The 531,170-nt window shown below is 42.6% G+C and overlaps 10 protein-coding genes and 4 non-coding genes across 39 annotated transcripts in view; 3 read left to right on the top strand and 11 right to left on the bottom strand.

The window, feature by feature from the left end:
* Nucleotides 1-21,462, bottom strand: part of LOC117777726 (chloride intracellular channel protein 4) — a 34,964-nt gene extending 13,502 nt beyond the window's left edge. Inside the window, exons 1-6 of one of the 3 annotated variants that reach the window (XR_004616655.1) lie at nucleotides 18,368-21,462; nucleotides 13,327-13,436; nucleotides 12,510-12,635; nucleotides 11,439-11,545; nucleotides 11,134-11,315; nucleotides 10,612-11,025 (exon numbers count right to left, since the gene is read on the bottom strand). Coding sequence is in view for 2 of the 3 variants with exons in the window: in XM_034612621.1 (XP_034468512.1) it covers nucleotides 10,864-11,025; nucleotides 11,134-11,315; nucleotides 11,439-11,545; nucleotides 12,510-12,635; nucleotides 13,327-13,436; nucleotides 18,368-20,875 (3,195 nt within the window). In the remaining variant the exon portion in view is untranslated. Of the gene's footprint in view, nucleotides 1-10,189; nucleotides 11,026-11,133; nucleotides 11,316-11,438; nucleotides 11,546-12,509; nucleotides 12,636-13,326; nucleotides 13,437-15,057; nucleotides 15,174-18,367 lie in introns of those variants that run through there. The other 2 variants (XM_034612621.1, XM_034612634.1) reach the window with 2 other exon arrangements.
* On the top strand, nucleotides 1,902-6,575 carry urp2 (urotensin II-related peptide). The gene is made up of 5 exons (XM_034612647.1): nucleotides 1,902-2,220; nucleotides 4,200-4,496; nucleotides 4,854-4,885; nucleotides 5,391-5,535; nucleotides 6,043-6,575. Exons 1-5 carry the CDS (start codon nucleotides 2,142-2,144, stop codon nucleotides 6,072-6,074), a joined length of 585 nt encoding a protein of 194 aa, XP_034468538.1. The 5' UTR covers nucleotides 1,902-2,141; the 3' UTR covers nucleotides 6,075-6,575.
* Nucleotides 21,463-23,545: 2,083 nt separating the features above from the next.
* Nucleotides 23,546-23,617, bottom strand: trnae-uuc. The gene has a single exon. It is a non-coding gene; the product is annotated as a tRNA-Glu (tRNA).
* Nucleotides 23,618-24,109: 492 nt separating this feature from the next.
* On the bottom strand, nucleotides 24,110-24,181 carry trnae-uuc. The gene has a single exon. It is a non-coding gene; the product is annotated as a tRNA-Glu (tRNA).
* An 878-nt stretch (nucleotides 24,182-25,059) lies between these two features.
* Nucleotides 25,060-25,131, bottom strand: trnae-uuc. The gene has a single exon. It is a non-coding gene; the product is annotated as a tRNA-Glu (tRNA).
* A 557-nt stretch (nucleotides 25,132-25,688) lies between these two features.
* On the bottom strand, nucleotides 25,689-25,760 carry trnae-uuc. Its single transcript has one exon. It is a non-coding gene; the product is annotated as a tRNA-Glu (tRNA).
* A 2,572-nt stretch (nucleotides 25,761-28,332) lies between these two features.
* On the top strand, nucleotides 28,333-83,001 carry LOC117772531 (peripheral plasma membrane protein CASK). Of its 15 annotated transcripts, none has more exons than XM_034603809.1 (29): nucleotides 28,333-29,167; nucleotides 38,599-38,711; nucleotides 59,049-59,154; nucleotides 60,326-60,403; nucleotides 60,518-60,590; nucleotides 65,325-65,427; nucleotides 66,360-66,535; nucleotides 67,146-67,268; nucleotides 67,585-67,668; nucleotides 67,911-68,010; nucleotides 69,194-69,211; nucleotides 71,279-71,400; nucleotides 72,269-72,346; nucleotides 72,475-72,555; nucleotides 74,351-74,539; nucleotides 74,625-74,703; nucleotides 75,028-75,113; nucleotides 75,531-75,599; nucleotides 75,699-75,767; nucleotides 75,915-75,950; nucleotides 76,649-76,690; nucleotides 77,119-77,315; nucleotides 77,624-77,739; nucleotides 78,432-78,497; nucleotides 80,509-80,589; nucleotides 80,703-80,905; nucleotides 81,524-81,607; nucleotides 82,575-82,757; nucleotides 82,789-83,001. In XM_034603809.1, exons 1-28 carry the CDS (start codon nucleotides 29,103-29,105, stop codon nucleotides 82,749-82,751), a joined length of 2,814 nt encoding a protein of 937 aa, XP_034459700.1. In that variant the 5' UTR covers nucleotides 28,333-29,102; the 3' UTR covers nucleotides 82,752-82,757; nucleotides 82,789-83,001. The 15 variants fall into 15 exon arrangements, with proteins under 15 accessions (XP_034459700.1, XP_034459678.1, XP_034459687.1 ...); XM_034603787.1 differs by having other exon boundaries at nucleotides 78,417-78,497; XM_034603796.1 differs by having other exon boundaries at nucleotides 75,678-75,767.
* On the bottom strand, nucleotides 61,518-63,910 carry LOC117772618 (probable G-protein coupled receptor 34). The gene is made up of 2 exons (XM_034603890.1): nucleotides 63,800-63,910; nucleotides 61,518-63,262 (listed from the first exon to the last, which is right to left on the bottom strand). The coding sequence occupies exon 2, from the start codon at nucleotides 63,219-63,221 to the stop codon at nucleotides 61,959-61,961; it is 1,263 nt and encodes a 420-aa protein (XP_034459781.1). The 5' UTR covers nucleotides 63,222-63,262; nucleotides 63,800-63,910; the 3' UTR covers nucleotides 61,518-61,958.
* A 10,764-nt stretch (nucleotides 83,002-93,765) lies between the features above and the next one.
* Nucleotides 93,766-352,072, bottom strand: LOC117772600 (interleukin-1 receptor accessory protein-like 1). 3 transcript variants are annotated; one of them, XM_034603869.1, is made up of 13 exons: nucleotides 351,970-352,072; nucleotides 350,294-350,379; nucleotides 292,273-292,366; nucleotides 230,221-230,500; nucleotides 213,316-213,502; nucleotides 210,992-211,145; nucleotides 178,382-178,456; nucleotides 120,609-120,741; nucleotides 110,007-110,152; nucleotides 106,213-106,359; nucleotides 99,809-99,979; nucleotides 97,232-97,276; nucleotides 93,766-94,641 (listed from the first exon to the last, which is right to left on the bottom strand). In XM_034603869.1, the coding sequence occupies exons 3-13, from the start codon at nucleotides 292,352-292,354 to the stop codon at nucleotides 93,914-93,916; spliced, it is 2,148 nt and encodes a 715-aa protein (XP_034459760.1). In that variant the 5' UTR covers nucleotides 292,355-292,366; nucleotides 350,294-350,379; nucleotides 351,970-352,072; the 3' UTR covers nucleotides 93,766-93,913. The 3 variants fall into 3 exon arrangements, with proteins under 3 accessions (XP_034459760.1, XP_034459752.1, XP_034459767.1); XM_034603861.1 differs by lacking the exons at nucleotides 350,294-350,379; nucleotides 351,970-352,072 and adding an exon at nucleotides 309,275-309,756; XM_034603876.1 differs by lacking the exons at nucleotides 97,232-97,276; nucleotides 350,294-350,379; nucleotides 351,970-352,072 and adding an exon at nucleotides 309,275-309,756.
* Nucleotides 352,073-368,942: 16,870 nt separating this feature from the next.
* LOC117778028 lies at nucleotides 368,943-372,941 on the bottom strand. Its single transcript, XM_034613227.1, has 6 exons — nucleotides 372,473-372,941; nucleotides 372,121-372,225; nucleotides 371,434-371,564; nucleotides 371,037-371,198; nucleotides 370,559-370,785; nucleotides 368,943-369,640 (listed from the first exon to the last, which is right to left on the bottom strand). Exons 1-6 carry the CDS (start codon nucleotides 372,537-372,539, stop codon nucleotides 369,538-369,540), a joined length of 795 nt encoding a protein of 264 aa, XP_034469118.1. The 5' UTR covers nucleotides 372,540-372,941; the 3' UTR covers nucleotides 368,943-369,537.
* A 1,662-nt stretch (nucleotides 372,942-374,603) lies between these two features.
* tuba8l2 (tubulin, alpha 8 like 2) lies at nucleotides 374,604-376,205 on the bottom strand (the record flags this gene model as incomplete). Its single annotated transcript, XM_034610999.1, has 3 exons — nucleotides 374,604-375,593; nucleotides 375,697-375,845; nucleotides 375,968-376,205. Coding segments are annotated over 3 exons (1,362 nt in total), but the record flags the coding sequence as incomplete, so codon positions are not given.
* Nucleotides 376,206-377,545: 1,340 nt separating this feature from the next.
* Nucleotides 377,546-431,463, bottom strand: LOC117776732 (FERM and PDZ domain-containing protein 4-like). 5 transcript variants are annotated; one of them, XM_034610961.1, is made up of 16 exons: nucleotides 431,292-431,463; nucleotides 397,980-398,096; nucleotides 394,420-394,571; nucleotides 392,791-392,893; nucleotides 391,874-391,919; nucleotides 390,607-390,711; nucleotides 390,210-390,350; nucleotides 389,089-389,220; nucleotides 387,209-387,328; nucleotides 386,592-386,728; nucleotides 385,932-386,058; nucleotides 384,391-384,480; nucleotides 384,084-384,266; nucleotides 383,848-383,986; nucleotides 382,247-383,266; nucleotides 377,546-381,901 (listed from the first exon to the last, which is right to left on the bottom strand). In XM_034610961.1, exons 1-16 carry the CDS (start codon nucleotides 431,339-431,341, stop codon nucleotides 378,609-378,611), a joined length of 5,955 nt encoding a protein of 1,984 aa, XP_034466852.1. In that variant the 5' UTR covers nucleotides 431,342-431,463; the 3' UTR covers nucleotides 377,546-378,608. The 5 variants fall into 5 exon arrangements, with proteins under 5 accessions (XP_034466852.1, XP_034466876.1, XP_034466869.1 ...); XM_034610985.1 differs by lacking the exon at nucleotides 431,292-431,463 and adding an exon at nucleotides 417,812-418,481; XM_034610978.1 differs by lacking the exon at nucleotides 431,292-431,463 and adding an exon at nucleotides 417,818-418,481.
* An 8,554-nt stretch (nucleotides 431,464-440,017) lies between these two features.
* Nucleotides 440,018-449,762, bottom strand: LOC117777347 (male-specific lethal 3 homolog). Of its 2 annotated transcripts, none has more exons than XM_034612057.1 (14): nucleotides 449,518-449,762; nucleotides 448,317-448,399; nucleotides 448,071-448,166; nucleotides 447,669-447,763; nucleotides 447,489-447,586; nucleotides 447,142-447,270; nucleotides 446,887-447,044; nucleotides 446,563-446,721; nucleotides 446,223-446,458; nucleotides 445,558-445,647; nucleotides 444,997-445,106; nucleotides 444,598-444,697; nucleotides 444,409-444,493; nucleotides 440,018-441,575 (listed from the first exon to the last, which is right to left on the bottom strand). In XM_034612057.1, exons 1-14 carry the CDS (start codon nucleotides 449,614-449,616, stop codon nucleotides 441,476-441,478), a joined length of 1,638 nt encoding a protein of 545 aa, XP_034467948.1. In that variant the 5' UTR covers nucleotides 449,617-449,762; the 3' UTR covers nucleotides 440,018-441,475. The 2 variants fall into 2 exon arrangements, with proteins under 2 accessions (XP_034467948.1, XP_034467956.1); XM_034612065.1 differs by having other exon boundaries at nucleotides 449,374-449,755.
* Nucleotides 449,763-452,954: 3,192 nt separating this feature from the next.
* LOC117776800 (rho GTPase-activating protein 6-like) lies at nucleotides 452,955-515,967 on the top strand. 3 transcript variants are annotated; one of them, XM_034611104.1, is made up of 14 exons: nucleotides 452,955-453,673; nucleotides 501,889-502,048; nucleotides 504,976-505,047; nucleotides 507,843-507,991; nucleotides 508,119-508,247; nucleotides 508,338-508,533; nucleotides 508,650-508,705; nucleotides 509,641-509,791; nucleotides 509,883-510,031; nucleotides 512,032-512,211; nucleotides 513,314-513,405; nucleotides 513,529-513,782; nucleotides 513,884-513,967; nucleotides 514,539-515,967. In XM_034611104.1, exons 1-14 carry the CDS (start codon nucleotides 453,182-453,184, stop codon nucleotides 515,129-515,131), a joined length of 2,757 nt encoding a protein of 918 aa, XP_034466995.1. In that variant the 5' UTR covers nucleotides 452,955-453,181; the 3' UTR covers nucleotides 515,132-515,967. The 3 variants fall into 3 exon arrangements, with proteins under 3 accessions (XP_034466995.1, XP_034467014.1, XP_034467005.1); XM_034611123.1 differs by lacking the exon at nucleotides 452,955-453,673 and adding an exon at nucleotides 480,609-481,004; XM_034611114.1 differs by lacking the exon at nucleotides 452,955-453,673 and adding an exon at nucleotides 486,682-486,847.
* The last annotated feature ends 15,203 nt before the right edge of the window (nucleotides 515,968-531,170 follow it).

Raw genomic sequence — 531,170 nt, 5'->3', positions numbered from 1 at the left:
AGATTTATTTTCAGGTACTTTTTACTTTTACTCGACAACATAGGAGCAAATATCTCTTCTTTCTACTCCACAACATTTTAATCATGAATTGCATTAAATCTTCACATTATATATTTATAGTACATATATTTATATATTTAAAAGTAATCAATAATGAGTGAGGGAATTAATCCCCACAAGAGTGGGAAGGTAACATAAGACCCTGATCACTGATGAAGAAATATCTGAAATAGATTCCACCACCTAAACTCAGCAATAATGATGTAGTAGACCATTGTAATATGGAATAGGAGGCACTATAGGCATGCACTTTCACTTTTAATACGCATGTTCAAGATAGAAAACTGAATGTGTTACTTTTACTTGTGAAATCTTGAATTAGAGGTTTATAATTTTGAAAACCCATGATCTCCACCCATGATTTACCACGCTTTAATAAATGTGGCCAAGACTGCCTCAGTAAGAAGGACTTCAATTTACCTGAGTACTGCTAAATTTGTGTTTTACCAGTGGCTGCTGGGAGCAAATCTGCGGAATCTAGTGTTCTTTTTCTTTCTTTTTTTCAAAGGTAAAAGCAAAGGATGAATAAAAGGAAGAAATAGATGAGGAAAAAAGAAAAGAGGCTAAGAGACAGACAGGCTCGGCTCAGAGAACGGAGAAGATGGATGAGCTGAGGCCTCAAAGCCTCAAACTCCTCCACTTCCTCTCGCTATCTATTACACATTAGGACACACACACACCCCCCCCCCACACACACACACACATACACACACAGTGTATTAGCGTCAAAGCCATGCAGACAGACAGAGAGCAGTAATGAATGAGTGGATGTTCTCAAGCTGAATTCTCTTCACCCAGCAACTGACACACACACACACACACACACACACTTCATATTACTCTCTACAATGTTCATTTCGTCGTCTCAACCTCTCCTTCACAACGGCGTCCAAATCCATTCATCTTTACTTCATCCCTCCATCATGGGTTGGACGTCCGTGGTTATTTGTGGCCATTGGTGAGGTGGCATTCTGTCGTCACTCTGTCAACTTCCTGTCTGTCGTCACAATGAGCAACAGCAGAAAAGACAAAAACCTTCTCTCGGTCTTTTGTCATTTGGACATGACTTCTCAGCCTTTCTGTGCCCTTTGATGTGCATACCACGCTTCTTTTTACAATGTGTGTGTGTGTGTGTGTGTGTGTCTGTGTGTGTGTCGCTCATCCTTTCTTTCAGGTTCAAACATGAGTTTACCATGTCGTTTTCTGTGTTTGAATGTTGTATTTGTGAGCCGTGTGTGTGTGTGTGTGTGTGTGTGTGTGTGTGTTTGTGTGTGTGCAGTCAGTGTGGCTCCAGGCCCTCATGCGTCAGAGGGCCTTTTTCTTTCTGTGGCCCCTGAGCAAACATATTAAGAACTACCTTATCACTGCTTATACAGCCAGGGCCACACACAAAAAAATGCACACATTAAATACAAGCCTAAATACACACCACATTCACAAAAAGACAGATTTGACTCCAAACACACAAAGTTCGCCGCCAAACTCCCCAAATGTCACAGGTCCATGTGGAGGCGGGAAAGAGGCGGTGCTAGGGAGTCTTCCAGGGCAGCCATTGGTGGATAATGAGCCATCGGTCACACGTTTAGGGGCAAATTCTGCTTTATAAAGGCGAGACAGGTCGTTTACAGTTGGTAGGAACGTGTTTGACACAGTCTTGACAAGCCTTCTTCAAGAGGCGCATCCATGTAAAGTGAAGGGAGAGACTCATTTTGTTATACAGATAAAAAGAAAGATATTTAAAGGAAAGTAGACGAAAACCTGTGTCTGGTTGAAAAACAGAAGGAAACCCTATCACAACGGAAAAGGATCAACTGAACTCTAAACTGAACTCGAAATTTCAGAGAAGGAGATTTAAAAGCTGCAGACCAACCTTTAAAATCCTCTTAGCTTTATGTCTAAACCATCTGCAAGATCTACAACGTCGGCTGGAAGGTTGAAGAATCGGGAGGATACGTGGACCACAGAGAGAAACAACACATACTGAGAACTTGTTCCAGGAAAAAGAATCCTGATTCCGAAATCCAAACTTCAACCGTTTTTTTTTTTGTTCACGTTCGTATAAGTGCTCGGTTACAGCCACGATGTTTCACAGAGCAGCGCCTGCCGTGATGATGCTGATGATTCTTGGGACCGGAGTGGAGATGGCCCCCACTGAGAGAGGTAAGTCCCCTGTGAGATAACAGGCAAGAGTAGTTAGAGATTGGTGGTTTTTAGCCAAATGGTGAGAGGATGATGCTTTTCAAGGTAAATAGAGATCTGTGTAGGGGGTAGACCAAACACTGTTGCTGAACAAACTGGAATCATTCAGTAAAAACACATTATAACCTTCAGTGCCATCATTTTCAAATGGATTTTAACCACATCAGGATCAGTACAATTTTGATTAGAGCAAATACAGTCAATGGTCTGTATTTATAAAGCACTTTTCTAGTCTTGATGACCACTCAAAGCACTTTACGGTACAGTTTTGCCATTCACCCATTAACACACACATTCATCCACTTTCTCTATCCATACATCACAGACTGTCGGCACAGTCGTCAGGGACAATGTGGGATTCAGTATCTTGTGTATCACGTATTTCATGGTCTTACATAAACCATATGTGTTCCTGCCATAACCAGTTATTCATATTGTAATTTTTTTGTCTTTGCTGTCAGTCGTCAACAATCCCAGGTTCCTTTTAGGCATTTTTTGTCTTTATAAAATAAGAGACAGTAGAGAGTTCACGACAAAGGAGGGAGAAAAGAGAAGATGTTTCTGTCTGGACTGAAACCAGGAACACTGCAGTTAATCCCCTTGTTCTATGTTCTGACCCCCAACACTCTAAAGAACACGTGTTATACAACCCTGACTATGGTACAACAGATTGGGCCATAACTGGATTGGAAGCACTCGGAATAACAACTTGAAAATCCACAAACTTGGATATAAACGCTGAATAAAATTATTAAAGAGAAGAGATTTTCTTTTTTTCACAAAGATTCCTACTCCTTTCATTCGTTACAAAACTACACAAGACAGTGTGTGGGTGTGTGTGTGTGTGTGCGCGTGTGTGTGTGTGTGCGTGCGTGCGTGCGTGCGTGCGTGCGTGCGTGCGTGCGTGTGTGTGTGTGTGTGTATGTGCGTGTGTGTGTGTGTGTGTCTATGTGCGAGAGACACCGAGCAACATTGTTGCACAAGCTCAGACGTCATTATGCACACACATAAACACATCTCATACAAGTCTTATGTCACAACTTAGGGGGCCATGACAACTCTTCTAGCAACCAGCAAAGCATTGGAATCCCTCCAAAGTAGCGTGTGTGTGTGCGTGCATGTTTGTGTGTGTGTGTGTGAATGCTTGGGTGTCATGTGCATGCAGAAGCTACAACGAACAAAAAGACAGGGACTGAAAAAGGGAAGATGTAAGCAAGAAGATGGCTCTCTGATTGGACCCATACACTGACTTGCCACAATTTAAAGGCCGTCTTCTTTGGAGGACGCGGACGCCACAAAGGCCAAACCAAAATGAGACGGTCTGGTCTCCAAAGACTTTCCATGATTGGCGTCACAAGCATTTCCTGCCCTTGCTGCAGTTGCCAAGCAAGTTGAAGTTGAATTTGGACACGACGAAAAAGTTGTAATGGTTTTTTGTTGCGGAGCAGTTGTACCGTAAGCTATTTAGTCGAGTTGACACATTGGATGTCTTGTCGCTAGTCGCCGCCATTGCCTCTTTGAAAAATGGTTTGTCACCGAAGCCCAGTTAATCCTGGGACAGGTTTGTCCGGAAAGGATCCATCCACAGGAGCCCTTGTTTTCTTGGGGTTTAAAGGACGCATCTGTCAGCCGCATTTGAAGGAGCCTTCGAAAAAGGGACAGTAGTGCAGCCGTGTTGCAATTGGTCTTTAAATGCAGCCCACGAAGGATGCGGCCCCCGAATTGAGACACAGCTACTGTACAAACACATGCACATTGTCAGTGGTGTGGTATCTACACCTTGTTGTGAGAAGCCACTTGTATAAAAACTATTTATATAATAATTGTGGATGTATTATCCCCTGGGTTAATTGTATCTCTAGATTAAAAAAGCAACATTTAACATTGTACACAACAAAGTAACTGGCTCTGACAAACATTGATTTACCTTACACCTCCAGATCCTCTTGCCAAGCTCACTCGCAGATCAGCTGTACCAGAGAAGTCTTCCGCACTGAATCTGAGCCACTATCTGAAACAGTGGCTTGTGAGTACCAAAGCAGCCGCGGTGGACGGGACGACAAAAACCACCACGGGGACTCTCCCTGCCAGCACCCGGGCTGGGAGATGGAAGAGCAGCCCTGAGGCGGCCGGTTCAGGTAAAACCGCCCACATGCTGAAGATGATCTCAGCCCTGGAGGAGCTGCACCGGACGTTGAACAGCACGCTGAGCTCACGGATCACCATCATGCCTCGAGGTAAGTGCTGCCGCTTAATTACAGTCGTTGATTTTAAACAAGATGTTGGTGCATGTGTCAGAAGATAAAGTCAGAAGAAATTAGTGGGAAGATATGAAAAGTTGTAAAAGAGAGCAGGTACACTTCTGAGTGCAGCTGCAAAGTATTTGGCACCGAATATTGCAACGACACTGCCAGTGGTGTGATTGTAAGGACCACAGTGTTAAGTGGTAATATGGTATTTAGCAATCGTGGTCTCCAGAGGATGCATCTGACTGGCTTTGCTGAATCCCTGATGTGAACTTGTGCCTGAATGTAAAGTACTGGCCCACTGCTCATTATTCCCTGACACCTGTTTTTTTTTTGTGTGTGTTACAGCATTTGGCAGAGGTTCAGGAAGAAAAAATAAAGTGGTGAGTTCACATAAAATATTTGCACTCATACTTCACCTTGATTACTTTATTTATTTTTTATTTGTTTATTTTCAACATTAGTTATATCAAATACAATGTCTATAAACAGATTATGCATGTTCATATGCATGTTGACTCGTGCGATAAAAGAAACTAAAATAATCAGTGTACTGCAAACGAAAGAAGGAGTCTTGGTGCAGATATCTGCTGTCCACACTGGAAGCCCAGAATTATTTGCCGTTGCCCCAAGAGGCTAAAGAGAACATCGATTTTTCATTAAGGGATTAACGCTTGATCAAATGTTATGCTGGTGTCCAACCTAGAGCGTGATATGATGTAAGCAGGGCCAGTTTTTAAACCTGTGGGAGAGGGGAACGCCTCCCAGTTGATATTTAGGATCAAAAGTACAGAATGACTCAAATACATAATCAAGTAATGATACAACAGAAGAAACTAATCATTCACTCCTCGTGCTTTTATTCTGTTGCTGCTGTGATCAAAGAACCCCCGTGTTGAGGGAGGGGTGAAGCCCACCACTGCACCCCCAGCAGACAGCACTGCGTCCAGAGCAAGTGCAGACGCCATCCTGACTGGTCGCAACATCAGGAAGTCCGTCCCAACACAGAACAAGAAGACTAACAAAAGAGGTGAGAGGCAAAGTTCATCTTATATATATATTATGTAGCAGGATGAAATGCTTCATCCCTGCTTCATGGGTCAGCCGTTGTTAGCCAACCACCACCTGAGGCCACCTTATAAAAGGGAGGTAGTGTCCCTTGCTTCCTTGTTTGCTCCCTCCTCCGGTGCAGATTCACGTGTGCTGCGACCGGCAACGGTGATGCCCGCTGGCCACTGTAACCGGAACCGTGGGCCAGATCTTATCCCTTTTTAGTTGCTGAGAGCCAAAGGTGCTGGTGCTGGTGCTGGTGTCCCGGGTGGGGGTCTCTCCCTTTGTGTGCTTGCTCAAAAACTATGGCGGTCGATCAAAAACTGTAAAGAGAACTGGAAAATTGTACTCAAGTAAAAGTATTGTTACGTTAAAGACATTTAACCTACATCAATAAAATGTATTGTGTGTACTTGTATGGGATGTAGTAGGTTGTGAAACTGTTTTGTAACTGAATGTTCTCTTTTTTGTTTTGTGTCTTCAACAGTGTGTTTCTGGAAGTACTGCTCCCAGAACTGATCACCTCCCAGCCAGTGTTTACCTTTCAGCTGCTGGTCCACCTTTGAGTCCTCCTCACCCTCCTATCACTATCCATCCATCCATCCATCCGTCCATCCATCCATCCATCTGTCCATCTGTCCATCTGTCCACCCAATGAACCCCCTAATATAAAATGTCTCCACATTTCATGATACTAAATTAAAAAACAGTTTCTAGCTGATTCTGGCCATCATATGATCTAGGCACTGTCATACACTACAATTGTATAATGCAGCTTTTTTTCATAAATCCGTTTTAACAGTTCTATGTTCCATATTCTACATTTCTCTTGATGTCAATATGCTGAAAGTAAGATCATTTTCACAAACATGGTGTTTATCTGGCAGGTTTACAGGTGACAGTTTGCTAACGGAATATAAAAAACAATTCTGTACCATTGCAATTAAAATTAATTTAGGATAATAAATTGTCACTTCAGCTGTAACGCCACCGCAGCAAAGTTATGTCATCAATAATTCACTGAAAACTTTGAAGTTTGCATTGGATGTGGCCATTTTTCAGAATCTATAAGATTAGTACTCATTTACATTGTGGTGTTGGTTCGCATCCAGTTCAGTGATGCTCGCTGGACCCATAGTCTTCATGGCAAATAGGAGTTTTGCTAAGTTTGCCATAATATAATGCATATCTGCCACCATAACCTATTGATTAATATATATTTTCTTGTTTTGGTTTCCTTTACTACATAAAGATTTGCACCCAACAGCTTGGGAGCAATATGGAGGATGTCAGGGAGAGTAACTTTTACATTGCATGTGAACTAATCCACCCCATGCAGTATTTTTATTATTTTAAAATAAACAAGCTGTTGGTTAATTTGTTTTATTTGGATGAAAATGTGTGAAGATATGTTTAACAGATGCATCTAAAAATACGAGTATCGGTGTCGGAACGTGCTTGAACTGTGGTTTCATACATCCCCTCATACATCCATATTCATCCCTCCGTCCCCGCCGCCCGTCTCCTCTCCTCTCCTCTGTCTCTCCTCTGACCTCTGAGTGCTGAGAGACTGTCGCCATGGCATCGGAGAGCCCTGTGGCCCCCTCCCTCCAACACCGGCGCCAGCCTTGACTCTTGACTCAGACCTTTTCATTCACTCATTAATTAACACGACTGACCAATCAAAGAAGACGATGTGCGCTTGTGGCCCGGCGCATGAATGCCTGTTAACCCTCTCTTTTCCTTTTGAGACAAACACACGTCGTTTTTTGTATGTGTGTGCGCAAATTTCAAAATAAAGTTCATCTCTGGCATGGCAAAACCCCGCTGTCACAATAAAGATTGATATTTTATTTTTCTACAATGACACTCTTGTTAGTTGTTCATTATGTAGACAGGTCACATGACTAGTAAGAATAATAATAAGACTTCATTTTAACATTAAAAAGTCAGCTTCCTTTACAGTGTTTTATTGCTGAGAGAAGATTATTCTTTTGACAATTTTATCACACCCCAGAAAATGGTCATGAAATTAAGATGATGTATGCAATATTCATCAAGGTTCAAGTTTGACTCTTTGTTTTTTTGTAGAAATGTAGAAACAACTAAAAAAAAAAACCTTGTTTTTTCACCTTAAAACAAAGTAATGGTTCACTTCAGAAGTAAGTGAGGAACTTTGCAAATGTTGACAAGTATTTTCAAATAATGCAGCACATGGCATCTGTACAAAATAAAATTACCGCAAAATTTGCTGTAACATTGACCTTACATCACTAAAGACTATAGCAGCTGAACTGGAATTCATTGCTCTGTTTAAGTATTGAAATAAGAACCCGTAGTTTTAATCTAAATCAGCTCTTCCACTGGACTACAACTCTGAAGGATGAACTCTGGGTAATTCATTCATTTCCCAAACTGTAGATTGATTGTGTTTTGTGCCGCACCTCTGAAGTCGAAGTATTTGAAGTGTGGCTTTACACAGTGTTATTAGTCTCAACGCGACAAGAACAGTGGGGCATTCTTCCTGCGGATGTTTCTATGGTAATTGAGCTGTATGTGTTTGCTGTCTGGGTGTGTAAACTCTGGGTCATTACATTCGGGGGGGTTTCAACAGAGGTCACTTATCACTGTTGCCCCGGTGATGAGTGCGTGAGTCTGCACATGCTCGCGTCTTTACACGTGTGTAAAATGTGTTAAATATACTTGCTCTTGCACGTACAATTATTTTGGATTCTTTGAGCAAAGAGTCATGAAGTATTGCTTTTAAGGAATATGATGTAGAAATGTTGTACATTTAGTAACTAGAGTATTAACAAAGTATTAGTACAAATCATAGTTAAAAGCAAGAGATTCTAATTCCTGCATACAGTCTCTTATAGTTTAGTCCCCAACAAAATCATAGTTTGGTGATAGAAAATGTATAAATTGATGTATTTACAATGTGTTCATTTAAATGCCCCATATTATAAAAAGGGAACTTCCCATGGGTTACAAAGCATGTCTAGGTTCTGCAGTACCTGAATACTGTGCAAGTATCAAAGCACTCAATCCATGGAGAAAGGCACTCCGCCTGTATTCCAGACTTAAAACAAGACTTCCTGATTTTTCTGATGTCACAATGAAACTCCAGCGCTGTCCCTGCCATGCTATAGTTGGAAATCCTCCAAAGACGTGCTTACAAATGAATATACTATATAGCTCAGACTATATAAGATATATGATTGTTTTTAGATTTATGTTGCATGTTAATCAAGCTTTACGTCTTCTGGATATGTGACGGTAGTGATCCAGGTCCATGTGTGTGCAATCAGGTTTGTAAATGTGTGAAAGAGAATCAACACATGCATGCTGAGATTTGCAAATGATTGCAGGGATCTGCAAATGTATTTTCAGAATATGTGTGAGCATGATCAGATTTTTAAACGTGTTATGAGATTTTTGCAACCGTAGACAAATCTGCAAATGTCTGCATAGATCTATAAATATGAAGAGAAATTCATTCAGTCTACACGTGTAGAAATCTCAATACAAATATGTACAGATTTTGTACACATTTACAAATCTCAGGATGCTTTTGCCGATTATTTTATACATTTACAAATCCAATTACGTACACACAGCTTGAGATACAGTGACACAACTCTCCGCACACAGAGACACACACACATCATAAATCTGATGCTATTCACTTAGATAGTTCCTGTGGTATGCACATTCTTTTAATTCAAACTAAATATGAAGCAACTGCTGATCCGATAACACGATGACAGTACTGCCGGTCACCACTGAGAGGCGCTCACGAGTCAGTGACACGAATGACTCTACATCATAATTTTACACTGCATTACTTGAACTCCGTATATACACCAATTATTCTTATTGAATGGCAAGGTCACATAACTATACACATAACTCAGATTCCCATGAAATAATGAAGACAGACACACCAAGAATCTTTGAAGACAACTCACACAGTGATAAAATCAATATTTAATAAAGATTATCCCCCCCAGAGAGGATATAAGGCCAGAACACAGCATATGGCGTCAGGGTTGGTAAATGTTGGACTGTAATGTTGAATTTAAAAAAAAAAGGACAATCCTGTATAAGTTGTCTGAATCAGATTTGGGGGTTTGGGGATGATTTCTCCTTCATTCTGGATTCTGACATCCCCAAAATACTTTCAGTTAAATGTAATGTGGGCCGAATTTATTTTTGCTTTAAACACAGCAAACAAAATGAGCCATTTTTAATGGATCTAATACATCTCAGCAATCCCCACAATGCAATGCTTTCTTTACAAGACATTATGATTTACGTATCATGTCCTAATTAGCTTCCTTTTAAATATTATGTCACTTTATACTCACAGAGACATTAGTATTTTACATGTACCACTACTAAAATGCAGTTATTAGATTGACAGTGACATAGTTTATATTTGAATGAGACTGAGATAAGGCTGGGACATAATTATATTACCAGTGTTCATTGACTGCTGGGACAAAGTTAGAAGCTATTAAAACTCATGTCACACAGGAAAGACCTAAACCATACGAATCTAAATTTATCGCAGGCGTGAATGTGAGCGCGACTGAATGTGAAGCTGAACTGGCGACAATAGTGTGAATAGCAGACTCCCATTGTACATTTATATTTATTTTCAAATTTGGAGACAAAGTGTTAATCAAAGGGTTTGCTAAAAAGTAGATTTCGAGCAATAATGCTTACGTGCTGTATATGTGTGCTACTTCTTTTGTTTCTCGCAGTGAACCTGGTCCTGCCATCGTCTGAAAAGTGAATCAAAAGTGAATCAGGAATTAATTCTGCAAGCAGATCTCTAATTTATAGATGACTTGTAGAACGATTAGCATAAAGATACGGTGCAACCCAACCTGTGAGAGCACACACACACACACACACACACACACACACACACACACACACACACACACACAGACACACACACACACAGACACACACACACACACACACACACACACACACACACACACACACAATCAGCATACCACCTGTCAATGCAGAGATATCAAACTCAAGGAATGAATAGATGTTTTGGTGCTTCTGTATCTCTTCATCTTCCTCCTCCCTCCTACTCTTCACATGATCAATTCGGCATCACCCAAACACCTTACAGTCGTATTTCTATCTGTTCTACTTCTCCTTATTTCTAACTTCGAGGTGCTTTTCACGTTTTCTGTTGTAACCATTTGTTGAGAGACCTACTGCTTCGTCATTCCTCCCTGTTTTATTGCATTCATCCATCTCCATTCTTTCCTTCCTCTCCTCATTTGATCCGCTTTGCAACATCCAGGTAGGCAAATTCGATCTCCCGCTCGGCGGGGCACGTGCTGGTGAACTCCTCCCTCTGATAGGCGCAGTTTAGGTACCTCCACAACCCCGTCATCTCCGCCGGGATCTCAAAGCCGCGGTATTTCTTAGCTACGACCTAGAAACAGAAAAATGGGGACGGAATGGAGTTGAAAGGAGATGGGAACAGTCCAAATACTCACAGGTTATCTTGATGTAGAGCTGACATATGAAAATGAGGCTGAACCTTGAGGATGTGTAGTTTAGGAAGGAGGTTGCAGTCAGCCAGGGTGAGCTCAGCCCCGTCTAGGAAGCTCCTGGAAGACTCGGGCAGGTCGCCTGGGGCGTAGGCATCAATCTCCTCGGGCAGGGGAGTCCGAAGGAAGTCATCAAGACGCCGAAGAGACTTTAGCAAGGCTTTCTCTAAGGCTGCACAGGCGGATGGATTCACAGAGGTACGGAGAAAAAGAGAAGTGGACAAATGGCGAAATCAGTCTAGGTCTCAACCACAAAACACCGTTAAGGAAACCGGTCTCTATAATCGTCTCTTACCGTCGTTGGTGTCTTTTCTCGGGTTTTTGATGTAAGCTGAGAACTTGGCAAACACGTCGATGCCGGCTGTGTTGGCCTCTGGATGTTTGGGAGCCAGTCGGGGGTAGCTAGCGTTAAACAGACATCAGAGAGTCAGCCTCAAACGTTTATCATTGAGGCTCATTTGCGGTACTGTGCTGATACAGTGTGAAATTATCTGTTTTTCTAGAGCATCCAATAGACGTATCATTATATACATTATATGTATATCATTCTAGACAGGCAGAGTGTGAGAATAACACATCTGGAATCATAGGTAAGGTTTGAAGAAGGCAAAAATGTGGTGCAAGCAATAAAGGTTGTAACAATGAAAGATTTTGTAAGGACTTGGATAAGCCTGAAGAGAACAATGGAAGCTGTGGACTAACAAAACAACCAGAAAAGATTAACTGTGTGTGTCTCAAGAAAAAAAATGTATTGAGATTTTTCGGTTTTAAAAGGTCTTGAGTACTCATGAAGCCCATCATAATCTCCTGGAGCTGAACATTCAAATAACAACCTAAACAGTCATATGTCCCTGCCCTGTGATTTGTTAAAGCCCCTAACCGACTCTGGGCAAATATCCGGCACCTTATTTGTCACCTTACGTGTTTGTTTTTTGTAATTTAAGTCACAAAGACAGAAGCTGGAAAATAGAATTAATTGTTTTTTGTTGGGACAGAGGTGAAACTGGGGATTCATAGAGTTGGGACAAGACCACTCCCATTATAGGATAAAACTGATCAATCGGAATATATTTGGATTGATTAATCACGAAGCATCCCTCTGAGGGGATGGGTGGACCCATGGAAAAATCCCCCAACAACATTACAGAGCGAGCAGATCCCCTCACTGAGCCCTCAGATGTGCATTCATCTTTGTAATGATGGATTTATGGACTTCAAGCTACAGTCTGATCACATCCTGCATTTACATTCTCAGTCAGAGTTGATTGGATGAATTGGTGATTGGATGTTAACTGTTTATTTGTTATGTTATGAATCATCTACATCCGCCATTTTTTTTTACATGTCACCCTGTGTGTTTGTGTACCGCGGGGGGGTCAGCTTCTCCTCCAGGAACTCCTCGATCATGTTGACGTCCACCTTGACCTCGCCGTTGAAGGTCACAAACGGAGGGTTGGTTCCTGGAGCGAGGTCCTGCAGGTCAGCCGGCTTTCTGGAAAACGTAAAACACAGACGATCGCAAAGTTTGCGATGACAACAATTGCACACTTCAGTGTGTTAAACAGATATTTTACAGAACTGTTGTTTCAACCAGTGTGGTCAACTTTACATACACAGATATCCGTATCCTTATCTTATTATATATCATGACTTCTACCACGGGTTTGATCTCTCAATTGTGATTGGGCCAAAATAGCCATGTGACAGATTGGAACATGATAAAAAATGGGTGTAATATAAAATATATAGCTTTTTATAACTGTGAATGGTATAGATATCGGTTTATAGTGTTAATTGTGGAATGAAAATTCGTTTTTATTGATTATTATTATTTGATTGGCTGGAGGTTCTGTTTTCCTGTATCAGGATACAAACGTGCGGATGTTTCAACTGTTATCTCAGTTTTTCATTTCATTTTAACATGGGTCGTGATCAATAATCATGCTGCTGCCAAATCATAATATACATTATCTCAAGGCACTTTACTTTGGGGGACTGAAAAGTTGATTCATATTATCTAAAAAGTTAACCAACCCAGATCTTAGTCATAGGATAGCATCTGTTTTTTAAACTGTTATTACTTAAAGTATTCATTATTTCTTACTACACATTTTTCTGTTATTTTAACTATATTAATAATTCTCTTATAAGATTAGGAGTGCATGTTTAGATAGATAGATTACCGTTTGAGGTCGACAGTGGTGACGTTGAAGATGACTCCTTTAAGCCACAGGATCATGAAGAGTCTCTGAGAGAATGGACAGTTACCAATGCTCTCCCCGTCACTTCCTGCCTACACACACACACACACACACACACACATGTGAATGCATGCATACACGTAGAGACACACACCCACATGCACACACACACACACATGCCAGTTCGGAAAAAAGAGCATGTTTTAGATCATCTTCAAATCCTGAGTGCCAGAGCCTCAAATTATCTACAGAATGAATAAGAATATATAAAATCGTCTGCAAAAAACAATGCATATGATAATGAAGCTATACAGAAGGCGATCCCAGAAATATTAAATATAAAAGAAGAGTGAATTCATTCTCCCTTTTATGTTTGTCCCATCAGACAATAAGTGAGGCTCCACCAGCAATCGCACACACAGACTCTTTTGACAGACCCACGCACTGAAGAGTGTGAGTCCATCAGCCATCTTGGTTTATGTAAGTGGAAGGGGAAGCCACTGCATTTGCAAACTTGTGAAAAGGAATGGAGAAGATATTGTCTGTGCTTGCATGGCACAGAGGGCACACACAAGGTTATGTTTTAACTCAAATGAGCAACGTTAGCTTGTTAAGAAGGACGACCGAATGATGCAATCATCCTTTTCCTCGTCATTTGACGACAACACTGCTCTGTCAGACTTCACACACTATGCCTGACATCATTATCATGACGTGGAGAACACACCAATCTGTCAGGGTTTTGTATTTGTCAATGTGTAGTTTCCACCATTTCCAAAGTGTTTTCTCTTGACTTCCTGTTTTATTTTGTTGTCTGGGTTCTTGTGTCTCGTGTCTAGCTTTACTTCCTGTCTGTGATTGTCCGCACCAGTCCTCATGTGTTACACCTGTTTCCAATTGCCCCTGCCTTCCCTGTGTGTCTGTATTTAAGCCTCTGTGCTTCCCTTTGGCCTTGTCGGATCGTCGTCGTATGTCAGTTGTGTTCTCTGGTCTGTCGAATGTTTGGTGTGATCTCTGGTCTGTCCCGTCCTGGTATCCTGTCCGGATCTCCTATATTGTTCGTATCTAGTGTCTCCTGAGCCTCTGCACCTCTGCATCCCCTGTTTGTTTTGTCCGTTAAAGACTCTGGTTTTCATTCAAATTACACTTCTTTAGTTTAAACTCTGCGTCTGGGTCCAACTGCCTCACACACCCTGACACAATCAGAATTAGAATCAGAATCTGGTTTTATTGCCAAGCAGGTTTACACATACAAGGAATTTGCTGTGGCGTATTTGTGCAAGTATAAATATAAAAAAAATACTATAAGCGAGGACACTGGACCAGAGGCTGATTGACGACCACAGACATCACAATTGTGAACACCACAACTAGTCACAGCTTCCTCTGGAGAGGGGTCAGAGAGCATCGACCACTGAGTCAGACAGAGACAGGCCCCTTCCTCCATATCCCCCACACTTGTTATCAACTTGGGTCACACGATGACACCAAGGCCAACTGAGGCACTGTGTGGATGAAGCCCATGAGATGTAGTTAAAAGCTCCAACAAAGGTAGTAACTGTACCTTGAGTTTGAGATACTTAGGCAAACGATTGCTCCCAATGGTCAACATAGAAGTATGAGCATTAAGCACCCAACCTGACACTGACTTTTCAAAAACAATGCTTCAGTGAATATAATCAGGAGGATGTACATATTTACAACATCACTTACCTTAACAAACAACTCAATGGTCGGAAAGCCAAGTTTTTTAACTGTTACGTCGTACCAGGACATGGTGGACAGTCCATGTGTCACACTAAAATCACTCAAGAGACACTTTCTTAGCCTCCCAAAAAATAATAAATCATCTATTATACAAGTATAATCCACGATTAATCCGTATCACCCGCTGGGTCATCTTCCAATTAAGCCATGAAAACAAAAAAACAGTTCCACAGCTGTGTGTGTCCGTGTGTCGCTGACTCGTGGTCCGTTTTGTGTGAAGTTGGAAGGCACAGAACAGAGGCTCACAATTTTTCAGAAAGGAGTGGGTGGCAATGGAATCTCAACTCCAGCAAACAGACACACGCACACACATACACACACACACACACACACACACACACACACACACACACACACACACACACACACACACACACTTGCCAATGGACCCATCCCAGAAGCCCGTCAGTCTGACATTAAGCAGGATTCTAAATTCTTCTTTGGAGTCAGATCTCATCCTCCACTTGCTGCAGCCATTTTTTTTTTATTTCTCATAAATCCTCTCCATAATAACTCTCCCGGATGACAAAATGCATGGTCCCACTACAGGTATATGGAGTCCCTGAATATTACTCATGACAAGATGCACGTTTCACTTCACTATAACAGCAGGCCCAAGTGAACACAACACTGTTCAGGCCTTACAAGTTCCAACATCAGTGAAGGCATCACCATTCTAGACTCTGCAGCTGGTGCGACAGCGAATGACTGGTCATTGTTTAAGCTTGTACAACGGTAAGTGAATGCCTCACTGTTCAAACACTTCAGTACATAAACCATTCAAAGCAGTTCAGTACCGATAACATCAGGGAATGTATCTGACGTTCTGCTCTCTGCTGTCAAATCAAATCATGTCAAATTCAAATCAAGCTTTTTTGTCATTTTAACCATATTTTCACAGACAATTTCTCTCAGGCTGATGTGTGGGACAACAAAACAATAAACACAGCCCTGCAAATACTTTTATTATCTATTAGGTTGTACTGTAGTGAGTATTAGCAGCATACGTGTTATCAAATCGATGATGCTTTCTTAATGTGCTTGGTTTTTGACTGTTTGCATGTGTTTTCTTAAATTGCAGTGCACTGAGGGCCACTGATTGCTCCCTTTTATTTCAATCTCCTCTCAGAATTCAATGCACACCCGCCACACTAAGAATGCTTTTATTTATTTGCGGGGGCCTGCTGGGGGGTAAGGCTAAGTGCAGCTCAAAGGATCAACAGTAGACTGACTAACTGGAACAGACCTGATTTTAATAACAGTAATAAAACAGTCAACCTGGATGAGAAATCATGGATTACTTGTTCTTGCTGTCCTTGTTGAGCTTGTTTACCGCCTGTTCAACACAATGTAAAGGCAGTATTTATCTGGAGGAGAGCTTGTGTTGTTGTTGCACCGCTGTGTGACCAGACCTCTCAGGACCAAACAGCAGGCTAATCAGCTTGTAGAGTGAGAATGCAGAGATTAACCCTGCGTGCTACTGGCAACAGCATAGAACTGTTGTACTATTCAGCCGTTAGTGCCTTGAACCTGGTTCCTTGGATACATCCTCGAGGCTGTAATTGTGTAGTCTGTATTTTATGATAATATCTAGCTTAATTAAACATCATTTGGTGCATGTTCCTATAAATGTATTGACTATTGGTCTTTTGTCTCAGTGGGGGGGGGGGGCAAAGCCAGTCTGAGCTGTGTACATTGAGGGCTGCTGAGTCCAAGAGACACAGAAAGATGCTTGACCTTTTCCACAATATTTCCATCCACCTCAGTCTATGCTGCCAGCAGAGTCGCGGACAAAGGAAGCCATTGTTTGACTGTGAGCTCCCACAGAGAACAGGCTCGCTGTGTGCATGTGTGAAGCAGCTCTCAGATATTAGTGCATTTTTTTTCTTGGTGTTAAACCTCTCTGCTGACCCTCAGAGGGCTGCCCGCTTCTATTCTCACCCTCAGTTAGGAATGTGCTGCTTAACCCCAGAGCAAAACCTCTCCGTGTGTATGTGTGCAGGTTGAGACGATCTATACATTAGCATTTATTGCAGAGGTTAGGGAAATAACAACTGACTGTTATAAATATCACAAAACAAAGGTCACATTTCTAACAAGGATGATGCATTTGCTAAAATCCCATGAATATGATCGAGTATAGTGCATTCCAATTACTTTGTCTACTACTTTTAGAATTGCATGCGTGCAGCAATGTAGGATACCATGCCAGATGGATTAGGATATCACTGTCTTAATGGGATAAGGTAAGCAGATCAAGATAGGTTGTCTCCCTCACTTGCTCTTTCTGTATCGCACACACAAGCAAACACATAAACACACGCGAGCGCACATAAACACACACAAACACACGCACCCACGAAACAAAGTTGACCACTTAGCAAAACACCAACGCATAGATCAATTTGACCAATTAAACTCTACATAACTAATACTCCTCAGAGAAAATATGCAGACGTGAAACTTTCTGAAAAGTACTTTTAAAGTGCTCAACAGTTTTCAGGGATACATGCTTGTCTGAAAAGAGAAGAAGTTTTTCCAACAAGAGCATTACTATTAAAAAATACATGAGAAGTGTACAGTATGTATAGTGTACAGCTGCTAGCCTTATGTGCCATGTTTTTTTTTTTTTTAATGGGCATCCTGCAGGACTGCTTGTCTGGGATTTCCATAGCTTGGCCAAAGAATGGCCTAAGATTGATGACGGTCTCTTGATAAATGTTACTCAAAGTACACTGGTCCAAAGCTGTTCATGTGCTGCTGTTATCTGGCCTCAGGGCAGTCGAGTACAGCCTGGAGCAAGCTTACAGCTTGGGCCTGTATAGTGCCAAAAGGTTCAAGTGCACTGACACTTACCCAGCTGGCTACCAATGTCCTTTCAGAAATAATATAGTTACCAACCCGATTTCCTACGCTGAATGAATACATCGGTATAGTGGATCCTGCATGAAGCCCATTCATGAGTTTTTCAATCCAGAGCATTCAGTTTTAGTAATGGACGATACCTGCAACATGTCAACACACTTCATTATCGGTGAACCCAACAGTTGTAGGTCACGGTGGTGTCAGTGTATGCTTGGGCATTGATGTGTATCAAAGTGGTATACAGGAAAAAGTAAAATACTTTAAATAAAACTACAATTACAAGTACTGGATTGGATAATGGAGGAACCCTCAGTTTTCAACCTGAAGTGTTATTGACTCAGTGTGGCCATTCGACATGTGTACATATCTGAGTTCTGAAGAGGCTTGTTACCTTGACATAGAGTGAGATCTCATAGTCCTGATCTTGGGGTGTCCTGCTGTTCCTGTGGACAGGAGAGAAAGGGCTGTTCACTCTCCTATGGGGGATGTGTTTCACCTCCTCGTTCGTCTCCTCAGTCATCTCCTCCCGCTGTGGGAAGTATGAATGGCCATCCTCGAGCAGCACCACTCGCTTTCTCTTCACATGCTCGTCTCTCTTTTTGGGCAGGGATTCATCTTTTATCACTGACTTCAGCTCTTTCATCCAGTCCTCCCTCCTTAGCAGACTCTTCTCCTCTGGTGATGCTTCCTGCCTCCATTCCTTCCTTCCCCTTTCAGTGTCCCATTTGTCTTTTTTCACTGGCTTCAAATCTTTCCTCCAGTCTTTCATTTCTGGTGCTCTCTCGTCCTCAGGCTGATTTGTTCTTGGTGACAGCATTCTTGCTGTCCCCCATCCCTCTTTCCTGACTGGTTGTGGCTCGGGAGACAAGATCCCATTCTCCATTTCTTGCTGCAGTCCTTTAACTCTTCCATTTGTATCTAACTCTTCTGCTGTGTTGTCATCTTTTTGGTTCTTTTCCTTCTCTTCCTCTCCTTCATCTTTTTGCTTCTCATCTTTTTCTTCACTTAGTTCAACCATCTCAATTTCTATCTTTTGACATTCCTCCTTTGTCTCCATTATGCCTTCTTCAGAAGGGACTGTAAGGGTGGAAGGCTTTTGATCATCAAGATCACTAGTCTGATTCTCCTCCATCTCTTCAATCTCATCATCTAAAACTGTCACAGGTTCTTCTGCTGTCTCTGCTCCTCCCACCAATTCATCTAATTGACTGCCACTCTCATCAGTCTTCTCTCTTGGATGTTCTCTCAAGTTGTCTGCCCATGCTTCTATGAGCAGTTGTGAAAGATGTTGCTGAAAATCACCACCACCAACCTGTTTTGTGGATTCATTCTCCTCTGACGTGACTTCACCTCCTGGCTGCTCTAGTTCAACTTCACCCTCTTCCTCCAGTTCAAAGGCCTCCTCCACCTGATCCAAATGAACATCTTGCTGTGTGTCCAAAGGTAGCTCCTCTGCACTCTGCCCTTCTGGTTCTGGAGGGCCTACCATAGCCTGGGTTTCAAGCTTAACAATAGATCCCTCCTGCATTTCTTCATCACCTCTTCCTCTGTCCACTTCCTCACCCTTTAACTCTTGAATAACATCACTCGTGTTCTCCTCCTCCTCTATAAGTCTTCCTGCCTCATCGTGAGAATTAACCCCAACCTGTGGCACTTGCTCTTTCTGGTTAATCCCTTCGTCAGCCCATCCATCTGTCTGTGACGGCTCTTCATGAGGTACAAATGCTAACTCTGGTTGCTCTACCTCTAGATTTGCTTCACCCACCATGTCCAGAACATCAGGAGCGATTATTGCATCCTTCATCAACTCCTTGGTTCCCTCATCCTCAATGTTTGCTTCTATGGGATCCTTATGTTGCCAGATAATGTTGTTATTAGTTGGCTCAACTTCCTGTTTGCTGGATTCTGAGTTGATCTTCTCATCTGTATTAGTCATGCCATCTTGATTCTCACTGGCTAACTGATTGGTCTGAATGTCCACCACCTCCATTGTACCAGGAGTATTGAATGGTGTGCCACTATTGTCAACAGAGGTTTGGCATAGATCATTTTGAATGTTGACTTGTTCATCTAGGCTTGCGGTAACAAAGATTGAATCCGTTGTTGAATCCTCAATGATTTCTGTCACCTCACTATTAGTGAGAACAACAACTTCTGTTTTGTCGGTGTCATCAGTAGACAACTGTACATCCTCCCCTGACTCCTCTATAATACTTAATTCTTGAAGGTTATCTGTTTCATCTGTAGTGGACACACTCTGGTGGTCTTCTAACCCATCGTCTCCTTCATTAGTCTCTTCCTCCCTTGTCTCTGTTTTGGAACTTTCAATGAAGGCCTCTTGGGTATTCTCTTTACTTTCTGCATCCTCATTTTCTCCAAATATCTGATCTTGAGACAAAATACTGAATGACGAAAACTGACATGGATTATCAGTCTTTGCCTTTGTGTCTTTTGGCTCTTCTTCTTCTTCTTCTTCTTCTTCTTCTTCTTCTTCTTCTTCTTTGTCTTTACATTCTTTCTGTCTTGATTGGTCATCTATCTTTTCATGCTCTTCATCTGCCGTTTCTAGTCCTCCCTCCCCCTTGTCCTGTAGTGTTTCACTCCCTCCCTCCCCCTCTCTACATACTCCATTTGGTAACTGGTCCTCTTGTATAATCCTCACTTCCTCCCTTTCATCCTGTGCTCCAAGTTCGTCTTTTTCATGCTCCTGTCCTGCTTCAGCCATCATCAAAACATCCTCCCCTACCTCCTCAGCTAGTTCCACCTCATCATCTTCCTCTTCTCCTTCCTCACCCTCTCTTCCTTTCTGGGTATCCAGGTCTGAACAAACACCCAGTGGGCTGTGGACAATGGCAGCATTTGATAGGTCTTGGTTTGGGCAGGAGCCTGATTGAGCCATAGGAAATTTCTAGGAAAAGATGGGACTCTTATACAGGAAGAGTTAGTTGCTAAACTTGTAGGATCAGTATGCAGTTCCACAGATGTACAATTGATTTTAGAGCTACTAAGACTAAAATTGCAGAATGGTAACAGTTCCCAGATTAGGTCAAAAGGTAACGCCAACGTAAAAAAAGTAAAATAGACCCAGTATTTCAAAAACCATAAACAAAGTATCTCACGGTTTGTTTCAGAGCAAGAAATAAGGAGGAGAAAGCAAGTTTCCAAGTGTTTCCAAGGTCGCAAGATGACTCAAATCCTGGAATAGGTCCCAACTTGCAATGTGAAGGGTGGTTTCAGAGGAGTCCGGGTTTTCAGAATAAATCCAAGATGCTTCTGAGAATGTTTGAAATCATTGAAAATTGTGGAAAGTCAGTATGATTCCCAGGAAGTTCCAAATTTCCAGGCTAGAGAGATGTTCAACTCAATAGATTGTAAGACAATGAGTATTATTTAGGCATACAGGTTTAGGGTTTGTAAGTACAAACTCCTTTTTTGCCTTGCTTGTCCCTATAGGGCTCTCAAAACTGTACTGCACCTTAAGAACAGTTCGACCTCTCTCTCTCCCTCTCTCCCTCTCTCTCTCCAGAGGATTAAAAAGAGGCTGATCCCCACATGACCGGGAGCTTAAACCACCAGGGACCAGCACCACTTAATGAAGTTCCTAAAAAACACATAAAGTCTACACATGCCAGACACAAACATTAGCATATACCAACTCCAAATTTCAGGCTAAATAACCCTTCAAAAGTTTGCTTATGGTGCTGGTGTATCAATTTGTTTGCTTTCTATTTCCACACTTTCATTTCTAAAGCTGTTGTATAATCTTGTTTAATGAAATTAAATTCGGTATGGCACTATGCTGTAGCTCTCTTATAGCGAGAACAAGGCTGTATGAAAATAAGAAATGGGAAAAATGTTGGAGTTAAGTTATTTTCTCCACATTATTATTTATGCTCACCTTCCATAAATTGAGATTACAAGGCCAATTGCAGTATTTGTCCAAAAAACGATTGTAAGTACAGCCTTCCATAAGGGAGAGACTGCAACTAGCATCTCACCTGCATGATGAGTGGAGCAGCAAACAAAATAAACCACAACAGAATGTTTTGAGGCTCTTGACCCTAATTAGTTGGTTAGTTCGTGTTTGTGTAAAGTTATATTTGACATAAAACACACAGGTAATGGCAGAACAGACTGTATTTACAAAAAACAATACAGAGGAAGACTACAAAACACTATTGTGCTTTCAGCTTCCTGATCGCTTTTGGCAGGAATGAATTCTGGCTCCTACTTGTCTATGGTGCCTCCCTGTGGCAAAAAAGCTCAGTGTTCTCACAATCACCATTAATCTGGGAAGATTTGTTCATTATTATCCATGAATTGTTTTCCATACTACATGGTCATAAGGAAAAATCGAATACTTTCCACCAGAGTGTTAAAATTCTTACTTACAATTTACAGTATAAATCCCAGTTCCAATATATTTTTAACAAGAATTTGAATTCTGGAGTGCCTAACTAGTTCTCAGAGGGTGCAAACATCCTTCAAGGCCAAACAGCCCCCTTCTGAAACCTTATTTAACTCCACCAGATTTTTATTTGCATCAACATCAAATTTTGCACACTCAGTCATGAATATTACCATGTTTCTAATTGTTATCAAATTTAGTTTGTGATGTATTCAAGCAACAAAATATGCATTAAGGTGTTTACATGTGTTTTAGTTGGGGTTTTTTCAAGCACTTCATCAAATCTGATTGATAATGTGGGACGACATACTTTGGGTAATCTGGGACAGTCATTTAATTTCTGTAAATGGGTAAAAATATGCATTTAGGGACTTTCTGAAGTTAAAAAACGATAAACTAAAGAGATGTAGCATAGTGTATGCAGTTGTCAGACAGGAGATTATTGTAAATACAGTCTGTACCTTTCTGTTTAAACTGATTGGTTAGTTAACTAGCACATATCAGTTCTCTAGAGCAGAGATGATCCAAAAAGCACAGACGAGTGTCTGTCTTATTTTTAAGACTAATAAAAGTGACCTGTCCCAGATTAAATTAAGGCAGAATTTTATTTTTTGGCACAAAGATTACTAAAACCTGTGCCATGTCTCTGAGTATGATATCTCCATTCTTTCTGCTGGTGTGTTTAGAAAACATACATAACACAACAGAAATCAAAATTGCAAAAAAGGTCCCAGTTTAAAAAGGGGAGAAGAAAGCATAAACCCCCGATGGCAGAGGTAATATATAACACAGAGGGTCAGCCAAAACTAATTTTAGTTATAATTTGAATGGGCTTTTATAGGCATACATATAAAAAGCTTAAATAAACACAGCAATAACTACAATAAACATACACTCTCAAACAGGCATAGACAAACCAGACAAAATGTATATACCTACCCCAGGGCCCAATAGTCCCCTTAAACTCAATCAAGCTGAACTGAATTATGACACTTATAGATAGCAGTACCTTAATTGCTTTGCATCATTTTTGCATCAAGTCATGTGAAGTATTTCAATTCTTCCATTTTACTGAATTGCACTGTAATTTGCTGTAGTACTTCTCCAATCCATCAAAGTTTAAATACAGCATTTACATGTCATCTGCAAACACACATTACTTTCCCATACCAGGAGTCGAACCCGGGCCACCTGGGTGAAAACCAGGAATCCTTACCGCTAGACCATATGGGACTTTCCTTGAGAGAATTTTGCTCAATCTTTGTGAGAAATGAACAAACCAATCAACAAACAGACAAGGGAGAAATTATTGGCAGAGGATATTACTCTACTGGTGCGGATCAGGGAAGAATCCTTAAAATGTTGGTGTGCATTTCCTTGTTAATTGGAAGAAATGACAGCTCCCTAAAAGTGAAGCCAGCGTGTTTCAATCACCACCTGGTGGCTGCCTGCAATATAGGTCAAAAATCCTGCCTCCTTCGTGTTGGTCCCTTAAATATGCCAGATTGTTCTTGCATCAAGATCCATGAATTATTTTGGGAATTCTGTGACAATGTCAAAAACATGTGTGTTTAAACTTTTGTCCTAACGTAATGTGTTCTTTTGTGGTCCAAACAGAAGTCTTCCATTTTATTGATATGAACTGTATCTGTATGGAGCTCTAAAGTAGTTCTTCATTCCCTTTACATGCATAGCTTTCTTTTCATCTGCAAAGACAGATATATGTTCCCATACCGGGAGTCGAACCCAGGCCACCTGGGTGAAAACCAGGAATCCTTACCGCTAGACCATATGGGACTTGGTGTAAGGTGAATTTTGCTCAATCTTTCTGAGAAATGAACAAACCAATCAACAAACCCATGAGCAAACAGACAAGGGAGAAACCATTGGCAGAGGATATTACTCTACTGGTGCGGATCAGGGAAGAATCCTTAAAATGTTGGTGTGGATTTCGATCAAGGGACAGATCCAGTCATTTTATTTCACTTAAACCTTGTTAATTGGAAGAAATGACAGCTTCCTAAAAGTGAAGCCAACTTGTTTCAATCACCACCTGGTGGCGGCCTGCAATATAGGTCGAAAATCCTGCCTCCTTCATGTTAGTCCCTTAAATATGCCAGATTGTTCTTGCATCAAGATCCATGAATTATTCCTGGGAATTCTGTGACAATGCCAAAAACACTTGGCTTGAAACTTTTGTCCTAATGTAATGTGTTCTTTTGTGGTCCAAACAAAAGTCTTCCATTTTACTGATATGAACTGTATTTCAGTCAGACCACTCACGTTCAAACATTTATTGCAGCATTAGAACAGGTTTAGTGTCTAGGCTCCAACTTAATCACTCCCCCATATGGTTACACAGGAATGAAGGGAGTGATGAGCAAATACTTGTAACCGCCCGTTGGAGCCTACAGGTGGATGCTGGGGTGGTGGAGCAACTGGTAGCAATACTGCAGCAGCAGTGCTAGCAAAGGGGATGATGGGACATTTCTCTCTGGTGGGTGTGTATTATTGATGGCTGTGGAGAATGAGGTATGTCACATGATTGGCACAGCTCAAATTGGCTGGCTGAACTATCTCACCAGCATTTTTATGGAGCTCTGAAGCAGTTCTTCATTCCCTTTACAGAAGTTGGTATGCATAGCTTTCTTTTCATCTGCAAAGACAAATATAAGATCCCATACCGGGAGTCGAACCCGGGCCACCTGGGTGAAAACCAGGAATCCTTACCGCTAGACCATATGGGACTTTCCTTGAGTGAATTTTGCTCAATCTTTTTGAGAAATGAACAAACCAATCAACAAACATGAGCAAACAGACAAGGGAGAAACCATAACCTCCTTGGCAGAGGATATCACTCTACTGGTGGGTCAGGGAAGAATCCTTAAAAAATTGGTGTGGATTTCGATCAAGGGACAGATCGAGTAATTTTATTTCACTTAAACCTTGTTAATTGGAAGAAATGACAGCTCCCTAAAAGTGAAGCCAAAGTGTTTCAATCACCACCTGGTGGCTGCCTGCAATATAGGTCAAACATCCTGCCTCCTTCATGTTAGTCCCTTAAATATGTCAGATTTTTCTTGCATCAAGACCCATGAATTATTCCTGGGAATTCTGTGACAATGTCAAAAACACTTGGCTTTAAACTTTTGTCCTAATGTAATGTGTTCTTTTGTGGTCCAAACAAAAGTCTTCCATTTTACTGATATGAACTGTATCTGTATGGAGCTTCTAAGAGTTCCTCACTCCCTTTACAGAAGTTTGTATACATAGCTTTCTTTTCATCTGCAAAGACACATGCAAGTTCCCATACCGGGAGTCAAACCCGGGCCACCTGGGTGAAAACCAGGAATCCTTACCGCTAGACCATATGGGACTTAGTTAATGGTGAATTAAGCTCAATCTTTGTGAGAAATTAACAAACCAATCAACTAACCCAGGAGCAAACAAACAGGGGAGAAACCATAACAACCTTGGCAGAGATAATTACTCTAGGGCTTCTTACCAGTCCCCTAAATATGCCTGATTGTTTTTGCATAAAGATTCATGAATTATTCCTGGGAATTCACAGAGACAGCCTTGGTAAAAGTCACAAATGACGTTCTAATAGCTTCAGATCAAGGGTCTGTCCTCATCCTGTTAGATCTCAGTGCAGCATTCGACACTATGGATCTTCATTGTTTACTACAGAGACTAGAACAGTTTATTGGCATTAAAGGAAACATCCTAGGTAATCTAGTAATGTTATTTGGGGACAACAAACCTAATCCAAAACAAACATTACAGTTTAGGGTTAGAATTTAGTTAGGGTAAAATACTGTAGATGATTTGCGGTCATAGTTAAATTTCCGTCTGTGGGGAATTAATATACCTTATAATTTACTTAACTGCAGTTCAACGCATCCTCCTAAGAAAACAAGACAAGTTTGTATCGGTGTGTGCACATGTTTCCCAAACTGCAGATTCTACATGGAACCACAAAACAGTTCCCCTCCCAGTTACCATGGAAACTGTGCACTTTCCCATTCCTCCCCATGTATGGTGTTTCCCTCATTTCATTTCTACTCTTTTCTTCTCTCTGTCTCACCTCCTCCTCGTCTCACCGTACTACTTCCATATTTATTCTTTCTTACTACTTATGTGTGTATGCATCTGTATGTTTTTGCAAGCATATTTGCACGGAAGGCTTGTTCAACAGCACATGCACTGCCATACATACACTATGATGACCACATCAACAGCCAATCGTGGTATTGGTACCTGCTGGAGTGGGCTTCAACCAATGGGGGAGGCTCTCAGATGACGAACAGAAGGGATGCAGCGCCATGGAAACTGCAGAGGGTGCCATTTGAGAACAGCACACTCTAGTGGCACCAGATGTCTTTGTTTATCACCATCTGCAAGTTCAACTTTCTGCCTGAGAGAACGTTTATTTATTTTCTGTCTCTCAGCTCAAACTTTGTTTCGGTTAGTTCTTCTCTTTAGTTCGTCCCTTCACCTGAGAGAAAAAAATCGTCCTCATTATGAAGTGTTTATGTTTATTTGACCTTGGAATAATGAATAGGTAGGATCTTTTAGAAGTATATTCTGACACTGATAAGTCAAACCTTCAAACATTGTGTCGTCAGCAATCAGAATGCACAAAGCCATAAAAAAAACAGCACAATTACATTACATCACATTTTATATTTCACATTTATATAACAGCGTACATTTCAATAAACATTCTATTCTTCTATTATATATTTTAAATTCTGTTGCTATTCTTCTTTGAATTCTTATTACATGACCCCCTTGTGCTGCTACCAGTTTGCGCTGCTGTGTCAAAGTTAATGGTGTCACACATACTTGAAATATAAATTTCAGTTTTCATTAAATCATCATCTTAAAAATGTAATTTTATCCCACTCAATGTTATTCTAGCAACACATTTTTGATATTTTATTAGTGGTAAAATTAATTTCATAGTGTGTTTGTGGCAAAATAAACAGATACTTTATTTCACTTTATGAAATTATATTGAGTGATAATTGTATGTTAGGGTACAGAAGCACTGGTTACAGAACCAGGATGTCCAAAATGTGGCGGTGTGTGACTCCCACTGCCACATCACATCTATTTGTTTGTAATCTTATTTTATCTTATTCTACACCTCTCACTCGGTGCTCCCGCTGTGCATGGTGGGAGGTGTATGATTCCTTTCATCACCTCTAGGTGGCGTCATCAACACATCTCAGGGTTCATCCTCCCACACCTGAGGAAACTCCACCTGCGTCCATGCACCTGCAGGAATCCTGCACCTGCAGATACATAACATGGAGATAAAGCAACTCAAAGTAAAACTGCACACTTATCAAATCTAATGCCTCCGGGGGGCTTTGCTTAAATTGTGGAATAAATGCTTCAGATTGTTTTTTATAAATCACGCAGTGATTAAAGTTGATCATCATAACAATCCCATCTGTATCATTATCCCATTATATGGACCCTCAGCTGCCCCTCATTCTGCTGAGGGAACCTCCCTAACGACCCATGGGAATTCGGGAATCACTGCATGTTGCAATTTTGCACATTTATATTCTGTGTGAGATGAAATGCAGTAAAATGTGTGTTGCTGGCGTGGCTGACAGGCAGAATACTGGGACTAACTTATTACTGACGGAGGTGATATATTCAGAGAGGAATGAAACTGCATGTTGAAAGGATGGAGATAAGCAGGGGAAAGGCTGACGTAAGGTGATGGGCTGTGGACGCTGCGCGCATGCGCGGGGCACGCTGGATGCAATCGTTGGAGGAGATTAGGAAACTGCGCCTAAATCTGACGCCACGCAGGACGACATCTTGGCTCGGGGCGGTGTTGCCGTAACGAGAGGGGGGGGCGCCATTTTGGCTCCGGCTGCACCAGTTTCCTGGACGACAGAAGGCGGGGCCTGGCGCTGGTGGAACTCGGGGGGGGGCAGCCAGTCGAAGCCAGCCAGCATCCGAGCGCCACAGCACGGGAACCGGAGCGGCGGTGAGCGGAGGGAAGGCTGCGCTGGAGCACTGTAGAATTACCCAGCACGGACGGTGCGTGCAGCGGACACCGTCGTCGACATGAGCGCGGAGCTCTCCCACTCGGGCTCGGGAAGCCGAAGCACACTGCGCCCCGGCCACATCGCGTTTTCTCTGGGATAAGCCATCGCTGAGACGACTGGGTGTACGCGGCGAGAACCGACCGGTGATTCCATCGACTGCTAACCAGGCTAGCCGACCATTTTCCAGAGCCCCCGTTAGCTTGCGGTTGAAGAAGGGGAGCGTCTCTGCCTCGTGCCCGTGGATGTTACCGCGGGGGTTTCGCACCTGGCACTACCCGGCAGCAAGGCATGCAAAGCGGACTGTTTTTCCGTTGCAAACGAGCGAGGACATCTCCACGCCCTGGGCTCGGCTCCGTGGATGCTGTGTAAGCTAGCTCGCTGGCTAGCCAGGGCTACCGGGAGGATAGCTCGGGAGAAGGTGGGGCCGCGGGAGTGACAGCCTCGGACGCGAGCTAATGCTGCTAGCTGGGTAACTTGGACTCCTCGGCGGCTCTCGGGTGGTTTATTTCCCTGACACTGACATTTTGGAGGAGGAGGGGGTTTGAATTCCCAGCAGTGTGCAGCGGCATCACCGTTCAGCAGGAGAAACACGTTATTATTGATTCCCCCCAAACCTCCCGAGGAGAGCATCCTCCTTTACCTGCATGACCATGGCGGACGACGACGTGTTGTTCGAGGATGTCTACGAGCTGTGCGAGGTGATTGGGAAGTAAGTACTGCCAACACATGCATGCACACTTGTGCTTGTTGTGTTTATTTGGCTATTTTGTGTGTTTACATTATTCCCCTCCACCCTTCGCCACACACACAACACAGCTGCAGGGGCCATGCTCAATGTGGCGGCTGTGGCGCGTAGGCCCGCAGGTTCTTCAAGGGGAAAGTTCACTGGGTGGGTGAGGCCAGGTTACTCCTCAAAAGTGCAATTTAACCGTACATGGAAATCATGGGTAATAGAAAACCCATGATTTCGTGTTTTCATGACCTCCGTGCAGGAAAGTGAATTTGCAGGACTGTTGCATTGCATATCAGACATGATCTTACCTGATCACAGTTTTTGCAGTATTTCTACAATATTTTGCTATTTGTTGCTGTTGGTGAGGTCATGCATGATCAGTTTTTGCAGTGGAGGAAGCATATGCACGAGTACAGTGATTTGCACACTGGATTTCCCCTCTAATCCTCCTGTGTGACAGTAGCCATACCTGCATACAGATTCAGACCTGGTCCAAACACTCTGTGAGGCTGTCAGATAAGATGAAGCCCTTTTTGACGATGTGAGGTAGTTGTGTTTTCATTTGCAGCAGCACACCTGCAGGGGCACGCGTAAACCACAAGATGTAAAGGTACAAGATGCCAATAATACTGAAGACCGCCTCAGTATGCATGTTTCTGCTGTGTGGTCAGACATGGCTCCTCCATGCCTCCTAGAAAGTGAGACAGGAAGGCTGACAGGCCCATCAGAGTCCCGGGCTACCCGTCAGTCCCCTCCCCCCTGCACACTTCTCTTATTGCAGACCTGAGCATCCATTAAGTTTGTTGTAGGGCAAAGAGGCCCGCTCTCTCTAGACCCCCAGGCCCTGTTCTTTATCCCGAGACTTCCTGTTGCCTTGGTTACTAATAGATGGCTGGTCCAGGACCACTACCTTGAAGTCCCAGCAACGGATACAAGGAGCCAGACTAGACACGTCAGTGACGGCACAAATCACTGTTAATGTGGAAATATTGTCTTTGCATCCACCAAATGTTGTGCATGATTGATGATTGGCATGGCCAAAATAACATGGAACTTTTCTTTAGAGTTAGCTGTCAGACGCATGTGCAGCCATGTCATCATCCACATCTTGTATTTTGTCTATGTTAATTGCATGGTACATCCTGTGTATCCTGCATGGAGCACCACAGTTGTAGAGGTAAATATATCCAAGCTAGTGCAGCACTGTAGGTGTGGTTACACAGTCCAGACAAGTCAGTAGAAGAGTAATACATGAGTGAGCAGTAGTCTGGGCCCGAGCGTATCTTAAGCTCTCGTAAAGAAGAGCAAGATGCCACATTTATGTCACCGAAAATCCCGGAAAATCCCTCTCATCCTGCCAGTTCTTTTGTGAAACTGCAGTTGATGGATCAAGTGTGTTGAGACCTGGTGTCTTGGGATGTGTTGTAGGAAGAAAGGGGGGAGTGCTGGGGGGACGGGGGGGTCATTTTTCCTCAGTCCTGAGGTTGGAGGGAGGCTGAGGCAGATCAATGGAGACAAGTGGAGCTGGGAATGGGATGGCCCCGAGGCTAAGGATATAAATAATGCCAGCAGACACTGGCTGCAGCACTCTCCCACTTTGTTTTTAACCTCATGTTTTACTGTCGCACCACTGTAGGTAGTGGACAACATGACAAACAGCAAAACCCGAGGATGATAATTCATTCAAATATAAAATGTTCTATGGCCACAGGGAGCCAACAGAAAACCATATTCTATTATTGTAGTTTCTGGTTAGGGGATATACCTTCTCCTACATTTTAGCCAAAGTATGTTTTGTATCAGAAGACAACCAGATTTACACAAAATGTGTGAAGGCAGGATAAAAATTTGTCTATTTATTGCTTTAAGTTGCTTGATGATCTGATGTTAGTAAAGGCCTCTTCCGGGCTTTTAATACCTCTTTAGTTTATGTTTCTCCACCTTGAAAGAAATTCTGTAAATTATTTTTCGATTCTGATTGAATTGGTTGTTACAACTGGCGAATTTGAATTAGACAGAGTCTTATCAGGGCGCAAAAAGGAAAAATTACTAGAATCATTAAAGCCCGACTGAAATAGATCGATTTATCAGCTAATTATATTTATCAAAAACAATTTGTCCTGGAATTATTCCAGGAGGTGTCATTATCAAACCATTATGGCAAGGAAATGTAATTGAGGCTTGATATTTTACAGCTTAACCATCATTTTAACAATAAATAATTGAATTAAAAAAACAAATACAACCAAGTACCCCAAACTTGAATTAACATTGAAACAAATGCAGAGCTACAAACAAACCAATCCCTACTGCAGTCTGTACAGTCTACAGTGATTTGTGTCACATTATTTTATGATCTCGGTGCTGCTGTTTAGAAAGAAATGTAACTGAAGCTCGATATTTTACAGTTTAACCATTAACTTATAGTTTTTTATAAATAACTATAAATAAAACCAAATATATAGAACTTGAAATGTATAGAAAATAAAAAATATTTTATGTAATATGTATAAATGCATTATCTGTTCTATAAAAACTAGTTTTATATTGGCTCATATCATATATATGTATATGAAAGGCTCTTATCTGCCGTTATTATCAGCCAACTGATATTTGTCAGGCTCTATTAATCATTAGTGACCGCAATTAACTCATCCCTATGATTTTTGTAGTAATTACCCCCCTGTCATAAAAGGTGAGATTTGTCCCAGTGATTTGTGTGTCATTATTTGAAGACGTCTGTGCCGTTGTAGACGTGTGTGTCTGTCGTTGACCTTTAACCCCAGCGCCTCTCAAACTTGTACATAAACCCTATTATCCGGCCTGCCCCTCCATCAGTCTTCTATTGTTGTTCAGAGAAGTCGTCTATTATTGTCCCTGATCGGCTTGTGTCGGAGAGGAGCAGTCTGGCTGGGTGGGATTGAGAGCGCTGGGGGGGCCACTTCACTGCTCAGTAATCATCTATTTTGAAACTAGGATTGTAAAGGGAGCCATGATTCGGGCGATCTCTACTGAAAGACGGTTCGTAAGTTATCCATAAAGAAGTTATGGATTTAATATGACCTGACTTTCTCCTTTTGATGGTATTTTTCTCGTCTTGATTAGCTTTTCCAAGATGTAACCGGTTTCTGTGATATTATAAGCTCCGGTTGTGTTTACGGCACACACAGAAGTGCCAACAGAGGCTCCTCACCCACCGGGATCCTCTTGTTTCAGCACTGCCGCCTTCCTCTCATTATTTTTCCACAAAAAGATGTGCTTTTGTGTTGCTTGCAGCGCAGGGAACTTAGTGTGCTTCCAGAAACCACAGCACAATAAGTCAAAAACATCACGTCAGGTGTCAATTCAACTTCTGGCTGGATTAACGCTATTGAACGGGCGTTGGGCTGTGCAGACCCTGTAGTTTACATAGTGACGATGATGTGATTCGAACATAATGTGCTAACCACAGGCCTGTTTTTGAGATTTCAGCTTTAGTTGAAGTGTTGGCAAAGCACCGAAGCAATTTAATCCATTTCTGTCAGGAGGGATTCTGTTTGAATAGGACTTAGGTTGTTGAGAAGCGCTATTGGAGACAGGGCTCTTTATATCAGCCCTCGGGTGCTCATTAGAGCGAAGGATATTGGGATGTGCAACTTGCTCTAAACCAATGAAGTGATCAGTCCTCTGGCTTATTTTGGGTTAGATAATTAAATTCCTTGGACAACATTTAAAATTTAAATTTCATTGATTGTTTTATAGACGTCTAATGATAGTGTCTCCCCTAACGGAAACCCAAAGTGCTCGCGGGGAATATAAAATGTAGCTGTCACTTTTTTTTATTTTTGCAGTTTTAACTAGCTACTGAACAAGACAAAATCCACAACCAGTCAATACCAGACTAATAGGAAAGTGGTAACATCTTTGTTATTGCACAGAACTGATATTGCACCTAAAATTATTAGAATATTTCTATATTTATGAATTGGTAGAGTTTAGAGTATGTAGCCCTCATCATGGTGACTGATTTGTCAGGTGATCTAAAGTCTACGGTATGTGTGTATTAAAAGTAATTTTCAGTAAAAAGTAATTTTCAGATGCTAATGTGAGGGCTATTATTCTGGTTTTGTAATCTGTATATTTTAGGCCTGCAATTAACGATTATTTACAATAATTTGTCTGTTATTTTGTTTTGCGATTGATCAATGTGTCCCACAGTAAAACACTAGGAAATAAACCAACCATACAAAACTTTAACATCATCTTAAATTTACCAAATGTTTGTTTAGGAGCACTTCCTGTTTTGTTTGAGGTGCTCTTTGCACGGGAAACATGTAGACATAGAAAAATCCAAGAAAACTTCATGGCACTCGCCTTTTCGAGAAGTAAAACGCCTTTATTATCATGGCAGGGTCATATTAAACCCAAACTCTTAAGTGTTTCATGTTGAGGCATCAGAGTTTAGGTTTAATATGGCCGTGCTATGCTAATAATAATAAAGACGTTTTCAAGGTAGTGTAGCCTGGAGTTTTCTTAAATATTAAATTTACAATGAATAAAGAACGGAGGCGAGTCACACATCAGCACATTAAAGAAGCAAGATGTGGGAAATGTTTTCACTGATGTACCTTTTTATTAGGTTCACCCCTGCAGCCTTTGTGCAGCTTTATTATGCTCACTCTCTGCAGAAATTGTGTCAAAGGTGTTACTTCATCTCTGTCGTGATTTAGGTGTACTTTGTATTTTCGGATCTTTCTAATATTTAGTTCCCCCCTGTATGTAAATGGGCTGCAGAGAATGTTCAGCTGGAAACACCCAGGGTTCAAGCCCCCAGCTTGGCAAGCATCCACTGAGCTGTAGTGTCCTGAAGCAGGACCACTGAATTCCTGCTGGGATCACCAAAGTATCACATTATTAAACGTGTCAGATTCCCATCTGTTTTCTAAAGGAAGATGCCGAGAGCCACGTTTGCCTCCCTCAAAATGTACCGTTGTAAAGTCTTATCAGGTCATTTGGTTTGATAGTGAAGTATCTTTAATGTCACGTTGTGTCTCTAATATATATAGCGTAGACTGCTTTTCTTTACATTGCCCAGCCTGTGCAATATATTACTCTGTCTACATTTTAACCTTCCCCTCCATGTACGGTTCTCCTGCTTTCAGCTTCCCACACACAGCGGATCAATAGTTGTGAATGGATGGTGTAAAGTTGAAACTTCCTTTCAGACTACAAGGCCAGACTCTACAAAACCTGGACCCTCTTCTGATTTATGTATGGGAGAGGATTTACTGCCAAAGCTTTAGAAACTCCGGAGGGCATCTTTGCTCTATATTTCAGTTTGCAACGTGAATGCTAATGTCCCCCACTAATATTCAAAGGGTTGTTTCCCCTCATTTGCATAAGGAAGTGCTCTGGATTATTGTTGCTTAGACATTCAAAGGCCGTGGTCGAACTGAAGTGAACTTTGCTGAACTTGTTAAATTAACAGCTTTGCAGTTTGCACAGTTTGGGCAGTAGGGCAAACAGTACTTATCCTGGAGTCAGTCTGTTAAAATCTCTTTCATCGACTGAATTCGTCTGCTCTCACAGCACGTACATCTGTAAAACCTCATTAAACGACCACCGTTAACTGTGTGTATACAGAGGCATTAGATTCAGATCAGATGCTTGAGTTGTCACAATAGGTCAAAACAATATAAGACACATTGAACAATTCACAGACATAGATGTAAACACAGCTTTGCACAAAACACACTGATCAGGATTCACTATTATTATAAATGATATGATATTGTGTAAAGTAAATGCAGTGGGGTTTTTAGAGAACAGAAATTTTCCTTGTCGTTCCAATTTGACATCATCTGCGTCTCCTACATGAATGGCTCCTCTTTTTTATCCTGAGATATTTCTATTCTTCCAGTTTCACATCCGTCGCGTGTTAGAAACGTCATCAACGCGTTCACTTGCGCGCTGCGAATTTTCCTGAAGTTTTCTTATTGTATTCTCACATGGGCTTACTCGGACATATTCCAGACATTTTCCAAGCAGTTGGCAGGAACATTTCTGTAAAATATCCGAGCAAGGGGTGGCGGAAATTTGCGTTTTTTAACATACGGCCCCTCTGGAAAGTTTCAGGAAAATGTCCAGACTTCAGTGCATGTCAGAAAGCAGCTTATGCTACTGATGATAATTTACCTTGTGGCAAAACCAGATGAGATGCGATTTACCTGACTTGGTATTAGAGGCGAGCAGCACCAGTAGTTTCCAAACCTGATGAACTCTTACAAACCATTTTCCTGTATCTCACAGCTGCACAAACATTTCTCCCCCCAAATGTTAAGGACAGACTAACCGAGTGAATTATACTAGCTGCTGGCCACAGCTAAAGAGCAAAATGCTGCTTTAAGCAAAGATAGTTGCTCTCAGGAGAGCAGTACTGGTGATGTTGAGTCTGCAGCTACAGATGTGTCCTGGCCCTGTTTAGGAGAGAGGGGAAAAAAAACCGCAGAGCTCGGAGTAAATTCGGCTCATGGCCAGCATGGATGTTAAAAATCTAACCTAACTTCCACTCTTTGATTTACACGGAGGAGAGAGTTGAAATGAACCAATGAGCACTCTGCAAAGATTGCCACTCCGGGCTAATGTTTGATGTGCGCCGCTGTCGGATGTGAGCCATGTGTGGGCGTTTTGTATGAGCCCACTCAGCACAGCTGTGGTGATGTCAGTGCAGCATGCAGCCTCTCTGGTTCCTCACTCTGAGACGCACACACACTCACTCTTTGTTGGTCTCTCTCGTACTTTTAATGCCTCTATAATAGCTACTGTACAAGGATGAATGGTCATTTAATGTTTTAATTTCATTATAATTTATTAAATGAAACAGTGGCCCCATCCCCCCCTCGCCCCTTTCACGAATTGATTCTTCACACAGCTCCCTTGCATTTACAGCCAAGATTACAAATGGGGTTGATGCATAAAACCTGGCAGGATCACCCCACCCCACCTCATTGCTTAATGGTGGTAATGAGTTTTATTGACACACATTAGATCAGTGCCAAGACGGCCGTACCCTCACTGCATCATTTGTATCCATGAAGCTACAAGCCTCTGGCTCGACTCCAAACCTTCACCAGTCAAACACAGATGTGAAAAGATTGTAAAGTTAGAACGGGGGTGTCAGAAGCTACCGCATGCACTCAAATCACACCCCTCACCCCCAAGACTCTCTTTTTTAATGGAAAACCCAGCTGCTACAGCCCATTAACCCAGCAGGGCAAAGGTCACGGGGGGTTTCAGATCGTCTGCAGGATTCCTGCAGACTCTGAATGGAAGCGTGTCGTGTTTTACGGTTCTCGACCCAGTGTGTGCACATGCTGCCTACGTTTGTTTGGGTTAATCATCACAGCAGATGTGACAGACAAATGGAGAGTGAATCAGCTGAACAAACTGTAAAGTGGTTCGCTTTTTACTGTTGCTTTGGCTCAGGCAAGTTCATTAGCTAATTCAGTTAAAGCCTGTCAATGGCCACCACTTTGCTTCTTTAACTTTGTGTCATCTGTTGATATGTGTGTAGTATTGGTGCTGCCTTTAAGTATTGTAGACTTTGGGATAAGTAGAGACAGCTGTAACACGGCAGGTTTGTGTGTGTGTGTGTGTGTGTGTGTGTGTGTGTGTGTGTGTGTGTGTGTGTGTGTGTGTGTGTGTGTGTGTGTGTGTGTGTGTGTGTGTGTGTGTGTGTGTGTGTGTGTGTGTGTGTGTGTGTGTGTGTGTGTGTGTGTGTGTGTGAGACTCAGTGAGCCAGGAGTGCAACGTCTCGGCTTTCAGTATTCATTCCCGCCACTTTGCTGCTGATTTAATCTCTTGCTCGCTGCTTTGGCATAGTGAGAAATAATTATTATTATATACATCTGGGAGAATATGGAAATAAAACGTATTACAATTTGCACATGGACTTGTCCTGTGTGGAGTGCCACTTTATGTGGTTTGAGTACACATGTGTGAATAGGTCTGTAGCATGGCTGGACAACGAGTCTCCGCTTCCTCCTACTTTGGCTCAGATTGCGCGAGATGGCTGCGTTTGCATCCTGGAAATCTTGGCTTCATTTCTGGATAGTGGGGCGAAGTAGAGACGCGTTGTCTGCCTTTATTTATTTATACTACGGTCTGTAGTAAAGGCCAGGGTTGTATACAACAAACCAGGGTGTAGTTGAGCGGTTAATCACTTTACAGAAAATGAAACTTCATTTCTGGCTTTAAATTTCAAGTGATTCTTATCTTTTGTGTGGGATTCAATCCACAAGTCAACAGGCTTTAAAGTTATCTAATTATTTGTTGTGCTCTGACATCCTACACCTCACCTGTGATAGAAGGTGAGAGGAGTTGTTTTCCAAAATTGTTTGACGTCATATGAATGTACTGTTTTGATATTGTTTATTTATGCCTTATTTTGAAAGAAGGATGCAACAGAAATGTAAAATGAACATACACAATGTTTTGCGGGGAATACAACTATTTGCATAGGCTACACAAAATCATTGTTTTTATAGAAAACACAATACATCACAAGTGCAATTTGAATCTAATCTTTTATCTATTGGGTGTCAAGTATTTTTTGACTGTTTTCTGGCATTTATCATAAGTTTGTACTGTGCAGAAGTCCTCTAATGTGTAGTAACACTTTAAACAGATTAAACATCAAATAATATATCCTGATTCACTTTGTTCTTTAGGTTTTTACCCACTTTGTTTTGAAAAACCATGGTTTGTGTTTCAGATCATTCAGATACACAATTAATTGTGTATTTGATTTAAAGTGTCTTAAACTCAGAATATTTTATTCCTGTGCTTCAGATTTTAGTTCTTTAAACAAAACATCTATTAGAAATCTTCCTCTTGGGTTGGGAAGTCACTGTGTTCATCTTTAACACACAATCTTGAGCACTACTGTTGGACACAGGAGGGGATATCATCCATATTCCATATGTCAGCCCTAGTGCCACCTCCTTTCAACAGAAATAAACATGGAAGGGTAGGTCTCCCTCGCTCAGGTCCGAATAATAAAGCTTTTATTTTCGCCTTTACAGCTGTGCAGCACACCACTGCTCTATAATTCCCACTGGCATGAGGTTACGATGCATAACCACCCACTGTAAATCCACAATACTAAAAACTGCACTGTGTCTGCCCGTTGCACGAGGATTGTGTGTGTGTGTGTGTGTGTGTGTGTGTGTGTGTGTGTGTGTGTGTGTGTGTGTGTGTGTGTGTGTGTGTGTGTGTGGTTGTGTGGTTGTGCGCCTGTGATTATGTGCACATATGTTTCCGCTATCCCTGTGTGTTTGAATCCGAGGAATCATGTGTGCACAGAGATCTGTGCTTTGTGTGTTGTTGTAGGTGTCTGCGATTAACTCAAGCGTGTCTGTGTTTTGCAGGGGTCCCTTCAGCGTGGTGCGGCGCTGCATCAACAGGGACACGGGCCAGCAGTTCGCTGTAAAGATCGTCGATGTGGCCAGCTTCACCTCCAGCCCCGGCCTCAGCACAGAGGGTGAGCAGACACAGCAGACGCGGTTCGAACGGTGGCTGCGTTTTAAATCTTGTTGTCACTCAAGCACCAGATGGGCGGTTAACAGAATCAGGACAAGACAGGATAGGCACCATAACCAGGGATCACACATTCAAACAGACTTACTAACATCTTTCAAGTTGTGAACACGTATCTGTGCTGTAACGCAAACCACACTCACCAGATAAAATACAGTTTGGCTCGGATAGCAAACATTAAGTCAGATACAAGGGTGTATAATGGCACTAGCACACCTCAATACGTCTCTATGCATTTGTCTGTGTGTCATGTATTGGTTAGATTGTGATGGTGAGTATTTTTGATGTAGCATGTTTCATCATGTGGTTTTGTGCTTTGTCATGCTGAGGTGTGTGCGTGTGTCGGAGAGAAAGCGAGAGAGATAGAGACAAAGATCATAGGTGTGTGTGTGTGTGTGGTGTGCGTGCATGTGGTGTGTGTGTGTGTGTGTGTCGGTGGTAATTTTGGCGTTCGCCCTGTGCCATCTGTGAGGTCCCAGCCAGAGATTAGTGTGGCAGCCAATAACAGCAAGACAAGGAAATGGCCCGAGGGAGGAGAAACCGGAAAAAGTGGACACTTTCACAAAGGTCTCCCAAACCAAAGTCTACGCTCTAAATAACTTTGGTTAGCATGTTGTCAATCATGATCCACAGTCTAAATTCAATCACTCGAAAAAATAAACCACCTACGTCGACAGGTTTTTCTTCCTTTTGGAGAGGTTTGAAATAGCAGTGCGAGTTTCCTCAGTCACTTCACCCTGTGGTTACTGGTCAGTTGGAGCAAGCTCGGTAATATTTAGCTTGCGTGTGGTATCGATATGACACATGACATGAATGTCCCTGAAGGATGAAGATGTAGTTGTGATTCTTATGAAGCCAAATTGGATTTACAGTTCTAGTTTGTTTTATATCATTGTACAAAATAAATTGTTGTCTATTGGACTTTAAAGCCTGTAATATATAATGTGATCAGTACATCATTTTGTGTCCTGTGCAGAACTCATGAACAGTTTTCCATGAAACTTTAATTTAATTCTGTCAATCAGGCAATGAAGTAGTGTCTTTTCATAGTCTGAGTTGGCTTGGAGGTTATGTCATCTCCTAATTACTCTTGTTTGATTGAATTTAAGCTTCATAAGAATTTAAAAACGGGTTTGAAAGCGGGTTCAAAGTATGTTAATCAGACACTTGCGTCATCATTGCATATGTAAAATAAAGAAATAGCTCGGCATCTCCTCAACTTTTATTAAATGTTGTGCAAAGAAATAAACAAAATATTTGTTTTGATGCACACATAAAAAATGTACACGTTACCAAATTTAAATTATTGTGTATTCCAGATTATATTATGTGTTCTTCCTGAAATATCTAGTTTCCTATGGGCAACAATATGCGACTTTGCAAAAACAGAAATGACATTGACATGCACCATCTGCTCAGCAGATACTAAATATAAAGTGCACATTTATTTGCATCAGGACTGGAACTTTAACTGTGTCAGTGGGAAGATTCACCGAGGTGTAGGGAAGGAAAAAAAGAGAGACCCTTTTCCACAGAAATAAGCAAGCGGCCACTCAAAGTGACAAGGTAGAGAAGTGGAGTGCAGCCAGGTTCGGAGAGTGGTTTCTTCAGACCATATACTTTAGCTTATTAGGAAAGAACACGCATCAGCATAAATGTGAGTGAAATGGAGAGCTGCTGGCTGGGCCTGAGCTACAAGCTGAATAACAAACATCCGTAGTTATTTATGAATATATTTGTCAGGGAGCCGTACAAAAACTACGATTAATAGTGTAATCAAGAGTCTGAGGGTTCTGAGTAAATGAGTGAGTGGGTTTGCAGAAATTAGTTTTCTTTGCCACTGAACATGTTTGTTTTTGTAGCTTTTTCTGCTTTTCGAGTTTAATGCTGAAACCTTTGGTATTAACTTTAATTAGGGCCCGAGCACCGAATGGTGAGAGGCCCTATTGAAATTGAAAGGATTATTCTTATTATTAGGGCCCGAGCACCGAATGGTGAGAGGCCCTATTGAAATTGAAAGGATTTTTATTATTAGGGCCCGAGCACCGAATGGTGAGAGGCCCTATTGAAATTGAAAGGATTATTCTTATTATTATTATTATTATTATTATTATTATTGTGACTAAAGTGATTTGGCTTTTTGAGGGCTTCAACATGCTGAACTTCTTACCAAACTTTGCACAAAATTAGAAAGTGGTGAAAATTTACGTATTCTGGAGTAATTTGAAATGGGCGTGGCAAAATGGCTCAACAGCGCCCCCTGGAACACAGCCCCTAGGTTTCCCTTTGACCGATCTTCACAAAAATCGTAGCCCAGGTGTATCGTGACCAATCATGAAAAAAAGTCTCAAGGAGCATTATGAAAAACGCAACAGGAAGCCCGCCATTTTGGTTTTAGTGGCCATTTTGGCCATATTCCACATTTTTACTTTGATGTACTTGTCCCAGGGCTTTTATCTGATCAACTTCTAATTGAGATGAGTGTCATCACAACAAGACGGAGATCAAAACTAACTCAAAGATCGATTTTTCGTCACACGGTGTGACCGTGGCGTGGCCTCAAAGTTTGATTACACGCCATCAAAACACGAGGTTCTGTATCTCGGACATACATGGTCCAATCGAGTCCAAACTAGACACGTAAGACAAGAGTCCCGGCCTGATGACATCTACACAGAAATCATGACTTAAAATCACAGCGCCCCCTGGTGGCAACAGGAAATGTTTTGTTTTTGGAACGTCTTACACGTGGAGGTATTCCTCCTCACCCACTGCCCGCAGCCACGTCAAACCTGTGTCAAATGGGTCTCAAGACATTGATAATGAAGGCATAAGATTACTGTGACTTTTCGTCAAACGCCATAATAGTGGCGTGGGGTCAAATTTCATCAACTCGCCAGGACACACGAAATTACTATAACTTCGGTGTTGGAGGTTCAAACTCCCTCAAACTACATTTGTGTAGCAACAGCCCCCCCCTGCAGACATTCAGATGGTTTTAAGAAATGGGCGTGGCATAATAACTGACTAGCGCCACCTAAAGTGCAGCCCCGGCACTACGATTGGCCGACATGTACAAAAATCGACAGGGACATGTGTCTTATCATAACAAACAAATAAGTCTCTTGGATAGATATGCTCGACCAAACAGGAAGCCCGCCATTTTGACTTTAGTGGCCATTTTGGCCATATTCCACATTTATACTTTGATATACTTGTCCCAGGGCTTTTATCTGATCAACTTCAAATTGAGATGAGTGTCATCACAACAAGACGGAGATCAAAACTAACTCAAAGATCGATTTTTCGTCACACGGTGTGACCGTGGCGTGGCGTCAAAGTTTGATTACACGCCATCAAAACACGAGGTTCTGTATCTCGGACATACATGGACCAATCGAGTCCAAACTAGACATGTAAGACAAGTGTCCCGGCCTGATGACATCTACACAGAAATTATGACTTAAAATCACAGCGCCCCCTGGTGGCTACAGGAAGTGACATGTTTTATACTTTGATGCACTGCTCCTGGCTGCTTAACAATATACAGCTCAAATGAGCTGAGAGAAGTCAATGGATCATGGTCAGAATTGTGACATTTCCTCAAACCGTGTAAACGTTGAGGTGCGGCGAAGGATCATCCTTCGCCAAAGGAGACGATGTTGTCATAACTCCAGTGTGCATTGTCCCATCACCGCCAAACTTCTGTCACATGATTATAGTCCAAGCCTGAACAGCTCCACGTGTCAATATTTCCTCAGTGTCATAGCGCCACCTACTGATTCGCCATGACACAGGAAGTACTTTGTAAATCCACTCTGCATTATCCAACCGGCTCCCAACTGCTGACCTATGATCACAATCTTGACCTGAACACATCCATGTATTAATATTAGTTCAGGGTCATAGCGCCACCTACTGATCAGTGTGAAAATTAAGTTGTTGTAACATTGTCCGATTGACACAAAATTGCTCACGCTACATCAGAGCCCCTACTTGAAGAGATATATTAGTCTGTAGGTAATAATAGTGATGGCGCCACCTACTGGCAACAGGAAGTAAGCTTTGTTTTACAACTATCGTTCGATTTACATAAAATGTTCACAGTGTGTTGTGCAATTGACGGCGTGGATCGCAATGAGCAATTAGCAGGCAAGGATCGACGTCGCTCGACGGACGCAGGAAGTGAAGCGTTTGTCCTTGCCGCAGTGCGCAAAACGCGTGCAACGCGGAGACGTGCGCTTGGTCATTGATCGCTCTCTCCACCGACCGCAACAGGCTTCAACGTGCGGGTGCTCGGGCCCGTCAGTGCTACAACGTAGCCCTAGTTATTAGGGCCCGAGCACCGAATGGTGAGAGGCCCTATTGAAATTGAAAGGATTTTTATTATTATTAGGGCCCGAGCACCGAATGGTGAGAGGCCCTATTGAAATTGAAAGGATTATTCTTATTATTATTATTATTATTATTATTGTCATCCAAATGAATTGGCTTTTTGAGGGCTTTAACATACTGAACTTCTTACCAAACTTTGCACAAAATTAGAACGTGGTGAAAATTTACGTATTCTGGAGTAATTTGAAATGGGCGTGGCAAAATGGCTCAACAGCGCCCCCTGGAACACAGCCCCTAGGTTTCCCTTTGACCGATCTTCACAAAAATCGTAGCCCAGGTGTGTCGTGACCAATCATGAAAAAAAGTCTCAAGGAGCATTATGAAAAATGCAACAGGAAGTCCGCCATTTTGGTTTTAGTGGCCATTTTGGCCATATTCCACATTTTTACTTTGATATACTTGTCCCAGGGCTTTTATCTGATCAACTTCTAATTGAGATGAGTGTCATCACAACAAGACGGAGATCAAAACTAACTCAAAGATCGATTTTTCGTCACACGGTGTGACCGTGGCGTGGCGTCAAAATTTGATTACACGCCATCAAAACACGAGGTTCTGTATCTCGGACATACATGGTCCAATCGAGTCCAAACTAGACACGTAAGACAAGAGTCCCGGCCTGATGACATCTACACAGAAATCATGACTTAAAATCACAGCGCCCCCTGGTGGCAACAGGAAATGTCTTGTTTTTGGAACCTCTTACACGTGGAGGTATTCCTCCTCACCCACTGCCCGCAGCCACGTCAAACCTGTGTCAAATGGGTCTCAAGACATTGATAATGAAGGCATAAGATTACTGTGACTTTTCGTCAAACGCCATAATAGTGGCGTGGCGTCAAAGTTCATCACCTCGCCGTGACACACGAAATTACTATAACTTCGGTGTTGGAGGTTCAAACTCCCTCAAACTACATTTGTGTAGCAACAGCCCCCCCCTGCAGACATTCAGATGGTTTTAAGAAATGGGCGTGGCATAATAACTGACTAGCGCCCCCTAAAGTGCAGCCCCGGCACTACGATTGGCCGACATGTACAAAAATCGACAGGGACATGTGTCTTTTCATAACAAACAAATAAGTCTCTTGGATAGATATGCTCGACCAAACAGGAAGCCCGCCATTTTGACTTTAGTGGCCATTTTGGCCATATTCCACATTTATACTTTGATATACTTGTCCCAGGGCTTTTATCTGATCAACTTCAAATTGAGATGAGTGTCATCACAACAAGACGGAGATCAAAACTAACTCAAAGATCGATTTTTCGTCACACGGTGTGACCGTGGCGTGGCCTCAAAGTTTGATTACACGCCATCAAAACACGAGGTTCTGTATCTCGGACATACATGGACCAATCGAGTCCAAACTAGACATGTAAGACAAGTGTCCCGGCCTGATGACATCTACACAGAAATTATGACTTAAAATCACAGCGCCCCCTGGTGGCTACAGGAAGTGACATGTTTTATACTTTGATGCACTGCTCCTGGCTGCTTAACAATATACAGCTCAAATGAGCTCAGTAGAAGTCATTGGATCATGGTCAGAATTGTGACATTTCCTCAAACCGTGTAAACATTGAGGTGCGGCGAAGGATCATCCTTCGCCAAAGGAGACGATGTTGTCATAACTCCAGTGTGCATTGTCCTATCACCGCCAAACTTCTGTCACATGATTATAGTCCAAGCCTGAACAGCTCCATGTGTCAATATTTCCTCAGTGTCATAGCGCCACCTACTGATTCGCCATGACACAGGAAGTACTTTGTAAATCCACTCTGCATTATCCAACCGGCTCCGAACTGCTGACCTATGATCACAATCTTGACCTGAACACATCCATGTATTAATATTAGTTCAGGGTCATAGCGCCACCTACTGATCGGTGTGACAATTAAGTTGTTGTAACATTGTCCGATTGACACAAAATTGCTCACGCTACATCAGAGCCCCTACTTGAAGAGATATATCAGTCTGTAGGTAATAATAGTGATGGCGCCACCTACTGGCAACAGGAAGTAAGCTTTGTTTTACAACTATCATTCGATTTACATAAAATGTTCACAGTGTGATGTGCAATTGACGGCGTGGATCGCAATGAGCAATTAGCAGGCAAGGATCGACGTCGCTCGACGGACGCAGGAAGTGAAGCGTTTGTCCTCGCCGCAGTGCGCAAAACGCGTGCAACGCGGAGACGTGCGCTTGGTCATTGATCGCTCTCTCCACCGACCGCAACAGGCTTCAACGTGCGGGTGCTCGGGCCCGTCAGTGCTACAACGTAGCCCTAGTTATTATTATTATTGTCATCCAAATGAATTGGCTTTTTGAGGGCTTTAACATACTGAACTTCTTACCAAACTTTGCACAAAATTAGAAAGTGGTGAAAATTTACGTATTCTGGAGTAATTAGAAATGGGCGTGGCAAAATGGCTCAACAGCGCCCCCTGGAACACAGCCCCTAGGTTTCCCTTTGACCGATCTTCACAAAAATCGTAGCCCAGGTGTATCGTGACCAATCATGAAAAAAAGTCTCAAGGAGCATTATGAAAAATGCAACAGGAAGTCCGCCATTTTGGTTTTAGTGGCCATTTTGGCCATATTCCACATTTTTACTTTGATGTACTTGTCCCAGGGCTTTTATCTGATCAACTTCTAATTCAGATGAGTGTCATCACAACAAGACGGAGATCAAAACTAACTCAAAGATCGATTTTTCGTCACACGGTGTGACCGTGGCGTGGCGTCAAAATTTGATTACACGCCATCAAAACACGAGGTTCTGTATCTCGGACATACATGGTCCAATCGAGTCCAAACTAGACACGTAAGACAAGAGTCCCGGCCTGATGACATCTACACAGAAATCATGACTTAAAATCACAGCGCCCCCTGGTGGCAACAGGAAATGTCTTGTTTTTGGAACCTCTTACACGTGGAGGTATTCCTCCTCACCCACTGCCCGCAGCCACGTCAAACCTGTGTCAAATGGGTCTCAAGACATTGATAATGAAGGCATAAGATTACTGTGACTTTTCGTCAAACGCCATAATAGTGGCGTGGGGTCAAAGTTCATCAACTCGCCAGGACACACGAAATTACTATAACTTCGGTGTTGGAGGTTCAAACTCCCTCAAACTACATTTGTGTAGCAACAGCCCCCCCCTGCAGACATTCAGATGGTTTTAAGAAATGGGCGTGGCATAATAACTGACTAGCGCCACCTAAAGTGCAGCCCCGGCACTACGATTGGCCGACATGTACAAAAATCGACAGGGACATGTGTCTTTTCATAACAAACAAATAAGTCTCTTGGATAGATATGCTCGACCAAACAGGAAGCCCGCCATTTTGACTTTAGTGGCCATTTTGGCCATATTCCACATTTATACTTTGATATACTTGTCCCAGGGCTTTTATCTGATCAACTTCAAATTGAGATGAGTGTCATCACAACAAGACGGAGATCAAAACTAACTCAAAGATCGATTTTTCGTCACACGGTGTGACCGTGGCGTGGCCTCAAAGTTTGATTACACGCCATCAAAACACGAGGTTCTGTATCTCGGACATACATGGACCACTCGAGTCCAAACTAGACATGTAAGACAAGTGTCCCGGCCTGATGACATCTACACAGAAATTATGACTTAAAATCACAGCGCCCCCTGGTGGCTACAGGAAGTGACATGTTTTATACTTTGATGCACTGCTCCTGGCTGCTTAACAATATACAGCTCAAATGAGCTGAGAGAAGTCAATGGATCATGGTCAGAATTGTGACATTTCCTCAAACCGTGTAAACATTGAGGTGCGGCGAAGGATCATCCTTCGCCAAAGGAGACGATGTTGTCATAACTCCAGTGTGCATTGTCCCATATCACCGCCAAACTTCTGTCACATGATTATAGTCCAAGCCTGAACAGCTCCACGTGTCAATATTTCCTCAGTGTCATAGCGCCACCTACTGATTCGCCATGACACAGGAAGTACTTTGTAAATCCACTCTGCATTATCCAACCGGCTCCGAACTGCTGACCTATGATCACAATCTTGACCTGAACACATCCATGTATTAATATTAGTTCAGGGTCATAGCGCCACCTACTGATCAGTGTGAAAATTAAGTTGTTGAAACATTGTCTGATTGACACAAAATTGCTCACGCTACATCAGAGCCCCTACTTGAAGAGATATATTAGTCTGTAGGTAATAATAGTGATGGCGCCACCTACTGGCAACAGGAAGTAAGCTTTGTTTTACAACTATCATTCGATTTACATAAAATGTTCACAGTGTGTTGTGCAATTGATGGCGTGGATCGTAATGAGCAATTAGCAGGCAAGGATCGACGTCGCTCGACGGACGCAGGAAGTGAAGTGTTTGTCCTTGCCGCAGTGCGCAAAACGCGTGCAACGCGGAGACGTGCGCTTGGTCATTGATCGCTCTCTCCACCGACCGCAACAGGCTTCAACGTGCGGGTGCTCGGGCCCGTCAGTGCTACAACGTAGCCCTAGTTATTATTATTAGGGCCCGAGCACCGAATGGTGAGAGGCCCTATTGAAATTGAAAGGATTATTCTTATTATTATTATTATTGTCATCCAAATGAATTGGCTTTTTGAGGGCTTTAACATACTGAACTTCTTACCAAACTTTGCACAAAATTAGAACGTGGTGAAAATTTACGTATTCTGGAGTAATTTGAAATGGGCGTGGCAAAATGGCTCAACAGCGCCCCCTGGAACACAGCCCCTAGGTTTCCCTTTGACCGATCTTCACAAAAATCGTAGCCCAGGTGTATCGTGACCAATCATGAAAAAAAGTCTCAAGGAGCATTATGAAAAACGCAACAGGAAGTCCGCCATTTTGGTTTTAGTGGCCATTTTGGCCATATTCCACATTTTTACTTTGATGTACTTGTCCCAGGGCTTTTATCTGATCAACTTCTAATTGAGATGAGTGTCATCACAACAAGACGGAGATCAAAACTAACTCAAAGATCGATTTTTCGTCACACGGTGTGACCGTGGCGTGGCGTCAAAGTTTGATTACACGCCATCAAAACACGAGGTTCTGTATCTCGGACATACATGGTCCAATCGAGTCCAAACTAGACACGTAAGACAAGAGTCCCGGCCTGATGACATCTACACAGAAATCATGACTTAAAATCACAGCGCCCCCTGGTGGCAACAGGAAATGTCTTGTTTTTGGAACGTCTTACACGTGGAGGTATTCCTCCTCACCCACTGCCCGCAGCCACGTCAAACCTGTGTCAAATGGTCTCAAGACATTGATAATGAAGGCATAAGATTACTGTGACTTTTCGTCAAACGCCATAATAGTGGCGTGGGGTCAAAGTTCATCAACTCGCCAGGACACACGAAATTACTATAACTTCGGTGTTGGAGGTTCAAACTCCCTCAAACTACATTTGTGTAGCAACAGCCCCCCCCTGCAGACATTCAGATGGTTTTAAGAAATGGGCGTGGCATAATAACTGACTAGCGCCACCTAAAGTGCAGCCCCGGCACTACGATTGGCCGACATGTACAAAAATCGACAGGGACATGTGTCTTTTCATAACAAACAAATAAGTCTCTTGGATAGATATGCTCGACCAAACAGGAAGCCCGCCATTTTGACTTTAGTGGCCATTTTGGCCATATTCCACATTTATACTTTGATATACTTGTCCCAGGGCTTTTATCTGATCAACTTCAAATTGAGATGAGTGTCATCACAACAAGACGGAGATCAAAACTAACTCAAAGATCGATTTTTCGTCACACGGTGTGACCGTGGCGTGGCCTCAAAGTTTGATTACACGCCATCAAAACACGAGGTTCTGTATCTCGGACATACATGGTACCAATCGAGTCCAAACTAGACATGTAAGACAAGTGTCCCGGCCTGATGACATCTACACAGAAATTATGACTTAAAATCACAGCGCCACCTGCTGGCTACAGGAAGTGACATGTTTTATACTTTGATGCACTGCTCCTGGCTGCTTTACAATATACAGCTCAAAAGAGCTCAGTCAAGTCATTGACCATGGTCAGAATTGTGACATTTCCTCAAACCGTGTAAACATTGAGGTGCGGCGAAGGATCATCCTTCGCCAAAGGAGACGATGTTGTCATAACTCCAGTGTGCATTGTCCTATCACCGCCAAACTTCTGTCACATGATTATAGTCCAAGCCTGAACAGCTCCATGTGTCAATATTTCCTCAGTGTCATAGCGCCACCTACTGATTCGCCATGAAACAGGAAGTACTTTGTAAATCCACTCTGCATTATCCAACCGGCTCCGAACTGCTGACCTATGATCACAATCTTGACCTGAACACATCCATATATTAATATTAGTTCAGGGTCATAGCGCCACCTACTGATCAGTGTGAAAATTACGTTGTTGTAACATTGTCCGATTGACACAAAATTGCTCACGCTACATCAGAGCCCCTACTTGAACAGATATATCAGTCTGTAGGTAATAATAGTGATGGCGCCACCTACTGGCAACAGGAAGTAAGCTTTGTTTTACAACTATCATTCGATTTACATCAAATGTTCACAGTGTGTTGTGCAATTGACGGCGTGGATCGTAATGAGCAATTAGCAGGCAAGGATCGACATCGCTCGACGGACGCAGGAAGTGAAGCGTTTGTCCTCGCCGCAGTGCGCAAAACGCGTGCAACGCGGAGACGTGCGCTTGGTCATTGATCGCTCTCTCCACCGACCGCAACAGGCTTCAACGTGCGGGTGCTCGGGCCCGTCAGTGCTACAACGTAGCCCTAGTTAGGGCCCGAGCACCGAATGGTGAGAGGCCCTATTGAAATTGAAAGGATTTTTATTATTATTATTATTATTTCCCTTTGGGGGACTTTTTCAGGGCCTAGACATGCTCAAAAAGTTATGAAACTTTGCAGGAAATTCAAGGCCTACGGATATTTTATTATTCTGGAGTAATTTGAAATGGGCGTGGCAAAATGGCTCAACAGCGCCCCCTGGAACGCAGCCCCTAGGTTTCCCTTTGACCGATCTTCACAAAAATCGTAGCCCAGGTGTATCGTGACCAATCATGAAAAAAAGTCTCAAGGAGCATTATGAAAAATGCAACAGGAAGTCCGCCATTTTGGTTTTAGTGGCCATTTTGGCCATATTCCACATTTTTACTTTGATGTACTTGTCCCAGGGCTTTTATCTGATCAACTTCTAATTCAGATGAGTGTCATCACAACAACACGGAGATCAAAACTAACTCAAAGATCGATTTTTCGTCACACGGTGTGACCGTGGCGTGGCGTCAAAATTTGATTACACGCCATCAAAACCCGAGGTTCTGTATCTCGGACATACATGGTCCAATCGAGTCCAAACTGGACACGTAAGACAAGAGTCCCGGCCTGATGACATCTACACAGAAATCATGACTTAAAATCACAGCGCCCCCTGGTGGCAACAGGAAATGTCTTGTTTTTGGAACGTCTTACACGTGGAGGTATTCCTCCTCACCCACTGCCCGCAGCCACGTCAAACCTGTTTCAAATGGGTCTCAAGACATTGATAATGAAGGCATAAGATTACTGTAACTTTTCGTCAAACGCCATAATAGTGGCGTGGCATCAAAGTTCATCACCTCGCCGTGACACACGAAATTACTATAACTTCGGTGTTGGAGGTTCAAACTCCCTCAAACTACATTTGTGTAGCAACAGCCCCCCCCTGCAGACATTCAGATGGTTTTAAGAAATGGGCGTGGCATAATAACTGACTAGCGCCACCTAAAGTGCAGCCCCGGCACTACGATTGGCCGACATGTACAAAAATCGACAGGGACATGTGTCTTTTCATAACAAACAAATAAGTCTCTTGGATAGATATGCTCGACCAAACAGGAAGCCCGCCATTTTGACTTTAGTGGCCATTTTGGCCATATTCCACATTTATACTTTGATATACTTGTCCCAGGGCTTTTATCTGATCAACTTCAAATTGAGATGAGTGTCATCACAACAAGACGGAGATCAAAACTAACTCAAAGATCGATTTTTCGTCACACGGTGTGACCGTGGCGTGGCGTCAAAGTTTGATTACACGCCATCAAAACACGAGGTTCTGTATCTCGGACATACATGGACCAATCGAGTCCAAACTAGACACGTAAGACAAGTGTCCCGGCCTGATGACATCTACACAGAAATTATGACTTAAAATCACAGCGCCCCCTGGTGGCTACAGGAAGTGACATGTTTTATACTTTGATGCACTGCTCCTGGCTGCTTAACAATACACAGCTCAAATGAGCTGAGAGAAGTCAATGGATCATGGTCAGAATTGTGACATTTCCTCAAACCGTGTAAACATTGAGGTGCGGCGAAGGATCATCCTTCGCCAAAGGAGACGATGTTGTCATAACTCCAGTGTGCATTGTCCCATCACCGCCAAACTTCTGTCACATGATTATAGTCCAAGCCTGAACAGCTCCATGTGTCAATATTTCCTCAGTGTCATAGCGCCACCTACTGATTCGCCATGACACAGGAAGTACTTTGTAAATCCACTCTGCATTATCCAACCGGCTCCAAACTGCTGACCTATGATCACAATCCTGACCTGAACACATCCATATATTAATATTAGTTCAGGGTCATAGCGCCACCTATTGATCAGTGTGAAAATTACGTTGTTGTAACATTGTCCGATTGACACAAAATTGCTCAAGCTACATCGGAGCCCCTACTTGAACAGATATATCGGTCTGTAGGTAATAATAGTGATGGCGCCACCTACTGGCAACAGGAAGTAAGCTTTGTTTTACAACTATCATTCGATTTACATAAAATGTTCACAGTGTGTTGTGCAATTGACAGCGTGGATCGCAATGAGCAATTAGCAGGCAAGGATCGACGTCGCTCGACGGACGCAGGAAGTGAAGCGTTTGTCCTTGCCGCAGTGCGCAAAACGCGTGCAACGCGGAGACGTGCGCTTGGTCATTGATCGCTCTCTCCACCGACCGCAACAGGCTTCAACGTGCGGGTGCTCGGGCCCGTCAGTGCTACAACGTAGCCCTAGTTAGGGCCCGAGCACCGAATGGTGAGAGGCCCTATTGAAATTGAAAGGATTTTTATTATTAGGGCCCGAGCACCGAATGGTGAGAGGCCCTATTGAAATTGAAAGGATTTTTATTATTATTATTATTATTTCCCTTTGGGGGACTTTTTCAGGGCCTAGACATGCTCAAAAACTTATGAAACTTTGCAGGAAATTCAAGGCCTACGGATATTTTATTATTCTGGAGTAATTTGAAATGGGCGTGGCAAAATGGCTCAACAGCGCCCCCTGGAACGCAGCCCCTAGGTTTCCCTTTGACCGATCTTCACAAAAATCGTAGCCCAGGTGTATCGTGACCAATCATGAAAAAAAGTCTCAAGGAGCATTATGAAAAACGCAACAGGAAGTCCGCCATTTTGGTTTTAGTGGCCATTTTGGCCATATTCCACATTTTTACTTTGATGTACTTGTCCCAGGGCTTTTATCTGATCAACTTCTAATTGAGATGAGTGTCATCACAACAAGACGGAGATCAAAACTAACTCAAAGATCGATTTTTCGTCACACGGTGTGACCGTGGCGTGGCCTCAAAGTTTGATTACACGCCATCAAAACACGAGGTTCTGTATCTCGGACATACATGGTCCAATCGAGTCCAAACTAGACACGTAAGACAAGAGTCCCGGCCTGATGACATCTACACAGAAATCATGACTTAAAATCACAGCGCCCCCTGGTGGCAACAGGAAATGTCTTGTTTTTGGAACGTCTTACACGTGGAGGTATTCCTCCTCACCCACTGCCCGCAGCCACGTCAAACCTGTGTCAAATGGGTCTCAAGACATTGATAATGAAGGCATAAGATTACTGTGACTTTTCGTCAAACGCCATAATAGTGGCGTGGGGTCAAAGTTCATCAACTCGCCAGGACACACGAAATTACTATAACTTCGGTGTTGGAGGTTCAAACTCCCTCAAACTACATTTGTGTAGCAACAGCCCCCCCCTGCAGACATTCAGATGGTTTTAAGAAATGGGCGTGGCATAATAACTGACTAGCGCCCCCTAAAGTGCAGCCCCGGCACTACGATTGGCCGACATGTACAAAAATCGACAGGGACGTGTGTCTTTTCATAACAAACAAATAAGTCTCTTGGATAGATATGCTCGACCAAACAGGAAGCCCGCCATTTTGACTTTAGTGGCCATTTTGGCCATATTCCACATTTATACTTTGATATACTTGTCCCAGGGCTTTTATCTGATCAACTTCAAATTGAGATGAGTGTCATCACAACAAGACGGAGATCAAAACTAACTCAAAGATCGATTTTTCGTCACACGGTGTGACCGTGGCGTGGCCTCAAAGTTTGATTACACGCCATCAAAACACGAGGTTCTGTATCTCGGACATACATGGTCCAATCGAGTCCAAACTAGACATGTAAGACAAGAGTCCCGGCCTGATGACATCTACACAGAAATTATGACTTAAAATCACAGCGCCCCCTGGTGGCTACAGGAAGTGACATGTTTTATACTTTGATGCACTGCTCCTGGCTGCTTAACAATATACAGCTCAAATGAGCTGAGAGAAGTCAATGGATCATGGTCAGAATTGTGACATTTCCTCAAACCGTGTAAACATTGAGGTGCGGCGAAGGATCATCCTTCGCCAAAGGAGACGATGTTGTCATAACTCCAGTGTGCATTGTCCCATCACCGCCAAACTTCTGTCACATGATTATAGTCCAAGCCTGAACAGCTCCACGTGTCAATATTTCCTCAGTGTCATAGCGCCACCTACTGATTCGCCATGACACAGGAAGTACTTTGTAAATCCACTCTGCATTATCCAACCGGCTCCAAACTGCTGACCTATGATCACAATCTTGACCTGAACACATCCATATATTAATATTAGTTCAGGTTCATAGCGCCACCTACTGATCGGTGTGAAAATTACGTTGTTGTAACATTGTCCAATTGACACAAAATTGCTCAAGCTACATCAGAGCCCCTACTTGAACAGATATATCGGTCTGTAGGTAATAATAGTGATGGCGCCACCTACTGGCAACAGGAAGTAAGCATTGTTTTACAACTATCATTCGATTTACATAAAATTTTCACAGTGTGTTGTGCAATTGACGGCGTGGATCGTAATGACCAATTAGCAGGCAAGGATCGACATCGCTCGACGGACGCAGGAAGTGAAGCGTTTGTCCTTGCCGCAGTGCGCAAAACGCGTGCAACGCGGAGACGTGCGCTTGGTCATTGATCGCTCTCTCCACCGACCGCAACAGGCTTCAACGTGCGGGTGCTCGGGCCCGTCAGTGCTACAACGTAGCCCTAGTTATTATTGTCATCCAAATGAATTGGCTTTTTGAGGGCTTTAACATAATGAACTTCTTACCAAACTTTGCACAAAATTAGAAAGTGGTGAAAATTTACGTATTCTGGAGTAATTTGAAATGGGCGTGGCAAAATGGCTCAACAGCGCCCCCTGGAACACAGCCCCTAGGTTTCCCTTTGACCGATCTTCACAAAAATCGTAGCCCAGGTGTATCGTGACCAATCATGAAAAAAAGTCTCAAGGAGCATTATGAAAAACGCAACAGGAAGTCCGCCATTTTGGTTTTAGTGGCCATTTTGGCCATATTCCACATTTTTACTTTGATGTACTTGTCCCAGGGCTTTTATCTGATCAACTTCTAATTGAGATGAGTGTCATCACAACAAGACGGAGATCAAAACTAACTCAAAGATCGATTTTCCGCCACACGGTGTGACCGTGGCGTGGCGTCAAAATTTGATTACACGCCATCAAAACACGAGGTTCTGTATCTCGGACATACATGGTCCAATCGAGTCCAAACTAGACACGTAAGACAAGAGTCCCGGCCTGATGACATCTACACAGAAATCATGACTTAAAATCACAGCGCCCCCTGGTGGCAACAGGAAATGTTTTGTTTTTGGAACGTCTTACACGTGGAGGTATTCCTCCTCACCCACTGCCCGCAGCCACGTCAAACCTGTGTCAAATGGGTCTCAAGACATTGATAATGAAGGCATAAGATTACTGTGACTTTTCGTCAAACGCCATAATAGTGGCGTGGGGTCAAATTTCATCAACTCGCCAGGACACACGAAATTACTATAACTTCGGTGTTGGAGGTTCAAACTCCCTCAAACTACATTTGTGTAGCAACAGCCCCCCCCTGCAGACATTCAGATGGTTTTAAGAAATGGGCGTGGCATAATAACTGACTAGCGCCACCTAAAGTGCAGCCCCGGCACTACGATTGGCCGACATGTACAAAAATCGACAGGGACATGTGTCTTTTCATAACAAACAAATAAGTCTCTTGGATAGATATGCTCGACCAAACAGGAAGCCCGCCATTTTGACTTTAGTGGCCATTTTGGCCATATTCCACATTTATACTTTGATATACTTGTCCCAGGGCTTTTATCTGATCAACTTCAAATTGAGATGAGTGTCATCACAACAAGACGGAGATCAAAACTAACTCAAAGATCGATTTTTCGTCACACGGTGTGACCGTGGCGTGGCCTCAAAGTTTGATTACACGCCATCAAAACACGAGGTTCTGTATCTCGGACATACATGGACCAATCGAGTCCAAACTAGACATGTAAGACAAGTGTCCCGGCCTGATGACATCTACACAGAAATTATGACTTAAAATCACAGCGCCCCCTGGTGGCTACAGGAAGTGACATGTTTTATACTTTGATGCACTGCTCCTGGCTGCTTAACAATATACAGCTCAAATGAGCTGAGAGAAGTCAATGGATCATGGTCAGAATTGTGACATTTCCTCAAACCGTGTAAACGTTGAGGTGCGGCGAAGGATCATCCTTCGCCAAAGGAGACGATGTTGTCATAACTCCAGTGTGCATTGTCCCATCACCGCCAAACTTCTGTCACATGATTATAGTCCAAGCCTGAACAGCTCCACGTGTCAATATTTCCTCAGTGTCATAGCGCCACCTACTGATTCGCCATGACACAGGAAGTACTTTGTAAATCCACTCTGCATTATCCAACCGGCTCCGAACTGCTGACCTATGATCACAATCTTGACCTGAACACATCCATGTATTAATATTAGTTCAGGGTCATAGCGCCACCTACTGATCAGTGTGAAAATTAAGTTGTTGTAACATTGTCCGATTGACACAAAATTGCTCACGCTACATCAGAGCCCCTACTTGAAGAGATATATCAGTCTGTAGGTAATAATAGTGATGGCGCCACCTACTGGCAACAGGAAGTAAGCTTTGTTTTACAACTATCATTCGATTTACATCAAATGTTCACAGTGTGATGTGCTATTTGATGGCGTGGATCGTAATGACCAATTAGCAGGCAAGGATCGACGTCGCTCGACGGACGCAGGAAGTGAAGCGTTTGTCCTTGCCGCAGTGCGCAAAACGCGTGCAACGCGGAGACGTGCGCTTGGTCATTGATCGCTCTCTCCACCGACCGCAACAGGCTTCAACGTGCGGGTGCTCGGGCCCGTCAGTGCTACAACGTAGCCCTAGTTATTCTTGTTTTTATATGTGACACATTATAAGGTGTCCTTGGGTGTTTTGAACGGAGGCGTAAAATAAAACATATTCATATTAGTATTTTCTGCTAGACTCTTAAGTATAAACAGCAGTTAATGCTATAAACTTACATATAGCACCTTTTTTTAAAGCTCTATGAGTTTGCATTTCAACACAAAATGAAAAGTGCATTTTATTTGTGCAATATTATCAGTTAGATGCATATTGGAACATAATTCATCAGTACCCCAATATATCTCAGTTTAAAAACAGGTTTTATACACGCAGAAGATGGCAATTAAGATGTTAACTTGGAAAGACATTGAGATCTGAGAGCTATTATCGAGAAGTCGGTGTCAATGTGCTGTAAACAAAAGCACATGATTTCTGCAGTGGAATGTGTGCGTCATGTCCTGCCTCCTGCTGCTCTGCCCACACGCCACCGCCCGTTTGAACGTTCTGGACAGTTTCCTGTTGTTTTGAACGTGTTTGACCCGGACAATCTCCTGCTGCAGTCTTCAAATGTGAAAGGCGTGTGTGTGATTTCAGTAAATAACAGACCTCGGAGTGAAATTATTTCATATAGCTTTACAAAGCAAACCTACCTCAGACCTTCCATACAAGAATTGATTTGGAGTTGCCCCAGTGAACGGCACTGGCTTCATTCAGTCCAATCCAGGCCTCTCTAGCCCCCCCCCCCCCCCCCCCCCCCGCCCCCATCTGTCTGTCTGAGCGGTTTCCTTGTTGCCGTGCGGACACTGGCCATCATTGTTAAATTCGAGAATGGACACTCGATGAGACGGGCCAAGGACGAGAGTAAAGGGGAGAGAAATAATGAAAGCAAAGGAGCGGGAGAAAGGGGGCCCTGTAGTGGGGACACGCCGTCATTTCTCCGTGTTGCATAATGATCCGGGGCTGTCACGACACAATGAGCACACACACACACACAGACACACACAGATCAGTTGACTTGCAGATGGGGAGTGCACTGTGGAAATGAGGTTTTTATAGAGTGAGGAGCTCAACAACAGCACATCTCTGTCTGTCAGGTCGCCTCAGCAGTCTGCTTCTCTATCTGACCACTCGTCTCGTCAGTCTATCGACTCAATACTGTGCGTTTCCTTTTTCATGAAAAGGACGAGAGACCGTGACGCTCTGCAGTGTTTTACCATCTGTGGTGTTGTCTTATATGAGGCAGTCAAAAGACGAGAGAGTCGCGTTGTATTTACAGGACGTAGTGTTAAAGAGAGGGGGTGGTTTGAATGAGTCTGGGCCAGATGTGCACGTAAACGTATTCTAGTAGTGTCACTTGTCTCTCTGTTACCAACATGTTAACCTAAACAGCTCAAGACTCACATTTTTGAATATTAGACTGTTCATGAAATGCTCTGTTGCCACCTCTGCTGGTGTAGTCAAGGTATTGCACACACGTCAAGGTTTTGAAAGGAGGAAAGTGTCATGTTGGCCTCATCCTCGTCACTTTTCATCTCCTTAACTCACCACCCAGGGATGTGAAAGGATTTATAAAAAACACCCACCAACCACAAAGGAGACTCTCAGCAGAAAATGTTTTTCTTTCTCAAAGGATTTTCTCACCTAAAAAATTCCTTTTTTTTGGGTTTCTTTCTTTGCAAAGGAGATTTCAATAATAAAAAGTTCAAGTCTTTATGTTCTGCTGAAAGTATGTTTTGTTCTGGTGTGTGGTTCAGTTGGTATTTTCTATATTAATATCATCCTCGGCTTTCAAAACATATTTTTATAACTTCCATCTTCATCCGTTTTATGATCGTCATATTATGCTTGGGATGGAGTAGCGTTCAGCCACATCTGGTTCTCATTGCAGACATTTAGCCTGTTTTTAAAATGAAGTATTTGGGGAAATGACAGATATTGTTTTGCACACTCAATGCAAGACACTGGAACTACTGGGTTTGAGCCAATAGAGGAGGCCCACAATGAAATTTGCCCATTTTAACGCATGAAGACTGTTTTTATCCATTTCACATGTCTATAGTGCTTTAAAGTTGGAGATTATGGTGTTTTTAACAACAGAATAGCCACATCTTAACCATAAATGTAGAATGTTGGATTATTACAGCTACCTGCAGCTTGCAAAATTGAAAATCAGGTCAACACATTCACTCACAACCTGCAACTGAAGTGGTATCACCCTAAAGTTTATAGTATTTGCTGGATGTAAACAGTATCTCACCGTACCCCTGTTTCTGATTTTGTGTTTTCCAGATCTAAAGCGAGAGGCCAGTATCTGCCACATGCTCAAACACCCTCACATCGTGGAGCTGCTAGAGACCTACAGCTCTGATGGCATGCTCTACATGGTCTTTGAATAGTAAGTCCACGCAGCACACTCCGCCTGCCTTCATGCATTATGTAATCGCACATCAGATGTGTACTTCAAACAGTTTTAGGGTTTGATTTGGTATCTTTCATGTATGGTTCCTACCGGGGTTCCTACCCCACATTCCAGATACTGTTTCTCTTGATTCATCTAAATAGTTGTCACAGCAGAACGCGATGCACAGAGCTACCAGTGACGAGAGTAGAAAGTAGACAAATATAACAGCTACAGACTAAATTTACCAGCAGCTGGCAGATGGCTACTGCTGGTTATTTCACAGCTTATCACTAACACCACCCGCCCCCTCGTTTTTGTGGTTACAGACTTTTTTGTGCAGACTTATTTCCTTCACAGAAACATAAAAAAAAATGCATATAAGAGCAGATGATAGACTGTAGTGTCATTTTGTGTGCTGTGTATCTGCAGGTATATCTAGGCCTGTGCAAATGATCATATATTAAAGATAATTCTACATCATTCTCACATCTCTTGTTCAATATAAACTCATAGTCTGGAATATATTTAATTGATTGAGTAGCAACTGACAGGCCTGCATATTTGTATATATTGTATCATAATGCACACATTTTTTACAAACATTTTATTTTATACTTTTAGCCGTATACTTTCATTTTGTATTTCTCTATATTGTGATTGTGTTGGTCTGTATATTTGTCTGGACTGGAGCAGCTAACAGAACCAAATTTCTCTGTTGAATTAATAACATATTTCTGAACAGAAATGTATTGAATAAGTCAGACTTTTTAAGGTTGCAGCATATTTAATTGCACCGTAAAGACAGAAAGAATATGCTCTAATCTAAAGCATCATTGTAGGCTCAAGGAGGAGCTCTCTACTTCTCCCCAGACATTTGCCGTAAATCACATTTTTTAGTCAACTTTCCTGGTTAATGTGTTTCCTCTGTGTGGACTTGATATATTCCCTGGAGACTGCACCGGCTGAAAAGGGCTATAATGAAAATATAGTGCTGCTGTGTACATGCCAGTGACAGCAGGTCATAACGTTGCTCCCTAATGGATTTTGTTTTATTCACTCTGTTTTAAACACTATGTTTGAGTTTATTTGCTCTTGTTTTTACTGTCTATAATTCATAGAAACCTAATTTTGACTTGCCCCTTTGCTTTCTCTCACAATATCTTAGTATGGATGGAGCGGACCTGTGCTTTGAAATTGTTAAGAGAGCTGACGCCGGGTTTGTGTACAGCGAAGCAGTGGCCAGGTAGGACACACTATCTGAGAGCATTTAAAATATGAATACAGTGTGTTTGAAATAAACAATCTGAAGACGTGGTCAATGATCTCCCTGTTTTGTTTCTGCTTCCTGTCAATGCAGCCACTACATGAGGCAGATTTTGGAGGCACTTCGATACTGCCACGACAACAATGTGATTCATCGCGATGTAAAGGTGAGCTCTTTCCCACGTGTCCCAGACTAAAGCCTTGTCTGCACTACTGCGGATATTTAAAAAAATCGGCATTGAATTTTTCCCCCTCGAGACCTTCGGATTATACAATATCTCCGTCCAGAAGATAAACACGCATACACAGTACAGTGTTTTTTAAAAATCTCCATTTTAGTGAATTAATAAACAGTTTGCCTGTGGACGAGAGGCACGAATGCAAATGTTGTGCAAAAGGTCCGTGTTAGTGTGGTAAGGGCGTAAACCTGTGAAGCCACTGACAGCAGAGGGTGGGAGATGTGAAACCTTTTCATAACAAGCCTGATAAACATGCTTTATACCACAGCCTATCATTATCTATTCTGAGATGTTATCCGCGCTGCCTGTGGGGAGATGATGGTGGAAAACATTACAGTGTTTACAAGGAAACACTCCCACTGACATTTGCTGCTGTCTTCCTATCTGATCTGATGTAACTGTTGCTGTTAATATGGGTTTTGGAACGAGCACCTGGGAGTCTGCAGACCTGAGGTTGCATGACAAACAGCCAGTCTGGATTTGTTCGGCGTTCTTATAGCCAGATTAGCATCCACCGCTGATTCCTGCAGGATTAGCCATCTAACACAGGCGGCAAACACTAACAGGGCAGATGGAGCAGCCCTGACCCAGCCCCTTGATCCACACACCGGCCGTTTGACAACACACTCCACAAAGGGATCACCCCAGCCTCGTTTGCAGTGAATATCTGTGCTTGTAGGTCAAACCGGGCTGAAATGGGGGGTCGCTCATTAGTGCTGGTGTTTGTTTTTAACACCCATCTCCAAGTGCCAGCTTGACAGCTGTACAATGGTTGACTGAATCTGTCACTCATTTCTTTGTTATTTGTATAAGGCATTTAAACAGCTACTGTGTGAGGAAGAAAACACTCCATTGTTAAGTCTGTATTTAGGTCTCTTTACTTTCAAATAAACAGGATACTACAAATTATTGAATCTTTCAACAAAAAAGCATTTGACTTGTGTTTGTTTGAACATTATTCTCCAGGTTTACTTAATCCATTAATATAATTATACATATGAATATTTTCAGAAACATTACAGCACCGCGTGATAGAAAATAAACATAACATGCATTACTAGAAAGGCTTCGGTCCTAGTGTTCACTGCAGTGCCTCTCCTCAGACTGTATTGTCAGTCCGTCTCCCAGGCATTAAAGCAGAATTTAAATACTTTCCATTTGCAGCACAGAAGATAAGACGGAAAGAACACAAAGAATTTGACACGTGAAGTCAGTATATGTCTAAATGCCATTTTTTTCAGTCCAACCCATGTCAGAAAAATAAGGCGTTTATCTCTCCAGTGTTCAAACTAGTGATCAGTTTTGGCCAGTAGGTGGAAGCACAGTCGATCCTGTGCGGTCGAGGTTGGAGCTGATGACACAGATGCCGACTCTCGGTGTGACAGAGGGGATGTTCAGTTCAGCTTTTGGTAACCCCATAGGCACAGACGGCCGCCTGAACTCCGTCGTCGAGCTGTTGGATGTTGCGTCGTGGAGGAATAGCCTGTTTCCAAATCGATGCCCAAGCGCTTGCAGTGCGGTTTTGCGAACCGAGCCAGATAACAGAAAGTACATGACCGGATCCAAACAGCTATTGAAGGCGGAGAATAACAGCATCACCTCGTTGGTGCGGTTCATCAGCTGCTGGTAGTCGCACGAGATCGTTCTGCTGAGCTGCGAGTGGATGTAGAAGGGGCGGAAGGCGTGGTAGGGTCCGAAACACACGGTGAACAGAAAGAGGACGAAGAAAGATTTCTTGGCAGTGCAGTTGTATTTCCGCGCGTTGGGAAGGTCCGGTCTGTCCCGAGACACCCTCAGCAACTGGCAGGCGATCTTTGCGTAGGAGACCACGAGCATGATGAAGACGAACCAGAACAGCACCACCAGCATGGCGTTGAAGTAGGCCTTCCCTTTGGCTTTGTGTAGCTGCTTGTACTGGAAGCACAGGTCACTGTTCTCTTTGCCGTCTGCCTTGACAATCATGCACACCAGCGCCGTCAGTGACAGACCCCACAGAACCCCACATGCCACCCAGCTCGATGACCGGCTACTCCCCCACACGCCTCTCCGCGCTCTACCTTTCCTCTTCAGCCTTAAGTATCTGTCCAAGCTGATAAATCCCAGTAACGCGATACTTATGTACATGTTCATATAAAATAGAGTTCCCACCAGCTTGCATGCCACTTTTCCCAGAACCCACTTGTTTCCATTGACATGGTAGAAGACCCTGAAGGGCAGACACGCCAGCAGGACCAGATCAGCCACAGCACAGTTGATGAGGAATACTCTCACAGAATTGCGGCTCGAGTGCAAGTGAAGGAAAACCCACAGTGCAAAGACGTTACCCACAATCCCAAAGAGGAAGAATAGGGAGTAGAAGATTGCCAGCGTCCAACGGAGGGGATTGTCATCAAGTAAACAAGTTTGGTTTGGGGAGACCACAGAAATGGTGGAGAAGGGAGGGGGAAAAGATGACATTGAAAGAGGAAGGGATGAAGCGGAGATAGATAGAGAGGTGTTGGATGATGCAGAAGCTGAAAGAGTGAAGGGGAAAGAAGATGCAGGGGCAAATGTGGTCATTGCGGCTGAGGAGTGACGACTTTAGGGTTTTCAGTCAGGCCCTGAGAAAGAAGGAAAAAAACCATGTCAGGTCATAGTCACTTAACAAATAGTAAGGATAGTAATACGAAAAAAATTATAAAGTTTGATTGATTATTAGAATAAAGTAATAATTTAATGAAGTCACAGGAAATATAAAAAGGAAAACAAGCAGTAAGGAGAACCCACAGAAGTATTTCTTAAGAAACTACTAAACTTATTTGAATATCACGCAGATGTATGTGGGTTTTAGTTTTAAAGGTCAAACATACACAGAGTAACTTCCCAAAGTATGTGTAAAATGAAAATTTTACCAATTAATGCAGGGGAGGTCAAGATTCAGTTAATTAAATATTCTGGAAAACACATTTATAAAAACACACATTTTACACTGAACAACATGTTGTTCGTAGACTCGGGTGAGAGCTGGAGTCATAGCTAACAAAGTTTCATGCATATTTAACACGTGAATTCCAACACATGCCCGCTCGTACACGACCACTCACCCCCAGCTCTCTGACTGCTACAAACAGATGTTTGGATTAACGCAGAACACTCACCAGCAATCTCCGCTCCGTGGGAGACACAGCACAGCTGCAGCTTGAACGTGTGTGAATGTGCAGGGAGGTCGTCCAGTGTGCGTTTTCCTCCATCAAACTTCAAAAGCCGCGAGAAATTAGTTTAAAAGAGTGACCCGTTAAAACTGGAGATATATAAGTGATAAAATATGATAAAGCTGCAGTCCTTGTCCTCAGCACTTTTATCTTCACCTTTCTCTGAATGAGTCATAAATCTTGCAGACGCCAGTCTTTTTCATATCCATTCTGACAGCGTCTGGTCCTCATCCTCCCCTCAGCTCTCACTCGTTTTCTGTATTGGTCCTCGTCCTCTCTTCACGGAAAAGCTTTATTCTCTCCACTCCTCTCTGCTTCTCTCTGATCTCGCTCCGCCTCAGTCAACACCCCCACCCACCCCACACACCACAACCCTCCATTTCCCCATTACGAGAAACATAAAAATGCGACGACAGGAAGCGAGACCCCCACCACATCCCACATTCACCCTGTTCCTGAGCTTCATCTGTCATGCAGCACTGTCTTGCACCTTTCCTTCACTCAAATCTGCAGGACTACTACATTTGTTTCTCAGAGGCAGTTGGGGTGCTTTAATATGGCGCGCACAGATCAGTGACATCAATCAAGTCAGGGATGAATCCAGTATGTGAAGTGCCTCTTACAGTTTAATAGGTGAATTTGATTTAAGGCTGGCTGGGATGGTCCCTACTTCAACCTATTGAAATATATATATATATATATATGGACCATAAATTTACTCTTGAACTTGTTGAACTCTCCAGCTTACTTTTGCACACACTTACTGATCCTGTCATAAAGTAAAACCTGTTGTCAGCTTGTTAATAACACCACAGTTTAAATCGAGACAGAGAGAATACAGTAGTCATTTAATAATAAAGATTGAGGAAACGATTGTGTTATTCTGCTGGTGAGTGTGGCTGCCTGGTAAAGTGGGCTTTAACCGTCAGTGGATAAAAAGCTGATCTTTTTATGACCTGCTTCCCCCTGAAATGTAACTTCCATGCAAATAAGGTGTCAGTGTGAAAACAATGCTTTACAGACTATCATGCAAATTCGAATTCACTGGAAAGGTAGAGGAACTAGGTTTTGCCATGTGCAGTAGTTCAGTACGTGGAACGTTTTTTGTGTGTTTATTATGCACCGACTTAGTCCAGGAGCAACAACTGTTTCCTGTCTGTATACGTTTCACAAAAACATGTGGTTATATTTATGTATCTTGTCTTGTCAATGTGAAAGCGTGGTTATCGTCAATCGAACATATGGGATCTTGCACTTTTGCACAGATAAGTGCAAAGCATTGCTCTGCACAGCTTCTGTAAGCTGCAAAGAAATGTCTATCTGCCAGTAAAAAGGGTCATGGCCACCTAATCTGTTACCTGGTAAATTGTGTGCGGTTTTAAGGGATGTGGCGTCCTACATTTGAACCTGTTGAAAAATACATATTTGGGTCGTAAACGTTTTGTTGAACCTGTCTTTTCTTCCTCTGCAGCCTCACTGTGTGCTGTTGGCCTCAAAGGAGAACTCCGCTCCAGTCAAGCTGGGAGGGTTTGGAGTGGCGATACAGCTGGGAGAGTCTGGATTAGTAGCTGGAGGTACAGTCTCAAACTGAGAAAACACCCATGCATGCCTTCGAACTACACATGTGCATACTGTGCATGCTTATGGAAATAATAAGGCAACTGGAATAGCACTCAGTAGAGCTCATACCTCCACCGAGGCCCAACAGTCCACCTAAATTGCACACCAAATTAGTCGTGTTCATTTGGACATACTTTCTAAAACTATAAGATACAGTTGGTTCTCTACTAAATCTACATTTTCTCAGCTAGACATTGGTGATAGTCACATATTTATAGCCCAATTTGTGGGCTTTATATATGTGACTATCACCAATGTCTAGCTGAGACTGTAAGGTGGCTGATGAAAACCCTACACCCAAATGAAACCACAATACAATGTAAAATTGTATTTGAACCCACACCAAACTGGACAAACTCATAGCCATAGCCCCCTAGATATATCTGTTCCCCCTCAGGATCCATGAATCTTTCCTCTGGGAATTGGGGGAAAATATCAAGAAGAACATTTGGCATTGTTAAAGGAAGTGATTGAAAAACTTCCTGGATTCAGCCCTTTGTCAGGATTTGTGCCAAAATTGAATGGGTTCCTTCTTGGCCCAAATCCCTTCATTCCACCAAGTTTAATGGAATTCTGATGAGTAGTTTTTGCATAATCCTACTGACAAACAGAGGCAGGGGTGAAAACATAATCTCTTTTGGCAGAGGTAATAAGTAAAATTGTTAGTTTTATAATTTTTTGTCACTCTATAAACGTTGTAATACTAATGAAATTCTATAATTTTTAGTTGCAGGCTTTCACATATTCATACCTTGAGTCTAATTTTATCCTGAAACCCTGATCACACCATTTGGCTCTCCAGATTTCCCCAACACCTCAACCTCCAATTTTTCATCAACAGTATATCTCTAAATAGTGAATTACTAAAACTGCCTGCTCTTTTCAGGCCGAGTCGGTACTCCCCACTTCATGGCCCCGGAGGTGGTGAAGAGGGAGCCGTACGGCAAACCGGTGGATGTGTGGGGATGTGGGGTCATCCTCTTCATCCTCCTGTCTGGCTGCCTTCCTTTCTATGGCACCAAGGAGCGCTTGTTCGAGGCCATCATCAAAGGCAAATACAAGGTAACTGATTTATTTTTTAGCAAGTTCCTCTTTGTCGCTATGCTGCAGTGTGCGACACGTACGAGGTTGCGTTCACTGAACATTGTGTGCACTATGCTACTTCACAGTTGTTCTGCGAAGGTGTCACCGGTCAAATGTTCGCATCAGCCACGGTTCTTTGTCCCAGAGCTTTTTGTGCAAAAATATATATCCCCTCCTTTTGATTTGATACCACTTGCCAACTAAAAGTCAGCGTGAGGTGCTGAAGAAATTGACAGTATCAGCAGAGGACGCTGAGAAACGGGTCTGATAAATGTTTTGTTTTCAGCTGAGAGGATGAATTTCCTGCTTGGTGCACTAATCTGCGGCAGACACAGTCACTGCAGGCAGCTTGATGGATAACACAGTGGTATCGTCCATCACACTGCTGCTGCTGCTAAACATCTGCTGCTAAATTGACAGGTTTTATTCTTTCTAGTCAAATCTTAAGTAATAAGCTCTGCCACAACTGCAACTTGGTTCAACGTACTTCAAGTATATTCATGCAGCGCACAAACTATTTGATTTCTTTTCCCCCCGTTACATCCTTCACCTCGACTCACCCACTGTCCACTGTTCTGTCTTTGTCCAGATGAACCCTCGCCAGTGGGCTCACATCTCGGAGAGTGCCAAAGACCTGGTGAGACGCATGCTGATGCTGGACCCTGCCGAGAGAATCACAGTTTACGAGGCCCTCAACCACCCCTGGCTGAAGGCAAGATTTGCTCTGACGTTAGATGTATTATTGCCCTTGAACTTCCACCTGTTTTTGTGACCTTAATTTGTGTAATAATGAAAATCTAGACATTTGGTGCGATATGGTTATATAAGAATATAGTATTAGCAACTGAAAATCACCTTTTAGCTTAGTCAAGACCACTTCCTTATGCTTGGAACTAAACCTCTGCTTTCACATCCGTTCTGTGACTGCTCTCTATGTGTTTGTGTGCGCGTGTGTGCGCGCGTGTGTGTGCGCCCAAGTGTTGTGTTCAAGTGTAGTGCTTATGTGCTTATATTCCTGTGTGTTGTAGGAGAGGGACAGGTATGCCTACAAGATCCACCTGCCTGAAACGGTGGAGCAGCTGAGGAAGTTCAACTCCAGGAGGAAGCTGAAGGTCAGCACCGTGGTGTTAAACACTTTATTAAGCCGAGAGTCGATTGCGCGAGAGTCGATTGCGCGCGATTCAAATCATAGATAAGAGGAAGTGTCCCCTCCCTCACAACGTGCAGCTGCTTATAAACACTGACCCAGATCAATTTCTTGTTCAATGTTTTCCAAGATTCTCAGCAGACATTAAGCCCTGGTACAAATGCAGACATGGTGTAATAGCTGTATTATCCCTGCTCTGTATCCCAGGGTGCAGTCCTAGCTGCTGTTTCCAGCCACAAGTTTAATTCTTTCTATGGAGACCCCCCAGAGGAACTACATGACTTCTCAGATGACCCCACCTCCTCAGGTAAATCGCAACAAAGAGCTCTATCCTATTGCAGGGGAGATAAAGCGGATGATTCATTATTGCTATGAGTTTTATGTGTCATTTAAGGTCAGATGTGAGGTGATGTATCTTCACCAGAGAACACAATCAGCACATTCACTTTCTCGTCCGGTTTCTATTCTATTCTCGCGTCTCTCTGTGATCTCCAGCTGTCTGTGTAGAACTTCCTCTGTTTAACCAAAGACAGATGTTGCCCAACAGCTTCACTTCTCTGTCTCGGACATGGACTTTCACTTCCCTTTGACAAGACGACTGCTGGCTCTGCCTGCCTGTAGATATCAGCATAAAGAAACCTCTCATGTCCTATATCTTAAATAGCAGAAAATGAGCATTGGGTTACATCATCAGCGCAATGAGCCGAGCTTTACGTTTTGTCCTCTCGCTTTTAAATGCAGCCGCTGCAGCCAGATAAATCACTGTGTGTGTTGTTTCTGCTGAGGCTGACAGTCTCTTGCAGTCATGCTTCCTGGTGTTTATTTTTGCAGTTGGGCACCAGACATGCTGCCGGTCACTGACTTGTGTGTAGAGTAGTAGATGCTCGCAGCAGCTTGGCAGATTATTCAGAGACTCGTCTGCTTTTGCTGATTTCTCTCTCTCTCTGTTGCTGCTCTTTCCTCTTTTCCCCTCTGCCTCCCTGCCCTCACGCCTCCTTGCTCTGTTCAGACCTGCTATTGACATCCGCCCTGGTAGATCCGATCACAAGTGAACAGCATTAAGCTCGTCTGATCGGATTTGAATAAAGTATTACGTGTTGGTCAGTGTTGATATCGTAGTCTCGGTGGCCGCAAACAAATCAACGTATTCAATTGAGACAAGTAAAAATATGTTGATTCATTGTGAGCAGGTCAGAGGACGTCGGCTGAGCAGGCAGTCCTTCATACGTGGCACAGGATGCATTTGAATTCACACAGCGCTCACCTGCGTCCCAGACCACCTCTGAATGTGCATACAGACCTGTGTGATCCACTCAGGACCTATGTTAGCACCAGGTCTGAACAGGGCCTATGTTCTCTCCCCTTTTTATTTGTTTTTTTCTTCTTGTGAGGTGTTAAACTCTACGTCCGTAGTGGCTGTAAACCTGCTCTAATCTCAGCCTCTCTTTCTTTGGTGTTGTTTTTTTCTTCCTCTGCCGTGCTGTTTCTAGGACTGCTAGCTGCTGAAAGTACGTATCCCCCTCCCCACCCATAGAAACCTGATGTGTGATATCATCATGACATCATCACTTGCTTTTTTAGTTGCTTTTTTTAGTTTTTGGCTTCCCCCCGTCTTCTCTCCTCTCTCCCTTTTATGAGAAAACCAATGAAACAATCATACGCTGACTAACAATGGGGTTATTAATTATTGGTTATTATTATAATTACAATCAGGCTTCTCCTCGAAACTACACAAATCATTCTGTCACACACTTCAAAACATTGGTATTCATGTAGTCATATTAATGATTAAGTGATAATTAAACAGCACGTTTTACTCTGAGTCCCTTTTGGTTGTTGTTAGGCCTTTTAAATTTTCATGCGTCTGGGTTTGTGTGGTCGATGAATTATTACAAATAGAGCAGAAGCCTTTATTTTAAGTGACAACATTATTTGATTTATTTAATGCAATTTTAAAGGGGAATGCTGGTCTGTACAAGGGTATTGTTGGAGTACTATGTTGCATTTAAACAGACGAGATGTTTTCTTCCTGCTGTTTCTCTTTCATTCTTCACAGTAACTTTTAATTTTTTTAAAGGGCGTTTTCACACCTGAAAGTCCGACCCAAGGTCTTTGTAACAGTGTTAATATATGATTCGTTTAGTTTTAGTTTCACATTGTAGAAAAGGGAGAGCACTTCAGTATGACGTACAGTACGTACATCCTGCACGTCAGACTTCAGTGGACTGCATCTACCTATGCTTGACATTGATTTGTTTGTAGACAGGCGTGCGTCTGTCGTCAATGCAGAAGGAAGTAGCTTCAGTTGAATGGAGAAAATAGAATGAACCGGTCCATTTGCCACTGTAATATCATTATGGAATGAGTATGAGGACACAGCAACTTCAGGTGCAGTACTCGTACTAGTTTGAATGCGGCAAATGAACGTCCTTGTCGTTCAAACATTATATTGTTTGTTTTTCTTCTATTTATTGAATTTAATGGCGTCTCACTTTCTTGCATTTAGTTTATAAGTTCGAAGTTTCCCAAAAAATGCTTACATACTGAAACCTGATGTGTGATATCATCATGACATCATCACTTGCTTTTTTAGTTGCTTTTTTTTGTTTTTGGCTTCCCCCCGTCTTCTCTCCTCTCTCCCTTTATGAGAAAACCAATGAAACAATCATACGCTGACTGACAATGGGGTTATTAATTATTGGTTATTATTTCAAGCTGACGAACTCTCCAACCTCCCCACACACAGAGCAGAGTGTCATTTCGGAAACATTTAGCCCGTCTTAAGGGAAAATCATGGTTGAGGCGTTCTTTTCATAGCATTACGGTTTCAAATTTTATAGAAAATAAGGACAAAACCTCATCCACGGTTCAGTTTGATGCAGTTGATGTTCTGTTAAAAATTATTTCAAAAATGGAGTTGTTAGAAAACAACTCTAATCTATATATCTAAGGACCTTTTAAAGTTCACCACATATCAAGGTTTCAGTGAGGAAATGCATCATCATTTTCCCATGTAACTTATGTCTTTTTCATCAATGAGCTTGATTCCCACGAATACTTAACAAAGACTTTGATATGTCATTACATACAGTACATACATCCTTAATTATATTTATTCACTTCATTCATTCAATTCTTCACCTCTTTCACCCTGTTTATTTTATTTTGTGTTATTTATTTTTTTTCCTTGAGTGTACTGCTCCTAATCCATTCTCCACACTGTGACTTACTGAAGTGACTTTCTCCTGATGTTGTATTGATGCCATGTTACCGCTGTTTCTCTGCTTTTGCTGCATGTGTGGGCGATGCAGCAGGTACTTGGGGTTAAATAGTTCTGAGTGTTTGTGTATGTGTGTGTTTTGTGTGTTTCCCGTCGTGCCTTCTGTTGTCTGTGATTATTATTTTCTTGTGTCTTTATGTGTTTGTGTTACAGGTCATGTGTCTGTCTTGTTCAGTGTTTGCACTTTGTGTTGAACGTTTGCAGGGACTGCTTGGTGTACTTGTGGACGTGTCTGCGTGCTTGCGATTCAGTCTATGTGTGTTTGAGTGTAACCTCTGCGTGTGTGTTCGTGCAGGGGCAGTGTCGCAGGTTTTGGACAGTCTAGAGGAGATTCATGCGTTGACTGACTGCAGCGAGAAAGACATGGACTTCCTGCACAGTGTCTTTGAGGATCAGCACCTCCACACCCTGCTGGATGTGAGTGAAACTCAGCGCCCTCCTCCTCCTCTGTAATAGCAGAAATGTCCAGCAGGTGTCAGGCCGAGTCAAGAGTCGGCTGGGTACAGTGACAGGAAATGATTTGGGTAAACCTGTCACTGTGACGTGAGTAGAAGATGACCTGGTTTCAAAAAGGCAAATAGTGAAAGAAGACACATTTCTTTAATATTCTATGCAAGACTACATATATTTTTTCACCTTTTATACTTTAATAATGATTTAAACAGAGAGTTTATCACTGCACCGTAGAACACCACCACTCAACGATTTATATGTCTACCAATCGTACGAGCAGTTCTCCCGGAGAGTTTTCTTTAACTGCCATCTATTCATTACGTTATAATTAGCTTTCTTTCCTCTTTCTTTTTTCTTTTGTCTTGCTTTGTGGCCATCACATTTTATATATTTAAATTGTCAGACCCGGCTTCTAAGAGGAAGCCATGGCTGCAGATAATTTGGACAAGGTTTGAGGAGACAGAGTTTTTGTAAAGCTTTGAAATTAGCATTATCAGCCTTTCCTAACGATGATGATTGTGAGCGACCCATAACAAGCGAAAGAAGCTAAAAGAGAAGTCAAATCTGGTTCTTTTCTTTTTTTTATCTTAAATTGTACAAAACCACAAAAAATGTATCCTAGCTTTATTCCCTTTATATTTCAGTTCACCTTCCACTCACGTAACTATTCTAAGCATCACAAGTTCTAGTAGGTGTGGCCAAACTTTTTGCTGCCTCTGTATCTTCTAACCTGAGTGCACATTTATTTGTCTATGTTTTACATCTTTGATCGTGATAAACATCTCCGGCGAATCCTTGTGGGTCTTAACTGACGTGTTTGTCGTTGTTTCAGCTTTATGACAAAATCAACACCAGGTCGTCTCCTCAGATCAGAAACCCTCCGAGTGACGGAGTGCAAAGAGCTAAAGAGGTGAGGAAATCACTGCTCAACTCTAGACCACTAATCAGATGTTCTATCATATCTGTGCAGAATGAAATACTAAACGATGACATATTGATTTTTCTGTGTTATTCACGATGTGTTATTTTCCTTACCAGGTACTGGAAACCATCTCTTGCTACACAGAGAACATGGAGGCCAAGGAGCTCAGGAGGATCCTCACGCAGCCACACTTCATGGTTCGATAATACACAAACACACACACACACTCTTCCCTTAGTCACTGTGACAGGTTGTGTCGTCTGTGTATGTAGAGCTTGCTGCTTAGTGACACTACAACCTCCTGTGTTAGAAGTAGGGTTGTTGGCATCCACATAACTCCCTTGGCCACAAAGCTGCTTAACACCTGAGCTTGGCGAGCCCTCGGGCAGGGATAGACTTGTGCAGAGGAGACGGACGCAGTAGGATGAATGTGCTGAGGGACTCCACTGTGGATATACAATAACTTTCACTGCGACCACCTGCGAGACTAGTGGCCTGAAAATAGCTGAGACTAGCAGAAGAACTTTGGAGGATACTGTTGACAGACGTGGGAACTGTAAGTTGAGACCTCGTGTAAAGGTGTAAGCATTTTGGAGCCTGTAATTGCTTCACAGAAAGTGTTGCTTGCTTCATTAGTTTAGAACAGTACAGTACAATAGCAATTAGTTCAGGAAGAGTAGGCTTGTTTTTTTTTTCTTTTCTCTACTGTAAAGTCTTTGTAGTCCTCTTCTGATTTATTGTCAATTAGAAAAGAGCGCAGTAGCTAAATGTTGGACGATGAGGTGTTCCCCTCTGTCTGTGGCACTTGCTGCGGTTGTCACGCTTTAAATTTGGTTCAATCCAATTAGCGCGTCCTGCTCTCTGACCTGCTGGGGTTTTCATCTTGCCACAGACATTTAGCGTCGCTGCCAGCAGAGTGGATGTGAGGGCATTAGCACACGGGAGGGAACATTTCATCCTTATCAATCATTTCACTTGTTTCTGTTTGGTGTATGACTACATTAATAAGGACGTGATTCAAGGACTTGTTCTGTTACCGTTGATTTGTTGGTATGATGTGTTGACACATGCTGTTGCCTTTGTAAACATATTTGTTTCAACTGTTGTTGTTTTCAGCTACATTAATGTTCACCATTAGTCAAAAGCCCCTTGGTGCCAAATTTTCTGAGTCTCCACGACTGTCATGTGTCATCACCGTGCATGTACACGTTGCTGCTCTGATGAGCAGATGTGATCGTTTGGCAAACACTGCGAGTAGATGCGTTTGTAGTAAAACACACAGCGTGTCAGTGACATGGTCAGTGGCCAAATAGGAGGATTTAGTGTAAGCCACGCTCTTTCCAATGATGGAGCTGTGCCAGCACACAGTGATAGTGTGTGTGTGTGTGTGTGCGTGTAAAACCACATGTTCCATCTAGAGAGTGGATACTTGACCCCGAGCCTGTCAGGTCTTAACCAGCGCACGTTCAGACAGAATAAAATCAAATTACTACAGTAACACTACTTGAAACGTGATGTACAGACAGTTGGCTTCATCCTGAACAAGAGTAAAGTAACATTTCTTCATCACCTCTTAAGGATGTAAAAAGAAAACACATTTAATAGGAGCAAGTTATTAATGCCATAATGCAAATAAAGCTTATTTTCCCTTTAATTTTCTCAGAATTTCTTCAGTAAAATTACGTTAAACTTGACTAGAAAAAATCTCCGTCACCTCTTAAGGGATTAAAAAAAGTAGCTAATATTTAATAGGAGCCTGAGAAAAACTTGAGAATAAAATGACAAGTCTGATTCCTTTTCCTCAACATCACATCCACCCACATTTGTTGTGGCTGTGGGAAATGTTCCCAGCGTGGCATTTATACTCGCAGCGCTAATGGGCTTCCTTCTCCACTGGGTTCAGCGACAGAACTAAAAACAGAACACACGTAGGAGCCTTTGCAGTTGGATCCAAGACTCTTTTCCTATTTATGGCCCTTTGTGTATTCTCAGGCTCTGCTGCAGACCCATGATGTTGTTGCCCACGAGGTGTACAGCGACGATGCGTTGAGGGTGACCCCCCCACCCACGTCTCCATACCTGAACGGAGACTCCCCGGACAGCACCAACGGAGACATGGACCTGGAGAACGTCACCAGGGTTCGCCTGGTGCAGTTTCAGAAGAACACTGACGAGCCCATGGTGCGTAGTGAGCTGCAGTCTAAAGTTTTATTACATTGTTTTGTGCATTTTCAGTTTCCACTCTGACCCTGTCTGTCTCTCCCAGGGCATAACTCTGAAAATGAACGAACTCAACCACTGCATCGTGGCCCGCATCATGCACGGTGGAATGATTCATCGACAGGGTAAGCACTCGTGCAAAAATACTACGTGCAAACTCTCACCACTCGTGCATTTAACTCAGTAAATGTCAATCTGTTGAGATTTACTCTCCAAATAAAAGCGAGTCGAGAGATTTCCAAAGTAGACAAAGAGAAAACTGTTGGACTAATGTCTGCTAAATGAAATAACAATTAAATGTAGCTCTTCTTTACATTAGCTGGGCTCCCCCCTCGAGCCGTCTCAATAACCCCTGGGGTTTCCTGGCCGCTGCTCCGCGAAGCGATGATGTTTCATCCCTCAAGAGTCTCATTTGTAGGCATTATTAATTCATTATTTCTCCGCCTCAGGGACTCTGCATGTTGGAGATGAGATCCGGGAAATTAATGGCATCAGCGTTGCCAATCAGACGGTAGAACAGCTCCAAAAGATGCTGGTAAGTTCCACAGACGTTTGTCAGAACTTGTAGAATGTACTTAACACTCTGAAAACAGACGTTTGTTGAGTGTTGTTTGCACGATCCTGTTTAACTCGATCTAAAATAAATACTTTAGAAGCTAAAGGCCTCTGTCACACTTGTGATGATGTCATCTCATTATGTTATGTGTTGTGCAGAATGTGTTAACACTAGGTTGTGGTGCCAGGGGCCCCTCATCTGCCCAGAGATTGTTGTTTGCATGATCCTGATCGAATCGATGTTAAATAAATAGCATACTAAGGCCTTTGGTTTGTACCTAAAATATCAAAATCATGGTGGCAAGCAGAACAAGGCACTTTGTTGTTAAAGTTTAGTTAAGGTTTTGCAAGATGCCGCTACCATTGTAAACGCATGTATTTTTTGTCTTCCCCACAGAAAGAGATGAGGGGAAGCATTACCTTCAAGATTGTGCCCAGTTACAGGTCCCAGTCCATGTCCTGTGAGGTATGGCATTGAATACACACACACACACTTTATTTTATGGTTATTTGCAGAGTCGACATAGTTAAAAAAAAAAAAAAGTCCTTGTATTTTGCGTTGCAGAAAGAGTCACCAGATTTGTCTCGACAGTCGCCTGCTAATGGCCATGCTAGTGTCACCAGCTCCATCCTGGTATGTTACTGTTCCACCTTTCAGTCTCACACACACACACACACACCTTAACAGATCCACCAGCAACAACATATTAATGTAAATACAGTCTGTTTTATTGTTGTTGTCATCAAGACTTACATTTCCCGTTATTGTCATCCCAACTAGGACCTGCCATCGACGATTCAGCCCAAAGGCCGTCAGGTGAGATTTCCTCCTCTTTTACATCATGAATTCTTTCCACCTGCTCCTTTGCTTCACAATCTGGTTACTTCACTTACAAACTAACACTCAAGTGCAAATCTGCATGTTAAAAAGCACTCGTGTGTTCTTCCATCCCATCGTTTTGATTTAGTTAACGCGGGTATTATTCTACAATGTGGGATCCTAACTCCCGTCTCCCCTCCATCTGATAATTGGATAGGATTCCTTCACTGCTGTAAAAACAAGCAGATGATTTGTAAGCGGTAGAAGATAGCTGAGTGGACAGGCTGAATTTCTTGCTCTGTCTGTAATGCGTAAATAATTAGAGATTTAAAGTGTTTGGAACTCTGCCTCGTTAACGCGCCCCTTAACATGTCACATTTGTTCATTTGGGCCATTTTTGCCTGCTGCACGATGTGTCTAAGATCACACACACACTTGCATGCAGTCCTGACGTCAAGTATTTTGACAGTTGCACATTTTTTGCTCTTCAGACTCTGAAATCTAAAAAAACTAAATGTGTCATGGTCAAAATATTTGCAGCCTGGACTGTGTATAAAATGCAGTACAGTCGTAATATTCTAGATTCAGCATCCGATTGTGGGTCCTTCATCGCCCCTCCTTTGTTTATGCCCCCCCAACATTATCTACTGCATGATATATGTGTAAGTGTGTGTGTGATGCTCTCAACCCCATAGATCTCCAGAACTCCTACTATCAAGGACAAATTGTCCATCAAGGTAAGATGTCTCTAAGTGGAGCCTCTGTAGACGTAGATTCCCCCCCTCCTTCTCTTCCTCCCACCCCCATCGCAGCGTTTGGTTCCTCATCGTAGTTGTGTCTAGATCCCATGCTGGCTATCAACGCGCAACGGAAAAAACCTGGATGTATTCGCATAAGCTGCCTGTAAATTAAGCATAAGTGAAAAAGTGCATAGTTTAATCACCCTGCTGTTTATGTATTTCAATGTCTGTGCCCTTTCCTGCTTCAGCTTACTTGCTCTTTGCTGTCTCCTAATGACAAGTGTCGGCGCCACATCACTAACTATTTAACAGCGCGTCTCCTTTCATACGGCGGCTTCTCTCGATCATCTTCTTCCCCGTGTATCCTCCAATGATCGCACCACACGCTGCCGTTTGTAACAATTTGTCTTCTGTCACTGTCACAGATTTACGTACGCGCTCAGTTCGAATACGACCCGACGAAAGATGACCTCATCCCGTGCAAGGAGGCGGGCATTCGCTTCCAGGTGGGCGACATCATTCAGATCATCTCCAAGGACGACCACAACTGGTGGCAGGGAAAGCTGGAGAACACCAAGAACGCCACGGCGGGGCTCATCCCCTCGCCCGAGCTGCAGGAGTGGTGAGCAAAACTACTAAAACGAAAAAATATTGTTTCAAAATATCAAAGTAAACAGTATTACAGATACATGATCAAATATTAAAGCGTTGTAAAGCCAGTCATTCCTGGTTCTTCTATCAGATCTGACAGACGTGTTACCAATACACCACAGGAGTTCAGTTCTAGCCTGTTGTATGAGGAATAGTCCTGTCTAAGAAAGTCCTTATACTACATATAATCATATGGGTTAGATGTAGTGCAGCACTGTTGTAATTGACTGCATTAGTAAAAACAAAATTCAAACAAATGTACCTCCGCTGTGTTTTCAGGCGTGTGGCTTGTATAGCCATGGAGAAGACCAAACAGGAACAGCAGGCCAGCTGTACCTGGTTTGGCAAAAAGAAGAAACAGTACAAGGACAAGTACCTGGCAAAGCACAATGCAGGTAAGACATGAGACATAGTAGAAAACAAGGTACAATAAGTTCAAACTAAAGAAAGAGGTTTTAAATTTGTGTAACTGCTGCACGCTCTGTTGTTTCTCCCTCTGACAGACCTCTCCTACTGTTGTCTCAATTTCAGTGACTAACACTGTTGCAATGAACAGCTTTAGATGTTTTAAAGACCTGTTATGGTGTGTTTTTTAATTTGTCTTTATTAACCCTTCCACTCCTACCCTCTGTCCATATTTCATGCTGTCTCTTACCCAATGATATGGCTGCATGTAAGTAACTCCAGACAGCTGACGTCCAGCTTCTGTGTTATTACTCCTCTCTCTGCTTTTGTACCTCATCCTCTTCCTTACGTCTCCTTGACTTTTGATTGAGTAGATGTTAGTTGTGTTAGCATAGTTTGGCTTTTGTCCGACCAAGGCAAATAGACAGGTTTTAAGAATCTGGAGGCATTTGACCCTGTCTGAAGTAGCTGTTGTGTTAAATAATTACAATAATTCAAATATTTGTATATTCAGGAGGCTCAGGATGTAAGCTGTAGGGATAAAACATTGGAATTGCAGCACATGTAATTAGCATTGACATAACTTGTTTACAAAATTAGGTAAATCCTGCTAAAACAAAAACTTGTTGTAAAAGTCTGTGTTAACTGTAAACTTTCTCCTTGACAGTGTTTGACCAACTAGACCTGGTGACTTATGAGGAAGTGGTGAAACTGCCATCGTTCAAGAGGAAAACACTGGTGTTGCTCGGTGAGTAAAGACAGCGGATTCCATCTGCAGGTTTTTATTCTAAACAGATGCTGATGTCACTGCTGTTAAGGATGATTTACCATGATCATTTATGAAGGTGTACTCAAAACAGATTTCTGTAAATGAGAACATTTGTAGGTTTGCCCACTGACAAAGAAATGAACGGTCTGTAATGTTTATTGTAATAGAGAGAGACAGAATACAAACAAAAATCCACATCATATAAAAGTCATAACTTGATTTGCATTTGATTGAAATAAGTATTTGCTCCCACAGACCAGTTAGCTCTTGCTCTAAGAAAGTACTCCGAATCTCAAGTAGTTATCTGTATAAAAGACACCTGTCCACAGAATCGGATGTCAGGGACCAGATATTAGACCTGCACAAGACCATCGGCAAAGCTGGAGTGATTATTGGGAAACGGAAGAAACCCAAAATGACCATCATTTGCCCTCGGTCTGGGGCTCCACCAAGTACTGAGTCACGTTTTGCTATGGGATGAAATACTTAATTCAAATGCAAATCAATTTATACCTTTTTATATGTGATTTTCAGGATCGTTTCTTCGATAGGTCTCTCACTGTTGCAATAAACTTACCATTACAATTTTAGACTGTTCATTTCTTTGCTCAAATAATTTTTCCTTCAGTGTATATTTACCTTTAAAGTGTGTTTTGTACAGTGTGCCACAAAGGAGGTTTTCAGTATGTGATTCTGCAGTGCACAAACTTACTAGACAACCTGTCAGCTTCCCCCGGATGACTCCAGTGTCTCGTCTTCAGCTGACGCTTCAAGTGCGCACGTTAGCTTTTCACCCAAGGCCGCCGGCTGCAGTGGTTCAACCATCACTCTTCCCCATCTGAAGGCCAAAGTCATAGAATTGAATACAAATTAACACACTTGGACCCTAAATGCTTGTCTCTAACCCTCAAGCTCTTGCAATTCAATGCATCACTAAACAGATCAAACGTGACATACCCCCTAAAGTCCTATGTCCTACATTAAACCAATTCACAGCTCAAATCTATTCACTCTGGTGCAGGTACTTTGTAATGCACAGAAAATCAAATTTGAGGTACTTGCTTCACAGACTACTTTATCAAATTACTAGTATTTGCACTGAGGAAGAGGTTCAATAGTGGATGTGGCAGTAGACCATGCCACAGGGCTCTCCCTCACACAGCCAGAGACAAGGGTGTTGCTTTTCAGCATAATTTATTAAATGAAAACGTGAATTCAAACGTTGACTTCGTGAGTTTCTGGGTCTCTGTCTCCCAGTCTGTCCCACTGCTGCCTTTTAAACCTGAGAATTCAATCAGCTAACAGCTCTAACCTGCACTGATTGATCCTCCAGTGTAGGTGCTCTCCACAGTGGACAACCACAAACAACCAATTTTAATGACATCATACAACTACTGGACTAACCTGGAATCCCTCATCTCACACGTTCTGTCCTACCTGATGTGACACCATGTTCACCAGTAGCCAGACAGTAGCATAAAGAAAGTTTAAAGTTGCACTCTACAACAAATAACATCAACAATCAACCACTGCTGAGAAGCCACCTGCACAGGAAGTCAACCACAGGTTTTGAACTGTACCTTAATACAACACAAACACTTTACATAGACTACTGTTTAATAAACAGGAAACAAATCCACAACGCCAAAGCACATCCTTTCACATTTCTCCTGATACGCACTAAACACCAGGGATTCAAACTGGAGAGGATGAGCGCACACGCAATAGCTGTGGATTACACTACTTTGTCAAACAACACCATAGTGACTGTACAACAAATTAAACCAGTCAACAACCAGGCCATCAACACCTTAAAGCCATCTCTAAAAAGACAGGTTACAGTCTGTCCCCAATGGCTGACCGCCTCTAATGTTACAGCTCAGAAAACAAGTCCTAGAAAACGATTGTCTTTTTACCCACGACACACAAGCTGCACATTTCTCTCTTCACCAAGTCAGAATTTAGAGAAGTCTCTGCTGTTGTCTTTCAGGCGCACACGGCGTTGGAAGGAGGCACATCAAGAACACACTCATCACCAAACATCCGGACCGGTTCGCCTACCCCATCCCCCGTAAGGACACCCACACACTGGAACCACAATCGCACAAGCTTCACCCACTTACAGACAGTACAATCACGTGTCTACTACAAAACAGTTTGTTGTCCATCTTTCACTCTGCTCAGACACAACTCGACCTGCTAAGAAGGACGAGGAGAACGGGAAGAACTACTACTTTGTGACTCACGACCAGATGATGCAGGACATCAGCAACAATGACTACCTGGAGTACGGAAGCCACGAGGACGCCATGTACGGCACCAGGCTGGAGACCATCAGGCAGATCCACGTTCAGGGCATGATCTCCATCCTGGACGTTGAACCACAGGTAGCACAGTATTGGACCAACCATGGAAATCAGCTCTGTCATTTTTGCGTAACACTGCTAACAAACAAATCGTTGCACACTGACAAAAGCCACCAATGGCAGCTACATTTTTCGAACCTACATTCTTGCAGGCTACATATCTGATGACTTACTAGTCTGGGCTTTCACCCGGTGAAAGGTGGTGTGGCGTGTTTAACCCCTACCACCAGTCAGTCATGTACAGAATTACAACCAGCGCAATATTCCACATCGCACAACTATGTCAACAATATGCAAACAATTACACTTAGCTGGTAGTAATTCACAAAACTCAAAAAAAATAAACAGCCACTAACTACACAATTCATTTTGGACTTTACCACCAACAACATTACAGTTCAACTCACGGTTGTGCTGCAACACCATTACAATCACATGGGGTTTGTTTTTGGCCCAATGACATGCAAACGCTGCAGCCTCACACGAAAACATTACTCCAACCACATGACACTCTTCCATGTCTGAAGGCTGCAACAAAACCAGGTTCACTTTCAAACATGAGCTCTCATTGTCGCCAGTTAAGGTGGAAGAAGCACAGGGTTAAAACAATGCTCTCTCTCTCTCTCTCTCTCTCATCAGGCACTAAAGATCCTCAGGACTGCCGAGTTTGCTCCCTACGTCGTCTTCATCGCAGCCCCCACCATCACCCCAGGCATGACCGAGGTACAGTCCCACTGGAGTTGAACTATCTCATTACACTTTTCAAGCTTGCACGAGCAAATCCACTGTGAAATCTGCCTTGACTTTGTTTCTCTCGCTGCATGCGCCCCGTTTGCTTTAAGTCTGCTTGTATTTCCTTTTGGCATGCCTATTCTCATTTGCACTTGAGGTTCCAAAATGGTGCAGGAAACTGCCCGTAAGTACTCATTCAATGGTGTGAATTCACGTTGTGCTTGTTGTAGCTCTAGTTGTCGTCCGCTCTTCTGTTCCCTTTCATTCTCCTGATCCCTCAAATAATCCTCTGCACTTTGTGTTGTCTCAGTTGTGCAACTTTGTGGGTCGTTTTCTATTTGATCCTTACTCTGCCTCTATAATTCTATTTGCCAGAATTTTACTTTTTATGATGATCATTGAAATGTACATTTTACCATTCTAATTAACATATACTTTCAAAAGTAATCACAATTATATGACAGTAGAACAATTGCATATATTTACATTACATAGACATAGGACATTATCTAATTAACATGGTTGAAAGTCGACCACTTTAGAATCATGTAACTTTTTGGGTCTATTTCAACAAAAATAAGCTACAGTTTTACATTTGTATCAAACTTCTAAAGAATCCAGAGCTATTCTTTGACAGAACAATCTTAATAGTTACAGCACAAATATTTGGATCTAAGACAATTTTATGAAGACTTCTGTTTTGCTTTTTGCCTAAACTCGGAAATCTATAAAGTAGCCGAATCTGTATGAAAACTAATACAATTTTGATCTTTACATCTTATTCCAGGTTAAGATGGAGGTTTTTAATCACAGCTCTTGAGTCTAATATAACAACACATAAGCCTAATTATTATTTGGAATTTAAAGTGTGAACAGACACAACTACAGGGACACCACAGAGACAGAGAAACATACACCGAGTCACTGAAACCTCTCTTTTCTCCCCCGCCCCCTTCAGGACGACTCTCTGGAGCGGCTCCAGAAGGAGTCGGAGATGCTGCAGCACACCTACGCTCACTACTTCGACCAGACCATCATCAACAACGAGATCGACGACACCATCCGCCTGCTGGAGGAGGCCGTCGACCTGGTGTCCACCACCGCTCAGTGGGTCCCCGTCTCCTGGGTGTACTGACACGCGACGGTTACCGGCTCCTCACCCCCCTCTGATCCCACACGGATGCTAAACTTTGATCAGACCCCCTGGAGTCACGTCTCTCTCATCAGGACCATAACATTTCCTCTGTAGATACACTTGTTGAAAAAGACGAAAATGAAGAAACTCTAAACTCTGACGCCTCACTACAGAGACTTCATCCTGCCCCTCGCCACTTTTTCTCAACAGCCTGAAAGGCGTACTGTTGTGTACATATATACATATATATATATAAATGATAAAAAAACTACGTGAAAATGGTTCTGTCCTCATATAGTCCAAGGGTGAGGAGTGTGTGGAGGGGTAGATATTTTGTACTTTTCTTTTCTAATCAATGGATGGATGACTGGTTCTAGTGGAGGCAATAGCAAGCATGACCATAAAGCAGTCGTATGTGGGTGCCTGTGTGTATGCGTGTGCCTGTGTGTGTGGACCTTTAAGGCACTTCTCGTGGTACTGTGTCCTCCTCCTCCTCCTCTCTGACACCCCCCTCCTAACCTCGGCCCCTGTGACCAACAAGCCGAACTCTGAAGCACATCGGAAGCTGCTATAGTGGCGACAACTTTACTCCCTCAGCTCGCAAGTTTTGAGTGAAGCGAAGAAAATAAAAAATAAAGCACAGGAAACTTGGCAGTTTCTTCCTCCCTCCCTCCTCCTCCTCCCCATCCCTTTATTTATTTCACCGGCCTCCTGTGCCTGTCAGTCTGTTGAAGGAGCACACTCCATCCCCCCCCCCACTGTCCCCCTCCCTGACGATCTTTGTTTACATCTCCGTTTGCACAAAATGGACTATGAAGAAGACCTGTGCCGCAATTTCCCCCTCACCTGGCCATTTTCATTTCGTCTTGCCTTTTCCACTCGTCCTCACAAACCCCCTCCCCCCCTCCGTACTAATCAGCGGGTCAACGGATCTGGAACATCGTTCTCGGTGGGGCACAATCATCCACCACTTAAAAAATATATGGCTCCTGAACTGGAATAAAAAATAAAGAAACTGACGGAAAGGAGCAAAATGAAACTGCCTTATCAGAGCCTCGGGATGGAGACGGTAACACCTATGCACACCCCTGGTTTCTGCCGGGCAGCCCAACACAACAACCATTTTCTTCTTTCCTCACTCAGAGAGCCGCCACGCTTGTTCAAATAAAAGTGTTGATAGACATGTGTGTGGAAGGGGAGGGGCCTCTCCAATCCTAGAGCCAAACGTTTTGGAAAACTGTTAACTGTTGTCTTTGAAAATATAAAAAGGAGTATTCCTGTTTTTTGAGGGAGAGAAAATAACTACATTTTGTGTGTAAATGTTTCAGTGGTGCGTACGTCATACGAGTGAATTACCAAGAGCCAGTGTATATTAACCCTCAAAAGAAGCTCAGTATGTGACATAACCTCTTCGCGCTCTACCACAAGTGGCACGACCACGACGCCGCCGCACCGACAGCAAAGGCACATCCAGTCGATATATAAAAATAAGAATAAAAAAATCTAAACGCTCTAAGAAGTGTGTGTGTGGTGTCGCTGCCGTCCTGCTGCTTCTGGTAAAGTTCTCATTTTAAAGTCCTGTGTAAATTACCTCTGCAAAATGACTAAAGCAGCTCTTCTCTATGAAATGTTGTTGTTTTCTTGTTTTTTGTTATTTCATTTTTAAAAAATATATATTTCCTTTTACGTGTTTAAAGAAACCTGCCTCGTCTTTCTTTCAAAATGTGAGTGAGTGAAATGTATTTTACATACAGATTTAAATGCCTAAAAGTCGGTTTACAAAAGATAATCTGGATTCTGTCTCGTGGTCTTTAATGAGATGCTCCTTAGCCACAACTATGTAAACATCATGCCTACAAGCAAACACGCATAATGAAGCTCTACGTAACAATCCCATGCTCCTCGTAAATAACTACATTGCTTTGTGTACTAGGTTGAGATACAAAGATTCAGCTCTCACTCCTGCCAGCCTCTGATTTAACTAACGTAGGACAAGCTCATAAACTGAATTCTTTAAGTTTTCAGGTACACACACACACACACGCCTGCTTGGCCATTAAAGAGGATTTTAAAGGAATCTGTTGGGGATTTACTGGTTCAATCCAAGGACTTCCTGAGTGAGTCCGGAGGGTGAAAGGTCAAATAGATCTGCACCTGAACAAGGTAGTTCAAAGGTGGTAAATTTATGCTCTTTTAAAAAAAAAATCACTTTTCAGAAAACAAAATACTAACCTATGACTTTATTTTTCTTATTTTGGACGACTTACTATGCCTTTTTCGGCAGATTTAAAAATACTCCTATTCTGTATGTGGTCCAAAATATGATTTCAAAATGTCTTAGGTTATTATGTCGTTCAAAATATAAACAAGTCATAGGTTAGTATTGTTGGGACCTCGCATTTGTTAACAATAGTTGGGCCTTCATGTGTTAAAACTACTTTCATGACACTTGATCAATAAATTACCTTTCCCTTCATTGGAAGGGTGGTGTCCTGAGGTAGCTTTAATCAATTTGTTATTATTTAATAAATAATATAAAATATGTTTCGGATAGACAAAGTTATTGAATGCCCAAATGCACACCATTTGATGGTGTCACGCTTAAGGTATAATAATCACAACAGTATGTCGTCCTAAATGATTTTTAAAATGTCGTCTGAAAACAATAAAACAATTTTTAAAAAGTCTGATACAACGTCATAGGTTGGTAGTTTAATGACTTTTGAAATGCCAAACTATACAGATTTTTTTTTGGGGGGGGGTGACATTTCATCAAAATCAATATAATAATCAAAATTCTCAATTAACTGACATTAAATACACCGGGCGTATATTGACCAGAGCTGATCATCAACATGACAAACTCAGTCACACGTTCCTTCAGGGTTCACAAGAGACTCAACTCCGCCACCTACTGGTGCAAACTCTGCTGTTCTCTGACAAGAACATCCAGTGACACAGGCACACGTGCTTTTTCCCTTTCTCCTCCAACTGCATCACACCATCAGCTCTCTTAGCCAATCACAAGCTTCCAGATAAAAGCATTTAGACAACCCACAGCCTGAAAAACATAAACTACACACATCGGTGGAGCTGACGAGACAGTGACACCGAAGACAACCGAGAAAACAAGGATGATCATGAGGAGCAAACACTGCCTCATATGGGACCCCATCATAACTGCTGAAAGTGCACCAATACAAAACCTTACTGACGGAAAAGGACTCACCTTAAGCATCATTTTCATCTATGTCATCATCAGGCGGTGGTGGTGATGGTGATGATGGCGGTGGTGGTGGTGATGGTGATGATGGCGGTGGTGGTGGTGGCGGCGGTGTTACCTGGGAAACATCAGTCTGAATGAAACCACTTATTCCACAAGGCACACAATTCTATAATACTTCACTTGTTGAGATGGATTTCAAAGTTTCCTCATATACAGGCTGACATCAGTGCTCAACAATAATTTAAATGTTCCTAAAACTCTCATTCAACTCAATAAATATATCTTTAAACTCATGGCTCTTCTTGTCCTGTGCGGTTTTTAAAAACAGTAAAATGATTTTAAAAAGGAAAAAGACAGATGGAGTATTAGATTTGTTTCTGAACATTTACAAGCCAGGCAGCTAAAGATGCCGGATACACACAGAGGGACAAACAACACTTCATCAAAAACATTAAACATTAAAGTGTTGAGAGCAACAGAGAAAAAGCAGCATATCTCAATATTTAAGTGGCTGTAAACAGCAAAGAATTAGTCATTAGCATTTTTCTGGATGAATCTGCTTTCACTAAATGCGTCGTTGAGTCACCTACAACTGAACCGTCCACCAGGGTTTGTGGGATTCTGTCCAGCACTTTCTGTCCACACCCATTTTAAAACGACAAAGATGAACTAAGTAGCTGTTTTTGATAGAGCTCGGCTACTGGACGCTCACAAAGCAAGACAACCCTCACTGCTGACGGGCTGCTGGACAACACTCGATACAGTCGGACTCTGATGAGGTGATATTTTCGCCCATATTGTCAGTGTCCTTACAAAACATGCATCTTGGATTCTCTAAATGACAACGAGTGACATTAAACCTGTCCTGCAAACTGAATAACTCAAGTATTTTAACCAGTGACCACTTGACATTTCCTGTACGTCTCTGGAAGACTTTCAACCCCCCCCCCCCCCCCCCCCCCCTGAACTCTACCTGCTCTGCGTTGTTCAAAGAAAAAGTCAGATATCAAAGTTACCAACTTCACATTCCTGCTGCTCACGACAAAGAACAAATGCGGAGCAAAAAACACACAAACACCAGTACTCTTAACAAAATACCACTATGTTCTCTTGCAAGCGCAAGCACCATATATCTCTCTCTCTCTCTCTCTCTCTCTCTCCTATTCAAACTCACATATATCAGTGAGTGAGAGAGAGAGAGAGAGAGAGAGAGAGAGAGAGAGCGAGAGCATGTATGAGAGTACTAGTGTGTGTGAGATTGTGATGCTGTGCATGAGACCTAGTGTGAATTGTCTCTTATGGGGCCTCTCATATATGTACACATACATACATCATGGTTATTTATTTTCATGTTTGTGTTTTGTGTGCGTGTTTGTAGATAGATAGAAAAACACAAACACACGCAATATCTATCCATCTTCTCTCCACACACACACACACACATATATATATATATATGAAAAATAACCATGCAGCACACACATGCTGCCTTGAAATTACAACTACACTTCGTCAATTCAACAATTAACAACATTCCTTGTCATTACTAATATTTATATAACCTTTCTATAATTGATCTGAATGTTCACATCCCATTGCAATAACTCATTAGACCTAGGACTGATATGACTTATTAGATCTTGTTATTAGTTACAGTGACATCTCAGTGTGAGGGAGAGACTATCTGTCGTATATTCATTGAAGGAGTGCTGCCCCCTGGTGGACGAACGTCTGTCATACACTAATCACGGTGAAAACACAGGTGGTTTGTAAACACACACGTTCTCCACTGGTGTGTGTTTAGTGGTTTGACTCCACGTGGCTGTAAACACGCCACCGACTTAACGTGTTTCCTACAAACGTCTCACCATAAAGGTTCATTGTAAAGTCGATCTGCTTCACTCACCTGTTGTTCTTTCACGTCCACACCAACAACACGCGACATGCACACGCTTCCCGTTACCCACAACCCCCTGCAACAGTGCAACCACACCTGATCTGATAGGCCCGAGTACCCCCTGAAATGTTTGACCACGCCCACGTTGGTGGTGCTTCTCGGCTGATTGTTGTAATTATGTTTTTTTAGTTTTTTTTCAGGGTTAAGAGGTTATGATAAGATACAGAATCGAAAATCAACAACAGAATACAGAATTGATACAGAATCAAAGATCAGAGATGACAAATGATAAAAATAAACAATAGAAACATAAAGATGACAAATGATAAAATAAACAATCTAAAATGAACAACAACTAATGATAAAATACTGAGCCAAAGACATCAGATGAAACATCATTTAAAAGTAATGGCAAAAAGGATAAAAGAAAGAAAAGTAATAGCAAAGAACAATCAAGTAAAAGCCACTGGGTGAAAGTGTGTCGGTGGGAGCACAGCTATCTGTGGCTCCACGTAAAACCACTGGATGTGGATCTGAGGTGGACCGAGGCTCCTGGGACCCCTGTTTCCATTCAGGGGGTCTCTGTGGACATAGTGGAGGAGGACAAGTACCCGGGAGGCTGCACTGGCCTGGACTGGGGGGGGGGGGGGGGGGGGGGCTGGACTCTGAAAGAAGGAGTGATGCCTGTAAAAATAATTAGGTTAAGAACTTGAGCTGTCATTTATTTCAGTTATTTACATTTAATTCCCACAAATGATCACCCCATGCGATCCTCTACATCGTCACCCTGTTCCACACAGAATCCCTGAAATGTGCTTTGTAGGTTACAGCCTCAGTTTCTCTAACGGCTGCGCGCAGAGCTCCACTCATCACAATGATAGGTTTCAGACGGCGAGGAGATTCCAACCGGGGCAGTTCAGAGAAGATGTGTGAGCCACTTTCACCAGAATGGCTCCAATCTGCCGGGGTGCAGGGAGGAAACACGTCCAGCAGGTGTCAGCGTTTCACTTCGAGTCTCCGGAGGTGGCTTTGAGATTCCATGCTGATTCTTATAAGTAAATAGGATTTGAACTACAGGACAAACACACACACACACACCTGCAGACACACAACAGTGTTTCCTCACATCGATGTCCGGCCTCAATACAGACGACCGTACAGCTGTAAATGAATTAATAATTAAAGGTGGGGCCGCTCTTGGAGGAAGTAACAGGTTTAGCAAGTGATCCATATCTTGCATCTCACACACACACAAACACACACACACACACGCTCACACACTGCTTGCTCAGGCAATTATGCTGTGCTGAACCATGGTGAGTTCAGAATTACTCCCCAAAAAGTGGGTTAACAGCTGCCTGCATCCCCACACACACACACACCGACACACAAACACACACACACACACACACACACATCTCCTATCCATGCACAGACAGTTGGCCTGGTTCTTCGAGTGGAAGACATGTCACACAGGGCACAGAGCTCTGAGTAACAAGGCCCTGTGGGACATGGAGGGGCATAGTATACCTGCCAGAGTGAGTAATGCTCTTCACCATTAGGTGTGTGTGTGTGTGTGCGTGTGTGTGCGTGTGTGCGTGTGCGTGTGTGTGTGTGTAGGCAGAGGAAGAAACAAAACATCTGTGCACATACACACACTCGCAGCCTGATCTGCTCTCACTGCAGCAAACCTCTCCGCTCACCGCCTCCGCCACGTCACACTCTTTTGTTCGTGGGAGCTTATTACGCCGTGACACTGTAATGAAGTGAAAATGATTTCATTTGGGGGTGGGGATGTGTGCCGACGCTTTAGGATCTCCCCTCTTTTCTCTCTCTCTCTCTCTCACACACACACCATATGGGAAACACGTCAGCTCAGATAAAAACATCTGGTCGCTTTCCATGTTCACAGATGATTTTATGTTAAAGCCAAGCAGGGGGACGTCACGCCTCCTCCGGTTGCAGATGTGAAGATGTGAGTGCCCAGCTCCACGAGGAAACAACAGTCTGACTCATCCGCTGCACGATGAACTGGTTCTCTTCGTGCTGCTGCAAGCTGGAGAGCCAAAGCTCGGGGTCGGAAGCTCGGGTTCATCACACGGAATTAGAAGCAAGATAATAAAGAATTTAAGATTTCACTCTCTCTCTCTGCACCTTCTCATCTCGCACAGTCTCGGGGAAACGGACTTTGCTCGGTTGTCATGGAGATGTTGACATGTCGAGCTCGGTATAGCTGAGCAGATCCCTCTCCTGTGACGAATGAACACCCTCCCATCTGCTGATGGAGATCATGTGATGTGGTTGAGAAGTCAACTGCGTCCAGTCCCGTTGCAAGTAAAACACATCATAATGGAGAACACAATCAAACCTGATGAGAGAAAACAATACTGATTTATCTGAATAATCACAATAAGCACTTGACTCATTGGGATAAAACAGTTAATTGAGGGTAATTAACAGTGTCTGGCAGTATTTCCTGAGTTCCACGTGCCTTTGCTTGTTCTTTTCTCCCAGAGGCTGTTGCTTTGCAGCTACAATAAGTAAATGGCGACGTTATGGGCTCAGCGCTCTGAGGCAGCGGAGGAGAAAAAAAGAAGAGAAAAGGGTTGTTTATCTGCCTGGAAGCACGCTGGAAGAAAAAAGGGTTCCTGTTTTCTTAATGTGACAGTTTTACTGACACTGAAAAAGCCTTGTACATGGAGGAGACACATGCAACTGAGTCACTGCTGTTTTTTTTCAATTGTTTTCTGGAAACAGCTTGACAGTTTAAAATGTTCACACTGCCGCATGTAGGGGGGAAAAAAAACAACAACACTGCTTAACGTCTAAATTTGAGCGATGAAACATTTTCAAAATATGCACGAGAGCTGCATCTTGCAAACAAGCAACCTGCTCTGGGGAGTCGACGTGAGCCGGCTGTTTGTGCCACCGCAGCCAAAAGGGCACTGAGGTCAAACAGCAGTCGGGACACGGAGGCTTCTAAAGTGCTTCTCGGTGCATTGACTCCCCCTGATTTAGTCGTATTCCTAAATGAAGCCGGGCTGATTCAGTCTCCGGGTGGAAGACGGAGACGTATTGATTGTTGTTTCAAGGTTTTACAGGAGACGGGAGAGTTATGGCGTTTTTTGGAAGGGTCGGCTCGCCGCCAGGAAGAGGGATCCGGGGCATCGTCAGCAATCTACGGTGCCGCTCCATAAACAGAGTGAGCCAGGTGGCATTTTGAGCAAGCAAATCCACTCTCTCTCTCTCTCTCTCTCTCCACATACACACAAACACATGGGACGGAGAAGTCACATTACCATAAATGTGGTTTTATTAATAATAACAGTATCTCTTTTAATGAACATTGCAGATACATATTAGAAAATAAATCAGAAACAGGAGAGACGTCGTCTCAAGAGTCGTGAAAGTGCCTGGAATAATTCTGTGCTATATATTGTCGTTGTTATTCATCGTCGTCTTCACCACCGAAAGCCACGTTGCCAGAAATGTTCAATTTCCTCATGAAACTGAAATGTGTATCGCCCCCCCCCCACCACTTGTATTCACACAGCCTCTCAAAGCAGGAGGAGCACGTGTCATCGATTCTTCGCCCTGACCTCAAGTCAGGATTAGTAGTTTTGCTTCGGGAGGCTTTGTGAATACTGACCACTGGTTCCATGAATATGGCTCGATTGTCTTCATCTCAATCCCGCTATCGTCTTGATTATATTTACACAATGCCATAATCAGGGGGGGGGGGGGGGGAGGTCTGATTGAGTTGGATGCAAACAGGCCTGGATAGAATCTACTGGTCGATTGACAGATTTGAAATAAAGAGGAATCAAGAGTCCGCCTTCCGCAAACCCAGGCCTGTTCTGATATATTCTGTAAAAGGAAAAAGTGAAGAGTGCAGGGAGCTAAAGGGGGTGGGTGGGGGGGGGGGGGGTGTCCTTCTTCTGGACTGTTTACAAGTTCAACCCTTTGCATATTTTATGGCACTGAATGAAACATCTGCGTTCGGAGATGTGTCCGGTGTTTTAGTCTGACGTTAGTTCCTGGAAAATGAAAAAGACATGATATGGCACAGCTGCAGGAGAAGTAAAGTCCAGAGTTTTTATGGGAGTAGCTCTTTTTTTTTTTCCACATGATAATCGATGAAATCACTCGGTTCCGAGGAACAGTGAGTGAGGATGGTTCACTGCCACTTTGGTCTAACTTGCTTTAACTAGTATTTTTTTTTTTTATTGTATAGTTACATGTACTCCAGGATGTCATTTCCATTTTGAAATACACTACCGCCCCCTCGAAAGCATTGATTACATCTCATTTTTAGAAGGCTTTCATTCTAAAAGCTTTTTGAAGAGAATTGGTCGGGATTATTGGTTATAATGTCATTTTCTACACTGATAACGTAACATTTGACATCTATTATTAAGTGTTCATGGATGTTTCCAAACATATTTTGGAATAAAACTCATCAGTGTTTTTTTTGTATTTGTATCCCTACATCCCGTCACCGCAGCAGTGCCAGGCCACCGAGGCCGAAAGGAGACAGAACCAAGATTAAAAGCCCTATTTTACTCATCTGGGAGCTGGTTACTCCACAGACAAATCATTTCCGTCGACAAAGGGGGATGGCACACAAACAACAGAGCTGTCATAAGAGAGGAAATGAATAACAAGAGATAACAGTTTAGCCCTGGACAGCCTTGTTTGGTCCGACAGAGGAAACCGGGTACGGTGAATGTCTCGGGTGTCGCTGGTCGTCATGGCTCTCCTCTCCTCCGTCTGCACTGACATCATCGACGGGGTCCAGCGGAGCCCCGTCCTTGTTGAATCAACCCGGGAATCGCTGCAATGGCGGTAAAATCAATGAAGGTAAAACGCCTGCTGAGCTGCCGTCTACTGTTGGAAATGTCAAAACTTCTCTTTCTAACGATGAAAACACAAACAAACTTTTTTTCTTCTCTTGAAATATAAGACATTTAGTGAACGACCCATCGATTTCCGTGACCTGCTCTTTTGTGTGTGTGTGTGTGTTTACTCAATTCGCTCTTTCTGAATCTTTATAACTTCTCTAAGCAAATATCCCTCCGTTACAAAAATAGACTTTTCTTTTTTTCATAAAATAATACACATAATTCACTTTCTGTGATATAATCATCTGTTAAGGTAAATAGCAAGGTTGTTTTTTTGTTGTTTTGTTTTAAAAGTAAATGTTATCGTGAGAGAAACAGAGAGATGTGAAGCCTAGCACCATGTTCTTCATATCCCCCGTTCGCAGATATGACTTTTCCAAGAAAATCACTCGATTACAATCGATATTTAGGAAACCCATCTTCTCCCGCCTCCCTGGACTCCGTGTTTTGCATATTCTGATTGAGTCCACGTCAGATTTTCAACCCTGAGGAAACAGGATCGCTCTCATCTCACAGAGGCTGCAAACTTTCACCCTTCCCGCCCTCTACCCCCCCCCCCCCCTCCCCGATAAACCTAGAAGCTTTAGAAACTACACCAGCCGACAAATCAAGATAAAGGTAACACTGGTTCAACCGACACATCTCACAGGCCATTGCTTCACTTTTGTACAAACTGAAAGAAAGGAAATGAAAAAATAAAACATAAAAGAAGAAACAAGTCCCAAACACTGATGCTACAAAGAATTAGAAAAACGTATGTACAGGACCCTGTATTCCTTGACTCTCTGGGTAAATGATCGTAGGTGTTGGCTTGTGTTACGTGAGTGTTTATACAGGCATAGAAAAAAGTTCTCCTTGCTTCTTTTTTCTTATTCAGTTTCAATAAAAGCTCTTATTAGACCAAAAACAAAAACAAACATCTGCCACCATCCAGGTCACAGACTCGTCCAGTGTGTCTGACACCCTGTCCTCCCCCCCCCCCCCCCGTGGTTTCCTGGTGCAAATTCAACAGCAGCAAGTAGCTTAGTGCCATTCGGGTTCATCTGGCTCTGGTGCGTTCAGGGCCCAAGTGCCATGGGTGAGTCCTTCTCTCGAGTTGGACATCGCACACGTCCGCAGTCCACCCCGCCCGTCTCTGTCACCAGATGACGCTGGATATACTGGTCTCTCTGGGCAGCAGCGGCAGCATGGCGTTGTTGCCGTGGGCCTCCTCCAGACTCTGCTGCCGCGGCGACTTGGACTGCGGCCGCTGTCCGTTGATGAGTGTCATGGGGATGTTGCAGTAGGTGTGCTGGTTGCCTAGCGTGGAGAGTGGTGGGAGCGTGCCCCCGGGCGGCATGTCGTAGTCGTAGCTACGGTAATAGTGTTTCTGCCTCATCTGAGTGTGGCATGAGTTGTGGAAGGTCGAGCGCAAGTCCGGGTGTGCCGTCGCCATGGCGGTGGAGGTGGCTGCTGCCATGGAGATGGCCGAGACGGTCTGGAGCTCGCCGAAGGGGCCCTGCTCGCTGACATCCAGCACCTGCTCGTGGGAGATGCTCAGGGGCTCCATGTGCTTGAAGGGCATCTCGTAGAGGAGCTGCTTCCAGAACTTGGAGTTGAGCTTGTTGCTGGACGGCCCGCGCCACTTGATGACCGTCAGCATCTTGATGGTGTGTTTCAGGGCCTCCACCTCCTGGTAGTTCATGATGCCGCGCAGCTCGGCGCACTCGATCAGGATGACCTTGATCTCGCCGGTCACCAACATGTTGCGCAGCCGCGTCTCCAGCTCAAAAATGCTCCACCCCCTCCGCACCACATAGCTGGGCGTCATGACAATGATGAGGCGCTTGCTCTGGTCCACACAGCGTGCTACGTCCTCGATGTAGGCTGGACACAGACACAGACACACACATCACGTCGTATAAATATCTGCACAAGTGAAAAGCACGTGTTGGCTATGTATGATTTCTTTCTACTGGCTGATGAAAATATGATGCAACACATCACACAGGCTATTTGAAGAACTCTCTTGGCCTCGTTGCGACTGTTTACCAAACTGCTCGCTTTCATCAAAGTTTCAAACAACCAAATCCAATTAACTTTAAAAAAAGAAAAGTGTGATTTTTGACTGAAGTGGTTTAAATGAAACATCTGTTGAATCCTAACATCTACAGTAAATCTCCTTCACAGACGTGGCCCGAGGACACGATACATTAAACGGAAAAAGAAAAATGCAGCGAAAACAAAATGTGACCGTAATTTTAATAACATCTACAGCCTCTGCAGCTTTTGATAATGAGATATAGAATTAGAGACAGCAACAAGGGGGACGGGGGATCACTTGCTTTTTTTACTATAAAATGACAGTAAACATAAAACAATCAAAGCCAAGCGAGATGCCTGAGTCGTCTTCAATTTCAATCTATCACTGTATTCAGTGCTGTATTCAGGTCCCTAATGAGAGGCCCAGCTGCCTGATGATGATGATGATGGGTAATAATGAATGTGATTAAGTCTTTCCAAGGCCTGTCCTGGGTGTCGGGAGTGTGTGTGTGTGTGTGTGTGTGTGTGTGTGTGTGTGTGTGAGCAGATAATGCCTGCGTTTAGCCTTTCTTTGCAGAGACAAAGACAGAGTGGCCGCAGGTAGACGGGATTAACCGGACTTTACTTCCCATCCGAATCAAAGCTCATGACCATTGTGTGTGTTTCTAAAGAATGTGTGTGCCTGCGTGTTTCTTTAACTCTCTGTCACACTCCACCCGAGGCCTCACCACGAGAGCGACCTGATTAGAGTCAACTTGGGTCTTGAACTTTACGTCAACGTGACAAGTCAATCTCTTTGGTTTGGTAATTGGTCCTCGTGCGGTAATTTGCCTCGATGCCTCCCTGGAGCTGAAACTCCCCGGTCGGTTTTGGGCCTTTTCCGTTTACGATAAACCAATCCGGCAAAGTTTTTCATTCAATCATGAATAAAACTAACAAGGAATGGATAAATGGAAGCTGTATAATTAGCTAATGAAGTCGCAGTTTCATTTTATCTTTTGAATTGATTAAACTTAAAGTAAATCTGCCCTCATGAGCGACTGTCTGGTGACACTTTAGTGCTTTGTAGATTCGATTTTTTCAGAGACCTCGTGAGTTTTACACTCAGAGACCGGCAAGTGTAATAATTGATTCCAATGCACATCAAAACAAAGTCAATGCTAAATTACACGGGGCAGAAAATCCCCGCTGCCCTTCTCAATACGTTTGTAGATTTTGAGAATAAAGTCATAATATTTTGAGGGTAAAGACATCATTTTAAGTTACGTGTCATGTTAGAGTGAATATCCAAATATTAGCCTGTTGAAAATAAGGAATGTGGAGCATCTTGTTAGGCTAATATGGTTTCACAAATATCTGTTTGCTCTCCAGCACCACATAGTAATAAGCATCAGGAATTTGAAAAGTTTGTGCAAATAACTCAGTCTATTCCGAGGAAGGAAAAACAGACTTGGAGGAAATCGCCTCTTTTGTGAAATGTTTAGTAGTGGTCGAGGTTATCGTTGGTTACATCTGCGTCATATTCAAAGAGTTCCTGTGACTTTATTCTATTCAAATTATGACTTTATTCTCGTTAAAAAAAAAACTTTAATCTTACAAGATATTTGAGGTGAAATGTTCCCTATGCTGAGCAGCTATACAATGTCACTTTATGTCCGTCAATGCAGAGACTTCCTTGCAACGATGCTGGAATTTACCACCGAGAAAATCCTGACCTCCAACTTCCACACGGCAGAAATCTGCTTCACTTCAGGGCAGATTAGAGGCTGTGACATTTCAGTTACAACTCCACTGGGCCACAGTGTCGCAGAGGATCATCATGAAAATCACATGGTCTCTCTCCTTAAGTCACATCCGCTGCTCGTCTTAATCCGATTATGTCTTGATATGATTGGTCGGTGAATTATAACAGACATTTCATTTGTGTTTGTTGTAAATTAATGTTAACTAAAAAATCCTGCCAGGTCTGAAGTCGGCAAAATGCAAAATATAAATTTTTGGTAGCTATCAATTATATAACACAATAAAACATTCTTAACATATCTCTGGGTTGACTATCTGTTTGAATTATTTTCATATGGTTAAAATAAACGTATTTAGTTTTCTAGGAACATCAAAAAACTGTTACTGTGAATATAAAAACTATAGAATAAAAAAAATGTATAATATAAATTTGCTCTACTAATGGCTTGTGCATAATTAAATATAAGCATCATAGATTAGGAAATTCTTATTGGTAATGAAATGAAAATATTTGTATAAATGGATAATGTCTGATTTGCGATGCGTAAATTCACAAGTCATTAACTAACCTACAAACCCCTAGGACTACCCACAAGTGTTTTTGAAATTACTTTCTGTATTTTTGATTTGTTGAGAAAGTCTGTGTCAGTGTGTGTCGACACGAGCGTTAGAAATCTGGGGAGAAAAGTACCTCTAAGTAGTCTTGTGTCATCCTGGAAATGATCATTGGTGAAACCTAAACATAAATATTTAACATTCAAAGAATGATCAGAGGTATTGGCAGAAAAGCATTGAAATTTTAAAACACAGTTCCGTCAATGTGGGGACATGGCTCTGGCATAAACTGTGTTTCTCCACTGGTGATCCACCGGCGATTGTGAAACGGGAATCGAGCTGACCAGTTTATTCCAGTTTAATATGGGACACGTAGCATAAAAACGACAAGGAGAGGAGTTCTGCCAAGTTGATCTGTTGCTCTTAGAAACATTAGACACACGAGAAGTCTTAAACATGTTAAATGTTGGAAATAATCCAGTATAAAGTGGAATAACATGTTTCTTATCAGCAGCTCAGGAGGAGGATTGTTGAGGGCCGAAACCCCCAAATGGCCAAACAGTGTTTATCTGTAGCTGTGGATTATTCGTCATTATATCGACTGTTGAGATGCTAATACATTCCCGGTGGGAGCTAAACGTTTATACATGAACACAATAAGACAGTGAGCTGCGTCCTCATCGCCGCAGACGCCTTCCACTCCTCTCAATCCTCGCGTTTTCATGCCACTTTCCCATATTACAACATTCCCCCTGCATCGAGCACATTATCACAGCGAGGGATTCAGTTTATAACCTGGGCACAATGCCACTGATGAGGAGCATAATTAGTAGTGCCGGTATGTGCGGGGAGACAGGCAGATGCAAGGATTCAAATGGAGGCTAATAACATAATGATATTATCAAAGACATCTGTGTGATGAGTTAATCAAAGATAAGCACGGGCATGGCGAGAGGCTCCATTAGAAATATACTGTAGCAAAACATGCATTAATACCCATGCATAAAGAGCTTTCGGATCAGACAGCTGACACCGTCACACAGCGGCATGCAGAGGTACACATGGTGGTGAGCTGGAGCAGGAACAAGGGCCGTGATAATAATAGGGTTCATTCTTTTCCGCTAATTACGCTGCATATGTATTATAGGCTATTACGCCTCCCGCAGGCTTTACATAGCGGAGATGATGCAGTTCAAATACTCGTCCGGACCTTTTTCCAGACCTCGAGTGAGTATTCTTAAACCACAAGGAATGTTTGAAATAATAACTCACTTGTATAAGGAAAGAGAGAAGAGGTCAGATTGCAGGAACAGCTGCAGGGACTGACCTCAGCTTCCTACAGATTAGTTTGCCAACATTTCTAAATCCAAATTAAACTAAACTTATGAACTCTAAAGTATTTATTATAAAAAAAGTCCTGCAAGGAAACATTTTCTGAAGCAAAGGTACAACGTGTAGACTAAAACGACTCACTCAAGACTTACTTAATGGTACATTATTATATAGGATATTATTGGATTTCTATGAATAATGAATTGTGCGGGCAGAATTCTTATGCATGTTATGTTCCTCCTGGGGAGTTTAATCCTTAACAAAGTGCAGTCTTGAAATGTGTTAACCTTCAAGGCTAATTCTGAACAGAACTGTCAAATAAATGTAGATAAAAAAAAAGAGAATATCTTCACTTAAATGTAAAGTAAAGGTTTAAAGTAGCATAACATCGAAATAAAGTATAAGTAAATTGTATCTAAGTACAATACTTGAGTAAATGTTGAGTACTGTCAACTATCTAGCTCCTTATATGGGGTTGGTTCATGCTGGTAGTTACTTTTCACCACCTAATTTATAAGGACTTGATGTTTCATCTTGTATTTTAGTCATATTCAAAAATATTATCTGTCATGCAGCACAAATATAGTTTAATCAAACTTATATATTACCTCATCCTCAAAACTGCATATTATGTGGGAGAGGTTTTTAGAATAGCTTACAGCTTTTTGTTTTTTTTCCCTATCAGATTCACAAAAATACCTTTAAATGTATGTATGCATGTACTGCATGTCCAAAAATTAAACTACAATGTTTCATCCGCTGGAAAACCTGAAAGTACCAACAAAGCGGAAAAGTATCCGCGCACGGTTATCTTGTTTCTTGGATTGTCTATAAAGATGCACGACATGACTGCTGCCCAAAAGTGAAGCCACTTCGTCCTGACCGCCTCCCCCATGTTAGTGGATGGGACACGTACCAAACGAAAAAGTCAAAGTACGCGTTCAGTTATTATTTTTTTCTCTAAGATGGCTTGGAACTACCAGCACCTACACAAATTATGAATATGCTTGTGCAAAATGTGGAGAACTGTTAATGTGATGACTGTACTGCTAGTAAAAGTACATCACTTATTTTTAACCAGCTTAAATATTTAAATGAACTATTTTCTCCTAAATATTTAAAGCAAAAAAAATAACCTACATGTCCCATTTAATCTTACTGATCCGCTTCAGCTCAGCCCGCGGTTAGAAAAAGCTCATGTCACAGTTTACAACAACAACGGTGCACTTGCAGGTCGAGTTAACGCCACAACACAAATGCATAACAGAAAAAAACCACAAAACAAGGCACGGCACCAACTGCACTGACAACACGAGCAAAACACCACGTGACAGAGAAACATTCGACACAACGTGACATCGCCGTGAGAGAGAGAGCTTACTTCCTGTGGGGATCAAGTCCCTGTCTGGAATGAAGAGTTTATACCCATAATGCTTCTCCAGCACGTCGGGGAGGATCTCCAGGGCAAAGCGCTCCTCCTCGCGCGTCTCCTGGCTCCACTGGTCCGGGTCCACTTTAGTGTAGGACAGGTAGGCGTCGTAGTCCTTGTTATCTGGAAGGTGGAGATGGTTGAAATATCGTTATTGTCTTTAGATCCTTCAAACATTTACTTTTATGATCTCTTGTAGCAAGTGTGAACGCTTCGATACTTGCATTACTTCATGTGAGGGCATTAAAAAAGCTCCCAAAACCACTTAGCTTCAATTAAACGTGTGCATGTTTGATGATTTGCACATAATGTTCCTGCTTTGGTCAGCACTGCTGTACCCCAGATGCCCACAATCTATTTTCATGCTGGTGCACAGAGAGCTGTTCATTGAGTGGGAGACTTCATTGAGACAGGTCGCCTCCATTACACTGACCTCTGGGCCCCTCTGCCCATCTGAGTGCTTTTCATTACGGCCCCGTCCCCACTGACGACTAATGTTACCTCGACGGCTGCTTTGCAAACTGCAGCCGAAAACAAATTCGATTTCAGTCGGAGCTGAGAAACGCTGCCTGCGAGGCCCGTGCACGCCGCGGCCCCATCACCCACACGAAAGCTCTGACTGATGACGGGGATTGAGAGGACAGAGGGAGGAGACAGGAAGTGAGAAGTGAGCGAAGACTTGAGTGTTTACTCTTAAGCTAAAGAGGAGGTTACAGGAAGTGGGGAAAAAGCTTTTTGGCCCCGACAGAACCACCTATAGTTCAAAACCACCTCAGCAATTCCAGTGATGAATTGGTTTTTCACCTTGAGTTTTAAGGCCCAATTAGAAAGTGGTTTGCACCGTGCTGGTTCAAAGTTTGAACTTTCCTTCCTCACACATTCTCCCTGCTTACAACCTGACTGTCGAGATATATTATTGTGTGTTGTGTCGTCTTAATAAACATGTATATTTGTTTCAGGGAACTGAGACATACATGCACTGGAGTGTTCAAACCCAACATTGGGACAAAATCATTTTCTAATGATATCTGGGTCACGTTGGCTGAGCTGTTTTTTTTACTCCGCTATTGGTCTATTACCATGGAAATAATAATGACCATGGAATCAGGGACAGGGTAACACACACTCAGTGCAGATAACATAAGCATCGGGCTCGGGGTCGAGGTTGGACAGGAAAATGAGGCACGGGCCACATTTACACACAGTATCAGCTTTTCCTCCACTGGGCCTTGCAAATTTGGCCAATTTGAACATTGTGGTGACAGATAGAGAAAAGATCCTTTTTCTGCTTCTATGTGACACTACCGCTGTGCACATAGACAGGCCCAAGCTCGGGCTCTGACTCCATCCAGCATGTTTGGAATGAACCGGCCCACCAGCTGTGAGCCAGGTCTTATCGCCCGACAACAGTGGCTGACCTCGCTAATGCCCTTGTGACGGTGCCTCCGCCCCAGCACATTAGAAGATTGTGTTTTCTCTCCGCTACTCGGGATACAGCTCAGAGGTCGCCTTTATTCCAACTGCTTTATATCAAAGCAATAATCCCCCAAGGAAAACTGATCTAATGTAACATTTTCAATATTTTGATTCGGTCAAATTATTACAAAGATAATTTATTGATCCAATATTGATTTATAGATGTGTACAGTTAGTTTTCTTTGCGTCCAAACCCAATTTAAACCTAGTTTGCATCTCCTGATCACTTTCATTTTGAATGTGTTTATCATTTATATATTTGGAAGGTGTCCTCGGGTGTGTAAAAAGGCGCAGTGAAATAAAATCAAGTATCCCAGCCAACATGACAGGGTCGGCTCGGGTATCCACACTCTAATCTGTAACGCAGACACCACCAGGTTTTAATGATAAAGTTTCTCAGCCACAAACCAGACACAATGCATGTCATATTAATCGGAAAATATCAGATTCTATGTGTTTCTGTATTCACTAAAACCCTCATATCTGTGTCACAAAAAAAAGAAATAATCAAAACTGGGACACTGAGCTGCAGTGTGAACGCAGCCTTTGAGGCAAACTCATTAGAGACACGAGCAGGGCTTTGGATGTATGACTTCCTGTCTTCATTACGACTGCGGCCCCTTTACAGACCACCTGCAGGGCAGAAGCCGGGGGGGGGGGGGGGTTTAACCTGTCCAGACGATGGAAGTGATCCGGAGCGGAGGATGATAAAGTTGTGTAGATAAAAGAAGCAGAGGAGCACAGTTTAAAAGGAGGAGTTTTGGAATCAATTCTCAGAACAGTGTCACGTGTCGGTGGCTTTTTATATCCTCTCCATTTTCCTCTCTCTGGGCTACGAGACCGTCAACAAGATTCACGCACCTCCCGGCGGGCGATCGCCACTCTTACATGACACCATGTAATTAATCTACCTCGTTTTAATAACACGCAATTCATTTTTTACAACATCGGGGACATGGAAAAATAATTAGAATATAACCTCGTAATCACTTAGTATAACTAACTCTGAGGCTTATATTCCACTTCACGCTGACATAAATCTCCCTCTCGCTGTTTTCCTCCTGCTGGCTTTTAAACAAAAGCTGTGTGGGCAGATCAAGAGCTATTTCAGTGCGGCTGAATCACTCGTCTGCAGCGAGGAGGACGAGGGTGAGGGTGAATCTCGAAGGTGGAATGACCCTCTTGCATCTTGAGGAGCGGCTGTATCTGAGGGTGCAGCACATCGACGAAAACCGTATGCCGACTGAAAAAGGGTCGGCTCCACTGGCGCTCGCAGCACGTGAGGGAAAGGGGGGGGGGCTGACATATGCATGTGTGTATGGAGCCCACAGTTAGATAGTGAACTCTTGATCTTACAGTGGAGAGCGCCAAGAGAGTTGGAGGCGTAATCTCTGGGATATCTCGGGGCTCCATTACATTTAATGGAGGGTAGATTGGAACGTAACACACATACTTAACTCCGCAGCTACAAAAGCACACGGGGAGGACTGCTAATGAGCAGCTGAGCACTTTTATTTTTTGTCTAATCATTCCATTTTGTTTTTCAAAATTTAATTTACCCAGAAGAGTAAGGGTTTGCATCAGACAGGGGGAAGGAGACCGCCTTTGAGATGCAGTGATTACATTTTAAAAATTGTGGTCCTCGCTTGAATATAGTCAGATTTTTGGGGTTCGGTGTTTATCACATTTACTTATTTCCTCACATACAGGCAGCTGCTAGTTTCCTAGGTACACATAGTTTAAACAATTATTGATTATAATGGACTACACCAATTATTGGAGCCAAACCAATGTGGAGATTTAGGGTTGATGCCGATACTGAAAAGAGGGAGCAAAACATTTGCGATACATTAGGATTTTTCCAATTTAAATTAAAGAATAACTTTCAATTAGCTTTAACTAGGAGTGTTTAATCATCTAATATCTGAGTGTTGTAGGTTTATTTCCATTAAAAATCGATTCAAAATAAATAGTTCATTGTGCCTAAATACTTATTTGTAATGATGATGGTCTCACCCTCCCCATATGTCTTCTAAGCTCTCCACTGGTCTTTTTTCTCTCATAACATCTGACAACATCACATGGGAAAGAAATCAACCACTTGACCTTCTAATTGCAAAGGAGCTTCTTGGTGATGTTTACCTCCGCATTTAAACGGGATTGCATTACGGCGCGAGATGTGAAAATCATTAATGCTAAGTATCACCAAACAACTACACGGACGCAGCCTCATAATTCCACACCGTGCTGACAACGCTGACATTCGCATTTATGGCAGAGCGTTGATGAGTTCCCACCTCCCTCCCCAAGCCGGCGCGGCCGTTGTCATTATGAAGCCTATTATTGATTCCACTGACACCCACACAATGTGACAACCGAGTGGTCTTTAACTAAATTGCGCCGCTGACAAATAGCCGACAGTCTATTGTTGCTTAAAGCTTACAATTTCACATCTGGCACAAGAGGGAGGCGGGCGTTCTTCGAGTGGCCACAATAAAACACGAGCACTTTCTTGGCAGTGTGTGCACAGTTATGTTGGGGGAAAAATTGGGACGCTGGCTTAAGGGGTTTATTGATAAAAAAAAAATGTGTGTTTGTGCAACTACAACTTACATGCAGCTAACTCTCCCTGTCAGTGCAGTGGTTACCATAGAGATGGGATCTCGGTTAACCACCTCCTGCCATTGCTTAGCGACCGTTTTGTCTCGACTCAACTGGCATCCACTTCCAGTTTGGTACCTATTATATGCATCTGCTCCTCACGTCCGTTACATGCTTTTCATATTCTGCAGTACTCTGAAGCTCTGATGGCTCGCGGTGCAAGGTGCGAGTGTGTGCACGCTCGCACTGCCAGGGGGGGCAGTGAAGTGGAGAATCGACCGTGGTGTGGAGGAAGGTATCGGGGGAGGGGGTCTCCTGAGAGCTCTGGAGGCAGCGTGCTGTGTCTTATTGAACCTGATCCACTTTATCCTGGAGGACAAATTGAAAATCTGTTTCTCTCTTCTAGCATTCACTTGGATGGCACAATTAATGGAGGCAATTGCTGTTTGGCATTAGGTTCAAGGCCCCACATTTTTTTCGCCCCCTTTTTTTTCTACCACAACTGCCTCAGGGTCGTCCATTACGGCAACACTTCGCTTTGTGGGGCCGGAAGCATAACACAGCCCGAGGTAAAGACTTTCATTGAAGTGTGTTATGTATTAGGCAGACCTGGGAGTGTGTGAGGGGAGGAGCGGGGTCCAGAAGGCTCTTTACCTTTTAACACTCCTAACTCTCTCGCTGTCTGTCTTTCCACTACATACGATCCCTCAGCCTCTCCAAACTAATCTCATTCCCCCTGAATTCATTGCAGCGCTGGTGCTTTAGAGACTCATTACAGGGGAATCAAATTAAAACTTGCTCCTTGTCTTAGTTTGATGCATTCTCAAGCCAAGACGGATCCACCAGGTCCTATCAGAGCTTTTTTCTCTCTCACTAGTGCTGATGGGGCCTCAGAGTCAAGGCCTTTGTGTGGTACAGGGACTGTGTTTTGATTTGCTTTATAGAGGGAGTTCAGCAGAATATATCATCCTTTCGCTTCTTGTACTTTCTCGTGTGCAATTTGCGAGCAGACACACAGGGAAGCTTCAACGAGAGCCGTGCAGAATCACAACGTTTGCTGTTTTCTTTTTCGACATCCATTAGTCAAAGAAACAAGCAACACATTTCCCGAGAATCCTTTTCAATAACTCAACATAATGTGGTTTAAGCTGCAGCATCAATGAAAGGGAATTTTGTTTGACCGCGAGTAGCACTGCGTCCAAAAAAGCATCCGATCCTCACGGCGGTGAATAAATTACGATTATGGATTGGTCATCGTGTGCATCAACTGTGATGTCGACGCGGTGCATTGACAGGTCGGCATAGGCCTGTTTCCTCCAGAGATGTGAAGTGGACTAGGTCTTGAGCAAGGATAGGAATGGCGAGCATGAACTTTACGTTAAATCCTTGAGAAAACCTTCCAGGGTTTAAAAATCCTGTATCATAGTAATTTAAACAGTTGATAAACCTTTACATTTTAAATGTATTATTCAAGTATCCTCATCTTCAAAGCGGCACCTGCAAGATGCTCACAAACATTTTAACTGGTAACTGGTTTGGGTGCAAAGCCAAGGAACGTCGAGATATGCAGCTGCTAACGATATGACGTTGGCAAACACAGTTTACAAGACAGTAAAGTCGTTCTGACTGTGTTGGGACAGAAATATAATGATTAAAAAGACAGACAGAGAGCGACCCCGTTTGTAAAATCCAAACTTCATTACCCAGAAGTCATGTGTTGTGACGTCAGGGAAACGGCGCCCGGCGTGAACATTTTCACAAGGCTGGCTTGTGATTAGTTTTTACGAGGAAGCGAATGTGACAGGAAGGCGAGCGCCATCAAAGATTGGTGACTCGGTCGCTGGCGTTTAAGAGACAGTTTACAGAATATTTTGCATAAAGTTTTTGATTTAGCTCTTCCAGTGGGTTGGGAAGATTCCCTGAAGCTGACAACGGAATTTATGAGCTAGAAAATATGGGAGGCTCTTTTCTGTTACAGCCACTCATTTAGACTGATAGTACAGATGAATATTTACATAACGACGCCGCCACGTGCCGCTTTAAGACAAGAAAAATAGCCCAGGTGCTTTCTGGGAAAAAAATAAACACGTGCAGAGCTGCAATGATGCTGCCAAGGTGGGATTTGATCCCTACGGAGGAAAGAAAGGATGTTTTCACAGCAGCGGAAGGTGCTTTTGAAATCCTCCACCCAGCAGCGAACATTGTGGTGTCACAGATTACGGGAGATTATTCTATAATGGTGCAAAGTAAACAACGTCTGGCGCCTTATCTCCTCTTACCTCCGTCTATATCCTCGCTGCCGAAGTGGGTCCTGTAGAAGAGCATGAGCTCGATCCTGTAGCACTTGTACAGCGTCACCAGACAGATGAGCAGCAGCAGGATGGCTCCCAGGCCGCCGGCCAGCTCCACCGTGTACATCAGCTCGGCTACAACACAGTGAGACGGAGGGGGAGAGTTGATTTAGGTGAAATTAAGAGAACAAGCTAGTCATGTAAAAGAAAAGAAAGAAGCATGGAAAAGGGCACGGGTCAAATTCTCACTGCAGTGGACAGACCTGTCTACAGCCATTGATTTTCCACATAATTCAGACTGTCAGACTGTTATTATTTCAGATCCCAGGGCAAAAGTGAGTTCGACCCCTCCCAAAGAAACAAAGTTTGATACCAAAGTTTGATATCATCATGCCTATCACCCAATCAAAATAAACACGTAAATAATCGTTAAATTGCAAATGCCAAGCACCATCCCGAGCACATCACACACACATTTACATGTCCTAGTGTCCCCCCGAACCTCTAAAGAAAGAAAGTTAGTGGCACGGGAACTTGTTAGGGGGTTTTCCGACAATGGCGGTGCTGTAGTCGTAGTAATTAGAGGGGTTATCCCAGGAGTGGACAACCCAGACACGAGCCCGGCGGACAAACATTTTGCCATCTATCTATTTTTTATGCTCCTGTTCTCCGGAAAAGCATCAGGCTTGGGATCGGACACAAAAAATGAAATGCCTGCTGGGTCGGCGTATATTTTTCTCAGACTGGGTCGTGTTCGGACAGAAAATTTTGACCCGATGATTATCAATCTACGGTTCTCCGGGGCTTCCTCTCAGCATAGGGCCCCAGGGCTGCTTTGCCTACTCTTGCGATGCCCCTAAGTGAGACCATATTTTACTCCACTCTTAGATGATACAGTAACTCAACAAGTGACTCAGTTTCATGTCATAACGTTTTCCTCCATCTTATTTCTCTGCTCACTGAGGCTGCTGGCCTGTATCCGCACTTTCCCTCGACATTAGATTACAGTTTGAGCAAAATCCCACCACAGAACATCAGCACCTGTGAAATAATGCGCGATTGGGCCATGATGGATAAGCTGCGCCAGCGACTGTAACAAGATTCCATGTTGTGAAATGACTTTGCGATACCCCCACATTTGTTTGAAAGTGGCTTTTAATCACCTCCTGCGGCAATATTCGTTTTTCTCTGTATCGGTTTTCCTTGCTTTTCCTCTCCATTTTTCTTCGTCGCTTATTTTGTCAATGTGGCGAGACCGTACCCAGCCGACGCATAACTCCAGCCGGAATGAAAGTACAACCACTTCTATACCTGTCACTTAATGCCTCCGGGCTTGATTGGATAATAAAAAACTCCGATTGAGGCAGCGGCTGCGAGGATAGCACGTGACGGATCCAGCTTCCACACTTATGAAGATCTGTTACATGTGTGTGCTGAGGTGCGGGGCGAGGGGGGGGGGAAGCTCCCGGCTGTTAGCTGCACTGCCCGTTTGTTGACGGGTCGAAGTGCTCCACTCTCCGAGCCATCCGTCATCAGTGCAGCCTGGCGGGAACTTGTGAGAAGCATCGGTGGAAGCTAAAGTCACGGAACTACACTTTTACAGGGTTACGCCAGATGATTTCATTCTGTTACTTGTGCTGTTTTCTAGAAGACCCACGAGGTAAAACTATTCTCTAGAGGCCAAACAGCAGTTATTCAGGAGGATGAGAGGTGATATTTTACAATACACAAAGGTGTCCTCAAACATTAGGCTCCATGGTCTAGTGCCTTGCCTTGAAAATCAAGACATTTGCTTTATATTTCATGGTCTTGTCTCTTTTCCAAGGTCCTTTTCTTTCTTTTTCACGCCGTTTTCTCGATGTCACTCTATCTTTCGCAGTTCAACATTTCCTCCTGGCTACGCCTCACAAAATCGGGGGTGGTCAGCCTTCATTGGCTGACTAATGGACAACAGTGCAAGGCACGCCTGGCTCACACATAAACATGGATGGAGAGGACTCGCGTGCATCATCATCCATCACCGGCGCCCATTTAACCTCGTCGGAGTGCGCGGTGCCCATCCCACTGCAGCGGCCATCAGGCTGACAGCTCCCATGATAAAGGATGATGTTCTGGTGGAGCTAACGAGCGCGGCCCGGCACCGCATCATCGTGCCTGTCCGGGCGATGACCTTCGGGAGAACTCTCTGACGGACAAACACGAGTGCAAACAAACTGAGGTCAACATGAACACAGGTTTCACTGTCGAGCCTCTGACTTCCGCCTCTTGTTCCCTCAGCCCGGGAACTGACCTGCATTCGTTTTCTTTTCTAAAAGAGGTGCTGCGGCTAACAAGCACTTGGAGGAGCCGGCTCCAAGCAACTCTACTTCATCGTCGCTGTCCTCTCCACCTCCACTCTGCCCTACCGCCTCACATATCTGGACAGAATAACAAGCCAGCTGCTCCTCAAGCAGCAGAGATCACAGCGGAGGAGGCCAATTCTTCTCTGCCTGGCATCCGTATTGTAGCACCGCCGCAGTGGGACGGATTAAGACAAATTAGCTCCTGACGAATAGAGGGCCGGATTTGATGGAGCCACTTGGCATCGGGGCGATTCATCACCCCTTTCTCTCCCTCTATTTCTGCATCTCTGTCAAGGGAGGGGGATGAAAAGAGAGAGGGAAGGCGGGGTAGGGGTTTGATGGTAAAATAAAAGAGAGGGGAGCAGCAGGGAGAAAAGTGACGGCTCAAACTGCTACATGCTTTTTACTAGCTGCTGTTGTTAGCTGAGGATATGTCGCCATGGCGAGAAAGTTCAAATTACAACTTTGCAACAACATAAGTTGCAGGAGTGCAAATAAGGACGCCTCTCCATATTTAAATACACACAAGTGGGAGACATATTCTGATTGATGCTGCGCAGCTCAGTGTCTGCATGTGTGTGTGCCTGCATGGGACAGAAAGCAGCAAAGACGTTCTCACGCTGAGACGACCACATTAGCTCGCAGTGTCGTGCGCTATTTTCACAGCTTCAAGAGACAAACGAGGATCTAGCCTCGGCTGCACCGAACAACAAATGCAGCAAATAAAAACACGGAAACTGGTCCATAGACCCACAATCCTGTGAAGACCGGGCTCAACTTCTCTGGTGCATTCAGAGCTCCGTCTATGCAGCATAAACCCCTTTAATGCAGCAAATGGAGGGGAACTAGGCTGCCATCAAAGCTGGATCCAAAGCTGCGAGCTTAAAAGAGAGGAAAAAGATCTACTATGTAAATGTATTCAACACTGACATCTTTAATGCTACAGAGACCCCCTCTAGCCTCGCTGAAAAATAAAAAAAATAGCACTTATGTAACCATGGTGAAAAGTGTGCATCTCGATTTAAAATCATCTCGGAGTCAACTTTTCAAACTGCTGAGGGGAAATCAAGAGGAAAAACGTTTAAATGAATAAAAAGACAAAGGAGGAGAAGGCAACAATGGCCAGTGACGAAAGATGAGTGAGAGGTCGGCGGTGAAAGGACGATGAGAGCGTGTGTGTGTGTGTGTGTGAGTGTGTGTGCACAGAAGTGGATGAATAGGCTTTTCTGGACCATCTACAATACAGTTCCATTTTTTCCCGGTGCCCCAAAGCGAGAAACAAATGGCCACTTCTCAGAATCCCTCAACTAGAGATTCACTGACTGTCAGCGTGAAGGTCTGTGGAATAAAAACGCTGTAAACATGCCATCATTAAATATCAGAGCTTTTACATCCATCTCCTGTATTCACGTGCTGTGTGTGTGTGCACGCTCGCCTCACCTTTCTTGGCGAGCTGGATGTTGGCTTGTCTCCGTCCGTTGCCGTTCTCCACGTAGCAGGAGTAGTTGCCGAAGTCGCCCTCCTCCAGAGAGTCGATGGTCAGAGAGATGGAGACCTCCTGCTCCCCGAGGTGCTCACGGATTATCCTGCAGGGGGCGGCACAGAGCAAAGCAAAGGAGATTCACATTGATGTTTTGGGCTTTGGACAAACTAAAATTAGCTAATGTGCACTTGCAAATTAAGACGAATATATAATATTTTTAACGAGTTGCATTTATAAATTTGCTTAATTGCAATTATTCACATTGCATACATTATTTGGACATTATTTTTACATAAAAAATAGAATAAAATGACATTGGACGTAGAAAGCAAGTAGTTGTTATCTCAACAGAAGGTTTTAAGGTCTTTCAGCTCATTGTTTTGGTTTTTATGGCGTAAAAATGGAATCTGTTGGTTCACATTAACACTTTCATTAACATCATTTCCAGCAGGAGCATATATACGTGGCTGTTTATGATGATATAGTTAAACTCACTCTAGGGCAGCACAACAACAGGTGGCAAATGGCTACCTACTATAATATTCAGCAGACACAAAACAATGATACCATGTCTGAATCCAACTGCTAAATGTACAATGTTTGGTCTCCGCATTCTGACCTCCATGAGAAATGGTGTCACTGCTGGTGGTGTTGTGAGTGGTGGGTTTGTCACGATGAAAACTAATCACTAAGCTTTAATTAAAATGGGAGACAATCAGACACCAGCCGTATCAAAATGATGAACAACTAAGCTGAAAATCATCCGCTAAAAAGTGACAAAAATGCTCTTAACCTGATTTGCCTCCTTATTAAATGGGGCATGAGAGATTTGCCAGATTGTTCATGTTCGTTGCAGCTTTGGTCATTTTACCTGAGAGAGTGAAAGTTAAAGTAATTGCCTGCTCCCACTGAATAGAAATAGAATAAAAAGCCTTAATTGTCATTGTAGAAGAGAAAACAGGAGCCCGAAATTAAATTAGAAAGTGCTACTGCTGACACCTTAAAATAATTGCCTGCTCCCTTCTTGTCCCGTCCATCCATATACATGCAGAAATTGTTTAACTAAGTGTAAACATTTCTGGAACAATCTGATTTCGACCTAAATGCAGACTGATGTAGTAATCATCTGTTTTTACGAGTCAAGGTTTGGTAAAACGAAAACGACGTCAGCCACGAGCTGTTTGATCAAATTTGAACGGCGACATGACTTCAAACATTTGTCCAAACGGGGAGTCTGGCCGCCTCATTACTGACTGTGAGGTGTGAATCAAAGAAGCTTCTGACTGTCTCTGTTGTCAGACGTCTGACGGGGACGAGGGTGAAAAAAAGAAAAACACAGAACAGAAAAAAACAGAGATAACATGAGCTAAGGTTGAGTTTGTAATTGTGGAGTCCAAATGTTTGCAGGTTTGCTCTGTGAAGTTCCTCTTCATATCTGATACCTGAGTGTTTACGTGCACTAACGGCCATGTTGGACAGAGGTGCTTCACCTGCAATAACTTGTGTACACTTTAGTTTTACTCTTGCATCCTCACAAACCTAAGGAGGTTATGTTATCCTCTGCATTTGTTTGTCTGTTATTTAGCAGGATTTTGCAAAAAAATACCAGACAGATGACCACGGAACTTGGTGGAAGGATGCAGAACGGATCGATAGGGAATCCATTAAATTTTGGAGCGGATATGAAAACTTTTTTAAGCATTGTGAAATTGGATGTTTTTCGACATTTTCACTGATTTTTCAAAAGGAATAGTTCATGAGTCTTGATGAAAAGAAATCAGACATATTTACGGGGATAATTATAATGAGTTAGTGCAATTTGGTGAGGATTGATCGAGACTGGTGGGCCATTCTAGTTCTTTGATTTGATTTGTAGTAAGCTCTGTATAATCTTTTTCTGTTCTTATCTCATATTTTTCTTTGACATTGTGCCCTCTTGCTGAGCTGACCTGTTCTTGTTGCACTGTTGACCCTGTGTTCACTTACATATGTGATTCTTTGTAGCAAAAATGAAAACTATGGAAATAGTAACTCCAGATTGGAGGCAGTCAAGAGTTTGCCCAAAGGAAATTTGAGTTTCATAATTCATGACCTTGGAATTATAAACAGTTTTTTACTGGTTTTACTTCACACCATTATATTGCACCTTTACACTTTTCACATCATAAATATGCTGATAAGGATATCAGTTTAATTCGGAGCTCTTTCCGTGGCAATTTTTCAGCTGTAACGTTTTGGTTCATCAGTGAAACAAAAGCAGGTTTCGTAAAACAAAGGTAGGAGGCGACAGTCCGTAACTGACAAGATGGCAGCATCACGAGTCATGACAGGGTGAAGAATACTCCTTTGTCGACTCGCCGAGGCTCTTGATGTCTACTGCTTGTGACATGTTGGTACGAGGATAATAGTGTGACTGTCATGATGCACTGCAGCGCTGACCTATCACAGGATATTTTGCCACGAGGGTTAGAGAGACAGAAACAGGCTTTTTTTGATGTTTTTGTCGAGCAGAATTCTAAAGGCTCGAAGCCCCTGCTCTGACTATTTGTTCGTGACACTTAGATGCATATTTTCCCATCACTTGGCAGGGTGTTGTGTTCATTAGCAGGAAGTCGGATTTTACCAGGCTCCTCTTCATTATCAGTATCTTCCTCATTTATATGAGGGGGGAGAACAGCATCGTGCCGCAGCTGCCTGCCTGCGACGAGAGGCACAGGCGGCGCTAACAAGCCGCCGAGAAGAGATGACACCCAAACCCTGGAAATGTCAAGGTATTCCTTTAACTCCTCTGAACAAACCGGGCACGCTTCAACAAAGTCGTTCTTTACGAGAGGCTGGAGTTTTATCATCTGTGGAGGTAAAGTAAACTTTACGAGATGAGGAAAGAAAAGTCTTAACATGAAAGAAGTGGAGGTGTGGATCAGACGGCAGCTCGGGCCATGTTTTTTTGTCCAAGTTGATGCTGTGTCCAAGGAAGAGAGAAAACTAACCCGATGGGCGTTCTGTTTTTCGCATCTGAACCCGACTCACAATGATAATACTAACTAATTTTGATGCTAAGAATGCTGGGAACACAGTTGATGTCACTTATAAAAGCTTGGGTTCAGGATTTCATTTATTGATCCCTGAAGGCAAATCTGTGGTGGTTATGCCCGATTTTACAACTACGATCGGAGGTGAGGTGAATCGTCGGCTGTTACAACAGAGTGCAACACTATAAATGTCTCTTCAGGAAGACGTTTATTATGTATTTCACAGTAAGAGTGAACTAGTGCCAAAAATAAAGCACTGAGAGAGAGGGTTAGGGTCATGAAAAGGGTGAGTAAGTTGGATTAATGGTCATTGAAAAGGAGTCGGGGTAAGGGGGCTTTCAAACCTATCTAACATCTGACCAGTAGTTCTGATGGGGTATTGTAGCCCCTTTATAGTGTGGCTTAATTATAGGATAATCATTTCAAGCAAGGAGGAAATGGCCTCTGTGATGAAGCTTTTCATGCATTTGAGCGTTTCCTACGGCAAGGTAGAAAATAGAAAATACTACAAATGAGCGAATGGCGAAATAAACCAACTCGTACTCGGGTAAAGCCTCTGTGAAAAACTCAACAACAGTAAAAGTGAAGATTAACAGAGCCTCCTGCTGCACTGCCGCACAAAAGGCAGGAGTGACATGATGTGATATGCAGATGATCTTTTCAGGTTACAAAAGCCGTAGCGGTTTCAAATCTGTGTTTAATGATGCATGGGGCTAATAGTGTGAAAAGGTGCGAGTGCCACTTGGGCATTCATGTGCCGCGTGCTGCAGGGCATCTGAATATGAAAGCTCACCTAATGCCTGTTGATCAATGAGCGGACTAAACAAAGCAGACTGAAATGCAGCGGGGAGATAAAGACAAACTACAATACGTGCCTTGTTGCCATGGCGAAATACCACGCTCGCAATGAAATTTCTTTTATCGACCGCGCACAATGAAGAACCATTAGAGGTAATCATTTTGTAGCTACATGGACTAGTTGCTTTATAAAAACAAATTATGAAGGAGTACTTTTTAAGCTGAGGGGGCCTAAAGGTTACTTCATGTGTGAGAGGAGAATTAATTTAGCCTTTTTACAGAGATTTCACCCACAACATAGACTGAGCCAAAACACTGTAGGTGATAGCAAAGACAAACATAATGGCTGGTGAAAGTTTGGAGAGGGGGGATATATCTCTTTGTGCGTAAAAAGTGAGGATGCATGTGCGAGAGAGAGATAAACGAGTGTGTTCCTGAAAAAGAGGGGCTATGACGCATGAACACTCCCACACACACGCATCTGGCAGGTGCTGTGCACAGAAGTCGAGGACGGCGCTAAGCTGCCGCTGTGAAGCTGGATGGAAATGAAAGTGCACCAGGAGCATTGATGCTGCAGTGAGGAGACGGTTGCACCACAATGATTCACTGATGCTCAAGGGAACACAGACACACACACACACACACACACAAACACACACACACACACACACTTCAGGATCAACACAAAAAAACATATTTGAGTGTGACTTAAACTACCAAAGATCTAAGATCAATGTATGAATTACTATCTCAGGTATAAAAGTAGAAACTCTTCGTGGGCTGCCTAGACCACGTCCTCCAAAGGATGCAACCTCTGGATTTAGAAACAGCTAACGCGATCTTGTGACTGGCTGCAGTGTGGACGATAAACCCTGCCTCCTCCATGTTAGTGGATGAGACCAAACTAAACAGTCAGCGTCACGTCAAATACATTTTTTACGAGTTATAAGTTATTTGATGCTATAAAAATGGGGTCAAACATCATAATTGAAAGCTGAGACTGACTGACGATTGGTTGTGTGTAGTGACGGGACCGCATGACTACAGCCCCACTCCCGATTGCTACTGCACAGGCTCTGGCTCCAAATGCTGAAGATGGCAGCATTAATATCCCGGATATTTTGATGTTTCAGGTGAATTTTTTGATTCTGGGGGGAAGCAGAGAGGCCTCGTTCATTTATATGTACAGTCTACACAAAGCAGTTGTTGTTTGTTTCCCACAGACCAGGGATCAGGTGAGAATTGCGGTCTGTGGCCGGTTTCATGGAAACAGCAGGAGTGAAAGCAGGCAGCTCCGTGGCTGCGAGGCAGAATACCACAGCATCATTACTCATTTCAAACATGAGCAATCGTCTCAGCCGAGCCTGGAACTTGTATAGAACCAAAATGCGTCCTTTGAATGAGCTGTGGCAGGATCACATGAGCATTGTGATATACTGTACGCGTTGCTAATATTATCTCAGACAACGTCTCCCGGCAGCCACACTGTGACACCTGAACTTTTGAACTGCAGCAGGTTGTCACGCTTTTGCTTTATTTGAAATCAACTTCCCGCTGCACTTCTCCTGACTCTGCCCCGAAGGCAGATTTGAATTACATCAAAGCAGCATCTATTTAAAAAACAATTGGACATGTATAATTGGAGCTATACAATGACAGATCACCCACGAGACCTCAGCTTGGCATGTTTATGCCACGCTGCTGTGTCACTTTGTAGGAGAAGTGCTCCAGTTTTCAGTTGATGTCTCGCAATCGAAAAATGCAGCCTGGAAAAATATTATAAACTGATGTATGCTCAGGTCGGTCAAAAAAGTATTTCTTCGGACTTTTGCTCTTTTGCTAAGGATTCTGATAACTCTGGTAGAGATGACCCACTGGACGCCCCGCACCCTACAAGAGAACCTATTTGGTATGGCGGACGAGTGGGAGCCCTCTTCATGCACGATCCAGCCCTCGAGGAGCGAGAAAAAAAAATGTTTGTTTAAAAGAATAGATGTCTGGAGTGTTGTGTTCACCCTGTTGTGACCCTGACCCGCAAGAAAACAGATAAATGGAAAACGAGCATGCTGAGAATTCCGCGCGCTTGTCAAGGGAAAGGTCAGCCGTTATGTGGTAAAGCTGTGGAAGACGGCCGATAGAGTGGAGTGAGGGAGGCTATAGGTACATCTGTTTCTTCCCTTATAACATCTGGCACGGGAAATGACGGCCATTTTACAGTTTTAGCTTTTAAAAAATGGCTTAGTGGATTTGTTGCGGAGGGTGTAAAACGTTTTATACCACTTGTATAAAGGATTATGAAGGTACGACCAGCAACAGGTAGCTTAGCTTGGATGAAAGACTGGAAAAGCGGAAAAAAAGCTGCTTCTCTCCTTCCAAATCATACACTGTATGAAAAGATGAACAACGTGTTCCTCCCACTATCCACAAATTAAAACATTCCAGACATGAATGCTGGCATTTTGCGCATTTGGAGCCAGAATCTGTGCAATATAGGGATCAGGGAGGGGGCAGGCGTATTGAGGTCTGCCAAAAAAAGGGCTTGACCAATCCTGAGTTAGTCTCAGCTATACACAATGATGTTTCAGCTGTTTTATGGCATCAACTTATAAATACCAAACGTATGGGATAAATTTGCATTTGAACAAACATCAGGGTGATGAGAAATACCTAAAATGACAGAATATCTCTTTAAGACACATTTATTCGAAATGCGCTTTTTGTTTGGTCCATGCCACGCCCATTACCTTGGAGGAGATAGGACTTATACTGCAGCCAGACACCAGGAGGTGATCAAAACACTTCACGGTCGTTGAATCAAAGCCACAAAAACAACAGGATCTCATCAAAATCTCACAAAAAGCCTCCCATAGTCTCCCTCTTCTCCAAAGAGTTTCTCCATTCAACCACTAAATCTCAAATGACTAAGCATATTTTCTCCATGAATATATCTTTAGGAGCATTAATTAAATTTGACAGTGTAGCTGCTGCTTAAAAGGGGCCTGCATGCCCTTGCACCAGGGACAGGAAGTTCTTAAACTTCTTAAGGCAGCACGGCCTTTATGTCTGCATTTCGTGCTGCGACTTCACCTCCGAGATCTATGAAGTCTTGCTCCGCAGCCACAAATTTTTTTATATCAACTCGGAATCTCAGCGGTGAAACATTGTGCCAAAAGCTCCATTTCATGTATTACAGGCGGCCCTTCTGGGAATACTCCTGTGTGATTAATTTCCATTTCAAAGCTAAAAGCTCATGGAATGATGTCAGGGAGTGGGTTTGAAGTGGTGCACATTCGAATGGGAGCTAAATAAATAAATAAAACAAATAGAAACACACAGAGGGAGACGATATCACGTGGAGGCACACAACAGAAACAGTGCACGTATTGTGGCCCTCTTCCCTTCTGCCCCTGCACACACACAAACACAGTTCTCAATGCAGCTCAGGGTCACGGTTCTGATCTCTTGGCTTGTTGTCTCATTTGACTATCATATAAAAGGCAGGGTTTCCAACCGCACTCCTCAGCGCTCTTCCTTCGTTATTACACCACAACACGCCTCCACCACCCCTCGAAATCCTCCAGGCTCTAATTGGCCCGGTGTCCTTCATAACGGAGCGCGGTGCTGGGCGCGGGATGGATCGTGCTAGCAGGCTAACAGAGACATCTCGAAATGCCAGGTCACAGGCTGGGCCACTAACTCTCCCCACGGCCTTGTCATGCTGCTTACTGTTAACCTTTTCATTTGATTCCATTTGTCCACAACAGGGATTTTCTCGTCGTGTGTGAAAGAGTCGAGCAATGCGGGACATGAGAGACGTGCGCGGACAAACAATGAACCAATGTTTTACTTTAAAATAACTAAACAGCCAACAAATGGTGGTAAGCCGTCCCTGAGGGTGTGACACATATTCCCCCTACAGTTATCAGGACATCGCATATGTTGTAATAATGTTATAATTACACAAAATCTGAGGAAAACCTGACATTTCTAATAATCCACAGTCAATATGTGGAATGTTGTAGCCCTACTTTTGGGGGACCCTTCGTTATGCATGTGGCATTTTGGTGGAACAAATTTACATATTAAAGAGGCCGACGTTATGAAAAGGATTCGCGTTTGGTACCTTGGCCAAGTTTGTTTCTTTCTCTGACTTTCAGCAGGATTATGCAAAAACTACAAAAGGAAGAACTCATTAAAATTTGCAGATCTGCACAAAGGGGCAGAATTTGTTCACTTTTGTACATTTTACATTTTTTCGATATCCCTTGATCTTGATGAAAATTCATAAGAAATATTAAGGGAGCTTTAATTTGATGTGGATGCAAATAAAAATCTGGATCTAGTGAATGTGGTTTAAACACTGAGTGCCAATATTGTTTTTTAAATATAATTCTCCGCTGGTTAAACTCAAGATGTCTCTTCTACTTATCACCTGACAGCTGAAGACAACATTTTGTTATTTTTCATTAGACCTGAATGCCATGTGCTGCTCAGCTATTACTCCCTCCACTTATATTTCAAGTGCCTGCACCGCCCATTTACATATTGTACGTGATAAATAATGCATAGGTGTCTGCATTATTGAACAGACACATACAGCATTCATGAATATCATTTTAATGGTGGGTCAGTGGTGTGAAGGTTCTGTTTATTCTTCAGTTTGTTGATGTGTGGTCGCACAAGTAAATGGATTTAAAAAGATGTCTCCTATAGTCAGCTCCTGTGCTGCTTTTTATGATTGTGCTGGATTACATTTTGTGAGGATATATATATAATGTAATTTCTGCATTGTAGGTTTTAAACGTAACGAGTCACACATACATTTATTGTAAATAGAAATAAGTGACCAAAGTGTCCATGGTTCTGAAAACAGCAGACAGCCTGGAGCACTGCATTTCCAGCCATCTATATGTCTCTCTGTCATCTTTCTATCTATGCACTATTCTTTCTTTTTATCTATTTTTCTATCTATCTATCTATCTATCTATCTATCTATCTATCTATGCATCATTCTTTTCTTTCTATCTACTTTTCTATCTATTGTTCATTCTATTTAATGTTCCTTCTTTCTATTCTACCCTCCGCCCCTCCCTTCCTTCATCCCTTCCTTCATGTGAAGTATTTGGGGATTGAGCGGTTACTGTACAAATAAGTGCCGGTCGAGCTGGAGAATGACCTCCGATAATATCATCAGCGACATCATCAACGAATAAAGCGATTACCGTGGTAACAGCGGTTCACAGTTTCAGCTTTAAAACAAATGGGAGATTTTCCCGACCACACTCCCACAGCAGACTCTACTCTTCCTCTGGTCCCCAGTGAAACTCCTGTGAAGTTTGAACTCAATGTCGGACAAGAGCTTGTTGAGGAAATGAAGAGATTTGTCCGTCTAACGAGTGGAGAAGGAACCAGAGGCCACGCTCCAGCTTGATGGGCACCGACCTCTATGAATTATTTTATGTTTGCACAGACAGAGTCTCACCCAATAATTTTAAACTGTAAACTTGCACTTGCTGTTACCAGGGTAACCATGTCTAAAACACAACCACAGCTTGAAGGTTGCTGCACTAGTCCTGCAGAAGAAACCCAGAAATCCCTGCTTCGTCAAATTCTACACTGCACTTCCCTGGATCCTCGGCAAAGTTACGGATGAGTGGTTGTGGAGAAACATAAATAGAGAGATGTTTAACGACAGTAGGTGACGAAATTAGAGCTGGGGTAATCAACATAATTGATTACGACAAGTGTGCGTCCCAAAGACGGTCGTGCCCCGTCATTGAATGGATCCCCTGGAAGAGAAGCCGCACAGGATCATCTAAAGTGTGGGAGTATTTGAGACGGAGACCAAAGCTCTGCAAATTGGAAATGGCTTATCACAGCGGCACAACAGCGATGCATGGTACTTGAAGCAAAAGCATCCTGGAGCGCTTTGTTTAAGACGCAGCAAGACAGCACTGTGTTTACTCTTTATCCCCAGCCAGGCATGATATATTAGGATTACATTTTAGGATTACTGACAGGCACCAGGAACGAGTTATTTATACTCTGATTCGGCTGTTTTATATTTTGTTTTGGTTTCATTAACCTAAACCGAGTTGTTCCAGATTTTTATATTTTTATTTCACATGGTAAATGGTTTTGTATTTATAAAGCGCTTTTCTAGTCTTGATGACCACTCAAAGCTCTTTGCAGTACACTTACATTCACCCATTCACACACACATCCATACAGTGCATCTATTAGCAGCACCTTTTTGTTCTATGAGGGGCAATTCAGGGTTCAGCATCTTGCCCAAGGACACTTCGGCATGCAGATGGGGAAGACTGGGGATCGAACTGCCGACCTTCAGGTTGGAGGACGACCGCTCTACACCTCAGCCGCCCATGCAAAAACTTAATGTTACTCAAGAAATTATTTATATATAAATCTATTTATTAGTTTATAGTTGAGTTCTTCAGTAAGAGTAAAGGTTTCTATAACACGCATTGAGATTATATTAATCTACACTGAATAAAAGCTAAATGCAGTAAAATACAACAGGCCTGAAATCAAAGAGTTTCAAAATAATAACAATTTTAAGATTTAATTGAATTTTAATTGTTGATTTATTTTGGAGGCTGTAATTTGTGATGCTGTTCAACTGTACTACTTTTTACTGAGGTGTCCTTGATATTTCATCAAACTTATTTCATATGTCATAACCATCAAATTCAAACTCAAAAATCGTACTTGATGTCACCCTCCTGAACGCGCTCCTCGTCCAGATCCTCGATAAACTTCTCCCCCTTCATCCAGTAGATGAGCGGGCTGACGTCTCCGCTGTATCCGAAGAACGCGCGGCACGTCAGGTTGACTGGACTTCCTGCGAGAGACAAGGGACAAGACATGAGGAAACGCCCACATGAATCAGCACATCTGCAGAGAAGCTATAGTTTGTTTGTACTTTGGCTGCTTTTTGATGACCTAGTCCACATTTCAAAACAAGACACATTAAAAACACAGACAAATTTGATTCCTTGACACAAAATGCAAACTTCTATTTGCTCCTTGGGCTTGCTTATAAAGAAATCAAGCAACACCCTTGTTTTTCCTCCATCTCAGAGCCAGGTATTGTAACAGGTGTACAGCCAGCAGCAGAACACATATGCCAGAACAACAAAAGATTGCAATGTCTGTACTCTTTCCATGTGCCCCTCCACAGGAAACAATCGCCGGCCCCTAACACAGAGCACTTCCATTTATTAAACCCCTTCTTTCTCCTTTCAAAACTCCCTAACAGCCTCCTTGATTCCACCAATTCAGATGGCGTCTCTCGGGCTCCAGAGGTGCCATCTCAAACCATCCCAGAGCCTTTCCGCTTTCCCCGCTGGCCTCTCAAACTTTTTAAACGCTCTCTTGAACCCTCTTATGCGGCAACTTCACAACACTTCTGTGCCTCCGTGAAAGCTCTCGTACTCCTCAGCAGCCTCTGTCCGACCCCACTCGCAAACTTCAATCGCCGGGTTTTTTCGCAGGAATGGGAGATTCGCAAAACACAAGTAGGGCAGACCCTCCAAGTGTTTCGCACTATGAATCAATTCATTTGTAAAACTCACAGTACACACTTAATTCTTCCTGTTGTGTGCACATGAAGCAGGAGTTCACATAACACATTATCCTCTTGTGACCGCGAGGTTACGTCACTTGCACGCGTGGGTCTGTTGAACTAGATAAATTCAACCATCATTTCACAAACTACACATATGCTACAACAAAGTTTTCCATGCTTATGCAATGAGAGGATAAAGGGTGTTTAGGCTTTGTGCCAGCAGAGGTCAATGCTGTATTTCAAAACATATATAACAAATGGGTGTGACTGCCTTATCCCTGAACCTCTGCACCTACACCTATGCTGTCTTATATACAATAGATAGGACACAGAGACTTAAACATAGGATTCACATCATATACGCTCATCTGGTTTCATTATGTTTCTCCACATAGATTCCTTCCTGTTTTTCATTGAATTTGCCCGATGTCCAAACTGTTAATCCATTTGAAACACGCGTTTTGTGTGTAGCTAAAGCAGGGGCACTGTTGAAGACGGAAAAGCTGAAGAGAAAGAAAAAAGCAGTGCGATGTTCCTGTAAGCGCTAAGAAGCTGCAGCAAAAAATGTATATCAACAGACCAACCCCCTGCCTCCACATCAGCAGGAGTCTGTCTCTCTGCCCGGCTCATTTCGAACAACGCTGTCATATTTTTTCTCTCACTGCCGTCGATTAGAGACATCTCATTCTTTTCCTTACACTTATCACGCACACGCTGCAGCTGGTGCTAAACTCATGAGTGTGCGGCCTGTGCCGCGACAGGCTCAACAGGGGGGGGGGGGGGGAGAAAAAAAGAAAAGAAAGAACCACATCATCAAAGCGAGGAGGAATAACTCTGATCCATAAAAAAAGCCACCAACGATCAAGGAGGCCCCGGCGGTTGTGCATCCAGGAAGGCAAAAAGGTTATTCAGCAGCTCTTCATTAGCACTCCTTGCTCATTGGCCCTGTGGCGAGGACTCAGAAGTCTGTGAGATGGGAGATAACTGCGGTGCATAATTGGGTACTTGCTAGTTCAAAGATAATAGGCATTTTATTTTACCAAGGCCTGCTCTAATTTGGCCCTCTAGTGCAGTCTAGTGTGCTCAGATGATAGCGAAAAGCCTTAACGGAGAAAATCAGGTTTGGAGATTCCCCCCCCAAAAAAAGGCCCCAAGTTGGAGGACAGTTTTTGCATTTTGTCTCTCGGCCCCGTCACAGAAGCTGTCCACAGCTGAGAGATAAGAGCTGCATGTGTGTGTGTGTGTGTGGTCAAGGTTGGACTCATGTTGTGGGGACTTACATCTCTTTATACAGACACATTGTGGGGACTCGTCTTTTTTAAAGACACAAAAAGCAAATCCCAACTGTGAGACGCTGTGTGTGTGTGTGTGTTTAGGGGATGCTGACATCTTTCCCGGACCCCCACCTACACACACACATCCAGACCAACACACACGTATTGCTATGCGTGCCAATTCCACCAGGGGTCTCTGTGGTGCTACAGAGCAGGAGGGCCGGTGTGCAGGAGGAGCACATGAAACACACACATAAAAAAAGAAAAACGCACCATCTTGACAGGTGCAGACAACAATAAACGGAAACATGGATGCTTTTGTGTGCCACCTTTGATGTCAAGAGGCTTCACCCATGGATTCGAAACAGCGTGTTGCACTGTAGCACTGACAGCTCCACTGCTATGATGGCAACCGCCACGGTGCTCGTCTCCAAGACTCATTCCATGGAGCTTTTTGTGCATGTGGCTTCACGTTATTCCCTTAACGACGGCGTGTTCATTTGCGTTGGGTTTACTGCACGTGCGCGAGGTGGCATGCACGGTTTGTGGGGAATTGCACAAACGGCCTTGCAGGGATTAAAAAAACGCAGAGAGTCTCACATTCAAATCCCAACCTCTGGTCTTGGTCGTGGGGGTAAAGTGAGTCTTAATGCGATTGTCTCCTCTCTCTTATCTCCCCCACACCTCCGGAGCATCTCTCTCTGTCACTGTGGGCGCAGGACGGAGACGTCGGCAAAGATTCCCGTGGCTAAGCAGACATGAAACGTAACGGAGGGGGCAGAAAACAGGGAGCGACACAGAGTTAGACAGACAGAGCAGGCAGGCATGCGTTTTTTCTTTTTGCATCTCGGTGCAACTGACAGAGGTAAGAACGAGGGCATACGTGAGTGTCAATGGTGATGAAAGTGGGGGGAAAAAACAGGAGCTGCACACGTGGGAAAGAACAAACATGGAGAATTGAAAGACTTCCCATGCAGAGTGAACAGAGCATCATATCGCCCTTGTGCACTGCAGATTACATAGATTACAGATCAGTATAACTGCATGCAGTGTGTGCACTGTCCATGTCAAGTTAATCTACCAGCAATTCCAAATCAGATCCAAAACAATCCAGCTCTCAAGTAGGAAAGCCTTTCTTTTTTCTTTTTTTTTTTCTTTTAAACAGCCTTGAATAAATTAAGCCCTGCAGCCAGGAGGGGAAACTTCAGAGAGGAAACAGGTTTTTTATTTTGGAAGGGCCATTTGCGATCTAAAAAACGTGCACATATATCGCTTTCTGTTAAATGGTTTTGGTGAGATGTGGGGAGCTGTCAATTAAAGACAAATAACGCTGGGCAGGAACAGCACACTTTACGAATTACTGATATCCTGCAAGCAAGTTGGAGTTTTCTGAAAGTGTCTTTTATACCATATTGATGTTAATGGAGGCCAATGGCTGCCTGGAACATTGTGTGGGAGGAACACAAATACAAATATTTGCTAAACACTCTTAAGATTCAAAATTAATTCTTAACAATGGCATCACAAGGTCCATTTAGAAGTAGTTCTGTGTATTCCTAGATATTTTTTATTTGAATGTTAATAGCTGTTAAAATACATTATAGGAGTTGTTCTTGTTCTTAAATGCACTGGAATCAGATCAAGTCTCTGATAGTCCAGGTATAGGAATTGTATCTGAAGGAAAAAAAATGGTGTCGGAACATTTCTATCATCTTCAATCAGTTTAGGTTTAAAATGCATTCATATTGAAATAGGCCAATATCTGAATGAATCAGAAAAAAACACACTGCATCATTAAAATGCTTTTCACACCTGTATTAGAGGTCAGATGCTGAGAGTACTTCAGCTGTTTCTCCTTTAATATATTTTTTATCACACATTCAATATTAAAGGTATTTCTTTAAATCAGAAAAAGCTTCTTCTTTTTACTTGTGACAAGATAAACAGCCTCTGCTTCTCAACCACAACCCTAAAAAATCGTTGCTAAAATGTCAGTTCTAGCATTTCTTCCGACATCTCCTCTTTTCTCCCTCCGTCCAGATGATGTTCTCCCTCCTCTATAATTACTCCTTCCTTTAATACAAGAGTCTGGGCTCTTCATGAAGGGACTTAAAGATTTGCCTTGTGCAATGTGATCAGAAGGATAGCGAGTGACTGATGTGGACGGAGAAATAGCCCAGGAATTGAATCAGGGGAGATAACGTGATTATCGCTGGGGGGTTTCCCAGATTCAACGGGGCAGCGTGAGGCATTTCCTGAAAAAACATCTTACAGTGGGAATGGGCATTATGTCTTTTAACATCCAGGCAGTGAGGGGTTACACCAGCTCTGTAATTGCAGCGGCTGAGTACCCATTCACATTGCGTCGCCAGATGTGGCGGTCTAATCGTCTCTCTGTTCGGCATTCATTTTGTTTTGTTTATTACAGCCCATGCCTCTCCAATCATGAATTTGAAGGCGGCCATTGTCTGTGCTGTGTTCAGTATTCATTTAGCTGCGTCTCCCTCGCGTATGGTCAATCTCTTGTTATTCATACTTGGCATTGCACCTCATTATCGCTAAGCAGCCAAACTGCCGCCGCCGCCGCCATTCCCCTTAATTAATGCAGGTAAAGCAGATATCAAGAGACACAATGCAATGTTTAAACTGCTTTTCCTGGGTTGTATAAGCAAGTTAACACATGGCAATCATAACAGGGAAATGCTCAATGATGTGTTGTGAAATTACAATTTTCTTTCCGCTGTGTTACTTTTGCCGGGAACAAGCTGTGTCCGGAAATTAAATAAGGTAGCGCTGTTGAATATTAGAGTGCGGTGGGAAACAAACAGGCTGGGGGTCGGGTGAATAACAAGTCCAGAGTCGAGCCTCGTGGAGTCGAGCATGACATTTGCAAAGATCAACACCCACTCTTTGCATTGATGTTCTCATAACGTTCGTCGGCACGGAGGCAGCACCTATTGTTGCGGCCCCGATCCGGCCAGAGAATCATTACCACTGTGAAACCTTGTGCTGCTTCTAATCTTGCGTGGAGAAGTCACAGTTGAATTCTCCTAATGAAAAGCTCATTAGACATTAATGAAACACTTACAAGGGCACTTCACAAAACATTAGACAAACGCCACAAAAAAGGTTATAATATGATGGTAGTAATTGCATATTAATCATGAAGCAAATACTAGAATTTATGTGCGTTTGTTTTGCAGTTACTCCTTTTTATTCTCTCCAATGCCACAGCAGAGAGAGTAAAACCCTCCTGAAATCCCTGTGTTCTTGTCCAACCCGATTCTTGGTCTAAAATGCTGAGGCTGCTGTTCACTGAGAATAAAAAAAAATAAAAAATAAAAAATAAAAAATAAAAAAAAAGCTTTCCTCACAGTGAGAAGGCAGGGATTGGATACCAGCAGGGCCTGAGCGCTTGCTGGGCTTTGGTGCAGGGCTGTGCAGGGACTCCTTTTTGGACTTAACCGAGAATAAAGAATCCCAAAGCAGGCTCATGTAGTTTCGCCGCTAATGGAGGGGCCAGAGACGTGGCGAAAATGGAAAAAATGTGGCAAGGAAGGGGGCGAAAGCGGGAAAGAAAGAGATGCATGGCACTAAATGGCAGGTTCCTTGAGACCTTGCTGTGTCACCTTTGAAGCGCACACACACCCCCAACCGTCCCATTTCCTGGCTGAAGCTCCCTGCGGTTAGAAGCTCAGCTTGGGGCCACTTTAGCGAGGCTTTCAATTTGAATTATTTTTTAACTAGTGTCCAGAGGATCTGAGCTCTACCTCTCTACCTCCAGGCCTCCGTGTACTTTCCTGTGCGCCGCATGACTGAAAACCAAATCTACCCGTGTCAAATGGGGGGTGGCTCACAAAGTCCCGGCCTCCATCCAGCCTTGCTTACTTGAATTTGCTTGTTATTGATGAAATGTTATGACTCATGGCACTTGCATGGTCGACTTTTGGGAGCTGCCAAATTGATCAAATGCTGTTTCTACGCCCCGGTCTGGCTCATTCCTGACAAATTACAGCCAGGCTTGTGTTACTCACACCAACACGAGCTAAAACAGGTCAATGGTAATCCAAGTGAAAGAAGTCATGAGCATAAACCTCAGTATCTATATTTCAGCTGTCTGAGAGGCAGATCGTCCAGACTATACAACATTATATCATTTAAACTATAAAATATCATGCTGGGCACAATGATTTGTCCAGTGTAGTTTCTCATGATGGAAGATCTATTTTCTGTGAGGCTCAAATTGAAAGACGGCTGTCTAGACTATCATTTTATACAGCACAAACCAATTCTACTGTAAAGTATAATGCAATTGGTTAGTAAGTTTCCTGGTCCTCTAAACCAGTACCGTAAAGGCTAAAGTTTGTCACTGCATGAAATAGAAAAGATGACATTTGGGTCCCGATGCCTATTAGTGACCCCTGGTCTACACTACTCAATATTATATTATTTAGACTATGCAATATCCTCCTGGAAATAGCCTGGTCCACTATGATTTCTCAGTTTATCCTGAGGAATTTGTCATGATGGATGACCTACTTTCTAATGTATTATTCACTGAGGCGCAGACGGAAAGACAAAATATCAAAAACATCATTTTATATAGCCCGCACCGGTAAACACATGCAGACACCACATCTGTGTGTAGTCAATTACCGACTGTCAAATCAAAGAAAGTATATTGCAATTGGTCCATGGGTCTCCTGGGAAACCAGAGCCGTAAAGGTGCTCATCGGTCATAGGTCTGGGACCGGATAGGACGGCTTCTGGGGTCCAGACCTGGATCGCGGTCCACCTATGAGTGACATCTAGACTATTCAACATTGTATGATTTAGACTTTACAATATCATCCTGGAAATACCCTGGTCCTGGACAGACACTGGGTGTCAGGAATGGAAATAAGTGTTAGGCACCATGATTTGTCAGCTTATCCAGAACAATTTCTCATGATGGAAGACCTATTTTCTCACCTATGATTATGTGAGGCACGGATTTACAGCAGTGAAATGAAATAGATTTAAAGTATAGTTGTATATATATAGCCCCAACTAATAAACACGTGAAGACACTTCCATTTGCCATGTAGCACTTTGGCCAAACTCCCTTCTACCACATGCGATTTCACCAGCGCATTGATTGGCGGTACCTCATCGCAGCGGAGTGGCCCCGGTCTCCTAAGCCATGATGAAAAGAATCTAGTCTCTAAATGGTCCAGCGAAGCAAACTCACCAGGTGAGATCAAGACAGCTTATTGTGCTCAGTGAGCGAGAGAGGGAACGACACAGGGAGACAGAGAAGTGAGGGGAGAGAGAGAGAGAGAGAGTGCTGCTATATCCATACCCTCTCCTGGGGAGTCCGTGTAATGAAAACAGGACACAGCAGAGTGGTTGGGACTGTGGGTGCTTTTCCCAGCGTTTCAGGAGACACTGTGTTGGAAATCTACCGCCGCACGTGAGCCGAATGAACAAAGAAGACCAGGCGGCGACTTTAACCGAGGCAGCCATGTGAAGGGAATGAGGGGGGAACATGGTTTGAAAAAGCAAGGAGTGAGAGCTGCTGTAACTTATCGCCTCAAATCTAGATTCAGAAGGAGGGAGGAGGGTGAGGGCGTGAGTGGGTTTGGAAATCATTGCATCACTTTTCTCCAGGGGGGGGGGGGGGGGAGGAGGAGACTGTGGTGCTAAAGTGGTACGAATGCATGTAGTGAGACGTGTGGACATCACACATCACACGTTCTTCTTAGAAATACAGCACACGTTCCCGATGTGGTAGAAAATGTGTTTTTCCTTCGAACATGTCATAATTTCAAGTAAGGGAACCGGAATTTTTCGTACTTAAATAATTCATGGGGTTAGCTCCACCAAGGATGTTATGTTTTCAGTCCTGTCCATTGGTTGGTTAGTTTGTCAGGAGCCTTACATTCAATTGGATCATGAATTCCATCAACAACTAAATAAGATATTACTAAAATATGCCACTTCTTCAAAGTAGCATATTATATTATATATTTCATTAATCAATTACTTGAAAATGTCCATCATAAGCTAAATGTTTAGCTTAGGAATGTCAAATTCTAACATGCTAACAAAATTGGGAAACATCAGCAACACTGTATTAGCTTTCGCATGGCACAGCTCCATTCTCTGTTTCATTGTTTCCTTTTCTCCGCTCATCCCCATACTCTCATCACCTTTATCTTCCTTCTCTCTCGCGCCTTGCATCACGTGTTATGAGAGCTTGGTATAAACAGGTTTCTATAACGAGAGCCGAGTCCGGACAGGGACAAACAGTGTGACAGAGGAGCCCACGAGGAAAGGGAGACTCTGCAGGAAGGATGCAGAGGGAAAGGTTACCGCTCTGGTGAGAGCAGACATCATCTACACAGCGCCTCGCTGCGCTTCTCCCTGCTCGTCATGTTCACACTGCCTTTGTGTGACGGAGTGTGTGCTGTTCTGGTGCATAGGCAGGATAATTGGAGTCATTTGTACAACCTATGCCGCTGCCCTTCCAGTCTGAATCAACATATGGGAGTGAATTCATTCCTCAAAAGGGTTACGAAGGGATTTTGGGCACAAGTCTCACGCTATTAATCCGGCAGCAGTGTAAAAATGTATAATGTGCATTTGAAAAACTCTACATGTATCCATCTGGATAAATTACCATGACATTGAGTCAAGCGTCTGGGGATGACAAAAGGTCAGCGTGATAGGAAGTATTTGCAGTGAAAAAAGGTGACATGGATTCTCCCAGGGGGCGCTGACACGACTGAGTGAAGGGTGCGTTTGCAAAAGAAAGGATTTTAATGGTGTGATGTGAGGAAGGTCATCAGGCCGTGATTGCCGAATGTCAGATCTCCATCGGAGTAAAAATCGCAGTCTTGTGAATATCTACACAAATAACCTTTGAGGCATACTCTCCACTGACCTGATACATGGGGAAATCACATTTAACGGCAGTCATACAGAACAAACACGTAGACTCCACCGCTAAACCTCGGATTATTCACACGTACATCTCAGTTTGCACCGTGGACAATCAAAATGATTTGCTCGTTCTCACCCGTGACTCTTTGCTGCAGTGTCTTTTCCCTATTAAGCCCTCTGGTGGTTTGACCAGCGGCCCAGTGGTTAGCACTGTCGCTTCACAGCAAGAGTTTGCATGCCCCCCACCCCCCACTCTGACTTCCAGAGACACGCAGATAGGGCTTATGTTGATTGGAGACTGTAGGACCACAGGAGTGAATGTGAAAGTAAATGATTGTTTGTCTCTACTGTCCGGAACATTCAGGCGAGGGGTCGTCTGGGCAGAACGGGACGTATAAATTCCTGAGGAACTTCTTTCCAAGTTGATGCCGGCGTCCTCTACGTGTCTTTTATATCCTGAGATATTTGTCTTCTTCCACTTTCACTACTTCATCAACACATCCAGTTGCTGTGAAATGTCCTGCTGTATTCTCACTTTGACAGTTTAACATAGAAAGTTCCAGAAAATATCTGCAGCAACTGACTTTGCATTCTCCGAAAAATGATCAGGAAGATGTTCGGACTTCACTGCATATCTGCAAGAAGGCTACATGTTGTCCCTGCCCTAAACTGGCGACCTGTCCAGGCTGGAAACCGCCTCTCCCCCAATATCTGCCGGGATCGGATCCTGCTGCAAGAAGTGGACGGCGGCGTCACAGACAGGATGTGAACTACATCAACAAATAGCGGATTTTTTGAAGGATGAAATTCGCATTCGTGTTTCATAAGACATTACGTACGGATATGAACCCTGGGTTTTGATGAGAGAAAGAAAGAGCGCTGCACTGAGCCTGCCGCGACTCCATTTAATTTAAAGTTTTTCCTTTATCAGGACAGACATCTCTGTAATCCAAAGCTGCCTCCTCTCTGATCCTCTGTGCCAGACTGAGAATACACCAACTAGGCTGCTGCAGCTGAGAATCTGCGGCGTCCCCCTGTGTGAAGTTTGTTTTCACCACTATCCAGCCGTCGCTTTATCGTCCCCGCGCTCACTTCATCTAAAAGGTGACATTTGACGCGACGTGCAGCAGCGCGGTTTGGGAACTATTTGGCGTTTTACAGCAGGTGTGCGCTGAATTGAGCAAATCAGGTAAGAAACAGCACGTCGTGAAACTGCTGGGCACTTAAAAACCTTTGCCATCCACTTAATTAAAAACAATACGATAAATTACAAGCAATGCTATCAAGAGTTGGGAGGGAGGGAGAAGAGGAAGTAACTGGAGGCAAGATAAATTATGACCTTATGTCGGAAAACATTTTAAAAGGGGGGGATATCATGGTGTGTGCATAAATTCAAGAGTGCAAGTGCTGATCTATCAATCATGCGCTGTTCCCTGAATGCAGCAGCGGTGGTGGTGGTGGGGGGGGGGCGTAGAACCAGCATACAGCCATATTTCACGCTATACTTCATGCTGTAAATACCACAAAAATGGAAATTTGTGCATGTATGTACAATTTGTAACATATGAGGTCTGACTCAGTGGAATAATAAAAGCACTGATGTCTGGTGACCTTTAGTGTCACAAGATATGAGAAGCAGAATGAGAAGAGAATAACGGTAAAGATGCCAGGTGGACCCATTTGTGACACCGCAGTGTGAAAAACAGCAGGAAATACGTATTTTCCTGCTGTTAATATGTATTTTTTTTTACTTTTTCCAACTCTTATCACTGTCTGCAGCCCCTGCATTTCACCAGCAGTACACACTGACAAATACCTTTTATAATCTGTAAACCAGCAGGCCCATTAGGAGCTTTTGGGCTTATTCACTTCATGTCGGACCAGTAGCTTCTCTACTGTAGAGACTTAGGCAGCGCTCCCAAATCCAGCCGTGTGATCAGTGATAATCCACCAAATATCTCAAATACTGTATCTGCGTGATTCCCAATCATATTAGAAATGCTCTCATACACAAGATGCTCCATTCAAGCTCATATGAGCAGTTCAGCTGAGGCATTGAGGGCAAAATAAAAGGAGTGAAAAAGAATTATATTCACATATATATATAAAAAGAAGGAGTTTTTAGAAGCGGCGCATGAAGTCTATTTACTCAATTTAAGGGAAACTAATGAGATTTTCACATAGGGGGTCAGTTTACAAGGAAATATCGGAAGCAACTTACTCAGACATGTGCACTTCTGAAAGCAATACCAATACTATACTCAAACATGATGAAAACTCTTGTTTTCCTCATAAAACATGCCAGCATTCCTCAATACCTCATATATTTGTGATGAAGATAATCTTTGCCCAAGTACAACACAGCATGCAGTTTTTAAATCTAAGTACTACTACAGGTTAGCTGTCAGAGGAACTTAAGTTTGATACTTAGCCCTGAAAACGCAAGGATCCAGGAGAAAATGAGGTCAGTGCAGTGTTTCATGGGTATTAAGAAAAAAAGTTTGTGTGTGTGTGTGTGTGTGTGTGTGTGTATGAACCGGGAATGCTGAATCCGTGGGACGATGAGAGTGATGGAGCGTTTACATGATTACATTACTCTGTTATTTGTCTATCCTGACGGCCATCCTTGTGCAACTTGTGTGTGCGTGTGTGTGTGTGTGTGTGCGACAGAGAGGGGTTGGCGGCGCACACCGGCAGCATACTGATTAGTTCCCAGCATGCACCGATCAAATTACACTACCTACTCTCTCCCTCTCTCTTTTTTTTTTTTTCCTCCGCTCTTCGCTTGTCTTTCAGTCAATCTCGCCGGTCGCCCCTCCTTCGCTCTGCCTCTCGCTCTGCAGATAAACAACCTGCTATTTCACTGAGTGATGCCTCTGACTGAACGCTGCCACAGTATTTGAATCCCTGATGACCTGCCTCGCCTCGTCAAGGAGAGCTATCAGCTGAAGCTTTAAATATGTCCCTTGTCAGACCTATAAATGCTTAAATATACACTTTAGTCCACGTATACTTGATACTCCCCCGCCCACCAGAAACTGATTTACTGCAAACCGGTATATCTATCATCTGTTTATATCAGGTGCTAAGGTTAAACAGACTTTATTCATGTGGAAATGTATGGATCAAATGTTAAATTAAATAAAAAATACTATTACAGTTAAATAACAGCCCTGACATGATGAAACACCGGGAAACATGCTCTCGTTATTTCTGGGTACCACTCAGGTATTTTCCTTCCATCTCGCTGATAAGAATGAAGCACCATAGCTGTTTTTTACTGCACTGTGTCCTCTTGTCATTTTTAAATTTAGGATCATAATGCAGTATTTCAAACGGCTGGAAACGGGCCCCTGCAGCAGTGTAAGACCCTCCTCTCTGCCTGAGGCTGCAGGTTTACATATATGATTCACGTCACTTAGACAAATTGACTCAGATCCTCGAGTTATAAATCAAAACTTTGAGAGAGTGGAGTAAAAAGTGCTAAACAGGGAGATGAGGTGATGAGACGCAGCCGAGCGAAGGTGTGAGGCAGCACTAGATTGAGCTAAATGCTAATATAAAGCTAAAATAGAGAATTATATTGTAGGCACAGCTCAGCCATTTGACAAAGATTCATACAGAGTTAGGAAAAACTCTCTTACTATAATTTACACAAATGAATACTCTTGTATTCATTTTTATTGACTTATTTATTTCATAGTTCATTGTATTTGTTGCATTTTATTCTATTGTTGTATATTGACTGTATTGGGAAGCACCTTGTATTTCAACTTTAATCATAAATTTGAATTGATTTTAACGCCACTGAGGCAATTCTAAGGAAAACTGCAAATTTGAATGATGTGACAGTTTATCATATTTATTCTTATCGGTTCCTCATTTTATTGATGCATTTCATTATTTGGTTGTGTCATTGTCAATTCCTACAGCTCTTCACTTTAGATTGTTAGTGTCACCCTGTTGTAACAGATGAAGCCAAGTGCTGCTTCTAAATGCAACGTAAATCTGCACCTCTCCACCACTGAAAAAAAAAAAAAAAGGTTCCCCTGAATTGAATTCATGGAAGAATGAACAAAATCTCCCATCCATCCACTAATGTTTGGGACACTGTAGTTTTAACAAAAGTGGACTGACAAAAGGTAAGAGGAGGAGGGACAGAGCAAGAGAGAGACTGATGAAAAGAAAGAAATATAAAGGGACAGAAACATTCAGAGTGCAAGAAGAAAGAGAATCCATAAAACATAGATTAAGCCTTCTAAACTGGTCTAACACAAAATCTCTACCGTCCGTTGTATTAACTCTGACATGCAGAGTGGAGGAGCCAGTCCGCTCCTGCACCGTAACCTGGAAGCTTGTGTGGAATTGGCACAGATGGTTGAAATGCTGCGGTGAATGCCGATTGACTCGGCGCTGGGTTTAGGTCAAACGCTTTCCAGAGGTGAGGCGCAGCAGGGTCGATTGACCCCGGGGTCGGCGGAGTGGAGACAGAGATGAGGTGGAGTGCAGACGCACGAGGAAAGTAAGTGGGCTCAGCTGTTTCTCGTGGCCTGACTGTGGAGATTTTGAGAAATGGAGCGAGATGGAAAGATTATGGGTCAACTCTGGGTTTAATTGCATTTGGGCTGCAACGAATCATCATTTACTAAACTCTCGATAGTTGATTAAGGCCCTGTCTACACTGATGCAGATATTTTTGGAATGGAATTTCAATCCGGACGAAAAAACAGAAACGACTACAAATGCTCAAACGAGAATTCCGGGCCAGTACGTGGTGATGAAGTCTTTATCAACGCTGTGGTCCAAGTAATATCTGTTGAGGACGTCTGCGAATGGTGGTGACGCAAAATTTAGCTGCAACTTGTAATTCGACCAAACGTGGAGAAACCGCCATTTCCGTTCTTGTTTCTGGTGCATGCTCGTTACACAAAACTGCAAACACACTGTAATGTGTTTGTTAAAAAATCTCTGTGATGAGAGGCTCATGCTAAATAAGTGTGGACAGGGCGTACAAATAAAATAAAGCATGGAAAACAGCTAGTCCTCACACTTATGAAGCTGTAACCGGAAAACGTTCAGCAATTTTACTTTATTTTTTACCGTACTCATTAAAAGTTATTATATTTCTTTCAGTATAGTGTTAGTACAAAGCACATGACTGTAGATACAAATAAAATCCTCCCAATATCCCAATGCTTAAACTCAAATAAAAAAAAATTATGAAGATGACAATAAAAACAAACATTCTGTAACAGCACTGTTACTTGTCGACAGGATTCAAACCTTTGACGATACCAAAAGAACAACGGGCACGGTGACGCCCTGAGCTGCATTGCCGTACGGCCGAGTGGGGGGGGGGGGGGGGGTTAATCTGAGGCTGGGTAGCGAGGCAGTAATGCCAGGGCTCATGGGGAATTACTAGGGAGATTTGGAGGAAATCTGCTGGCAGCAATTTCCCTGTCGCTTTTATTAGCCTAGATGTGCAATTTGCTGCTGGCTGCTTCAATATGACAGGCTGCGTCTTGCTTGTTTTCCCCCCCCCGCCCCTTCCCTTCCACCACACACAGGCACACGCACACGCACACACACACACACACACACACACACACACACACACACACACACACACTCACACGCACACACAAGCTAAGTGGTGAATTATTTACTGGGATGCACACGGGAAGAAACTGTGTGTTTGTTATGTAATACATTAATGTGCTACTGCCCCACAGGACAATTCCTCATTTGAGCAAAGGTCTCAGGTCGTCTGCTGGGATTAAGCGTCTTGCTCAAGGGTACGTAAGTCGTGTGGTCACAAAAAAAACAAAAACGGTTTCCCCTGCTTTGTTTTTAGGGCCAACCTGCTGCCACACGACACAGCTTCTCTGCCCGTGCGTGTGGTGAAAAAAACCGTATCTGCACAGCACATATCACCCCTGGGGATGAATGCACACAAAGCCACATGCTTTACATGCACCTAAACACATATTGTGTGCCTTCCTTTCACACACACAGTGTCAGTCCAGGCCCACGGGCTCTGTGCTGCTTAGTATGTAAAGGATGATGAGGTGACTGACACCGAGTGTGAAGAGAAGAGCACCGACGAAAGCTAATTGTGGACATCACGGTCAAATCGGGGTCCCAAAGCTGCAGGTTGGCAGGATTCTACAAAATCCCGAATATCACCTGCATTGGCTTCTTATTACGAAGGAAAGCAACGCTGCGAGGAGCAACTGCAGGGAGGCCGAGAATAACGTGCAGGAGCCGCGCCAAGACCAGTGGGAATGGAGGAGAGAGGAGAGAGGAGTCGCAGCTTATGGCATCACCACATTTCAATCAACAGGGGCTGTGGTTTCTGAGCCTCAGTTGGAGTCAGAGTGAGTAAGTGCGGAAAGAACAGTTAAAACTCTTCTCATGACAGTTATATACGTAGATTCTTGATTCACACACATTCAAAGTCTACAAAATCTTTGCGGACTTGACGTTTACTGTCGTGTAAGTTATTTTAGTTATTTCTTGAAAACTGCTGTATCGCCGGAGACTGTAGCTTATGAGCATCATCTTATGTTCAATATCATGTCCAGTCTTACAACTAATGTGCAAAACTGAAATGTGTAATTTTTCCTTGAAGTAAGCTGGCACAAGGCTTTCCTTCAGCGTTAATAATCTCATTTTGATTTGTTATTGTTTCTGATTATTTTATATTTCTACATAACATGTCTTATGGTATATATGTATCACCGACCCTGAACTTATGGATATTACTGTTACCAATGAAGCTTCAATAAAAAAATTACAGACAGCAATTCGAAGGACTGATGCTTATTAAATGGGGTATCAAATATTCAAAAGCAGGGTATTGCAATACCTTTTGAGTATTTGTATGTTAATGCATATCACATATTACATATTACAGTGTCAAATCCCATTCTATGTAGTTGTTTCCTCTTCCATCCTGTCCTGTCAGACTTGCCCTGTCCCGCCTTGTCCCATCACGTTCATGGCATGGCAGACACATACTTATAACATGTCAGACAACATGAGAGTGTCTCCCCTGTCCCTTCATCAGTGTATGATCATATTTTTGTTGCTATGTGTCACGCACTGTATCTTGGCACCAGCACAGGACTGTCAGCACAGTATTTGTGCCGGGGATCGAACCATCAACCTTCTGGTTACTGGACGACCCTCCAGAGCCACAGTTTCCAATTAGCGTTCACTTTCCAACACAAATCTAATGTTGGTTTCTGTGCACATACAAAACTGCTGCTGCTGGAAAGGAAAGAAGCAACAGAGTGCAGGTCCATGTGTGGCTCCGCGATAGCGTCAAACTGCTGGGCCAAAAATATGCGGCCCCCAGCATCGAACCCACGGGGACGAGTGTCAGGCCTCGGTCCAGCAGCTCTGGAACCGACTTCTTGACGGGACCTCTCCGACATCTCTGTGTGTTTGTGCGGCTGCTCTCGCAATTCACGTGTTTTACCCAAGACTAATCATCAACGACTCTCTGCTGCTCTGTCGGGATCCGTTTAGTGCAACCTCACATCTTTGGCAGCACACATTCAACAAGCAACTTGTGTAAATTAGAGGGAACCAATTAAGAGAGCAACGGGTGGGGAACAATCAAAGCCAGCGTGTCAAACCCATCTTCAAGGCCTAATTGGAAACATAAGCATATCTTAAATAACTCAAACGTTATTTGTTTATTTTTTTGTGTGCGTGGGAAGACAAACCTGCCGTAATCACAGCGGAGGACGTTTTCAGCAGAGGTTGCTGAGAGGATGTTTCGTGCGGGGATGAGTTTCGTATTTTTGGAGTAGATTTAACAAACCGGTGCCTGCTTGTGCACATTTTGAGGACAAGCTGGATTCCAATACACCAAAATATACACACCTATGATCTTTTCCTTCTCTGCACCTTTTCTCTGTGGACGAGGCAAACTGAAAAATCACATGGTGCTTTTTCTCTGTGAGCCAGAAAGATTGATTTTGTTCTCAAGCTTATTTTTCCACCGGAGAAATCCTGCAGTAAAAGTCGTCATTCAGCATCATTAAAATTATAGATAGATAGTAACGGCAATATGCAAAAACAAATGGACAATCAAAAAGCAAGATGTGGCATAAAGTTATGAACAAAGAAGCCCCATCAATACATCTGCAATGAGCCAACAGACCCCTCAAATTAAATCAAGCTGCACCAAATTTAACAAAACTCGTCGATATCAGTCCTATAATCGGATTATTTTCATCAAGATCCCTTAAATATACTCTTGGAAATAAGTAAAAAAAAGCCCTGATGTTACAAATAAGGGATCCACACCAAAATGTATCAGGTTCTTGGGTTTCATGGTAATCCGTCAATACTTTTAGCATCCTCTCCTCCTTGGTGGAGGTAAAGAAATACAATCCAAAGACACAATCTACTCTAGCCACAATTATATTTCCAGGACTGTTAATCGTAAAAAAAAAATAAAGTACATATACTGGATTACATCTATCTATAAACATAAATTAAGATTTTCATTTAAAGTGTGATATTTTGTTGTAATGTACCATTTGATACAGAAAAAAACATTCGTGGTGAAACACATTTTCCCCATTTTCAGTCAGGCTGATTCATGTATTAATTCTCCCCTGGTGGTGTTTTCTATTCTGAGGTGAAAACAGCCTGTCTTGACTTTTTTTTTGGTCAAAGTCTTGGAAAATGTGGTGAATCACAGAAAGGTGCGGTACCTGGAGGGACAGAACTAATGAAGCAGGTAATGAATGAACCTGCCTCCTAAAACATCTTAACACAGCTGGAGCATAATGGACCGGAAAAATACAATTTTAAAGTCACTTATCAGCGTCTCACCCGCGGATGTCGTTGGCATAAATAGCAGAAACTATTGATGTACAACTCATTATAAACAAAGGCAAATAACTCAGGAATAAAAAATAATTAAATAAAAGTGACAGTGGATTATCATGTTGTCATCCACAAACCTGAATGGTTTTAATCTGTCACTTCTACACATAGAGATTATAGGGATTTTATTATATTGATAGAAGAATTGATATTAACTCTTTAAACTGAGAGAAGTTAGTTTAAAGTCACTTATTTAAACACTATGATTAGAAAAAGAGGTAGAATTCCCATTTAGAAAATTACATAAACTTATTTCTTGCTCTACTGAATGTAAAACTATGTAAATTAAAGGGATACTACCATTTTTTGGGAGGCAGACAAAATAGTGGATTATACAGAAGGTAAACTCGGATCGGATCGTACACTTCGCATCGTCCAACTTGATAGTGGCCTTGGGACATACAATTTTTTATACAACTGCCAATAAGTACTTTCCAATACTTCCCAGTACTACAATCACACAATACATCCGTCTGCATATATATTGTTTTATGTGCAAGGGACAATTTACACTCTGAGTGGCCATCAGAGAAAAGAAACCACTGCGATTCATCACTGGTGAAATAGAGTGGCAGGTGGCCTCCCCCATTAGCCCGGTCCCGTTGTCCTCTGGTATCCCGCCCCCCCCCCGGCCCGATCTGGCTCACCCCTCTGCTCCCCTGTCTGGCCCTTGTTACGCCCCATCAACCTGCAGAGCCCGGGATATGTGCATGTGTGTGCATAGCTGCGGACCTTGAGGGTGTCCCCGCCTCCATCAGCGCAGCCCCCGCTGAGGGTGACACCTGCAAATAACTGTTTAATAGCTGAGTAATGTCTCTGGCCTCCTCCCCAGCTGTGCAGGGGCAGCCTTGTGGGCCATGAGGCAATTGAAAAGCCTTTGCGCTCTTTAATGTACACACGTGGACATGTCCATAAACACACATGTACTCCGACTGTATGTATTTCAAAGGACATACTCACACACACACACTGATGTGAGCTGATAAAACCGTCAGGAGGCTGTAAAGCGGCGGCACAAGTGCCAGCAGACAGCCGATGAGTGTGCTTAGACATCATATATCTGTATACACCACCTGCTCCTGATGCTCGTGTTTTTCTTTCCATCACAGGTATGTGTGAAAATCTCTCTTTTTACAAATTTGTGGTGTATGAATATTAGAGGAAAATACTCTGCTTGTGAATATTGATTCTGCTATCTGATGGAATATTCCTATTCTAAGAGCCGGCTGATTATCCACCCAAAAAGTCATCTGTACACCCATTCAAAAAGATGCCGGAGAGGATAAATGTTTAAGTATGAAATTATAGATATTCAGCGCTAAATTGGCCACAGAGGCACACAAGGCTGAAGAGGAGGTTCAGGTTCTGTTTACTTGCATGGCTGCATCTGTGTCTCTAATCCAATGAAGCCAAATTCATAAATGAGCATTTATCCCTTATCCTGCGTATGTGGCATATAATTTATCTACGAGAACGCAAAGTTTAAATTGCCCTCTCCGGCCGCATGTGGAACTTTGTTGGAGAATTTCCACTTTGTCCTGACAGACGGACCAAAACGAAGAGATACCTGGACGCCAAACATCCCCCGGAGAAATGGGAAATAAGTGGAGATGTTAGAGAGAAGCTGCCAGGAGGCTGAAACTGAACCGCTAGGTTATTAAATCTATAAAAACACCTAATAGCTGGAACAAGACGGCAACATTTCGGAGACAGCTCTACATCTCTCGAGGGATAAAGATGATACAAATAATGCTCAAAATGATTAATTCCACAAGTTATCCTGCGAGGTTCATGTATTTCAATAAATGTAATTTATTTTTGCTTACCGGAGAAAATCTGATGGTTGAATTGATACCACTTTAATTTCTTTTGGGCATTTTAATAACAAAATATGGAATTGATAGTGAAGGTGGGAGCAGGCGATTGACAGGAAATGTTCCAGCTGGCTGAGAGTCAATAGGGACTCTCTGCTCGGGGCATCTGTACGCCCACGTGGTACACGTCAGGTCACCTCGACGCATTTAAAACCAACACGAAATACCCACCAAGATAAGTTTTAAAAACACACATTTGCAGATTGAAGCATTGCACACTGCAGAGGCTCCAAGGGGATTCACTTGACTTGATAAAAATAAGCATGTGACTCATCCCACTGTATGCAGGATAATAGGAATGGGCTCTGAATAATTTGTGCATTCCGAGGCAGTTACACAGATATCAGCATATAGACTGAGGAGGCAGAACGCCGGGTTCACCCATCTTATGCTTTTCACATTAAGAATATCCATCTTGTAGCATAATTAATGACAGATGGATGAGGGGGTCAGCAGATGCACCCACTTAGCATTAAAACCACCACTGCACCACTTGATCCTGGCGTTCTTGTAACGTTAAAACCTTCCCGAGGACAGAAACGAGACTGGCAGCGGTGAATAATGGCGGCGAGGTGAGAGGGGGGGCGAGATAACGTTCCGGCCACGCTAATAAGTGAAGGGAGAAGGAATAAATTGTAAACGAAGATGAGGGATGAAACCGCTCTGATAGCTAATCCCAAAATCTTGACATTTCCAGCGAGTGATTACTCTGTATTTTCTGCAAGCTGCGGGTTCCTTCCAAACATCGGGGAGGGAAGCAAAAAGACAGACAGAGCAGCAGCGAGGGAGCTGCTTTACATCTGTGGCTGTCAGCCGTGGGAGCTGAGTGGCATTCATCCTCCACTCTTCTTTCAGCAGCCTGGTCAGTAAATCACGTTCTCTCTCTCCCTCTCTTTTTTTTTTTTTGCCTTCCCTGCCTTCTGCTGAGGTCAGCTCTGAGCGGTCCAGACGCGAAGGAGGAGGCATCCATCACCTTTTTATACGTCCAAAGCCTCGGCTGCTTAATGCAGCCTGAGATAGTGCAAAAGACAATCCAATCAGCCAGCTGAGATTCAGCCCTGCCACATTCCTGTGATTCGGCTATTTTCGGACTGAAAAGTGCGGAGAGCTGCAGAAAGGATGAACAGATTCAGGGACAAAAATCTGCCGCGGCGTACAGTGAGCGCTGATACATTTGGGAGAGAAGCAGGTAAGTGTGGGGAACTTAAACACAATGTTTGTCGAGAGGAAGTAATTTCCCAGGAGGCCGTTCTTTAAAGACACAGCGATTCAACATAAGCAGAAAATTGATGAGCACTCTCATCATGTCATGGTAAAGAATTCCCCTGAACGTTAGGCTGGAACTGGAACAAGATAAATCTGGGGCCATTTTCTGGAAACAGCCTCTCGAGACTAATAAGACATTCTCAGAAAGAGAATTAATTCCCACTGCATTGTCCCCTCATTGTCCATTGCTTCAGATGTGTGTGCATTGTCAAAACAGGAAGCGAAGGACACACTACAAACAGATTATGCCGACTGGAGACAATGGCGGGCAGCTGATATTGCACCCTCGTGCAGAAAAGAGGCTATTAACCTCAGTTTGAATGCCAGGAAAACCACAGATAATCTGCTGCGTCACCAATTTTAAACCCTCAAATCCTCAGCTAGTCCACGGCTACCTAAACTCTGTTTGGATCGTATGAAACAGGGCAGGGGCAGCAGCTCCACACTGATCCCACAGATAAGGACAAGGTTTTGTAGGATAAACTGGTCCAAGAACTGCTGTTACAAGGCAGCCCCTCAACCCCTGCTCTAAACGCTTCCTGTATTACCAGGCCATAAGGTAGTTGCCAAGGAAACCTCTCGCTGGTTAGGTGATACCAGTGGTGCACGTCCCTTCAAAGCCGTTTTTATGACTGTCAACCAAACCTCTTCCACATAAAACGGTCAAAATGAATCAATTTCTATTTTCTCTCACTATTTAAATAACAGCAAAAACATGTGCACACTGAGACAGGAAAGACACTTACACAGAAATTGATTGGACACAACCATGACGCCAAACAACAACTTGATTAAACTATGAGTAATGAGGAATGGAGCAAATACAAGTTTAAGAGAGCGTATGATGGTAAAATACCAACAAACTGCTCCGCTGCTTCTCAGGTTTTCACTTTTGTTGTTAAAACGTCCATTCGGAAAATGAATTGTGCAATTGGTTATTGTTCTTTCCATAATATTGGTATCATTACAAAAAGCTGAAATGCCTTGTAAACATCTCTATTCAGCAACCACTCAAATTTGGTCATAATTGTTGGAGTTCCATCAATTTTGTTGTCGTTTTTATATCAGCACTGACGTTACCTGCACCCATTGTGTTCCTCAGTGTAACAGCTCTACCTGATGGTGTTATGTGGAAAACTGCCATTAATTTTCTTTTGTAGTTGGTAGGAAACATTCAAAAGGATGAAAAGAAAAGTATTTACCGTCTAAGTTGTCTAAGACCACACCTGACTGCTGCTCTTCTCACTGTATCACCATCCATTCATCAACTCTGCCTGTCGCAGTCGAGAGGCTCCGAACACAAATCAACACAGAGCAAAACAGATGTGATGGTCATGGAGACAGTTGCGTGCATTTTGTTTGTGTTCTGCTGCAAGGACACATTAGGATTCAAATCATGCCGGCCTCCAATCTTGATAAATGGAAAGAGTCTGCAAAAAAAACTTCCCTAAATGGCCCTCTGGCATGGCCGGGGAATAAATTGAGCTAATCAAGGGTGGCCTCACAATCACTGCATCCACAAAGTAATCAAAGAGTTGAAAAGGAAAACACAGCGTGCATGTAGATGTAGGAGTGTGTGTGTGTGTGTGTGTGTGTGTGTGTGTGTGTGTGTGTGTGTGTGTGTGTGTGTCAGAGTCAGTTTCAAGATATCTCCTTGTCTGGGCACTAAAAGCCACTTTGGAGCATTGTGGCCATAATTGGCAGTTTTCCTCCATTAATTGTATATGTGCGTTGTCACGTCATATGCAAAAGCCCTTCTTTCACAGCTGTGTGGACGCAGTGAGCACGGTGCCAAGTGTCTCCATTAATAACCACCTCATTCAGCTGACAGGCCGCTCGGGGCGACCCTCGAGAAATGTAGATGTACGCAGCCACGGCGAAGATTCATGATAAACGAAATGTTGACACGCAATAAAAATGAGCTCTTCTGCTCAAATGGCTTCTTTATGTCAGGATCCAAACCTCAGTGGACGCAAACAAATGACTGAGAGAGGGATGACTTTGCAAAGTCCCAGTTAGCTTAACCCTCCTCCTTCCCCATACAGTTTTGTTCTGTTCAAAATGAAACAAGGCCAAATAACAATCTGGTCCTCTGGGCCTGATGGCCATGGAATAAATCCTGGGATTTGGGCAAAACACTGCACCTGCTTTCCTTGCTAATGGGCAAACTCGCACTCCCTCCAAAAAAGTGTTTCCTGAAGCCAATTTAGTCACTGGCGAGGATATTCTCAGAGGTGGCAATCGTAGTAAACAGTGTGTGTGTGTGTGTTTCTTTGACCGTTCCCCCTGCGGAGACAGACTGAGGCGTGATGGATAACCACTTGGCCAAGCTGCTGTTTCTTTTCCAGGAGTCTGGGTCCAGTCCCAGGGGTTTTGCTGCATAAAACTAGGTTGGAAAAGCAGATTCTACACAAATTCAACTTGATCATCTCAAACATTTCGAGCTCACGGCTCTGAATGGCACTTTATTTCTCGGGACAGATGTTCTGCGTGTGCGTTATCTGCAGGCAAAGACTAACTTTTAACATTTTGGCAGCTCCTCCTGCTGTTTAAATGCCACATATTAACTTTGTCTGATTGTCTATTTATTTATGCTCATTCCCTCAAAACACGGTCTTTTGAGGGAATATTAAGGAGCAACAGCCTGAAGCTAAAACATTCTGCAAAGGTGAAACATGTTTAAATACACATGAGGACATATTAAAACTGCAAAACTGCATTTTACACGTTACCAGTGCTTGGGTATGATTTCTTAAAGGTGAAGCACTACACCGTCACACTAACACATTTCAGCGCCTTCACCAATAATGTTAAACATCAACTAAATGTGTAAGTCACCTTCTCATCTGTCATCAAGAATGTCGACTGAACCAACAGGCAGTGCTCAGCTGCAGCCACATGAAAATATATGACATTGAAATCCGACGAGGGAAAACTCACAGAAAAACTAAACTGAATCGTACTGTCTAAAGGAAGGACGAATGCAAATATAAAATTTGAAATGGAAAGTATGTTTCAGCATCAACCTCCATCAAAGTCCCCCCCCCCCGAAAAGGCAAAAACGTGTGTTAAAGTTCTTTTTCAAATGCTGTTAAACTTTGTGACTTGGGATTTCTGTGCAGCCAAAGGGCCCGAATAGTTGGACTCACATCAGGATCCTGTGAGACACAAAAGACAAGTGTACGCAGGTAGCACCAAAACTGCCCTTCTGCCTTTTCATGCTACCCAGAGCGACCTAAGTGCTGCAGCTGGAGCTGGTGAGCAGAACACTGGTGTAATAGCTCAATGATGGGACCATTACTAGGGTTTCACAGAGAGGGGCCTTTCCAAAAAGCAATGGGCCACAATCCCTCTGTTTGTACCAAGTCCGTGTCAGAGCTGAAACAACTCTGCTGTGGCCTCTCTGTCTCTGTGAAGTGCTCTCATAAGAGGCCTGCTGAGAGAGGGTAGGTGAATTAGGAAATGAATTACACCGAGAGTGGACCCCGTTGAGACCTGCATGGTATCAACATCCGTCCTGAGTGATCAAATCTCAAGTGGTCAACACACCTAAATGCATCCTGCGATCAAACCCCATTGAGAGGTGGTCTGGGACACGAACCTGCCACAGTTTCACAACAAACCCAAGATGATACTGATACTTCACCGACATGCACAAAACAACATTATTTGGTCTTCGTGAACAGAAACACTTTCAAACAGTGACCACTTGTGATTGGATTTCTCAGAATGCATGTTTGTATCAGGTCTGAACAGGGGTCTTGCTGTCCTTTTTCAGATCTTCCCTCAAATGTTTGATGTATTCCCAAATACAGCTGAATAATTTGGTGTGCCTGTCTGCTCAGGACGTATTAGTTGCGAGCAATGAATCCTAGGATAGCCTGGCCGGAGAAAGATGCACCTGTCGGAACCTTCATGTTCCTGGAATGAAAGGACATAGTTAGGGAAGTCGTCGAAATGGCCTGTGACCTCAGAAACTATAATTTCCTTTGTTTGCATGACTCAGACTTTGGTTTACTTTGAAAAGACTGGACAGTGATCAGAGTTGCACACACACACACAAACACACACACACACACACCTGTGACTCGGTGACCACGTTCGATTGTTTGTATTCCTCCCTCCCTTCCCGTCATCCCTTCTCCTCCGACATTCGCTGCATCTTATCTCTATCGACCCATGCCTCCTCTGCTCACACGCTGCTGCCTCCCCTGTTAGGAGGCGGGGCTGCTCTGAGTGAACGGGCCCTTCCCCTGTGCGCCGCTGATAGAGCCCTAATCTGAAGGCCGATGCTCAGGAAGAGGCTGATTAAAGGGGACTGATGAGAAAGAAGCAGGGCCTTATCACGTCCAGTGAAAGCATCTCAACTCTCCGGGCTAATTGGCCGGGGAGCAGGCGGCCAGCTGCTGGGCAGAGATTGGGTCACCTGATGGCTCGCCTTTCACACTGTCGCCGGGTGTACTTTTAAACACTCTCTCCCCAGAGTTTGCTCCGGTTTAATCAACTCGACCTTGTGATCCGGAGAGCTTTCTCATAACGTGCGCGGGCAAATGCCCCCGCCCCCGCCCCCTCCCCCACAAACACGGGGAGAACCAGGTGTAGCCTGATGAATCTTTGAAAGCCCAGCTCAAAGAGGGTTGGGGGAGATAGAGGTCCCGGAGCTACAACACGAGGAAAAAGGATTAATTGAGCTTAACAATAGGGGCCAGTAAATCACTCATGGGATCTCAGACACAAATGCCTTGTTTACACAGGAACATTTACCCATGACACTCCCTTGATATTTGCACAGAATAGCCGAGATAATTTACGCGCAAGAATGTGTCCAAACCTTCATGACAGTGTGCGTTTGGACATGAACTGGGGCAAGAAATTAATTATCTTTTTTTGTTGTTGTTGTTGTTGTTGTTGTTCGCCAAGCTGAGCCCTGTGTCTGGCATCCTCGACAAAAAAACTCGGCACAGAGAAATAATGCAATGCATGTCTTCGCTGAGATACAGTACGAGACAAGATAAGAATGCAACAGTGATTTATCTTCTTTTCATATATGGTCTGCATGTTCCTTACAGTTTAATGTATCGTCTGCAAAACCTGAAGGAAATCCGCTTATGAAAGTTTTTTCCTTGGCTGCAGACGAAAGGTTAAATTTGCACAAGTTCAGTTTAAATAACATGTAGCACGACATGACTAATATGTTATGTTAATTGGACTCTCCTGTTTCTTTAATCTATGTAAATTTCACTGCGATATGTGGAGGGACAGGGAGAATATTTCCTGCAATCTCTCCAACCCCTTGTACTTTACATTGTTACTTTCTGGCAGCTCATGTATAATTAGGCCTGAAGAGGAGCGTTTCGGACAAGAAATGAAATAGCTTAAACCTCAAATGAGGCGAGGAGCTCTGCTCTACATGCGACCAGTACAAGATGTCTGTTGGATGAATCCCAGCCCCTTGTCATCGCCCCCCCCCCACCCCCTGCGAACTGCTGCATTAGCATAAAACTCTTGTCAGACAGCGAGTAGCTTCCAGCTGAGGTGCAACTGGAGAAAGAGGAAGACAAAAAGAAGTGGAAAGGAGTAAAGTTTGACTAGCTTTGGGTTCGAGAAAAAATCAATAAATAAATTCCTTTATATGTGAAGCCCCTTAAAGCGTACCAAGTTCAAGCCCATCTCAATATGCGCTCTTCAGCAAATATAATACCTGTGACATTAAAATAAAGCTGTGCGGTAGCGTCCCTCATCATCAACAGGGCAAGGCAACACTGACAAAGAAAAATTGACTGCAAGTGCTCTTCAGATCTGCATGACACTCCTAAGTGCAACTTCAGCCCAGAATAATAATAATAACAGTCTTGACTGGAGGGCTGAGGCTTTGTGCCACCAGAGGCGAAATAAAAGCACTTGTCAGGCGTTCCACAAAACAATGAGATTTGGGAAAGATGGTGCATCATTACAAGACAACATCCAAGGAACAAAACCACATGTGTAAGGGTGCCTCATGCAGTAAGTATAATGATTGGAAAAAAAGGTGTTCTGCATGATAATTGCTGAGGCAGGAACCTGGCTGATAGCTGGTGACTAAAAAAAATAATAAGACACGGGAATCTATGTACTGTACTGTACTGTAAGCACGGAGGCACTCAGTGTTCACCAGGAGGCTCAGCCCTCCTCTCTTCCACATCATGGATGGAACGGTGCATCATTACTCAGTGTGCCGGCCTGCAGAGCGTCCTTAATGGAGAGGATAATATAGAGAAAAGCATCACCTGAAAGGCAGCACACTGACTCATTACCTGCCATGTGCTTGTTCATAAATCGACACACGTACATGTTTTTTTCCCTCGTAAACCATCAATACTGAGATTTTTTTTCCAATCTGCTTTCAATTATTTCTGATGAACATATTCAAAAGCAGCTTCAATTAAAGAGCGCCTGCAATACCATTGAATCCTTTAAAGCCCTGCAGCTTTAGTTGAGGTGACACAGACGCTAAAATGTCTCTGTGAAATTGCGAGTTTTCAAGTTTTTTTGTGCCCTGAGGTTCCTGCTGAATTACAACTTTCATCTTCCAAATTTCGACTGGTGCCTGTTGTCACAAGTACAACTGACACCAAAGTAGATAATGGATGACAAGGAGTTTCAATGGGATGCGGGGTTGCAGTATATCTTGAAGGCGTAAAGAAATATTTCAAAAGTCTGTCGACGAAGTGCTAAAATAAAAACACTCACTGATCACTTTACCAGAAACATCCATCTATCAGCATGCAGCCCAGCTTATCCTTCGAAGGTTGCAGCCATTTATTAGGAACACAACGCTAATATTGGACAGTTTCTTCTTCTGCTGGAAACATTTCTCCTTAAGCACCTGCATCCAAAATTCAGATCGACAGACGATCACTGAACAGGGCATTATCCAGCAGGGAATATCCATTAGAAGATGTCATGTCATCTCGACCCTGTCTGACTTCTCTCCTCATCAAGGCGTTTCCATCTGCAGAACCGCCGCTCACTTGATTTACTTCTGTTTTTCCTTTCCATCCTGAGTAAACTATCGGTTTCAGAAAATACACCAACCAGCTCGTCTGGCACCAAAAGTCACTGAGATCGTGCAGAAGTGAACATTAAGTGAAGCTCCTGACCTTTATCCAGATGATTTAATGCATTGCTCTTCTGACACATAACTGGCTGAAGGTGCACAGGTGTCCCTGGTACAGAGTGACTGTAAATTCCGCCTGTACTTGCGAAACCTTACTTTTTTTGTGCCATTTTTCAAGTAATTTTTATTTCAATTAGTTGTTTTTCTTATGATATCTGCATTTTGGTTTCCTCTACCTCGTTTGATTCTCCAACATGAAAACACAGAGTAGCAACTGCCTCTGCATTTAAGAAGTCTGGAGATTCCCAGCAGCATGTGAATGCACCACAGCAGAAAATACAACCCCCCCCCCCCAAAAAAAACACAAAACCATTAAGTAACAAAAACAGAAGATATTAATGCTTGTTAAGAGGATTTACCAAAAAATATAAACCTGCAGACCACCAAGCCAGAAAGAGCAAGATGACAACGTGACCAATCCCACTGTCCGACTCTTCGCCAACGACACTGTGACACACCGGTGCTGCCCGTTAAATGATGGTTCTTACAACAGAGGGAGAAGAAGAACTGGCCCCGGTCAAAACCGCGTGTTCTGTGTTTTGCGAGACGAGCGGAGACAAGCAGCGGGAATTACAGGGGCAGAGACACTGAGAGAGGCAGACATTAAGAATTAGTGGTACACAGAGGCTGAGCGAGACAGAAAGAAAGAGAGAGAGACAGGGGCTTTGCATGGTGTAAATCAGCGGGCCTGGAGCGTGGTGCCAGGCCTGCCAAGCAGCTGTTTGGTATGCACTGTGTAAAGCCTGTTCTCTATCGGAGCTGACATCCCGGGCAGAGGAATTATGATGAGAGATGATTGTATCATGACTGTAATTGTAAATGTAAATCCTGCAGCGCGGCCACCCTCTTTTTGTGCATAACGATGAGTTGCCCAAACAAAATTTACATTCCACTTCATATCGTGCGGTGACTGCATTACTTTGACAAACAATAACCATTGACAAATGAATAACATAAAAGGAGATGATTAACTCCAGAAAAGCAATCTGGGAAGATAATTTACACGGCGCTCACATGCTGAAGCTTCCCCAGGCGGCACTTGTTTTCCCCCGTGTACGTACTGTATCTGTACGGCTCGGGCAGCGGAGATTTATACTGTGCATAGCAAGTGAGCGTGGATAGCCACAGATTCACTTGTCTTTGTCATTAGAGCGCTTCGTGCTTCAGCCTTAAATTAAACAAGTTCCTTTGTTTCGCCGGGAAAACTTCCTCGAACTTTCAGCGTGGCTAAAAAGAGTGTGATGGAACGGCAGCTGATTCCTCCCATTATCCCAAAAACCCAACAAATATGTGCCTCTGTAATTAGAGCATGTGTAATCACTGGTCTATGGTGATTATACACATACGCAGACAGAATAGAAGGTATGGTCTGCTGCCTTCTAGGACTCCAGAGGCATCCATCTTATGCGGGCAAGGAAACCCAGCGCCTGCAATCAGCATACACAAATAGCCTCGTGATTCTGCTCATCTTTCATTCGTCAAAGAGGTAAACGAGCAAACAAAGTTGGCTCAAGTTATCTGAATTAAAGAAGCTAATTGATCCCTTTCTCTTTATATTGCTCCTCCTGTCACTGGAGGGAGTCAAGTCGCGCCACGAAATTTCAAGGGTCCCGCTAATTTAAAAAAAGTTCTCACCCTCCTCTGATGATACAGTGTCTAGATAGAGGAGTCTTCTGTCTGTTGTGAGGTTTTCAACTTGACACCTACTTCTAAAATGAATCAATCAATCACATGTTATTTGTATAGCCCATTTTCTCAAATTACAATTTGTGTCATAGGGCTTAACGAGGTGCAACATCCTCTGTTCTTAACCCTCAACAAGTAAATCCATCTGATGTGCATGGAGTTTCATCCATGTTGCTCAAAGATCTGAAACTTCTGAAAATGCCAGCAAGCACATTTCTTTCTCAAAACAATGTCCCACTGTTAACACATTTCATACAAATTGTAAAAATATGATTTTCTTTTCCCATTACTATTCAATTACATATTCATTTGTTGTCTTTGATTTTAGACTTTGTATTTTATTATTTACGATCTTGACTTTAAATTATTTTGTATCATTTTACTTGATGCATTTGATGTTTTGTTTTCTTGTCCACCAGGGTTTTGACTATCTGCTGCTGTAACATGTGAGTTTCCACGATCATCTTATCGTATCGTCTAAAAAAAGATAGTTCAGACTTAGCTAAGTAACTAACAATCAGGCTAATTACACGATGCTACTATACTAAAAAGTCCTATGCTATATTTGCAACTGTTCTTAGCCAGTTGAGTTGAAACTTCAAGTCTGACTGTCTGAGTTGAGCTGTCATTTGAAAACCTGCAACTCATCAGCCACCACAGTCCAGGCGGAAAAAAAAAAGAAAAGAAAAATGACCCTTTCCATTTCTCCACATTACTTTCTGCCCATATCCCGTCACGATGCAGTGATTGGCAGTCCTGCTTGAATCTGCAACCCAGAGTCCAATTACATGGAAGGGGTGTGAAGTATATGAGTCAGATTACGGACCCATCTTCCCAGAAATAAGGACTCTGTCACCGGGGAGTTCTGGGCCTCACGGAGGCAGCCAAGCCTGGCCACAGACCAGAGTGGTATTCTCTCTTCTGTCACTTCTCATTGTTGTGAGGCGGCCGCTCCACACGCAGGCAAAGTGACCGGCAAACAGGCGGCGTAGCAGAAAACGCAAAGACATAGTCTGGTGTTTGCATCTGTCAAACACGCAGACGGGCACACAACGCACATAAAAACACATAAAACCCCCTCCTTCTTTCTCAGGTGTCACGCATGACTGCACATGTGGGCATCTTCGGACATTAAGTGGCCTATTTTTAAACGTTAATAAACCGAATTGCAGAGGAGCTGTGTCTCACATCCCCAAGCACAACACCGAGTGAACACTCTAATAATGCAGATCCCACCACAGCAGTTAGTCTTACCTACTTATAGAAAATGAAGCCCATAGCATACTGCACCAAGAACACTAAAAAGCAATTATTGCTCTCAGCTGTGGTGAGACCCAAATTAACGAGGGAGAGTGAGACAGTGGTGATTTGGGCAAAAAGAAATCTGCAGGATAATTTGTTTAGAGTGTTAGGACGTAAAAAAGAAAGTTTTCCAAGGAGTCAGGTTAATTGTATTCCTGTGGTGAAGTTGGGGAAGTGCAAAGGTAAGAGCACCCCCGTGGGAGAGAGACCCACAATCTAAATGCACACAGCTCCACAGTAAAAGCAGGGTTGCATATTCCGCTGCGGCGCGCAAGAACATTTTCTTCTCCTCTGCACGATAAGATAATGATTGCTCTCTCTCCGTCTTGCTGACACACAAGTCAACCCCAACAGTGAGCGCACCGCCGGGGCCAGAGGAGGCTGACTTTCAAGTGGGGGCAACGAGTCAGGTCTCAAGCTTTTCTCGGAGTCTCCTGGCTCTGAAGCTTATGGGCCGGACACACACGTCCGTGCATGAGCGGGTGCGCGTGTTTACGTGGGAGGGATGTGCATTGAAAGGTCAAGAATCAGCCCACATCCTCCCTCAGAAGGAGGAGAGGAGAAGAGAAGAGAGCTGGGTGCTGGGTGTGGGTGGGTGACACTATAAATACAGTAAACAGTACAATGATACGCTCATCCCCTGCACTGAAACCTCTTTATTTGCAATAATATGTATAAGATGTCAGTGTGGCTTCGTTCATTTTACATACATTGGTGTGAATTAATTGACATTTGACATTGAGGGAGAAGCACAATAAGAAATCCCACGATTCAGCGTGAATACAAAGTAGATTGTATTTTAATGAGGGCAACAAGTCTAAGAGAACGTGGAGGTAAATTCTCACCCTTATTTGTGACCCTATATCATATATGATAATATATCTGGTAATAAATAAAAAATGAACTCAGGGCAACTGTGGCAGATTTTTCTACAATTTTTCAACTGAATTAGTTGACAAATGAGCAAAATACATCCACTAATGAAGACTGGGACTTGGTAGAATCTAAAAAAAAAACTTTGAGCTGACATCTTTTACATTCAACAAATCTAATATACATGGAGGCATTTAAAGGACAGGTATTCTATATCTTGAGTGTCAACAAATCCTGTCTAATGAGCAAAACCAACAACAAACGTATCCCAATAACAAGTATATCCCCTGTAAACTAAACTTGATATCTCATTTCTCTACGCCGCAGAACTCCAACACGTCAGTGAGTCACAGCTTCTCACTCTGTGACAATGTACAAAGATACTGCAGTTTGTTTTGTGTCAATCCACATCTCTGCTGCAGCAAATACTCAATATACCTACAAAATGTGTATTAATCTGCAGCTGAAAATAGACCCTAATAAATACAGCATGTATTGAGATCAGACACATCTACAGTATATTTTCCGCAAACTGCAACTGCAACTGAATAAAGATCAAGCTACAAAAAAAAGTAATTTCACCAGTTCGTAGATATTCTTTTACCACAATTCAAAAAATTAGGGAAAAACACAATGTTAAAGAAAGTAACACAATCCAGGATCTGCCCCCTTTAGCGAATCAGCTCTAAAAGTGTATGGGATCTTCCCCTTCCCCTTCCACTAAATTTTGCGTAATCCTGCGAACAGACAGATGCAAACACAACCTTCTTGGCAGAGGTAACACACGTGCCTGGGGCGGACTGCCACAGTGAGAGAGGGCTTATAGCTCTGTTGGTTTTGGTGTTGTTATGGGATTTATTCACCGAAAATAAAGAGTGACGTCATCCACATCCTTTTATTCTCTGGTTTAATCTCAATCTTGTTCTGATAACTTTTAAAACTTAAGAAGTCAGTTCGCTGCGATAACAAAAGATGTTTTTTTCCCGCTCGCCCCTAGCGGCATGTGGCCATGCTGAAACTGCAGTTTTGGTTTTATGAACAGAGCTTTTAAGAAATTCACCCCTGAGATGTGTGCCTTCATCCCAATATAATGGAGGTAGATGGAAAACAATTTGAGTTTGCCGTCTGTAAATGATCTGGACTAATCCTGACATTGTTTCTGGGAAGTCACGGGAAGTAAAGATGATGATAGATTGTGCTGTGACTTCTTAAACAGATAACATTTACCCTTTAGTTCAAATAGTGCATCTGAACCCTCTGCAGAGCGGCTACGTTGCTCTGCCTCTCCCTGCAAACGTTGCATCACAAAGATTTCCCCCCCCTTATAAGCAACTGTGTTTCCTCGCATGCGCTGTAATCTGTGCAAACCAGGCTCCTATATCACTGCCACCCTGCATTACACCTGACACTCGACGGTGCTCGGCTAAAACATGAAGTACAGTCTCATGAAGGTCCTATCAGCCAGAGAAGTGGACCTGAGAGATCCAGACGAGTACACTCACGGTGAGTTCACGAGATTTAAGGATGACTGGAATAATCTTATATGAATGCACACGACAGGATTCTTGGGTAATTTGACACGTGCACCTGCCCTTCGATCCAACAAACAGTTAATGTTTATCTCCTACGTCTGTCAGTTGGCAGGTTTACACAAAAAACCACTGGGCAGATTTCCATGAAACTTGGTGGAAGAATGCAGGATAGGTCAGGAAAGAGCAAATCAAATATTGGTGCGGATCCATAAAAGTCTGTTTCACTTTCTCTGCAGCGTTTCCCACAGAATTAATTCAATCTATGTCGGTATGTGCACGCGCACGAACGTTGCTCTCATGCACAGTAAATAGCCCACAGCTGTACAGTGCAGCAACACAGCAAAATACCAACTCTGATCTCTTTTTCTTTCATTAGAAACTGCGGCTGGAAGAATTATAATACGGCGGTTTGCCACAGTTTAGTCAATTAATAGCAAACTAAAATTAATAGCAAACTAAAATTATTATATTTTTCATATGAGGTCCCTGTGACCTTTGACCACCCAAATCTAACCAGTTAATCCTAAACTCACATTTGTGCCAAATTTAAAAGGATTCTCTTGAGGCTTTCTGAAGATACACATTCACCAAATTTGTATCAGTTAATCTTTGAGTCCAAATGAACATGTGTGCCACATATGAAGAGGTTCTGTCATGGTTTTCCTGAGGTGTTGCGTTCACAAGGAATAAAAAGGCATTCTTGAGATATCCTGGTCATAGATGGACTGTCAGACAACCCACATATGCCTCAGTTCACTGGATATCGCCGCCATGGAGGCATAGAAACAGGTACAAATATTTTTCATGGATCCAGAAAATCATAAATTCATGTTTTACATCAAACAATGAGCAGCTGTCAAAATCACAAGAGGAGGCTCGGGTGTTCTTGGCTCAGATTTCAGTGGTAGAATTCAGTCTGATTAAACAGTGGACGCAAACTCCTGTTGTCCGACTGATTGCTGTTTACCCGTCCTCTCAATCAAGTCTTATTCATTCACATTTTCCCAATAATCACTAATGCTTGTTTATCCTTTGCCTTATCTCCCGACCCTCCACTTAACGGCCAATAAATTCAATAAATTCACCATGAGACAAATAATAAAAACACAAATACTACTCACCGGGCTGATGCTCTGTTCTGCTAATGCTTTGCTTTATTCATGTCTGTGCTAATGACAGTTATCGCACAAAGTCGTAGCCATATGGAGATTTATTTTTCAAATACATGCACTATCTCTTACTTATAACCCAAGAGTGCCATATTTAAGCACTGACAATTACATTAAGAGGATACTGCAAGGTGAACAAGTACAAAAGCTGCATTTTAATCATCTCCTGTATAATATTACAGAACTAAAATTAGCATTATCTCAAATTGAATGACTCTAAATAAATCTCAAACAGTGGCTAAGTGTCTTTTTTCATTATCAAAGCTGACACGTCGATCTCTGGATTTTGTTTCCTAAAGAGGAAACCCGCTCTGGCCTCGAGCTGCCAACATCAACAGAGCGACAGAACCCTTGATACGACAAAGCATCATTACACCAGAGCATGATCGGTATTTCAAGCTGCTTCAGACCTCACACACAAGGTGTTCTTACAGGGAATAATAGACCGGGTGGAGGTGAAGAGGCAAAGTTGGCACCAATGAGTCCGCTATTCTCTGCGTCACACCTCTGAGTGCATTTGACCTGCAGCACATATCAAAACGAGGAAAAAGACACAAACTTTCTGTTTGACCAACAACCAATTTACTTTTCCACCAAACTCCTCCCTGCTTGCACGCTTTCCCTGCGCTGCAGACTCCCAGCAACACCTATTTCCTGTTAATTGGAAATACTTTTGTTTTCTCCAGAGCAAGTTATTATAAATTATCGGACCGGTCGAAACAGGCGACCCCCCTTTGCGAGCCTTGCTGTTTGGGAAATTGTTGTGTAATTGGCTGCTGTGCAGATTCATTCACTTTCATTGTGTCTGCACTTCATTATAAGGACTTTGGTCAAATTTCACCATGCTGCAGCAGGATTTATGAAATACTCCAAAAGAGGGCGATCCGAAAAAACTGGGTCACTTTGAAGTTCAACATTTCCAAAGCACTAACAATCTACTTAGACCATAACTTCAAAACAGCAGCGCAGCCCCCTCACCAAGTCCACTGGAGGATATTTCTCTTTTGCTCGCCCCTAAAACCAGCCTGTGTCGACCGAAAGGAAGTTTCCTTCAAACACCTCAGGAGTTAAAAAGGTAATGAAGTGATTTTTTACCCGGAAGATTCAGTAAATATTCAACAAAGCCTGCACTAGTGGAAACTGTGGAGACTTCATGGTATTGATTAAATAAATAATAACGATAGAGGTGTCTCCTGCATTAAATTTAGATTACACCGTCAAACCATGCAGCGAGGGATGCCGTCTCCCAGCCCTCTACCACTACTTCTTCACATGCCCCTCGAACGCACCACATGACCCTCAGCTGCAGCAGCGGAAACCACTCTGCTCGCCAAAGTCGACTTCCCAGATTTGAAGGTATGAAACTAAATGAATGTGAAGCAGGATGTTCCTATAAAGAAAGGACAGGCTGAATACGGAGCTGGCCTCAAGAATCAATGACACACCTTTGACCTTGCTATTCAGTGAGAGACTATGGGAATAATACAGGCCTGAAGTAAGCCTTTAAAAAGAAAGAAAGAAAGAAAGGTGCTGTGGTTTTGGTGAGACACATGAAAGAGAAACGGTATTGTCAAATCTGAAGCAACAAAAGACTGTTTTACGATAATTATGAGTAAAACTGGAGAAAATGTTTGAAGCAGCAATTCCAGCTCATATCACTTGCCATAATTCTGCAGGGCACACTGAGTATATTACTGTAAAACACTTGCTATGATTTTAAATGAAGGGAACACAATATTCAATGTAAATAATAATTTAGTAATTAATAATACAACTGACTTTATGGAGTTTCATTTGTAAATTTGGCCTCGATAATTAATTTAATTGCAAGTTGGGACCACCGTGACACAATGAAAGCAAATGAAAACAGAATGCATGTCGGATTTGTTTCGGCCTTGGTTAGTTTCTCGCGGGCGTAGACGACCTCGGACAGGAAATAGTAGACGGAGCTGCACTCTCAAGACACTGAACCTGACAGTGTGTGAATGATTTGTGATAGAAAAACTATGAACGTGTGTTTGAATAGGTAAATGTGACTTGTGCTGTGAACTGCTTTAAGTTGTTTTAAGAATTGACCATTCGCATTTACTGGTTAAATCCCGAGGGACCCGAGGGAGCAGTTAATATTACTCACAACTGCAGATGATTTTCTTTAAAAACAGGAGACTGAGTTGGCTTCAAAAAACTCAAAAATCTGGTGCAGTAAGTTGAAATTTCCTGACCTTTCCCCACTGTGATTCCCGGCTGTTATTGACAAATTGGAGTAAATATATTGGATTAAATCATAACAGGAATCCTCCGCACTTTTATTCCGCAAAAAGAGCCCCGAGAGTCAGATCGAATTACAAACATCCTACAGTTGGCAGACCAACCTCAGGCACTGCTGCACCCTTATCACTATGAATTACTGTGTTGTTATACTGTAATGCAATTGTAAAGTCTGGACTGCATTAGGAGAGGAAACCATGAATGAGCCATTCCCCTCAGGCTGGGAGATTAACTCCGCTGCTAAACCCAGGGATAATCGGAATTCTCTGTCCTTGGGTGTGTACTTGGCTCGATAGGAAAGTCCTTCAAATGCTGTCAATATTTACCTGCCTGTGGTTACTGCCGTTAAATCACCGGAGTGTCTGATGCGGACGTATGGAGGGGAAGAAGAAACAATTTCACTGTTGACTCTTTATGGGGATAAAAGAAAATTACAGACAAGTCCAAGCATCCAGATATTTCCACAAAGACAAGTGTAGATTTTGTACCTTTCTTTTGATATCGGGCCAGAAACAGGACTCCAAATGGATGCTTAATTAACTGCTTATGTGTGCTTGATATCTAATTACCCAATTGTTTGCTAAAATATCAGCCATGGCAACTAAATCAGTTGAAGTGTGGTGTTTTCAGCTCGGTCTAAACCCTGCACCTCAAAGAGGGTTGGAATTTGTGGGTAAATGTGTGTCTAATTAAAATCATCCATCCATCCATTGTGAAAGAGGCGGGGACCACCCACGACAGGTCGCCAACGTGCCACAGAGACAACCGTTCACACTCACGTCCACATACAAGGACAATTAAGGTTCTCCAATTAACTCAACACCAAGTCTTAGGACTGTGGGAGGAAGCCGGAGGATTCGGAGAAAAGCCACGCAGACACGGGGGGAACGTGCAAACTCCACACAGACGCTGGGATTTGAGCTGGGAGACATCTTGCTGTGAGGCGACAGTGATAACCACTCCACCACCATGCCAGCTATGAAAAACATGCTAATCAAAAACTTAAAGTTATGGTACTTTTACTGCTGATGCTCCTTAAAAGTTCAGTGTCAAAAAGGGCTGCTGTAAAAACCATTGACATAAATCTTGCTATATAAATAATGTACGCACTTACATTACCAGTGAATGCTTTCCAGGGTATTTTCCTCAGGCTTATGTTCTTGTTGTCTGTCCTGCTTGTACATGTGTGTTTCGTATATGAGGGTATATGAGCTATGACCTTGACCCACAGCTGTTGAACTGTGGATTGAGCTCCACCTCCCTCATTAAGGGAGGAGGTGCAGACGGTGCCTGCGACCTAGATGCTCAGCGGGGCGCCAAATCTGAAATGATGTGCATTGAACACGGTGACGTGTCAAGAGGTACGCTGACAGGCGTCCAATGAGAGGGAGAATGAGAGAGTACCGGAGAAAGCAATCAGAAGAACTGGTTTTGCCTCAGGTATGAAAATAGAGATTTACTCGGCATGCCAATAAGTGAAAAGTGACAGCTGAAAACTTGACCGTACAAGGTGAAGCAGATTGCATGTGTGTCCCCGGGGCTGCCAGTGAGTATCATATCAACACTGATGACCGGATCAATCTAAATCAATACCCATAACTTTAACTTTGTTTACTATGCACATCTTTGACGTGGACCCATAATTGCAAATTTTCTGTACAGCTGCTTGATTAATGCCAAACTGCTTAAACCCCCCCCCAAATCACTCACTAAATCAGCTGCCATTGTGTCCCGTGACCCACGCATCTGCCCGAACACCTTGAATCAATAACCTTGGCTCTGTTTTAGCTAAAGTCACAGAGGCCGTAATGATGCTTAACAGCCCATTAAAGTGATGGAGACCTCCAGTATGGTGCGGGTGACGTGTGAGGGTTAAGCCGTGGCTTTGAACGCCTCAGGGAGAAATGTACTTTACATGTGAGACACATTAGTACTTTCAAGGTAGTTGCCTATAAGTAGGATAAGGTATAATTTGGAAGCATAAAGAGGTAAAAGTAGGACATTTTTATCTCAAATATGTGTAATTATGTTTAATTGCTGAGAAGTATCGGGCGACCTTTCTCTGCATGCAACAAACACTCTGAATAAAAAGTATATTTAGAGATTCATGAGAGCTCTATGCCTTTCCCCGGCTGCGGAGCCAAACATCTCCTGGCTAAGTTTCTGTTCAACCCCGCTCAATTGTTTTCGTGACCTCTGTTGCACAAGAGGCTTGTTCCCCATTGTTCGCCTCTGCGGTGAAATTGATTAACATTGGGCTGTAATGGCGGCAAAGATTTGGGGGGACAAACATTGGGGAGCATTATCTTTCACACAGTGTGACAAAATGGAGCCATAACAACGACTTAGCAATAATAACAACAACATCTTAATAACGGAGACTGTCCAAAGCCAGTGGAAGTGCAGCCCATTAAGTTGTACGCACATGTGTAATTGTTGATTACGCCTGGCTGATCACGAGACACTTCATGTTGCTGCGGATGCAAGAAGGAGAGTGTGTGTGTCAGGTTGCATTAAAGCCAGAGAGAGAGAGCAGACAAAGTTCAAGTTAACATACATGGACGTAAAATGATGCAAGTTTGTAAAGGTTCATTTATGCTCAACATTAGATATATATAGAGAAACAGACGGAGCCATCTGTCCATAACCTGCATTAATTTCATCCATATTTATGCATAGACTTTGCGAGTTGGTAAGAAACTACAGGCATCTTTATGATACTACTTTGTCCAGGCACAGGGGCAAACAGCTGCTTTTGCCCATTTCTAATGCTGCGTTCGCACCAAACACGGAGCAATTTGACGGCAATTTGTTGCGCTCTACCTGTTGTGGAAACGCCGGAGAACCCAGCACCATCGTGTGTGGGTTCACTTTACCATCCAGAGCCGTAAAAAAAAACCAGGAGCCCCTTCTGCAGGAGCTGTGTCTGGATAACTGCCATTTCCAGCGCTACCCGAGGCTGACCTGTGGCCAGTTTCGTGACCCGCTAGCTCGGGTCTGTGCCAGGGAGAGCCTGTCTCCAGTGAGCTTCATTCTCACCGCTACTTGGATTTTGAAACGTGGACAGTGATGGTTACATTGTTTGAAAATGAGCCTCAATGCTTCCTTCACTTGTTTACATTGTGTGATGGACGTGTTTGAGGGCTACAACAATAATCCACACTTCTTCCTACACAATCGCCTCAATTTAGGTTACACACACACACACACACACACACATGCATCCTCACACGCGTTGCATACAGACACACATGCATTGATATACGAGACACCCGCACGTTATGAGATTACACTACACAACACTCGACTAATCCCACACGACACAAATACATGTGGCCGACAGGCAGATTTCACAGCCCTCAAAAGCTTTACCGATGGGGGGAAACACTGCAGCGTGCAGACCTTGGATGTTCCTCTTTAGCAGCCAAGTAACACATAAATAGCGCCCATTTATTTCCACTCAACAGACTGTGTGAGTCAAGACTCTGCACAGCATAAACCAGACGTTACATAAGTGGGTTTTGGATTGTCAGCTAAGAGAGGTGAGAGGAGATGAGTGCGGGGATGTGACAGAAGTGCACATGCATTCCAGCACACACACACACGCACACACACACACACACACACACACACACAAAGACGCAGTCTACTGTGCCGCTCTTTGCCTTTATGCAGGTTGACACACTCGTTTCACTGCTTTGGGCGCTGACCGCATTTCACTAGTGTGGGGGGGATCGCCATGGCAACAGCTTCTCCAGATTGCTGGTTGTAACGCGTATGATGACATCATCCAGACATCATCCAACGACACGGATCAGAGGTACCTACTGATGTGTGTACGCCTCCATCCATCAGTCGAAACCTCATGCGCCCTCTCAACAAAACATCAAGAGGAAAAAGCATAAAGAGGAAATCCGTTGTGTAAAGATAATCAATATTCAGAACACACTTGATACATGATTCACTTAATAAGATGTGAAATGAATCATATGTAAATAGGCTCTTTTTCGCACAAACATTTACGATTAGTAGAGATAACAAGTGAGTGTTAAATGGGACAGAACCACTCGACTAACAAATTTGGCAGAAAGAGGATAACGTGTGTATCCCAAAGGAGTTTTCTCTCACAAACCAACAATATCTAACAAATATAAGTCTTATAGCTTTGTTTGATAGACCAGATTTAAAAAATACACAGTATATATCTGCCATTTCTCACAATCTTTACTGAGCTTAGTGTTATAGTTGCCTCAATATACACTCAATATATCTAAACTCTAATTTTTGGGATAGGGTTTGGGATTTTGCAGAATCTTTCATTACTGATGTTTTGATGTTGCTAAATATATATTCCTTAACAGAGCAACATAACTATAACGTAATATTCATATAATTACAAACTTACCACATCAACTGCAGTTGAATTTGATGTTATAACTACATTGGCGTATTAAGGCCACTTAATATGAACAAAGCCCCCAAAAACTGAGATTCCAAGAATAAGGTTCATAATCATCATAATATTATATATATATTAGCAAAAAAGTAATAAATCCGCTGTAATGTTAGAGGAATATCAGCAGATCTGTCCGTTCACCTGTGTTGAAGTGAGGAATGTGGAGCATCTTGTTTAGTTATACTTTGGTAAATTATTAATGACCAATTCATTATTATTTTTTCCCAATACGGCCCTGATACTCTATTGTATAGTAACTTGACAGGAGTCATCCCTCATGATGTTAAGTATAAAAAGCTTGATTTCACCATTGGAACAGGAGGAAATCAGAAACCATAAAGCAATTGGCTTTATGGTTTCTGATTTTGCTCTGATTTTGCTCTAGCAAAAGAGGCAACAACCTTTGGTCTTTTAAATTCCTGTTCAGACTGCACGCTAGAGTTGTTTTAAAATATTTAAAAAGATATGAGGGCAGGGGGTAATTATCAGAATTGCAGCCTGTGAATAAAAAATGAAATAACCGCAGATTAAGAATAATAATAATAATAATAATAATAATAACGTAGGAAACAGTGTTTTCTCACTACAGGTACAACCATTCCTTTCACCTGCAGGAAATCATGATCTCACAGAGGGAGGAATCATATAACAGGTGGATATAGAGAGGAATGGCTGTCAAATGGTAGCGGAGAAAGTGGAAGAGAAGCAACACATGCCTGTGAGAAAAAGTCCACACGGGCTGTTAATGATGTGATACAAACACAGGCGAGGTAGAAAAAGGAAAAGCTCCACGAGAGGGAACAGGGATAAAACGCAGGGAGAGTTGAGACAGACGAGTGAAATACAGCAGAGAGGGAAGACGGATTGAGAGATGCCACAAGCGTGAACAGATGGCTGAGGAGAGAGTTGGAGCGAGTGATCGAGTGAGCGAGCGAGGGAGCGACAGGCAGACAGAGAGAGGGAGGAAGAAGAAAAAAAAATCTGGATCAGGCTGAAAAAGGCCTTGAGTTCACTTTGGGGAATGTGGTAAGTAGGACAGGCAAAACTTAAATTCCCAAAAATGAGACCCAAAAATAACCCAAAGGAGAACAAACCGCTCGAGCCTGGGAGCGATGTGGGATGGTCAGTGAAAACAGAGTCCTGCTTTGAAGCGCCGACTCCGTCTCCACGATTCCTAATCTACCTGAGGACGGGCACAGAAAAGGAGGCTGGCATCTTAATGGTAATCTATGCAAATTCAGCTGTGAGGGGGGAAATGATAAACAGGGGACAGTCCTCATGCAAATTGAGTCTCCGATTGGAGGTGGATTCATCCATATGTATGTCAAACCATTATATATCGTCGGGTTGAAGAATAAAGCTCCTTTTCCAAAGAGTCAAAAAACCAACTAACACCTGCTAAACACCTGGCTTTTGTCTGCAATGGGACGTCTTGCATGATCCACAAGGCAAACTCCTTTACTGGCAATGGAAGAGGAGTCAGTTGCCTTTTCTTAGAGGGTTTAGCCGCGTAAAAAAACTGTGTATACCCACTAATGTTGGTGTAAAAGAAGCATTTCCTCAAAGCTGGGGTCCTCGCCTTCTGTCTCCAACCTGTGCTTCGCCCTCGTCTCAACACCTCTTCGCGTTCTGCCAGTAAAGCAACAGTTTTTACTCTCCCCCCTCATGCTTGAGGCAATGGCAATATACAGTAAGAGCTGGTCATTAATTCAACAATTCCTTCATATCGTTTAATTCCTGAGAACCCCGTTTGAACATAAGAAATGATGTGACTCATTAAGTGGGTTGAACCAATACCATTACATTGTAATATGAAACCAATCCTCATGGCCGATATAAAGCGGGCCTGTGGCGGTCGTCTTTCCCTTCTCCACTACACCCGGCGCTTTCTCTTCTGTCCTCCTCTGCTCCTGTATCTCTAACCAAGTGATCACACACACTCACACTCACACACACACACACACACACACACACACACACACACACACACCAGGAGGTACCGTGCATTGGTATTCGAGTAGAGTGGTGAGCGGCCGGCAGATTGACAGCTGTCGGACGAGCGCGGATATGCTCCCTGAGGAAAAAAATGACATGGAGATACGAGGACGCGGCGCCGCTGTGTACGTAATGCAGGCGTCTCAATTACAGCCGGTACGTCGCAGACACGTACCGATATGAATCACACCATCCAATTTGATTCAGGGTTTAGTGTTCGTGCCTTTTCCAGGGATGTGGCGGCCCCGCCTTTCACCTGGTGACTCATCCACAAAATAAAACATGTGACGTAGTGTTTGAGCGTAATATGACGTCGGCCCTTGATTTATATGACCTCCAAAAAAAACAGAAGAAGCTTGTTTTAATGAGTTTCTATGAGGGGATTTCACATTACTATAGATGCATCGTGCACAGAGTAAAACTAAAGTTCACAATATGCTGGTTGATATTAAATTCTAAAGCAAGACGTCTTGAGCTTTGCCCAAAGTTCACATTAAAACAAAATCAATTCAGCTAATATAAATGAATGGGAATACCTCTAACCCAAGGCCAAACACTATATATCCAATCCTCCATGTGTCAAATGCACACGTGGCTGATTCACTTTCACTGCAGTCAGTTCTGGTCACAGGTCTGTCTCCCATGAACACTAACCCGAGGGCACATTAATGTATAAAGTGTAAATGAGTTATTTAGACCAAGCTTCTGACAGTCGTGCCTTCACTTTACGTCGAATTCCTTTTTCTTCTCCTCTTTCTTGCTGCGTGACTGACATTTGGCGGACATTATTATCCACCTTTCGGAAATAAGCACTAACATCCGCTGGTAAAGGCCGAGTTCAGATGGTAACATGCGATGACAAGCCGTCAGAATGTGTCTCCTGGACATCCTGTCTGACAGGATGAAAATCAATACAGCAAGAGCCATAACCTATTGTCCGATTCAGACAAATTCTGTGTAAAGGGGCCGGCTACTCTCTCTCTCGTTCTTCCTCTTTGTGTGTGTGAGAGAGATCTGGCTCTGTCTGAGTCAGCTGTCAGACATCCTGCCTTCAAGATATGTTCAAAATGCATGAGTTGAGAAAATCCACCTGCCACAATACCAAATTCTGAGGTTCGGTGAAGGCAAAAGATGTGGCATCCTCTGTCCCCCCTCACTCACTGTGACCTTTGACCACTGAAATCAAATCAGTTCTTGGTGAATCTTTGTCCGAGATATTACGAAAAAATGTTTGGAAGAAATTTGTGTTGACTAGAAAAAGGGACAGACGGACAATCTGAATTCATGGGGCCTCCGGACACTGGTCGTTTCCAGCCTGGAGGCGTAAAAAGCAAGACTCACAAACCATTGGCACGTGACCAACAATATACTGAAGGTGTCTCCAAACTACAAAATATGTTCCCACTCAAGGACAGCCCTAAAAACAACTTTCAGACCCTCACATTATATCACAGTGTCTTTCTTTTTAATGATTTCAACTTTAACTGATGCCGTGTGCTTCTCTCAACACCCTGTGTCAATAGGAAATACATGTGGTGACACCACTTCATTGCATTTTCATTACGTGGACAGCTGATGCCAAACATGATGCATGACGTTATGTTTGTGTAATATGGATAAGTAGCCTCACGTAGGATTGCTCGATTAGTCTCTTTTCTACGTTGGAACTAGTCCAGCGTGCAGAAATTGGGCTCCAGTAGATTTAATGAGTTTTCTGCACAACACTGATAATAATGTTAACTGTATTTAATGGTGACTAATGAACTATAAGCTGCAACTGAACAAACACAGAGCGGAAATTTGCATAAATTATCGTCGCTATTAGTTTAGCTGCAGCCATGTATGGTAGCATCAACATTAAAACATAACATGTTATGAGCATAAACACCAGCTGGTGAATCCACAGCTGCTCACAAAAGTGTGTCTGCAGCGACGGAGGAGGCAATGACAAACCTGAGAGAGAGCGGTGAGGATGACACACACACACACACACACACACACACACACACACACACACACACACACACACACACACACACACACACACACACACACACACACACACACACACACACACACACACACACACACACACAGCGAAATGATGAGTAGATGCAAATTTTTAGTATTTATCTGAATTCATTCTCTGTATCTACTGATGGAAAAGGAAGCAAAGCGAAAAGTCACTCAGTGTGTGTGTGTGTGTGTGTGTGTGTGTGTGTGTGTGTGCAAGGGCAACAGGTACAGTACTGAAAGCACGACCCCCCATGGTTCACAATCCTTCTTGCTGTGCTTCCTTTTACCTTTGTACACATGTTAACATGTAGTAAGTGTACACGTACACACACGTACACACACGTACACACACACACACACACACACACACACACACACACACACACACACACACACACACACACACACACACACACACACACACACACACACACACACACACTCCTCTCCGTATCCTGCTTTGTTAGTTGATGAGTCATCGCTCTGGGTCCTCTAAACTGGGACAACACTCGACAACACACACGGCTTATACAACAGAGCACCACAACCACACGCGCAGACACACACAGGATCCGCTCTCAAACAGATCCGTGCACACAGGGGTGACTTGGCGGCGCCCACACTCACAGCCTGGGGCCTCTGAAGCTGCCTGCTGTTGACAGGTTAGTGCTGTTTTTCTCTCACACGTCCCAAAAAACCGGAGCGTGCTGAATATGATGTGCCAACTGATTCTTCCATGAAACGGTCTAATTAAGTTCATCCTGGGAAACTCTTACTGACAATATCTACTCTGCGTATAACTGGCCGGGGACATGTTATCGATTATGCAAATGGATGCAACTTAATATAAGGTGGACTGAACATTAAGGTGTAAATGTCATGGAAGAATAATTTCACCCAGTGATATGAATACAATAGTTTGACGCCACTTTGAATTTATTATCAGCAAAGACCACAGAATGACAGCTCGGCCAAATCCCACTCGCCAAATCAAGACAACACAACATGCTTGTTTGTGCTACTTTGAAGTCGAAGCTCTGACTTTAAATGGATTTTTGGAAAGCAGCACTGGGCACTGCTGCGCTTTGGCAGAAAACGGTTGGAAATTTTCACAGCAATTTTTTTCTTCATTAGTAAGAAATTGTGCATGTGATGTGTGGAAGCTGCAGAGGTGATGGAGGAGGAGACTGAAAGCCGCTGGGAGCACGTTGAGTTTGGTTTCTCTGGGTAAAATCTTTGGATAGATATCATAACCAAATCTTGATCCATATGGACAACTGAGGAGAATCTGCCGCATTTATTTTCCACCTGAGACAGGTTTATGTTTACCTCATGTAGTGATTATACTCACCTCTAAACCCTTCACATCAAGAGTACTACCTTGAACTTACATGGAACAAGTGCATGGAGCCACTCAGACAATCAGACCCAAGAGGTTCACAAGAGTAATGGTATTGGATCTGGGAGAGTATGGCTGCTTGTGGAAAACGTTGGCATTATGAGGTGGGTGGGGGAGAAGAAGAGCAAAAATGAAAATAAAGTTAGAGCTATAGACAAACACATGAAGAGAAAAGGAAAGATAAAAAAATAAATGAGAATACACAATGTGACTTAGGTCCGAATACGCTACATGTCTCAATTATATTGTTGTTATTCTCAGGATAACGTTACTCAGGTTAAGACAATTCTGAATATTTGTGTCCATGCAAAGACAGAAGAATAATCTAGAAGAATCTGTTGTTGATGTTTTCCACTCATCAAACCACCAGCAGCAGCAAATAATGGACCAGGGAGCCACCGATGCACAAATCGCCTAAAAACACTTTGTCTTAGCTATGTTGCTGTCATTATTGAAATCAATATCAATACTGTGTCACTGTGTGGACGGATGCCCAATATATTCTCCCTGGCCTGTGGCTCGCAGGGAGAGTGAGCAGTCTGCTGTGTGTTTGCTAAAAAAAAAGCAAAAGGAGGCTTCCATGTTACCGTGAGTCTCAGAGATTAAACCGAGGTGCTGCCAAGTCAGCTGGCACAGTAGCTGTGCTTCCTCTCAGCAAGGACCAGGAGAAGAAATGAAATCTTTCTACAATTAAACATTTTCTATCCACTATGGTTTCCATTCTTGGGAAACAGAAGAACTGTGTCGGACTGTGAAGTGACAGTTTACAATTCATGCTCCAACTGAAAAAATGACAATATGCGCTGATTGAACTCAACGGTGAATGAAGAAGCCACTAAGCAACCAGCAGCATAATGCAAAGTATCAGAAACAAGAAACAAACAAGTTCAGTAAGTTACATGCTCAAAAATGATTCACACTAAATGTCTAACATGTGTGATATGGAATTCAGTTGCTGTAGTGATACAAAAAGAGCTGGTATACCCCAATAAAAATGTTCAAAGAATTTTAAATGCAATATGTGGACCGTGGATTTTAAATAATTGGCGCAAAGGTAAATGACTACGATTATTGATCTATATACAACAATAATTGGCACGCTACATTTGAATTTCAATGCTCTTTGCAATTCCTTTTTAGACATATTTACCAATACGAAATATACATAAATCCCGTTTTTAGAATAAGGACCAAATATATATATCCTTCAGTTACTGTCATTTTGTCACTTGCATGAATCATCATAAAGTACGAGATTAGAGAAGATACATATTTGTGTACTGTTAGTAAGTTTCAATAAACACAGGGTGTAATGTTTATAATGTAATGATGAATAAATTGGGTAAACTAAAAGGATAAGCAAACTATAATTACTAATAAGAAAAGAAAAGTACAAGAAATGTCATGTTGCATATGAAGAAAGACTAGAGATGACTGTATGAGGGCAGATCTATGGTAGTATTCCTGTGTGCTATTTTATTCTCTTCTATTCTGGTCTGCTAAGAGGTCAGGGCCTATCTGAGCGTGTCATAATCCCTCCCACTGCTGAGGGGAGAAAAAACTGTCTTTACATAAGGTCTAGAAACAAGGTGTTGCCTGACTCACAGCAGTTATGAGAGAAATATCCGCAACATTTCATCTGACACATTCTTATTCCCTGTAGCAGGACTGCCCACAGACCAAACAAAGGAGCACAGTTGTAGATACAATGGACCGACGCGAAGCAGGCAAACACCGCGTCTGTGTGGAGGAAGACAAATCGGACCATATCAGATTGCTTTAGCACATATCAGTCCCCCGAGGTGACGGTGTGAGGCGGTTACAGCTGCATATGACCTTTGCCGGCGTGAGTGTGAATGTGTGGCCGAGTGAATGATAAGTAGTAACTTGTGTTCCTGCTTGTCTTAAAGATATTTTTCATGTACATGCGTAAATGTGTGTGTGTGTGTGTGTGTTTTTGTGTGTGTCGCAGCTTTTTTTATGACCAAGTGGCAATTCACCGTAAAGTCACCCATTGGTTTGTGAACGGCCGTTTTGAAGTTTGGAATTTTGTCCAGTGCCATCTTGGCTCTTTTGATTTCTCAGTCGCCCTCCGCTGGTCATTGGAGAGAATACAGGTTTCAGGTACTTCCGCATTGGCTTCACTTTGTGGCCCTGGAGTCTATGTCCGCTTTTCTGTACCGTCTTTGATCATGACATTATATATCCGTGTTCTCATGTGTTCTTAAGTGTTACAAAGTTTGCTGTCATTGTCGCCTCCCTCCTGTCCTGACTGTCATCCTGGCCCTTTAACTATCTGGCTACACATCAGAGGATGCTCTCTCCCAAACACACAATCACACACAAACAATAACACACACACACACACACACACACACACACACACACACACACACACACACACACACACACACACACACACACACACACACACACACACAATCAGAAGTTGGCCCAAAAGGCCAATGTGAGAACAGAGCCAGTGCAGAGGGACCATCGCCCAACCAAGGTCACATCCTGAGCAGAGAGGAGGCACTGTCATCTCGGTCCAACCTGGAAGCACATTCTCATAAATGCTGCCAGAAGGAATCCAATATGGCCACCTGTTTGGCTGGAAATACAGCAAGGGCAATTAGTTCAACCAGGCATCAACCCGCTGCCAAGGGAATGATGATGAGGGGGAAGTTTGCAGGGTTTGCATTTTGGCTCCGGGTTTTACTGTTGAACTGGCTTTTCAGAGGCTGATAAATTCTCGAGAAGCAAGATGCAAGCTCCTCTTTTAGCGTTCAGCGAAATAAAGCTCAAAATAGTCCAGGGCTGCAGTAGCACTGTAAAGACGTATTTAGAAAGAAAACATTTTTTTTCTTATCACCCGAGCAATAATGTCTCCTCCGCCTGCTAGCACTCGAAGTTCTTCAGTAGGGGTTCACAAAAGTGTACTTAACTCCCCCACTAAAAGGTGCGTTTACATTTAAAGCAGGTGGCTCTTGGGTGCCAAGCTGTCACAGGGTGCAGAGCGAGTTGCTGAGCGAGTCCTCCCGCTGCCGGTAATCCATATGCCGGTGTTTAAATGAGGTTGAATACCAGACAGGGTGTATCGCTGATTTTGGTTCAGCGTGCGCTCTCTTAGTTCATGTGCTGAGGAAGCCATGGAGACTGAAAGGCTAAATGAGTAAAGACCAGCAGCTTTAACGCCCCACTATGTTGAAACAAACCCAGAAACACCAGAGTAAGAATCATAGAGCAAGTGGTTGAAGGGGCTATTGTAGTGAAAGTTAAGCAACTCGTGCATAACTGTGCAAACCAAAAAAGCAAGTGGGTTAAGGTAGATAAAAAACTATCTTGTCAATTATTACCATCATTCTGGTATTACCTTGCATCAAAACTGCATTCAATATGACTATACCACTGCAGCAATAGTAATATAAGACAAAAAAACGGCTTTAAACACAGAACAGACTGTATATAAAGATGCCCAAATATCCCGGATACAAATAGCCCCATCTTTCGCCGTTGGAGTCAAAGAGTCAGGGTCCCGTTGGTACACATGCTCGACCAACGAGGGTCAGTCTCAGCTGTCGATCATGACTTTGTTTTTTGTCTGGTCCATGTCCCATCCACTAACATGGAGGAGGCAGGGTTTGTGACACCATCAGACTTCCTTTAAACCCCATGCCAAGGCCCGGTTTATGATTAATAGTTCTACCCAGAGAGTGTAAGCTTTGCTGGCACAGACAAGAGGCAGTATATCTTAATACTCAAGTGCAAACGCCCGTTCTCGGTGCTATTTTCTGATAAGGAGAGCAAATGCCTTCGGCCATTTTTCCTCTTTTTGCCGAGACAGGTACAAGGCTGCGGGTGGAAGCTGCTGACAGGAAGTAGAGCGGGGAGCAGTCAATGTGGGACGGTAGCTTGACTTTTGAGGTCAATCAAATGCTAACAGGGTATCAACCCCGTGGTCACACTCTGGTGGATATGCTCAACTACCGAGCAGAATTAGCCTCCTTCGGTCCAGCGGGCCGATCAGGTCTCGCGAAACTGTCCCCTTCATTACTGTACATTATGTAAAACACTAATGGGAGCTTCCCTTCGCCAAGAATCTCCTCTATTCACCACCGACACCCCCCCTCTCTAATATGCCTATCACGATTTATGACTCTGTGCTGCAGGGCATATTAACCATTTGGGACAGTGTGCCGTCTTGTATCCACTTTCATCTGTAATAACCCAAGGTAAGACACCATCATATTTCATCCCCTCTGTGAATCTTAAATGATCTCGCTCACTTTTCCTCCCTTGCTCCAACTCTTTGCCCAAACTCCCCCTACCCACATTTCTCTTTCATTCTCTTTCCTCCTCTCTCTTCATCTTTATCTCACATCCGTCTATTCCTTCCTCCAGGGCCCGGACTCATCTGGAGACTCGCCAGGAATGCAGATAGGATCACTCGCAGATGTACAATAACTTGAGGGGAATAAATATGCCCTAATTGAGAGAAATGATGTAATATTGATCCCAGGGCCTCTGAACGTTTGGCATCGACGAAGCGTTCTGCCGAGCCTGTGACATTTAGAGGGATGGCTGGTGTGTGGGGGAGTGTGTGTATTTGATATTGCTGATAGGTGCTGCTGTGCTGTGTGAGACCTTCTCTATTTTTTTGTACAAAACTAAAATATTCCACATGGTTTGATGAGACCTTGTGACCACAAAAGCATTGGACGGACAAAGCGGGAGGGAGACCATGATGATTCTCTGCCTGCAGAATATACTGAACATAACACTGAGCTGCTGCATTAAATCAAGTGATGCTTTGAAGGTGCGTTCCGGTTCAAACTTGAGTGGGTAAATATCGGCCTGTGTCGTCTGTACCTCTGTAGTAGCTTTAACACTCAAGTCTTGACGATAGTGTGAAAACAAACACAAGCAGCCTTATATACACGTGAGAATACAAGAAAACTGAGAATTCATATTAACATCATTCAGGCTGAAGATTAATTTCAGCACTATATGATAGATGAATAAATACACTGGTGCACTCCGGCTCTGTCAGTCCATTCAATTGCACAAATTTGCCTAAAATGCTAACTTAAATCAAGCTGCACTTATTTCTAACATTCATATTAAAATGTTTGTATGTAAATGTTATGTTAAATGTATGAATAAGTGTAACTTTATTCAATCAAAAATGATAGAAAACTCTGAACTTGCGTGATAAAGTTACATGAAAGTTTTATGTGCAATTTAAATACATAAAGTTCGCATTTTAGGCAAGAAAATGTTTGAGTGTGGGTATTTGTTATTTATATTGTAGAATCATGTGATACACGTTGAATAATTCTATTCCTTGTCCTGAGCTATAGACAAATATCATGGGTGATTTCACACTAAGAGCATTTTCACCAAAAAGTTCTGAACCTTCAAAACGAACCAAGCCATGGTTTAGTTTTTGATCCGAGCCAAGTCAACAAAACAAAGTCTGAAAGCAACATGCAGCACTTATTGTTTTACACCTTGCACTAATGCCTGAACAGTTCTTTGTACCTTTGCAGCCACAAAACCACAAAGTTCCCTGTGATCTAAATGCTGTTATCTTTCAAGGCCCCTGCAGCTCTTCATGTTGGAATGAATCAGTGCTTTTCAATCTTGCCCTTTTTATTTGCTTCTAAGTAGATTTTTTTCAGGTTTTATCCTGTTAAATGTATTTAATGTCGTATTCAATTGGAAATGTTTGAGTCAAGCATGATTTCTATGTTACAAGTCAGAAAAAAACCCCAACAAAAATCAATAAAGCATGTGTTCATGTAATCATTATGTCTTCCTGACCCTTTCATGTTTACAACCTCTCTCTCGGACTCTTAGTATTTACCTTGAACATGATCTATCACACATGTCAGCCTATCTGTGGCATGGCGTGCCTCCATCCCACTGGATATGTCAGCAGGACGTCCAAGGAATCAATAATAATCATTAAATATTGAAAGCCGCGCCTGGATCAATGAGAGAAGATCCCAAACATCGCGCCGGAAGATCATACAGCCACGTCAAGAAATGATCACCATTCATCGATGGATAAAGTCAAGTAAAGGTTATACATTTCAAAACCATCTGTTGGCCTGAGCTTCAACTCTGCTCCGTCAGTGAGGTGAAAGGTGACATTTTGTCTGCTGTCTCATCGTAGTTCATCAGTTCCTCCTAATGGCACGCTCTTCTACGGAGGATGTAACAAACACAGACGAAAGGAATAAGAGAAGGATAGAATTTTCATGTGTTTCTCAATTTATCTTCCAGTTTGTGAGGGGTTCAGCATCAGCTTAAAGGAAGTGAGAGTCTCTCAGTGACCTGACATGCACAGGAATAACAGTATATTGATGCGGCTAACCTCGTCATTACAAAAGGACTGCAAAGTCTAATTTGAGGTGGGTGCAGACTCAATTCAGGATAATACTGGCTTTGATCTCACTCAGGTATCCTCCGTTCATATTATTAGACAATTTAACTCCTTCCGATGAGTGACTGAAAATCTAATTCTAGTTCACATTATTATTATTATTATTATTCACCGACCTCTAAGAGAAGTGCAGATTGTCAGATTGTTACAGACGAGCTCAGAAAAACAAAGGATCCCTTTATAAGAGGGAGTGATACTATGTCTTATCGAAACTATGTGATTTAAAAGGCCTTTTGTATGAGTTGTGATTAGAAATATATTGAATCTCCGTCAAAAATATGATATAAGACATGAAAAGAATATGATTTCATAACAAATTTATTTATTTTAGGATATGAGATCTGGCCATAGGCTGTATAAAAAGTTAGACGGGGCATCTCCACTTCCTCCCACTGTCCAGGAAGGAAGCAAACATTTTCCAGATAAGAACACCACCATCTGGCACCGATGACGCAAATGGAGCCAGAGTCTGCGCCGTACCGACTGGGGGATTCACTTTGGGGAGCTGTCATGTCGTCCTTCTTTATATACAGTCTGTGATTTCACTAATACAAGTATAACCAAAAAATACATCAACTACATACTAATATACTACTAATTTGTCCCAGGACATCAGAATATATGGGTGACGACTGCATTTCGTATTGGAGGTGTACTAAAGACCTTTGACCCTTTCTTGCCTTTACAATGTTTTGCTGAGCTACTCCCTCATTGACTGAAAAACAACAAATTCCCTCACAGCCCCTAAAGGCTCCCAAAAAGCCATTGAGGGAAACAAAACAAATCACTAACTCAATTACCCCAACACGAAACAACTCTTGGGATTAAATATGTGAGTGGTGATGCAGAACAGTAGCAAAGGTGGATGGCTTCTTAAAGTCGTGTGAGCTCAAATGGGATTTTTTAGAGAAATTAAGCAAAGAGGTTTAGACACATCACTGTAGCAATTTAGAAAAGTTGTTGCGGTGTTGCGGAGTCAGGCGTCGGGGGATGGAGCGTGAGATCCCGAGGAAGGAGGCGGGCGAAAGGGCTCGAAGTTCCAACAGCCAATCAGGATCGCAAAGGGGAACTTGCTGGGTATTCTCAGAATGAGCATCACAAACGGGGGGCGCCGCTGTGATCGTAAATTCAATCTCGCCCAAAATAAAATGTCAGGATGGGAAGGCAAGTGACATGTCAGCTGTGCATAGACAACAGCATAATAGTAAATCAAACGTGGCAGCAGCAGCAGCAGCAGAATGAAGGGAAAGAAGTGACACAAGCAGTTTTATTGCACATTGATTCTATGGAGAAAACACAAACATGTCCATGCATTAAGGAAATTAATCACCTGGTTGTCAAAGTGTTTACTGTTTACAAATTGCACGCATTAGCAGCCTACTCGAATCGGACGTGCACTGCAGTTAGTCTGCTCGGCTAGACCGCAGTCAATTATTCTACATCGGCGCACGACAGAGCAAAAAGCAGTGTGCAGTGGAGTGTCAGACTGAATCACGGAGCCAAACTGTCTCCGATCTGTCCCGCGGAGGAAGCAGTGAAAAGACAAGCCCGCCGAGAGCCGGGAAGAGCATTTACACAACAGGTTTTAATCAAACTTAATTAATTATAAGTGAAGAACCACAAAAAAAAAAAAAAAAAAAAAAAAAGGAAACGCGGACGAAAGTATGCGCTGATTAAACGGTCCCCCCACAGCCGCCATTTACAGATCCCGCTGTTCTTCCTGTTCGTCCCCTGAGTGCCACAACGAGAGCTTGAAAAGAGTCTCTCCACATTTCCCTATCCCCACCGCTCTGGCTTTCTCGCTCTCACCTGCCCAATTAACCGCGAGCCATTTACGCTGCGACGTTCCACTGGAGACCCAATATTAAAAAGTCCACCAAAACTACCACAAGTCAACTTTGGATGACAAAAGCGATGCCAGCCCAACAAGAAGATGACATGGGCTTGTACAGTCAAATAATCAAATATATTATGTACACAGAGCTTCTGACTCTGACTGTGTGGAATATCAAAGGGTGCACAGGTGTGGGAAGGAACGTCAAAATAACTATTCTCACTAATCCTTCATGAGAATCAAAACCACAATGAAAATTCAATCTGACTAAAGGGATGAAGGTCTAGAAAGCTGAAAAACTGAAAATCCCATAGGTAATTTTTTGTAATGTAAAAACTACATTATAGAATAATCAAACTATTCAAAAAGAAGAAAAGCGGCACATACTGTATTCTCCCTCGCCTGTTCTCCCAGCCATCAGGTAATATTTTGACAATCACCATCATCCACTATGAAAACACCTAATCGGATGAGAAAATGCCGGAGAGCCTTTTACCCACCATCAATTCAGAGCTACAATGATTTGCGCCTACTTCCTGATTGCCACCTTTTACCTCTGCGAGCCAGTTGTGCTCACCACCCGTGACAAATCTACTTCAAAGCAAGCCTCCATCATGACCCATTTTCCCTTCCACCAACAGCTGAGCTTTCGCCCAATAAGGCACAAAGCGGGGAATTTTCCCATGAGACCCCCGTGCATCACAAGCTGGTAAGGCATATGAAAGACTCCCGCGCGCCGAGGCAGCCGCACGCGGGAGAATCGGAGGCAATCATTTGAAGTAATGCTAACATTATAAATTTGAAGATAATAGGAAGAGATATTATGTATGGTTTCTCAGAAGCACCACTTTGATTCATTACTGACTCATTACGGACGAGCAAATACAAGCTGCATTCGTGTTGCACTAGATAACTAAGATAGATGTGACGAGCGTGAACACAATGAGGAGGCACTCCATACGATGGGAGGAGACGAAGCAGCAGGCAGCGCTTTCATACCCGCTGAATCACTCTCGTTTTATCCACAGATGTGACGAACGACTCATCCTGTTTCTCTTCTAGCATCGTGGAAACTCAAGGTCCATTCACAGAGGGGAACAGAAAGTGGAGAGGCCTAATTGAAAATCTTGCGCTGAGCACCGCCCCGGGTTACTTTGAGTCAAATCCGTGCTGCGGCGACGCACAAATGGAACATGCAGGGAAGTATTGGAGATCAATTTTAATTGGTAAAAGACAGTGCAGCGGTTTCTATAACAAGGCGAGGTGTATATTTGTTGTGACAGCTTGAGACACCTTAAAGGAGTGCAAACAAATGACATTTCATTCCCTATTGCACTCGAGTGGAGATGCAAATCTCTGATAGATGATGATAGATGGAAAACTGCAACTTGCAACAGCATTGTTTTTATGATTAGTCTGATGTGTTGTCTTTAACTGCTTTGGTATCAAACATTGGATATTTTTCTCATCATAAAATGTTTTCTTTTTGTTGTGAGTCATTGTAGAAATTGGAATTATAGTGCCTCACAATGTAAATTCAACATCATTTACATTTCCACAGCAATAACTTTAATCTCATTCTACATGTTTACTCGCAGAGTGCTTTCATTCAGAGATGAGAAACTGTCAGACATTTTTATAGACACCAATATTCTTACAATTGCCTGAATAAGTTGCTGCCATGTTTTTGAATAATGTAATCAAGACGTGGAGAATTCAGAACTTAGTCGTATAATGAAGACATGTATGTCTTAATCGCACGTCCTATCTCCTATCCCATGTCCTGTGTTCGGGTGTAAACAAGTAGTAGGACGTTGTGTTTGCACGAGTCATAATGGAATATTCTATTAGTAGCTCATATAAGCATCATAATCAAAATAAAGTCTTATTCAGAATAGGTCAATAGTTGGAGTACAGGTGCCTATGTAAACGTCAGTAAAAATCTACACTTCCTGAAAATATTTCAAATTAAAAGCCAGACAGAAATGGTAGAGGATACAGAAGTTGTGTAAAAATATTTGTAGAGGAAGCGTCAATTTGCTGGACAGCAACTCAACAATGAAAGTTAAAAAACAAAATGATTTGAATTAACTGGTGCACGGACACAAAACTTAGGAAGCGATAGAGCGGTGAAAAGGACGTAATGACGGTTTTCCTGACTGAGATGAAAAGCTCAACATGGAAGAAGTGTTGTGCAAACAGCATCAACAAGGAGGCATCTTACTAAAATATGATGAAATACTCTCTAAAAAAAGAGGAAGCTTTAGAGAGGTTTCAAAGAAAGGCCCAGTTCTCTATGCTGTAATGAATACAAGATTTACAGCATGTACTAGAAACCTATTTGACCACAAGGAAGGAATTGAGAAATCGACATAAAGCGCAGAAAACAAAGCTCCAGTTGAGTAGAACACGACTTGGCTTTGAGCGGCTAATCCTGAAATCTGAGTCATTTCAACGAGGGGAGAGATATGCCACAAGTCTGACGCCCATCAGGAAACAGCCAATCAGAGTGGGGGATGAGACGTATGTTCTTACCTGTCACCATCTCTATGACGCTCATCTGGCTCTCTGAAGGGGAGAGGATTTTTGGCGGCTTGTCTGTCAATGGGGCTGTGAAGAGAAACACAAAGACAGAAAACACATTAAATTCCACATCTTTGGCCCCTATGGACATGCATGCCTACAATATTTAAAGGGCTGATGAGAGAAAACAGGGATGGGTTACGGTGACTCAGACTTTCAAAGCAGCAGCTGCTTCAATACCAATGCTATTCTTTCCTCGTGGGCTACAAATGAGTGTGTAAGCTATGATATGGCTCTGACAGTGCAAACTGTGACCCGTCAATCGTTCTTGAATCTACAGTGTGTCCTGAGGTAAAAAATCATTCACAGCTGCAGTGGACATGAGAAGGTTAAAAGCGGCTGCAGGAGATTCAGTGTTTCCAGCTGACTGGAACGTGTTCCTTGAAATACCATAAGCGCTTGGAGTAACCTATTAAACAGAGCCTTCTGCACGAGCCATGTGATGCATGTTGTCAAATTGTCAGCCACGAGGCAGCGGCTGCTTTAAAAGTGTACCACGGTCACTTTGGAGCAACATTCATCCCAACTCCCTCGGAAATCCAGCACCAATTAGACAGCTGCCGAGGAACAAAAGACGCGCACTTAGAGGCTCCTCATTATGATGATTCCCTAATTGGTTCTAGTCTTGGAAGTGGTATCAGTATGATTTTCCATCTCCGCACGCTCAGAAATACTCGCAGGCACGAGGCTCGTCTCGGTACAAATGACTCGTTGGTTTGACTGGATCGCAGGCGTCGAGCTGAACCTGCAGAAATTAGGAGCAGCGACAGAGTGAGGGAAGATTTTTAAAGTTTACACTGAACTGATGTAACTCACTGCAGCAGAGAGCATTAGCATACAAGCTGCAAGCTACAAGAGCAGACTTGTTTTTGCGTTCCCTTATTATTTCTGGAGACTGATATCGCCATTTGGCCTCTGTGATCGTGCAACACGTGGGACGTTTCACGATTGTAACCTCAACATCCTTCAAACTTAATGTTCCACTCATGGTTAAATTTGCTATGTGAAGTGAATTAAGAGATTTAGTTGCTATTATTATTTATTATTGCTATTTTATGCGGAATATAATGAATATATTTAGCTTGGTCATTTTACATCATCTCTGGTGGACATGAAGTCTCCCCATCAATATTATCAACATTGGTAAAGACTGCATTAAGATTTTCTTAGGCCTCCAAACAAAAAGGCAAAATTGAAATTGCCAAGAACTCGTCTGCCCATTTTGTACCACTGCTACTGTCTATGGTTCATGTTTGTTTAATCTAAGCAACGATAATCAATCAATTTGTATCGCAAGTGCTTTACAGAAAAAAAACAATAAAAGCAATATCAACCACTCCCCCAACCCCCATCCACGCACAAAGCAAACAATATTAATGGGAAGAAAATTCTTCACTGGGGAAATATGAGGTGTTACATCAGCAATAAAGTAATTAATAATTAAGTAGATAAAGAAATGGCGATACTTAATACAATGTAAGCTGAATATTTATGGAGTGTAAACAGGATCGTTTTTTTTTTTTTATGAAGTGGATATATAGTGCAGGTCCCAGAATTTGGTGCATGTGGTCTACAGGGAGCTGCAGGGCAGGTTGTAAAGTCTGACAGCAGCAGGAAGGAAGGAACCGACCTGTGGTACCTCTCAGAGTCGAGATTTAAAGAGAAAAAAGAAGTAGTTGGGAGGAAACAGGATGGGAATGGTGGTGTAAAAGTCATGTGTTTTGTTGACCATCTATTTACCATCACTGAAGAAATTCTGTAATTCTCTCAAATAAAAGATCGTGCAGTTTGCTCAGGAGAGTGGGCTGATAACAGGGAATTTATGACTATGTGAGCTCATTAATTACTAATTTTTAAAAAAGGAGTGAATTATGCCTTTCCTTGTGCCTGTAAAGAAATCTCATTACCTTAATTACTTTTTTTTCTCAGTAAAATATGCTTAGGTTATTCCATTTCATTATGACAAGAAAAGAATAGGGAGTTTTTTGGGGCGTTCTGATTGCGGTTCGTGAATCTGAAGGAGAGAAAGGAGCTGCGTGTATTTATAGTAACGAGGAGCTCAGCCACAAACTATCACTTATACTGGTTAAGTAAGTTTGGAAGTTTGTTGTTATGTGAAATGGACACTTTCCCATGTCCTTCTCAACTGGTTACCATGCACTACGCAGAGAGGATGCTGCCTTTATAAGCACCCGGGAAATGATTGAAGTCACACAATCGATTGCCGTGATGTTATAACCAGGAAAATGGAAAATGCAACACGGGCTGGAAATAACCTGAACGCTTTACAGCCGCTGCTGCTGCCGGCAACAGTTTCTGAGAAGACCTGAAAGATTTAGTCATGTGCTATTAATACAGCAGTTGCACACAACAGATTTCTGTTTGACAAATCTACTCTGCTCTGCGAATTAATATGTAAGTGAAGAGGAGATAAATTGGGCATGAAAAAGCTCTGAGATAATTATTATAAGAGCAAAGTGTATTTAATGAAGGAGGCTGTTGGATATGGTTGAAAGGTCCAGAAAAAAAGCTTGTAAATAAACCTTGTGTAGAGGATATTTCATCACAGTCTACTTCAAGCCTTTCTAGAATGGTCCCATAGAGAATACATAAATAAAACAAGATATGGGACCTTACCATTTTTTTGTAATTTCTAATGTCACTAGATTGTATAAAATTGTATTTGTCATTTCTCCAGCCTCATTTTAGCCTTAAAGGACAAATTTACATTTTTAAAGCCTTTAAAACATAACCGCATGTTAGCATAAGCTATAGGACAGTCCTTACAGTGAAATCAAATTACAAAGGCCAATATGCACTGGAGGATTAACACAACTTGTTCCAATGTACTCTCTTATTGTTGTCACATCACATTCTTCTATTAACAACTCAAAAATGGTTGATGATAGTGATATTTTTCTCATTAAATACCAGTATAATATTGTGTTTGTCTGGTATGCGTCTCCAAATATTCATAACAAAGCTCCAGTGGGATCTCCATAACCAATTTAGTTGTGTGGGGCAGCGTAAATGGGAGATTCTATTTAAGTCCAGAGGAATAACACACACACAAACACACAAACACACACACAAACACACACACACACACACACACACATCTGCTGAGTTATCACTTGTTTTACCGTCTTCCAGCTCAAGGCTTTTTCTCCTACGTCTTTCGCCTGTTCCCACTTCCTGGATTACATCTGAGCAAACAGGGTGACTCTACTGCTTTTCAATTAAAGGGACATGACATGCTATTCATTGCGGTGACCTCACTTTGCAGTTTAAGCTGAGAAGATGGGATGTTTTTGGGAGTTTGAAAAAAATGTCTCGTGAGGACAGATAGGGAATATAGAAACTCTCTCTCTGAGTCAAATATGAATTTTGAATTGCAGGCTGCAGCGAGCCGGCTGAAGGTGAAATCCCAAACCTGGAAGGTAATCAAAGTTTCTGCTGTATTATTTTTTCTTTAATAAGCTCAGAGAACATGAGGTTGATATTTGGCCACTGCGATGTCATTTTAAAGCCAAAGGTAACAAAGCAGGAGAAGGCTGTTAAATTCGAACAGAAATGCTGCCCTTCATCCAAATCAAGGGCACGCTGCTGAGGTGCCGTTCGTCTGTATAGCATCCCACAATGCTGGGAGGCATGCGAACACACACATTCACACAGACGCACAAATGTGGGATGCATTAGTGAAGCTGGCTGGTCTTCAACTACAAAACCATGATGCTGCGGTGGGTTATTATGAGTGGGAGTGGGCAGGCTTTTCACCAAGGGACTAGGAACACAAGCAGCCTGACCCCCTTCCCTATAAACTAACTGTATAAGCACACACACACACACACACACACACACACACACACACACACACACACACACACACACACACACACACACACACACACACACACACACACACACACACACACACACACACACACACACAGCTTCACACGTGGAACATTGAAAAGCCGGGTGTTGGTATCAGCTCCAGAGAAAATCTTTAAAGTGTCCCTCACAGGCTCTGTGATCTGCTCGTGCTGTGATCACATGATGATGGATGGGGGGATGGAGTAATGAAAGAGGAGAAAAAAAAGACCTCGTTCTCTCCCATTAACTCTCCCATCGCCTTCTCTCCAGCACTATCTGTCTGCTGTGCGCTGTACGTCTGCGTCGCTCTGTCTGTCCCTTTCTGTCGCTTACAGGGGTGAGAGAGAGGGGGAGGGAGGGAGGGTTACGGTCCTCTGTTCACACCTCATTAAAGACCAATACGGCAGACATAGATTAAGAGGAGTGGAGTGTGTGTGTCTGTGTGTGTAATGGTTTGTGAGTGTGACACTGTTCAAGGAAACATGCAACAAGAGTTCGGTGGGGGGAAAATAAATGAAAGCAAACCCTGTTAGTCACAGAGTCGTACAGTAGAACAGCAAGTACCAAACTCAACCTGTAAATGCCTCTGGTTTGGTTTTCCTGTGCTGGTCCCCACTGACCCACATGAAACCTAACTTGTTTGGGGGTCTGAAGCCTGAGGGCAGCTGCCCAGTTGGTAAGCCAACCTTGACAAGGCCTAGAACAACTTTTGTTTAACCTTCTACCTCCCATTTTTCTGCCTCCAGGCCAGAGGCGCTATTTTGTATGTACTTCCAAATACTGCTCGAAGTATAAAAAGGTAACATGTTAAATTATTGTTAAATACTTAAATATAACATCCTAGCACAGGTTGTGCAGGCGTTTTCTTTTAAACCAACCTATTGGACAAAATAAAGATTCAAATTGATGTTGTGTTGCGTGATGACAATTCAGACTTGTCAATACATTGCTCTCCAAAGTCATTAGCAATCATTGTCTAGGTAAACAAACGCAACATTTTGTGACAGCCCATCCAGCAGATGTGGATATATTTTCAGTCTAGACAAGTGGTGGAACTAGCAACAGATCAATACCCCGTCATTCACGGGTCCAACTCACAGCAGAGTACATGGGTGATATCTTAAAAATATGAAATCTCCCTGCATTCAGAGCAACAACTGTCCAACAAGATGATGAATCCCTGACGATTGTTGAATTGTTTTTAATGCAAGTGATACCACTCCAACATGGTTAATTCCACTGAAGCTGAGAAAGAATGTTGTGAAATGCTGTTCTGCTTTTTTATCTATTGCCCAAAAGGTATTTGAGCAGCTGAGAGATGAGGAATTATCCATTACACAACAAAACCTAAATAAGGAACTGGAAAATAAAAGTGCGCTTAAAAGACGAGGCGAGATTTGAAGACCTCATTGTGTTGTGAGCGAGAACGTCCTCAAGCTGGACTGAAGCCGGAGGGAGCTCCTCAGCGCGAGGACGGAGAGGAAATTTGTCAGCAGCTGTCAGGGACTGTTAAAGTTTGGAGAAAGAAACAGGCCTCGTCCTCTGGGCAGGGGATAAATGGATCAGGTTCCCAGGTAACCAGCCAAGAGAAATCTTTCATTTGATCAAATCTGTTGGTAAATAATATAAGAAATCCTGATAAGCAAAAAAAATGACATTAAATTACTATGACTAAACACTCACAATCAGAGGATAATACTCAAGTTAACTACAGGAATAAAAAACTAGTAGTCACCCAAAGTTACTGCACTCGGTACATATTGTGCTGTTTTTCGAAGGTATACAGACCCAGTCATCAAGTACTTACAGGGTTTTATTGTGCACTTTTCTTATTCATGGCGGAGTTAAACAGGTCAATAGCCTGGAAAAATGGCATTGTAAATTGTTAATGTGACCTCGGCTGAAGGAAACGGGCTTTCATTACCACACAATAGAATGTGTACATTTCCCTCAGCAGACAGACCTCACCAACAGCACGGAATGCACAAAATGTGCAGACCAGTCAGATTATACACAACAAGCTCAGTGTTCAACAATGATGCTGCTGGTGCCTGTGATGGTGCTGTGTGGGAGGAACTGTATATTTTATACTTCCGGCAAAATAACTGTTATTTCAGCGGAGGGAGGACCGTGACGCTGTTGCCCTGAAAACTCTGCCCGAGGAAAGCTGGGGTGAGATGGAGCCGGAGCTGGGGTGACTGCTGATGATGAAGTTGACCACTAAATAAGATATTTGACTAAAAATAAAACATAAGAGACCTGGATTTAAATTTCTTCATAAACTGTTATTTACCCATTTCAGGTTTCTATAGATAAAATCCCATACAGGTGGGATGACCGTCAGCCGGTCCTCGGCGTGCGTGATGCAATCGTCATGACGACAACAATCATGGAACTCAGAATGTAGTAGCTCAACAACTGCGACACAACAGAACCACAACGCAGTCCGGCAACGCATGACATCACCCTAGAGCAGAGTGAATACGTGGGAATCCTGCAGAAATTGTACACGACTTTGCTTTTTAGCCCATTTGTCATTGAATCAAAGTATCCGGCTGGGAATTCATCTCTGTCTTGATAAAAGCACATTTGATTTGAACTGCCGCATTGATCTTGTAGAGCGGCCAAGTGGTGAATTCATAAATTAAATGCAGCAGATTTTCTCAAATCTCTTGTTCTATAACTGATTCACAGGGATGTTTTTGAAGTTTCTTGAGAGATTACATTCGAGACATTGACAATACTGCTCCTGCCCCGGGGCTCGTAATAATATTACTCTGATGACCTCTCTGCAGTGGACGCACTCATACAGTACATAACAAATGCTGGAGGATTTGTTGTTGCCTGCCATTCCTCCTCACCCTCAAATCTTCCAGTCCTTCTCCTGCCAAAATGTTCTGTTGGCTGGAGGTCTTTAGACTGCGCAGGTTATTAGAGTAAATTGAATTTACTGTCATGTACCTGGAGCCACCCTGTGATGATGAGTGCTTTGTGGCATGGCGGGTTATACCACTGGAAGTATCCACTTACTCAGGCCACAGATGTGGTCTGCAGCATCATGGGTAAGCTGTAGGCTTTTATGGGCCCAAAGTGGCACTCGAAAAAAAGTCTCTTAACATTGTAACATTCCCACCATAGGACTGTAACCAATGCAGGATGAATACACATAGTTTTCATTTCCACTGTACATACAGTCGTCCTCAATTTTGGTGAAGCCTTTCCCAGTGTGGCCTCATTTTCTTGTTCTTAGCTGGCAAACCTAGATCCTCTCACCACAGCCTCTGCACACCACTGGGATTTCATTAACACAACTACCTTGATGTCTGGCAAATGGTCTCTGACCTCGCTCACCTATAGAATTACTGGGAACCCCCCCCCCCCCCCCCTCTGTACACTCTAGTGACTGAAAACACTAGACACTCTTTTGCACCAACAATCACAAATCACACCACATAGATGAAACTCCGTGTTCTTGTTAAAATTGATATTTTCGAGGTGCTACTTGTTAAAAACAAGCCACGTGCACTGGGAGTCTTCCCAAGCTAAAACGTTGAACTTTAAAAGCTCTGAAAACGTATTATTGGAGAAGAATGAACCCTAAAGAAATGACACAGCAACACTCTCTAAGGATACTTGTTGGAAAATACCAATATAGGAACCCTGCAGGAAGAGAATATAATAAGGGTATATTTCCTTATTGACGAAGGTGTTGTTTTAGAAGATCCATCAAAACAATTGAATATGAGAGCGCTCACAGGAAGGGACAATACATTCAGTGGAAATCACATAAATCATATAACAGCGCTGGGAATAGCTGCAGCGACTTCACTCTCCAGTGAACGACACAATACATGATTAGCCACAGTGGTCATATATGGTACATATGAGATTTCGGCTGTAATGAGATTTTAAGCAGGAGCCACTGTAAACAATTGCACCGCGGAAGAAACAACGCGATCAACACGTGGATCATGTGCGACTAAACATGCGGGGCTCGGAAAGAGTGGCTTGTTCATTAGGGAGGCCTGTACTCATTACTCACCTTCTCTGCGGCGGGAGCCAAACGCCTCAGAAACGTGTTGTTCGATTGAGGAGGGTGGGAGGAGGCGGGAGAGGAGGGAGGGAGGGAGGGAGGGAGGGAGGGAGGGTGATCCGTTTCAAGCACAAGCTAAAATATCCCAGAGGGCAGGAGTTGAGGATGATGATTCAGAGCAGAAGGAGATGGTGGTGGAGGAGAAGGGGTGTTTGGACAAATACTTTATGACAGTACTCAAGTAGATTTTTCAGGTATTTGTACTTCACAAATATCTGTTCTTTCAACTCCTTACATTTTTACAATTTTTATTTTGCATCATCGAGCGCCGCCTTCCCAGCATCTAGACAGATTTCTACCTAAATGGACAGTAACACAGAAAAGACGATTCCTAGTTCTGTATCTGTCTGTAAAGCACAACATAACACTGCGTAAAAGGACGTATCAAAAGGGGAAGGCTGAGCTGTTCTGTGTTAAGCTATAAACTCTAGATAGTTGTTATCTCTGAATGAACTTTATTTCCCGTTGTGCTGGTACCTTGTGGTGGTGGGGAGGCTTTAGCCCCTGGCAGCTCTAACCAAACAGGACAGGTCAGTGGGGGAGAGGAAATACACAAATCAGCACCTGGTTCTCCACCCAGGTGCCCCGTAAAACTACAGTGCAGTTATAGAAACAATGACAAATGCAACTGCCACGTGTTGTCCTTTACAGACATCAATGGTGAAAAGGTGTTTTTTGTATCTTTTTTTAAATGAGGCGTAAATGCCAGCCTGTGAGTTGTGGAACTGCACGGAGGCTGTTATCAAAATTTTTGGATCATTAAGATTGTTTCGATGAAATCCGGCATTTCCAGATGAAAAGGTTTGGTCCTGATGGAAGTTAAAGTGCGGCAGACCAAAGACAGACATTTACATCACTCAGGAAAATTTATTTTTATCTCAGAGTGACGAAGTGGAAAAACATGCTGCCATCTAACTATCCTTTTTTCCTGATTGCACCTTTAAAGAGCTTAATAGCTCATGTTTAGAAGCATTTCTAAGATGAATTCGGGAGAAAGGTGTCCGAGGAGTATTAAACTGTTAACATGCAGAGTGCTCTGCCGACTAAACGTGTTAGCATTCTGCAAAGACTTCTTTTCCTCTGCAGGGGAAATCTAGGCCATTCCTGCAGCATGAAAACCCACTGAATTAACAAAAGACAGAATGTGACAGAAAGTGGACAGATAAGCCCTGTTGACAGATTATAATATTCAAGGAAAATAAAGAAATCAGATCTCTAAAATTTCCATTGAGCATGAATATTGTTGAGGAGGAGTTGAAGAAATGAAAAAAATGTACTATTGATTTAAAAACCTTCTTTCATATACTGTGTTCTGAGCGTGCAAGCTTGCTGTTTGTCTTAGCTTTAAATCTAACGACTCGACAGGCAATACCTCTGTAATTTAAAGGTGAATTAATCTTGAGTACTCACTGGCTGTCATAAATTCTCCCATTTTTACCCCAGTCTGCTTTCCAGTTCATATATTCAGAGCAATCAATAGGGGTATAACTATGTATATATCGAAGTGGGAATCAGCTTGGCAGGTTGCCTTTGGCAACGCTACACTTCCTGCTTTGGCAACGTTAGTCTCCAAAATGGATGTCTCCAGTTCTATATAAGGACTTACTGGGAGTGTTTGAGAAAAAGGCTGTTTGCTTTAAAGGTATTCACGATAAATTTGAATTAAAAGAAAAAGGTTTGGAATGGCAACGCCTGCCTGGAAGGAGAGAAGAAACAGTGAGTTCTGCTTTCTTAAAAACTGGAAATGAAGTGAGAGAAAGTTGCAATTAGGCAGATGTGTAAACCGAGGCTGTGTGCTGTGATTAATCATGATTGCTTTAATTACACTTTGTTTTTTTCCATAATGAGGACTAAAAAGAGACAAACAGCGGAGGGAAATATAGAAAATGAAGGATCTTATGCCAAATGACAATCTGCAGCCACACAGTAACTATATTGAGATTTCAGCGCTGTGGATATTAAAAATGCCAATTCTCTCCCTGCGGCAAATAAGTTCTCTCTCATTGCAGCTCCTGCAGCACAGTGAATTATTTCTCTGCTCCGTCTGTAAAAACTTGTCTTTTAACTCCATTATTTCCCTATTTTCCATAAGCAAAGCCATGTCTGATACAATCTTTTAATTAAGATTTTACAAGTTGCTTCCTCCAGCTCAAAAATGATTTCTTTTAGTGTTGCTGTGCGCTTCGCACAGGGACAAATTAGAATATCTTTGTTTAGCTTGGCAGCTCACTCATCTTGCAGATCTCAGCGTCACTGCGGACCACTTCTTTGTTTGTTCTTTGCTGCAGAAAGTTCATGTTACTTAGACGATGTACAGAGGATCCCCGTAACCCAGAGGTTCTTAAAGGCATTGTGCTTCAGGAAGGTTTTTAGTGTAGTCGTACATTCAAACCAATATAAAACAATTCAAAAATGGAAATGTTTAACTGGTCACCATCTTTAATTTCTTCTGTTCATTAAAAGCAGCGGTGATGGGAGGAAGTGGAGAGGCGTCGTCCATCTTTATGCACAGTCTACGGTTAAAGCCTTCAGATGCAGTTTCTCTAAATCAGAAACCTTGGTAAATATTTAAATGACTGGAACATTTTACAACTGCTCATTTGAAATGAATGTTTATTCTTATTTTCCTTTGACCATCATTTTTATTATTGTAACGGTCATACTAACATTGCACCGGACAAAACTTGTAGTGAGCAGGGATCCGCATGACGTCGCTGCATTGAAATCCAATCAGGCAGGTGTCTCGGTTCATGTTACTTACGCTTAGTGGCAAAAGAATTGCTTTCATTAAGGAGAAATTAGGCCTGGGGAGGTATTGTCCCACACTGTCAAACCCTAGTGACCCTGCACCAGATTCACAGTATGACAGGTAATTGGCTTGTCATCATTAATAAAGGAGGAACATGTTGCCCAAAGAGAAAGGACCTGAGCTGCGAGTTGGTCTCAGCCTTCAACAAAACCAATTATTTTTGAAACATTTACAGGAAACTGTGCAATCCAAGAAGCAAACCAGATTCCAGTTGTTTTCAACCCTTACAAATTTAAGCCTTTCATGGTCCAACAGTCCTCTCAGCATAGTTTACACGTCGGTTGCAGCTATGTAGCCAACCCTTGTATGTAAGTGGCTGTATGAAATCTATACTGTACTTCAGGGCATGTTGAGCATGATAGTGATGCAGTAGCCACAAGATGCACGTAAGGATTATTGCATAACAGGCGTATCTGTAATAAAACAGGATGGCGACATGAATAAATATGGTTCTCTCTCAATGCTGCTTTTAAAAAAAAAAAACAGGGTTAATCAAATATTGGCGTTTGACTTTAACACATGTGAGGATTGATTGGTGGTGTCTGAAATGTAAATATATATATACTTTTTTTTTTTTATATAAATATGCTTTGGCATGTGCATCTGCATTATTCATCACAGCCGCCTCCAAACACACCTCTGGAAAACTTGATTAAACCACTGGGCTGAAGCACATCCATAAACAGGTGACTGGCACAGAGTGACCCTCATTGTTCAGTTTTCAAATAAGAAGCTGATAACTGTGTCGCTTAATAATAATTCTAACATCCTTGTGAAATATGACTTATAAAGATGACAGGTTTATTTCGATCTATGCAGTGGACACACACTCCTATTCCCTCTCTCCCGTTCAAACACACACATCTGAACCCCCCCGTACAGTCCTCTGGCTGACGACCAACAAATGAACTCTGGCTGACATTGTCTTGCATCATCATTGCAAGTTTTTCGAAATGACACTGTTACCCCCGCTAGCACGCGATTTTGATCGAGTGACATCACAATCACGGTAACCCTGAGCACGGCGAGTTTCGATTTTCAACAGACATCTCTATGAGTAGATTAGATTAGATTAGATTAGATTCAACTTTATTGTCATTGCACAGAGTACAAGTACTGAGACAACGAAATGCAGTTTAGCATCTAACCAGAAGTGCAAAAAAAAGCAGTAAAAGTGCAGAGTATGTGCATATGTAAACTGGAATATGTAAATAAATAAGATATGTACAGTAAGAAATAGATATGGAATATGAACAGTATTGATACAAGACTAGCAGCAATTGAAGTAGGTAGTGTAGATATGATAAGTGTATATAAAGTGCAGGTGTAAGTATAAGTGGTGGTAGTAAGTGAGATCAAAATGAGAAATGAAGTGAATGAGGTAGTAGTAATATTATATACAGAGTAAGTTCAAAGGTATGGTATGATATAATTACGATGAATACACTATGTGCAAGATAAGTATATAAATAGATATAAATATGAATACACTATAGGTGGGATAATACAGTAGTAAAAAAATAACAGTCTAGTGCAAATGTCCAGTGGCTGGAGGAGGGTGTGTGGCAGTCCAAGCCAGGGTGGAGGGGGGAAGTACAGTCACTGGAGGAGGTGTGTGTGTGTGTGTGTGTGTGTGTGTGTGTGTGTGTGTGTGTGTGTGTGTGTGTGTGTGTGTGGGGGGGGGGGGGGGGGGGGGGGGGGGGGGGTGTATCACCGTGGTGCAGAGTACACTTGGTTCCCAGTCACCAAGATATGATTCAGACTGGGTGGGAAAAAAACATCGGCCTCGGTAAACTCATGCTGTAGCGTTGGGATAGATCCAGGCTGGAAAAGTGTGAATAAATGATTACTTGCACGGTGTATTTCGAGCACAGCTGCTTGTTATTCGTGACATATAGCTCTGCAGCCGGTGTTAGCGTTCTCTCTTGAGTATTCAGGTTGGCTATTTTTTTTTCCAATTGGGTCTAATTACCCTTGGATCTGTTTCAAGCCAGGTTGGACTGTCCTTAGGTCCCCTTTTTAGACATGCTCTACCATTGGTCTGTTTCCAACCAATCAGATGTGTCACTCATCCCTTGAGTGTTGCGGGGGGGGGGGAACTGGAGCCTTTTCCACAGACATCGGACGAGATTTCTTCAGTTAATCTAAAGCAATTCTGCATGTGTTTGTTTATGTCCATGCAGACATAGAGAGAACATGCATCGAGTTAAAGGAAAAAAATGCAACCGCAGATACTCTACTGTCAAAGGTGTTTGTTTTTTTTATGTAGTGGGGTTTGAAAAGTCTGCAGCATTTTGTTCTGTACGGCTGAAACAAATGTGTACAATTAATGTCTTTGTGGATCTGTGAATGAAGGGTGGTGGGAGCAGTTGCAGGTTCAGGCTTGAACATCTCCAACAATAGGCATTGAACATTCACTTACATGAAGCCTTTAGTTTTCTCCTGTATCCACTGTGGTACTGAGGCTGCAGAGAGAATAGGAAACTAGTATTTCTGCAGTGGTGTGATTGTTGTGTGAAATGCGGGCTGGATAAAGACGCCTTTGCGCTTTCGACTCCAACCGACACAAACCCTGACATTAAAATACTTTAGTGCACGAGGAAACAAACAGCTTTTGCTGCACTAGAAAAAGATCTGGTTGTATGAAACTGTTTCATCTCCATTTCCACAAAATACAAACCCACTCATCTGACAGTACAAGCTCTTCTCCTGCTAAGATAAGAAATACTTTGATGTCCCTATAGGGAAACAAAAAAAAAACATGTGGATTCCATACACATAAGCATACACACCTAGCATCATACATATCTCTTTCTGTATTACTAAAAATGCATTGTGGGATTCTGTGAGTGCAAAGAGCTGTGTGCGATCGAATGTGACTTGAATAATGCAAGCGTGCAACACGTGCATTACAAATGCAGCCTTTACTCCAGATCTATCAAACATCCCCTTCACCTCCAGCCCACTTGCTTCTCTCCACCTCCTGCCAGTGCTCCTCGTGTGAGTCAGTAACCTCCCGTGCCCACAAACCCACAACATCCACTCCTCAAAAACACACACACACACACACGCACACACATACACACAGGAAAAACAGGAAGGAAAAGAAAACTGCGAGGCTTCTGAGCAATCTGTGTATTAACAGCCCTGGTCTCCCATTCAGTGACCGAATAAACCGGCCAGCCCCCTGTGAAAAAAACATGTCTATTTGACTTGAACTCTATTCCCGCCTTCTCAGCGTGTTGCCAGCGGCCTGTTTAATTCCTGATTGGTGCCATTTCTGCACAGTGCCCCCTCCTATCGCCAAGCTGTGAATCCAGTTTGTGCACCGTGCCTCCCATTCCCCTTTCCTTCTCCCTTTCTCGCACTGCCTCCCCCCCCTCTTCCTTCCTCTCAACCCCCTGTGCCACTGGCCTCGCAAATCTCCGGAGGCCGGCAGTGCCAAGCGTTCCAGCTGTTTAAACAGGTCAGTGGTTAGTGGCCGGTGCCAGCAGGGGTAGCTTTGCCATTGTGGTGCCCTACATCACTGGTTTGTGCTAACACCCCCTGAATCGGTTGTCCCATTGGGAACTGTACTGTACTGGTGGATTTACAGCGGGGTCTAAAAGCCTGAGCCTGACATCGAACCCCACTGTACATACACTGTACTCCCTCAACCTCGTCCTTTGTTTCTGACTTTGATATTGTTGCAAAGAAAAAAGCTTTTTAATGCTCGGTGAAAAGATCAGAGCTGTGTCACAAAGGCATTAAAACACACTTAATTTAAGCTGGCAATGTAAAATCACTGAGTGTGCAGAACGGTAGAGCAGCCGGCTCCTTCCATAAACAAGGATGATCCTGGGGAGATGTGCTATACATAGACGATGGGAAGAGGGAGAGACATTCATGCAAGATTTAAGCCTCTGGAAAGTGAGACACGGCTCCTGCAAAATGAGAGGGTAACTCATTACAAGGCAGCCTTTTCCCTGATATCTTTTATTCACAATTCTACATTGTCATTCCAGCAAGATGTGCAGTCAGACCAGTGCATGACTGGGAAATATCTGCACTTTTGTTCCATTTAGTTCTCAAGATTAGAAGAAAAAATCATTAAGGATGGAAAGACATTTGACAAAAACCTCCCGCGCACCGTCCTCCTCACTTGGAAACACGGTCTGAAATGTTTCTCTGAATAAGATCCTTGTCGAGCTGTGATAATCTGACGCAGCATTTCATGCGAAAAATGAAGGACGCAGAGTTTTTTTCTTTTTTTCTCCCTTCCTTTAAATTTCCAATTAAAAAAAACGATTTGTTTGATAGCTCCGCAGTACTTACAGACTTCACAATATCAGACAGTAAAATGTGAAATGGCTGCTTCAAGTCATAAAGGTCAAAGTCAAAGTCACATTTTATGTTTGGATTACAGAGCCGTGGTGGAGAACAGTAGTACAGAGGATTTAAAAAGCAGCAGAGGAGATGATGTACTACAGAAATTGTTCTAATATATACATACATAGTATGTAGTTGTCAGAGCAGGCTGATTTTAGAAACAAGACTAATAATGCCACAAAGTAGAATGCAAGTAAAAGCATACATATCTGGGGGATTATCCATACGTATCAGCAGAATGGTAATCATATGAATATTATTTTAAATATTTCCCTGTCTATATTTGGCCTCTTAAGATGAAAGCATACCAGCACATGCAAGCAGGTTGCCCAGGAGATTTATACAGCAACCCCTGCAGGGTAATTAGTACAGAGCATTTACGTTAGGGGGACAAGAAAATACATGTTTTACTCATAATAATAATATCTGCTCTTGTTTTTGTGACATTTCTTTTATATAAAGACTTTTCCCAGAGAGAAAATCTCAAAAGATATTTTCTCATTGTAAGATCATCATAGATTTCACCCTTTTTCCTTGATTTATTTGTTTGGTTTCCATCTTATTTTTTTAATCTAAAGAATATTTCCCTGTACCCCACTTATCTAGTAATAAATATCAGGGTTTATAATCTGTAGTCATATATTGTGTTTATATCTGTTTATATATTTTCTTTATTATATAAAATGTTCCTCTTCTGTAATTTTGTGTTACTTTTTATGTTGTAACATTTGACACACAAGGTATAATTGTGATGAATGAATAAACCAATGCATATGCAACAGAAAGCTACGGCTGGAAAAGCACTTAAGAGAAAATAAAACACCACAGTGAAACTAACAAAACCTGCCTGAACTTATTTAACACAGACATTAAAGCTGCTTATAGCTCTTATGGAAAACAGGTTAGCAAATAATTGGCTTTTTAAACATCCAGCAGTGACTGAGCAACATCACGATTCAGTGGGAGCATTGTTTGTGTTCACCTGATGCATGTCAACACCTTTAGTTGCTTTTCTTTTAGCTTCGGTTTGTTCTCCAATGTGCACAGATACAGAACATTCATATGAGACGATTCCATTGTTAATATGGAAAAGAAATAATCGTGGATTTGAAAAACTAGCGCTGGAAAACCATCTATTGTATAATTTGAGCATGAAAGGTTAGGGACGTGACGGTGGCTCATTCCAGTTTGTCAGCTGTCGTCATGTCCAATGTGTCCATTGTGTACATGTGAATCATGTGTGTGCAACGTGAGTGCATGCAACACACACAGCAACACAAGTCGGCAGAGGAATCAAAGTCTGATGTCACGGAGGGGGGGCACTTAGTGCTAATGACGGGTCTGCCCCTGTATGTATTGTAAGAGATAGTTCATTGAAATTACAATCTAATTAAGACATGCTCCAGATCTGTCATAGGGAGGACTGAGATGTATTAAATCTAGTTCTGTGAGCCCCATGTGAGCTGAATATGAACTAAGCATACTCACTCACTCTCTCTCTCTCTCTCTCTCTCTCTCTCTCTCTCTCTCTCTCTCTCTCTCTCTCTCTCTCTCTCTCTCTCTCACACACACTTGGCTCCGCTCATGCTCACTTTCATATCTCTGCATGTGGCAAACACATTTCGCCTACAGACGCAGCTGACCAGTCACCCCCCCCCCTTGAGGATCTGAGCCACTCGCCCACAGACTCTCCACATCAAAGTTAATTTCCGGACTCGTCCAGATGATAGAGCAGTGTGTGGAGTGGGGTCTTGGCTCCGCTGACTTGTGCGATGAGGCGTACTACTGCGCACAGTGCAGGGCGACATCGACACGAGCAATCAGCACAGCGGAGGGGTGTGCGTGTTTGTGATTATGCTCTGAGACCCGACCTGATGCCTTCGTCGGCGCTGAACATGGCGGCCTCTCTCCTTCCAGCCACAGCACAGGATCAGTTTTCACTGTTACGATCAATACGTCACCCTCGGATTTGCTCCAGCCCACATATGTGGTAACGACAACGCGTGGTAGGCGGTGACGGCTCTATCAGCACAGGGGCGAGATTTTAATTGGCTGCTTTCGCTGTCGGGGAGTGCGCAGACCTTTTGATTTGGCCGGACACGGTGAGTTTTAATTGGCATGGATAGAAAACATGAGGGAAACACATTAGTGCTCAAGTGCTCAGGCATGAGCCACAGTAATTTATTACATAGACCATCCAATCTGAAACGCTACCAGGCTCAAAATGTCATTAAACTTTAATATAAATGAGGAACTGATGGTGTCATGAGCCACTTAAGTAGCCATCACTAAGTCCTGTATGTCTTCGGCTTATGACATAAATCTCTCTGTTTAATATACAGCAACTAAACAGAGTGAGAAGAGGAGAAACCAGAATGACGCCCATCAGTCCCCTGATGAAACCACGTTTAAATTCACTACATTCTGATTTTTATTTCGTTCTGCAACAAACCGCATATGGGCAGAAGCAGGACGTGATGTCATAATTCATCAAGAGATTATTTTTTAGTATTTTTGTATCAGTATCGCTTTGACACACCCACTTGCTCACGGTAAATTCTGCGGGGATCTCTTGTTGTTCTCTCATAGGCTCATTCAGACATTATCCAGAGCTTACGAGGGGATTGGCCAGAAGAAAGTCTGCAGAGAGTCCGGAGGCTCTCACACGGACATTAGCGTTCTCCCATTAAAACCCTCCAGAGAATCTCTGGTCTGAAACCAGCAACTTTTCTATCAACATAAATCACTCCCTGGGAAATTGGTAGAATGTCAAAGATCGGGTTATTCCTCGGGTCATGCCACACACCGAACTCCACCTCCACTAAATTTCATGGAATTCGGTTGAGTAGGTTTTGTATAATCCTGCTATTGAAATATCAACCTCAGGAGAAAAGATAATCTCCTTGGCGGTTGTAACCAACAAAACCAACATGTTGACAGGAAATAACCTCACACATCACTGAAGAAACGGCAGCAATGAGCTCCATCCTTTTTTGTCTCAAATACTGTATTTCTTTCCAAATCAAGATGGAGAAAAAGAACAAAAACCCAGATGCACAGAGAGATGCTGGAGCGTTTCCCTCTGTCGCAGCCCCCACGTTGCAACCGTTACCTCAGCGAGACCAATAAACAACAGATCCCATCTCCCGCTGAAAGTCTCCGTCTGCCCTGCTTGACACGTTGCTCCTGGGATGAATGGGATGATGCAGTGTACGGCTTGTGTGTACTACACTGAACCTTCATAGAGCTGACACCTAAATGTCCGGCGAACAGCATGAATCATTCTTTAATCATATTTTTGCGGCTCACTTCCACCAACACGACCACTTCTGGGGTGATGACTCTTGAGCTGGAAGGGAAATGGCTCTGAACCCTCACCCCCATCACGCATCCGGCCCCATATTTTTTTCCTCCTCAATCTCAATTTCCTCAAACTCGCCATGTTTATATCTTTTTTTTTTTTTTTTTTTCTTGAGAAACCTTGTGCCATCTCATAAATAAATAAAAAGCCTTGCAATGCTGCAAATACGCCCCGAGTCACTGTTCTGCCCCCGCCCTCCTCCATTTAAACTTCACCATAAGCCCGCTTTAGTGCCATTAAAATAACTTGTCATGACAGTGTAGCCTGGGAGCGGTGCAATCAATTTCCATTACATCAAGGCCCAACTGGGCATCGCCACTGAACTAAGCGCTGGTAAGCAATCTCCCTGACCGAGGGTGGTTTGTGTGTTGCCGTGTGTGTGTGTGTGTGTGTGTGTGTGTGTGTGTGTGTGCAGCATTATGGGTGTGTGTGAAAGAGCTGTACTTTCCCATAGCAATAGAACTGACAATATTAATATCCCTTTATTTAAATTCTGTATTCATTGAGACCATTTCAATCGAATTACAAATAAAGAAACAAGCTTCATTTTCCTGCACGTGCACCGTGTTGAAAATTATCGCCAGCAGAACAATTCAGACTCGTCTCGGTGCAGTGAATCTCTCCCCGAAGTGATTTAGAATGCACCTTTTGTAAAAAGCCCAATCTGCAACTAATTAACACCGGAAAGTAATTTATGCCGGAAAATTGATTTTTGCTCACTATAAATTATGCAAGAGTCCCGTCCGCCGTCCCTTCCCACCGTCTTATCTCTCCGGCGGAATCGGCAGATTGACACGTGGCTGAAGTGTCCTTGATGGGGCGTTTCTGCAAACTGTCAGAGATAGGGGCTGCAGATGTACCGCGTGTGCCTGTGGCCTTGAGGGGAGCCATGAATCTTAAGTCAGTAAAACTCAAGTGTCAGTGCTTAAAGTCAGTTAAACCACTATTGGATTTTTTTCTAAATTACAGATATTTAAGTGTAAAAGATGTGTTTTTTTTCTAGAAATTCTTAATGTTGATTCTGCACATCTCTCGCTCAGATCTCTTGCTCTGCACCGGCGCGGTGTGGAATTGCATTAGCACTAGTTTAGCGCTGATTTTCGCATCTCGAAAAGCCGAGGCACTAAGTGAGCGCTAATTAGCAGAGCGACATTAATTATGTAACACGTCATCTTAATTAGCAATCCCAGATGTACGGTGTGTCAGAAGAGCATTTGTAAGCACAGTTTGCTAATTGATAGATACAGTCTCTGGCAGGATTGTGTGACAGCGGCCGACCTGTGGAAGGCGGCGTGCGGTTCGGTAAACCGAAATGAGCGGGAATATGAGTGAACTTCTGTAAGTGAATTATTTCAAATAGGGGAGAAGTTGAGAGACTTTTTCCGATGGTTTTTTACTTTGGTTGCAGGATTTAAAATGAATATACTCTGCAGTTAAGTTAGAGAACGCAATATTCGCCAAAAGCATCATTATAGCTGTCAATTCATGAGGTATATATCAAATAGCTTCCCACTGTTAGTAATTAAGGCCTCTAAGCTTTTGATCCCGCGTTCATGAGGGGGGATGATTGTCAGGGATTCAGTCTTCTTCCTTAAAAAAGAGCCCAATCAATGTGCTGCAGCAGCAACTCCGGCACCGCACCGCCTGACCTTTTTTTGCATTTTTGCACCATCTGTTCAAACCGGCAACACATCTGGTGCTTGGTTTCACCTGCTCCACCAAGGCCTCGTCTCCCAGGCAAAGTGGTTTCTGTAAATACTCACTCAAAAACAGTTCTCGGCTCGGATTTCCCGAAAAACGGGCTGGTTTAGTCACACATTCATAAAAGAGCAGCACAAACGATAAGTTAAGGGTACACGGACGACTGAGGCTAACCGAGTGCACCTACCATTTTACTTGCCTATTAAAGTGGCTCATGGGCACTACATGCAAAAGAGTGTGCACAGGTGGAGTACAGGGTAAACGTCTGTGCTTATCACACATGATGGTGGATTGTGCCGTTGCTGCTCCACTTGCCAACTAGGTGCCCGAGTAACACAGAAGCAAATGTGATGAGGGAGCTGAATAAATTTGTTTCACCTTTTTTACGACACAGCCTTCATCAATAATTCACGTTCCATGTAAAAAAATTGCATATGATGTAAAAGCTCTAATAGATGGAACAGGCCATATTAGTCCAGTGGGTCATATTTCTCTATGTCCAGTGAGTAACTTCACAACTCTCTGTATTAGTTTACAGTTGCTGAGCCTGTGGCACATTCTGAGAGAAGTTGTTTTTTATGTGTTATGTGCACATTATTACTCTGATGCAGTAAGTTATGGACGAATACAAAACAACTGACACATGTTTGGCCTTGGAATTGAGGAGGGAAAAATAACATACATATAATAACATGCATATGTCCATGAGAATAGGTCAAGTAACGAGACCTTGTCAAATTCAGGAATTGTGACTGTGTTTCTTCATTTGAGAAATGAATTACAACGTATTTTCCGTTCAAGCTTTTATAATCTGTCGTCAAATAAATGTTCATGCACAGAAACCTTGAACACAGAGTCCGATGCACTTCTTAACTCGATTCATTCTGAGAATTTCCCAGTGAAATGGTCTGTAAATTCCACATCACTGCTCTACACATTGTTTAAGATACCGAGCTTTGTGCAGTAAGACGAGGTGTTTTCACTCAAACAACCATTCTGGATGATGACGCTCTGAGTGCTCAAGCAACTCTCAGGAATGTCTTTGTCAGATGTGGAAAAAAGCAGCGAATCCAACGATTCTGAAAACGTTAATGTTGGACGAACGTTTCAATGTCGGAATGTAAACGTGAATATAAAACTTTCATCATTATTAAACGTATACAAACTTAATGTGCAAAGAAATATGTGGCGGTACGGATTGCCAGTATAATTTATGGGCATGATGGGTCACACTGCTTCTGAAGATTGCAACAATGATGCTACCTTCCTCAAAACTGTGAATGAAAATAATGTGGTCCATGGATTATTAGCACGATTACTCAGTCTTTACTGTTAATAACTCATCACCTAATGACTGAAACCTCTTATTGTGCTAATTTACACGCATATGAAAATCCAATGCCATGGTGAATCATCCCATTCACTCTATAAGGTGTAAAAACTAAACAACAATCTATACAGTCCCTACACTGACTATTTAAATGTAGTAAATCCTCCAGTCCACCCTTCCCTAAACCCCACGTCCCAAATCGTGTGACAAAACGCTAAAGGGAGACTGTCCTTTGTTTGCTTAAAACAGCATTTGTGCCCAGAAAGTGCCACCTCATCATACAAAGGGAGAGTGATCAAAGTCATCTCACCTTGCGGAGAGCCGGCCAAGTCAAACTCATTCCTGGAGCCCTTTATCGCCAATTTGGCCATGGGGCTGATATCTGGCAGGCGAAAAAAAAAAAAAAAAAAGCACCCGCAAACTCCCTGCCAATTATCTGTCAGCGTGTCACGGAGGCAAACAATGCAAACACTGCAGATGACGTGAGACTATAGAGGGATACAACTAGAGAGACAGATTCCCCCGTAGCTGTGGTGTCTGTGAATGTCTATTTATCTGAGGGACTCACAGTTAAATCATAGCATTGGAACGTCCCTTCGCCTGAAAGTCATGTTTGACAGCTATTCGCACATTTCAGTGAAATTATAGCCTGTGCTGATGCACTGCAGTCTGAGGACGCCACGCACCCCACATACTTCAGGCTCAGATATTTCCTCTCCCGCATCGCCCACTTCCTCCCCTGCTGTAAGCTCCGCAATCACATCTCCTGTGTGCCGCTGCATTGATGGCGCCAGCAGGTGGGGGCCCACCGGGATGCTGAGTGTGCACTACAGTGTACACACAATGCTGCTGGATTGATCAGAGCGCCGGGTTGAGGCGACTCGCCGGGTTGTGTAGTGATGGCAGGGGAATGCATAACAAACAGCCAGCCGAACCACAGGGGAGCAGGGGGCATTGTGTGTTATGGCAAACAGCTGGACACAGCAGTGAACTACAGCACTGACATGTGTAACTATAGAGGAGTTCATTAATCAATTAGTCAACTACCAGAGGAATTAAAGGTAGCACTACTGATAATAAAGCAAAACTATAAAACTATGATTAAATATGAGGATTTTGTTGTTTATCTTTATAATAAACTAAATGTACTATTATAACAATACTTATTTATCCATGTATTTAACCTTTGTTCAATAACTAACGGTATGAATGGTCAGATAAAAAACTTTGAATGTTCTGATTGGCTGCTTAAAGGTCACAGGTCAAATAAATAATATTTATTAGTTAAATGTAAACATATGTAGTTAGGTTGTGGTTGGAGTGTTTCTAAATGGATAAATTAGTTGATTTCTTCAATTAAAATGTGTCGAGTTAATTAAAAAGTTGAAGATCCGCGTGCCAGCTGGTGCACGATCAATCAAGATAAGAAAATAATAATTATAAGTTCCCACCAGGACGAAGGCAATTTGCTGGATTAATAAACAAAACATGTTTTTTTGCTCCTTTAGTCGTTTTGTTAAATGTTTATAGAATAAATAGTGTCAAACCTGGCATCCTGTTGTGCATTGGAATTTTTGTATTTTATTATTTTGTCCAGTTAATTGCTGCCTATACAACTAAATACTACTACTACTACTAATAATAATAATAATACTAATATAATAATATATAATTATACTATTAAACAAGGTAGCAACGTGCTTTAAAAAATGCATGGGAATGAAACAAGACAAATCAAAGAAGAAACAAAATAGCAATACAACATAAGAGGGCACTAATTTAAATGTTGGGTTTATATGAAATAAATAAGCATCAACTGGACCTCAGATGGCAAATTTCCAATTTAGATTTCTAGATTGTGTGAATGTGCCTTGCCACAGTTGACTATACAATTGAATCAGTTGCAATATAAGAGAGAAAAGACGAACTTGAGACTTTCCATTATTAGGTGTAAAGAAAAGCCTCAGGTTGTGCCACCTCTGATTGATATTTGGTCTGGACCTGGGTCTGAGTGTATGGCAGAGGTGGAATGTGACAAATGGCGAAATAAAGAGGTGATAAAAAGGTGGTATCATAAATCTGAAAATGCTAAAACCATAATAACAAAAAAAACACATCTCCATTTCCCGCCCTGGCATTTTGTTTTTTCTTTAGCGTGATGATTTTGTGTATTTTAATGAGATGTCCTCCTCAAAATGTCAAGAGACCTTCATCGAGTAATTCATTCAGGAAAATAGGCAGTAAAAACTCATTCCAAGTGATGAAACTCCATCCATCATGATTCACCTCTAAGTGCATTTCATAACAGCACACACATGGCGACAGTTACATTTATTTCCATTATTTGTCTTCCTGTTGTGCAACCCTCTTATCGTGACATGAGTGTAGAACATTCTAATTGTTGTTGGAGAATTAAATGCTGCAGTGTGTCTTTTGTCTTGTGTCCTAACAACGTGCACATTCACTCTTGTGTTTTTATTTTTGCACTGTTTTCATCAGCATTGTTTACAGACCCAGCAGGGAGTTGTTTTAGCTTTAACTCTGCGGGTCACCTGCTAACAAATGGAGGAAATAAAGGACGTAGGTTATATTTTAGTAAAGTGGTCGAAAACATAACTCCTGGTGAATTACACTGCTGCTGTGTAAATGCTGGATGTGTAAATAGGCGACGGATTGCTCACAAGTTCACCACATTGATTTTAAAAGGTTACATGTCCGTTTAAAAGGTCAAGTACTTGTGTCTAGTTCTTATATTTTTCATGTATCTTTGACTGACTCAATGGTTAAAATCAAATGTAGCTGGGTAACCTGTCATCAGCAAAGTCGTCAAACTTTTAAAGCACTTATCAGATTTGACTGGTGAATGTATCCATGCAGTTATTTTTCTTTTTTTTGTGATCCACTGAAAGTGCTCTCGTGGCTCTCTCCTCATTCCTTCGAAACAGGAGCCTGGTCTTGTTAAGCCTGAAATAAATGCCTGGGGGTGCAGCCATCTTGGACATTCAATATTCTACAGTAACACTGCGGTGGGAGCTTTACAGTTTGGCAGGCAGGCCTCTTATAGCAGGATATGTCGTCTCACTGAATACGCCAATGCCCCCTCTTCATTTTTCCTTATTGTATGTACAGTATTCAGCAAACAGTAAGAAATACTGGCCTGATCTGCCCGTGGAAAAGCCGGAAGGTTACAAAATAAATCAAGCAGACAGATGTTTGAGTGACAATCTTAATTAATCCACTGAATTCCCACTGCGATTGCACACAAGTCATTCCCACTGCTTCTGAGCATCGTCGGGGTGTGACGATCACAACGCCACGCCAAGGTTATGACATAGAAGCAGCCGTCGAATGAAAACAAACCAATCGCTTGAAGGAGACTTCCACAATCAGAATGGCACACAGTCATATCTCTGCCAACAGTCCCCTTATGTTCAATCCACACCAAATTTCACACACTCGCAGAGATCACTTCCATAAATGTGCCAGATTTTGTTTTTTGTTTTTCACCAAGACAAGACCAAGACTAAATATTTCCCAGGAAAAGGGTGAAAATGTCAAAAACACCCCATCTCACAAAGATAACGAGATAACCAACCAACTAACAGACAGACAGAGTTGAAAACATAACCTCCTTAATGGAAGAAAGTATATTAGAAAACAAAAAGGAAAAAAGACAATAAAGTTTACAGAGTCAACGAAATACCAAGCTGTAATAAATAACTCTCAGTCTTGAAGATTCAAAGAGTGGGAATGCACCACAGCCGGAGACAATGAATTCAAATCACCGCAGACCCGCTGAATAATGACAGGCTTCATTTTTATTCATAAGTGTGTTCTCTAATAAACTGACAAAATATCAAAGGTAATGACACAAAAAGAGATGCAGAAATTAATAAACCTCATCAGGCCCCCGCTGAGTTCACTGTGCATCAAATTCCCGAGAAGAAAAGGGATTACTTCCTGAATCCGCTCAATGCAGCTCCCCACTTCCCCACCAGCACCTTGGCCAGATTCATTATCTCCCATCAATTAAAGGAGCAATTATATTCCAACCTCCTTCATATGCTAATGAGTCAACTCCGAGATGAGAGAGGAAACTGGTAATAGCCACCAAATGGTGCTGGCAGGAGATAAACTCTGCAGTGTAGAGGTGTAAGAGCGGCCGTGGTGTCATATAAGCCAAAGAAGTAAATAGTTTATGAGTATTAGCAGGAACATAAAAGCCCTGTTAACATGTAAATGTTTGCTAAATGAGCTCATAGTGTAAATTATTGAAAACCGAATGGATGTTTGAAGTTGCTCAAACTCCAGCGATAGTGCGCCCCGGCCGCCAAAAACAAATGTCACATTTATTTTTACTCAGCAAAACTGAAGTGATTTAGCTGCTCCCGGAGAACAATAGACCAGACTGAAGTATCACAAAAATCAATATGTTTCAGCTGTAGCAGCATTCATCATGGTGACAGGGTTGCATATATTAGAGGTAATGACATCCGAGATGTGCCGGGTCAGGATGATAAAAAAAAAAAAAAACAATGATTCCAATATTGAGAGGACAACAAACAAAAGTTTATCCTGCAGCCTCTGGTGTCCGTGCACCGAAGGGACTTCTGGTTGTGTTTGTATCTAATGATTTCTTGTCTCATCACAACTGCTGTTGATCAGCACGGGGTTATGTAGCCTCAGCATCACTATGTTTATATGTATATGTGAAAATAGAAAGGTGGAATACAAAGTAGTAGAAGAAGATTAAGAGTTTCTCCGAAATCACGATGCTTGCTAATTCTAATTCCCACTTTATCTGAATAAAGACATAAGCGTGCAGTGTAGCCAATAGTTCAGGTAAGTCGACCATAGGACACAAGAAGGAAATTGTAAAAATGGCGGACAGACTCAGAGTTGTAAGTAAATTGGACTACCGCTGTTTATGCTGTTGTTGTTTGCTGTCCTCAGAAACTCTTTGAACATCCTTTGAAGTTGATATTTCTCTTTTCGTACGTAAAGGCAACATAAATGAGTCTTAAAAGTGTAAAAGGAGTATGTAGGCCACCACAACTACTTCTACTACTACTAATACAAATAATAATAACTTTATTCATACAATTACTTGTAAGGTACTCAAGTTAGGAAAATGAATAATACACTTTTGAGACAAGATAAGAAGTGGCAGACAAAGACACAAATTCCTACTTGCAATAAAAAAAACAATATTTACACAAAAAGCATCGTCCCTGTCATCATGAACTGGCATTCTTGGTGAAAATCTGAAATACATCAGAACTATTCATACTTGCAGCAATTCAAATGCGGGACACTTTCAACAAAAAGCTCAATAATCAGAAAAAGATGATGACTTGCTATGATGACAGAGATGATGGATATTGTTTTATCTTTGTCGATGACATTTCCTGTCTGCAGCTTTTCGATGCGAACCTGAAAAACCAAGTTGTAATGGCTTGGCGGTTGCATCACCACACAGCCCGTTGTTCCGTACTTGCCACGTTCCTGAAGAATCTCTGGGTGAACGCCACAAACAACTGTGTTCTAAACTTGAACTTCCACTTCTCGTATTCTTTATTGTCCACGTTTGCAGAAAATCGCCTCTAGCTTACAAATGCAGAACAGAAAACGCGTATCGAGGGGGAAGTTTTTCTCAACAATCAGAAGCGGCGGTTGAGCTGAGGAGGCCAAATAGCTCCTTTCATTTCCAACCAGTCACTGTGCAATAATATCCAATAGACGGCCAAGCAAGACACTGAAATAGCATGGCGCTATCTCGCAAGAAACCATTGTTCACTCCAGAGAAATTGGTTTTGAATGTGCTAGGCTGTGTTGCAATGAGAATCGCTTTACGCCATGAAGCTGCCACACTATCAGATCTATTCAAAATGATTTTAGGGCCCGAATTTCTGTTTGAAAGGGAAAGCAGAGGCATTTTATGCAATGGGATGTTTTCATGACTGTTTCAAACCTCTCAGGCGTTTTGGTTATTTATGTGTTTGCACTGCAAATCATGCCCCGTCCCTTTATCAACCAAACACACCTCATTGCGTGCTGCTTCAGAATAAGAGAAGCAGGTTAACATCATCAGTCCCAGCTCATTAGCTACACTGACAGTCTATTTTACACAGCAAAGTTACTGCTCCCCCTGTATATCTATTTCATCAGCCGTGCTGTATTCTGTGGTGTTTAATCTAAGACATCAAAGCTGCACCTTACAAAGAAGTCATAAAACCCAAAATTTCATTTAAACTGAACGTTGCTTCCGATCACCCAGCAAGGGAGCTCATTAGGATTTTAGCAGTGCTCATTATAATCAAATGGAATCTGACCTTTTGTCCCGTTGCACTGCTTTGAGAGGCCCTGTGGGCTGTTGATAAAGAGGGGAGTGACAAGGCGTTTGATGATGAATTTGAATTATCTGTGGGAGGTTGATAATAATATTACATAAAGCCTCATGTATACTTATAAAATAAAGATAAGAAAACAAATCATACAGGCAGAAAGGTCAGGTCTGAACCACAGATCTATAAATGGAATAGTTAAAGGCCTGTTCCTCAGCGGGGATAAAATGAAATGGAACATAATGAGCAGCTATTATCAAAGGTTCTGCTTCAGTTTCCGCTGCTCTCCGCCTTCTTTGCGGGAAACAGCTTTTTGAAACTTAACTTTCCCACCGGTGTAAAGCAGACGTGGGACTAAATGCAATGTTCAGGTACGTTAAGAAGATGCCAGCAAATTGTGATTGGTCGAGCAGATGTGATGTCAACATGTCACCAACAACCAGCCATTTATCCCAGGCCCTCGTTAGATTTGGGAGGAGGGGGAGGACAGTAAGAGAGGCCTGGATTCAGTAGCTTGAAATGAAAGGTGTAAGGGAGGAGGGGGACATAATTAACAGAGCAGAATTATGCAGGGAAAATTTAGAAAGATGAAAAATAAGGACACAGTGGAGACATTGTTAGACATTGTTTTGGGCCAGTGTATCTAGCATTCAGTTTTCCGCTGGCATATCTGTAAACTATATAGTCTGGACATTTTCCTTAAATGCTCCAGGAGAGCTGTGTGTGACAATGCAAAAATGTCCAGGTCAGTTGCTCCGGAACATTTTCTGGAACTTTACCTGCAAGTAAAATGTCCGAAAAATGTCCGAGAGAGCACAAGTGAGAAAAACAGTGCATGCAGAACTGAAAAACAAACAACAGAATATAAATATTTCAGGGTGAAAAGGTGGTGCCATACAGGTAGAAGGCACTTACGAAGATATCCAATTGGAAAAGTTGTTGCAGATAAGGCGATGAACCTTCTACCAAAGTTTTGTAAAAGTTAAGCTTTAACTTCTGATAAAGTTTGTTTTTCCTTTGTGATGTTCTTCTTCAATTTCACACTTCTCCTCACTGGTCTATGTAATTGGGATAAATAGTGGGTCATTTCCTGAACAATTAAACCCTGGACTGCGTGTTATCATGATTAATTATGAAAATGAAAGCAACAAAAACAACAACTTTAGTGTTTTGCAAAAGTATTGAACAGTGGAAGACAGTGTTTCAATGTGAATCATAGAGGGAATAAAGGGAATCACAATCAGAATACGAGCATGAGCTGGACTGAAGAGTGATTCAACACTGTTCATGAAAGGTTCGACAAACACTGTGCACACACGTTGTTTCACAAAACAGACTCCCTTAAAGGACGAGACGTGTTCCATGTGTGAAGAAGCAGTGACAGCAGACAGAAAAAGAAGACAGATCAAAGGAACTGGATGAGGCTGCACAAGAGAAAAAAAATAGACGCGCACAAAAACTCCAAACTTCTTCAGTCGAAGACAGAAAACTGAAATAAATCCAAAACTTTGCCTTAAAGAAAAGCAGCTGAGACAAAACTCAGAAAGAACACCGGCATCACTTTTCTGAGATTAAAGCCCTGCATGTTCAGAAAGAACAATAGAGACTTTGTGTTACACTTTAATGCCTCAAGGCAAAATTTCTGGGTGAACTGATTTGCATCTCTGCATCCTAAATGATGCAGCTAAGTTCTGAACATGTAACCTACTACGATATAGAGTCAGACCTAAGAATCGATAAACGTTCCGAACAAAAACTTAATGTAAACCGTAGACGGTCAAATTTAGAGACATTTCTTGCACACTAATTTAAAACTGAATGCTACACTTATAGTAAAACAGAGTAATTTCTGGATATGTACTGTATCAGTATGTACAAATATATACCTGTACATATTTGATTTCCTCGTCTTATCGACCACTCAAAGCACATTCAGCAAAAGCCATATTCACCCATTCACACACAAATTCATACAGTGCTAGTGTACACTGCGTTTTTTTCTCTCACTCACTGTCGGCACAGCCATCGGGGGCAATTGGGGTATTTTGGGGATCTTAAACAAGGACACTTCAGAGAGCAAAAGGAAATCGAACCGCCGTCCTTCTGGTTAACAGACAATGCACTCCACCTGCTGACCCTTAGAGTTTCGACTTGTGTCCTTATTATTTTACATACATGTATATCGTGTATTTTTGTAACCTCCTTCATAATGAATGTGAAAAGGTGAAACTACTAAAAATGTGGTCACAAAAAGAATATCGTCTTTCTCTTCTTTTACAAATACTGAACATAATACACATCCTTCCATCCACTGCTGAAGAGTTACGGAGGCTGGAATTTAACCCGGCATGAACTGGTGGTGGACTCCCCCCCCCGACACCGGTGAAAAACATCCAGGGAATGGATATAGAGTTAGTGACCTCTTATAAGTACCAGCTCTGCTCCCAGTAAAAACTACATTCACCACCAATATGGACTGCACTTTAACATTTTAGGTCTCAACTGTGCAATATTCACCGTGCTATATTCAACTGTCTGTGCAATATCAACAGTTCATGTGCAATCAATTCACTGTACATATTCTCACACTGCATATATTTATCTTTACACTGTATATACTAGTTTAATTACATGCATATGTTTCTATATTTCTATATATGTTTTTATATACCTTACACTTACTGAAATAATTGCATGTTACTTATTACTTGCTGATGTCTTTTTGACTCTTGCTGCTTTAATACTGTAAACTTCCCATTGTGGGACAAATAAAGGACTTCTTATCTTATCTTATCTTATCTCATTGAGAAAGAAGGAGAATGCACAGACAGGCTGCTAGTCTTTAAAAGAAGCTAACAAAGAGACACTCTCACACCTTAAGCCCGACTGGATGTGAGCAAAAACTCCCCGAGTCACAGGTGGAAGAGTATACTTCAGTTTTTTTTTTGGGCTGCCACAGACCAATCATCAATCATCTGTCGCCCGATGTTTTGAAACGCTGAATGCCTTCAAAGTAGATAGAGATTACGACTATTCCCCCGTCGGTGACATTTTGAGACATTTTTGAGGCTGGTGAGAAAAATGATGTATGACATAACTCGGCCTTGTGGAGTCAGTCTTGGTCTCTCTTTAAGGGACTATAAAGTGTAATCAGGCAGCAGTTAACAGTCAACACTTTGTCCAACCCTCACACCCACGGAACGCGACGCGTCGGCAGCTGCACTGAGACGTTGCATCGCCTCCGTCCACTTGGAACCTCTTCACTTCTCTCTGTTTTCTTTTCAGATGCCGTTACGCTGCGTTTGTTCCGATGCTTGCAGACGTGAGACACCGCAGGTAAGGTGAGCTCGAGCAAAATAAGTCACAGAGAGGAGAGGAGAAAACAATTACTTTGCTTTTTACCGGAACATTTTAGTAAAGGAGCAAATCTGTAATATAGTAATACATTTAAATCTGGCAAATTATATGACTTGACCGTGTTATATTATTGCTTCTCTTTGGATTCATTTTGTTCAGAGCTTGGTAAACAAATCCTCAAAAGGAAATTGAGCCGTAACATTTATTAAAGTAAGATTATTAAAATATGAATGTGTGTCTTTCAATGAAGGATTTGCTAACTTTAATATATTGTGATAAATCAATGTCATCGTGAGGTCAATATGAGGACGAATGATTGGTTGATCTAAATAAGCCGTAAATCATGTATTTAATGATAATACTTGCAAAAGTGAATGCATTACAACCCAAATTACATCATTTTCCGACTTCAAAGTGACATCATAACGATGTATTTTTTATGTGGGGATAATAGGAATAATTTAAGCTTTTGATTGAATCACTATATATCTTAGATAATTTGCTTTTCTGAATAAATGTTGTTTATCTTGACTTTGGACCAATCAGATCCAAAAGTGAATGATCTGGAGATACCCTCAAGTGTAATATTACATGATTATTTTCCTATTTTATAGATAGATCACACAGACACGCACACACAAGGGAAACAATAATACACTGCTTCAGGCTACAGCTATCAGCATGTAGGGTAATGACATCACTCAGGAGAACTAATTCTAATCAGGTAAACTCCCCCCCCCCCCCCAAAAAAAAGTGTATAATTAAGCTGTAAATTTGGGACGCTCCCTGTACTCTGCTGTGTCGTGTCAACCTTGGCTGTGACAGTGTAAGTGGAGAGCAATCTGTCACCCTCTTCAGGTTCAGGCTTCAATATTTCAACAGCCTTAAGAAAAAGTGCTGAAGTGGCTGGATGCGAGTTCCGCCACTTAGCAATTAAAGCCGCGTCGCACTCACAGAGACAGTGCCACTATTAGCAGGAGGTGCAGGAATCAACTTTAAAAAAGCTTCAATTGTTTGGGTAATCAACAACAACCCGGAGCCAAAACACAATCTGTAGAAAACACAAACCGCAGTAAGATATGCGCAACAATGAGGAAATTCTATTGTGGAGATTCATCTGTTTTTAAATGCATTACGTGAGAATACACTTGCACTGAGGCCGGTACTGAAGTTCCCTTTTTGCTTTTGCAAGCACTGTAGCAAATCTGCTTCTCTGTCGCTTTCACGCTGAATTCCACATTATTAACATCTCGACAAAAGGGAGCAGAGACGCCTCTGCGGTGGAAGAATTTGCAGCGTTGAAGAAGTTGGACATTTCTTTACCTGTGACTGAGAGCTCCGTAGTCCTCCGCACCACAAAGTTCCCGAGCTGCAGTTCACAGGTGTAATTCCCAATGTCGTCTTCCCGTACTTCCTTGATGGACAGAGTGTCCCGCCTCCTCTCTATGGTTTGTCTCCACTGCTTTGGCTTGCATTCCTTTATTCAAAGTAAAGAGAAAACACGCATGGGAATACAGAAATGTAAGTGTTAAGCATAGACTGTGTAGAAAAATGGACAAATATGACTCCTTCCAAAAAGCCAAAGCGTATGGGTCATAAACCCTTCCTCCTCCATGTTAGTGGATGGGGGTTAGAGTTATGACATGGATTAAATCAGAGGTCAAAGTACACGTCAAATACATATTTCCTAAAAAGGTTTTCTGTCATATTTTGACACTGATGTTTGTTTCAGTGTATATTTCAGGTAGGTTTGGCTCTAATTTGTTATTTAATGCTATTAAAAAAAAAGGGTGAAGCGTCATGATTGACAGATGAGACTGTATCACAATTGGCCGAGTGCACAAATCGACAGAACCTCGATACTGCGGGGCTCCATCTCATGATCACTACTGCAAAGTCTCTGGCTCCAAATGTGCAAGATCGTTCGTATCCAGGATATTTTGGCTGCATTCCTGCCCAGTAAGAGGAAGTGGAGACGAGTCGCCCATCTTTATAAACAATCTATAGTAAAATCCAAATACACATTCAATTGTGGCTACTTTTATGAATATGTTTAATTCCATCTTTAAGCATAGAATGAAAAAAGTCTATATCTCCCATTAAGGGGTACAGTAGCTTTGCACACAGTCACAATAGTAGAGAGGCCCTGTATCAATACATAGCATGTCCCCAAATAACCTAGAGTTAGACCAGTGCACCCCCCCGAGTCTAACACTGTGATCTATGTGTCTGAATAGCTTTGCATGTATCATTCTGAGGCAGGACGACACCACTGGATCAGGTGGCAACAGCTATTATTGAAACCATTAGGTTTAGATTTATGTGTAAAGCTCTTCCTATAATTGTTTCAGCAACCAGCTAGTGCCACTCAAGTTATTTTATTAAATTAAAGAAAAGTGACCTTATTACTACTATTACTTCTATAAAGGCATGATTGTATTTGTTATGCATGCTCACAGTGGATTTAGAGAAAGATCCCTGTACAATACTCTACTAAGTTTTTTGGTTTTTAAGGATATTGTGAAAACTAAAGGTAATATAACCAATTTATTGATTCACTGATTGTAGTTGTTCATGCATTCGAATGTGTTCTCCCAATGGATGAATCAATGTTGGCGTTTCCTGTGATATATAATGATATTTTATGGTACAAAAGATGGAGTGTTGCACTTCCATCAAAAAGAGCCCAGAGGATACGGCACAACACATAACAATGAAAGGTATAAAAAATTGAGGACTCTTCTTCTATATTCCCACAGCTCTTTCTACTGCTATGTCGCTGGTGAGTGAACAGAGACTTCCAGAAACAGTTGAGCTTTTTTCAGATTTTGGGCCACAGCACACCTGAGGCGATGGAAACTGGGGCAGTGTGGGTTTGATTCCAAACCTCGGTCCAAGACGGGTCCTCCCTGAATTCGCTCAGCGCCCACTGACAAAGTGGGAGCCGACGACGAGAGGTGCGAATCCCACTCATCGCTCTGCTATTTAAATTTGGATTTGGAGGGGGAAGTGAAAAAGGGATGTGGTCACTTTCACGTTTCATGAATTGGCCCTCAGGCTTCACCACACAGCTCCGTCACGTGAGGTCTAAAGAGGTCAGTCGCAGTGTGAGCATCACAACTCTACATAAAGAGGAGGATAGAGTTTAAGTTCCTGTATACAATAGATTTATTTAATTTCCATTGATGCTTAAGTTAAAGATTGTATTGAAGCTAATGATTGTTTAGGTCTTAAAACACAAAATAGCTTTTTAATTCTAATTGAAAAGTTTCCTTCTCATTTTGTGTTTGATAGATTTCAATTAGCAGAACAAACACCGTTGTTCTGAATTGTTCTTTTCTTTTTCTCAAAATAATCCCTAATATTATGACTTTACTATAATTTCATGACCTTTTCTGTTCAAATTCATCATTCTATTCCAGTAATATTATAACTTTTTCCTCATTAAATTCATGTTTTCCTCCATAAACATTATTACTTTTTCCTCATTAAGTTACAACTTCATTCCCATAATATTATGACATTATTCTTTAAATCTTCAATATGGCTACTACTAATAACCCATCATTCTTCACCATGTTAAAAAGAAATGAACCAAAAATATAGACATTATTTGAACAAACAGAAAAATAAAGGTAGCAGCTCACCTTGAACCACACAATCTCAGGCTCCACTCCCGGCTGTGTATAATCCTCAATGCCCGGGCAGGGGATGTCTTTGCTTTTGCTCAGTTCTGCCTTCTCAAAGACCCTCATTTTGGAGTTGTAGCAGAGGTCTGTGTCGTTCTCCGCCACCGTGAGGGACATGGACACCTTCATGCAGTACGTAGAGTTCCTGCCAAAATAGAAAGTGAATGAATCAGTCGGAGATATAGATGAGGTTTGATCATATTGAAGTCTTTTCCAGGTGCAGCAAACCAAAAGCTGCCAGCAGCCCATCTCTGTCTCCACAGAAACTCAGAGACCGTGCATTCAAAACCTCCACAACGCTCATTCCTCAGATTTCATACAAATCATTAAATACAACGGAGAATTGCTTTTCACAGAAAAAGATGTAATACACAGCGCTGTGCCATCAGTGTCTGATTTATTAAACACTTATATTTTATTGAACATTTATTAAATAACAATTTTTAAAGGATTTTTGAATGGATGCTAATTTTAAATATATTTTAAAAAAATATCACGTACCCCCTGGAGTACCTTCACGTACCCCCAGGGGTACTAGCACCCCCATTTGAGAACCACTGGTGTAGACTGTATGTGTGTACGTGAGGCAGGGACACGCATAGTAATGTGGAGCGACAGCGCTGAATGTCAACAGAACTTGAAGATTGATTGAGCCTTTTGTTTTCACGTGTTAAGCAGATACAGTGCGAGCTAGCAGAAAATTACTTGCTACAATTGATGTACTGTAACTGCTCAGGTCATATACATAAAGAAGAGAATTTATAACGCAGGGGAAGGGAGGCGTAAAATGCAAGATTACTTGTAATGTTTGGAGACTACATGCTTGCCTGGGCTCACAGATACTGATGAGTATTCATCCATGAGGGAATAAACATTACATATTCCTCCTGCTTGGTATTGCAGAGTAATTTCGGTGATTTGTGTTGCTCCTCTATTGAGAGCTTTTGTCTTGAAGTTGTAAATGCTGCTGATCAGATCTGGCCGTGCCCAGCAGAGCGATGCTGCACAGCCACATGAGAGGCAGATACAGCTGCCAGGCGTTCACCGTGATCCCGTTTGGGTCGTTAATGGGACAGCGATTTGGAGATTGGATCTGCTGCTTGAATAATTCTTAACAGAACATGGGGATCAATGAACACATTGATTCGCTGTGAATGTTATGCTATTTGAAGGAGGGCAACTGAAGCAAAGGTCCTTGATGATCAATGGATTTAATAAGAGCAACTTTTCTTTGCCCAAACTGGCTAATAAGACTGTCACCATTGACAAGCACTGTGGACTGACTGCAGTAAATCCCTCCTGGTTAAAAGACCAAACAAATTGGCAGCGTTTAGGAAAATCTCATTGCTAATTTTCCAAATAAAGCTGGTTACACAAATTGAGCTGAACCAACAAACAATTACAAACATGTTAAATCCTTACATAATTGCGCAGCATTAGCTGCTTTGTGGATTAGTACAACTCACACTGGTCTTCGCTACAGTGTCGGCAAACAATCCCTCACCCTTCGAACTGGCCGGCGCCATGTGCTCAGCTTACAGTAAGTGTGCCGTTTTCATGAAGCTCCGGATGCAAATGTGACATGATGTGGAGATTATCCCAGACAACTTCCACCAGATGGACACCTGTGCAAATGAGATCCCACGGGTGTGCTCCCCTCCCTGTTAAATATTCTGGGCAACACTGATAAACTTGCCTGCTGGTAGCGAGAGAGAGAGAGAGAGAGAGAGAGAGAGAGAGAGAGAGAGAGAGAGAGAGAGAGAGAGAGAGAGAGGGAGGGAGAGATGGAGAGAGAGAGAGCCTCCGCTCCGCATGAGTGATCAACGGTGTGGGCCAACACTTTGTCCTACAATGTCTTTCCAACATTTCACATCCATCACAATGCCTTTCGACTCTCCTGACTATTCACCGAGCAGGTATGATGATCATGAGGCTTATCCAAAGAAGTGAGCAGGAAAACTACCCTGCTGCTGCCGCACACTCCAGAGACCGGCTCCTACACACTGAGCGCTCAGCGCCCGTAGAACTCTGCGTACTGCGGATACAGTGATAACAAGCTGAAGTGATACCGTGGCATTAATGGGGGAGAATGTCTGTCAAATGTGTCATATTGGAGGGGATGTGCAATGTCGTGGTACAGATAGAGAGCACCCTGCATACATCAACCCGGAGAGGTGTCAAGCTGACAGCCAGCGTATATGGCTGGAGGGCTGGCAGTGGACCCGAGCTGCAATATGCAGCAAATGCAGTGAAATTATGAGCAACGGTCGGCTCAGAGTTGAGCGGGCTGCTGAGAGGAGCATGATTGGCACACCAGGGAAACGCACCACAGTCTGTCCTCAATGCAAACACTCTGCATTTGTTAAATTTAGAGGTTAATATAGATTCATGTACACAGCTGTTGCAACATGAAGCCCAACCCAGCCATCTAATATGTATTTATATCGTTTACTGCGTCGACTGTCAGTGAATCTACCCGACCAGAGGATGACACCAGACAGGAGCCGCCCCTCAACTGATCTGATTTTAAATAATAGGCATCAGAATTGATTTGAAATCCTCCTGAGAATCCTGTAGGGAAATTAATGAACTAAATTAATGAATATCTTAATTACTATAAGTCCTCTCTCATTGAAATTAGATGAAATTATTGCTGATTAATCATCAAACTTACTTTTAATGCGACGGTGTGAAGCAGAGGTGAAAAGTCAAAATGTGGAAGGTTACCTCAGCATAAAGTGAAATAAACCCACCACAAATATGAACTCTTTACAGATGTTGACTCTATGGTAACATTAAGGTCATGAGTCAGGATGTAATTGGCGTTTAAATAGAGATGACCTAAATTTACCTCTGTGCAGAATTTGAGGCAATGTGAAGAAATGTGACGATACCCTGGAGGTATTAGCCAGACGACTGACAAGGCGTTTCCCTAAAGTGCGGACTATGGACTTTTATAACTTTACAGCCCTTTACCCACACAAAACATCCCATACAACAGACTTGAGGAAACAAAACATGACATGCAAAAGCTTGACAACGACTGGAAAATGAAACCTGTGTGTGTCTATTTTGAGAAGGTTGTCATTGTTAATACGGCGACGTCCCATCTCGTCTCGTCTCATCTCATCAGAAAAAAAAGGTTAAACAGTTTTTTCCATCACACCAGACACATCCTCCGTCGCTGGCAGCATTTCTTTTTTAAAAGACAACTCGCAAACATTCCTCCTGTAATCAGGGCATCAGAGAGACTGCAAACATCTGCCACATCATTACCGTGTCCCTTATTAGCACTGTATGTTTGCGCCTCTACAGCAGGCAACCGTGTAGCGAAGCAACTGCAGGTACATTCTGAATTGAAGGCCAAGTTAAAGTGTCACATCCAAATAAAGGAAACTGATACCAAAATAGACCAATTGGGTTTTGGATGATGCTTCTCTTTCCTCAAATGTGTGGAAAGTAAAATGAGTATGAAACTACTAGAGCGGTCTCAAATTCCAGATGTTTTCCTCCATTCCGCATCGGTTTACCTGAGTGTAACATAATCCAAAGGGACCTACATCAACGGGGACCAAAGCACATGAGTGACATGACTCGTAATAGCCCGATTGTTGCCACGTGCGTCAGCAGCGTACACCTGACACGGGAGTGAAATGTCAACCAAGCCCACGTCAGGATGTGGAGCGCAGATGTGAAAACAGCCAAGATCCATCCCGAGAGAGCGCACATCAGGCGGCTAATGCAGCCGGGCATGATTCGATGTGCCAGATCACTTAGGTGACAGATGTAGCGATGTATTTAGACAGGCAGGGAAAAAGTCTGGTCAACATCAGATAGTGGCTGAGACCCAGACAGGTCTAAGTCCAAACTGGCACAAGACAGAGACAAGTCTCAGAGGTCACAGAAGTTGTCTTGATACCGAGGTTGAAGCGAAATAAACCGAAAGCATTAGCATCGGCTCTCAGTGGGCTTGTACCTTCCCTGTCCATGCCGAGCCGAGATGATCCCCGACCAAGGCAGGGCTGGCCCAGTTATCCTAAATCAGTATTTTATGATCCCTGCATTATTTATGGCGAGAGCGAAGGTCATGGTGAGCAGTGGGAAGACTGGGCCTCCTACCTGTAGCACCCGCTCATAACTCACCTGTCAACTCCAGGACCAAGCGCGCGATGATTAAGCACCCTGGCTCCCCAAACCTGACTGTGGGCCAACTTGCTCCTACTTAGCCCCTGTCTAAGAGCGCGGCACTTGTCTGCCATGCTGGAACAACCGAATCCTCCGGTATAATCTCCCTCGCCCTACGGTCATGGTGTTTCTCTGTCCCTTCCTCCACCCATCTTTTCCTACCTCGTCTTGTCGTACACGGTTTCTCAGAGAGAAACACGCACCTCTGCGGGTAAATCACTTTTACCACGCTGAGCAAAACACATCCCTGCACCTGCCTACACGCTTGTACCCACACACAGGAGCAACGTGCACCCACAAACAACAGTTACAGGCAGAGAAGCACTAACTCTGCACTGTGCAAAAATGCTATTCTTTTTTATTTTAGGTTTCTGAGCAACAAAGGTGTGATTACAAGAGAAGTTTGAAGGGAAATACATGAATACAATAGGGGTTCATTGATTGATTCAATTAAACTCATGTCTCTCAGTATCTGATGAAATGATGAAAAGCCCATTTGTTTCATTTGCTAAACCCAATCCTCAACAATGTTTTCATATTGCAAGTGGACATCCATTAGATTCTTCATGTTCCAATTTGATTTAATTTTGTTCCCCCGCTTTGTTGCTCTCAATTACAAATGTAGCTCGAGTTCGAGCCTCTTATTTCATTTGAGTCACAAAGCAAAAAATAACTAATAAAACTTGGCTCGTTGGAATTGAGCAAGTACATGTGTCATTTCCCTCTCTTATTCCTTCTGCAATAAAAAGTCACAACTCAGCATTAAAATATATTTGATTGTGCAGGAAAACAATATTTTGAAGCCTCTGAGGATTTTGAAAACAAACCTTGAATGGTCCCAAAACGTTTTTCGAAAAAGCTGCAGGTTTATTTCTGTGTAAAACTGATGCTTAGCATAACACAAATTAGGGTAAACACTAATAAGTAAACACACATAAATTGAATTATTGTTATTTGGCAATTGAATTTGAATTATTTCAAGGGGGACCCCCAGAAAAGGAGAACCCTAAAAAAAACGGTTGCAATAGTTAAAATTGCAATACAGAAAATATGCATTACATTTAAAAACCCTTAATCATTTGTTAAAATTGAATTTATTCTTCTTGTGTTGCCAACACATCACTCAGCCAACACCATCACAGAACCCATTTTATATTCCTCGACACGTCAACTCATCTTTATCCGAGCAACCTGATTTCAAAACAAAGCATAAACCATTTGACTCCATTGTATTCTCCTCTAACGTCGTCATGACCTTATTCATTGGTTCCCAGGCCCTCTGGGTGTAATGTACGAGCAGCACACTGCTATGCATATCAAATACTAAATGTCTTATAGTAGCAATGTTGTTCCCGGAATGGGCTGTTGCACTGAGGATATGGGCCATATTGGAGAAAAATGTAAACCAGACGCAGTCGTCTGTGTTGTTCTGTTGTCGGGGTTTGGACAAACTAAGCAGTTTCTTTTGGGGATGTGAGCAAGACACGTTCCAAGTAATTTGTTACAATACTCAATATATAAATATACTACGATACTAGATACTAAGGACATATTGGTCACAGATGCCTTTGTGGCCTCCACAATCAAAGGTTACATCCACTTTAAACTCATTGTTCCAATCTTCAAATGTGCATATACTGTACATCAAAAATAAAAAAAGTTGTCAAGATTGGGTGGTGACAATGATAGAGGGACATGCATTCTAAAAAAAATAGAGTAAACATATTGTAATTCAAAGCCAAACTGTAAGTTAAAGAGTAGTCCCAGGAAACAGATAACCTTCAGGGAAACGTTCCCTAAAGGTTCCCTGGAGGTTACATTTTTGCAACCTTTAACGAACATTCCCCAGATACCCTGCATTGTTAGCTGGGGTATTTATTTATAGCAGTTTTTCCCTGGGTGGGTATTCGAGTGCTCATACAGTATTTTTGCAGAAGGTTGTTAAAGGTTTTTTTCTATTCAACTTTAGAAAGGGTGAAGGTTATTTAACTGTCTCCCTACTTCTTTATGACTCTGAAGCTGGATACATTTTTATACTAAAGATTGAAGTATGAAGTTTTGTGGCTGAAATATAGAGAAAAAAAGGAAATTAATTATATATTGTTTGTGGTTGATTTTGACTGGAGAGCTCACACTCAGACAGCAGTTTATTTGAAACTAATGCAGTCTAATACAAAGAGGCTTGTAATAAATCCTCCTTCCTAGAGGTTATGCTGTTGAGTCTTTGTCTTTGCACTATATGATAATAGTAATGTTGGCTTACTGCTGCACTGCTGTATAAGATTGCATTAGTCTTATCCCTGTGTAACTTATAAACTGCCAACTTAGTCTCCATGACCTCACACATTACGACGTTTCCTTTAAAAGAATACACTTTGCAAAAGCTGTTTTTTAATCCTGATAATACCTTTTCAAATGCTGTACAATACACGGTATCACCAACGTTTTAAATTAGCCATTTCATTTGTATGAAATTGTAATTAAATGTCTGTGTCAAGCCCCAGCCTATTATAGTCTCACCCTTAGGATTCAGGCGAGCTGGGGGTTCTCTCCTATATCACAGTTTGACTGACAGCTGCGGTATTGCAGATATCTCGCTCGGAGCTCGCAATCCAGAGGGGGGGAGCAAGGGAGGACGGGGGAGGGGGAGGGGGAAAGGGGAGGAAAAGTTGGCTCCGGTGCCAAAGTGATTGTGCTTGGAGAACGGCATTTCTGACATTTGTCTGGCAGATAAAAAACACCACCAGATATGAGGAAGAGAAGGTCAGTGTCCCTGCCATCAGATAGCACTGGTCTGGCGTCTTGTTTGATGACTTCCTCCGCTTCGGTGTGGACCAGGAGAGCCAAGAGGTCTGGATGTATGTGAAAAGCAATGCTGAGGATGTGACTGAATACAATTCCTAAGTCATTGAAGTCAAAATATTCTCGGTGGTGCGTGTGCAAAATTCAAAATGAAGTTGAACTTAAGTGTCAAGTGTGAATATTGCATGTGCATGTACAGGATGAATAGAGATGAAATATGTAAAGAAATAAAAACAAGTCCATGTATGACCTTCTGCTGGATCGTTCTGGGTATGAACACAGACTGTGACGACTGGTTTAAGTCAAGAGGTCTCGAGGAGTATAATCTCCACAGCCGACCTTCTCTCCCTTAGCTCCCTGCAGCCGGCAGCCATTCGAGCTTGGCTTAATCAAATGGAATCGAGCGTGGGACAAATGACCAATCAGAAGGAGCATGAAGGGCGTGCAGAGGAATAGGTTGAGACTGTAATGCATGCACATGGTAGATTGAATTTATATTCCAATTTCAATTACAAAGAGCACTCGGCATACTTCAAAATGAGCACATAGAGATCAGCGTTGCCAACTTTTACTGCATAAGTGAGAAAAGCTACAACCGGTTTCCATTCGCACCAAAGTATTGTTGTCTTGGATTCTGCACATGGAAATACCAAACCCATTGTTTCCCACAGTTATTGAAAACCCAGGTGAGATGCAGTATCTGGAATATAACACTATTTTCTTCAGAGAGCAGGCATGTGCACCGGCATGTGATATGCAAAACAAAACACTGCGAGCAATGCAATCTCGCAGCTTCAGGAGCTAAATTATGGAACTGAATTGCTCTTCAGACGTATGTTAACTATGTGCAGATATAGGATAATTGAATTAATGAAATTCCCACAATGTGCTCTGCGTGAGCGAAAGTTTAATAATACAGCCGTAGAGCACAAGCTTCACAGGTGGTCATTGTATGAGGCATTAAAATAACTGTCTTTTTATGAGTAAATAATTTGTGTTTCTCTGCAGCCTATAGAGAAATGAAACAAACACAGACAGCAGAGTTATTGTGCAGATATAGATATGTCACGGATACAGATGTATAATTGTTTTTGGAATTATTTCAGCCTATGAAATGCTAATATCTCTGAGTACCCAGACCATTGACTAATGTTCTAATTATAACCTTTATTTAATTTATAACACTCAGTTAGTGGTATAGAAGTTCGTGGGTTGATGACTAATATACTATAATTCACACATGGTAGAATATTCATCTGTACTGTACTTTGCTGCAATAGGCAAAACGTCGAATACAATTTTATCAGAAAAAAACAAACAAACACAAAGCTACTATTGATTAAAAATGTATATACATTTCTCCTTTCCAGTTCTAAATAGTTGTCTCTTATTATCCAGCACCTGGCCCTACAGTGGCTTCATGTGCACCCTATTCTTTGACACTACCATTGTACCGTCAGGCGTCCACAGTGCATATCTGGCCAAGTTCTCGCCGCCACATCCCAGCTGAATAAAGCGAAGTGTGAAAGGTGGACTGAACCCAAACAGCAGCCCATACATCATCGGACAATGGCTGCTGGAAAACAGCCTCGTCTGAAGCCAGAGCAGCCAACTAAAAGGCTGTCCAAACACCGTCTCGACAAAGCAGTCAGGTGTAAAAAACACTGAATATAGGTGAACATCATCAATAACCCCTGGCTGCTGGATGGAGCCGCTTGGCAAATCCATATCACACAATTAACTAAAACCCAGCCTGGGCTCTGTGAAAAACTGCTGCCAGGGTTCTGGCACCAGCTCTCTCATAAGTTAACCTCGTAAAGTAGTAATGTGAAAAGATCCTAAACTAAGACAGAATACCTAAACTATACCTACACAAATATCGGATGCATTCTAATGAAAGAAATACATGCAGGTCAATTTTTTTATTTTAAAACAAATTGCTTTCCTATTTCTTCATAAAACTGTGTAAAAGTGAGAATGTCGCTAAAATGATATAACACTAATGACATGGTGATGAGATAATAACTATAATTAATTAAGATGTGCTTTGTGCAGATGCCAGATCAATCAAAAAGAAGAGATCACGAAATGAGTAGCAGGCGTCCAGATGTCCTGGCTAGTGTATCACTGGTGTTTAACATTATTGATTGATTAAGTAATTTTTCATTTTTCTTCTGCAGTGCACAGGACGTACAATAAACTCTATTAATAAACATCCATCAGGGCCCCGCTGCTATAGCCATTGTCTGCAAAGCAATTCCACCGAGCCACAGTTAACCGATTGTCTCCTGCCAGGTATCTTATAACACAAACACCACCCTTAAATTATACATCATCCACAATCCCTGGCAGCACAAACCGCTCCTGCCGCTCCTTAGTCTAGTGTCTCTCATTGGCTTTGACAGCTGGGCTGGATCAATTGGACAGGCCCTGACTGGGGCTGAATGACAGAGTGTTCCAGACGGCCCATTCGGACTGTCACTTCCCTGAGAGATCACCAGCCACTCCTGCCCACGAATACTAATACAGTCAGCATGGCTGTGGTCTGGGACGAGTGCGGAGGGAGGTTTTTAAAGCGCACGTGGAGTCTTGGTATGTATGAGGAGACGCAGGTGCCAGGTGAGGCCGCGCCCAGAGAAGCGATTCGGGCTGAAATAAGCAAATGGATGCACATGCACACGCACGCGGGCTCCTTTGCTACTTCCCCCTCCCATTGTCCTTTGCTGGTGACAGCCCAGGCCTTGCAGGGCATGCAGGAAACCCATTAATAAGCCCGGGACAGTGGCTGCATGCCAACGCCGCTGAACAGGGTCAAAGGTGAGACATTCGCTACCTGCCATGAAGTGGGATCTTCCTCAGGCTGCTACATCTGTCCTTAATCTGACACTGTAATCCCTGCACTTCCCAATGAGATCCATACAGTGTGGTTGGGTGCGCTTGATTTGTCTTTGTACATCCATCTATTGAGTGTGTGTGGTGTGCATTCTGAGGTCTTTTGCTCATCCTTGCTGGTAAAAGGAACGTCTCTTTGTGTGGATTTAAAGCCACTTCAGAAACATCATGGCAACTGACTGACTACAGTGCAACTGCCTGCCAATGTTCCTGCTTATATCAGATCACAGACAATGTTGTTAATTAAAATAGAAAATGTATTACATTTGTTGGAATGTTTGCTTCAAGTTGGATTCTGAAAAGAAAAGTGTGGTTAGAACAAACTTTAGACAACTGCTAAATGGTCAATATTGACCCTGATAAAAAACTAGAGTTGATTACCTTTGTGCTGCTTGTTTACCTGTAAGCTTTAAGTATAAACCAATATTATTGTATCTCAGGACGGAGGGGCTTAATGTTTTTGTACCGCATCGATCTACATTATTCAGCACTCAAAACTCCTGCTAAATTACGATGAGAGGGAGGATGGAGAGATAAGGCAGCGTGAACTTTAAACTCTGCAGAGAGAGCTGGCAGTGATTGAACTTCATAAGACTGAGGTGAACGTCAAGTGAACTGCAGCACTGAAAAGTTGATGAACGAGATTGTGAGAGGATTCCATCACTCCCGGCACATCACCGTTGTGCTTTTTGACATTTCTTTCAGTTTTTTCAGCTTATTATTCAATAAATATATAATCGACTCGTCAGGCTTTGATTTTGGGTCTTACATTTTTGTATTTTTTGGTGTGGGCACAAATTGTCTAATTTGATGTAAAATCCACGGGAACTAAGTGCATGATTTGGGACGTCTCTTCAGGCATCATAGCACTAACTGTACCTGACAGTATACATTTTAAACCTAAATTTTAATGATACCTTTTTAATTTTGCTTTTAATTCTGCCTGATTTTGTAGTTTATTGCTTATGTACTCTAACTACTCATAAATATATGTATATGTTTATCTCAATATCTCCTTTTGTGCACAAATGCATCCTTGTGCAATTATCCTGTGCCACCGGCCATATTCTCTTTATTTTCTTTTAATTTCGTTGATTTATTTTATTGCCTATTTTATACTTTCACATATGCTCTTCTCTACTTCATTTTGACTCTCTGCTGCTGTAACAAGTGGATTTATGTGGCGATGGATCCATCAAATGAATCTCATCTTATCTCTGAATCCTCATTCCTGTTGTTTTTAAAATGCTCAATAAATAAATCTGACTTGACTTGGTCAATGTACCTGCCCATGTACAACTTTGAGTAATGTTATAGTATTAATGTAGCAAATTAATAAATGAATAAATTAGTTATTTGAGTTATTTCAGAGTCGAAGTCAAGCTGCAAGTCCTGAAAATTAGGACCCCAGGACTTGTGGGAAATAGATAAATAAATACTTACAAAATTATAATAATAAGAACACACGTAATGCTACTCCAGCAGCATTGCTGTTTGCTCCTCTACCCATAATCAGCTCAACTATCAGGTCGACATCTACCACCAGTTATAAGTTCCCTACCTACTCCTCTGGATTCAAATCCAAGTCACATCCCTTCAGAGGGAACCGATTTCAAACATCTCCCCTGTTTTTCCCTTTCCCTGTCATGTTGTTAGCCATCCCAGCTTTTACTCGGCTGTGTCTGTGCTGTCAGTGCGGTGAAAAAATAACAGGAATTAGCAAGTTTGTAATGCTAATAGGCTTAGAGAGACACTGGCAGCAGTGGCTGGGAGTTAGCGGTATCCTCCAAGTACCCGGGTGGCCCGCTTGTGTTTAGGTATTTGTGTTCTGTCACTCTATAGTAAGTGACACACTCCTCCACTGCAGATGTTTTTGCTCGGCATACGACCGAGCCCCTGGGGGGTGTAACATCTGAAACAGCTGACTGCTGACCTCGATTTGACACATGGCGCTGATCATCTCCTCCCTGCCGCTCCCGCCGCGTGCGTGTGGCGTGAGCGTTCCCCCGTCGTACGTCCGTAATGCGATGTAGATGTGTGTGAGTGTGCAGAATGCGGCACAGTAATAAAGACATGCACAGAATGTTGAATGTGTGTTGACGTTGGCCTGCTTTCACATACAGATTGGAGGCACATTAAGTTCCCGTCAGTGGCAGCTAGACTCAGGGGAGCAGAGAGCTGACATGTCGCGTTTGCGTATTTCTGTGAGTGCGTGTGTGTGTGTGTGAGCGTGCATGCATATGATGATGCCCTCTGACACCCTTAAGTGCAGCTGAGCAAATATGCAGAGATGGGACGAGTTCAGGCACCCTGATGTATGTGTGTGTAAAGTAAGAGAGACGGGAAGGCCAGGAGTGTAAAGTCACAGCGTGTAACGCGTGGAATCATGTAACAAAGTGCACGTTTGTATGCATTGGTTTGTATGAGAGTGCACCACAGAGAAGGGAAGAAACAAATGATGCAATAAATGAGGAACTGCATCATAAACGGCAAAATTATCCATCTAGATCTAACGACATATTTCGCCTAATCTGGAAATAAATGACTGTTTGTGCCAATGTTGCTTGATATGTCTACATCATCTTGAACAATATTAGGATGACAAACAGTTTTAAGAACATTCCTCATGATTAGGAAATTACTTGAAACTGAATGTGTAATAATATCCAGCCGCTTTTCAGACTTTGCAAAACTTAGGATGTGTCATCATCTGCATTCGGCCACATGGTGATTAAGCTGCTCACAAAGATCTTCTACTGGAATTAGATCTGGTAACTGGGGGGGGGGCTCCTGACATGTTCATGAAACCATAATGAAACTCGACCGTGGTAGAGGTCGAGTTTAAGTTGTGGCCATAGAGATGCACGTGGTCAGCAACGCTACTCTGGCTGTTGGATTGAAACAATGATTGATTGGTATTAAAAGGGGCCAGAAACACACATTCCCCACATCGTTACATCACCACCACCAGCAGCCTGGACTGGCGACACAAAGCAGATTGGGACCATGTATTCATGCTGGTGACCCTACCATCTGCCTAACGCAGCAGAAATCCAGATTTATCAGACCAGGCGACGATTTTAGGCTTCAACTGTCACGTTTGGGTAAATCTGTGTCCACTCGAGCCTCAGTTTTCCCGGTTAAAAAGAACGGTAACCAAAATACTTCATGCGTTTTGCATTTTCAGATGCTCCCTGTATCTGAATAACCTAAATTATCCAATCACGTCTGACCTCTCTTGTCGACAAGGTTTTTCATTTAGCAGAGGAGCAGTTTCAGAAAAAGTCAACCTAGCTTACTCTGGACCAGCGTTCAAGACACAGTCCAAGTCACCAATTTCCTTGGAAACATGAATTTGAGAAAAAACTATTTTGCACAGCAATAAGACACTGACCTCTCGTTACATGATGCCAAGAAAAATGCCGCATCAGTGTGTGTTCGCTGGATTTGGTGTAGCTGATGTGGGTGTGTTGTGAATATTCTGCCCACACTGTCCATCTCTGACTCATGCAATAACGCCTGTCACAGACAACTGGCAGAAATATCTGTATCTGGGGAGGCTGTGAGAGCTCCTGAAGAAATGGTGGTGCACACGACACTGTCTCACTTACAGCAGAGGTACTTTGCTCATGGTGGTTTGGTCTCGACACCCTTTAATGTATGAGTCCCAAGCTATATATATATATAATGCTGTTAACAGAAAAAAGCTAATGTGGTAAATGTTCTATTATTTCAATAAAGGGTGAGAAATAATATCAAACCACTGCCTCTCTTTAATCCTCACTATGCAGAACTGATTTCTAAAATAAGAAAAGCACAAGAACCAGTGGGGTTTCAGGTTCAGTTACCAGGTCACCGTGACCGGAGGTGTTCCTGAGAAATGGTCAGGCCAGTGTAGAGACGACTTCTTCTGTGGTCTAAGCATTCTTGGACACACCGGTCTGTACCGACACCTGCTTTCAAACAATAACATCATGGGGGGGGGCCCTTAGTAACAGGGACTGAATTGTTATGACATGCTCCAGTATGGAACGTATCCAGTAAGAGGTGATTTATTGCTGTGCTGTAATTCATCTGTTCCACCGCTGAACACTCTAATTCCCTTCGTCCCTTTTTTAGAGGAAAAATCCCCACGCTGCCTGATCCAAATGTGAGATGTTAACATATGCGAGCGCCGATTGTCTATAGGACCTTCGCTGCTTAAACAATAGAGAAAAGCAATCCTCTGATTTGGCGGCGGTGACTGGGGATTGAAATGAGTCACGTCGGCAGCCCGACGCGCTTCTATTTGATCGTAAAATTGGATGAATCAATTGCTGCCATTTTTAACACATCATCAAAGCTCAGACGCAAAATGAGAAGAATGTGACCAAAGTAAATGTGGTTTGCGAATGTCATACTGTAGCCCTTTAGGGTCAATCGTTCAGTCTTTAAACGCTGCAGTTCAAGTGTGATTACTGCCAAAGTGCTTCACCGGAGCTCTCTTTAATCTCTGAGAGGGAATAGCATGGAGGCGGCGCATCACGTGACGAATGCAATTCAGCATTGTTAGACATTTTTCTAGCGGGTATAAATTCAGTTTCAGTTGACGTGTGGTACGAGGAAGCAATCAGAAGTCTGTTTCCCAGAAACCATTGTCCTGTCAGTCACTCGGACGCAGCCCTGGTCCTTACGATTATGGCTCCACTCAACAGAAATCACAGCATATGCTAATAGAGGGCTCTAAATCATTCTAATTTGATAGTCCCATGTGGTCCATTGTGATACATTGCTGTGCACTTCAGAACACTGCATTAGAATAAACATGTGACGCACACACACACACACACAGAGTATCCTAATCCTCACAGGCCTTTTAAGCAGGCCCTGTTTAAAGCCACCGTATGTCACTGTAAAGAACCGACTAATGAGCCAGTCGAGGGAAAACGCCCTTTACCTACAAGGTTAATAAGTTATTACTAAATACTCAAGTATGTGCAACTCTGCACATTATTCAGCTTTTTTGTATTCGGCTCAACTGTTGTAAAACTGACAGTAAACACCTTGTGACATATGAAAGTTAGATTTCTTTTTTTCAGCGCTCACTTAATACAGATTTAACCAAGGGCTTGACGATAAGACAAAATACTATATCATGTCAATATGATTGATATCTATTATAATTATTAAGTGTAAAGACTGATTTTTGAGTGAAGGTTGTGGACACTGAAAAAAGGTAAATCAATTGTGTGTTATACCTCCTCGCTGAGCCTGCATATACATTTATTTCCTATTCTACACGTCCATATGTTCTCTTGTCAACCTAGTTTTTGTTGTAATATGTGATTTTCCCGGGGATAAATAAGTTATATCTTATTTTGTTTCATCTCATCTTATCTTATCTCTTAAACCTTTATTACAATATTTATTTATATCGTTTTACTGCCCATCCCTAATTCAACGGACTTATGAGTTAATGTATTCAGGATTTAATGAACTTATATATTAGTGACATTAAGATGGCCGTTTCTTTAAATTCTCAAATATTTTCCTCAATGGTTTCTCCATTCACTTTTTTTATTTTAAATAACATCTTAACAAGGTCTGGCAGTGTTAGAGCTAATCAGTGTAGCATGTGTTTTTATCCCTATAACAACCCCCTAGCTGTGATGGATGCTTCGAATAAGACAGAAAATCAGTAGAACTGATTATTAATCAATACTGGCAATTTGGGGATAAAGGTCAGTGTTGTAAATACTCCATTTTGGGTGGCACATTTTAAGATTTAAATGTCAGGACAAGCATGTGTGACTCTGCAAAGCAAGAACATTTAGGAGCAGCACAAAGCAACTGCAGGTAACAATAGTCCAAAGAAATGCCTGCGGAGAGAAATCCTGTGCCATGGAAAAGTGCTTTGTATTCACAGCTACTGTTATTTCTCTCCATGACGGGCAAATAAGTGTTGCCCCTAAATTTGCCTCTGAATGGCAGAGACTGGCGACAAAGCAACTCGACGCGTCCAAATCAAATCTCGTGGCTCTACTTTCTGCGTGATTACACAATAACTCCGGGCTGACTGATTGTCTACCTCCAGAAAAAACGCTGCCAACATGACTGAATGGAGAATTGTTGGATCGGTGCTGCCCGTTTCTATTCAAGGCGGCTGCCACAGCAAAGGGGAGCGGGCTAATGGTGCTGAATAGTAATGACTCAAACCTCTTAGAGCTGAGAAACACAAGGAGACCCAGCACTGAATGCAACTTCTCAAACGCACATTATTCACCTGTCCCAAATCGTTTGTTCACACTGGAATACGGATGTTTTTGTGGATTTTCCCTAATTCGAACAACGTCACGCTGCCATTTTTCAAGAATATGTGCTTCAAAGTTCCCTCGAGGAAATTGCTGCGGGCTCAGAGACAGCAGCTTTGCCTTTTTTCTTTCTGACTGGCCACGGCCAACCTGCACGGTAATGAAAACTTCTGCCAATATGAGCGAGGAAGCCAGAAAATTTACCACATTACTGAACTCATAAATCAAACAATCGTCTTCCTCCAGCATCACGCAAGTGGAAAAGGAAGATAGTCCCTTACTTTTTTCTTTTTTTTTTATCTGAGCAGCTTTTTCTTTTCCTCAATCTTCATGAAGTGAATTACTGTCCCTTCTTTTTTCATATCACTCCTCACTCTTTTACTTGTGAGGGCCAAAGAGATATGGATTTACCACTTGAACCAAATGGCTAACTGTCCACTAGAGGAGAATAAAGAAATCATTTAGCATATTAGGCCACGCAGAGGGACCTCAAACTGCTAAATGATGCTCCGTGGATTACGCACCAGTGCTCTTTCTGCACTTTATCAGAAATCAACGTTGTTTTTCTCATGCCCACAGAGTTCCAGAATCTTATTTACTCCCACTAATTTACCGACAAGAGTTTCTCGTGAATTAGGAACAGCAATTGATATTTGTCAGCACTGAAGAAAGCAGAAAAAGAAAGAGGAATCACCTTAATACGCAGGAGTAGTAGCCCACGTCATCCAACTCCGCTGGTCGAAACCAAATGGCGTCCTCCTCCTTGCTCATCCTCGTGCCATCGAAACTGATGGGTTCTTCAAAGTCCCCGTGTCCTGCGCTTTTGTACCACATAAGGCTGAGCCCTGCGCTCTGTGCATGGGTGTAGTTGGCCCGGATATATCCATAGAATAAAGCGCACTTAATCCGTACAGGTTCCCCCAGAAGCACCTTGTATTTCAGGTAGTCCACTGACCAGTCCGTGCAGCCCTCCACTGAAAGACAAAGGAAGAAGAAAAGAAGAGTAGAGTTAGTATGATTTCTGCAAACGGTGTGTATCATCACTCCAGGCCCAGCAGTGGAGATTTGTGCTCATGGAAAAGGGAACGTGGCAACCAGGACGAGACCAATTTCAGCGCTGGCATCAGCTCGTCTCTTCATGTGCTTTGCCAGCAGTCCTTGTATCGTAATCAATAAAGATGCTCTCTCCCCTCCATGCAGCATTGATGTCTCCGTCTCTCTTTTTTTTGTGTTTCACAAGACGACACAAACCAAATTAGGCTCTTTGCAAATGCACAGTACACACCTCGAACAAAAAGCTGCCTAAGTGTGCCCATATGAATTCACAGCTGTTTTAAAAAGGGCCCGAGAACCAGCGTGTATCCTCGTAACATGTTAACATGTTGCCGTTTTACTATCACAACAACCCATTAAACGTTTAAATGAACTGTTAACATATCGCTTGTTGCGTCCTGCCTTTGTTCGCCGTCTGCCCCTGCCTTCACCTACACACGCTGTATTTATATTTGACTCGGGTGTCACCATCTCATACATATTTTGATTCGACTGCCAATAAACTGTGTATAAGCCGCCATCAATATCCGTTTGAATGGCGGTGATGGCAGCCACTTACGTTTGACCTGAGAAAATGAGAAGCTGCTGCACGCCTGTGTTCATTTCCTGAAGCTATCAGACCATATTCACGCCTTAAACATTTTTCAATCATATAAATGGGAAAAGAAGCTTGTCTTCTACTGCGCTGCTACACATGCCAAGGCTAAGGAATATGCGGGCTCCCGTTAAAACATCAAATAGATTGAAAAATAACCGTATTATTCATGCACAGCAGGCAAAGGGTTCTCTGACTTATTTGTCCTTCTTTAGGTGTATATAAGATTTAAGTGAAACACCAAATATATAATTGACATTTAATCCTTACCAAGCTCTCGCACACCAATGAAAACTCACACAGATAATACCGACGTGCTGTTGCTAATTGAGGTCTTCACACATGGTGAGTTGTTTGAAAAGACAAAGGTATCGTTTGTGTATCAAGCGTTCACAGAGAAATAGGAAGAAAATGAGTTTCCGGTGAGATGAGACCTTTTTCATGAAGCGAGATTCTTGAGTAAATGGTAAATGGACTATTCACCTATTCACACACACACACACACATTCATACGCGGTAACATTTCTACATGCAGAGCTTTTTCTATCATCTACACTGTCGTCACAGGGGCAAGTTGGGGTTCAGCACTTTGGACATAAACTGGAGGAACCCGGGATCGAACCAACAACCTTTTGGCTCGTGGACGACTTGCCAATCATCAGTGGACGATGGAGAATCACATAAAAAAGACGCATGGTCTATATTGACATGTTCAAGTATGGTCTACAAAGCATAGATTCATATTTGACTGTATTGATAATCCGAACTCTCAATATTGTCACCTAATGATGAAATTGCATATATATTTATACTTATATTATTGGAACATTGGAATTATTGATCGTTCAGAAGTAGAAATAATCATACAAATATGATAATTATCGTACATCTGGCAACGCTGACACTGAGACACCTGTTAGTCAGCTAGCTTCCTCGTGTGTAATTGCGATAAATTACAATGGCAACCTATGCGGCAAGCTGATGCAAGTAATTCCTACATTATTTCAAGGTTAACAATAAAATGACAAGAGAGATAACATAATAGTTATTTATCATCATCTCATCAGCCCGGTAAATTGTGACACTATATACTGTAGCTTCTATTTTATACCGTATAAATTATCTATCCTGTCTTCCTCAATTAATGCTACCCAGGATGACATTAGGCTATACATTTCTCAATGAAAGATCGTCGCTGCATATCTTACAAATAAGATGAAAGCTGCTGAGCGTGCACCACATTTTTCTAAATACGTAAACTTCTATCCAATCCGTCGGTGCCCCTTTGAGACACAAGCAGACAAACTCTCTTGTATTAAAAACCAATCTGGGTTCATGGCTAATCCAAAAACAAGCTCTCCCACTGCTTCACCTTCCTTTTTCCATTACTTTCTGTTTCTGACGTCCTTCTTTCCCTCACGTCACCTCCCCGCGTAGCTCTTCCTTCGAAAACATCTGGCGAGCACAGCTGCCGCGGACTCAACAGGCTCCACTAATTGAGCCTCCATAAACGTTTTATTTACCAAAGAAGGCGACTTGGCCACCAATCAGCGAGACGCGGCGCATGTGGCTGTTGTCGTGGGTAACCGGACAAATGGTGTCGGTGGGGAATTGAATAGCAGTGATTTATGTTCATTTATTGTATTGCTGCTGTGCTGCAAGGGTCAGCCTGAGAGTGGAATCAACACTGGTGGGAGCTCTGAGTGCTGGAGAAGAGATGGAAAAGAGAGACGTGTAGTAAGAACACTCGGAATCACTTGAACAGGGAGAGATGAGGACGACATAATGACACTCAGCTGAGGTACAGTTTAATTGCAAAAGATCCATCAATTCGCAAAATCTAGCAGTCACTGATCTTGGGGTTATCCATCAAAATAAAGGGGGGAAAGTCCAACCGTCCTGTAAAAGAGGACTCAATGTACCAGAATGCAATGCAGTAAAAATTTGGGATTTTAAATAAAAGCCAGCATTATCAGCAAATAATGGCAAATTTACTTATCATTCAGCAATAAATAACTTTATTGTCTCTTAAGGTTGCTCAAGGGATTTATGAGAAATTTGAGAAATCTGTTCAGTAAATGAAGGAGATAAAGACAAATGAGGCTTTTTTATGAAATGGTTAAAAATATATATATAATATACAGCTTTGGAGTCTGGGTATTCTTTTTTTCTTTAAATGACTCCTGTGATTTCAGCATCAGGCAGGTTTGACAGCTCATTCTACCTACATCTCACAGACGTGTCAGATCAGCACCTTTTCTAATCTGACGTGATCCTAAATTAGCAGGAGCGAGTCGTTCTCTTCATTTCATGAGACTGGGAACATTGCGTTCAGATGCAAAGCTTTGACGTGACCTTCTGAACTGCCTTTTTTTGCTGTTGTCTCAATTATGTGGGTCTTCCCAGGAGCAATTCAATGAGACATCCAAAACGCACAAAGAGTGAATAACAAGAAACCGAATTAAGCAAATAAAAATGCTGGAGAAAAGCGGCATGAGCTCTGCAAACTACCCAACAGCACAATCCTTTCATTGTGATTACGTCTAACTGTTACTATGGCAACAAAGGATCTACCCTCGCTTATCGAGAACTTGCTAATTAGTTTGTGGACGATAATAACTTGAAGGCTTAAGGTAAAGACAACCACAGCAGAGATGGCTTCTAATCACGTGTCCTAATTTAGAGTCTGGAGTGTTTTACTTTCACGACTAATAAAAACAGCAGGAGGGCGTAGAAAGGTCGTGTGCAACACAGAACAAGTTTAGTTTGGTAGAAAGTCAAGTGTGAGAAAACCTTTTCGTCTTTCTGTGTCTCAGCTGTGCAATGCATGCATAGTCAATGGGTGGTGCAGGAGCCCAGCACTTCCCTGCAGATAAATGATTGCGTGCAGTGATACTATTGAAATGTTCCATCTTATAGTTGTCGACTGGTTGTACTTAAATTCATTCAGTCGTAATTCATATTTTTCTGTCGACATGTTGCAACCAATTATGGTGGATTCAACGCGTGGTCATTTAATAACATGCTTTGTTTTAGATTAAACTACACAATAATATACAGTGTAAAGCTGTTACAGTTACTATAGTCAGAAATAGCCACATAATCCAATCGTATGATATTTAACGTGATTATACTTAATAATAACAATATACTCCACTAGCTAACCACTAAACGTTTTTTTACACCTCTATAGAATGCTGCCAACCCAGACGGAAAATAATATGACAAATTTCTCAGACTGGCTTTCATTTCGTCTCCACACACACGGTAGCAGAAAAAAAAAAGGCACAAAGCAAATTCATCACTGCCAAACATCAGACAGCCTGGCTCTGTCACTGCCTTTCCCATCAGCACTGCAAACAAACACTCAGTCCACTCCTTTCAACAGCTGAGCACTTTCACTCTTACTGAGGAGGAACGTCTCACAGGACGGGGAAGAGGAGAGCAAACTGCTTCAAAAGAGTTATTTTGATGATGGAGTACAAATGTGCTACTACAGCACAGTACATGATATCGTGCACAATTCTACAACAGGGTCAGGAAAACACAAAATGACATGCACTTGAATGTAGGGATGTTTGGACGAAAAAATGTAATTACATACTCAGAGGGAAATGGTTGATTATTGCTGAAAACATTCGCAACATATAGCAGTGAGTCTTTTCAACAGTGAAATTAAAAGAGGCTTTTTCAACCACCCTAAGGCATTCAATTACTGCACAAGGTTTTGAAAATATCCCCAGTTCAACTGAGAATAATAAAACCGTCAAAAAAAAAAACTAAATTAATTTCCCTTTAAGGGTGAACTGAAGCCCAACTGTTTCAACGGGTTCGCCGTGTTTATCTCCAATTCCGCCACAAGGAACGTGCCGGCGCCAATATCCGTTATCTTCCACCCATCATCAAATTGCCAGTTTCATCAGATTTTTTGACAGAGGGTTATCGTTCATTTCATTAAGTGAGGTTGGGGATTCCGCATAATCCGTTGGCAGGAAACAAACATGGTACAAAGCCTAATTGAACTCGATTAACATTTCCCCCCGCTCACCAGATTTCCATTCCACTGGATCACAATTGGTGAGGGAATTGGGCAATCCGCTGAGTTATAATAACAACTCCAGCAGCACTTCAGCGACTGGGACCATCAAGCGTACGCCAAAGAAGAGAAGGGTAAATCCAGACAAACTCCCTGAGTACGTGTATGTGTGTGTGTGTGTGTGTGTGTGTGTGTCTGGGTCCCAACAATTCTGTTTGTCGACTGAAAAAAATGGAAAATGGTAACTGTCAGCTTTCGCCAAACGATGGCAGAGCAAATGTTTGCAAGTCACTGTGCATGTGAGTCAGGATTTAATTGAGCCGCCGTTCCCTGACACCACATCGAAATAGGTCCTGTAACCATATCTCGATTTAACACCACGCCATTAAACAAACACGGGGCCATTTGTGAAGCCTGCATTTGGAAAAGGTCTTTATCCTCTGGTTTTATGCATATACCCACTTTAAAGAGAATGTTATTCATAAAAGAGAGAAAATATGATGACAAAGGTAATTGGCTGCATAGGTTTTCATTTTTTAAATATAAAATGTCAACCGAGGGTTACACACAAATACAAATCATATACAAATGACTGTCAACATGTAAACATGTTCATAAATACCAATATGAAAAGCATTTCCTCTAAGAGAAACACAAAGTCTAGTTTTGATTTGACCCTCACTCTTAAGAGGATTACTCTGTGGAACAGCCCTCAGGCATTTTCCACTTATCTACAGAAATTGTTTTTCTGAATTTAATACACATTATAATGTGTATAGCTTTATAGGAAATAGATTGCTTATTTCCAGCGTATTGAATATGTAGGACAGGATATTCTAAAATATATTAAAAAAATAAATCTTGTTTGCGAGACCCATGCGACACAGATGGGACCAATATGCTAGTAAAGCATGAAAAAACAAATATGATGCGTTTGTGGTTTAAAGGGCACCACAATAAAGCTTAACAAATGTTATGTCACGGTGTCCCAGGGAGATTTTACTATCACATGAGCACAAGCACGGGCTCCTCCTGGAAAAGAGGTGATCAGCTCATAAATTGGGTTACAGGTCTGCTGAGGGGTAATCGTATGCAGATTGAGTCGGGTCACCACGGAGACTCCCACAAAGTGTCTGCTCCCTCATAAGCACTCAAGGAGATGGTTCACTACCATTTTTCTCTATAAAAGCCCCAGTGTAATTTAATCAGAAAGGTGTGCATACATTAGGCCTGGGCTGATTGGATAAACACACAAGCATCTGTAGACACACACACACAATCTACGAGGTGACGCGACATCAACCTTTACTTGCCCTCAAGAAAGTGTAGTGTGTTAGCTGGCCGGGCTCCAGGGTCCCTAAAGGAACTTATCAACTTCACAGCCACTTTTTGCCAGGGGAGGGAGGCTGCGCGGGGGAAAGAAAGATGTCTCGAAATCTTGACCTGCCATTTTCCACCTTGTGAAAACGCTGTCGCAGCAGAGTGGGTCTCAATTAAGAGCAAAATAGCTCTGATGTGTGGGAAAGGTAACCTCTCTGCTGCTGGCGTGCGGGGGGAGATTACCGACATGATTGAAGTACCTCCAGGAGCTTGAAGAAGAGAATAAGTCATCAGCCAATAAAGACATCAGCCACGGCCCTCTGCATGTGAAAGTATGCATGCGCACACACACACACACACACACACACACACACACACACACACACACACACACACACACACACACACACACACACACACACACACACACACACACACACACACACACACACACACACACACACACACACAATAAACAAGCAGAGAGCTTGTGCTTGAACAGAAAATAATCAATTCTGAAAAGTGCAGCAGGGAGAAAGAAGGGCTGTGTTGTGGCACTGCAACAGAAAGGAAACTGCAAATGCTAAAATGACCACCGTAATGGGCCATATGGCGGCATGAAGCAGAATCTACAACCACCTGTGAGTGAACAGTCATCTATAAATACCCAGAGAGGCACTGCAGGGGCCGAAATGTTAATAGTCCCACATCTGATGAAATATGCCTATTAAGTACGGCGCTGGAATAAGGACGTAATTAGCCGAACTTAAAGTTAGCATAAAGACAGGAGGCAAGGGCAAACAGCGAGCCTGGCTCTGTCGAAAGTGAAAAGATTCCCTTGCCAAAAAACTCTGAAGCTCATTAATCAACTAACCCAAACCCAAACCCAAAATGACTGTGCTTCACTGGCTGTTTCTGGCAAACTATGCAACAGCAGGAGACACAAGAATGAATGCAGAAAAAGATAAACTATTGCTCTAACATGCAACTTCCCACAAATAATGAATCCATCCAACCATTATCCTGTAAGGGCTGCAGGGGGGGCTGCAGCTAACCCCACAGAGTCATGGTACGCACACATACAGTCTTTATACTTCATACTGAAACAAAACCTACTTATTATAACATATCTTCATTGTTCTAGGCTTTGGTCCTTTATGTAAAGATGGATGATGTGTCTCCACGTCCTCCCACTTTCCAGAAATGAAGCCAAAATATGCCAGACATGAATGCTGCCATCTTGGAGCCAGAGTCTGAGAGGTCCCGCTGATAAATGCACTCGACCAATCATGAGTCAGTCTCTGCTTCATTGTTATAGCTTCAAAATGGCATGTACTGAGACTCAGTTTGGTCCATGTGCCATCCACTAACATGGAGGAGGCAGGAATAATGAGCTATAGTGCTGCCAGCCACCAGGTCGAGTACCACACTTTGGCTTCACTTTAGGGGTGGAGTCATATCATCCATCTTTATATACAGTCTATCGTCATGTATCAATGTGCACAAACTACATGCTGAAGCTTCCTATTATGTAAAATTACATCAATCGAACTGATGTAAAAACTGATGACACTTTATCGACCAACTTACTGGTTAAACCTAGACTTACCATAATTGCTGTAATTGTGCACACTCTGGTTTTTCAGTCAACAAAGCAACAGAAACGTCTCGCTGCCAAGATCACAGCATTTACTTTGTTGAATACATGAAATACTACCTGAGAACTGATATTACATGGCAATAAACATAAATACATAGTGTTCCCGTAACGCACAGATATGATGACAGTATTGAGCTTCTCATTTCACCACTGAAAAATAGGTGAATGACTATAGTTCCCAATATTTTCATGTATTCCTTTAAAGTCAAAGAAAAGACACTCCTATAATAGCATATTTTTTACTGTTTCCAGAAAAATATTTAACATAGATGAGGTAAACCAGATTATTTCATGATGGCAGTGACATTTACCTCCAATCCTCCTCCCCGTTCCTCATAAGCAACTCTATCTCTCCATCTCGCCTGCACTTTGCTCTCATGACACTTCATCTTCATTTGTTGTTTGTCTCCCTCTCTTCCTAGACAGCCACTGGGCTGTCATTTATATGCAAATACTCATATGTGATTGAAAAAAAAAAAGAAATAGTTATTCTTCCTATCGCAAAATAAACATTGCCCGCAATCTTGCTGGCTTCCCCCGTCTGTATCAGATCCGGCTCCCCTGATTGGACACGGCCTTCAGAGGGAGCAGAGCCTGCTGTCTCCAATCATGGGTTAAATGCTGACGGGGACAGGAAGCACAGAGGTAGCTGATAGGAAAAGGCGACATCGCCAGGGTGGACCGTCGCCGGGAAGAGAATAAGAAAAGAGGCACAGGGTAAAATACAACACACACACCCACACACACACACACACAGAGAGACACACACACGGGTTGGTGAGATTACTTTGGCAGAAATTATTCAGGTAGAGCACAAGCTGTTCCTTCTTACTGCCACACTTTATAAGGGCAGCACATGTCCACACCCATTCAGCCACAACAGACACCCATCATCAAATTTGATCATTTTTTTAATTAATTCAACTTCACGGTGCTGTAAATGTTTTCTGATGTTGTCTTCAAACGTGTGCGGCGTTTTTATCATCTCGAGCTTTGATCGCATCAGATGATTATTGGCTGAGTCCCTGTTATGTGAACTGGCAACAGCAAAAGATTGTAAGTGAAAGTAGGAGTAGCGCCTGCGATTGAATGCATCTGCCAATAAGTCAAGTAGCAGTCACTACCCATGTTTGTCCAGACTCATTATATTTGTATTGAAGACTTTGAATTTGATTTATTTGATTGTAAGTGAATTCTTGAATTATATGTTTAGGGGGTCACAGTTATAATGGCTGTTGATGCATGATCCATCAGGCCAAACCTCTGACTATTAGTTTAGCTGTAGCCTTTGAATGTCGCTCAAAGGAGGAGGAGTGAATAAACTTCTAACTTATAAGGTGGAACCATTGACAGTATAAATATCGATAAAGACTCCTGCATGGTCCTGAAAGTGACGCAAAAAAAACAAAGAAACAAAAGGGCCAAAACCCTATATTCTCTCCGATAACCTGCAGGGTGAGACTCCAAGTCTGTATTTTGAAGAAGTCTATTAGAAAATAACCCTATTTCTCACTTGATTTATGAGGTCAGTCATCATGTATTTGAGTTTATTGTTCCAATCACTGGTTTCAAGTTTTCTTCAATACAGCAGAATGTTCGTTTTGTACATAATGGTCCCATTAATAGTAAAATAAACTATAAAGCACCGTATGCTATGTGACTGACAGCTAGTGCCGCTCAATTTGTGCAGGTCGCAGGAAAAGGTGGGAGTGTGCAGTGTCCTTGAGCTCTCAGTCAGGCTCCACCCACCACTTTTCAAAATATGGTTACTTCTGGTGTCCCGAAGAAAAAGTTGACGCTAGACAAACTGCCAAACTTCAAAATGTCTGTTCCCAAACCAATTGGTGGCGTCACAGTAACTTCAGTAAAATGTCATCAGTGTGTGAATCAGTCTATGTATCTCTACATAGGAAATTAAGCCTGTTTTCCCTCTTATTCTCAACAGCACTTGTATTCAATTTGTGAGGAGAAACCCATCATTGTCCAACACTATGAAAATACTTGTATCTGTCTATTTTCTCCCAGTTCGTGCGTTTTTTCAGGGGAACATTTGTCAGGGAGTCGATGTAAAAAGTGTTCCCCGTTATGGCTGCTGTGTCTCATCCAGAGAGTACTATATAATCAGAAAATCATCCTCCAGTTCCCCGCGGTGCCAGTAATCCTCCCATCTAACAAACAGCTTTGGGAGGCATCGAGACACACAACATAAACAATACTGACTCCTGAAAAAAAAAAGAAAAGTGCTGCATTGCAGACATGACTGCACACACAGGACACAAGAGTGTGGATTTTTTTCCCCCACACACACCCACACAGGTACAAAACACACACACACACACACACACACACACACACACACACACACACACACACACACACACACACACACACACACACACACACACACACACACACACACACACACACACACACACACACACACACACACACACACTGAACAGAGAGCGGGCCTCACACTCTGCGTTGCCTCCACTGGCAGCCCTGTCGGCCTGTTATTGCAAGCTGCATCATGGTGGTGTAGGTATGCTAAGCCGGTGACTCAGACCCGGTCCACTACAGACACCGACACACCATTTGGGCGTTGTGCTCCGATGCCCCCGCGAAATGAGTGTTGGCGAAAAATAGAACGCGCCCAGATAGATAGAGAGCGGCGTCGAGTCAGCCTCTGTGTCAGCCGTTTGTGAGACGATAAGATGGCAAGAATATGGAACAAAGCGAGCGGCGGGCGTCGTCCTGATGGTGTCAGCTCTCATACGGTAACTCTGACCTTATTGTTTTGTCTCTCATTTTTTCCCACACTGTTAACTATCAGAGCATCATCTCCCCCTCCCGTTTCCCCCTTTGTGCGCCGTCTCTTCCTCTATCTGCAAGCTATTCAACTCTTGTGCAGAAAAGTGGGAGGGTGAGGGAAGGTTATGCCAGAAGTTCAAAGACAGAGGAAGGAAATTATGATAGAGAAATGATTCAAGCTGTAGATCAGCAAGAACACTAAGGTCCCAAATAGCCCCAGAAGTAAGGGCGTCCGGGTTGTAAATCACTTGAGGCAATCGCCAATAATTCTGCAGGAAGTGGACGGTCACTCCAATTCTTGATAGAAAATGTCTTGAAGGTCAAATATATCGGGAATATTGAAAGGAATTCAGAAGTTAGGCAGGAAAACAGGAAAAAAACACCACACACGCTGCACACACGCTGCACACACACACACGCTGCACACACACACACGCTGCACACACACACACACACACACACACACACACACACACACACACACACACACACACACACACACACACACACACACACACACACACACACACACACACACACACACACACACACACACACACACACACACACACACACACACACACACACACACACACACACACACACAGCCAGGGAAACCTAGTGGTCCGGAACAAGAGTAGAGCCAGAGCTTCCCATTAGAGGACATTACTGTCAAACACTGGAGCGAAAACTACCTGCTGTACACTGATTACCAACCTACCTCCAGCTACAATTCAATTACAAACGAGATAATATGAGGCGCTGCACTCTTTCTCCGTGACAATGTTCAGCCAGTGACATTGGGAGGTGAGGACAGCTGGGGGACATGTTTCCTGAATGTGCACAACTGCCCTTTTCTTTCATACTCTTGCACCAGAATGAGTGTTTTTTGGGCTCAGTTCTACCAGTATGTCTATTGCTCTCATTACATTTTTTTAAGGATGTGGCAGCATGGTCTCCCAGCCTGAGGGGCTGCATAACAATGTCTCCACCATAAGGATGCTACAAGTAAGGAACAAGGGTTGTTTGCAGTGTACTAATCCTTTTGTTTGCTTTTGTGCTCATGAGAAGTTGAAGTAGGGTCAAGCTTTTGCGTTGCTCATCGGATCAAAGATGCAGCATTTCAATAACAAAGCCTCCTTTATGGTGCAAGTGGATCCATCAGTGAAGTGATGAGTGCAATTGAATAGCAAAAGACTTCCATTGCATCGAGATGCATTCTCCGTTAAGGTGCATATTAATAGCAGTCATGGTGATGGAGGATCCTGATTTCAGACATGCTTTCGGGTCCACACACTTTCCTGAAATTAGGGAATGCAATTGTTCGAGTCAGTTGTTCGGGATGTTTTCTCGCAACTTTCCTGCCAGCTCCCCAGTGAAATGACAGAGTGAGATAATGTGAGACTAAAGCAGGAAAACGTCCGGAAAATCCAGAGTTGTTGTGAAAGTGTCTGAAACAGACAATCTCCAACTTCAGAGTGAAAGACTAATTCTGGAAAATGTCTGGCCCCATTTTTCTGGAGTTCTTGTAATTGAAGGGGGAAACTGTTGGTGCAGTGTCTTCGGTAAAGGGACATAACTAAGAGTTATTAGCGGCAACAGGAACGTATTAGCCCAAATTGGTGGGTAAAGGGAAAAATTCAGAGCAGTAATTTATAGAGAATGCCTGCCATTAGCAGACGTTCATATAATCTGCCACCAAGTCAATCATTTGAAATATTCTCCCCAGACTGAAGATGAGTAATAGTCTCAAAACGAGCCTTTTTAAAACAATTTTACCTTTGGGAGGAAATTCTCCCGACATTACAAGTCCAATTATGGAGCAGACTGGGGAAGGAAGCGGCTCTGCAAATCAAACATTAACTTATTCATACTGTAAATCTGGGGAGGCAAGGTCATTTATTGTACCAGTCAAGAGGCGAGCTCTCCGATAATGAATTATTAAAAAGGGGTCCGCTCATAACTGCTCCAAAATCTCTAAAAAACAGGGCTGAGAGCAACAGCAGCCAACCTAAAGAAAATACCGTGGAAGAGAACAGAACTGCATTTGATTTGAATTTGACTGCTCTTTCCTCCGTAAATAAATAAATAAAAATAGCGCAAATTCTAAATGAATAATATTAAAACACTGCAAATAGCGAGAGCTTGTATTTAGGTCAAGAACACTTTCAACTATGAAAGTAATTAAATAAAAGATGAACGCGAGCCCAATCTGGTCATTTTGAGACACTTTTTTAGTTATATAACTACGCAGGCGTACTCTTCACCACACACACATATATAAACACAACCACTGCTATATGTTCCACTCAAATAAAATAAACAGCTCCCTCAACACACACACACACACACACACACACACACACACACACACACACACACACACACACACACACACACACACACACACACACACACACACACACACACACACTGCGATGCCCTCATCCCTCAGCCGAGCCGCTGATAACAAGCAGTTCGTTTCCCTGATTCAAAATAAGCCGTCCTATTCTGCTCCAATTAGAAGCTTAGCAAGAATTCCATTAGCATGTGCTTCACCCATCTCCTGCCTCCAGATGCACCTACAGTTCAGGCACGGGGGTAGGGAGCCGGGTGCCGAGGTGCGTAACAGTTTAAAAAATATATTCATGCACAGTGTCAGCAAATTAGAGCCTTAATGCAAATTGAATTTACAATAAATCCACCTGGAGCTGCCACAGAGGAAGACGAGGGGGGGGGAAAGGAAGACGTGGAATGAAGAGGCAGAGGAGGGGGAAAAAGCCAACAAAATGAAAATGGACATCCTGGCACTATGAACATACATTTGCATATACATCATTAATTAAACCGGGGTTCACTACTTCAGATGGATGACCGTCTGAGGGGAAAATAGGGAGCGAACGAAAGTCAAGTATTCTATATTATATAATAAAAAAATCAATAAAAAATGACTCGACAGCCAATTAGCAGCGCTCATTCCGTTGGGTGGACAACAGCAAAAGAAAACTCGAGAATAATCTGCAGCCCTGCAGTCAAAGACTCGGTGGGCCTGTTAGTGGGAATCGCAGGTTCGGGCAAGGCACCAATGGGGTAATCCAATATAAACAATCTATCCGCAGAGGTGGTTGAGTACACTCAATTAATACGATTGTTCCTCGGCTGTTCACGCTGGCTCTTTCAGGTGGTAAGTGCTCCCCATGCAGCTGTTGATTGTGGGAACGCAGAAGAGTGCGGCCGTTGAAGGTGTCACCAGCTTTCAAAAGACGCAAGGAAATGTATTTTATCACATTTCCCTCTAAATATGCCAGTTTAACTTTTGTTTGCAGTAGCAGGGATATGCGATGTGGTTCCCAGAGCCCGATTGGTGACTAAAGGTGCTTTTGCAGTACGGGCCCAACAGCAGGTGCAGCTGCCTTTAAATCCCTTCTTTAAATCTTATAAAGCATTAATTTCTGTGTGAACTTTGACTTCTTTTATAGATTTTTATATTTGCGCTGCAATTTGTTTCTTTGACAAGAAAAGTGCTTTGCAAATAAAGTAAAATAACACAATGTTAAAATCCAGTTTATAATCTCATGAAATGTTATTTCATCTTTTTTACAACAGCATTCATTGTGGGTAGTTTTATTTCATTCTGCGGTTTTTAAACTCTAAAATGTTATTCTTCCAAATGGTTGATTTCACAAGGCCATTTCATAAAGCCAAATATTCATCATTTAGTTATAATGTATCAAACAAGACAAACAGGACAGAGACAGAGTGGCTGCTGTTATGACCTGAAAACTTTTTTTATTTTGTCTGTATCTACTCATATGTCTATTTTTTATCTTCTTTGGGTCCATATTTAGCCTCCTGTGATGAAGCAGACCATAGAATAGTGAACATGACTTGACAAAGCATTTTGTCACATGAATGTTCTCTAAAGACTAAAATACATGATACATTTTAAACTCTGGGGAATTTTTTTCTGATGTGTTTACTTTACCTTCTTTTGTTTCTTATTTATCTTTTTAAGGGAAAGTTGCACTCCAAAAAGGCTGACTGATAATGACGAGGCTGTCGTTTCGGCATTGAACACTGTACGCCAGATGGTCACGCCAGCACCCTCTAACCTCGCTGCATGTACATCCACAAAAGGAACGGGAGGGAGGGTAAAATGGCGCGTTCTTGTTGTGGCTATTAAAGGCGTCTTTGTACAGACAAAACATGTATTGGTCCTGCAGCAACGTCCTCTGCCCCTGCACCAAGGCTAATTCAACAGATAATGCTCCAACAGGCTGGAGGTCAGAGGAAAACAACTCCAGCTACAGTATATGTGTGCAGGAGCTGCACTAGATAAAAACCAGTTGCTCTGATATTGATCAAATGCTAAGACTGGTGCTCCGGTATATCAATCAAACCAAAGCAGCTCTGCTGTTAAGCCATCTACAGCAAAGTATGCCTACCTGGATTGCAGATCTATTTTTTTTTATCACTTGAAATATTAAGAGAGGTTTTTTTTCTTCTTTTTTAATCTGCTTCTGGCTCATTCCTCCTCCCTTGGCTTCCCCTCTGCCAGTAATCAAGGAAAATCAAGGAGGCAGTGCCCTTGGTCGGACTTTAGACAGAAAACATGATAAAGGCTCCGGGCTGTAAGGGAGCTATGAAAAATCCTAATTCCCCCGGTGAGATGAAGAGGATGTCATGAAGAAATTGAATTACAATTTCCCTGCTGTTAAAAGGCTAAAGAGGTCTGACGGGATGAGAAAAAAAAGCCATTGTTCAACTTTGACAAAGCATCAGTCTGTTAGCTACTCAAAGACAGAGAAAAGTCAATCAGAGAAAAAAGTATTCTGTAAATGCACCTGTAACTAAATAATAATCTTTGCTAAACACTAAAATATTATAAAAGAGACAAATAAAACGGAAATTCACATTTCATGTTAATGCAAACTATTGAACTTGACAGGATTAAGACACAGGCAGGTTTTAAACAAAAGCCCTCATTTAAAAAATTGCTTCACATGTCCGTAACACCATTTTTTGTTGTTAATCCATCCCACTTTAAAGTAAGTGCAAGTGAAATGTGGCAGCTAAGTTGTTGTTTCCCCTTGTTCCTATGCAGAAAAAAAACATAATATAATGCAGTGGCAGTATTTTCTCATCTTATTTCCCCATAATGCCAGAAAGCTGCAGTTTGCGAAACCACTGTCATATTCCACTGTGTATTGTGGAATAATCGCTTACAAAGACTGAAGTGAGTCCTTGAGCAAGGCACAGGGCTGAACACTGACCTGAACCTCCATTTGAAGGAAAGTAGGCAAATCAAGGATTCCCACGGAATGATGAATGACGCACGGACGCATAAGGAATAAGACAAGGAGAAAGATAAATATCTATATTTGTCATTCCTCATTCCGCTCTCCCTTCCATCCATCTTTGTCTCTGCCATCTTGGGCCGCCGCACATTATCTAATAAAGCGGAAATTCCATAAAAACAACCTTAAAAACCCCTCAGCCTGCCAAACCCTGACACCGGCCCATTTGGGGAGCCATCGTAAATTCTGAAGTCTGTGATTCTTTTACAGAAAGCATGGGGAGAGGTGAGCTAAATGGATGAGAGCGCGGTAGTTGCCAGTAATGTATGAAAAGGGGAAGCGAGTGGAGGGAGGAGGAGCGACACAAATGCAGAAGGAGAGAGGTGCGCGTGTGGACGGTCACAGAAAGAGACAGATGAAAACAGACTCAAAGACAGGCTGAGAGCCCATCTCCTAACTGCGTGCATATTAATGCGGCACTGCGGGAAATCCAGCCAGCCCGGCAGCAGCCAAGGTCACCAGAGATTACCAGGACCATGACTAAACAGGCTGGCCAAAGATTACAGAGGACACCCTGCTCTCCACGACAGCCCTTCACCCCCGCCACCTCTCTCACCCCAAGTCCTGTCTCAATCCGATGAGCGCTAATAAACCAACAAGTCGTCCCTTTCTCCGTGATGTGCGGGAGTGGGAGGAGGGCTGAATGCATGAATTTCGATTAGGTTGCACATAGTACCAGGGGTTGTGATGATGTAACAAGGCAGAGTTTCTTGCAGCCGCTGCCACCTTCTCCCTCCCTCGCTCATGCTCTTCCCTGCCGTGCGGGTGAGGATGAACGACAGGAAGAAACGAGGAGGGTAGAGTGGCGTTGGAGGATCAATTTCTTCCTCCGGCCACGACTGGACACTCCTCCTCCTCCTCCTCCATCAGCTCCATTAAACAAGCTGTGTCATTAATGGGCTATTCTAGGCCAAGGTGTTCCATTAGTGTTCCATGTGCCCACTCATCTGAGCAAGCATGATAGGGAAATATACACGTGTAGGTCGTAAAGCTTTGTGGGTAAGACGAGCGTCACAAGTCGGTCGCACAACATATTCACACAAAAGGTCTCCCGCTGACGACAGGTACTTGGGAGCACCTTCACTTCCTCACAAACCTGATCTACGCACGCCGTAATTGGAGTGGTGCTATAAAAAGCCAAATTGCAGCACCTCGCGCATGCATAGTGACTCTGCAGCACACACACACACACGGTTTCTTTATTCTTGGTGGGCGTGCGACTCCCTTTCGATTAACAACCAAAGTTTCCTGCAGAGTCTGGATATACGTCTCTACTACAAGATCGATTCCACACTTTGATGATCTTCTAATGAAGGCAGTAAACATGCAGATTAGAGACTGCCAGTAGAGCCTTTCTAAATGTCTCTCCTCCTCCCACTTTATCTACTATCCACTATTTAGGAAGCCATCAAGAAGAATAGATCCCAAGATAAATGCCACGATTTGTCTAAGTAGCAAAAAGGTCATTTTTGCTTAATTTATCCCGCTAATATCATCCTCCAGAGAATTATGGCAAACTAATGCTGTGCGCTGCATCAGGACGTCACGATACCACTACCACACGTGTATTCTAACTATAGACTGTATATCAAGATGCACGGGTGCTGCCATCTCGCACAATTGGAGCCAGAGTCTGCACAGCAGCGATCGAGTGATGCAAAGCAGTAGAAAGGTCCACCGCCAGTCTCATGTGTCAATCATGAGGTTTTACCCTGGCATCGAGTTACTGCCAAAACCAAACTTACCCAAATTTTTTTTAAATGACTGAAAGCATCTGTGAGAAATTGTATTTCATGTGTATTTTGACTTTTTAGTTTGGTCCATGTCCCCCCCACCAACATAGAGGAGGCACGATTTATGACCTATACTGCAGCCAGCCACCAGGTGGCAATCAAGACACCTTGGGTTCACTTCAGGGGAGAAGTCATGTTGTTAATCGTTATATATAGTCTGTAATTATAGTGTTTAATCTGGTTCATAATAATGGAACAGATGTATAGTAATTAGTGTTTTTACTATATTAAAATGTATTAAAAGAAAAAACTTGACCAAACATTGATCGGCCTTTGCGTTTCCCTCCTGTATTTGTGTGCCCTGCTCATGTACAGTGGAGGTAATGCATCACTGGCGGTAAGGAAAGGTCTCCTTTGACAGGGGACGTATTTAATCGTAATTTGTCAAGTTTTAAACTCAGGTGCTTGTGCAGCGTTGACCTTTGTGTGGCTATGACCAGCCTGCAGCGATCCACGTGTGACTGCTGCACACTGCAAACCACTGGCATCAGAGCACCGTGATCACTTGGACACTATAAATCAGGATGTTTTTGAGTTAAGGGACCGTTTCATTGATTTTAAATTTAGCAACTCAACATTTTATATCCTCAAATAAGTTAACCACAAGTTTACGATAAGCGTAATGAGGTCCTGCGGTACATTTCTACTTAATTTCTTATCCTGTGAACCCAGTAAACAGCTTCTCAGATCGAGACAATGACAAGTGGAGCCGGCCGTAAAGGTTTCTCCTTTTTTTCTTCATTGGAATTAATCTCGCAGAATGTTGGAGGAGATAATTAACAGGTGATTTCATCTTCACTTTAACTGGCGTGTTCATTAACGGGTTTGCCGTATCTGGTAAGAAAAGAGACCTAATGTTTCTGTTAATGGAAATAAACAAATAAATTACTTGGACTGCAGGCAATCAAGACGGGCGAGGTTTTGGCAGGGTGACAGGTATCAGCGGCGCAGAGCCGGCTTCATTAGCAGGAATAGGGCAATCATGTACGGATCATGTGGGCGGCACGGACGTAATAATCATGATAATGTCAGCTGGCAGAATAAACAGGTCCCCAAGGCGAGGCTATCACCACTGCATCACAGATCATCGCTTCATAATTTCCTGTAGGAAGCGATAATCATAAAACTATTACTTTTCACTGGCTACTGCACCGTAAGCAGAACGACCTCAACATTTCAGGAACACAAAACCTGCATTTTCCACATTAAATATTCGTGAGGGGAGATTTACAACCCGAGAGGAGACGACAGGACTCTCGGGCACTGAAATACACCTGAAAAAAGTTGTACTGCCTCTGTGTCATACTTCCTTAGATGACTTATCTACCCTCGGTGCCAGCCCGAAACCCAGAATTGGGTAATGGAGCCCAGCTGTCAAAGATACTTAGTGTTTCTGCCAAGAGAGTGGATGTATTAGAAGAAGGGAGAACATATTTTCCCCATCTATCCTCTGAGTAGCTTCAATATCTCTGTTCAGACAGTCAGAATGGTACCTGAAATATCATATTAAAATAAAAAGGACGGTTACATAGCCAGAGAAATAGCAGGGCAGCACTATGAGTACCAACAGAAAGAGGTTACAAAAGAGGTGAGGCTCATTATTTCTTTTCTTTTCTGATTTAAACCAGAATGCATCTATTCGTAACGATTTTTGTTTTGGACTTTATGTGCCGAGACATTCAACTCTATCATATTATTGATTTGTTATTTATCAAGAGGGCTCAGAAATTGCCCCAAATATATATTTTAAATGAATCCCTTGAACATTTTAACAGAAAGATTTAAAGCTGCAGAAACTGCAGAGTAGTTTGCACAATGCAAATAGTCATTAGACTCTGATTATGTATGTTTTTATCATTTTAACATTTTAACCTTTTTATTTATTTCAGTTGTAATTATTTCTCCTTCTTTCTTATGTGAGAGAAAATAATATTCACTACAAACCATTATGCTCTCATTCTAATGCAACTTTACAACTGATAAATGTCACATGTCCACCAATGGCTCACTGATGATGATTTTAGAGGCTATATGAAACTTTTCTCATTAACATTTACTCCTCAAAATGTGTTCGACTTCTAAACTGGCCCAAACTGAAGCACAAATAAAAAAGTGAGCTTTTGTATCTACAGATGCATGAGGGGGGAAAAAAGCACAGAAACTTCTGCCTCTTCATATGCAAAGTCCTCACCATAAATAATAAATATAGTGGCTTAGAAAAGGATTCAGTTAGTGTAGAAAACTATCTCTAGAGTTTTGAGTGTTCCTAGGAGCAGAGTGGCCTCAATAGTTGTGAATCAGGGAATTTGCAACCACTAGGACACCAAGACCCCAACGGCCGCTGTAGCAGAGCTTCAGGAGGACGACCATCAGCAGCACAGGGTCGAGGCAGGAATGCAGCCAGGTCCTCGAAGAAAAACTTCTGCATGAGTCCTGAGACTATAGGGTGAAACAGTGAAATGAAGCATACACCCAATGCCGGATTGGCTTCAGGAGAAGTTTCTGAGTGGCAGAGCCGAAAGCCCAGATTTAAAAAAAAACCTTAGAACATCTCTGGAGAGACACCTCCCATCCAATCTGACAGAGCTTGACGGGATATGCCAGCAAGACTGAGATAAACTTCACAAATCCAGCTGTGGGAAACTCTACACAAGGAGAAACTGCAAAGTGGCGAACTGGAAACTATGGGATATACTGTAAGTAATGTCATTGTTTAGAATTATGATATGATTGCAACAATGTCTCAACGTGTTTTCAATGTAGGTAGATTAATGGGTTAAATACAGTGATTTGAAATCTACAACACAGAAAGTGAAGGAGTCTATTAATATATATTTTCTAAAGTCACTATCAACACATACAAACAAAAATATTTAGGTCCTATTTGATCCATACACCCAGAGACTTCTAGCTACTACATTATTCATTGCCGGGTGCACTATCCTTACATTAAATGCTATACTTGCATATTACCTGCGGATTATCTTAGGGAGAGCTGTAAAAAGTTTGTGTATCGCACTTTGAGATAGCTTTTCATACAATGGCATTCTGAGATACTGGCTTATCGCCTCCTGTCTCATACCCTGCCCCCTCTCCCTCTCCCTCTCTCTCTGCCTCTCCTCAAATCTCTCTCCTCTTTTGACTCCCTGTGCGTCCCTCCCTCCTCTCTCCCGCTGTACACAGTATTTGCATATCAGTCGCTGAGGAGCTGTTTCTCTGGTGGCAGTGGTTGTCGCCCTAGAGTATTCTTGTCTGGCATCACAACACAACTCGGAGATCAGAGAGCCGAGCACTGTGCCTCTTAATGGGAAGATCTCCCCCCACAGGCTCCTCTGCCGCGTGCATTCTCTGCTGCTTTCATTTAATCCTCTCTCCTCGCCTGCTTCTCCTATTTTCCCCCTCCTCTCCCGCTTTCCTCCGACCCGCTTCTTCCTTTTCCTTCCGCTCTCTCCCCCTCTGCAATCCTCTCTTTTCCTCCTCTTCTCCAGTCCTCTCGATCCCTGTGAATCCTCTCTTAACTTCTATTCCCCCTTCTGCCTCTTTTCCGCTCTCTTCCTCTCGTGTGCTTGTTTTGAACACACCAGAACCAGGACATGGGTCTCTAGGGGTGCCAGGGCTTCTTATATAAGATTATAAAAAATTCACATATTGCATGTTCTTATTACGGAGAGGAGAAGAAGAAGAAGAAGAAGAAAGAGGGAGGAGAATTGTGGTTGGTGGGGGATGCAACCACAAATTAAAAATAACTAAGGAGTGTGGAGAAGGGGAGGGGAGGTGTGGCAAAAAAGTACAAGTACAAAACAGTCTTCAGTGTCATTTTGGCGGCTGGAGGGTTGAATCCTGCATCGCACAGGATCAGAAACCAGCTGGATCATAAACATAGAACAGGAGAGGGGAAATACTGCACACGCCACATCTACATAATGTGTAATGTCGTGCATGGCGCAAAATCATTTCTTCCTGATATTACTTTGTCGATAGATGTTTTCTAATGAAACAATTTGGTGCCTGTTATTGGTGCCTGTCACACCACGGCTCTATTTCCACATTATCAATCATCCAAAGGGAGTTACTGTGAAAGCAGTGAAGGATCCCGGTGACGACTGGTGCACCTCTTACAATATCCCCCCCCTCGTTTTTTTTCTGCTAGCTACAATAACTGGAATTGAAAATGCACCAACGATGAAGTCATTGGTCATTTTCTCTTTCACACAGGCATGTAGTGGAGCTGATTTAAAAGCCATAAAAGCCTGTTTACCACTGCTATTCACACATCATCTGCAGAGCATGAATTATTAATCAAGCAGAGCGTCTCTTTCTCCCTTCTTCCTCTTCATCGCTGTTTAAAACGTCGCTCCGTAATGTCAGGCAGAGACCTCAGTTAGTACCCAACTACCTGCTGGTGAGTGGAGGACTCTGGGAAGTACAGCAACCTACGTTGCCAAGTCATTTGCATCTAATGAATACTTTCCAAGGTCACGTCAAATGAGATGGAAATAGAGAAAAATAATATCCTTCAGATTTTTTGGGGATTTCAATATGTTTTCTCATATGTTTCCCAGTTTTCCTTAATCCCAGTTTTTCGTCTCTGGAGCAGCGTTAAGGCTTCGGGTTGCTTCAAATGTGGCCGAGCGTGGTTGTCTCTCAGCAATGGAGCCCTAATGTCTGCAGTGTTAATGAGGAATTATCAGAAATTAATTAAGATTAAAAAAGGTCCCAAGGTGAAGGACTTGCTTATTGCAGTGCCATGTAAATCTTCTATAATCCGCTCGGTAAAAGAGGAAGCCAAACACTGCGAAAAACAGACAAAATGCACTGGGAGGCCGTATTGCACACTCTTATACACACTCGTCCATGTATACAGTGAATCCCTGCACATTGCATATGTCTTATACGACATGTTGTTGTTTCCTACACGTTCTATACGAGCACGAGACGTGTAGCTAAGAATAAGGATGCAGCGATGAGACGATGGGACAAAGCTCCGCTGAAAAAGGTGCGTCATGCAGGACCACTAGTCCCTGCATTAGTGATCCGCCCTCTGCTGATTTGCTGACTCATGGACAAATGCCAATGACACATTTTTCTGCCGCCCTCCTGCGTGTATCATTTGCTGCTCCTGGCGCCGCTGGTTTATGACATGCCAAAAAAAGGTCACCGCATTATAGTTAGACAGACGACCTCCGTGTGCGGCGCTTTTTAACTACACAAATGCATGCTGGGCTTCATGTCAGGGGCCTTCCTTCCAAGGTGGATTCATTATTATTTAACGGGGAAGAAACCCACTGTTTTGCAACAATAGACGGCAGCTCAAGGTTAATCTGCGCAGAAGAAACACTGGCCCTCCCATCCAATAAGGGCTGCGCTTGTTTCTCCGCGACTGCCGGCGCATTATGTGGTAGACGCCAGTGGAGCGATGTGACAGTTTACATTAAACATCTCTGTCTCACCCATCATGCATCTCTGGGGTGAGGGCCAAGTCCCATTGAGATCTGGAAGCCTGACATGGAGTCTGCAGCAGCTCCGGCTCTGATCACACAACAGAGTCATCCCTCACAGACGCATGCACGCACTGACACAGCAGTATTCTCCGTGATAAATAAGAAATGAAAGCGTGAAGCACTGGCTGGCGGTCTATAAAAAGTTCAGCATCAAAGTCATCCGCGTTTGGCTTTTTAAAGATTCCCCCACTTGACTTTTTTTTTGCTTCTTGTTTTCGGTTTTGTTTCTTTGCGAGAAGAAATATTGATGCTGACGGCATGGTGCAGTGCTGGAGGAGTGTCACAGCAGCAGCTCGATGAAGGACGATTTATACCCACAATCCACCTACATACATGCAGAGTGTTCCAATGTGAAGGATATGATATGAAGGGTGTAATCGAGTTTCCAACGCTGTCTCAAAATCATAGCATTTCATGAGCTGATGTCATTTTCTCCAAGCAAGGAATCTGTCTTACAGTGAGTGTAATCATCCCAAAACAATTTATTATGCTACAGCACAGAAAGCACGATCTCTATTTTAATTTGCAGCTTTACAATGTTGCACCGATTACATTTACAGTTATAAAACTTCTGGGGTCTCTCAATCAAAACTATAACAAAAGACCCAGTTTGATAAGGTGTTGAAGCAGAATGGGATCGTGGGAGTTGGTGTCTTCACCACCTTTGCTGATGAAGATCTCCCTGACGTAAATCATGCTCATAAATAATCGTGATCCATTACCAGTGACCAGTGGAAGTAAAAAATAGCAGACTGGCTAACTGGCTCGCAGTTTGCACTTCCTACGCCATGAGTCGATTGCCCCGGAAGTTAAAGCAGAGACGGACAAAGCCACTGGTTAAGAGGGTTGACGCAATTAAAAGGCGGACAAATTTAAATCTCACGTTAAAATTTTTAACAGTCAACATGTCAACAGTCAACAGAATGTATAAGTCTAGTCAAAAATTGTATTATAATATATATATGTATTTATAATATAAAACTATAAAGTATTCACACAGCAATAGCCTTCATTTCACTGGGGTTACTCTTTGTCTACAAAACCTTCTTGGTGCATGTTTCTGTGCGACTGGATGTCCCACATAACTATGCAATGATATCAAAGTGCAACAAACAGGAAGTTGCGTAACGCCATTGCACTGCAGCGCGGCACCGCTGCCGAACTGTGCAGATTTTCCACATACTAACCAGCTGCTCCGAGCCAATAAGGCTTTCATTATGAAGAAGGAGCGTTCCGTGAGACTGGGGAATACCAGTGCGAGGCATGTTAAGACCGTTTCTAAAATGGCTGAAAGAAATGTTTTTTTCTTTTCTCTCTTTTCTCTCCCTCATTTCTATTTTAGGAAGCAATCTAGCATTTGGAAATTTACATTTCTTTGCAGGAGACACTCATTAATTCGGAATCATTGTGGAAACTGTGCCATTTGTTCCACTCTTGTGACTTTTAATGCACCAGAGAAGCAGGGCTGTTGCACAGGGGAATGATAATCAGAGAGCACACTGTAATCCTCGGGTTCTAACAACAGATTCAAGTTGGCAGACATGTGCATGATAGATATAACTAATCATGAATACATACACAACTGTCCATTTATTCATAATTTAACTAATTTCACAGTTAGCTTTTGTAGCTCCCTCTCTGACATTTGGTTTAATGAATCCTGGATATAATTGATATGTTTACTTTGTATTTACCAATCACCATTTCAAGGCATTGATATTCTAATAGGAGGAAAAATGATCAAATGAAACCTAATCAACTATTCCTAATGATGACTAACATTTGATTTGAGCATTAATGACATTCACCATGCTCCATTTTGCAGGGCAGGCTGTTGGTTTGGTCATTAGAGAGAGAATCTATACAATGTAACCTGCTGTAAAAATGCACTGAGCTCTATTTAACTATCAAAAATAGATAGTGTTCATTGCTTCACATAAATGTATATCAGAGAAAGCTCTTCTTTGTTGGGAAAGCACCTGTGAAAAGTGCACCGGCAGACCACTCTATATACACGATGGGCTCATTATTCCCATTACATACTGGGCTCTTATACAAGCATTCAACACTGACACATTTCCCACTGTATTGGCTCTGGCCTCCAGCACACTGGATTTAGAAGTTACAGTTGTTAAAGTGCTGACTTCTCTTGAAGCGGAGCTGAACTTTTGTCCCTTTAGACCAGATTTTAGGGTCAGTACTTGCGGTAACTGGGGAAGTGGCCAAATGTTGGTGAAATGTTTTTCGCAGTAAAACTGGCAGAGGTAAAGACAAACTTTCTGCTGATGCTCTGATGCTGAGGACTGGAGTCGGCTTCACTCCCAGGCTTAACGTCTTTGTTACATTATTTACATTTGATCCAGTTAGATTTGGTCTCACATTGTAATTTGAGGAGCGCACTAAAGAATTTTGTATGACATACGCACGTCCTGTCGCATCGACGTTGATGTCATTGATTGCTTTGTAGACGGGTGTGTGGCTAACGTTGGCGTGTTGCCAGTTCGGCGGGTTTGAATGGAGAATGTTAATGAACCAGTTTATTGAGTTAATTTCAATTCTACTGTGAATGCATGTGTTTATCATTGTGGTATCACGACAAGAATCGACAAGTTTAGGCTCTGTAGTTCAACGGTATAGTTCGAATGCGTCATTCAAACATTATGTCATCGGAGGCAAAGACTGCAAGGAATCCTGCAAGCTTCCTCTTCTATTGTTCAATGCTGTCTCAACTTAAATTGGTCTGAAAGTCCGAACTATCCATTAGAATATTTTAAGACAGCAAACAAACTTAAAAATGGCTCAGTTTGATCCGGACCAAGACGCCTGCTATAGTCTGGCCTTAAGCAGTGAAATATGACCAATTGGTTTGTGCTCAGGTGACTCAGGGTCCAGTTATACTCCAAAATTGTTGTTGTACTACTCCACCGTTGGAAAACTGTCCAAAGCTGGTCAACCGATCAGAATATGAACATCTGCAAATTAAAACTGAATCAAATTATTCAATTTGGAATTAAATGTGCAGGAACATGGCGGCGAAACCCGACGTAATTAACTGCCTTAGATAATTTCCTCTTGAACTTGTGTGCCTTATTAAAAAAAGCACAGGAGCACAAACAGAATAACTTTTGCACATTGCATGGTCCCAAACTGCAGAGCCCGACAGTAAGCATTTAATCTTGGGTGTCATCAAAGCAAAGCAAAGAGCCGGAGAGGCCACACAGCGTCTGTATCCAACCAATTTACCCACAACGCTACCTGAGCTGAAAATAGCCCAGTGAAGCATATTTTGCTGCTTAAGTACACAAAATACAATATTCAACATATCCGGTTTTGATATAGGTGGCAAGTTATCAAATTACCTCAGCAGCCTCAGTGTATTTTAAGTCACTTTATATTATGCAGCAAGGCAAATTGAATAATGTGTCCGTTTGTATCCAACTCAAGGGAAGCAAAAGCAATTTATCCACACTGCATAGAAGCAACTCAAACCCTCTTTGAATGCAGCGGGTGTTTCCATACGGACAAAGATTCTTTGGATCTTTTCTGAAAGCGTTAGGAACCGTCCCAGACTTCTCCGTTACAATGGCTGTATACTAGGTTAGGCAACTGAAAAGTCTATAAAAACTTAATGCATTGAAAGAAGAGGCGCTGCAGCCACTGGGGCTTGAGCAGGGAGGGAAACCATGTAAAAGAGAGCAGATTTTCACTTTAAACATATCTGATAGTCACTGCGTTACATTTAGACGGCAGCGCATGATCAGTAGCGGGCGGAATAATGTTTAAAAATAAGACAATGCTAAGGCTTGCACACCCCAATGAACGGTGTCAAGCTAGTGCAGTGCAGCCATCTTCTGTCCCTAAATCGTTTCAGCCTGCTACTCTAACCAGAAACAGTCTAAATCCACAGTAAGATTTCAGCGCTCAGTGCTGGCCCTGATCCATAATTTAACTAAGAGCTGATTCAGAGCGCAACTTAAAAACTCTGTGTAAACTTTTATTATTGGTACACAGCATAAGAGCGTGTTTTCTCCCTTATTTAAAAAAAAAAATGCTGAATAAATTTTCCGCTTGGTCGTTAAAATTCTGTTTTGTGGAGTCAACAAAACAGCTTGGCCCTTAAACAGTTCTTATTTAGTTGCCAGACAGTGTTCGCTGCCATGTTGTGGGGTAAAAAATGAGCCTTTGTGGGGCAGTAAAGGATATAGCGCTGAATATAATCATCACTGGCAAGAACCAAAACCATACAACAGCCATAACAGGACACATTAAAATGGTAAATAAACATTTGCAGCATCTTGAGATAAAAATGCTGATTCAATACACCTCCTTGGATTGTTTTGTGCCAACTCTGCAGGTGTGTGAAAGATTCTCATTTTACTTTCCCAGGGACCATTTAAATGAATCAGTGTCATGCATGGCCGGCACCATCAAGACTCAATGAATACTTTTGCACATGAAAAGCGGAGGTGGGGAGGAGGCGGCGGTGAATCCATTAGCCTTGCTATGTCTCACTGACTCCATTGTTTTATTCTGTTTCCTGGCAGCGGAGGATTCACCTCTGTGATGCCGCCACACAAAGAAAACTGGAGGCGATGAAAGAGCACAAGCCTGGGCCACACACAGATCCAGATGGGAGAGCAGGGATTTGGATGCCTGTGTCCCAGGGAAGGAAATGGGTGTTTGGTGAGGGTGGGTGTGCACGTGTGTTGTGAGGGTTTGAGGTGATGCTGTGTTTGCATTGTGTGCTGTACTGTCACGTTGGTAATCAGGGTCATCGTGACCCAAAACTGAGCCCATGTCAGACCAGGGCCTGCAGAAAAACTTGAAAGATCTACTTTTCAAAATTTGGTTAATATCACATTTTACTTTTTTAGAGAAATGTGGATATAAGGTCAGTGTTGGTGGTGGCAAACACCGCCAGCCTCCCATCACTTTCCAAACTTAATATAGATCATCTAACACAACTGGAGGTTCATGCATATTGAATGACACTGCAGTGCAGGACTTGTGTTCAGTGCAATGCCAATGTCCAGCGGCCTTTATAAAGGGAAGTGGACAGTCAGGGTGTGGAGGTCGGGCTGTTGCATAATTCACATCAAGACACAATCAGAGAGTTTATTGAATGGGAAAGTTGTTTATCTTTTGGAACCGACCACCATACACTGATCAGCCGCAACTTTTACACGCTTAAGATTAAATCACGACTATATAATACCTGCTTTAGCCCTTTATTGTACCTCAGGTCCAGCTGTAATGATGTGTGAACACATAATCAATCAGAATCAACCTTTTTAGCCCTGTTTTTGATTTAATATGGTTTGTTGTAATTATTTTTATATCATCTATATTGTACATTTTATAAAATTGTACCTGTCTGTTGATTTTATTTGTAAAATGTGATTTTAATGACTTCCTTTCTTCTATTAGTGTCTCTTTTTTATTGTTTTTATTGATGTTATACCTTACAAAATCTATTTTAATGATATTCATTGGCAGCATTTATTCTTGGCTCATCAGTCAACTGTGAGGCTGCACTAAACTGTATTAAACACTATACAAATAAAGTTTGATTGATTGACTTCTTTACTGAGCTGAATTCATGCATCAACAGGGAGGGGGTTTTTTTTTTGGAACTTCTCCCTCGTGGGTGTCAACAAGCCTCAAATCCGCAGAGTGAGTTTTTTGCCTCAACAACACACTTACAAGCCGCCCTCCAACTGTGATTGTGGTCATTAACAGGAAAATTGCTAAGAAAACTCTGCGTCGGTTCATCTGGGGCAGCTTTGTTCTGGCAGCGCCCACTGTGCCAGACTTTGAGGGGCGCTCTTGACATTTATATTCAGCCGAAGCTCTGATTGCACGGAATGGCGTGAACGACACATGCAGATGTGGGACAGACACATTTAATGAAAGCGATGTGGGCTAGAGAGGCACATTCAGGGACTTCCAATTGTGGTTGATAAATATCAGATAAAAAGACAAAGAGAGGGAGAAAAAATATGCACGTTAATATACTTTCACACAAAAATGACATCAAATGATCCGTTTGATTTTGAAGTTAGGAACAGCCAAGACAATCAAAGCCATTAATCATAGAAGGCATGTGGTTGAATTAATTCCTGCCTCCTGCTGGATGAGGAGTGACAGAGTTATGTAGTTCTTCATCTGCACATTGTTCTCTTGTAATAAGCTCGCTTGCATTCCGGTGATCTCGATAGACAGATTGTGCATGTAAACGTGAATATGCAGAATCTAGTCTATGTGGAGAGCATGTGAATTAGCCAAAATGTGGTCTTGACCAAAAACTGTCTACACTGGAAGCCCCAAAATATTGGCTGTTGCCCCCGGGGACTAATTCTTCAAACGATAGCCGATGGGCTCCGAGATTGGTATTCCGGTGTTTGTTGTGGAAGGATGTGACAAAATGGAGAGCTGATGAGAGCAAGCAGGCGGGAAGAGTGACTTGTGGAGCCGAGGAAAGGTCAGCCGGAGTGATGAACTCTTCAGGTCAGGCAGCATCAAACTGAGCATTGATCACTCCCCTGTATGGATCCACCTAATCAGGCTGCTTCCTTAAAACACCGACGCAACATTACTGGCGTCCATGAGAAGGCAGAGAGGCAGACCCACAGAGAAATAAGCTGTTCTGTAATGCTGTAAAACCACACACACGCACTCGCACACACGCGCGCGCGCAGCGGCCATTGTCCAAACTTAAATGAGGCCTGCAATCCAACACACTGGGTTTTAGTGCTGAAGACTGCAGCTACAGAATGGGTGTCGCAGTCCTAAATGAGTCCAAGTGCCCAAATGGGAAAACTGTGGATCCTAAATGAGGCATTACTAAAAGAATTTGGATTCCTCCCACTGCACACAGTGAGGCTGGGAAATAATATTTTATTTAGAGTTTAATTGCAGCTTGTGGCCCTGAGTGCCCCATCAGACAAACTATAATGGAATCTAATATGATCGTAATGGTTACTGTCTTCATTCTGCATCTCTGCGTGATCCTGGAGCATATGGCACGGCGAGCGTCCTTTTCTCTTACAGCAAAAATGACAGATAGCGCGGCGGTGAGTGGGACCCTGACAAGACGGACGCATTGTTAAGTCTGTTGGATTATGTCTCCGGCTCTTGTCCAAAAGCAGCATGCAATAGTTGACGCCAGTTTACTCAACGGAAAAAGCTTCAGCCCGTTATTCTCTAGAGCAAGAAGAGGAATATAATGGGTCCAAGTGTCATAACAACAGCAGAGTGTCAGCTGCAGTAAAAATTGTTGTGTGGATGCAATAAATCAACATTTATGTACGAACACATGGGCCAAATATGCTGTTGTTGAGTTAAATACCACAATTTCTTATCTTGCAATTTAATCTTCCCATATTTTGCATGAAGTGAATTAAGAAAATGTAAGATTATTATTAAAGCTTAAAAAAATTCGCGATTGTATCCTCTGTTAATTCTTATGACAGTAACTGGCTATTGGAAGCATGAGTTCAGACGATGCTGCACACAAGAGGGTAAAATTGCAGGAGGGAATAACCGCCTTGATTTCTCTGGCCATTAAATCATGTCTGACTGTGAGGCCCTCAATATATATGCTCACAGCAGGACTTGTCACGGGGGCCACTCGCTTCACTTCGAGCCGCAGTTGTGAAGAAATTCATCACACGAGTAGCCTTTGACGTGAGCCTTTGTTAGCGGGGAAGGAGTTTGGATAAAGGAGTAAAAGGGCAAGCACGCCCAGCGTCCGTGAAGACCGGCGAGAAGGATCCCAAGCTCATCTAAAAAGGTCACCGCTACAAAGGCAAAACATAAGAAGAGTGTTGTTTTGACATCACTCTTTTTTTTTCCTTTTTTAAGTCAGCCTCATCCATTTTATTCTTGGAGGAAAAGATAAAAATGTGGAGATACGAGGCCGCCCGAGAAGTGATTGTCAGGAGGAGGGAGGCATGCGGCAAATGACATGACACACTTCCAAAGGCATGCTGGGGGAGACAAACAAATCCACCCACGTCTTTATCTGTGATCAAAAGAAAGATTTATGATTCTCCGCGTTTTCAGTTCAGCCTCCTTTCCCTATCTCCCTGGCTTCTCGCACATTATCTGTGCGAGAAGCATTTTTTGACCCTCGCTGGATGTAATTTCCCCCGAGTAACACTTTCATCAGGCCTCTTACTGTCTTGACCTTCTGCCACTTGTGCCCTTTCTGTTGTATCAACATGGCGAACGCATATTAGCCTCAGTCTTGGAGCTATCTAAAGACGCGCGGACACGCAGGGCATCTGCTGCCGTCACAGCTTGTCTCACTCTCGTCCCTGAGCTGACAGACCGCCAACAGGCCGGATGGATGGCAGCAGTGGCTGAGATAGTGATGGGTTCACTAGGTTGGGGATACTTGAAGGAACAGCTGTGTGGGGCATATGGAGCTCGCTGACATTCTGGATGTCTCTGGGTTCCTAGATCGCCGTGATGGACACCGGGTTTCCCCCCCAGAGGCTGTGAAAGAGCTGGTATCAAAGATGTCAGTGTTTAGACTGATAGGACACACAAAGACAAATGTCATATTTTTGAGACTCATAATGAAATTGTCCTTAAACCTCTAATTAAGACTAAATCTATTCAAAAAAAATGCAACGTACTGCCTCCCCCACCATGTTCTTCAGGATGTGTGGTCCATCCAGCCGGCCTGACTCGACCACCATCTTCATTCCCATCTCCATGGGCTTATGTCTAATGAAGACGCCTTATGATACTGCAGTCTAAGGCTGAAGAGTCACAAGTCCAGACTCCATCTCCTAGTCTCTGCTTCTGCCTTGGTCATTCTCATGCACTGTATAAGGATGGCTGATATGAAGACTCCCTACAAGGGAAGCCAAATCCTGTGGGTCGCCCCTGGAGGCTGGCTGCCATATAGGTTATAATACCGGCCCACTCTATGTTACTGGATGGGACATGGACCAAACTAAGAACTAACAAGAACATGTCAAATACTTATTTGTCAAAGATGGGTTCGGTCAATGTATGTCGAAGTGTTCATTGTTCAGTTTGGTTTGAAATAGTTATTTGTGTCACGATTGACAGCTGAAACTTGAGGAGACCCGTTGTCCATCTTTAATAAAGTCAATGATTATTCTAAGTATTTGATTAAATGATAAATAGGTCCAAAAAATATTAATTCTCTTTTTTTGTCTTTGTCCTCTCTTAGAAAAATATATTTAAAAAATGTGTATATGCTCTACACATCAGAGCAATAGAAGCATATTCATAAAAAGCACATTATCCTCATCAGAGCTCTTTAAACCCACTTCACCAGAACCTCTAACTCAATACAGACCTTATTAACACTGTTTTTTGAGAGCTGCCCTTTCCCCCTTGCAGACAGAGTAGCTTACTAACAAGAAACACATTAGCAAAGCTAATACACTGCTTGGCCTTAAGAAACTTGGAGTGACACTGCACTGCCACTGTCTAAACTTTATTTAAGCGGACAGGTTGACTAACAACACACGTTCATTCGCAGTGACAGGCTGGCAGACTTTCCTCCGACTGAGGACAACTACAGTCTTTCAATATTGTCCTCTGGTGCCACTTGGGGTTAAATGTCTTGTTTAAGAGCAGTTTGTGGGTATAATTGTCTGAGGTATGGAGGGGGAAAAAAATGCAGTTTTGAGTTTCTTTGAGTTCTCGTACGCAGAATTTGCCTCCTGCTTTGGGGATTTGAAAAAGCTACTCTTTTAAGCACAAATACACTTCCTCTTTCCATTAGGCTATCTCTGCCTGAAACTTCATATTGGTTTTTACAGCAGACTGGAACCAATCTGCGTGGCAGGAAGCCTTCCCCAAAGCTAGCGCCGGACTATCTCTGCCTCACAAACAGCTCAACAAGCACCCGCTTCTGTGCTGCTGCAAATATTCCTGTGTGAGTAGGTGATGCATGATGTTTCGGCACATGGAAACTATATTTAGTCCTTAGCGGACATCTTATGCGAAATCATCATAGATTTATGAAACAAAAACACAGAAAGTTGTGCAGAAAATGGTTTGGAAGTATCATTACACAGCATTGTTTATCCAGGATTCCTGGTGGCCCACAGTGTAGCTCTTATCCCTCAGTTAAAAACTGTTTCACAAAGTCAAGGCAGGTTAAACCTGATTGTAACCTGGATGGCTTAATTCCAGAGGAGGACTGGCCCCAATCTCTACAGGGTTATCTTCTGAAAATGGTGTAAACCTGGGGTTAATTGTTGTCTGTGTGAGTAAAAAAAAAAGACAACTGAATCAGATATGTATTAAGTTAAACAACTTAGAGAAAAATCTTAACTCAATATTTAAGATAACAGTCTATGACACCTGCACAAGATAAGAAAAAAAACACTAAAAAGACGATTGGGCAAAGGAAGTTTTTGTGTTTACGTGTTTGTAAGTTGAGATTGTTTCCGAGTTAGTTAGATGTGTCGGTATGTTGTGTATAACTATTCCCCAGCAGATATACACAACAAACATAACTTGTGCAGATTGTCTGTGTGTCTGCTGCCGTGGGGATGAACCTGTGAAACGAAAAGCACAGAGGAAGGGACTGAGGCTAATAGAAGTATTTCAAAATAAACATTTGACAGATTGGAGCCTGAGTTATTTAAACATTTCTCAGAGATAGGGGCTGCTGCTGAGAATGAAATGAACTGACTGGTTTGGTTAAACCATGCTGAGCCAAACAGGCACAAAGTCAGCTCACCTGCAACTATGAACATCCCAGAAAGAACAGGCAAAATGACAGTTGGCGACCTGGGATTTTGGGGGGAGCTATGAAAATCTTTTATTTAAAAGGCTTTGTTGCATTACAGCAGACACAGTAATTTTGGCTGCAGCTCAAATGTCCTGTGTGGCTGACAGAGGTGAGAGGAGAGGCTGCAGATCAATAGAGGTTTACCACTAAAACCACCGAATAGTTACTCAGTCGATAAAACTAAAGAAAGAGGCCAGCTATCAAGAGACTCTGCCTCTTTCCCACAGTCTAAAATGCTTAGCCTGCAGTTGCAAAGCATCCAGTCACCCAATTGTGTGCATCGAGGAATTATTCACTTAGCGACTTTCGTTTGGGCGATTGACAACCTTGTCATTTAAGCAAGGGGCCAGATTAAATTACTACGATAAATAAAATATACGATATAACAATAATAGAACAAATTAAATGTGTGCTCTGCTGTTCAACTGCACATTTAGGAGCTTAATTGGAAGTTACAGTGGCTGTGAGGGCACCTGCAGCTAGTATTAAAGGGACATTTTCTTTCAAGATTTAAAGAAAGTGGAACATTAATCTAACTTTCTTTTAAGAGGAGAATGCCGAGGATCTTAGATTCAAGCAAACGGAGACCTACGTACTGCAGGAAAAGCTCAGAGCAACTGTATCGGGTCATGATGGGTAACAGACTGTCAGCAGAGTGACTGCCCATGCTCCGTCTGTGTGTATGGATGCATCAGTGTAACTCGGGGTTGTGTTAAGTGTGCGACTGTCACAGCAAAGTAAACGTGTAACTGTCATTTGGACATCTGAGACCGGCTGTGTCCTGATGTTTGCACAGCCGCCCACTCCGATATGTCTGGAGAGCCGCGGAAAAGTGGCTCAAAGGAAAGAGAAAAAGTATTCCTCATCAAAAGCTTGGCAAAATATACAAATACACGTGTTTTTTCAGGAAAATGCATTAGAAAGACACAGGCACACAAGTCTTAAATCACCTAAAGTGTGATTTTGAAACCTTTGTAGCGAGTCTGGACAAGGTTATCATTTCCCTCCAGTGTGTTTCAAGCCAAAAGGTCCTGTATTTCCACTCTTCTATATTATCTGACATTTATATGTACGTTATTATCTGACACCTGCAGCTGCACACTGCCTTTAAGAAAGCAAGCAGTTCAAGAAATTGAACATTTCTGACTCCGGGCCATGTAGAAGGCAATCACAGGTAGAATGAATGGACCACTGACCCCTTGAGCTTAATCCAAAAGAGGTTAATGCATTAAAGATGGAACAGTCCTGTGCGGTCAAATATAAGGACATTCTGTTGAAGATTTACTTTTAACACTTAAGCACGCTACCCTAAACACCTAAATTACAAGTTATCGAAATTGTGAGTAAAAAGTTGATTACCATACAATTTGCTACAGGGACTGGCAGGGAATGTTCCAGAAATTGTCTGCAACTACGCAACTACTCGGATATTTGGGTTTTCACATATCGACCCTCCAGAAAATGTCTGGACTTCAGTGCATGTCTGAAAGCAGCTACAGACTACTCAACTACCTATCGTATATCAAAAGAAAAAAGAAGCACTTCACTTTATGGCAAGGACACAATATCCTGGTCCCAGCTGCCCACAGCACTGGGTTGTTAAACAATTACAATCTGTCTGTTGTTGTGCCAATTCCAGGATATTTCACATTAAAATAAAGCTAACCAAGCATAAATTGAACAGAGCAACAGAAAAATCAACACAGTCGTGCATTACATAACCAAGCTTAAAACAACATATTTGTTGAAATGAACCCCTTCTAGCAACAGCTGTTCCAGCATGTTGAAAACAGCCAGAAGATGTCATCCAGATCGATAAGTGACTTGTGACTAACTGGTCCCAAGATGGCCACAAACGTGACACTAAATGAAAGACACATCAACTTAAAAGCCGATGGCCGTGGAAGTGCTGTGTTCACAAGTTGTTTTTTCGCCGCTGGCGGAACGGGCAAGGAAATCTGCACAGAATGTCAGGTGAGAGAAGAAGAGAAAAGCACGATGACCATCGTTGCCACTTCCCGAGCAAGGGCAAACAATGCAAGTGTCTGGCGGGCTGTCAACACTTCTGCGTTTGCTGACGCATTGTGTGCACATCACAGTCGGTTCAGGCCTCCATCCGCGCTGGCCTTGGATGACCACTCAAGAAACATTTCCATTACAGGAGAGAGCGGCAGGGCACACTTAGGAGGTGGGCAGGACTGCTGAAGCGGGAATGCACATATATTGAATCAATAGAGGTCTGCAGTCAGATGGAAAGGAGTGTGTGTGTGTGTGTGTGTGTGTGTGTGTGTGACGAAGAAGGGGTCACAGAGAAGAAAAGGTGAGATGAGATGCATCTGCGTAGCGCACACAGATATATAGGAGTGAAAATAAGTGGAACGAGAGTGTGTCGTGTCCGCGGGATCTGGGTGACAAGAGACTTCATGTCACGTATTCTGACGGCAAAGGCCTGTTTGTCACGAAGAAACGAGGCTGTTTGCAAACTTTCAAATGTACAACTTTACAAGATGTCCACAGATTTCCCCCTTTTCATTCTCGCTCTCTCCCCGACTTTGTTTTAGTGGCAGCTGTCAAATTCGCCGGGAGATATTGTCCCCACACTCACTGTCGTCCCTTCATGGGGAAATGTCAAATATTATCTTTGGCACAGAGGGGATTTATTGGAGCTCCGCGTGCAATGAGTCACCTAGATGCACAATGATATCCTTACATAATTTAGGGCGCTCAAGTATTCTGTTTCTTGACTTGGCCTGCGTTTTTACAACAATCCTTATGAGGTTAGATCCAAACTATGAAAGAAGATGATGAGCTGGGCGATGCTGACTTTAGCAAAAATATTGAGGTGTGTCATCACTTTTTTTACAATGTTTCCTGCAGCCTAACTAAGTCTGCTTTCTTATATTGCAAGGTTGTGTCATATATGTCTGGAATACATTTTCGGGGTTGTGTTTTCTCAACTCCTCCTGCGTCGTCTGCTTACTGAGGACACTCACAGGCCGAGCTTGACTCGCTCGCGTTCATGCCGAACGCGTGGGTGGACGGAGCAGCGGTGACAGAAAAAGTGGAGGAGGAGAGTTTTTCTCTGATCGAGAAAAAGGTGACAGGTGGCTAAATTGCATTCTGGGCCTTTTAGTCTGCTGTTGATAAATAAATTGGTATCTTTGCCACCTCTGCTTTAGATGTCCCCCCCTGCTGCATGACGACTAAATGTTGAGCTGGAGAAGAAGAAGCCTCTGCTCAAAATGTGTGCTGTCAATTGCTTCCGTGGCCCCACTGGGAATATCTGGTCATAATGTCCTGTTGGCTGTTTGGCCACTTATCGACAGGACGGAGGAAAATACACAGCTGCCAGAATGGAACGGAGACGGAGTGCACATCACCGACAAGTATGAGGTGGATGTTTTTCTTGAATTCCGTATGTGCTACAACTTCACCAACTTGTCCCTGAATTAAATCTACTCGCTCAGAACTTTGTAAAACTTCTTTGATCCCGAAATAGCTTTCCGAAACGTTTGCAGTCCATCCAGAGGCAGCGGGAATCTTTTTACTGTTCATTATTGCACAACTTATGGCCAAAAGCCCCACAAAGCAATATTATTAATCTTGAGGAGGAGGGTAATTTATTTTCTCTGGCGTGTAAAGATAATTAAGCAGGGGGGCGGCAGGATTTCTATCGCGCTCACTTGTTGCCGCCTCACAAGTCTTGGCGTCATTCCCAACACTTTGAGTTGGTGTCAAAATACAATTACTCACCCAATAAACCACCTTCTGTTCCTCTGGTATACGCACTAATCTGCATTTTGCAATATCATGGTGAAGATGCGTTTCAATGAGCGCAGTATATAGACATTTGTGTGCATTTAATTAGCTATGAGGAATCTTGTAAAACCATATATATCCCTTCAGTGCATATTTCAAGAAGACCTGCCTGATTTTCCACTTTTGTGCTCAGTTTCAAACGTTGCCTCTGTGTATGTGCTGCTGGTTAAGCTTTCATTTATTTCCACCTCCGTCACTTAAATCAACCTTGAAAGTTCACTCAAGCTGTGAGGAATTTATTTCATTTATACTAATAGAATAGTAAAGGAAAAATCAGTTTAAAAAAAGTAAAACATTAACTTGTATCTATTTTATAACTTCTTACACTACTGCATTATATTTATATATTTGTATATGTATATAATAAAAGTGTTTGTCACTAAAGTGGAGATTACTTTTATGAAACAGTAAATGCAAATAACTGACAGCCTTCTTTTCTTTGTGATTACAATTCACTCAGATGCTATTACAGTAATTTAAGTTGTAAAAAGATACTTTCTCTTCATAGAAAATGCAGAAAAAGTAGAAAATGTCATAAAACTAGAAGTGCGTACGTTGATCCAGAGCCAAACAGTCGCCTTATGAAACTACATTTAAATCGCCTTGATCCTGAACTGTATTTGGATCTGCACCAAATTGCACACAGTCGTTAATATCTGTCCCCTTAACCTTATTTATAGGAAATCAGCAAAAAAGTTGAAAAACGAAATCTCGCAATGTTAAAGAAAAAAACAAATCCTGGATCTGCCAACTGATCCGGATACAAACGAAAAATATGATGCCCCACCCCTACAAACTTTCATGGAAATAAGTTGAGTGGTTTTTGCATAATCCCACAAAATTGCAAACAAAGAAACCTGTGATATTATAAAAAATCCCTGTATATATATATATATTCCATACAGTAGGAATGACAGTAACATGCTTTTAGTTGATAGTACATGTCACCATAGTCATTTTCCTACATAATTAAATTTAGATGACACTGCAGTAGGTACTTGAGAATCAAACTTTGCCAAAACTTGCTTTTCGCTTTCTCATGCAAAATATCTACAGACGTTTTTGCCTGAAATTGAATAGCTCATGAGTTAAAGATGTTTCTGGCCTCAATTCCAGAGACGAGATCCTCATGAGAAACACGGACTAATTTTTATCTCAATAAAAACAAGGCGTGGGTGGCTGAGCGCGCTGCAGTGCGGTTCAATATGATCTGATTATAGCGTCTGGTGAGAGAACACAACAGCTTTAAGGTTCCCATCGAGCCTTTGTTTCCTATACTGAAGTATCATAGGGTCCCTATCACTGTCAGTGGGCATGCTGGCAATATGTCGGCTGCGCTGTGGCCTGCCTGGGGGGACACTGACTTACCTTCAGCTCTTTCCTGTCACAGTATCCCATAATTGGCCCCCTGCTTCTCACCAGAGACTGTTTGTGTATGTGTGATGGTGCGCGTATGTGTGGGCACTGCACGCTCGCTTGTCAGACTCTGGGATGACGCTTGGATTCATGGGCACCGAGGAGCCCTGAACAGCTATGAAGACATTCTGTCAGCTTAGAGATGCTGGGAACTGCTGAGATAGTTCAATCTGCGAGCTTTTTCACAAGGTTAAAGTTTGGGATTTTCGGGAGGGATGTGCAATATCTGATCGCGGCGGAATAGTGCAGAAATAATAGATGTATGCTGTGGAGATGCAATGCACTGCAGGGAGCGAGATTCGGCCACAATGGTGGAAATGTGATACAGGAGAACAATTCGTTGTTATCAGTCGGGAATGTGGGCTGTAATGCTGAATGAAGCAGTTCATATCCGAGTCGTGACTCTAATTTGAGTCGAGGTGCAGAGTGGGATACAGTGCGGATAGAAGGGGCAGAGCTCTACTCGCGTGTAAACAGGTATGAGAGCTTGTATCCAACATGCAAGATAAGAAAACACGGGGAGCAGGATTCAGGCTTGATAGGAAACAGCCAATTAGGCTTCGACCAGGTCTTCAAAGAGACTGAGAAAGTCACTGCAGTGAGTACACACACAGCCTGAAACATGACACAGCCATGATGTTATTACTACATGTTGCCCAATTACACTAGAGCAAAACACAGGTCTTTCTCCAGGGCAGCAAGACTTCCAACCTGTGGTCAGGACCAGGCAGGGCATCACAAGAGAAAACTGAGAGGCTACAGGATGAAGAAGAAGAAGTCGTTTTTCCATTTCCTCTCTTCATTCATCACCCAAATCATCTTTGGCTGAACTGCTCATAGCAAATAGTCCTATGCAAAATACTGACAACAGGCCGCAAGTGCACAAAGCTTATTTTAAGGAGTCACAAGCAATGATGGATTATAGGAAGGGTCAAAGTGTCCAGGGTCACGGAGCCAATGAGGACCTTTGGCCTTAAGATTTATTGCTAGGCTTTTTCTATGTATTAAGTATTCTTGTTTTTTAAATATTAGAGTAATGGGATTTTGTGTGTCGTAGATCAAATCATGACGTAAACAAATATTAAGTCTGTATCTGACGCTTCCTGTCGTCTTAAAATGTCTAAATAACACATTTTATTTCAAAGTATAGATACAAAACAGTATAGATGCAGATGTCTTGGTTTGCTTATTAGCAGTTCAAATTAAAATGATGTTATTGAAATTCAATTAAGTGCCTGACCTGCATTGGAAAAAATACAACCATGTGTTAAAAATCCTATTGATCTACGACTTTTGTCAGAGATGTGAGGTCCATCAGGGTTCAGGAGTTTCTGCAGCTCCAAAAAACCTGATGACGCCTATTCTCTGATATTCATTAGGTAATATCTCACAACCTAAGCAAAATACTGTATGTAAAGCCTGATGTCATCCAATCTATGTGTTTTCTCTTACTCCCTCGTGTCTAACCGCGCTCCTCGGTCCCGTCCCGTCCCTCCTCCGCTCTTCTCGCCTCCCTTAGGGTCAAACATCGGAGGTGCTGCTCCTGTTGACAAGTGAGCCCCGGGGGAGATGTGGCGGCGGCGGCGGAGACTCTTGTTGCTGACACCTGTGATGTGTCCGTCCTCCGGAGAGGTGAGTCTGACAGTGAGAGGACCTATAAGCGGAGGTGCTGTCAGATTATGCAGTCGCCCCGAGGTGCAATGCATTTGGGGGGTGGGGGGGGTAAGAAGACGGCGGTTGTACATGTTCAACAGTGATAAGTGCTGAAAGGCTGCCATCTACGCTGGGCTTCGTTTTTCTTTTAAAGGTGATGTAAGGCTTCATGTGGCATATCGAATGCTTCCATGGCAGCACATCAAGCCTCCCGCTGTGTAATCGTGTGTGTGTGTGGTGATCTCTCTCGATGGCGATGACGCTCAAAGACAGGAAGCGACAACATGAGAGGGACACAAGCTTGTTTTCCCTAATTTCCAGATGTGAAGGAGAAATTAGGGAGAAATTAGCTTTCGAGTCTCAGTGCATAAATGATGTTTTATAAAAGGATGTGAATAATACCAATGGATAAGGTGGGGAAATTGTGTTCTTCCATTTGTTGTCTATTTTGTAGTTCAACACAATGTCAGAGCTTAAGAAAAGTCTAATTTACTTGTTTTTGACAATGATATGAATTTGGGCTGCTGCTGCTATTTAATCATTATTATTCATTATAATAATAACCTGATTTCTAAACTAAGATCTAACAGTGGGTTTACTGGAAAGCTTTAAAAACTGTGGATAAAACATCCAGAAGACTAAAAAAAACAACGATCGAGTCGGTTTCATGCAAAGTTGTTTACATTCACAACTACAAACATCAATATCCAACAATAATGGATACACTGAATTTCATAAAAACTCACTTATTCCCATTCCAAGGCTTCAAACTTTCTGCTGTTGAGCTTCCTTAACTTTTTACACAGCTGATGTTTGTATCAGTAAAAAAAACACGATTCTAAAGGGATGAAAGTTTCATTGAAGTGTTTTTATGTCTTATCAGCTGCAGCCATATCCATTACCTGCTGGTACAAATCCTGTGGGCGGACCCTTAAAGTTCACAGGCTAATCTCTCTAACCCAAAAGTGCCACAGCATCAAACCTGCCGCTGTGCACTCGTACGACCCTCCAAACACGCCCGGGGAGACGACGTTCAGTGGAGGCAAAATAACTGGAGAACCAGTTTTATTTGCTCAGCAGTGTCATAAACATACTCATAATGTGCACTTCTGTTTATTTACTAACAGAGAAAATCATTCTCTGGGGGACAGGGGGTAAATCTATCATTTTTTGATGTCATATATTATTAAAATTATTTATGCATTTTCACACAAGCGGAATTTTTTTTTTTAAAAATGCATTTGATTACCCAAGTAGATTTAATGGCGAACATTGCGTTTTTTTCTGCGTCACTGCAATAACACAGTTAGAGAGACATTTAATTAGCTAATGTAGGTCAAAAGCAATGATTTACATTATGTTTAATGTGCCGTCGATCATCAGGGGTAGTGTTAGGAGTGTGCAGAAGGAGATAGACAGAGATGTACGAGATGAAAGTGGTGAGTAGGCGGACAGAGGGGACGAGAGCAGAAATAGACACAGTGAGGAAGGGACGTATAAAAACAAGATGAGAAACGACAAAGTGTGGAAAGTAAGGGGGGGGGGGGGTATGGAGACAGAGACTATATGAGGCCAAACCAAAAGTGCATGGAGGCGATGGGGCGAGAGTACGAAAAGAAAAAAATGGGGGGGGGGGGGGAGCAGAGACACAGCAGAGATTACAGATTCGCACGCAACCGCTCTTTTCAGCTGATGCAGGAGAAAAGCTGCCGTGTAGATTCGCATAACGAGACCACTGGACCATCATTAAAATCCAGGGGCCGAAAGACAAACCGAGCCCCACCTGACTGTCGGCTGGTGCTGCCCCCCCAGAGAAACGTGCCTTGTTGAACCTGCTCCTCTTCTGTCAGCACTTTCATAAATAATTCACCCGGCACTCTGGGGCAAGAGAGCCATAGAGTGTGCAGTGCTTCTCCCCCGACTTTCCTCTGCATTACCTTATTGCCCCATATTTGCACCGCACTAACAAGCCGCACTCATTTGCATACAGTGAGGATAACTGAGGGTGCAGCTCCGCCAAAATCGCTCGCAGGGGTTTCGGGCAGAGATGCAGATTCAAGGTCTGAATATGACGTAGTGTGTTTTGTACAGTTATGCAAGTATAACAACTAGAGGGGCATGCAGGTATACTTCAAAATCTATACTAGTTTCATTCGCTTAAAAGGAAATGTGCTATAAAGCAGATAAGCAGGAAGAGACCGCAAATACAAATGAATAGGGGAAACCTCTGCATTCTCCATCCCTCACACTTCCTCACAGGTTGCACTGAGCTCGCTGGCTCATGTACATACTCAGTCCTTAACACTGGCACCGAACACTTGACGAAGAGACACTGAAGTAGTTATTTTAACCTCTCCTGCTTCCAGAGGGAATAGAGAAGCATAGCAAAATACAAAGTTTCAAGCCCACTATTAAATGCCCTTTATCTTTTTTAAACTTGGCACGACACAGCACGATATATCCAAGAAGTCAAAGTTCTTTCACTGCATTTTTTTCCCCCTGCAGAATTCAGAAACATTAGACAGAAATCCTTATTTTATTTGGATTTATATTATTGCAGTGTAGTGTTGCACATTGTATTCTATTGTTGCACTTTGACTGTATTATTTGTTATATGTATTGCTTTGTGCAATATTGTTTCACTAAGACTGCGAAGAGGTCAAAAGGAACGTGAAGAAATCTAGGAATAAAAGCTGCTATTTTCTGTTTTTGCAATTATCTGTTTCTTCCTTTAATACCTTACACTTTCTCAAATACTCAAAAATGACTGTTAAAAAGCAAGTAAAAGACCTTTCTATACTATACTGAGCAGCAACTGAGCAGGTACAGGTACGGCTCCAGATTGAATAGAATGATTTTTGGGGGCATCAAACATTTAACTGGAACTATACATAAACGTTGTCTTCTCACTCATGTAGTGTCATATCAGAATCAATATCTAGTGATTAAAAGATCCCTAAAGGAACAGGAAGTGAAACCAAAACATACACATTAAACATAGAATGCTACTACCGCATGATATTACATATTCAAAATGTGTTTTCTTTTAAATACAAGCCAAACAGCAGCGCACACAGAGTATACCTGAGGTCCGTCAAGCATCATTGCAACCAGTGAGTCTTCCTGCTCCTGCCGCACACCAAACATCATTAAAGCAAGCTGAGATTGACACACTGTTCAAGTTACATTACACTGTATGAGCGGAAATATTCACGGAGGCGTTAAGAGAGTGAAATGGAATCTTCTTGCCAGGTATCAGCATCTCTAATGTTATTCCTCACCCTGGACCTGGATTTGTTTCTTGCACCAGCGCTCTCATTGTAAAAAAGACACAAGTCACAAATATGGATGATACACACACACACTAACAAACACCACCATTCCATTTAGATTTTCTTTTTTTTACAGCTTGTTTACCCTGCACCCTTTAGACACCCAAATACTTCAGTGAGCAAACGTCAGTTGTAGTTTTATCATTTAACAATATGCTCTGTGGAAACTGGGTCATGTGGAGCCAGAATGGCTCCTTCAGACGAGAAAGTTACTGAACCGTCCTTCCTCACTGTCCATCTACACTCACAATGCCCTCCTCGTTTTTTTACATCACAGTAGCCTCCGCACAGCCCCTGGATTTTTCCTTCTCACTGACCCCCCCCCCCCCCCCTCCCACTACCATCCTTCTCCATGTATTTATTCTGCAGGGTTGAACAAAAAAAGAACGTTTAAATTTAACTATTTTTGTCACAGTGGACAGTTTCTGATCTTTTTCGGGTTGTGTGCTCGACTTCATGGAATGATTTCTTGATCTTTAGAGAGGTTCAGGATAGAAATCTTGCCTCAGGCACTTTGAAGCAGGCTTGACTAAATCAAACGCTTGATTTTAATAACCAGACATCCGAACAGGATCGTGGGTAATGACAGAATCTCACCAAATTTGGATTGTCTGTTCTAGTTCATGAAATGTGTGGAATTTATTTTACAGTGGACCAGAGTTCTGCACCAGGTCTCATACCCACGGGCTAAAAGGTTGCTTGAGGGGTAACAAATATAATTCACGGGCAAGAGTATTAATTAAATAAACTAGGCCCGGGGACCAGGTAAGAAGAAATCAGAAATTAAAATGATTATGCAGTAATCTTATATGAAGCCTAGTCAGCTGCAAGGATTAGTTTTATTGTGGACGTCTATGACAACACCTTTGACCACCTCCCTTCCGCTAAAATAACTGTCACTGCCGACAGCGAACTAGTTACTACATCAAAATTGATAAAGACAAAAAAATGTTACGGTTTACGGAAAGGTAGCAGTGCAGTGGACACAGCCAATCTTGCTCATGGTTTTCCTTATTATACCACGATATAAGAAATTTCTCCTATTATTCCCACCAAATATGTGATTGTTGAACATCTCACTCCAAAACCATGTGTATTAATCTTGTATGTATGTGTAAAATAATCGTTGTGGACCCAGCTTTGCAATGTTGAAGGAGAAGGACATGTTAAAAATGCTCTTGAAAGCAGAAGACTACTCATTTATTACAAGAAAAGACAATTGGATAATGTCTAATTTTCTGTGTTGTCTAATATCTGGAACAATAAAAGCTCCATTAGGCACATTGGACAAATTTAATTACAGCATATGATGGAATGAGAAAGCGTTTGAGACAGCGGAGACAAAAAAATCATCAGCATTTACATCTATTTCAAAATCGACTCTTTTCTCCATTTTATTTAAGAAAGAAATGAACGTGGTGTAATTAAAGGAAAACTACTTATTCCAACTTGTGATAAACTGCGTGTTCCCTCATCACTAAGAGTGAGGTGCACTGTGATTGCTCAGCAGTGGGATTTGCATATTCTCAGTAGCTCTCTCTGATAATCATTTATCAAACTGATGAATGGTTGTCATAGTATGCGTTATTTATATAAGCACTCCACAAACGTCCCAGTGAAGCAGATTCTTTGCAGCAGCAGCTCTTGAGTGAGAAGTAGGGGGTGAAGCCGAGCCTTATTGGTGACTGAAAGGTAATTAGCATCTTGGTGTTCTGTGTACTGTATTACAAGTGTGAACTACGCTGCTACTGCTAATGATGAGCTGCGGAGGGAACGGGACGCCGTTGGTTTGGTGAACTCTTAATAAGCTGCAACAAAAGACGAGAGTTAAACCAAAAGAGTACAAAATGGGGAGTCTACAGTCAGACCAGTGGCGCCTTTGCCAGCATGCGCACGCCAGAGAGCAATTCAGGAACTAAATGCTAACAAGGTCAACACGCAGATACACTGCACCACTCCCCCTTCCAGGTTTTATTACAGTAATGCATTTAGACAAGTAGCCTCGTTTCTCCAATATGAGCTCATATATCCCCGCGCTTTGAGCCACAGGGGGCCATTGCAGTTCACCATGTAGAGTTCAATTCCTTTGCAGAACCACACAGTGTCCTCTTTCATTAGACTCCTGGTTTTTGTATACTATAGTGTCACCCATTACTGGTTCTTTTCTATATGCACAAATGAAGCGCCCTCTTTGCTTTCAGGTCAGAGGTCTGTGGAGACGTCTCTGCAGCGAGAGGCAGACAAACAGCAACTGGGATTTGGTCTGATTTCACGCAAGAACAGAGGTGACTGACAACTTGTGCGAATTTATTCCCCGCGCATAATAATGGAGGGCTTGGAAAGTGGCAACAAAATGAATTGGGTCTCCCAGGGCTCATGTTTTCTGGTGAATTGCTTTGAACTATTCTTTTAAAGAAAAATCCCTCAAGTCATGCTGTGAATATTTGCCGTGGCATCAATGGTCTTACTCAAGTGCAGTTTAAGGGGGATCCATGCACTTTTTTAAAAAATATTTATTTGCAAGACAGAGAAACGAGAGAAATTTACAACATCCAATACGGTGTCAATTTAGCTATAAATGACACATGCACAATTCTTGACCTTGGAAACATCTGTCAACAAAACAACACAAAATGAAGGCCCACAGTTGTGCTAGCTCATTCTAGAGCTTTTGAACACATGGTCGTCATCAGGACACCCAAACTCCTCACCCTTCTTTACACCAAAATTAGTGGGGGGTTTTCCCCTGGTGCATCATGTTCAACATTTCAAATGCAACAAAAACTGAGGTGCTCTCTCACCTCGCTGTCTTGCCGAGTTTGCACGTTCACCCTGGTGTCACGCTTCCATCGATGCCGATCGGGAATGAAAATGATGTTTTGAATTGGTATAACAATTTAGCAAGATCAATCTCCTAATGAAGACCATGTGATAGCATCAAAAGCTCCACAAATGTGCTGACCTCGGGTAAATGGGGTTGTTTTGTCAGCTGTTCTCTTGTTGCTTGAGGTTAGAGACTCAATAAAAAGCTGATCGAACAGACGTGAGTCAGGAAAGTCTGCTGAATATACACCCTGGGCTTCTTACAAATATCAAATATGGAAGCACATGTTGCTTCACATTTCAGTTTGTAAAGTATCTGGACGTTCAGGCTAGAATTCCAACACTGAGTCGAAACATTGCGAGACAGGAATCCATTTGTGACCCCTTAATAGATAACCAGACAAAACCAATGCTTTTAAATTGGTTCAAAAACAGGCACCATATCCATTAGTTCAGTTGGTCAAGAAAAAGACAAAAGCTCCATCAGGCAGCTTCAAACTTCAGACTATTTCCAGACAACTGGACTGTTTTTTTCCCCAGGGGGCTGGGAAATCCTTCAGGCGAATCCCTGATCCTCCTTATCTCTTCTCTTGGCCTTTCCAACCGGGTCTTATCGCCTCCTGGACAGTAATTAACAGGAATTACACAGAGCCTGTATCTGCTGAGCCCACGTTGTTACTGCAAAGAGCCCTTTTCCATTTAGGGGCTGTCTGCTGGGAGATTACCGGTAGAGAAGGGCTCCTCGATCAGGAGCCACTACACTACTGTTGTGCTTTTGTGCCAAAGCTCAGCCACAGCTCTGGTCACTTGTGCGGATAAAGTCCAAGTTAGGTGCAGGGCTGGATTCCAGTATTGCTAGTGTTAAAATGAATGCTATTTTGTTTGTCAAAAATAGAGAAACCTAATAAAACTGTGTGTAATAGATGTTTTCCTTAATCTAAAAATAATATGTCCCGTGTAAGTGGTTATTAAGACTAAGAAATTGCACCATTATAATTCATATTCTATTAAAAAAGCCCCTCACTGCTCCTTTAGATATTAGGGAGATATTGGCAGAGTTTTCAAATCCAGCTATAACGTAAAAATGATGCCTTTAGGTGAATTAGAAATTTGTGAGCTGTATAATTTCATCACTTCCAAAGGTGTTGCATGGTTAATAGAAACGGAGCCTTTAAGTTAAAACCAAATCGTGCAAATTTACCCACATGATTTACGCTCATAATTCTCTCTCTCCTCCTCTCTCTCTCTCCCGGCCGTGCACGCTCTAAATGTTTAACAGGATCCTTGAGAAAAGCCTCTCTACTTCTGTTTCCTTGGCAACTGGCATGCATCGGAATTGATGACATCTCCTGATCGCCCACTTACTTTGCACTAAAAACGCTCTCCATGAACTTCGCCGATGCCATTTCCCTCGCAGGAAGGGGACGGCGCTATTCCCACATTAGAGGGGGACTGAACGGATAAAGAGCCTTTTCATTTCCATTTCCTTTTTTTTATCTGTAAACAGCAGCAAGGTTGACAAAGGACGGCGTTTTTAAAAGACCACAGTGACCAGCTCTTTAAATAATGTAAGGGACATAGATTTAAGGTATGAGAACGGTCAATCCTTCTAACTTATACCAAAATTCAACATGACAGATGTAACGGGATCTCAATAATTCATGGTCTGCCAAGTGCCTGCAGTGTGATTTGTATACCTCTCTTACCGAGTAGAATCAGGCTCTCAGCATGAATCACTGTCTATTTAGCTCTACCTTGAAGCTACAAACTCCTTCGTGTTGAGAGCGAAACTATATCCTTATCCGGGCCATCTAGTTAAACGTTTCTGTCCAACGGTGTCCCCGTACCTCACACTTTCATTCTCTCCCTTGATTAACATAGACGATCAGCGAGACAGCTCCGGAGGCCAGAACCCGATGCAGGACTGCTCGCTGTCACCTTGTTACCATCGTAATGGGTTCAGACGAGGTCCCCCCGACACAGGAGAGAGGGGAAATTAATTCATGAAGCCCGGCCTCGTGTACTTTCCACTTTGCCTCTTGCTTCCCCCTTGTCCTTCCTGCATCCCCCCCACCGTCCCTCCTCCACAGCCTTGTTTAAACTGTTGGCACCACACAACAGAGAGAACATATTCAACATAATCACGCTGCACGCACCAGCAGCCCGATGCACAATTTATTCAGCTTCATTAAAGCCACACACGCACGGTGACAGAAAATTAACAAACACATTCTTGGAGTGTCCATTAAAATCTATTCATTAACTCCAGAGCCACATTTCATCCGCTGTTGGTTTTTGTCTGTAAGTGTTTACAACTCAACAATAAAAATGCAAACACTCAAAAAGCCTTTGATGAAGTCAACAGCATCCGCGGCCGCTTGTTTTAGACAACCGCTGAAGTCCCGCTGCCTTTTGACAGTGGAAGGACTGTGGAGGCAGGCCGCTCTGTCAAAGAGCTGGATGTCATGCGTGTGGGCAAGAGGCAAGACACGGCGCTGTCAACCCAATTAGGCCACTCAGGCACAACCTGACTCCATTCTGTGGGCCCGAAAGAGGTCAAGGAACATTCACAAGGCGGCCATTTCTCTGCCTGGCTCGCCGAAAAGTCACAGGCCGGTGACGTCTGGATTCTTCGATGGAGCCGGAGAGAGGCTGAAAGGCAAGAATGCCCCTTATGCTATTAAGGGGTGGACGTGCATACACAATCACTGTTGGAAAAATGTCCGCACGCTGACCAATTAGGAGGGTTTTAGAGAAGTTTAAATGTAAAACCAAACAGCCAATTCAGTAGCATTAACATAAAGTGCTTGGGTTGCTTCATTCTTCTCACGACACTAATTTGTTTATTTAATCCATTTATTTGTTGACTCCATTCCGCCACATTTCTGTATTTCCTTCATCCCACCGTCAATAGTCCTTAACCCCCCTCTGAGCCGTGCTGGAGAATCTATGAGAGCCCACTGGGTTGTCAGCCCTAGGCAAATGTACTCTGATCAATTGTGCCCAGTCAGCATGGACTTTGAGTGTATAATCTGCACCTCACTGTCTCAGTGTGTGTGTGTGTGTGTGTGTGTGAATCAATATCCCAAGCAGAGGTGTATATGTCGCTCAAATGCTCATTTAATAAACATTGCAAGCTTTCGATTTAAATTTAATCAGCTCGCTTTCACAATAAAAAGTAGCAGAAGGACTTGAATGAAAGTTCAGGGTCACTCGGATGCATCATCAGCTAAGTCCCACGTGTTTTTAAAAAGGGGGTTAAACGTTGTGACGCAGCTGCAATTGCAGAGGTAGCCCACACGGAGAAATTGGGTCATTGAAATCACTCAATAATAGATGTTGACATTGCATGCGCATTGTATCGCACTAATGCTGGGATAACAATTCCGTGATATGAAATGTTTCCTAATCCTTCCCTCCTCCCCTCTGCGCCAGAGATCAAAAGAAACGCTGGAATTGCTTCTCATGGCACATTTGAAATGGTTTTTCTGACAGTGTAATACCAAAGTAATTTACTTGACTGCTTTTGCTTCTTTTTTTTCGCCCCGTGAATTGCAGAGATGTAGTTTTATTATTTTTGTTTGATGTGTCTGAGCCGCGCGGGGTTGGAGTCGTCGTTACGTTTCGCCCACATGGTTCGAATGAAACACCGACACATGACATTGAGTTAAATGAATAATGCTGCGTCATCTTACTCAAACCTTATTTACGCCCACATGTAGCAGGTGTGATTTATGAACTGCGCTACAGGCTACATGACAGCGTTTTTTACGAGGAGGGAGCATTTCCTGATATGTATACAAATGTCCCCGGAGCCCCGCTTAGCTCCCTGCATGCTGTTTCTCTGCTGAAACGGTTAAGTTCGAAACACCTCATGTTAAAATACCTCCCATGCCAAACAGTTTCCTTCCAAAGCTAATCTTCTATTTGCATATTAAAGGCAAAGAAAGGCGCATACAGAACCATAATCCTCCGCTGTCCTTGTGTCTTTCAAGACCAGGCACTTGGTGCACAAAAAAAGCGACAGAGAGCCTTACAGAGCGTTGCGAGCAGCAAAAGGAGGCCCCCCTTTCATGCTTATATCACACGCTTTTAAAATCGCCGAGGGTGGCATGCACATTAAACATTATAATCAGGCCATATTTGAATTTCAATGCCAGGCAAATGAAAAGGTGTTGGAATGGGATTTGGGTACTTTTTATTTTGTAAGGGAGGTGGATTGTATCGGGGCTGGAACTGGGACAGACTTTGTCTAAAAAAAAATCAAAAGAGCACAGCGTCTTAAACTGCTTTGCTTCTGTTTTACCTCATCCCAGAGGTTTTGATAGATGAGTTTTCATTAAACCTGAACTGATACGGCATAGATGGTGAGTCAATTCAACAGCTTAAAGGTTGCATTCGAGTAATCACCATTAACTATGAATGTCATTGTCTTTGCAGGTGTGGAGACAACTGTAAGGTCAGTGGAAGAGGGTGTTGTGATGTCTCCTCCGTCATCTGACTTGTTGATGGGAAACCATAGCTTCTCCACCACTCATTAGCTTCTTCGAAAATGGAAGAGAAAAGAAAAAACATAGGCAAAAAGCGGCAAGCAGACGTGATAGTGAAGCTATGGGCCTCATTACACACGCTCAGAGGATAACACTTCAACAATCAAACTTAATTGGCTGCCTGAACATTGCATTTTTACACAGCAATTTAAGTGTTTTTGATGTCAGATGATATATATTTATATATATATACGGGGGGGGGGGGACTTTAGTGAAAGGCTGAATGGTGCACAAACATTTTAATTACCCTCTGGCAATATAACTCGCATCACGCAGGTAAAGGTGGAATATTTAATCCGGTTTGTGAGAGCGGGATGTGTGTGTGTGTGTGTGTGTGTGTGTGTGTGTGTGTGTGTGTGTGTGTGTGTGTGTGTGTGTGTGTGTGTGTGTGTGGATCTCGGGATTGTGGGATTGCGGCGTGCTGCGTTGCTTGGCTACTGGCAGGATTCCGAGATGTAACGCCTACTAACATCTGTAGTGCCTCTTAGTTAGCTCAAGATGCTAATAGAGATTCGAAGGTCTCTGGATGCTGCAGCCTCTGGACTGTCACAATGACAGCAAAAGATCTGCATCGCCTCTAACCACACATTTAGTGTTGTTTCGACTGAAGAGGATCTTTCTGTTGTAACAGTCACTCCTTCTACATATCTCTTATCTTTTTAACTCCTCCAACAAAAACAGATCAGATGCAGACTGCGTGTCCCCAGGACTGATGTCTGCCATGTTCTCAAACGCTGTTATTTACGCTCCACGCAGTTATAGAATCAAATCAGTTTAGACGACCACCAGGGCCGTGCAAAAAAAGCTTTTTGATCCACAGCTGAGAAGTTTTTACATTTACAGAGCTGCCACTGTGCTGTATGTCATATCAAAGGAAGTAAATGAAAAATATTTCTTGGAAATTACAGAAGATGATGCCCCCTCTTTCCCCTCATGGCAAAGAAACACACGTTCCTGATGCAGCCTCTGTGTACATGTTTGTTTCATGGATGCAGAGGAGCGGTGGGGGAGGCTCTGCAGTGCTGCGACGCACCGTGATTGGCCGATAAGAGCCCAGAAGGAGGCTTATCCCTGGGAGAGGCCTTGGAGATGACAGTGGAACTGAATTAATATGTAGAATTTATTGATCACTGCACTGCAGGGAAATCAACTGCCATCTTCTACCATTTTTTGGGCCCTGAAGGATTGTAAATTAGCGGTCTTAAATATTTCAACCTAAGCAATAAACATGACAGGGAAATATGTGACGGGACTTCACTGTAAATCACGCCAAATGAAATTACGAGGCGGGCTTACGGGGAATAGTTGGAGTGGATTTAATAAAAAAAAAAATTGTTGTTTTTTTGTAATCAGTGTAGCACTTCTCTCCTAAAACAATAGGTGCTTTTGGATTAAACAACATACTTTCCTGTGGCAGGGGGGGTACAGGTAATTCCCTGCTAATTATAACAAAATGCTAAGCAGTAGAATTTGAATGGGACCTGCTTGTTTCTTGAGAGTAAAGAACAGTGGCCCGAGGCCTGGAGAATAGAGTCAGCCTGGTTTGTTTCCAAAACTCCTGCAGTGCACCAGTCTCCTGCAACCAACAAAGGCGTACTTCTCGTCGAGTGAGCTTACATCCTTTCTACCTTGCAAATTTAAAAATTTAAAAAACCCAAACTTGGCAGGACTCCCTTGAGACCTGCAAGGATTTGCTGTGCCTCTGCTCGCTGTAGCAATAGGTTGATTGTGCTTTGACCAATCCCAGTTTGACTAGAAAAAGAATAGGGGGGGAATGAAAGGAAGGAAAATGTACAAAGAGAACAAGAGAGTAGTGTTTTTTTGTTCTTTGCGGTCATTGAGCGACGGGGAGACTGTGAACAGGGAGTGAACACAGTGTAGAGAGGATGTGTGCAAACTTTCCAATAAAGGATCATTGAAAAAGGCCACACGCTGAGTGCCTGGCTGACGCGAGGGAGCTTGACAGCCTCATCACACGCTACGTTGTTGGGAGACTTCCTGCATTCACAAAACGTCACCTCTCCAGTGACCACAGCCTCATTGCACAGACGAGGGTAATTAAAAAAGCGCAATTCATGCAGTTCCTTTCACTACGGCAACACCCAACAAAAGGATAAGGCCACAAACTTCCTATCCAGTGACATCATCGGCCGTCTGAGTGTTTTTTAAGTGCAGTCCTGACAAGCTAATTATTGGTTCACGAGGTCAAATGGGGTAAAGGAACATTCGTCACACCACCCAGCAGTTTTCCTCCTCGACTACAGATCCAATTTACGCCATTTCCGTTAAATAAAAATAAAAGTAATTAGAACCAGTGGAGAAATTTCCGAGCCCAAGCGCTACTTCGGCCAACCCTGCACGCCTTGCATGCTTAGTGGTCCCTGGAGAATCTCCCGAAGCAGAGCAGCTGAGTGAACTCGCGTTTTTGACAGACAGCTAGGGATGCCAGAAATTAGTTGACCTTTAAGCTTGTTTTCCGAATCAGGATAGATAGACAGCCACGATCGGTTGCTGATAACACATTCAAACCTTGTGTAATTGTGGCGTTACCCCGATGTCACTCAGATTTGTTCTCATACGATCAATTCTACATCTGTGAATTTCCCCCCAAAAATCCATCCATCCTCTTATCTTTCAAGGGTCTCGAGGGACATTGAGTAGGAGGTGGGGTATGCCCTGGACACATCGCCAGTCCATCACAAGATATAGAAACAAACAAAAATTGTTATGGTCAATTGGGGTCTCCAATTAACCTAGCCTAAACCCGCATGTCTTTAGACTGTGGGAGGAAGCAGGAGTCCCTGGAGGAAACCCACACAGACACAAGGAGGACATGTGGAACCCCTGGCCGAACGAGGATTCAAACCGAGAACCTGCTAAGCTCTGCAGAAAAAGAAAAATACTGTCGTTAGAACACACAAAACTTTAAACTATATATTCATATTATATATTCTTGAAAAATTATATATTTGAAATGTAATTGCATTCATATGGCATTCTAGATCATGTTGTTTTCCAGTGCTTTAAGTTAAAATACCAGCAGTTGAAGTATGATGTCAATTATAGAGTCTGATGAAGTTGGAAAAAGACAAGAGACAAATTGATTTTGCCTCGCAAATCAATGAATCTCGCCTCAGAAATCAAACCTAACTGAGTTGTATCCGCCAGAAACAAAGTTAGCACCACAATCAATAGAAAACCAACGTAGGAAACACTGAAATGCAACACAGGGAGAAAAAAGAAACAAAGAAATGAATGTCTCTGAGAAAAGTGGAAATCACATTCCCGTAAAAAGACAAAACAACATACTTGAGTAGGGGTTGCTCTCACTTTTCAAGCTAGACCTTTTTTAAAAGGAGCGATGTGAGCTATCATTTAGCCCAATCTTACTGCACTCCAACAGTTACTGCCGGTAATTTACAAAAGTGAAACATAGAATTTAGGTCTGGAGAGGTGCTATTTTCAAATGCCATCTACAAACAGAAACCACAGATGCTGTTGCAGAAAGGCAGACACTAAACAGCCTATTGGTTTAAACCAGTTAAATCTAATGATTATTATGGGTTAAATTCTTATTGTATTGCTTTAATTATTCTGAGACGCCTCCCAGTGATCTTAAAGGAGACAGTCGCAAATCAATGGGAGCAATAACCATCAGTTTATGCACAGAAGGCTGGAGGATGGCAGAGCGATCAGAAGGGACGGAGAGATGGAGGAGATTTTCTTTTTTGAGAGGGGACTCCAATCTCAGTTGTAGCCGAAGAAAGAAATGATACACATAAACATAAATGCAGAAGAATTGTGCAAAGATTGCGATATGGACAAATGCATGCGGGCGCAGAGCTCCACGGAATGAGGAGGAGCACCCTCGTGGATTAATCATGCAGTGAGGCCCCAGGTTAAAGTGTGATATTTTTGGGGTATAGTCATATTGCCGCCCTCCAGGCAATTTGCAAAGCGCTGAGAGACTACAGCTTCATTTCCCCCTTTGGCTCAGCTTTGTAAGAGCCGAGCAGTCAAGGGGAATTAAAATAATTTCCAAGACCGTTGCTGTTTATGTCCAAATTGCCCGAACCTCACTACAAATGTTACTTATTTACTTTTCATTTTCTACATTTTTCTCTTTTTTTTCTCCCTTCTGGGAGTTTTAGTTCCCCCGAAGTCCTCTTCCTTAAACCTGAGAGACAGATTTTCTTAAATTAAGCAGTGGCCGGCCTTCTCCATGTTTAAATCCTCTTTTGGACTAAAGCTCATTATCATCCACACATATAATCTCTCAAATTGGTACCAGACGCCCCTGCTGTTAATACGGCCTGCATAATTTGCTACGGGAGCCTGAAAGCCTGAAGTTGAAATGCAGATAATGCAATGTATTGTATCTAATGTTGAGATTCCAAGACAGTGAAGAGGTGGACGAAATCACAACAGAGACAAAAATAAACCTCAAGCTTGTCATTTAGAGAAATCTTAACCATGCAGGTTTGGCTTCGATGATACTAAATCTCCCTCGTCTCAACTTTAACCAGGTTGGATCACCATGGTAACCTACTCCAACTGAATAATGTCAACTACTGTCCAATCAGATGAGCGGAAAAACTGAGTCATCATCTTTCGGATCCGGATAAAGAAAAGAGGCATTTATATTTTTTAGATTTGTTTCATTTTGCTGAACCCTCTGAGGTGTTTTGTTCCATATTCCCAACATGGCCATCAGATCGACCTCATCTGACACCAACTACTCTTTTCCTTCTGTTACTTTGGCAACAGACATTTGTAATTTTGCAATGTGCATCAAACACCCGTACTAGTTTGCTCATCCTCACACAGAAAAGCCTTTATAATAACTCCTGTACTTTGATATCTGCTTGATTGACAGGCGTCTGACCCTATTAGCTCCACCTACACTTAACCCAAATCCAAATCCAATCATTTTAAGGGCTTCACACGCCTCTGTCTGACTCTCTTTTTGACAGTTAATGCCTTAAACCCAAATACATCAAACACATTTTTTTTTTTTAAAGCTGTAATTGGATACATCTTTGATCCACACACACAAGCACATGAGCTCCAAACACCTCCACCCAACAACTACACACTCGTATCTTCCTCCAGACCCTTTTCCTGGCATTTTTCTCAATTGCTGTGGTGTTGTAACATCATTACAGGTCAGGAAACAGGCCACAGAGAGACCATTCTGCTCATAAATCAGGTGATTGATCGTCATCCATCTCGCGCAGAGGGCTGCGCCATGTGTCTCCAAGCAGAAACACATATCCATAGTAACCCTAGTTGTCAAGAAGCCTGTATCTGGCACACTTGTTGAGCGCTCGCTCGCTCTCTCTATCTCTCACCCTCTCTGAGCTGCGGGAGGGAAAACAACTTCATGTGGCGAGCCATTTTATTTCTAATATCATGTGTGTGATCAATCTCCCCCTGCTATGAGCGGGCCATGCACTGGAGGCAATCATTCAACGTTTATGGCAGGTATGGGGTATTGACAGAGGCGTGTGCCTCCGTGTGTGTGTGTGTGTGTGTGTGTGTGTGTGTGTGTGTGTGTGTGTGTGTGTGTGTGTGTGTGTGTGTGTGTGTGTGTGACAGAGAGAAAAGGGGGGCGGTGAGAGCTTCAATTCCAAGTTTCCTGGATTTTCTTTAGAAAGGTTGCAAATTTAATTACTAGCTTTGACATAGCAACCTGAAAACCACAATATTATTAATATTACTATTAAGACCGTTTTTAATACCTTTGCAATAAATACCAGACACTCAGTTTCCATGTGTAAAAACACTGACGCAGTGGAATGGGTCCCTAACACTGTGCCACTTCTCTCCCTCGAACTTCTTGCTGACAGCTTCCTGCCATATTTAACGTCTTTTGATGTCAATTACAAAGTCAAGTGGCTTCCCATAATTGAATTTGTGCTGTGCACTGACGTCCCCTGTTAGAATTCACTGTCTTATGCAATTAAGAGGGGCCTCGTTATTGGCCAAACTGCGAGTAGCCGCATTAATGTGAGTGGAAGATTCTATCCTTAAGACTGTTGTATTCATTCTGACGTGCACTCATAGCTGTGCATTGCAATGGGTGTGAAGACTGTAAATGGAATTGACTGTCAGGATGTCCTTGATTCTTCCTCCTGTTAAAGCAGAGAGCAATCGGGGATGAGAGGGGGAAAAATACATGTTGTGGATGTAATGTGGATAAATACACGGCGAGAGATGGATGATGAGCGGTTGCTCTCTAATGGGAACCAGGGTCCTGTTGTGGTGGCGTGTTTTATTTACAGCTACTCTTCATCAGAGTGTCAAGCCGGGCCCACAGACCATCCTTAATAGAAACTAGAGGCAGCGAGGGGACTTTGCATTCCCATTCCCAAACACATGTCGACGACCTGCGTTCTTCATTTGCATGTGTGACGGAGTGATGCGTTCACGGCGAGCAAGTGTTATGGGTAATACATCGCTGGAATTACTGGGAGACTGTGGAAAGGTAAGCATCATTTGTCTGGGGACTCATCAATGTCTGGCGGAGAAAGTGGGACTAATGACTGTACAGCAGAGGGGAGGAGAGAGGCTAAATTTGTCTCAATCAATGTCACAGGACATGATCGTAAATCTACAAGTGTCATCCGTGCTCACTGGAGGGATGTGTTAATAGTTAGGGGGACAACTTTTAGTGAGTATAAAATGTTTCCTGCACTGCACCAACCAAAGTTTGAATTCCGAGGGAGGCAGCTGGTGGACGGGAAAGCTGAAGAGCTGCTTGCTTTTGTAAATGACATGACTGTTCTGGAGAGATTGAGCTTTTGTCCCTGCAGAGTCCAGTGGTCGCTGGCTGAAAGCGACCCTGTTTTTCCTCATTAGAAATCAAGCATGAACACTGAAAACCCCTGACAGCCTCTTTTGAAAACAGCTTCCAAAGTGCTGGGTTGATGTGGGAAATGTTGGCCTGTGGTTATTGTGACAAAAAGCATGTGTCATCAGCAGACATGCTGTAATAATGGTCCTGAAGATGAGAAATCAACAGTGGGGAACAAACTCCTGGAGAATACCAAAGACGGGCAGAGTTCAGGCGTAACACAGATGAATGGAACGCCCGTGAAATGTTTTAGAAAACTACAGTTTTTAGGTAATGTTCATCCTGTTAGGTCACTTTTCTGTATTGAGGTTTGCCAGAAGTCATTCTCAGCCGCCTATAAAGCTCCTTTTTCACTGTAATCCATGTTTGTAAGTGGGAAAAAAAATGCCGAAATACATCGTTATTACTGACCTCTAACACGAGACCTCACGTGAACCCCGAAGTTTCTTTTTCATACGAATTAAAATGCAGCTGTGCAAAGAAAGAGGATTCTGGTTCATTCTGCTCCCTGCCAAGTAAACAAACGGGCACGTTCATGGATTTCTCGTATCGCTCTTCCAAGAATCTATTGTATAGCGCCGCACATGTGGCTGACAAGGGAGCTTATTGTGTGTTTAAAGCAAACACAGCACTGCAAACCATTTTTAGGACCTATTTTTTAAATAACTGAGGATGGGAAAAGGGAAATAGAGTTTATTCACTTCGATCCAGGAAAATAGGATATTTAAAATTTGATGGGAGAATGGTTGTGATACATTTTTTTAGTTTGGATCATTTTGAAAAATTCTTGCCAAAAAGTTAGTTATGTTACTTTATTTTACAGGATAGGGGAAATTAATTTTCACACCACTGCACATTCACATTCACCCACAACAAACACCAGAACACTTCAACTACATCTTCATATAAAACATTGTTTAAATGTTGTTCTACAGGAAGAAGAACACCAGGGTGAAGTTTCCTGATCAAAGCCAATCTGTACTTTCTTTGACTTTCTGCTTTCAGACAAATTTGTAAGAGCTATGACACAAGCCACGTTACGAGGAACAAAGGGCATGGTGCCGAGACAGGAAGGAATGGAATGACCATCACTCACTGAAATTGTACATCGGTGTCAGAGCATCCAAGTATGGGGTTTTTACTTCTAAAATCTAACTTGATGTGCTGCATTAAACAGAAATGTATGTAATTATTCTGTTCGCCCAACCATTCAGGCCGTATCAGCATTCTAACACAGAGGACAAATGGATACGTTCCGCTACATATGCATATACGGCGGATTAGTATGGCAGAAATGCATTGTATGTTTTGCAACGTTCCACCCCGAGTGCAACTGCAGACAAAGCATTACTCAAAGAAAAGGGTGTTTTGAATTTAATCATCTACAGATAATAGCGGTGGAAATGCAGCAGCAGAGTTTCCAGAGAGTGTTTATTTGTGTGTGTGAGCAGAGTGAAAGGGAAAGCAAGTGAGATAGTGGATTTATTGCCCCTGTGGGACTCAATCAAGTAATTTAATTTCCTTTAATGGGCTGACACTTACAGGTGGTGATGGTCGACAGTGGATTTCCGTTAGCAAAAGGTACAAACAAAACGAGAGGGAAATTGTGGATAATATGGAATTCATTTCAAATCATTTGGCTCTGATATAGAAAATACAAAAATCACATGTAAATGTTTAACAGCTGCATGACCAAACCATAACTGATAGTCAGACACTTTAAAAACAAGCTCTTCACTAGTGCCGCACAAGTTACCTAATCGCAATTTAGCTGCGATTCAATTAAATATGGCGTCCAACATCGCGTTGTTTTTCTCTCATTACAACGTCACTAGGTACTCGCAGCACACTGTGCAAACATCTTTTAGCAAGCACTCAAAATACAATGCGTTTGTTGTTTCGCGATCGCAATACTGTGCACAACCCTCACAATATGTATTTTTCAATACAAGTAGTGCAAGGTGACAAATCTGCACTCGGGAAATTCATACTGCAACAGAAGTTTAGTATTTTATCCAATTTGCAAAACATATACGAGTAGAAAGTCACTCAGTAGAGCACAACAGCCACTATGAAACCAGATTTAAATTCAGATCCAGATTTATATTTGGATCTGCACCATGTTGCACACACTCGTATATCAGTACCCTAAACATCAAGATCCATGACTTATTTTCGGAGAAATCAACGTTGAACTGTCCAAAAGAAACAAGTTACAAACTGCACCTTCCAACAAAGGAATCCTTATCCGAGAAATTAACATTTCCCTAACACACACCAGGGTACTAACCTTCCCACCCCCACTGCTTCTACCCAAACCACAAAAACAACAGCAGCGCAATTCCAAACTGGCTTTCATTTCCCCGAATTTTTTTTTTTACAATGCAACCCTAACTTGCAACCAGCATGGCCTCTAATAAAGCCCTACTATCTAAAAGAGAAGGAATAGAGGACGGGGGTCTGGCTCCAATGGGGTGTTCATTTATCAGTAGACACGTTTCAAATCCTTGCTCCAGGCAATGGCTCGTGAAGTATCCGAGAAGATAGCCCGTAGGGAGTCCTGCTGCAAAAGCAGAAAACCCTTTGATGAGCCTTGAGCCACTGCTGCACCTGTGTCTGATATGCATGGGTAAAAAACGAGACGCAAGCAGCCTGTGGATAGTGGAAAAAAACAGACGGGCAGCACACTTCCTTTATGTTAACCGGTGTAGCTTTCCTCTAGCCTTCAACTAGCCTTTGGTATAATGTAGTTAAAATAGTGGTACCGGAAAAAAAAACTAAAAAACCCACAGTTGCTTCCTTTCATATGTCACTGAACCAACATCAATGGTTCATGCCCTGAATGCAGTCCGACAATACTAGTGATCTTTGAAAAGGTTTGTGAGAAAAGACAAATAACGGTGTGATATGTTGTAAACCCTTCAAGAAGAAGCCAGTCAGCATTCTTCTAATCCGCATTGAAGTAAACAAGTTTATACCATGGAAGTGATCAGCAAAGATCAATGATGACATATTCCATCATCACTCACTGGCCCTCAAATTGAATTTCTGAGTGTTCGGGGACTCACATATCTAGTTGTTAAAAGACGGGACAGCTCTGTTTTTCATCGTAACTGGCTTGAGTCTCAGCGTACGGCAGCACAAGGCTACGAGATCCCCCCGCTGCTGACTTGAAACGATTTGTGCTTTCAGGCCAAGAGAAAAAGAGAAGTGAAGGGGAGCCTTGAAACGTTGGTAGGTTCCAGGGAATCAAATGTCAGTACCTATTAATGTAGCTTGTAAAATGTTGTAAATATAAACATGCTAGATTTTCTGTACCCTCTGTTTTCAGAATTGTCTTTCATTTGAAAAGGAAAGACGGTTGTGGGAAGAAGACAAGACTTACCTGAGCCTCTTTTCGACACCACTTTCAGGCAATGGACCACAACGGCGTGAAGCAGGATCAGGAGAGGAATGGGAGCTTTCATTTTTTACCAGTCCTACAAGGAAACAAAAGCTTGCATGATTATTCCAAACTAACGGAAGCTGCGAACACACCTAAATCCATTCAGAATTAAAACAAGAGAAAGATGTTGACAGTGATGGTTAAGAGGTGCTTGATCAAAGCTTCGAAAATGAAAATAAAACCCTGCAAGTTCTGAGCCAAAAGAATTTATTCTATGAGCCCTGAGGTCAGATGGAAAAAATCCTGCACGTCTTTGTGCAACTTCTCCAAAGCATTTGTCTGCCTGCTTTATTTATACCAGAGTCCCTTCGGGGACTCACTGAAATCAGGACACGACTGTTGATTATACAAGACACAGCTCCATCAAGGCAAAACTGACTGTACTGCTTTGTCAGCCACCAACAGCACAACATAATCACTTGAATCCAGATATCAAAAACAATTTCAGGATATCTTCATAAGATGGTGGATAACAGTGAATATGGCTGAATATCATAATGACAGAAATGGTGTTAATAGTGCAGTCACATAAAAATCCATTTGATGGGGGTCAAACTTGGGAAGTTGATATATCGATAACAGCTCATATATGGGAAAATAAGGAAAAAATAAATACAGCAGAGATACCATAAAGGAAATTTTGAGGTATTTTAAAAAACAATATTTTCATATAATTGAGAACTGACTCAGTTATTTTGGGTTAGTCCAGGCTTTGTGACTCAGCAATTATTTATATTCAGAATTTAATACTGGACAGTGCAGGAAGAGCTGTGTGGAGTTATAAAGTGATAAAGTTAAAAAGTACTGTAACAAACACAAATGAATGATATTATCTGATATTTTGTGAAACTGCAGCCCACCCCTCGGCTGTCGCATGTTGCAGGGTCTCTTTGCCTTTAGTCTGGTCAAGACTGAGATCAGGTGATTGATACTCCACCTCCACCTCCATCAAAATCAGCTGCCTAAGAAATATTTAGTGGTCAAATGTCTGGTTGCAATTAGGGCCCTGATCAAAAGCCTGTATTTCCCACATAGTTCTTCCAAAATTAAAGTAAACCTCAGAATTGTTGTTTTACCGAAGTATCTATTACTTCAAAATCAAACGTATTAAAAGACAAAAGTGCAACAGTCCAAATAGTTACATCTCGACTGCATATATTGTTTATAACCATCAACGTGTCACCCAACCTTTGAATGACAATTTTGTCAATGTTATATATATTCTATACAGTGATTGACAGTATCTTTATTGCCAATATCTGGTTAAATTAGTTCTGGTAATTGGTAGTCATTAATAATAAATGAATGCATGTGCTTTACACTACCTTCTACTCAATTAAATCTGGTTATAATCTTGTGAAAAAACATGCTACAGTCGACCTTACTCAGATAAACAAGTTCATCAAAGTAAACAGTGTTTGTTCAGATGTTACCAGCTGCGAACAATGTAACCTCTGTTACACTCTTGCTCATTGAACCCCTCCATGTAACTGTGTAATTCTTTTTGGTTTGGCAACTAATTGATCTCCTGGCTGCAGGCAAAAATGCCTTTTCTGCTATGGCTTGACAAGAAGCCAATGTCGGCTACAAGGACGCTTCCATTGGCATTTCTGTCACGACAAAGATGCTTCACATAGATTCCACAAAGCTGCATCAGAAAGGCTTTGAGGGGGGGGAAACCCTGAAAAGCCACAATAACCCTTGAGACACTCACAGAGGCATGCGAAACTGGCCGGCATCCAAAGATGGCGACATTGCCATGTTCTCCTTGTCAAAAGGCCCATTGTCAACAGCCCCTTGCTTCCTGCGACCGACGCCACCTCAGGAAACGCAACATGCCACCGCACAGAATCTTATCTTGTTAATTAGTTTTCTGTGTTGCGTGCGGGTCTGCAACATAAGCACAAAAGCGCTGGTCGTTCTTTGGTTTGAACACAGAGGAAACGACTGAATCACCAGTTCTGCTCAGCATCCCTCCAGCTCATAGTCACATCCCGGACCGCTCGACATCAACGCAAACACTTATTATCACTGTAAAGGTTACACGTGGGCTCTTGAGATGTAAGCTAATTCATTTTTTTTTGTTTAGAGCGACCACACTGATGAGCAAATACAGTAAGTCATCATCTCTTGGGTACACTGATCACACACTATGTCTGTATGTGTGCACAGAACAAAAAATGTGGCTTATGGGATTAAATATATTAAAGAATCACCCATGAAAACATGACATAGTGCTTTGCTCTAAGCTTGTGTGCAGCCATTGAGTGGAAAATAGCTCCAGACGTGAGGTTTCAAAAAAGCCATTTCCAAGGACACTGATCTCACTGTTTCTTTTCTTTTTTTTCTCCCAAGGGTATTTGGAAATATGTTGTGTCTCTTTCACGGCTATAGAATAGGGTAAGGGAGTATATGTGATTGGTAACAACACAACAAAAACAGAAAATGCATTTTTAAATAATAATGCTATAAATAATAATAAAAACAAATTGTAAATATAGATACTCTGTAATTTGCAGGACTGCAGCTGTCGGATCATTGTGCAGAGCTCCGTGCAAAAAAAAAGGAAGCCATTGACATTCATTGCAAAGAGCACAAACAGAATAGAAAATGTTAACAACAAAAAACGGGACAGAGGATTCAACAATATAACAAGGTTATACTTAAGCTCATATCAAGTGAATGTGGAAACGACTGGAATTTGTGATTTTAACATGAAGTTAAATGTTACATCTTTGTTCTTTGTGTCTCATCTGAATTTCTTATTTTGTTAATAAATAAAATAATACTTTTGTCTGTCTGAAAAACATGAAGAATATTCATCCTCTATTCCCTGAAGGAGAACAAGTCTTTATTTTTTTGTTTGTTTTGTTTCACCAACAATCTAAATCTTTAAAGGATTTCGTGTTGTGTTGCAAAAGTCAAAGAAAAGAAGGAAATTGCCATTCACTCAAGAATTACTTTTAAAAAACAGATGCTGATAAATGTTCCGCCCGTGAACTTTTCCAGTGGAGTAGGGGCAGGAGGGTTGAGCAGCATTTGAGCCACAACAGGGTGAGAGACAGACACACACACACACACACACACACACACACACACACACACACACACACACACACACACACACACACACACACACACACACACACACACACACACACACACACACACACAGTGCCAGGTCCTCTGTTGAAGTGATCAAAGCGAGCATAAATAGGTGTTGAGCTCATCTAGCAGCCAGGCCTCACACATATAGATGCAGCCATTCATGCTTTTGTAATCCATGATCATCTGCCAACTGGTTGTGATTTGCCTTGAGGTTCCGCGTGTGTACCGTGTCCACGAAGGCTGCTTTACTCAGGCTGAGTTATATCCCCTAACTTTACTGAATAAGGCCATAATATACCACCTTGACACATGCTCAACCAAGCGAGACTTTTCACCTAGTTTTTATTGCATCAAATAACCGATTAAACCCAACCTTCTGGAAAGGTTTGGCCCACGTCACATCAACTAACATGGAGGAGGCAGGGTTTATAACCTATACATGACGTCCATCTGTATCTACAGTCTACTGTAGCGATCATGATGGCAGGATGTTCATGTATATGGAACCGCGCTTGTAGGGTTCTCTTCTTTGCTATATCCCTGCACTCGAACCTGCTACAGTTGGCACAATCCAACATTGACGACACCTGGATTGTTTCCCCAAAACTCAGTAAATGATAGTTATCTGTATTTCATATTCTGCTTCTGCTGCAGATGGAGTCCATTTAGGAAGATGGCCACCTGTTGGGAGAGCCGAGCCCCTCAAGGGTTTATCAAGGTCAAATACTCAAATTTGTTATCTGTAATCGTGAAGAGGGTGTCGATGTGTTATTGCCGGTATCGTCTCACGTCTTGACACATGGTTATTAGCTAGTGATAAGTGAAAGATTCAGTGAGGCTGTCTAACTGTCAGAGATATGATCGGGAACACAATAGAGCAGAAAGAAGGCGAGAGGAGTTACCCCCCTTCAACAAATGAATGGATACTGGTTGTCCAAGAAATATGAAAAAAACATACCTCCCTCTAAAATCCCTCAATGGAAGCTTATCCTGTCAGGCATCTCAGTGTCCCATTCTTTAAAGGGAAGCTCATCCAAAAGGTGCTGTCACCTGCCTCTCATTCTTTTGATTGTTTTTTTTTTCCTCCCTCAAGCATCCACTTTCTCACCTCCCTGTTTCCTCCTCAGCGGATTCATCCAAAATTCAATTACTTTCAAGGAGGGTTCAGCAAGAGGAATGGGGCACTCTCTCAACACTCGCGGGGCTCGGAGTTAGCCCTGAGGAATGCATCTCCCTCTTACACTCGCACACAAACAATTCCAGCAATCGCCCAGAGACTTTACCGCTTTACTACAGCGCGACAGATGGATATTGAGATGATGATTTATACGGATCTCGGATTTCAAGTCTCTCGCACATTTTCTCGGGGCTCCTCGCGCACACTCGAGGTCCTCGTGCGAATTTCAGAAGCGCTGCTTATATACGAAGTTTTTGGACGACTGTTCACGCGTTTGTCGGATGTTAGCTACATAGAATTGTTCGAGGTTTTGACGGAATTGAGGTGTGAATCTCATCCCTTGTTCTTATCGTGAAGTGTTGAAAGTTGTTTGAATTTCAGCAGGGTGAGGAAAAAAGTATAGCACTGTTTTCTTGAAACTTGGAACTAGGGTGAGACATGGAAAACCAAAAAGAACCCTTTCATTTTTCATTTTCGGACAAATGGGTGAATCCGGGAATTTTAAATCACATTTCACTGATTTCCTAAAGAAGAATGATGTTTATAATAAAGTTTGAGAAGAGAAGAATGGCCCTTGTGTTTAAGAAGGTGAAACAAATATCCCACTTTGTCCGTATCTGCGCCAAAATTTTGTGGCTTTTGTCTTGGTCCATGTCCCATCCTTCCACCAAGTTTCATAGAACAAACCAGCTTGTCAACCAAATAACCAACCAACAGACAAGGGAGAAAACATAACATCCTTGGTGGACATAAAAAAAAGACACAATTTTATAAATTAATTAGAGCCAGAACACTCCGCCACTTCTCCCCCCGTCACCCCTCTGCCCTTCCTCCTACCTCCAGTAGGAAAATTGATATGTACTCTGCTTTGTGAGTTATTAACATTTTTTATTTGTGAGGAACACTTCTCGAGCCCTTACACCCGTGGCTGACGCACACTGACACCCACACAAGTCTGTGCTCTCCTCACTGAATTATTCCATTTTAGATTATCTAATAACCCTGCAACCACACGCCTCCGTGCTCTTGACACGCATGCAGTGACAAAAAAAAGGGAGAAGACATCACTTGGTGGACATAACCAACATCTCCAACACGTCTGAAAAGGAATGCGACTTCCGCATGAGAGTGAAAATATGGCCATAACGGTCCATTTCCTTCCTGGAAAAAAATGTCAATCATCACGAGCACAATAGAAGGATTAATAAAATACACACTTTTAGTCGCCCCGTTATGCAATACTGTATTTTCCTTTGCCATCTCGTCCCTCTGTGGTGAGATAGTACAGAACATTGTGTCACCTTAGAAACAGTTTCAGAAACAGTGTGTAAAACTGCAGATATCTTGCGAGTGACACACTCCAACTACTGACCGTGACAGCGTTGACCTGACCTGGAGATGGATGGTGCGGACTTTAAAAATGGTACCTGGAGGTGCCAGGCCTCACAGACATTTTTCCTTGCTTCCTACCACACTGTGCCGTGCTGTGCTACCAAGTGATTGCAGTTCAAGTGTTACATTGATTGACTACACTGATTGTGCAGACTTTAAATATCGTACAGAAGTGCAGTCTATGTAGCTGTAGTGGTGAGAACGACCTTTTTGTTGAACTAATTTCGCCTTAAGAGAGTCGGGTAGAAAGCCTGTTTTCCTGGCGTGCTGAAAATAGACATTGTTAAGATTATAGATGCTGTGTTTGTTGCTATGGTTGCATTTTAACCTGATGAATGAATGTTTGGATGCTGTTGGCACAGTCACTTCTGTGCTCAGGTTTATTATGCTACCTAGTAAAAGCTGCCGTCCCTGATTCGAAACCAATAGATGTCAAATTCAGCAAACATCTCATCACGCTCCACTTGCTGCATTGTGCGTGTCTGAAAACATACAAATCTGGCGTTACTACTCAGCCCTGGATCTGTAAATGGGAAACAAACAAATTGGTACGGTCCAAGCCACATAAAACTACTCCAGCCAATCAGCAACAGGAGCACACAATCCAGGCACAATATATTGACCTCTCATCATCCTAATGCAAAAATATCTACGTAACCACAATCAAGGACATAGTGTGGTCTTTAAAAAATGTCTGCACAATAATTACTTTATATTTTCAAACCCATAAAATATGTCTTTAACTTATTAATTGACTTGGGTGGATGAAATCAAATCAAATCAAATCTGACAATGACGCAAGAAAAGAGTCTGAATCAGACTTAATGACCAAATTCCAAGACACAAAGTTGAGAACAGGACCTCAGTGGTAGCCATGTCCCAGTTAAAGTCAGACTGCTGTGCACTCTTCAACTCTTCTTCAACTTAACACTGAGGCTTGAAGATGATCCTATCCCTACCACACTAAAACAAAAGTGCTGAACCGCTTAACTGAAAACAAAACAGTGCAAGTAGCATGGTCATCAGTATAACGTGAAGTTAACGAGGAACACGAGAGAGGAATATTATTACCGACTGCCAGTTTAAAGTGTAAATTCACTTTCAGTAATTTTGCCATCGCATTTTATCGAAAATAACAATTTAGTTCCAGTAAATAACTGGAAAATAACCTGTTCCTATGATGTGCTTAGAATTTCTGGTGTATAATTCCCTAACATTTATTAAATCTTCATAAAAAATTTGCTTAACTCTACAAATGGGCAAATAAACAACTGGCCTTAACATTGAATAGATCTTTTTCCTTTCCATTTGACCTCCACAGCTCAAAAGGGGAGAAAATACTCTCTGCTGGTAAAATAAAGTAAATAGAGTATATAATGTATAATTTATATATTTTCTTTATCTATTTTTGGTCTTGGGAGCTGTTATCCAACAAAACACACTTCTATGGATGGACACAAAAGTGCACACACATACACACTGTCTTTGCAGTCACGTCCGATCCTTAGTCCCATTCCCTGAGCTGCCTACTAACTAGATTCTTTATCCTGCCTGTCTGTCAGGGAAATAAGGATGACATTAAATGAACGGAGCTCTCTCTCTCTCTCTTTGGATATTCCAGGCCGGTTGGTGTAAGGGCTGAGGGAGAGCCGGCTGGAATCGCTGAGAGGAAGAGGTGAAAGGGGAAGGGAGGATGAATGAACGCTAGAACGGGGAGGAGAGGCGAGGGGACAGCGTGAGAGGCGGTGTCGTGAGACGTTGCCAGGCAGCGGCGAAGCAAATAACTGGTGAGTATTTTTGGTCACTGTAGATTCTTGTGTTTTGACATGACAGTGATTAACATGTGTTGTACGAAGTCTTTATAAACATGTATCGATGTGATTTAAAGGATTATCCTGAATTCTGGCAGCTTCAGCAAATCTTTCACTATTTATAGATGTTGATTTTTCAAAACACGGATAATTATTAGGGCTGTCGAAGAGTTTTTTGTTTACGCACAGCTGCTATGGAGACAAATACCAAACTGCTCTAAATTCACTATGAAGGATATGAATTTATAGCAAAATAGCACAATGATGATGAGTCAGTACTCTTTTAAAGAGCTTGGCTTGCTGTCACACCCAAGACTGATAGAATCACTTATTCATATTTGCTTTGTGGTCTTATGTCTCCAAAATAAACACCTCTGATGTCACGCTTGCCCATAAATGTCCAAAACTCATACTTCAGCATGGAGCTTTGTGGATTCTGTGTTTATCACATTTAAACTTACGTCAACTTGTATCACATTAGATCTTCTCTGATGAGCCATGAATTATGCATCAACTGTGTGATGACATCGTCCGCCAAAAAAGACACGCACATACGACAGCTCTACGAGAGACGCTGTGTCCTCTTGTCAGAAATTATTCTCTATATAACTGTTTTAATAGGAATCATACAAACTGTAGCAAATTACAACTCCAATGTAAAAAGGTGCACATGAAAATGTGTATACTATAATAACTGCTCTGTCCTGTTTGGTTCTGTGTTTGGTCGGCAGTAATTGGAGAAGGGCTTTAAGGCTTCCTCCAGTGACCTCATTACCCCAATTCAATCTGTCGCCTCCTCTGAAAAGAGTCCATCTCACAAAGTGACGTCCGATCGTCACTCCCAGGTTTTCAGCCGCGGACGCAGAGCGGGGACATATGTCTGCGTCTGCTACTGTTTGCTTCAGTGGGTTTTCCCCACATCGATTTGAACCCAAAAGAAAATTATTACATTTCAAAAAAGATCTTCAAAGTCATTCTTTTATTCACCAACAACTCATGGATTGCTCGATCTGAATATTTGCAATTATTGGGGTGTTTACAGCAGCCAGGAGGACGTGTCTTACTTTTAGCCATTTGTCCTCTAAAAACAAAAACAAGTGGGAAAAACTGTCAAACCCGGCTCATGTTTTAAGACAACCACGGCAACCACTAAACATTTTCGATTCAAATTTGTAAAAATCTGAAACAATCCTCAAAAGGAACAAGGAGATTATGTCTCCTACACAATCCTAAACTCTACCCAAGTATACTTTTGTGCTCCTTCCTGCCCAGTGCAGTGTACTTTCCTTCCAACTTGTTTATGTGTAGAAATCTCAGTTTAAAAATGTCATAGCGTCCCTAAAAACTCAGACAATGAAACACAATCCCCCAAAAAATTGTTTTTGTTTATGTTTGTTCATTAATTGATATATAACTAATCAGTCAAGGGTTATTCTGAGTCTGATAATACCTGCTCATCCTAAATCCAGGGTCCTAATCCACACACCTTCCGAGTTTGAAGTGAACTGCATGTGTGGTTGTCGATTAACAGTGAAGGACAAACAGGGATTTCTCGGATTATTAGTAAGACGCTATCAGCCTCAACACAGATGCTTCTTGTAAACACGTTCATCAAACCTGCAGATCATGTAGCACACAGCAGGAAGTGCAGAGATTTTGACAGCCATGTTTTAAAGCTTAACTTCTTCCTTCATACTACTCCGACAGCCACTGCATACTAATGCTACAGTAAAACTGAAATATCTGCTTCACCCAATGATTTCTACTTTATTCCCGCAGCAGCCCTGTGAGAACTGTGTCGATCGACTCGGATTAGACTGTCACAGACTCCGGCGAGTCAGTTAAACGCGAGTACGTCGTTTCCCCCCCCCCCCCAGCTTGATCTGCAGCGCTGATGTCAGTCAAACTCTGGAGAGCGGTCAGAGTTCAAGGTCTGAAGTGGGATTCACCTCGAGAGGAATCGTGCAACAGTAGCTGCGGAATGACACTTGTAAAAGCCGCAGGGTTATCTGAAGTCTAGCGTTACGGCTGCATCTATGTATAGCAGCAATAGGCGTACTTAAGAGCAACTGCTACGTGAAAAATGTAAATTCATCATGCCGAGGTTGAGACGATGAGATATTCACAGGCTGCAGCGTTTTCCCTCTTTATCTCCCTCGAACACAACCTCTACCCAACACCTAAATTTAAATCTGTGACACTGAGACTGATCTGCCGCTGAACCACCAAGTCTCTCTAGCCAACGCTACACTATGCTAATGCTATTCATTGGAGAGCATCAAAGCCGGAGTTCTTCAAGGACCTCTGACTTTAAGGAAGTAAAAAAAAAAAGGCATATTTTACAGTGCAACAGCAGATTTGTCTTTTTATTCAGTTGGTCTTTAAGGGAAGTAAGACTCCAGCTTTTAGATGAAAGGGAAACATGAGTAACGGCCAATAAAAGGTCTGACAAATGTTCTTATAGTGTAAAAATGTTAAAAGGCATTCTGGCAGATTTGCCAAATCACTTGAACTGAATACACCCAGGCTGATTTAAGGCGGAATGAAAGAGGATTGTCAGATTATTAACACAAGTTATGAAATGTCGACCCTACAGCAACTATAATCATTAGGGTCTGCTACACATTTCTCTTGCAAATTTTTTTTTAATCAAATGCTCGGAAGAATCGAGCAGAACAAAATGCCCAATCCAGTCAACAGCAACAAGATAAAGAAAGCCGATGAGCGAATAATCAAAGTCTGTGCTTGAAATTGTCAGTGCAATGATTTATTGAGTTAATTTATCTGACTTAGTACATTGAGGTTTTGCACAGTTTATGATATTCAGCTTTTATCGATGAAGAATGCAGAATACTAAGGGTAACAATGTTGTGCAGCTAGTGGCTTTTGAATTATTTAGTTCTAATATGGCATCTCCTGTATTTTTGCAAAAGCAAAGCACATTTCCATTAGGGACAGGTGCACAAACAGTTTATGTTATATATATATTCAAGGGCTCATATCCACATTGCAAACATAAACCTGTCACAGCGAGAACTATTTGTCATCTCTGCACTTTTCCTCTTGAAAGACTCCCTTACACGTCAAAGAGCCCTGCAAGCAAAAACACACTTAAGTGTTAAGGTGAGAAGGCGTGTTGTAGTTACCACTGAGAGCTTAACAGCGCCATGCAAATAAGCCTACACACAATAACAGTGACCCAAGTCTCCACTCGAGGCACCTGAGATTCAATATCGGAGGACAAGGTATGCTGCGTCCCCAGGCCCTGCTTGTAAAGGGCCCATAAATCAAGAACCATGTTGAGGGGCGGTCCCTGCAGGTCTGGTCCAGCAGGGGAGAGACGGAGCCGTGATCTGGCTGGGGGGGGGGGGATGCTAAAGATGATTTAGCTGCATGAAAATATTTCTATAATACTGGGGATTTGACTATTAAAGGAATTGCTATGTTTGAGTTTAAAGTATAGATCGGGCCACTGGTCAGAGCGATTGGCCAATTGTGGTTCAAATTCTTATTAACAATAATAATCATTTTAAAGCTCTCGTAGTGTAGTGTTCCATATTCCTGCTGTTGACCTGATTCTGAATAAAACATTATGTTTACATGAATTGCTGATAACATATTCCAGTCATATTCCTGTTGACACGTCACACAGCATATAGTCTCCTTATGTATCACATCCTCCTACATGTTTACCCTCGAACCAGAGCAAGCATCATCAACAACGTATATATGTCAACATAATGCAACTAAGGTCAGAATACTATTCAGGTTGAGGTTATCAGAAAATACTGTTTACGTGGCACTGTCTTATTCAGACTATGCAAAGGTTCAGAATTGCACATTTAAAATTCGTCCTGCAAAAGCAGTGCATAAGTATCATGCACTGGTAGAAAGTAGTGAAAATTATGAATTCCCTCCAGCTCATCTTCTACTCGAGGCATGGTGACATATATGTATAAGATCACCTGGAAATAATATGTTGCCCAATGTCTCGTAAAGTGGCTAATGACAAACGGCGAGTTGCTAATGAAGCGCTCCTTGATTTCGCTCACTATTAATCCCTTGATGTGGCCGTTCTATTCCAGGCCCTGTGTGGTGCAGGGCCGAGATTTTAGTGCAAACACTGGAAGGATTCCCACTGAGGGAACCGTGTGTGCATTCATATTCTGTATGCAAATAGGAGATGTCTACAGCTCCCACTCATGTAGACACTGTATATAACAGAGCAGTTCCTCTTGCAGTTGATGCCCAAAAGCTTTTGGAGACACACAATCCTAAGAGGGGTTTTAAAATGCAGCCACTTAAAACTCAGGTCAAGAAGTGAATAAAGATTGGTATTTATGGTTGTGAGCTGATAACATTATAGCTGTGTCTCTTCTGCTATATGCTGTTATCCTACAGATGCATTACCTCGCAAAATAATGTAGTCTGTAGTCTTTCTTCCCCCCCCCCTGCCAACTGGCATTTTCTGTAATTTTTTATCTCCACACATACGTATGGAATGTCACAACAAAGCCTTCATGAATGAGTAAGCATGGATCCGATGAAGAGAGGAGGGGAAATGGGAGGAAAAATTGCTCATTTTGCTTCCCCTGGCATGCAATTTCCATCCTCCATCCACAGCTCTCTAAAAGCTATCTAAAACACATCAACTTCATCTTTCCAGGCTGGATGGGCCTCAGAGGATCACCTCCAGACATGGCGCGATGACAGTGGGGCTGAAAAGAAAGGATGAAAATGGTAATTCCGTCCTCACGCTGATAGCAATGGGCTTCTTATTCTACTGCTGATTAAAAAGGGACCGGGAAAAAAACATTCATTTTAAACGTCACTTGCCCCCAGCAAAGAAAAATACTGTATATTGAGGTAATTGATCATGCCTGGGACGGCTATTTCATCAGAGGAAGTGCAGCACAAGTATTTCATTGCCTCTTTCTTCATTTTAGCCGTGTTACAATTGACCAGCAACATTCACGCTCCCGGCGCGCCGCGCTGCGGCTGACCCCGGGTCCTTTGATTTTCCACGGTAGCAAATGGGTAAATAAACGCTTTATGCTTCGATCCCCAACACACACACATGCATACACAGAATGACTTGCATATATTTTAAGAGACGGTTGGAAGCTATGCAATTACCATCATCTTGTTGTGCTGCTGCGCTGCTACGTTGGGATTAGAGTGCCATTACATGCAGGGAGTAAATAAAGCTAGCATAGCCACAGCAGACACTGAGCTCAATTCTCATTCATAGATGAAGGCATTCAGGTCAAGGCCTTAAAATAACTGGCCCATGAAAATAATGTGCAAGGTAGAGCATTCTTTGTGATACCTCTCTGCTGAATGACGGCATCAGAGGGTGCACTGAGAGCTCAGGGGCCACAAATGTAGAGTTTCCCTCCTCTGCAGGAAACAGATTTGAAGGCAGAGTGTGCTTTTTTATTGGACTCTTGATCTGACCCGACAAAAAATAGATTATGGCCATAGAATAGTAAATGATGACATCTCTTATTGACTGCTGTGTATTAGATATTGGTGAAGTCGACCAGGCAGATTTTGGCTTTAAATCAGAAAACACGTAATTTATATTTTATCATTTAAAGCCAGGATGAGTGAACAAACCATCACAATATGCTGTTCTGCATTTTCTATTTACTAGGGCTATATAGAGTAGTGACTTAATATGTTATGGGTATGATAACCAGCAGGTGTGTTGGCTTTTTGTTAATCCAGCAAATTAAACGTCACAAATCAAAGTAAGCTGTAACATCCAACCATGCCATAAAGAAGTCCTGCGTATTGATTTATAACATTAGACACATTGGTCTCATAGGGAGGAGCTAGCATGGTCTAAATAATATCTTACGGCATATAGAGCTGTCAACGTCTTTTTTGTCATAACTGAAAAATATAAAGGATGTAAACAATGATTATTTTGTATTTGTTATAAGTTATCATCGTTTTTGCAATTAATTATTTCACCACAGATGACAGATCCCCAAAAGTAAGGCCAAATGGTTTGGATCGCAGCCACCGTCAAATACATTGTCACAGATGTCTCCGGTAGGTTTGGTTTTAATTTAATATTTGATGGTATAAAAATGGAGGGAAATCTCATGATGGAGAGCTGAGATTGACTCACTACTGATCGCTCAATGACGTGACCTCGATACGGCTGCTCCACTCCACGATCACTACGGCGACTTCAAACGACATCCAAAAAGAAAGATGGTGGCACTTGTACCCCGGATATTTTTGGCTTGATTTTTGTACAAAGCAAGGAAGTGGAGAAGCATCGTCCATCTTTATACACTCTATATGGCTTAGATAAGGAAGCTTCCAAAAAATGTGACATAGGTTACAAGTTCTGAGAACCAAGGATGATTACAAATTGTTCTGTCCAACCCTCACTACAAACCACAAAGACAATCATGCACGAAGCAAATCATTAGATCCTTAACACCTAATGCTAAATTAGCTAAATTGTTGATTATATTTCCCTCAAATTACTATAAATTGAAGGGACTAATTGTTCCAGCTCTACATCGTACAACAGAGGTCTTTAGCCTGGATACCTTTATGTCCCATATGTTTACTCTACTGCAAATCTCATTCTAATTATTTTGAATGTTTCCACATCATTACCACACATTTGCTTTTCTCTTTAAAACAGTGCTGACCTTGAGGTACCGGCAAGACGAGACATATTGTCCTCCATACACTGATCCACCACACTTGTCAATGCATGACATGTTGGGTCCCACAAAAAAGTAAGATCAGATCGATGCTGAATGATTGTGATGGAAAATGGAACAAAGCGCGGGGAAACAGGAATCTCATCTTCGTGGGGGAAATGGATTTTCACAAGATTTAACTGAGAGCATGTCTGTTATGTACGTTGCCCCCAGCTTCTAATGCTGAGATGCCACAACAGTCAATAAGTCTGCACAGCAGCTGTGCCGAGCAGGAACGTGAGGTGCTCAAGCTGAAGCAGAACATTTATGATATTTGCAGGCACACTGTATATACGGCCACACACATATCAACACACAAGCTGGATCACCCCTCACCACTTTCTTTTCCCCTCGAGTCTTACTAATGTAATTTAAGAGCTATGATTACAGAGCCTCCCTCTCAACTTCCTCTCCTACATTTTTCCCCACAAATCCTCATCAACTGCTCCAATCACTCCTCACACAGAGCCAATACTGCACAGAGAGACAACCCTTATTTCCACCACATTAATGAACTCTTTCATTTGAAAGCCTTTGACTATCCACCTCTTGATTGCAATGCCAAAGCCAATAGGCCTTGGTGACAGCTCCTTGAAAAGTAAAGGTATCAATCAAGGCAGGAAAGGAAAACGCTGGAGATGCCTTCAGATCCTTTTCTCGACCGGAGAAAGCAGTGGAAGCTGAACAGGGCCAAGTGCTATTTGGAAAGGTTTGTCGTGGTTTGCTTTAGTGCAATTTAATTTAGGACAGGTGGAGTCTAACTCAGGGAAAAGGGGGAAAAAAGATTAATAAGGGAAAAACAACAGCTGATAATCTTTTTACAGCATTTCATGGCCACTCCATGCAAAACATTGTAAAAATGGAAATTCAACATAGGGTTTATCAAGGAAACATCCAAATTGGGTGTCAGTGTTGTGTAAGATTGGGTCATCCTTTAAATAGAAGGCCAGTGGTTTGATCCTTGCCTCCTCCAGACTGAATATCTAAGTGATCTTGAGCAAGAGGTTGAACCCCAAAATGCCCCTGGCGGTTGCAACATCAGTGTGAATGTGTGTATTAATGCATTTGTGTGAATGGGTGAATGGCATGTAGTGTAAACCACTACAAGACGTCGATTAGACCAGGAAAACGCTATGTAAGTGCCGTCCATTTACCATTTATCCATTTACCACTTTAAACCTACAGTTAATTCATCAGAGTGCAGGAGGAGGAATTCAGTGCCGCCGGGTAAACTTGACCAGCATAAAAAGTGCCAATGCAGGATGACATAATCTCTGTCTAAATCAATTTCTCTGTGAGAGCACTCGACTCAGCTCGATATGTAGCTGCAGGGCTTTCGTTAAGTGGCCACTGCCAGTTACCTATTAATTCACGTGCTGCTGGTTGCCCCTGTGGCAAAGCTTAACCCCAGATGTTGTAGATGTATAAATATTATTAAAGCAACATCATCAAGCGAGACAGTGTCACCTGAAGCAGAATGTCCAAAAGAAATTGGAGTGGAGGAATTTAGAGCAGATGTTGAAAATTAGAAAGATCATGTGCGATTAATGAGGTGCCCGCTAAATGTGAAGGCGGCCATCGAGGAGGTTATGGTTTGTAAAAGATTCCTCTATATGTCTGCAGCAGGTGCTGCTCGATGAGATGGTTTATGTAACTTATCTGCAGCCTGAGAAGGATTCAGGATTTGTTTTTTAGGATCCCCATCAGCTGAGCACCAGCTACTCATCCAGAGCATAAAAGAGGATACTGGGATGGTTTTATTTTTCAGATGCCAGTATGCGCTCCAACTTTACATCAGTATCACTTCCTGATTCCCAAATATGTTTAACTGGCAAAGCTGAGTCTGGTCAGAGCCAGAGTGGAGCTCCAACATCCATCTGGACGATCATGAGCCATCATCCATCCATCCAAGCAGAGGAGAGGAGGGGAAATACTCGCAAATACTGAGGAGAGCCACAGAGAGAGAGGGCTGACTCGCCAAGCAATCACTCAGCAGAAATAATTTGGAATAACTAAGCCCAGGTTCTTCTCGCCTCCCTCCTCTGACACACACACACACACACACACACACACACACACACACACACACACACACACACACACACACACACACACACACACACACACACACACACACACACACACACACACACACACACACACACGCGCGCCTTGGGTGTGCGCGCACATATGCACACATTTGCAATACACCCACGGAGACACTTGTGCAGGGTCTCACACACACACAAACACACGACGCTGACACACCAGGGCGAGATGCAAATGCGCACAGGTTTAACACAATTAACGTCGAGAGAGAGAGAGAGAGAAAATAATGCGTAAAATGAACACCAGCTCATCCACTGACGCACTGGAACGGATGGTTAGGTTCCACTAAAGAGGACAGAGGACTTCAACAGTCCACTTCCACTGTCGTACTGCAGCCGTGCACACTTCCACTGGAGGAGGCTGCGTCCGCAACTACAGCGAGAGCGACTGGGATTCATGCGTAACCGGGGGGGGGACGACGACATGCTCGCTCCAAATGCGCATTTAAGTGCCGCATATAAGGAGATCGTGGATCCTTTTTGTTAGAGCCCGTTCATAAGTAGAAGATGCTGATCCATGCATATGGAATTAAACTGGTAACATCTCCACGGAGGGCAGCGTAAGCGTCTGTCCAACTTTGGGAACGTGAGGATGAAAGGACAGATGGAACTTACCTACGCGCAGTTTCCCCAATGATAGCGTACACTCTGCCGTCAGTCCTGATAGCCCCGCACCATCACGCTTTATCACGATCTGATGTTATACCACAGAGTGAAGCGGTGGCGTTTGAAACAAAAAAGGGAATCCCAGTAGTGAAATAGTCTCCAAAAAAGAAAAAGCGCAGCGTCTATCCCCAAAATCACATATTGCCAGAGTCGACTGACACAAGTCGGGTGACAGAAAGACTTTCCAACAGCAGGAGAAATGAAGAAATCTGGATCAGAAATGAGAGGATTGGTGGATGGGAGGGCAACAACCAGGAGGCAGTGAGTGTGGTTATCCTTTTTCTGTTTCTTTTTTAAATCAGTTGCTCACAGCCAAACAGCCCCGGCAGGTGAGCTCCGCGCTGCGCAGGACTACATGAGCGCAAATTGCCAAAGTGATGTGCAGAGGAAGAGACACACCGCATGCTCTCTCTCCCTCTCTCTCCCTCAGAGTGTCGCTGTGGACGCTGGGTGCGTGAAGTGCGCGGACACGGCACAGACACGGACAGGATAAGCCGTCAAAATAAAAGCGCAACAGAAATGAACAGTTCCCATGTATATGATGGGCGTGTATTTGGATGTGGATTGAAGTTGTAGCTGGAAGCAGCATTATGAGGAGGGTAAAACCTGCGTTGAATAAAAGTATACTATGTTGGTGTTATTTTACTGCAATGCATTTTTCTCCTGTGGCTTTTATTTTGAAGATGAATTCAGCCATTCTCCTCCTCATTCTTTCTGACTTGACAGTATTAGCGTTCCTGATCAGACCCGCGTTCCTCTGGAGTCTCCATCCTCTGCATGATGCTCAAACGTTCATGACGCGCGCACATGAGCCAACTCATCCGAATTACGCACCCGCACATTCGTATTGTGCGTATTGGTTTTAGTGGCTCACACTGTATCGTGCAGAGAGGAGCAGCTGATGGGCCGACAGGCAATGCGGTGCAGCTTCAGTTTGAGGATAGACGCACTGCCGCCCAATGGAAACAACAGAAAAGAGCTGAAATGCACTGTAAAACAAACTCCCCTTAATAACTCTCTGGAGTCTGAAAAGCTTATCGTTGCATGAAAGAAGTTGAATCTGTGGCGATGGATTCAATTTATCTAAATATCGGAATCAACAAAAAGGCCACATGCGACAATTTCTGGTGATCATAAAACAGTATAAAAACAAACTTCTTGCAAAATCACCATTTGTCATGAGCAGATCAATAAAAAAGTGATAATTAATAATCACATTTACCAATATCTCTACATATTCACATATCTGGGCAAATTTGCAGTTTTTTCTACACGTGTACAAATCTCAGTGCATCCTGTATACGCATTCTCGAATCTTAGTGCTCATTCTTTTACGTATTTTACAAATCTGATTACGCGGATATTCACCCACAAATAATATTGCTATAAAAATGGCCACATAAAAATCGAAATTACACCATCTTTTGCCTGATTTTCCACTTGCTAGCAAAAGCCCCAGATCTGAGCCAATTCTGCCTTCGATCAGCCGTCGCTGAGGACGATTCATGTGACACATCTCCTCCTTAACTTGATTTCCAGGAGGCTGAATATCAAGACTAAGCAACTACTACGGCTAACTGGAGCAGAGAAAGGGCTGTACCATATACTGGTCGGGGGGTGTGCAGTGTGTGACCCTTTGTCGCCAGTCAGTTGCGCAGTATGAACTCTGAACCAATCATGAGACAGCACGTCGTGTTGCGTGAACTGCACAGAGATGTGACCACTTTGAATGTTGTGTGGTCTGAACTTTGCATAAAAGGAGAAAATTCACCCGGTTTAAAAAAAAAAATTAAAAATTAATGTGGGAATAAATCCCATGCAACTGTGCAGAAAAAATTAATCATCTTAAAAATGAATTCATTACAGAGATCTACAGTGTGAGACCAGTATTGAATAATAATAATCTTAAATAGTGAACAGACCAATGAATCCGTGCACTGTATTTGCAGGTGCTATATGCATGACCTTGCAGAGACTAAACCCACATTTTGCCAAAGAAATACTCCAAACACTGTGTTCCATTTAAATAAAATCATTCTTTTTCAATGTCTTTAAGAAGGCGTTCGTGTTTTCATTCGACAAAAAGTACACAGACGAGCGGCTCTCTTTTGATAATCTACTTTCAAATTCAACGGGGGTCTTACAATGTGCTTAGTTTCCATTACAGCGCAGTATATCCACATTTAACATCAGTATTCATTCCACTATATCAATATTTGCTATCATCCTTTTGCCTGTTCAATATTAACTGCACACGGGCATGAATGTGACAAGTTCGCTGAAAAGACTAAAAGGATTTCAATCTGTACAGCTCAGGTATAACCAGTATTTATGAGGAACCAAGGACTCCCATCCAACAGGCAAGAGACAAAACCCAGAATCACTCGGGATGATGAATGGACGGTGAGGCCGCCTCGCTTTTCTCCCTCAACCGCAGAGGTGTGATGCACAGATTAAGGGCATTTACGTACGCGGGCCCCCCTGTCGGCCAGTCGGGCCATCAAAAAGGGACTTGTTTGATTTCCTTCTCACTGGGCTACCCCTGTCAAGACTTTGGCCCCTGGCTCCGTGTTTCTGTGAGGCGAATTTCGATGAGGGGAGGGCTTTGAGGACGAGAAAAACCAGCCTCCCGGGACTGAAAATGTGCACTTGTGAGCTCTCTTTGTCATATACTGACCCTGATGTGAATAGAGGGCTCCTTAATGAGCGGAGAAGTGGACAAACACGGCATTGATTCCCCCTCCCTATCCGAGGCTGCCGTCGGCAAATGGCCTCGGCTCCATCAACCAGTTAGTGTGAGGACAACTGTCAAATGGGGGGGTGGATTGTTTGCTGAGGTTTGTCTGTTGTAATAATTCTAAACTCCCGGTGCCTTTTGCACATTTGTGCAGTTTAATGTGGGTTACTGCTTTTATGAATCGCTCTCAAAAAACCCACGTTTTGAACTCAAAAACATTGTTTTCTAATGGTCTAAAAACAAACACGCGAGGGATTTATTTCCACTTGACAACAACAGCGGGAAGCTTTATACCTTTCCAATTAAAAATGACAACTTTTGATGTACTGGGTGGAAAACATGTCACCAACTCTTACATTATAATTAACTGCATAAAAGTGAAATTCAATTTACGACACTTGTATAAAACGGGGGGGGGGGGGGGGGTCTGCACCTCAAAAGAATTTCAGACAGAACTTTAATATGTTAAACAGACAAAGTGAAGCCAGTATCTAGTGATTGAAAGCTTCTTAAAGCTTCTTATTAAAAGACACAAACAAACAAACAACAAGGTTATATGATTAAAATACACCTGTATAATCCCTTATTGGCTGAGTAATACTCAAAGCTATTTTAAAACTTCACACTCAGGGTTCAGGTAGTGAGGGAAGCTTTTTCCCAGTTCTCTTTCGATTCTTGTGACTAAGAATTCAGAACTTCCTGAAATCTCACACTCAGAATAACAACTGTTAAATTTGTCAGTTGAGGTTAACGCATCACATGCATGTGGCAACCTACCATGATGTCAGCCATATTGTTTTTTGTACTGCTATTTTGAAGCCTGTAATTTGGCATTTTGTCCAGCGCCATCTTGTGGTTTTCTTGAAACCAGAAGTAACCATAATTGGTTTGTCTGACTGAGAGCTCCAGGACACCGCACGCCCACCTACACCTGTGACCTGCAACCATTGGATGGCACCAGCTGTCAATCACACGGTATCCATACCATACCCCCTAGTGACTTTGTATAACCAGTGGAGTCGCCCTCTGCTGGTCATTTCAGAGAATATAAGTTTGTGGTTAGCATTCAGCATTTTGTTAATATACAGCCTACGAATTTGTTTCCAAAGTCATTCCCTGATTCACTTAATCATTTAATAATAAACACTTTACTTTCCACTAAACTGAGCAGTAAACTGAGATTTCAATCAGTTATTGATTATCATTTCATGCCAGATTGTTACAAAAGAGCAGTGGAAAGTTTATAATCTGAGCCACTCTTTTTGCATTTATAGCACAGACAAGGTCAACAAACCGGTTGCTAAAAGTATTTTGCACAAGAGCTTCTTTTATTGATAAAAAAAAAAAAAGACGACTTCAAATGTAATGATGATGCAGCAAACTATTAAAGACGAATTCATATGTCCCCGCTCGACTTCCTCACCTGAAAACCTGGGAGTGAAAATCGGACGTCACTTTGTGAGATGGACTGTTTTCAGAGGAGGCGACAGATTTAATTGGGGTAATGAGGTCACTGGAGGAAGCCTTAAAGCCCTTCTCCAATTACTGCCGACCCAAACAGGAAGGAGCAGTTATTATAGTGTACACACACATTAAGAAAGACCCTATAATAAATGACAGTGTGATCATTTCCATGTGCACGTCATGATCTTTCTAAATGCAGTTTGTATGATTCATATTTAAACAGTTTAAAAATAATAATTTCTGACAATAAGAGGTCACAGCGTCTCTTGCAGAGCTGTTGTACGAGCATGTCTTTTTTGGGGGGGCTGATGTCATCACAGGGTTGATGCATGATTCATGGCTCCGTTCAGTGCAGCTCGGCAGAGAAGATTTAACGTGATGCAAGTTGACGTAAGTTTAAATGTGATAAACAGAGGTGTTTATATTGCAGAGGAGAGAATATGAAGACGTGATTCTTATCAGCCAGCAAAGAGAGTTCACACGGATCAGTGTGAAGCACTATCGAAGCATCAGGGGGCAAGTACATCCTGCCTTTGTGTTACGTCTCTTTCAGCGCACGAGGGAAAGCGACACATCGGGTACTGCGGAGTCACGACGAACCCCCTGCTGGGCTAAACAAAGAGGGACGAGACGAGTTGCGTGTGATGGACGCTGGTAGAAATCTGTGCCATGTCAGCTGTGGGAGTCCGTACGATCGACTTGGGGAGCGTTCATGTGCAGACTTTTGGTTTTGTTCTTTCTTTTGGGGAACCTGCTGACTGCGTTGGTTTGATTTGCCTCCGTTACGCTGAGCAGTGTTAGCAAACAGCTTGAAAATAGTGATGAAGACACAACGCTCATCGGTTTACAACAAAATCCCTCCCGGACTTTTTTCTTCCTCTCTGCTCTCACAGCACTCTCTCCAAACTCCTGCGAGGGAAAAAACTGAACTACCTGCTCTCCAAAAATAAACAGCTGCACGCTCCGGCAGAGGTAAGACTGGTTGCGGATATTTTTATAGCCTCCCTGGCCTACATCTGACAACTCAAATCGTAACTCTTGTCAGGGAGCCACTACTTACTCTAAATGTGTTTTTTACTTTTGTGCTCGGAGGAAATTTGGGGTGAAATGCGTGTGAATCAAACTGCACCATTAAACCACACTGAACACAGAGCATGTAGATCCTCCTCGAAGTAAACTGCAGCAAAGAGGGAGAACCGAAAACAAGAAAGCAACTTTATGGGTATGAAGTCATCTATCTAATCGTATGTATCTGGAAAACGCTCCATTTTAGTAGCTTCATCCTTGCCATATATATTATTAAGGGACAAACGAAGTGCAGTTTTGAATTTGGTGCTTTTTGGACACATGATACGTTTAATATTAAGACATTTTGCCCCTTTTTAAAACAGGCAGGCTTTAAACAGGCACTGCATTAGTGTAAACAATATAGCAGATACTCATGTGTGTAAAGTCGAGCACAACAAAATCTACCGATGCTCATCTTCAGCTTTTCTGTAATGTTTCTTCATGAGTTTTTTTTTTTTTATGTGTTACCCAACTTACAGCGACTGTAATTCAATTTTGTTTTATTTTCCGAAGTAGCAAAGCTGCTACCCAAACTCCAATGTGACTTTTGTTTATAAGCAGAGTTACACTTTTAATTGGGCAGCACGATGCCTAATGAGTCCAATTATAGAAACAAGAGAAAATAAGTCGCTTGCATCTTGGTTCAAACTGAGGAAAACAAACTGCAGCACTGGCAGACCCCCCTGGGCCCCCGAACACTATCCCACCCACCTCAACCCCAGTCGCTGCATGTCGTCATGAAAGGTCTGTGAGCCGTTAAGAAAAGGCTGCTGTGCTTAACTGGGAAGCGATGAAAGCGTTTTTCTGCGAGTGTGTGAAGCTCTCGCTGCAGTTTTTCGAACTTTCGACAGAGGCGTACAAGCTTTAGAGTAAAGGGATGGAGTACAGAGAGCAAGGAGGGTGAGCGACCTGCTAACCTTGAAAACGCTTTGAGGGGAAACGTGCTAAGTTTGGCCATATATGGCTGCATCCTGCATCTATACCTGAACCCAATTAAAAAGTGCTGGAAGTCAATATTTTGAAGATATTTTGACGGTGGAAATTCTGTCTGCCATGTATTCCATCGATACATTCAAAAGAATTTTCTGTCAGATATGTTAAATAAAAAAAAGACGCTGTGTATATTACCTCCGAAAATAGATTTTTGCAAACGCAGAGACGTTGCATACAAACAGAATTCACAGACGTTTGCAGCCCCTCTAATCATATTTTGATGATGCAGCTCCAGAAGAGAATTAGGCCGTACATATAAATACTCCAGGGAGGCAGGCGTGCGTGGCATGATATCAGAGGCGTGTGGAGATATGTGCTTAAAATCCCGATTCAAAGACCACGTGCGGCTTGACGCGATGTTTAATCCTGCACAGACGTGGCTGGAAGACGTTTCTGTGTCATGTGAAAATGCACATCCCTGCTGACTCCTTTACCTCTCTTTGAAAATGTAGTAGGTTCACGATGTATGAGACAGGGTGCATATGTACCATACCCCCCTCATTAAATCACGTTTTTTAAGAGACAAATTCAGATTCTTTTATTACAAGGAGTAATTCAGGTGTATGTGGGTCAGGGCCATGGTGCAAACTGGCTGACTAGCATTGATATATGATAGAGGGTAATTATGATTTTAGCCTTTATTCCTGTCAGTCAGATTCTGATGCACACTGCTCAAAAAAAAACAATTGCTTGACCAAAGAAATATTTTTGAAAGATTTTAAATGTGTAAAAATCCAATTTCTATAATGTATACATATAAAGCTGATCTGATGCTGCTGATTACTCATATTGTAGGAGCAAGATGTTTTCCAGATATTTTACTATCTAAAAGTAGTATTGTTTCCTTTTTCCTCTAGTGTTAAAAAGCATACATGGCATAAAATGATCTGATGACAGATATTAAATTAGGTTTTCTGTGGAATTTCTAACCCTGGAAAATCAAACCCTGAGATTTAGATTAGTGATCATCTTGGGTTATTCAGTTTTTACTTAACAAAATGACGAGGGAATAACTTTTCTTCTTTATTTCTTTATCTAGTGTTTGGAGTGTGTCTATCTCTGCCACATGATAAGACAATCAAAAATGCAGGATATGTGAAATCTCAATGGTTGGGCAGAAAATATGCTGGACTTGCACTGGAGCTTTAAGTTATGTCACTGTAAGTCATCTTGTGAGTCAAAGTCTTTCAGAAACAAGTACAAGAAAAGAACATTTGAGACTTAATGAGGTTAAACGACTTGAATTAACTTGATGAGGGACGTGTCATGTACTATATGGGTCACGTTCTTCAAAGTCAATCTTTTCTGGCATTTGCCTTTTCAATGGGATGTGCGCACATCAGCCACAATGTCCTGCGTGTTCCCATGGAACAATGTTTTTCAGGGTAATTGAGTGATGTGAATAATAAGTAATTCCCGGTGAGCTCTGTTTGGCTTTGTAGTGTTAACCAGGCGATCCGAGCCTTGCACTTTGATGCATGAAAGATGCATCAAGAAGTTCAATCAAGATATTCAACGCGCTGAAACAAAAAGGCCCCCCCTGCCTTCATATGGACATCACGGCTCACTTAATTAATGGAAATAGACCCAGGTGGTCCGCGTTTGCTTGATGTCAAACCTATTTGAAATGTGCACCTCAAGATGAAACAAGAAATATTCATTTCTACCAAGGAGGAAGGAACGAGCGGCAAGAGGAGCGCTGAATACTGATGGAAGAACATTTTGGGGCACTATAGGTGGGCAACATTCCCAGTGACGAACAACAAAAGCCCTGTTGGTACAGGATTAGAATAATGTGGGCATCCCATGTAACTAATAAACGACCATTCAACTGCTGATTCCTAAAATGCATCATGCCTCCCACGCAGCTGGCAGGGGAGCTTGATCCTACCATGCCGTCCGCTGCCTCTTCGTGGGACTCAACATGGAGGAGTGCCACGCTCTCATGCAAGTGTGTGAGGTGTAGGATTATCCAATTTAAGGTATTAAGCAGGGCATATATCACCACGGTGAGACTGTCAGAGATGAGTAAGAGCCGCTGGTTTGAGTTGGCATACACGCGAGGAGGTTCGTACATTGCTCCATCTATTTTGAGAATTCATAACTGTAAAATGATTCAGCCCTGAAATGGTATCATTTTTTCCCCCAGAGCTTAAATTCTTAATACTGTGAATAATATAAATAAATGCTATTAACCAGCTGGACAAATTCTCACGACTCTGAAATTGGAGGGAGGAAAGGCAAGTGTATTTATCCCACAGAGATTTGATTAATATGGAGAGCTGAGGAGGTTTTATAATGGACTTCCTGAGACTGTGAGGAAAGCTCTGAATTGTTTGGCTTTAATTATCTTTGATTTGATCTTGTGAACTGATCAATAATGTCACCACTGCAACTCTGCCGGTCTAACAAAGTCAAGAAAGGAAACCCACTAAATACGACGAGGAACAACAGGTGGAAGTTAATATCTGGAAAACCGAGGGAAACACTACTTCTTGTCCATGTAACAGAGTTATAATCCTTGGAATTTCTCACCTGGTTGAAGAGTAACTAGTGTTTTTGTTTACACGGCAGACAAACAAACCAATGTCAGTCAGTAATTGTTCTTTTCCATCCTGCACTGATTTAATGCTGAACGTGACGAGAGTAGTTTGCACACAAACCAGAATGCCTCACCTCACGAGGTCGTGTGCAACAGTCGTCTTCAAGTCAACTAACAGTTTACTGTGGCTGCTTTATTAAAAGTAGATCTGCTGTCATAAAAGTGCCAGAAGTCATTGCCGCCCTATTTTGTAGATACATTTTTGATGATATCACTTAGCACTAATGTTGTGTCTCAAAAAATCCATATCAACAAGTTAATGTTAAAGTTAAAAGGACGACGCGGTCTCCACTTCCTCCCACTATCCAGACATGAAGCTTGAATATCCCGAATGGGAACGGTGCCATCATTTGGAGCCAGAGTATGCACAGTAGCAATCAGTAGCGTCGATGCATACACTCAACCAATCACAAGTCAGTCTCAGCTGTCAATAAACAAAACACTTGTTACCTTGTTATTATAGCATCAAATAACCAATTAAAACCAAACTTTATCTGCAAAACATTCACTTTAACAGACACCAGTAGGATGCTCAGGAGAAACAATTATTTGACCTGCACTTCGTTTGGTCCATGTCCCATCCCTTAACATGGGGGAGGCAGGATTTATGACCTGGGAGCCAGCATGTCGTCCATCTTTATATTCAGTGGAAACTAGTTCCTCGTTTGCCTTTTTGTCAGCAGTCAACTTTCGGTTCCTTGAAGAACATGAAAAGTGCATCAGTGATGTCACGTTGCGTTTCGATGTGTGCGTGTGGCTGAAGTAATTCAATCAATAATAAAAAAATCATGATACTGAACTTTGGAGCCATATTAGAATTCATTGCATTTCCAAATGACTCAAGAAAGTGTTGTTTTAAGCTGTTGTGTAAAGGCCATTCAAACAACTGCATCCTTTTGCACTTTCCACATTCACTCAGCCCTTCTGTTAGCGAAGAGCAGGCGTCCCCATTTACTTAACACCGGAGCCAGAAAGCTTTCCTACACTCAACAGCGAGTGAACCCACAACTTGGGCCTTGTCTGCATTAATTATAGCTCGTGCGGTGCAGCACCTCACAAAACATTATTCTAAAATGGTGCTGCATGTTTGAACGTCTCTGAACTACAGGGCCTGTTTTTGTGTTCTTTCTTTGATGGGGTCTCGGTTCATCTGGACTTAAATCTCATACATTTCTAATGGGAGCTCTCTTGTGTTGCTCGCTGAAGCAGAATTGCCTCTACACTTCTGAAAAGTTTTATAAACTAATGAAGTCTGAAGTCACTCGAGAGTCAAGTGACGGCTTTGTAAATGGATGTGAGAGGAAAGCCATTATTTTAATTTGGTACAATTACAATAAATTACAAAAAATGTGTTTAATAACCACATGAGGACTTTTTTTTTTTTTCCTGAATGGGGACAATACAAATTTAACCACAAGCATTTTGAGGGAAGTGGAATCCTTCCCAACACAACACCATTGTTTCAACCAGCTGCCCTTGAAAGAGACAGATCGAGCCTTGAATAGTAGAACAAAGCTTTTTACCACAATTCCCAGGGCTATGATTACAGATAAGACTTCCCTCAGGCAATTCAGTGAAGGGCAGATGAGGAACAGAAGCCTAGCATGTGGTCTAACTATAGGCCAGCTAATTGGCTACAAAGCCAGATCCAAACGGACGATTCCTTTGTATACATATGGTAAACCGCACATTCCTACACAAATAGGAAGATTGACAGATAGTGATGAATAGAGTGGCACTCGATATGGAGAATAGGCAAAAGCGCCGCGGCTCTTGGCAGAAAATGGCGATCGGTCTCTGATGGTATGTAACACAGCTTTGGAGAGACATCACGCTAAAGGCCAGGTTTGTTTGAAGTTCACTTTGCGATGCATCAGTGGCGATGACCTAGATTTCCTATCTCCCGTTCCTCCAAGAGTGCAGAGAGAGACAGCCTCGTTTCAGCCCCTTCCATTGCTCTAACTATGTCAGCTCGCCTGTAAACATTTGGCACAGAGTCACATCACTGCGTCTCCCTGTTTCCCCGCAGACGACTCCCTTTTCCTGGTGTCAACTCTCTGACTCCCCATGTGTTTGTCCCCCAGAAGGGAGCAGGAAGACTGAGCCGAGTCTTTCAGAAAACGCAAGTGTGACACAATGCAGAATGATAAAAAAAAAAATCACACAATAATAAATGCAACGCTCAGAATGTGTTTTTCAGGAAAAGAAAATCAAACTCCATGAACATGATCTGCATCTCCATACTTCCTGCCCGGTTAGATCATGTTTTGATTGATAAAAAACGCAACGCAGGTTAAATTCCCGTGCTCAGATATATGGCTTGTCCGCTTGTCTTTCAATCCGTCTTCCTACACTTTCATCAATCTGCTTTATTGCTGTGTCTGATTCCCTGCCTGACGACAAATACAACAAGGAAATCAACAAACTGCAACAAAAAAAAAAAAGGAAACAGAATTGGTCGCTGGCCTTGTGCCTCTGAGGTACAACGTTTATTTTGATCGTATCTAAAAGCGGCCACTAAAAAAGAAGCAGGCACGAGCCGGCCTCCTTTCATGGCTTCTTGTGACTCCTCTCTCCGTCCCACACACCCACGGGGGACAGTCGTCAGTGCAACAGAGTGAAGGCATGAGAACAACAGTAAAAACTGCTCAAGCTCAACAGCAGACTCAACAAGCCAGAAAGAGAGTTTGCCACGTTTTTTTTAATTACGCATGCTGCACAGCAAACGTCGCCCTGTCACTCAGGGAAATTGTGCCTCGGTCGCTATTTCCGCGCCACTCTTATTGGTTTCTTTCGATGTAATCTGACATCATTGGACAAGCAGTGCATACCGGCCAGAGTTGAAGCTAATCCCGTCACACCAACTGCCACTTCCACCTCTCCCAGTGTGAGGTAGTTTCCATTAGAAAACCAGTTTGGATCAACGCTGTGAAACCTCAGGAATGCCGGTGAAAGACAGAGTCTCAGGAGAGGGGGGGAATTAATGTTCTTTAATGCAAAATCAAGCGCACACTGTAGCCTTGTGTGTGGGTTTGAATTTTGGCTTGGGTCCGGGGTTATTTAGCTCCTTCTTCTCTGCTTCTCAATATCCCCTGTGCGCCGCAGCAGGTGCAAATGTAAAACTACAGCGGCACATGACGGATTGCTCAGCGTCCTCACGGCAAACGAAGACGCGCTAATAAAAAACGTCTGTAAAGCAATCAGGTCTGACTTACAGTCTGTGCTGCTGCCTTACACTAAACACTGGTATTTGCTGTTTCTGATTTGTGCTGCCAAAAAACTTAGACACTACCTGAGAGCGTGACACATTTAGTGTCACTGATTGTTTCGCGCGGGGCTGCAAACCAAACCATCTCAGGAAGTATCTCAGATTCATTGTGTGTACTCAGAATTTTAAATGTGTTACAAAAGGGATGAAAACAGATGGGAGATTTTTGCTCGAACAAACATTTGGAAGTACGTGCACCATTGCAGTTTAGCGCTGACCTTTACAGCTTCAACACACTGTGCAGTTACCCTATGATGCTCTCTGCTGTATACAATCACGGACACACAGGCTTTCACAGAGGAAAACAAGTCTCTGATGGAGCAAGTTAACCAGCTGGAAGATGGACGGCGGCAAATACAAAAGGATAAGGAGGAGCAGCGTGATAAAAAACAAAGTGGAAGGAGAACAAGACTCAAAAAGAAGAGGAAGACAACACAACGGAAAAAGAAGATAGTGAGTAGTGACGATAAAGAAATGAGTGAGAAAAAGAAGAGCAGGGGTTGGTAACAGAAGAACATCTCTCCTCCTAAAGCCCCATCCCCTTTTCCTTCTCCACCCTTCCCTAATTCTCTCCTTTATCCACCCAACACCTCATACCCCTTACCCGCCTGACTATATACTCCCATTATCCAACATTTCTTTACCTCTTTTTCCTCCACGTCTTAAAGTATTTGTTTTGGACGAAAGGATAGTTGTGGTTTTTTTGTTCCACCTTAAAAAAGTATTACTTTATACTTGAAGTAGAAAGTAGGAGTTTGCATTATGAATCTTGGAGGGTGAGAAAAAGAGTTACAGTTTCCCCTGGGAGTGTTTGAGATTCATTTAGGTACTATATAATAAAATATCACCAACATGATCTGACTCTAAACAACACAGACACACACAGACAAAATTATGCACTTACACAAGAAAAACAGCTGAGTGGAGAAATATATATCGAATGCAGGTGTTTCCACACTTGTGCACTACATGGTGCAATTTACCAATTAACATCCAATCATGCTCTGTGGCACGTACGTATTAAAATGCTGAGCTAAATGATTCAGATTTTGTATCAAGATGGCAAGAGGAATTTCTTTTCACTTTCTTTCACTGTGCTTTCTGACAAATAAAAGATTTAGGTTATTAGACCACTTCAAATCAAGAAAGCGACACCAGAGGGTTAGTGTGAAGCTTAATAGGAAGACATACCTTAAATCTTCAAATGCAATGTCTCTCCTTTGATTAATACTATTATTTTATCCACGAGTCAAATCACAGTACAACAACAAGCTATGAACCTGAGGACTCATTACAGGTGTGTAAAAGGTTTTGCCGAGCTTTTCAAAATGACATTCCACCGGTATTTATTATTGATGGACACCACTGCATGTTTCTGTCAACTTGCCTGCGAAATAAACACGAGATTCCTCCAATGTTAAAAAGATAATTACATGAGAGGCGCAAACTGGGTCGGGGGCTCATGTCAGGCCTTTTCGATTTAATGGGTATCAGATTTTAGGAGAATCCTACAGAAGATCAGGGAGCGGAGCGACACGTCTTCTCTACTCTTGATCATGACACATTTCCTGTTGAAAGATTCAGCCTGTGCCGCATGAGCATCTTCCGACTCTGGCATTTCATGCGCAAACTTAGATGAAATATTTAACTGGATGTCTCCACAGAGTTTCCTTCCGGATTTAACAAGCTGCATCACCACGCAGCAGTTTCTCCCGCACAATGACCGGTTCAAACGCGGCAATACTCTAGACTTTGCAAAATATTGCAATTCTGCAGCAGATTTTTTTCACATCTCCAGAATGATTCTCTCTGGTAACCACTGGCATTTTGAAAGCTGTGGGGTGTAATTATCAGCAGTGCAGAGTCTGCAGCTGCATTAGACCCTCAGGCCTTCAGTGGACTCTGTGATATCATCTATCCTTTGAAAGCACTAGTGGATCAGAGCTGAAGGACACTTGAACAGTCCCTTCAATCTTCAGCACATCAAATCAGAAGAACAGATTTGAACGGATATGTTGTGCACAATCCTTCAGACAGAGCCAAGAACATAACAGTGGGGATGGCAAATAAACTATGGTCACGCGGTTCAGCAACGACAACACTTGATGAGTGACACAATTGCACATAAACGCTCGACTCCTGCATGAAAGTCGGACAAACTTCATGCACATCCACCACGTGACTCTCTACTTTCTGCAATGACCCATTAAACGTGTAACTACACCCAATAGTGATATCACGGTTTTCTCTAGGGCTCGTGCTGGTCAATGATCGCCACTGCACAGACCCTCGCTCCAAATGCACAAGATGCAAAGCAACACAGTCCAAGTTAGCAGGAGGGTTGAGAGGACGGATGTGTCAACAACACAACTTTCACGCATTTGACCGCAGTTAGTTTTGTGTTTCCAACCGATTGTCAAATTTTGTCTTCCATGCATGACCATCTCACTACCTTAATCAATTGTTAAGTGAGAAGCACTCAGACTTTTTCACAATGATTGTTTGAGTGAGGGTGGCCTAGGATGGAGTCAAATTCCTGGCCTGAATTATTTCACCTCTGCAAGTTATTATTATTACAAACAATTATTATGAATTTTAAATCTATTTAATTCATGTACAAGGCAACACTTTTACTTTTTTTATTTTTGCTTAAGCTTTTCATCGTCTCCACTGCAATCCATCAAAGCGCTTTGTTTCCAAGGAGACACGTAAAATCAATACTCCCTGAGCAGAAACTGACTGCATTTCATATAATTGGAGTCAATAAACTGTACATGATGGAGAAACTGTACATGATGGAGAAACATCTTGTTAACAATATCTCTACATCTTAGTTATCATATGTTCTTACAACTTTGATGATATTGGACAATTGTAGTGGCCAAATGTTTTGTGCAAGGTTGAAAAGCTGAATTATCTGCAGGTCTCCAGTTCTCCACAAAAAAACAAACGTAATAATTAAAATATCTCAAAGATGTTCTACTCGGCTTGTTTCTCTTAAGATCCCGGCTTTAGGAGAGAGATTTTAAATTCTCTGGCACAGGCAACGAGTTTGAATGTAACATGGGCAAAAGGCCAGAGATTAAAAAGAAACTGAATAAGTTTCTTATGTTGACAGTTAATGTTCTGAGTAAAAAATAAACTTTAAGCTTGTAATGAGACATTTTTTCTCCTCAAAATCTAAAATGTTTTTAAGTTCAATGAAAATGTATCAAATACAAATCATCATATTCTCTTTTAAACGCTTCAAAGAACCACGGGTTTGGTACGGGGGCCAAGTTGGACCCATGGACCAGCTTTTAGCAGAATCTCAGCTCCAGTTTGCTGAAGCTTTTGTCATCTTTACTGTCATTTTGCTGACACAATTCCCAGCTCAGCAGAGGTGCACACAGATATGGCAGAAAACAAAGATTCCTTACAAAGCTACACCGGTTCACAGGGGGGGTGGCTCTCTAATGACTGAGTATCAGAAACTTTTACTAACGTGCTGACGGAACTCAAACTGTTTTCAAATTCAGATCGATAAACGTATTCATGTCAGGCTGAACATAAACTGTAAAACACAACCTACATACACAGGACTGCAGCTGTAGCATTATTCTACTCAAATGGACTAGGACTAGTATTATTTTGGATCTTATATGATTCAATGCCGAGTGTGTGAATGTCTCATCTTCTCACACACACACACTCTGTATTTGTTTATCTGGAGACTGGTTAAGATGAAACTGAAACAGGAGGAAGAAGATGAGAAGGAACAAAAAGCTGAGCTTCTTGTCATGATTACAATCAGTGCAAACTATATTCTCACTATTCTCAGTCTCATTTCTGCACATTACTTGCTGTATTTCAATGTGACAGCTTCCTCTTTTAATGATATTAAAACTAAATTAGAAATTATTTCCCATTTAGTCTATATAATCAGCATAATGTGTCTGCCATAATTTGCCAAGGGGTCCTGTGTCTCGTTTTTGTTGAGACACCCAATTAAAGACAGAAACCATTTACCTGCATTTTCTTTACTGAAGTAGTGGAATGAATCGTCATAAAAAGGGCTTTTGAGTTTAAGTTTTCCAGTTCTCATTAACTTGCAGGTAACTGCACGAATCTCAGTGTCTGGATGCTTTTTTTTCTCCATACGCTCATTTGCTGAGAAGGAAGAGAGGAAGCCAAAAATAAAGCTGTGAAGGAGACACTGGTCTAAGTTGTGTAATCTTTGAGCCGGACGGTATATTAGACCACGTGAATGTACAGTTCTTCTTCCAACAGGTCTTGTCTAAGACGGACATAGAAAAAGTAAACATTAAAATGTGTTTTAAATGGGAGGATGGTTCACTTCTTTGTTCATTAGTTATATGCATCTGAAGACAAAAGATTCAGGGGGTAGTTTCAGATGATAAAACATTTTTCTAGTAGATTCTAATAAACAGAATATAACTGTTTCTACAGCAAACCCTGCATTCATTAATGTGTGTTTATTTTGTGCTATACCTGAGGCACATACCAAGTATATACACAGGAGGAAAAAAGGCCTTTAAGAAGTGCACACTGCCAAGCCAGCAGTGGTCCACCACTATGTTGGCCACTGTGTTACAAAGCCACTGAGATCAATAAATGAGCTTGTGCAGCAATGGGAACTGCTGAGCGTGGAGATATTCCACTCTTTATTATCAGGTAAAGACATAATCTCTCATATGAAAGTGTTCACACATTTCAAAGGGACTATTTGTTCAGTAGAAAGTAGCTGCAATAAAAGTTGTATACAGCAGCTTAGAAACTGGGGCACTGTTCCTGACAAGACATGAAGCCGTTAAAATTTCAGTGGGTGAGGGTGATTTTTCAATGTTGTGTACATGGCAAACAAAACTCCAGTCATGTGCATTATATTAAGAGTGGCAGCAGAAATAACTGAGGCAGATAATTCAGAACCTGCAGGACCAGAGGTATCTACATAGATGGAAGGCCTTTACACATCAGTGGCAATTGCAAATAATTCTGAGGGTGAATTTCCACGCACCAGACGAGTTGCTTTAAGTGCAAAGCGATTTAGTGAATAAATCACAAGGATAAAACAAATAAAATCGTGCCTCAGGGAGAGAAAAACGATGTCATTGACATCAAGCTATGATCTGTTGCTGCTTTTACTTAATAAAATAATGAAGCATGCATTAACAAGTGCATTAAATAAAACGACAACTAAACTTCAGACGGGATAGAGGAGGAACTTGTTCTTCTACTGCTTCAAAATGTGACTCGGACTTTGTGGCAACTCGCATTCTGATTGGATGTGTACATGTCAGAAGCGACACCTTGTGACGAATCGACCATAGTCCCCAAAAAAATAAAAGAAGAAATAGCTGTGGCTGATGTAAACGCTTGCATTGACTGGATACAGGTTCAAAATATTACTACTGTGCAAATGAATCGCATGAAAACAATGTGTTGTGTGAAGAAGCTTATTGGAGTAAATCTCTGTTTGGTGTTAAAAAATGGAGAAACCGCTGGTGTGCAGAAAAAAATATGGACAGACTCTGTGTCACACGTGGGAGAAATACAGCAACAGGTAAGAAGCTTTGATACTGACTTCAAAAAGGTATGAAGCGTGGGGGATCTTCTCCGGCTCACATGCTCTCTACACGTCAGTTTTTACAGTCAACCTTGAGACCTGTGATTAAAATCTGTTACCCCGTGTGATACAAGATGAGAGCTTCCATGGGAAACTAACAGTGCACGTGTCAGGATATCAGGAGGGGCACCTGCTGTGAACTTGCAGTAAAAAGCTGCATTATTTCTTACACTAAAACTCTGAGGCTTGGCTGTAACTATGAAAAATGAAGAAACATTACAGCAGTAATCTTGAAGATTAACACTTTAATGAGGACTCCAGTATCCAATATTAACCTTGCGAACTTTGTAAAACCATAATCTTAATGGATTTTATTACAGACCTCCTTAATATGCTGTTTAATTTACACTCCCTCATATTCTAATCAGCAGAATAATCACAAGTCTATTTGGATGTGCTTGCCTAATAAAAAAAATGTCATTACGGTTTAATTTGACCCGCTGACAACTGCTACCTGTTGGAATTGATAAGAACACGTGAGTTGGAATAAACTCAAGGAAAACGGCCGATCAATAGCTCGCTCTCAAGCAACGCACTTGAGAGTGCTGATCGTCCAATAGGCGACTGAGTGAGGTGGAAAACAGGGGAATTCTGCAAGAGAGCTTCAGTTGAAGGCAGACAACAGAGTGGGTGGGAAATCACACAGATCACCGCCGAGGAAAGAGAAACACTGAAGGAGGAAAGTGATGCACAACACCTCAAATAAAATATGTCCTCCACATGCATCATCACAAGCACCTCCACGTATCTGACAAGTGGCGCTATCTCAGTTGTTATTGGGAAATATTACTCGCAGGTTTACAAGGAACAGACGGCCAGTACGCTGCAATTTTCTTTTCCATATTATACTGTGATATATCAATATATGCATCTGACTCAGGTAAGCAAAAGCTCCACTGTTTAACTCGTTTTTATTTGGTATTTTCTGAGACAAATACAAAATCTGCCGATTCTTCCCGAATGGTGATGTTATTACAACTGATGATATTTGCCCTCAGTAACGGACGTGCTGCTTGGATAGAGAGACTCGTTCATTGCAGCCCGTGTTGCACGAGACGCCTCAGCCAGGAGCGTTTCAAAGGACTTTGGGGGCCTGAAGAAAAAGGGGCTCTATATCGAACTAAACCGAACCATCTCCAAATAGAAACATAGCAAAGATACCAAATGACTTCCCTCCAATCTTCAAAGTATCCTTTTGGTATCAAAACTACAAACAAAGTGCAGACTACATGTTTAAGCACAAGCCTCCGCTGCCATCTCCGGTACGTCACACACACGCAAACTTCTAAAATGTAATTACAAGCTTATTGTAGAATAGACGTTGCTATAGCCCAACGCTGGGCAATTGCATATACGCATGAGTGAGACGTCACTGTTTTGCATTTCGCAACTGTCGGAAAGAATTTGATCATATATAAATCAAAAAAAAGGAACAAAAGGATTGGAAGCGCCCTCGATACTGTAACGCAGGTCGAAGTGAGTGTGACGTTCCCCCGAGACTTACCTGGAGCTGACACTGAAATGCCACTGACTTGTGCACTGCTGCACACAAAAGAATCTAATTTGCACTCAAAATCTTTATGCTACTTTCTCTCAAAAAGGTGGAGCCCATTGCTTATGGATTTATATCACACATCAAGTTTCAATGCTCCTGATTAACAGGAGTGCTCCACTGAAAAGTATATAGCAAAACCCTCTATTATAAATGATCCTACATATCTAGCTGCATTCAGTCTGTTCTTACAGGTAATGTGGGTTTTTTTCTGTCGTTGGACCTTTTCAAAACTGGAGCACAGTGTAGTTCAGTGCACCTCAAAGTACTCTCATTTGTATGTGCTTTTAACGTGTCACATTAAATGCAATTACAGCTCAATCAAAAAGTCTGAGGCCACTTTCATAGTGGAGTGATTGAGAAAGTGGTCTCTGACGTTCGGACCATGCTCTACATATAGCACGAGAACCAGGATGCTGTCATTTTTCAGTTCAATTCATTCATTTCTTATACATCATGTAGAGAAGGTTAGTTACGTTTTCTCTTATGTAGATTTCACATGCAAGTCTTTTGAGAACAAGCTCAATTTGATGATAGTCTGAAATATATTGAAGTATGTTTATTTATATATGTATAAATAGTAAATAGAAATAGCGAAGGACAGTTTTTGGTGACAAGCTGCAAAACAAGCTGTGTATAAAATACAATACGTACAGAGGATATCAGTTTTTCTCCACCTGAGCAACCTCCATGAAGGACAGATTATTATTTCCTTTCAATCCTCTTTCCAGATATCATTCATGCCATGTCTTTGTTACAAGTGTCCAAGGTTAAAGTGGAAATATGGGACCCCTCTCTCTTCCTCCTCAATGGACGGTTGAGCTCCAGCCCCGCTGCCAATGTCAGATGCCAGCATTGATAAAGCCAGAGGCAAGATGGCAACTGTCCACCCTGGAGCCTGCATTTTAAAACCGCTCCTGCCTGCAGCTTTCAGATGGGTACGAACTGCACAGAAGAAATCTGTCCCACCATCCTTTAGACCTTGTTCAGTTTTAATCGTCAGCTTCCAAAATGTTTTATTTTAATTGTGTTCAACCTTACATAAATGTATTATCTTAAAATGATTTCCAGAAAATTAAATGCTACTAAGCTGTATCCATATCAGTAGACGACATTTACAGCGACACAATCGAAGCCATTAGATGTCACAGACCTCAACGCCAATGTAGCCACTCAGTAAACATCTTGAACACGCCCTCTAGCCATGTTTCACGCTCTCGTCCAATCTCAACATTGCAGATTCTTTATCTGCAACAAACACCTGGGAACTGAGCCTTCAAAAACCTGCATCAGTTACAGGGAGTGCTCGGTTTCTTCGGGCTTAATATGTGATTCGTGGGCAAAGATAATTTAACGAAATGCAGCCAGAAGAAAGGGAGAATGGTGTTTAACCATTTCAAAGCATGTTAGGCGAGGTATGAAGAATTAGCCCAAACGCAACTAATGGACGAGGTCACTAATACAACATAAAAATAGCTCGGTCAAATATTTCTGTGCAGCTCCTCTCAATTGAATATGTTTCCTTCACCTTACCAATAAGCACTGAATTCAAAATTTCACAATCTGCATTCAAGCTTTTGCCAGTTTGAGGACTCAATAAAGTTAATGGAGTCCTTCCCTCTGGTGCGATGCCATCTGCTTTTAAAATATCAGCAATTAAGCTTTAACTATGAGCCTGAAAGTAACATGTTAATGATGTGCTCGCTATTGATTCTGATGCAAGCTTTGCAAAGCCACTGCCACTCCTAACCCTGTAATCACCATCACAGTAAACCTTCTTTGAAAGAGACGCTGCATTAAATGTGTGGTTTTTTATCATGGAGGTCTTGTCTGTCTCGGTTATGAGAATATAATACGTCTTTACAAGTTGACGGGCATTTCTATTTCATCCTGAGAAATCACTGTTACAGTTTTGCATTCCGTTGCATGTTACAAATGTCTGGACTTGTCTAAAAGCAGCATTACAATCCTCATGTAATAGAGGTGGCTACAGAGCCTTAATTCAGGATCAGCCCTTTATGTGTCTTGTGTGTGGCTGAGCAAGGAACTCACGTTTGAAATGTTTACTGCAGTTGTAGATCTTTGTTGGAGTTTGCTGTTTAGGCTCCGACATAGGCCAAATTGGGAGGGTGTGTATGGTGGAGGACGTCACATGTGTAGAGCGTTGCAGTGCAGCGTGAGTCGACTGCGTGAACTAGCTCGCAGGCATCGCTCCATTTGTGACCTGGCTACAACGGAATTGTTTGTCACCCGTGAGGAAAAGTCAAACAACCACCAAAGTCAGATTTGGAGAGATCTCAGGCAGAGTGGTTGACCAGCAGGCCGATCCCTGCGGCTACATCGCCAGCGCTGGTTTAAAAGAGTCAACGATTCATCTTCCAGTTGAAAAGGTTTCTGCCACGGTAATGCTGTTGAGAGCACACTCAAGCTTTACTGAGGCGGCGTCACACGTCATCATATTATCCGTGGCCTTGTTACAATACGTCGGCACAATCCTCCAACATAGAAAACGACGTGCCAAAGCAGACCACACATTCTCTCCCCTGCACAGTTTTATCCTCGTTGTTCATTCACCTTACAGAAAACACTCCTTTCTCCTCCTCTCACTTTGATTTATTTTCTCCTGTCATATAGGTTTGTAGCTACAGGGTATGTGTAGTGTCTCCTTACGTATGTGTGTGTGTGTGTGTGTGTGTGTGTGTGTGTGTGTGTGTGTGTGTGTGTGTGGGTACGTGTTTGAGTGGCTGTGTGTGTGTGTGACTGAGTGGGTGGGCAAAGTATTGCTTCCCCTTTGAACTTTTCACAACGATGGCCAAGCAAAGCTGTGATCTATAATTCAACTGCCATGAGACCTGCGTGCACGCAAGTGTGAACACTGTGTGTGTGTGTAGGTGAGTGTGTGTGTTTGTGTGTGTGTATAGGAGGAGCCTTGAAAGCAATGCAGATTTAGTATAATGAGAAGACACTAAACCAAGGCCCATTAGTTGGAGATATGTAGATATAGAAAGTCGCATGCAGAGTAATGTGGATTCAGTGTTAATGAAAATTACAGCATTGAAAAACGTATTCGTCGATTGCATGTTGGAAGGGTGTGTGTGTGTGTGTGTGTGTGTGTGTGTGTGTGTGTGTGTGTGTGTGTGTGTGTGTGTGTGTGTGTGTGTGTGTGTGTGTGTGTGTTGCAGAGTGCCAGAGGAAGAAAATTCCTTTGAGATTAAATTTGCAAATTTCATGAGGGAAGAGATAATAAATCTGATTTAATGTCGCAAATTGAGGAAAGAATAGAAGGCAGAATTAATATATTTGAAATGGGACTAACTTAATTTGAAATCAGAGAGACAAACCTGGAAGGGGTAAACAAGACTTTACTGCACTAAAAAGAAAAATGACAGGAAATTTGAGTCGTGAATCTTGAAAAGACAAAGTCTTTTGTATGTACAAACAAGAGGCATTTAAATAAGACATGGGTGTAAATAAAGCAGGGATGTTCACATAGAAAAATTGCGGATATATTCTGCAGAAAAAAACCCATCTGTAATTTCTTTTGTGGCGATTTCTACATATTTAGTTTTTGCACCACTTGATAAGATGTAGAAGGAAAGTGGAGGCTCTCTGAAGCTTTTCACAAACCCATTTGTATCCTAGCAGCTTGAAGCGAAGGGATATTTCTTGTGTTTTATATATTCCCCGATTTTCTCTCAAGTGTGTTCAAGACCTCTCTCAAAATGTCTCTTTTTAAAAACACATGAAGAGATAGTTCAGTTTTTTTCCTCTCGATAACACCCCTTCTTTCGTTGGGGTCAAGCTGTGCACATTTTTTTTTTTACATCTTCTGCGTCCAGCTGTGTAATTTCTGTGGCCCGATTTGCCATGTAATCACCAGACAAAAACACTAAAAGCTGCTTTGATCATTTGGTAAAACTTAAAAGCAGCTCTTGACAAAGTGTGGCTCCCTCCAGGGCTGAGGATTCTCTCTTTTGCCTAAATGAAATCCCGGTCACTGGGATAATCACATCTCTGCCCACAGGAGGCAGAGAATTGAAACTTTGTCAAATCAAAAAGGAGCCTGAAGTCAAAGCTCTTTTGTCACTTTCTTCTCTTGTTGTTTGATGTAAAGAGCTATTGGCCCACCAGTCTGTAGTTACTGTGTAGTGGGATTTCTTCTTTTCTGGGTATTAGGTTATATTTCTTATGCTACGTGGAACCTGCCACGATATGAAAAGTGAGACAAATTAAACAGATGAGCTACAACATATATTGTTGAAGGCAGTTTGTCCTGCATAAATTTGGCGTGGATGCGTTTGAGTGTCTTATTTCCTCTTATCTCCGACGTGCAGACTTAATTACTGGTGTGAGTCCGTGTGAAAACCACAACACAGGAAAGGTGCTGCTCCACATGTACTGGTAATTATTTTGTACTTCAGCGCTTGTAGACAACCCAGTGAAAATGTTAGTAGCAGCCGTGACGATAAGGCGTCAGCTGCTGTGGGCTGATTACGCCGTCTCCGTCTTTAAGATGGAATAAACTGAGGTGAAACATGAGCCATCCTGACATAAAGGTCAACTTTGTGCTTAGAGTTCAATAACTCTTGTTTTCTTTCAACTTGGTGTGTTTGACTTAAATCAACTGAAATAAGAGCACTAGTATTTGTATGTTTTTGTTTTAAAACCTCCGTCCACAGAAGCTTATAGAAATTACGCCTGACCATGCAAACCCACCTTAAAACGTATATCACGCAACCATTAAGATTCATTGGTATGTGTGTCTATGTAAAGAGAAAGCAGATTGCAATTGGTTGCTTAGTTACAAAAAATACTATGGACGAGAAATAACAATGGTAAAAAGTGAGAGCAGGGATATATTTTCATATTTACCAACGACAAGGTGGAACGGTTACAGACAACAGGTGTTTACAACATGTTGCATCCTTTGCTTGTAGTGGAGACGTGACTGATAACAACCAATTAGGATGTTGTGTCAAATAGAACTACTACTACCATGGATTACACTGCATTCAGGTTGTCTATTTGCACAGCAAACTAAATGGCTGCACTGATTGGTTGGCCGACAGGCAGAAAGTTGAAACTGGCACAAGCCCCTCGGCAGACCACCCAAAAGACCACCCAAAAAAAGATTCAAATGAGTTCACCTACGTCACAATGCCCTTCCAGTCTTACTATCCATCTATTACAATAATTCAAAAGCACATGTCTGCCTCATAACAGGCCTTCTGTGTCTACAGGGCTCCATGAACTGGATCAATTGAATAAGCATGAACCTACCAGTAGGATTAGTACTCACCCATTTGTATCAGACAGATGTGTGCTGATAACAGTCACCTCAACTGTATGAATTGGTGGACTGTAACGTGTAGAAGTGCTAGAATAATATATAAATGGAGTTCATTTACCTTAAAAGCAGCTACATTACATTTCATTGACAGTAATCGATGTAGATTTTCCCCATAAAGTTTATTCTTTGTTTAACTGGAGAAAGAAAATGCCACTTTCTGAAAGTTTGATTATCTCTGTAATTACCTTTCAATCTCTTTATTGTCCGACTAAAAAGAACAGTGCTGGTGAAGACAATAGGTCTGAAGGTGTGCGATTAGTCATTTTAAGAATCTATTAAAAACAACCATAAATCTTTCTGGTCCTGTTTTGCAACCTTGTGTAATTTTTGTCACGACCATATGAAGCCTTTTCAACGTGATTTTTTTATTGAACTCCATCTGCCTTCTTGTGCTGAACTGAATATATCCCAGCCCTCTGCTCTCTCTCCCAGCATTCCCTGCTCCTCATAATAAGACGCTTTACATGGGAGAAGGTCTCTGATCTGGCTGGTCCTGCTGAGCGCTGCTCGTCGGCCAGGTGTCATCGCTTTACACCAGCGTTCAGAGACAAGACCCCTCACTGTCGGCAGCTGCTGTCTTCTAATCTCTCTCCCCTCATCCTTCCCTTTTGTCTTCACACTTGTTCTTACCCTCCTTTAATCTGGTTTGTTTTACATGCTCTTTTTCAGCGCTCCCGATTTCTAGTGCATGGTTTTCACTCATTTCTTTTTATTTTATTCTGATTTGTGTTGAGGATTGGTGCAGAAAATGATACAGCTCCTCTGGTAGGTTTGGTTTTACACAAATGCCGACACCACCTACATCATTGTGCGCTAAAGGTCGGGGGTAACACCTTTTTGTTTTTGAAGAGCTGAACTCTGCAGATGCTGTAAAAAACTTTCTCAGACCACTCCCAACTATCCCCAAACTTTCTTTGAACAGGTATTAATTACATTCTATCACTGACTATGTCCGTGGGGCAATGGAAGTAGTATTGGGAGATTATATCAGCAGCAAAAAGAGGACATTTGATTAAAAAAACATGCACTTGTTGATTATGGTAATTTGATGACCTGCAATATTTATGTATGCATCCTCTAGAAAAAAAAACACTGGTACACCATGCATGCAGATTTGAGATGAGAAATTGACAAACCCCATAAACAAATAACATAAAAAGAATAGCAAAAGTTAATTTGTGCTCATCATTGCTCGGAGCCCCTTGTCAGCTTTAAAGAACCTGCAGACTATTTTTATTTTGAATCACCGTCCTGATAATCAAGGACATGGAAACATGCTACATCCACCGAGATTAGCTGAAACACACAGCTGTCGTTATTTCTGCAGCACATAGGAAACATCTTAGTGAGGCCTTGTTTGAGTTACAGACCTTTTTAGGCTTTTAGTTGAGATGATTAAGGTTAAGGTAAGGTGCTAGGACATGCATTATGCCAATGAGTGTCCTCACAAGATAAAAGTACAAGTGTGTCCTTTATGAGAAAATGAATTATTACGCTCAATGACAAGCTGCAATTACACTAAATGAATAAGAAACAGACATATTTGGGTACGTATACAATACTGCCTTTTTATGAATTCAAGAATAATTTCAAAAATATGAAGTTAAATCTGCTGTCATCTCAAAGTCTCTCTGTGATCGATCAATGCATCCAGCATGTACCCTTCTCCTTCTATCATCTCTTCTTCTGGCTTTGTGATTTGGAATCACGCCTGGTGGTATATCAACACCAGACTCCAGTCATCAAACTGTAACCCTTACCAATAATTTACTTGCTGGGCTTGTTAAATGCTGGCGTTCTAATCAGTGTTACCAGCTGGTGTCAGACTGATGTGCCATATGTGAAGAGCTCGGATAAAGAGGTGAAATGAGGTGGACTAAATCTTTTCAGTTCAGTTTATTTGTCGAGCAAGTTCAAGGAAACGTCAAGGGGCATTACAGAAGTTTTAAAAGAGATTCCTTCCTCTCATCTGCAGCAATAAGACCTAGTCCAAGATTACATTGAGTTAAATCAATGAGCGGTAAATAAGTCAAAGAGGCCACATCCAACCCATTATTAACAGTCCAAGGCTCTATGCAAGTGGTGTAGTCAAATAATTTAGTTTTATGAAAGATATTGAAAGACAGGTTTCCATATATAGATTTTCTTGTTCCACATTGAGAGTGTGAGGGGACATGGCTGACCCCACCCTGTCTGTCTTTCAGTTTAGGGGAAAAAGGAAAATTTGAGCTTATTCTAAAGTCCTCTCCTTTGTGGATTTGACTTAACAATCTAGATCTAAGGCTCCCAAATATTACACAGTGCTTAGATTATTGTAGAATCCCCACTGTGTCTACCAGCAGCTCTGTGTTAACATGTTATATATCGGGTCAAAAATAATCCTTTAAATCGTCGAGATGGGAAAATTGTGGATACATCAACATAAATGTCCAGTGAGATTTGTGTCAATATGCATGATTGATACTACACTTTTCACCCAATAATTGGTCACAGCCCAAACTTACATCTTCAGGTTATCTCTAGATTACATAAATTTGCCCAAGTGCACTTAGTGGACCTGTTACGATATTGGGCCGGAGTGAATAAATAAATAAGCATCGGTGAATATTTGATTTTGCATAATTGAAGATAAGGTAAAGTAGCAGGGTAGAGAATATCCCACGAAATGCCATATTATCTGGAAACCTACAGGCAGAGGCAGTAGGTATCCATTAACGTTCTCACAGCCAAGCCGAGTGTGGTTATAGTTCCCCACTTGACTTGTTTGTAGTGTTACAACACAATGCAGCCAAAACATATTCTTATAAAGAATTATTTTAAAGCTCAATGGAAAGATAACTTGATTAAGACCTACAGCTGCAGAAAATAATGAAATAATTCCGAGAGGCTTATGATGAGACACTTTTCTCCTCAAGAAAGTAGCACTGCTGATTTCCCGAACATTTGTTCAAATAAGAGCGAATCAACCAACAATCGACAAGTCAAATTGGAGACCACAGCTCTAGAGTGCAAACAGTCTACATACAGTTTGGACACTATTTACTGCTGTTAACTTCTGGCTCAGTTCACACGTGTGTGGAAGCTCCTGCTAATTACTTCCTTACATTTTATGTCAGCCATGAAAATAATTGATTCCCCAAAGACAAGGAACCAGTGAGCAGCAGTGACTGTCCAATTTAACATTAAAGCTGAGAAGAGACTTGATCGGGTGTCAAGTGGCAGCGCGGCTGCTTTGAAAGTGAACCTTTGAATGTGAGTTTGCTCGAGGCTGGTTCGTCCAATGTTAAACTAATGTTTCTGCTAGTCTAGCTGGTTGAAATGACATGAGTAACAATAATAATAATGAAAAGAAGAGGTGCATTCTGGTCTATTTTCTTCTCTTAGTCAACAGAACACACTACCGTGAACCTGCGTTATTGCAGCACAGGCCTCACATCTCCATGTGTGTGTTCTGAGTGGGCGGCGTCCTACGCCAAGAATATATGATATTCATGTTTGTCAAAATTGAAAATTATAATACATTTGATAAGTCTGCCTTTGCCTTTAGCGGTGTGTGGGCGGCACATGTTTTCCTTAAAACAATTTGTTGTGAAAAAGTGGAAACATAATTCATGTGGCGTCCATGTTTTGTGTTTTTGCTAATTGTTATAAATAACCTGCAGCCATTTTAATTAGATTCGGAACAGTTTTTTGTTCACAGGATGTCAGGAATCTACTGTTAAGTTAATAATCAATAATTATAGCCCCTCAATGTAATACAATAATTCCACTCATTTATTTGTGATTAAAAAAAGTCTTGAAAATGAAAAATTACCCTCCAGCATTGCTGTTTTATTGTGTGCCATTTCTGTCCCCAAACACCGTCGGTGTAGCTCACAGTCAATAACAGTGGCTTCAATGAATATGAATTTCCCTTCTGCTGTGATCCTTGTTATTGTGACTCCATCTGGGCTACTAAAAATATTCACCTTATGATGAAGGTGGAGACATGGCACTGTGGTTTTCATTATCACCACACTGACTGGAGCAAAATTTATTATTTGATTATTTACCTATTCAACTAGGTGAAGCAGCATATTAAATCTCCAGACTCTGATCAGGCAAATTCAATAGGCAAGTGCACTCTTGAACGGATTGGTGCTGTGGAAAAGGCCTTCATAAATAACATCTACAAACTCTCTTGACTCTGCAAGGACAGCCACACAATAAAATGTAAGTGATAGTGGTTTGATCAGAGCTGGAGGCTGGAATGGGTTTCTGGCAGGGCTGTGCCATCTGAAGTGGCCAAAGAACTCAGGGTGGGGGGGGAAGAGAGATTATATTTGTGCTACTGGAACAACATAGATTGTAGATAGACTGGGCTAGATAGTTGTATGTAGTCGAAACAAGCTCCCTCTTATCAGCACCCATTTACTCTAGTCATGTTTGCACCAAATGTATTTTGGTGATGTGTGAACAATATTCTGATCAAAGACAGAACCAAATTGAAGCAATAAATATCTGGTCAGATTGGTCAACATGTTCTGTGAGGTGACGGGATTTCTGGATTTATTTGTCCTATTGGATTTTAGTATGTTTGCCACCTTGTGTAATGTTCCTGAAGACATTTCTTCCCAGTGACAAGGATTGTAGAGGGTCCCCCCCAGAGCCACATACACTTTGACATGCTCAAATAAATAGTTGTTTCAATATCCTTGTGACACAAGAAGAAGAAGCTTATGCAGTAACTAGAAAATATATGTGTACATATTTAAAATGCTTACACAGTATACTGTGCTATGATCTTTCAAGTTTAACAAGGTATATCCCAAGGAGTACAGTCCTGTGCGCTATTGTTATTGCAGTTCTGAAAATTATAACATTAAACCGTAAAAATAATTCAGACTTCTTCTAAAATTGTTATAATGTTCAAAAGGATCCGAGTCATATTCATTAACAAAACAACACATAACTGTATAATTGTTGCTGCTTTAAAATAAAGAAGACAAATGAAAATGCTGTGTAAAAGGATTTCAGCACCACAGATGAGTGGACAGCTCCAGCACAGCTTTAGCTCTAGGAGATACAGTTTGTAGAAAACATATTACATAATCCAGAGTTATGTTAATCCAGGAATAAGGTAAACCACAGCATTTTGTAAATCTAAGTGTGAAAAGACAGGATTTACCTAACAATTCAAAATCTATTTTGCTCCTCAAATATGAGGTCTTTGGAATTCCTATCAAATTTTATTTGGGCTTAATAATGTTAATAATTGACATGAAACTTCAAAATACATTCTCAAGGTGACATTTAACACGTCTTTTACAGTAATATATATTACTATATTGCCAATACAATGTTTTCTGTGGCTGGACCTTCACTGATTACAAACAGCAGCGTATTGAACCAAGTGAGAAGGAATAATACCAGACTCAAAACATCCCTGCACTTAACTAGACTTGTGTTTTCAGGGAATGTCAGAGTCTCTCAAAGCAATTTTCCACTGTGGCCAGTTAACAGCTCCAAAATATTCAGAGAGAGCAGCTGTGGTACAGATGTTTTGCAGGCTGACTAATGCTTCGCTATGTACTGTGTTTAAAAAAACATGTTAGTCCAGTTTCAAGCTTAAACACTCACAAATGTGGACATGGGAGAGCAGCAACACCACTAACAAACTGTCAAGCACCCTGTAAATTTGCTCATTCTGTAGGAGATAATTATTATCTTTCTATTCTGCTCACTGTTCGTCTCCCAACCGTTATTAATCCATTTTAGAGTGAGAGAGGACATCATGACAGATGGGATACTTCTTGCGCTCGTGTCCTCCCACTCCGATTGCAGCGACGCATCCATACCGCCCAGGGGGCCATATGTGCTGTACTCCTCCTTGAAGGAGTGCAGGGAAGGGGCATGGAGACACGCCAGCGCGCAGTAGCCTCATTTCTAATACATCGCCAAACATGCCAAGCATGGGCTCTGTCATTATTCGAGACGGTTTTTAACAGTTTCTTCGACAGTCAGCAGTTTCAGGGTCCAGATCGGATTCTGACAGAAAGGTCACATAAAAATGGTCATGTCTTGTTTTTCTGTGTCTAAATCAAATAAAAAATGTCCACCTTCTATTCTCTGAAAGGATGGTTAAATGTCTGTGTTTTTAACAAATAGTCACTTTAATCACACTGAACTGACCTCAGCTCAAATAGGCAAGAATCCAGAGCTAGTTTGTCATGTCAGAAAGAGCTTTTATGGACCCTTTCTTGCAACATGTGCCATTTCTACTGACCTCAACAGTCACACCCAGTCATCATTTCTACCCTTGAGTGCCACTATTAAAGGAATACTCACTCAGCTTGGTTGTTATCTCTAATGTACAATATCTCAGATTGAAGGGAAAAGAGTGGAGGAGAGAGATTGAACAGGTGAACTTGCATCAGTATCTGCCGGAGGTCCTGCTCTGCATGCTGCGGTTAAGATGGATTGGAAGCAAGTAGGAGGTCAAAAGGAAGATGGACGTGTACATCCCCCGTGAAATCACTCAGGTATTAAATGCATTTCTTTGGCTCTGGCCTTATGAACCTAACTCAGCCCATGAGGGAGTACATAACATTTTAGAAAAGACTGCAAGTTAATGCTTCAGCAAGGAAGCTGCACCCATCGCTGGTTTATAGCCCAACCTCCAAATATCAAGGCCATTACAAAAGCAGAATAACATAAATGAGCCAAGTGGCTTTTCAGTCTCACTTCATCAAGAGTGATATGAACCAACTGATCCAGTCAGCTGGGTCCAATTGGCTCATATCTACTTCCAAAGGCCTCTAGCAGTTGGAATCCAGTCACTATTCACAAGAAATGAAACACACTGTCACTAAATCCCAAAAATGATGATATATATGTCTATATTCTGTTATTGTGCGTTATTATAATGATCAACACAGATTTTTCAAAGATATAAGAGAATTAAAAATAAATAGCACAGATGCTGACAAAGTCAGAAAAGATGTGGTTGCATATTTCGGGACCAGAAGGCGACAGTTATGCAAATGCAGCGTCCTAATCTGTCATTAACAGTCCTCTAGGATTGATATTTTGACAGCATGACAGACTTGAGCCTTCTATTTTTGGGCGATAGCTTAAACTGTCATACGCACTGACTAAACTGCCGCGCATCAGGAGACAGATTATGTTACAGGGCATTTCTTTACTTAAGCTTTAAGTGTTTGATATAGACCAAAAAAAAAAACTTTCATCCATCGGTTTTAAGTTGCAACTAATGATTATTTTCAATCATCTGTTTTATTACTGTCTTGATTCCTGTTTAAAGGTTCAGTGTGTAGAATTTAGTGACATCTAGTGGGGTAATTGCATGTTGCAGCCAAATATCCTTCCCTTCCAAACATGAAAGAGAGCCTGTGGCAGCCTTCAGTTGTCATAAAAACTCAAAAGGTCTTTAGTTTGTCCAGTCTGGGCTACTGTCCAGTCTGGGCTACTGTAAAAAAAACATGGCAGCCTCCTGAGAGAGGACTCACTCCACACTCCTAATGTAAATATAAAGTGTTTAAATATAAAGGAGCCATTCTAGGGTAAAGAAAACAACAAGTCATTCAATTTAGATGAAACACACTAGTGAAAACACCACAAGGAATATATTGTATATTCAATAGTTCCCTTTCACCTTAATCCTACACACTGAGTCTTTAAATTAATCAATAAATGTGGAAAAAGTAAAGGTGGAATTGTTGAAATAACTCTAACTTGACATCTTTTAATTGTTTGTATTGAAAGATATTTAATTTAGAATTATATAAAAGAGGAAACTATACATCTACAAGACTATCAATGAATTGCCTAACTGCACCACACCGGTCATGAATATGAATTTAGGGTTTCATGAGCTTTTAAGGTTAATCAGTGGAATAATAATATACTAATACCTCCTTTACACCAGAATTACTGGGTATATGTGGATTTTCTAAACGTGGGTAAACCTGCTAAAGAAAAAGGGATTGACTCCTTTCCAATTGCCAGTAGAGGAGTTTGCTTTTGTTCCCCCCCCCCCCCAGTGAGTCCTGTTTGACATCACAAATGTGCTGGAAACCTTTTTGTCTTGTCAGCATTGCATCTTGCACAATACCAAGAAAAAAAGTCACTGTTGCGTGTTGTTCCCAAGATGTTAAAAACAATAAAAACACAAACGTAAAGCAATAAAAGTGAAGCGTCAGCGTCTAGACCAGTGTGCAGCGTTTCCATAACTGCCGATCGGAGCTGCAGCCGATAAAAACCTGTCAGCCACGAGTCATTTGACCTGGAAGTGAATGCAAATTGTATCCATTTACAAAGCAGACAAAAGCCAGATGTTGGTGGGGTTTTTTGACCAGCGGAAAAAGGGGCTTTACATCAACATATCAGCATGCGAGAAAACCTCTCATCCATGTGCCATTACTTCCAGCTGTGCAGTAATTTCCAGCTAGTTCTCGTTTTCTCGGCTGTAACATGACAGGTGATACAAATGGCCTCGTTTCTACGTGAACAACACCCCCTGCAGGTGTAACAATTAGTGCAATGCTTTTGATAAACTACCTTCTCCATTATCTCCTGGCAGAGGCGGCTTTAGCACGAAAAGAACATTGAATTCTTTGAGTGCAGTCAGGAGCAACTTACACAACACTTAGGCAAAATGGACAAGATCACTCAACACTGCGAAACACACTCATATATTCAGTATTCAAGAACTTCACACTTCACTGAATGTAGGACGTTTTCTAGTCATTATCTACGACTTTACGCATCCGTTGTACATTGCTGCCACTGACTAAATGTTCCCCGAGGCGGCCGGCATCTGACCCAATGGGGGCCCTTATTCTCCCTAGCAGATGCAGCCAGCGCAATTACAGCTCACACAATTACTACTGCTCGCAGTGCACAGCGGGCCAGCGGGTTCAGATTCTGTCTAACATGCCCCTCAAAAACATTCGACTCCGCAGAAATGAGGGAATCCTCGTTGGGGGGCATTTCAAGCTGTCACGTTGGGAAATAATGTCGGTGAACTTGAACACAGAGGAGAGGGAGATTATGTGAGAGCAGCGTGTATGGAACTAGGGTATAGCTAATATTATGTGGAGCTGCTACAAAAGGTAATTTGGCCATTTAAAGTAAATACAGGCTAAATAATGCTTCAGAATCCAGCGGCAGCCTTCGTACGGATTAATTAAAGAAAGGAAATTCACTTTGGCAGAAGATATAAATTCTGCTCTCATTGAGGTTTGAAGGATTCGGGGCTATTTGGGGTTTTAATGGTCAGGCTCTCAGGTGGGAGAGAGGTTTTCTCCTCATATTACTAATCAAACCAACAATGCATCCACAGAAGCCACTGGCGCAGAATGTGCTTTTTTGGCCCTGAACGACACTCTGCTGACCAATTTCCCTTCACTTGCTCTGACTCACCCAGTTCTGAGGAAGCAGCACACTGGCTTTATTAACTGCGGCACGGGCAGACGGGGACTCATAAAGCTGACGGGTGTGATAACTCGTCGCCTACCTTGTCTTGGCTCGGAGGGGACGATGGAACAAAGGTGTGATGGAGAAGGGCATGAAGCCATCATCCCACAGTGTGCTCAATGGGTTTTCCCAGTGACACCCTGTCGCTCCAGATTTAAAGAGTGAGGGGGGAAAGCCCAAACAGCGATGTGTGATGGAGTGCCGGAGACGAACACAGCGGCAACGTACCTCGGTGTTTACGTTGTGCCGCGCACGTCTCTGAAGAGAAGTTTGTTCTCTTGACAGAAGCATTTTTACGAGTCGGGCTGTGAAAGGCTTTGGTGCAGTCTGACTCTTTTAAAGCCTTTTTTCTCTTCAAGAGATGGATTGTTAAGGTGCCATTCCATTCATTTTTAATATTAATGTCATTAATATTAAATCATGTCATAATACCATCACTATTTAATAACCAGCATCCATCTTCACCTGCTGAGTTAGATAAAGAGAACATGCTGTCCTCCGTCCCTCAGGTTTGAACTTATGGATGAATCCAGCTCTGACGTCAAAATCCTTTACAAATGGCGAATTAGTGGAAGTGTAACAAAATGCCAACTCAAACGTTGCTTTTTCCATTGACCACGAATTGTGGTAGTCAGAGAAGCACTGCACACAATCTAATCTCTATGAACAGATTCTGCATGTTCATATCCAAAATCTGTACATCTGTACAGTTGTCCACTGTCTACACCTGAAGCCCCAAAATATTGGTCGTTGCCCCAAGAGACTAAATCGTAGTCAGAGAATAGCCGAGGGGATTGCACACCATCTTAATGGCTGATGCTCAATGTTATTATTTGTTCCATTGTTGGTGTTTTCCTTGTTGTCACTATTATTTCCCCAATTTATTCACATCTCATCTTATATCTTATAGCGTTTTTGTCTGGAATCTACAGAATTCTACATATTTAGCCCCAGAAGAACACAGGACAAAGTTACATACATAATCCTGAACAACTCAAACTATTGATTTTGAGCCTCTTGCAATAAATATGAATAAACTTGTGTGATTTTATCCGTGTGAAAGCTCTGACTAACAGGTCAGAGTAGTTTGAATAGCTGAACAGTTTAAGAGGTCATCGGTGGTGGGAGGCTATCATTTCCTATTCACAACTCTGTAAGTTTGCTCGGGGGTATTGTCGACCTCTACGCTGACACAAACTTATTGCTGGTGTAAATCACAGTGCAGCCACACACACTGCTCCTGCCCTCTCGCCATGAATATTTAAACAAGTATACATACATACCGTGCTGCCTTACATCGACTAGAATGTTATTGCTCGCCTGAAGCCATGTTTGAATTATGCTTTCTTCTGAGGAAGTGCAACTTTGGATTTTTACATCTTCCGTGTATGCAGAGCCATCGTGGTGGCATATTGGATGAGAAGATATCCAAAAGGAAAACCTCCCTCACACACTTGATGTTGTTTCCTCCACGAGGTTACTGGGGACACAGAAGTGACGGGGTGTAGCCACGTTAATGCATCTCTGCTCAAAGACAGATGACACACCTCCAGACCTATCTGTTCATTTACCTCCACAATCAAGATTCACGGCTCTATTTTCCACTGCCCTGTTTGCTGGAGGTGCTCTGTTTTCTTCGGTGTTAAATGAATTAAATGGGCTGGCTGCCAAAAGCACTGCTCATTCCACATACCAGATATAGCAATGTGTCTGCATCCCAGGTATATATATATATATATATATATATATATATATATATATATATATATATATATATACGCAAGGCTGGAGTGCACTCACACATTGCCAGCTGCTTTTTCAAAGTAATGGATTTTTGGTTTCAGAGCTCCATACCATGGCCTCTATTTGTAAAAAGGTCAAATGTTAATGTCATGGATCATAAGAAAAACATTTTTTTTACTGGCTTTAAGTCACATTATGCATTACATTTAAATGCCAGTGCAGATTCCACACTCGAGTGCACAACAAAGTTGCTGAAGAATGTCACGGTGATGAGCACAGTTGCTCTTCTAAATGAGCAAGTGAGCACGGTGAGCAGCAGACAGCCGAACCCTGGCTCTGCATGACTGGCTCCGTCAGCGGCAGCATACGGAGGCCTGGCACTAGCCAGGTGGCTCTTACATCTGGCCCATTAGCTCTCAACCACTGCAATGACTCTCCACGCCACTGAGAGACTGTTGAAATAATATCATCAGAACCTGTAAGTGCTGAAGGCCACCTTGCCCATTGCCTGCTCAGAGCGGCGAGTCATGGCCACACGCCATGTCTGACCTGTCAGCTCTGAGGCCAGATCCACTCCCGAGAGGATTATTTTTCCAAAACTACATCCACTGCTGAATGTAATTAGGTTATTTAAGTAAATGCAGTGATACAATATGGATTTGGATCAAATTAATCAACCAGAATTAGTAGAAGTAGTAAAAAAGCCGGTTCCAGCTGCTTAAACATGATAATTTTAATTTTAAATCCTTGGAAGTGATATAAACAAAGAGAAAAAGCTACTTTGAGAAGTCACCTTGGACTCTTCAAGGTTGCATTTCACCATTTATGACGTTTAATGTATTCATAGACGTGTCAATTACTCTAAAAATAAACAGAGGCAGCTTTGAAGTAATGAGTTCAGATCAGCATTTTGTGTCCTTTGGCCAACTTATAATGGGTACAAAATGACATTTATAGTTTATTTATGTTTCTTTGTATTGCATCTGGCTAATGAAAAGTCATTATGGTTGACTATCTTTTAAATCACACAAGCCAAATAAAGAAGTTATCACTTAAACGTCTGTCAGTTAAACTGCACAACAGAGGCAGCGGCGTATCTCTCCAAACACAGAAATAAAAAACTGCTGAAGCTTAATTATAAAACTCATAAAACACGTTTTTTGTCTCTTCAAACTTTAGCATAAAGTAAAAGAGGATGCTATTAGTGCAGCAGAAGTTAAATCATATTTTTCCCAGCAGCAGCAGAGGTAAATATTATATAAGCTTTGTCTGGACCCTCAGACGTTTGTCTCATGTGAATTCTGTGTCCCTGTCAGGTCATTGTAGTTAACGTGAACAAAGTGGCCGGGTCTTTGGCCTTTACTTTCCAGTCCCCTGGACTCTCAGGGACAACCCCCCCAGCTCCAAAAACATGCCTCCTGCCCCGAGCACCGCACAAAGTGACATATTCTATCCTTCAAAAGCGGCACCGCAACATACCAAGCAAAAAAGTGCTGGGATGGCAAATTCGTCATGCATATGATATTCAGGCTGCAGCACATCCGCCTACGTTAACCCAGGAGAGCGACGGGGGGGGGGGGCTTTGAAGATGGATTACCAGATCACGTCACGAGAAAAGAGGCTGCTATGAGCAAGCACCAATTTCAGGGGAAGGCACTCAGAGCGAGTAGAGTGCGTGGGGACAGGAATACAGATGCTCATTTGCTGTGAAGACTTTATTTTTGTGTCAACAGAAGAATACGGTGTATTATTGCTGTCAAACACTTTTGACCCCTAGCTAGAATCTAGTCTTTCTTCTCATCAATCAGAGAAAATAGATGTCACAGCCTTAAATCTGGAACTATAGCACTACTCGCGTATTCACAGATAAGTGGCAATAACACAGATGAATTTGGAATTTGGAATATGGTGTAGGCAATCTATTTTCCTTGAAGCTAGGCAACATGTGGCATGTTGAAAACCTTCACTTCAGCACCGTGCTTTATGACTGTAATTCTATTGAGCGAAAAAATTAAATGCATAATTCAGGGTTGAACAGGCTGCCCGATTCATTTCACAAAAGGGGACACGAGCCAAAGAAAGGAGAAAATGGTGATCCGTGGATTGTTCCTTTAGGCTTGGTGCACACAAGAGGATTTTCAAATCTTAAGCGATGGAAAACCACAGACAGAATATATAATGCACCCACAACAACAAACTGAGTTTATACCTAACAATTCCAGGGACTTGTGATCTCAAACGTAGCTTTTCTGATAAAAACAAACATGGTAGCTGGTGAGTTTCACTGGTGTGTGCTATGTTTTGCACCATAAAGCAAAATACGAGTAAAAAAACACTTTGCAGTCGTGGTTTAGAAGATGGATTGATACATTTTGCAAGTCAAGCTGGAGGTGAATTGTGAATGAAGACTCGTTGTTAGCATGTGACATTAGCTTGACGACCTTCCCTGGTCATCCAGCTCTCTTTGGCTATCGCGGTTTCTTTCACACAAAAATTATTCCAAGTGGTAAATATCAAATGTGTTTCTATTGTGAAAAGAGAACATGGAGATAGTCTCTCTAAACTCACACTACAGGATCATTTGGGCAGATAATTGTTCAGATAAGCCTCGGAACAGGAACGCCCCAGCAATTGTCTGAAGGGGTGAATCAGACCCTGAATTATCCTCAAGTGAGGCGCCTGCATTAATTCATCATGACTGAAAAAAACTGTGACAAAGACGGTAGACGTGAGATGATTGATTTTTCTCCTGCTGGCAACTACTCTGCAAAGAACAAATAACATTTAAAAAATCCTTTTTTGTCCTTAAATGACAAGGCCTTACTAATGAAGTTGCTCCTAAATAAAGAAGGACCAGCGTAATGACTGCCTCGTTCTCTTGCCAAAAACTGCATTACTGAGCTCCTAATGGTTTCCCTCGCCTGGAAAATAAAAAAACCTATCTGCGGGCGTGCTCCCAGCAAAACTGAATTAAACCCCCCGAGAGGAACTGTGGGTGGGAACTAGGGAGTCCAATTGTGGGGGGGGGGAAAGGGCTCAGCAGATACATGACCCCATTCACAAAACCTGGGGCAGGGGTGGCCATTATCATAAGCTCTCAGAAATGAACAACAATCCATGACGTCCAAGGTTAGCGGCTCTCGCTCAGAGGTGCTTTTCCATCTCAAGGACAGCATGTGGGGAAATGTGCAAAGATGGCTGTAATAGCAGTGTGATTACACGACTTCATAGTTTGACCAACAACTGGCACCGCTAATTTACGTCCATTAAAAACTGCAGATACGAGAGATGAATGAATGAATGCAGGAAAGCAAAGTATCAATTGTATGCATATGTACGGTAGTGGACATGAACGTTTCCTAAAAATGAGGAGATTTCATGTTGTGCACATGAATAATCAGATTTCCTCATATTAAAAGAGTGCACCCATTGAAATACAGGGCCTTTTATGGATGAAACTATAAACCAAAGGTAACTGAAAAAGCTGAAGTCAAATTTTGACTTTCTGAGCCAGAAACTTTATCTCAATAGATAGAAAAATGTCATCACTCACCTCATTGTGTTGGTAATTTTGGAAGTCCGGATATTTTCCTGAAATCTTCCACAGGGGCTGTGTGTGAGAAGGCAAATGTACAGGTTATTTTGCTCTGCATGTTTTCCAAAACATGCTAGCCTCCTTGGTTAAATGTCCGAGTGAGCCCATGTGAGAATACACATGGAAAATCTTTGTGTTGTTTCTCATATGTGAGAGGCAAAGTCCGCAAAATGTTGAAACCCAATTTTTTCCAGACATGTTCTACACTTTTGACAATTAGCAAATATGGTAGGGTGTAATGTTAAAAAGTTGAATTTAGCACGACATATCACACCAGCACCACATAAATCTACGTACAGCTTTTGTACAAAAAAACATTGGAATATTGGACTGTAAAGCAGTTATAGTGGGAAGATTAAAACCAAATCGGATTCAGACTTGTTGAAAACTCATGTGAGCCCTGATGCCGCAGCTTCCCAACCTTTTTAACAACTGATTAACCTCTAGGAGTTTACTGATAAACATTCAGAGATAATTAGTATTTCAGTAAATTACTAGAAGGAAAACAACACGTTTTGTATTTGTATTTATTGCTCACTAATTCAGTGGCTGCCAATAAGACCTGTTGCAAAATTGAGTTGAGTTGAACTTAGTTAGTTTTGGACACGAAGACCTGAGGCCAGGTTGCAGACTTTCTTAAAAGCACAAGTGAAGTTGTTCAAAGGTCACAAAAGTTTATATATATACGAGCACATTTAAATGGATGTGGAAGATTTGAAGTGACCTTGTGGACTTGGTGTTGTCTTCTCTCCCCCTGGCTCTGATCAGTATTTTTCTAATGTGTGCCTTATTTTACATTTATTTCCCCGCTGATGGAGACTGGACTTGTGGGCCGCAGTGGCAGTGGCTTTTTGGAGTTAAAATTTGATATCTTTTTTTTTTGGAGGATTCTAAAATCTTGTCGGAAGAAGGATCGCACTGAGAAGCTATTTTCAAACGTAACCCTTGATGGGATCTTCGCAGGAAAGCGATTAATGAGACTTATTGTTTTCAATATCACACACGACTGGGGAAGCACACTGCACAGAAGATGGAGAACGTGGCTCAGGGATGAGGCTGACAGCGTAAAGGGAGATTTTGAACCTGGTGAGTAGACGGATGCGTGGACATGGACAATGTATTCCGAGACCATCTCTGCCAGAACCCTGTATTTTGTCACTTGAGTCAGACAACTACTGCTAGCTCAGCAAATCAAGCCCCTGCAGATCATTACAGCACACTGGCCTGCTGTAGTTTGTCCGGTGAGTCAGACTCCAGTAGCTCATCCTTTAAGGTTGGCACATTGTTTTTAGACGTCACCTAAAAATACACTCGGGCCGTCACAGCGAGCCACAGGATTGAATGAGCCTGTTCTGTTGGGTCCAGAGTCCTGTGGGAGTTGCATCACTCCTGCTCCATCACATAATGCATCTATTTAATTATTTGTTTCCTCCGCACACCCAGTGAAACTCTGAAATATGCCCATGGGAGATTAGAGTAAGTGTGGGACTCACCAAATACAGCTTCCTCCGGTCAAGTGCTGAATCGGCAGAGCAAGAGTGTTCCGCTTCTTCGCTTGCACCAGCAACGTTTCCACTTCCTGTGATGGATAAGAACAATATAATAATTATTATAAAAGTGCTTCCCCTCCTCTTTGAACAGATACATTTATAATTCCACAATTTTTCTTTCCTTCCTGGCAGTAGAGGTCTGTACATATCAGACTGTCTCTGTCCCGACATACAGGCAGGAGATGTTGCTGGCACAGATTTCCTTGTGATTTTTCTTCCTATCTACAAAGGCTGTGTGCTGGACAGTCTACTAATAAATGGCGTTTACAGTAGTTATTTACAGTTTGTGAAATATGACGGATGCCTGACAACACAGACTGATAAGCTGGATCAAGGACAGTGAATTACAGATGGAAAAAGCAGCAGACGCAGGAGGTGTCGGCTTAAAACATGGTGGTGTGGGTTTATTTTTTACAAACTTTACGAAACAGAATATATTCCTCACATAATCCCCACCTCCAATAAATCCACATATAACATGCATTTAAAGACTTTCCCTTCAAAAATAAATCTCACTACCAACTGCTACAGTTCCTCAAATTGTAAATTGCTTGATTTCGTTAACACACATTATTGCATTTAACAAGTTAATATAATATCCAACCACAAAACTTCCATCTGTAAGATAAACTGTACAAGCAAGGCGCCTTAGACGTGACACAAACTACTAAAACACTAGAGAATATCCTGTTGAGATCATGATTCCAACCTGAGGTTTACATTTAACATTTATTCTCTTCTTACATATAGTGATTTAATGCTAAAACAACTAATAATGGATGATGACTCTGTTAACTCTGTGATTAGACAAGGTCACCGTTGGCAACATGGCGGCAGGATCAGGCAAAAAGGGGCGGGCGCCTCATCAGCAGTAAGTACATAGACAGGTCTTCAAGGTCAATAACACGATTCATCTGTAACATGGAAATTCTGAATATCTACTAGAGATGCTAACAGAGATAAGACAAGCAGTCATGTGAGGGGTAGATACTCACCGAGGACACACGGTGGACAGGTGAAGTATAACTAGAGGCATATATACACACAATACTGACACCCCAAAAATGAAACTTACACACCCATTATAAACCTGCACAGCTTTTTATACTTAATTTGTTGATTAAGCCTCTTCTCACTTAATTTGTAAAGCACTTTTTTATAAAAATCAAAATGTAACACAAGTGGCTTCACAGAAAAACAACTCCCCCACCCCCAAATTAACACATACACAAAGCAAGGGCCGAACAGAGCACTAAGACATAATAAACCAATATTCATAACTTGTTCAAGTACAAACAGACAACTGGACCCTCCTGTGGCCCCAAGATGTCCAACCCCCCAATAAGAGGCCCCTGCAGCTCCAACCAACCAGCTGGGGGTCCCAGGCATCAACCTCTATGGGTCCCTTACCTATTTAACCACTGGACCAATTAGACATGCGCAGTGAGGTTGTTATGCTAACACGTCACAGGTAACCGGAATCCCACAGAACATATTTACTTAATAAAATATAAATAGACATTAAAAAACGTTGCCCCTGCAGCACCTGAAGCAGTAAAACTACATGTATGTAAGTTATATGTTGATTCTGGACATATTAATTCTGAAATAATACACACCTGTTGCGGAGGTGGATGAAACTCCAGCTGCTGCACCGTCTTCTCCCTCCTCCATTTTTACGAAATTCCCGCTGCAACCCAAACATCCTCTCTCTTACTGTTTTAGAATAAGTCCGTGTGAAGTTCAGTTGTTTCAAAAAAAATGTGTATTTCTCTTTTTAAATCGTCCTAAACTTTGCTCAAAGCGTCGCAGCAGCTTCCTCCTCACGTCAGCACTAACTAAGTCACGTCAATTAGGTGTGTGAGCATGCGCAGCTGGCACACCAGGCACGTGGCCTGATGGATGAGCCAATCAGGAGCTCTGTTTCTGTTTCTACCTGCGGAGCTGTCAACACAGTAAACGTATACTTTCAAAATAAAACCTTACATTTGATTTAATGTTTGTTATAAATACTAACAGTATTTGCCAGCATGATATGTTTAGTTTTGGTCTGAAATGTGTTTTTATTCACGTAAGTTTAATAAAAAAACAACTGACTACTTGCACTGCCTCCATATAAACACATTTCCTTTCGGTTTGAATATTTCTCTTTAATTTAAAATATACAATTTTGAGTTAAAAATACAAATTATCGTGAACCGGAAAAGAAAAAAATATTTTCTGTGTGTGTCTAAGCAGAAGTAACCAGTACACATATCTCATGTTAATATATTAAATATAAATACATGTATATAAAGTGTATATATGTATAAAGAAATAAATCAGGAAATAAAGATGATAACATTTAAGTTTAAGGCTTTTAATAATTTATTTCCCTGTGCAATAATAAATCACTGGATCCAAAGGGAGGGCCATGCTTACTTGATATTCATGATAAAAACATATTTCACTTCATATTTAGAACACTAAGGGTTAAACAACAAATTAATGTTCAGACCCACCACTGGGATTTATGTTTCCCTTTTTAGTTCCTCCGAAATGTGAATTTAATATTTTATGAAATCGCCCTCATATGTCATTAGAAATAAACACGTTTTTCAGCTGCTTTAGATACAAAAAGGGAAAAGTCTATACCCCTGGGTGCTGTGACTGAGCTTCAGAGTCAGACTCCCTAAAAAAAAGGCAGCTTGAAGCTTGTAAATCTTCTTCCCAGCAGAACATATCTAATCAAGTTTGCTCGCTGTGTTTGTTTCGGCGTCGTTCTGACAAAACAACAGAGCAGCAGGGTGTCATTTTGATTATGGAGACCACCCTTCAGCTGCAGGATGCCGTGCTCGGGCCCCCATGTTGGACGGCATCTGTCCCATTGTTGTGTGTCTCCGAGCAGCACAGTGAACACCCACCAGCTGAAGGGGAGGGAGGGTCTGTTCTCTTGGCCCCCCTGGGGAGAATTTCCATCAGGGTCTCAGACACACTGGAGAAATGAGGACATAGTTTTTTTTAACTTTGAGTTTTTCCAGATGCCTGAATATGTAGTAATAGTAGCTGTAGTAGTAGTTGTTGAATGTGTACCTGCACATACACTGAACTTTCACAAATCAAATATATATGGAGTAAAACATATATATAATAATTATATGTAAAACCTATTATAATTGGAAATTTTGCATATATTGATGTATATGCATGTCTCTGTATGTATAATACTTAAACATATGTCCTGTATATAATCATTTATATATATAACATATATTTGAATAAAAGTGCAATATACAATTTACTCTTACATGCATGTACATGTATGTCGCTGATATATGTGTGCTATAAGGTCATGAAATTTATGCTACATGTACAGAATTTGTAAGTATTACATATATAGTGCATATATAAGAATTACATATATAAGTATTATAAACATAATTTTTTGCTTAATGTACATTTTCCTTTGAAATGTACTCGTATAAGAAACAGTTGTATGTCAACATTTACAACATAAACACCAGTGTATGTTTTATTGGTTATATGCATATATTGCAGATATGTATGTTATATACATATATCCAACCAAAATCTCATTAATATATATTATTAATATATATGTAAATATAAAGGACAGACATGCATGTCTAAAATTAAAAGAAAAACATGTGTTTGCATGTATAATTATTGTAAATATGTTGTTTTAATAAACTGGCATATATCAACAACATATATGGTCACCTATATAATACCATTTATAGTATTATATAGCTATTTTGATAAATGTACATGAACCATTTTTCTTATCGTATCCCATATATGTTAACTTATATTGTTATAAATCCTAGGGATGTATATAAAAAATAGAAAATTGCCTATAGCAACGTCACTCTTGATTTAGAGCCTTAACAATTCGGTATATGTGAGAATCATCGAAAATAACACATCAAACTGAATGGACCTGAATCTCTATAGCAACTGTATCTGCATCATCATCATCATCATCATCATCATCATCATCATCATCATCATGCCACCTGAGTTCACAGCTCTGCCTCAATAATTAAAAGCTCAGAATGACAAAATCATAAAAAGAGATACAAAAATCAGGCTGATCTGACGGGGGGAAGAGTGATGGGGGCTTGTTAATTCATAATCACCCTGAATTAATGATTGAGTGAGACTGAAAGGCACAGGGGCATATGGAAAAGAGAGGGCTGCAGATGCTCCCCAGCGCCTGGGGGGCTTCGAGGAATGGGAGCAACTCGGTGCCTCGTCACACACAAACACGCCTGTATGCATGCCCATGAGCATCAACACACACACACACACACACACACACACACACACACACACACACACACACACACACACTATCCCAAATCATCTCTGATAAGGAAATGGTTTCAGTTTTATTAAGCATTCAGATCACATCAGTTTAAATATTAGTAGTTAGGATGTTGAAAGCCTGAGGGAACTGAAATAATGAAAGAGGGATATTTTCCGGACGGTAAATTGCAGAGGGATTGCTTGAAATAAGATCCAGTCCTTATTTGCTCTCCTGCTTTTGTCTCGACATCGCTAAACATATCAATTCAATTAATCCCCCCAAAAAAAATAGTTTATCCTCAAATCGATTTTTGCCGATTTACCTGAAGTGCTTGGGCTACTCAGCCATTCACTCCATATCTCTAGAATTGGATCGCAGCATGGCAAACGGACGCCACTGCAGCTGAAATGAAAACCAGCTTCCTTGGGAATCCCTGGAGTGGGGGGCTTCTTATTTTCCTTTGACCAAAAGGATTATCTGGACGAGCCACAGCGAAATCTCCGTGGACTCATTTCTTGGCTCTGAGGATTTTGCGCCGTCCTATCTTCTGACATACAACATAGCCAAGGGTTGCTGGAATAAGTGTCCAGACTGTGGCAATGTGAGCGGCGTCTGTAACTGCCTGCTATCAATATGTACAGCCGGCTTTAGAAAGGAGCAAAGAAACTTTTATCCCCCCGACAGGGAAGCTGGGGACAGATGCCTCGCTGGTATTTTGTGAAAATGTAAGTTTGCAACCCCTGAAAAAATGCAAGTGAGGTTTAGAAAATATTAAAAACAGTTATGGATTAGGATTTGGGAATGACCACTGGCTATTTTCTTTAATCTCTTTTGTTTTCAACTTGTTCCTATAGACTGTATATAACGATGACAGCTACCTAAAAGTGAAGCCAAAGTGTCTCGATCAACACCTAGCAGCTGGCTGCAGTAAAGGCCATAAATCCTCTATGTTCATGGATGGGACACGGACCAAAAAAAAAAAAGAATGTTTAATGTCATTTGAGGTAGTTTTTACCACACTAATGTATGTTCAAATTCTATTTTCCAGTAAGTTCTGTTTAGATTAGTTATTTGATGCTATGAAAACAGGGTGAAACATCATTATTGACAGGAGAGAGTGACCCCTGATTGGTCGAGTCATTACTGCGCAGAATCTTTATATACAGTCGATGATTTAAATCATCGAAAAAGGGCAAAGTTGAGTTTTAAAACCAACAAAATGCAGATGCTCTTCTCTTGTTCTGGTGACAGTAAAGTAATCCATAAAAAGAGACTCAGTCCTTGTTGGTACTCCCCACTGATACAACATTAAACTTCAAACATACAGCATCATCACCGTGACTCATTCGTGACCCCACAAGGCAAACATTCAGCATAAAGTATCTCGAGCTGATTAGGAGGGAACAGCAATTGCGGAGGGGGCAGCGGTTTGTGAATGAACCAATCTCCCTGATTAGACTTGCACTAAAGCTTCATTTAGCTGCTATTGAGACCGAATAATAGAGACTAGTCATGCTTAAACACGCCGTTTGAGCACATGGGTGTTGAGGGCTAATTCCGCTCCAGTGACACACACTTTGGACTTGATTTAAGATAAACAGTTTAAGAGCTGCAGCGGTTCGCAAAACACTTAGAAGCAATTAGAAGCATTTTCTTATGGTTGAAATATTTGCAATGTAACTTTACACATCTACATTTTTCAGATCAATATAAATGACTTGGGGCATTCGTCAGGGTTCCTGCAAGTTTCAACAAGTTCAATTTAAGACACTTTAAGATCGATGCCAAGTATAACAGATATGAAGGAATATCAGAGGCCCAGAATTGCTCAGCTTGAGTTGAGAATAACCCTCGAAAGTAAAAGTGATCTCCCAAATTTTTTAAACTTTTACAACACAGCAGGAGTCAGGCTAAATGAGCTTTAAACGTCTTTAAGATATTAAAGCTTACTGTTTTAATTTATGCAAGACTTTTTGACTTTTCTAAATCAGATTATAAGTGAATTTCATCACCTTGTGGACACCCTGCTTGTGCTGATCTTCAGAAAACTCTGGAGTTGAAGACAGTCTTAACTTCACAACTCCGACTCTGCCTCGCTGCTGTGTTTATCTTGGGATCCTTTTTTTTTTTTTTTTTAATGACTTGGGAGGATTTTTCTGGGCTAGGCCATCCTGCCTAAAATAGGCTGTCCTTCATCTTGATAATAGAATAAGGTCTCAGATGTTGGCTGAGAATATTAGCTCTCGCCTGCGATGGCTCCGGTCTTGTAGGAACTGTTGCGCGGTCTCCTGCCTCTGTTTGATTTCACTTTTCCCCCCCATATTGAAACGTCTATATTTGCAGAACTCCAAGGTCACCGCTGTGGAGAGAGTCACTTTTTCAGATTCGTAAGTAATTCAGTTGCTCGCAGGAAATGTCCACAACTGGCAAAGTTCTTACCTGAACAAAAGGTGGAGGCGGTTCACATCTGATAGGAAGCCGTCAATGTCAGGATGAACTGCTGATTCATTTAACATTTGATCAAATTTGAATGGCAACACAAACACATCGGCCTTTTATGTTCAGCTAGACGGATCTTAGAATCGGTTAGTTGCTGAGAGTTAATTTCTTCATCTTCCTTCTCTCTCTCTCTCCTCTTCTTGAAAATCTATAATCTATACCAAACCAAAAAAGCTACTCTGTTACTCTGTCCCACTGTTGTTTATCTGTACATCTCTGTCTCTATTTTGTCTTGCAAGTCACACGTTATGTTCGTATGTCTTTGGACGGATTGACGGACGATGGAAAATAAAAAGGATTATGGTTTCCCTTTCTCAATTTAACTGTGTTTTACACACAATAAGAATAATTTCCAAGTACTGCACATATAAAAAACACTAGGACACTCAAGAGAGGAGAGTGCAAACCTACACCGAGGCCACATTATAACCATACTGCATATACATGTAGCCTATTGATTTTCTGAAAACTGCTTACATTAAACAGACAAAGAACCTGTTCTATTATAAAGTTGAAAAAATATCTGTTGCTGTACAGTAACTGAATAAAGAACACCCCCCACATAAGAATTTATATTTTGATTAACAAACTCCACCAAGTTTCAAACAAAACAGTTGAGCAGTTTTATGAACTTACAGCAATGAAACAATAACCTTTGGCCATTTGTTTTATTCATTCTTCTCTTTAAGCGATGAAAAGTGACTCTTTAATTCACATATACAAACAGATCCCCACATGACTACAAAAGCTTTTTTTTTTCCAAGAGCCAACTCCACACAGCTTGGTCTTAGGAGGAAAAGCCACTAAACCCCAAAACAGGCTGAGGGAACAACAGATAAGGCTCTGTCAGTCTGGGAGGTATTTGTATTTGGACGTATTCATCGATCTCGTGGTATCGCTGTCAGGATGTCACTACTCTCCACACATTTTACCACCCTGCACATGAACTCTAAGTGTCACGTATACCCTGCGTATAGCGTGAGGGACAGCAGCGTTTCATAAGATCAAGTGTGTCAGACTTCTCCTTACACAACTAGCACATTCCCCTGATGTAGCGGGCGCGTACGCTACAGTAGAGCAGAGAGCTTGACGGGACCACAGATGTAGTCTCCTCTATCTGTGGATTAGATGACACCGATAACTGTGAATCTCGGCTGCACAGATGCTCACCCACACAAACAGAGAGTGCACATCACACACTGTACAGACTGATCTGCCGTGATGAAAACCCCTGATGCTATAAGTTCTGAACTGAATTATGAGGAATACTGAGGTTGCAGCTTATGCAGATTGTGTCACAGGAATCTAAAAACTATATCCAGCTAATATTATCATGTATTCTCGCAGGTATCCACTAAAAGATTAATAAAACATGTTATTGACATGTTTCTTGCAGCAACTTGGCTAAAGGTCTGTGCAAGGTTGTGAAAAAGTGACTTGCTGCAGTATAGGTTAAAAACCCGACCTCCTCTGGAATAAATGGGTTGTTTGCTATTCACCCATTCACACACACATTCATACAGTGCATCCGTGTATCACGATTGGTCAAGTGGAAGGAAGTGGAGAGTCCATCTTTATATACCCTCACGTGTCAGGCCGTGAGGGCAGATTATCAATCATCACGTCTCTCAGATCGTCTCTCTTCAGTCGTTTAGAACAATTATCATTTGCTGCTTTTCATTTTCTATTAATGGACGAGAGACTCTTCTGCTGCCACTTCCGCAGCTGCTGTATCGGTCTTCTTCCCCTGATTGATGCTCATCCCAGCTCATTATTACACAAGTGTGCGTTGACCCTTCCTCTGAGAAAATACAACAACAAAAAGGGGGGGGGGGGGGGGGGGGGGGGGGGGGGCACTTAAGTGTAAGAGGTGAACCCACAAGAGGTAAGAGTACAAAGCCGCACCTCAGTGGTCGTTTGGCTTGTTTTCTCGCCGCCGTCCCTGCTTGCCTCTGAACACAGATGGAGATTCATCTGTTGCCTGCTCCCTCTTGACTCCTTTTCTTCCTCCATTCCTCAACCCCACCCCCCGCCCCATCCCAGGAGCCCGTCTGCCAGCAGAAGCCCCGTACCTCACTGTGCGCTTATCAGACAGTTTATCCTTTTCCTGTGGGCGCCGTCCTCCATCTGTGGCTGTGACAGCCAATCGCCACACTAAGGGTCCATTCCAAGCCGTGATTTAGACGCCCGGCCCTGCCAGCGCTGCTCTATCAACCCCCTCTTTCCCCTCTCATGTGAATTTTAAACACAAAAGGCACTCAGTCCTTATTTGCTGCCATTCCCACTCACACACACATGACACACAACCTCATGTGTGTACAGCGAGATCCTCCACCTGACAGGAGAAGTGTATTAGAGCCGAAGTAAAGTGTTAGAATGACAGAAAGGGACTAATAGGCCCTGTGTTTACATCTCTCAGTGCCTCTCTCCCTTAATAGCCCCGGCTACAGTCATATCACTCAGCACTTGCAAACATCCTCAAGAGGTATCTTCGTTAATATTTGACTCAGCAGAGATAGCAAATTACCAGCACGGCATTTCCAGAGAACAAGAGCAAACAGGAGATTGTGAGAGAGGGAGAGGAGGGAGGAAGAGGGAGGCTGTCTCCAGGGTGTCAGCCACAATTGCTTTCTCATTTTTAACTTGTCAAGTCGGCTTTATCTGTTTTATCACCAGTGGAACTCCAAACGCGCCGGAAAGCTAAGGCAGCTTGACAGAGCAAATGCGGCTATTACAAATTTTCGATGGGGCAGCAAAAGGAGATTTAAGAAAAAGAAGGAAAAAAAACTGCCTGCCGTGCATCAGCTCTTTCCCCCGTCTCCTCCTCCGAAGAAAATACAAAGGGGAACATAAACAATTGGGGAAGTTCTCATCCCGGTTACAGTGATTTCCTTGAAACCGTGCGAGATGGTGTTTGCTCAGCAAGACGCAGAGTGAGCAACCCCCTGTTCTGACTGCACACATCCTCCAAACTGAGTTTCAAAGTGCCTGCGACAAACAAATTGAAATAAACAAACTAAAAATTGATCCAAGGGTGAAGTGCGCCTCTCGTCCCCAGGCACAGCAGGTGAGCGAGAGATAAACATTTGTGCAAAGTCGGCCAGGTCTAGTCAAGCGGCTGCTTCTCCTGCTTCATTTGCAGTTGCCAGCGATGTGTTAAATGGCCATCTGTGACGGGGTGAGAGCCCCTGTAATGACTTCCTGTCTGGGAAGGAAGAGTGAAGTGTGGAGGGGGGAGCTGAAACACACTTTGAAAGCCGGAGGTGCGCTGCTCGTGGTTTTTTTCAATATGATAAATGTCGCGTTTTTGCAGAGTGAATTGAGTTTAAATGCTGGGATGACGATAAGATAAATCAATCATCTCCATGACGTTTAAAAAATAAAACAGCAAGATATAATGTATTCTGCAAAAAACATATGAAAAGAAACACTTAACCTCAATAAGATGTTTTTTTCCCCATCACTCCTTCATCTGAATATCACACACATGCCTCTCGAGTCTATAATTCGTGTGAACTATTATACAACGTCTACACAGGAGATACCGTGCACTTGAAAGCAACGCTGCATATACAAATTAAACACAAGCAACAGCCAGCATCACGCAGCGGTCCTTCGGGACAAATAGGATATGATTAAAGTGAAGTTGTTTTACTTTAGAGTCGGGCCACGGACGGGTTTGTTTGATGATTTCTGGCCGAGCATCCAAGAAAAAAAAAGTTCTGCTGAGTTGATGCATATCATATTCTAAAGACGCAGGATGAATCTAACATATGGTCTGAATGGGAATCTATAGAGGGTTTCAGCAGTCGTGGAGGAAGTGTTCCGATTTTAGACTGAAGTAAACAACACCGCAATTATTGTATGTATTTGTTTTGTTTACGTGTTATTTGTCATTTCATTGACCTAATCTTATTTTGTATTCATTTTTAATACCTCTGCCAAGGAGACGTTTGTTTGTTTGTCAGCAGGATGACGCAAAAACTACAGAAGGGATTTCCACGAAATTTGGTACATGGATGGAACATGGGAAAAGAAAAAGACTCGTGTGGATTCGAACAAAGCAGCGAATCCAGGGAATACAGGTCATACAGGTTTAGTTGTGTGACGTCGTGAGGTAAAAAGTACAATTCCCTCTGAAATGTAGTTGAGCAAAGCAGCATTAAACTCAGGCTACTGTGTTTTTGAAACCCGACAGAAATTTGTTCTTGATGCTTTTGGAACATACATTTGTCATATATGAGATATTACAGTTGCCGTGTACAAACGCAGCAGATGCTCCACTGTATTCGTGTCCGTTCCAGCAAGCCCCTGACATGCAGGTCTCCCCTCAGTTGCACTTGCTGCTGCATAATTGCCCATAATCATCTTTTCACCCGGCTCGCCGTGTAATTTTACAGCTTGACAGCTCTCTACTCTTCTGTTCTACTTCCAGCACCATCAGCACTTCTGTGTTCAGGTTCTGTGGCAGTAATTTCCGCTTCCTCTCCAGGTCGTTCACGCCCATCAGCGTGACTCATGATCTAAATTTAAATGGGATCGTCACGATGACTGAGGGAGACGGTCACGCAAGCAGGAGACCCCCCCACCTCCGGCTGTGTTGTTTCCAGAGTGGGAGTTAGTTGCAGGCCTGTTTAATTGTCGTCGCATCAATTTGAGCTGGACCAGAACTGACTGGTCCTTTGGTGCAGCTGACTTAGCTGGGTCTGCAAAACTGCTTTAAATGTGTTAAATGTACTTGAACGGAAGCAGGCTAATGTAAACAATGATGATTGTTACCCTCGGAATTACATCAATGCTGATCTTTCATAAACCGACTTTGTGAAAGTGAGCTGACTGTATTCCCTACATGCATCTTTGAGGCTGAGTGAGAGGGAGGAATCTGCAGCCTGGGCCGAGGTTATTCTCCTGAAAAGAGGCAAAGTGAGGACAGGCGTTTGGTCCGCTCAGCCATGAAAACAGCATCGCTGGCCCCGCTGCTCGGCCGTGCCGGAGTCTGCCACAAAGTCTGGCTGTGCTAATGACAAATGACCCTGGAACAGTGGCCCTCACGGCCATTTCTAGACCCCAACGCCCACCACGACACTGTCCATCTCTCTTCCCTTTCACTCACAAAAACACACACAGAGAGAAAACACTCCCTCAGAGCACAGTGAACCCACCGGGCTAAACTGTCTGGCTGTTGCCACTACAGCAATGTTCGGGGTAATATACTGCAGTCGGAATTTCTGCGTATCTTGTTCTTTTGACTTATAACCTAAAATGTGACTATTTTCAATAAGGCAACGCAGGTAAATGTAGTTCACTTGCACAAACCTACACATGCACGAGTCAAAGTCTCCTACATCCACTCCCCCCCCAAAGAAACCTCTTGGATCTTTTCCTCCTGCCATCTTGACGGAAAATCACAGAGCACGATTGGATGTTAATTACTAAATTGTACCATGCAGTGCACCTGTGTGGAAACACCTGCATTCATATTCATATTCCTCCACTCATTTACTGAGCGTGTTCCTGTAATTCATCACCCATCTGCGGTTTGTAACAGACGAAGGAGCAGGAACTTTGCCGCCTGTCTCAGATAAAGATCAACAGAAAGGAAACAATGTCTTGATTCCTTTAGGACTTTTTTAAATGTGCAATTTACATTTTCATCTCGTCATTCTGGCTCTTGAGCAAATGCTCCTCACTAGAACTACAGTAGATAAACTAGAAAGTAACACGCACACTCATAGAAACCGCTTCCCTAAACTTGCCTGATTTTGTTTCATCAACTTCCATACATTTTTACCAAGGAAATTGTTGAAAATGTCAAAAAATGCCCTGTTTTGTAATGTTAAAGTAGTGAAAATTAAATTCCTGGATCTGCTCCTTTATGTGGATCCACGCCAAAAAAAGTTTTGTGTGTTTCTTGGCTCGTGTCCCATCCATCCACCAAGTTTCGTAGACATTCGTTCTGTAGCTTTTGCATAGTCCTGCTGAAAAACAAACAAACCATCAGACAAGGGCAAAGACAAAACCTCCTTGGTGGTGCTATTAAAAAAATAAATACTTATTATATAATAACAGTAAGTGTATGCACCAAAGAAAAATGGACAACTGAATACAACGGTTGTTTGTCTCCCAAGGTGGAGAGAGAAGGTAAATGCAAATAGCCCTGTCCGACTGCCAACGCCAGAACACAGAAGTAAAAATATATCCGGCTTATAATTAATAACTTCACGCATAACATCTTCTTTATTCATGAGCACCTGCTTCCATTGACCTCAGGGGGCACCGGGATTCATGCTGAATTTTAAACATTGGCACTTGGAAGACTAGATTAAAGAACCAAGCATCTTAGATTTGTCTAAAACGGCTTGTAAATGCGTTTTTGACAGCGTCATCACGGGATTTTGTTGATTTGGACAGAAACGATGAATGTTTTTCAGCTAAAACCACCAACATACTGTATTTCCCTCACGGAACACGACCCCCGGCGGCTGAATCCCACCGCAATTTATATTCCGAGGGAGGAGATTGCACCGAGGACGAAAGTTCAGAAAACGGGTTGAAATAAGACTCGTGACCTTTGTTACGTGTAATTCCTCATCCCTCTCTCGACCATCGTCCCTGCCTCTCTCCACGGGGCTCGTTCAAAATACCAGAAAGAAAAAGGAAAAAAAACAATTTAAAACACAGGAGTAGATCTCTTTGTAAAAAAACATATATACAAAGAAATTACTGTGTATTTTGATTCCAAACGCACCCGTTTTCAGGATTTAATAGAGCTCACTCATTTCTCTTGACCTTTTGCCACTGAACAAATTGCTTCGCGCTTTTGTAACCGGGGAAAAAAAAAAATTCAACCTCTCTCATAGAAAAAATATTGGACTCACTCACTGGAAAAATCTGCTGTAAGAGAATGAATGTGATGCTTTATACATGCTAAAAACAGCTCGACTCCAAAGACTCCAAACAACAATGAAATACAAATTGACATATTGGCTGAAGTGTTGCTTTGTGCAGCTTTGAAGTGCAGCTGACAAGGAGGGGACTCTGTAGATTTTATATTTAGATGTGAATTTCCAACGGCAGAAATCCCGGAGGAAGATATGTGACAATGATTGTTTATAAATTCAAGATATTGTTGATTCTGTGACGACTGTGACTCGATAAAAAGAACATTTTGGGGAATTTGTTTTGTTGCCATGAGTTAGATGAGAAAAACGATACCACTCAAGCAGCCAATTAACCTGATTTAGCATACAGACAGGAAATGAGTGTAAACCTTAGACTGTATATAAAGATGGACGACTTCAAATGTTGCCAAAGTAAATTCCCCCAAAATGTTTCTCAGTCCCAGTCATCCACCTCGTGGTAACTTCAGGAGTCGAACATGTGTACATAGTCCAATCCATCCATCATTTTCAGATATATTTAATTTCATTCTCTGAAAAACTCAAACACAGCACACCTCCACATTTCAAGCCCGGCATCACCCTGAGGCAGGAGCTTGTCAACCCTGAGGACAAAACACCCAGACACAAACAGAGCAATCTGATTTCTGCAGCTCGATGCAACAAAGATTGCTCAGACCGACACATTAGGGGAAAGAAAACAACCAATACATAAATGGATGGCACAACAGAGGAGAATCAGTTCCTCGAGCCAAAACTCTGCAGTCCACTTATTTGACCAGAGAGGACTGATGGATTGAAAGAGGAGTTTGAATGAGGTGCAAACTTTCAGCCACAAACAACGAGACCCCACAGATGAGAGGGGAAACGTCTTCAAGAAGCCCAATCAAGCAGCTGCCGAACCCCCCGATGAATTCCCCCAAAATGTTGAACTATTCCTAAAGCCTCCAAACTCCCAGGTACCCAGAGTCCTCCCTGTTTACATCAGCCGTGTCCAATTTCCATTCCACGTAATAATCCTAAAGTGGTTTTGAGTGTGCACGATGTCTTCGCAGGAAGTGGAGCAAAACCTTGTAGTGCACGGCCTCGTACTGTCCCACAATGCAATGCACAGAGGCAATGGAGGAGCTGATAACTGCTGCAAAGCATTCAAATGAACTGGGGATGGCACTGGCTCACAGAAGATGTCAGATTCAGTCCCTAACTCAAGGGTCCACTTAATTTGCTTTATCTGGAGCATTCAAGCACATCTCATGTTCCTCATCAACTCAACTGCTAGTCAAACAGTGAAGTGCATATGTGGCATACTGCAGGATCTTTCACAGCAGAAGTGTTTTTCTGTTCCAGTGCCCATAAGCAAAGTCAGGGAGCCCGGGAGAATCATACCAGACCCTAGGACCTGCACACCTCCATAAAATACAGCCATGACTAATGTTATTCAATATGTATAATAATAAAAATGGTTAATAATGAAAATTAACACTTGAACAAACATCAATGTGATAAGAACTACTCGAAGTGCTGAAAAATGTATTTGTCTTGTACTTTGACTATTTAGTTTGGCCCATGTCCCATCAATTAACATGAAGGAGGCAGGATTTATGACCTATACTTCCTTAAACTACCTTTAAGGAGCTGTCATGTCGTCCATCGTTATATACAGTCCAGGGTTTTATGAAACTATTTGTTTCAATCATTTATTTTTGTTGTACTTCAAAAACCATCCCTCATTAACTCTACGACTTGTTGCTTTAAATCTTCTCAAACAGCAACAGATAATTTCACCCCTGTCCAACTACGCATTAAATTTCCATGTGGATCCAAACCAAGCAGCGTATATTCTTTACTAATGCAACATTTTCACCAATTTCCCAGGAATGACATCATGCCATATTTCTGGGATATCTGATATCGATGAGTGTGTGAGACTTGGTGCAGCTTTACTGAATCTCAGGGGACAGTTGGACCTCGGTGGAGGGGCCATCCTAGTCTGCAATGTAATTCTGACCATCTGTGACATTTTCCTTTTGTATTGGGAGCTATTGGGTCACTGATGGAAACACTACTAGAACAAACGAGAATAGATAAGTGATCATTTGTGGAATAAAAGGAATTGGTGACTCTCTGGAAAAAGCAAACTGTGACACAACACCATTTGATTCAAAGAATATAAGATTGCATAGATCTCTCTGCCTTTGTCTTATCAGTGTCCTTGTCAGGACTTCTGGATTTATCGTTGTGATTCCGCCGACATGGCATCAAAGCTCTCTCTCTCCCTCGCTCCCTCTCAGCTCTGTTTCGCCCGAGCTGCAGCGACAGATGTTTGAATGTCAGTGCAGACGCCTCTGAGAGGAATTTTAGCTGTGTAAGTCTATTCTTGTCATGTACAAACACTCCGTCACCGAGTTCCCTCGCTCCGAGTCCCTCCTGTAAGTCTTCGGGACTCGGCGGCGCTGGCTTTCTATCCTCATAGCTAGTTAATTACCGCTAATTACGCTTACCTGCGGTCCCAGGTGGAACGCAGCCTCTTATTAGACGGCTGAAGATGAATGGGAAGCAGCGTCTCGAGGAGCACAATTAAAACCACTGATGCAAACCTCACATCCCAACCAGAGGGGAATTATTCTCTCCTCAGAAAATAGAATCTGTCTGTTTAGTGACGAAGCATCAGAACCGGGTTCCTTCCCCCTGATTCATCTGATGTTCTGCTACTTCATCAACACACTTGTGATCCGGTTCAGGAAACACACAATATGTGGTTTGGTCTCCGGAGCTCTCAGTGTCATAACATGTGCGATAAGCGTAATGTTTTAAGTCATTATCCATAAGAACAAACTATGCCTGTAAGTAAAGTTGGACAACGTGTCTCCACTTCCTCCTGCTCCATGATAACAAAGCCAAAAAATACGGTGTACGAATTCCACCATCTTGCATTTCTGACGTCATTTGGAGCCAGAGTCTGCGCGGCGGTGGTCGTCCACCAATCACAAGTCAGTTTCAGCTGTCAATCATGAGGTTTCAACCCATTTTAAAAGCATCAAATAACTAAATTCAAACTTGGGACATATATCAGGGGGATAAGAACTCGCTAAAATGACAGAAACCACCTTTGACATGTCGTCCATTGGCGAGCTGTCATCTTCATATACAGCCAGATGAGAGCAACACAGATATTTTGCCCCCTGAGGTTTGATTTGGAGACGTTTAAGCAGAAAAACGACCCAGAGTTGGTTGAGATGAATAGAAACTGAGGGGAATCATCATGGTTTCAATTTAAATTACTTATCTTGCAGGTTGTATATGCAGGAGGGCAGAACAACATCAACAGCAGAGCATCAGCTTCTCACATCTTGAAAGACGATATACTGTACCTCGTGGCTATACTATCAAGAGCATAAATCCAGGGGACAATGCTATTTATAGATCCCCCAAGGAGGTTATGCTTTCATTCCGTTTGTTTATTTTTTTTGTCAGCAGGATTATGCAAAAACGACAAAACCTGTTTCCACGTAACGATCGGGCACATCACTGGTGTGATATAGATGATAAAATACATAACAGAATACATAAATAATACATTTAACAAAAGAGATATGCATAAGCCCTCAGACCAGCTTCTGTAAAAAGATATCTACCCCAGTATTCTTTTTTTTTAGTTGCAGGCACATGCAACTCAACACAGGACTGCATCACTCATCTCTGGTGATATTTGGGCATAAAGAGCAAATTGAAAAATGAAATATTCTCACATTCTTTCCAGGTCTAACCTCCAGTGACAGAATGTACTGCTGCTGATTTCAGACCAGCTGAACGCAGGAGCAGTGTTTGGGGCTGTTTTGTTTAGCGTAGAGGTAAAACAGTGAATTTATTGCTCGGCGGATGAGCAGCAGAGAGCCAAACGGGGGGGGGGGGGGGGGGGGGGGGGGGTTGTCTTTGTAACTGCTGGCTCTCTGATCTTGGCACTGTAGTGGAGGCAACCTCAAAAACACATGCAAGGCACGAGGGAGCTGTATGCACCATTTTTATTTTTTTTAATCATGCAGCCATGTCATAATGAAGACATTTTAACGTGTGCACTACTTCATTGCGCATCAGACCTTTTCTACTACAGTGCAGAGATCAGGAAGCAGTTTGCAGTTGGTTGCAGATTTAATACTTTTTTAATGACATCCACATTAAAACGTCACCATATGTTCTAATATCACATTCAATAACCTGTATCTCTGAGGAATCATATAGGATATCACCTCGCATTAAAAAGATTACATTCACCTACAGGAAATCATGTCACTAAAGAAATTATTACACGAGATGAAAGCATTTTTTTTTCATTGCAAAAACTCCTGATCAATCTCCATTTTCCGTCATCTTGAAGCTTAAATGGCATTTAAAAAATATTTCACATTCACTCTACAGAGCACCATGGCAACAGCTGTTATTTTCCTCCTCCAGGGGGATTAACGCTGCAACTCCACCAGCAAGACTCCAGACACTGCAGCGTGGGCTCTACCTAGTGGCATTAAATGGTAACTGCAAGCGCTTCACACATAGGCAAATGGTCAATGTGTTGACCCATTATCGACTGCAATGGGCCAATCAAGGTGTTGCACCAAAACAGTCTAGTACGCCTAATGCACGAGTATATTCAGCTGGAATTAACGTACCATTATCTTACATACTGGTCACCACTAATGAAAATAAAGAAAAAGCAGCACAGCTAGACAAATACAGCTCCATCACACGTTAAGATGTAATATTTTGACACACATATCGCATTTAACTTGCTTCAAGTACCTGACAGTGACGGCAGTGCAGAAAACAGGGAATTAAAAAATAAAATCTGCATGCAAGTTGTAGATGTGATGAAAAACAGTAGACAAATATCTTTCTCTTGTAAAGTCATGACTTTATTTAAATTAAGGGTCTATTTCATCAAAAAATTTCAAGTTTTCAGGACAAACTGCAACAGTGCAATCGGTGACGCAGACCATTCTGTACAAGAAGACATACAACATACAAAACATGACTACAGACAGATGAATTCATTTCAAGTATTGAGAACAGTAATAGAGACAATATACACAAAGCAACTAGAAAAGGCCATTTCATACTTTTTACATTTCAATGGTCAATACAAAAGTTTTCATGTACAAATTTCTAAAAAGTACAAAAGATTCTAATCATGTTGAACTAGAGCTTTTGTAACAGGGTCTTTAACATGTTACATTAATGATAAATACATTATGACATGTGACACAACAGATGTTACACTTCTAGTAACATCAGTGATTTCCAATTTGTGACCCTTTAAACCTGTGTTATCTGACAACTCATCTCTGTAGTTGCTACCCTGCACTTTGGAAGAACACTGAAGTGGTTTCACCAACACTTTTTGGCCCTTTGTCTCAAAGTTTTCAGATCATCTGTAAAGCACCCGTGTGACATGAGCACAGCCACATGTTTAAATAGGTTTTATCATGTTATTTGGAATCCACAGAGGAGACTTCTGCACATCCCATAATCTTCTGCAGCTCCTGAATACAGGGCACGATTGACTGGCTGTACAGCTGAGCCATCTTCAACCTGGAGGGAGAAACAGAAGAGTGATTTGTTACAGATTCTTCCTAAAAAACACAATTCTACTGACTATTTACAACTAAATCTGCAGACAGCTGGAAGTTGATAACCACAGGAGAATGATAGCATCTATATTTAGGATCATTCCAAGAGGCTGGGTTATTGCTAGGGCATAAATCAAAAGTGTAGCCGGCGACTTTATGATTCCAGTGACTTTAGAGAATAAACAGCCATAATTTTTACACTGTACTGAAGCTAAATTTAGCTGCTAAAGCAAAGAGGACTAATAAGCATAATTTACTTTCAGATTTAATACATCCCAGTGAGCTGAAGGAAACCCAAGGGTGGTGGAGAAAGTAAAAAACACCCAGTGCCAAGTTCCTCAGAGGGCTGGCATAAAGAGGAGTGAACTTACACTCAACAGGTGGCGAGAGGGGACTCCAGTGGGATGTAGATTCTGGGGAATATTTTAGTCGGCTAACGCATCAACAAAGAGAAAGTGAATAACCGAGAGCATGTTCAACTTTAACTGTGAATCGGTTGTGAGCGCTTTGTGCTCTTTAATCGTCCGCAGTGGTTAAGGCAGACTTGAAGTCATGAAGCAGGTCAAATTGAGGTTTGCTGTAGCATCGTGTCCCTCAGTGACGTGAGCTGATCTCGTGTTTAAGAGTCAGTTTATTGTTCAGAAGGAATAATATTCGGGGATACAATAAATATCATATCTGGTTCACACTGGCACTTTTCAAGTACATGAATAAAGTAAATGAAATGTACTTGAACACCCCTGAACTTGAACTAAGCAAAACTGAGGTTCCTACCTTATTTGTGACAACTTCATTTTGTTATTTAATTTCCTAATAGTAAATGTAATCAGGGTGACACACCACCAACTGCATGTGACCGTTCATGTGGCTGTAAATGTACCTTCTGAGCAGCTCGCGTCCTCTGTTGGTTTCAGGCCGGTAATGCTGGAGAGCAGTGAGGCTGTGAGCCGCCAGGATGCCGTAGCACTGCTCTCGGACCGCGTTGTGGTTCGCTGTGTCCCACTGTGGCAGCTCACTGGTGTAGCGCCACGCCATCAGCGTGTGCTCCAACATGGCGTCCCACTCTTTGTTCCTCAGAAGGACATGGCCCCACTCCTGACAGGAGACCTGAAGAGGAGAGGATAACGAATTGGTATGACACGATGAAAGCAACCAGCTCCAAAAAGCCTCACAGGGGCATGTGTGGCTTGGAAAAATAAACTAAATTAGACGTGTGCTTTAGAGTCTGACATTCTACTGAACGTCTAAAACAAAATGCAACATCATTTTGCTGCGGATAATAATTTAACAAGATACAAGTGAAATGTAATTTGCAGGTTTTTCCAAGTCATCATCTACACAGCCCCAGTGATACTCACTTTGAACGCCACCAGGTGGGGATACGCCTTCCTGTAGCAGTGAGCATCTCTGTTGGAGCCGAAGCGCGAGTACGGGATGGACCTGTAAACGTTCGCCTTCTTTAGCTGCAGGTCTTCCTGGAGATACTTCAAGTCCGAGGCCAGGACCCTGGGCTCTTGGCTCTGAGAAACAACACACATCATGTTTCAGGTTTGATCATATGAGAAAAGGCACAGAGCTGAGCAGAACGTTTTACTCTCCTATATGCGTGGAAAGTTTCAATTAGTATTTTACCATGTACACAAAACACCAAGATAATTAATATTCAGCGTTATTCCATCTTATCAATTATCATTAAATTGAGATAATGTATGCTGCTGTATTTTGCACCCACATAAATTATTCACCGATCAATACCTGTTCAACCAAGATGAGGGATCTGATCAGCTGCACGAGCTGCTGTTTGGAGAGCGGGGCTTGGTGCTCGTCCATCTTCTCACACTGCTCCACTATTCTGCCAGTCCACACGCCGCCAATGGGCAAGTCCACTGCAAAACAGGGGGTGGGGGGGGTGGATTAGGACAACTGACACTGAGGGCTGTACTTCTGGTAACTATAGTAAACGGGAACAAACTCACACCACACGTCAGACATCTGTTGATAGTTTTAAGAAACAACTCGCGACCCATTTCTATGATCTGGCTTTTAATCAATTTTATAATTTAAAAAAAAAACACCATTGTCTTTTTCTTCGTTTTATACCTTTTGCTACTTTAATGCTTTTATCCAAACTATTTTATTGCCAATGTGTCTGATTTCATGCGTTTGCTTTTATTACAAAGCACTTTGAGCTGCCTTTTATGTATGATGATTTTATACGAACTGAATAAATACATTTTTATTATTATCATCATCAGTTGTTAGTACATCTGTAATCTTTTTTTAGAGGGTAGGTGACAGACAGAGCAGCTTTTACTGATCCGAACAATACTTCTTTATTTAACTCGTGCAATATTAAGCAACTGGTTTCACTCTGCACATCCTTTTCTCCTGCTGTAAAGTCACCTCTCAGACATACTGATCGTGGATCGGCTCTGCGCTTACATGAGTGCACACGCCTGGTGCTCGCAGATGCCCTTCTGCCCCTCGGAAGTGGAGATGGAGCCAAGCGAGCACCTAAAATCTCCAGGTAGGACCTCCTCATCCGAGCTGGGGAGACAAAAGGGGACACAGAACACAACTTTAACAAAACACACGGTGGATGCATGTCACAGCTGAGGAGAAGCAGCCATACTTGTTGTGTTAATTAGACACAGCTGTCCACACTGATTATTGATTACAGGCTAACTGATAAGTGCTAACACTTGGGGACATTAGCACGACAGCAAAGTGGCGCCTCCTGAATAAAAGTGCATACATTAGTAGTGACAGGAAAAAGTTGTGTTTGAGGTCGTACCTGCTATTTTCGGCTGTGGGGCAGGTATCTCCATCAGGGCCCGTCGAGGCGGACACACAGCTGCCATTGTGAGCGACCACCCGGAGCTAACTGGCTGCTAGCCTCGCTGCAGTTAGCCTGAACTTTAAACCCCCAGCGGGGACGGAGAACTCCGCTTTCGCCGCGGCGGGAGAGGTGGCAGCTTCACCCGGGGGTCTGCGGCTCCTTCCCTGCGGCCTCGGTCACCTCCTCGCCTCGCTGGTATCAAACCTGTGACACTACCTTGCTGTAGTTGGACCAGCAGCTCCGCTCACCACCTGTGTCTGTGGAGGTAAAACTTTAAACATGACGGTCGGGAGGCGCGCGACTAGACTTGCCGCGCGGGCGTGGCGTTCCTCTGATTGGTCGGCGTCGCTGCGCCGCGTGAAAGAGGCGCCCAATATGTTAATGAGCGTCCTTCCCCCCCAACACATGTGATCACGTGAACGACCCTATATGTCGCCCCCCCCAATAAAATGCATGAGGTTCCTGCAACTTTGATTTGACCTTTGATTAGAAGAAGGTTGGATCCTTGTTTAAAGTAAACCTCCTCACAGATAAAGTCAAAAAAGTGTCACTAAAGCTGATCCATAGATTTTAGCCACATAAGATCAGGAGTCACATCTGTCCTGGTCCTGCAAGTGTAAACTATGGAAAGATGTTTGGTTACCATGATTACAGGATCGCTTTCTCTTTTATATATCATTAATCTGATTTCTTGCCAAGTTCCACGTCCACAAATGTAAGTTCACCAACAAAATAACACCTTTGTATTTATGAAGGAAATGAAAGAGTACAACAAAACAAAACATTAAAACACACATCTTTGTCCATTATGCATTTATTCATCATCTACTCTGTTTGATATGTTTGTTGACTTTGTTTGTTGACTGCCTATAATAAAGTTTGTTTAAAATAAATAAAAAGCATGCTGTTTCCCTATTCTGTCATTGTGTGATCATCCAAATTGCTTTCATCTGTTTCCTATTGTTTGCCTTCATTGTTTCATTTCTAACTCGCAAAGCATCTTGTTTGGAAAAGTGCTGCATAAATAAAGTTTATTTTTATTCCCTCACTTCTCCTGTTTATATCATATGGTAGATTGGAGACAGAAACTACCTAGAGTGCCAAGGCCAAACAGTCCACTTATGAACCCAGATTTTTATTTGGATCTGCACTAAATCAAACACTCATACACATCATTCCCCTACAAATGCCTGTTTGTTCTAGATCCATGAATTATTCTCTGTGAAACAATGAACAAGTTGGGAAACACACTATCTCACAGAGAGAGAGAATAAAAAAGCTCCTGGATCCACCCACTCTACACAGCCTCTCAAATATCGCATTAACTAAGTCTTGCCTTCTGTTAGATGAAAATGACTTTAATGAAATTAATGCTGAACACAAGTCTTGTACACAAAACAACCTTCCTAAATTGTAACTCTTCTACCCAATGTAATGCTGCTGCCATCGCTTCCATCTCCACCTTGTAAACTGACAAATGATCCAAGGTTCTCCTGTTCACTGATACTTTCAAGTTTGGTATGTTGAAACCAGAACTTGTTCTTCATATAATAGGATCTTTGGACTACATGACCATATGAAACCACAGAGGTAAATTACAATCAGAATGCTTATGGTTTACTGACAGTATTGAGCAAGTATGTTTATCATGTTCAATATTTGCTAATTGGCAGTAAATACAGCAAATAGTTGAGGCATGTCATCCTCTTGAAAATGTCATTCAGTCCATCCAGATCACCATCTGACTGTGAGCAGGGTTAAAAACTGCTGTTTAGCCTGAGATTGCAGCTCAATACTCCAGCAAAAGTCCATACACATCATAATGTCAAACTAGCATTATGACGACTGACTGTCAAATCAAATTAGGAAAATATTTTTTATTATATTTATTGTCAGATTTCACACTGTCCTCTGAATACAGTAGCGTAGAGGAGAAGTGAGCGACATTGATCTCGGCTGCGGTGCCACAAAGTTCACAAGTGCAAAGGGAGCGCAAAAAAGATTTCTACTGCAACAAAAAAGTGACCTTTGACCTCTGAAGTTTAATCAATCAGTTCATCTTTGAGGAGGCATTAATAGAGAACAGGTAACAGGGAGTTATCTAATACTCTTCGTCTTCATCCTCCTCGACAACACTGCTGGATCCAACCTCTTCATAATCTTTCTCCAGAGCGGCAATGTCCTCCCTGGCCTCAGAGAACTCTCCCTCCTCCATTCCCTCTCCAACGTACCAGTGGACGAAGGCCCTCTTGGCGTACATGAGGTCAAACTTGTGGTTCAGTCGAGCCCAGGCCTCTGCGATGGCGGTTGTGTTGCCCAGCATGCACACGGACCTCTGCACTTTGGCCAGGTCTCCACCAGGAACCACAGTGGGGGCCTGGTGATTGATGCCCACCTTGAAGCCTGTGGGACACCAGTCCACAAACTGGATGGTACGCTTGTTCTTGATGGTGGTGATGGCAGAGTTGGCATCTTTGGGCACCACGTCTCCACGGTACAGGAGGCAGCAGGACATGTACTTGCCGTGACGAGGGTCGCATTTCACCATCTGATTGGCTGGCTCGAAGCAGGCGTTTGTGATGTCAGCCACAGAGAGCTGCTCGTGATAGGCCTTCTCTGCAGAGATAACTGGGGCATAGGTGGCCAGAGGGAAGTGGATACGAGGGTAGGGCACCAGGTTGGTCTGGAACTCGATCAGATCGACATTCAGGACACCGTTGAAGCGCAGGGAGGCGGTGATGGAGGAGGAAACCTGTCCAATCAGCCTGTTGAGGTTGGTGTAGAAGGGGCGCTCCATGTCAAGGTTCCTGGAGCAGATGTCATAGATGGCCTCGTTGTCCACCAGAAAGGTGCAATTGGAGTGCTCCAGGGTAGTGTGGGTGGTCAGGATGGAGTTGTAGGGTTCCACCACAGCTGTGGACAAATGAGGAGATGGGTAGATGGAAAACTCCAGCTTGGACCTTTTGCCGTACTCTTCAGAGAGACGCTCCATCAGCAGAGAGGTGAAGCCTGAGCCAGTTCCTCCTCCAAAGGAGCGATAGATTAAGAAACCCTGGAGCCCTGTGCACTGGTCAGCCTGCAGGGAAACATGGATGTTAAAATGTTGTGTTGTCACTCGAATCAATGTGCTTTCTCAAGTGGACAATCTGCACATCTAACACATGAGAAGATGAGCTTACCAGTTTACGAGTCCTATCCATAACCTGTTCGATTACACATTGTCCAGTAGTGTAGCGACCACGAGCGTAGTTGTTGGCTGCACACTCCTTACCCGAGATCAGCTGCTCAGGGTGGTAGAGCTTGCGGTAGGTTCCAGTTCGCACTTCATCTGAGGAGCAACGAGAAACTTTCAGTCTTGTTCAGTTATCAGATATTCAACAGTCATCTTTAGTTATTGAGATTTAAAGAAACTCAGTTGATTGACAGAAAAAAGATTAAGAAGTTGTTTACCAATGACTGTTGGCTCCAGGTCGACAAAAATAGTTCTGGGAACATGTTTGCCAGCTTTAGTCTCACTGAAGAAGGTGTTGAAGGAGGCATCTATACCTCCACCCTTCGTGTTGTCGAGCATCTGACCATCCGGCTGGATGCCTTGCTCCAAACAGTAGAGCTCCCAACATGAATTTCCAATCTGTGCGCCAGCCTGGCCGACATGAAAGGAGATACATTCTCGCTTTAGAAACAAAAAAGCGATCAAAGGTCAGTCACCACCATTATTATCCCTGTTACAGTGTATTTTAAATGATTTTTCTTCTTCTTTGCCTGGTTTATTACCAAGTGGCAACCACCACTAAAGGTACATTAATGAAATCTACTGCTGTATTTCTCTATCCCTTTACATTACCTAACATCCTCCAAAGGGCGACACAAAAAAGTGTGTCTCAAAAAATGTATCTAAACGATTGACATTGTACATTTCTTCCTCTGTAGTGAGCTCATTGACCCAGATCCCACATCAACTCCTCCTCAGAGACTGTGTTTAACAGAAATACTCACCATTTTTGAAAGATTCTTTGTTCTTTGTTCTGTCTTCTTTTTCTGTTTGCCAATTGATAGCTGTGTCTCCTCAACATGTTGTAGAGTCCTATTTTTCCCTTCTGAAATACTTTATAGTTTAGGTGTTAAGAGGACTGTGTTTACAGGACATCTGATTATGTATTATTATTTACTTTTAGATCAAAGGCATTCCCCTACATTCCATATGCATTCCACATCACTTTGAAGCCACTTTTATTACTTTAATCACTACGCAATACATGCATCGACCTGCTTTTTAAAAAGCTTTTTATCTTTTAATTCCCTAAGTAACGAAGTAATGAAAAGGGAAAGAGAAGTACAGCAGCAGATGACAGCAATGCACCTTGAAGTTGGTTCAATAAACCGAAAAAAGAAGAACTTCTTTGGTTGGACACAATTGTCTGATCCTAGCCCACCCCCTTGCCATTAAGTCAAGCAATTAACATCAACGTGCATTACCGTCATCCACTGTGTATTTAAAGGTTCAGTGTGTAGAATTTAGTGACACCTGGTGGTGAGGTTGCATGTTGCAGCTGAATACCCCTCACCTCAACCTCTCCTTACAAACATGACAGAGAACCTTTGGTAGCCCTCAGTTGTCATAAAAACTCAAAAGCTGTTTAGTTTGTCCAGGTTGGGCTACTGTACAAAACATGGCAGCCTCCGTAGAGAGGACCCGCTCCTTATGTAAATATAAAGCATTTAAATATAAAGGGCTCATTCTAGGGTAGAGAAAACAACAATTCATACAATTTAGATGAAACACACTACTGAGAACATCACTAGGATTATTCTATATTAAATTTGCCTTTCACATAAATCGTACACACTGAACCTTTAAGTATCATACTTCTTCTTCCCCATTCGGTAATGTATCTCTTGTTACCCTTGATACTTCACATTTACATTTACGTTCTGAGATGCCGTAATATTCTAGAATATAACAAGGCTAATTGGGATTTACAATAAAGCATTTGAACCAAAAGAAACATCATAAGAGACGTAAAAAAATATCTGTAAAATGTGTTTTAATAGGTTGGCAGATTACTGGAAATAAAGAATTAAATTTCTTGTCAACAGACAACTGCACCTTGATACATGGTGTGGAATAATACATCATTCAAGCACAAAGATTATTCCACAACAGAAAATAAAGCACAAAAAATAAAAAATAATTAGATAGAATTAACATCAATCTGATTCAACAATTCAAAATTGTTAATATTATATAATCTTATTAAATCTTTATATATATGTGTGTATATGTATCGGGGCGGGGGGGGGGGGGGGGTGTTATCATTTGCTGTTTATATTATTCTATTCTGAAAATAATCTAGGTGATAAAATATAAATTAAATGCAGTGCAACTTTATTATCCCTGTATTGTCACATGTCCAACAATTACTCCTCTCATCTAGCAAAACAAAATGTTTAATTTAACTTTTACATCTAGAAATTTTGCATTTACACATATAGTATGTGAATAAAATAACAGCAATAATTTCCCCACTGGATTTAACAGTGGCACATTTTCATTTAGATTTCTACAGGTAAAGTATTGTAGGTACAATTATAAATATCTATAGTAAAACTGCACTTTGATAGAACTGAAAGTGAACTCACCCCAGCCCTGTACAATATTAGAGCTAATCAAGCTGAGTACTTAATGGCCTCTTGAAACTGCTACAGCAAATTATATAATTTAGTTGTATTTATGTACATTATAAACATGTTTTCTTTAAATAACTTACATAATGCACAGGTAAAATGGAATCTATTAGGTACATTTCTTATTACAAAGGTCTGTGACAGTATGGCTTTGTGAATATACATTACAATATTGTCATCAGAAAAAGCAAGTGCAGTCAGATCAGACTGCCTTTCAGCATCTTTCAGTTTCAGCGTTACGTCACCTCAATGGTTCATCTAACTGCAGCGCACTATTGATTTTGATATGGAAACTTTTTCAGAGCTAGTATGAAAAATACAACTCTTTCTGCAGAAATAACAAGATGCTTAAAGACAGACTTCTACTGACTGTGTAGGCCACACTATAAAGCATAAGGAGTAGCCTCTACTTGCTAAGCAGCGTTTTAAGGGAGCGGGTGAGTGCGTTAGCGATGGCCGACATAGTACTGGAGTGGCGGACCAGGGCTTTCACGCTGTGCTCCCCTGGTGCTCCCACGGTGGCGGCCTCAGCCGCTTTGAGCAAACAGATGTAGTTCATAACAACCTCATCAACCTTTGCCACAACTTCTCTCTGCTGATGCGGGCCTGAGGCTCCGAGCCCCCTCACCAGACACATGCAGGCTTCGCAGAGGCAGCAAAGCACCTGGAAGCTACAAGTCACAGCGAGCAGCATCTCCTCAGGACTGCTGTGGGCCTGCGCCATCCTCCGGCATGCCCGGCCTAATTCTTTTGACTCGACTGAGAGGAGCTGCTTGAACTGGGAAACATCCTGCATGGGCATCTGGGGTCCACGGTCGCAGCGACCCACACTGGATCTCACCAGTGCGATGAGCTCGCTGGCGTCGCGGCGGACATCGGTAAAGCCGGATGGGAAGCCGTACATGCGGTCCTTAAGTGCGTTGATCCGCGCAAGACGGTCACTGAAGCTCATGTTATTCAGGACCTCTCCGTAAAGCTGCTCCCCAGCTGCGTCCAAGGCTGAGCCACATGGAAATATGGCTGCTGCAGCGGCACTGTCATGCTCCATATTACGGCTTCGTCTTGGCCTCTCCCACTCGATCTCATCCTCCTCACCCTCACTTTTACGTTTGAAGAAACAGTAGCTAAAAGGCCCGTTGCATCTCCAGGGGCTGGTGTCCAGTTTTTGAGAGCCCTTCATGTGTTTAGCGTCTTTCTGCAAAGGAAATGCCACAGATGCCCGTCTACTGTCTATCCTGCTGCCTGTAGACCAGCAGGTGGTGTGGGAAGATACAGAACCTTGGGAATAGCTCTTGGAGAGCCGCTTCCTTGTTGGCCTCCTCTGGACTTTGGTCTCACCTTGCTGGGGCACAGATGGCAACAAGGGCTGCTGACTGCGGCTGCGGGTGGGCTTTTCAAACAGGACCTCCACACTCCCAGAGCTGGCAGTGACATTACTGGAGCTGCGTTTGAGCTCCCGGCCCCTTTGCAGGCTATTACTGAAGGTATCTGTCTGAGGGAGGGGTGCAGATAGGGCCTGAATGTGGTTCTGACTCTGCCGGGACTGGAACGAATGCATGGAATCTTGCGTGAATCCTGAATTGCTTGAGCTAGCGTTGGCCTGCACGGGTAAAGATAAAGGAGGAAGCGGAGGTGGTGGCGGCGGAGGAGGTGGAGATTGTAGGTTGGGAGCTGGAGATGTAATGCAAGACCGGCTAGTAGATGCCTGCCTGATAAAAGCTGATGGGTGGTCTCCCCTTCCTAGTGACACAGTATTGAGGTCTGGACGAGGATGAGGAGACTGACGGACTGCGTGTTTAGCCCTCGGGTCTGATTTGAACCAGTCCTCTGCGCTACCACCAGGTTGGCTTCTTGATCGAGGTGGGGGTCGGGTAGTTGTACCCCCACCATTGTGGTTTCCACCTGGGATGAAACCCCCATCCTGGTTGATACAACCCTCAGACTTATACAGCGACAGGAAGTGCTCTGGGTCCATTTCACTACGCTCTAGCTCACTTTCCAGGCCAGAAAAGGAGCTTCTTCTCTCGGCATTAGCTGGCCCGAACTCCAGACCGTCATTCAGCCTGTGAGCGTGCATTTCAGGACTCCTCTTGAGTTTGGCAGGAAGTGTGGCTGAATTATATGAGCGCAGATTCTTATTAGCCAGTTGCATGGTGGCCGCGTTAGGGGTTGCTACATTGGGGTTTAGGAATGGGGATGATATGGAGGAAGGCATACATGGGCAGCGAGCAATGGTGTTGCCCCTGTTCTTTACCATTTCCACAAGCTGAGGGTTGCTTGTGATAAAGCGCCTGGTGTCCTTTTTTACTGCCCCACCCATGCCTGCACTGTGCAGCTTCCCTCCCTGATGCATCTGGCTGACTGTTAGATAGTTAATCAGTTGTCTGTAGGCCTCGCTTCCTTCCTTCTGGTTAAGCCCCTTGAAACAGGCCTGTTGTTTTGCATGCAGATCATTGTGGGACTTCTTGTTTCCAGTACCTGCGGTCTCTTTATGCTTTGATGGTGTGGCTGAGGAAGGTCGGGCCTGTTCGGCCCCAGCGCCAGGGGGGTGAATATTTGGTAGCATTTTCCGAAGGAGGGCTGGGTCTGCATGAGGGTGGAGGTCTTTTCCCTGCGCGCCCTGAGCAGGGTTGTTGTGTTTGCTATCTTCATAGTTCAGCACCCTGAGTAATGACGACGAGGAACTGGAAAGTGGGTGCCTTTGCAAATGGTGGTGTTTTGATTCAGCCGCACCAGGGCCAAGCGGTGAGTCAGTTGGGGTGGCGCAGGCACTGCTGTTCGTGCTGCCACCAGCGTCCAGTGATGAGCACAGAGAACCCTGCAGTGAACTGTGGGCTTCTCCTTGCAAACTTGAAATCCTTTTCGCTAGGTGGTACTCGCATAACCGTGCAACACTCTGCTGTCTAGAAATCGGTTGATGGTCGCTTTGTATGTCAGATCCCTGGTTAGACCCCCCTGATCGGGAGTTTTTGGTTGGAGAAATCAATGATGCTACAACGAGGTGTTCATCTTGTTCAACAGTCGCAGCTCCATTGTCTGTACCACAGTCCCCCATGTTGACACCATCTAAGAGGCGATCTGTGGCAGAGGAAGGAGGGCGGGGAATTCTGGGATGGTCACGGAGGAGGCTGCTTGCTCCAGAATTTTCTGCCAAAAAAGAATTTTGTCGTCCTTGACTTTCCCCTCTCTCACAGAACGAAGTGCGCTGGTCAAAGTTGAGATGGTTGCGAATGCCACCACTCTCGCCTCGATGCCCTTCCCTTGTGCTGAAGGTGTTATACTTCCCGCTGGAGTCTGCCGACTTCTTGTGATGCTTCCCTCCGGGTGTGGTGGAGCTTGGGCGCTGCAGAGTGGACGAGAGGTTAGTCTGGGACCTCACCACCAAGGTGTCTGGCCCCGATGATGCAGTGTCCAAATGGGGGCTCCGTCTTGGAGGAACTGCTGGAGGCTGAAGGTGCCTTGTTGGACTGAGAGTTTTCTTCGGCATTGTTCCTCCTGTCCTGGGTGAGACGGGGAATTCGGTTTTCTCCTCGAGTAAAGGTTGGTATCCCTCCCTTGTGGCCACAAGGAGACGCATGTGGCTCTCACTGAGCCTGTGAGAAGCTGCCAGCTCGGAGATTTCTGTCATCTCTGAGGAGTTGGTCTCATTTCCAGAATCTGAGGATGACCCTGGGCTGAAGCCTCGAGATGCGTAAACACCTAAAATATAAGAAAACATATATAGATATGTGGTCAATCAACTAAAAATGTAACAATGTTAGTTCATATTTGCAATTAAGGAGAAGGCACATTATATAAATAGTTTTCATGAATGTGTTTTTTGACTTTGCTAACTTAAAGGGGGCAAAAGGTCACAGTAAATTAGAGAAGCAAAAAAATTATAAAATCCACACAAAATTAGTTTTGAGTGGATTTAATAATTTTTTTGTTAAATCATCATATGACAGAATCAAACTTTTTTCACTGGCACATTGGATTTATTTGGGGTAGGTTAGGTTGAGTATAAAGTTGTGAAAACCGAAATGATGGTGATAAAACACCAACCTGGGTTGTGTCTGTTGGGTGGTGGCGGGGGAGGCCTCTGCTCAGAGACAGACAGAGCCTCCAGTGCCTGCAGAGTATTCACAACCGCATTCTCCAGCCTCGTCTCCCCTCCCCTGGAACTTTCCCCCTCTCCATGTGTTGGAATGGCATCAATTAAAGATACCGGGATATCGTCATTGTCCTGTGTGCTTAGCGGCCTCCCCTCGGGTGCCCCGTCCTCATCAGAACTGTCCCGAAAACCCTGCGGTGGGGCCGCGATTGCGAGGTTGAGCGTCTGCAGCAGCGTGTCGTCCTCGTCCTCGTCGACACTGCCGTCTCCCTCGGGAGGGGGGAGCGACGTCAGGTCGATGATGTCATCCGTAGAACCAGAAAGGGTGAGGAAGGTGGATTTCCCAGCTGCCGTGGCGAGCCCTCCTCCTTGGTTACTGCAGTTTTCATCTCCCCCTCCTCTGCCATCGCCCACAGGTGTCCCCCCGGTGGAGTCTTCCTCGCAGGAGGCATCATCGTCATCCTCTGCGTCATCCGTCGTGTCGCGATAAAACAGGTCTCTCAGCAGTGGCTCCTCGCCGCCTTCCTCACTTATAATGTTACTATAGACATGTGTCAGACCACTAAACTGAAATGGCACCGTGTCCTGTGACCGAAAGTCTGTGTTGTTGTGCAAGTAAAGCGGCCGGTGCTCCGGTACCTCAGGGCTCTCCAATAGTCTCTCGTAGCCCAAGTTCTTAGACTTGTTCAAAGGTTGGTCCCCCCCAAATATAAACGACACTTTGGCACTCCGAGGTGAGTCTTGAGGTTTGTGTCTGGTAGCGGGGGGAAGAGGAGGGGGCAATGGACTTCTCCGTGTCCCGAGGTCTCTTTCGGGGTTTTGGGGTTCGTGGAAGTACGGGGAGATGCTGTTTTCTCTCTGCCCGTTGCCTGAATACTCAGAGTCCCGGTTGTAGACCTCTCCCTGGCCGGGTGATTGCTCATTTTCCCCCAGAGATGTGCTGTACGGCCACTCCAGCACACGATCCTGACCTGCACACAGCAGCAACACAGGGTTTTTATTACTTTATGTGTTTTATATTTCATGATGATTACATTTTAAAGGATTTTCTCTTCGCAAGACTTTTGAGAGCTCTTCTTCAAGACTGTGAGGTTTTGTGCTGCACTGTGAAACATACATTTTTCAAGCATCTCAATATAAAAAAAGAGAGTTAATCAACTTCTCAATTTGTTCGGTGGTGTTTATTATGGAGTGTTCTGCCATGAAACTTTGAACTCCTCAAGAAATATAAATATATTCTCACCCCAGTGACAATTGTTTCAATAAAAGATTTAAATACTTAAAGTAAACTTAAAAAAATACCTTAAAAATTGGTATATTTTTCTGTGTATTTAATTTACATTTCTTGTACAAGGCTTTGTCATAACATGCCAGATGGTCATCTACCCTTCTGACACAATGTTATTGCAAGGCCTCTCCCCCAGCTGTTTAATTGACAAATATGAAGCATGTTAATATAATAATTTATAATAAATAATAATATTTAGAAATTGTATTTTTGTATATATTTTTTAGTTAATAACTAAAAAATAACCACTTAATAACCACTCACTGTTGTCATCCCCTCCTGTGTGGTTGCAGTGGGCCATGCTGAAGATAGATCTCCTTGAGTCCACTAGGAGGCGATAGTAGCCTGCTGTTAGGCAGGCCAGGTTCATTGCATCACTTGACTCCATGATGAGTGTGATGGGCTGTAAAAAAGAAGCAAGAAGACAAGAGAGGAAAATCAACAAATACTAAAAATGGTGTCAGACTAAATGATGTTTGCTGGTACAGAAAGGAACTCACCCTGACGTCCAGAACGTGCAGCTCCAGGCGGACGTTGACATCGTCCTCGGTGAGGATCTCGATGCGGTTGACGTGGCTGAAGTCGGCCAGCAGGGCCACGAGGTTGGTGCGGGTGTTGATAACATGACTGATGCCATATCGTGGGCCCACTAACAGCGTCACTTCTGTCTGTTTCTCCCCTTGCTACAGAAAGTAAATGTGTGCGCATTAGACACCTATAATCAGTCTGAAAAGGTTTTAGCAGCGAGTTTGACCAAACACAAGGTTCTCCTCAGACCTTCATCATTTCTAAAACTAATGGCCTTACCAAAAGTATTGATTTGAACTCCCTCCCTCCGTAGAGTCTGAGTTCACTGAGGTACCTCAGGTAATGCACCTTGGCCTGCAAAGCAGTCAGCTGCAGAGAGGAGAGAATTGCATTAGTAAGCATCTGAAATGGAATCACTTCAAACCCAACAGAAGCATTTGTCTTCTAATGTCAGGATGTGACGCATTTCTCAAGCCATTTTGATCTGGACCACTGATTTTCCATTACATCCCATCATATAAATTAAATCTGATCAAATTCTGAAGAGCTTCTCCACCGCAGAACTCTTTATGGCTTTGCTTGCCTCAACGATTTTTAAAAATCAAACATGAAAGAACCAAAAGTGCATCTAAAGCTTCATGTATAAGATATATATCCACACACTCAACGCAAAAGCAGTGACTTTATAACCATTTTAGAATATTCATGAGACTTATATTGCACATTATATTTGCTTTATAGTCCCCTAATGTCCCCTAAATTTGAGAATACACCTGGACGACAGTATAATCCACTAATATTTTACCTCACTACCTGTCTCAAAAACAAAAGGGTAATGGCAGTGTCTGACCTCGCCTGGTGAAACCATACATCCCCATTAAAACATAACTTTGCCGCTATGAAATTCTCGCTCAGTCCTCGGCCCTTCCACAAAACCGAGCGAGCGGCCTGATTTGATGAGGGCCGAAGCGATAACTTCACGAGCGTAATGAGAAAGCTGATTTGGAGCGGCGGCGACGTTGAGTTCATTGGTGCTGCTCGGCCGTATTCCTCCCTAATGATTAGACGAGATATCAGCCGCCACTGTGAATACAAATGATTAACCTGCACGTTCATACTGCTCGGGCTTTGAGGGAAGAGATCAATATCTTTCAGGTTTGACTGGCGTTTTATTACACACGTATATTAGCATATAAACCAATGGAGTTCAGGCATGTTTACCCTCAGCTACATCCCATCATCCGCTGCATGAAGCTGCACAAAGGATGATGGGCTTTGACATAGAGCAGTTCTAATTTGCCTACTGATGAGTGATGTTGTCCAAACAATCTGTTTCAGTGGCTGTTTCATTTCTCAAAGACATCGCATCTAATAAATCACTTTGAGAATTTAATCTTGTAATGTTTGTTATGGTGGAAGCAGGAGGGGGACCGATCGTTCAGTCACATATCACCATCATTTTCAATTTATACATTTTCATTTGAATCATTCACGGAGGAGTTTGGCCTATTCTAATACGATTTGCTTTAAAAAAATCTGATAGTTCAAGTGAAGCTGGGTCCGTGGCACCTGACTGGGACACGTGCGAGTGAATGTGAATGTCTTATCGAGCACACAGTGTGCTAATGAACCTTGCTTGCTATTTGCATTATCATTCAAGGTCCGGCTCGACACACGGGTCGTAGGTTGACATGGGTGGGAACCCGGACAAGGTGGAGTGAGGCAGCGATGCTATTTTAAGGTATTGCATCAGAAAACAAATGCGTGTGTGTCAGAAGTTTGTCAACAAGGGCAAAGAAAGACAAAAGAGCGATGCTTACTTTTTTCCCTGGAGGCACGAGGTTCTGGTTGGTTTTGAGGATGTGTGTCAGAGCCTTCCTGATGTTTTTCTCCTTCATGGTGGACAGCACGGCAGGAGGCAGGAACACCGGCAGACCCCATTCCTTTCTGTTACGAGGAGATCGATTTACGTTTAAAGTGACTCTTCCACTGCACCTGGGACAAGCACTCGCAGTGAAAGGCTAAAAATGATGTGTTTACTCTCTTAAAGCTGTCGGTACTGGAACAGAACTCGGAGTCTAACTTTCAGCAGGAGAATTGCTCTTTGGAAAGAGCACGCACAGAATAGGAGCCTATTTACGGGGGTGTATTAGCTGGAAGATACCACTAAAAATAAAATAGAGAAAAATCCTCTTTCAGGTAATTGGTAAGCCAGGGTGATATTATTGTGAACAGAATATTAATTTGTGTTTGTGACACATTTTATTTTAGTTCCACTATTTCTTTTCGATATTTAAACTCTACTTATATGATGTATATATGATCTTTAAATGTTTAACCAGAAAACTAAAAACAACAATGAATATTTCTCTGATAATCTTCTGCCGTCATTTATTACTGAAGGTGCAGCTCCAGGCTGTTTAAAATCACACATCATGTTAGTGGCTACACATACCCCCACTAAATTCACACACACTTACTGGATGTATTTGAGTGAGACCTTCTGGCTCTGTCTGGTCGTCATGGTGAGGATGTACATCTGCAGTGCAGCCAATCGCAGCGCGGCGTCGTACTTCAGCTCGGGGCCGAACCGCTCCAAGACCACGTCGTTACAACACTACAGAGAAGCAGAAAAAAGTCACACGAGAGCCCAACAAATCATGTCTTTAGGCTTGTGAACTGGATATCGTCTCTCTTTAGAGCAACAATGAATCCCCACCAAGTCCAAGCAAGTTCTTAATGTTGGCGGTTTGAGATTCCTTCAAAGAGAAACAGGGTCCACTCCCTGATGAAGGACTTTGAAGCACGAGTCAAGAAGAGATGATTAGCCTTCCTTCTCTCAGGCTGTTTCACTTGACTAATTATCAAAGAATCTTATGGGGTAGTCATTTATTATTTTTTACCAGGGCAGGAGTGGGTTTATTTCAGGACTTTATTTGCAAATGAGGGTTTGTCTCGAAAGGGTTCATTCAGTTTATATGTAATCAAAAGTCAGATCCAAACTGCACCCCTCTCAAAGATGAGTTATCCACCTAAAACGGGATTTTTATTGTTATAATAAATCACGGTAATAATCCCAAGTAGCTTTAAGAATCACCTGCACATAGAGGTATTCAAACGCCACGGCGTCTCTCCGGAGCAGCTCCACGGGGTCCCGCGGCACGAAGCTGATCCTGAAGAAACACTTCATCTTGTCAGAGCCGTACCTCTGGGTCACCTGGGGTCGCAGAGGCGGGAGAGAGCGAAAAACACTTTACTACTTTATATAAGCCAATAAAAAGAAATTCAAGTGCATTGTGTTTGCTCTTCGAATAAGGTGCATGCAGCAACATAAAGAATATTCGTAGTACTAAAAGCAGTAGGTATGGTAGCAGTGGCCATAGTGGTACTGGTGGTAATAGAAGCATTAGCAGGATTAGGTGTAAGAGCCATGAGATTAACATTGGCTCAGTGCAAGAAGTAGCAGTATTAGGAGTATTAGTAGGTGTCATGTATCGGTAATAGTATTACCAGTAATTGGAGATACATGGAGGGTGGAGGTATTTACTAGGCAGATAGGGCTGGATATATGGAGTGGAATTATGGGAACTTGTTGGCTGATGTGCAAGGCCTGAAAGTCAGGATATTTAGGCATCTGTAGAACCCGTACTGCACCAATATGCACCAAAGCAAGGGGCTGGGTGGTGCATGGTGTTGTCAGGGAAGAACCCATTGAATTTTGGTGCAGCTCCGGGCAAAGGAAGTTTTATGTATTACTTTCTGTGGCATTTTTGTCAGTTCCTTAAATATTAACTTCCTCCTAACCTACAAATCCCTCCATGCCCCGGCTCCCCAGCACCTGTCTGACCTCCTCACCCCCTGCACTCCATCTCTTACCCTGCGGCCCTCAGATACGGTCGACTCACCGACTACCTGAGAACCTTTAAAAGATTCCTTAACAACAAAAGGCTTTTGACCTTTAGTTACTTTATCACTCGCTGGAATTTCTACTATTTTTATCTGTCCAATTATTTTCTAACTCTTAAAAGCAGCCTTGGGTACCTAAGGCGCTATATTAATCAAAGTTATTATTATTATTATTATTATTATTATTATGAGGATCCTGATGTAAGTGCAAAGATCTATGACTTCCTGTTTTATTTTTCTAATATAAGAGCTAAGATTGTTTGGCCTTGGAGCTGACTGCCATTCTATAGTAACAAATTTATTATAGTAAACAGAGATACCAAAGTAAAAGTACTAAAAGCACAGTAGAACATCATATATAAGAGATTTATTACCAATCCATCGTCATATAGCAACATAATAAAGTGAAAGTGAGACAAAAGGGAGCAGTAGTTTAATTCACTGGTGCCCAACCTTATTACCTACTGTCCCCTTCAATCCAATAAACTTCTGAGTGACCCCTCATCGCAATATAGGCCTAGATGATTTGTTTCAACCTCTCTCTGACAGTGGGGGTGGGATTCACACTGGATTTATATGGTTCAATGTTATCATTGTTACGGCATCATATTATACCAACCTGTCACCGAGTCTGACACTCAGGTGTTTTACGGTGTAGCGTATGTTTTATCAAACATGTCGGAGAAGAATGACTCTGAAACATTAATCTGCCATTGTGTGTGCGTGCGTGTGTGTGTGTGTGTGTGTGTGTGTGTGTGGCACATGCAGAGCTTGAACTGAGTGGTATGAATATTAAAATTGTCCTCTTGTGATAGTGCAACCTCATTAGAATGTAGCGGGCACTGTGGATGAATGTGTGTGTGTGTGTGTGTGTGTGTGTGAGGGAGGGTAGGTGTAATGTGAGCTGTCGCCCCTGCTGTTCCAGGGCTGATAAATTGACACCGAGGTCCAAGTGCTGCTTGAATACTGATGTGTGTGTGTGTGTGTGCAAGTTGATGTGTGTATCTGAGTGTGTGTGGCAGACAGAGAAGGAGACAAAGAAAGTGAAAGGAGAAGGAAAACATCCCGTACCTGAGTAAGCATCTCCTGTTCGTGCAGGAGCAGCAGTTTGCTGCCAGATCCCTCCGCCCTCTGCTCCAGCATGAGGGAGAAGTGCTCAATGCATTTGATTGACAGCTTCTCCTGCAGGGTCAGGATCACATCCTGATAGAGAGAGAGAGAGAAAAATACATTCATAAAAACAGTTGTAGTGTTGACTTATAATTTGTTTTTTACGAAGAGGAAATAATACTCGACCAAAATAAGGTAAAAAAATGACTTTTAGTCAAATTCTCCAGCGACTAACAGACCTGCCAGTGATTTGATCACTTACATTATACTTTTTCTCAGCAGAAAACCAAAGTTTACAGATATTTAGTAGCAACATGTTTGAATTCAAAAAACGTTCTGCATAGTAACTGCCTTCTCCTGGTTGAAACTCGGCTTTTGCAATTGAATTTGGCTGATCTGCAGGCAGGTGACGTATCTGTTTACATCACCAGGGAGGGGCTGTGTATCACTTTTGATTCGTTGGAAACTTTAGATATATATATATATATATATAAGAACAACAAATATATTCATGGTGACATTAGCCTTCTAATTAACGTAATGTTACCACTCAAGAGACAGCCTCCGTTCCTTCTTGCACTTGCACCGCCTCGGCTACGAGAGCTCTGGCTTTGGATGCAACGGGGTTTGGAGCCAGCATCTTGAACTGATCCAGCTCATGGTCCTCCACCACACTACAGCCCACTTCAGGGGATTCTTGAGGGGATGGTTCCTCCACTTCAGAGGAGCCCTCTGTGGCAGAAATTGTGATTCTGTGCCGCCTCAGCCCCCTGGCCAGTTTTCAGCCTTTTTTACCTCTTTAACTTTATGAAGAAAATTAAGTTTGCATTTCCCCAATAAAAACGAGAGCATGCTCTTTGCTTGAACGAGGTGCTCGAACAAATGGAACTCGAGAAGTGATTGAATTTCATGGTCCGTGCGAGTGTATCAAGACAGACGCTAATTTGCATTCCAAATGAATTTCTCTCTTTGTAATCATAGATACTGCAGCGACTGCTAATTTTCTTGAGCGTGCCTTAAGGGGTGGCGCGCACACACACACACACACAGACAGACACACACACACAGACAGACACACAAACCTTGATCGAGGTACTGCTGTCGAAGCGAAAAGACTTTGTCTGCCCGTTCTCCAGGTAGACCTTCAGGACATTTGGCATGAACAGAAGAGAATTGTCCTTCACCGGGTTCTGCGGAGGAGGAAAGTGATCGGTCTTTTCATCCTGAGCGTTAATGGTCACGAGAACAGAAAACAGGTGAAGTGTTTAATGCCTGAAACAAATTACAATAATCATAAAAGTGTCATGTTGTAACACAATTTTTACGATTGAAATCATCTATACGCCGCACTGAATTGTCTGACTTATGTGGTAAGTTGCCACCATCTGGCATCATCTATATAGGTCATACATAAGCGTGCGTGTGTGTGTGGGTGTGTGTGGGTGTGTGTGTGTGTGAGAGTGTGTGTGTGGTACTGACTGGAACCTGGCCGTTTATAATGACCTCCTCTGCAAAGCGCACTTTGACCGGATTGGACTTGAGCATGGCTTTTTTGGCTGCACTGATGAACGCTGATTTAGGGGACTAGGAGGCGTCCGTCCAAAAAGAGAGACGAAGAGAGAGAGAGAGGGAGAGAGAGAGAGAGAGGAAGAAAGAGACAGACAGATGGAGGGGGAGAGATAAAGAGAAGCATAAACACATGGTCAAATCAAGAGGAAAGAAAACTGGTTCCGGCACATTAAGTCTTGAAAATTGATAAAGACATCAGCTTGAATTTTCTGACATAGACGAAAAAAGCAAACAGGGTGTGAACAATAAAATGTAATATATCATATTTGATTGTATTTGCATGCATGATGCAGGATGAATTCATTTAAATGGAGGAATGCAGAGTCATTGTTTCTTCCCCTCTAAAGGAAAAGTCTGGTGTCAAACGATCAGAACCAAAAAAGTGACACGTCATCTCTAATTATTTAACAATTAGGGTTTCCATGTAGATGTAGAGTATTTACACTAAGGCGTCCGATTGACTGGATTGCCAACAAACTACAATTCCCTTGACAACATCTGACACACCCTCTCACCTCAAGGTCCAATTTGTGGTTGTACCACGCCGATTCTTTCGATCCGATCAAGTCACATGATCTCCTACAAACTTCCTGACCTTGGAAATGACTGTTGACTGGCAAGCTCAATCTGCTAATGAGCATCATGGGACATAACAGACCACTCTAAACATGTCTACCGCCACCGGTGTGTTTAATAGTTGTTGGACGGCACTGGAGCTCAATGGCACAGAGAAGAAAGATATAAAAAGTGATTTGAAATATGTCAGTAGGATCCATTCATCGCTGGACCGGGCTGTTTAATGGGATTTGTCTTAAATGCAGGAGAGACAAGGGCAGACAGACATTGTCCTTTATGGAAAAAAAAGAATTTTTCAGGGTAATGGTTGTGAGATTACGAATGAACGACAGCAATAACAACATACTGGGGGATATTACTCATTATCATCACGTTCTTTTTCTGAATTATATTTAGGTATCATCTGGGAAATTAATGGATAAATGGGACCTATAAGAAGATGAAGAGGAAAAAAAGAAAAAAAAAGAGGAAGAGAACCGAATAATCCTCTCAGATTTCAAATTTCAGCGTTATGGTCACTTTGTGAATAACGGTCTCATAGATAAGGAGCAATCCATGTGGTCTGTTCTAAAAATCCATTCACAAGAGGGGATCTACTCACAGGATACGGTTGGACAACAGTCAACATGATGGATTCTTTGCAGCTCCTGAAACAAGAACACACACACGGCAACATGAGTTGACAATCGCAACAAACAACAAGAACTTGATTAGGTACGGTGATGCGGAAATGAGACGCCTCTGGCAATCACAGCTCACAAGAAGAAACAGTTACAACCACCACACACACATACATATCCACTCATTATTTCTGCATTAAAAAAAATAAAGACCAGCAAACCGAAACATGATTTGAGTCACGATGAGCTGTGTGCGTTGAATTAGCTCAACGCTAAACAATTTGGCTTATTAATTATGAACACTTCCTGCATTTTGTTTGCGTGATGAGCAGAAGTCTACGAGCTGTTAACTAAGCATTGAGCAGACGAGGGGAAAGCGTCACTGATCAGGGCGAGAACTCCATCGGAGCTTTACAGAGTTCTGTTATATGAATGATAATAATAACTATGACAACACAGAAAGGCTGAAATAAATCACCTAATACCACATTATGTTTTACTGCTGTACATGATCCTGTATTTGGAAATGTTTTATATATAACTCATTTTAAAGAGTCCAAATTAGTAACTCAAATTAGTAAATTAGAGGTATATTGCCATGCATGTGGTGACATTCTGAGATTTATGCCTTTGAACATTTAATACCATGACACAAAAGCACAAATCTCACTGATGACCATTTTCTCAGGCAACTTTGGCAAAAAGTAGTTCCAGGTAGAATCTTTTATGCCTTTTTCCCTTTTAAAAAATGTAAGTATCAATAAGCTGCAGTGAAGGATTGTGGGTCAGGTAGTTGTTGTATTTCTTTAGAAAAATCCACCCGAGTGGCCGAAACCAAACTATTACAGCCGTCATTGATTCTGACAGAACACAGCGTCCCTCGTGTTTCTGTATCTACCTGACGAGGTCGATGACTCGTTCTCTGGGAGCCGAGCTGACGGGCTCGTCGTTAATCATGATGATCTCATCGCCTGGCAACAGCTTCCCCTCCGATGGACCACCTACACGCACGCGCGCACACACAAACACACACGTAAATAAATAAATAAAAGCAAACAAGCGGGAGTTGATCAAACCACTGCTCGATCAAAGCAACAGTGTGTCTGTCTGTCGGAGACGGCCCATGGATGAATCAGCATGTGAATCCGTGTGTGCGATCGTGTGCATTTTGTGTTGCAATACAGATCCTTTGTAAACGTATCTACTTTGTTTGTGTGTGTTGCCTCCTGCCATATGAAATGTGTGTCACATACACTCCCTTCCTTGGCTCAGCCCTCTGAGTTGAAAATTCACGAGTTCAGCCGTCTGTTTGGAATTCAGCCCTGATTGATTGAGGCTCCTAATCACTGTGTGTGTCTGCGCAGCCACTGGAGCTGACGGCTGGTTGGCGTCGGCGAGCTGTGTTTTCGCAGTCATTTCGCAATCAACAAGAATAAACAATACTTCCAGGAAAACATGAATTTGTGTTTTTTCCTTTCTTACGTGGGTCAATACTACTCACTTGTTAATCATAGGCAGGAAGAGGCAACAGTCTGCATGGTCTCCCTCGAAACAGTTATTAGAGCAAGTGTTTGCACTGATTAGCACAAATAATATCGTAAGGAGGAATTAATGAACCCACCCGATTAAGATGAGAATAAGACAGCACAGTGTGTTTTTCTTGTTTAATTGTATAAAGATTGATGACAGGACTGCTCCCAAAAGTCAAAACGTCTCCCTGGTGGTTGGTTGCAGCATATGTCATAAACCCTGCCTCCTCCATGTTAGTGGACCAAACTAAAAAGTCAAAGTACAAGTCAAATACATTTTTCACACAGATGGTTTTCATTTTAGGCATTCATTTCTTATCACACTAATGCATGTCTAATAGAGTGCAGCTCGGGCTGCAATTTTCAGTCCAAGCCCGAGAGAAAGCTAACGGAGCCTGACCCGAACCTGTCAGGCATTCCCTTTTTCGTCCCAACACTACCCGAGCCAGAAATTTGACCTGAATACGATGTGTGCAGTTAAAACCCAAACCCAAGCAACATTGTAAATGCGTCCAGGATATTTTTGGCTTCATTTCTAGAAGGTGGGAGGTGGTGAAGGAGCGTTGTCTTTCTACATTTGTGGATAAAACTACAAACTTCGAAAGGAGAAGGGTTGAGTCTTGACACGGCAAAATAACATAAGCATCGCCTACACTTGTAAATGGCAGCTTGGAACAGTGAATGTTACTAGAATACTCCGACCCCAGATGGAGTATGGTGTCAGTATTGATTAGTATAATTATATATATATCACTAGCTACTATGCTAAGATCATTGGAAATATGAGATTCTTACTTTACTGACTTTAATTCAACAAGAAAATATAAATATAACTACATATCTTTGGGTCCATTATGTAAAATATAGAATATAACCGACAGTACTATTCATACATACAAATATATGCCAGGTGCTTGTGTGAATGTCAGGTAACCATGATGCTTCATTATTTATTCTGTCTAATATGTGATTTACAGAGAGTACAGTTTGAAACCCACCTGGCGTGACAGAGCGGACCACCACTGGTTTCTCACTGCCGGCCACAAATCCGAAGCCCAGGACCGGGTCCCGTCTCATCTCTACCAGGCGAGGGGCGGGGGGGACCCCATCCAGGTGAACCTCCTCCAGGGAGCTGCTCTGGGACACTTGGCTGGAAAACACAGCAGAGGAGGAATCCGGTAAGTAACAATCAAAATATCCATTCAGCCACAGAGATAAGGCAAACAAGGACATCATACAGAGGACTTTGATTCACTTACAGAGCAGTTCAGACTGTTGGCTGCCGACTGAGCCAGAGTGACGGACAATGACTCAGCAAATAGTGACAGAAGAGGACACGTTGCTGGTAATAAGCACAATGACTGTTTCAGAGATCAAACCTGCTCTACGGGCTGAATGTGAACAAATTGCACATTAAAATCCAATCAATGACTTCATTCCTACAGTCAAAAATAGTTTTAACCTGGGTAGATATCATTAAACTTGAAATGAATGATGCGATCAGCTGTTCATAAATCACAGCCCTGGCTGGGGTTTGGCCATTAGCACCACATTTTACGCTTAAGAGCCAGGTCCTGCATTTATGAGATGCCTGGAATTTTAAATCTGGAAATGATTCGCCTCCCTAGTCTGGGGCCTATTCACAATCGGGAAGGAACCTATTTTATTAAATCTTTTCTGCAGCATATCATATGTCTTTCTCTTCATGTGAGACTAACAATGACGGCAACCGACATTTGATGCAACGTCAATGCAGGTTACGTTTCACTACTGCAAGTCACTTAGGATGAGAGCACCACTAAAGTGTAAATGCACCATATTAGATTACAGTGAGATACTGAGAATGCAGAGTGCCCGTTAATTAAGAGGTGAAATACACTTTCAGCGGGGTTAACTCGTTCTCTGTCTGTCTCCATTTCTCCCACCCTCCCTCTCTCATGGCTTAAAAAGCTTCCCTGGCAGCCGTCGCTTCCTCCCTGCACATAAAGTCCTGCGCAGGGTGTCTATTGTTACCTGGCCAACATCCTCTCCATCTCCGACTGCCTCGGCCGTCCATATGGTGGAGCATGCGAATTTCCTGCCTCATCCATCCTTTCCTCCACACGGTCACAGATGTTTTATCTGTCGGCAAACATTGGTGGAACTGTGTGCCACTGTGGGATGTTGGCATCGCTCACTAAACTAGGAACTTTCTCAGATTAATAAATGACCTGTGTGGCTACATCAAGTTACTGCAGTACAAATATACCTGCAGCTTTAAACCCAGCCTGATGATGATGAAGAATGTTCCGACCAATACGGGAATGCAACTTCATCTCCAACCAATCCGGATCAGTCTCAATCGCCGCCCCACCTCCCACCTTTTCTTCCCCTTGCGCTTTCTCATTCTCTCGCCCTCATTATCGCGCGGGTCTGCATTGTACATACGGAAATCTCAAACTAAATCTGTCTGTAATGAAGCATGTTCCAATCGGGGATGCGGGCTCATCTTCCCTGTCAGGGTCGGCGGGGTTTAATCCTGCATGGAGGGCAGAGCGTGGATGTCAGAGGGTCAGGGGAAAGCTGACAACAAAAGGTCAAATGCAATAGAGCACGTGAGACGCTAAATTCAAACTGATGCCACATGCTCAGGTCAAAAATCACCAGTAAATAATCACGTTGTTATTATTAAAACACTTCCCTGATTTTAAGGAGGTGGTTTAAGACTTTTAAGACAGGTTTACATCTACTTATTTACATCCATAAGTGCAAAATAAGACATAGCCTCTATTTGCTGTCTCAAAAAAGATTTGTAATACAAATCCCTGATGATTATTGAGAAGGAAGTCATCTAGGACAAAAGTACTTTGTAAATTAATTTAATCTGATTTAAACAGAGTCCTGATGTCTGGCATTTTGTTTCATTGTCAGTATCTTCACTGATATCCTCCAAAAAATTACAATATCATGCTATATACAGTATTTATATTTATAGCCATGTTAATGGCAGTGCTCGAGAACGGTGGTCGAGCAGCGCGCAGCCCTCAGAAACCTGCTAGGTAGAGATACAGTTAAATAAATCATTGGCTTTTTACTCACTCTCCTTCCATCTCCATTTTTTCTTACTTTACTTGTCTGACAGGGACACTCCATCACCAACTCAAAAGCAAACAGCTTCTCTCTGGGAACAAAGCTGCATAGCCACAACTGTCATCTTCCTTATATTTGACTCCCTCGTCGTGAGGAGAGACGAGGGAGAGAATGTAATGGGTGGGGTTACTAAGAGGTGGAAAGGAAAGGGGCAGAAAAGGCAAGAGTTTTAAAAAAGGGAATAAAAGGAGAAGAAAAGGTGAAAATGTTGAATTACATATAAAGCAATATGATAGCTGATTAGCATTCCAGAGCTTTTAGGAGCCCCACTATCACATTTGAGTTATAAGGCATTTGTGATAAGCAAAACAAAAAAAATGTTTGGAAAGCAGGGACACCAAGGAGAAGGAATCGATGCAGAGAGAAGGCCGGAGGAGAGGAGAGGTCAGGAGGGGAGGGAGGGAAGGTCGGAGGGAAAATGCAGGAGCAGGAGGAGCAGGACATTAAGGGGTTAAGAGAAGAGACTGGAGAGAAAAGAATGAAAAAACAAATGGAGAGAAAAGATAACGAGAGGAAATATAAGGAAGGTGTTCCACTGAGAAGTGGAAGAAAGGGAGGATAACATATATTACGCAGTAGCAGGGACCAGACTTGGGTCTTACAATCTGAGGAGTGGAATTTCGATTTACCACCATACAAGAACAATAATGGCAACTTCAGGGATGGAGGGGCTGGAACTATCTCTGTTCTTACCGATAAAGACGTCCGAAATCTTCACTGAAAGCCTGTTATCCAGTGTTTATATTTGGAATAGGATTCACTGTGCATGATGTTGTCTCTGCGGCGCCTCGGCAACAGTTCAACGGAGCATTTGCACGTTTGCCTGGTGAGAGGTTTTTGTTTCCTGCGTCATGAGAAATCTACGCAGACATGCAGGTTGAATGCAAAATGACCTGGCCACACTCTGTGCATGTGGGAGGGAGGAGGTATGTGGAAGTGGGGAAAGCATAGGGCTTGTGGAACCAAGTGGGGGCTTGAGGTTGTGTCTAGCTCATCTTCCATTCTGGCGCATATTTAACTGGCCACGCTTTAACTGCATTAGACCCTTGGATTATTCTTCAAACGGTTTATAATCCATATTTGTCCATTCTGTGCACGTATACATCTAAACGCACTGTTTTCACGTTCTGCACGTAATTGTATCAGTGCAAATTTCCAATGTCCATTCACTTCTCACGTATGTATTTGGATTTCAAGGCATGATTCTCAGTGAAGGCAGTTCTTGCTGTGTCATGATAACCTAAACAAGAATCTGGAATCATTAGAGATCTGCCCAATGAGGGCTAATCACTACGGGTCAAACTGATTTACATCCACGCTGCAATTCCCCAGTGGTCGGCCGCGATGTAACCAGATGTGACGGTTGAAACTCGAGGTATTTGCATGATTGTGCGTGAAGAGATTGCTTGGCGATTATGTTCATACATACTTGGTGAGGCAATCCCGTCCATCCCTGGTGCTGTTCATGCTGTCCCAGCTGTAAGGAGGGCCCTGCAGCCCACCCCATGAGCCAGGGGGCGGCCAGCCCGACGTTTTGTTCTTATGGCTGAAAAACAAGAAAAAAAGGTAAAGTCAGTAATATTGTCTCGTGTTCAACCCTGAATCTTAGGATTTTGTGGTTCGGGGAGACGATCTACAGAGCATTACTCAAACACCACAATAAATGTAGCTACATACTTCAATCTGTCTACTGCAATAAATAATTTAAGAGAAGAATCAAATGTGAATTTATAAAGCTCCCCCTCCACTTTAAATAAATAAAGATACCCAGAGACACTCTGCACAGCTCTGGTTAGATCACTCTCCCTCTTGTGTGAGATAGCACTGCTTAGTGCAATCGACCACAGTCAAATGATGGCTCGTTGGCTCCGTAGATAGGCAATCAACGGCTGCATGTACGGTCAGTTGCTCTGCAGAATTGTATGTTTGAGCGCGGCGAGGGAAAGCACCGATGTGACAGCTGATTCGCTTACTGCAGATTGCACTAACAATGCGATTGAGGATTTCGGGGGAGAGCGGAGATAGAGAGAGAGGCCGAGGGAGAAGAGAGCGAGTCCAATGTGGCTCCTGAGCATGAATTATGGAAAAATGTTCGGAGTTAAACAGATGATCTGTGCTGAGTAAATACAAAAGGAGAGCGAGCGAGACTATCGTGACTACATCAACTTTGCAGCTTGTTCGAGTCACAGCGGGTCAGGGCAATGGTGAGAGCAGAGCTTGCTGTAATATCTGTGATGCGAAATGCAAATCTGGACGGGGGAAGCGCAACCGACCTGATGAGCCACCTGGTCAAACACAGAATATACCGAAGGGCTTAGGAGGGTTCCATGTTTTAATGTCACCCACAGGAGCTGCAGCTAATGCTAGCATGACTGGAGCCAGCACCAAAGAAGCTGAACCCTCCATGGACAACGGACACATAAAGTGGGGCATCGTCGACATCTAGAAGAACTTGAATATTAAAGTATACACTATGTTAGCACTGCAGTGGATTACAACAGAAAAGTGGTAAAACAAAATGTAACATTGGTTACAAGCACCATATTCCAGCTACCATATCGTTTCAAAGGTTAATGCTGCCTGACTCTCGTGACTAATTACGCACGGATCATAAGGTGCTTATTCCATAAATCTCCACAGAAATAATCAGAAATGCAACAGATGTTCATGAAGCCGGAAGAATGCAGCTGCTTTTAAGCATCGAGCCGACGCACTTCATTCTCATGTTTGATTTATCTTTAGGGGCTTTTGTCCCACAGCCATAAACCACCAAGACTCGACTTTATTGTTCTGACCTCAAATCTGTGGCAACAAGCTGATGCATAGTTACAGTAATAATGAAATGATAAACGGCTTTTCAATGCCAAAAAACAGACGGATATTCTATTACACAGCAGAAGCACATGTTACAACATCAGCACTTTGACCTTTTGCCACTGATAGAGTTAAGGACCCATATAAGTTGTCACCACGCACAATACAAATTCATAAAAGAGGTTAAAAAATGCATACTAGATGAGGACGTCATCGCCGAAAGAATCCAGCTGATCCATTCCCATATTGTGTTGTGGATGGGTTGAATACATCAGTCAGTCATAGCTTACAGTGTGTGAGAATGAAAACCGTCCGTCAATGCTTCAGTTAGAACCGACTGCAAGGGAAACAAAAAACAGCCGATACTAAAGTCCTCCCTAGAAGCAATAGATCCATTTCAACAGTCCAGGCTTTCCACTTCCACTGCTCTCGATTCAGTTGCCGTCGGACTCCTGTGTTTCTGCTGATCTCCAGTCATCCGAAAGAAAAGCAGATCCGCCGCCACCTCAGAATCACAATCAGAGGCTCTTGTGTTCAAATTATACAGAAGCCGCGGTGTTGCCGGCTGTGCGGATCTCCAGTGTGTAGCCCGACATTCATCTGTGTTTCTCATTGTGCTGCTGCAGAGAGCAGCTTTGGTCCGAACTAAACTAAACTGCCGTGGCCTCGCCTCCTTTATCCCATAATCCCTCTCATCACAGAGAAAACAAATCCACGCTGTGTGTGTGTGTGTGAGTATGAGTATTTGTGTGTGTACAAGAGAGAGGGAGAGAGACAGAGAGAAAATGAGAGGAACTGTGCGCAACTGTGCATGTATATGGGAGGATGGGAGGGTGTGTGTGTGTGTGTGTGTGTGTGTGTGTGTGTGTGTGTGTGTGTGTGTGTGTGTGTGTGTGTGTGTGTGTGTGTGTGTGTGTGTGTGTGTGTGTGTGTGGAGTAAGAGGATTTTAGAGAGCAACATCGTGTATAGAAACAGCGCTCCATCTCAGGGATGGAGACTCACAGCAGGGAGAAGAAACTGCCTCTTAAGGTTCACCTCGATGGCATTAATATTTAACTCTTCACTTCTGATCTTCCACCAGAACAAAGTACTTTCTTTGACCTAAATGCCAACATCAGGGAGGAGTGTCTACACCAAATACTGTGCCATCCTGAAGATGCTGAGATATGTCAGTGGTTAAGGATAACAGCTGACCAGTGAGGACTCATCCTCTTGGGACCATGAATATCTTGACCAAATTTTATGACAACACATCTTTTGGGACAAAAGCAAACATGTAATGCAAAGTCATAGGATAACCAGTTTTTTAATACATCCTTTTAAGACACAGTTGCAAAGGAAATAGTCATTTTAGGACAGATCTTATTTGCAGTGTGACGGTCCTGTGCACCAAAGCATAATGCATTGCACACAAGACAACTGGGAATTTACAGGAATGTGTAGTGTAGCAATGTAGAGCTGCGTGTTTAAAATAAAACATTAAAAAGTAGCCTCGCTTTCAAGAAAAAAACTCCATCTTTTACCCTTTAGCTGCGACTGACTTCTTTCTGACTTAGTTTATTCCTAAAATCTAAATGCAAAACGTTACTGTCTAGAGAAATGCTGTGCAGAAACTTCCAGGCATTGGCACATCCCAACACAAAGTGCTCTTGGTGGAAATATAACCTCCGACTTCACATTATGAAAGTTGCCTCCTCGATGAACTATGCAGCAGTTTCTGCCCAAGTGCTCGAACACAAAATCTGCTGCATTGACACAAGGTCTTTTCCCCCTTGTTTTCCTCCTGTTTGAAACATTTCCTTTCAACATACCAGGAACCCAATACATGCAGTGAAAGGCAGTGGCAGGGAGCCTGGTTCTTCGGGTTGTCTTTGCTGAAAAGGCCAGCGTATTGACTACAAACAGTGCCTTTTCTCTCTCTTTCAAACAGATCAATTCGTGCACCACACAAAACCAGACACTCTAAAACAATCAGGTGAATGCTTATAAAAATGTTTGGGCATGAGGTTACAGCAACAGCAGGATGACACCAATGGATTGATGTAACCTAAATGTCAACTAATTTGAAAATGTACTATCATCTGAAATCGTATCTATTATCTTAAATAGATTAATAGATTCTCTGGATTATTTTCATATATGCTAGATTGTAAAGAGGCATCTACAGCCATGCTAGTGATTCCCTATGAGGCACAGTTATAGCAGGGCTTCAAATCTAAAATACAAGAGGAGCAACATGCTCCCATCAATAAATATTACATTCCTCACTTGTGGTCTTCTGCAAGTCATTTTCTGCACTAAAATGAATCTTGCACAGTGGTATTTTATGTGCTAACATTGCACAAAAATGATGATGCTAATAAAATAAACCAAATTAGTTTCTCTGTAGTTAGTTTCTCTCTTCATCACAAATGGCCCACTGGTGACTGAGAGAAAAAGTCTAAAGATAAACTCAATCCTTGGGCTTTATGGTCGGCAAATGACCTGTGGCTAGTGGGGCAAAAAAATACAGGACTTAAAGCGCAGACTGGATGGCTAAATTAATACTGACAAACTCAGAAAGAAAAACTATTTTAGGGGATTTTTGCCATTAGTATTCCGTATGTGAGCTTCAAGTAAACCAAAGGGGAGTTTATTTTTGACGAAATAAAAATCCTGAAGCTTGTTTTCCCCATAAAACCTTTCCAGCCAGATTGATTAATCATATACTTCACAGACCGCTGTTATTGATACTAATCCTCCCCATCTTTTCATTTGGCTGTTTAAAACACCGAATAAAAAAGATGTAATCACATCATTGAGCGAAGAGGCATCACCTCTCGCGTTCAGTCATTGTGTGAGAGGCAGAGAATATCTCACCACGCGGTGGATACACGTCCATCCATACCTGGTAACAAGGAAGGTGGTAACTGGAGCCTGTCAGGTTGTTTTTTTTTCGCTGCATCATGTGTCAAACCTCCCGATCACAGAAAGCAGCGGAGCCAGCTGGCGCAGACCTGGCCGCTCCGCTCCCACACGCTCCACTCAGCGAGAACGCATCTAAACGTTTCATTTCTTATACACTGCAGCTTGGATTTGGAGTGGTATCGCCCAGTTAAGTAATCCATCACTGGGTTCAGCCATGGTAATATATATATATTGTGCCACATACACATGAGTCCAACATGTGATGGTCCATCAGAGTAGATTATAATCTCAATTTCTCTTGATATGTATTACATTTCTGCAGTGAATATGATTGTAGTGGCTTTGGCCGAGAATTCAGCGACTGGAAAGCTAATAGAAATAGCTGCATACAGCGTGTCCTCTGATAACAGAGCAGAGCAGGGGACGGGTGTGTTGTCCTAATCATGCACACAAATTAATAATTCCTGCTTTTGAATTAATGAGTGACTGTGACTGAAGCAACAGCTATTACAGGTTGTCATGACGACTCAGGTCAGTTTGAACATGTTAGCAGTAGGCTGGACACTGTGAGTGTATTTGCCTACACATACATATTAATATCTTGAGGTTACGGCGTCCCTAACATTTGTCATTGTCCTATGAGACACCTCTGTTGTGTCTCCAAACTGGATTTAGTTTCATAGCAGCCATATTCGCATGCAGCTGTTTGCACTGTGTAGCATCATGCAGTGTGAAATAACAGCTACCAGGCCACAAACTGTCTAATCTAAACAATCCACTCAAGTTCAATGCAATTTAGATTTTGGAGATACACAACCAAAAGTTTTAGAACACCTCTACTTTCCTGTTGTTGCTGAAATTTAGTGCAATGTGCCAGAGTTTTCCTAATATGTACTACTCATCCTCAAATATCTTGTTGTAGGAATCGGATGGTGGGTCAGAGTTTGACTTTTACCCGCATCCTGGTCAATGCATTAGAGTGCAAAAGATTTTTACACTTAAAAATAAAAAAAATGCATTCATGAACACTGTTGCTAAATTGCACCGTGGCCCCTCCTCGGTGATAAGCCCCTGAGACAGAGCTAAGAAGCACGAAGGTCGATGTCCATTTTCTCACACTGACTCACTGCTGACTTGCAATTCTGGATCACCTGAAACGGAAATTCTAAAAAAAAAGAGATTATTAACTTCAAAGTTTCTGCATAATCACTAAAACTGCTTGTGCATGTAACGAGCGCTGTGTAACTCATCTCGCTCCACCTTACGCCACGGACATATCAGTCACGCCTCACAGTTAACCAGTCAGGAGAAATTAATCAGCAAGGGTTCTGATTAGACCTTAAAGCCATTTATCAAGCGCTCAAGCAGTGATTATCACGTCATTTAAGTATCTTGTCAAATGCCAGGTTCTGCTGCTTCTCTGGGACATTTTGATGGATTTGTGTTATTTTTTCCACTGTACTATATTTTTTATTTGACCTGATACGTGACCAATCAGCCAATGACCCTGGGCATTATAAATTCAGATTTTGAATCAGCTGAGTAATAATTTAAATCTAGAGGCTGGAGCATTTCAAAGGTCCAGCCTGAGGTTTGAGGCCGTTCAAAGGGCTGTGTCTGCTACTTATCATTGCTCGGGGAGGAAATTACTTTGTTTGACCTTTTTGTATGGAACACACACACACACACACACACACACACACACACACACACACACACACACACACACACACACACACACACACACACACACACACACACACACACACACACAACACGGGACATTAAATCTTGTAAAACCCCTCAAGATCTATATCCAGACTGACTGAATTTGCACAAAAGGTAGAGAGCTCTCCCATGATGCTTTAGCCTAAATTGTTAGGGTTACCTCCCCTATAGCTTCACCACTTTACCCTCTACAATACAACTGGGGCAATTTAAGCGCAGTCACAAAGTTAATGGGACACTTACTGTATTTCGTTCCTTTTTAAAGACCAGCCCCAGCTGAGAGCGCCCCTGGAGTCGAGGAGCCCTCTCAGGACAAAAGGATGTGCAGGTTAAGTGGGTGGTTGGAGTATTTTAAAAATACGAAATGTAAATCCAGGTTTGGGCCACTTGCTTCTTAGTTCATTAACTTAAACATGTAAATTAAGTCTGCGATGAATATTCATTCTTAGTCTCTCCTTCACAGGCTGATAATGACTTAAGTGCTTTGGGAAAGTCAGGCTTCAATCAGAGGTGTTTCAGCTCTCGGGACTTGAAGACGCAAACTTTACTTTTCAAAGAAAATCAGGAACTTTGACAAAACTTCACAATGAGCCTTAAGTGACTGGAAAAGTGTGTGTTTCAAGAATGCATCAACTTCAAAATCAGCAGGAGGCTCAACTAATCCTAACGTTGTGTCTTTCTTTCACACACACTGCTTTCCCTCTGAAGTGTGGTTTGGGAACCTGCACAATTGCAATGTTTTTCCACCTGCACATCAGGGGATGGAAGGAAAAAAAACAACAGACAACCGCAACTTAAGTCCTCCAGCAGCAAAATGAGCAAAAATATTCTCTGTTCAGGGCCTTGGAGCCAAAACTGGAAGAGAGTGTGATACATAGTTAAGTGGAAGAGGAGGATGTTTCAGAATGTGTTGTATAGAAAGGAGTTTCGTCCGCCTGATTTAATGGTATATTATGAATGCTTTGATTTGTAAAAGCTAGTTGAAGCAGGTACCACCGCTCTAACATCAGTGGAGATGTTGGGCCAGTGTTTTGGACTGTTGATGAAAGATATCACCCCTTATAGATGTCAGCTTTTGTCTGAGACTGTCCAAAATAACACAGCGTCTGCAATGGCCCCTCTGTAGTTGTAAAACGTATGTCTAAAGTATTGCCTAGTGCAATCAAGCAAATTTAGCAGAACAACAGCCTTTTTTGCAAAATCCAACCTGTGTTGGACGATATTAACAACATAAGTCTGGTAGGAGCTGTAAAAATGTGTTTGCATGTTAGAATCATGTTAGGGTTTCAACTGTAATATGACATTTAGGCAGAAATGTTATTAAAATAGTTAATTTAGCAGCTTTTTCAATTATTGATCGATCGTTTTAATAAAAGTAAAATATTCTCTGCTTCAAGCGTCAACATTTGTTGTTTTTAGTCGTTTAAATAAAGAATAGTTACATCTGTAAACTGAACATAGACAGTTAGTCGGACAAAATTGTATTATTGGTTGAGTAGCTAATTGATCTATTGGTCCATGGTAAAATAATCATTAGCTGTAGCCTTATTAACTTATTAACTGTTGTCATTGAGATTCCAAAACAAAACCTGAATGATCTGGATTTGTACCACTGTCGGGAGCAGAATAGGATTCTCCAACATGGCACTGATATGTCACTAGAAATTTCCTAATTGGCTTCCTAATGGAGTTTTTTATCCCTCTCTGCCTCCCTCATTATTCTCATTAATGCTCCAGCTTAGCACGCTCTTAGCTCCTAGCAAGACAACTTCAGCCATCGCCTGACCTGCCTCCCTCCCTCCCTCCCTCTCTTCCCTCTCCCCATTTGTTTTTGTACCACTCTAAAGCTCTCTCCGTCCTCCCCTACAACGTTGTGTTGTTCATAAATGAAACATTGGTGCATGTTGTTAGAAGTTGCCCGAGAAGCGCTCTAACTTTATATGGCTCTACGATCCGAGGACAACATCCTTTTGGCTCTCAGCACATTTTACACGCTCAAGCATGCACTCACATTCACTTGTTTCTTTTTATGTAGCATTAAGCTCCACTCTGCACGCTCTCTGAATATTTTGAGGATGTTTGCTAAACAAGCATTATGGTAATGAAAAAAAATTCTAAACTCCTGCTAACTTACTAGAGTTTTGGAAACTCTCTAAATAAAACAAGTGAACATTCACTGAATCCAGTTAAGAGCAACCTTTTTTTCAAAAGAATGGATCCATCAATCAATCTGACCCTTGTCCCTTTTCCCAGCCATCCATCCCCTACTGAAAATGTCCTTCAATTCCTTTTTAAAGGACAATACAATATTGATTTTTATGTTTTAATGGATGAATCGTTGTGATTCTATTTACCTTAGAATGAGCCTTTACATCTACAGTCTTCCTCTGGAGTGGAGTCCACTATGTTGTACTGCCCGGTTTTTATAGTCGCCCCGAATAAACAAACCAACATTTCATATTCTTTCCATCACTTTGTATGGTTTGACATTGAGTTTGTGTTTTGGAGAGGATTCTTTCCCTTATTGTGTCCTGTCGTACCCCACTGATTCACAACCTTAGGGTCAAGATGAATGAGCCCAGGTAGGTAAAAAGATGATTATATCCAGGGGAGATTTTGCTTCATGGGGTAACAAGAAAAAAAAGTCCAGGGATCTGACATGTTCATCCCACTGGCCTTGACTTTTTTCCCTCCAACCAAAGATTTATTTCTGCATGTTGACTGACAACAACTTCTTTATCTGCTGCCATTTTCTGGTTCTACTTCAGGAAGCTGACATCCCAAGAACATACAAAGCTCTATAGCTCTAAATAAGTAATATGACACTGAAAGCAAAAAAAAAAAAAAAAGATTGCTGATGATCCTATAACTGTGTTATCTGTAATTGGATTTAATTAAATACTAACAATTCACTACTAACCATGCTATTCATTCATTTCCTAGCCTGTCTTCTCACGTCTGGTTTACCAAATGCTATCACCGCGTCAGCCACCAAGCTGTTAAATCCACAGCCTCTCAGCAGCACCCGCAGGGGCACTGATTCACCGCCACACTCTGCTTTTTAATGCTCGCAGATAAGCGTTGCATTTTGTCACATCGCACCGTGCTGCACTGTGCGTTATATGGTCTTAAAATTAACCATCCTCTTAGATTATAATAGATGCTGAACTGTACTCAAGCTTGTTAGTGTATCTTTGGATCTGTGTGTCCACGGAGATGAAACTCGGCTCCTTACAAACACTGATGCGGAAGCGTGCCAACGGCGTGTGATGACGGAGTCAATTAAAGGCTTCTTCTTACAAAGTCATCAAAGTAGGTGAGCGGGGGGGGGAGCAGCTTCATTGAGGCTTTCATTCCGCTGATTTAAGAACCATGGACAGCTCCCCGGCCTATTGTGCAGCTCCCTTCAGGACTCAGCGCACACACACACAGCAATACATACACTCAGAGACATGTCCTGGGTTTGTCAATAAGTATACAGTCAGCGACATCAATCACAGCTGTCGAGTTCACACCGGCTCACAGCTCATTCACAGTCACTGTGTGCTCCTTTGGCAAAGAGGCTCTCACAGTTGACAACAGGACACTAGAATGGCCTCGAACCTAAACTGTTTTCAGACATGAACTCTTCACATAAGAGAAGAGCACAGCAGGAGGTGTTCAGGGTCAGACTTGTTCACAACATCATCAACCCGCCAACTCAGGCATTTTGCTGCAGTATTCTTTTACGTGGGCTCACTCTGGACTTTTTCCAGATATTTAACTTGGGGGCCGGAAAGGAAAGTTCTGGAAAACATCCGGACATCAGTGCATATCAGAAAACAGCTATGGCGACATCACAAGTTGCTGGACAGGCTCTATCGGCGACTGTATGAAAACACACGGCGCCGCGGCCCGCTCAATGTCTGTCCTTAACTTCCCTCTAGATCCCAATATAAGATGTGGAGTATATAAGCAGAGGCAAACAGTATTTATATAAGCCAAGAACCTTTAAGGTACTTCAATCAATTCATTAGTAAATGCAGAGGCTGATAAAAAACTAACTTTTATGGATACATATAGTGCATCTATAGTGTATATGTACATTTTGTGTTGCCCTGTGCGGGAGTAATGTATGTCACTGCTTCACTGCACTGATTTTCAGTCGTATCAAAAGGGATTTGAATTATCCTGTGGTTAAAAGTCCGGTGAGTAATTTTCTCTCTGGCTTGCACCTCACTTGTGTTTACAAATTGTTACTGTGTGACGCACTGTTCCTCTCCACTGTATCTGCATCTGACATAAAACACTTTACAGTGTTGCCTTTCAACCTTTGCAGCCCAGCAGCGCATCTCAGTGGGACAACACAGTCCACAGCGCACGACATTGATTCTTTCGTAAATGCCACATAAAGCCCGGTGGAAGCAAGGGGCAGGAAACACAAAGGGCGACAGAGCTAGTTTTACATTGTGTTTTTAAAAAACACTGTGGCAGTTTGAATCATGTTGGTGAATCAATGAGTTTTAGATTTGGCCCACATCTCTGAGGGAGCTACGTGAAGTCAATGTTGATAATTGTCAGTACTGCTCTAAATTCAGCAAAATGCTTGTAGAGTTAGAGATTTACAGCCAAAGGGTAAAAAAAAAACCAACTGCATCTTTAGGCTGTCCATTAAGGAATCCTAGTATAAGCTCTGAGAAGAAACTCCAAGACCAGGATCAAATGGATGGATCCCCAGAGAGCTCTGATGTCAATTACTCAATAGTTACCTTACGTTCTCGGGCTGTGATGAAGACAAACGATTGGTAAGTTGGGGCTCAGGGTTTCCTCTTTGACCTGATTATACAGTCGAAGACGCGACTTGTTGGATCTACTGCAAATAAACTCAGAAAATAAAATCAGTTTCATTCATTGCATATATCTCTTACAAATTCAATCGGCTTTCTGTGTCAGAGCCTTGTATTCATATTTGTAATGGGGAGGGGTGCTTTGGCTGAGGTTATGCCTATGGGGAGTTTCACTACCAGTTAGTTTCTGGTTGGTTGACTGCACTCGCGTGATATAATGACAACCAGGCATTGACTACCACCGTCTATTTGGTTCAAGTCAATTGGAAAGGTTAGAAAAAGAGCACAGTGTGTGTGCATTAGTCTACTCGCAGTGTGTGCGTGTGTATGTGTGTGCGCGTGTGTGCGCAAATGCGAAACTGCTAAACACACTCGTGCAACTTCATTTGCAACCGGGTGCATTCAGCCCTTGTCAAAACACATAGAGGCGGAAAACATTTCAGCCGACGAGAACATCTGCACCGAACATGGGAGCATAATGCTGCGGGTTAAAAATAGCACACGCAGCGGAAACAAGTGTCGCTAAATGCTGCCTAAATAAGATTACACAGGGGTACGGTGATCATTAGAATGAATGAGAAGCACTTCTTCAATCCTAATGTCGGAATGAAACTCTCTTTGCTCTGTGAGTGCATTTGCAGGAAAGAAAGAAAATACACCTTTACAGCTGACTTATTAACCCACTGTTTTAACCTATAAACTGAATCATACACTGACAATTTGTTGCGGCTATTTCTCGGCCGACAGCTGAGTGCAGGGACTACAGGCAACTTTCTAAAGGCTCTTCTGTGCACAGCAGCAACAACTTTGTGTGAACCTCCTTATATTTTATGATCTACACTGTACAAGAGACTGCAGTGACAACATGGTCGAGGCCCCTTCCTCGACCAATTTAAAACAAACTAAATGTGTGTGATGTGTCAGGGATGGAAACTTTACTACTTCACTATTGTATATATGTCGGCACAAATGTTTCTGTTCATGTTCAGGGATGTCTGAAGCCGGGCTTGGTGACTTAATCTAGGCTTATGACATCCTGTATTTTTGGAATATGTTGAAAAAAACTGAAAAAATTATGTAAATCTTTAAGTTTTTCTACTGCGAAACCAAAGTCCAATGAGATGTTGAAACATTTATGACAATCATACACGGAATAACTTCAAAACTCACATTTTACTAAGAGGATATGCTGTTCCATCTTATGCTGCTTTGTAAATGTGTTGTAAATTATACTATATCTCCTAAAAAAACGTTCCTGCACCCAAAATTTTATCACAGGTAAATCATAATGATACTGAATCATAATAATCATAATCATAATGAAAAACCAGAGCCAAATTGAGTTAATTTCCTGCTTCATTTATGGTCATCTTTTCTCTCTGTCTGGGGTTGATATGTTCATTGTCATTTTGGACGTGCTGATATTACAGAATCACGTCTTTGCTTTGTGAACGGAGTTCCCTAATCAGGTCCATCAACACATAATGAGATTAATTAAGTTTGTTTGTGGTTTTTAAAGGGCAAAATTCTTTCCAATTTAGAAAAGAGTAGCTTAGACAAACAGAGTGCACGCATGGCATAAATTAACCTTGTTTAATTTCTGAGGTAACAATACAATTCAATTTGCTGCACTTGCACATGAGCGGCTCGGCTTCATTTCTAAGCCTCATCCCACAATAGTCGGACAGGAGGCCTGAGCTGATGTGTGACTTTTCAATTTACTTTAAATCAAATAAGTCAATTCATTTTCAGTCCAATTAGAGGAGGTAATAACCATGACGAACCAGTGGAAGAGTGGATTGAGGACCCAACACCTCGGGCATGAACATGTTTGCCAGAGTGTCCTGGTGTCGGGGAAAGCACGGTGCTGTATACAGGTCGACAGGATATCTAGTGCACTGGTGAATGTGTCTCTGAGAATGCACAGTGGCACTTAAGTATTATGTGACAGCATTTGGAGCAGAACTAATCGCTCCACTAGCCTATTTAGCAAACAGATGTATCAGCACACAAACAACTGGCTGGAGTCAGCGTGGCCTCGTCCATCATGTGCCATCGTGCAGTTTTCTTCACGTATAAGCTTCGTATATCAATCCCCTGAGTTGCAATTTGCAGGCACATGGTTGGCAAAGATAATTAGGAACTGAATAGATTGGATTTTAAACATTTTAAAGGGTTTTATTTAAAACTGAAATGCTCCAAACCGCAAACCATTTTTAAAGTTCCGTTGCTTTTTTCCTTGCTACAAAACTTTCACAGCTTCAACTTTATTAATTCTACATTTTTCCCTGTCACTTTTGCTTCATGTTTTCCCTTCCCCAGTTTTTGAACCTCGCCCCCAGAATACCAATGTGTGTGTGAGAGTGATAGAGAATATAAAATCCAAGATGTAGAAGATATTTTTAACTTCCCTTCTGTCCTACAAGCGCAGAATTGCTCACTGTGTGTTGTAAAAGCGAGTCAAAGTGATCAATTATTGAGGGTGCACTTTGGTAAGAGGCATGTACAGTAGGACTGTTTGTGAAACTTCCTCATTCACTCGCCACTATGATTCGGCTGGAACGTGCGTGAGTGGACAGGTTTCTGTGTATTTTGGTGATCAATTAAAAATGCAGCGCTTTGGAGGTGATGTTATATAATGAGAGCACAGATGCCTGAATCACTCATGGGTCCACACACTGTGTTGCAGAATGCATCCGGGAGCATTCATCTAAAAGGGGAACGGCAGCAGCTGTAAGGGTAAATGGTACGGAAAGTGGAGGTCAGAGGTACAGTACACGGAGACATGAACCTCGCTGTGGAAATGTTCTGGAAATGGAACTTGTTAGCTGCTTGGTTGAGGATATAGTTATTCTGTAAAAGCTTCACAAGGAAACTAGGTCTTCCTTAGAGTCTGAATTCAATGCCTTAAAAAGATACTGAAGCATCTCTAACTTCACTTATTAATGTGATATATCTCCTTTGTTTAATCAATAAACACTCTGGTTTCTGCTGGTTACCTATAGCAACTTTGCATCGATGAGTAACATCAGTGTTGCCTTCTGCGTTCAGTGAAAGGTAAAAAAAAACTGGATTTGACTCAGTACAGTACATGCCTCCTTGGATCGGCACTTAATTTCACACACTAAAAAAAATCAGTCACCCAAACGTGCCAGATTTTTTCCCATCAAGATCCATATTCCATTAGCCAAAAAAATGGAAGATGCCCTATAACACGCCGTTAATGAAAGTGCAAAACAACGCCTGCATCCGCCCCCTGGTGGAGCTGCACCAACATTTGATGGGTTCTTCTGTCTCCCACATCCTTCCAGTTTTTGCGTAATCCTAAAAAAATCTATGTCAAATACATTTTATATTAATGGAGCCTCTGTTCCTCACATACTGCCCTTGTGTTGCAAGTCTGTCTGTAATTCTGTCAAGTTTAAAGAATAAGCGTTGACTTTTTCTTACAAACTGATGAAATGTCAACGCAAGAAATCGATGTATGCCTTCTGGAAGCAAGAACATGATTCTTGTAAAACATATCCTCTCATTTTCTTGTTTAAAGGTTGTGGAGATCGCTGTCATACATTTTTAGTCTGGTGTTCTTCCTTCCTTCAAATGTTCAGGTTTTCCCTTTAACTCATCTTAAATAATTGTAATAAAAAATCAAAATGTATATATATATATATATATATATCAACCTGAACAATATTAAATATTCAGCTAAAAGATGTACTATTGTAGCCGGCTGCCAACTCATCATAACTTCTGCTGCAGTGCTAGAATAAAGTGAAAAACCCCAGAAAGAAGATCAGTCACTGGAGTGAATCATCTTGGGATACATGGTTGGTTTTTGTGCCTTTGTTCTCGGGGATTGGGAGAAGGGTTCAACCCGAGGCCAGACAGCATTACATGCCTCGTTATGATAGGCATTAGGGAAAAGAGAGGGCTGCCTCAGCACATCGCAAAACGCGTTGAATTGAAAACTTCCACAGTCATAGTATGGTTACAACAAGGCGGTTGTCTATTTATTCAGCTAAAGCCTATGGAGCGATGTGTCATTTAATAATGCAGGAAGCAGTGTTTCTTCATCACTTCCTGCAGAATACATGAGACATGAAAGTGCCAACAGAGAAACACGTGCTGGATGTCAAACTCCTTTAACGTTTACAGAACATGTGACAAACTCCTGTGGGCGAAAAACTCAACAAGAGTGTCCCGGTTTGCATCGCTGATCAGGCGGCGCGTTGTCTCTGAATTTCGGCGTGCTGGGCTGTGTTGAGATTCAAAGACGTAATTTGGGAGATGATGCTTTTTTTCCTGCAAGCCGCTTGTTTTCATCAAAGCGGAGACGGGGGGGGAGTTCGCATCTGAACTGTGGCGAGGAACAAAATGGTTTTTTTTTTGCTACATCTGCATAATTGATGGAATATTTCCTCCCGTCAAAAGGGCATGACGCATGAGGTGCGCCGCTCCAGTCGCTCTGTATTAGAGATGCCTGGAATTACAGGTAATCACAACAAAACTGATTATTTGTGTTCACCAGGAAACAAATTCCTGCAGAAATGAAGGTGTTGATTAAAGCTTTGCATTTCAGAGCCGAGCAACCATAATTATTTTCATTTTTACAAGGCTGCTACTTTGGCTTTATAAAAAGAGGAAGAAACAAAACACAACTTGAAGTATTTTTCAGCTTCCTGACATAATACAAGGGAGGAACGTGTGATGTTATTTCATGGACTGAATGAAACAGCCAAGAGTGTGCTCGCCCTGCCAGCCCCGTCCTGCAGTGATCACCGACCAAATCCCTTAGGAGGATTATCCAGACGCAAATCAAGAAAATCGTGCAACTTTAAGGGTTACGGGCAGAGGGTGAGAAGGAGCGAGGGGCGGAGCGAGGGGCGGTCGCCCAATGGCCGCATGTTGTTTTGCCTTCTCCTCTGGTTGGTGTGTTTGGACGTACCATGTGTGCTCTGTGTCAACCCAGTAACTGTGAGTTTGTCAATACGAATAGCTGACAAATATTACATATAGAGACATCTAGTGAACTGTGAAAGGACAAGTTTGAATACATTTTTTCACAGTTAGAACACTTTCATACACTTAATATGAATGATTATTTTCTTAAAGACTTAATGAAGGGTAAAACAGCTGAACGAGCTCTGTCTAAAATTAAAGGAAAATAAACAGATACAATCATGAAATAAACTGTGGCTATAAAAGCTACATTAGATGTATGAAGTCTAAATAATAATTCATAAGAAATGTGGAAATGAAACCCCAGAAGATGAGAAATTATGCCTATATTAAAAACAAAACTACCAATTCTCTAATATTCAGAGCTGCTGGGCAGAGTAGTGATCTCTCTGGATAGATGGTGGATAAGCGTGTCATTACATTAACCACATATTTCCCCAAACTTTAACCAAAACATACTTTCAAGTGCAGATCTTGCAGAGAATCTGAATAAGACAAAAACAAAAATGGCATTGACCGTAATAAACAAACACAAAAAACTTGCCATTTAACTAATTCCAGGGTTTTGAAGAGTCGTCCCAATATTCTTATCTGGGGTATGGAGGTTTGTGAATTATAGTATAGTATAGCATAGTATATTATAGTATAGTATACAATAACAACCGACAGAGATTTGTCCAGTCTACATGTACATATCTGTAGTAACCCTCCTCTCCTAGTGCTTTTATTTTGAAGGGTCGATTTTCAAGCCCAAATGAGTAAAACTAGCTTCAAGAATTTTCAATATGAGTGAAGCTAAAGCAGCTTTAATAAATTATGACTTTTTTCATTACTCTGTCCAAAGTGCGAGGTGATTACGAAATAGCTGCAGGTCGCTCGAAGTCCCGAGGCCACCGATTTACTCAAAACTGGAAATCACGGAGGTCACGACTTGTCAGATGGTTCTCGGCACAATGGAACTTTGCCCTCTAAAGTAGCAGCATGCATTGGCGTACAGCAGAAGGCAATTTGGCACATATTACTGTAATCTGATATTCAGAACACAAACAAGCCCTGCTGGCTAGTTCCACTGCCAAATGCCGACACACTCTAAAGCCAAGATCTTGTTTCCACACCACAAACACTGATGGAGGTAGAGTCTTTGTCTTTAGGACGCATTGGATTGAAAGAGATAAGAGACCAAGTTAATGCTCTGGAAATAAGGCCAGATGTGTGACGATCAAACTGTCAGTTAGAATAAAAAGAAATATCGCAGAAAACCCCTCTCACCTGCTGCAACTCTCTCGCCATCTACCAATGAATGATTCATTACGAGTGTCAAAAGGTGAAGAATGATCCACAACTGCTCATTAAAGTTTATGAAGCAAATTTGGCTTGTACACAATCTGCAAACACAGGGTTCTTAAATATTATGGATGGCTCGTGGATAAAAAAATGCCATCTGGGTACAAGCAAAGTGCAGCTACGTAGCTTGCCAGCTTCATTTTTGCTATTTACTGTAACGAATGGAGCCAAATATGTTTCAAAACATAAAAGAAAAAGTAACACATAAGGGGAAGGGGATCACAAGATGGTAAAACTCTCATGAGGGGAATCAAATAAAGATTGAAAGTGATCAAAGTTAAGTACAACACATGCACACTTTTAGACACTTGTTCTCCATGACACATCCGTCTATATCGTAAGAATGCTCTCCTCCTAAGTCTGGGGGAAAAAACTCACTGACAAAAAGCTTTTTACTATTCATCCCTGTCCTTATGATTTACAGGAACTCTGTCCTTGCGTTAAAAGCACTGACAAGCTCGGTTAGTTAATTAGGTAATGAGAGAAGAAGAAAAGCTTTGTAAACACACAGCGAGACAGGGCTGCCAAACGACAAAATCAAACACTTAGATTAGATGACGAGTTTGTTTCCACCCTCTTTTCTGTGCATTAATTCTGGCCCTCAGTTTCTAACTGAAGAAACAACCAATAGATCATTGTCACAGTAACAATAATAAACACATGGTTCAGGTTGTAGAACAGTCACAGTGGGGTTATGTTTATGCACAATGACTAGCTTGGTTTGAGGAAAAGATCAAGTACTCTCTTTAAGGTCGGAACTGTCTCCTAACAAACACTCTGATGCTCTATTTTCAAGAATTAACCAATTATCATCCTTAAAACTCACTTAATAACAATAATTAGTTGTTAATTAATAAGTTATATTTCAGTTTCACACTGTTGTTAAAGGTTCAGTGTGTAGAATTTAGTAACATCTAGAGGTGGAGTAGCATGTTGCAGCTGAACACCCCTCACCACACCCTCCCCTTCCAAACATGAAAGAGAAACAGTGGTAGCCTTCAGTTAAAAACTCAAAAGGTGTTTAGTTTGTCCAGTCTGGGCTACTGTAGAAAACATGGCAGCCTCCGTAGAGAGGACCCGCTCCTGGTGCAAATATAAAGTATTTAAATATAAAGGGCCCATTCTAGTGAACACACTAGTGAAAACATCACATGGATTATTTTATATTAACTTTCTGCCAATAGATCCCTTTCACCTAAATCTTACACACTGGACCTTTACATGTTAACATAAAGGTTTCAAATCCAAATGCTGTTTTTCTTGTGCTTCCAAATGTTAAAATGTCTCATATGTATTGAGAGTCAGAGTTTGGCAATTTAGTCTATAGCTTGATTTTGGCTGAAGCTGATTTTTGTGACTTCCTTTCTGTCTTTCCTTACTTCCTTCCGTCCCTTCTTCCTTCCTTTCTGGGTAGAAGATACACTCCAGATGCTATGTGTCTATGTGCATAGGTTTAAAAGATTTGTCATGAGCCATGTTTAGCGGGCTTAGTGATGTGACCACACATGAGTCAAGGGTCATGCAAACATATTCATGTACATGTGTATCGAGTAGCGCGCATGTGTGTGCGAGTGGTGTACAGATGAGCAGGGATTGATGTGTGCTGAGCTCTTCATTATAACAGCAGCTCTGACCGATAGTCTGTGACTTAAGACTTCGTACTGTTTCTTTACATCTCGGGCCTGATCGGCGGGTTCACTTTAAACTGTATGGTGTGTAACTCTGCCACCCTGGAGACTTGAATACAAATTAAAACAGGGTGTGACAACATATTCGACAAACTGCAAAGAAGTATTTACCTAGAGGAACAACTTTCAGACTGGCTAATTGCCAATTTTTTTACTTCATCAATGCAATTACCTTTTTTTAAACATTGCCAATTTATCCAATTTAATAGGCTGCAGTGGTTTTCATTGTCCAATGAGGCCTAACATCGTCTGTCTGTGATCTGCTGTGTAGTTGCACTAAGTGGGTGTGATTGTTGTGGCTAGGTTTCTATTCAGGAACAGATCTTAAGCACAATCTGTTTCTGTAAGTACTTAGTAGTCTTCCTGCAACTCTTCCTTCGCATCCATGCACTCCGATAGCTCACTCTGTGTTCCCATCCTTTTCAGTAACCATTGTCCATCCTCTCGTTTCTCTATCTCCGTCTTAATCCCCCCCCTACATCATCTGGGCTGCTCAGTGGACTCTCTGATTCTCTTCCTCCTTTCGCTTTCCCACAGAGCCTTTGTTGTTGCTGTCTTGCATCCATATCTTTCATCGATCACCCCATAGTGATTTTCTTGGGTAACTCAAACGCAACAGATATTGCAAGGAAAACACAATCAGGCTCGCAAACACACAAATAGAACAAATCAATAAGAGCTCTTTACACCCAGCTGTCAGTTAATGCCTCTGATATTGAGGCAGGTCACATGTTTGTGGCCTTGTCAACAAAGGCATGAAACTTTTTGGGGTGAGACTAACAACTGCGGGTAAAGTCAGCGAAGGTTGCATTCAATTTCTATTCCATTCACAAACTAGAGCAAGACATGTCTTACAAACGCTGCAAAAACAACTCAATACTGCCAAGAAATGGAAAAACATAAACTCTCTTGTATACCAACATACATTTACTTGTTGAATATGTTATGTGACGGTGAAATAATGACTTTGATCGGTGCAAATGTCAATACATACACTCACCCAGACAGCTTTGGCATCTTGGAAAAACCAAACATGTCCATGTGGTCCGACTACAGAGCGCTACGTCCCAAAGCTCAGGTCCTCCCCATCTGCATACTAATCCACATCGGAATCCCTTCACACTGAGATCTCACACTTCCAGTGTCACCCCGGATCCATATCAGGAGTCAACCGGACAAAATGAACTTAAACGGCAGCAAGGATCAACATTGTTGCACGCCCCCATCCAGTTCGCAGACTGCCCAATTCCCTGTCTTCCCACAATGTTACGTTCCCAAGTGACGACACACAGGGAGAGAGTGAGGGTCACCCTCCGCCCCACCTCTCTGCAGTCTCTGGGACCAGCCAGCCCTTTTCTACTGCTCTCCACCTGGCTTAGTTAGGCTGCAATAAGACCCTGGTGTGTGCGCTCTCCATCTCCGCGCATGGAGAAGTGCGGAGATCCTAACCGCGGTGAGGAGGGGAGAAGAGAAGAGGGAGGGGAGGAAGAGAGAATGGGAGTGGGATGGGATAGGGAGGGGAGGGGAGGGGGGGGATGGGGGGACAACGCGAGCCGATGACGGATGCTTTCTGGCTCCGGCTTTGCCCTCTGTTCATCAGGGCTGCAAGACTCTTTGCGGGGCAGGGGAGAGGACGGAGGGAGGATGAAGAGCGAGGATGGTTGCAAGAGGGGGGGGGAAATGAAAATGAAAGATGGAGGAGGGAAATAAAGGGGGAGTTAAAGTGCTCGGGCTGTAAAGAGGAGGCAACTGAGGGAGACAGAGAAGGGGGGCGGGGTGGGGTGTGATGGGCAGAGGAATGCTGACTCTGCAGAACTGGACGCTGATGGGAGCAAGACCCCGTCTCAGTGGGGGGGGGGGGGGGGGGGGGGGGGTTTCCACTTGTTTGGTTTTTCTAAGTGAGCTTGGACGTGTGCATGCTTCACACACGGCAGCATGAGCATGATTCAAGCATGCATTAGTCCAGTGGACCACAGATGGCTTCCTCTTTACTCATCCAGACGGGAACATTTGCATTGACTTGCATCATTTTCTTTGAAAGGCTGAAAACGTGACCGCCTCTGCTCTCGTGAATGGAAGAATAAAAAAGTGCTGATAAACAGTTGTTTGTATTTTCGACTTGTGGGGAAAAGAACATTCCTCCCCGTTTGGAGCGTGTTGTCAAATCCGACAACAAGTCAGAGTCGTGTGTGTGTGTGTGTGTGTGTGTGTGTGTGTGTGTGTGTGTGTGTGTGTGTGTGTGTGTGTGTGTGTGTGTGTGTGTGTGTCGGCACAGATGGCTCAGCCTTAGCAAGATGGTGCTTCTTCTGGCCCTGCGCCACAAAGGGCCAAGGACAAAATGAATCGCAGTGGCGATGATAAACTTTAACTCGATGCAAAACGGCGGAAAGAACATTTAGCATCGCATGTAATCCAACTCAACCCAAGTGGGCGTGACAAACTATGACAAAAAACCACAAGATTGGATTCTGGCATTTTTCTTAAATTTGTGATTTACAGCAGAAGGGGAGAGATTATGTCAAATGGCACGTGAAATGGAAAATGGAAATGGAAACCTTTCATAAGGGAGACACTTGATCATATTAAAAGTCTGAGGCTTCCAATGAAAAAGGTTTTTTAAGAATATTACTCAGACTGGACTCCATCTTAAATACTTCTACAGGAACATGTCAGTAGAATGTTGTCACAGCATCGACATCCTCAGCCAAGGCCATCTGTTATCAAAGTGTTTCGTCCCCATACTCCCACTTTCTCAAGATGGGGGGGTTTCGCAGAGGTGATCAGTCAACTGCGTGTCAGTAGTGGGTCCCCAGCCACCACTCTCTCTCTCCTCAACCACACCCATTAGGATGCTCGCCCTGTCACCCCACGAGCGGTGAAGTGCTGGGAAGCCTCAAGGGGAAATAGCCATGTTTGCCAGCCTCGTTCAAGGAGACATACTCTGCTCCTCCTCAATTCCTATAAGGGTTTCTTGGGTTACCATTAACTGCAATTATGGTTATGGTTACATTTGCCAATTACAAAGTATTCTCACCATGAACACATGAGCGTTTTTAGATCAATCTCTTTCAATCAACTGCGCAAGCAATGGATTTTGAGGTTCCCTATCATCATGACTGGATATCGTTATGCTACTGGCTCTTGGGCTTAATGCTATGCTAACAAGCTCGAAGTGTGAGGGCCAATTTCAAGATGACGCAAAAATGCCGGAATGGATTTCCGCGAAACTTGGTGGGAGGATGGGCCAAGAAGGAACCCATCGGATTTTGGTAAAGATATGGCTTACGGGTCAGTACCAGGATTTTCTTTTCACCTTAACATTGCATGATTTTGACATTTTCACCAATTTTCCATTGCAGAGGTATGCATTCTCATTCTAGTATTTACCATGGGCTTAGTTTTAGAATGTTTCCATGCACACATTTCATTTTGTATGTCGCCTGTCTTTTGCCTGAGAGCAAAGCAGCAAAGGCCCAAAAAACTAATTTTCAGCTTTGATACAAAGACTCTTTGATGACCCTCGTCCTCGCTTAGGTTAGACACACACACACGGGAAAGAACGTGCATCCACACACATCAAACGTATTTTTTGTGGGTGGATGGAATAAAGAGCTTGTGTTGCCCTCCCATAATTTCATACTGGTCCGACCACAAACCCATCTCAGATCGAGAAAGAGACAAATGAATGGAGCCCTTTTATCTGTTAGTACATTCAATTTCCTGTCACTATTTATTAGAGATGCTATTTTGGGATATCTAGTGTTGTGCACTAGACTAGGGGGGGGGGCAGTTGTTTTCGGAAATCAATCCCGATGGCAGCTATGAGACGATGGGGTGAATAAATGCGCCGTGTCAGACTGCTGGACATCTTTAAGCCAGCGCAGCGGGAGAAACAAACCAATAGAACCAGAAGTAATGTGCTTGGACTTCAAATGGAGTTTCCCATCAACATATTTGATGTGACACACTTTGACAGAGGAGCACAATGTTTTCCTCGGGGGGGCGGCAAAATAAAAATGCTGCCTGCGACATCTTCAATAACAGACCGGCTGTGTCATCTTGTGCAACGCAATACGGTACGTTCATGACAATGCAACATGGCGATGCTTTGCTGTCACGCATAGTTCCTGCACATATAAACCAACATGCTTATGATTACCTCATTTTTAAAAGTACAGACACAAAAAGCAGAAGGAAAATAAAGCCCCTGAACACGAAAATTCATTGTAAATGAAATGTGGTTCGAGAGCCGTGATGGTGCCGGACTGGAAGGCGGTGATGGAGGAGCGGTACCTTTAGGCTTAAGAGATTGGATGAAGTGATTGGGGAAGTAGTTGCCTAATTTAAAATTGACACGATAATAAAGGGGAGCAGGGAACTATGAGAGTGGAGCGGCGCCAAAGTGGCATCCGGGCTGAAGAGGGAGGGATGATGAAGAAGTGGGGGAGAGAGGGAGAGGACTTCTGCCAAGGTCCACAAATTCCCATTTTATTATTATTACTCATTTCATAAAAGGATGCAAGTCGGGACATGTGATGATTACCCATGATGCTTTGCACTAACATCTTAGCCGTTCTTGTATGATGTATGTTATCGTCTGTGGAGCCTTAACTCCAGGCTGCGGGCCACTTTATTTCTTACATCTGACCTTTTGGAGCCGGTAAAAATTATTCAGATTTTACTATGTGTGTCATCCCCCATTAAAAGTAGAAAAGGGAGGGATTCAGTTCACCGGAACTCACACTCGGAGGCAGAAGTGCATAATAAATATGCGAGAAAAAGGAAAAAGATGGTTTATTAAACAAGCCTGCATTCTTAACTTTTTGAGTGGGGTGTGCGTGAAGGACACACAGGACCTTTTACTTCTAAGCCTGTGATTTACGACCGCACTTCACCGATTCCACCTCCAGTGACTTTACCACTCAACTTAAAGCTGAGTGGGCCATCTCAGAGGGACTCCAACCAGCAATATGAAACATAAACCCTTAATAATACAGCAACACGCAAGCAAAATAAACTTCTAAAAGTGTTTTCTTTCTAAAAATCCATTCAGGCTTTTAAAACGTCTTCTTGGCTCTTAGGAAGTCACAGGACAAGACACGTTTACTAATTGTGAAAAGTCATGAATCTGATCGTTTCAGACTCGACAGTCAGAAACTGCTCGCAACTCAACGTGAAAGGATTTAATCTCCACCGAAAAGCCCAGAGATGAAATTATCATCATCGCGATTTTCCCGTCAACAGATGAATCAGTCTGACAGCAGCTCATCACATTCACAGGCAGAAGGGGAAATGTGCTATTTGGCAGCACAGACCAGGAGACAGACGATACCTCAGATTGACACATTGCCGTGACGACCATGGTCAACAACAAAAAAAATGGAATGCAACATGTAACATGCTTATTTTGTGTCTAACTTCAGGTCAAACATCTTTTGTTTCTGTCACAGTATGATGCTCTTCAGATGATGTTCTCGACAAAGTTGTTATGTCTTTGTTAGTTGAAGCATCGTGTTGTGAAATTGCTCTATTTACAGACTCATGAACATGCACATAGCTGTCACTCAGCATATGGAGAAATGGAATCTTATATTAATATTTATGTATCGATCAGTGTTATTATCACCGGAAACTAAGAATAATCATGTTTTTTTTACCTCAGAGTGAGACCTTTATATCTTCACCTTTATATCTTGTGTCCCGCAGAGATAAGAGGAGGGAAGGAAGTCGGCCGGCATCTGTCCACTAATGAATAACAATACAGCCCAAGGTCACCATTCATATGCTACTGTGTGTGTCTGGGTGTGTGAGTGACAACTGCATGTGCGCTGCATTATTACACACCACATTGGCATTCACCGCCTTGTGGTCTGTGATGGTTGGACACACATGTGGAGTTAATCATTAACCTGTCCGTCTGTGTGTGTGTGTGTGTGTGTGTGTGTGTGTGTGTGTGTGTGTGTGTGTGCATGTGTCTGAATCCATACATCTCTCCTGCCTTCTTTAAAAGAGCATGTCCAACAAAATAACCATCAAAGTGCCAGCGTCCTGTAATGTGGTTTTCACTCGAGGCTTTCTTCAAGAACAATAAATTTGCACAGTCCAAATATTCCGTTGGGACATTTTCTATGGAGGAATCAGCTGATAATCAGCTTCCACACACAGCGAATCACAGTCACCTTTGCAACAGCCACTGACACCTCACAAATATACACAGAGCCCAACCCTGTCAGCGACAAGACATGGTGATTTGCCTCCCATTGACTTTGCCAATTACGTTTTGCCGGTGATGCCTGTGCTGCTTGGATTATGTCCACTAACAACTGTGACTGTTATAGGGAGAAGGGCAGAGTGGATGGTGTGACTTTTTTTTTTTCTTCCAATCAGGATCCATGAATTACTCTCTAGTAAATTGGGGAAAATGTCAAAAAATCAAAACACCCGTCTCACAATGTTAAGATTCCTGGATCCAGAGCAACATTGAATGGGTTCTTCATTGACCCGTGTTCCATCCTTCCACCAAGTGTCACAAGGACTGAGATGAAAACGCAGATTTGATAAAAGGCGGGGGGAAATGCAAGTTTAAACAAAATTGAATAGCTTTACAAATGTTTGATGAAGCAGGATATGCATACAGTAATGTGTGAGTCTTGTTCCTGGGCCATCCCTGTCTTAACATGGGATAAAGCAGACGCCAGCCATCACATGCACACACACACACACACACACGCACGGACACACCGACTTTATGTGACTCGTCTAAACAATGAGATCATAGAATTTCATTCCCGCACCCCCCCACCCTTTAATCCAAACAGCAATCTCCCGTTCTCTCTTTTCCTTGTGACGCAGGCCTAATCTGATAGGCCAGACAACCCTAAAGTGACAGAGGGGAGGGGTGTGAGAAAGAGGAGAATGAACCTGAGTGCTTCGACAAGGGGTGGGGGGGACAAGGGAGGTGCATGTAAGGGGGGAGATGATGAAGGTGCGAGAGGGGAGAGAGAAAGGTCACTGAGGATAAATGGATGAGCGGAGAGATGGGTACTGGAAAGTGGGGCGTTGTAAGACGAGGGGTCTGACGTGGGAGTTGATTGATGGATTGGAGGAGAAGGGGGACTGAAGGATGGAATGAGCGAAAGAGATGAGAAAAGGGTAAGCCTAATATGTCTCCTTTAAAAAAAAGCATTCTAAACTTCCAAGACCTGGAAGTTCCTCAAGATAATTCCCACTGAAACTTTCCCACACGTCTGGGACAGCCCTGCTTTTACATTACGAGTTCTAATATCTAATATCTCCCGGAGCAGCTGAGTTTTTAATCTACCTGGCGTACTTGATATACTGTACCTGGCAGCAACCCTGCTGTTTCCCGATGCATTAAACCCACTGACTACTCCATGTGCGTTTACACAAATAAAGCATTTGGCACAGGTCCACTTGGTTTGCGCCTCTCCGCTTCTCCAGCTTCCCTCGCGCCTCCTGCTGTCAGATCGCTAAACGTCCCTCTTCAATAACAGAGCTTGTCGCAGACACTTAGGCGATAAGGAGGGATGGGAAATGACGGGAGCGATTTGTCACCACACGGCATATTAGCAAGCGGCCGGCTACCCTGGGACCCTTCCGCTTGTTGAGGGGGGGTCTCTTTCACACAGGCATACATCAGCATCTTCCTCTGGAGTATACATTAACCCCCTCTTTGCATGCCTTCCCATTTCCCTACCATGCCTGGTGTGCAAACACATTAGAATGCAAAGATGGAGACCCATATGTAGACTGCACAAATTGATCAAATGCTATCAGCTATCCTCCGAGCCCGGCATGACATTTAATTACACACACAAGCACTCGCTCACTAAGCTTGAATGTTGAAGAAAGATGTTTTTTTTGGCCACATCCCTTGAGGCGACAGTTTTTGGTAGAGCAAGCCACACACACACACACACACACACACCCACACACAAACAAGTACACATTTATATACAAACTTGTAGCACATAAATCTGTCTGTCTCAATCAAAAATTGCCGCATTTGCATCAAGGAAATCGTTATTACAACGGCATATTTCCTTCAAGATAAATATCTGTAGCAAAAAATAAACAAAGAATAAAAAAAGACAACTTCAACAACCGATTTCGTTCATTTTCAAATGAGTGAACATCAGTTAAATTGTCCAAAACGAGTGCTCAGTGAATGCCGACTCTAACGGTGTGATTACGGGGCGACGGCTTGATAATGTGTGGCGACAAAGTGGCCCGAGGGGGTTCTTGCTCGGGCAACGGTCCCAGAGTTTGCTGGGCAATGCTCCCGGCGGTGAGAGTCACAATGATGGTGGAAGCGTTCTGGGCAAGAGTGGAAGCAATAAATAACACTTTTTTTTTTCTTTTCTGTCGTGGAACAGACGCTGAGAGCGATAGTGCAGTGTGGGATTGTTTGTGTTGCACTTTTAAAGCCATTTCGCTCGCTGAAGCGTGTTTGGACCCGGGGTACAAAAGATGGCCGCTCTCCATAAGGCCATCAGCAACTGGCAGACGGCGTGGTGCCCCAGCATCAGACACGCATGGTGATAACAAACTGTATATAGCCGTTGAAAACATAACTGTGATTAGCAAATGAATGGATACTAATGTCCTTATGCATGTGTCTCAGACAGGGACATGATGCCTGAGAGTAGTTTCAGAAGCTTATGCAGAGAATCAGCTGCAGGTCTGTGCCAGATTTAAAGAATTTCCTCTCAAGGCGTTCCTGGGATATCTCTTTCACAATAATGGTAAAGACATATGGATTGACATACGGGGGGAATGGTGGTCACAACTCCACAGGTTCTTGTGGGCCGATGTTATTTTCTGAGTTAAGCTGAGCAGAAGTTATTTGCATCGGTCGTAACAATGTAAAAATAAAATCTGTTTTCTAAACCAGAAATTGGAATAGATTGTTTGTCTCCTACCGCGACTCAAGGTTCTGCACAACACAAGACTATTTATAATGTGCAGCTGAATAGAAAGAATAGACAATGCATGGAAGTGTTTATTTCCAGAATGAAGTGAAAAGTTTGTATTAGTCTGGTTCAGGCATATAAACTGTGATTTACAGACATACAGTATGAAGCTATGACTCACAGTAGCTTCTAACCTGTGTGAGTGGCCGTGATACATTCATATGTTCACGTGTTTTTCTTACTTGATCGTAAATAAAAACATACATATACAGAAACATATTAAGTTTTTGTTCTAGATGAATGGATTTGAAAATCTCATTGGATACAGTTAGCACAAAGAGAGAGAGTGGACGCACAAATTTATCGGACTAATTCATTGATTAATTCAAATTTGTTGTGAGGGTTATTTTCAGACTCTGTTTGTCGGCTCACAAACACTGATTTTGACACCTTGTTGTAAAAGGCCAGAAATATTGTGTGCTCCTGCTGCTGGCTCACTGATGCTGAATGTGTGTGCAGGTCTGAATGCTAAATGAAATGCAGCGTGAAATAAGAGTTTTTTTCTCCCAGTGTATTCCTGAAATAAAGCTTCTCGTCAAAATAATAAAAAAGGAACTTTGGACTCACGAAAGGGTTGTGACAAACAAGTATTATAGGCGACAGAAAACTTGTTAATCCAGATGTTGTGCATCTGTTATTGTCATTTGACATGCAAGGCAGCTCAAATCACGTGATATCACGGCTGAACGTTCTTTAACCGGCGCGGCCGCTGCCATATCTGCATTTAGCCATTAAGGGATTGCAGCGCCCCACATTAGCTCGTCGGACATTTATGAAAGATCTCCAACAGATTTGCACACGACAAATCCCCACTCATCTGATCCACACGTGCACATACACACTCTCATACACCAACTCAGACTATGCATATCATGTTTACGTGATAAGTGGCATTCCAGGGGAGATTATCACCCTCTGCTTCCATTAGGCACTGAATAAATACACACACACACACACACACACACACACACACACACACAGTAACCAAACAAGTAACCAGCCGAGAATAACACACAAACATCCTGCTGATGTCTTGTCAATACCTGCCACACACACGCTCAGGTGGCAATGTGGTATTGATGGCTCCACCTAGCTGGTCATTGCCGGGGTCAGCTCTTCACTGGTGCTGTCCAGGACACCAACAAGCACGTCAGCGCACCCTCAGCAGCCTGCAACATTGAATTCACGTTTGTGCACGGCAGCCCTTATACTGTGTCATTCTGTATGAGGAAGCACAGTTTTCATCTCAATAAAGGGGATTTGGTGAACAGGTTATTTGAAATCCGCGGGACATTGTGACAGCCACGACAATATAGTTTACTGACGACAGAAAATGACATGCAACTAAGCAAGTCCCAAAACCAACACGTCCCAAAATCCTCCAACAATACAGAATAAGTGATAATAATAAAAGACGTGAACGCAGCTTGTCCCATCGCCATCCCAGAGATCACGGCTGTAGGCATCATTAATTATCATCAAGTCCGTCTTCTGATTTTCATACATGCATATTAAAATATAAATCCAGTCTGACTATTTTAAATGTGGCTTGTCATGAGCAATTTTCTGTATGTTTACAAATGCAGAAAGTTTAACAGCCACAGGTTTGCTGTCAGATCAACGGCAGCAGCTGACACACCATTTCTGCTGGAGGTCTCATTCTCCACCCTGTTGTGTACTTTTTAGAAAACAGCAATAAATAAAACTCTGAATATATTTGGAAATTCCAAACTTCTCCGCTGTGTACATTGTTGTCCAAATAGTTCTTTGGAGATATGAATTGGAGGAGCAGAGCAGGTGAGTTTTACTGAGGTTTTTTTTTTCATGATTGCTTTCTGCAGCCAACAGGGATTTCAATGACTCTCCATCTGACAGGCAGACAAAGAAAAAGGAGAAGAGGAAGAGGAGAAGGATGAGATTTTGAGCAGCTGCCAGCCAACTAATCGGCATATGATGGATTTGGCCTCAAGGCCTCGTTCAGCCTGACCTGAGCTGGTCCAAGTCTGGACATCCTGCAGAGCAGCAGGGCACAGAGGAGCATGACTGAAGGAGGAGCATTGTTAGTATAGTCACACAACTTTTCTGCTCTTTTTTGAGATTGACTCAGGATGTTTTCATACCTGAAAGTCTAGACAAAGGAAAATAAGCTCCATGTTCATCCTTCCTTTCGGACAAAGGCACCTTTCATGCCTGTTGTTTTGGTTTGGACCGAACTGAAGAGTCTTAGAGTAAACAAGGCAGCCATGAAGGTGTCCTTAATCAGATTTGGGCCCTAGCAAAGTTCTAAGAAAAAAATAGCTGCAGTGTCTAAAGACCACTTCAATTTGTGCTCCGATCTCAATATGAAAAGCTACACCACAATACAGAATACACCAGGATCTAATTCATTGTTATGTACAAGCCCAACGAGAATGAAACTGCGTAAAATTGTTTTTTGAGTGTGATTATTGGAAGTGCATACATACGAGCAGAAGAATGTGAAACTGTTGTTTTTAATTCCCTGTTTTTCATATTTGCTGCAGTCTGGGGCACAGCTACAGCTTTTTGTTAAGCCTCCCACAGTGCAACAGGAAAGGGGGGGGGGGGAAGCACAGCAGGTTCACTTGATTTTACTTGTCTCACTCTTCCAGCAGCTGCTGAGTCAACATTCAAATATTTGGAATATCGCTGGTTTATAAAAGCAAGAACAGCAGGTGGAAAGATTGAAAGAAAATCGGTGTATGCCTGTCTGTCTGTCTGTTTGCCGCTGTCTGTCTGCAGATCTGAGTCTGACCCTGAATCAAATTTCATTTGTCTGCTTTCTGGGCCACATGTTTCCTGGCCAATGACCTATCACCTCGTTGCTGTAATCCTCCACAATGATGCTGCGATCTGGCACTTCCTCAATTCCACAGTGCACTGCTGACTGCAAGGATTTATGTTGATGCGGGGAGAATAAACTGAGAGAGGAGCGAGATCACTTCTTCTCTTTCTTTTTTTTTTTACTTTTTACTGCCAACCGCTGTAGTAAAAAACACAAAGACACAGAAGTCATTCTGGTTTTGTTGAGTATTCATAAATTATTCTGTTGCCTCAAAATAAAAAAACCCTGTGCAACTCACTCGGAAACAAGAGCTCTCTCTCGTTAACTTGTCAGGTCACCAAAAATAAGATTTCCGCAGTAAAGCACAAAACAAACTACATATGGGTTGCATCAGATTTGACTCCCACTTTTAGTAAATTTAACCAAGTTGTCTATCATATAAATTAGAGGTTCTCCAATAGGATGTTAAAAGGTGATTTAGACGTCTACACATTAAGGTCGTAATTCTCCACATGTTTTAATTTGATTATAGCTTATTCTATAATATGACCTTATTCAGGGTAAGATAATCATGCTGTTTACGTGGCAGCGTCTTAATTGGGTTAATATCGGAATACTGCTGTCACTCGAAATGTAGTCATTGATCCAAATGAGTCCATTTCAATTAGCCTGGTTGTTATTTAACTCTATAATTGAGAAGTCAGTGTTTGGTCAAAGTTGCGTCTTCATGATTATTTGATGCAGCTTTTAAACCCCTGTATCCATTATTTAGAGATTTCAACTATATTTGTCCTTTGATTTGAGCAATTTGAAACCATTTGTTACTTTTTAAGCTCCTCATTTTTCTTTTATATTTACCTTTTGAGCTTTATGCAAACTACTTGGACAGTTTAGACTTATCTCCTGCCTCGACTTCACACAATCTCAACACGTGGCAACAACTGACTCAATATATTGATACTTATCTATATACTTTATTTTTTATGTCAGCCCAGCTACTGCAGAACTATCCTTTGAGATACGTCTTGTGCCAAATCCAGTGAAGTGTCGGAAATAAATTGGTTTAGCCGTGATAAAAATGTGTGCAGGGTTTATATGTGGATTATAACTCCAAATGATTATGTGGCTGTTGCAGGGATGATATTAAAACAATTAAATCCCCTCCTGAGCCTCAGTCACTCAGTGGTAAGTGAGGCCAACTTACACACATATAAGCTATACAGTATACAGCCTGGATTTTATATATGCACAATGCAGGAAGAAGCAATATGCACACAAATTTATAAGTGAAATAATAAAAATTTTACAAGCGTACGCCCCAACACACACACACACACACACACACACACACACTTCCCAGCAGCCAGCGAGCTAAACCCCTTCAATCCATGATGTAATCTCTAAGTGTGTTCAGTAATTACAAGGTCTTGGGTTCCTCCGCTGCTTGAAGCCACCTCAGCCTTATGTAACGGACGGCTCACGTGCCGTCAATTCACTGAGCAAAGATTGCAATATGGCTCCCCTAAAGCCCGCAGCGAGACGGGGGGGAATTACATCCATCAGCTCGCCGAGACCAGCTGGGGCGATAATCAAGACGTGATGAAATAAGAGATGATCAGAGGCCTCAGGGACAACCGGCAACAACGGTAGTCAGTGATTCAATCAGGTACAATTTGTTTTAATTAAGACATCAATCAACAATTACTTAATTTAGATTAACCAGCAATCACAGACGAGACTCTCCATATGTGCCTGTTATCTCTCAATTCAAACTGAATGAGGATGCAAAGTGGCACAGTTGAACACTAATGTGCATCTATGAACATCGATGGGAAACATACTAGAGGCAGACAAACACTAAAGGAGAAACTAAGGTATATAGTCCACTTATGTACAATTATGAGTATTTAACTTAAGAATTCAATTCAACGCCACTTAGAGAAACATATATTTGTATAATTGGAAAAGCTGTGTTTATTTTACCGCACTACATTAATTAAACAGCTTTAGTTACTACTCATATAACATATGATCAATTTCTATAGATTAAACTAAGCAACAGCAATAGAAAAACACAAATTAGCTCCACATTGACCAACTGTATCATTAAAGTACTGCTTTTATATTATACATCAGTAATAACAATCCAATGATATGATAAAAGGAAACTGACAGGGGCCATTCTCAATACTGAATGTACTGAATGTAGCACTTTTACTTTACTACTGTTGCTTTGTTATTGCTACCTATACTTGCACAAATTATGTAAATACGTCCACCACTGATTTGTAAAGTTAACAAAGTTTAGTTCTGAAAAACACTAAAATTGCCTTAATCAGATGCAGAGCAGATTTCAAAACTGGCACTTTATCCAAAATACACTTTGTACCGGATAAAAGAACAAAGACAGCAATTAGTGAGGACAGCATGAGATCCAAAGCATCACTCATAATGAATCTGACCACAACCACCAGCAACCTGTACGCAGACCTCCCAAGGAGCTTCATCAACACAGTTCTCTGTAAAGACCTGTAACAATGACTAAGTCCTGTGGCGGAAAATGCATCTTCAACTCACAGAAATTATATTATATCCGAGACAATGGCACCAGCATGTGTCCGAGGGAACAGCCACAGCCAGTTAACAACAGGACGCATCAAGGGATGCCGGAAACTTACTGGAAAGCGGTTTCCGTCCCCAGTTCATCATCGTCGTCACATGGCTCCATCCTGTCAGCCGGACAGATGAAGGAATGAACGGGTGGAGAGTGGATGCCCCGGCCCCACTCGCCACCAAGAGGCTCAGAGCTTCGGAGAAACAGCTCCTGTCCCGCTCCCTGAATCCAACTCCTCCACTGAAAAAAAATCCACTTCCTCTGAATCTCTTTAAAAAAAAAAAAAAATCCCAAAACTCAATTTTCTGTGTGTGTGTGTGTGTGTGTGTGTGTGTGTGTGTATGTTTGCGTGCGTGTGTGCATATGTGTATGTCTGAGTGTGTTCCTGATTTTCTTTTTTTTTTTTTTCATTCCTAGCTTGGCGCCAAATGTTCCAGCTTAGCACCGCTGTGCAGCACCGCTGGTGATGGATTTAGCCGGGGCATCTGGGCCAGCGGGGATAAACTCCATTCACACACACACATGGTTGGACGCTGGCAGACACACGCATGCACAGAGTGTCATGCGGTGAGAGATCGCAGGGCACAGCGCTGGGAAAAGCCTCCCCCCACCCGGCTTCATCAGAGAGATGACGAGATGTGTGATATACTGTAGGTCCCGACCAACACACACACACACACACACACACACACACACACACACACACACACACACACACACACACACACACACACACACACACACACACACACACACACACACACACACACACACACACACACACACACACACACAACTTCCACATGCAGAGGGTGGATCAATGCATGAACAGATGTGTGCCAACTTTAGAGCCGCCACTAAGCGTACACTTCAGCAGCTGTACTTAAGGTACTTTGTGTACATCTCAGACACAAAGATCGCTGACACCACGGAGCAAAGATATGTGTGTGTGTCATATAAAAACACATCGCATGCATGTATGTATGTGAATGTATGTGGGGTGAACGAGCGGATCAATGATTGTGAAGCGATTCTCTCCAGACAGAGGTCAACTGTGCCTGTGGGCATATAGGCAGCGAGAGATTAACACAACAACAATGTATGGACAATAAAGAAGTAACACAACAGTGCACTCGTCCTTGCTGACTCAGTTAGAGATGTCCCGTACCGGGGACAGTAAAACATAATCGTATTTATTCACACAACATCACATCCTGTACCGATTCCACATGTGGACGAATACGATTCCAAGGTAACAGCATGTGCAGACTTTTAAAACATTCATAAGGTTAAGTATGATTAAAAAGGACGGGAAACGGAGCCGGAGCCCATTTATTTTTATCGCGGGGCTAATTCAGTGAAACGTCTGTGGCAGCAAGAACCACTTTGACGAGCACCTACAGTCTCAAATAATCAACTTTACAACATCTAGCTGTTGAGCAGCGCTGCCTGTCTATTAGATTTAATGTTTATGGCAGCACGGGGGTAAATACATCACTCATACTGACGGCTGAATTTAGTTTCTCGATGTCGCAACATCGGTTTCAATGCACTGCAAAATAGTTTCATAATGATAAATAGGAAATCAAGCAGTTTAAGCATCTTTTTGAAGACACGAGAAGGCAGGTTTTTTCTGGATAATGGTAATAATTGTTTTATATTAACTTCCATATATTCATTGGTCAAATTTGTATCATCTATTTGCAGATATATGTGCTATTCCAGTTCAGTGGAGTCCAGTTTGATTTGCTACCCCTGAGATGCCACCTGCCACTGACACTTGGCCAAGACTATGTATAGCCACCACTACGGGGATGTGAGTCTAATTTTACACACAGGATGGCAAAATAAAACATCGAGGTCTGACTGAAATTTATCATGATGCTGTATTTTATGTCTGTTTTGTGCCAGGTAGCATTTTCAGCATTTTCATTGTCAGTCAATCTGAAAAAAGGAAAATAATTACTAGTTCTTCCCTGATCCAACTCACTTTTAAGTCATGTGTTTTGCAGATTAATCCTATATTTAAAAGTACAAATCACATACATATTTCCCTGCAAATAGATACATGCTTTAGCTCAAGGTTTAGGATTAAAGTGAGAGTAGAGGTGGCAAAGGCACGCACGTTTGGGATTTAGGAGGGAGAACAAGATCCTAAATGCACGTACAGGTATGTCTGTGTTTTGTGTGCTGGAAATGACTCTTGGCAAAATGACTGGAATTTGTTTGTGTCCATCTGGAGGCTTCGTGGTTCGACCCCTGTCCGTTTACTGGGGAAAGCAAGTCTGCCAAGTAAAGGGTCTATTTTCTTTAACCACTTGCAATGATAATCTATTTCTCTTTAGGACACACGGAGAGAAATGGTGGGTGAAATCAGATCATAAGACGGAAGGAACAGAGGAACGGAGCGGTGAAGGGAAGGAGGAGGAACTTGCTGAAATCGAAATACACAGCAATTGACTTTACCTAAAGGTGAATATAGATTGTAAATTGATAAATAGTGTCACCCTGGTTCAGAACAAAAGCAATAACCCCTCATCAATTCTCATTATCTGCACCATTCACAAATGAGACAGTCTCATCTGGTGAATTTGATGCCGCAGCCGGCTCACTGCATGCGAGCCAAAGGTCTTTACTGTTTCATTCAAATAGAGAATAGAAATTCATCATTAACTCGTCTGATTACTTCCTCTCCTATCATTTACATAAGACAATGACTAAACTGACCCAGCGACCAGCTGACCGGGGCAGTGGCTTCCTGAGACTGTGAGCTCAGCAGTTTTTCTCCATGTCTGATTATTGCTTAAAGGAAAACAAAAGCAAGACAAAATTTGTTATTTCACGTACCAGCTTTTTACAAATCTTGCAGCTTCAAAATGAGTTCCCCCACCCTGTGCGTCGATTGTTCTTGCTCTGTGTAACTTTGGTGAGCGGGGTACGTTCTGCTGTGAGAAGTGTGTAACTGACTGATAGTCGCAGCTTAAATTGCAAGAACCAGGCCCAGCGACTTCAATAGAAATGCCTGTAATGAACTATAGATTCAAGTTGTAAAGTCAGTTAAAAAGACATAGATGTCATCACAAATGCCCGACATTCAGTGAAGAATATGAAAAATTCGCCAGCCGCTGTTCTGGTTCAGGAAGCCAGCGATCGTGAGCAATATCCACCGTTGACAGATTGATAGACTTTTGTTATTTCTCTACACGACAACATCTTAATCGCTCAGACACGGAGCCCAACGGAATTAATCACCACATGGCTGCTGAGTCTGCTGTTCTTGAGTAAAACTTACATAGTGTTGCTATACAATGTGCAAATGTCTCAGTTTGAGAGGCTGTAAGTCTTGAGTCTCTTTTTAAACAATAATGCAAAGTACCAGACACTTAAGAAACCTCCGCACTGTGCTCTAAGGACACGCTTATCTTCTCTCCCTCATCATTTCCACATTACGTCCGGCCTGCATCCAGTTTAACCACGTTCTAAACAGCCAACGTGAATAAAATGTGATTCTAATACCATATAATGTCATAACAAAATAATCTAGTGTGACTGGATCATGAGAGCCACACTGGTATCATTGTGTAATCATGTTAGGGTTGAACTGAAGTAATGGGGTAAACCAATTTCAAATGGAGCCAAATGTCCAGAAGGACCTCTGCAGAACACTAATCAGGTAATCAGGGTCTCCAAAGGCTCCACCTCTGTTCCTGTCTGACCTCACTCCACAGACTGTCTCACTCCGCTCTGAGGCACTGGGGATATTAACGTTTAAAAGTTTAAATTGGTTGGTTAGTTTCTCGGCAGGATTATAGAACAACCACAAACTTATCACCTTGAAACCTGGTAGACAGATGAGACACTGACCCCAAAACGAACCTATTAAATTTAGGTGTGAAACGGTTCAATGGTGTGGATTCTTTTCAATTTCATTACATTGCAACATAAAGCTTTTTTTATTTTTATTTTTATTTCCACTGATTACTAAAGGAATAATCCAGGCATTTTTAGGGGACTGATATATAAGTGTGTGCAGTTTGGTGCAGCTTGACTGAATTTAAGGGGACCGCTGGGCCTTGGCAAAGTAAAGCGCTCTGCTGAGCATCACTCTGGTTGACTATAAAACCGTTTCGTATCAAATCAATGTACATACACAGTTATAATAGGCACATATGCCACTATGAAGTGACACAACCAAATACTCATTCGGAGTTTGTTTTTGTGTTGACCTCTCACTCTCAGAACAGCCCTGATTTGGCATCTGCTGTTTGGTACAGTGCAAAACATTATTGTATAGAAAACAAGGTCGAATAGGTCATGCCTCAAATGAAACATTACTGAGTGTCATGAGTTCATCTAGCCGATCTAGGCTGGTAAAACAAGCTGTGCATATATATGTGACCTTCTGCAGCAGACTGCCGAGCACAGCCTCGAAGTAAAGCCAGACTTAAAATCCTCTCAAATTCTCTGTCAAACCCACGAGAGGTGGCCAGAAGTGGAAAATGCAGTAGCTGAAGTGAGAGAAGTGTAAGGACTCCGACTCCACCCATCTGTGGAAATGCCTCAGGCTATGCTTGCCCGGAGAGATAGAAACAACTCTCTCCAAAATTCTCCAGGAGACCAAAACTACTTACAGCTTCTGAGCAGATGAAATGGGGCAGGAAGTGCAGCGAGACATGGACACAAACTGCGACCATTTGTGCTATGAGTGAAAAATGAAGGATAAATAAATCGAAACAAGAGAGGAGAAAAAAACAAAAACAAGAAAAAAGGTGAATATGCGTGTATTCACTCCACATGGACAAAAACCACCCCCTGCACCTTAACCCCCTTCTGCATAGATAACTGTACACTCACTACAATCATAAATCTCATCATTACATCATATGGACACAGAGGATGAGATTAAATATCTTATCTTACCTCATGACTCAGTTTGCCATCCTGCTGCGTCTCTATGCCCCGACTGTATCCTAATCCTCAGGCTGCCACCAGCAAAGGGGGCAGGCTTTAACAACAGCAAAAAAACCCAAAAAAACAATAACCACAACTGCAGCAAAATTACTTTTGGGTCAGTGGGGGGGGGGAGGTGACGGATGAAAAAAAAAGAAAGTTCGTAGTTGTGATAGCAGCAAGAAACGAAATGAGAAGAAAGAAAAAGTGGAGAAAAAGCTGGGGATGTGGGGCAGAAGGTCCTGAAGAGTGGCTACGGGGGGTCAGGTGATTCAGCAGCAAGCAGACAATCGCCCAATCTCTTTATCTGCTTTTTTTTCTCCTTTCTTCTCTCTCTCTCTCTCTGTGTGGTATGATCTCTTCAATCATTACTAAGCTTCCCTGAATGTGCTGGCCAATAGGGTTTAAGAGCACCGAGCACTGCACACTCGGTGCTCACTGAACACAAGAACGTTAACTTGCACATTATATTTGAATACTATACACAGTATAGTTAGTATAGTTAGTAAGTGAAAATTATATAATACAAAAAAGTTAATTTTATTAAACCAAGACGTAAATGCAGCTACTGACAACAAAAAAAGACTCTGAAAATGGACAATATCTACAGAGCACTTTTCTTGTCTTAGTGTTCTGTACATTCACCCGTTTACAGCAATTCTATATGTATCCATTATCTATCACAATCACACTTAAACATGTAAAGCAGGTTTCAGTGTCTTGCCCACAGGCGCTTCAGCAAAGCATACCAGACAAACCAGGGATCAAACCAGCAACCTTCTGAGCCACAGCCACCCAGGCTCTCGAGTAAAGTCACAGCAACACTCCATGGGACAAAAGAGTTCCAGCCGGTGAGTGTGTTCAGACTTGTGTCAGGTAATTACATATCGGGGCATGGTGGAGTGACGGAGAGTGGAGAGAAAGAAAGAAACATGGAGGAGAAGAGGACAGAAATGGTTTGCCTGAGATTCTCTGAAGGATTCGAGGGGGAGAGGTGATTTATGGTTTCCATCAACTCCAACGCAGGGGTGGTTTTATCTGCTCTCACACTTCTACTGCAGGGAGTCAGACTCCCGTTACAACAACACTCATGTTTAGAACCTGATGAAACCGATAATCATCGCCACTGTGGGCAGGAGGCAAAGTCTCAGTGTGCTACTGGTCCAGATCTTTTATCTCCTTCTCTCCGGCCTTTTCGAGCCAGATTGTTAAATTCTCAACCAGGATGGGAAACAACAAGCAAAACTAATGAAATTCCCCAAAACCTCAGCTGTATTTTAAGTTGGAAGTTAACTAGCTACACTAGTATGCTAAATATTTCCTGATGTGATACATCAGCATGTTAATAGTTAATAGTTAATAGTAAAAAAAGAGCAGGTTAGCGTGCATTCATTTCCCTTTAATACGTCCTGTGCAACATATGCAAACAAGATCATGTGTAGGACAATAATATGAATATTTAGGACTTTACATAAAGTCCCTTTTCTTGCACATCCATGTGTTTCCGTCCCTTATTTTCACCTGGTCCCTGATGAATGATTTAGTTGTTGACATCATGTACTCACTCATCACTTCCGAGAAAAGATGTCTCCCACCACACAACCTTCCTGGTTCTCACTTCAGAGGAGACCCTGACCGAAGAAGACATCTTTTGGAGCTGGTCCTCGAATAGTTTGCAGCAAGCTATCACCGGAGTCAGGATTTGGTCTGAGCTGACTGATGTGAGGTCAGTGCTGAGGTCAAATGATGACCAAGAAGAATCAGAGGAGGCCGAGAGGCTGATGTCCACCTTCTCCTCCCGCCATCCGTCTCCCAGGTCCATGGTGCAAGGACGAAAATGAGCAGACAGGACGATGGAAGGTAAAAAAAGAAGAACAAGAGGATGAAGATGAGGTGGTGAAGAGAGAAACAGCAGCCTTGGATGATAGGTAAGGAACTGGCTAAAAACGTCTCGCTCTTTTCTCCTGTGTCTCAGTAAAGTACTGAAGAGTGACGAGAGGAATGGAAAGTCAGCAGACCAATCGGAGAACAAGAGATGGCGATATGGATGAAAAGGAGACCAATCCGGAGCTAAAGAAAATGAGACATGGAGCGAGTAGGATGCTAAGACCGAAGTGCGCCCACTGCAGAGAGGAATGGGTGAACGCAAACAAAAGAAGGGGCCGATTAATGCGAAAGGTGCGGGAGGCATCACTTACGAAGTGATAGCTCACATCTCATTACTGCCCATTCCCCCCCTCCCAACGATTGAATCATGTGGTAAGTGGATAGAGACGGCGTGGGATGGGAAATCGATTTGAGACACTCGTAGAGGCTTGAACCGGTGGCTTCTGTGGCTACATGATAGCAGCAGGCAAGAGAGAGCCGTCTTAGGTTTCGCTGATAAGCGGTTCATTACAAGGAGTCTGACCCAGTCCAAATAAAATTACGGTTCACCACTAAAACCCATTAGGATCCTGATGGGGAGGCCGAGTTGGACAAGCTCCCAGAGGTACACTGGGAATAGACTAAGAGCATAGTTCTGCAGACAGTAAAGATACTGTTGAGAAGTGGACTGAAGGACACTTTGGAATAGAAAGACACGTATTTAGGTTTCTAACTTTCCCAAATAAACCACATATAATATCAAATCATCTGCATAATCATGTAAATTTCCTTACGGTTGCAAAATAACAAATTGAGAAAGATTTTTTGGGACATGATGAAATTGTTTCCTCAGAGGTAGAAGGGAAGTTTGGCAGCACACAGACTGTATCTAAAGATGTCTCTACGCAGAAATTGAGGCTAAATATCCGGTATACGAACACAGCCATCTTACGCCCAAGATGTAATTTGGGATCAGACTTTTCAACCTTGATGTTTTACCCTGTTTTCAAATGCATCAAATAACTAAATCAAACTCAACCTAGCAGGGAAATAAGCACTTGGACATAAATCTGTGTGATAAGAACAACCTAGAATAACCGACAATCACTCCACGTCCCATCTGCTAACACAGAGGAGGCAGGTTCATGACCTAAACCTATAAAACCTTAAACATCACAGATGACTTGGTTAGGTTAGGAGTTCATGACATACACACCAAAGCCGACTTTCGCAATAAATCTATTTTGATGTCGACAACACTGGCTGTTGCAGGAGGGACTAATGAAAATATGACCTCCGATCAACCGATGGAGGTATGACAATATTTTAGATTTAGCTGTGGCCTTGTTTAACTTTGGCGACTGTGTCTCTCAAAGTCCCCGAGTACCTGATTTGGATCAAAATGTTCATCTGGACCAAAGACGTGCCCACCTCTGCTTAGATTAAGCAATAAAGGACTCGCTTTCCAGACAAGCAGACACGGGTACAATGATTGGATCAAAATTTCAAATTCACTAATGCTCACCACGGAAACAGTGGCTGTATCCGACCACATCGGTGATAAATCTGTCCTGTCACTTTGGCTTAGATTCTGGCAGTTTTTTTATTACCTCTGATTCAATGTTGTGTCAAGTTTTTATACAAATGAGAGCCACCAGATTAGATACGGATTGCTTTTAGCTAGTTGAAAAATCAACCAGAGGAGCCCCGCTGACAAGGACAGTAGATTCAAAATGTCAGGCTGCAACAACACATTCGGGGGTTTGAGGTTTTAATCAGCTATAGTCCTGCGACTTTGAAGGTCGAGGTGGCTGATGAAATTCTGTGTACGCTTAACTTTGCAAAGAGCACCGGCTTCATGCTGCTCATTCCTCTTGGGGGTGAGAAGTAGGGAAGCAAGAAAAGGAATGAGATGCACATTAGAATTGAGCAAAACAGTTTATGGATACATACGTATGAATATATGCACGCAGACAAGTTTTACAAAATCTTTATTCAAGTATCATCTCGACATATGGAGACGATAAAGACGGACAGGACATTACAGAAACAAAATGAAAAACTCAAGTGGACACCCTGAAAATATAGAACACTGTATTAAACATTCAATTGTGTGAGAGGAAAAATAAATAACATACTGACCTAACAGCTGTTTTTGTATATTTACATGTTTACAACATCATGGGGGGAGGATCCAGATCGTTTCTAACTATTTCCTATGAAATGTTTAGCAAACAGCATCAGTTTATGTCAAAGTATGTAAGCTCTGTTTTTGATATGCGATTATCTAATATTTCTGATAATTACTGCAGTTAACTGGAAAAAACAAACAGCCTTTGTCTTTAACTGTGTATTAAGATAAGCTTCAGGACAAGATACGTCTTTATTAATAGATATGTGGCTGTGAAATGTTGTACACCCAGCATCTACTTTCACTGTTGCTGTTTATTCTTCCTATCAGAAGGGAGCTAGAATGGGAGGGACAGGATCAACATAGACAAATTAAAAGCTCGAAGACATTTATCAGAAATTCACAGGACAACATCAAGAAGGACCACGAAAGCAACAAACAGGAAAATCTAAATACTGCAAAGGAAATCTGGAGGGGGCAGTAAATTAGATTTGCTCGGCGAAAGTAGCGAAAGGAAGAGCAGGTCCCACTGTAACTGTGGAGTAATCGTTTCCAGGGGAGGATCGCTGGCGGCGCTGCATGAGAAGCACTTGCAGGAAGTCACCACATTAAGAGGGGCCAAGCTTCCAAAACAGCAGAAAATACCCCAAAGAGAATCCAGGGGCCGAGCAGAGCAAGAACACAGGGCTTTTCAATTTCCCTCCCATATACGAAGGAACCACAATATTCCAAAACTTTGGGTATGAAGAGGAAAAGTCATAGCAGAGACAAAAAAAGGCTTTGCCAAGTTGCGCAGGTTGTGTCCGTTTCCACATCAGAGATTCAAAACGGTTTTGTTATTGCCAGCCTGGAATATGTGAGAGGCAGAAGAACTTCCCAGCTGGTCTGGAGAGAGCTGTAAGCCAGGTAACAAAAAGGAGGATAGGTTTGGAAAGAGGGGCTCAGTAGTAGCGGTCTACGAAGAATTAAACCAGCCAACGGCACTCAACATGCCTCGGAGCAGTGCTTTGAATCTAAGCTGCGCGGGGTGGCTTCACATGCACAACAGTACCAGAAATGAGGAACGGACAAGGGTTAGAGGCATGGTAGAAGCAAGGCGTTCCGCAAGGCAACTGGAGGAAAACTAATGTTAGTGCCAGAGGAGAAGATAGGGGAAGCAGGGAAGTGCAAAGCAGCTCAGCTCCGGAGAAAGCTGCTATTGTCCCTCTGTACGCAAGCGCAGGCAGGTAAATGTTGACCGGCTGGAGGGGTGGGGAGGGTAAAGACAGCAAGGGAAGGAAACACAACGGCTAATGCCTCCTTCAGTAAACGGGCCTCGGCTGTTTCATGCTGTAGTGGGCCTCGGAAGCTGACACATATGCAGACTCAGGGAAAAAATCCTCATGGAACTCTGCCAGAAACCTGAGAGAGAGGGTGGGTGGGGGGGGAAGGAAACAGAAGGAGATCCAGTGTTCAGCACTGCTTTGTTCACATCAAATATTCAACACGAAGCCGTTTGTCAGATGACAAACAGCATCGACATGATGGGCTTACATGAAGCGCAAAAAGAAAAAAAAAAAAGCTACGGCAGGAGGACGTCTCAGAAGTCGCGTTCCGGTTCGCTCCAACTGCTGGTTTTCCTAGATATCCCTGGCTCATTCCACATAAATCCCAGACCCTTTGCCCTCTGCCTGTGGGTATATATGTCAGAGACAAAGCCCCCTCATCCATATACCACCACCAGAGAACCAATCGCTATGGCACAGAGACTGAGAACATGAGAACGACGGACCAGGAGTCAGAAGTCAGAAAGGGAAAGAGTGAAAACCCCCCACCGCTCCACCCTCCTCCCATCTAATCAGCAGCGGGGAAAACTAATCCGGAATCTTCTTAGTATCCGCTACTCGGCCAAATCCTCTAAATCTTGCCATCTCATCTTAGCTCCACCGGCCTTCCTAATCTCAATGCAAACAAATTATCCTCATCAGAGGAGAACTTAAGAACACTTTGACAACGAATAACAAACGAGACAAATCTGAGGGGACAATAAAAGGGAATATGTGAATACCCCCCAGTGAGTAAAAGTGAAGGTAAGCTGGAGCGGGTATAAAGAAATTAGGTATATTTACTGTAGCCGTCACTGAAAACAAAAAAACGCTGAGACTAAGTGATTCTTTACAAAAACTAAACAGGTTTCAATTTATATTTATTGATCAGAACATGATCTATTTGGCTCTTTGGTGCCAGAAAGTCCAGCTTGTGCTAATCTGCATTGCTGTTGGATCAGTAAGAACACAGGGCAAGCTGCTTTAGCCGCACACATTGTAAATCAGCACAACGTGTGCGCACACATGTGCACGCGCACACACCCTCACTTAATCATAATCATTCTTGCAGGGAAAGGGAGAGTGAGAGATCAACTGTGGCCAAATCCCAGAATGCATTGCACTTTAGTCTCCACGACATCAATCAGTTTTTGCCCAGTCGGCACAATCTGCCACGAGGCTGAATTCAGAGTTTAAAAAAACAAAAAGCATGAAGGCATTCCCAAGACACCAGTGTTTTAGTGTGTGTCCAGTGTCCTGTAGAGTCGCCAACACGGTGAACATATTAATTAGGTAACTGGGAAACATGGGAGAGTTTCCTGGACTGAACCCAGGCCATCCAGTCTTATAGTCGACCACAGAGACTCAAACTGCAAAAAGCTATGCACTGAATTCACCATTATTCTGCAGAATAACACTCTATGAAAAGAGTTGCACCAGTGATTTGCCATCCAGTGAATTAAAGGACTTTCTGCCCACGACACTGCACGAGAGGCTGAGCCAAGACGAGCTGCTAATGCTGCTGAAGATGAAGTTTCACTCTGGCAAAGGTGAACGTTGCAATCTTTTCATATCGCACACCTCTTTCTTCAGAGCGCCATCTCTGCCTATTTCCAGAAGACCACCTCAAGCTTCTCGTGGCACCGAGTACCGAGCTCTTACTTATTTATTTATCGATAAACACTTTCATTTGAGTAGTGGAAGAGAGGCAGGGTTTCGGTTTATGGAGTTGCTCCACAGCACTGCCAGGTGGCGGAGGGCAGTACTGCGAGTGTTTGATTAGAGAACGCGAGGGCCTAAATCCCCAGGTTTGGGACCGGCTGAACTGAAGATCACTGGGGAGGATTTAAAGATTAGACTCCCGTGCTTGTGTAACGCCCACTCATCTCCCTCCCTCAAACACATGTTCTTTCTCACTCCATCCCGCCCTCCCCTCCGGCCCCATGTTCTCATTTACTTTCTCTTTCTTGCCTTTCTATTTCGGTGTCCCTGGGCTTATTTTGGTGCATTGATCATTTCCTTTTCATTTTTGAATTTGATTGCTGGCCCTCATCTCCTATAATCTATTACTTTCACTCGGCTGCTGCTTTACTTGTGACTTCTCGCAGCTCAAGCCTGGCACTTACTCTCGAGCTTTAATGCTTAGCGAGGTCACACCTTAGGTAATGAACCGAGTTGATTATTAGCAAGGTGCATTTTAGCTCATATTCAGTGTCCCATTAATTCATTTCGGCACTCCATCTTTTTAATGATTTATCCTCCACGGAAATTATCCAGGATTTCACAGAGTTCCTGTCCACCTGACGGCACACTCCATTTTTCAAGGAGGGGGAGAGGTTATATTAATATGCCAGTATTATGCATGTAGTGAAGAAACTAATCTTTTAGGCCTGAGTGAGTCAAAGGTTGCCGTCAGTCTTTTTTTGCTTGAGAAGGTTAGAGCAGTGGCAGCCATGGTAGAAGAGAATGCTAAGAAAAGGATGTCCCATACTTAGAGTCTGGTTCTTATCTCCTTACTGGACCATCTGAATTTCTTGTTGACAATATCATCTACATAAAAAAAGTACCAGAAACACAATATGTGGAACGCATTAAATTACTTGACATAATTGTAGATCACAATTTAATCCTGTTAGTTGTATTTTGTTACCTCCTATGACTATTTTAATATTTTGTGTATAAATTGAAAACCCCCTTTCTTGGGAAACCTGACTTGAAATGTAGGTCTACCCCTTGACACCATGACTTTGAACAATCAAGGCCAAGGAAAAGTGGTTCGGAAAAGAAAAATATTTGTGTTCCCCGCATCTTTATAGAATGAATAAACTGTATCTGTCCCTCTCTTGGTTTGTAACACCCTTACCTCTGAGACTGACCTCTTAGGGATAAGGGTAAAATTACTTATGTGTTTCATGACACTGAGCAGTTACCTGAGGAACAGTTCCAAATGTTTGACCAGGGCTCGGAGATTCCTCTCAGGGATCTGCATCTTTCCCAGGATCTCAGGAAGCTTCACTGGAAGAAAACACATTGAGCAGGGGGGAGCTTGAGGAGGATGCACAAAGGGAGATGGTTGCAAAAGGTGAACCAGCGAGAGCGAAGCGATCAGAGACACCAACCAAAGAGCCGCAAGAGGTGCTGTGATCCGTACAGGTAGGATGGTGGGGGAGGTTGGTCGTTCAGAGGGTAGTTATCAGGAGTCAGCTTCCAGCTTAGGACCTGGTGGCGAGAGACAGAAGAAAAATGATTTAATCTCTTAAACACTGCTAAATATAAACATCAAAAGATGCACACTGCAGTTGAAGGTTCTGATTAATACACAAGATGTTTCGCAGGATAAAAATGTAAACGTGACACAGCATTATGTTGGACTCATGGGGCTGGGTCTGACATTTAAAATTCATACATGCATGAATTCTCTGACCGCAATGAGGCCGGCCATTTGTCTATCCTCTCCTAGAGCCTTTGAGCAAGACTTTCCCTTCCAGGTCATTGTTCATCACACACAGTTGCATCACCTCGTTAAGCTCGTTGTTTCTCCGGCTCTCCATGCCGTAGAATGGCCCGCTTCTCTCTTTGCTTGGCGTCAAGGGCAGTGGGGAGGAAGAGCCACTGTGCACTGGGGTTTCTAGGTGAAGACGAGAAAAACCACAGTTTGCTGCTATGAAGCCAATCGCTGAGGGAGTAATGGTTAATGAGACAAACTAGTGACAGATCAAATCCATTCTTGGGTGAGTACAGTTCTAAGGAAAGAAGTAGGACTCCATCTAGTGGGCAAAACTGGTTCTTACAATAGAACAAGTCCACTCGAAAAAGATGACTTTTCATGAAATGCATTCATTTTGATATTATTTCTGATGAGGACAAGGCCAATGTAAACATTTTGACTTGTCACATGTTACTTACTAAGAATTTTTCAGATACTAAATGTTTCGAACCCAAAATAAAACCAAATAGTGGCACAAAAAACAACAAGTTGAACTCGTCAGTTAAATAATAGATGGTCATGTTAAATGTCCGTTAGAATAGTGTCACGATATGCTGTTGTGCAATGTAGTTTTTAATGGAGTGTCACTTACTTCTGTCGAGATTGAGGAAGAACTTGGGCTGGGCCGAGGTGTCAACTAGACGCTGTTTGAGTTGTGGGGACGCTGTTGCACTGCCTCCACCTGGATCATCACATACGTTACAATTAGAGCTCACAGGATTAATCAGTATTACAATGCAAGAACATACATATATAAAGATATGCGCCACAAGTTTAGGAAGCAGTTTAGGAGAGGTGTTAGGTAATGTGGTAATGTAGTGCAGCATCTGAACACTGATGTGCCATCTGTCTGGAAGCCTGATCACCTTAAATGTTCATATAAATAAAGCAGCTACAACATGACAATATTCGCATGTGCAAATCTGCATCACGTTAATTTCTTATTTCGCGTTTGTCGCTTTCGGTCGCCAAAGTAAAAGTTACTTATCCCATATATCGTATGCTTTTATTTTTCGAATTTAAGTGAAGTTACAGTTCAAGGGATAAAGTGGTAAAATAATCACAAAATAAAATCCACCTATGCTCACACTGAGATGATTCCTGGCTGGTTTCACCGCTGCATCACAGATTACCACTGTCAAATGATACAGCCAGTGTTTCCCCCGAATTTGTGTGCATGTGTTTGTGTGTTCATACCGCACCCTGAGGCGCACATTAAACCTGGGGCCTCATTTAGTGAAATTACAAGTGACTTACCTCCGCTGCTTCCCTCAGCTGGTCGGTCGCCTCCAGACGTGTTCCTGGTGGAACGTCTGAGTGACTGGGATTGGTATGAGATGCAGTCCATGTCAGGGTGACGCCGGCGCTTTGGGGTGGGTGCTGGGGCCGTGGGTGTGGTGGCAGAGATGTCGCTCAGTGCCGGCTGGCTGTCTGTGGACTGAGGCGTCAGGGGGTTGTGTCCCAACGGGCTCGGGCTGCGGTCCCGCTGGGTGCTTCGGGAAACAAAAGAAGACACAATGGTCAAATGTAGTGCATCACAACCAAGCAGCAGTATCTACTTCAGCACATACGACTTGATTTATGGAGGAAAACTTACTTGCTGGAGCATGGGGAGCTTTCATTCATGGCCAGAAAGAGCCGGGACGAGCTGACCTTTTTGAACTGAGCTTGTTCACAGGGATAGAGGAGGATCATGGGTAAGGTGAAGTCAAACGTGATCCTGAGACCGTCAACCATCTCCTTACACAGCTCCTCGCTTAATACGAAGGAAGTTGAAACATGATTTGTTAATATTCATTATCGCATGAAATGGAACTGTGATTCAATTATTGCCTGGAACAACATGTATTTAATTGTTTACTGATGATCGACACTCGAGTACGCAAATCTATTCCCGTTGCATTATTTTACATAGGCTCACCTCTTCTCTGGAGGGATTGCCTGTGGACTGCTGCTCTGTGTGGTGGCCTGCTGCCGCCGGAACCGCTCATTGGCCATGAATGCTTTGTTGATGGCAAAGTGTTTCACGTACGACTCCAGGATATGCACGACATTCATCTGACAGGGCACCATCACCAGCTAGGAGGGGGAAAGCGCGGCTCATCAGGCAAACGCAAAAATTTCGCAATTATCAACATAAAATGCAAACCACATAGGGCGAGTCTGCTGCGTGTACCTTTTTCCTCTTGTTGATGTAGAAGCAGTCATCCTCCAGTTTCTTCTTCAGAACATCCGGGATGCTGATGTCGATATGGACAATCTTCTCCTCACATTCCCTTTTGACATTAATGTCTGGTTCTACTCTCTGAAACAAGCCAGATATAAACCTTTAGATGCAGCTTTCTGAATTGTCATGAGGGTAAAAGTCATATTTGGCTTTTCAATTCAAGAGTCGATCAACATATTTGCAGAATATATTATTTTAACCTCAAGGCCACATGTGAAATGCAGTTTAAGGGAATTAAGTCTTTTTTTCTGTTGGTCTGTAAATTCAGTTTGAGACATTGAACTGACTGACTTTACCATTTTGTTGTTATCCTCAGAGAAAGTGCTGTCCCCACTATTTGAAGATTCAGGGTCAGAATCGTCGCCGTCACTGCTCTCCGAAGACGAAATCAAACCTGCAGACCGGAAAATGCAGACGCATTAATGTGATTGCTGAGGGACACTGGGAGCAAAAAGACAAAGACGGAGACCTCTCACATGCGTCATCGCTGTCGTCCTCCTTAGGGAGCGTCTTCAGAGAGGATTTAGTGCCAGACTGACGACGACGCCTCTTCGACCATCCTTTTCTCTTCCTGCCACAAAGACAGAGACAAAATACACACTTGTTTATAAGGCTTGTCAATTGATAGATCAAACAAATGGAAAGGTCAAATTCAAAACTAGTGTACACGGGCCAGAGACTGACAGTGTGCTGAACTTGTAGTTTGAACTTCAGGTGGAATATTTATCGTTATCCTTTCAAAATTACTAGAACAAACTTGTTTCAAAGCCTGTTCATCAAAGCACAGGCCACGAAATGATTCTGACCTTGTGTATATTTATCACACATTTACTTTTCAAGACTTACTGAACTTCATATGTTCAGTAACATGAACTTACATGCGACCGAGGGCTTTGCGAGCCAGTCTACGCTGCAATTTACGGCTTTCCTCTGTGTCCCTCAGAACATGGTCCTCAGCAGCCCAACGATCCCAGCTACACAAACACAAACATTCAAAACAGAAAAAGAACACATGAACTGACAGCGACATGTGTACACAGGTTGAGGAACATGACATTTTAAAATGATAAACGTGATAATGAGTATGACATTAATGACATAAAACAGAAACTATCCAATGTCACCTTCTGTTCCAACCGTTGAAGTGAACGTAATACTTTGGGATTATTGTTCCATGTTCATCTGTACCTATCAAGACATCAGTGACCTGTAATGTAAAGACAGTAAATACAAACTTAACCTTAACTCAAATGTTAAATGTGTATTTACTCAAGTACTACAAATTCAATCATCGTGTGTTTATAATATGAGGATTTCAGGTTTTTGAATCTCAATACATTGTGACTTAATACCCCATAGTATTTTATCATCAACACATATTTAAATGTTTAGAAAAAACAAAATCAGAATAAAAATGACAAGGCAATCAGAATTTTAATTACACAGCAATTACTTACTCCTTGTGTTAGAATAGACCAGGCTCCAAACTAAAATAATGTATTGTGGATTTTTTGAATATTTGCATGTGCGACCATGTTTGTGTGCAATATCCTGTTTACAAAACAAACACTAATTCCTATCTTTATATATCCTAAACTTTAAATAGCATGTTTGCTGTGTTTCTTCCCCTGTGTGGCTAGTGTGTCACCTGCAGGAGTGAACTGACCACATTGATCTTTTTACTGTGTAATGTTGCTACTTCAGCTAAAAGGCTTGAAGCTGCTAAAAACAACGTTCAACTGCCAACTGCTAGCCAGGCTCAGTTAGCAAAAGCTAAGCTAAAATAGGTTGATGTTCCCAGTGATCCCTAACTGTTAGCATTAGCTAGCTTAACAGCCAGTGTGCATCGTAAACAAAACAAGGCACGTTTCTCATTAGACAGCATGCCATGCTAACTGTGTAGAATTAGCTGGACAGCATTAAGAAGTATTAGATTAGTGAATGTTAGCTGAGTTAGCAGGGCAGACATGTTGGTGCGCTTGTTTACTAGTTGTTGACATGAACCTGCTTTGTATTAAAGCTGCCCAGCTGTTGCTAACCGTACTTTACAGTTGTATTAAAGCTAACATGAGCTGAAATGGTGTGATCGCATGCACTGATAACAGTTCTGGGGTGAGGAGCCGCAGACCATCATGTTTGTTTTTCACTGCAACAAGAGGAAACGTGCAAAATCAAACGTACCCGGAAACCTGAGCGGCTAGAGACGGATCTCTCCCGAGGCCTACGAGTCGATTCGCATGTCCCACATTTAACAGAAGTAACCCCGCTTTTCCTCTACGGTTCATTGGTCTGTGCTACATTTGACTAGCTAGCTTAGCACGTTACCTTGGCGTCGTACAACACTTTAGCTTTGGTGGGGTCTGGTTCGAAGCACAGGACTCGCTCTCCCTTGTGAAATCGATATTTGATTCCCCGCGAATTCATTTGTTCATGGCGACGAGTGGGAGAGGAGGCATCGATCGGGACCCTGCGACACGCTCAGTAACCCCTGCACTGCCGAACACTGTTTCTTCCCACGAGGAGTCTGCCACACAAACACACCACGAGGAGTCTCCCACTGAAACACACTGTGCAGGGATACATGCTGCCGCCTTCACTGACACCACGTAAATTCGAGCTGCAGTGTTGCAGGATCGTGCAACACGTTTGTCTGTGCACAGATAATAATAATAACACATATAACAAGAATAAACTTGATTCATATAACACCTTTCAAAACTGTTTGTTTTGTATTGCATTTGACTTTTTAAGTTACAGTTACAATGTGCTTTACAAGTTAATAATAAAGGTAAACAATGGGACAGCGTTAAAGAGCAACAATAACAAACAATTTAAAAGCAATTTGAAGATCACACAGCAATAGAGCACAGATACAGAAACAAAAAAAACATTACAGTGGAGGAAAGAGTAAAAACAAGCTAAAGTAAAATATTATAAAATGATTAAAAGAGACAGCAAGATGAGAAATAAGAGGACGGACGTATAAAAAGGTGTCCGTAAGAGATTTAAAAGAGGATAAGAAGCTTGCCAGACGGATCTTCTCAGGGGGATTGTTCCAGAGAAAACAGAAAACAACAGGTCACCTTTGGTCCTCAGCAGGGACTGTGTAATGGAAAGTGGGGCCTCAGGTTATACTACCGGGCCCATGTCAAACACTAAAATCTATATTTCAAGAGAGAACTGCTGCATATTTTGCTACATTGTATAGCACAAATAATTGGAGAAATTGCAAATTGCAAAACTGCACAACCTTTATCCCCATTTTTATATTGCACATTTTGAAAAAACAGGATTGTATATATTTATATATTTTTTTCTATACCGTATTTCTATTGTATTCTTATTTGGATTGTTATGGCACTTTCCACGTGCTGCCACGTTGATTGTGAATTTCCTCTGCAGACGATCAATAAAGGCACACCTTGTCTTATCTTTCATCCGTTGACTTTGTCTTTCATGGAGCAGTGCAACTCAGAAATCAGGCCAGCAGATGTCAGCAGACGAGCAGCAATATTTTGGGAATCACCATTGAACTCGTTTTATTTATTTAAAGCTCTGACTCATGTTTGCTGGCTCTACATCTGCATCTAAAGCCACTTTACCACACAAAAGCAACACGTGCCAGTATATCTGTGCCAATCTGCATCACCTAACAATCATGCAAAATATATAGGATCCATTTTGTCCAATTTTATATCAGCTTTATCTTTATGTCTGTTATGGGATCCATGATAGGAACATGATTAATAACCTCTGGGTAATTTATATTGCCCTGTTACAAATATCCATCTGCATCTCCGCTGATGGTATCTCTGCCTGTAGGAATTAAGCAACCTGGGAATCATACGTCCCAAACCTCGGACAGGTTGAACATGTTGTCTGGGTATTTAAAGTATGGGGAAATACCCTTTCCCTTGAGGCACCTTACAGTAAAAGACCATGTCTCAATAATCTAATCTTGCTCTATTGGAACAACATGGGGGCTCTTAAAATACACTGAAGGCTGCACTATATGAGGGTTTGTTTACATGAGCAGACAAGGGATTTCTGGTCATACAGACAGACATCGCTCCGGGGGTTTCAAATTGTGTGCTTGGAGATTTATGAAAATAATCCTTCCACCGCAAATAACGGTTAAAAATAGAGCCTGCATCTCCGCCTTACTGTTTACACCAGTAATTAGATTTTTTTTTGTTTCTGACCTTGTGCCCTTTTCCTTCATTTATATCTCTCTAACAGGCTCAGACAATGAAATGCACGCTGATCCCCAGCACAGGAAACCATGTCTCTGCAGCTGTGGCCCAATCTACACCCATTTCGCTTAAAATGGTTTCAGGCAGTGCTGCGCTCCTATTGTATACCAAATATGGACAGTGTGTATATAACACCGAACATGACTGGCTTGAAGTGTAGCGGCAGTTGATTTATTCTTCTTTCCCTCCGACCCTGAGCGTGTCTGATATATTTTGACAGTCATGTCAAATGATCACTCTTTCACGTTGAATGTTTTCCATGGTTGCACATTAGTAACCCGAGAGAGTCCAGGCCCAGATTGCCTCAAACATAGGATGATGGAACTGAAAGCAAAGGATGCTGCAGGGATCCATACTTGAAATCTGGTTAATATCTTCTCAGTGGTGCACTTTTCCTCTTAATTAATGTTGTTTCTGGCTTTTCCCCAAAGTAGGAGTAGTAGGCCATGAGCTCAAAAAGGCCTCAAGTGCTTTCTTCTTTCAATAAACTTGTGCAAAACACATTGTTTTCTTTCAGTACTTCCTAGCTTGTGATTTCACTCAGTGCCTCATTCTTCCCCGCCGCAGACTGTTTTTAGAAGGGTCAAATCTATCTCGGCTGTTATCAGTGTCATGTCATGCTGTGTTGTGTGTATGTGTGTGACTGTGCCATGCGGCGCAGCTTCATAAGCTCCTTTATCAGCCCGCCGGCACCCTCCTCTCCAGACCCCTGCTGTCTCTTTTCATTTTTCCCATAGTTTCACACACTGGGGCCGAGCATGCTCCTGCTCTCCCTCTCTGTCACTCTCTATTTGTCTCCCTCTTTCTCCCACACTCCCTCCTTTAAACAAATGCACACATCACGCAGCTATCTTAACACTCTTACTGGAGCTCCTCTGTGTCAACAAGTGTCTGTCATACACAGGTGAATAAAGAAAGAGGAATTGGCTATGAATCCTGAATGGCTCACTTCTAGCTTGGCTAATAATAGCACACAGCAGGCTTTATTGATGGGCCTATTATTCCCAGACAGCGAGGTGGATTAATGAGAGACGAGGATTAATACGCCTATTTTCATCCCTTGCTAAATCATGTCTGTCTGTGTAGTATGACCTTCTGCATGTCTGATTATTGCATCAGGCTATTTACCTCATCCACCACATGAAGACGAGCTTCTTAATTAGATAAACTAATTATAGAAACACCCCAGTTTAAGAGGCAAAGACATCATGAAACAAAAGTGAATAAAATCATGCTTATATATGTCGGGCGATGAGATAAGTGATCACCCACCTATATATCATCTGGAAATAATACATATTTTATCCCCCCCCAAAAAAGAAGCCGCCATGGAGCTCTAAAGTTGACTCTTCATACAAAAGCAAAATCTGCAAAAACAAAAAGTTCTTAAAAATATCATAATTTGGCACTCAAGAGAAAAGGTTTAGTATGCAAACATTCATCTCAAGTGTACTGAACCCCCTCCCACACTCGTGCACGCACACTTCCACCCTGTCTTCTCACTCCACTCCAGTTTGGCAACGACCAACGCGCATGGGAACACAGCAGAGGAAAAGATTCGTCCTGCTCCTTCTCCACTGCGCAGCGGCTGCAGCCGAATGCATCTCACCCCATCACTTCCCAGCTCCTCATCTGCGTGTGCTTGATGGTTCCTCCTGATGGGGCAACACCAGGTCCCTGTCTTGTAGTTGGGGCTTTAGAGAACTGCGCTGATGTGAGATCCAACACAAGGGGACATGTCTGGCGCTCAAGGACTTCTCAACAGCGTCTTCTCCTGCTCCTCTCCTGCCTCCAAAGCCATGACCAAACGGAGGCTACGCCAGACCCGCAGCCTGGACCCCGCGATTATAAGACACTGTGACACCGGCACCGAGGGCGCGAGTGGAGCACCGTTCTCCGCAGCGCCGCCCGAGGACGCAGGTGCGTCTCCGGAGCGCGTCGCAGTGAAACCGACTTTACGCACGATTCCGACGCTGAAGGAGCCGATAACCCCGTCCCTCTCTTCCCCTTCCATCCCCCTGGCCGTCTCCCCGTCGTCCAACTTCCACTTTGACTATGACACGGTGAAGCGGGCCAAAAGGAATACCGCCGGGGATTTACCGTATCTGGTGAGGGGACCCTGTGCCGCGCCGTCCGGGAGCACGGGCGCGCTGTTCTCCCCGCGGAGGTGGCTCCAGAGGAAGGTGCAGCCGACCAGCTCGCACGCTTACGTGGTGTGGAAATCAGAGGTAAAGTTTCCAGTGGAGAATAATGAGTCTGTAATTCCTCCAGTTTGTGTTCAGAACCATGCACCCCCCTCTATATTCTCACTCTGCATCATCATCACATCATATAGTCGACATGATATAATGCCTTTATGATGTCACTGCTGTAAGACAGTAGAGGAGAGTGGTTTCCTCCAAATCCATTGATTTGAAACTAAGGCACAGCTTATGACAGCTCCTGGAATAATCAGCAGGCTTAACACATTTGTTTATTTCTGCTCGGAGCAAGGGAATCCACTGGATGCCAGAAGTCACATCTGCTGAGGATCTCTTTGAGGACAGCCAGACGCTACAAAGTGCACAAGTTTGATTCTCAGCGCCCAGAGAGGTGTCTGTGCATTTTTTTTAAATTTACTGAGTATCCAGTCAGAACCTCATCATCAACTTTAAGATGAATGTCTTTTGAAGAGTGTTGAGCTGACTCTGACATCTGCACCTGGAAGCCATCCAGTATCAAGCCGGCACACTCGTCCACCTGTGGTCATTCCTGTGCTTCCAGGCCTTGTGAGAGTCACACCTTACACAGAAGGGCTTATGGGAAAGCCAAGAAATCTCTTGTGGTGCTTTTGAGGATTAAATAATTCCCACAAAAGGCGCAATGAAGTGCACAGGTTTCCCTTTGACTGTCAGCTCTGCTGGGCTGGTCGGGCTTTTGTCTTCATATAGGCTTCAAATTGAGTGTGAATAAGTTGAAGGTAGCGTACTAAATCCTTACCAAAACATACTTGGCTGACTTATTTTTAGAAGGAGGGGGGCTTTATAGGCTGCATAGTTGGCACAAGTCCACATGCAGTAGTGGAAAGGTATGATAATTTCCCTGCTTCTTCTGTGGGCTTGCTCTTTCCCTCTCTTTGCTTTAGCTGATATGTATAGTAGCACTGAGTGTGTGCGTACGTGCAGCAGGGCGGGTGTGTGCCGATGCAAAGGTCTTAAGGACACATGGCCCGGGACTCGGTTCTCACGACTAAGAGCGGTCACAGGGTCAGATCCATGCGGCCCTCAAACAGCTCTCCCATCATTTCCTATTACAAGGAACAGCTCCAGCTTCTCTCCCTCTGTTTCCCTTTTCCAGTGTGCGCCTCTCTTTCTCACACATGCCTCCACACTGTCTCTTCCTCTCCAAGAGGTCCAGAAGCTCTCACTCAGCAGAGTTTCCCACCGCTGTAACTCTATTTTCCATGGTGTCCCCCCTCCCTCCTTCTCCACCACAGCCCAGTGAGGATAACATGAGGCCATCAGTTTGGAGTCATTAGTGTAATCTGGACCATGAAGTTATTGCACCTCGGAGTGTTTGCAAAAATACTCGGCCCAGAAGTGTTGCTGGTCTGCTGGGGAGTTTCACACGCGGCTGGGTGTGAGGTGAAATTCCAATATGAAGCGTCAACAAAAGACTTTACGTTGGAAATGTACTGAATGTAGCACATTTACTTTTGAATGCAATGCACTTTTTTCAAATGCACAGTCATTTTTTGACATATAAATCATAAGAAATAATTGAAGTTTACAATCATTTTCTACAGATGGAACACACACGGTTGCTTTAGTAATTTGTGTCTTGCAGTTACTGACATGAGGTGTCGGACACTCTCAGAAAGATAAGAAAGCTGTGTCTGTTTAACACGGGACCTTTGTCCTGCAGGTTCAAGTGGGTACCAAAAAGAATTTGCTCACGTCAATTACAACTCCATTTGATTACGTCCCTTGCACTGTTAAAAAAAGCATCAAGCTTCTCTTTCTTTTTGAGGGACAGGAGTGTTTTTCCATGCTGGACTCATGGTTGACACTCGGATACTTTAGAATACATCCAAAAAAGTATACTAGCCATGGACCTTGTTATTTAGTGGACCAGTAAACATACACTTACAGTCTTTTCACACAGATTTCTGCCCATTATAAAAATCCTCATGATTCCCCTTTGGCTCCAAGGCTTTGTGCAACACGCCCAGTTTTCACTTCTCTAAGTCTGTTTCCAATTTTCCCCATTTTGCACATTGTCTGACTATTAAAGTCGTCTTAGCTTCATTATCATGTGATGATGATCGTCTCAAATTCGGTTTCACAGTGCACTAAAAATGATAGCCCACACCCTGCCATGCCATTTTAGTCAAATCTCTAGAAATTCAAGCAGATGTGGAGGTTTCGTGACTTTTTTTCCTTGTTTCGTTTCAAACTCGAAAATGTTAGTTGCCACAGTTCCACCAATGGTATCGTGTCTTTCACTACAGCATTCCTGCCTCGTAAACAGCCACATCTTACATATCCCACCTCCAGTTTGTGTTTCAGGCCTTATCTCATAAATGTGTGAGATAAACCTGATGTCATCATCTGTGTGGTTCTAAGCACCTTGAGAACCAGAAGAAGTTGTGCAACTGTCTTCACGAGCCAAGTTTCGTTCATGGCGGGAATCCCACGATTTTAATACCTTTAAAAATACTTTAAACACTTTATAGTCATATCGATGCCAGTTTGAAAGTTTTAACCATGATGCAACAAACCCCATCTTTTCATTTTATGGAACTGATATCAGAATATATTACAGCAGATAGAAAAAAACAGACATAAGTTGCGTCCTGCATTTCGAGACGGATTTCGTCACAGCGGCACAATGAGGCTGTCCCATTGCAACCTGTGCACATACAGTACGTCTCGTGCTTTGCCTTTTTAAGGAGGGAGACGTGGACGGGGAGGCAGAGAGAGAGAGAGAGACGGAGGGGGAGGGAGAGGCTTGAGACAGTGGAGATGTAATGGTTTACACAAAAAGCAGCGCCTGACAGCTTTAGTGGCTGTGATTGCTTAATAGCTTTTTTCCATGGCCAGGCTGTTGATGTTCGACGGACAATGACGTGGAAGAATCATCAGAAATGTGCCCCGCGTGTTGTTACAGTAGGAGAGGTCAGCGGCTGGCGCTTCTTCTCGTGAAGCGATTGGCTCTGGAGCTGGTCATCGTATCAACATATTCTTGACGTGGCGATTTTTTTTTTTTTTTTTTTTACAGGGACGCTGACATTACGGAATATGTAACTTTGGCGTCTGGAACATACCATGAACCTACGCGGCGTTTCTCTCCCATCACTCACACGTACATGCACGAGCACAAAGGCTCAGGGAGGAAACAATGGTCGGCTAATTTAATGCTACTTGTTTATGGGGCGCCAGATTGTTGACATTGCGCCGTCTATTCTTAGACCCACTTACCCCCGTACTTCAGAGAGTGAAGAAAATCATTCCTCCACTAAAAAAGTACCCCTGCAACTATTGCTACTAAATGATTGATAACAGATGATTCAAAGAAGTGGTTATTTGAGGTCAGAGTTTCGTCCGCTGACACTGTAATCTGCATGCATCCAGCAACCGCAATCAAAATGTTGTACCCACAAACCAGCACTTAGTAGAGTAAGGAAAGGAAAACAAGTATATAGGCTTATATTGAGGAGTATCGAGTAAGTCATATGTTAGCTGTGAAGGCTAAAGAGACGATGAGAGACGATGCTTCGATGATGACAGATGTTTTGCACACAGCAAATCCCAGGTTTCCATTCATAACGTGGCCGAACCGTAGTCGTGACTTCTGGGAATTTGGAAGATTACTGTGTGGAATTTTCGACTTCCTACCTCAGATAGTTGTATGAATGTTAAAGGGGTTGGGAGTACGGACGATGACCATGATGTTTACACGAGTTGCTAGAAGATTCTTCCCATTTACATGTTGCAGAGCATGCTTGATTATTACGTCCACGACGCCGTTTGACGTATGCCATTTAGTTTTCACTTTCCAATTTTGCAAAAGCCTTAACTCCACATGTCCCCTTGTTCACGCTCTAACCCTCATGTCGATGATTTATCAGAAATCGCGCATTCAGATTCAGAGGAATTCGAAGTGCTCCAAATGTTTGCCGTTATTTATACTGTGAATCAAACAAGCTAAAACATTGACTGATGTCAGTGCTCACTACCAGGAATCAACAGATGTGTTGTTCCCACCATAAGTGCTCCACGTTGAAGTGTTTATAGCAACAATGCACTGCACGGTCTGAGCATCGGGGAGAAATACTGCAGAAAAACCTCTAATCAAAATAAGGGGACAGATTTAGGATCTTTTCACAGTTTGAAAAAATTTGTATGTTATTATTGTTATGTTTGGATCACGCCGCGAGATTCTTGTGCGGGACCCTTCCTGTAATTCTGAAGTCCAGACTGACGAATGGAGGCAATCGAGGCTTTGCAGTCTGAGTCTGCCCAAGGACATCAAGCTGTATCAATATCTGTTTTTTTTGTCTAAAAGTTGTCCTTCACCCCCCCCCCCCCCAAAAAAAAATCTGAGCTTCAAATCAGAAAATCTCCATCTTTATGCTCTGTATGTGAGTTTTCCTTTAAATCCCTGCCTCTCCAAGGCAGAAACTATCAATCATTGTCATTATGGACTTATCCTCTGATTATTTTCTGGATTCTTATAATAATTGTGTAGTTTGCAAAATTATAAAATGCCAAAAACAATTCCCAAAATTGTAGTTTGGTGTCTTTAAATGTCTTGTTTTCATTTCAGAGATATTTTAGGACATTAGAGACGTTTATATGGACACACATTTTCTGATATTGATCCCGACAATAGTCTGAATAAGATGCTGCCATGTATATACATATGTATTTATATACATTATTTATAGTTATACTGCTATTTAGTATACTACGGTAAATTTATACCAATGTATTCATATACATTGAATTAAGACATGTGGAGTATTACGACCGTAGTCGCATAATATCAACATGTGTACTGTATGTCTTAATTGCAATTTAACGTCCTAGTCTTCACAGCATTTTGGGACATCGACATACTGCAGTTACCAACTGCTTGATGGCCCGTGACCTGGATTCTCTTGTAAACAAGTAGGAGGATGTCATGTTGACACGAGTCATAGTCAGACTATTAAAACACAAAAACAGGAATATAAGTGGAATGTTCTAATAGCAATTAATGTAAACATAATGGGGATAATGTCTTTTACAGAATAAGGTCAATAGCTGGATTATTGCTGTCCATATAAACGTATAGTCAATGTCATATTTGAGAACTTTTAATATATTCTCTCTGCTTTAGGAAACAGAAAGGCTTGAACTCGTGGCCCTCACTGCCATCCATTTTGCCTTTCCTCCCTGATGTCCTCCCTCAAAGTGAGGGGGTGTGTGTGTCGGAGGAGCAAGACCTTGACGGTTGGACATCTTTGGAATGCTCGCATCCAAATACCCGCCGGAAAACAAATTCGCACACCAGCTCGGCCGGTGCTGCAAAGGCTCACAAAGTCTCACAAATCATGACACAATCTTTTCAGATCTCTTTTTTTGGTTTGGTCAAAGCGGATCACGTAGCAAGCGTGCAGAGCTAGTATGGCGTAATCAAGGAGTCAGGGATGTCATCACGCTGTTGCAAGAGCCTCCGTCAAAACACGGAGCCGTGATGGAACGCAGGTTGATTTTCTTGGCTCGGCGGCAGCGGCACTTTCTGATTTGGCTCGCGGTCGTCTTAAGGTTGTAGCCTGATCCCACAGCATCCTGAAACACGGGCTTCTGAGTCAGCTTTCATTGTCGGCCGGATTTTCTTTCCCCACTTTTTGCATGTGTGAGAATGAACACAGATGTCGTTCAAAATAAAAAAACGTGTTCCTTCTCATTGCTAGACGTGGCTGCTTGTAGAATAGATCAGAGAGTTCCCCTGGGAGGAGCTCCGGATTTATGTACGTGGGTCTGCAAAGGGGCTGTAGTTTGATTACTGAGCTTATTAAGTTTAATGGGCCTGGTTGTGAACGTGTACAATCTGCTGTCAGAGCAGATAGTTGCCTGCTTTCAATGGAGGTCATGGAAATACACCGTCATATTTAACATGCTTATATTTAACCATACAAAATGTGGACTATTGTCATAATTTTCGAAGAGGTTTAAATTAAAATGTTGGAGCTGAATACTTCACGATTCCTCTTTTGCTGCTGTAATACGGTAAAGTTCCAGTCTATTAGTCATCAAGGACCCTCTTATATTTTATCTTAAAGCAAAGTCTGTGTGTTGTGAGCATCTCGATCATAAATGCAGAAAAAATACTTCAATTCAAATTAAAGTTATCAATTGTCTTTGCATAACATGTTCACTTTAATTGATCAAGCCTAATTCATTTCTATGTGACTAATCGAAGGTTGATCAAGCAGAAAAGACAATTTAACAACCGATATGGATCCTGATACATTACAGTATATACACACAGTTGTCACACTGAAGTATGGTTTTAGTTAGTATAAAAACAGAGTGACACATCATGATTGACAGCTGAGACTGACCTTGAGACTGCGCACTCAGTGCCTCCAAATGTGCAAGACGGCAGGGGGTCGTATCCGGTATATTCTGGCCTCACTTCCAGATAGTGGGAGGAAGTGGAGACACGTCGTCCATCTTATCTTTAAGTTCTGTAAAAGAGATGAAAATATTCGATTGGCATTTCAGGAGGCGCCGATTTCTCCTGAGCTCCTGAAGCTGTTTTTGAACACGAAACAAAACCCACGTCTTGTGCTGTAAATCCAATCCCTTTGTGCTCTAAAGTGATGTGTAGAGCAACACTGCAGAGCTCACTGTATGGAATGTAGTGTCGAGGCCAAGAGGATGTGACATCAACATTTGTTTCCAATGGGATGCAACTGGTGTCAGGGAGAAAAACGTCTAATCACTGTGTAATGAGTGTGGCAAAAATACGAATTCAAGGCCACCTCTCATTGGTGAGCAGAAACCCGATACCTCGCGGGGGCAAATTTCTGACAACTTTGTGTGATCCTCCGCTGAAAGGAACCATATGAAACAGCGGGTTTTGTTTGGCAGTGTTTTGGTTGAGCAATCGCGCACATCTCCTTTGGGATGTTTTCTCAACAGTGAGGGAAAAGAGCGCCGCTTGAAATAGAGACGGCTGTAAAGTAAACATTAATTTCCGCGGCCAGAATCTCTCTGCCTGTTGCCGATTAAAGCTCTCCTCCAGTGGGAGGGCGGCGGTGTTGAGTTACGCTTTTGTGTTCGCGAGTGTGTGGGAGAGAATCCGGAGGGTGGGTGGATGATCTAATTGAGCACTTTTTGAGTCTTGAAGGCGAAAGCTGCCCAGGCCCCTGTGTATTTGTGTGTACTGTGACCGCCCGTGTCCATTAGTGTCCTCGCAAATGAGATTCGTCATGGGCCAGAGATAGATTACACAAGATCCTCTCACATGTTCCGTGGTGCGCGGCGTTTTAAAGGATGCAAACGAGATGTCACTGAATTCTACACGCTGGACCTTTAACTCTAAGTTTCATTATCAGTGAAAATGTTTCACAACATCTGGAAACACCCACTCTCAGTCTAATCCTGGAAAAATACTGTCCTATTATAACATGAGGAAGAAATATTTAAAATTGGTGTTATTTAATTCTAAATTCCCTTGAATATACTGTATATCTATCCATCTACTAACTGCAGAAACCTCTGTCTGCCCAAGGAAGTGCAGTGATGTGCGATTTGGACGGCAATACATTCGATATTGATGAAGTTTGAATAAACAGACTACCAGCGCTGATTTTTTTTTTTCGTTGTTTTTTTACCATTTACTTCAATTGTTTTGGATTTGGCTGCAACGCCATTTACCCCTGAGACTCCAGCAGTGTTTTGTGGACTCAAACACTTCACCCACCCTTCCATTGGCATGAGGGTGAGTAGATAATGAGTGAATTTTCAGTTTTGGGGTGAACTATCCCTTTAACTTGCCACGGCTCAACTACTGTGGGACAGTTTCAGAGGGAAAAGCTGCAACCGGCATTAACGCAGGCAAACAGGGAGGTTTAGAACGGGGCACTGCACCAGTGTAAGAAAATGGAGATTGATCTGACCTCTTTATTTCTTTACCTCTCTGATTGTTGGCACATCTGAGTTCAGATCAGGACATTGTGGTTATTTCCGCTGTGTGGTTTTTACGCAGCAGTGTCGCTCTTCCTCTCTCTGTTCTATATTAATCACTCGTATATACTCCAGGGAATTCGACCCTCGGCGTCACAGCTTCCTTTGCATGCTTATTAATTACTGAGGAGAACTGTTCCATGCCGTATTTAGTGGAGGATTAACTGAATGTTCCTGTTCACACATGCAGGATTTAGGCTACTCTGAGGGCTAAGCTTTGAGAATTAATACCTGTGAGTGTGTGTGCTTTTGTGCACGTATGTGTGTGGGTACGATTTCACCACACTGACTGATCAAATATACACTCAAATACATGCCACTCTGAGGAATTGTGCGTTCTGCTTGGTGCATCCCCTTCTTTTATGTGTGTGTGTTTGTGTGTGTTACTCCAGTGTCTTTCAGTGGGGAGGCTCAGGGAATTATTTATTTGGAATTCCAGGTCAGAGCTTCATGCCGAGACCCCGGGGCTCCCACTGAAAGAGGGGTGGCTACTGACTGAGTGACCCCCCCGACTTCCTCTCCTCTCTCCTCTTCACCCCATCCCCATTTTTCTGCCTGGTTTCATTTTTCTTCACTCCTGTCAACTCCTCACTGTTACAGATATCCTTCTCCTTCTCATTTAAACCCCTTTCTTTCCAATCTCCAGCTTAGACTAAAGGCTGCAACTGTGGGAAAAGGAACATGAGATCACATCAGCTTGATTTGACTTTTCAGGAAACAGGAATCAAGCTAGAATTAAAGCCTTAGTTTGTTGGACAGATCAAGTTTTTCCCTTTTCTTTAAGTCGTCTTTCTTTTCTTTAAGAGTGTCTTTAAGTCGTTTTATCCACATCATAGCACAGTTATTTTATTATTTTCTTGTACAGCACTTTGGTAGTTTCCCCACTATTGCTTCCCCCTTCCCACTACATCATTACTTGGAGTCCTGATGTCACTCACAGGCTCCTGGGACCTGATTGCTGCCTTTAACCAATATGATCAATTAATCTGTCATTATTGATAAGTTGACAAATCATCAAAACCCAAAGATAATCAGTTTACTGCCACCAAATGCTCTGAAAATGGCAAATTTCTGTTGACTGAAGCTGCAGCTCTGATCAACAGTAGAGTCGCACGTGTACAAACTCAGGTTTAAACTTTACTCATCAGAACTTTTGATTGCATGTCTAAAAATAATGTTGCGTAAGAGAGGGGAGGAGAAGGCCAGACAGGATGAGAGACATCAGTCAGACCTTAGTGCGACTATCTCTTTTAATTTCCAGGATGTCTCTCTCCCTCCCTCCCTCTGTCTCTCTCTCTCACACACACTGGGTTCAGAGCAGAGTGAGCCATCTCCCTCCCTGCGTCTTATCTCCTGTGTTCCCTCCTCTGGCAGGAATCACCATTATCTGCCGCTGGGAGTTAAACTTGGGCTCAAACAATCGGCCAACACTGATTGAATTCAGATGGACATGTCTTTGGGGAGTGTGTCCGTAACAGCTTCGATTTGAACATAAACAATGGCTTTCATTCCTTTAATTCCCGTCAGCCAGAAACACAAAGGAGAAACACCCATGCTGCTGCACATAGATTAAAATGACAAACTTTTTTCGAAAGGTCAAGAGGTCAGGGAGGTTGCAAGGATTAGAAGTGAGGTCATGGAAAGGCAGATACTTGAGCGACACATGCAGACACAACTCTTTTGTGAGTGCCCGTCATTCCAGCGTCCACGAAAACAAACCCTTGTCATCCAAGGATTCATATAAATATGACCACAGGCCTTGAAAAGCAAAGTGATTCAAACCGGAGGACCTCTCGCCCCTTTGCGCCCCCGTCGACCCTCCTCCCAAATCTGTCACACTGTTAGGAAGCAAAGCAGAATGAGACAGCGGGCCTTTCAGAGGCAGCCGTAGCTCCACTGCTATAAATAGAAAAATAGCTCAGCGGAGGAATGGGTCGGCGCACTCAAGTTCCAGAGGCGAAAGCGGGGAGAGGTGCAGTATTGGTTGCAGGTGTGAGCGTGCTGAGGATCAGGCAGCACACGCACGTACGTGCACTCGAGCTGTGAGGTGCGTTTGATTAACAGCAGCTCAAACTCTGTGGTGAGGAAACTGGCCTTCATGATTCTGAAGCACGAGCTGATCAGAAAGGTTTTATTATGAGAATGTTGGCCAGGTACCAGGATCCGAGTGTGGCACTGACATCTAGTGGACATTTCTTGTTAAGGCAATCACTTTCAAACAATTCTATCTCATCTTAAAAGCCACATCTTCAGAACTGCTTTTAATGTGTGATGATGTGTTTTATATTTCTAGATATTTGCTCTTTTTCTTAAAAAGTGTCTTTGAGCATTGTTTCAACAGCTATATAAATACCGATGCATTATTATTATTATTATTATCTCAAAAAGTTGCAAAGAGTTGAAGTGTGTAGTGTAGAAATAATAATTTGTCAGTATGCTGTAACAGAAGTTAATTGTAAACACAGAAAACTACCAACATTTATATTATATTATATTATATAGAGAAAAAAAAGTGCTCTTGTCAGATGAAACAAGCTCAACGCTTCACGTATAGGTCATATATATATATATATATATATATATATATAAATATAGGATATGGGCCATTTCTAATTCATATTTAACATCTACAGTTGCAATCTTTGGTGAGTATGTAGTTTTTTACCCCACCCAGTGGACATTTCACTGAATTGCAGGCCAAGTTTTGGGGAAAAATGCTTTAAATGTAAAGAGTTCTTTTCACCAGCAGAGGGCACCAGTTAGCTTCCAATAAATACTGCAGTATCTGAGCACACGCGCACGCGCGCGCGCGCGCGCACACACACGCACACGCACACACACACACACACACACACACACACACACACACACACACACACACACACAATGATGAATCGCAGTAAAATGTGGGTGGGCTGCGGCGAGGCCAGTCACAGCTGTGCACATCTGTCTCCTCAGCCTCTCGCCGTCACAACTATCTTGCAAAAACATTACAACAGCTGATAGCAGCTGCAGTCAGAACATTGTTCTCAGCACTGGGGCCAAATTCTAAAACTGTTTAAAATGCACTGAACATATAAAACTCACTCGACCTGTTGTTCGCTGCAAAACGCACACACACCCATACCCACCCACCCACCCACACACCCACACACACACACACACACACACACACAATTGAATTACATAGATTGTCCTATTATTAGTTCTCCCTCCTTACAGTTAAATATATTTCACCAATAAAATCTGGTAAATCAGGGAACATAGTGTTATTATTACACACTTTAAAAGTATTCTCATAAGGGATCTCCAGTAGAGTGGAGTTGTTTATACTGTCACCAACACCCACATATCCACACACACACACACACACACACACACACACACACACACACACACACACACACACACACACACACACACACACACACACACACACACACACACACACACACACACGCGCACACACCTACACACGGACACACACACTCTCACAAACATAACAATGTGTGTTTGTACTGCTTTCGTAGGGAACAGCGTCACTTCCAAGCAGAGATCATATTCTCTCCTGCAGAGCACCTTCCCAGAACATTAATGTGTGTTTTTGAGTGTGTTTTTGAGTGTGTGTGTGTGTGTGTGCTTGAGATATTACTTTTTGAAATCCAGTAGTCCCTACAAGACTCAGAACCCTAGCGTTGTTGCTTTACTTTTTGGATTCTGGAGTGAGGGAAAAGTTCGGAGTTAAATATCAATCCTGAAATCATGAGACTTTCTGTTATTACACGTTCTATTGAATAAACAGCTGTTCTATATGGATGGTTGGTGCAGCACTTAAGCATTTGAGCCCAATGCCGGCTCGGGAGAGGGGTTTCACTTTTCTCAACACCTGGCGTCAAGTATGTCTTTCCTGGAAAGAATTCCACTGATGCAGGAAGTGATGCATTTACATTTCCAGCACAAGAAATAGGCAGCTTGTTTGCAATAAACAGAAGAAGAAGAAGACGAAGAAGAAGCGGGTGGTTGACTTGGCTTAGGGAACATTATTCAGGCACATGCTTTGTCTTAGTTAGGGGTCAATTAGCATATAGGATACGAGACGCACTTAGGGAGTGGATGAAAAGTGTAACGAGGAGAAGCCTGCGACTGTCTTTTTTCCAGACTGCAGGTGACGATAGAGAAGCCTGGGCTTAACAAGATTAACCGTGAGGTGTGTCAGTCTTGTTTCCCGCTGCGAGCTGCAATTTGCCTTAATTTGACCTAATTGGAGGAGGTTTGCTGCTGCGCCCGCTGCCAGGTTTGAGGGGCGGGAGCGTGGGAAAAAGGGGACTTTTGTCTGAGCCGAAATATTATTAAATTGGGGGAGGGGGGGGGGGGGGGATATAAAGAGTGAGGGATGGAGAGAGAGGAGAGGGGGAGAAATAATGAGGGAGCAGCAGAGGGATGAGGCAAACACACACACACACACACACACACACCTGGGTTGGATTAACTGTGGCTAGCAGGGAGGCTGTGTGTTAATGGAGATTTAATAGGTTCTGAAATGACTAACCACAGTCATACAACGTGTGTGTGTGTGTGTGTGTGTGTGTGTGTGTGTGTGTGTGTGTGTGTGTGTGTGTGTGTGTGTGTGTGTGTGTGTGTGTGTGTGCAGATGTGCATTGTGGGTTTATTATATGGATGTTTACCTGCACGCTTTGTGGTTTTATGAAGTGATAAATTCTTTCCATTTTAATCTCAGTTGGCAGGGGAGAAAGTCGGCTTCAGAAAAATCTTAACAACGCAAAATAGAATTTGGTTCTTTCGGTGTGTTTACGGGACGCAGCGGGGAATCTATGCACGAGTGAAAGACGCAGCAGTTCATTCGAGAGGTTTCTGGGGTCTGACTCAAGCTGTTAGACATTTGAGAGTTTTAAAAATACAGATATATTGGACAATATTGATATTTTTGGCATCATAAAATTGCATAGCTTGCAAAGTGGCATAAATGAACTTGTCAGTAATCTGGCCAAACTTTATTACTGCAAGTAATTTCCTGTAGCCTTCAGTCAACACATACCGACACCAGTATATTGAATAATGGCCATGCAAATTTAGTTTACTGGTTTCCCTGCCTCTCTGTGGATTGTGTTTGTAATGGCCAGGGGGGGGTTGTGAGAACCCCCTTACATTCTATGAGACTGCAATGAGCTGGGATGGTGGTGGGGTTTGAACTTTAACTTTACAACTTCATGATTATTTTGGTGTATGCACTTTGCGCCATTATTATAATTTTCATTATAGAACAATTATTCAAACATTGGGATGATGTAGTTTGGTATAATACGTTTATTGGGGGTAGCAGCCTCGGGCATCCTCCAATCACCACCCTGACTTACATGTGTCAGACCTTTGAGTTTAGATGTTTACAGATTCTGTGTTGGGACACTACTGATTGTAACATCGCATTTTCCTTAATGTTTCCATATCCGTGATAAAGAGTTCCACCTTATCTGGGTGTGTGCCACTTTGCTAATGTCTGCAAACAGAGGTCTATTTATCTTCAAGGAAGTCAAGTTTTTATTTCTCGACTTATCAAAGTGTATTATCAAAGAGTAAGTCACGAGCTGATCAAATATTTGGATCCTTCAAAGGGCAGCAGGAATTAGGAATAAGGAATGATTTTGCTTTATTGCTCTGTTGCGATAGAATGAGAAGATATGAGTACAGATGTTTGGCCTTTGTTTTAACCTCTGAAAAGCCGCATTTGCTAATTGCACTGTGCTGAATTCTTCAAAGAAGATGAGTCCAGAGGTGGATCATGTTCAGATCAGAGTATAATTACTCCTTTGTAGTGTAATGCAGCTGCACAGGCCCATTTCCGGTTTTGCTTTGTTTCTATTTATTTTTGCTGGGATTTCAAACTCTTAACTCCGCCGACTTCTCCTCTCTCCCTGACTGCGAGGGGCTGTCTGTTGCCGCGGCAACAACTGGGTGATGTAAACACGGTGCTGACCCTGGCTGTAGGAGCGAGAACAAAGAAAGCATCCCTCTCGAACGTAAGCATTAGGAGATAGTTTATATGTTCAAAGGCTCTGACGCAGTTAGTGAAAGTTCTCGGCAATGGAAAAAGAAAAATCAGACGCATGAAACACTGACTGAAATTATAAATAGATTTGAAAATAGCCATGAAGATTGTTGAAAGGTGGGGAGCGTCATCCACCTTGAACATCCTTTGTGCCTTACCTGCCATTATTGCCTCATTATGGCTCATTATGGTTAGTGTAGGAGGGGATGAGAGAGGGAGCGTCCACATTTAAGAGTTCTGCAGTGATTTGTGTGCAAAATGTGCGACATCCACTGTATATACGTGTCATGTTTTATCCTTGTAACTCAAACTGTGTTGTTTTACTGGAAAAAGCCAAAATCCACTGAAGATCCAGACTTTCCCTCTTTCTATTTATCATATTGCAAATGTAAGTTTATCATTATAAATATTTATCATTATAAATATTTAAAATTGCAGAAATTAGGACTAGTGTCTCGATCGTCACCTGGTGCCTGGCTGCAGCAACCGCTATAAACCAGTTTCCAGTTTCGTCCACGCCCCCCTCCAAGTTAGTGGAACCTAAAAACTTAATTTGCTTGACGAACAATTGTTTTGTTTTGAAGATGTTTTCTGTCATTTTAGATAGATCCTATCACACTGATGTTTGTTCAAGTGCTCATTTCCCCACTAAGTTTGATCTGAATTTGTTGGTGGTGAAACATCATGATTGACAGCTGAGACTGACTTACGATTGCTCTATGTTGTAAACTTAAAAAGCAAAAACAAACAAAAAGCAAAAAGTTGAAATATATTTTAGAGTTTACAAACTAAAACGTTTAATTGACAGTCAAGGGCCCGATTTGTGAATTTTGTTCATCTATGAAAGGAGGTATTTATTCTACAAAACACACACACACACACACACACACACACACACACACACACACACACACACACACACACACACACACACACACACACACACACACACACACACACACACACACACACACACACACACACACACAACTAAAGGAGTGTGCTACATATCAGTTGAACAGGTTAGAACAGGCAGCCACTTATTTCATGGTTAAAATGACCCTACAGAAGAAATCACTGTTGCAAACACAGCTCGTGTGTCCGTGCATGTGTGTGTGTGTGTGTGTGTGTGTGTGTGTGTGTGTGTGTGTGTGTGTAGCATGAAATGAGGTGGTGGGAGTGTGGGCGGAGCCAACAGGGGAGTCGCGCTTGGATTCCAGCTGCATTCCAGGGAGAGAAAAAGAGATGGATGGATGGATCTGTCAACCCCCACCTCCTGTCTTTCTTCTCCCTTCTTCTCCTTCTACGCCTCCACCCAAACACACACACACACACACACACAGACACACACACACACACACACATACAGTGCACGCAGAAGCTGAGTTTTTTGCCTGGTGAAGCTCATGTTAAACCACATGACAATACTGTCTGGGAAATTAAAACCCTCCTTAGAACATAACCTTTGCTGTTTGTGTCATCGTTTGTGTCTTTCTACGTTTGCGAGGACCGATTTTAGTTAAAAGTCACGGAGACATTCTGGGCTGGTCCTCACAACTTGAAAACAGAGTGAAAACAGGTTTTAAGGTTAGGCTAAGGTTGGGGTTAAGCAAGTTATGATTCAGGTAAATCACCAGGACACAACTCTGTGCGTGAGCGTGTGCGTGTGTGTACAAATCTCGAGTTTGTGCTGCTTTTCCAGATTTAGATGTTTCAGTGGTCAAGTCCAAATCAGACAAAGTAAATGTTTAAACGAACAAGCTCTTTTGGAATGGTTGTGTTAGGACACATTGTTGAAACAGCTGAACAATTTACAAGTGGAGCATACCAAAGCACAGCAAGAATTTTGTGACGAAAACCCAGAAAACCCTGATAATATAAAGAAACAGCGCCTTTCTATCTCTTTTTTTTTTTGGGGGGGGGGGGGGGGGGGGGGGGTTAGGGAGTAATGGAGGAGGCTGCGGATATTCCAGATTGCAATTATTGTCGACAAATTTCACAAAGGGACCAAAGGGTCGACCCCGGTGCCGCCTGTTGCCTGACACGTGTAGGCATGGACGCAGCCACTGCACTTTGTTTTGAGTCACAACCGTGAAGTACATCCTTCACTCTGTTGTGCCAATACAGCCTAACGGAGCAAAAAGGACAGGGACCGACCTGCAGCCAAGTCAAAGTCAAATCCAACCTTTTCTACTGCCGTCGCTAGCAGTTAACAATTAGATAAAAAAGACGTACACATTTGGTTTTTCTGTTGTAACTGGGGTGCACTGCGCTGCGCGATGACATTTAAAGTCTTGAACTGGCCCCGACTCCGACAACACATATATGTGGAAGTATGTAGGGGGGGGGGTGACGTTATCTATAAAGACTGTCCAGCTACTCTCAGCCACACGTTATTTAAAGTTGTCCCCCACTGAGCTTTAGAGCTGCTGCAAATTCACGTTCAATCCCTTTAAAGTATTATTATAACCTCATAGTTTTACACTGAAGCACACATAAGCTGTTTTATATCAATCATAGAATGAAGTGCAGAAGATGAGGACATATGGAGCCTTCTTTCTTTCCTTGTGTCAGAATTGTATCCAAATTCTTATAATGATGTTACTTTGTGTCAGTTTCCTGTAAATTCTCTCCACAAGGTGTCTACAGCTATAAAAAAAAGTTACATGTAGGACTTTCAAAAACTTTTTTGATGAAATTATGGTCAAACTTGTGATGGAAATATATATACATACATATATCCTTTTTATTTCCTCCCTCTCTCTCTCTCTCTCTCTCTCTCTCTCTCTCTCTCTCCCTCTCTCTCTCTCTCTCTCTCTCTCTCTCCTTGCTTTTTCCAATGAGCAGATTTAAGGCTTCTCTCAAAGAAATAGTACTAACAGTCCCATCTTTGTAGCTTCTGACCTGTGGCACAGCTTCAGAGCTACACTGCTTGTGTATTCAGGCGAATCAACAGTTGTGTCTCGAACCCGTATTATCAGTGGACGGATAAAAGCATCACTGCCAGTGGTGAACAGAGCATTTCTAGAAGGCCGCTGTGTTTATACTGCAGACTAAACATTTAGACCATGAGCTGAGAACTGGGGCTGCTCAGTTTGACTTTGATAAAGGTTTGATATGCTTTGGGCCAGGTGACCTGTGGAGATTGCACACTACCGCGTTCACGGACTGTGCATACAGCTATTCACACATACTGTACACAGTGTCCCTGCATTTCTGTAGATGCACGGGCCAATGCAGGCATGCGCACAAACCTGCATATTGTAAAACACGGATATTGGAAAAATCTGGGGAATGCAAATACATGCACACGCTGATAAACACAGATTAAGGGGATGTCCAACCGCTGTCACTTGTGTTCTTTTGTTATGTCTGCAAGGGTTCAACCGAGTTCGAAGTACATAGGAGGCCTGATCCCAGTAAAAATGGCGTAGTGAAGAATTACGCTGAGCAAAATACGGTGGATTTTCCAAAATAATTTATATTACATTTACAGCATTCCTTAAAACATCTTGTTCTCATATTCCAAAACTATATGTCCCATATCTACAAATAGTTGTCATATGAGATGGGGGTAAAATGGCAGTAAAGGGAAAAAAGGTGGGAGGGACTGCTCCAAAAAACTGATCCTGAAGACAGAAGACTGAAGACTGAGAGATGAGTTCAAATACAGAGAAAGAAAAAGAATGGTCGGACCGAGACAGAGATATGACTCCAGGGAGACGCCCTCAGATCTTGTACTTGCTTCTGCATCTTTTTGAATCATCATAAGTACAGAAAGCTATTGTATGTCCAGCTATGGTTGTGTTGGACTATTTCTCATCTCTAGTCATTTGCCAAGTGACCAGTGAAATAGTTTCAACTAGCCCCGAAATATTCCAGCCTCCAAACTTAAATCATGAAGGTGTTAAACTTGATATTTATCTTAGTTTATATGGACGTAAGGGTTGTAAGTTTTCAGTAATCAAATTACCAACTGGAGTAGGACTCAATCAAATGCATATTTCCGCTGACAGTCCCCTTATGGAATATGATTACACTGAATCTGTATGTGCCGGAATGGGTTTCTTTCTTGGTTCCAACCAACCAACCAACCAAGACACAAACCAACCAACCAACCAACCAACCAACCAAGACACAAACAAACCAACCAAACAACCAAAGGACAGGGGTAACACTTAACCTTCTTGGTGAAGGTATAAAACAATTGACATAGTGAACCTTGACCTTTTGGGGCCACTGTGCCCCACTGAGGACATTTGCCCCCGTTTCCCAACTGTTAATCAGCCTCGGTCAACATCTTAGACTTGGAATATTTAAAACCAAAAGATAAGTCTAGTTTAACCTCAGTCTCAGAGCCAAACACAAAGCAGAGACTGAGACTTTGAAATATGCTAGACTGGTCATGAATGCCTTGGACGTCCATGATGGCAGAGTCGTACACACAAAAGCCTGTGTGCAAATACACACACGGGCAGAAAGTGTTTGGATGAACGTGCAGAGAGAGATGCTATTCTTTCGGAGGTTGAGGCAACACGCTCGGGTCACATCACTCAGTGGACATTTTGATTCTATTATTCAAGCTGTTCCAAAGCCTCCACTCGGGCGTCTCTGGAGATTCGCTCACTACAGAGAGACTCTTCAACGGCTGCTCCTTTAGTTTGCTCAGGAGTTGGTCTTCTACGTCAGGCAGAACTGTGCCGGTGACAAAAGGAGAGAGGACAAAGTGGAAAGAGGGGGTTTGTGTTGTTGCTTTTCAAAGTGTTGATAACTTGACGTACTATAGCAGCCGTGGAGCTGGTGTTTTAAGTGCTGCCACTTTCCATTAAAGGAAATTGGCTGAATCCGGAGGAATGCCTCCATATTTTTGAGTTTGCGGGAGAGAGAAATAATATGTTTCACTTTGTTATGGGGTCACATACTCAATGGATTTTGCACTCAATTCATCCCCCACATCAGTTTATTTGTGGGCTGTTGTCTTGGTAGAACATGTCAAGCCTCACGTCATTAATCAGATATGGAGTTTGATCGTTTTAAGAAAAGATCCCCAGACACTTGTGTGGCTTTTTACCCCAAATCTCAGTTCATGTGAGTCACGTCACTCTCCCTGTTTCCCATAACGATACACACGCATTTGCTCTGGTGCTATGGAAACAAGTAAAGGCTATTTCCTTCTTTTTTGTTTTCTGCCACCAGAAAATGTATCACACATCATGAAAAAATGACTGCTACGATTTCTCAACAGTTTGGCTTGATGTGAAAATAATTCTGAAGGACATGACTCAAATCGACATTTCAGAGCAGCGTTCGCGTGACTGAACGTGAAATACACACATGATGGTTGCTGAGGGGTGATCTCACACTACTGGGTTTACGATGGACTATTAAACTGCATTAGCATATCTTGTTAAATGCTGACACGTGGATATACAAACACATGCACACACACAGTATCAGAGAAACACACACGTCCCTTGTTATTGTGCTGTCCGGCACAGCTGGCAAGCTGAGACACCATGGCAACTGCTGTGGCAGAAAACATTAAGGTGGCGTGGGCGGTGGAGGACTGTGTGTGTGTGTGTGTGTGTGCGCATTGAGTTGGAGGAGCTGGAGCTGAAAGACAAGGTGTGTGTGAAACAGCCTTTTTAGCACGGACAACAAGATCACTTGAGGACCCAACAGGTTCTTGTGCACATGAGTGCTGCCATCTGTCTTCGCATCCATTTCAAAAACCAAAAACTATAAAGACCACGTCACATTCAACACTTATGGATACAATATCCACAAAAGTTGTATTATTAATTAAATAATTGCCTCATATGTCTATCTATTTAAAATGTTAGAGAAAGTGAAAAAATCCTGGATCTGTCATCTTTATTCCAGGTTTTGTGGAGATCTGTTGAGTAGATTTTGTATAATCCTGCTGACAACCAACCAACTAACGGACAGGGGTGAAAACATAACCACCTTGGCAGAGATAATGATTTTTCTGTAACAGCAAACCAAAATGTGAAGAACCGACGTTGCAAAATTCACATTTAATTACCTAAAGTAAGAAATACTGGTCGTCTAGTTTTTCATGGTTTAGGATTTTAAATGTTTAGCTGCACTAGGTGGCCCTATTTGGAAAACACAAGTCAAATGACAACATGTTGGAAATTGCACTTACACATGTTCCTTCAGCGGCTGCCACACGCTGAGCCATCTAAACACAAACACCCATAAATGTGACGCAAAGAACCCGACATAATGGCAAACGGCGACCCGACAGCGCCGGTGGAGTCACATGGGAAAAAGCTGCCTGTCAACCAGTGAGGCAAACAAGCTGACAGAGCAGCTGGCAGAGAGATGGATAGATGGGTGGAAGGGTGGAAGGTCAAATCCGCAGATATTTACATGAGTGCAGAGACGGACAGACGAGACCAGACAGAGGTAAACATATACTGGGATGTGTGGAAAGAGCCGACTCCTTTTCTTCCCCGGTTGGAGATGATGTCACTGCAGGTCAGGTGATGAAAACCCACAGGCCCGGTGAGGCATGATCTCACACACACACACACACACACACACACACACACACACACACACACACACACACACACACACACACACACACACACACACACACACACACACACGCTGAAACCTTGAGAAACACACACTAGTACTGGATTCCATTTCTCTTGTGAACAGGAAATGTTAGCACCTGTTCAAAATCTGATTATTTTTACTGACGCACTGAAGAAAATGTGTTTTTCAGACACAGTGACTGAAATCAGACGTGAATGGAAATGTATTTACATCTGCTGCTGTAATCCAGAGGGAATGCCAACCCTCAATTTGAAATGCTGCACTTATAATCAATACATTAGAGGCTGTTATTCATGTGATAGTTTATTTAGTAGCTATTTACCAGATGCTTTAATGGAGCAATGGTTAAACTGGTACAAGATCAAGAACATTTAGCGGCTGTAATTGTTTGGAACAACAAAACTAAATCTTTATTTGTTTTATACACGTCTGCATGAAAAATGATGCATTCATGCCAGCCAGTTGGGATCAGCATTTGAAACTGTGGCTTACGTTTGTTTGTCTGTTTGTTATTGAGCAGGATTACGCCAAAGCTACTCAACCAATTTCCTCGGAGTTTTGTGAAGGCGTGTGGCACGGCCGAGGGAAAGATCCATGTCACTTTGTGGCAGACCTTGATAAATGGGAGAATCCAGGATTTTTATCTTACTTTTTAACGTTTTTTCTGATGATTACTACAAATATGCATTTTCCAATCAAGGTTTTTCCTAATTGCTTCCTCCATTAATGATGCAGCTCTGATTCCTGCAAGGGTTGGAATGAATTACACAATACAATCATCGTAACGCCCTCATAATCAAATATTCCATATGCAATCCACGCAACTGTAAAGTGCACCTCTCTACGTTGATATATTACACAGGTCTTGGCTGAAGTTTTTCCACTGTTCTGCTCTGTCAGTTGCTTTAAGTCTGCTCTAAAGGAGGTGATATGGGGATGGAAGCTGTATAGCCATGCTGGATTTGCACCAAGAATTCTTTACGTGCATCCCCACCTGCCCCCTCTCCTCTCGCCTCCACGTCTATTGGCCCTCAGGATGGGGGACGGAGATTCGGGAGATTTAGGACAAGTGGGTTGGCCCGTTGATGGAGGCATCCAGATTGAATCCAGGCCCACGCTGTCATCACTTTGTGTGTGTGTGTGAGAGAGAGTGTGTGTCAGTTCTGCTAAAAACATCTTTTCTGCGGGACCCTCTGGAGCGAGACCGAGACAAGGCGGCATCAGTTAATCATGTTTGTTGGTGTGTGACTTTTATTTACCTCCCAAGTGAAGGAGTGAGCCCATATTGGTGGAGAAGCACTGTCTCTCTCTCTCTCTCTCTCTCTCTTACACTCACACACACATTCCCCAGTTGTGAGGTCATCCCCCAGAGCTGCTTTGTACTGCTCCTGCTGTAAATTCGTTTATGTGTGCCCAGTTTTTTAGCATCGCCCCCCCACACACACACACCCCCTCTCTCTCTCTCGTTTTCTCCGTCTCTCACACTCGTTCTCGGCTCCGTCTTGTGAAATCGAGGTCAAAGTTCGATGCCCGAAAGAAAGACGGATAAAACCGCAAAGACCACCAGCTAATGAGCACAAGGCTGTTGTGAACAAACTCCATCGTTTTGTGCCCTTTTGTTTTTTATCAGCTGTACCGTTGTCACATATTATTGCTATTTTATTTATAAGCCAGTTTTTTTTGGTGGTATTTTTGGGGGGCATTTTGCTTTTATTGATTGGAGCCTACGTCTAAAATAGGGAGACAGAGCGGTGAAGACTTCAGCAAAGGGCTGGGTCAGAACCAAACGGCTGCGGGGTGAGCTACCGGCTCAGATTTGATCTTTTTTTTGCAAACTTCTTACAAATTTGATCAGTTTTCTGTGACTTATCATCAGATCCTAACCCCATCCTGAATATACCAATGTAAATCTTATTTTCTAAAGTAAAAAAACATGCTTTTAAGCAGGAAGATGGTGAAAACAACTAAAGATCTCTGAATAATCTAGGTTATAGCAAGCTGCCATACTCACTTAGCAATCTAGGAGTTACTTTCCCTGTGAGTGAATCCCCTTATTGTGCTGATTTCATTGCACTTTCATTGCTGCAAGTGTATTTTTGTTACCCTTGTGTGATCAGGTATGAAGAATAGTCCGGCATGCAAACAGCTGTGTATTGAGCAAATAATCGTGGCGGCAGTTAGGTTGCAAAAGATTTTGTAATTGACTGTAACTGACATGCTTTGAACCACACCCGCAGTGCAGCTTCACAATGAAATATAACTAAATTCAAACAAGCTGCACCATTGCTGCACGCATCAGTCCACCACATATATCGGACTTTTGTGAAAATAATAATATTAACAAAATAATACAGAAAATTCCAGCAGGCGTACACTATTTTGCACACTGTCATGACGGTCTATGATCTAGGATGAAGTATGATTCTTGACCTTCTGCCCACAGCTTGCACCCAGCGTCCCCTGAGAATGAGTTTGTGGTGCAACACATGCAAATACTTGGATTTCAGTCCCTCCAAAACAAAAGTGTTTGTTAAACACATCGGAGGCCTCACAGGATTCCTCTGTGTCGTTTACTGGATCGTCCTAAAGCACTTTAACAGAATAGTTTCCACTCGGCGGAGTGATTTCACAACTCAGGCATTTGAGACTTTAGAGGGAGGGTATTGCACCTCCCCCTGAATGATGTAAACATTAGCATTTGGCAGTACATGTTCACCATATAGCAGCGGCATTATAGGCTGGCCTCACATGTTCCCTGTAAAATGATTTTTAGAAATCTCAAGACATGCATTTTGTAGAGGGTGATTAAGCAGCGAGTACATTTCTTATTTGAGATTAGTTGCATTAGAGGCCAATTAAAAGATAATTGCAGATTTCAAATGCTGCAAAAACTGTAAAAACTTATTGTGCGCACACTCCGAGCGGCGCCTTCTATAGATTGACACATAATAGCTGATGTTTGACTTATTAACACAAACAGGCCATTCCAAAGTCAACAGTGGAAAATCCCGAGCACGCTTTGAAATCGATATATCGCCATACACGGCCTCACTTTAACAGTTTCAAGACGATATGAGAAGTGATGGCCAAGTTGAGGGGACGTGGAGTTTCATGCTTTCCTTTTCAGACAAATTTATTATGTTCTAATATGCAGAAGAAGCCGATTCCTGCCAAATGCAACACGCATGTAGAACTGCACATCCATACGTTATCGCCTGCCCATTTTCCTCCTCTCCTCCCTTCTCTTGTCTTGGACACCGTCTCCTCCAGCCTTCCCTCCCTCTCCCACAGGCTCTGTGCACTGTGTGTGTGTGTGTGTGTGTGTGTGTGTGTGTGTGTGTGTGAGAGGGAGAGAGAGAGAGAGCCGTGATCACAGTGGGACCAGTGAAACACCATTTTAGGAGACAATGGGCTCCTCCTACAGGACCATAAACCACAGCTCCCAACCTTACCACTGAACTTCAACATCAATTTTAAGAGGGGAAAAATGCTTACACCAGTATTTACCTCTTTCTACTCCTTATATACAGTCTGCATCAAAATGTATCTCACTTTAACAAGTCCAAGTTTTACGACTGTCTGGTCTAATTGTTGTGCTGTCAGGATCAATCATGATGTTTCACAAATTCAAACCAAACTTACCAGAAAAACAAGCACTTTAACAAACATCACCTAAAATAACAGAAACCATTTTTTGTTTAATGTGTACTTTTGAGTGTTTAGTTTGATACATGTGAAAGGAGTTAACTTGCAGGAAGTGGGGTTCATGACCTTTGCTGCAGCCAGCCACCAGGTCAGGATGTATTGGCTTCATCTTAGATTAGATATAATGCTCATGGTTTGTTGATACCTTTAACCCTGAAGAAATATTGTGAATTATTTATCATTTTTGTTCTTCATTTCCTCCCAGCTATAAATAATTTTCACCCATAAGTTTATGACTAATAATAAATGTGTCCATCTTTTGTTTTGCGTCAACCAAAATGACTCCCTGCCTTCACCCGTTCCTCCTGTGTTCATGGTTCCTCCCCATTCCAAACACACCTCAGGTGACTTGTCTGCAGACACAAATGTGAGCGTCTACCTGTGCTATGCATGCTGGGATAGACTCCTCTGGACAAGCCGACGGATACAGTGGAAGAACCTGAACACAACATCACCTGCAGCCACGGCACCATTCAATCCATTCATCCTCGACAAGATCTGATCTGAAACCAGCCTCTCAAGAGCAATTCTCTGCAAGAACAGGTTTCCTGTCGCATGCAAAACAACGTCTCTGGGGTTGCATGATGACTGTGAGAGATACACAGCCCGGAACAATACAGCGTGTGGTTTCTGCGACTCTCTCTTTCTTCAGGAGTTTATCTGCTATCACCAGATTTAAGATTTAAGTGTTCCCCTCAACGCTCCAGCATTCTTTAAATGGTTACGCCACCATCTGATAAGCAGCGTGGAATTCACTATCTTTCACTAATGCGCTCGCGCACATTCACACATGCGCTGCCTGTAAAATAAGGGAAAATGTTATTGCTTTGTGTCTTTCTCAATAAACCCACTAATGCAGCGCAAAACAAAAGGTTTTCATTAACTCACACCGTGTGTGTGTGTGTGTGTGGCCATGTGTGTGTGGCCGTGTGTGTGTGTGTGTGTGTTTGTTTGCAGCTCATGTTCTCCGGCCACTGTGTCCTTGATAAAAAGTGGGTTGTGCTCCATTTGTTCTGCATACTTCTGGATTTTTATGTGGTCAGATGCAAGCCGAGTCTTTTGACACAGATTGCCCAATACTGGTATTACACAAACCCACACAAGCCCTCCCCCTGTTGAGGATCCTCAAATATGTGTTCATGAGTGGCCTTTCACGGCCACTCATGAACACATATTTGAAAAAGGGTGACGCTCGTAAATCAGAATTGCCACTGTTTTTTACAAATGAGGCAATTGATCACATTCTGCTGTTTGTCCTGTAGGTTCCTGCTGCTGTGATTTATTTGCTACAGTAATTATAGGCCTACAGCAAACAGCTTTATATCTCCAACATGACTTTCAGGAGGCTGAGACAAACAGGATTGACTACTGGGCCTTTTTCATAGAGTGGATGGGGCATGAGCTAAACTAAAAAGTCGAATACATTTTTCTATAATATGGTTTGTGTCATTTTTGGTATTTCTTATCACACTGATGTACGATTAACTACAAATTTTCCGCCCATGTGACTTTGCTCCTGCTGCACAGACTCTGAATCAAAATGTGCAAGATGTCAGCGCTCGAACGCTGGATATTTTGGCTTCGTTTCTAGATAGTGTGAGAAACTGGAGACGCTTTGACCATCTTTTCAAACAGTTTGTGGCATTTCTGGATATTTCAAGTGAGAATGGCAGAACAAACAACTTCAGTTTTTTTTCTCGGGAATCACTCCGGAATGAAAGGGAAGGAGGTATTCACTTTAAAGTTATCCCCGGCAGAATAACACACATTTGTCACTCTCCACGCGGTCTCACCTGCAGCAGGAAACATTAAAGTTCTGCACAATTAAGTGTCTAAAAACCTAAAACCTCCCTATATGGGCTTTCCTCAGTCAAATCTTATCAACTGTGCAGCTTTAGGTCAGTGACATGAAAACATTTGAGTAGCCCTGCTGTTGATAATCAAAAAGCGTCTTCCACTGCCAGTCCTCCTCCTCCTCCTCCTCCTCCTCCTCCTCCTCCTCCTACAGGGCCCCGCCCCCTTCTTTGCCTCCGTTTGTTCAGTGTCAATCGCCCAGATGAGACAGAAAATAAGACAGGAAGTACAGGGCACTGCCTTCAAAATAAAAGCAGTAAAAATAAAGAAAAAATCCTACAGCTAAATTAAGCTGTGGTGTAAAGAGAAGGATGTGGTTCATAGTGCTGGATAGGACAAACAGGCCAGGTCTCATGGGTTTTAAGTAGTGATTCGTGATTCACTTCATAAATGAAGGCGAAACACATGTAGTGCAATCGGGTTATTATAATGCACATGAATAGATACAGTGTTAATGTATTTCTAAGGGTCTATCAGACTGTCAGACATATTTATGTTTCTTATTTAATTTCTCATCAGGCAGCATTATTCATTTGCATCAATCGACTAATAAAACACGTTTGCTCTAGTATTTCTCCGGTAACGGCAGCTTCCACTTTGCTTTGTTTCAATTCTGTGTAAATGCAACCTGCCCTCCAAGTCTCTTATCTTATTTAGAAAATCCACATCGGAAGCGTGGTGTCATTCTGCCGCCGGCTTGATGGGGGTCTCTCAGCCTCCCCTCGCTTTGCTCCAGCATCTGTCTTCCGCGGAGTGCGAGGAGCGCGCAGTATGGATCCGTTGCACATTTACGCACCACGGTGTCCTCTCTGGCACGGGTGGGTTGTCTGACGCGCGCTTGTGACTGGTGCGCGGACATCAGCTCTAAAGCTCAAACTCTCCCTGGTAGAAGCAAACTAAACTTAAATCTCTGTTTTTGTCTTATTGTAAAAGAAGGAGGAGGACGCAAGGAGACCTTTTACGCTCGGTTCCCGACGCGCACAGACGCACACTTTTTTGGACTTATTTTTCTTTTCTGAGGACAGGATATCATTTGCTGCATCTAATTTTTGTTTAACTATATGTGGATACTTCTTCTGGACCATGGGAGACTCCGTGTTCCTCGACAGGCAGAATAACTATCTTGTGAGTACTCCGTGCATTGGCCATAAATTAATCCTAATGACGTGGACGGGCTCTGATACGGGTTGGGGGCTTGCACGACTTAATGTGTCAGTGAGTGTGTGGGGAACTTATTTATATGACTTCCAAACTATTTTGCATTAAAACCTCTACACACCAGACGTGCCATTGCAAAATTACCATCATTGTATCTGCATGCAATCACAACATCTTTAAAATACATGGTTGTGCAAGTATTTCAGATTTGCACTAAATGCTGTGCACACATACTGTTGATGTGATTATTTTCCTGCATACGTCAAAGGGCTCTGAGACAGAAATTTGAAACTGAGCCGAGTGAAGGGGCCTCAACATGCAACAACTTCCTGTGATGGAACGTTTTACATGTTTTACATGTGACAAGTGGTGTATAGAACGTGTGTGCACGCTGGCACACAAGACTGTACATGTTAACTGGCTGGAAGAGGAGACCTGAGATTCACAAAGTGTCTCTGTTTATGAAGACGTTCAGTCCCAGAGCCACAGGTGTTGTGTTTGACACTCTACACCTCAAAGCTGGGTGGCCACATGGAGGCAAAACACACAGGTACGGGTCAAGGCCACGAGGACAGGTGAGGGCTATGATGAGAACTGCACATTCAATGTGAAAGCCTCAGCATTTTGATGCTTCTATATGATTATGTGGCATTTTCTCAGAAAGCTTTCAGAGCTCGGAGAAGCAACAGGTTGTTTACAGAACAGGTTCATTCAAATGTGGGAACCGAGTTGGTCTGTGAAGTAGACACGATTTAGATTTTTGCACAGATGCTCCTATTTTATCTCTCTCTCCTGTCCTCCTCTCTCCCCATCTCTCCCCACTCTTCTCCTCTCCTGTGGTGTGGAATCCTCCGCTGGCTGCTCCAGCGGTCTGGCTCCTCTTTATGAGCAATGTCTCTGTGGCTGGTAGCACTCATAAACCTACAAGCATTGATTGGAAAACAATACAATTTTCTTTGGCTCGGCTGGCAGCACGCTGTGGTCTGGATTTCTGCTTTAGCGGTGCTATGCGATGTGAAAGCCTTATGCCACATGGGCCACAGAAGTGAGTCTAAAATCACCCAGTACATAGTGATGAGGCTTCAATGCACTGAAATTGTACTTGACGTACTTCTCCACTACCATGCATGTCATCCTTCTACAGAAATTAAACTTGATGTATAGAGACTCTTACTTATGTGTGTGGTTATTCCAATTCTGGCCCCTTTTGTGAGTCAGTACATGGCAGAAACTCATACTTGTAACCTTCAGAGTGGTTTGTCTAACTCGACCTAAGAGTGAAACTTATAGCGTTCAAATACATCAGAGCCAAAATATGGAGAAATCTGATATTATTATAGCACATTTCAAAATGGCTTTTAGTTTGTTTAAAAATGAGAAAATACCAATGAAAATACCTTTTAGATTTACCAGTTTTTCCAATGCTCACGGATGCGAGCATCCAAAATGAGTTTCCCTCTCTGGATGGCTCAGCCTTGGGGTCAGGGTAAAGAGCTCAGACATACAGACAGAGTAGAGCCAGCTGAGGTAATGTTATCTAATTGGTTGTGGTTCCTGCTGGATGCCACCCTGTGGAGGTATTCCAGTTATGTCCACTTGGGAGAAGGCCCCAGGGTAAACCTAGAGTACACTAGAGGGATTATATATCCTACTTGGTTTAGGAATAGCTCAGGGCCCTGCAGGATGAATTATAGAAATGGCATCTGGGCTGGGCAGCTCAGCAGCAGATAGATGACAGTTTTGAGTGAAATTATGCATTTCTATGTCTTCTGTGACAGGGACAGATAAATATCGGTTGGAAAATGCCTCGGTTAAGAGCTGCAACCAATGGTTATTCCATTGAAGATGGAAAACATGAAAGCTCCCCAAAAGTGAAGCCAAAACATGTGGATCGCCTCCCAGTGGCTGGCTGCAGTGTAGGTTATGAAACCCACATCCTCCATGTTATTGAATAGGGTATGGGGCAAATTATAAAGGTAGTTCCTCGTCTTAGTTAGTTATTTGATGACGTAAAAACATGGTGAGACATCATAATTAACAGCTGAGACTGACTCACTTCTTGTGTATGTCGGTGGGACCTCACCATCGCGGATCTGGGCTGAAACTGATGATGTTTGTGCATAAAAAATAGATTCAAACTATCCAAATAGTTGCCAATCAATTTTTTGTTACTGAACTAACTGATAGACTAACACAACATTTCATCGATCTGTCAGTCAGTTTAATGGTTAATCAGCTGTTTATGGCAGTGCAGTAAAGCTTTCAATCAGGAAGCCACATTTGTAGTCGCAAGGAGAGTTTGCATCTATTTTGGCAAGTTGCCTGAATCTGAACTACTCGGTCACCATGAGACAGTGCTTCCTCAGCCCGTGCACAAGGACACACTGTGAGTATGTAGGTGTAATAAAGGCTTACGGACACATCTGCATAGTTTATGTTGATGCTCAACATTTGGTGAGCGAGCAGTAAAAAACTAGGAAAGTAATCGAGCAAAGTAAGTCTGCAGCGCGGCGCTACGACTTTGCCAAGCTGTTAAAGTGAATAAAGTTTGCATTGGAAAAAAGTGTCTGAACAGATGGCGGGCCAACTTTGCTTTATAAGGTAAGAAATTCATTCAGACAGCATCTATTGATTGTAAACATGTTAAATCTTTACCCAGGGAACCTGAAACCAGCACTTCATTACAAAAAGCAGCAGGTAGAGGAATACAATTTATATCCTTACACCATGTCACACTTAAATACTCGTGCACGGTCAGCCAGGCTGCTCATTGCCATCTCATAAATCCCCCAGCGCTCCGTTGGGCTTGGTACAAGAATGTAGTTAAAATATGACAAAGAAGCTGCTCCAAATAAAATTGCACGCGTGTTAATGGAGGATTATGCCCCTTCGAGCGGCCCTTCGGCTGCCGATGATATACAAACGCACGCTGTCATCATTCCTGCCAGGGCAGATAAATATTTCAGATTCTAGGTTACCAGACAGGAGGGTTGGAGAAGACCGAGAGAGACAGGAATGAAGTGGGAGAGACGTGTAACAGCACTTCATGGCTGCGAGGCCAGCGCACATTTGTTCCACTCGAAGTGACGTGTGGTGTGTTCTGGTTGTGGCGTCAGGGAATTGTGCTCATGAATACCACCGGTGATACCATGTAACAGTTTGGATTGATCCCTCAGCTCTGGTCTTGGAAGGAGTTTGTTTTTGCAGTATTTGCCAGATTACAGGTTTACATGGTATTACAAGGATTACACGAATAATACACGGGCAACCCTTTTGTCAATAGAAGGAAGATTCACCACCTGGGAGTGCGGTAAAAATGCCAAGAGGAACAAATCATTCCTAATGGTTTATCAGCAGCAGTAAAACCAGGCTGAGTTGGCTTCAAATCCATGTTTGAAGTCGGTGAGAGACTTGTTTAAAACATGTCCACAAAACACCACTGCCAACTTGATATCCTGCCCATGAAGCATCTTGAGACACAGAAGTGTTTGAGCTGAATTTGTTGCTTCAGAGAAGATGTTGTAAAACTGTATTGATAGAGTTTTGTGAATATATGCATATATCTACAATGTCCTTTATTACCAACAAAATCAATTATCTACGCCATAGTATCTCCGTTTCAGTACTTCACAGAATAGTCTTGTGGCGACTGACTCGCACACTAACAGAGCAATCAAGCCAACCAAAATAATGACTAAATCTTTTCTGTATCAACTGTGCACCTAAACTGTGTCTTCATTAAATTCAGCTCCAGCAGATGAGCCTCTAACTAATTCATTTAACAACTTATGAATCATCGCATTAGATGAGGCTGCACATGTAATTCAGGAGATTGTCAGGGGATCCGAACACGCACTAAAAACATATTATTCTTTGAACAAGGTGGTTTGTTTAACCTGTTGTTGCAGAGTTTGTCTCATCGCTCTCCGAGTGTTGGGTACATACAGCATGACCTGCACCAGTGAGAACAACAATGGCTTTCACTCTCTGAATACAGAAGTCGGGTCATAAGTCATGTGCACCGCTGAGTATACGCTGCCTGGATGTCACATAATGACAACAGAGAAGTGAAGGAACAAGGAAGTTGTAGAATTTGATGTGAGTGAGCTAATCGCAGAGAGGAGCCAGACGGCGCTGAGGCTCTTCGCCGATTGACAAATAAAGATCGCCTTTGTCCTGAAGCCCTGTGTTGTGTTTACTCGATTTGGACAGCGGCTTCAACTCTTAGCAGGCTGCCAATCAAATGAAAGCTTTATTTGATGAGTCAACGCTGCGGAACGTGCAAGGAGCTCAAGGGTCTCTCGAAGTGTGGAATTGATTTTTTTAATCACCTCAGACTGCGCTGGATCTAAAGAGGTGCCTTGCCACTGAGGAGGGAAGTGGCAGGCGAAGAGCGACACAAAGAGAGCATTGACGAAAAGATTGATTACCCTCCTCCACTGTGGATTGTTTCATCTTCCACTCTGTCTCCCTTTGTCTGGGCGAGTCTCGTCTCTCATCACTGACCAAACAGAAAATGCTCTGCCTTCCAATGGCCACGCAGGGACCCGTGTAATCCTGAGAGCAGCAACCTGTTTAGACAAGCACCGAATTCCCCCCCGCTTTTGTCTCCGTCTACGCTGCCTCTCTTGACATTTGACTTCGCCGTGGTCAATTATTTTCAGAAACGTTCAACGTCTCCTCGTTCCTCCTCCTGCTCTCCCTCCTCTACCTGCATAACTCTGACAGCAAGCATTTTTATAACACACTGTCCTCTCCTACGCTGCTGAAGTGTGACCTTGTTCTGTTGCAGTAGGTGTGTTTGTTTTACTCCCCTGCCACTCCCAGTACAAACAGCTTGTAGCGAGCCACAGAGCCTTCAGTCTTCTGGCAAATTGAAAGGAGGTTTTTACGGAATGAAACTTAAATCATTAGACGTGTTTGTGTCCTCTGTGCCCATCCTCGCTGCTCATGCATATCTGACTGTGTGTGTGTGTGGGGGCGGATGGCGTCAACCATCCATACGACTCCTGAGTCATCAGCACAGCAAGTCTATTTACACAGATCACAAGTTTTCCTAAACAGAGGGAGAACTTCGCAGGAGTGGACATTTTGTTCGCAGGAGTGCTGTTGCTGGGAATGCTCACAGATACTGAATGAATTCCAACATTTCTTCTTTGGTTTCACGACAAAACGCCTGTCAGTCCAGTGTTAGGGGGAAAGGTTCAATGTTTTTTGAGAGAAATGCTGCTTGTTGACCTTTTACAATGTAGGTCACGTGTTGCCACACTCGACATGCTCCTGCTCATTCATTTACATGGCACTTTAAATGTCTCTCGCTGTGGCGTTGCATGTGTAGCAGCCATCTAGCACGGCAGGAAAAAGGAAACCGCACTGTTGAAAAACTGCCTCTCCGCCATCCACAGCCGTCACCTCTGGCTCACCATGGCAACGCCGCCGGTCCCTCGTTTCTCTTCCTCTACCCTGTCAGGCAGAGGCACTTTTACTATCAACAGCGAAAAGAGAAAGCCCGCCCTCCTCAAGACTTGTCTTTTTATGGAGACGGACGGAGGCTGAGGGGGGGGGGGGGGGGGGGGACGGGGACAAAGCAGAGGAAACACAGAGGAGAAAGTTCTGGCAAGAAGTTCTCCGCTACTTTGCCATGGGAGATGTGCTTCCAGAGGCACAGAGTCTTTTCTGGGCCTAAGTGAAAATATGTGCTCTAGATGTTTTGCGGAGTTTTGATTTACAGCTGAAGCTCCTGCCCTGTTTTCCTCATGACTTCATCCAGAGGAGTTTCTTGCATCGTGGGTTCGTTGGTTCAACAAAAGGTTAGACGTGCTTCCTGGCTGTTTGTGTAGCAGCCACGAGGGCGCGATGCCAATCACCATGTTGCTGTGCGAAGTGCAGGAGTGTTATTACATCAGGTTCTGGCAATTTTAAAGAACCATAGCCAAAACTGGCTAATGAATTGGCATCAAGACAGGAGCGATCAAAGAAGCACACATTGGTGAACTGAGCCACGCCACACAAAGCAGAATTAGATGCTAGACTAATAGAACAGAGCGGTGGAGAAACCCCTGCTTACATTTCCAACGCCTCTCACACAGCTGTTGCTCTCTCAACCAGACAAAGTTTGCACGCCTTAGTTTTTAAATAAAGAACAGTGTATTTGCATCTCATAACATTCCTAAGAAGATCAGTAATGTAGACTTGTGGCAGCAGTAAAGCTGTCCACAACAAAATAATTATACCCACATACTCTGGGGTTAGAGACGCCCCGAGAAAGTTTTACAAAAAAGGTCGAGAGGTCGGAGGTGTCATTGAGTCATCTGTTTTACTTCTTCAGCGTGTCGCCATAGGTCAGAGGTCATGCAGCAAAGTGTGCCTGCGACTGCTTTTCTCTAACAAGGTGCATGTGTTGTTTTGTTTTATTTGGAGGGAACGCTCATGCACCATCCCATGCCACATACTGTATGACCTCACAGTGGATGGCAAGGTATCGAATAACAGGAAAATCCAAGAGACGGAAAAATAGTTCACTAAAGATCTGTTTCAAGCTGGTGAAGGTTCAAATATAGACAAGCACAGAGCAAGCTTATTCATTATTACAGATAATGTTTCCCAGTGCTTACTGTTACAAGGACCTGCATTTATCTCACTGTGCTCTATGCATAATACATACAAAACAATCGAATCCTTCAGTAAGAACATCTCAGAAGCGTAAACAAACCTTTTCCCAGTGAACCTGTACGACATTAATGCTGCGTTCCCAATGTGCACCACTGTTGTAGTTTTGCAGTTTCATATAATGTTTAGGAAATGTAGCATATGCAACTCAGACAGACAGACAGACAGATAGAAACAGATGAACCAATAGAATCAAGGCCAGACAGATAGAGAGAGGCTAGAAGGCGGAAGTTCAATTTCCAGTCGGGTGACAGAACCTTGACGAAGGGAATATTCCCAGTCAGACGAGGAACAACACAGGCGATGCCAGGAATAACAGATTTAGGTTACATGAATAGCACGTCGGAGATGCCGTGCGCTGTTTGGGCTTGCAGCTGATGTGATGTGCGAGCCCAATGCATTTAACTCACCCCTTGTGTGTATGTGTCGACTGGTAAGAAGTGTGGCCCTGAAGTTCGGGGGACCTTTCGACTAAAAGTGGATTAGCTGCTCTCACTGGAATGCGTCTGTGCGGGGAAACACACACGCACACACGTGCGCCCATTCCATCGTGGTACACACTCTATTTACCTCCCAGTCTATTACAGGCTATTAATATTCCTCCACTCCCCCTCTCCCTTCGTTGCCTCTCTTTTCTCATGGGGACTTTAGTAATTTGGGTTTAATGAAACCAGCACGAGTGGCAAGAGGAAATACGTTACATCAATGTATAGCTTTATGTGGATTTAATGCAGGTTCTTTGCTGTTATTCCTTCAATAACCAATTACAAGGAGGTCACGTTTTCGCTCCTGTCCGTTTGTTTGTTTGTGAGCAGGACTATGCAAAAAAAACTACTGAATGGAATTCTACAAAACTTGGTATAACCACGGGACACAGGCTCAGAAAGGACCCATACAAGTTTAGTGCAAATTCGGGCAAAGCAAGATTTCTTTTCACTTTCTTTAACGTTGCAAGATTTTTTCAAATTTGCACCAATCAGGTATATTTAAGACCAGTGTCCATTGAAGAAAACCCACAAGTTGACCTTGCATTTTGAAATACACTAAAACAACAAATGAAGAATGGCGCTGGGTAATCCTCACGGTGCGTTATCACCTCGGTGGACACTTGTTTAAAGTAAGATGATGAGAGCACATAAACAGGAAAGGTCCCTGTGTGTGTTATTGTGTGTACAGGGACCATGGATGACTGAGTGATGGATGAGTGGATGAATAACTCCATCCATCAACCAGGGTTGTTTGTAGTGAGTCACTTCTGCACCGCTGCGATCAGTGAATTATCATTTGGTAAATCTGCATCCCTCACTCTTAACATCTATTGGAATAGTGATGGCAGAGGTTTTCATGAATTCTTCCTGAAAATACTCGCGTACTATGAAATGTGGGTGAAAACAGCCATTGTGTCTCTTCCTGAAGGAGGAAAAGAACAGACAGAGCTCTTAAAGGTAGCGAAAGGTTTTTGGTTTCACCGTAATCTCCTCTCAATCTTCCAGACGTCAGTTGGAAGGTCACAGTTAGGCGGCACGAGGAAACAAAAGACAGCACTGGCAAAAGTTTGCATCTCCTTTTATCCGAGCCACGTCTCGTGTGAGAAGAAGGGTTATTCTTATTTGGAATAAAGTGTGTTTTTAGTTTGATTTAAGTTGCTGCAGCGATTGTTTTAGGCACTATTTGTTTCCAAAAACAGGTGGAAGAGAGAACAGCTCAACAAAACCATCTGTATCCATTGTAAACAGTGTAGTTCAGTTTTCTGTGTTAAAGCAAACACTGTGTCGACTGAGAGTTGGCATCTGCAACTGGCAGTGTCCAAAGTCACACTTTTTAGTTTCACTGTTGACAAATCTATTTTCATAAACCCAGCACATCAGAAGTTTCCTTCATTAAATCAGTGGAGCTCGTCTTTTATTAAAGTTTGTGCTATGGGGCACAAACTTTGAGTTATGGGATAAAAAACGTTAAAAAAAACAAAACCATGCCAAGTTAAGTGATTATTCCTGCATCTGCACCTGATCTTCACTCAATTTCTCTGAAATCCTTCATTGTGGTTCTGATTAAAAAACAGGCGACAGAGGAGGAAACGTGTCGCGTCAGTGACAGAGGTAATAACTCGCACATTTATATCCACTTCAACGAGGAAGAGTTGGAATGATTGCTGCAGGACAGAAATGGAGGGAGGGTTAATGTCATATCTCATTCCACTAAAGGGAAGTCGGACGTTTTGGGGGTGCAGAGGATGACAATAATGCTTTTGTATTTGCACAAATAGTAGATGATTATATTATAGTGTTTTACTTTTTACTGCCCCTAAATTGTACAACTGCTGATTAACGTCCCATGTACAATATGGGCCATGTCAAAATTATTGTTCTACTGACACTTGAGTTGTGTTTTGATTTTTATCTAAGTAGGTAGTGTTCAAAGCACATCATTTACATGAGAGGTTTGCTTAAAAAGTAATATATAAAATCTTCCCACCTATTAAATGATTTCCCAGCAGCCCCTTCCCCTCAGTGGGTTTCAGCGAGACACTGTGCAGTAGATTTGGATGCTTTTGTTGTCATCGTGTTTCAGCACTGGGACTCGTTTCAACATTGTGGTACACACTTTGTTGATCTAGTTCCCCCCCGACGCTCGGCACCAATCAGTGCTACACTGAACAGATCCAGTTGGACACAGACTCCGGTTGAGTTTTGATGACTCACAGGGAGCAGCACCGGTGGGGAGGTGATAAGTCGTTTATCGTGTTCATTAAACAGCCCATTAGCACGTATCAGCATCTGTTTAAAGACTTCTACACCTCGTCATTATTGTTCACACTTTGCAAGCGCTCTTTACTGGCACACGTTCACATGCACACACGTTTCGGTCAGCTGGTTGGTCACTCGGGCAGGGCAGAGCCACCGGAGCGTTGTGCTCGTTCCCTTTCCGCTGGGAAATCAATAATAGACCAGCTGACCCAGCTGTGACCTGTGTTACACGTGCACAAAGCGTGCACATACACAAACGCACTGTCACATCCACTGTCCGGAGAGAACAAAGCACCGCTGGGCAGTGGCGGGTGTGTCGTCGGTCTCCAGGAAGTTACACTTGGCTAAAGCTTCCTGGACTGAAACAAGGCCGATGGTTTTAAACGTTGATTTAATTGCTTTTGAAGTGTTTTCTGTTAAATGCTGCGGTTCATTGTTTCTCAATCACATTCTTATCGGTGAACTTTTGATTCATCCATTTATAGTGAGATTAGTTTTTATTTTAATTAAATACAACACTCCTTTTTTACATTTCATTTGAGGACTTGCGTTTCATATTTAAGTCAAATTTAATTCAACAGAAGAAACAGGGTTTTTTAAAATTGTGTGAACATTTCTACAGACTGAGAACCGCAGTTTTCTGTCTGAATCCGAGAGATTAAGTTGCTGAATCCAGCTTGAGAGAAAATTTAGCTGAGAACGACCCGAACCTGACAGGCTTTCTGTTTTTTGAGTCCGAACTCAACCTGAACCAGATGTTTTCCACAATTAGAGGCACATGCAGAGTAGAAAAATGAAGTAGATAGCCCAGCCAACGTGACCGAACCCGACCCGACTCTGACTATCATTTCAAAACTTTTGTCTGACCCTTGGCTTGGCTCAGGTATCCACACTCCACTTAGAACTCCTGTATTAGTCATGGAAACATTAATGGTGGTGTAGTGGCACATTATTGCTTCCTTATTAGCATTATAAATACTTTTGCCAAATTCCCAATTCTTTTCTTATTTTAATGTGAAGTTTCAAGTGAGTGCATGGACACATGGACACAACAGACAAAGAGATGACCCGGTGGTAAAAGTCAAGCGCAGAGGGAAATGCTCGCCACTGTTTCAACCCCCAGTCGCCCCCGGGGGCCCAAAAATCGGCCCTGTCTCAGCCCCGGTCATACATTCCAGTCCAGTCATGGATGGCTCCACCATCGGAGGTGTGGTCGGAAACACCGACTGAAAAACAACGAGGAGGCAGCGTTTCCAAAGGGCCGACACGGTGGAGCGTTCATGTCGTCAAACTCAAAAGAGAGAGAGAGAACTATTTTCACGCTTTCATTTTCCACGGCTTCTACGTTCTGAAACCCCCATCAAACAAAGTATTTGTGCACAATTTCCAAGCAGTTGCAAAGACTTCCCCTGCACATTCATGTTTTTCCCCTTCTTCCCACGTGGAGCATGCTCGTGCAATCCTCCGAACATATGTGTGACATGTGGGCACACGACGCCTGTAAGCCGTTTGTAAAACCTGCTGCCATGTGTCTCACAAAGGGACCATGGCTCTGTCATCTTCATCATCAACATCATCCAGATTGTGAGGAGGAGACCAGCATGTCATAATCCCTACTCTTTAACTACCTCACAGGATTAACTAGGGGGGGGGGGGGGGGATTGGCCCCCATGTGGAAAATAAAGCATCTTAAGGAGACTTTGCTCTGATCCCGCTGTTTTGAATGGGTGCGGTGGAGGAAGCACAGAAATGGAGAACCCAGGGAATTGTGCTGTACTTTTGTTGATGTTCAGCTCATGTTCTTGCCACTGGTGTGAAAATAAACTAACAACTCCCTAATAGGATCAACATATAATCTTGCGCTCGCTTAGCATGAGAAATAAAGAGTGAGGTGTTAGGTCAATGGACTCACATGCCGATATGTTTTAGTGGAAGGGGTTTGGAGACGTAAGCGAAATGTTGGACAAGAGCGTTCGTCTGAAATGCTTCACTCGGATGTCAGACTTATCTCAAACCCCACTCGCCACCACACTTCCTCGAAACATACCAACACATCCTCCATGTAAAGTCTATTTGCATGGACCCTCTAAGCGGGGGGAATTCTACTTACACAGTCTCACCACCCGTCTACGTCCAGACTGTGTGAAATCAGGTTTGTCGTGAAATTCAGCAAGCAGAGAAAAATGACTCTTGACGAGGGAGGAGAAAAAAAAAAGTCCTAAGAAGACGACAGCTGTTACAAACAAAATTACAGATTAATGACACTAGTTTCTTGGAATTACGAATTAAATGTGAGGAATTCTTGGATTTGTTGACGAGACATGTCTTGACTTGAAAATAAAAAGCAGGCTTCCCCTCTTTTTTTCCCAGCGTTATCGCCATCATGTGTCTGTGGGAATCAGGAAATAATGTGACAGTTGTCTGGTATCGCTGTTATGTCCCAGTTCAGTGTATTTCCATTTCCATTTTTCCTTTGTAATATTTGAACAATTCATTGTCTACAAGCGTTTTGAATTCTAATTGTGTGTGTGCGTTAAAGGAAGCAGAAATTCTGCTCTTCACAGTTGTGGAGAACAAGAGGAGGAGAAAGAGCAAGAGTCAAATTCCAGCTTTACATCTTAGTCCCGACGCGTCACGGCCTTTTGGCACAGATGCCCGTTTTAATCTCTGAATCTATCTTTTCTTTGAGAACATTCCAGGATTGATGGAGTGGCACATTATTTCTCTGGGAGTGGTTACTGTGTGTGTGTGTGTGTGTGATCCCGTTCTCACGGTGCTGACATCGTGGAGCGCTCAGGCCGCAAAGGGTTCAATGGGAATGTAATTCTCATGGGGCTACTTACTTACACAACCATTTGGAGTGATCGACAGATAAATTGCGCGCACACCCAAACAGACACACTTTATACTGTTCATTCTATGTATTGAACTTCAATATAAGCTAATGGAGTGACACAATTCCATTGTATATTCCGTAACTGCATGCTTGCTAATACCCCGTTGGGTCTTTGACTCAGATGCATTGTTGTTGATCCTCTGTGAGCACATTGGTAATATGGGTAAAGAGAAAATGCATTATAGATAATGCATTTAAGCAAAAAATCATAAATATGCAGGGAAAACGATGCACTGATCAGGAGTAAGCGGATAATGAGGAAGTTGGAATTGAACGTTTTGGCCCAAAAAAGAAAATGGACACAGTCATTCACTAAATATAGACACATGGGCGTGAGATGGAAATCCTGCTCCCACCAGTTAAATAACAAAGTACAGCAAAAACAATGAATCTGATTATTATGCTGGCCAATCAATCAATGCATGCATGCAGGATGATGATTGCTCAAACCATCTCAGTCCTCACCGTCACCTGGAGACCACAGTCTCACTTTGTCTCAGTTCAAGTGAAGCAAGCAACACATTTCCTCCATTTATTTAACCTCAAACCAACATTAACACACACACTAAACGCGCTCGACTCTCTGTGTAGGATAAGCAATGATTAACCAGCTTCATTAGCTCGGTCCTGTCTGAGAGAGAAAGGAGGAGAATTTACTGTCTTGTATACAGTCGAGGTTACACACATTGAGATTACACACATTCCTTGGATAGGGCTCGGTTTGTGTGTGTGGAATATTAGAGATTAGCAGAGGAGAACAGGCTGATATGAACAGATATGGACAAGGTTGTAGGAGAGAAAGCAATATTGAAATTAAGTGCATGCTCTTTTGCTCATTTATCTACATTTTGTCATTTGATTAGACATTGTCACTAAATTAGCAGAAGAAATTAAAAAGCTGTTTTCCTGCGAAGTTTGAAGTTTTGCATGATAACAGGAAAACAAATCAGGACAACTTTCTCAATTATGCCCCAAAAAAATCGCTAGTGCTATTGATTTAATGTGCGTAAAGGGAGAGAAAAACCATAAACTCTAACAATGTGAATATTTGACTCACAATATCAGCTCTTTCTAGATAAGAAAAACATTATCAATATTAACAATAACTGTTATTAACATTATATGATCATATGTAACACCGGCTCCAGCTCCCCTTGTGCCCCTCAAAGGATAAGCGGCATAGATAATGGATGGAAGGATGGATTATCAACAGATATTTACATCATTCCTGAAAAACATGCAGATAAGGCTCTGCTTCGTCAGGGCTGAATAGCGTCTGCAGGGCTTTCTGTCAGGCTAGAGACGTGAAGTGTCTTTCAGAGGATGCAGCAGGTATTTGCATGACAAAGTGCATTCACGAAAAACAATCTTCTAGAGTGAAAAACACTCTCGTTAATAGTATGGCATTGTAACGCAGAGATATTAGCGATTTAAAGACGAGAGATTTAGAAAATCCCCACCTTGTGCATGAAGGCGATGAAGCAGGATGCAGGGAGGAATAAAACCCGTGTTTACAGCCTTGCTCCTGGCTCCACTCAACCACATTTGCAAAGCAAAGTAGGGGTGAGGACCAATTCCTAGCATGCTACACACAGCTGCACTCCACCTCGCCCTGATATCCCTCGATACACGGCCGCGCCGTAAACACCAAAGTGTGCATATCACTATCGCTGAATAGAAACGCGTCACTCCCTGTCTACAGTGCACTCTCATGAACAGTGTGATTTAAGACACTCCTCGCAGAGGTATGAGTCGTTAAATGAAGCAGGAGCCTAATTATTAAAAGGAAATTCAAAATTTTCTTGTCTGGCTTGAAGGAAAAGATCCAAGAAAAGGCCACAGAGGTTGAAATTAAATGTTACGGATACGGTTGCAAAGTTGTGACGACCTCTAAGAGACAAAAATAGTGGCAAGATAATGGGGGAAAGGTTGGGAGATTGTGTACAGGCATCAAATGTCTCAAGTTTCTTTTCCAGCATAAATACACGCACAGTTTAAATGTAATGTTATGCACAAAGTGTTGCAGCAGGAGTATGATGTCATGAATCCAATCTTCAAAGCTGGCGGAGGAGCACCCTGACAGATTTTTAGATGTAATCTGTGGTCGCCCTGCCATCCACGAAGCTTTGAACCAGCACCACACACACACACACACACACACAACTTCTACTATCAACCGTGTTGATACAATACCTGATTTTCTTTGCTTTCCGCAGCTTACGCAACCATTATGCAAGTTTCACAAGGTCGGGCCTCATTATTGCTGCAGGCCCTTCATATTAATCTGTCTTTAAAATGTTTGAAGTTCGCCCGACTCTTTAGATGTGCCTGCCAATGATTTGGGGGAATATTTGGAGCGCACACTCCTAGTTGCTCACTCTTAGCGGCCGAGCCAGGGAGTTCTCATTAAATGCAAAGGCGGACTAAAAGCAATAATATGCAGCAGGGAAGATGTAATTAAAATGAATCATTTATTGAAAATGCAACTGCAGATTTAACTGTATCACAACAGCACAAATAAAGTGAATTATGTAATTCTGGAAAGGAGCCGCAACTACACTGAACCCAAGTGACATTTTGAGTGACAGCCTCTGTACCATTGTCATGAACACGATATCTCAAGAATGTGTTGATTGTGCAATTTCTACATTTTTGGCACAAATGCTCACTTGGACTCAAGGGTGAACTGATCAGATGTTGGTTGTGAAAGGTCGCTGTGACCTCACAGAACACATTTTCCGCCTTTTCCCCAGGAAATCTTCCAAATTTGAAATATTTTAAAAAGTATTAGGGTCACTGCAACCTCTCAAAACACAATAATTGATGAGGTAATTCTGACACAATTTGATGCAATAGGATCAACAGCCAAAAAGGTCAAAGGTCAACTTCTGACATCATACTATTCTGCAAAAACACCCTAACCCTAACCCATGACTCAGGAAGACAATGGGAGCATGTGACCATATTTCCTATGGCTTGACTGGATGGCAGGGGCGGACGAGCACAAGGCGGAAGTTCTAATCATAGAAATGTGATGACTGTTGGAAGTTTTGCATTTTAGTTCCCTTTACAATAAACCCTAACTACAATATAACAGAGAATAAATTGGAGCAAATCCTGCTGGAAAGGACAAAACTGGCTGAAAGTGGAAAAAAAAATTCTCTCCTGCTTTTATGAATGTGTATTTTATGACATACTCACTCCTACTCTTGGCCGGATCAGTTGAAACTTATGTAACCGTGATGTAAATTTAATTTAAAATGAATATGTCCCATGACTCATTAACTGTATAGCAGGATAAAATGCTTATTGTACAAATTTTCCCATGAATCAAACTCGTCCCTGTAGATCACGGGTTTTGGTCCGATAAGTTGTCAGATAAGTTTTGATTTCTTTTAATGCTCCAAATATTTGCATGTTCTTCATGAGGCTTGAATCAAGCCCCTTTTGTTTGTCTTGCAAACGTGTAAAACACAAATATCTTGAGTCTACACTGACATGACTTCACACTGGAGAAGCCGGAGGCAGCAATTCGACTTTATAGATTAATAAAACTGCAATTCAAACATTGATTAATCTTCTATTGATTGACTACACTAACCACTTCAGCACTGATTAATGTACTGTAAATGATTTATGTTGTAGCTGCTTTTAAACACAGCCAGTTCTGTCCAAATCGTTAGCAGCTGCCCTTTGCATTGGAATGGATGGTATGAAAATGGCATTTACAGCCACAATAGGTTGTTTTCTTCCCATAATGCACCATGTGGGACAGCCAGCCATCCTGCAGGTCGATAGCCACCATTACCTCACATCTCACAACCAAAGATAAGCAACTTTCACAGTTGGTTATGTAAACTGTGCGTGAATAATAAGGAGCCATAACTTGGCGATTTGCGTTTCCTCAGGCAGCGTCCGGGACAACCCAAAAAACAGGTAGAGGAGCCCGCCTGTCAAAACCGTTATTGTGTGACAGGTACATGTAGGAACAAGCACACACCCACATGCACGCATCACCGACGAGCGAAGGGGCGGGGGGTCAGTAATTACAAGCAGATGTGAACCATGAGGAGGTTCCAGGTCAGCTCAAGCAATCTATTACATGCATGCGTGACGGCAATCTGCAAAAGTGTTGAAAAATACGTGTGTGCATTCCTGCGGTGTAGTGTGGTGGCACAGAAACTCGGCTTAAGGGTCGTTCAAAGCCAGATGCATCACACGGGATTGACGTGAAGAATTTTGAACTGGTCCTTTAGTGTCTGTGTTCGCCATAAGTGATCTCTTCCTGGAAAATCACCGACACAAAGCCGAGCAGCCTGGTTTTGTCATTACCAGATGTGTGTGTGTGTGTGTGTAGATGTGTGTGAGCATTGATTCCATTGAGTGGCTGCATGTTTTCCCCCCATTGGCAGATCTGTAATTGTGATTACATAACCTCTCATTCCTGTATTGATGCGGTCATACTGGAAATTAATAGACATTACATGCTGGATTGATTGTGGTGAAGCACACATCTTATTAAGGAAATAAAACATACATAAAAAGGGGTTATAAATTGGAAATATTGGACGGTTTAACGATTTTAAACACATTTAAAAAAAAAAAAAAAAAGCTCAATTCGCTGCCCTCAGCCTTGGCCTCTGTCGTATGTGCTTTCTTTTAGGTCAACACTCATTTGAGTCCTGCAAGATTTTCACCCAGTTCATTGCTCAAACCAGTGGATTAAAGGCTTTCTAACGGATTTTTTTCTTTTCCTGAAAAGAGGATTTGCCTCATTGTCTCCATTTATGGTTGTGCTAAGGATATTTTCCAACGGCACTTGAAGGCAACGTGTGCATGCATGTATTTTCTTCTTTCTCCTGCTCTCGCGTTCCGCATCGGATATATTCATACACACACACAGTATGCGCGGCCACATGCGAACGGCCTGATGGGGACCGAAAAGGTTTTTTGTGGATGCGCGTTGCCACGGCGCTCAGGGGCCAGTAATGATCACACTGTTGTCTCATATGCAGTATCGAGTGGTGGCTGTGCTGTGCTCGACGTAAAACTCGAGTGGTGTTCAGCTTGATTGATTTACACAGTGCATCACACCAACAAGTGTCCCACTGCCTTTGTGTGTGTGTGTGTGTGCGTCTTTCAGGTGCGTTACCATAGTAATATTTCTCTCACTTCCTGTACCTTTTTTTTTTCCCTTTTCTGTGTATGTGTTGCCACGGAAACTGGCATCTTCTGCTGCCCATAGCTTTCGTGCCATTTGTCGCTTTTGTCTGAAATAGCACGGCAACCACATGCTGCAGTGCCCCGTAAGCTCAAATGGCATTAGTCATCTAACTGCATGGTGCCAGTCCAGTCAGCAGGGCCATTAATCTTTCCAGGGTAACATCTGTTCAACGGGAACACAAAGCAGCAACACAACAAGAACTGAAACCCGGGCTGATTAGAAGAGGATTTACATACATTTTATTTAACAATAATGTCTCACCCTCACCCTCATGCATTTTATTCCTCCTTTCTTGCAAAGCATACGTGTGAGTTACGCCGATTTCTCGCTTTGTTAAATTTGCCCTGATAAGATCCGTGCAGCCATTCCAGCAAACATCATCATGTGTGTGAAATGATAAATACAGGAGGAAAAAACGGACGACGGCGGTTATATAAAAGGCTCAGCAACCAACCGCATTGTGGAGACAAAACATGAGGAGTTAAAGGATTTAGACAGTAGCTGCACGGTAGATTTGTCTCCATACCGGCTATTCAAACAGCGTTACAGCTCACTGAGCGCTCACGTCACGCTGAGGACTGAGATGCACTGTAGCTTGACATTTGTGGGATGAGCGTTCTAGCCTCCCGTTAACCCTGTGGTTTTTAGAGTAGGCTGGTTATGATCATATCATCTACCTCCACCGATTAACATTTACACAGGCGCCTAATAGTTGGTGACACACATTATCTCAGGAGTGAGACAATTAGCTGCTGATGTGATGAGTGTTAGTCCCGGCTTTTAACATCTGTCCCCAGGGAGATTTGTGGACGGCTCTGAATACGTCAGTTCCCACCCAGAATTAAAATGCATCCTGAAACATCTCACTCCCCTGCTCTATATGCAAATACACATGTGCATCGATTGGTTTTTACCCAGTTTGAGTTTACAGATGTGTGTGTTGATTGTCATCATGAGCGATACATAGAGGGAGAAAGAGGGAGAAAGAAAAAATCATTGTGTGGTGGATCGTGGTAGTTGCATCACGTGAATCAAAGTCTGACCACTGAGGAGAGTAAACACATTTTCTGTAGTGGGGTCACAGGACGTCAGCGGAGCAGAGGGTCCAGGATGCTTTTTGCGTTTACAACAGCTAAAAGAATGTGGCCACGTGCGTCCCACACCACCTCCGAATGTGGTGGGTTTTGGGTGCATTCACACACAGGATACATTTTAATACCAAGTCTGAACGGGGTCTTATAGAGCGTGAGCGGGTTTCTAGATGTGGAGGCCGGGTTTAAAGTTGAACCATGAACTCCTCCCTTCATAGAGATCAGTGTTTGTGTCTGCTGCTGAAGCCAGGCTGTGGCTGATGACTCTTGAAGGCCAGAAGGAATCATAAATCTGTGTTTTTGTGACACTAAGTTGAGTGCTAATGTGGGAAAGAGGCTTAACTTTCCACAAACTCTGCATAAGGTTTGAATCTTCCCTTTATCCACAGTGCCCAGAGTTATTACCCAGAGAGGCGAGGCAGAATCTGGAGAACTACTAGTCCAAATATGACAAATTACATCGTTTTGAATTAGACAGTTGAAGGATTCTATCTGTAATGAAGACAAATAAAGTGAATAACCAAAGATCGTGAATTCAATAGAACGTCTCGGGTTGGTAGATCTGAATGGGCCCCCTTGCAGGTCCCGGAGTCCAGCAGTGATACCAGGATTTAGTCTGCCCTCTTCACTCTTCTGTCAGCATTCCACCGGTTTCATAGGTTGACACTTAAGAACTGAAGCTCACCCATCCCCTTCAGGAATCCTGCTGGGCAGAACCAGCTCGACCGAGGAGAGGCCTCTTATTTAACTTTTCCAACTGTTTGTCTTTTCTTTCGCCGTGTGAGTGTGTGCGCAGGCATGTGCAAGCGTGTGCGCCCCTCAAGCTGTGGGTGAGGTCAAGCAGGAGGTAAAAGGGTTTCCTCCACCAGCGATAAGGAATGGCACACGCATGCATGTGCGCACACACACACACACGTACACACACACATAGCTGTCCTGAATAAAGTGCTCTATGAAAGGGCGCAACATGCAACTTGTTTTTTTCGCCGCGTTCCGTGAGAGGCTCATTCATACACACGTGCACACACACTCAGGTGGCTCTCCAGGCTGCCAGTGTCCACCTGGTTTTGCTCCCATGGCTGAATGATGACTCTGTAGCTTCAGTGCACTGAGTGGGGTCAAATAACAAGGGGGGGAAGGAATGACCTCAGAATATGGTTAATGCAGGTCTAATTATGAAAAGCAGAGTCTGAGAAAACAGTTTTTCTAGAGGATTTGAGACGTAAACATCTCTGAAGGGGCACACGTTAGAGTCCGCTCGTAAGCCCTCCGTCTGGATAAAGCATTAGATAAATTAGAGCTGCATCTCCTCTCCTTCTTTTTTCCCTCCGTCTTTCCTAACCTCTACCTCTTCCTGACCTCTCCTCTGAGTAGACACGGTGGAATGCATGACCAGAGATTCAGATGACTCAAAAAACGTTCATCAAAGCCAAAAGCGCTCGCCGGGCTTCCAGCAAATTCACCGCCATTCACTTCGGTTCATTCGCACATTAAGTCAAAGCTGAGGAGAAAAACCTTTCTGCTGCAGAATAATGGGGCGTGATGACTGTTTTCTATATGCCCTGGCTCTGGACTGAACCACATCTCCTCCTCCACATATGCTATGCATTCTTTATTACAGTTTATGTGAGCAGAGAGCAGATTGCAAATCCATCAGTGGACGGCCTCAGTGCTGGAAGTTGTCCTCAGTTGCTCCTCAGAAGCAGTCGGGACTTTTTTCCTACATACTTTCTGTTTATCTTTCAGTTCATTTTTTATTCTACACTTTCCATATTTTACATTTTTGTGAAAATAAATAGAATCATTGGTTGCACTGCAATTTATCTATATTTTTTTCAATGTAAAGATTGTAGCTTTGGCATTAATTCAATGGGACCTTGTAGGACAATTTCATTTACTTGGAGGTTTGACATTATTTCAATGAGGAAGTGAGGCTCAAGTTTTAGACCGTTTTGTGACAGTGACTAAGCAAAGATCTAAATATATGCAGCATGTGTTTATAGTAACTGGTAACTGTTTGCATCTAAAAAGGGGAAATAATAAACTTGGAAATAAGTAACTATAAAGATATGTGAATGTTGTAGTTCAAATTGTCCATTAACAATAATTCCCAAAGTGAAAAGCAGCAGTGGAAGGCCTGGCACCTGACACAGAAACAAACTATACCAAACTGTTGGTCTGATGTTCTTCTTCTTCTCTTTGTGTTCTCTCTTGTCTACGACAGGGTGATTTCACCTGGAGCAGCCTGTCGGGGCGGAGCGTGCGCTTGATGCCGGTTTCCATCCAGAGCTTGTCGGAGCTGGAGAGGACAAGGCTGCAGGAAGTGGCGTACACCCGTTTACACCAGGAATATGACCTGGGATGTCAGATCACCATGCCAAAAGGTGTGTGCGTTTTGTGTTTTGACGCATATTGCTGTTTAACAGTGTTACACAATTGTTGGTTGTGAGTTCCAGATGGAATTTACTGCTTCGACATGGCTCAGATAGCATCAGGTAGTTAAGACCCTGACATTTATGTGACTGTTAACTGTGACAAAATGCATCTGTTACTGACTCCGGAACTGTTCTGTGTCGCAAACACTCCTCCCTCTCAACCCAGGTTTGCTGTGTATGATTGTGCAGATACTTTCAAGGGTCCCATAAAGTAAAGCCAATGCTCAAGCCTCTGACAACGTCCTCCTGTCATTTGAGGAGGGTCATGTATGGTCTATGTTTGGGGAAGTTTTGTGAACACGACTTTATATGTAAACAATACCTCACATTGGGATCGGGCGCTTCCTGTTTGATCATAACAACATGTGACTCCCTTTCCGCTGCAGTTGAGGCTGAGTGCAGTCACTCACACTTTTAAAAAGCCCTTAATGTTGCAAAAGCAGGCTGCTTGGTCCTTGTGGTCTTATCTTAAGGCTAAAGAACAGTTTTTTTAATATCTTATAAACCAGACGCAAAAGTGACTTAAGAGTTCGGAAATTACAAAACTAGACAAACTAGAATACCACTCAGTAGAGCGCATACCACCACTAAGACCAAACTGAACACTCTCGTAGATATCGCTCCCCTAAATGTGCCAATTTTTTTATCATTAACATCCGTGCATTATATAATGATGCTTTATTCGTGCATATCCCATCTTTCCACCATGTTTTGTGGAAATCTGTTCTGTAGTTTTTGCCTAATCCTGCTGACAAACCAAGTACTGCAAGGGCTAGAGAAGGTGGTTTATTTCCCACTGTACATATCCCACTCAGATGTGATTATTTGAATAATTTCCAGAGGCCAGATAAGGTATAATACATACAAAATATCCAGTGACTCTGATTAATAAAGTAAACATTTGAAGTAACATATAAGAATCTTTGAATTGCTTTCTGCTCTCCTGTCTGGTTAATTGTTTTAGGAGCCCTCAGATGTTACTCCTCTCGCCCTGCAGGCTGGGAGCCACATGTTTAGATAATGTGGCTAAACGGCTTGTTTACAGCCTGTCAGCTTGTATGAACAGACTTCGTTACGGAGCTGTTGCTGTGTTGATCATCGCGATTAGAAGATGAACTCTGAAACAACACCGTGTGGTTAGAGCTCAGAAGATTGTACAGATGCACATTATGCAGAGTGAGTGCAGTATTTTCTCAGTGCACTGTATAGAAGTGGAGTGGCTGCCATAGCAGCAGTATAGTGCAGCCAGTGGATTATCCAGGGCCTTGCATTCCAGCTGAAGGTTAAACCTCTCCCCGCCATGATTTAATATGTACTTGTCCGTGTTGCTTATGAATTCCAGAGCCCCTGACGGCCGCCGTGCGCTAACGAGGGATATTTTTCAACTTGTGTGTAAGATTGTAAACGCGCATGCGTCTTTTTTCAGCCACAGTGTTTATCCAATTTACCCGAGACCGAAAATCAGATTAAAGACGGATATAACAGGGAGAAGGAAAGAGGGACAGGACGAGGCTATGATGGGACTGAAAAGCAGAGAAAAGGTTCATCAGGCGGTTTTAAAAAATGGTTGGAAGTTGAACTGGGGAGGTTTGGGGGATTTCCGTATGGCTTTGGGAGCCATCTGTCAAAAATCCAAACCATTTCCTATCTCTCTCTCTCTCTCTCTCTCTCTCTCTCTCTCTCTCTCTCACCGCTCTTGCTCTCCATCACAACATCTGCTTTCTCTCTCCTTCTACCTCACACCCTCTCCTCACAGATTTCCCTCCTATTTTTTCCCCTCTCGTACACCCTAACATTTAACTTCGTGTCCATTTCACTTTACACTGAAGATTTCTTTTTCTGCAGCTCACAGGCTAAAGAGGACAAGTTTCTCATGTATCACCGCAGTGGCAATAAATTGATCGTCAAAGAACAACTTGTTCAGATTTGTCAGAGATGCTCTGACACATGTGGTAACTGAACCGGCTCCAGCACGTCAGAGGCTAACGCCACCATCGAGCGCAATGTGGGAGTTGGATAAAATTTCCTGAGCCCACAAGTCGTTCATTTGATACAGGGAACATCTGGGGTTCAAACTGAGGTTGCTGAAAGCAGCAGGTCAAGACAAAGACTGCAGAACGCAGTGGACGCCAGAAGGCAGACGGCAGAGGGACCTAGCATTAAAAGTTGCTGAGGTCGCCACGTACTGACATCCTGGCCCCAGTAAGAGGATTCCAAGGCTTTAAAGTTGCATGTGCCACAGATTCCAGAGTTTCCTGATCATTAATCAGCGCGTTCAGGGCTCATTCATCATGTTGACACCTGACAACGTAGCTTTTCCTCCTTTCCTCCTTTCAGAAAGCCCCAGTCCAGACCCTGGATGTATAGAACTGATATGATTGTGTGCAATGCCTGTTTCTGGCAATTGTAGCCCATCAGATAAGTGCATTTGTAATATGAAAAGTACATGACTGTAATAACCCTCCAAACCAAGATCAGTATCACAGCATTGCACTATAAACTCTGTATATTGCGAGGGAATTTAAACAAGCTGCTAAATGTTTACATTTTTTCTTCATTTAATCAGGGTGAAACTGAGATGTACTTTGTGTAAACCTCACCAAGAAACTCTATGCATATCCATGGATCGTATTTCAAAGTATACGAGTGATTTCACATGTTTTTTTGCTAAATAATATACCGGAGGTGACCCTGTCTGACATTGAAGTTAAATGGATTTTCGCTCATGGACAGCTTCCTCCTCCTGTGATGAATTCATGTCTGCATTCCTGATATAAGCTTATTACGAGCGGGCGATATTAGCCAGATAAGATGAAGCGGCCACGGAGAGCATTTGTTTCAGATGATTTACTTTCTTGTTTTTTTTCCGGCCACAGATGGACAGAAGAGGAAAAAGTCTCTGAGGAGGAAGTTGGACTCGCTAGCGAAAGAGAAGAGTAAAGACAAAGGTACAGTAAGTTCTTGGAGCTTGCACGCTGACATGTTGCTGCCTCACAGGGATTTCTCTGTCCCTATGCGTCTCTCCTCTTTGTTGTGAATATTTTGCCGTCCTGCCAGCAAGCCCCAGGGCGGGCCGTGGTCTCCGCCCCACAGGCAGGTGGACATCGAGGTTATAAAAACACCGTTTTTGTTTACTGGGCCTTGACAGTTTATATTTAGCTTAAGTGGATGGACTCCTTGTAAGGGGAATGGGCTCCGAGAAGCAGCCGCTTCGCTGCACTGAGGGAAGCATATTTGGCACAAAGCGAAAAGGATCTTAGTCAGAGGAGCCCAGATGGAAAGAGGGGCAGGAGATAAAATAAAATGAGCCTCTCTTGTCAGATTTGTGAGAGTGTTGGTGCAGATCCCAGGTTGTGTTTACAAAAAACACACACACTCGTTTTTGATAGCCTGCCATGCTAAAAATAGTGCAGATTTGTGCATAGCTGGTATCCTCCATTGCCATCCCATTGAAATACAATAGCTTATGCTTAATTAGGATTATTATTATTTTTATTGCACGTACAGTATGTGGCCATCTGCTGCCACGGTGTAGAAGGTCTACGTACACCGGCTGCACCCTTGAGAGAAGAGTGCACCATGGGAAATGTAGAAGCCAGTGTTTGTCACACGTCATAAATTCAGGATATCTGACTTTTCTTTTTCGCGATCTGCCTCACTGGAGTTTCCCAACTTCATGGAAATGGCAAACTGAATCAGTGGTCAAACTCGTAGTATTGGTTCTGGTGATTGAACTAATGTAAGCTAAACAGAGAAAATAGAGAAATCGATATAAAATTTGTGGTCGTAATAAAGATCCCACTGGATCCAAGACAATCCATACTGTCTGAAACCATCGGTGCCTAGTAAGCAAGTAAAATAACCTATCTTATAAGACATGAATTTTTAAGTAGGCCTATATAATTTTTATTTATATATAATTTAATGGGATATAATGTCAGAGGCCTTATTTAATTCACTGTTTTAACAAGTGGGAGAAACATCTGTGGAGCTCTGAGTTTTCTATCCAAATAAGATGCTATGTCACAGCTGTGTGGTCGGAAAGTAATGAGCCTGCTTAGGCCACTTAAAACCACTTATTGCTAGTGACAGCTGGGACAACGCTCAATATATTGATGGAGAAAAGTACATTTTAGGACATGTACTTTGTAAAAGTTATGTAAAATGTATGTCAGGGTGAATATAAAGTGAGTGTAGGTGGGTTTTCCCCTCCACCACATACCTGGCTCTACCCCTCCACAGCCCAGATGGCTCAGATGCACCATGTGGTCTAAACTGCCAAAATGGATTCTGAGTCTAATTTTCTCCCTGAATACCAGCGCTGCCTTTTCTCTCTGAGGCAGGCTAAGCCCTTTCTCCGCATGAGACAAACGGAGGGAGAAGGGGAAACGCTGCCTTCATTGATGTAGTAACGTGAGCTGCATGTGTCGTCATCTGGGAGCGCCGGCGGCTGACGGTGCCTCAGATACTATCGATCAAGCTGTCAGTCAAAGCAACGGTTTGCTAATTGCTCTTGTTGGCATTTTGGCTGCTCTGTCTCGTGAGGTAAACCGCACCCATCTGTGCACATTTTATTTCTCAACTGTCCCGAGGCTCTGAGATACTCACACTGAGAACACATCCAGCTCATATAAACACATCCCAAAGACATGAATATAAAAAGTGAGAGAAGAAAAAAGAAGAGCGCTAGATTGTTCTAAAGATGCAGAGAAAATTTATGATTTATGACAATCTGACATGGGTCGACAAATGTGGTCTGGCTGCGGACGCGCAGATGTGCGGTGCATGCCGTTGTAGGCCCTCTACATTATGCGATCCAGATTGTGTATATGCGCACGTGTGTGTGTGTGTGTGCGGGTTGCATACGCCTTTTGAACGCTGTGAGGCTGCAGAGCAAATTTGTTGTGTCACAGTGTTAGTGGTCGTGTTGCTCATGAACCACAGCCATCCACTTGTGGTTGTGGAATGCAGTTTGCTTTCTCTCTCTGCATGTGTTGCAAGTTGCCTCCACACACACACACACACACACACACACACACACACACACACACACACACACACACACACACACACACACACACACAAGCTGGACGGTTTTTCTTCTGCTGTTGGCTCAACCTTTGAGATTCTGGATAACGGAACATATAGCCTGTGATGACCCAGTATGACACAATTTCTCCCCAGCGTCAGATTTGCATCAGGAACAAGTCCAGAGTTTTTGCTTCACTTCGTTGTTACATAAACTGTCTGTTATTAGCATGTGTGTTTCTAAAAACGACCTATGCGGAGAACATGACTTTGCTTGCTGGTAAGACTCATCAAAGTTGGGTTATTTCGGTCAAAGGCACTAGAATTAGTGGTTTTGTCGAAGCCAGATTTATTTTCCTTCCATCTCTCTGTGGTCTTATTTTGGAAAACAGCTGTGGCACTGTAGTAGCGCTAAAAGAGTTTTAAAGTGACGCAGTAAACATGTGTTGTGACGCTTTAATCGCATGTAAAATGCAGCTCAAACAGAAGTAATAAAGGGTCCAACTCGAGATATGTTTGATGTTGTTGTTTCAAGGTCACGTCGTTATTTTTGGATGCTTCTTATAGAGCCTTCATTTTCTTTTAGTTCTCCTCTTCTCACAGCTACATCTGTGCTTTTGTTGGTTAGTTTTCACGTAAAAAAAATGTTTTATTTGACTTTCTCATCCCCTCTTTTCCTGCCTCCTTCATTTCACTCTCTTCGGTTGTTTTACAGAATGCATACCCCAGGCCTTCAGCCTACCGCTCTCGCAGGTCATCGCCAATGACAGGACACACCGGCAGCGTCAGGATGGTTATCGCCAGGACCCTCCGCAGCGTGAGGAGCACAAGGACTCCTCCGACCTTGTCTCATCCATTTTACAGGTCTTTAGATTCATCTGTTATTTCATCGATGTGCTTGTCTCCATGATTTAGGGACAAATATCATTATAGAATAAGGGAAGTTATCACAAAGAGCCAAATATGACCTCTTGGATCATGTGTCCTGCAGTTTGCCACCAAGCGGCCGTCCACTAGGGAGTTATCAAGCAGCAACTCCTCACTGAGCTCTACATCAGAGACGGCCAATGAGTCGACGTCACCCAACACCCCCGAAGTTGCACCACGCGCACGCAGGAGGGTGAGATAAGGAGAATAAAGTTGAACTGAAACGGCAAAGACCCGGGTTATTTGTGTTTCATTCAGTCAAATGCGCACATTGTCTTCCCAGGGAGGCATGTCAGTGGACTCCATCACCGACCTGGACGACAACCAGTCGCGCCTGCTCGAAGCATTGCAGCTCTCTCTGCCAGCGGAAACGCAGAGCAAGAAGGAGAAGCACCGGGACAAGAGGCTGAGCCTTAATCCCATCTACCGCCAGGTGCCCCGGGTGGTCGACAGCTGCTGTCAGCACATCGAGAAATATGGTGAGCAGCTACTCTACCTCCAGAGCCTTCATACATATGTGCATCCAGCCCTTTGGCCGTCATCTGTTACTACAATGACAGCTGCCAGAGACAGATTTCCCCCTTTCTCTCCACAGGTTTGCAGACGGTGGGGATCTTTAGAGTTGGCAGCTCCAAGAAAAGAGTCCGACAGGTGAGTTTTCTGGGTTATTCCATCATTTGCATACTCATCGAAGCCCATTTTAGATGGAGTACTAGAGACCCTTATTGAGGGATGGGAGGTTATTCATTCACCAGCAGACAGAAAAACTTGTGTTTGACCTTCTGCTAGATGGCCAGAAAAAGAAAGTGATGCATTAGGTTTCAGAAACCGCAGCTGGTGTCACGGTCGGAAAAAAATTCTGAAAGATGAAATCAGGGAGATGTTTGCATATCTTAGTGTTTATACAGCCCGATGCAGAGAGGCTTGTAGCAGCACACTTTTCCCAATATTTTTACATTTGAGATTCCACCCAGCTCTCACTCCCTGAGAAGCCGCAGCGTTCACGAAAGGTTATTCTTTGTTTTTTTTATTAAACTGATTGTTGAACAAATGGCAAATTGAAAATGTCATTGAAAATGACTTCTTTAATATCAACTTTTGCTTTCCACTATTATATAGTGTACTGTATATAATATACTGTTTTCACTGTGCTTGGACTTTACCTCTGTGTATAATTCTTCTACTTTATTATAAACTCATTAAACGAAACAGTGTGTATTTCCAAATCTGGACATTATGTGCCACAAGCATTCTCTGCTGGTTGAGTTTAATACAATCCAATGTTTACATTTGCCAGCCAGCGTGAAAACTGGTACATGCTGACTCCTGTGTATCCGTCATCATGTCCGACAATAGACTTACTATTATCCTGGAAGTCATCCAAAAGTTGGATTGCAGAGATTAGGATCCTTACTGGTAAAACGAGTTTGAACCTGAAAGTTTAGTAGGTCACTTGGAGGGCCGGCAGGGAGTGAGTGTGTGTGGGTGTGTGCGCTCCCGTCAATAGAGTGTCCATTGTTATGTTAGGATGTTTCTAAATCCCTCTTTCTCCTTTGTCCTCTCTTGGGCTTTTGCCTCTCCTTCAGCTGCGGGAGGAGTTTGACCGTGGTATTGACGTCCAGCTGGATGAGGAGCACAGCGTTCACGATGTGGCCGCTCTGCTGAAGGAGTTCCTCAGGGACATGCCCGACCCTCTCCTCACCAAGGAGCTCTACACGGCCTTTATCAACACCACATGTAAGCGTCACCATCCTTCTTTTCCTCTGTCTGTTCAAGATGCTCTCTGCTTTTTATCTCCCCCTCCATCTCATCCTCATCTGTGTTGCAGTGTTGGACCCAGATGAGCAGCAGCATGTCGCTCAGCTACTGGTCTACCTGCTCCCAGCATGCAACAGTGACACGTTCCATCGCCTGATGGACTTTCTGTCCACTGTGGCGGCTCACGCCCACGACCGGCAGGACAAAGATGCTCAGGAGGTGAGCGCCGAAGTTTATCAACAGGAAATTAAACTTTCAAAAAAGTCCCTCTTCAAATCCAGAAATTAAGTAGTTAGAAAAACACGAGGGAAAATCATGCCGCTTCTAGCTGTGTGCAACACGTGCTAACAGTTTTTGGGCACCCTCCGAAAATTCTGTTTGCCTTCTGGTTCCACCTCATTGGGAGGAAATGACCAAAGAAGAGATAGAAATCAGTTTGTGTGGTTGGTACGTGCATATATTTATCTTTGGCTTTCAGGCCTGAAACAGCACGGGCGTTGACGTAAGATTACTAAACAGCCTGGTGTTGATTATCACATCCGTCACGATGTGAATGGCTGCATTTACTCCTAATCTGCTCTCTGGAAGACTGGAGTCAACATTTGGCTTTTCTACTGCTACTGGCTGTGAAATGCATAAGCAAACATTTAGCCATGGGAACAATATTGTGAATCTTAATTCAGGGGAATCTGGAAAAAAGTTCCTTTGGCTTCAAAAAGCAACGGGAGAAGCTTGTATAAGGGCACGTTATGTAACTTCAAAATATTATGTTTGGTTTCGGCTCCGTCCCTCGATGCTCTCTGCAGAGACTCTGGCCGAAAATGTGCAAGATCAAGATCTCCGTCCAAAGCGTGTTTTAAATGATCTCGTCCTTCCCAGTCCCACAAGCCCTTTAGCCTTCTTTACTTCCGAACCACGGACTCAGGCATGTGTTTGTGTGTTTCGCATGTGCGTGGGTATGTGAGTGCGTTGTTCCAATTGTGTACTGTATGTGTGACGGAGAAGCATTGAGTGTGTGCGCAGATGGAAGAGTGTTGTCTGTGTGTGTGAATACACATGAGAATGAATAGACTCAAACACTGATGTGAGTGTGTGTGCATGTGTATTTTCCCCCCTCCATGACTCCACTGCTCCAGTATCTGTTTCTGAGATCGTGACAGGAAGTTGCAGGGCTCACACTCAGGGCCTGGAACAACACATCAATACTTTTGGCTCCTCGCTGCTCCCATCTTTCCTTTGGGACTGGGAGTGGAAAGGGAGGAAAGTGGGAAAGAAGCACAAAAATAATAATTCATCCAAAAATGAGTTGTTCGAGCTGTGAAGGGCTGCGGATTGCAAATGCGTCACACGATGTGCACCATCAACCAACCTTAGTGGAAAGTGGGGAAGCTGTCACACACTCCCGACACTTCTCGGGGGTTAACAGATCCCATGATGCCACTCTATTGCTCAGAGTGACAAGAACAGCACACAGAGACACAGAAGGTGGAGGGGTGATGTGAGAAAACAAGACTGGATGGAGGTTGGAGATGTAAGTGGGAGAAGAAGAAAGGGGAGAAAAGACGAGGGACACGATGTGGCACTTCTGTAATCACAGCAAAATGCAGTGATGTCAGTCCTGCAACACTTTAAGGTTTAAAAACTCTTTTCCTCATACTGGAGAGAAAACAGGTTCCTTGTCTCTCCAACAATACAGACACTGTGTGAAAAGGGTGAACTTATAAAAGATGCACGAGTATCAGTCTTCCAGTGGAAACTGTTTTGATAAATACCTTCTTTATGAGACTAATGGATGTATCACATGCAAACTGCTTTTAAACTCAGCACAAACAATAGGTGGGGTTTGAATATTTTGGTGAGGGTGTGGACCCTTTCACTGAGACTCATTCAAAGAGGGGCTTATTTTAAATGGGCAAACACATCAAGTGCACTTTTATTTGCAAGGAAAATGCTTTTATTATGAAAATGTATTCTGTTGGCTTGAAAACCACTTAAAGATTGAGAGGGAATATTCATTTTGAAGGCCTCGTCAACAGGGCTGTACTTTTGTGTATCTGAATCACAACCTGCAAATATATAGCATCAAATAACTACTTAAAACCAAACTTACCAAAACAACTTGGCCATTTGTTTTGGCTAATGAGATGCTTCGAGCTGCCATGTCGTCCATCTGTCTACACGGTCTCTAAATCCAAACTCTTTTGTTTCTCCAACGGCAGATGACCGGCAACAAGATGACGTCTCTGAACCTGGCCACCATCTTTGGCCCAAACCTGCTCCACAAGCAGAAGAGCTCAGATAAGGAGTTCAGCGTCCAGAGCTCGGCCCGGGCGGAGGAAAGCACGGCCGTCATCGCTGTGCTGCAGAGGATGATCGCCAGCTACCACACCCTCTTCATGGTCAGTCATTCGGCTCTACACCTCCCACCTCACGCCTCATCCCTCCATTCTTTTACCACCCAAGGAAACACACACATACACAGCCTCGCATTCCCCTACACACTTCTCCCTCTTGCATTCCTGTGGAGACTTAAAGTAAGACAATCCCTCCTGGGTTAGCACACAATGGTTTTTGTCTCAGTTAATAAAAACAGAGTTCTGCCTGGTTTAGTTGACAGAAGAGAAAGACGAGACGGAGGCAAACAGAAGAAAGAGATGGGGAACAAAGAAAACAAAGAGTGAAAGATAACAGATGGATAAGGAGTGTTTTGGGTCAAAATCGTGCCTGAATTATCGTATAAAGACTTAACAAGAAAGTGAAATCTTGCCAGTAAGCTGCCGGTAACGTCAAAGACCTTTCATCCAGCTACTTGAACTTGTTTTTTCCAAAATAAAACGCAGAGAATTCAGGCATGAAATCCTCCATGTTGTGTCAGCAGAGGTCAGGATTTCGCACGGACTACCGCCCCATCAGTTGCTTTTTGTTCTTTCTCTGTTCCTGCGATTCTCAAAACAGCGCAGACGGGCCCGTTCAGGTCATTTCAGGTCCAAAACCTTAAACCGTAATGTTTTGTAATCTGCCACCGCCGTTCCCCCCCCGAGGCTTACATTCCTGCCGTAAGCCAATGAAGAGCTATTAATCGCATATAAGTGAAGTGGGACTGAGCTGCTCGGTCTCGGTGAGTGAAAAAGATTCGTAAGGCGGCTCAAGTTCTATGAATGACATCTGAAAGTTGTTTCGTAACCTGCTTATGTCCGAATTTGTTAAAGATCTGGCAACTTGTGCTTTTGGGATGAGAATCATTCTTTCATGTGTTTGGGCAGCGTAATCCTCATGTTTGATAAGCATTCATTTCAGCTAATTACCCTGAGATCAGAGAGACAAGACAGGTAAGAGATAATAAGGATAAAGGCTCAAAGGGATCCATGTTAGTCCAAGCTGGATTCTTCTATTATTAGATGCAGCAAGTGAAGTTTTATTGACTTGCAATTAACTTTACGTAAACTTTAGAATCATTTATAGTATAATTAGTTCTTCGTTTGCTTCTCTGATATATCATAGGTGCCTCCAGAACTGCAAAACGAGGTATTGATTAGTCTGTTGGAGACAGATCCAGACGTGGTGGACTACCTTTTGAGAAGAAAAGCGTCACAGTGAGTTGCACACGCACACACACGCACACACACACACACACACACACACACACACACACACACTCAGAGTACAGTATGTGTCTCTCTTTCCTCTTTTCCAACTGCTTTTTTGCTCCCCAACAGGAGTCCCGATCTGTTGCCGTCGGAGGAGCCCTTCACCCTGAGCGAGCGCCGCTCCTCCAGCGACTCCAACAAGGCGTACAGCGGCGAGGTGTCGCCTTACGACAACAACTCCCCGGTCCTGAGCGAGCGGAGGGGAGAACCGGGGAGCCCGGGCAGCGACAAGCACTTCCGTGTCCCAGAGCAGTACACTGTGGTGGGGCAGGTGGCTGGATGGAGCAGGGAGCCGGGAGCACATGACCCTTGGGCCACCAAAGGTACTTGGGACATACATTTTCCCCATGTTCAGAGTTTTTTCCTGGGCTTATGTACAAGTCAGTCTGTACTCCATGAGTGTGATCTCTATTTCTAACTCCAGACACTATATCAGAGGAGCATGTTAACATTTGGGGGACATGGCACAGCACTCTGAAGCCAACACTCAAGGACCAGACGTTCACAGGTAAACAAGTTCCACTTGTCTCAGGTCCTGGTGGTTAAAGAGCCAGAGAAGTGTGTGTCTGGCAGCTGGTGTTGGTTATTGAGCATCAGACAGAAATAAAAAATGAAGCACCCAAGCCTTTGGACTGTGTGATTTGCATTTCTGGTCACCTTAAACCAGAGTGCTGCTGGTTTTTATTCATTTCTGACCATCTAACTTGCTGCCAAGTTACACCTGTGCTGTGAACAGTTGCAACTTGTCAACAAGCTGGGAGGAAGAAAAGAAAAGGAAAGGAAAAGATAAAATGAGTTAAGATAAAATAAGATGAGATGAGAAAAGAAAAGATAAGAACATATAAGAAAAGAAGATAAGGTAAGATAGGAAAAGAAAAGACTAATAAATTCTGCCAAAAATGTAGCTAATTTTGTAATGAATATATTTAATTAAAATCTTATGATCTTATTTATTTCTGTATAAATATAAAAAACCTTGTAAGATGAGTTCCAAGTTTTATTGGAGCATTTTCTTCTACATCTTCATGCCAAGCTCCAACAAATGTCTATAATTAATTCTCTCAACGTTCTGTTTGGAGGTTCCCACGGCAACATGTCAGAGGGAAGCTCCCGCAGCTCACAGGAAGGTCTCGACGGACTCCATGGCGATGGCAGGCATCAGGCCTCGGTACAACGGACTCCGACGGCGCCCGGCATCACCGAGTGCAGACCCCACCCTCCGGTCACCAGAGTGTGTACCAGCCCTCACAACGAGACGGGGCGACCACGCCTGCAGCTAAACATCAGCCCCTCGGCGACGTCACACCTCAACAGCACGCTGGGCCTCCAGCGGGCGAGTGGACACAGAATTAACCCAACCTCCAAACTTCAAGACGGGGCGAACACTGGGGACAGCAGCCCTGCCATGCTTAACGACGGCCGCTCTTCGTCCGCCTATAAAGTCCACCATCAACTGGCCGGTTCTCAAAGCTCGCCTCTGCTCGCAGCCGCTCAGCGCCCCCCTCTTCAGCACGGGAGGTCGATCGCGGCGCAGAGCAACTCGGCGTTGCCGACGGAGGCCCAGATGGTGCCACAGAGCCCGGAGTGGCAGGACTGGCAGAGGGACCGGTGGCAGATCTGGCAACTGCTGTCCTCAGACAATGCTGACACACTGCCTGAAACGCTCGTGTGATCGCAGGCCGTGAAGTCACCAACCGGTGGCATCATCCTACCCCCTCACTTCATCCATCCACACATGGATTCCATCCTTCCCATGAACCGTCTGTGCTTCTCCTGCATCTTGGCGCCATGGCGTTGTTGTTTACGTGTGCAGCTGCTGCCTTATACAGACTTGTGCATTCGAGAGCCACTTGTATTTCTTGTTTCGTGTGGATGTTGAAAAGTTGCTCCTGTTGCCCGCGTGTCTGTTTCGTCCATAATGACTAATGACAGGGGAGCATTGTAACGTGCCCATCAGAAATACCTCAAAAAAAAAAGAAACTTCTCCTTCACACCTCTTCAGAATGTCACATCTGTCCACATCTGCTTCTCTGACAACGTTCAGTCTTCATATCTCAATTCAGAACAACACATTTCTGATTTCATAATTTTGACTTTTTTTTTTCATTTTCACAATAAGATCAAAGATGTATTGACAATTGCTGCTAAATGTAGACGTATGTAGTTCAGCCACATCAGTGTCTAAAGAGATCAAATGTTGAATTGCGTTTCCTGTGTCGCAGATCGTTTGTGTATATCCAAACTGCCGACGGACACTTATACGACATCTATGTAAATTGTCATGTAAAGTATATAATTTGTAAATCTACCTTGAAGTAAGTTGGCCCTTTAACAGACAGTCTAAATGTTGGTGTTTTACTCAGACTGCTGTTTCTGTCTTTAATTAACACTGAATGTAAAACGCTTCACTTGTGTCAAAACGCTTGGACCTAATTATAAAGCACTCGGCTGTAAGTTTGCTTATGTGCTTCTGCCACCTGCTGCACGGGAGGAACAATGTACACACTTATTTCATCCAGTTCTTCATTACTAAGGAGGAGGAGCGAGGGTCATTTTCCTGCTATTTATAAAAATAACGAAATCAAGATGCTCAAACACAACACAACAGTAATCTGTGACTGACACTGACTGATCCGTCTTGTTATACCTCTAATGCTCGACTGAATATTACGACTGGGTGTGGACGTATCGCCTGAATAACATCATTAAAAATCATAGAAATATCGAATCCGGCTGTGGTTCCGACTGATTATAACAAACGATCCAAATCAACCCACATCAATCTGTCTAAATCCTCTCAGATGGCACAGTTTAGTGGGTATTTGCTGGCGAATATTTCACATGTTTCCAAGCTTTAATGTCATATTTGCTCACGTGAAGCAACTTCAGCCTTAAACCTGGAGACGCTGTATTTAATTTCACCTTCTCTTGTGTTTTTTTTCCGCATTTGCTCTCTCCATCTCAAGGAGACAGTGGAAGAAAACAGTCACACCAAGTGGAAGGATTATTGTGGAAAGGGTTGTGGCGCCATCTGTTGTCCGACCACTTGCGACAGCGTGCGTCCCACAGCTCAGTGTTTCCACTGCGTCCGTCCGCACTCGATTTAGAATTAAAGCTTGTGATTATAAGCACCTTTGTGAAAATGTAAAAAATCTGCGTGAGGAAAATAAATGTGCCATAAGTCTCACTCTTAAACGTTTCCCCATGCATCCCTCCAGGTTCATTTTGTGAATTTGTATTACCTTGTTTCTGTTGAGTGTTGTAATATATAAATACAATATAACGCTTTTATATCAAGAAGGTCCTAGCTCCGTCTTTCCCCAAATCCAGACCATGTTTGACGCCAAACTTAGTGTTATGTTTTTTTCTTTTTGATATTTTGGTGGGGTTTACTGGGTCCAAGTTGTAATGGAATATCTGGTAATTGCTTTTGTACTGTGTGTCATCATCAATATGCTACTATGGAATTAAATATGGTAAAGTTTACACCTGCTGTCGGTGTCAGTGCTTTATGAGGATGAGTCTGTCTGGAAACTGTGCATCAAACTAAACCTGCTTTCAGGTGAGAGCCTCCGGACTTAAAATAAACAGATGTAATGCATTTTTTTTTATTCCAGTACAATGTGTTTAAATAAGTTTTCGAACTGCTTGAATTCATTTTTAAAGTTAAATCTTTGTTAAGTATTATTTAGTGTGTGTGGTTGTGTTTTGTATTAACAATTATTTTAATAATAGTTTTGCATTACATTGGCCAACTATTCATTATTACCAATGTATGGTAAAGCCCACACTACGCCACTAGGTGTCAGCCAAGAGCCTCGAATAGCGTGTTCAAGTTAGAGCTTCTTCTTTACTGTATATCTGCAAAAAAAAAAAAAAACTGCAATAGATGATGAATAAAATTTGCTTTTGACAAATGGAATCATGTCTAAGCTAGAAAAAAATCTAAAAAGAACAGGAAAAGCTGTGAGAATAGATGTTTAATGGTCTGGAAACAGGAGAGCAGAGTGAAAAAAAAAAGAGATGAAATGATTTTGGTTTGAATTGTCGTCAGCTCTACCTGATAGCTTATTAAATCACCTTTACGGAGAAATGAAATTAGCTGCTGGCGGACCATTAGACATATTGGAGGAGGCAATGGGCGAGCCTTCAGGGGAGTCACTCGCTGTGTGAGGGGACAGAAACTGAGAATGCCTGACTGACAATGGAGATGAGGTAATAATTGAAATAGAGACAATTTACAGTGTGAATACTTCCTCTCACTCCTCATAATGGACTTAGGAGGGAACAATGAGAATTAAAGTCACTTTGTCCTTTCCACTAGAGTTCTGACTTCTGGGAAGTTGCATTTCTCATCTTTTTCTTCTTCTTTCCAATGCAACATCATTCAAGCTTTTGCCTCTGCATGCCATGTTTGAAATGAGTATGTCATGTTCTGCTTAAAAGAGGTTCTGGTTAATTGCGATCAGTGGAGAGCACAGAGGCAGTTTGTTTCAGATACTGTACTCTGGCGGCCTCTTCTCTTCTCTTTTCGTCTTTTTTGTCGGTTTCTGGACGGGAGCCTGATTCTAAATAGAATTTTGTGGACCATGACAACAAAACAAAGCTGCTTTATTTCAGCGGCTAATGACTTGGCCCAGAGTAACATCATCCAGTCGGCCAAGCTAAAAGACAATTTGCCAGAAAATACGCAGGCACAAATAGGTATGCATGAACTCATCCACACAGAGACACTTGTAATTGCCAGAGCAAGAGTTCAGCCCCCCCATCCCAGATGGAGGTGAAGAATCCATGCATGGAAGTAAACAAAATGTGGATTACGGTCTTTTAAACCACATTTCAGGGGGCCATCCATGTGAGGTTGTGCATGTTCTCTGAGCACAGCAAATTAAGCAGTACATGCACAGTACTTCCCCCCCCCCCTGCACAAACATGCACACGAACACACATCCTGAAAGGAATGCATCCCCACAAGGTCCTCATTAGTCAGCCAGTTCATTCATATGTGTTGCTTCTTACGGCACAAAAACTGGCCCGAAGACATAAATGTCTGAAAAGGTTCAAAGCGAAACCATCTGTAATTCATTGTTGAATAAAGAGAGAAAATAAAACACGAGTCCATTTTCAATAACATTTCACCTTAAGAGTTTGCATATCTCCACCAAAGCTGCACTGTCCCGCAGATTTATATTTATAATAAAACACCAACATGCTTTTAGTGATAGAGAACTTTTTTTTATCAAAGAGCTGGAGTCCACTAGAAAGTTTCAAAAGTGTTTAAGAATGCTTTTCCATCTGGTTCAAAGAATGATAAGACTGCTTATATTATATTATATATTTTGCGTTGGCATGGTTGTGAAGCAATACATCCACTAGAGGACAGCAGGGAGCCAGGAGTTTCTGTGATGATGCAGAGGCAGAAGCTGCCACGTTGGTCTATGAGGCCATTTAATAGAATTGAATACATCACAACATGTGGATGGTGCAGTCTTTTCACTGATATCAAATTTGATGATTAATGTCATTTACATTGTTGAAATTTCTTTCTCTTGTCCTGTCATCGTGTTGCTTTTCCTATTGGCTACACTGCCCCCCACGAGTCAAGGTGGTACTTCACTGTTTTGTCCATATCCTGTATTTCTGTATCTAACAGTGTAAATGTGCCTTTAATGCCAACAAGGACCAAAACCAATAATGTATTGGTCTATATTGAAATGCTTACTATCCCTACACATTTGTAAAAAAGGACTTCTTAATACTTTACAAGTGTACTAATAAGTAGTTTAGGTTTTAAAGGCTTATTCATTTCTTAAAATATCTGTAGTTTTTAGCAAATGTTACTCTAACAGAAGTAAATAGTCCATTTGTTGAGGACTACTTTTTCAACACATTTTCAATTCGGACTATATTTACTACGCAGCACATTGTATTTCTGATAATGATAGAACATCCACAGCTTTAACATTGATGTGTTCAAGTTTTTGAACAACTAGGAAGAAGGTCTGAGGCAAATTCAAGTTACAACATGTTGGTTTGGGGCGTTTCACGAGAAAAAACCAAATGGTGCCAACTGTCAAGAAGCTAAAACCATTTGAATTCTCAGGTCTGCACAGACAGGCGACACGTTGACGATAATTTACTCAGAATGATTTCACACATTCCTCGCCTGCGTTTGTGTGCAGGACGACCGAGGAATTAGACTAATTGTCCCGAAATGTAATAAATGATCATTTCCTGGTTGAACTCAAAGCAAAATGATGATTTAAAGATGACAACCTCTGAATGTCTGTTTCTCCTGAATACAAATGACTCAATTCTCACAACTTGAAAAATAAAAACAGACTCTTCCAACTAGTGTGACTACAGTGAACACAAAGTGCTTTGTGTTACTGTTGTTAGACCACAGCTATCTGTAGAAAGGCGACTGTTAGGAGCCAGATGATGCTGTTTTCCCACCGGCACATATTCATTCATGAGTGCAGCACAGTGACTGGAGGGCACCGTCCAACCAACCATGACATACTCTGATCTGCCCCCAGGAGCGGAGACACACAGGCATGCTGTACACATGTTCTCACACACAGACCAACACGCAGCCGCTCTCAACAGCTTATACTTATAGTAAGTCACGGGCTTGTCCATTGGCCCAGTTCCATAAGTGAACCCTGACAGATACACCGCCGCAGTCACTTTGTTATTTACATTCAAGTGGATTGCCAACAAAAGTCATGCTTCATTGTTTTTTTCCCGAGCTGGCAAGCAAACGCCCCGCTCACAGAGCAAATGGCGGCATTAGAAAAACGCCGCATTTCAGTCGCGCCGTGTTCATCGGAAGGACGGGTAAAGGTCGAGGTGAAAAAGGTGACAGATTGTGGACAGAGATTTATCAGAATGAATCAAAAATAATTGTATTTAAATGACATATCTTGACATCAGATTAAGGCCCCTGGCGCACTGTGCAGTGGCCGTAATCTGGCAGGTTCAGTGCATGTCACACTGCAAGCCGCATCTAATAATATCCTGGTTGCAATCTGTGTCTGACTGTACAATAATATTACACCACTATACAAGCCCATTGAGTCAGAGTGTGTGGACGAGTGAATCATAGAACAGAAAATATTACATATTTGATTATTATGAAAATGTATAGACCACGACATGCATTTTAAAAGTAGTTCCTAGATAGTTAGATAGATGGATAGATAGATAGATAGATGGATAGATGGATAGATTTGAATTTGCAGCCTAGTACAAACTGCAGCATTTCTAGGCGTTCAGACTGTAAGAACATCTGCAGGGAACACGTCAGGCCAGATGTGAAGGACATCATACTGAGACTCTGCTGTCCTTGTAATTTCACCCCTTATCCTGTAAATCCGAGTGACTCACGCTGCAGGCATGTGTGTGCGGGAGACTGAAACGAGAGATCTTTGTTAGCCGTTTCAGAAACTCACCTGAATAAATTACTGCGGCTGAACAAAACAGCTCAATTATAAATGGCAGACGGGGGCAGTTCACTTTAGGGGCTGTTAAATTAGTCAGCTGGACTGGAGTTTAGTTTGTTTGAGCTAATCATGTGTGCGCTGTCGCAAAAAGTTCCCACGGCCCTCGAAGGCAGCCAGATACAAAATTATGCGGCTGTCCGTTGATGTTAGCAGCAGGGACGCTCCTTGCAGTGACGCTATTTATAGTGTGACTGAATAAATGCTGTGAGGTGTGTGCGTGTGTCTTTTTGGGGTTTCGGGTGGGAAAAAAACGGTTTAAATTTCACGCGTATTTTGTGAGTACGCAGTCTTCACGAGGTGCTTTTGAAATTCTCTCAAGTGTGCTTTTAAGGGATGAGCTCCAGAAGCGCGGTTGCCAGGTGAATCCTCCTCAGCGCCAGGGTGTGTGCAGAGCTGCGATAGGGAGAAGATCCTGTCTGTGGTTAGTCTCTGGCCCGTCATCACAGGTGACCATTTGGCTTCTGTTCGATACGGCCATTCCAAAGAGAGCTCGGCGGAAGTCACCGCTCTTTAACCTGCTGGCTCTTGAAATCTGTACAGGCAGAGTCAAGGAGGATGCAGGGAGTGCTTCCATGTTGATATCAGGGCTTCCTCTTGGTTTCACTTTGCTTGTTAAATGGTTCCTCCACGTTCCCGGGTTTCTTTCTATCTTTAAAGTGCATTGTGGTACTCCAGTGATTTGGTGCTGCAGATTTTAAAAGGCCGGGCTATCCTGACTTATGATCTCAGTGTCAGACTTTCACATATCTTTTAAACTCCATGACCGTAGTTTGTAACACAGGATTTCCACTATAGGTAACCAGTAATCATCCATAGAAATCCAGTGCAAATTGGCGGTTCTTTGATTTTCCCACTGACGGAAATGAACGTGACACATTTAGGGACCTATTTCAGCAGTCAGGAGGTGTGGGGGTGTATTTCATGCTGTGTGACTGCATCAATTTGAGGTTGAGACCTTCACAGTGAGAGGTGAGTGACTGTAATTCGGGCTGGGCCTCACTTTTATAAGCTATAAGACCAGGTTTATTGACAGGCTTGAGGGATACAAAAATTCAACCTGCCACATCGGCGCAGTCACAAAATCCTCTCGGCGTCTCTCTCCGTGCTCTTTAAAGTCACTTTGAATGTCGCGATTGACCTCCGCTGGCCTCATTCACTCATAATCAATGTGCAATCAGATCCACATCGAATTCAGGGACTATTAAGTAGCCAGGTTCAGCGGCGGCCTGGCGCAGAGATAATACACTGATTGAGGCTGAGTGATCCTTGTCTCCGTTGTTAGGGAGCCTCTGCGCACACACATCAATGTGTGAGCCTAATTACACGTTATGAAAAGACATTAGGGGAAACCTTCTAAAAGCCATGAAGCAGTAAATGTCAAGTTCATTAGAAATCTGCTGCCAGTGTTTGAACCGTTTTGTAATCACAGAGTTACGCTTATTGGAAGTTAGATTTAATGGTGATTGGAGTTCTTCTAAATTTAGATCTGTATCTACTATGTCAGATGGATGGTTTCTACTCATTCCTGATACAGTTAAGCTACTTTCAGACACTGAACTACAGATATTCTCCAAAAAATGTATCCGGAGGGGAGTGCAAATGTCCGCGTAAGTTCCTCCAGACCTTTTTTCGGCACTTTTCCTGCCAGCCCTCAGTCCACGTGACAATTTATCAGGTTGATGCTGAGCAAGCGATCACGAGATAGAAATATCTCAGGATGAAAAAGAGGAGCTTTACTCGTAGAAGTTGGAAAGAAAACAAGCTTTTGGTGTTAAGAGCCCCACCAGAATGTATATGTCATGTCTGAAAACGGCTTGACACGTGTGATGTACTGTACGTGGGTTCACGTTTACTCACAGGGGGCGACTGTGAGATGTAAATCAGCGATGAATTATTCAATGAGGTTTGCATTGCTAGGGATGGTACGGGGTGACTCCGAATACCACAGAGGTTTGAGGATGGAGAGGTGGATGTTTTGAAAGGTTTTTCCTCATCTGAAGTTAAGTTTGGGAAAGTTGAGTCCCCTGTGTGCTTCGAGTCAGAGAGGAGTGAATGAGTGAGGGATGAATAATGCAGGTCAGGATCCTATTGTTTGGTGAAGGCCCTCTGCAGCTCCGGGTGCAGCACGGGGGAGACTTTGTGAAATATTGATTCACCACTTAAAAGTTGTTGTGCGGATGATGCCCCGCCTTCCAGGATGTGAACGGAGATTTTCGTCGATTTCCTATCTCTGGATGAACCGAGGATCCCCCAAGAACATGTGAGTCTGACTTTAGCCACAATTAGCCTCAGGTCGCTCGACGCTTCAAAACAAGACATAACGCACTGAGACATTGTGTTAAATGTTATAGATGAAACAAAAGGGATACTTAAAAGGAGCTACTCTTAGCTACTCACCACGATGCCAATGGAGGGGTGGGTGAAGTGTTTTGGATTCTCAGGGGTAAACAGTGTTGCAGCCAAATCCAATACAATTGAAGGAAATGGGAACCCTTCTTCAGACGTAAAAAAAAACAACAGAAGAAGGGGTCACTTTGGCTGAAAACCTGTTTACCCCTGAGACTCCAGACGTGTTTTGTGGACTCAAACACTTCACCCACCCATCCATCGGCATAGTGGTGAGTAGATAATGAGTGAATTAAAATTGTTCTGTGAGCTATCCCTTTAATGCTCAGCTTCCATCGGTCTGTGCTGCATTTAAACTTGGCCTGATAGAGGGGAATTGCTTCATGACACAAAAGCCTGTAAGGTAGTGGTAATGGTTGATAAATATCGTAATGGAGCCAATACTGAGATCATGAAATAAAGTTCCAGAACAGCTACTAATTTAATATGGTTGTATAATGTTGAATACTTTTACAGAAACATAATTCAGGTGAGTATATGTTGAAAGAACTGGGACTGAGAAACAAAAATGAAGTGTAGTCAGTTTCTGCTCAACATTCTTTATATATATATATACACATAACATGGACGTATCCAACGCGTTTAAATTACAGTGTTGAGACTTTATTCAAGTGTGATCAGTTTGGTTTTGGTCTCACGTTGCACATACTTGAGGACTCTAAGGAGGAAACCAAGACTGCTGCTTCAGACTGGATATAATGGTCCAGGAGCAGCCAAGTCAAAGAGGTGTGTTATTTCAAGACTGGTTTTCAGGACTTGGCAGAAAAGCTGCGCATTAGCGGGCACTGAATGCAGGGCATGATTCGAGAAAATACTTCTACACTACATGGGGGGAATATTTGAGGTACTATGATTGGAATATTGAATCTGAAGGTTCAATCTTGACCTTTGAAATACCACTTTTATAGTAATTAGAATGATTAGTTTATTGGTTTGAGCTCAGTGTAACTTATAATTACACGACAACAGAGAATACAGTTTTATTTGTATGTATCTGACTGTATATAACAGTCTACAGGGCTACATGATAGAGTCCCAAAATTGAAGCCAAATCATCTTGATCGCCCCCTTAAGGCAGGCTGCGGTGTAGGTCATGAACCCCATTTCCTCCACGTTAGGGGATGGGACATATACGAAACACACGTCAAATAATTGTTTCTGTCATTGTAGGTCGTTCTTATAACACTGATGTATTTCCAAGTGTTGTCCATCTTTATATACAGCCCATGGTAAATATATATATGTGTAGGTATATTAGTATTATAAAGAAATGAAAACGTAACGAAATATGACATTTGTATTAAAATGCAGCACTTTTAAACTACAGAACTGAACATCCAGGCAATCCCTGAGTTAGCTGCCCTCTCATCATGCATTTATTTTGATATCTGCCTTGCCAGAGCAGTTGTGTGTGACAAAGCAGTGGTGCGCTTCTCGCCTGAAGATGGACTTGCCCTGCTGGGCGAGCTAACAGGCGAGTCGCTCCTATGCGTGAGCGCAAACATCAAGTGGCCCAGATCTCTCCTGCAGGAGCGGGGCAGTGCGAAGGGAAGACTGGTATGGAAATGACAGATGACAGGGCAAGAGAGGGGGGACGACTGTGGGGAGGAGAGGTTGGGGGTTAAAAAGGAGGGATGATAGAACAGGAGGTGAAGAGAGGAGAAGTGATGGCACAGCTATAATTATAGGCTATGAGAACCTGGCTGTCACTTCTGCTCCTCTTTTAGCAGGGCACTACTCTGCTCTACACCTCTTCACTCCTGCTCCAGTCGTCTCTTCAGGCTCTCTGCAGACCCAGATATGAGACAGTTGGGTTTTAAGAGGGGAAACGTTCTTCTGCCCCCTCCCTGGATTTCTTTAGCACTGCAATGACTGAAACGCTGATATATTCCACTGTTATCTCTCTCCTCTCTTTCATAATGCTAACAAGCGTAAAGAAGACACTGATAACAAAAAGCCAAGTTAGCCGTAGCCATCAAATAACCATATGGCTTCATCTCCGCTGTATGACTTCTATTTCTTCTCAGTACCATCCTCATCCACTTCTGCCAATTTCCTCCCACTCTCTGTACATATCAGCGAAATCACGCGCCAACAAAACATTTAACATTCCAGCTCATGACTGCTGAATTCACTGCCGGTTTCCAGGGGGGGGGGGGGAAGTGTCTGCTTTTGCTTTTCTTTGGATGGGGAAACCTACTGACGTTTTCATTGTCCCACAGCCGGCCGGCCCGGTGTTTATGAAGCCTGAGGAAATCATAGAAAAATGTACAGGCCTGCAATAAAAAGAAGCTGGGTTGGTGAGAACGTATTTAACTCATTCGTACATAGGCTAGGTTTCAGAAAGGTGCAGAGAAGCCCATGTGTCATAAGCAGTGGGTACATTAATGTTTAATAACCGAGCTATGTTTTCTCCATCTTTTCCTTTTAATTTGTCTTTTTCTCCAAGCGTCCCTGTTCACTTTTTCACTGGAAAGAAGAAAAGGATCCCTCATGAATTACTTAAACGTTCGGCATGGGAGCCACGGAGGCTTGTATTCTATCGTAGAGCTTTTTGGTTATGGAACGTCTAACTTCATACAGGGTTTTCCCCTCTGGGATATGATCTCTCATATGATCCCTTGTTATTTTTAGCCATGCTAGGGGTGTGAGACTATAGAGATGGCAAAGTCGGTCATATATATATACTGCTACTTGGTGCAGTGCCATGCATGTCACGAGTATCGGGATGATTTCTGTCCCTTTACTGTGTGGAATGGAATTTTCACAGCCCTGCATGTTATGGCAGCATGAAATAGAAATCCTGTCACAATAAGGCAACTAACAATAACAAAGGTGAGTGAAGTCTGAGTAGAAATGTCTTGAATTTGCCACTCTACAGAAAATTCACCCCTCTGAGTTGGGTCAAAACACGCACTTTTCTCTGATGCCACCATCTGGTCAAACCTCTTGCACTTCCTCCCACTATCGAGAAACTTAGCCAAATAATCACAAACGCTGCCATCCTGCACATTTGGAGCCAGAGTCCGATACATATACGCATGACCAATCACAAGTCAGTTTCAGTCCTCAATCATGATTTAATAGTTTGTATAGCATCAAATCACCAAATTTACTGGAAAACGTTGTCCACGAACATCAATTTTCGATAAACTAAATATTTGTCGGGTTCTTTGACCTCTAAGTTTGGTCCATGTCCCATTCACTAACACAGAGGAGGGATTTGTGACCTCTTCTGAGTCAATGAAACTAACTTTGTAACTGAAATCAAGCTGCTTTTCATCTTGACTGTAAAATCCTCCTTTGAGCAAGAGGAGAACCCAAACATTTTCATCTAGAAGACTGATAGCTCCTGAAATGCCTCAGAATAAAGGTCTTGACATTAAAAATAAACAAGCAGCACCATTAAAATTCCAAAAAGGACAGAGGCAGAACATGTCTATTGTCAATTTGGATGAAATGGTTAGTGTGACAAAGTGTTGACTTCAATCATACCTCTATTTCGGAGCCAAAAAGCGATGAGGAGGTGTGTTCAAGGCTGATGGAGGATGACACTGTTTACAGCTACACAGGTCGTTCCTGAGGACATTTCATCCTTGGACTATGAATGACAGGAAAGCTGAGAGGATTTAAATATGTTGTCCTGCTGGAGCAAAGCTATTTGCTTCGGGCAACAGTGCTGTTTGACATCTCTTGGCACCCGGCTGCTTTTAGCTTGTAACACCTTAAGAGAATCACTAGAAAACATCTGCATTGTTTATTCCCATTAAGGCCATCTTTGAAAGATCAACGCTAACTAGAATCCTACTCCCCGACTTTTTTCTTCCAGCTAAAATTCTTCATGTCCTCAGTGAGTGGAAATACCAGTGTGTGGTTTGAACAGGGTGTGCCGGCCCACATCTGTGGTCACCGAGTCAGAAAGGACTGCATCAGCATCCAGCCCTGTTCCACTGCCCCAACAGAGAGCCACTGTGTTATTGTTTTCACCATGACCACGATCCTATGAGGCTGTAGCTTTCAATCTGTCAAACTCTCAGTCTGTCGATCGCTGATGGAAATCCAAAGTGATCATTACAGTCGGCGCTCTAAAGAGCAAACCCACTGAACACGAGTCCCATCTGCCATCAATTTGAGTCCCATGTGCTTTTTTCCCCAAGACCTCAGTTTGCTGTGTCATTCTGTATCTGTTTAAAGCACAAAAATAAATGAGTAACTGTCTTTGTGGACTCCCACAGAGTGTGCACTTTGATGCAAAGGCCTATTTATCTGTGCTTCAAAATTATACATGCTGAAACTCTCCCCTGATTGAATTACAACAAGCTTTTCCTCTTTTACAGTCCTTCTTGCAGACACAGACTACAGAGCGTAGTTTGCTGAGCTCTGATTCAAAGCACCAGACCATCATTAAGTGGCAGTGCTGAATACATTGTAACAATTTTGCAATTAACAGATTGCCTCTGTGAGGCTGCTCGCCCAGCACGGCTTTGAGCTAAACACGAACATATGCATGCCAACACTGGCAAAGCTAATGTGCTGATGCTAAACAGGATCACAGAAATAATGTTTTCCACTTCACTCCTCAGCCGGCGATGCAACACTGTTCACTTTCATGCCACATCTTCAAAATGTCTCATTTGGATTCCTGAGCAGTAAGAGATACAGTAAGAAAACATGAGATTTGCCAAAAAGTTGCATCTGAAACTTTGTGATATTCACGTTTAAGAATATTATTTCGTCTGACGGGGGATGACTGCTGGAAAGTTGGAGCACATAAAGATTGTTTGGCATTAGACTTGCCAGAAAAACACTGCTTAAAATCGCCAAAAGGCTCCTGGAAATACAGTGGAAAAAGTGACTAAATTTGTGTGTGTGTTCGAGTCTTGCCCCCCAAAAAACCAAAGATCCCATATTAGGATCAGTCCCAGAAATAGGATTAAGTCTTTGCAAGCATAAAAATTGGATCCGATCGCTCAGAGAAGACTTTACAGAAAGATCTCACTTTCCAGAGGAGGAGCAGAGGACCGTGATATTTTTCGAGTTAGTATTACAAAAAGATGGGTTTCCTCGTCCTGTGGTCGTGCATTAACTTCACACAGGCCGCGCATCTGTTCGCCTTTGTCCTGTGGCAGGTCCACACACAAACATGTGTTTGTGAATGTGTGTGTGTGTGTGTGTGTGTGTGTGTGTGTGTGTGTTGTGTACATTAACAGGCAAATCTTCATGCCTGGATAAAGTGCACAGTGTTTACGGTGCACAATCCGTCAGATGTCTTCATATCCAGGGCAACAGCTCAAGATGTAACCTCATTAAATCAACACTTGCAGGAGGATTTTCTGCAAACCTTGCAGTGGTGCTAATTTTAGGGCTGATGGGTCATTCAAAGGGCAATGTTTGCATACATTGCCCTTTGAACGACCCGTCAGCCATGTTTTACAGATATTTTTAGGGTATTTCAGAGGGTTTTAGGACGCAGCGATTTAGAGCTGACGGTGTGAATATGGAGTTAAAGAAAAGCATGTTTGCAAGCGGTGTCGTTGTACACCTCTAAAATGTGACCTTAGTCAACTGTGATTGATTTATGTTTTTCAAGTTATGCAATATATTCTAGGTAGAAAATTATGCAACAGTGATGTGCCAAACTCAATATATCTTAAATGTGTTTTCAAAGCAAAAAAAATAATTGTGTGTGCAGCAGTCTTTGATTTATTCATGCACGTTTACTGCTCTCACACCTTCCCCGAGATAAAAACAACACCGCACTCCATTCAGTCTCAGAAAGAAAAGACGAAGACGAACACTTTCTTTACTCTGTTCACACTTTGGGGGTTTTCTCCTTGTTGACAGTCAACATTTCTCACCCGATCGGAAGACAAGTCAAACACCCGCTGAGTGAGTACGTTTTGCTCGGCGCCAGCACCGAATGAAAAAATAAAAAATAAAAAAAGTGTTTAAGTTTTCATGTGGCTTTTGAGAGCATTTCATTCCCTCTCCAAGCGGGACTTTTCCGATTCATCTGACAGACCTTAATGCTTCCAAAGAGCCAAAGGCCGCATTGTTCGGAGGACGCGCTCGGTAGGAAAAAGAAGAAAAAAGCAGACTTATACAGATGTAGAAATACAGTGCAAGAATCAGAGAGCATGAAATATACATGTGGGGAAGTGGATGCTGTGGTTTGCCCTTTCATTTGAAAAGCTTTCAACATGATCTCAATTGGGAATATAGGATGATAAAGCAAATATAGAAATGCTATTTTACGCTACGGAGGCAGATGGTCGACTTTTCAGTGCAGCTGAATTCAGAAGATGTAGAAGAGCTGTCAATTACAATTAAAGGATATATGTAATAATCCTCAATCAAAATGTCAGGGCTTCTGGAGACGAATGACGTATGAGGAAGGAATAGGACTGCTAGATAGTTATATTAGAGATATAATTCTATATAGATATTCTCATTTTACCTCTTAACGGCTGGTTGATGAGTGCTGCATTTGTAAATAATTAATTGAAATGCAAATTAAGTCCACACAAGTGACCTCCCCATGCACTGCAACATTAGCAAAACACATATGTACTCTACAGGAGCACACACAAGGCCCCATGTGTGCTGCCTGTTTGTAAAGCTGTGCGTCTGACTGTGTGCTAAAAGCAGGTGCAGGAGATACATAATTCATGACGTGCGATGGAAAGCAGACATCGCCGTACTGTGAGGTTGAGAGACCGATGATCCTCGACATGGCTCGCATGTGTCAACAGAGTCGCACGAGAGCAGAGCGCAGGGTGGAGAAAAAAGCAGTGGCAGAAGTACGCCGGGGAAGCCGCAAGACCACAAATGAAATCAGTTGACTTTGTGCTAATAACTGATGACACATATAGGCACACAAACCACACACACACACACACACACACACACGACACAGCTCTGTGTGGGTGCTTGTTTTGTGTTTGACCTTAAAACCTCTCTCTTTACCGCCGTGGGGAATAGTCCCCTAGATGCTGACCTTCAGCTTGTGGCTGCATGACCAATGTATCCTCAAACCACCCTTGCAAACTCAGCCCAGTGTGTGTGTGTGTGTGTGTGTGCCAAACAGGCATGGATTTCTGGCTGGATTATGCTGAATAAACGAGCAGCAGATTTTTTTGACGCTCGCTGAATTATGTGTCTGACTGTCTGCAGGATTTTTTTCTTCAGAGCTTTTTGACTGTTATTTCCACAGATTTCCAAACACCAGATTAGTTTTGAACCCACACAAAAAAAAGGAAAAATCCATTTTTACCCTTTTTGCAGGTCATGCTCTAAATTGAACTTTACATGATATGAGTGATGCCCTTTGATGTGAGAGACACGTCGGACAGTTCAGTGTTGGCAGAGAGTTTTACTAATGTCATGTGTGTCCAGCGTGAGGTGTGGCCTTGCACGTCACAGTTTGATTTTCTCCTTGTGCGCCGCGGATTAATCCCAAATGTGCCTTCACATTTCATTCCAGTATGATGAAAGTGATGGACAACGTAGAAACTAATTGCATATTTGTTTGAAAAATTATAAAAAATACATATTCGTGACTGATAACAGCTCGTGATTTGTTATATGGATCAGATCTGGGTTTGATTTAATAATTTGACATGGTATAGTTTAAGGAAAAAAGCCTGTTTGACCCTAACCCAAAGATTGAATGATATAGAAGTTCCCCACAACTTCATATAAGATACGACATTTCTTTAGTTTGTGATTTTTGCTTATTAACCTCATTACACTTTGAACTGCAACCATTTTGCAAGCAACATCGACACTCAAACACTGACA

Source organism: Hippoglossus hippoglossus, chromosome 2 (genome assembly GCF_009819705.1).
Source record: "Hippoglossus hippoglossus isolate fHipHip1 chromosome 2, fHipHip1.pri, whole genome shotgun sequence".
Taxonomy (NCBI): domain Eukaryota; kingdom Metazoa; phylum Chordata; class Actinopteri; order Pleuronectiformes; family Pleuronectidae; genus Hippoglossus; species Hippoglossus hippoglossus.
The sequence above is the reverse complement of the archived record's forward strand: the minus strand, read 5'-3'. Positions and strand labels throughout refer to the sequence as shown.

What these genes read in the sequence shown, in the direction of transcription:
- LOC117777347 (XM_034612057.1), bottom strand. Translation starts at nt 449,616, where the DNA reads ATGAATTCGCGGGGAATCAAATATCGATTTCACAAGGGAGAGCGAGTC. An exon ending in AAGTGTTGTACGACGCCAAG is followed by an intron (nt 448,400 to 449,517) that starts GTAACGTGCTAA and finishes TTTACATTACAG; the next exon opens with GTCACTGATGTCTTGATAGG. An exon ending in CGCAAAGCCCTCGGTCGCAT is followed by an intron (nt 447,764 to 448,070) that starts GTAAGTTCATGT and finishes TCTTTGTGGCAG; the next exon opens with GAAGAGAAAAGGATGGTCGA.
- LOC117778028 (XM_034613227.1), bottom strand. Translation starts at nt 372,539, where the DNA reads ATGGCAGCTGTGTGTCCGCCTCGACGGGCCCTGATGGAGATACCTGCC. An exon ending in CCCACAGCCGAAAATAGCAG is followed by an intron (nt 372,226 to 372,472) that starts GTACGACCTCAA and finishes TTGTCTCCCCAG; the next exon opens with CTCGGATGAGGAGGTCCTAC. An exon ending in CCCACCTGGTGGCGTTCAAA is followed by an intron (nt 370,786 to 371,036) that starts GTGAGTATCACT and finishes TCTCCTCTTCAG; the next exon opens with GTCTCCTGTCAGGAGTGGGG.
- LOC117772600 (XM_034603869.1), bottom strand. Translation starts at nt 292,354, where the DNA reads ATGAAAGCTCCCATTCCTCTCCTGATCCTGCTTCACGCCGTTGTGGTC. An exon ending in TACGGAGCTCTCAGTCACAG is followed by an intron (nt 178,457 to 210,991) that starts GTAAAGAAATGT and finishes TTCTCTTCACAG; the next exon opens with CCCCATTGACAGACAAGCCG. An exon ending in GGACTTGATCCCCACAGGAA is followed by an intron (nt 97,277 to 99,808) that starts GTAAGCTCTCTC and finishes ATTTATGTTTAG; the next exon opens with GTTTCACCAATGATCATTTC.
- LOC117776732 (XM_034610952.1), bottom strand. Translation starts at nt 399,636, where the DNA reads ATGTATTCAACCCATCCACAACACAATATGGGAATGGATCAGCTGGAT. An exon ending in AGTTCAAATCAATACTTTTG is followed by an intron (nt 384,267 to 384,390) that starts GTAAGGCCATTA and finishes TACTTTCTGTAG; the next exon opens with CAAGGGGAGAAACAGACAGA. An exon ending in ACCCAACAGACACAACCCAG is followed by an intron (nt 381,902 to 382,246) that starts GTTGGTGTTTTA and finishes CTTATATTTTAG; the next exon opens with GTGTTTACGCATCTCGAGGC.
- LOC117772531 (XM_034603739.1), top strand. Translation starts at nt 29,103, where the DNA reads ATGACCATGGCGGACGACGACGTGTTGTTCGAGGATGTCTACGAGCTG. An exon ending in CCCCGGCCTCAGCACAGAGG is followed by an intron (nt 38,712 to 59,048) that starts GTGAGCAGACAC and finishes TGTGTTTTCCAG; the next exon opens with ATCTAAAGCGAGAGGCCAGT. An exon ending in GTGTCACCAGCTCCATCCTG is followed by an intron (nt 75,768 to 75,914) that starts GTATGTTACTGT and finishes CATCCCAACTAG; the next exon opens with GACCTGCCATCGACGATTCA.
- LOC117772618 (XM_034603890.1), bottom strand. Translation starts at nt 63,221, where the DNA reads ATGACCACATTTGCCCCTGCATCTTCTTTCCCCTTCACTCTTTCAGCT.
- LOC117776800 (XM_034611104.1), top strand. Translation starts at nt 453,182, where the DNA reads ATGTCTGGCGCTCAAGGACTTCTCAACAGCGTCTTCTCCTGCTCCTCT. An exon ending in TCAGCACATCGAGAAATATG is followed by an intron (nt 508,534 to 508,649) that starts GTGAGCAGCTAC and finishes TTCTCTCCACAG; the next exon opens with GTTTGCAGACGGTGGGGATC. An exon ending in TGACCCTTGGGCCACCAAAG is followed by an intron (nt 513,783 to 513,883) that starts GTACTTGGGACA and finishes TTCTAACTCCAG; the next exon opens with ACACTATATCAGAGGAGCAT.
- urp2 (XM_034612647.1), top strand. Translation starts at nt 2,142, where the DNA reads ATGTTTCACAGAGCAGCGCCTGCCGTGATGATGCTGATGATTCTTGGG. An exon ending in GATCACCATCATGCCTCGAG is followed by an intron (nt 4,497 to 4,853) that starts GTAAGTGCTGCC and finishes TGTGTGTTACAG; the next exon opens with CATTTGGCAGAGGTTCAGGA. An exon ending in GTTCAGGAAGAAAAAATAAA is followed by an intron (nt 4,886 to 5,390) that starts GTGGTGAGTTCA and finishes CTGTGATCAAAG; the next exon opens with AACCCCCGTGTTGAGGGAGG.